This window comes from Drosophila takahashii, chromosome 3R (genome assembly GCF_030179915.1).
Source record: "Drosophila takahashii strain IR98-3 E-12201 chromosome 3R, DtakHiC1v2, whole genome shotgun sequence".
In the NCBI taxonomy this organism is placed as follows: Eukaryota; Metazoa; Arthropoda; class Insecta; order Diptera; family Drosophilidae; genus Drosophila; species Drosophila takahashii.
This window is the reverse complement of record NC_091681.1, coordinates 16,651,039-17,210,003: the sequence shown is the minus strand read 5'-3', so window position 1 is coordinate 17,210,003 and position 558,965 is coordinate 16,651,039. Positions and strand designations below refer to the sequence as shown.

Here is a 558,965-nt window from a genome sequence, read left to right as displayed (position 1 = left end):
AACAGCGATATAAGAGAGTTTCTAGTCTCTCTTTACTTCAAAACAAACTTAAAGTCAATGCTGGTCCTGCGATTAAGGCCTTTGGGAATGGCCCTATTTCGGCTTGGGTCTGCGCTTCAATTTCAATTTGGCCACTCTCACGTTGGCTGCTGCAATTTCGAAAGCCCCCAAAAATAAACCCCCTTGCTCCCCGGTTCCCAGATATAAGCCCGCCCACACAAACACCTCCGCCGAGCTCATGCACATGCAAAGTGCGGGAAAAACGGGCAAACAATTGGGTCAATTGGTCATGGCTGTCAAGGTCTTAAACTTTCGTATTTATGGCATGCCATGCATTGTAATTTTTACTTTAATTTGTTAACTCGAAAAAGTGGGCGAGTGGGAGAACGCCATTGCAATACCGAACGGCTGTTGATGGCATCTCGATGCCAAAGGGTGGTAATGGGGTTTTTGGTAAGAAAATTGGGTAGGGGTTGGGGTTTACTGGCCGCGTGCGTTGCATGTGCAGCAATTTCCGCCGTAGTCGCGTGCTTCCGCTCGCCACTCCGGCTGGACTTGGCCGGAATGCGGCGCTCGGGGCTGCCGGACAGCACTTAAGTATCTGTTGCCGACAAAGTGACACCCTCCAGATAATATCCGCAACTTGCGGCGGCCATTTGCGACACACACTCACGTTCATAACGCGCGTGCCTCCCCTGAATAACGGCATTGATAATAACTACTTGCAGTGCCGATTGCCATGTGGAGCGTAACATAAGAAAAGGGAGGAGTTTCAGGAGTCCTAAGATAACTTGCACAATTTTTTTTGAAATTTAGCATTTAATCATACAATTAAATTAATGTTACTCTTAATTTTTTAAGCTGAAAACTAGTTAACTTATGCTCTTTGTTAATGATTATTATTATTTCATGGGAATTATTTTGTAGCTTGCTGTTAACAGCTAATAATGTCGTTAAATGATCCCCCTCATTTTCCAAATGATTTAAAAATATATAAATTTTATAACAATTTTAAAATTTTGAATAAGATGTACCATCAAATTTTTTTTGTAAAAAATCCAAAAATTTTAATTTCTTAGTTTTAAAAGGCAATTGATTAGACTAATTATTAGACTAAGAGCTCAACAAGCTATGTCGCTTCATTTTTGGACAATTATTTCCTTTAGCACACTAAATGCTTACGTTTTTTTCATATATTCCTGATTGTTGTGCTGTGCAAATTTCCCGTTTTTCCTTTAAGCCCCCTCAAAGCTTAGCAATGAGGAATCACAATCCCCGGGCATATATCAACCTGAATCATAAATTCTTCTTACATATATCCCGGCTGTCGAATCAATAATTATGTGGGATGTGTCTCTCTCACTTTTGGGTCGTGTTTTTATGGCCAACTCCTGGTGCTAAATGTTATTTATTAGCAAACTTTTGCGGCTTGTGCAACTTTTTCTTCTTTTGTCGGCTACAAATTTCTGACTGTCAATAAAGCGGCTAACAACGCGCTTGGTTCTTCATCTTTGTGTTGCTGTTGCTGATGTTGATGTTGATGTTGACGTGGATGTAGATGTGGATGTGGTTGCTCCTTCATTGGTTGCCGGCGAACATAAATGGCCGACAGTAAATTAATTTACGTACATCACAAGTGCGCTTAATGGCTTGTATGGGCGTGGCCGCTGGTCGCCCATTCCCCTTTTGGTTTTTCCGAATCCAGTTGAGTGAGTCCTGCTCCTGTTCCTGGTTGCAAAACCGGTGAGAGTCGAGTGTCCAGTCTTTTTGGCATGGCAAATGCGTGTTTGGCCAGAGTCCCGCGGGCGAAGGATCACATACACACACACACACTCGTAGCTCGCACTCCATTTCGAGCTCTTTTTGCCTCGCATGTTAGCCAGCCATTTTTCCCGCCCTCGGGCAGTCCCGTTTCTGCATCGCTGACATTTTAATTGCATTCGGACAAGGCAGCAAGTGCAGCTGCAACTGTGACTGCGAATGTTACTGGGACGTCGATGACAGGGACAGCGAGCCGTTCCAGAAACCGGGCACAAACGCTCCTATGATCACTCGAAAAAAGATGGAGATTTTATATTAATATTCAAAGATCTTAAAAACCTTAGGTTTTTGGAAATTATTCGCAAAAGAAGGTTTTATATTAATATTCAAAGTTCTTAAAAACCTTAGGTTTTTGGAAATTATTCGCAAAAGAAGGTTTATATATAACTGGTCTGCAAAAGGCTATCCAATTTTACTGAACTATCATTAACTTACAATTTGGTAAATATTCTAATATTCTAATATTTTTAATACCTAATATATTTTATATATATTTTATTTTATATTTCAATGGAATTTTAAATATTTTTTAAGGCATCTTTTCAGATAGATTCTTTCCTTATTTTCAGTGTTTCCCTTGATTATAGTACCTTCTTCAGTTTCAGTGCACAGAACAGGCCCAGTTGTCAATGTCGGTGGTTCAAAGTGATGCTGGGGCACTGACTTTTTGATTTGCTTAATCCCAGATCGTTTGCCGGGCGGCAGAGCTGCAGAGCTGGTGAGACTTGGCTAAAAGAGGCAGCTGGGCAGAAAAAGAAATCCTTTTAAATATTTCAATAGCCAGAAGGAGCCGGTCCGGTTCGGTACCCTGCCCCGGCACCCAATGGCAGCTTCATTTGGCCCGGCAATGACCATTAGGCGTACAATTTCCTTTTTGACGTTGCGCTTTTGTCTCATATCTTTTGTCTGCAGCCCGCCTAAGCAGCTTCCCCCCCGCCGATTCCCCTCGAAACTGGTATATATCCGAGTACCGAGCCCCCTTCTTTTTCTGTATCTCCAAGATACGCCAGACAATGTAGCTAAATGTTTAATGAGCGCAAGTGCAGCGAGCCGGAGGAAAAGATATAGTAGATAGGGGCCCGGCCTGGCAAACAAGGAAGCGGCTGCCGGCTAGGAAATGAAGGCAGCCGAATCGAAAGACAACATTTGGCCATATAAATAAATAAAATCCAGCTAAGACTACGAAAACGAATTGAAAAAGAATGGGGCCAAGTGTCTGCCTCCGCCCCATCTGCCACCTGCCATCCTTAAACATACCGTACATACATATGTACGACTCGAGATCCCATGCATTTATGGTTCACTGAACTCTTTGGTGGAGTGTGAGCCATACATAAAGTAAAAAGAATGGGGATTGAAAAGAAGGCTTTTAAAAAGTAAATATCACTGATATTGAACAGTAAAAAGTTAAAGAAGAAGGTTTAGGAAGCAAATCATAAAGCAAGAAATTAAAAGGAAGCTTTCAAGAAGAAATTAATTCAGTGATTTAGTTACCTACTATATTTGTAATTATTTACTAGTTAAACTCTATTTTCCATTGAGCGCCTATCCCAATTAAATTTCCTCCACGCTTATATAACTGACTAAAAATTATTATTCTCCCAAAGCCGTGTTTGCCGATGGATATATCAATTTCTGCTCCCCAGCTGGCTTAGTTCTTGCCAGACTTAAAAGTTCACTGAACTCCGCTGAAGTCCAGGGATTATATGGTACAAGGCACACCAGAAGTTGCTGCAACTGTTGTTGCTCCTCGAGCGTTTGCTCTCATATGGAATTGTGTCACGTATTTTATTTCGTCAGATGTCAGGGGATTGGGGAGTTAGGGGAGATCGGTTCGGGGCAGTCGGACCAAAACTGTCCGCCCAACTGGCGAAGCTCTGACGTTGAAGCCGCCGAAACTTTACGGAGCACAGTCAAAGTTTCTAATTTAATTGTAAACTCAAAATGTGCAAGGCAGAAAATAAATCCCACGTATGTGTAATGTGATTTCCCACCTGCCACTGCTAGTGGGGTAAAATGGGTATAAAATGGGTGTTAGAGGGGGATTTGATGGTGTAGAAATCCAGACTCGGGTCAAAGCTTGACCTATGACAAGTTGAACCTTTCGCATTTCGGAGAGCCAGCCAAGCGGTATTTTTAGGGCTTTAACGATTTTAAATGAAATTAAGCCGAGCCAGTGAACCACGAAAATGGGATACGAGTGGCTCGTTTGGCGCATTAGTTACTATTTTTACCGTTGAGCGGTGTTGCACTTAAAAGCCGAATTTAATTATACCCACAGCCAAGGGCACGAGATCTCCGCATCACGGCATGGCACGGATTTGAGACCAACTCGGCGTGTTTGCCGTTTGTCAGGCCAACAATGCCATAATAACCCCACACTTGGCCCCATTTTGAAGGCACCACCTGGTGTGCCGGGTGCCTCCTTTGGCCGGGTGCAATTCACCTGATCCCATTGTTTTGCTCCAACTTGGTGGGTCGAGTGTACAGCCAAAAGCGAAAGTTTATAATGGACTTGGCTTGGTCCCGGGCCCTGTCCCGGCGAATGCAACTTTGATTCCGAACGCTCCGAAATTAGTTGACAATGGAAGGCCTGGAGTTGGCAGCTAAAACAGGGGCTAAAACAAGCCACCCGGTCCCCAAAGCAAGCCAAATGAAATTGGAATGTTTGCCTTTGGCTTGAGTTTGTCTCGTCCTGCGTCCCGTGTCCTGCCAGTCTCCTCTGTTTGGTTCGCAACCAGAAACGATTCCCGGACACGGAAAAGGACCAGACGGCTCCGCCGTTTGCAATATCAGTCACTAACTCACAGTGGATCGACTGCTAAAAAAGATACTTGAAAAATAAAAATTATTACTGACTTAGTTATAGATTTTATGCTAACTGAAACAATTGAAAAAGCACAAAATATATCATTTACAGCTTAAAAAATTTTTTTTACCTTAAAAAATATGGAGAAAAGTCTATTATACGTCTGGAAAATTTGCATTTTATAAGCTGGCAGTTTACCATTTTTATAAATATTTTGTTAAGTAAGTTTAAAGCTCGTGAAAATGGTAAGAAACGTAAAGTTATCTATAGAAAAAAGTTAGTTAGTCATGCTTTTCATTCTGTCGAATTTAATGGCTTTATCTAAGGTAACCTACCCACATTCTCCACTATTCTATTGAATGGAAAGGAAAGATGGCCCTTGATCCACAGTGCAACATTTTTCTCCCCTGACTATGCCCCCTTTCCCCTCCACATTCTTCTTGTTTTTCCTGGACCGCGGGGCGTTTCAATTGACATTTTAATTGCTACTCGCCGCCGTTGCGTTTGCGTTGCCGTCATCGCTGCACAACCAGCGACGCCTGCCGCTCCTTGCTGACACACTCGAAACTCCAGGAGCGCTCCAGTTTGGCCTCCATCTCATCTGCTCCTGCTCCTGGTCCCTCTGCTGCAGAGCCACTTGACTCGCCGGGGCCAAAAGGGGATCGGGATCCCTCAGTGCATAATTTAATATGGCTTAATGCCGGTTTATCTGCGCCAATTATTTGCCATCAACAGCCGACTGCGAGGCGAGGTCATTGACTGGTCTAATTGGGAAAGACAAAGGGGTAATTGCCGAGGTGGGTGTAAGGGTATTGGCCACCCGTGGGGATAGGTTGCACAAGCGCAGGCTTGCCAATTAATATCCCGGCATCGCAGATAGCGGACCCTTAATGACAAGTTCAAGTCGCCCGGCACAGGGACCTTGCCAGATCATTGCGCCGCATAATTGCCTCGATTATGCACGACAATGACGGAGCAAAATGCTGCACACATCTGCCCTGGGTACACATGGAAACTTGGGAAGCTTTAAAAGTTACGCGAGAAGAGCCGGTGAAGCCCCAACTGTTCCATCTTAGCCTTCTTATCCCTGGTTGAGTCGCTTCTTAGGCGATCCAAGCATTCCACACGGCGTATGCGCAATGTCAGCACAACACATCAATAACGAATTAAACACCTGCCATTGCGAGCGCTGTTTAATCAATTGCCATTTTAAACTTTAAGAAGTGGGCAAAAGGCAGCTGGTGCCGCAGGTAACCTGAGCTCATGGAGGGGAAGCTCTTTCACTGAAATTGGGAAATCAATGCTCTCCATACACTCAACTTCTTTGGTTTCCATTGTTGAAATTAACCAGCAAACAAAAACTTTGGAAAGTAAGTAACTTTTATACATTTCTTTAAATTTATTTGAATTAAAAAAAGACATTGTTTTATTACTGACAGTAATAGTAACATAATATATCCCAGCATTAAAATAATAAAATGTAAATCAAATACATATGAACATTTGAATCAAAGAAATATTTTAAAACGCCAGCCGAGCATTTTAAACCTAAAGAAATATACTTAAAAATTTATGTGAAATTTATGTGAATTTCTAATAATAAACTTATAATAAATAAACAAATATAATTTAATTGTATTTTAATTTAAGTACTTAATTATTCTTTATTATTTATTTATAAGACTATTGTAAATTACCTATAATCTATTTCTAATTAATTATAAGTAAAAAACAAACTAAAACTTCTTTATTTTATTTGGAAGACTTATGTGAAATCTTTTCAGTCAAATCTCTATTTATTATTCAAATGCAGTCCATTAATTTTCCTGAGTGCACCATCAGCAGTCTCCTGTTTTACGCTTTTCCTATTTAAATAGTCCTCTCGCCCGTCTCGCCTGTCCCTCCCCTCTGACTTATTCCGACTCCATCCGGATCCGCAATCCAGAATCCAGGTTGCCAGGGCTCTAACGGAATATGAAATTTGCCACTTTTGGCTGCCAGTCGGCGGCGGATGTTGGGCGCTGTTTGTGGCTCTGTCGCCGCTGCGATTTCGAGTAAGTGAAATGCGCGTAAAAACTTTAATTAAAATGGAAACCTTACAATTGCATTGTGGCCGCTGGGACAGCAGACGACGAGGAGTCGTCGTCGTCACCCAGTCTACCAGTCTGCCGTTTGCCGTTCGCCGTCAACCGTCGACATTTTAATTAAATTAAAAAATTCCCAGTTGCCGGTCTTGGCAGTCTCAAGATTCGCCGACTGGCTGGGCCAGGTTAAAGCCTGCCGAACATTTCAATTGTGGCCGCGGTGGCGGCCGTAATTAAATCAGTAACACGGCACATGGGCGGTCCGGTCCAACTGGCGAAGCCATTGAGCAGTGATTTCAAAGGAAATCAAATACACAATTCACCAGCTGGCTGGGTTGGGTTGGTTCTCGGGTGGCCAAGAGGGCGCCAACAAAACAAACCGAAACTGTCGCCGTAATCGAAGACGGGCAAGACACTAATGAAAATCAATAATTCAGGCAAACAATGGCTTTAAAAGCCACTTTCATGCCGCCTGGCTAAGGAGGAGCAACAATAAGTAAGCCGGTCCGGTCCGGGCCATAAATAAAGCAAACTATGAGGCAATGAGGCGCCTTATGTTACTTAAGCTGTGCAGCTGTCGGCCTTTATTCTTTGTTGTTGCCACTGCCGTTACTGCCGTTGTTCTTCTGGCCAACGTTTCTTTGTGGCTGCCGTCGTTACACTAAACAAATATTGTTCCTCTTTTTTATGAGACAAAAAACAGATAAATTTAAAGTGGTTTAAAAATGTCAAATAATATTTTATTCGAATGTGCAACAGCAAAATCACTAAAAGCTCTTACTGATGTAATAAATCTTATTTCATATTTATAGCTAAGCTCTAAAATATTGGAAGAATTATAAATATTACTGCAATTTGGTGTTAATTAGTTTTTTTAATTTTGCATTTTAAAAAGGTTTATAAAATCGTAGATAACCTAAATGTTTAAAGCTCGTATTTTTAAATGACGTACAACTTTGGGATAAAAGTCAGCTGTGATTTCGTTTCATCTTCATAGTTGGCTTTGGGAAATCAGCTGTCATTCTATCGAGTCGAAAACGCTTAACAGGGACTCCGAGTCCCTGTCAAAGTTAGCTCTCACATTTATGCTCGAGAAAGCCAAAATGCCTTAGCAGGGACTTTATCTGTTCGAGAAATGTTAGCCGGCACTCGAGAAACCGGCCCTTAGCAATCTAATTCCAATGTAAAGCCTTTAAAAATATTCAGAAAAAGCAAGCAAAATATATTTCATGTTTGGCATTAGGCTGGGATTACATTAATTGTTTGTAGGACATACAGAAAAATTGTAAAATAGAGCTTTCTAATAATAATAATTATGATTTTAATACACTTTGTTTTATATCAGTATTTTCTAAGTGCTTAAAGGCAATAGGAGCGAAATGGGGCAGAAAGTTGGCCCGAGCAGAACGGCTGCAATCGATGGCGTGTCTATGACAGACAACGAACTGTTCAAAGGCGATACAGCCAGCATTATAATTGCTAGTACTCCACCGAGCACCACCCACCGCCCAGCACCCACCACCCAACCAGCACCACCGCGTGGCTCCACATTAAAGCCATTCAAGAGCAAGCAATTTAACTTTACTTCCCTCGAATAAACAAGAACAGATAAAGTTGAGAACAGGACCTGCAAGTGAAGCTGTTGTTCGCCTGGCGTATTAAATAATTGAGCATATGAAAATGTAGCTGAGTGAATTCCTTGGTGCATTAGCTCATAACACGGCCACATACGCACTCAAAATAGTGGAGGAGCACACTTTTGGCTGAAACTTTTCAACATGTTGTAAAGCACATTACCATTTGGGATAAACAAAACAAATCTGGCCCCCGAAAAGGGAGTGCATTAAAATGGCTGAGCACCGAAAATAGCAGCAGAAACCGAGAGTTTCGAGTCCTGAGAGTGAAAATAATTTTCTCCTTTTCCGCTTTTCCATCCGACAGCCTGACACATTGTTCCACACCTTGGTGGCCCACAGAATGGGGAAAAATGGCCAAAAAAAAAGGAGAAAAAAGCACGCCTGCCGGGCGATGAAATGAAGTGCGGCTCGAATGACATGCAAACTTTTAACTCTCCCTTGCCCGCAGTACATGCACATCCTTTGGCGCCGTTTGCATTTGTCGAGCTACCAATAAAGTGTCTTTGAATGGAGTAAATTGACTCTGGCATGACAAACAGTTCCCGGAATCCACCGTTCGCGGCTGAAAAACTCGAGCATGAAAACGTTTGGCCGCATGACTTGTACTATCCCTTCGAAGTTCGAACAATAAAGAATAATGTAAGTTTGCCTGTATGTTTTTGGGCCCCGTATTTTCCAGTCAGTTGCTTTATGGGCAATTTATGAGCTCACATTAAGTCGAGCGCGTGTGAAGAAAAACAGAAGGCAGTCAGTCGGTTAAGTTATATGATTTGTGTTGTGTAATACCATATAAATAAAACATTTAAGTACCTCTAGAAGTTAAATGTATAAATTAAAGAGTTTAAATTTTGTAGATATGATAAAGGGTTCTCTTAACAAACTGATAAATAGATCTAATAATTTTTATAATGTAATATTTTATTAGAGTATCCAACCTTCGTAGACTAGACCCCCTTTTCAAGCCCATGAAAATTGCTTTTCTATTTCCCCTTTGGATGTTCTTGACTTTTTAATGTGCAAATAAAACGCTGCTTAGCCATTAAGGCACATGAGCGGTAAACAGAAAAGCATTTATTATTTATACTTGGGCTAATGAATTTTTTGACATTCCTGCGATTCATTTGTCTGCTGAAATGAGGGTGACGCGGCGCTCCTGAGGATAAAATGGCTTATGCATATAGACAGGAAATTGGTAAGTGATCTGATGTTTAATATCACCCACTCGTAGTAGCAGTTACACCCCTCTCTCACACCTTGATTAAACAGCCTCGAGTCGGGCAAATATTATTGTGTGTAACTATAATTGTTTACACGGAGTACAACCAATAAAATACGCCGCCCATCGGCAATTGGCTTACACTCATGCACACTGTTTGCCTTTTGTTGGTGGCATGTCGGGAGTTGTGTCTGTGATTAATGGTTGGCCATATTTCTACACTGCCAGCAATTAGTGCAAACGAAATCAAATTTGAGCAGCGGTAATAAAACCAAACTGGCCAACGGGCGGTCCAAGCAAAATAGCCACCATATCCTTACCCTTATATATATTTGCCTAATAATGGTGTTTAAGTGGGAAAAGTGGGAGGAAGACCGGGCAGCGGCACATAGTTGCCATTTTATTTATGACACTCGCTGGCCGCCGCCACGCCCACCAACCAAACAACCAACCAGCCAACCAGCCAGAGAGATAATAACACGGCAAACATTATTCTTGGCCAACTGGTCTCCGGGGCCCAACTTGCCAACAGCCGTCGACGAGGGGCATAAAGCGTCGGGAGTGGAAATGGAATTGGAATTGGCATCGCCCAGGATGAGCGGCAAGTGGCCAGATAATTATCTCAGTGCATAATCTGGGCCACCAGCATTTCGGGGCCAAGATCATGTCTTGCCTTTGGCCACGAATCTCAGTCAGCCAGCCTGCGAGTCAAGTGCCTCTGACTTTTGCCTGTTGTTTTGGTATTTACAGGAAAATTATGCTGATTATGAGATTGTTCATGCGGGGCCGAAAAAGAAGGTGTGACTACAGGGAACACGACTCGACATGTCGTCGCTTTAGGGCTCCCCAAAGATCAATTCGAGTCCCAGTGCAAAAACGTGTCAAGGCCTCCGTCTTATTTCGGTTCCATTAGCCGTGGTAATTTGCTTAATTAGTTAATGAACAGCTTGCAGCTGGGTGATTCTTTTGCCGGCCAAGTGGCACTCTCGAAAAGTCAAGCCGTTGCACTCGAGTGAAGCGCCACTTCAGGCCGCTAAATTGGCACACGCATTAAATGTGCTGCTCAAGCACATTGCTCATACGCCATGTGGAGCGTGGCGGCTTTAAGCACGTTGCTCATACGCCGTGTGGAGCGTTAAATGCTTAAACGCTTAAAAAGCCATCCGTATCCGTTTCCACTGCCACTGTGCTAGCCACAGATAAATGATATACAACAGCCGAATAGTAGACGCAATAAATCCAAAACGTAAACTACATAAATTAGGAATTTTTGTATTTATGCGAACGCTTTTGGGCTCATCGGCCATGGGAGTCACGTAGCCGAGTTTACAGCCGCAACTAGGCGAAACCTTTTGCTGATTACGACGTGACCAGCCGGGAGAAGTGAGTAAGTCTATCTATAGGGACTACGACTGCGGTTGCGATTGTCTGGGTGTGTGGCTGCGGCACATGAAATTATTTTAAATTATTTTTGATAATTGAATGAAACACGGGAAAGCGTGGAATGATTTAATGCCATATATCATGCCGCATGCCAGCGGAATGAGAGCTCTTTCTGGTTTATCCGCGCATGCGCCACTCCCGCGGAGAGAGTCCTTTAGAATCCTGGGGGACGGAGGAAGCGGGGGAGGCGCATCGAGCACGTGCACTTTGTTTACACAAAGTAATGAAATTTCAACAAACAAGCAGCTGGGAAATTGCCATGTCTACGATGGGAAAGTGCGGAGTAGGGTGGGGGTGCGGGGAAATAGGCCAACCGAAATTGCGCATAAATGCGGCTAATTGCATTAGGAAACAATGTTGCCAATAAGCATTTGACAGACATCAAAGCACCCAACAAGTTTTCCCACTCAATTCAAATTCAATGCATATTGATGAGCTCAGCTCGGAGCGAAAAGTGAGATAATCCGCTGATAGAAAGCATAACAGCACAAAAAACATTTCAAATTGCAGTTTATATTCTCAGGGAAGATGTGTTATATTACTGCTAAAATGCAATGTATTTATTTAAATGAATTCGTTTATTTTAAGAATAATTTGAATAATTGGTTGTTTAAGGAAGAAGAACAAATTGACTTTTGCAACTTTAAGATATTTTCTGTGCTGATAAATGTAAAAAAGACAATTTACTTTTTATTTAAATACTAAAAAAAGAATTCATGACTCCAAATATTTCTTTATATTGCTAACGAAATTCTTTACGGATTTCTATAGATCGAATTTAATTAAAAATGTACCCCATTCATATTAAAATAGTTTCAGTTATTTCTACATTCAAAATATAGAATGAAATATTTATACCGAAATTTCAACAGTGGCTATCCCCTTCAAATTGATATTTTTGTGTGTGCTGAAATCTGCGACCTTTTATGGCCATCCAGTTGGAAATGGAATGCATGGCAGTTGACCTCGGCTGCCGGCAGCGGGATCTTTATGCATTTCATTTATCTAAATCCTGGCAGCCTTGGCCGTTCAACTCAACTTACCTCGACATTTTATGAGCTGGAAGTTGGTTTCGCTCCGTGGCAGCATAAATTATACCGCATGCATTTGTTTGCCCAGAGTTTTCGGGTATTTTTTTTTTATCCGCTGAGACGGTGGCCTTGAGTGCGGGAAATGCAAACTACCATGTCGAAACAAAGAGCAGCTGCAGCTAACCAGCCAGCGGGAAAATCGAAAGCGGGAGGGAAAACTCAAAGATGCAGCAAGGCGAAAGTGCAGTGCAGCCGAAAAGAAGCGAAAAACAAGGTCACTGGATGGCAAAAACACAGAGCTTTAAGAACACTTTGGGTAATCGAAACGCATGGCTTTAATTCTAATTAAATTTCAATTTAAGTCGAGAAGCTATCGCAGTAGCAGAGTAGAAAGTTTCCACCCGGCAGGCGGCTCTACAAAATACGTACAAAATACTTGTAATCCCAATTTGCATAAATATTTATGCTGATGGCGCTTAAATTGCTAGCCCCTCACACCATTTGTGTTAATGCGTCTTAATCTTTAATGAGCCAAGTTTCGCGATTCGCGGTTCGGTTCTCGTTGGGTTTGGGCCGTGCCCCTGGGTTTGGGCCCCGGTTATGGCCATTTCCCCGGGAGTGGAGTACGTGTAACCAGACAGCGTGACCCCGTGGCGGAGCAAATGGCTCTGGAAGTGGTTTTCGCCATTGTGCACTACTACTTTCGCCCAGCTAGATACGATACGATGAGATCTAATTATAAAGATAAACTGTTATGCTTCCTGCTCCCGTGTATGTGGCGAGCATTCAAATGGCCAACAAATCTCCAGCAGACAGATGCCAAATAACATCCAATGTGTTTGGAATCTTGAAGCGTGCGTTAGTGATTATTTTGTAAAATGGCTTCACTTGATGCAAAGGCCATTTTGCCAAATCATTTCACAGAAATGTGGTCAATGGATGATTTCAACAAACACCTAAAGAATTTCATATATTCATGGATTTTGCGGTAAGGATAAATGACCGAATGATTTGTAAAGTATTCAAGGATATTTAAACAAGAAAGGAAGCTACCTTCGGCCAGCCGAAGCTTATATACCCTTGTAGATAAAAGAATACTCACTCGGTGCAGTTCCAGGGATTCCAGATTCAGCGTTTCGATTTATTTCAATTTTGTTTTTAAGTAGTCAAGAATCAAAACGCCTACTTCCTACAAAGTTACAATGAATTTTCTTATATTTGTTTGGGAGCCTTAAGATATAGTGGTCCGATCCGGCTGGCTCCGACATATGTACTACCTGCAATAGAAAGAAGACCTTCGGGAAAGTTTCATCGCGATAGCTTTAAAACTGAGAGACTAGTTCGCATAGAAACGGACAGACGGACAGACGGACAGACGGACAGACGGACAGACGGACAGACGGACAGACGGACAGACGGACATGGCTAGATAGACTCGGCTATTGGTGCTGATCAAGAATATATATACTTTATGTGGTCGGAAACGTCTCCTTCACTGCGTTGCAAACATCTGACTGAAATTATAATACCCTCTACAAGGGTATAAAAAGAAAATAAAATAGTTTCCTTAAAATACCATTTTCAATTTTCTATATATAATGTTTGGTTGACCATAAAGCATGCATTTAATTAGATTTTAAATGTAATTGGGAAACTCGAAAGGTTTCACATTTATTCTCAAAATCAGATGAAAACAAGAAGTCTCATTACGATAAAATCATTATTGGGATCCCTTAAGCATTTGTGAGCTCAATCCAAGTTCGTTTTCCCTAAAATTAAATTAAAGCATAATTAAATGGTCCAGAATGTGCTTCTTAATCCACTGTTAACCCTCGTTTTCCCCCAGCTCAGTTAACCCTCTTCTTCGCTGCGTTCCCGCTGACAGCCAAATCCACACGAAAGATAACAAGCAAACCAAACCAAACCGAAGCAAAACCAACTTCCAATGGCAGCGCTCACTCCCGCGAGATTCACGCTACTTATTTTAATTGCTCGACATTTTTCAGAAACTTTTTGTGCGCGCACATCGGCACGCACATACATATCGTACGCTTTTAGGGGCATTTGCAGTTCGCAGCTTAATCGACTGATTTAGAAGTTTATTGCATTCTGGCATCTCGGGGAAATGGAGCTGGCCACGAAGGTATTTAAAGGCTCCTCTGCGTGTTCCGTGCTGAGAACTCCACTTCATTTGTGTCTCGCCCGTCGCCGGTTGGCAATATAAATGGACTTCCGTGCATAAAGCGGATAATGCCGGAATGAACGGCCAGACAAAGCGCCACTTCAAATTGCGCTTGAATTTATTGGCCTGCATTTAAATGGCCGACAATTGCGAACGCCTTGCTGCGACTCGGTTCCATCATAAATGCACTCTGAAAAACTAAGAAATCAAATGCAACACCCTTAGAGCCAACCAAAATTCGATAATAATTTTAAACTTCTCATACTTCTTTAAAATGAAATCACAGAATAAAATTAAACTAAATAATTTGAATAATATTTTAACTATGATTAATAATAAAAACTGTTATCAATAAATCATTCCTTTATAGTTAAAATATCATTTTATAACAATTTTTATAAATATTTATTTTTTTTAATTTACCAATACGTATTTACTAAATACTATTTAGAGATCACATACTTAATTTAAAAAAAATATAGGTACATTTAAAAAATATATATTCAAAAATATGATAAATCATGAATATTCTTGGTGTTTCTCTGACTGCATCCAAGTAATTTCCACGCAAACTGCTACGCAAAATGCCGACCGCAAATGTGCGGCAACTGGTAGCTGTTGTCCTTGACCATCGCATGAATAATTGCGCAGGACGAGGATTGGCCGTTGTCCTTGCGACAATGCGTACAATTAAGCAAAACCGCAGAAATCACACAATTTATGCAGCAGGCGCAGCATATTAATGGCTGCTTATTGAGACGACAACATGGAATGTAACGAAATTTGCATTAAAACTGATTTATGCATTTGTCGTTGCGGTCGTTATTGCCGCTGTTTTGACTCTTCTTTCGACCCGCTCGTCCCGCCAACTGATGCTACACAGGCGCATGGGAAATTTGCATAAATTTTGCGCAGCCAAATGGCACTTTTATTATGTACTTCGGGTGGGCATCAAATCGGTGTCATAAAGTTTGAGGGTGGTATTTTGGCGAAAACAAGGAGAAAACGGTTAATTTAACAGCAGCTGTCTTAAAACATAATTTTATTATCCTTGAAAATAATTAATCAACCAAGAAAGGCCTTTTAATATTTATTAAGTCGGAAAAAAAACATTACAAAATATAAGTAGTATTTTTTACCAAATTGAAAAAGGGTTTTAACTATAGCTCTTTTATATATTTACAGGGAATATGTTTTTAATGTTTTTAAATCGAAAAAAGTTACAAACAAGTAAGAACATATTCATTGCATTGTATTTAAGCATTTCCGTGTCCAATAAAATAACAATTAATTTCCGTTCTTTTTTGCAACTCATGGAATATCTACTGGTGTTGATGACAATTGATTTTTTAACCGTTTTATCTTTCAAAGCAATTAATCCACCACAGACACCGTTTAAATGTTTATCAACTACCGAAAAGCACGCCATAAAATCTTCTACAAGCCCCACAATTATTTTTACAGGGCGAACGACATCACAACGAATCGTTATGCAACCCGAGAGTTTCCGATTGAATTCAATTTCACCATCAACATTCAGCTTTAATGTGCGCACACAAACGTAGCTCTGGCCATTGAACATGACGCACGTGTATTGGCCGGTGAAATTAAATTCTTTTCCATAATTATTATTTATTATAATTTCCGCAGCCACTCACATGAGCAAGTTGATGCTGAGAAGCTTGGGGACGCATTGAATTTTTAATATTTCCGAAATGTAATTAACTTTGGAGCGTAAAACTGCCTCAAGCGGATGGTGGCTGAAAAAGAGCTGAAAAGTTAGCTCACTTTTTGGCCAGAACTTAAACACTGTTTAGGACATTGAAAGCTCGTTGGGTGGCATCAATATTGCATGGACGATGGCATCGATGGAAGCTGGAATGGCAATGGCACTCACGTTGAGTCTTGTCCGGTACACGGGTCGTATGATTGTTTTCCCGTGTCAACACAACGTGTGTCTCTACAACGACTTTGCTCTCCTTTACTTTCCTCTACTTTCGCTTTTCCCATTCACTTTCGCTTCTATTTCACCATTTCTCGTGTAGCCTGTTAATGGCTTTAATGCGATTACACGACATCTCAGCCCTGTGCGCTCGCATTATGACTTCCTTGCTGAAATGCTCGACGAGTGCCACTGCCGCACGGCAGCTTCATCAGCTTTAAAGGCCATTAAAGCATTCATCTGGGTAATGGAGTAGCTCACCTCATAAAGCATTCATCCAGTATGCCAGGCCAAACAAAACGGGGCCAGGCCAAAATAAAAGGAAGTGAATCGTGAAAGCGAAATAAAAAGCGGCGAAAAAAGCTCGCCCAAAGAAAATGCAAATTGCAAATTCGAGATTTAATTTCGTTGGCAAACAAAAGGCATTCCATTATATTTACTCATAAAATCCCAGGAGATTCTTAACACGAAATAATGCGATTAGTTCTCAAACGTGGCAAGGGCTTGCAAGATTTAAAAACATATTGATTTAGGTAGTACTTTAAAAGTACGATCTATTAGTTCAACTTGTCTTTCCATCATTACAATTTAATTGTAAAAATATTTTACATCATAAATCTATCCCAAGATCTCTGTTTAAAAAACTTTAATTTCAGACATAAAATACCATAACTAGGGTACATTAAATTTGGAATATAATGAGAACTGACTAGTCGTCATCGACATCATCGTAGCGATAAAAGGGGCCAACCTGCTTCGGTTCGGGCAGATAGCCAAAATGGGTCCTCAGAAACTCGAGGCCCAGAAACAGAAGAATAGTGTGCGGCATTAGTCGCGTCAGCGAGGGTGTATAGCCCTTGAAGAAGGCCAGTGGTCCCTCTTTCGAGGTTTTAATGAACACATCCGTCAGTCCGGAATATTCACCCGGCGCAGCGTTCATTCGCCGGGTCTTAACCACATCGATCGGTTGCGTTAATGTGGTGGCCACCGTGGCCGAGATGATCGAGGCGGCGATGTAGGTGCCCATATTCTCGGGCATTCCCAGTTGCACCAGTTGCGACTTGCTCTGCTCGTAAAAGGCGATCTGTCCCACGGTCATGAACATTCCGCGCAGCGCGGTCATCGAGGAGCCGTTGAAGAGGCTGCGCCAGCCTTCTTCACGGGTTATGCGAACCAGTCCATCGATGGCGTGTTTGTAGCTGTAAGGATACAGAATAATAGATATCTTTAAGATCTTCAGGATGATCTCTTACTTGCGCCTCTTTTCCGGCGGTAACTTGACATCGTTCTGAAGGCGAACGTTGATCAGATCCGCGGGGGCGCCCACATAGCCGCCAATTCCACCGGCAGCCGCTGCCAGTAGTGTTTTGCGACCCATGGTGCTGGTGTCCATCATCCCAGAGCCCACCGAATAAATTCCAAACCGGGCCAATGTGTAGGTGTATTGACGCAACAGCGAGGCCGAGATCCCATTGTACAAGGCCAGAACGCCCTGTTCGCGGACAATCTTTTGAGTGGTCTGCATCACCGACAGCTTCTCCGCCTGCGTCTGGATGAGCACCTTCATTAGATCGATGGGATGTGTTACCATGGCGGCCACAGAACTGGCCACGCCTCCAAAGTACCAGCGGGCAATGCGCTTTTGATTATAGGACATCAGTCCACCCCTTCTGATCGACATTTTGCGGACTTTGTAAGTTTACTTCCTACACACAATTTGGTTTAGAATTCAAACACGAGATGGGATGCACTTGTATGTTGTTTATGGGAGGTAGAAGTGTTTAAGGATGATCTGGCAGTGTCGAGTTTAAAGGCAGGGATACTTTGATTATTATGACCTTTTAATCCTAATAAAATTCTGAATATAAAGTCAAAGACATTTGGAATTTTGCTGTAACATCAAAATAGCGATTAAATGTAGTAGAAGTTATGACGGCCTTTCGAAAGATCCTGGAAAAAACGCAATGCTTTATAACTAGGACAGAAATGGTACTTATTATTACTCACTCCCATCCTGTATAACGTGGGTATAGCAATAAGGCCTCCACCAACAAGTATGAAGTCCATGAACCGTTCTCTGATCACTTCGGTAAACGTATTTAAATACAGATAGATGGGAATAGTTCCCGCAACTAAACAAACATTCAACAATATCACCATAAGTGTAGCCCTAACGATTCTGATGGGATTGTTCTTAGTATCTGGAATATTAACTGAAATAAAGTCGCCTGAAGTTAAGTCATACTTTAGTAGAATTCCTACAGACTCACCTGGTTCAACTAAGTTTGTGGACTCTGGTACACCATCCTCAATGATTCCCAGTTCCATTGTAAATTTCTGATCCAACTCTTGATCCATTCTTAGTAATTTAGACACAATGTGACACTTAATGCAAGGCAACTTTGTAACTAAAAAAAAAATAATATTTAAATAACAACACTATACCAAGCTGGAGAGCGTTTTCTTGTCACATTATTCACACCTGATTAGGCAAAAGTCTGCGACTCACTTCCGGCCAGGAACAAAGGAAAATGAAACAAAACGAAGTCGGCACGCAACAGAGCCCTCAATCACGCACCTCTGATTATGCTAATGGATCTGAACCACTGTTGTTTCATAAATATTTTGACAGCTCAAGCACCGGAAACGGACGCTTGAAATTGTCCACAATTGCCTGTATTTTAATTGGTCATTTGGTTTTGACAGCTGAAAGCTCATAGGCCCACTGGCTATGGCCACTCGAATGGAAACCGCTCTTTAAATATAAATAAATCCGGGCGAGAAAGTTATTATTTGGCCGATGGAGAAGCACATCCATTTTGTTGGCAGACCATTAAAGTTGGAGAAATTTGCAGCCAGGAGGGGCTACATTTTTATTTGGAATGCAATAAAACAGGCAAACACATTATGGGGGATATTGCCTCAAAAGCAAAATACATTTTATGCCCCCAAACAAATGGGTTATTTTTGCAGCGAACAAAATGCACAGTCCACTGGCAGATAGAAGCGGCTAAATAATTTGGGTTTCAGTTCGATGGCCATGCAAATTGAATGTTATTTCTGTTTATGCTCCGTTTAGGCAACAATTCAACGGACTTTCAATCGGCTTTCCATCAAAATCACCGTTGATGGATTGGATTTTAATTCCGGTGCAGATGTTGGCGAGTGCACAAATATTTGCAATCCCAGCCAAATTGTCGCATTGCGTTGCTTTTTGTTTATTTTTCATGTAATTCTATTTTGCGGTTTGCTTAACTGAAATGGCAGCTAACGTTTATTATTTCACCATAATTGGTTTTAGCTGGCAAATGCCGAAAATATAATTATCGGATTGTCCGGCCCCCAAAACGAAAGTTAGCAACGGAAACTTTTAAATGCCCGAAATCTTCATAAACTTTATTGGTTTTATGGCTAACTCGGTGGGAGTTGAGCCTTAGTTTAGAAGTTATATGTAGTTAGTTAGTTGGCTGGCTCATTTGTTGCTGCAGCACTGGTCCTTGGGCCCATTCTTGCAGACGCACTGGCAGTCCTTGTTGCAGGCGCAATTGTCCCCGCACTTCTGACTCGAGCACTGGCAGTCTGTTGGTAAATCGAGAACGCTTGTCAATTATCCAACTTGCTATGGTTTTGCATCACTTACTAGTTCCACAACCCTTGCACACCATTTTGTATGTATATTGGTATCTCTCACTTTAACTTGGCTAAAACAAACTGAAGTTCACTTGCTGGCTTGTTGGCTATTCAACTGATGACCCAATCCAACAGCTCACCCTCTTTTATACCCACTTGGATTGCCTCGAACTCGAACGGGTGCAAAATTGCACAAATCCAAAACAAATTTGTTTGTTTGACCCGCCTTATCACGTCGTGTGCAAGCCTGGGGGCGAGTGGTTCGCAATTTATCAGACGATAGGCAATTCTTTTTGCGCACGCGATTGCTTGAATACGAGTACGAATACTCGCTGCACACGACCTCCGCATCACCTTATCAGCTGGCCACTTTGCGTATACATTGCGTATACGCCGCGTCAGCCCAGAAGCACACCATCAAAAGTGGGCTGATTAACGAGCAGGGTATTATATGTATGTATCAGATGAAAACAGAATAAAGGTCTTTGTTATAATAAACCGAAATTCAACACTTAATTTAACTCTTCCTCAAAAAATGCGAGCCGTAAAGTGTAAATATACAACAGGTAAAAAGACGACCAAAAATTAGTAGCGGAACAAAACGCGCTATAAACTAAGCAAAAGCGCGTGAAAACTCAGCGGGAGTTTAACGAGCTCTAGTTCATTGGGGAAAATAGTGTTTCGGCTTATTTTGGAAATTTTATGTTTCTAATAAATCATAAACTGGAATAAATTATGAGTAAGCGAAATGGGTTTCTTTTTTAATTAGTTAAACAACTAAAAGCCAAAATTAAACTCATTTCGATGTACACAAAAACCTAAAAATCTGGTTTATGCCATTATATAAAAGTTCTGATACTCTTATAAAGTTTTATAAATTATAAGAATTTGTTTTTTAAAAAAAAAAAGATTTTAAATATTTAAACACAAAAATATTTAACTTGAAATTAATCTAAAAGAGTTCTGTTAAAATTAACAGAAATAGTTAAAAGCGAATACGTAGCTTTATTTAGCATACTTTTGGACTGAAATCACAATGTATCCACAAAACAGCACTTTGCATACTTTACGGATCAGTCACAAAAAAAGGCCGAAAAATACTTGTAATAAAATGCCTTGTTTATTCGCAAAAACACTCGTAGCGAGTGTCGGGAAAGACTAAATGGATTAACATACATAAATATAGACACAATGGTGCGCATAAGGCTAGCATCACAAACAACGTAACAACGAGGTAATACTAGAGCACAAATTCATGATGTGATGACGACGCCAGACCAAATCGCTTAGTCCTTCAATTCGGCGCCGGAGTTGACGAAACCGGCGGTTTGGGTCAACTGCAGTTTGGCCTTCTCCTCGGCCTCCTGGGCCTTCTGCTCGGGCGTTTTGGCCCACTCCTGCAGGTCGCCGGAGCAGTAGAACCAGTAGATGACGCAGCCGACCAGGTAAATGCCCGCCGAAATGAAGAAGATGATGCGCCACTCGTCACTCGTCTGGTTGGTGACCACATAGCCCGTGAGCAGCGGACTAACAATTCCGGGAATGGTGGCGAACGTGTTGCCAATGCCCATCAACACACTTGCGTGCTGCGGCGCAATGTCCAGGTGATTAACGCTGCAAATGAAGGAAAGCACCCGAATGAATAGCACATCTCTCAGAGGGATTTCCTCCCCGCCAACTCAAAAACTCACGCAAATCCAGACCAGGCGAATGCACCCAGGCCAACGGCAATGGTCAGACTCACCACCGACCAGGTGGGATCCAGCAAATAGGCCGTCAGCATCATGAACACCGTCTGGGCGAGGAAGGCTCCGCAGTTAAAGTTCCGCCTCACCTGGGTGGTCGTCCAAATGCCCTTCACCTGCAGCCAATCAGCCAAATAGCCGGACACGGCCAGCAGGATGCCCATTGCCAAGTAGGGAACGGCCGACAGGATGCCCGTTTTGCCCAGGTCAAAGTTGAGCGTATCTAAAATTAAAAGAGTAATATTTATAAGAATTCTTGAACAAAATCTTTACATTATTTACGTTAGGTTTTTTAGCCAACATTATTTCGAGTTGAATTTTGAAAAAAAAAACATTCTCAAAATATTCTTTTTTAAATTAGAATATCAAGAAAGATTAAATCTTTTTTCCAGAAAAATATTACTACTAAATCGAATTTTCCTATAAACTAATAATAATTTTATTATTTAACTAAAAAAGGTGCCTAGCAAAGAAGAATAAAAAAATGATTTTCAAACATAATTTGATAAATTTTATCTAGTAAACCAAAAAATTGGTTAATTTGAATTTTTTAAGAATGTAAAATAAATAGTAATATAAATTCAAATTTTTTTAACAGCCTGAATATAAATAAAACATTTTAAGGTTCCTATTTTTCCGAATAACTTACCTCGAAGGAAGCTGGGCAGCTGGGTGAGCAGAGTGTAGAATCCCCAGTTCTCCGAGAAATGCGAGGCCATGATGGCATAGAAAGGCATCGACGTGAAGATGGCCCTCCAGGGGTGCTTGATGTGCTTGGTTCCCACATATCCAATGGTCTTTTGTATGTACTCGCACTCCTCCTTCGAGCAGAAACGATCCTGTTCGGGTCCGGCTCTAACGAAAATGATCCAAGTGAGGTACCAGATCACGCCGATAGTGCCGAACACGTAGAATACGCTTTGCCAGCCGTACTTGGTGGCCAGGAAACCGGAGCACGGCATCGCCACCACAGTGCCTGCATAGTTGCCCGCAAAGGCTATCGAAGCCATACGGGATCGCTCCAAGGGCGGCGACCAACGGGCCCACACCGCATGGATGCCGGGGAAGGTGACGCCCTCGAAGAAGCCCTCGATGATGCGGACGGCCAGGAACATTTCCAAACTATGCGAGGCTGCCAACGGGGTGAGCAGGGTCAGAATGGCAGTGCTTCCAATTCCAGTTCCAAAGACCTAGAGTTTTTATAAAATTTATTATATAAATTTAATTTTATCTTTACAAGTTTAAAACATAATTTTTCTTGTATTTTCACAGCTCAAATGACACGCATTGTGATTTAACTAATGACATATTATTTATCAGCTAAAAAATATTTAAAATGTGCTTTGAACATGCAATTAAAATCTATTCAACATGGTACAAAAAAACAATTCTATTTAAACATCATCAAATACTATTTACGGTAATTAAGCTATTAAATTAGATAATTTTTTCTATAAAAACGATTGTAACTTAATATGTGTATACAAATCATTTTTTATAAAAAATCAAATTAACACCAATAACTACATTAATCTAATGATATTAATAACTCACAATGTTGCCACCAATTTTGGTGCCAATGTAGCCGCCCAGGAACTGAGTTAGGATGTAGCCATAGAAGAAGGAGCTGAGGATTAGGCCCTTCTGTTTGGAGTCCCAGGGGAAGTCCTGCACGTAGGAAATGTTGCCATCGCCATCCAGCACTGTGCGATTCTCTGTCATGGCCACAATGGCCACTGAAAGGTTCACGCGCAGTGAGTAGACATTGAAGAATCCAAAGAAGGCCAATAGCACAACAATGTAGCGCTGTTTTCGCCAGAATCGCCAGGTGAGTGGTTCGCTCTCCGTGATTTCATTGCTGCGAAGTTGATTAAAAGAAATGTGTATGGTCAGTGGGGTTCTTCGGCGGAGGTGCGAGCCATGCAAATGAGGAGCCGGCAGAGTTACTTTCCCTTTCGGTTGGCCAGCATTTGCTGCAGGCGGTTTCGATTTCTGCTCTTTTTTTTGCGTCTAGCCCCGGAACCAGTTTTCGAGTTGTATTATCGACTGGTTTATTCAACCGATATAGCCCCAGGGCCCCGAGGAGCCTATTTACTTCGCCAGCTTTTGTATATTCATACAGTGGCATTTGCAAATTATTATATTCAGTGTAATTAATCAGAACAGAAAATAAATTGATTGAAAAAATTAAATAAATATGAAGCAGAACTGCAAGATAAATCAGTTTTACCGTAATATATAATATATTTAAATCAAAATATAAACAAAACTATTATTAAAATTTAAAAATAAGTATATTTCCAAATCAAATTAAAACAATTATTATTAAAGCCTAAAAAAATATTGAAACTATGTTTTGAGGATTTCAGATCTAAGTATTAGAAAAGATTTTTGTAAAATATTTTACTAATTTTATTTTGGTATTTCAAATCCACCCATTACCATTACTTCTTTGGCTCTTGAGCTATGCGGAACCAATTAGAAACAAATAGATTGGCTTGCAAATAGTACTCACTTGTTGTGGTGCACCTGCTCCAGGTGCTTGCCGTTCTTCGGAGACTCCAAGTCGGTCATTGTGCCAGCCGATCAACGTGAGCCTGAAATACATTTAATTTGTTTATACAATACGCCAATTGTGGGGTCTGGCAACTCGTGTGCGTGCTGGCGATTCATTAAACTCGAATTTAAGCTGATTGACCCAACCACACAAGTGCAGCGAAGCCGATGATGATGCCTCCTACTCCTATCTCCCCACACACACAAGAGCGTGTTATAATTTCGCGATTTGTTGGATCTCGAGTAGCGCCCCAACCTTTTGTATATATTTATAGCCGCGGATCTGTTGCGTGCCGCTTGTGTGTAATGTAGGATTGCTTGTCTTTTGGCTAAGATTGCTTTCGGCCCAAAAGTAGGCAACAGAGTTTGGTCTACATGGTTTAGTAGAAAATATAGTCTCTTGAGCCAGAACTCCCAAAACTTCACCAAATTGGTGAGTAGGCTTGAGCTACAGGTCGGACTCAGGGTCCCGACCCGAAGTCAATTTCGTTTGGAGTCACACCAAAATTACCAGTGGACCGAAGAAGAAGTTAGTTGCAAGTGCAAAGATCAAAGTTACACAAATTAAAGGAAATCCAAAATTTCCAAAATTCCCGGCAATCGCCGTTACAAGTGGCTTAAAAACCAAAAAAAAAACACAAGTGCTAAAGTGCCAACCCCTAGTGGGTAAGTTTTTGAGTGCGAGAAGTTGATAAAGTGGTGTTTGAACGCCGTAATGTTTTTAGGTGGCACCTAATTACATAACCCCGGTCCGCCAAAAGCCAGGCTTGGGCGTAAGAGGCGTCTGGAGAACAAAAGGGCCAACAGGAGTGAAGTTATATACCCATCAACCGATCAATCAGCACCAGCAGCAGCAGCAGAATCCGAGATCCCTCAGCAGCAACCAAAGCGCCGAGAATTTGATTTATATATATTATCTACATATTTTTGATACTTTCTACATCTACGTTTATATGTTGTAGAATAGCCCAGTAGCCAGCGAAATTTAGGCTAGGGTCCATTTACCGGCAATACAGTCCGTAAGCCGTAGGGAAATATAGCCCAAGAAAAAAAAATGAATTAATCAACCCCTCAAATACAAAATCATTTCTAATTACATTTAAAAACTTAAAGTAACGAATTTTACGCGGCATTTTACGCCGCTAGGAGCAGATCAACAGCTGAAATTTAGTTTAAGTAGTTTTAAGAGTATAGCAATCAAGAGAGAAGGTCAATAACAGGAAAATATGCATTAGAGCTGAGCAGTCCCGTCTTTCCATGTACAATTCCCTTCCCTCTCCCATAACTTAACGGCAGAGTACCGTACCGCTGAAGATTACGAGTAAGGCGAGTGAGAGTAACTTAAGCAATCTCTTAAGTAGTTGAGGTTCTCTTTCACAGGCCCCTTCGAGAAGCGCTTCATCGTGGGAAACAAAGTGAGTCCATTGTAATGAATCTCAACTACCTTTTTTTTTTTAAATAACACAAAAGTCCAAAGAGACAACAAACATTAAAATTTAACCCCCTTACTAAATGCCGTAATAAAAATAAAAAAAAAATTAAAGAAAACTTCAAATTCCAAAAAATTTCCTCCCCATAAAGCCCAAACCACAACTCCCTGCTCAATAAAATAAAATTTTAAGTCACACATATAATGCCATAATTTTACATGCTTACACCCATTATACCCGCTCTCTACATTTGTATTATTTCATGTAAAAGCTAGATGTTATATACATGAGCACTGAAATATTCAGCGATCGCCTAAATTTAATTTTTATTCATTAAATTCGCAATTTAAGTTCAATCTATATGTTAATCACTTCTTAGGATCCTAATGCTCTTGTTTAGAATTAAATTTTGTCAGTTAATAGGATTATTCTATGTTTAAAAATAAAAATTTATAATGTGGTCTAAAGTTGAGTAGAGTCCATAGGGAAGCCATGCGTCGTCGAATGTTATCTGTCGTGTAAAGTGTAGTCGCCTTTTAGGGATCGCCATAAATATATCTGGTCGATGGTGATCATGGTAGGGAGGGCAAGTCAGCTTGAACAACCGCTGACATAAAGGCACTACATCCTTGTTCGTCCTTGTCTGTCCTTTGCTAGTCAATAGTCCGGTCCATTAGTCCTGTGGAGATCCTCGTACCCTTTAGCACGCGAAGTAATAAGATTTTGTTGTTCGTCTATAGAGCAAGTAGCAGCGTTCTTAAAACCTATCCCCGACCCCCCTCTACTGGTAACTCATGCCGGAACCAGCGCGTGCTCTACGTAGGCTACAAATTACACCAGCTCTCGAAACGTAGTTCGCTACAGTATTCTAATATATAACAATAAACTTATTTGGCGCCCAAACGTGTGTGGCCCGATTCTGTCATGGCGACAGATCGATCCGGCAAGGCCAGATCCATAAAAAGAAAAAATATATTTATTTAAAACCGTCAGTAACATCAGACGTTAGTCAAGAGAATCTCCACAGCATTCATCCTCTAGATTAGGTGCGGCGAGGAGTGATTTACGGATCAAAACTCCTTGCATACTATTAGGCCGCTGGAAAAGTTTTAGCTATTTAGCTTTAACGCCGCTACCTAATTAAACTTACGCATAGGGCGTTGTTTATTGGCTTAATAAATTTGCCATCCCGTCTTTTAGCGTGGGAAGTATTAATTTTTTTTGTACTGAAGTTTAATATAGAATTGTACAGAACACTTGTTGCCGGTTGCCTGGTGTATCTGGTATAGTCTGTGTTTTATGCGAAGTTCAAGAATTTTATTAATACCAGATGTTAAATGTAAGATTAAGAGTCTGTTTTCGAGAATCTGAACAATAGGAGCCGGATGTTGCCGTTTTGCCATGCGGTGAACCGATTAAGTAGGTATTTTCGTTAATAGATCGTCATCTGAAAACGATATCTTTCACCTTTCTAGTCAAATTTTATTTTGTAATTTATTTTTGTTTTGCGTATTAATCTTTTTGTAGTGGAGTTTTAGGCGGAATTGTACAGAACACTTTTGGCCGTTTGCCTGGTGTGTCTGGTATAGTCTGTATATAATACAAGTTGCAAAAAGTTATTTGATACAAGATGTTAAATGTAAGATTAGTGAATCTGTTACATGGAAATCCATATATTACAGGAGCCTCTTGTTGCCGTTTGCCTTGAGGTGAACCTTTTTATTGTTTTTGTGTAATAGTTCGTCATCTGAAAACGTCATCTTCCACTTGTAATTCCATTTTATTATTAAAAATTTTTAGAGTCAATAGTATTAAATTTCATTACCGACAGGGCTTAGCAGGACAAGGAACTTTACAAAAAGATAGCAGAAAACGATTGCATGGCACCCCAAATTTTGAAAGTTTTATTCTGATTTTTTTTCGATTAATTATTTATTTATTTATGTTTTGTTTATTTATTATTTTTGCTTACTATTATTTATTTATTTTATTTATTTATTTTTATTATTAGGTAGATATTTTTTTTTAATTATTATTGCAAGATTCCGGAGCTGTAGGTTTTGTTGAAATGTCCCTAGCACACAGCACAGAAGATCTAAATAAAATAGTAGAGAACGTTTGTCAGATCTGCGCAAAACCTATTTCCTTTCCGATCCAATTGCTACACGCAAGGTGCGGTCACGATTTTCACCGAAATTGCTTCGCTACAAAAGCGGGGAAAACAAAAATCTGTCCTGTCTGCTCTAGCTCACTATCATTCGCATCAGCGGAGAATTTAGCAGTTGATACTCCAACTAAACCTTCTGGCTCGAGAACCAAAACTCCAATAGTGCCACTTAACGTAGTAACTAGGTCGAAAGCTAATCAAGGCAAACCATCAAGCGACATCACAATGCCTACTGGTAACGACCAACAACCGCCTTCAGCCCCGACTGAACCTCCAACTGATTTTCAGTCGGCAATGGCCGAAACTATCAGGGTAGCCATTTCAGAAGCCTTAACGACTGCATTGGCCCAGCAAACAAAATGTTTCGCTGATGCTTTGGCGCAACAAACAAGAACCATGACCCAAGCGTTCGCAGGGAATTCGCAAGCCCAAGCGGCAAATTTTTCGCCTAACCAGATAATGTTAGACCCGATGTATAACCAAGGTAATACCGATCCTCAAGGTCCACCAAATCTAGGTCAGAATCGTAGTAGCAATTATTCGCCTGCCTCAGCAAGCAGCTCCTTAAGGCCAGATAAGATTGCTCAAATCATGGTTGGTTGGAAGCTACGCTTCTCAGGAAAAGGGCCAATGACTGTCGAAGACTTTATATACAGAGTAGAAGCTTTAGCAGGACAATCATTGGAGGGAAATCTTGAGCTAGTGGCTCAGAATGCTAATTTGCTGTTTGACGGAATCGCGAGCGATTGGTATTGGCGTTTTCATAAAAGCGTATCTGCAGTGCGTTGGTTCGAGTTAGTTGAAGGACTTAAAGGCCAATTCAAAGACGATAGAACTGACAGGAACATTCGAGCGGAAATAGACCAAAGGAAGCAACGGGGAAACGAAACTTTCGATGATTTCCATAGGATAATCGCTGCCCTTGCAGATAGACTGTCGCAACCAATGTCAGAGCAAGCAATGGTTGAAACTTTGCGGGCGAACCTCCTTCCAGAAGTCCAACATGAGATTTTGTATGAGCATACCCGAACTGTGCAAGAATTAAGACGACTAGTAAGGACCCGAGAAATTTTTATGCAAACCGTAGGAAAGCCGCAAGGATTTACACCGCGCCACGGACCACCCAGGAGGCAAGTCTGTGAGGTGCAATGTCAGGTAGAGACAGTAACAGAGAGCGAAGAGTCTGATGAAGATCAAGAGTTAGCGGCCATAAATCTGCGATGTTGGAACTGTAAAGAAAAGGGACATCCACATACCAAGTGCCCAGTACCGAAGCGGGTGTATTGTTTCGGATGCGGAGAAGACGGCCAGTACAGTCATACCTGCATCAAGTGCCACCCGTCAAAAAACTCAGCAGAGCGTGCCACAAAGGCACGCAAACAGATGGTCTCGAAGGCAACGATGACCGACCAACTAGATTCACTTCACTAACCCCAAAACCAAAATCAACTGCCCAGATTTCTTCCAAAACTGAGTTAGAGAGCAATCATACCACTCGTTCAACAAGCCGTAGGGACAATTACAAATGTTTAAAAAAGAAAGAACGCAAGCTGTTGCTCTCAGCCATAGTGGGGCAACTTAACGATTTCAGGCCTTACGCGCAGGTTGAAATTTTGGGCAAAATGGTAGTTGGTTTACTGGACACTGGAGCGTCAGTCAGCTGCATAGGTGGGAGTCTGGCTGCAGAGCTACCAGAACTAAATATAAAATACTCTAGAATAACAGCAGGAATTCGAACAGCAGACGGGCAATCCCAACCGATAAGTGGTCGGCTAACTACAGAAGTGTCCTTCCGGGGCGAAAAGAAAACACTAACCTTCTATATAGTACCATCCCTAGCAGGAGATTTGTATCTAGGAATAGATTTTTGGAAGCATTTCCAGTTATTACCCGAAGCCTTCCGGGGCAACAATCCAATAGTGGCAGCATTAGAAGAGCCAATATCTCGTGAGCTCTTGCCTGACCAGCAGCAAGCGCTACTTCGTGCAATTAAGCTTTTCCCGTCGTACGCGGCGAAAGGTCTGGGAAGGACCCAACTACTCTCACACTCCATTGATGTGGCTCAAGCAAAACCCATAAAACAAAGGCACTATGCGGTATCTCCGGCAACGGAAAAACTTATGTATGCGGAACTGGATAGAATGCTAGAGCTAGGTGTAATAGAGGAGTCGTCCAGCGCTTGGTCCTCACCAGTAGTTCTGGTCCAGAAACCTGGTAAAGTAAGGCTGTGTATTGATAGCCGAAAGCTGAATGAAGTGACGGTTAAAGACGCATATCCAATGCCACTTATTAATGGAATTTTAGGTAGGCTCCCAAAAGCAGAATTCATAACTAGTTTGGATCTAAAAGACGCCTTTTGGCAGATCCCGCTAGATGCTAATTCAAGGGACAAAACAGCATTCACAGTGCCTGGAAGACCCCTCTATCAGTTTGTTGTTATGCCCTTTGGGCTATCTAATTCTCCCCAGACTATGTGTAGGCTAATGGATAAGGTGATCCCAGCGTCTCTAAGGAACGAGGTGTTTGTGTACTTAGACGACTTACTAATAGTCTCAGATACTTTTGAAAGACATATAGAAGTTCTGAAAGAGGTTGCGTCTCACCTTCAAAATGCCAAATTGACCATAAACGTAGAAAAAAGCAATTTTTGTATCAAGGAGGTTAAATACTTGGGACATGTGATTGGCCATGGAACCGTAGGCACAGACCCAGATAAAATATCCGCAATTCTGGAGTTCCCTAGCCCTCGCTCCATGAAACAGGTTCGCCGTTTCTTAGGAATGACGGGTTGGTACAATAAATTTATAAAAAACTTTGCCGCTTTAGCTTCTCCAATTACCGATACGCTCAGAAACAGAAAGAAATTTGCTTGGACTGAGGAAGCTCAACAAGCTTTTGAAATCTTGAAAGAACACATGTGTACGGCCCCTGTGTTGCATAGCCCAAATTTTGACGCTCCGTTTTCCATCCATTGTGATGCAAGCAACACTGGAGTGGGCGCTGTTCTAATGCAGGACGACGCCGAGGGAAACGAAGTTCCAATCTCCTTTATGTCCAAGAAACTAAACAAATGTCAATCAAATTACACAGTCACAGAGAAGGAGTGTTTGGCAGCTGTTTTGGCGGTAAAAAAATTCAGGGCATATGTGGAGGGACAAGAGTTTTCAATTATAACGGATCACGCGTCCTTAAAGTGGCTTATGTCCCAGGGAGACCTCAGTTCTCGTCTTGCACGATGGGCCCTAAAACTGCAGGGATTTAAGTTCAAAATCAGCCATAGAAAAGGAAGCCAAAATGTAGTGCCAGACGCCTTGTCAAGGACTTTTACGGAAGACCTTTCGGTCTTAGAAATATCTAGTTTAGTGGATATGGATGCTAGTGAGTTTAAAGGGAAAAACTACGAAGATCTAAAAGCAGCTATTTCCACAGGAGTACAACAATTAGGTGAGGTTAAGGTCAGCAACGGGTTTGTTTATCGTCGCGCTGAGCACGCTGCAGACGAGAAAGTGGCAGATGAATCCTGTTGGAAGCTGTGGCTTCCTAAAGAGCTAGTTCCAGATTTGTTAAAAAAAACGCATGAAGATCCCTTAGCAGCACACTGTGGCATAGCCAAAATGTTAGAAAACTTGAGAAGATATTTCTATTGGCCAAATTTAGCGGTAGATGTAAAAGATTTTGTCAATAGGTGCGAAGTGTGCAAGACAACAAAGCATCCCAGTCAGACTTTGAGACCAGCCTTGGGAAATACTGGCCAATCTGAAAGGATTTTTCAAAGGCTCTACGTGGACTTTTTAGGGCCGTATCCGCGTAGCTCGGAAGGGCATATAGGGCTTTTTATTGTAGTCGATCATGCATCTAAGTTTCCCTTTCTAAAAGCCGTAAAGAAATTTACCACAGAGGCTATTCTTCCATTCCTTGAAAAAGAAATCTTCCATTGTTTTGGCGTACCGGAAACTATTATTTCCGATAATGGAGTGCAGTTCAAATCAGTGGCGTTCAACGCTTTACTTGAGAGATATGGGATCGCACACTCCTATACGGCGATTTACGCTCCACAAGCCAACGCCTCAGAAAGGGTCAATAGATCGGTGTTAGCTGCCATCAAGGCGTACATAGATCCGAGTCAAAAGAACTGGGATAGTAAACTTAGTAGCATCTGTTGCGCGTTGAGGTCAAGTTTTCATTCGGCCATAAAAACGACACCGTACAGAATGGTTTTTGGGCAGCACATGGTAGTAGATGGAAAATCATATAAAATCATTAGGGAGCTAGGATTGCTAGAGGATAGAAATGTACAGTTCAGTAAGGATGACTCGCGAGACATAATAAGGCGTACGGCTCAGGATTCGATGGAAGCCCAAAGGGAAAGGAATGAAAGGGCTTATAACTTGCGGAGCCGAATTGTGTCTTACAGACCGGGTCAAGAGGTCTTTCGCCGGAACTTCCAGCAAAGCAACTTCGCAAAGGGTTTTAGCTCAAAGCTAGCACCGGTTTTTATAAAGTCTAGGATCCGAAAAAAACTGGGTTTGGCCTATTATGAAATTGAGGACCTCCAGGGAAGGTTAATTGGCAAATACCACGCGAAAGACTTGCGACAATAAGACAAGCTGGGATCTCCCTTGTGTCGATAGCTCACCCCAAGTGAGATTTTGGTGGGGGGGAACTGTAGGATTGCTTGTCTTTTGGCTAAGATTGCTTTCGGCCCAAAAGTAGGCAACAGAGTTTGGTCTACATGGTTTAGTAGAAAATATAGTCTCTTGAGCCAGAACTCCCAAAACTTCACCAAATTGGTGAGTAGGCTTGAGCTACAGGTCGGACTCAGGGTCCCGACCCGAAGTCAATTTCGTTTGGAGTCACACCAAAATTACCAGTGGACCGAAGAAGAAGTTAGTTGCAAGTGCAAAGATCAAAGTTACACAAATTAAAGGAAATCCAAAATTTCCAAAATTCCCGGCAATCGCCGTTACAAGTGGCTTAAAAACCAAAAAAAAAACACAAGTGCTAAAGTGCCAACCCCTAGTGGGTAAGTTTTTGAGTGCGAGAAGTTGATAAAGTGGTGTTTGAACGCCGTAATGTTTTTAGGTGGCACCTAATTACATAACCCCGGTCCGCCAAAAGCCAGGCTTGGGCGTAAGAGGCGTCTGGAGAACAAAAGGGCCAACAGGAGTGAAGTTATATACCCATCAACCGATCAATCAGCACCAGCAGCAGCAGCAGAATCCGAGATCCCTCAGCAGCAACCAAAGCGCCGAGAATTTGATTTATATATATTATCTACATATTTTTGATACTTTCTACATCTACGTTTATATGTTGTAGAATAGCCCAGTAGCCAGCGAAATTTAGGCTAGGGTCCATTTACCGGCAATACAGTCCGTAAGCCGTAGGGAAATATAGCCCAAGAAAAAAAAATGAATTAATCAACCCCTCAAATACAAAATCATTTCTAATTACATTTAAAAACTTAAAGTAACGAATTTTACGCGGCATTTTACGCCGCTAGGAGCAGATCAACAGCTGAAATTTAGTTTAAGTAGTTTTAAGAGTATAGCAATCAAGAGAGAAGGTCAATAACAGGAAAATATGCATTAGAGCTGAGCAGTCCCGTCTTTCCATGTACAATTCCCTTCCCTCTCCCATAACTTAACGGCAGAGTACCGTACCGCTGAAGATTACGAGTAAGGCGAGTGAGAGTAACTTAAGCAATCTCTTAAGTAGTTGAGGTTCTCTTTCACAGGCCCCTTCGAGAAGCGCTTCATCGTGGGAAACAAAGTGAGTCCATTGTAATGAATCTCAACTACCTTTTTTTTTTAAATAACACAAAAGTCCAAAGAGACAACAAACATTAAAATTTAACCCCCTTACTAAATGCCGTAATAAAAATAAAAAAAAAATTAAAGAAAACTTCAAATTCCAAAAAATTTCCTCCCCATAAAGCCCAAACCACAACTCCCTGCTCAATAAAATAAAATTTTAAGTCACACATATAATGCCATAATTTTACATGCTTACACCCATTATACCCGCTCTCTACATTTGTATTATTTCATGTAAAAGCTAGATGTTATATACATGAGCACTGAAATATTCAGCGATCGCTAAATTTAATTTTTATTCATTAAATTCGCAATTTTAAGTTCAATCTATATGTTAATCACTTCTTAGGATCCTAATGCTCTTGTTTAGAATTAAATTTTGTCAGTTAATAGGATTATTCTATGTTTAAAAATAAAATTTATAATGTGGTCTAAAGTTGAGTAGAGTCCATAGGGAAGCCATGCGTCGTCGAATGTTATCTGTCGTGTAAAGTGTAGTCGCCTTTTAGGGATCGCCATAAATATATCTGGTCGATGGTGATCATGGTAGGGAGGGCAAGTCAGCTTGAACAACCGCTGACATAAAGGCACTACATCCTTGTTCGTCCTTGTCTGTCCTTTGCTAGTCAATAGTCCGGTCCATTAGTCCTGTGGAGATCCTCGTACCCTTTAGCACGCGAAGTAATAAGATTTTGTTGTTCGTCTATAGAGCAAGTAGCAGCGTTCTTAAAACCTATCCCCGACCCCCCTCTACTGGTAACTCATGCCGGAACCAGCGCGTGCTCTACGTAGGCTACAAATTACACCAGCTCTCGAAACGTAGTTCGCTACAGTAATTGCCATTGACACTGAACGAAGAGCAAACATTTTGCTAAGCAATTTGTGGCTCACTAATGCGGAAACATAATATGACAAAGATTCGAGATTTGAGATGAGAATAGAAGTCTGGGCTGGGCATCCGCCACGGGAACGCATCTTAACTCAATTATCCATTTAGCCTATTAAGCGAATGGTTCGCCAATTGTGGCACGCGAAATCCCGCACAGAACCGTATCATCATCCTCACTCTGGATGTTATAATCTAATAATTGTGGCGTAAGTGAGCCAAGTCTGGTCGAGTTGATTCGGTTTGATTTGCAAATTGCAGGAATTTTCGGCAATGCCAACACGCGCTGCTTTTGAATGTCATTTCAAATTGAAGCAATTGCACAGCACGCACGTGTTAGAAACCGGTCTCTCTGCAATCAGTGAAAGTATTCGTTTCTACACTACAAAAAATTGTAAGTTCTCATAAATTATGGATAATTACATAATATCAAGATAATGCTAGAGTATACATAATACATCCATTTATTTTTAGGCTCCTCTCTATTTATTAGCTTTTTTAAAACATTTTATACAACCCTTTAAAATATATAATAATATTTTTAGGTGTACAAGTACTTGTAGGTTCACAGATAACTGCTTACAAACCGCTTATCATTATACTTTTACGACAACTACCGTGCAATCACCTGTCATAAACCAAAGGAAAGTGTTCCCCAAAAGTTTTCCATACTATAAAATGTTTCCACAAGGTGTAACCATAAAACAATTCGCTGCTCGGGTTAGAAACCTAATTGATATTTAATGGACTTATTTCTGAATGCTATACTTTAAACTTTTGTTTATGGCTTCAGATTAGTAATCATAAAATGATATATATAGCTTGGTCTTGGCCTTTTATTACCGCATGGTTATCTTCAGCGACTGCAAATTTCATTTTTCGGACGCAGAATAACAAGAAAACCTGCTGAGATTTTTGTTTTATGGAGTGCCATTTTGGGTATCATAAATTCCTGCCTCGGCTGATAGGTTCGCCTGGGGCAAACCTTTTCGACAGCTCCATAAGAAACCTGTTGCCTCTGATAAGTAGCAGCTCGGAAAAAAATATTTACCTTTTAGCTTTAAAAAGTGGCTAAAACAAAACACGTGATTGTCATTCATCTAAAATGTCAAATACCCTCAGTTCAATAAAAATACATGAAATATTGTGTTGTCATACAGAAACTTAATAACTTTTGATAGAAATCTGCAATGCAAAATCCCATAAAAATTACATGATAGTATTATTAAATTTTTTGTAATATTCCTACACATGATAAGCAATCTGAATTTCCATACAAGTCTAATAAAAATACCTGACTGAAACAACAACCGATTTTCAAGAACCATTTCTGCAACAGCTGCATCCCCTGATAAAGGCGGCAAAATGTCTTTAATTAAAACTTCATCGAAGACAGTTGAGCAAACAAATGGTTCGTTTAACACCACCACACACATGCACGAAAACACTTTGTAAAAACTAAAGATACTTTTGAAACTGCGGCAAAAACTTTTGGCGATGCGAAAAACGAGAGTAAAAGTCAAAACGCACCGATGAAAGTTGAAAACTTAAGAGCGCGCTTCTTGGAACTGGAATCCAAAACTGCTTGCACTGGTCTCGATCGATCGATCCTATCCGTTCGACAGCACTGCTTGCCGCAATGGGGGGCGGGGCCTTGGGCAGGTGGGCAGGCAGGTGTGAAGTCGCCGGTGGCTGGCAGCGGACTGAAATATCCAGCCGCTTTCGATTTAGCAGCTCAACTCGGCAGCAGCGGCAGCTCGATCGAATCAGCTGTGCTTTTCGGGAGCGGGAGCTGGGATTTCCATCCCACTCACCGTCCACCTTCCACCGTTCATCGTTCAGTTTAACTTCAATTGAGGCACTGGCAGTACCAGTGCCAGGTAATAAAAGCAGAGCTAAATCGAGAGAAAGAGGCAGGAACCTTGACGTGATTAGACCGCCAGCACTGATAATAATCGGCATAAAGCTTATCGTTTGATTAGCCGGAATATGTGGCGCTTGTAAAGATAAATTGTTTCGGCAATTTGTGCGGCCAACGAGCAATACGCAGCTAGCGTTTCTGCCAGCTTAATTGAATCTGCCAGATTTTTAGCTAATTCGGTAGCTACTTTTAGCACAAAGGGCAAGAAAGTGAAATTTAAGATCTAGAAAGTTTTCTTTTCGGGAAAATATATTAAAAGAAGAAGGGACTAGAAACTTTATAAAAGCTACAATGAAATTATTTTGGGTCTTAACAGTAAACACTTAAATTTTTTTTTTAATAACTGCTAACATATTTAAAAAAGAATTAAATGAGTTTTTAACTACTTCCCACTCCTAAAATTATGTTTATCTAATAATATCTTTTTTTCAGTAATTAAACAATCATGTTTAACAAAAAAAGGTTATTTTTACAAACGTTGTTCCCTAATTTAATTAACACATTTAATTGTATTTATTAGTTGTTTTTGTCGCCGTCGGTAAATTAGCGACTTAATTGACTTTATTGGCCAACATTCCGCAATGTTAGAACACATTTGTCCAAAGGTGTAGGAGGATTTAAGTGAATTGAGATGGTTTTTTTTTAAATAGTATTCCTCTATAAACTCATATGACATGCCTTGATTTATTTTTAATTTTCCCTTATTTCTTTGTAAATAACCGCAATGCAGTAAACAAGTCGGTGCCAAAAACAAATTAGCATGCAGCTCACCGCAGAAATTAACAGTTAGGAAGCGAGCACGACAATTCTGTGGCCTACGCCTTAACTAATGTCATCTATTTTCAATGGCAAGTGTGAATTGTCTGCAAACAAACAAATTGCATAAATATCCAGTTCGAAGTGGTTTATTATATTATCTTAAGATATCCGTTTGATATGATTTTCGTATAACCACTAATTGATGGCACCAAGCGGTGCCTACATGGCTACTTACAGGTATTAATGGGGTATTTTGGACTACGGGGGCGTTGCTGGAAGTTAACAGCGGCAAGCAGTGCGATTAACAGATGAAAGCAGGTGGGCTTTATCGGCTCTGCTTGACCCATTAAGTATACATAACGTATGCGCCTCGTTGGCTCGAAATAATTGGCGTTATTTGTTTGCAATATTTCTGAAAAAAACATAACATACGGAAAAAACACCACAATGTATAGGAACAAAAACATGGCACACAAAAAAAAATGTTTGAAGGTTAAAATTAAAAACTTGCAGGAAAAAATGTGTTAAAAATCTGTTATGCTAAAATTAAATTGCATTTATTTTAATAAAAAACCATTTTAAAATTTTTCTTACTCAAATTTTTTTTCATAAAAGAAGTAAAAAGAGTTTTGTTTTAAATATTTGCAAATCTCTATTCTCTCTGTGCACCAATCGAAATATTGAAAAAGTTGCGAATTGAAGTTAAGCCTTCTGCTGTGCGTTTTTTGGGGCACGGACATATCATAAACAATTGCCGCAGTCACACGTGCTGCAGAACAAATAAACAAAGTGTGGCAGCTCAATTTACATGCTGCGAACGAATGCAGCACGTGACAAAAACACTGCAACATTCCGGGCCCGAATATTGGCCAAACAAAACAAGAGCAACAACGCAACAATAACAGCAACATGTGGACATGTTGAATTAAAAACGGGAAGAAAATAACCAGAATTGATTGCTCGAATGACAACGGCCACTGCCTGTCGCCACCGGGATGCCCCAAGGATATGTGTGTACTGCAATTAATTGATTTTTGGGCTACACATCGGCACAAATACCGTATGCGGGTTAAACGAGCGCCCGTGGGGATAATTTCACACCTCAATGCAAATCGAATTCTCACGAATTTCGCTTTAAAACTTGGGGGCCGGTTTGCGGGTCACCAACTAACAAAAAGAAGAGGGCCAAAAAGGGGGCCAAACCCGTTCGCTGTCGAATCAAGGCGAGCATTAAGCATGGCCAAAATGGTAACAAATTGGACTCGCAGCTAAAATCTCCATTAAATGCCACCATTTGCCGGGGATTTGCGCTTATTTTTCACAGCTCCTCGGACCAGGTGTCGAATTTGCTGCTCGGCGAGCGCTCTGCATTTTGCATTCGCTATTCGGTATTCGGTGGCTCTATTGTTTGCGCCTTTGTGTGCCCGCTGCTCTGCCAAATTGCATTTTAATTGTGCGCTCAAAGCAAACGCAGCTAAGTGCAAACAATTTCAGCTGAATGCGCGACAAACAAAACCAGAAAATTGCTCGCAAAGCTTTAAGCGGGCTTTTCTATCGTGGAAAACCTTTCCGAATTCGCTACACCTTCAAGCCAAAATAATAAAAATAAAAAAAAACGATAGAGGGGAGGAAAACGTTCCAATGCAAATTTGTCTTTTGACTTTGACTACGTGAGCCTTTAATGGTTTTTCTGCTAGTAACTTTAGTAGAAAACTCGAAACTTTTCAACTTCCTGGGCCGTCCCCTTTGATTTCGAGTTGACAAAAGTTCGCAGCGAGCTGAGCGCATATTACAAAGGCCCCTTCTCGGACACAGAAAGTGGGGTAGCTGAGGAGAGGAGGCGGAGAGGGGGTATTCCCGGGATTCAGGCTCCAGGATCCGAGGCGTCTTGTGCCATTGCGCTTTTTACCTACTTGAAATGCAGCAGCTGCTGTAGCAGCTAGCGAACTAAAAGCACAAGTCTTAAACCTCTTCGATTCCCAGTCGCCGGCAGTTGGACATTTCATTTTCATTCCATTTGGACACACGTAATTCCCCGAAGGTTAACGCAACTCGACTCTCTGCTCTGCTTTGCTCTGCCGATGCTGTTTAAATATTTCAGCTGGCTGCATAGCCAAACTTTGCCTAATTGCCAACCAGATAGCGCCGTGAAGTAGGCAACGACGGAAGGAGGTCACCAGTCAAGGATTCTCCTAGGGCTTTAATCGAGCAATTCAAAGCAAGCTGATTGGATAGATTGATATTGTCGCCGTTTAGGACTTAACATACATTATCGTAAATTTAATTTAATTCGGGCAACTTAAGTGTCGAGTCGGATTAGTCTGTCGTCTTTATTAAATCCTTATAAATATTTTCTAAAGGTGTCTAAAAGTATGCATGAATATATTCTACTCTGAAAGACAAAAATGACTTATTTCATTGCATACTTTTAGGTACTTTTATAAGTGATTTGAAATAAAAATTGTGAAATAAATCAAAATTAGAGATGAATACAATTTTATGATGTAAAATAAATTGGTTCTTTCAATGAAATTATATAAAATATTGAATTGTTTGTAAAAATTTATATTTTTTAATCATTGGTTATTTATAAAATCTATATCGCCCTGACGCTTTACTTGTTAGACATTTAAGAAATTATATTTAAGTAATAAACTTATATCTTTGAATTTACTCATGCTTGAAGCTTATTTGAAGAGGGTTCAACAGACACCAAAGGTCATCCTCATTTAAAATCATGCATTTGCGTCCATGTTTTAATGTCATTGGATATGTCCACGAGCTGAAAGCTTTTTAATGACCATAATTTAGCTGCTGCTGCTGCAGCTACTGTTGCTGCTGCAGGGCGAACACGCATCCTGGGTCAAGGATGCTTGATATACACATGTATTTCCCGAGCATATATAGCCGGGCCAAAGACTACGGGCTAACCTTGCGCATAATTAAGCTGCGAGCACGCAGCAACCGCAGAAGCAGAGACATCCGCATGGTTAATCATACGCCACGTTGGCTCCGAAGACTTTGAAAAATTTATTCAGCAGAAGCCGAAAAGCCTTTCAGCACTAACAAGCAGGCGCAACGACAACGGCAAATATTGTGACAATAGCGAAAACAAAAATAGGGGATGGAGCTGAGTTGAGCTGGATGGGGATGGCAGTCGGGCAGGCAGGCAGCACACAGCGCTCGCTTGTGTAAATATAGAATTTTATAATAACAAAGCACGTCGCAGGTGCAATTAGTGTGCAAATAAGCGTTTATTTGCCTTGCCAGACAGACAGACAGGACAGTACAGCCGGCAGGGAATTGGAAAATGTGTGGGGTGAGGTGGTTGAGATATAACTGACCTCGTTTGCACCCCCTGCGAAATTAGAATTCAATTCAGTTCAACCGAGCATTGTCACCGGGGAGCCATATTCAAGAAAATTGCCCAAGATTATGTCAAGTGAAATTTGCTCGGTCATAAATCAAGCAACGCTTACAACCGAACAACAAGCAGCATTTGCAGCATGCTGCATGCAGCAACCATTGCAGCCACTGCTGCAATTGCAGCAACAACGAAAGCAGCAGCTCAGCTCACTCAGAGGCGGCTAAACAACATTACTCAAGGCACCGAGGACACGAGGACATGCAACATCCAACTACCAACATCCAACACACGCCACACGAGGCAGGACAAACAAGAAAACTAAACCCTGACCAGTTGGGGACTTGCTATTTGCTCACATGCAAAGTGCACTGACACTCGCACACCCCCACTCACACACTCACACACAAACAAAAATCACACACATAGTTCACACAGGGCGCTCAGGAGCAGACTCAATTGACTGCGAGATGGCAACAACGTTTTTATTCTCTCTGTACCTCTTTTGCCTGCCTTTTCTCTTACAGAGAGAGAAAAAGTATTTTAGACTCATTTAGCGAAAAGAATTTACATTTTTTAAAATAATTTATGAAGATTTTAATAATTATAATTATAGTATACCCATATTGTTTTGCGTTAATACATATAAATCAAAACAAATATTTTGCATTCTTTGGGGGGCTTTAGTAACTTAAGATATCTAATTATATGCGTTGGATGATACTCAAAGATTTTTAATTATTTTGCTAAATTTTTTAAATCTTTATTTTTTGTAAATCTATATATTATACCATAAAAAAGTTTGTGCTGAGAAAAATACAATTTATGACACAGCTTTCACTTCTGCTAATTATATAGTATAAATAGCTGTGGAAAAAGTTATATTTAAAATAGGCTATCAAAATAATCTTTAAATTAAAAATTAAAAAAAAATTATACAAATTTACTCAAATATACAAATTCAAGCATATCCAATTATTTTAGCAGCTTTTCCAAATTCAAGTTTCTTACTGTTATATTTTTCCCAGTGTTGCCACCGAGACCGCCGGGGGCCACAACCTGTCCTGGCCTGCTGTCGCCCGCTTCCCCTACGACAACCCCCGCCCCGCCCACCTGTGTGACAGTTGGCAGCTGCCTAAAAACTTGCCGAGAAATTTCCAGCGCCCTGGGATTCGATGGCAATCGCAGCAATTTGGCCAGCCTGCCATTCTGGCCAAATGGAAATTAAAATGTTTTTAACCCCGGCTGTGTGAAATTGATTGCGGAGCTGGGAGCTTGGAGCTGGGAGCTCGTAACTTGGAGCCGGACAAGTGCCACGCCCTCTGAGCTGCCGAGCAGCACTTTTTCTCCCCACTTTCTGCGATCGACCGCATACATATTTGCATGCTGCGGGCAGAAGTTGCCCACGGCAAGCGGCAAACTGTGCTAAAATGTTATTAGCGCTTAATTAGTGCACAACTTTTGCCATCACCCAGATACTCGACTCGACCACAAAGGCAAGGTGAACTTTCGCTGCAGCTTTGTGTGGCAAAGTTTTAATAATGTTCTGCTAAAATGAATTAATGCGTTTTACCGCCACAGACTAACTGAGCCAAGAGAGAGCGGATGAGCCGGGCTAAGAAGCGATGAGAAGGGCTTATAGCTGGCACTCTGATGAGTAACAAAAAGCAGCACATAGAAAAGGGAAAAAATGCAAAAAACTGGACACAAAAGTGGCTGGCAACAAATTCATTAAACATTCAGGACTTCGCTTCGGGGACGGAAGGGAGAGCGAACTGGGCAATTGTCGGCTGGTCCTGAAAGGGGTCAACAAACCTGACAGTTAGACAGAATGTTTCAAACTGAAGTTCATGAATATCTCATTTGGAATAGGAAGTGGTAGCAGCAGCTCCCATTGAGATGCCATCAATAAACACAGTATCTAACAGCTTGTGGCCATATCAATCATACGCACTGTGGCCCGCTTAAATATTAGGGATATCCCTAATACCCTTGGCTGCGTGCCAATAAGTGGAGTCTTAAACATGCCACGACACTCATTTAATTAAAAATAAATACGACAGCGCACATGCTTGCAGGCTAATTAAATTGGGACCCCAAAAAAAAACTGAGGACCGCGTCAATTTATCGCATGTGCACATGGGGCTATCAACGAAAATTTAATGGACTGCCTGCCACAGGCTGTATAAATGACATGCCTTTACGAGCGCATTACGAGCATTTATGGTGCACTGCATACGAGTATGTCAAACACCAAACACCAAATGACTCAATTCCAAGTGCGGCACTAAACGCTTAATTAAATTGCATTTGTCACTAAATCGAAATTGAGTTTTCAAAGTAAATGAATCCGAATTCAATGACTCCGATTTATGCACACCGACAGCAGGCCTTATTTACAACTGACCTCCCACGTCCCCCTTTCCCCGCCAATATCTAATTTATGGACCGCCTCCTGCCACCCCCAAAGGTAGGCTATAAATGGAAGCAACCCAGACATCGCCATCGCACAGCAGGCATCCTGTTTGCATACACACACACACTTATTCACTCACCCACTCTCTCGAAGAGGTGCAAAAATACAAACACATGTAGGGGTATGTAAGTATGTACAACCCAGGTGCTCGTGTGCTATTTAAAGCGAATATATCGCATCTGGCGTCACGCCTCAATAAGTTTTCAATGAACACTTTGAAACTATTTTTATAGCGTTTAACGTTTACACCTATGCAAATAAATGTGGGTGATTTACAAGCTTGAATTTATGTGCTTTATTGTGCAAGACGAGTTTTCATTATCAATAGTTGTTTGGGGTATAAAAACCTTAGGGATGTAAAGAAGATGCCTTCCAATAAAAAGCTTTAATATATCACGAGAATTTTTAATGAAATATATCAAGGATACATTTCTATTTTCAAGAAATCAGTTAAATACAATTTACTCCTCAAGATTATCTACACTCAGAAAAAAAATCGCCCTTAATTTTAGAAAATCGCCCGTGATTTCAAATCGCCATTGAATTAAGAAAATTTTTCTAGATTATAGAAAAATTTTCTTAGGTTTATGGAAATTTGCCATAAAATTTTTTATAAAATGAATAAGAAGAAGAATAGTTGATTTTTTTCTTGGATTAATGGCGATATTTTCTTGGATTAATGGCAATATTTTCCGGACTTTTTTCTTGAGTTAATGGCGAAATCGCCTTTGATTCTAGAAAATAAATACCTATTTTTTAGGAAAGTTGTGTAATTTTTTAAAGTTCTAGTATGGTGGCCTAGCTGTTAGAGGCGTTCGGACACTAAACATGTGTACAAAAGTCGCCGCGGAAACCGCGGTTCGACTTCACGCAGGGACGAGTCTGATTTTTTTTTTAATAGTTATTGTTTTTATTTTTGGTATAAAAAATCTTTTGTTTTGGTTTTCCATTCACTAAATTGTTAAAACTGTTGTTAACAAGATTTACCAATTTACCAATAATACGACCGTTAACACTTTAGGCATCTTAAGCCATTGCATTGCAAGAAGCACGCGTGGCCGAGTGGTTAAGATGTCTGTCTATGGTGTGAGCGGTCGCGAGTTCGAGTTCAGGTCGAGGTAAGAATTTTTCCTTAAGTCTTTTATATGTTTACAAAAAGTTTTTTCTGTACTTAAAATGCATTGTAATTAATAAACATTTATAATAAATTTGAATTTAAATTAAATAAATAAATAAAAATGTACCCTATTGTCACGATATGATTGTCATTAAAACATGAAAAGGTTTCCTTCCTCTTAGTTAACAAACCAAAAAGTGATAAAAAAATCAGTCGGACAAAAATTAAAAAAAAAGTTTATAAACAAATATACTTTTATTTTTCTATTTTTAAGAAAATTTTTCTTAATTTTAGGGTTTTTTGCCGTAAAATTCAGAAAAATTGGTAATGATTTTTAGAAAGGCAAAACCGTAAATTCAAGAAAATTATTTCCCATTATTAATGGCGAATCGCCGTTGGCTGAAAATCATAGGCGATTTTCTTGAATCAATGGCGAATTTCTTGAATCAATGGCGATTTTTTTTATGAGTGTAGCTATAATTGTAATTATTTTTATAATTATTAACAGGGTAAATATTTTCTTTGGGATTATAATTTAGAAAGCATCGTTATCTTAAATCTTTAGAGTTAAACTACTACAAACTTGTTTGGTATTTAAGCTAATTTCTAATAAAAATTCCTTAGTATTGCAACATAAACCTAGATGTATAGGATTAGTCGACAGCATGTTTTCAAACGCTTGTCTTGGTGAAGTAACATAAACAATGGCGTATACGCCGCAGTGTCCTTCCGCGCTCTCTTTTATCCACTTACTGGCCAATTTCGCTGGACTTTCTCTTCCCAGAGAACTAGAGAAAGTTCCGCAGTATCCGAGCAGGCGCATTTGCAATCGTTTCTCCACTGCGGATAATTTTGCAGCACGTGTTTTTGTTTACCTTCTGCATTGTTGTGCCCAGCGCTTCCGCAAGAACGTCATTGACTTGCCACCGCCGTTAGAGTATCTCAGCTTTTTTTCTCGCTTAGAGTAACCCAGTTTTGGTGCGTGGAACTGCTCCTGCTGCTGCACCGCAGATTCTGCGGCTCACTCAAGTGGCTCATCCTGCTGCTCGTCATCCTGCTGTTATTTTGGCTGCTTGAGGGTGCTCCTGCCTTTCCCATTCGCATTCCCATCCAAGCCACGATTGTGAAGTTCGCTTTGCACATTTGTGCTGAGCTCTGGAGCACCCTTGAGCAGTTGCAGCTCTTGGCCGGCAGGGAAGGGGTAGTCGTAGTCCAATCCCTCTGTCAGTCGCACTTGTGTTCGTACGAAAGCCATCTCCACACATCCCTGACACCTGCAATTTGGTCCTTCAGTTTTTGGGGGCAGTCGAGTGGGCGAAATTTGGGTAAATAATGCATGCGCATCGCACGACGTGGAGAAATGGATTTGCATAATTCACTTCAGATTTGTTCGCTGACCCAACTTCTGGCAACTGCTGACAAATGCAGTTTGTTCTGGTTTACGAAAACAGATCTGCAGAAAATCTCCCAAGGTTACACAAAAGTTCAATTAAGATGGGTCACGTTTCAAAAAGATTCTAGATTCGAGTTGTTTTACAAAAAAACGCAGAAATCACTTTAAAAGCAGTCTAAAAGTATGCAACAAAACATTTTGAATGCAGAATTTGGATGAACTCTATTATTTTAATAGTTTACAGCATACTTTTAGGCTTTTTTAAAGTGATTTTAAATATTTGTAATGCAATCAATAAATTACTTTTATCTCTATTCTTTTTTCATTTTATTGAGCTTTCTAAACATTTGCCCTTAAACATTTCTATGACAAATAAATCCCGAAAAATAGATAAATACATTTTGAAGCAGTTTGCGTAAGTCAGTCATTGAAAAATTCCCCATCCATTAGGCCAAGCGTATATATATAGACAGCTGCTCAGTTTGCAATGGGTTAGAAAGAAACCCAGTGAAAACTTAATTATCTACCAACGACCATAAATGTTTTTACTGTCCCCGCCCCCATTTGCAGGGGTCCTCGTGAGTGGCGCCTTTGGCGCTTGCACAGAAAGCATAAAATTTATTGGTTGTGAAATTTGCAAAGAGGAAAAATAAAATGAAAACGATTTCAGGCAGGGAAAATTATTGCAAGTTTGCATGCATTATGCCCCTCCGAAGTTGCAGTTGTTGTCTGCCGGGCGCTGGGCTCTCGTTTCGAGACTTTTCTGCTTTTGCTGGTCGGTTTTTCTGGTTGTTTTTTGCTTTATGTTTATGCATAATCCGCACCTGGTGCTAAAGAAACTGGATCCTTCCGAGCGGTCCTGTCTCATGTGGAAAATTCATTTTCATCCTATGCAATTTGGTCGTTTTGTTGTTTTTTTGTTTTTTTGTGTTTCATGTTCCATATTCCCGTTGCGGTGGCTGGGGTTTCGTTGCCATTCTGTTGACACGATTCTGGGGCAGGACTCGTTGCCCTGTAATTACAGGGGAGCGGCCAGTCGATTTTGCCGCAACTCTATTAATTTTTGCTCTGCACAGAAAGCGTCGAAATAACGAGTATATGCCAAAAAATATTCTAAACCAAAATGGAAAGCGCACAGGCGGGTGATATACATTTAACTTTCGCCTCCAAGAGTTTAATGAATGAACCTGAACTGAACCTGCTTAATTATTCCATTTCGGGGCGAGTTTATTTTCGACACTCGCGTTTTTACGCGGCAATTGAAATTTTTAATAGGAAAATGCGTGGGCGCGTCCACAATCCGCAGTTGACTGTGCAGAAAGATGAGCTCTCCTGGGGCTCAGGCCGCGTCGCTTTGTGGCATTCTAAATACAGGGGGTTGCTTCTAATGAAATTAAAAAGGTCCACAAATAGAATTATAATAAAATAGAGTTGGCCCGAGCTCTAAAAACGGGTCGAGTGACCTCATCGCGGTTCGATGTTTTCGCCTAATTAATTGCCATTTGCGGTCGCCTCTAATTGCAATTAGTTTCCTTTAATTATAATTAGTTTGATTTCACTATTTGGATTATTCAGCTGCGGTCGCCGCAATGATTAACTAATTAACAATTATTTGTATTTTAATTATGTCACGAGTTTGCCGAAAGGCAATGCGAGTGCGAATGCGAAGGCCCAACCCCTGAAAATATATCCATAGTTATTTGGGTTATTCGTATCTATATTAAGACTGGCAAAAGGTCGTGAGTCGTGCCCAACCATTGTGTATGCTGTCAGAGCCAATTAATCCGACTAATCGAGTCGAAGGGCATGCACAGTCACAGTTTGCAGAACCAATTCCCATGCAAAGCGTATTTCAACATTTTTCTAATTAAATAAAAGCCTCGCCGGACTGACATGAAATTCGGAATGTGATCTGCAAACAAACGAAATTTAATTTCAATTTGTCAAAGCCACACAACCGGTTCACTCACACAGTCCATACAGACCACCTAGATCCCAGCCCAGGACATTAGAATTTATCACATGAAATATAATTCGTTCAAGTAAAACGCTTTCACATTTCAGGGAAATGGGAAAGGGGCAAGGGGAGCAGGGAAATGGGAATTGGATTGGATTGGGACCAAAATGGGTTATATGTCCGACGACCATTTATAAAATATGCATGGCCCATAGATTTATATTGTATACGGCGATTATAATGCAAATGCCCAAACATTTTTGACAGCTCTCAAAAATGTTTTCCCCCCCAGCAAATGCAAAAGAGCAGCCAGGGAATGAAATATTTATGTGTTAAATCCTTTTGCGGTGTGACGCAGAACAATAAATAATAAAATCACTAACTGGTTTCGCCATGCCCAGTCGCAAGTGTCACCGTCGGGATCTGCAGCCACAACCCTACCCACATCCTCATCTGCATCCACATCGATGACGTCCTGGGAGACGCTTACCTAAATCATAGTCGAGCGAAAAGCTTTTGCCATAAACCCCGAACATATTGACAGACTCGCACTCGCTTTGAAAGCTATATCCGCTCGTTGGGGGAGGGAATCGAGAGGGTGGTTATGCAGGGGGTGGTTATGGAGGGGTTGCAAAGAGGTGTTGCAGGGGGCGGCTGCTTGGGGAAATCAGCGGCGGCGACAAAGTGAATCGGGATCACGCAGCGCACAGATATTCTATATATGGTTTTAATACGCTGCGAACTGGAACGTGTCGATGGGATCCTTGGTGGTTTTTGTCGGTTTAATAAACTTGAAAAAGAAATTACTTCAAGTATCACATAAAAAAAAGATATTTTAAAAGATATTCGGTGATTGCAATTGATTTGAATTTACAAAATATAATTGCTGTAGGTAGTACCAAAATGTTGTTATATTAGAAAATACATTAGCTTTTAAGCTAAAATAAGAGAAAATAATATTAATTAAATTCAATTAAATTTAGAGATAATAAAACAATTAACAAATATCAAAAAAAAAAGATTAACAAAAAAACGTAAATCAATTGTACGCTTTAATTATACTTGGGACATATAAAAGTTTTTTGACTTTATACAAGTTTTTTAAACATTAACAAAATTTATGCCGAAATTGTTTTGGCAAATTTGTATGCTTTGATTTTTTTTTGCGGTTGCTTTGTAATCTAAAAGCAATAATATGTGAAAACAGCGAGCATGTCAAACAATCTAAAAATTTTAATAAAATAAATTTCTAGATTCCTTTTACCAGCTTTGAATCAATTTCAGCGACCAAAGTTTTTATTCCGTCCGAGCATACACCTTTTGGCATTCCATTTATTACGTATACGCAGCTTGGTACAAGCCGTTGGCTAAAAGTCGACAGAATACCCGCAGTTTTCAGCTGTTTCGGCATATTTGACCAGGACTCTCTATTAATAATTCATGGAGGAGACCCAAGAAAAAAGAAAACTCCGCCAAACAAACCTATAAAGCGTCATTTATTTGCACTCTAGTTGCAGAGCATTTTACTATACAATCGCGTGTTTTTTTGCGGGTATGTGGGGGGGCATGGCGAAAGAATTGAAAACTGCCCGTTTGCAATTAAAGTAGCAATCCCAGGGATATATACGTTCGATCCCCCATAGCACTGCCAGCGGCTCCATTAAAGTTTTCGACGTCGCTTAGCTTTCGGTTAGCTGAGAACTGAGAACTCGCTGCTGGGGCGAAACTTTTGATAATAGCACAGCACAGCAGCTGAACGGGAGTTGATTGTCTATATGTGGCCCTATATGTATATACACTGGTGTAGGGATCCATACCTAAGCCATGTGGGTCGGTTTCGAGGGGGAGAATTCAAGTCAATGAAGCCAAAACAAATATAGGGAAAAGTTTTCCAATTTTCGATTGCCAATTGTGGGGGATATTTTTTTTTTCGTTCAACTTGCTTGGGGAATACGAGAAAGTTTGTGTGCCATTTGGATACGTGGGTGTTTGTGTCCATTTCGCTCTCGATTTCGCTACCCATTTATGACTGTGGACCATGAAAAATAATTTTCTTAATTTTATTTAATTGAGACTTTCGTTTTGGTTGCCATGTGTGTTATTTTTCCAGCCGACTTTGCAACCATTTAATGTCCTTAATTTTGCTAATTGAGATTTTCGTTTGGATTTCAGGCCAAACATGGGACCAAGTAAATGCTGAATTATATTTTATTTCGCCTTATTCAAATTATTTCGCTACGGCTTTAACTTTCGCTTTGACGGCAAACTTTTGCTTTTATACTACAACTAAAGTCGAAAGTTTTTCCTAACGCAATGCAGCAAAGTTTTTCCACTTCAAGTGCAAGCGACCCGGCAGAGTCCAACTCACCACCACCACCCACCACTTTTCCAGGACAATACAAAAGTTGTACAAGTTTTCACTTGCCACACGGAGAAAGAAAAAGAGAGAGAGAAAGAAACCCTTGGCGACACAGACTAGTTGACTAAGTTGGTGTCTTGATGTCCATTTTATTTGCAGCAACTGTGCAATTATTTATGCGGCAGTCAGTGCTTATGCCATATAGTTCAGTTGGCACGAGCATATGGCCAAAGTCGCTGCCACATTCCATATTTCTCATGCAATGACGGCGGCGCCGGCACTTTAAACTTGCCATAAGTGTTTGAAATGCGCTCGTTGCATTTATTATTGAGTGGCTTTGTCGCCTGGCAGACAGGCGAACGATGCACCCACTGCCGGGATTATGTTTCACTGGATATACCCCACATTTACCCCCCTTTTTGGCACCAACCAGCTCGGCGCTCTATTTGAATGCAGGGCGAGAACGATTTTGGCGCAATTCCCCATCACGTTGCCCGTAGCATACTTATCCGGGCATCGCCGGCAGCCACGAAAAGTTGTAAATGCATATTTTATATTTTCATTTCATTGAAACCAGCACGTAGCCGGTGGGTCCACCTCCCTAGGAGTTCCATACATTTGCATTGAACCCGCCGGCAAATAATTGACACTTCTTTTAATTAAGTTTTTAGATAGGAAGTGCCAAAGCTGTGGTGGTATGCTACTCCTTTTTTGAACAACTTTGTCGGATATAATAAAAATCATCAAATCGGGATTTTATATTTTTTTCTTCACTGAGAATAACATTTAGAAAATAATGATTTTATACATGTTTTTGCTGTGTTAGAAAATAATTTCATAAAAACTGCATGCAGTTGTCTTGGTCGATCTGCTCTGGCTTTTGTAATCGTTACTCGTAAAATAAAAAACAAATAAAATTTCTTTGACTTTATTATTGCTTACGGAATTGCAGAAGAAATGTTTCAAAGTAATGGGTACCTGATAGTCGTGGTAATCGACAATAGCGTTCTGTTTTAGGTATTTAGCCTGGGGGCGTGCTAAAATAATGTTTGTTCCCAACAACCGTTCAACTTCCGAAAAGCCTTTCCATGTTCGCACACGAGACGGCGACATCTTCAATTGCAGGCGGTGAAACATGCATTTTTCATTAGGCGGCAGCCGCAGAGAGGCTTTTTCAGCGGCACATAAAGACCAAATATAAAGTTTGCACTTTCTGCATTATTTAGTGGCTGCTGCTAGCGAATGAATGAACATCATTTGCCTCCAACGACCACGCAATAAAGTCGCTCGAACGGCGGCCCATCAAACAAAGTCGCTCTGCGATTTGCATTTTCCGTATGGATTTTGATATACTTCGGTGGAGCGAGAACTCTAAAAGAGTTGGTCCATATACCTTATTTTTAGGTATATAAAAAGCCGCTGGCAAGAGTGGCACATAAGTTTGTATTTACGCTCCGCTTGTCGCGCAGATATTGCACTTTATAAATCATCTGGGGAAAAAGCCCGGCAAGTAGACGAAAAATGTTCCCTGTGCCGACAACAAATATCCCTGTAAAGGTGGGGCTCTAAAAATAAATTGCGGTTACTCACCGAAGCCGCCGGTGTTTGTTTGCACTTTCGTGTAAAGTTTATTGGAATTTTTAATGGACTTCTTTCCCACCCAAAATTAGCCGAAATTCCCGCAATTTGTTGGCTAAGCTGAGGAGCTGGGAGCAGAGTACAAAGAAGCCAGCTCGTTTCGATTCCAGGACACTTTTCCCGCTTCCTGCTCATTTGGCATGGACATTGTGCTCTTTCGATTCGGTCTCACAAGTGCCTTTCTATTTGCTTGATCTACTTTTGCCATGGCTGATTCGCTTTTTACTGTCGAGCATTTGGTTTGTTTTTGGGCCGCCGCCATTGTTGTTGATACGGTCCAAATTGCATCCTGTGCAGGACTCCTGGCGGGGCTCCGGGTCCTGTGGAAATGGCCCGAGTACGTGATACATGCTCTCTTCCAGCCACTGATTAGAGTGAGGATTCGACAAAAGTCGACGACGCCAAGAGTTCAATTTGCCATCGCCGGCGAGCAGCAGCATCGAGTCACCCAATTGCGGCCAATCTCGGTGTATGCAAATGTGCTTCGTGGTGAAGATTTGTATGCAGCACGGCGGCTGGAGGATTCAGATTACCAGCAGCAGCAGCTCGGCTCCCGAGTTGACTCAACGTGCTGCCTATTTGGCTGGCAATTAAATAAATACACAGTCACAGAAGGAAAAAAGTCACAAGTGCTGCTGCTATCGCTTCACTGCACTGAGCAAAAACTATGGAAATTGATATACGGAAATTAGACAAACTATTTATAATTTTGTTTCTTTGAAAAAGATATTTTTAGTAAATTAATTTAATTTAATTTCTTAATTTTAATAACAAACAAATTTGTCAAAATATTTAAAATTATGTTTTACTCTTTATACATCTTTAAATTTAAATAAAAGTTTTAAATTGACTAAAAATATAAAAATAGTGCTTATAAATCTTATTCAAAATTTTAATTATGGCTTTATTAAATGGTTATTCTTATGTAAAGAAATGGGACTAATAAATGGATTATTAAGAGGCCTTACAAAAAGCTCTAAGTAGTTATGAATTTGCCAATTTTTATTAGTACGTTTTTATAAGACTTCTAGATAGATAGAATTCATGATAATTTTAGAAGAAGATTCAGTTTTATTCCCGGTGCTTGAAGACTGTATTTACCCACCCAATCAACAGCTTGAGTTTGAGGATTCCGGGGCGAAGACTTGGTTTGATTAATTTATGACATTATCATCCGGCATTGGGCAACCCGGTCACGTGATTGTTTCCAACCACATTAGAGTAGTTCGCACTGATTTAATTTCCGCCCCGGCTGTCCTCGAGAGCCACTTACAATTAGAGCGGGTATTACGTGAAAACGAGCCCCCGCACTTGGGCGTAATCGAGAGTCGTTAAGTAGGCGCAGAGGCCAGAGTTAAAAAATCAATGCCGAAAAAAATAATGAAAAGTTTGGCTAAGCCAAAACTTTAACCCCCACTAATTGGTGTTTAATTGGGTTCCGTTTCGGCCAAAGAGTGGGGGAGCAGTCCAAAGTTTGCCACTGCAGTCGATGGAGCCGCCACGAAATTCTGGTTAACTAAAAGCAAGCATCCTCTAAGCCTGGCCAAGCACTTGCCACATTTGCGCTGCATTAAAAATGCATTTCCCCCCTGCTCCTGGCAGCGTGTTTAATAGTCTATGCAACAATGTGAATGGGAATGTGTGTGCTTCATGGGCGTAATGCTGATGGCAATGGCAATGGCGCTCGTTGCCAGGCAGCCATATAATTTGAACATCATGAAGTGCACTTATCAGTGGCGTTGCTTGGCAAGCACTGCAATAGATAAGCATCAGCTGAGTGACTGTGTGCAAGTGTGTGGGTTTGTGGGCAAAAACTGCATTATACTTACCCCGAAACTGAAGCAATCTTGGGACCTGCTGGCTGGCTGAGCAATGTGCCATCCTCCTGGATCCTCCTAAGCCATTGCTTATTAAAACGTACCACGACATCCCAGTGGTTTGACTTTGTTTGCACTTGGAAAAACATTCACTTCCCACTTAGTCCATAAGGTGTACTTATTTATCCTTTGCAGCTGGATTAATAATAATATTGTGACAATTACTTAAGATATGGGATACTACAATTATTTTTCTATTAAACATGCTACATATATGTAGAGTAAAATGCCACAATGGATTAAGATATAGCAATTAAGTTTCTATTAATGAGTAAAACGTCTTTAAATTTGTTTAACTTATATAAAGCTTGTTGAATAGAAAGTTAATTGTCATATTTCATAGCTTTACTTATTGTCCAAATTTTAAATGAATTTTAATCACTCGTAAACTAAAATTCAATGACAATATAATAATTAAATTTATAATATAGTAATTTCATATAACGGTATTAAAGTCGTATTATCATAAGCCATTAACACCTTGAAATAATTTTAGAAACAAACCAAATACTTTGTAAAAAAGTTCAACTTCTGATCGACTTCAATTAGGAGCGCAATATAATTTTTGTGCGGTGTGGGATTTTCTTCTCGAGTGAAAGCAGTTGACTTTGATTGCCGTTTGGACAACGCGTCGTATGATTGTTTTTAGCTTGGCTGCAGAAGGGCGAGACCGGCGGAGCCAAATTGATTTGTGCACGTGCACGGTTAGCTAATGAGGCACGGACCAAGCCAATGCTCCACCCGGATGCCGGATAGCGGATGGCATTCGGAAATGCTTTGGAATCGCCGCTGCCACTCTGCATTTTTCTCTGATCCCCGAGGCTCTTGCCCTGCGATGATTCTCCGGTTGCAACTGACAGGTTGCAGGGGATGGCAGGATGGCAGGATGTGTGCATCCTGGACAGCTGCCAGGTCAGGGCGGTTGCCATGTTCACTTAATTAACAACATTACGGCATTAACACACACACATCTGTGAAAGTTGCATTAAAGTTTTATAATAAATCTAATGGTCAACAAGGACAGAACTGTAATTTTGTTTGTTGGCTCGACTGACAGGCCAACAAGGGCGGGGATTGGGGGCGTGTCTGTGGCCCGCCTTTGTCTTTGCCTTTGCAATGGGTGACACATCGTCTAATGGTGCATTCGTGCATATGAAATTGCTGTCAACAAAGGGCAAAGGACTTCCTGCAACCGCAGGATGTGCTGCCCTAATGGGTTTGCTTGGCCTTAGTTATGGCAATCATGAGGTGACACATTTACTCTTTACCCGACCCCTGACCCCTCCTGACCTAGCCTAACCCCTAACGACAACCTCAAATTGCTTGGGGAAATCAATGACAAATCGAAAAATGAGCACGAAATGTGAAAGAAGGGGGCCTCCAATGCGATTGATAAGCGCCCTGTCAGGCGGGCCACCCACCTGGCAAACGGTGGGTGGCACAGAGGTGGTGTTTGATTACGCACCTGGGACCTTTCAACTTGCACACGAATGTCTGCCGCCACATCAAATCAATGTGTCTGTTGACAGTTTTAAATCTCCCAGTTAAATGCACAAAACTCTTAAGAAAATTATTAAAACGAAAAAGGATTTTAATTTAACGTCAGTTATATTAATGACAGTGACGGATATAGGATTTTGTTGTGGGAGGTGATATCAGATTATTTTTTTGTTCCATACTTTTTTATTACTAAAAATTCCTTTCATATTTTCCCGAGTTCGAGGTCTATATATCTATTTACTATACTATTTACTATTTAAAAAAAAATATTATAGTTTAAAAATATTCAATTTTAACAGACTTTCATTTTTATTTTTCTTTATTTATAATAAGGTAAACCTACTTTTTACTTAACAAATAAACTAAAAATCTGATTATATGATGTAAAATCATAGCAGCACAAAATCAATAGGCCAAGGAGGAATAATAAATATTTAACAAATAATTACACTGTGCAGCATTTTTAGTGCTTTTTAAATTTACCTCGATGGATGCTATATTTTTGGATTCGTTACGAATTCCCAAGTTAAACTGCGTTTTCCAAAAAGTTCCCCGACGCAAGGATTCTTAGCAAAAGGACCTCAAAGTTCGAAAAATGCTGAAATTGGCCAACTTTGCGGAGCTCTCAGAGGCAAATGGATGCATGGTTTGATTTGATGTTAAAGTTTTTTAAAAGATACACCCTTTATCTTTTAAACCCCATACTTAAAAAATTTTTACGATTTTTTTTTAGGCAGAAACAAATTCTAGAAAACATAGTCAAAAAACATAAAAGTATACAGCTGCGGTCAAATTGGTAGTAGTGTTGCCGCCCTGTGTATTTAAAAGTTTGTTGTTGTAATTGATCTTTTCCTGGTAATATTGTATTGATTATAATTTTACTATTAGACTAATTGGATAAGAAAAAATTACAACATGAAACTTTTAAAAACACAAGGCGGCAACACTGCTACTATTTTGACCGCAGCTGTATGTTTTTCAGTTGTTTTTTGGAATTTATTTCTGCCTTAAAAAAAATCCTAAAATTATTTTATGTATGGGGTTTGAAAGATAAAGGGTGTATCTTTTAAAAAACTTTAACTTCGAACCAAGCCATGCATCCATTTGTCTCTGAGAGCTCCGCAAAGTTGGTCAATTTCAGCATTTTTCAAACTTTGAGGTCCTTTTGCTAAGAATCCTTGCGTCGGGGAACTCTTTGGAAAACGCAGTTTAACTTGGGAATTCGTAACGCATCCAAAAATATAGCATTCATCGAGGTTTATTTTTGATGCTGCATAGTGTTATTAATAGATGTGTTAATTATCCTACTATTCATTACATATTTCCCCATCAAAAAACCTTATTAGATATGGAAATTCCTAAGTAGTAATTATTAAAGATTGGAAATCGTTTAAATGTTAGCTTTCGAATTTAAATCCCGGAATATTTGCCTTTGCGGTCGACAAAATAAAACAAATTAAAAATGAATATTTTATGGTGAATGTGTGAAGCCCAGCCAGCCATCCTGGCTGCCCGCTCCCAAAGGATTTGGGTCAACCTGGCCGCAAAAGGCGGCTGGAGAGGAGAGATTTGCAAATTGGCCAAGATTTATAGTGTTAGCCACGGCGGTTGGATCGCCAGCGCACCTCTGTGCGTGCTGGTGAAAAGTTTTCCCGGCTCGCTGGGAGGTGGAAATTAACGCAGGGACAAGCGGAACAGCTGAGCCGAAACCAAAACAGGAGGACCTGTCTGGGCGCAGTCTGTTTGGGTTTTCGGGGGGGGGGGGCCTTTTCCGCCAAGCTTTTGGGCCAACTGGCACCTGGCTAAAATGAAAAGGGGGAGGGTTTTACCTACACCCGCATAGAAGTCTGCCGACTAATCTGTTAATTTATGTTGAAAAGTTCAGGGAAGTTTCGAAGCGCTTAGCAAACAAATTGCAATAAATTATTAAGAATATTTGCACACAAAACGGGCGTGTGACGAGGATAGGGTGAGGGGGGGCCACAGTTTTTGTGCATTTCATTAATTTATGTTTCGTTGCCTGCCAAAAACTTCTCGCCACTTGTGTGGATAATTTGATTTCTCCGTAGAACAACTTTACACAGCCAGCAGGCGAGATTCACACGCAAAGATAAACACGAGCCCGTGACTGTGCCTTGTGTCCTGTGTGTCCCTTGTCCCCTGTTTCGTATCCCTGGTATCCTGGGTATCCTGAATCCCCCATCCCTTTTTCCCGTCGAGAGTTGAGGGTCGAAAGTGGCCAACGAAAAGTTAAAATGTTCTTATGCATAAGTGATGCGCTGGCGCCTCGTCCTTTTTCGCCTTTCAACTGGCGACAAAGTCCTCACGAAGTGCCCGCATTGCAGTTGTTTCCGCTTTGCTTCGTTTCACTCGGCCGCCGCATGAAAACTTAATGTCGTAATTAACTGTTTGCGTTTGCGCTTTAAGAAGAATGTCGCGTATACGCCCCGTGCGCTCCTCTCTCCTCTTAAATCGCGTATGCGCCCCTTAAGCCGAGATTTAAACGCATCGCGTGACCCACTTGCAGGCGACTGCAACTTTCAATGGCACAACGTGTCACTTTATCAAAAGCAAAAATCTGGCAAATGGTGTGACACGAATTTCCGGTGGCCAGGAGGCGAAACAAAGGCAAATAGTGCAAAACAAGGCTGACTGGCATTTCGACTGGGTGAACCGGAAATGGCTGTGAAAACATCATAGCTCGAACTTCCCATCCATACGAATTAACTTTGATGACTTGGCGGAAAAGGCAAAAAGCCAGTTACCTGGCGCGATTCCATTTCCGCCGCTTAACGTCATTAAATGCGCTGAAAATTGAAATTGAAATTTTCGGCCAAAAGCTAAGCACCCAGCTCCAAAACTGCCGAAATAGAAGCAAATCCCTGGGATCAACCGGATGAGCCAATTCCTCAATTGGCTGGCTGTGAAATAAGATTGTCAACTGCAATTAGCGCGCTTAATGCAGCTTTCGGATGCGAATTGACAGCCAGACAGCGTGTCCTTCTGGGCTGTCAATCTGCCAGATGCTTACCTTATCCACTTGCCTGCCATCCTGTCAGCCAGTTTACGGCACGCATCCTGAAGGACCCAGGACGAAGGACTGCCGTGGCCCCACTCAGACATGCATTCGCTGCTCACCACTGCGAGTAGTGGCCCCTCCAAGTTGCACATTTAAAGACTGCGGCGACTCGAGTGCCCTTCTCCGTCGGCTGATGGCCCTCCACCTAACGCACCCGCACTGCCAACCACACTTGGCTAAATGGGCCATAGAAAACGGTTGCGAGCTGTTTTGCTCGACTGCAAATTAAATAAACCCCCGAGATTATAAAGTTATGGGTAAAGTAGGGCCAGAAATGAAAACATCCGCCGCAAATACTCTGGAATTATTTGAGCAATTGTATACATTTATTCATGGAGATTAAATTGCTGATTTGGATTGTTCTAAAGTATACCGAACTTTAAAGGCAGGTTTATGAAGTTTTATTAATATTTTCACAATATTTCAAAATACGATTTGGGCAGAAAGTAGAATCAATAACAAACTATTTATATTGTTCGTCGTAAACTTTTTTAAATTTTTAATTTTATTGCAAAAACAATATTTTTAAGAGCCCATTTGAATAGCAACAAACTCAATGTTATTAAATTAAGGGTAATTTATAAAATAGTTAATTTTAAATCGTAAAGTAACACTTTTAATTTATGAATAAAAAATTAAAAAATATGTTATACACTTTTTTACTAAAGCCTTTAATTTTATATACGTTTTTTTAATGAAATATTTTTACACGTTGGACTACATTAATGGTATTTAAACCAAAATGAACCATTTGGTAATATCCATAATTTCAACCCACTCATTTTACACTTCTAGTTAAAATACACAATTAAATTAATTAAAACATTATAATGGATTTTATTCAGCTTCAGTCGGTGATTTGTTAGAACTATTAACAACTATTTAAATTAGATTAATTTACGGGCAGCAATCACTTGGCCTGGCAGCACTTGGCTCCCGACTTGGAGGCGCATTGGCATTGGCTGTTTCCGGCGCAGTTACCTCCGCACTTTCCGGCTGAGCACTGGCAGTCTAAGGAGAAGAAGGGATTTAATTTATAAGAATCACCTTTTAATAGATCAATTTCCTCCAGGAGGATTTGTACTTACTGTTTCCGCATCCCTTGCAAGGCATCTTGTTGGTTTTTTGGTTTGTTGGCTGTAGTATTCCCGGAACTTTGAAGCTTTGAAACTTTTTGTGATGCCTTGTGCTTAGCAAACTCTGCTTTTTATACCCAATCCAGACCGATCGAAACATCTATGGGCCGTGCTGGCTGATTAGATAAGAATGCCGTGTGCAGTTGCGCGCGATCGACGTGCGCAAAAACATAATGCTGTTTCTGTTTTTTGTGCCCAACGTTGATAAGGCTACTTTGCGCACGCCCTGATAAGTACAATATAGATTTGGTGGTGCGCAAAGCACTAGGAGAACTATAAGAAGGCTGGGCCGCTTAGCTGCAATCATCAAACAGTGCTAACAGCAAAGTCAATAAAGTTCTTTCTAATATCTTCAAAGAAACAATATAAAAATACAACATGGGTTGCAAGGCTTGTGGAAACAGTGAGTATACAAATATTTGATTGACTCCTCAAAGGAGATAATTAAATCCCGATTTAATCCCTAGACTGCCAGTGCTCGGCCACCAAGTGCGGCGATAACTGCGCCTGCAGCCAGCAGTGCCAGTGCTCCTGCAAAAACGGACCCAAGGACAAGTGCTGCTCCACCAAAAACTAAACACATATTGACCCCATTTTTAGCTCCTCCTGCTTTTTGTGATATACCACCTTCCCTCTTCGGCATGAAATCCAAATAAATCCAAACAATCAACTCAATTTAATGTTTAAAATCAAATCTTTATTGGCCATTTTGACAAGAATAGTTCTTTAGTTATTTCCCACTTTAGTTTTAGAAATTGCACACCCAATTAGCGTTTGAAATTACATTTAAAACACTTACACAATGTACACAATTAATTCAAGTACACAGTGAGTACGAGTACAGGACATTCAAATAGTATCCAAATATCAACATTGTTTTTGGCGAGCTTTTCTCATGTGTAGATGTTTGTGTGTGTATAGTTTTGTGGGGAATGTGTGTGTCTGTTTTCATATGATAGTTTTCACAATAAAACATTAAAAACTTTACGTACACAATGTTACATTTTGTTGCTCACACTGTGAGTGAACAAAAGGAAATCCGCTTTCATTCGCATTCAAGTGTTTCAATTGTTTATTGAATTGTTTATTTATTTGGGGGTGTACTTAAGTCTTATAAAATTCTTAAGGTTCACGTACAAAGCTAAGTGTAGTGTTGTGTTATTATTGTTGTTGTTTACATAATTGATTATGTTTACGATCTCCCCTTGCAAGCGGTGTGAGTGTGCTTCTCGTGTCTCTGATAGCTGACTAAAAAGGCAATCGCATTTGGCGCATTTGAAATGCATTGCAAACTCTGCCCTGATGACTCAAACAAACAAGTTTCAAAAAAAATATACACGGATTGGTTAAATTTTAGCGCATTTTCAGCAATGGAAGCCAATAAAGGATGGGTTATAAAGCAATTCACAATGTTACTTAGATTAAATATAGACTAAAATAAACGCAAACAATTCTTGCGTTGCTGCTCTCGTTGATTTGTTTCATCTTCGATTAACATAGGCTTAGCACGCGAAGTAATTTGTATTTCAAAGTTCTAAAACTAAGGCGATTAAAATTAAAATCAAAATCAAAAATTTAGATTCAACAAATAGTTACTAACTAACTAAACCGATTCTCTCATCATTACCATTTAAACGTAATGCTTTGTCACAGACGAACACGTCCATTGTACAAAAAAAAGAAATTATATGCATACATATATAAAGGTATATATAAAAATATAAAACGAATAACATGCGGACACATTCCAAAGGTTTATACAACACAGAAATTCTAAATTCTGCATAAGTCAGACACAATCATAATCACGATAGAGTCAATGTTCTGGCTGTGTGCTGTGGGTGTTTGTGTTGAGGTGTCGCAATTTGCATGCATTGCTCTGGTAGATCTTATTGTTGTTGTTGATGTTGTTCTTGTGGTTTGGCGTTTCACAAAAAGCTGCAAGGATAAAGGTAAGAGTTCAGTTTAAAATTGATAAAATTAAATTCTACCAAAATAGTTAGTCCTTAGTGGCATGTAAGTAGTAGGTACACGAGTAACATTTAAAATCTGCAGCTAACTTGGTTTTCAAAAATAGTTTCACCATCTGCGACGAGAAAGCGCTGTGTACATATATACGTATATAAATATATAGATAATCTCCATGTAAATTCGTAATTTCGTTTCATTCCCTGTGCAGAGTTTTCACTCTTCTAGCTAGACTTAAAAAGCTATCGGATCCATGACCATTGAAACCAGCTTGCTCCGGTTCCTAACCTTTCTCAGGACTTTCTCAGTTTGTGTATAACGTGTGTAAATAGCGTAAAACGACAATTAACGTTCAAAATACGTTTAACAATTAACATTTAATACGTAGCATAATAAACCTCTTCACTGTATATAATATTTTCTCTACATTAACATTTAACTACAACTGATTTGTTTCGTTTTCAATCTGAACCGAAGTGCAAGGAAGTTGTATGTAAGTGCGTTTTTAGGTGTAACAATATCAAGAGATAAAATACGTACCAAAACAAAACCTTCCACTACACGATGCATTCGCAAATCTAATAATTACATCTAGATAACATTAAATAAAACTTTCGAATAGCACAATGAGTCATGCGCCAGATCGTTGCAATCGTTGAGGTGGCGTAAACATCATCGTCGGACTTCCAAGATAGCGGCACACGGTCAGGCGGCTATCTGATTTCGTTTATACATAGGCTTCTCTATTTCTATAGTTTCAAAAGTTCTCAAATTGCGCCATCGAGTCGAAGTCCGTCATTCCAAAGTCACCACTAAAAGAGGTTTCGAACGAATTGGTTTAAAAATGAGAAAAGAAAATCATTAATAAATAATAATAAATCGGGACTAAATAAATCGAAATCATGCGGGTGGCTCGGGAAAAAGGTATTAAGTATGCTTGAGATGTGGGGCAAAATCAGAATGAAATGACAGAAGTGCGGCGCTAAGTGAAAATTTGAGTAATTAGGAAATTTAGCAAAGCTAGTCCCTAACGTTAAATATAATAACAATAACATCAAATTGAGTAACATCGAATGGCAATGCAAATAACAACGAACATGCAAATAATCGAACAACAACCCTCCAAAAGGGCATGCAGGAATATCTTTTTAAGTCTAGTATAGCAATCAGTTTTAAAGATTTGTCAATTATATTAGCTTCATTTTCTTTAATCTGAAATTTCCGAAATCGGTTGCTTGACTAACTCAGATCGGTTTTGGATTTACAGGTGCATGATGGTGCTATTCTGCAAGCTGCGTTCAAAGCGAAATATAGAAGAGGGTAAACAAGATAAGCGGTTAGAGGGTATCATTTTAAATTTGGAAGAGTTTCTTGATTGGGATTTCTTACAATATTCATCGAGTTGAGGCTGAAAAGTTTAAAAAGATGGCAATACTTTGAACATAAAGGCAAAAATAAAAGAGACTCATCACTGAACGCAAACGTAACGTAAATAATTGGTTAGGTCTCTTAAAACTACATTGCGAACTATCAATAGAGTTAGTAATCTCCTTGGAGAGCCCATCTGAAATTCATGAATCAGGGGTGACCTTTGGCATGTGCTGCTAAATGAGGCGATGCAATGGAATGAGCGAATGAAGTGACCAGCAGCTTATTCGATTTGGGGTAATTAAGGGAGTGGATCGATCTGTGAGTGAATGCGGACGAACAGCTTGGGAATTATAAACCACGATTGGGTTGCAGTGATCTGGATCGAGTGATTTGAATGCGAAACTTAACTAAAATGTTATACCTTTCGGTAAGTGTGGCACAATCAACAGCCATCGGGTGTGGATAGTCTGAATAAAAGGCGATGGCACAGCGTAAGATCAATAATTGTAAACGTACTCTCTATAGGAGCTCTTCATTATGGCATCACTGATTTCATTTATCACAGGGTCGTTGGGTGGGACGCCATTCAGAATTTGTTCTATGACATCGAACGTAACGATAGGTGCGGAATCTGATTCCTCATGTCTCGGTGGGCTATAGCAAGTGTCGACGCTTTCTGGCGAGTAAGGAACGACGCTTTGGGGCGAGAAAGCGACGGCGCTTTGTGGCGAGTCACTGAACCGTCACCAAAAAATCAATCAATCAATAGCCGCAAAAGGTTGAAAATGAAAATAAACAAAGTAGAGTAGGGTAGGTAAGTTTCTGTGTAAGTACAAATAAGTAAAGTCAACTGACATGGCGAGCTCATCGAAGAGCTCAGACAGAGTTTCCAATTAATTTTATTAGTTCGTTAACAAAAGAGCCTCAATTTTTGGTTAGTCGGGAACAAACGTCTTTTTTGCACCTCTTTACAACGTCCTTTTCCAATTCAAAGTATTGCAATCTGATTAAACTTTTTGTCAAAAACAATCATAATCAAAAGTAAGGTAAAGCAAGTAAGCTGAAACAAATAAGGCGGATCAGCCATGACATAGAGGCTTTATCGATCATCTCGGGCCAAGGATTAGCTCTCTACTCAAGCACTCAAGCCAAGGACAAACTCAATAGTTAGGAAATAGATCATTGTTATAGTTGTTGCTGTTGGCGGTCGATTTGGTGTGTTAGCTGTGGCGTAGGCATCCAAAACTTACTTTCCCAACTGCATGTTTTCCTGCGCACCGTGATGATGCGGTGTTCCGCTAGTGGACACATTGTCCCCGTTGCTGCAAACGTGGACGTGCAATGTGCTCTTCACATAGCCGGTCACGGGATCTAGAACGAGGGGTTCGGGTTCTGATTAGGAGTGTTGGACCGTCGTGCCATCTCAGATTGCATTCCTACCTTGACGCTTTGAGTAGAAATCGCCAAAGGCGTCGTCCCTTCTCACGGGACTGGCGTTGCGATCGCTGGGATGCAGCCAGCACAGCACGTCCAGATCGCGAATGCGATCGGCCAGGTTCAGCACCTGGAAATCACGGGCAGTCCAGGGCGCCAGCATGGTGACTTCCCCCAATGGGTTTACGTAGGCGATGGAGACACCACCTGCAGTTCCAAAAAGAAATCATTACTATGACTAGACCTTCCAAACAGTGATCCACACTCACCTAGCTCGCTGTCGGAGAAGCGAATCAGGAAGGTGCCGATGCCATACGATGAGCGCAGCAGATCAGCGTGCGCCTTGGCCTTGTTGATGAAGCCCATGATGCAGCCAGCCTTCCACATGTTCAACATCTGATCTTTGGTCAGTTTCATGATGGCAAAGAACCACTCCCAGAAGGTGAAGGACCTGTCGGGCAAGGGCTCCTTGCAGAACTGGTTCCACGTAATGTACTCGGATCGCTCCTCACGCTGAAGCTTCTCGTCTGTAGGCACAATGAAAATAATGATTTAGCATATTTGCATATTTTTATAGGATAAAGATAGATCAATTCCGAAAACACCAAAGTTCGTTTCAATAAAAATATAGTTTAAAATAATGGCATATTTTATTTGATTTTCATATTTGCATAAAATGCATATGCATAAAATATGCAAAATATAAAATAAACTCATTTTTTCCCAAATTTAAGGAAACCCTATTTATATTTCCAACGAGTAGGCGAGAAGGGGTCAAAAATAGTAAAAGGACCAGAAAGGTTGTTGGCCCTATCGGCCAAACTGCTCGTTTAAATTGCTCGCCGTGCTTACTGAAGGTTCCCTACAATACCAGAAGGCTGCATTAAAAATTTGCGCCTCCAGTTGTTCGCATATATTTTGCAGATTTTATGCTTATATTTTATGCATATATTTTGCATATTTCCGATATGCATCCGAATTTATTAGATTTGAAATATATGACACCTTCCTAGAAATTTTGGTAAAAATCGGACCAAAAATGGACAATGATGCAAAATCCGATCATTGATTATTTAACAACAATTAGTGAGAGACCAACTTACAAAGGAAATCCAGGTTATCAATAGTCAGTGAGCGCCCAGTGCAGGAGCCGAATTTAATGTTTAGCGCAACCGACAGCTGGGCCCAGGTAACACGATCCGTGATCACGAAGGGATCGCGCACAATCTCCGCGAACGCATTGTCCCAAGTGATGGTAGCCCAGGACTGGGGCTCCTGGTTGCCATGGACGATCACCACCACGGGCAGTGACAGGGTCCACACGCGGATCTGGAAATCGTTTACAGTGGTCGTGGTGTAGAAGAACAGGGCGAACTTCTCATCCATAACGCTCTCGGTGCCCTTCTTCTCAGCCCGCTTGATCTTCTTCAGCTGCATATTGCGGAAGCTGGCTGAGAACAAATGGTTGCTCTGCTGAAACTCCATGGTGCTGGAGGCGTTTAGAATCTCGCCAGACGATTGACCGCTCAGGCTGCTGTTGTCCACCTGCGTGTTGCGAGTTACGAAGCGTTGCGACTGGATCTCTGCGAAGAAAGGTGATCAAATGTTAGTAACTTGTATTATAGTTTAACTTTTATAGTTACCCGACATGATGATGCATTCGACAGTGGGCGGATTGTTGTGGATGCCCAGCTGTGAGCCTATAAGCCAGCGCACAGATGCCGCGAACCGTGTGTTGGTCTTCATAACCTGCGGCGGCTGTTTGTCCACAATGAAGGCGGAGCAGACCAGGTTCTTCTGCGCATTCTGCACCTGTTCAAGCAGAATTGTTAGCTCCGGCTCTTCACTGACCAGCCGTACGCGCATCGTCTCCTTGACGGCGGCCAGCATGTGGGCGATGAATGTCTCGAGCATCTCAAAGCAGTTCTGGATGTCATCCAGCGAGCCCTCATTGAATGGAGCTCCGTTTCCGGCCTGTGCTTGCTGGTGGCGCCAGTTCTTCAGCTCGTGTATGACCATCTCGTGCAACGACTCGTAGTACATAAAGCTGCGACGCATTCTGTTCACAATGGACGCCTTCTCATCCATCAGACTTCTGAAGGCAACCTCCGCGTTCGGCGAGGATGTGGCGTTCAGCATGTAGCCATAGTTCTGGACAAGCAGCTTCAAGGCGTTGGCGCATTGGCCGAACTCGTTGAGGCTCTGCATGATCTGGTGCTTCAAGTCGAACAGCTCCACCTTGGGCGCGGCCATTCCGAGGGCTGGCGATACCATGCCGCCGGTATTTTGTACATTGTGTATGGCAGCCATGCTTTGGACCACCGACGGATTGCAGCTTTGGTTGGACACCGCCAGCAGGTCACTGGTGTCCATGTAGCCGGTAACCATGGGCGTGTTGTTCATGTTGTAGGGATTGAGCGGCATCGATTGGCCTGCGCTGGCAGCCACACTCTTCTCGGTTACCAGTTGCAACTCCTTTTGCAGGCCGCTGCGCAGATGTGTGTACAGCTCGACGGCGGAGGTGCGTTGAATGAGGGCGCAAAGCTCCACCACCCGGAACTTGAGCGACTGATCGCTGGCGGTGCGCGTGGAGAGAAGCTTCTGCTGCAGATCCTCGTTGAACTTGAGGGCCACGCGCTCCAATTGGTCCGTGGAGGTGGGTGTGATCTGCTCGGACCTGCGAGGCGGATAGATAAGATTCGAGATTATTTTATGTTCTGTTAATTAACCTGATCGTAGTTTTAATTGGAGTTTTCTGTTGCTGTTGCTTAAATCACCCCATCGCCCCCCACTCGACACTCTACTCACATTATCCTGTCCTCGATCCAGGGCGCCAAGCAGAGGCGCAGGTCGAGGAGGCCCTTCTCCTCGTAGTAGGCCGCCATACGCTGCTCGCAGTCGCCATGGCTGGAGATGCGCTTCCACAGGCTCATGCTCTCTGGCTCTACCCAATATGGATATGATGATGGTATTGTGATTTTGGATGCTTAGCTGTGAAAGCTGAATGGGTATGGTGATCAGTGCAACGGTTTCGGTTTCAGTTTCAGTTTCGATTTCAGTTCTTGTTCTGGGACCCTTTGACGAGGCTCTTGGCCCAATCAATGTCCGACTGGCTTCCACAGGCAAATGAGTCTGAGGCGTCCATAAAATGCACTCGCAAACATGCGAACGAGATCGTGTTTTTCTGATTTGGTTTGGTTTAAGTATGGTTAGGAGGAAACTAAAAATACACAAGCATATGTACATGAGGGTAAGTGCGAGGTTTGGTCAAGATAATGTCACCTAATATTGGATTAATATGTAATGTGATGACGCTATGGTTTTCGAAGGCTTCCTAGGGACACATCCCAATGCGATTTCAACCATATTTGCACTGCAGCCCATAAAGACACCCAATTGTTGACTTATCTACCAAGGTTTGGGGTCTCCCCTTGGTCAAATAACCGAATGCACACAAACAGTATGTTGTTTGAGTCAAAACGAAAGGTAAAGTAAATGCTAATCAGTGAGACATCTTTGTTACGCCTTTTTAGAACTATTACACATTGTAGAAAACTGATAACAGTGGTGGTTTACATTAGAAACTTGTTTACATTATTAAAAACTATAGATTTTGTAGAGAAATCAATTTTATAATCTACAGATATTATTGTTTTATATTTATAAATTAATTCCAATGAACTTGCGTTCCATTTAGGTAATGGAAATATAATTAGTTAGTATAATTCTGAGGAGGAAGCAGATCCCCCAGCCGTATCGTGAGGTCATAGAACATCACTTTATGAGCGCGGTAAAGAGCTGAATGAATGCGAGCGACCGACCGACCGACCAGGCCGGCTTAGCCTTTAATTACCATAACAAAAAATTATTGCAAATGGCAAACACAGCGAGAAAAACCAGCTCGCACGCAAGTGAGAAAGTAAACAAAAAAAAAACGAAGCAAAACAACGCGTGAGGTGAATTCGAGACGCTCTGGACAACAGGTGTGAAAATTAATTGCACCGCCGGGCGAGTCCGATCCGTGGGGAATATGACTCTTTATGGCCATGCTAAATAGTGCTGATAAGGCAGCCTGGTGGCCAAGCCCTTCCTTGGTGGTTCTTGCTTCTTCGTTCTTGCTTCTTGGCCAGGTTTTCTTGTCGTCGAAACGTGACCGTAAATGAGCGGTTACCCAGACGCAGGTCCAGACTCAGAACAAGCTCACAACTCCACAAACTAAAACCGAACCCGAACCGAAGCGTGTTTGCTTTTGTGGTCGATACGCTAATTTCTGTAGTTACCCGGAAAAAAGGCAAGCGCGAGGCTCACGTAGCAAATATGAATGGTTCAAGAAAACGAAGAAGTTTCAAAGAGTGGTGCAAACAAGGCAAACCAGTCCAACAGTCCAGGCAAACGAAATTAGATAAGGATCTAATGACCGAAACAGACCCGAAAATGCAACAAAGGTATAAGGTATAGGGATAGCTTGAAGGAGAGAAGGTGGATGATCAAAACAGGTCGCGGCGATACCTGCTTTTGCCCCCCGGGAACCGATTTCGGATGTGCGGCTCACTAGGTAAGAGAGTCAGGGAGTCAGAGTCGCTTAGGTAGATGGAACCAAACCAATACGATTGTGTGGAAAGGCAGGTTTCTTTCTATTCATAAGTTAATGCTGCTGTTTCTCTTTTTCAGTTTCTGCCCTTCGGGGCAGTTTTTAGTTTTTAGTCCAAACCAAAGTAGTTCAAGGTTCTGGTTAGCTTGTTGCCTCTAATGTGCCAAGTCAGTTGGAAGCAGCAGCAACTCAGTCAAGTTGGCAAAAGTTTTTTGTTTGTTCTTATAGGAGCTCTCCGAACTGGGCGGCCTTAGAAGTACTTTTCCGCTTGTTATCAGCCTTAAAAAGCAGCAAAGTTATTACAGACACACAGCTGCATCGGAGGTGAGTCACCCACTGCCAGGGGTTATCAATTGAAAAGCTTTGAGTGAATAACACACGGAAAACTCGGATTGCTCGTATCGATTGACCAGCTTTATTGAGAAGCCTCCCTGATCCCATTTGGGTTATCTGAGAAGATCAGAGGCTGTCAGGTGGCCACGAGCAGACTGTTTACAAACAATCTGCTATCGATACAATATTATTGTCGCATTGGGCGGATCACTTTGCCAGCAAAACAATAACAAATCACAGAAAAATAAACAAATAAAAGTTATATTAAAATTAAATGGGTTTTCTTTAGGTCTTTACCGATCGATGGAGGGTACTTAACTGAAGACTTGGCTAATTTAACTCCCCACTTTTATAGCTGAAAGTTTTCACTTGATAAGAGGCCAATGACAAAGTAAGAATAGCAAACCATTAAAAGAATGATATGAAAATTATGCCGAAGTTGTTAGAATAATCAGTGTTTGCTGGAAATTTGCCTTATTTCATATATTATTACCATGCTCTGATAACGCAATGACCAAAAGGCATCGATGAATCAATTGCCATGAAAGATTGCGTATGGATTAGGTGGAAAACTTGTCGAGCAAGCGAACAAGTCGCTTATCAGGTCAATTTGCTCACTTTAAATAGCCCTCTACGGCTTCGGGGAAAATCGACGGGAGTCTTGCGTTTATTAGGAACTGCAAAACTAGTGACCGCGTATGGCAAAAAATGTTTGTGCAAATAAACATAGTATTATGAAATTCGGTTAATGGAATTTATATGTTAATTTACGCACATTGCCCTGTTGGAGAGTCATAATTGGGGATCGCTGGTGTATATTATCAACGATAATAACGTACCGCAGGCCCATAATTAAAGCCCAAAATGCATGGATGGATGGATGACTGGGTGGCCGCCGCCCCTCCTCGGAGGCCGAGGAATTCCCATCTGCACTCCATGTCGCTATAGTTTTCAGGCATGTGTCGTCGTTTGGGACCTTAGCTACATAAAGTTGAGTTTTTCTGACGCCATTTCCGAAACACCGGAATACTCTACAAACCTCATAGCACATTTTAAAACATCTAATCAAAAAAATTTCAAAATAGTAATACGCAAATTGCCTCTTGGGAGTTAGTCAGAACTTTTTGATACCGAGTAAATCCTTTTTTTCGGGCACGAATTTATCTTGGTTCTGTGATGCTGGTCCAAAGAAATCCAGTTTTCGTTTCGCCATTCGCATGAGCAGCGGGGCTCAAAGAAAACAAAAACAAAGGCAAAATAAACCAAGGCGCAGACCCAGACGCGATAAAAAAGTTTTGCGGCATTTTAAGTTTCGGTATTGACTGTGCTAAAAGCGAGAAATATCTCCAGCCTGTGACGTCAGCAAAATGCTCACTTGGAAAAAAGTTAACAAGATATAATTATAAAAAAAGTCAAAAATAATTTTAAAAAAAGTAGTGTTATGAAAATTCGAATATGGAATAAATAAAAATGGTCCCTAATAATATTTTGAAGTTCCAAAATTTTAGGGACTTATGGCTGTAGAAAGAGGCAAAATTATAGCATAGTTAAAAAATATTTTTTTGCAGACTTATCAGAGACTTCCTGCGATAAAACTTTTAAACTTTCGTTCTTAAAAATTAAAAAAAAAAATATTTCTTTAATGACCACAAAAATTCCTTTCCAATCTAAAATACGTTTGTTTCGTATTAAAAGTGTGGGAAACAAAGAACTTAAAAATACTCCAAATTGTTTTTTTTTTTCAAATATCTACATGTTAATTTCAATGAGCAAATGTTCGTGTACAAGCCTTTTAACTTTATTTCTAGGAACTAGTTGCAAAGTACAAAGGTTCACAAGAGAAAACTGATAATTTTGAAAGGGGAAATATAATGAATCTTTAAAGAAAATCATCTTTTATTATAATGCGTGTTTTTTCGCTTTGCTTTGCGGGTACAAAAAATATAACATCAGTCGGCATTCACTTCACCGCAAAAGCCGCGATAACCGGTAGTTACCTACCGAACCTCCACTGAACTTCTCCCCCACACGGCCGACATTAGCGATTTATAGCGCCATATAGACCAGGCATATATAGAATGTGTGTTAGTTCGGAGGGGCAAAAATTATTTACTTAGTTGCAGTCCCGCACACGTTAGTCGGCGTTATTTATACGCCGTTGTAAATGTTCACACATGTCCACACGGGGGCTTCTGGGCCCAAATGGAGAGGTATAAAAAGGAAACCCCGAGTCAGGCCGGCTTCAGGGGGTTAAAAACTTGTATGTGTATACAAAACACAGACCTCAAAAGCGCGTCGCACACGCAAACAACACAAGTATATTAAATAAAACCACAACAAATGTGTAACGAAGCTTTTTTTTTCTCTCATTTTTTAAATGTATGTATAAATTCATTTCGATCTCTCGTCGGCGAAAATGTTTTCAGTTGCAAAACTTGAATTTGCATTGACGTCTATCTTTTGGACGACCAGCGTTCGGAGAATCGACGTATATCCAATGCATATACTACATACGTACTATATTCGCTCAAACAAAAGCTAAACAAATCGTTGGATTTGGCCCGGAAATGGGACGGTTACTATGCATCTCACAAAAGTATGCGGGGGTACTTCAAAAGGGATTTTCTCAGAATTGATAATGCAAATTAATCAGTTTCCATAATCAGTAAAAGGTCCGTGGAAGTCAATGTCTAATCTCTCAGTGCCTCTGGCGACCTTGAGCCTTGCATTTTCCACAATGACAATCCGGTGCATACAAAGAAAGTGGTTTCGCCTGTGTGGCAGTGAAAAGTGAACTGGTTGGGCTGTTTTTTTTTTTTGTATATGTAAAGCAGTGGGTCCAAGAAAAATATAAGTCAATTCAGCGTTTGCCGGGGGAAAACCCGCAGTTCATAGTAATCTGCATCTACAATTGAGTGCCAATTGTTATGGCATACATACATGTATACATTCTTGACCAACGGACTGTTTGTCTGTAGATATAAACACACACGAGTATCTGTATCTCAACAAGTTCTCTTGCCGGCCAGCTGCCCACACAAAAATGTTGCTTTTTTTGCTGCCCCGCTCGACAAACAAAAAGGCGAATCGCAAACAAACAGAGAAATACACAGTGAGCAAGATCGAGGGAGAATAACAAAATAGCCCAATTGCACTTTTAGCCGTGTGTGTGATTAATGCGGAGCTTTAAAAAGCCAAGTAGGCGCGTTTTAGATAAGCATTTGGTGGATGAGTCATCATCGCTGAAAATCAGGCAATCTTTACTCCACACCGAGCCACTTTGTTTATCTTTGGATATCTGCGCTGCGAAATCTTTGGGATAAACAATCTGCAGATACAGATTGAGAATAATCCCCTAGAAAAGTGGTATGCACACACAATTTGGCGTATTGCCACAGCGAAAATTCTGGAAAACGTGTTATCTGCAATGTGGGCGTATAAACAAGATATGGGCCAGATAGAAAAGATAGAAGAGATTCCAATTTTCAGGCGAATTGAAAAGCTTTAGGGAATCCAAGTGCCGCCAAGTGGAAAGTTTTATGGCAGCAGCCGGGAACTGATAAGACCAAGATTTCAAACTACGTATCATAAAACGTTAGACAAGTTGGTGAAACAGTGATACCTCGGTTGCACGAAAACGCATTATCTATAAGTGGCTAGATTGCATTTTGAAGAGGGTTTCTTTTTCATTCTTTGTAGATTTTTTTTCATATTATATTTTTTGTTTAAAAGAATTGGGGTGAAACTGATTGACCTTTACGTTAACATGCATGTTATTTCAATATCAAATTAAACCGTTTTTCATCGATTTTAGCTTAGGATCATGGCATTTTGAAGGGGTTTTCTTTTCCATACTCTGTAGGTTTATAAAAAATCATCCCAAATAATGTCTAAATTAAATAAAAATAAAAAAATACATAAAAGTATAAACGCTTCAATAGGTTACAAAAAAAAACTTTTAAAATGTGCTTCCTATTCATGGCACGCCAATATCCCAATTTAAATATTAGTCATGCACTCGGTAAAGAAAAGTTTAGTTGGTGGGGCAAGGCAGTTGGATTGTGTGGCTGGGACACACTACAATTTCCTCGGCCCCTTGGTGGCTTCCAACCTTCCTGACCATTCTATAAAAAAAACCCTCGACTCTAAATACCCAAGAACGAGGGTTCTGTTCTGCCTTTGTTGTTCCTTGGCTGTTCACTTTGCTTTTTGCTTTCTGCTGCTTCGACATTTGTGCCAGCCAGCCGTACATTTTATATTTTTCTTATTCAATTTTTTATAAACAACGCATACACGCTCACGATTTCCCTGTGAGGAGAGAGCCGTTTGTGGTATTTGTTTTTGCACTCATAAAAGTTTAATAAGCATGCCTCAGTGTTCTTCGGCCTGTAAATGTGTGGGTGTACGTCGTACGTCGTACAATGGAACCCCCGCCGTTGCACTACCCCCGACCATCCCCTAAACGGGCTCCCTTTCCCCGCCAAGTGTTATTTAAGTAATCATTTATCGTTCTTGCTCGCCTGACATTTGCACGATGTTTGTCGGCTTTCGAGACTCCGATTCGAATGGGGTATATTGGACTGATTTGCCAGTTTGTCGCCACATGGTTTCTTATCACCAAACATACTTTGCCGGAAGAAAGGACCCATGTTTGTTTTCAAATGTGCTTCTTATCAGTTATATATAACAAACAGTTTTATTATTATATTCAAATAATGTATTTTCCAAATATTTATCAAAATTTGTCAAAATTTGTTGTCACCATGTTTCAAAACAAATGGACTTGTCTGGACCAGGGATCAGTAAGGTTATCAAACAATGACAGCCATCAAACATTGCCTTTTATTGCTTAACATAATAATCTTCGCGGAATATTATTTAATAGATTTAAAAAAATATAATATACCCACTCCTAATCAGCAAAATGTTGACTGCTCCATTTTGCTCGTGTTATTTTTGTAGCTTATTTTTATTAGTTTATTTAATAACTTTTTGAAGGAACTTGACAAAGGCGTTTTAAATGTCAAACACTCTTTGCACTTATTAAAATAAAACAATGGGGATTTCAAAAAATTATCTTTTTAGTATTCTTTTGGGTTTTTTAGGGTCTATTGAAAACTTTTGTTCTGCATTTCTTCCGAATTTGACATATCAATAGGACTCTACAATAATAATGAACCATAGATTTGAAGTGCTACATTTTCGCTTCGTTTTTTCATCGCCGGAACTGGGGACCAGTGATTAACACTAGAAAAGCATAAAGCTTATCGCTCGCTGGCGGAATAAGTGTAAGTACAGTAGGCCCCCAATCTATAAGGTCTGTTCCACTTACGCCTGCAGCACCAGCGATTGAATGCAACGCAATAAGCGACTTTGATAACGAGGTGTCAATGTAACAAAGTAAATAAGGGGAGTCGTCGATAAGAAGCAGAGCTCCGTTTGCGCTTGAGGATAGACTGATTCGCATAATCGGTTAATAATTACGGTCCAGAAATAACTTAAACACATGTGGATTGGATTTGTGGCGATAAACTTTTTTGCATATGTTCGCATCTGACGCGTGTTATAAAACGCAAAAGATTTGGAAGGCCAGATGGTTGAATCGAACGTTAACACCCTAGTTTTTATGAGTTTAACGATTTTTAAGATTGGCGCATTACTAGATTCATGATAAAAATTTTGAGTGCATGCTTACTTTTTTTTATGATTTATGGATAAATAAATAACAATAATGCAATTATACAATTTTAATCTTTTTAAATCCTTAAGAAGTATAGAAAATCCTATATCTTGATACGAATCTTGAATTAAAATCTGTACATAAATAAAAGAAACCTAAGTGCGGTACTATTAGCCATGACATAAACGAAAACCCTTTTGACAACTGTCATAAATCGCCTGTCCATTTAGCCATCGATTAGAGGCCGTACTATGACCAATATTAATCTACTGGGCCCACAACTATCGGGTTTATCAAATGTGAAACGCCAAGGGGTTAACGTTGGCGTCGCTCGCTGACAATCGTAATTTGTCCGAAGTGGTAAGAGCCAGCCGGGTTATAGCCAGGCCAAGAAGTCGAGGAGCGGTGGGGAGAAGGGAGGGGCAGGGGACGAGCGACGACAGTGAGCAAGATAAAAGTGTTGAGCGCGCAGAAGTCGGCGACGTATGAAAGCAAGAGTAGCATGTGAATATGAGAATGATAGGGACCCGTACGCCAGACACAGAGAGAAATTAGGGGGTTTTGATAAAACTAAAGGTGATTTCTATATGATTTGACTATGCCAAGGGTATAAACTTTAAAAATTGATAATTTAAAAATTGAAAGCGATGTAAATTTAACCCTCTTTTTTGCTACCAAATAATAGTAATAGAATTTTTTAGGCTGGCAGATAGTAAAAATATTAATATTGAACAAAAAAGAGTTACCAATTTTTTTCCTTTGCCCGCTAGATGTTCAGCGGAAATGGAAGAAAAATGTAAAAATAACATTTATATTAATCTTTTATTATCTTTTTCTCCCTGTGCAGGAGTGCGAGCGGGACGGGGAGATGGGGAACAGCTAATATACTCGATATCAGTGTTGTTGTTGCTGCCATTTGTGCTATTGCACTCGAAATTCTTGTTGCCTTTGTTTTTATGGGCTTTCCAGGAAACAACAATGAACGGGGGAAGAAGCAGAATGAGAAACAGGAGCGTGAAACACACACACATGGGAATGTTGATGTATAAATAAAGCCTCAAGTGGAAACACATGATGATGGTGCATTGGTTTCGTGGCTAAAATGCAAAGAACCTTCGCGAAGGCCTCGTAGGACCACCCACTGGTCCGCCCACCCCCAAAAGCAGCCACACTTTTTGCGCAGTGCACAATTGCAGTGGAGTCCTCCCGCCCACACATGCATAAATACCCCCCGCCCCCCAAACCCCACAATATTTTTGCTCTTTTTTTTCCTATTTTCTATTTACCTTTGGTTCACAAACACCAGCGCACAACACTGTGTAAACACACACGGCTGGCTGGTATCGGTTTGTTTGTGTTGGTACGCCTGCCGCTGTTGCTCTTCGATATTTCTTTTTTTTTATTATGTATTTGCCGTTTTATTTTTAAATCGCGCTCGCCTCACGCACACAGACACACGCAGTGCGAGAGAGACGGGACACACACTCGCACACCCGCGCACTCGGAATCTAAAGGAGTACTGAGTCCTGGCGAAAAGAAATGCTTTCTAGAAAGCGAGTCCTCGAAGACAAAGTGCAGTTGCAAAAGAATTCAACTGGTTGCGCACTTGAAAATCGGTCCGCTTTTGAACAGTTCGTTTGAGTGGCTAAAAAACGACTGACGCGTTTCAGGTGGGGGCGCAGAAACATCGGTTGAAACATCGACGTTCAATGGCGACTATCGAAGATGCTACATCTCTAAAATGTTAAGATTTTCTAACAGAGATGTTAAGTTACCATGGGCCGGCCTATGTTAGGAAAACACTGAGCGAAAAGATGTTGACAGTGCTAATACAATTTCAGAACTTACAAATACAACTGTTGGGGATTACAAATTCTAATTTGAAAACAGGAAGATGTGAGCTTAAAAATTCTAGCTTTTGTTTCATCAAATTCATAAATATTTTTTTAATTTTTGGAATTTCCATCATAAAGCCAACTGGTGAAGAAATCGAATAGCACAGACTTGAACCTATTCCACACTGTTAACTTAACAGCAATGAAGTGTAATAATAGTAAAATAAACAATTTACCAATAAACAAATATTTAAGAAAAGGGGGTTTACACATTTTCCATTAATTTTGTGGCGCCGCCGATGAAAGTGCGCAAGTTGATTGCACACACACAAGTACATGTCACACACACATGGCGGTGTAATTAATTGCAATTAATTGATTTGTCCACCAAAAGTCAAGGTTACACACTGCACAGAAAATCACAATTAGCGTTTTTTTTGTTTGTCTTATTTTGTGTATTCTGCACATAAACAGAAGGTCCTCCGATTTCACCTGTTGTGCGCAGCAACAAGCGACCATGGGCATGCCACCCCCTTTTCGCGCGAGGGGTAGGAATTTGCTGGGAGGGGGGTTTTAAGGATGGGCCCCGTCAAATCAATGGGCTCTAAATAATTAATTCTTTCCACTTTCGGCCCAGCACTCACCTTCAGATTGGCTTTTTGGTTATGGCCTTTTGGCAATTGCAGGTGGTGGGGAAAAAACCCTTTTTTAGCGTATGAAAACACCGCCTCCAGCACGCGGCTGCTTAGCCCTTTATTCGCAATGCAGCTAGACTTAAATATCACTTTTTAAACACAATTAAAAGAAGTTGTTTTCGTTTTTCTGCGGAGTTTTTGCGAAACGCGACCAGTCAATAGAGATTTCGATAGACAGCACCCACGCAAATAAGTTATCGCTTAGTCGGCGGTGTTGCCACCTGTCGGCACAGTTGGCGCGCTGATTTGAAACCAGAAATAGAAAACCACACCTTTTAAACAATTTTTGTAAATTTTAATAATAAAAAACACACTAACGTACAAGAATTACATAGTATATGCATAAGATGATTTCGCTGGTGAACACCCTTAAATTCATGGCAATTTTTACAGTCGCAGCGCATTGACATCGAGTTGGAAATACACAATATACAAAAAGTTTTGTCGGGGGTAAATCATTATCATTAGTCTAGGAGTAAACGAGTGGCGTGTACGGTTAAATTATTGTCCAAGCAACACCATAGAATACGATCCGGACCCTAGGAGTAGTAGTAGGTGCCAAGCGAGTCATTATTCAGACAGTTTATTGGCTGATCTATGTATACTTTCGGCTTACGGCGATAATAAATCAATTACGGTTAATAACAAAGTTAAGCGCTTTCGGGTGTCTTCTCTTTATCGCATCTCCCTCACAAAACTAACAGCTAAAAATATCTAACAATTAGAGCATGTCGGTGCTGCACTTATATCTCCTCAGCTTATCCATCGATCACGAGACTTAAGAACGAAGCAGTGCGTTTTTGGTGTGGTTTTTATGGGTGACTGGGGACGGTGGCTACTTGTTGACTCGTCTCAAGTTGGACAGCTCCGTGAGCCACGCCTTGATCAAATCGTAGGTGGAGAAGCTGATGCCCACGGCAATGGGTCCCTTGATCCAGTTCATGCTGAGACCCTTGTAAAATCCGTTCTTGATGCCCTCCTCGCTGGAAGGTTAATATAAAGTTATTTAAAATACGGATAAACTTATTGCAGAGATTTTTACACACCGATAGATCTTTGCGAGCGTCTCCAGAATGGTTGGATACCGATCTCCATTCGCCGTGTTCACCCGCATCGTCTGCATCCTTCGCCGCACAATGTCCAATGGATAACTCGCCGTCTGTCCAGCAGCACCTGCTGCAGCCCCGAAAACCAGCGAGACTAGAGTATTGGGTTTATTGCTGCCGACCATTTCTAAAAGCAAAAAAATCATTTAATTAGTATGTAAATCAAATCCAAATAGAACTTTGTTAATTATAATTAAAGATTATTTGAGTGGTTTAGTATCTTTAGACTATGAATCTCATCTCACGCGGTAGGTTTATAATTTAAAATATATTTAGTTAAACTGTAAATAATCTAGGAAGGCATATTATAGTTGATTATTTCTGCCTTTAAAACATACACATCTGCAAGGAATGACGCAGAATGAGCGTCTATTTTGGCACTAAATTGATTCTTGTCGTCTTGCGTTATGTAAATAATTGAAAATATATAAAATATGAGATAATGAAAATTGACTACCACAAGAAAATAATTGTGATATTATTGAATAGTAATATTCTGCAAAATAGAATAAAGACAGTCTTTCCTATAATTTTAATATTACGTTGTTACAATGGGACACTTTCAAGTAATTTATAGATTTTCTTCGCAGAAATAATAGCTACTAATTATCTTTCTTTCCCACCATAATAATGTATAGAAAATAATTGTGTTATAATTGAATAGTAATAATCTACAAAATACAATAAAGATAGTCTTCCCTAAAATGGTAATTATTACAATGGGACACTTCCAAGTACTCTATAGATTTTTCCTCACCATAATACCGTATAAAGCGGTGTTACATTTCCCTTAGAAAATAATTGTGATATTATTAAATAGTAATAATCTACAAAAAACAATAAAGATAGTCTTTCCTAAAATTCTAATTTTACGTTGATACAATGGGACACTTCCAAGTAATCCATAGATTTTCTTCTCAGAAAAAATGGGTACAAATAATCTAGCTTTCTCTAAAGTCTCGTAATAATCTACAAAATACAATAAAGATAGTCTTTCCTAAAACTCTTTTTTTTTTACATTATTACAATGGGACACTTCCGAAATCCATAGATTTTCTTCTTAGAAATAATGGGTACTAATAATCTTGCTTTCTCACCATAATACTCCCGCTTGAGAGTCTCGTAGGTGAAGAATGAGGTGCCCGCATAGGGAATTACACCCAGGACCGTCGCCCAGTAGCCACGGAACAGAGTACGCGGACCCTCCTCCACCCAGATCTTGGTGAAGACCTGTCTCAAGGTCCGATAGCCTGTATACCGATCTGTGACAGCCATGCGGGCGCGGGCGAGGTCCAGAGGATACGTCAGTGACTGCGAGGTGATTCCTGCCAGGGAACCAGCCAAAAAACGACGACCTTTAGTGCTATTGAAATAAAGAAAGGATAGGTAAGTACATGTGTATATATATAAAAGAAAACCATCACTTACTTCGAGCCATCCTTGTCCACATGCAGGATGCGACGCCACTGCTCGTGGGCCGTGAACTGTATGGCTGCGTAGGGCACGATCCTGGCCATCGTGGCCGAGTTCCCCCGCCACAGGGCCAGGACGCCCTCGTTGTTGTAGGTGTTCTGCAGGTAGCGCAGCGAGGCGCGAAACGAGAAGGGAATATCGTTGCGGATCTGGAAGTTTATCTTGGTGCGGTCCAATGGGGCGATGACCGTCTTGGCCAGCGCCCCCGCCGCAGCTCCCGATATCAGGCTGATTACCACCTGGTCGATTTTCTGGCGCACTGAAAGGACAAGGAAGGCGAAATTAAAACAGGGTATTGCCATTTCTCATAAAAACCAATCATGTATAAAATAATACTTTTATATTTTCATACCAAAATGTGCGTCAATTTCATAGACTAATAATTGTAAATACATTAACCTAAATAATTAACCAACATTACTTTAATTTAAACTAGTTTTTAAACCTATAATCATAACTTTCTTTAACACCGAAATTTATCACATTTTTATTAAATTTATCATGTTTTTTTGGAATTAGCCTACTACGTAATGTCATCAATACAAGTTTTATAAAATAGGTACACAAATAAACATTTTAAATATAGTTTAAATAATATAGGAACTGTTTTTTTATGATTTTAAATATGTTAGGACATTTTTTTATAATTCCGTTTTGAGTCTTTTTAAGAACTTTTTTAAAACACTAAATTAAAGTAGTTTTTAAGCCTATAATCATAATTTTCTTTATAACACCGAAATGTATAGAATTTTTATTAAATTTATCATGTTTTTTTGGAATTAGCCTACAACGTAATGTCATTAATACAATTTTTATAAAATAGGTACAACAATTAAAATTTTAAATATGATTTTAAATTGATTTAAATTTATTTTATATGATTTTAAATATGTTGGGACCCTTTTTGATAACTCCCTTTTAAGTATTCATTTTAGTCCAAAAACCAAATAATCATAGTTCCCTTTGAGATTTACTTACTGGGCGTGACCTTGACGTTGGGAGTGACTGTAATGGCGGGTGTGGTGATTAGTCCTGATGTTTCGGATGGTGTCAACTGGGTGCGGGATGTGTCCGCCTCCTCCACGTCCGAGGGCGATGTCGCGGAGGCAGTGGTCATCGTGCTCGAGAGCTGACTACCCGTTGACTTGATGGACATGGCGATGTTGGGCTTCTCCAGGAGACGGCTCATGGCAGACTCTGGTTGGGGACCTGAAATCAATTACCATATCAATCCAAGCCGAGTGAGTACATTATATTGGTCCCACAAAAGCCGCGGGGGCTTATCGCGACCACTGATAAGAGCTCAATATGGCCGAAACTAATCTAAACCATCCGAAAATTGCTTTGCTTTTATAAGACTTCCCAGCAGAGACATAATTTGATGTGGGGGCGCAACTGAACAACTGCGGTCAAAATAATAGCTTAGAACTTGTGCTAAAACTAATGAATTGAGAAATAAATAATAATGCAAAGAAAAACTTAAATTATCCTTGACAACAAATTACAATTTTTTAAAATATTGACCGTATTTCATTATTATTTGCGCCAGAAAATTACTAAATAAATCAAAGTGAATTATTAGCAACAAGCAGGCCTTTAAACTTATAAGTTTACTAAAGTAATTAAAAGTTCAGGAGCAATTTTCTATATAGTTGTTTGATTTGTTATCAAAACTTTGGAATTCCGTGGAAAGTGATTTTCGTTACCATAGATTAAAAACAAAAGCAAACAACAATACTTGACTGATATTGATTGAGCAAAAAGTAAATATTTTGAGTGCTACTTTTTTAAAAGCAAGTGTATTTATGGTTCACAGCAAAATAATGTGATTGCGAAAAAAACATTTCGCAAGTTCATGCAAATTTTCATCTCTCACAATTGTTTCGTAATTGACAGAAGCATTTCTCCCTTGGCATAGGTTCAAAAATAGGCACTCAAAATGCTTTTAACAGAACCAATAATATTGACCAATATATCGGAGCTATCAGGCTCAATATAACCCGGTAATTGAACTTTGTTTTGGGCCCCATGTCGAGTCATTCTGCCACTGGAGTGCGAAACTTGGTCACCGATTATCAAGTTCTCCGGGTTAATCAGCCGGGAATTGATAAGATTTTTTTGCCCAGCCGCTAATTGCGTCTTACACTAGATAGGAGGAGGGTTCCAGAACAGAACAGAAACCGAATGAAGAGATCGATCGAGCAGCTCTCCTCACATTTTGTTTGCTCGCACCAAATGCTAAACGAGCCCGCAAAACCGGTTGGCTTTGCTTGCTCATTATAAAAAGCAAACAGCACCGAATTATCAGCAGAATGGTTATACAGTATATAGTATAACCTGTCTATGTGTGGCACACACCTCCAAAACAATTATCATGCCGAATATTGAAATGCGAACTGGGGGTCGCCAAGTGCGTGGAATACAACACGTGTGTTGTGGGGGGTGGTGGGCGATTTCTTTGGGGCGGCTGGGCACTTTTCCAAGTTTAGCAGCTGAGCGCGACTAAAATTAAACGCTTTTCAATGAACCACCCGGTGCAGGAAACCTTTGAGAGCGAGAGCGAGTGCGTTCATCAACGCAATAGAAAACGAATAGAAAATTGCGACCTTGAACGTGATTGTGGCTTTTTTTAAGATTTTTTGCAATGGACAGTAGTTATTGGCTAGGGGAAAATTTTTAAAGGGGAGAGAGATTATCACTATGGACGGCAGTCCATGTAGTGACGAAGCGCACCAGGAGAGTGTGCGAAGGCGACTACTATTATATAGCCGCAAAATTGAAAATCGGCAGTGATAGTCCGATCGTAATGAGTAATACACCAATCGAAAGGTATTGCAAAAACTTAAAGGATTGCATACCAAGACTTTAAGAAAATCAATTGGCTTGGGAGAGAGAGCGGTGAAAGTGAAAAATTGAAAATTTCGAAATTTGGAGCTGTTGGGGCCGGTGGGGATAAATGCCCCCTCGCAATGTTTTAGTTGTATTCCTCTTGAAAATACCCGTCGAATGAGGGATCATTTGTCAAAATCCGACTCTCCGTTCAAAAGTTATAGCCAAAATAAGATTTTCTTCTTCTTCCCAAAATGAAAATTAATTTCTGTTTGTCAGTTTGTCCACTTGTCCAAAACATGTTTTTTAAGTTTTGAAAATTTTATATGACGTTCATCACATCGATATAAAAAACTTTTGTTCTACCACTTTTGGAAAAACTCGCTAGTTTAGCGGGAATACAGCTATAAATAGCTAAAAATCGGAAAGCCGTAACTTCTATACTACTAAAGCTACAGACTTGTGCTGCATCTCGTTTGAAAGGTATTTTTAAATGCTATAAACGCCTTCTATATGCAATTTGTGTAAATGTAATAATTAAAAAAATATGAACAAAAGACAATTTTTTAAAACTTTTTTTTTAGCTTTTTTTTATTTTTCTCAAAAACGGCTCTAACGATTTTCTTTAAAACCTTAAACTGTATAGCCCTTGAGATTCCTTAAATTTTGGTATATAACACATTACTGTAAAAAGTCACGTTTAAAAGTTATTTTTATACGAAAATAGCACGCTAAAACAGAAAAACATTCGTGTAGATATTAAATATTTGCTAAAGCGGGCCGAACGAGTAAATTTTAGGTAGCGTACTTATTTAGTCGCATCTAAAATTATTTTTCGTCACAAAAGTTGATATCAGAACTTTTGTACGTTGAAGGTGCGATCGTCACTAGTTTTTTACCTCGTTAAGAGGTGTTTTTATTTGATACAGCAAAGTCAAATTGTTCGAACTTAATAGGACAAAGTATTGATTCTAATCTTTTCGACCAACTAACAAAATTTTTTTTTATTTAACACTAAAGTAATCTCTGTCTAAATCTAATGATTATAACCCATAAGACACATAGGCTATAAATAATTTAAAACTATACAGTACATTTTTAGAGCAAGAACCTTAAAATTGATTATGGTTTTATATTATTCATGTTTAAAAAAACTTTTTTTTTCTGCAAAGGTTTTGAAGTGCAGTTTTTGAAAAATACTGTTGGACTATAAAATTAAGGTGATCACTTTATTTTTTTTTTTGATTATTAAAAATTGCTGTCGTATTTTAAGAAATGATGTTTAGAAATAAATAAGTTATATTTTTAGATATTTCCACTGTACATAACATTTTTAGCTCATTTATCTTAAAAAGTTAAGCCCAAAAGTAGTTTTACAAATATTCCACGCTTTTATTTTGTGGCTTAAATATGATTTGCTGTGATTTTCGCTAAGCTCTCTGGTATCTGATATCAGCCCCCATAAAATACTTTCTGATAAGAAATCTGAGCAGTGGAACGCGTTTATCGACCACTGTGCACTGGATGCTGTTGTTGCCGGCGCTTGATAAACGTAAACAAGCTCGTTAGGCGGTGTTTGTGCACTTTTTCCCCTGCTCTCTTGCACTCAGTCAAGGTTGAGGTTTACTACGGATCCAGTTTATCCAGCTAGCGTTTTCCATTTCGGTTCTAGCATTGAAAATGGTTTGCTATAAATAGCTTGGTGGCGATTGAGGGGGGCGGGGGAGATAGTAAGGCAGCTACAACATCATTCCAACTGGACTTTGTACCCCTTGAAAAACAACTGGGCGAATGGAAATTTATGCAAATAACTCAGAAATTACACTTGCACATATGTTATTTCCTGGCAAATTTAATTTGAAAACAATTCGATTCGCAATGCTTTTTTAGTTTGTTGTTTACAAAGTGAGTTGGAAGTCGTATAAGAATCCTACGTGACTTAATTCTGATTGGAATTCCGAAGGGGGTGGGGAAGGGAGAAAACAGCTGTTGCCTGTCTTAATTCTCTTGATTTTGAATCTTTTGGATAAAGAGGTGCGGGGGTGGGGTTATGTGCACCCCTTCTCTTTGATTTTCATTAATTAGCTCTCTTGTTTACACCGATTAAACACTTGCAACATCCAAAACACACTCACACACGGACACCTTATATAATTGGGCAAAACGAGAACAACAAATTATTTACTTATATGTATATGTGTACTACACGCACCTTTGTTTTTGTTAGCACAGATTCTTTTTCTTTCGGCCTCTCTTTTCGCTCCTTCGGCCTTGGCAACAATAACAACAACAAAGAACACTATTGCTGGCGTTCCGCACTTATATACACTTCTAAAAACACAGGTGCTGGTTTCACTGTACCGCGAGTAGGCTTTTTTCACAATTTCGGTAGTTTGCTATTTGTTAATAAACATTTTCCGCGCGATTCTCGACTCCGCCTGGGAAGCTCCAAAGAGCAATTGACAAAAACATCGAGAACTAAGGAACGGCCTTGCCAGACCCATGGCGTTGCCAGAGCTGGCGAGCATTTTAACGGTCGCACAGTGGTCAAAAATACTTTCCTGTGAAATTTAATTTTTTTAATGAATTTAATTGCTAAAAAAATGTAATGTATTTTTAAAAATATGTTAAATTGATTTCGAGTTTTTCTTTTGTTGTGTTAGTTATGTGATTTGGTACATACCACCGCCGAGCAAAAATCCATTGATAATTTTTATTATATGTTATAATTACTTGACATATATTAAATAATAAATAAACAACAGGTTTTTTATATTCTAATTATAAACATTTAAATCCCTAGACAAACCTATCGCCTCCGCGATAGTTGGCGGTCTGGCAACACCACGCCTAGCTGGCGCAGCCAACTTCACGCCAGACGCACCGAAAACAAAAAAACTGAAAATAATTGAGGGAAACCAAATAAAACGCCAGCGAAAAGGACCATGAACGTAGACCTGCGATCGTACTCGCGCCACTGGCTCACGGAGTTCATCGAGCAGTACCAGGAGGAGGAGTGCCTGTGGCAGCCGAAGCACAACGACTACAGTAATCACGCAGCCCGGAACAAATCCTACGACCGCCTGGTGGAGAAGCTGAAGGAGGTGGAGCCCAATCCGGACAGGGCGATGGTGGTCAGGTGAGGCTACCTCTACCATAACATTTACTGTTTCCTAATACTATAATCTAAACCCCACAGGAAAATCAACTCGCTACGCTCTGCATTTCGGCGGGAATTCCGCAAAACGACCAGCAAAAACGACTACGAAACGCGCCTGTGGTACTACGACAAGCTGCTCTTCATCGCCGACCACAAGCCCAAGCGCCACGAGCTGGGCAGCAAGCCCAAGCGGGAGCTGCAGATCAGCTTCGACGACGAGGAGTCCATGGAGTTCGAGGACGACTCAACACATCACACGGGCACCCAGTCGCAGTCGCACATGGACTCGATAATACCCACATCCTCCGACGAAGTGGAGGAGGTGACGGCCACGGCCAGCAATGTGGTGGTCAGCAGCCAGGGCGCCACCCTGAGCACCATTTCGGTGACGCCCGCGGAATGTGTGACCCTGGTGAAGAGCGAGGAGCAGCAGGCGGCCGAGGCGGCGGCAGCAGCGGCCCAGGCGCACCAGCAACTGGTGGCCCATGCGGCGGCCCAGACTTCCATAGCGGCGGCGGCGGCACAAGGACATGCCGTGAAGGTCCTCGAGATCACCTCCCTGGACTCCAATTCCCAGCGAGAGATACAACAGGTGGGTAGAGGCAGGGAGATCAGGAGTTCCTTAGTAGAGCTGCAAAAACATCGATGGTAGACCCAATCGATAGTTTCGATACTATCGCGATAGTATCGCTTATACATAAACTTTGGGAAATTCCCCATTTTATTGGTTGAAAATTCAAAACGCAATTAGATTAAATTAAAGTGAGATCTTTTTAATACGTATCCATTACCAGGGACCGAAAATAATCATTATTTGAGATTTTTAATTTAAAAAGGCTACTGTGATTTTTTGTTTTAAACGTAAAAAATTACGTTCTTTTTACTCTTGTCCACAAAGTATATGCAATTCAACAAATCTGGAAAGCAAATTAACTGTTATTTGTTCATGTCTATAAAGTGCATAAAAACCAGTTAAATTGTTGATTAAAACTTGTGAAAACTTCAGTAGGCCTTTTAAAATAAAAATCTAATTATCTAATCTAATTATTTACGGTTCCTGATCCATACACAGGATCTGTAATCAGTGATAAATTTTGTCTGCTGAACGCTTGTGATAAATTTCAACGACGTAAAAGTAATCAATCTAAAAAAATTGTTTTTCATAATAATTAAAAATGGCTGAACAATTATAAAGAATTCCACCGAATTGATGGTTTTTTTTTAAACTATCGATACTATCGATGGTTCCATCGATTTTTTTGCAGCTCTATTCCTTAGTGTCTTTATAAAACTTTTTCCCCCGCAGGCTGTTAACCACTTGGAGCACCACCAGCAGCAGCTGCACCTCCAGCAGGCCAACGGTCAGCACCAGGGAGTGCCCACCATCCAAATAGGACGCGATCACTACCAGCCCTTGTTTGGCAGCGCCGGCACCACTGCCTACACCACCACAGCAGCTCCGACCTCGTCGCATCGGCACGACGACGAGTACGATGCTATTGGCGTGAATGTGGCCAGCAAGCTGCGCTCCATCAATCCCACACAGCGGATCGTGGCCGAGAAGCTGATCAGCGATGTCTTGTTCAATGCCCAGCTGGACAACCTCACCGTCAACTCGGCCCTCACGCAGTAATCTCGCTCGTCTTTAGGTTTAGTTTATGTAGTCTCTGGCTTTATCACTCCATTCTGTGTCTCTGTGTCCCAAGCTTCGGCCAGAAACTGATTGTACCATACCGTTTGTATGTAGATTTAATTACTCTATACAATAAATAGATTGTATGTCTTAAGCTCATCACATGGAAGGTTGTCACTCTGCTGGGTTTCCTCCGCCCGTCAGCTTGTTCCACACGAACCTGGCAAACTGGAGGAGGAGAGAAGGAGCTGCTGTCTTGAGAGAATCACTTGAGGGATTATTACAAACGTACCGTAACCGGCGGCATGTCGATCTGTTCCGCCTCCGTGACCAGTTTCCGGTTGCTCTGCATGTAGCTCCAGCCCAAATGGATCCCCACCAGACTGGGAATCATCACGATGGCGACCAGGTTGCGCGACACGAACGAGGGTTGCTTGGTCATCTCGGTAAAGTGCGTAAAACGAAATTATTATTATTTAACATCTATCAAAAACAACATGGGTAATGTGACCGCATTGGGGCAAGTAAATAATCTTATCTGGGGAAAATACTAAATGGGGGGCCCAGGCCCCAAAAACTGCCGCTTTATTTGAATCGAGTTTTTATCTCTCCCAGTCTCTCGGTTCAAAGTCCAAAGTTTTGGGTATAATAATGGGAAACTGAAAGACTTTTGATTCTTTGTCTGGGACTCGGCTTGTTTTAGCAGATAAGCATCTGTCATTAGCTCGTTGCGGTTGTTGGCTTTGATAACAAATGTGGGGGATGTGGTTAGAATAGATCAATGACATTACACTGTCATTTTGAGGAGTATATTAGCTAGGGTGTAATAATATTGCACATTTTCTTTATATTAAAGAATAAGTACGGGTATAACTAATTCTATTTAATTCAAAGGATAATTTAAAACAGAAAAATAATAGTTGTAATATTAACTATAAATGGTTTTCAAGAAAGCTAAATAGAATAGATTAATGACATTACACTGTCATATTGTGGGGTATATTAGTTAGGGTGTCATAATATTCAACATTTTCTTTATATTAAAGAAGGCAGTCTAAAGTATGGTTTTAAATAATTATATTTAATTCACACAATAATTTAAAACATAGTTAAGTTAAACATTAATAAATAAAATATATTAACTATAAATGGTTTTAAAAATTTAAAAATATCAATTTTTCGGTGTAGCGTTACTACTTTGAATAAATCATGAATAAAATATTTGATTTTATTTTTTTAACGAAATAAAACAATTAATTAGGGACTATAAAATTAAGCTTAAATAATCTTTTTTACTTATTTAAATTCCTATAACCACTAGATTTATTAAATTGTTCAAAATTTAAATTATATAAAAGTATGACCTACACTTAACTCCAGTTTCACGCTCCGTTCTGGTCACACTAAGGGTAACTAACTAACTGTTAATTGCCAGCCCACTGCGTCTCCAACTAACCTTTCCCCACATTCCCAAATCAACCCATTAAGTGCGAAATCCACACCCGCCTGGTGGCCGCGGGCGGGGGGTCGGAACAAGGGGATTACTGTGGGGCTAAACTGGAGGCTAAGACTCGGATGCGGTCTATGCACTTTGCGCACACAACACAAGAACAACAAACGACAACAGCAACAACAACAAACTAGTGCCAAAGCAAACAATCTGTTATTGACGTCGACGTCGGCAGCACAATTGTTGTTGTTATTCCATTTTGGACAGCACCTGCAATTTCAGTTGTAGTTTCAGTTTTAGTTTTTGGTTCTCGGCGAACGGACGCGCCTTTGGATAGTACATATTACCTACCTATAATATATTTTTCGTTTATTTGCGAGTGAGTTTTCCCACCCCCACCCATTGTTTTGCCACCAGTCCTCAATCCTCCCTTTTGGCAGTGCTAAAATCGATATTGGCCGTGGTCCGTTTGCACCTGGAGGAGCTGTGGCTCAGGTAAGCGAACCTTGGTCGCCTAACCATCCTTCTTCCTGCCGCGAAACTTATCGGCCTGCCAGAACACACACAGAAAGGCCAACCAACCGGCGATGTTGAGGACCAGGATCAAAATCAGGGCGTAGAAGACCACTATTATCACCTTCTGCCGACGCGATCGTTGTTTCCAGGGAATGGGACGGGATAACTGGGGGATCGGTGAGGATGGGGATCAGAAGGTCACAGGAGTAGTTGTAGTTTCAGGGAAGAAAGCAGTACAGCTAGGCGCACCGGCATCCTCAGCACGTGTCCATCTGGGAATGTATAGCTTTGCTCAGGTTTTTAGGATAAGAACGAGGTCAAAGTCTACTAATCAGTGAGATTTGTGATGGTAATGATAGGAACTATTTGATATGCGATAAAATGTTACCAAAACTGTGAACAATGTTAATCTGATTTTTTCCTTATATCATTTATTATATTCCCGAATATGGTATTATGTAAATGTTAATGTAGTTCAGAAGTTTATAATCGGTTTATTACTCAGAGAAAAAAAAGAACAAAAATAGTCATCCATCGGGTATTATTTCATATAAATTTTGGTCCCATCCGTTTTTATATCAAAATGATATATCCGTACATATGATTTTGTACCATATTGATATAAAATCGTACCATTTTGTTATGGAAAAAATTATATGAAACAATATCAGTTCCATATTTTTCCGTTTTTTTCTCTGTGCATTTTATAAAGTAAAAAAAATCCTTTGCAAGGGTATATAAAAGAAAAATTAAACTTTGTATAAATTATACATATCGAATCAATTTCTATGAATACAAACATTACTAATGGCCATATATAACAAGTACGCAAATCATTTCGGAAACCTGTTTGCATAGCACTAGAAAAACATGTAACATTCATACACAGAACTATCAAGCCAATTTAGCATAATTTCGATCTTTTTACTATTATCATTTTTCAAATCTGTTGGTTACTAATTGACCATATTTAAGGAACTTGTTATAGCTTTGAGTGCTGCCATAACCAGGAAGTAAAACAATACTTTTCCTAGGCATTTATTTTAGCTTAAACTTTGTACCTTAGCTTGTATAAATTAGAATCTGGGAAGTCTCTGCTAATTTGTAGATTGGAGAGGGCTCAATATTTACGACACTGAACTGATTGTGCCCTTTTTTAACCCAATGTAGAAGCTCTAACAATGCTCAGGAAATATTTGCTACACAGAGAAAATTTTTTATGAACGTTGCACTCAAATTGAGAATTTTTTACTTAAAATATAACCAAGTACTCACTTTAAGTGTAAAATACTCACTTTCAGTAAAACTTTTAAAAAGAATATACCTTGGAATTGAGTCTTTTTCGGGATTTCTTTCTCCAAAAATGGGGACAAATGAAGGGGGACAAGGTGAAGATATTAGGCTTTTTTTTTTCAAAAATTTTCCACAAAATTAATCTTTCCTCAAATTGAAAATTCAAATACTTAATTGGAGAACGTCAGTCTTCTTGAGACATTTTCTGTGTACTGATTTTCTCATTACTAATTAGATCTCTTGCACATGATTCTAATGAAAATTGCAGTATAAAAGTGATGTATTTGGTATAGTTTACATTAATTTGGTAAATTTACATATCTCACTTGAACTTCGTTAAATGGTTTTAAGAGATTTTTCCATAAATGCTTGGTTATCACTAAATTAGGTGGACATTCATAAAATTTTATTAATGCTCCATTCACTGAATAATGTTATCCTTCTTCAGCTTGTCCAGCTCCTCCTGTCCATAACCCAACAGTTCGCTTAGCACTTCATCAGTATGCTGACCCAGAATCGGAGGAGCTGTGCGGGCATCATTCCTCGCTTCGCTAAAAACCACCGGAGGACCCACCACCTTGACGGTTCCGTCTTTCGGATGGCGCAGGCTCTTGACCAAACCAATGGCCTTAATGTGTTCATCCTCGAAGACCTCGGGAATGGAGTTCACTGGTCCCACGGGAAAGGAGGCGCCTTCGAAGAGCTTCATCCAATTGCGCGAGGTGTCCTCGGCTAGCATTTCCTCCAAAATACTCAGCAGCTCCTTTCGATTTTCCACACGATCTTTGTTGGTCCTAAACTTTGGATCCTGCGGCAAATGTTCCACTTTCAAACGACGACACAGATCCTCAAACTGAACATCACTTCCAGTGCCCAGGGTGAGATAGCCATCCTTTGTCTTGAAGCTCTGATACGGAACTATGCTCGAGTGGGCGGTGCCCATCCTGCCCGCTTCCACCCCCGAATTCAAGTAGTTACTGCCCACGTTGAGCAACAAAGAGCAGCAGGTGGATAGCAGGTCCACGTCGATCTTCTGCCCGCGTTGAGTGCGGGTTCTCTGAAAGAGGGCTGCTAGGATAGCTCCATGGGCATAGAGCCCCGTGGACATGTCCGTCACGGCCACGCCCACCTTGCTGGGCGGTCCCTCCCGCTCCCCGGTGATGTGCATCAGTCCGCCCACCGAGGAGGCAATCACATCGTAGCCCGGCCGCTTGGCATACGGACCCACGGATCCATAGCCCGTTAAAGAGCAATAGATCAGCTTGGGATTCACCTTTCGCAACTGCTCGTAGCCCAGGCCATAGCGATCCAGTGTTCCCGGCACATAGTTCTCCACCAGCACATCGCTAATCTCGGCCAGCCGATGGAGGAGTCCAGTGCCCCGCTTGATATCGATGCAGATGCTCCGCTTGTTGCGATTGGGGGCCAGGAAATAGGCGGCATCTTTGCTCTTCTCCAGAAAGGGTGGTCCCCATTTCCGCGCCTCGTCGCCAAAATGCGGACGCTCCACCTTGATGACCTCCGCCCCGAGATCCGCTAGAACCATGGTGCAATAGGGACCGGCGATGATGCGCGACAAGTCCAAAATCCGGATACCATGCAAAGGGTGTCGCTCATCCACATCGCTGGCATTATCGGAACCATTGTTGTTCTTATCGCCAGCGGCTGCAAAGTTTCTCAAGCTCTGGCGGCAAACTCCGTAATTAACAAATCCCCGGCCGAGTCGCAAATTCAGTGACAACATGGTTCTTTTTTTTTTTTTTGTTGCTTGTGGGTCAACTAATCTGTCCGGGTAAAGAATATAATGGGTGTGGAAAGTTTTGCCGGCCAACTTGATCCGCGGGTACTTTTATCGTCACTGAAAGTGGCCCTCCATCCAAAAGTCGCCAGAAGCTCGTTGTCTTATCTCTTTTCTTTGAGGGGGTTCTCTTAAAAACTCACCTAAGAGTGGGAGCTTTTTAACTATCTTAACTCTGAGATAAACATAGTACTTCAGATACCCAAAAAAAAACCAAACAAAAACAAGAGAGAACGCTATATCGGGTTGGTGTCCCGACTATCTAATACCCGTCACTCAGCTAAAGGGAGTGCGATGGAGATGAATATATAAAATTTGTTTAATTGCGCATAACTTTTTAATGAATGGTCCGATTTAAAAAATGTCTTTTACATTTCGATAGGTATAAATATACACAACAAAATTGCATTTATACTTCTCGGAAATCTTGAAAGGTGTGGGCGTCAGACACATTTTAAAATCGTTAGTGGGCGATTGTGGGCGTGGCACTCGGCTGAAATAAACTTGCGCTGCGTAGGAAGCCCAAGAATATGTGTGGAAAATCTCAACCTTCTGGCTTTTGTAGTTTCCGAGATCTCATCGTTCATCCAGACAGACGGACATGGCTAGATCGACTCGGCTAATGACCCCGATCAAGAATATATATACTAGGGTCGAAAACGTTTCCATCTCCCTGTTACATACTTTTGCAGGAATACAATATACCCTTTTACTCTACGAGTAACAGGTATTACTACCTCTCTTTCTCTTCAGTTCACCTTGGGGAGTTTCCACCTGAGATTGTCGCGAATCCTTTCGGTTTCCAGTTGGTGAACTGCTGACCACAAGATAATGAGTGGTTAGTCATCCACGTTGGCATACTCATTAAATACAGATCGAGACAGGCAATTATCTTGCTGCATTGTGTTGTTCTGTACTCCGATTATATCACCTCGCTGACATCTTGGATAGCGTGATCTTGGACTAATCGGCGGCTGAAAGGCATTTATATTTATACGAAAGCAAAACACGCATTTTGTTTTTCTTGAAAAATTGACAAGTACAGAGCCTAATGTGGGCCAATTATTTCCTAATGACCAGCACAATTAAAAAGTAATTTGAATGCCGTGGCTGGATAACTTACGCCTGAATGCTCACCATAAGTGTCAGACGGATCAGTGATCTGTAAATACCAAGTTTAGTGATCTTAATTGATGGACACAACTGGTTCGTCCACGCGCAGGCGATTAATTAAGATTCATGCACAGAAACAGAAATGTATGCAAATTAAATCAGTGCTAATACTTTAGGGCTTCCTAATTTGATGTTGAGTAAGACATTATTAAGAAACTAAAGCTTATCTCAATTAGCACTCTCAATGAGCTTCAGAAATTGAAATTAAAGAATAAGATAATTTTTAGGGTAAGAATTTTCCAGTAAATTTATATTTTTAAAATATTTGAAAACCTTCTGAAGATATCACACAGTTTGTAATAATTAATTCAATATTTAGGGCTTCCTAATTTGATTTTGAGTAAGACTTTATTAAGAAACTAAAGCTTATCTCAATTGGCACTCTCAATAAGATTCATAAATTGAAATTAAAGACTAAGATAATTTTTAGGCAATTGACACTCTAAATAAGATTCATAAATTGAAATTAAAGAATAAGATAATTTTTAAAGTAAGAATAACCACTAAAATTATATTTTTAAAATATTTGAAAACCTTTTGAAGATATCACTCAGTTTGTATTAATTAATTCAAACCAACAATTCTTATGCACCATTCTTGAGCTTGGAAGCAATTTTCTCTTGTGTAAAATTTCTAGCTAATTTTAGATAATACCTGTTTCTGCCTCGTCACTCGCCTGTTACCAAGGTATAAAAATAGGTTCAAGGTTCTAGTTCCTTGGAAGTGTTTTTCAAGCGCTGGCTTTTCCCCCGGAAGCCTCGCCTCGTGGAATCAATATTTATTTTCAGAATGACGTTGCAGTTACGATGTGCGATGATCTCAGGTTGAGGAACTGGAAACAGAAACCGAGGGGTCAGCATACATAGCTTTAACTGCCCGATCCGATAGCTATATGGGCTATAGCCCATTTGATTCTCGCCGATGTGTGTAATTAACGATAGGAGTCCTCCCTTTGTTCGCGGATGTAAACAAGGGCGATAGCATTCCGGGGCTTCGAATTGAATCTTAATCACTTGGGATCAAGAGTTCAGGCCATGTAATTGTCGATCTATGACGCACTTGCTCGCTTTATGGCCACATTTCCTTTGGGCCAAATGGGAATCACAATTATTATGATCTTAAGAGAGCCGAAGAAGAGAACCAGTTTGGTAGCTATAGAGCTTGAGTGAGAGATCGCGAGATCGGGAGATCGGAGAGTCGGGCTTTAAATACTCTGTGGCAAGCTTGGCCAGCGTTTATTTACTCAGCTCGTCTCGTTCGCGTCGGTTCGGCTCGTGCATCCAGCAGATATCGTTATATATATAGATAGAGAAACCGAAAGCGATACTGATACCGAATCTAGATGCAGATTGAGATAGATTCCTGAGTGCAACAAAATGAAAGCCGGCCAAAAAAGGCTGCGCATGCGTCGGCAGCGCCCCAACTCGAGTTATTCGCGAGTGCATCCCGCATCGGTTTTGGCCAACTAGTGGCCAATGCAGTCAAGAGATCTCCGACTATTAGCCAACTGACCAAAAAGCAAAGAAAAAAAAAAATTATAAAAAGCATCTCGTCGAGCTCTCGGCAAACTCGGCACCGAAAAATTGTGCAAGTCCAAAAAAAGTCGATTGCAGTCGTCGTCAGCTGCGGATTGCCGATTGCAAATTGCACAATCCTGGCAACCTGTTGGCTGCTGTGTGTGTACTGTGCTTGTGTGTTTACCGTGTATCTGCCAGATACACCATCTATATATATATTTCCCCCCATCCAGTGGAGTGTTGAGAAAAAAGCATCAAAATTGCTGTGCTACTCTGTTCCAGGATCCTGGGGTACATCATGCGCCGGTTCCTGCGCTCGGCCATGATTGTCTTCAGCTGGTTCGTGGTTCCCTACAGCCGGTACACCAACATCAAGGTGATCCGGCGCAAGTTGCCGCCCATCCGGAGCCACCTGCTCGAGATACCCGCCGTCGACCTGGCCAAGCTGATTCGCACCAGAAAGGTGAGTAAATCCTTACTGCTAAAGCTCCATTCTCCATTCCCTGAAAATGGGTCACTTACGCAAAAGAAACCTGGCAAATGGGTTGGCCAAAATGTTGCCAAATCAATGGAACGACCGTTGCCACAGTAGCCGTTTCTGTTTTTCTTGCTGTTTTTGTTATTGTTTCTCTTGCCACATTTATTAGATACTTGCTGTGTGTGAAGTTGGCCATTACTATTGATTACTATGGCAGCCATCTCTTCAGGAGTCGCTATGAAAAAGTTCGACAGAAAGTAAAAACCCATAAAACACAATGACTTTAGTTTTCATTTTCTCACTTTAAAAGACGCGGAGCACTGGCCCCCTAACATTTCAATTAGACAAGAAAGCCATAAAAAAAAGGTCGAGGGTAGAAGCTTTGGCTTTGGCAAGCGAAGGGTTTAATACCCTTTCAAGCTTATTAAATTGCTTTAAACAGAAATGAAGAACTATATAAAAAAGTTAACTTCAAAGTCAAGAATATTTTTGTCAAGCAGAGATTTTAAATTCTTTGAGAAGTATAGCAAATATATATTTTACTATTTACATTTTTAGTTTTTTGTTCAAGTTTAAATTTAAGGCTTCATTATTATAATTATAAAGAGAAGTGAATACCTTCTAAAATATAAATTAAGTATTTTAGTGCATTAAAAAGTCTGAGTATTTTTTTAAGGTCATAATTAGGTTACAATTGCTTCACATTAGAGCAATTTTGTAGGCATAACCATAAATAACGAAACTTTAGGGGTCAATAAGCTTAGTTCAAATATGTAAAGTTCACCACAGTTACACATCATAAGCCATAAAGTAAAGAAGCAAAACAAAAAACCTTGTAAATTTGTTTATAAATTCAGATAAATGATTATTTGTAATTTGCCGTTTCGTTGCCTTTGGAAGATTTTGTGAAAAAAATTCCTATGGCGAAATTTGCCGGCAGTCTGTCTAATGGAAACGTTTTTAATTATAATCCTGTTTTTAATGCGACTTTTCGAGAAACATAACAACCCTATCCGGAGAGTATTACCGCCAGATGAAATCGAAATCAATTTGGGTTTTTTTTTTTGCTTCGTTTCCATTTCTACTGTCGTCACAAGCACTTAAGCCAATTGGCCCAAAACAGAGGGATATAGACAGGCAGACAGACGAGGCATTGAAGAAACCAGCGGGTTAGTCATCTAAAAAATATTAACCAAGCGGTTTTACGATGCGAGCACAAATTTCGCAAAGCATTATTATACACACAAGGCCTAGACGTCTGGGTCTTGGCTGCTTTATCGAAGCTTAATCGCTGAGTATATCCATATCATATCCAAATCCCAGATCTTATTTGTTGCCATCAATTACATGCCACATGTGCCTTTGTTTCTTTGTAAATCTCGGCGGGATGTGCAAGATTTTCATCCACATCGTGTGAGGTCACCACTTGAGAGACCTTAATCCGCCCTCCAGTTACCATATTTTGCTCAATGGGCTGCCTTTGTTTAATCGCATTTGCTGCATGCACTTGGTCACTTGGGTAGTTGAGTTTTTAGTGCACGTCCGTCTGAAGTACAAAAGTTTTATATCATTTTGTTTTTTTTTGAATTTTTTTTAGTGGCTTCTTTAACTGCTTTTGTCTTCTTTCGGTCAGGCACTCATATGTATATGGTGCGTATGACTGCTAAATATTATTATTTTAATTATGCTTTTTTATATGTTTTTTCCCCTCTTAATTGCCGGCTGTTTCATTGTCATAGGTTAAGCATTGCCTCACGACGAGCCAAGCGTAATGATTTTGTAATTGGCATTATATCAGAACCCGCATCTAGTTAACCGATCGGCTATATTAAATAATAATCGTTGTTGTTAACGACTAGAAACTGCGTTTAAGAAAGTGATATTGCTAATTGCCTTTGTCCGTCGTCTTAAAGTGGATCTATTAGGTCTTTGTTTTCGGAAACGAGTGGGGGGTTTTGAAAAAAAAATACTTAAGACGACGGTTCATAGACCGGTAATAGATGAGCTATCTGAAATCTGCCCATGTGAAATTTGTACTTGAATCGCATAATTCGTGTTTCGTTTTCGTCAGTTTGTTTTGCTCCGCCAGTCGACTCTTTTTAGCACGTACTTTATACACCATATATGCATATATATATCCGAGCATATATACTCGACGAAACTGTGCCTGTGTGTCGCGATTTCTTTATACTATATGCTATATGCCACAAGATCTTTTCCACTTTGTAAACATCGAACGTTGGATGGTATCGGTATCGGAGTCGAAAGCTTTTCGGTCGCTGATTTCGTATACCCCGCGGAGCCCTCGAGACCCCATTATCATTATCCGTTGCATGTTGTTGTCTTGTTGCACTGTGTTTACCTGTCACTGATTTATTATTACACTGGAAGTCATTGAAAAAGTCAAGTAGCCTTAATTTTAATTATACATAGGTATGGGTTTGGCTTTTATATACACCGGTGCATCATTTGTGCGTTGCATGGGCCTGTATTATAAGGCGAAGTCGGGCAATTTATGTCTCAATCCAAGGTATAAATGGCCTTCTGCCTCCGATTACCCAGATTAACTGAAATCAAGTTCAGAGGTTAGACGATTGTGGTTCGCGGTGTTCGGTAACGAAAAATGTGGTTTACTTTTCTGGTTTCCATTTGATTGATATTTAGCTATCAGCCAAGATCGGTTTCTTATAGCACATACATATGTGCCTAATTGATACGTGTTTCCCCCATCAATTAACTAATCAGATCGCTGCATTAACGCTGCCTTTTGAAAAGCGAGTGAGAATGTGATTAATTATAGCATCGGCCACTGATTACGACTCTAAATACTGATGAAGGGTGATTTAATTGTGGCGTTTCTCGGTATAGTTATAGGTTTATTGACTGATAATTTCATGGGTGGCATGTGATTCATTAGAAATCTATTCGAAAGCTACGTGTTTTGATCTATTGATTGCTTTATTACTGGTGTATATCCAAATTCTTTTATTTCTGTCTCGTTTTGTTATATAAATTTGTATACAGCCTTTTTGGTTTTATTGATATAAATTCTTTCTTTGCGAATTAATTGTGACACATAAGTGTGCAAGCAATTAATTGATGAAAACGTGCTGTAGCCAATGGATCAGCTATTTATTGTTCCTTTTTTCATTCACACCTGTTTTGAATTTGAGTCATTTTGGTACAATCTATCAAGCCTTTGTTATCTTTTGTCTAGATCCATTGAGCTGATAACTTGTTTTCTAGCTTTGATTTCCACTTTACTTTGTTCAACCACTTAAGATATTGGGTAATCTTAGACCATAATACTCCTATTATTATGTATGATTGTTTATTGAGCCTCAATACTTTTTATTTCCTCAATGCAAATTTGAATAATACATTGTGGATAGCTCAAATCATAAATTCTGCACTGAGGAGTGACGCGGAAATCAAGCTGAAGGCTATTGATTGATATCTCAATTGCCGCATGTCACTGGCTTATGTATTTTATCATTCTTTGACCAATGTTTGGGATTGATGAATGAATCAATTTCAAGAATAGCTCACTTTGAACCGAGACCCCAAGAGTTCTGTACCCCTTTGGACATTACTCATACGTCATGGGGACACTGCATGCAGCGTAGAGTGAACGTCACGACTGCAAGTTGTATTTGAGTTTGTCTTTTTATTGATTTTAATTTAACACAAATTGCTTTTCTGCTGTGGCACTGGCACTGGCACTGGCCGCGGCTCAATAGCCTGCTGAATTGATTGCTGGGAATGAATACGGTGGCTATGGGAATCCGGGTGGAATGTGAGCTGCGGAAATACTCAAACATTCTTTTTTGCTTTCCACTTGCAGATTAAAAGCGAAGAAGTCGTGGAAGCCTATATCGAACGATGTCGACAGGTGAGTTATTGTGGGAAATAAATACCGAATACTAGAGCACGGGATTAGAAACTCGAATGAGTAAATTAAATTTATTGACAGCTGGATATAATTTTATTTCACTATTTTTATTACACCTTATTCCACAAAAGAATGAAATTCGAAGGAATCGTTAAATTTTTAATGGCTGAAACCATAAAGCTTAACGATTCTGAATAACGCAAAGAGAACAAATAAGATTATAAATTTTATGAGACAGATTTTACTACCAATGGTAATTTACAAACTCAATTTTTTTGGAAATGAATAAGCACATTTTGAAAGAAAATATTAAATGAATTTTAAATACCAGCTTAAATATGATCTTTATATGAATAAGAATTAATGTTTAATGATAATTGATCATTTTTATGATCTACGAGTACTCAAAAATGTCAGCTTTGAAATAGTCTTTATAAGGATTATTATCATCAATATTTTTTAATAAAATACAGAAATTTCTTGAATAGTAGCAACGGTATTAAACAAGGAATTTCTATTTTACTACCAATGGTGATTTAAAAACTCATTTTTTTGGAAATGAATTAGCACATTTAGAAAGAAAATATAAAATTAATTTAAAATACCAACTTTAAAATGATCTTTATGTAAATTAGAATCATTATTTAATAATAATTGATCATTTTTTTGATCTATGAGTACTCAAAAATGCAGCTTTGAAATCATCTTTATGAGGATTATTATTAAGAATATTTTTTAATAAAATACAGACATTACCTAAATAGTAGCAAGAGATTTGAAAAAGGGATTTTCATCTATCATCTTTCAGGTGAATCCGTTGATAAATGCCATCGTGCAGAATATTTTCTAATAAATTAGCAGACTTTACCTAAATTGTAGCAACAGTTTTGAACAAGGCATTTTCATTTAACATCTTTCAGGTGAATCCGTTGATAAATGCCATGGTACAGAATATTTTCTAATAAAATATAGAAATATAGAAATAAACTATGGATTTTTATCTATCTATATTCCAGGTAAATCCGCTGATAAATGCCATCGTGCAGGATCGCTTCGAGGAGGCTCTGGAGGAGGCCCGTGAGATAGACAACGTGATAGCCATGGGCATCAACAGCGTGGACTCGATGGAGGAGCTGACGCCGCTGCTGGGCATTCCGGTGACCGTGAAGGAGAGCATCGCCGTCAAGGGGATGACCAACCAGGCGGGTCGCGTCTTCAAAACGCCGCAGATAGCCAAGTCGGATGCGCCGGTGGTGGAGCAGATCAAGCGCTCCGGCGGCATCATTCTGCTGGTGTCCAACACACCGGAGCTCTGTTTGCTCTGGGAGACGTACAACAATGTGACGGGTCAGACGAAGAATCCGTATGACCTGAAGCGCACGCCGGGCGGCTCCTCGGGCGGCGAGGCGGCCCTCCTGGCCAGCGGTGCCTCCCTGCTGGGTCTCACCTCGGATATAGGTGGCTCCTCCCGCCTGCCGGCCATGTTCAGTGGCATTTGGGGGCATAAGCCCACGCCCTATGCGGTCTCCTTCAGGGGTCATCATCCCACAAGTGACTTTCCCAAGTGGGGCGACTTCTTCACCATCGCACCGATGACCCGCTACGCCAAGGATCTGCCGCTGCTGCTCAAGTGCATGAGCGATCCGACGGGTCCCAAGCTCACCCTCGATCGGGCGATCAGTGTGAATGGGATTCGATTCTTCTTCATGGACAACGACGGACCGTCCGGGATGATGCGACCCCTGAGCAGGGATCTCCATGCGGCCATCAATCGCGTGGCCAACGACTTCAATGCGAAGCGGGTGAATATCCGCAAGATGAAGTGGTCGCTGGACATCTCGCTGTCGGCCATGCTGACCATGAAGAACATCGAGACCATCTACCACAAGACGGAGGAGGGCGAGCAGCCCAAGACCGTGTGCAAGGAGACGGTCAAGTACTTCTTCGGCTGCTCCGACAGCATTTTGCCATCGGTGATCTTCGGGCATCTACAGAACTTCATGAAGATCATACCGAATTCGCGGCACAAGCATTTGGCCAGCATCATCGAGGCGCTCAAGACTGAATTCAAGGAGATGCTGGGCAACGACGGCGTCTTCCTCTACCCGACCTTTCCCAACACGGCGCACCAGCACTATCAGATTTACCACAAGCTGCTGGAGCCCATGTACATGGCGATCTTCAATACGCTTGGCCTGCCCGTGACCAACTGCATGATCGGTCTGGACCGGCGCAATCTGCCCATGGGCATCCAGGTGGTGGCGAATCCGGGTCAGGATCATCTCTGCCTGGCGGTGGCGCGGGAAATGGAGAGACGCTACGGTGGATGGGTGCGTCCTCCATCCGAGGAGAGCCACAGCAACAGCAGCAGTGGGAGCAGCAAGCAGCGTGGCTAGGAGGCTTCAGCTTTATCCTGTGCGTGATTCAATTGTACTTTGTTTTGTTTTTAGCTAATTGAAGAAGAGACTTTAAATGGATCTAGACAAATCACTGTTATCAGCCGGAAACTGGTTGAATGGTAGAAAGGAATCCCTAGAGCAACCTCTTTATCATCACATCACACTATTAAAAAAAACAAATATCATTCGGGACCTTCGAAATTTAAAAATCCCTCCCTCCTATCGCGCCCATTACCCATTGTATTAAATTATTGTCAAAAACTCCTCCTCAGAGCGCTTGTACATCGTATTCGTATTCGTATTATCTTTACCTATATGTAAATATTCGTCTAGCATCTAAGTGTTAGGTTTATGTCGCGCAAAGATCCGGCAAAGATCGATAAATATAACCAGTATGTGTATGTACGTTTTGTAGCATCTCGTTTAAACTTTAAACCAACTTTACAACTTTACGACTTTTGCAAAGAACCAAATTCGTTGAATAAATACGTAACAGACAAAATATTAACCGAAATTTCCACTTCTGTGGCGCAATTGCCGCCGAAAAGCAGTTGGCCTCCACTTGGAAGCCATCGAGGGAGGTCCGAGTCCGAATCTCTAAGTCCACGAGTGCTTTGGAATTGGGCTCACCTGGGCAGCGGACCCGAATAAAACAAGTATTAGACGGCTACTAGAGACAATACACGCTCGGGTACATGTACCACTTAATAAATGGTTCCACTTCGCTGCTTTGGGCCAGAGAATCTTACTACAGTCGTTGCTTGATTAATCCATCAAATCATCCATCAATTTAACAATGCTTAGAAGATATATTCTTAATACCCAATTAAGGGTTCTAAAAAAATTAAAATTACATCATAAATCTATTTTATTTTTAAACTATAAACATGGTTTGTAAATGTAACGACTTAGAATTTTACAAGTCTTCAAGTTTTAGGAGTTGTAATTTATGGGTCGTTTCGAAAATGATTAGATCCATAAATTCTCAAATTCTCTGACTAAAAATACCCGTTTTATAAACGAAAAATCCACAACAATGGTAGTTTGGCAATTGAATAGATCCTACTAAAAAAGTATACAAAATTAAGAAAATTTTAAAATATATTAAATGTTTCTTGCTCAAGTCTTAAACTTTTAAATTTTGTACTTTATTGGTCGTTTTAAAAATACATAGAAATTGTCAAATTCTCTAAATAAATTTACAAGAAAAAATACACCAAAATAATTAGTTAGCAATTGAAAGGTCCAATTTAAAAAGTTAATATAAAAGTTAGCATTATCCACACAAAAATTTAGAAAATCTAAATCTAAAAGTTAATATAAACGTTAACATTATCCACAAAAAAATTGAGAAATTGTAAGAATTTATAAAATGGGAGTCGTTATTTAGAATTTCGCCTGTAGTGACTACCTACTTACTCAAAATGCCCAGAGAGACTGGGAAATCTAATCTAATAGCCTTAATCGTGCGCATGCGCAGCCGTTTTCCCAGCTGCCTGTTTAGCTGAGTGTCTAATGCATTTTTGTCATTCGAGTTGCCGAATTTTGTGCACATTTTATTGGCCCGAGACTAAGGCGATTTTGGAGTTGGATTTGGTGTTGTTCGCTAGTTGTTTGCTAGTTTTCTATTGCAACAAATAAAAATATATATTTTCGTGTGCGTGTGTAAGTGGTTAGTTTTCGGCTTTTGGAGTAGCCCAAGGTTGCGCCAATATGGCTTGCGCAATTCCGCTGCTGGCGGCGGCGGCGGCCCGAACGTGGTATTTGGCCAGAAAACTCGGAGGTAACTCAGATTCTTGCCCAAGAATGTGGCGGTCGTTGGCGTTTCCAAGTGTTTCTGGCCAATGCCAGGCGAAAAAAGTTAGTTAGCCGACTGAATTGCCTCGAAATTAGGTGAAAACATTTTCAATTGTCTAGAGCGGAAAACGCAAGTGGCATGACGAAAACTATGGAAATCTCAAGTCATGATTCGACTACCTGTCAGGGAATTACTGGAAGGCGAAGCCTCTCTTTCGCCAGCCGACTGTCTTCTCCCCTTGGAAGGCGCAGTCGACGTCTACCTGAGATACCTGTGCGTTCCAGAGAGCCGAAACTGTTTCGAAATCGAGTAAAATGGAGTGAGAGGCGTTCCAAGAAGATACGAACTGCGGGACGGAGAGAGAGATACGGGTTTAGAAGGAATATGTGTGTACATATATACAAAAGTATAACATTTTTATATATGTATAATATTTAAAAAATGGCTTATATTATAACAAATTAATTTATCACACTAAAAAGTATTTAAATAAAATATTTTTGAGAGTTAAATTAGTGTGTATAAAAACAGTTTTGAAAAAGAAAAATAAAATACTAAAGTTCGTAAGGTTTATGAACTTAAATTAGTGTTTATAAAAACTAGAACCTAGTAATATGGAACAATAAACAGTTTAAAAGAGAATAGATAAAATACTATAGTTCGTAAGCAAAGGTTTATGAACTTCTAGAAAAGTCTTCCATAAAAAGAGCCTAAATTTAAAACCGGAATCAAAAATATCGAGCATTTTAAGGGGGCCATGGCAAGAGCATTATTTAATCCGTCCCTGATTAAACACTCGAACGGTTATCAATTTTTGCTGCCTGCCTTGTACGCCGAATTCCCCGACCTCAGCACTAAGTCGGATCGGATCGGAGATCGGAGAAATATATGTGGAGAGGGAGAGCGGAAATATCATTCCAGTCGTCAGCATTCCAGCCTGACCATAGCCAGAGACCCCAGCCGTATTTCGGCTTCGGAACTGTGCGTTCATTTGGAAACTGAACCGAGAAGCGAGCGGTTGTGTCCGTCTCATAGCCAAGGCCTCACTGTAGTCCCAGTCCACGTTTGACTGTACCAATTGTAACCTTTGTAATCTGCTCATTTGAGGTGACAAATCAATCGTATATTTGTTTACCGTGATCTAAGCAGAGAGATTAAAACTGTGTCGATTACCGTGTTAAATCAACTAGAAATTCAGTGTGATGTTAACCCCGTAAGACTCAGACACGTGTTGCCAAAGACCCCATTCTTTGGTCAGCACGCTTTGAACCCAAAACTCGCTGATGCCACGTGTTTGCTCCAAACGCAACGTGTTGGCAGAAGCACAAGGTTATATATAATTAAATACAGAATTGGCTTAAATGGACACAAACCCTTGCTCTCTACTCAGTTTAAAAAATTTACAAAATTACTGTCTTTATATTTAATGCTGGATCTATAATAGTCCAGAAAACTGACTTAGTGTACCTTTTGTAAAACTAAATTCAGGAACAAGGGATTCTAAGTTGTACTTATGCGGGCTAGCATTTAATCTTTAATGCCTTAACATTAACAAATTTTCGATGAAAGAAGAAAAACGAAAAAACAAAATGAAATGTTGAATGGTGAATTATGAATTATGTGATGGCAGAAGGCGGTTGCCGAGCAGCTAGCACTATTTCTCTTTGGCGGCCTGCGTCTTGCGGGTCTTTGGCTCCGGCGGATCGATAAGATTGCCGTGACGCACCACGTCGATGTGGCCCAGGCGGATCATCTTTTCCTCCCAAACGGAAATCGCTTTTCTGCAAGGCATACAAATATTTGTTGGATATATAATACTATTGAAAATAAAATGGGTAGTTTAACTAAGAAACGGGCGATGGATAATATTTGTAGAATTTAAGTGAAGGGGTCTCATAAAAAAAAGAGCTTCTTGTTAAATATAAAATAACGGGAGAAGTATACATCAGAAAATCACGTGTGCTTTATGAAGCGCTGAGAAAAATTCTGTTAAAAAAAACTAATACTAATAACCAAATTTGGCTACAAAATTCTATATTGATAAAAAAAAACGAAAACTAATCAGAGTTTCTGGTTAAATATCCAATAACGGGAGAAGAATACATTAGAAAATCACGTGTGCTTTATTAAGCACTGAGAAAAGCCCTATTAAAAAAACTAATACTAATACCATTAATACTATACCAATAAAAATAAAATTTATAGAATCCAAATTTGGCCTTACAAAATTCTATATTAATAAACAAATAATTTTAATAATTTTTTTTTTAATAAAAGTATTTGGACTACCCAATCATTATTTTTAGGTATTTTCATATGTACAGGAATCTAGTTCTATATTCCTAATTTAATTTTCTAACTTTTTTTCCCTCAAATTTCAACTTGTAATGATTGTTATTATTTTTATGGTTAAATGTTTATGGTTTTGTGCCACAACTAACACTAAAAATTTAAAAGAAATCTAGTTCCTTATAGTTTTATATAAAGTTCCATTATGAATTCTTAACTATATTCCTAATTTAATTTTCTAGCCTTTCTTTCCCTCGAATTTCCATTTGTAATGACTATTATAATTTTTGGTCAAAATTGTAAGGTTTTGTGCCACAACTAAAAATAAAAATCTGAAAAACCTAAAACCTAGTTCCTTATAGTTTCATATGAAGTTCCATTAAATCCCCTCCCACAAATAAATCCTGAAAAGTGCACCCACCTGTAGAGCTCCATCTCCTTGCGCGACTCCTGCATGTAGACCTCCTTCTCGGAGTCGGAGAGGCGGGTCCACTTGGCGGTGGTCTTCTGGTGCCACTCGCGGTAGGTTTGCTTGGCTCCCTGCGGGGTGTTGGTGCGTTCGCTGGCGATGAAACGCAGGAAGGCGGAGGCGGGCTTCTTGGGGCGGCCCAGCTCCTTCACCCGCTTGCGCAGCTGGCGGCGCTCCTTGGCGTCGACGAGATCCTGCTTGAGCTGCTTGATCTCGGCGCGCTGCTCGTCGGTGAGGGTGGCATCGTACTTGGTGCGCTGCTCCAGGTAGATCTGCTGGTCCTTCTTGAACTCGGCCTGCAGGCGCTCCTTCAGCTGGACGTCGGCATCGGACCAGTTCTTCGACAGCTGGCGCACCGCCTCGATGGTGGTGATCTTGGGATTGGAGGCCATCAGCTTGGGTCGCTGCTCTCGCATGAAACGGAAATAGGGCGTCAGCGGTTTCTTGGGCCGCGGCGGCAATCCGACCTGCTCCTCCAGCGTTTTCGACTGCGCCGCCGGGGAGTTACTGATGCCGGCGGCTGCCAGGGGCCTAGGGGGTGTGAGGTTTCTGTTGTCGGTGTCATTGGCACGAGATGGAGCACTGGGTGGCCAATCTTTGGCTACAACTTGCCTGACTTTGTTCATCAGCGAGCCGATGAGGCCGCCGCGCGACGACAGCAGCGTGGTGGTGTAGATCATGGTCCTGATGGTAGTCCTTCTCCTCCTTGCAGAAGATTAAATTTTATCCACTTAAAGAGCACGGCGAACTTGTTGCTTTTATGGAAAATAAGTTTTACGTAAAAAATGCGGCATTCTCGGTTAAGAGCTGCCACCTGGTGCGTTTCTTTACTTTCGAGCTGCCAGATCGTCAGAAGTTTTTTTAATCGATTCTTTACCATCTCTATTGGCAGCCCCTAACCTTGTTTATTTTTTATACTTTTATTTGCCGACTAAAAACGGATAAAACATTAGATAAAAGCGGTACAGAATGACCAACAATGATGCGGCGGTGGAGACAGCCGGCTCTAGTAGAGCTGGCGGCAGCAAGCAGCAGCCCAAGCTGGAGATCACGGAGAAGGTGCGTGTTTTGTGCCTGCACGGCTACCGCCAGAATGGAGATGCCTTCAAAAACAAACTGGGATCCTTCCGCAAGTTTGCCAACAAGTACGCGGAATTTGTGTTCATCACGGCGCCGCATGTGGCCGCAGCTCTGGAATCTGCCGGGGAGCCTGTGCCGGAGCAGAGGAGCTGGTGGGCCAACAAGGAGGATGGATCCTTCAAGGGAACAAACAAGGGTGGACCCGCTTTTGGCTTCCAGGAGAGCCTGCGCTGCGTGGAGGAGGCGTGGCGGACGCAGGGACCCTTCCAGGGACTCCTGGGCTTCTCGCAGGGCGCCTGTTTCGTGGGCCTCATCTGCGGATTGGCCAAAAAGAAGCGTAGGTCCATGAATATATCCCAAAATATATCCCTTAATCTAACTAAATCCACCCTTAGTGACCTCCATCCGCCCGGAGTTTGCGGTGCTCTCCTCGGGCTTCTTGTCCGGCAGCCTCGTCCACATGAGCGCCTACGAGGAGGCCATCAGCATACCCACGCTGCACATCTACGGCCAGACGGATGAGATTATACCCAAGGAAATGAGCGAATCACTGGCCGCGCACTTCAAGAACGCCGAGCGGCTGGAGCACAGCGGTGGCCACTACTTTCCGGCGACGGCGCAGCAGAAGCAGACGTTCATCAACTTCTTTCAGGACCGGCTGCAGGAGTATCTGGAGCACCAGGAGCTGCAGCAGAGCGGCAATGCCTCGTTCGTGGACAGCGGAGCGGAGGACGACAACGATGCCGAGGTGGCCGCCATGACGGCCGAACTGGACGAGTCTAGTGATTGATGACTTCTTTTTCGTTCGTTTTTAATAATAATTAAATCTTATTATTACAAAAATAATGATTTGATTATAAATTATAATATATAATTAGAACCCAATATTATTTAAATATTCACTCAAGCGCGGGAATCGGGATATTTACTTTTTTGATGACTTTGTGTATTTTCTCAACAAATTCGTATAAATTCCATTTAAAAAGAAACAAACAAGTGTGGGTTAGGGTTGGGGTTAAAATTAAAGCCGAATATTATAAATCCCATTCCAAAGTACAATTTTGTGTCGGAACCAAAGTGATTAGTTCCTTGCTATAAACAACGAAAAATGCATAATTAGCTATTGCGGCTGCGACTGCAGTTGTTGCTTCATTGACCAGGCAGGGAATCCTTCCGGATTTTCGGGGACAAGCGAGCGACAGTTGTAGTAGAGTCTCTGGATTTAGCGGATTTAGTTTGTCTGCTGCTGTTGCTTTTGATGATGTGTTTGCTGCTGTTTGTTGTTCTCGTAGGGGCTGATTGACTGACTGATTGATTGACTGACTGATTTATGCAACCTGCTCCTGTCCGTTCGAGGCCTCTTGGTTTTTCATCACTTCGGGTAAGTCTGGCGGTGCCGAGTAGGGTGTCATGTCCAGTGTCTCAAAGTCGCCCACCTCGTTCCTGAAAAAAAGAGTTTGTCAGTCGGTTTGTAAGCTTGTTGTAAGCGGTACACGTGCCGCTCGCTTGCCTTGTCCGCTAGATAACCCGCAGTTGGCTTATCAGCGACTCACTCGACTCTCACCTGAATGTCAAGCCCAGCTGCGCCGGAGCCTGCGCCTTAGCCGTGGACACCGTCACGCCGTAGTCCTGCAACGTGCTCTCGTCCTCCATGACGTCGTTGTCCTGATTGTATAACCGCTGGTCCACCGGCTGCACCTTCAGTATGCCTAAGATTGATCAGTCATGGAGTTACTTAATAAATAGCTGCGAGGAGCACTCAACTCACCCTCAATCATTCGCTTCAGCTCGGCCACCGTTGTGTTCTCCTTGGCGTCCGTGAAAATGGTGGTCTTCTGCCGCCTGATCATGAGGAACACGTCCTGCAAAAAGAGATCAAAGTTCAGTGGCGATTTTTTCAGTGTGTCATGCTTGGGGGCATGGAAATCCGCAAGCCGTTTGGCACACGGTTATGCGGGGATTTCGATGGCAGGCAGCCTAAGGATGCACTGCATCCTGGGGCCAGGCTGTACCACCACTACTCACCATGTTGCGGAGTTTGTGGCGCTGGCTGCTGCGGGTACTGCTCGGTTTTAGAGGGTTAACCAGGTGGCGAGGCGATGGCAACTGACGGCGTGGGCGGCGATTCCTTTTGCGAGCCTGGAATTTTCCCACTTCTACTTCGCTTGCACCACCGCTGCTGGTCGCTTCTCTTTTCTTTCTGTCCCGCTCGACCGGAGTTGGGGGCGGGCGCGCGTGGGCGTGGCGTGCGGTTCGCGGTACGGCGCGTGTGTGTGTGTTTGTGTGTGCCTGTGTGTTTGTGCAACAGCTTCCTCGGTTGCCCCGCACTTGTAGGTTTTCGTAGTTTTACGATTTTTTTCTGGCCTTTTTCCTTTTGCTGCTGCTTTCTCAACCAATTAGAGCTGTCAAACCATCGATGGCACTATCGATAGTATCGGTACTATGACTGTTCTCACGACCATCGCGAAACTATCGGTCGGGTTTTAGTTCAAAAAATAATTTAATTTGATAAAATAAAATTAACAATATTAAAACGTAACAAATAAATATATATAATTAAATGAATTATAGTTTCTACTTTAAAACATAAATGTATAAAAATATTTATTTTTATTTCATTAATTTTAAATATTATTTAACTAAATATTTCACTTTGTTTTTATTTTCAAAATTTCATATAATTTTAAAAATATTTAAATAAAGAGCTTATACATCCCTGGCACTCCACAGAAATGCACTAAAAAATACCGCGACAACTGTCAGGTGTCACTTTTCTCGTTTCGCCTGTTTTATTTGCCACGAAATGGTTTTGCTGGATAATTCGAACGTAAATAAATGGAAAACTATGCTTAAAATCGATGAAATAAGCCTATTTCCTTACAGTTCATCCTGCGCCTGGAGAAGATTGCCAATGCAGCCAAGAAGGACTCCTCCTTTACGTTGACATTCAAGCGATGTGAGTGGTGACAGCCGAAAAAACATGGACTTTGGGGATTAATGAATGGTATTTAATTAATATTTTCTAGATGATGGCAATGATAAACCCGTGCCGAGGGAAGGACGCCCCCCGCTGCCCAAACCCCAGACCTACATGTGCCTGATACGAGCCCAGTCAAAATCCCAGAAGGTAAACCCGATCAACTTACTTCCCAAGTACTTCTTTAATAACCCACTTTTCCTGCAGATTTCCACCGTCGTCCGGCAGGAGGATGTGCCCACCATGATGGGCATGTACTCGCAGTTCATGAAGAGCAAGATGGACGGCCTGAAGCGGGTTAAGAAGGTCAAAAGCAAGGCCAAGGCGACAAAGGGTTAATCGGGGTAGTAGCTCTTAGATAGATTTTATTTGACTGTTAACAGGTCTTTTGTTTTAAATGCATCATTTTGTACTGTACATTCGCTGGCTTTTATTTGTTATATATGAACATCCCTGATCTGGCGAAGATCGAGCAGCCACTTGGGCAGTTTCCCCTGCCGCAAACCGTAAATGAACTTTGGTTTTATCAGGTCCACCAAACAGTAGAGATCCTCATTCAAGTCGGTCTCGCCTAGCAGACCTTCGTCTACGTAAAGGACATCGATTCCCTGACTAAGTCCACTGTGAAAGGATTCATGGGCCTTGGGCAAAAAGTCCATGTAACCGGATAGCTGGTCCACAATCAGATATCTTGCAATACCATCTGCAAATAGAAAAGGTTAAACCACAAAAAGGAATATAAGAACTCAAGGGAATACCAACTGTCTATATAGAATAACCGCGATTCCAAGCCATTTTCGTATTTTCCCCCTGGAATCAACGTAATGGTAATCTCCGTTTCATCGTAAACTATTTGAGTGGGTTTATTTGGCTTGAGGGTTTTATGAATGCAGTCCTCTGGAAAGCTGAAAATAAATAGCCAAAGCGTTTCCTGCTTAGATCCTACAATGTATTTGCACCAATTTTGGGGAATTACAGGATCGTTGAAGGCAGCTGATGATAAGAGCAACGCTCCACGGTGCTGAAATGCAAATGTTATAGTTATAATGCTAACGAATAGAGTGTAAATATCTCACCTCGTCGAATATGCCATATTCTTTACCTCTCTGCAATATTAAAGGCTGCCCAATGTCATTTAAAAACATTATTAATTATTATGCGCCTAGTGTTTTGGAAAAACATTCCATTTTTTGGTGTTACCAATGAGGACTTTCCAGAAAATCCCACATAAAATTATATTGCACCTATCCATTTTTCTTCTTTTTAAATTTTACCGCGATATTCAAAAATATTTTAATAATATTTTTATACTAGGTAAAATGTTTACAAATTATGTTCAATTTACCTGAAGAAGTTGAATTAAAATTTGTTTCTAAATTACGAAGATCTTACAATTATTCCCTTTACACCATTAAATAAAAAACATCAGTTTAGCTTTATAAGTATAATGGGGTTTCTTCAAACTTTTCGTTTTAGTTAAACGTACATACTGTTTGTTCTATATCTATCACAATGAATATTTGTGTCGCGTGTGTTTCAGTGTGAGATGCGCTTGTCTTTGTCAAAGAATTTGGATCACGATACAATGGAAACAATCGAATTGACTTACATATATGCTAACATTTAACTCGTCACGAACCACTCACTCTTCACGCATAAGTTAAGTGTAAATTTAACCAGATTTCTTTTTGCTTTTAGAACAAAGACAGTCTTTAACAATATCCGAACCCTGCTGCACACCCGATATTGCGATTTAAATGGTTGCTGGGTACTCGACATTTGGCCATTGATGAGCAAGTGTGTGCGTAGATGTTGGATAGAGATGATTACAATGGATAACGTAGGATAATATAGTATATGTAGACGTAAAAAAAGATTCAATCATCCCTATGCCGGTGTACAACAAGAAAATGACTAGAGCACATGAGAGTGCCCATAGAAATAATAACAAATAACTATCACACCTGATCCCGCTTTCGAGTCCGATCGAAATATAGTGATTAAACCAAATTCAAAGGGAACCGGGAACAGGTCTTCATAACTTAGGCGCCGAAATTAAATTAAATTAAATTGGTTAATTTGCATAGGTAACCGAGTTTCAACCGAGCCTAGTTGAAGGTGTTGTAGCGCAGGTTGCTATCCACATCGCCCACATTGCCTCCAAAGCCCGGACTGGGCGGCTGATCCTGGTCCGCCATGAGATCTGCGCTGGACTGCGAGTGACGCCGCTGACCCGGCCACGTCCAGGCATCGCGAATGCTATCGATTAAGCGCTGCGGGAATGTCTTGTACTCCATGTCCACCGACTGAGTGTCGCCAAAGTTAAAGTCGGCCACCTCAACAGTGAAGCTGTGGAAAAAAACAGATTGTAGAATGAATTTCCCATTGATAGGTAGCGACTTCTCACCGATTTCCCCGCTGAATATAATAGGCCACGCCGAAAACAACTAGAATTACGGCCACCAAAGTGCATGTCACGGGCACAACTACAACTGAAAGCTGAGATTGTCGCTGGGCTGCAAGGTAAAATTAAATAAAATAGTTTATAAGCATATAGAAAGATAGGATTTCATTTCACCAACCTTCATACATGTTCATGGTGACCTGGTTAAGTGTTTGGGACACCTGATTGCGTATAAAGAACAGAATGGTCTTGCTTTCGCCAAAGTATCGTATGTACTCATAAGAACAATTCTCGATTGGGTCATAACGTTCGCAAGTCTCATTGCCCGTGGAGTTGTAAGGAGCTGAAAGGAAAACGGATTAGATTAAAACTAGAGCCCTGCTTGAATGTATTCAATGAATTATTTTGAATTTTTTGTTTTATATGAATGCATTAATAAGAATTTTGAGTTTAAGAGAATTGAATGAATTTGAATTTAGAGTTTAATAGAATGGAATGAATGAATGGCATGAATTCCGCAATAATTTAAAGGACAAGTTCTTTTGAAGAAGAAAGGGCCATAATTTTGTGATTAACCTGCATGAATTTTATTTTCTAATCAGCATTGATTTGTTAAAAAATTTCCACTTTTTGTTCTCAAAAGAAAGCACAAAAAAAATCTGGCAAATTCCTTCATTCAATTCGAAATAAATTAGAAAAACATTCAATTTATTTCACATAGAATTGAATTAAACAAATCAGAAATTTCATGGCAAACTATGATAAAACAAAAATTGAATGATTCACGCAGGGTTCTAATTAAAACATTTATGAGGATAAAATCTATTTAAACCTTACTTACCCGTATAAACTTGAGTGCAAATCTCAACTGGCGACGATCCCTTGCAATTGACATTGAGCTGAAGTATCTCCCAGTGTTGTAGCCAATTCTTGCCAGTGGTTCCAAAACCGGTGATGGGATCTGAAAGGAATTCAAGTTGAAAAATAAAATAATATTTAATATTTACCTTTACCTACCCTTGGAAACAATGCGTTTCTGGAAGTAGCCGTAGATCTGCTTCGGATCCTGGGCCACATATTTCTTGTTCACGCAATCAAAAGGTGGCTGAGTGCCGGGCAATAGCGTCAGTTTGGACAGCCTTCGTACTCCCAGCGGATTGACCAGCGCCACGGACACATTCCCAGCGGAATTCTTCTGCTGTTTCAAGGCGCTGGTTAGGTTCAGGCCAAGAAGAGCAGCATTGGCGTGAATGGCCTGGACTAAATCACGTTTGGATCGTGCCGGTGGCTTTGAAGTAGTGCTAGTTGTTGTAGTTGTGGACGACGTTGTGGTTTTTGGAGTGGTCGTGGTGGCAGGAGTTGTTGACGTGGTTGTTGTAGTTGTAGCGGGAGTTGTAGTTGTGGTTGTTGTAGTCGTTGTAGTGGTAGTGGTTGTCGTTGTCGTGGTCGTCGTAGTCGAGGGCGTTGGCTCCGGCGGCAGTTCCAGCGAGGCGACCACTAAAGCCTCCACATCGTAATATTGCTCAGCTTTCGGATATGAGGCCAGATAGTCCAGGGCATTGGACATGCCGAGATATGTACAGTTTTGAAACCAATACGTCTGAATGTGATAGCCTTTCTCGCGCAGAAATGCGAGGTCCGCTTGGGAGAGCGATATGCTGTGATTCACCGCCTCCTGCGTGGACACAAACTCGTGGGGACGCGTCACCTGGCTCTGAATCAGTTCCAAACTGCCGATCAGCAAGTTATCCAGCTTGATTCCCTTCTGCGCCTTGGCCTCCGTCAGCCAGAAGATGATGAACCGCTCCACTTCGACCTTAATCACATGCGTGGCCGGTTGCTCCTGCGTGTAGACCACAGTCCAATTGCTGGTGGCGGTTTTCGTTTCAATCACCTGTAGGTACAAAACAAAGTAGGTAATTGATTAGTATAATTGGTAGCCGGTTTTAGGCACTCTACATGCAAATTAATCCACAATAGTAACCACTGATATGGCCGCGTACCAGGCACAATCGTTAAAACTGTCGCTGAATAGTAATTGTGTAAAATTACCATTCAAATGACGCCATATCAATTGAAGCCACATGGCTGAGATTAGAACTGGAAAAGCGCTCGTCTGTTTGCACATCTCAACTCTGGCTTAGGGAATCGAAATAAAAATATACTAAGTAAAAGTGCCCTATCGTTAACTGCATATTTTATGACGTCTGGTTTCGAAAGAACATAAAGCTATCTAAAAATTGTAGTAAATAAGGCGTAGAAGATAATTTTTTGTAGAAACCCAAATGAAAGATTGTAAGAAAAGTATTAGTATTAGAAAAGTATTATTACAAATTCACATGTTTACAATGTAATGTAATCAATATGACTTTCCTTTCGTATTTTGTTATATATTTGGATGCTGAACTAATTGAAATGAGATTCCTGGAATAATTAATTTCCATACTGTGAAGAGCACAGCTCTTTGACGAATTAGTCATGGATGAATAAACAAATATTTAGACAATTAAACCAATAACATATAGTTCCCTAGAATAAATAAACAAAGAAAGGACAATAATTTTAAATTATTCAGTTTTAGGAAGTCTGACAAAATGGGAATTTAAAGAATTTCTTCCTTACAATTGGGATTCGTTTTATAATTTGTTGAATAATTAAGGATTACAAAAAAATGTACTTTTTAGGAATTCGGACAAACTGGGAATTTTAAGAATTTCTTCCTTACTATTGAGATTTGATTGTTAATTTCTTGAATAATTAAGAATTACAAATAGAATTTAAAAAATTAAATATATCTAAAACCAAATCTTTATTTTTCTGGTGAAATAGCTGCCTGAATCTAGCTTTTTCAAGTAATGGAGTTCTAGAAGCATTGAGAAACATGAATGATAAACAGAAAACTCCATTAACCGATAACGAAATTCTTGGAGATATTTGCTGATAACAGATGTTTAAATTCTTTGTACATCGTTGTGCTTTTTGGTGGGTGAAGAAACTGAAGCCAGCTTTTCTCGCCAGTTTTATGGGCCAGGTTAATGGGCGTAGACTCGCTTGAAATTGCATTTGCATTGGCTGGCAGTTAGTCATATCACTGGGTTTCTTTTTTTCTTTGTTTGATCACGTTCTGGAATCCTTACCTTTTTATTGCCAGTACTGTCGGTCCAGGTGAACCTGTAGGATTTACCCTCAGCAGCCGGTTTTTCGCCATCGAAGAGCGTGGCGGAGACATTTATGGAGGATCCGATGAGTGCCTGATCGGGTGCTGTGATGATGACCGTGAAGCAGGAAACTGTAAAAAGGGGAAATCGTTAGTCTATGGATTTCACCGCCCCTACTCATTATCCCCTAACCAAATCCATAAAAAATTAACCATACTATTCCATACCTGTCTGCAGAAGAGCGTAGAAAAGCAGTGACGACGCTATTGGCGACATGTTCGCCATGCCGATTGGAATTTCCCGTCCACTCGATGCTTTTTATGGAAAATCACTTGGGAGCTTCCCTGCCGCTGATCCCCTCCCTTACCATCCAAATCCGTAATCCAATCCAAGCAACAAACAAAACTTATAACGAAAAAAAAACAAACACAAAGGGGTGTCTCACTTTTCCCCTTGCCCAATACACCCACTTTCACGATCTATACTCTACGTTGAACACGGTTAATTGCTTTCGTTTCGATTGCGAACTATAGTGCTCTATAGTTCTGTTGAGTTTGCAGCGGTGATTCTATTATTGCGTTTTTAATTTGTTCTGCAATTTTTTTTTTGTGAGTAGCAATTAGTGTGGCCGGTTTGAAAACTAGGAAATGTGCTAAATATGGTCGCACTGCGGTCACATTCTACTACATTATCCCGCCTCTTTATTATTTTCAAATTTAAAGGGAATACAAAAATAATTAAGAAACATTTGTATGACTTTTATCAAAACCAATTGATGGAGTAAAAAAAAACTTTAAATATTTAAATAAGTATACAACTTGTTAAAACACAATAAATGGGTTTAAAGCTGACTAAGATATAAATATCACAATCTGAGTCCCCAATTTAAACACTTTAAGGTTAAATTACTTAAATATTATTTTATAATAATATCTCGAATTCACACTCAAAGACTTTTTACCCAAAATAACTTTTTACTTTAAAAAAAACTTCTTAATAAAAAAAAAAGAAGTTACAACAGTTTAAAACCTGACAAAGATACAAATATCTAAATTTTTGTCCCCAATTTAAAAACTTTAAGGTTAAAATACTTTAATATTATTTTATGATTTCTTGAATTCACAATCAAACCTTTTTACCCAGAAAAAAAAAAATTCCCTCTTCAAAAAAATTCTTAATAAAATAAAAGAAGTTACAACAGTTTAAAACCTGACGAAGATACAAATATCTCAATTTTTGTCCCCAATTTAAACACATTAAAGTTAAAATACCTAAATATTAATTGCTATTGATATCTTGAATTCACACTCAAAGACTTTTTACCCAGAAGAAAATAAACTTCCTTCTTTTAAAAAATAACTCCCAAATTAAATACAAGACTTTGCAACAATTTACCTTGTTAAAATACTAAGTTCGATTTATTCGTTAGTTGTAAATACAATAATCATATATGCCTGCGTACATATGCGTGTAGTTGTGTATATGTTAATATTTGAAGTAAACTTAATAGTACAAATGAAAGACAACGAGATGAGAAAGCAATAATTACTTTGGGATTAGCGGACCGCACAGAATTCTCAATACATTGCTCGACGGCGGCGGCGGCGCCGGATTCTACTTCTTCTTGCTCTTGCCCAGGGTGAGCGTGTGGTGGGCGGTGGCCAGCTGCTGCTTGCGCCGCTGGAAGTCGAGGTAGTCCTCCTCGAGCGCCTTGCGCGACTCCTCCAGCTTGCGCTTCTCCTCGGCATGATCGCGCTTCAGCTTCTCGAACTTCGCGTGCAGATCCTTCTCGCTCTCCTTCAGCTCGGCCTCCTTCTCCTTGACCCGCTGCACGAACATCTGGCGCACCTCCTCCTCCTTGGACTGCAGCTCGGCCAAATGATTGGAGCGCTTGGCCTCGAATGTCTGCTGGAACGAGATCGGCTTGTTGTCGCTATCGACATCGCTGAAGCCCATCTGCTCCAGCCGCTTCTGCCGGTACAGCTCGTAGTGCCGCGTGTGTGTCTTCTCGCGCATATCCTCCATATTGGTGCGTATGAGCATCTCGCGTAGCTTGACAAAGTCGCAGTGCGTCTCATTCTCCACCTGAACGGTGCCCCAGGGATACTGGCGGGCGCGGATGAGCTTGTTGCCCACCTTAATGAACTCCGTGCTGCCCACGACGGCAAAGGGAATGTGCGAATTCATGCTGGTATTCGTCTCGGCCACCGTTTCATCGTCGGTGGGGAACTGATAGATGTGCACGCCATTCGTGTTCAGCTCCTGGATGATCTTCGCCTTGAATCGCTGCAGCTCCACCTTGGAAATGGTGTCCGCCTTGGCAATTACCGGAATGATGTTCACCTTGCTGTCCAGCTTCTTCATGCACACCAGATCCAGCGACTTGAGCCCATGCCCCGTGGGGCAGATGAAGTACAGGCAGATGTGGATGCGGCTGTCGTGGCACGTGACCAGCGATCGCTTGATCTTCAGCTCCTCCTGCAGATAGTTCTCGAACTGGGCGTCGATGTAGTCCACCACCGCCTTGAACGAGTCGTCCTTGTTGATCTGATCGCCATAGCCGACGGTGTCGCAGATGGTCAGCTTGAGCCGCACATTGCTCTCCTGCAGCTCGTAGGTGTGGGCCTTCAACTTGACGCTGGGCAGCGTATGGGGACTCGGTGTGGACTCGAAGCTGGTGTTGAACAGCGTGTCCATCAGGGTAGACTTGCCCAGACCCGTTTCGCCTGGGGAGGGAAAAGATTTTGAAAGAGGGGTTAAATTGGTGCCAGATTTGGAGGGGAAACTATCGCCCAAGTGGGCTCAATTGGCCATAGAAGCATTGCGGCATTGGTGTCAGGGTGAAATTGTAGAAAGCGGCCGAGGAAATCGATTGCCGGCCACTTTGCATACTAATGGCTAGCTGGGCGTCTGGTTATTTCAATTGTTTACCCGCATTTCGGTATGTAGGTGATTCACTTTATCTGAGCAATGCACTCCAACATGAGACACTTGAGTACATAGCACAGCCCCGGTCAATTCGATAGCATTTTTACATTAAATCGAACGTACTATTATGATTTCACTTTAAAAAACTTAATTGTAATAAGAGAAAGCTGATCAAAAAAATTTTAATAATCGAAATAATTGTTCTTCATAGCTTATTTTGTTAACAAATTTAAAAAAAAAGTATCAGTATATTGAGTGATTAAAGATTATATTTTCTGAGTTATCAGTCCGTATTTTTCAATGTGTTGTGAGACCACTATAGTCTAAGATATTTTTAGTCCCATTGGTTTTGGAAGTATTAATAGTTTAATTTTTATAATTTAACTGCCTAGTTAAAACCATCATTAATCTATGAAGTTTTTTAGTTAATGATAGGTATTTACAAAACTCAATGCTATTTACTTGGCAACATAGCACAGCGGCGGTCAAATCGATAGCATTTTTTAATTAAATATCATGATTTCACTTAAGAAAAACTTAATTGTAATAGGAGAAAGCTGAAAGTTAATTTTTGTGGTGAAGAGCAATAGAAATATTGTTCATAGCTTATTTTGTTTACAAAAAAAAACAGTTTCAGGAAATTAAAAGAGATATTGAAGATTACATTATCTGAGGTATCAATCCGTATTTTTGAATAGTTCACTGTATTGTGAGACCACTGTAGTCTAAGATATTTTTAGTCCTATTGGTTTTGGAAGTGTTAATTTCTACATAGTCTTGAAATTTAAAGGCCTAGTTTTGAATAATATCATAATTATTCCATGATTATTATTTCATAGTTAATGATAGGTTTTTACAAAACTCATAGCTATTTCCTTGGCCGCCACTGTTTTTACATGCAAGTAAAACTTCGGTTGATTCACTGTGCCGCATACACACTCACACACCGAAAGTGCACCCGCATATACACACCTATACACATGACGTTGAAGACGAATCCGTTCTGGACACTCTTGTTGACCAATTGGTCCGGCAGGCTGTCGAATCCCACGTGCCCCGACTGCTTCAGGTTGCGGAGGTGCACCTCCTTCTTGTTGACGAAATCCACTTCGGCGGACATTTTCCAATAATCCAATCGAACAATCCAATAATCCGGCACAGATCGGATCAAAAGTATCGCGCAAAGGCGTCGCCAGCGAGTGATAAAGTGACCAGACGCCAAAATACCAGCGGCTTGGAAAAGTGTGTGAAAATTAAATAACCAGGGAAAATTAATTTTATATATTTTCTGAGGCCTAGGCATTTTAATTAATTAATTTAAATAATTCAGTAGCTTAAATATAAAACACAAATAAATATTTAAATAATTTTTTAAGCAGTCTGGCAACCTGGGCGACGATCTGGCAGCACCGCCTTGCTGATGTGTCGACAACTGTCAAAAGTTGCATGTTAACCCAAAGGCGAAAGTTGAACTCCGAAAATTAAAGATATTTTAACACTTAACTAACAAGCTGATCAACCAGGATGTCCAAGGACGCCAATCCCAAGGAGGCGCTGATCAAGGCGGCCTACGCCGATGTGCACAAGTTCGGCAATAACCGCGAGTTCGACAAGGCAGTCAAGGCAGTGAATCGCAGTATGTTTTTGGGGCCTACTAACAATATAACCACAAGATTACCTATTTAACGATATTCCGTAGTCCTAGGCGTTGCTCCCGACGACCCGACGGCCCTGCACTGCAAGGTGGTGTGCCTGGTGCAGCTGTCCAAGTTCGAGGAGGCCTACAAGTTCATCGAGAAGAACCGCCTGTCGTCCCTGATTTTCGAGAAGGCCTACTGCGAGTACCGCCTGAACAAACAGCAGCAGGCGCTGAAGACCATCGATGATGCGGGCCTGCAGACGCTGCCGGATAACCTCAAGGAGCTGCGCACCCAGGTGCTGTACCGCTTGGAGCGCTACGATGATTGCCTGGACTCCTATCGCGATATTATTAAGAACACCAGCGATGAGTACGAGGACGAAAGGCGCACCAATCTGAGCGCCGTGGCCGCCAACCTGGCTGTGGACCAGGCGAAGGAGGTGCCCGAGGTGCCGGAGGACACGTACGAGCAGTACTTCAATAGCGCCTGCATCCAGGCCAATCGGCAGAAGTACGCCGAGGCGGAGCGCAAGTTGCGCACCAGCGAAAAGCTGTGCCGCGAGTTTCTCGAAGAGGAGGGCGCCTCCGAGGAGGAGATCATCGAGGAGGTGGACGTCATACGCGTCCAGCTGGCCTACGTCCTGCAGCTGCAGGGCAAGATCAAGGAGGCGGGCCTCATCTACGCCGACTGCCTGCGCCACAAGCCCAAGGACGCGGCCCTGGTGGCCGTGGCCAGCAACAATTCGGTGGTGATTAACAAGGATCAGAACGTGTTCGATTCCAAAAAGAAGATACGTGCTGCCCTGGCCGACGCCTGTGAACCGAAGCTCACGTCGCGCCAGAAGCAGGTCATCGCTGTGAACAACTGCCTGCTGGCCTTGTACACCAATGCCGGCGACCAGGTGCAACAGTTGAGTCAGAAGCTGGCCCAGAGCTACCCGCAGGTGGAGTTCGAGGCGCTGCTCATCCGCTGCAGCCAACTGGCCAAGGATCGCAAGCACAGGGAGGCCATCGACCAGCTGCAGAAGTTCTCTGCCGCTCACAAGTCGCACGAGTTCGTCAGCAAGTTCGCCGTCATTCAGCTGCAATTGCTTCAGGTAGAATATCACATACATTTTAGAGCGCTGCATGAATGGATTCATTGAATTATTTTGAATTTTTTGTTTTATATGAATGAATTAATTAGAATTTTGGGTTTAATAGAATTGAGTGAATTTGAATTTTGAGTTTAATAGAATTGAATCAATTTGAATTTTGAGTTTAATAGAATGGAATGAATTTGGATTTTTCAGTTTAAAAGAATTGAATGAATTTGCATTTTGAGTTTAAAAGAATTGAATGAATTTGAATTTTGAGTTCAATAGAATTGAATGAATTTGAATTTTGAGTTTAATAGAATTGAATGAATTTCAATTTTGAGTTTAATAGAATTGACTGAATTTCAATTTTGAGCTTAATAGAATTGAATGAATGAATATCATAAATTCCGGAATAATTCAAACGACAATTTCTTTTAAAGAGGAAAGGCCATAATTTTGTGATTAAATCTGCATGAATTTTATTTTCTAAGCAGTTAACATTGATTTGTTAAAAATGTTCCACTTTTTGGTTTCAAAAGAAAGCACAAAAAAAATGTGGCAAATTCAAAAAATTTATAAAAGTTATTCATTCATTCATTCAATTTGAAATGAATTAGAAAAACATTCAATTTATTAAATGTGAAATACATTTTATTTCACATATAATTGAATTAAACAAATCAGAAATTTCTTGGCATACTATGATAAAACAAAAATTGAAAAATTGTATGATTCATGCAGGGCAATACATATATAAGAAAATTTCAAGATACAATTTTATCCTTTTTCGCTTTAGGGCAATCGCAAGGATGCCATTGAGACGCTGCTGTCTCTGGGCGAGGCCAAGTACAAGCCCGGCGTGGTTTCCGCTCTGGTGTCCCTTTACCTGGGCACGGACAACAAGACGGCCGCCTCGGCACTGCTTAAATCCGCCGTGGACTGGTACAAGAAGAACAACGTGAGCAGTGGCGATCTGTCGGACATGTGGCGCCAGGCAGCCGAGTTCCATTTGCGCGGCGGAGCTTCCGAAACGGCCGCCAGCTCGCTGGAGGAGCTGCTCAAGTTGAATCCCAACGATACGAAGGTTTTGGCCCAGCTGGTAATCGCCTACGCCCAGTTCCAACCCAAGCGGGCGCTCGAGCTCAGCAGGAAGCTACCGAAGCTGGAGACGCTGACCACGGCTTCCGAAATCGATGCCCTGGAGGCGGCCAACTGGGTGATGTCGGCCAAAGCGGCCAAGAAGTCGGCCAGTGCCAAGATCGAACCCTCGCCGAGTACGCCCATTGAGAAGAAAAAGAACCACAACCGGAAGCGAAAGGGCAAGCTGCCCAAGAACTACAACGCCGAAGTGGCTCCCGATCCGGAGCGGTGGTTGCCCAAGTACGAGCGCACCGGTTTCCGGAAGAAGCGAGGCGGAGCGCGAGGCAAGGATGTGATCAAGGGATCCCAGGGAATGGCCTCCGGAGCAGCCGATCAATAGTAAGCTTATTTGATGGTGAATCTTTATAGATTATGTTTCTAATTTGAATTTTCCCCTGCAGCGATATGTCGAACCGCGTCAATCTGACCAAGAATTCCCCCGTCACGCCAGTTATCCAAGAGACGACTCCCGGCCCGAGGCAGCAGCACCGCAAGGGTGGCCACAAAAAGAAGAAGGGCGGCCGCTTCTAGGTTTACAAAATGACCATATGAAATGCCTTTATACTTTCGAACGCTAATCATACAGACCGCTTTTGCATGTTAACTTATTGGCTAATTTTTTGAACTTATTAGTATGGGTTGATTGTTGTGGAAAGTAAGAAGGAAGATATAGTTACAATTTATTAGATGAGCTTGAAAGAATTTTCGCTACATTATTATAAAACAAATTAAATATGGGCACTTCCACCAAAAGGTCCACCAAGCCAAAATCCTTAAAATTTGAAAAAAAAAGATTTTGCCGCCATACTAGTTTCTAATTAGTTGGACCCTGAGCTAAACTAAAAATGTTGAGTATAGTTTGATTATTTTAATGAAAACGTCATCAATATACGCAAAAGTTAGTTTTTGGCTAATTTTTTGTTATTTTTTGATACTGTCTTCTGTTGTTAATTTAACCTATAGGAATTCTAATATCTGACATTTTTCTGTAATGAATGCTTTATTTATTTACATTTTAAAAAAATCGCATTCAAATATTCCATCACTATTCGCTAATTTCTGAAGTTAAATGAACTTAACCAAAATCCACTTATATTTTTGTCCCGAGCGAATCAAGAAAATAGAGCTTTGAAAGAGCGAAAAGAAAAGCCCATTATTAAAATTAAAATCTATTTTTTTCCAATTTTATTTCAACTTGAAAGGTGTGCAAATGTCCCGAGCGACAATATGGTAATGCCCATATATATATTAAAATCTTTCAAAACGATTGCATCCTCCAAAATCAACCTTCTTCAAATGATTATTCATCATTGTCGTCATCCGCACCCTTACTCTTTTTGCCATCCGCGGGAGCTGGAGGAGGTGCATCATCCTTTCGCGTGTCGTACGAGTGATAATGCAACGACCCAATCCAGTCGAGCATGTTGCGCTGCTCGGCCTCCGTTTTGTAGATCTGGCTAAAAATCTCGCGCTCAATGAAATCCTGAACTTGCGCCTCCTGCGCCTGCCACGTCAGCGGATTGTGGATGCCGTCCTTGCCGTAGCGATCGTTGTAGCGCTCGTAGTGCACCGTGTCCAGGACGAGGCCCAATCCCGGGGCCATCGGCAGGTCCAGGCGCTCCTCGGTTAGCGCCCGCTCCAAGCTCGTCGTCGTCGTGTTGCCCCTCACAATGGCAATGGCCAGACCGACCATCTTGCGGATCTGATGCAGCATGAAGCTCTGACCCTTCACCTTCAGGGTGACGAACTCAATGCCCTGGGGGCTCTGGAATGGTTCGCTGCTCGTGAAGGACATGATGAAGCGCTTGGACGAGGGATCGAGGAAGCTCCTAAACGGATCGAATATTAGTTGGATCAAATTTTAGTTAATAATCGAGATTGGTTTACTTCTTGCTGGTAAAGTTGTGAAAGTTCTTCGTGCCCTCGTAGAGTTTGAGGGTTTCCTTAACTTTCTCCAGTAGCTCTGGGGAAATGCGAAATGTGTCGTGCAAATCTTCGACCTTTTCCTCGCAGGATGCAAAGGACATGGTGGGTAGTGTGTAGGTGTAGGTCCGCGCATTGCACTGATCCTTGGCATTGAAGCCCTTGGTCACGCGCTCCACCCCAAAAAGACGGATCTGTTCGGGCAGATCGGCATTGAAGGCCTCCAGGTCCAACTCCTCGGCTAGAAAAAGAGATGTTGAATAATGTTTTCAAATATTTTTTAATTAATTTTAAATATATTAAATTCTATGTTCTATTTATGCAACATAAAAATGCCAATTTCTATTATGGAATCTTAAATGTTCTATATTGATATTTTCAATGGAAAACGGAGATATTTTTTGGGGTTTTATAGGCCCTATATCTTTAAGATCTTTTGTAAGAAATTCCTACACATACTGTATTATAAAAATCCTCTTGAGGATAAATCTCCAAACTCACCCAGCTTAACGGACATTGTCATCCAAAAAACATTAAAAATATAAAAATTTTCGAAGGAAAACTGGGATAATTTATAGAGACCTGTATCTTTGAGATATTTTTAAAGAAATTCCTAGATAGAATAGACCCTGAAACTCACGCAGCTTCACGGATATCATCATCCAAAACAAAAATTTTAAAATATGGAAATTTTTTAAGGAAAACTGGGATAATTTCTGGAGTTGTGTATCTTTAAGATATTTTTGAACAAATTCCCAGATATGATAGATTCCTAAACTCACGCAGCTTGACGGATAGCATCAAACAAACTTTTAAAATATGAACATTTTTGAAGGAAAACTCTAGTAATTTCTGGAGAGCTGTATCTTTCAGATATTTTTGCAAAAATTCCTAGATAGGTTGGACCCCCCAACTCAAGCAGCTTGACGGGAATCATTATTCAAAATAACTTTAAAAATATGGAAATTTTCTAAGGACAACCGGATTTATTTCTGGGGACCTGTATCTTTGAAATATATTTTTGAAAAAAAAATTCTAGTTCGGATAGACCCCTCAACTCACGCAGCTTGACGGAGCACACCTGGCGGGCGGCGGAGACGCCCTTGTCGGTGCGGGCGGCCCGCTGGAAGCAGGCGATCTGCACCTGCTCGAAGCTGTCCTCCGTGATCCACTTGTGCTTGAGCATGGCCTTGAAGAGCTCCTCCTCGATGGTCTGCATGCCGGGATTGCGCTGCATTCCGTAGTAGTTGGCGCCGCAGTAGCTGAGCAGAATGGCGCTCTTCTTGCGCTTGATCCGCTCGGCAGGATCGAAGGGCGCCCGCTTCACGCCGCTGGCCGCATCCTTCTCGTCCTGCTCCTTCCAGTCGACCCACTTTTTGCGCTTCAGCGTTCGCTTGATCCGGTTGGTTTCCTTCACGGCCTCGTCATCCGACTTCTTGGCCTCCTTTCTGGCTTGATTCTCCAGTTCCAGTTTGTCCAGAGCCTCTGACATGGCGGCAGCAAAGGATTTGTGGCGGTTCCAGGGATTACAGAGGGTTTTCAGGCGAACTGTTGGGTTTACACAAAGTTATTAGCATTTGTATTGGAGGCTAGAACACTATTAATTAACCTGCCTTGGTGTAGTTGTTAATTAGCCGGCTTAAAAACATTAAATAAACAATTCTGAATTCAAAGTGGAGGAATTTCCACACGTGTGTTGATGCTTCTTCTTCTTGCTGTTACTTTACAGCTCAGCTGTTTTTTGAAAATACGGCAATTTCCCCTTTAATTGATTTCTTTTTAAAGTATTAAATTGCAAGTGATTTATTAAGTATTATTAATAAATAAATAATATTTACTATTTAGTTTAATTCAAGCTTTAATTGTTTAATTCTTCTTGCCAATGTGACCGCAGCTTGGGCGCCAAAAAGTTAACAGTTGTTATGTAAACGTAATGGTTTAACAGAGTAGAGCACGTAACAACGTAAGTTCAAAAGTTGTAATAAATTAGTGTATAATCCAACAAAAATAGTTAAGTAAAGGCTGTAAAATAGTATGTAATTATCAGCTGATCAAAGTTAACCAATATATATTGAAATACCTGAGAAAACAAAGAATAAATAGAATTGCAGCCTTGCCATCCCTCCCGTTTAGTGTGACCCCACGCTTACGTCGCCACGGCCGTGTGTAACGGCCCGCGGAATGCCGACGCACTGGCAACGCCGACATGAATTAATTGAATCCAAAATGGCTGAACATTTTTTGTACAGAAGAAGCGTCCAACGAGAGCAAACGCCGTGAGACCGTGTGTTTTCGCAGCGAATTACGGCAATAAAAGCGCATTAAACGCGCACTCGCAGCGCGAATAAACAATTTGCAGCCGCGTGCGGGAGAAATGCCGCACAAATCGGTTAAGAAAGTGTCGGCCAGACGGGAAAATAGCGAAATTCAAGCGAGCGTGTATATGTAAAGTAAAACGAAAGTTGTGGATGTCGCTCTGCGCGAAAGAGAGTGCACTATATGTTCGTACATATATATTTTTGCAAGCCGAGAAGTCGAAGGTGAAATGAAAATGCTTTAGCATCCAAAAACATAAAGACTATTTATCAAAAGATCAGCGAATAATCGTTTGTGAAAATCGTATATTTTGCTTTTCCCTACGCCCATTGCGCGTGTGTGTGTCTGCGCGCGCCCCCGTGTGCGTGTGTGTGTGAGCATTGGAATGAATTAACAAAACCAATTACTAAATTCCAAAACAATAAAAACCACAACATAATAATGCTGTTCTAAGTAAACCCAGCTGTTGCTTAAACATTCGGTCGTTCAGTCAACCAAAATCAGTGGCTATAATTAGCACGCCCACACTTGAAAACTCCCCGAAAAAAGAAACGCCGCCCACGCGTTAAAATCGTAGGATATTGCCGTTATGGATATGGATTTGGAGCAGCTAAAGAACGACTTTTTGCCGCTGATTGCCGGCATCAAGCAGGAGCAGCTGGACGCCGTGCCCACGGATGTCCTGCCCCAGATGAGCACACCGAGCACGGCCAGCGGAGCGCCGACCACCTCGTCCCTGAGCTCCTCCTCCCTGAGCCTCAGTAATCCCTGCGACAGTGCCGAGAAAAGGGTGGGTACTTAGTCCCTAGCTTACCTGTAATCACCGCCCAATTGAGGTTAACCTATGCCAAATAATCACACGTGCTTTCCGCCGCTGATAAGAAAAAAAGACGGCTAATCACATTTGTCTACTTAGTGTAAAGTATTGTTTTGGTTTGATTTTGATGCGCTCGTGTTTTGTGCGCTCCTTATCAACCGTTTCGAGTCTCGTGCAAAAAGCATTTGTTATCTTTTTCCCAGGCCAAAGCAAACAAACGCCAGCACTCACACAATAAAGCGGGCAGACAAACAAACAGCAGGCGAATGTAAGTGTGTTTCACTTTCGCGGCCCAGTCCCAGATTTTACACGGAGAGAAAATAGGCATGTGATTGTGATATCTGATTTATGATCTTAAATGTGATCGTATACAATCGTGTAATTGCCTTTTTTTGTGCTTAAAAAACGTGAACAAATATTTAAAAAAAATTTAATTTATTTATTTATAAAGAACTAAATATGATGATATTACATATCTTATCCGTGTGAAATGTCAAACTTCACTATAAATAAAATATTAATTTTATTTAATTTGCTAAAATTAAAATTCTTTTAGTTATATAACTTTGATATTTTGATATTTCTGTTCGGTAAATTGGTAAGAATAATTTTTAGATACATTTGTTTACATTTAAATTAAAATGTTTAAATTGTATCAACGAAATGTATTGGGCCTTCGTAATGATTAATTAACAACTCAAAATTACATAACACGATACACACCTATAAATTTGACTGCATTTTTCCCAGTGTTGTTTTGAGTTTAAGTCTCGTGCCGATGGTCTCGGTTTCCCGCTGTGGGTGCGAGCGAAGCAGCACGATGGCTGGAGATGATCTTTCCTGTCTTCCATTGGAACTGAAGATCAGCTGCAGCTGCCACTCTCCAGAAGAGCGAGAGTGTGTTTGCGTGCTTTTCTGTTTGCTCTCCATGTTGCTTGAGCTGCTCTTTTAGCCACAGTAGAACCTAAGTAAATTCGACCAAATGGCATTTAAGTATATCTTTATTTTGTGTCACATTTGTATCAGCAGACAAAATTTAATATAGCTCAATAATTTTATCATTTAATAAACTAGAAAGTGTTTATTTATTTCTATTTAAAATTGGGTTTATAAGCTTTCAAATTGACTAAAAAACTTTGAATCTAGTTGTAAATAACATAATTACTTATTTAGATTTAGATATTTATCTTGCTTCAATAGATTCAATGCATTTAATATTTACTGCGTAGTCATACTAATTGGCCCATCAGAAGTTGAAATATAATTTTGGGACCGACCCCAAATAACTACCTTATTTTCAACTCCAATTGGCCAATTTTAAAGCTTTTTGTAGATCTCATTAAAATCAACCAGAAACTGAATAATCAAAAAATATACACTAGTTATAATAATGAAACTATAAGTTACCTAAAAAAGTGTTTCTCAAACATGAAGACTACTTTAAAGTGTACTAATTGGTTACTTTTTTATCTCTTATGAGTTAAGTTAATCCAAAACACGTTTTTATTCAATTAAAAGCCGCACAAACTGAAACTTTCTATGCGGCATGTGATGCTTCTAGTTACGGAAGTCTGACTGTAAGACTGTATTCGAGACTCGAACTTTTCTTCTTCTGCTGGCCGTGCAAATAAACGTTGCCTTGAGTGGTGCCTTTTGGAGTGGCCACTCTCTCTCGAACTCAAACAGGGACTGGGAATGACATGCACTCATTCAATCCGTCCGTCAATCATGCAAACGATTGTGTTTACTGCGGTCGGTGGGGGCACTTAAGGCCCCAGACTCCGGGATACAGGTCCAGTCCCAGTCCCCCAGATCGCCATCGACCAGTCCCGACCTTAGCCCCCAAGCTGAATCCCCTCCAGATCACTCAACGTCCATTTCTGATGTGGGCAAAATGTTTGTCTAACCTATTAAGTGGAATGTACTATTTCAAGGCAAGGTGTGGAGTTCAGAATGGCAGATGATAGGGATTTCAACGAATCTAGAACCTAAAATTTTATTGGAATAGTGTGATAATTTTATAGATACTTGCCTAACACAACATAGCTTTTTATTATGTACATACTTGATTCTTAAAAGTATATCTAATCTTACCTGTATGTCCATTGTACAACATGTTAAACATCTGTTCATGGCAATGTTTTTATTGCATCTCTGTAAATAAAGTAGATAGCTGTGAAATAGTCCATTTTCACTGAAAAAGTTACGTAAGTGGGTAAAAGGTCAGTAAAAGGGTATACTGTTTTCGTGCACAAGTATGTAAAGTATATATGTTCTTGATCAGGGTCACTAGCCGAGTCGATAGAGCTATGTTCGTCTGTCTGTCTGGATGAACGCTGAGATCTCGGAAACTAGAAAAGCTAGAATGTTGGTATTACCCACACATATTCTTGGGCTTCCTACGCAGCGCAAGTTTGTTTCAGCCGAGGGCCACGCCCCTACTAACGCCCACAATCGCCATTAACCATTTTTAAAGGTGTCTGGCGCCCACACCTTTAAAGATTTTGAAAAAGTACTCGCACTTGCTTTAGCTGAGTAACGGGTATCTGATAGTCGGGGCACAAAAGTTATTCATAAATACAGCGACCTTTTTTAATTTTGTATATATGTATTTCCATTTATTTTTAAGAACTAATTTATCATCGTATAATGACTAGTAATTTAATTAAATACATGCTTTTAAGTCCTAATATTTAAAAGCTCTTTGTTATTGGTTCCGAGGGGTACATATATTGAAAGCACTTTTGAAGGTTTTTTGTTTCAAAAGCCATTATACCTGGTAGCTGCTTTTGTTGGAGATTTTGAGAGCTTCGCGAAACGGTAAACCAACCATTCAAAATCACTGAAGCTTAACCGAAAAGCGAAAACCTATTAATCTTTCGCTCCTGTCAAAATGGCGGTTTTGTCATTAAAAGTGACAGCTGCCCGTTGGCGAGTATCCATATGTCATCCTCCAAAACGATGCACCTCAATGCACTTTTCCAACCCCCGACGAGGCCATATTTAATACTCCCATAAATATATTCGTTTGTTAGTATGTACCTTGTGTGTTGCATGGGGCATGCGACAGGTTGTAATTAAATTGCTTGACACCGTAATAAATGGAAACCCAAAATCGTACGACGCCATTTTGTAAGATACCGACGAAACCGACGAAATGAATTCTTAGAATTCGCCTTTAATGATGTACAATTAACTCTAATTTGATGAGAATATGCAAGCAAAGCAAAACGAGGAGAAGGCAAAGTGCCGATGGCCAGACGTCGGTGCCAGGGAGCCCCAAATCCCCCCGAAATAAAAGTCGTTAGGTGCACGGGAAAAAAGTAAAAAAAAGAAGTAAAGTTTCTAATTAACTTGATTACCCTGCAATCGGTCCGGAAAGATCTTGGAAAATGCTTCTCTTTTCACTTTTCACGGGCTACCTGCCTCTAACGCAGCCACCGGTTAATAAACCTTCACCTGTCATCCTCGAACCGTTTCCTTCGTTGATTTTTTCTAAATGTCTGTCTATTATGGCACCTACAGTCAAGCATCCCTTCAGTGACTCGGATTGCCTGACAATTAGCAACTATCCTCATGTTTTGGTTCCAAATATTATAAAACTTAGTATTAGGTTCAGAAAACAAAAATAAATAAATTAGAATATGTACCCCCAGGTATATAATAAATACCTCATTAAGTATTCTCCTAATTCTAAACCAATAAATTGTTCCCGTGCGAAAACTTTTCCTTACGGACACGTATGCAATTTTACTTTCCTTCGTTGATTTTTTCTAAATGTCTGTCTATTATGGCACCTACAGTCAAGCATCCCTTCAGTGACTCGGATTGCCTGACAATTAGCAACTATCCTCATGTTTTGGTTCCAAATATTATAAAACTTAGTATTAGGTTCAGAAAACAAAAATAAATAAATTAGAATATGTACCCCCAGGTATATAATAAATACCTCATTAAGTATTCTCCTAATTCTAAACCAATAAATTGTTCCCGTGCGAAAACTTTTCCTTACGGACACGTATGCAATTTTACTTTGCAAGAGTTCGATCCAAAATTCGCCTACACCTGTTTCGTTCCCAATATTATAAGCTGTTTGTTATTATTATAGTGCCATCTGCTAGCCTACATGATTACAATTTAGAAAATTGCTTATAAATTGGTCAAATTATTTAAGTACTCAAAGTTGAGAAAATTATTTCCGGAAGGTAGTTATACCCGTTACTCCTAAAGTAAAAGGGTATATTGTATTCGTGCAAAAGTATGTAACAGTACAGTATGTAAAGTATATATATTCTTGATCAGCCATGTCCGTCTGTCTGTCTGTATGAACGCTGAGATCTCGGAAACTACAAAAGGTAGAAGGTTGAGATTTTTCACACAAATTCTTGGCCTTCCTACGCAGCGGTAGTTTATTTCATCGCCCACTAACGATTTTAAAATGTGTCTGGCGCCCACACCTTAAAAGATTTTCGAGAAGTATAAATGCAATTTTGTTTTATTTATTTTATTTATACCTATCGAAATGTAGAAGACATTTTTCAAATCGGACCATTTATTAAAAAGTTATGCGCAATCAAAATTGTATATATTCATCTCCCCGCATTCCCTTTAGCTGAGTAACGGGTATTAAATAGTCGGGACACCCACCCGACTATAGCGTTCTCTCTTGTTTTACTAGAAATTTTATAGCGTAATTTTTGAAAAAGGCGGTTCCATTTAGGGAACTTCTCCTGTATATCCAGGAGATACACATTTTAATTGCTTTTCCCGGGCAGTCAGTGGGCGTAAGGCCGCCCTAATCCATCCATCGACGTCCAGTGCGTAATTAAAGTTGACTGCGACTGCGGGATCAGTGCGGATGGATGGATGGAATGGGATTGGGAATGGCAGTGGTGTGGGTGTTGGTTCGGGTTGGCAACATGTGTACCCTGGTCGCACTCCTGTGCGGGGATTAGGTGCTACACAGGACATAATCCGATCACAAAAAGAGGATTATAACGTACAACAACAAAAACTGTGCAGTCGGGCGGCAATGGCCAAAGGAAACCAAATTGACGTTACTTTAAAGTGGAGCGTTTTTCTGTCAGTGGAAGAGGACGGGGGAAATGCAGACGCATACGGGAGATTTGTGTCTGGCAAAGTTTTATAAGCTTCATAAGTCCTGAGAAACGAGAAAGTCTGATTTCCTGCTATCCTACGGCAACAGCAGATGTAAGCAGATTTCCAAGAGCTACGTCAGATTGTTTTAGCTGTTCAGCTGCCGCCTTGCTGTCACGCCCCCAGATACGCCTACGCCTACGCCCTAGTATCATATCGGTTATATGTGTTATTGCTATTCCTGCAACTGGCGTCGTCACGATTTTTGGGCCCCCTGCTGGCTGGGAAGTCTTACCGGTTTGTGTATCTACATCTCTGCGGGGAGTCGCCATTTTGGAAAACACTCGTACATCCAATGTGTATATATATATATATGTAATGGTGTATACGTGTCTGCAGATGCCATGGCCTCCGGGAGCAGGAACAATTGCATCGGGCACAAAAAGAACCGCAAACCGCAGCAGCAGCAGCAGCAGCGGCAGCGGCAGCAACGGCGGCTGTGACGGCTTTGGTAAGCTCCAGAGACCGAGGGCCACCGGCTCGTCGGACCAACGCAACCACAACGCCCTGACGCCCCTGCCAGGGCCACCAACCCAACCCTCGACCGTCAACCGTCGTCTGCAGCAGCCCTGGGGTCCAAAATCCGTGGAGTGGACCAACCGACAGCTCAGTCCGTTCATTAGTTTGCGGTTTCCTGGTTTCGTTTCGGTTGGCTCCACGTCTTTGGTCTCTTGTTTCCCGGCGAGAGATTTTCAATTTTGGATTTATGCTCGCAACATGTTTGGGAATAATAATTATTATACCTTTCCGACTGTAAACAGTCGAGTTTCTCCAAACCATAGTCTTAAAACCGGTTTGGGATCGATTTCCAACTAAACCTAACCTCAATTTTCCTAAAATCGAAGCTAATTTAGACTTAGGAAAGTATAATGATGGTTCTGATGAAAGCAAACAACGTCAGACAATTGATGTCTCATAATCAAAAGTTGGCTCATCCAGCTTATTTCCATTGTGCTCGTGTGTCCTGGTGTTTATTGTTTATATTTAATCAGTTTCTTGTTTTTAAAATAAACATTTCTTTATTGGGCCAACAAGCAGCTGTGTAAATAGACTACGAATTGCAAATTTTCCCCACAAATGGAGTACAGCTCATTAGATATTAAGCAGATAATGATTAACAACTGGTGGCCTTGAAGCCAAATCGTAGAACATTGAACCGCCATTAAGTTCCCTTTGATCAGAGAGGTATCGCGATGAAGGATCTAATCGATCAACCCACACGCAACCCTTGACTGTCAGTGTAATCTCAATGAATCACTTTATTACTGCTCGTTCGGTGTGTCATTCTGGGTTGGAACTTCCACTTATCAGTGCCCCATTATGGATTCCCTAATGTTCCAACAAAAAGGGTCTGTCAAATGATGACATTTCTGTGAAAAGCAATTTTATTTACATAAGCGCCTAGTCGTCGACTTCCTTCGGTTAGGACCTGCAGTTTGGCAGTTGCCACTGCTTTTAATGGGTTCCATCGATTTTCTCATAAAATAAAGCAAAACTTTTCTGTTCGTTCTGGCGTGCCATTTACGATTTCCATACAATTAAATCTTTACGACTGAAGCGATGTGGCTTGAGACTGAGACATTCGGGCTCGGGTAAAGCAACCGAAGGATACAAAAGTATAATATTTAATGGGTTCCGTCATAAACAGCACCGTTTATGGGCAGACCTTAAAGTATAGATAGCTTTCCAAATTTTCCAACAAAAAACATTTCAGTACTGTTTTCTTGAGAATTCCTTAAAAAGAATGACTCAAGCACTTGAAAGTATCTTGAGGTATACTGGGAATTCTGAAAATACTACGGCGTATATCTAGAACGAAAACCTTGGGGTCTGTGGGATTTTTTTTCTCAATCCGTGCGTGTATGTGTATCTGCGTTAATCCGGAATCATGCTTTTTATGAGACCATTTTTGTAGCAATTTATATTGTATATGTACATATTTTTTTTGGTCGCTTAAATTGCGTTATGAAATGTAATGTCAGGTCATTAGGGTCTGTCCATTAGGTGGGTTCGGGTGGTTCTTTCCCCTGCTCTACCATCCTCCATCTGCTGGGCGGAAATTGCAGCGACGTTGGCCGGATATGTCCGCGATTAAACCGAATGGCCAATGGCCCAAAATGGCGCTGCTCCTGCTCGCCTTTTCCTCTTTTTCCCTTTCCCATTGGCAATAGATACGAATCCGATTTGAAGGGCCCGCCTCGATTTGAAATTCGTATTCGGAATCGAATGTTTTTAATGCGTATTGGATATTTACAAATTTTATTTATTTATGTTGTACTCACGAATTGGGTTTCGCTTAAATGTATGTACATCTGGCGGTGGCCCCGCCATTAATATTTATCAGCTGCTGCACCTTTTCCGACCCTGCAACTTGGTTGCTGTTCCCGATGTTCCCGATGGCGTCGCATAAATCGCAACAACTTTTTGCCCGACACGCCCCCCAACGCCCCTGACTTCACCCTGGGTTCACTGTGCTTCTCCAGGTACAATCAAGTTTTTCGCTTTTATTATGGGGGGAGTATAATATATTTTATACGGCTCTATCTGCCTCCGTCTTCATTGCGCTCCCCTCAATCTTTCTTACCAATTTATGGCGGCCATTTTGAAGAGCGTTGTGTCTTTAAAATTTTAGTTTATTGCAAAGTCTCATAAATATTTCAAGAGCAAGTTTCGTCTTCATCGTTTCTGGGGATTTAATGGGGGATGGATGAAGGAGAAAAGTATCATGAGGTTGATGTACTTTGATGTGCCTTTCAGTCTGTCACCTGAGTCCCACTTTCCGGCAGAGAAGTTCGTTTGAGTGCTTTATAGATTTTCCATAAACACGATTGCACACTTGGCCTAGCGCTGAAAAATTTATAGAGCCACTTCATTCGTTTTGGAAATACCAAATGGATGATTCAATCGATTCCCACTTGTCCCTGATCTATTGAACCTTGGCCGCCATTAATTATCGTTATCATATCTGGGGGTTATAAATATTATGGCTTGGCACCATATTGAAAATCCATGTCTTGCATTTATTTTTAGCCCCATAGAATCTCGGAAGTTATTCACTCGCCTGTACATATCTGGGGAGCATTTCCAATTTGATTACTTTGATCAGATTTAATGAACCGGCGACCATAACGACGGAGCATATCGAATGGATCCGCCGTGCCCAAAACGGGGAACTGTGGCGAATGAACTTCGGATGGAAAGCATAGCGAACTACATGCAATTAATTTACATTTGCGTAAATGGCATGTGAAATGATAGCGTGAATTTGGCATCGTATAAACACAGTATATGATTTCAGCCTGAAAGCGTGATTTGCTGAGAAGCAGAGCTGGTAACTCTGTATAAATTATCGGCATTGCCAGATCGCTAGAAATTGAAGACCCTTTATAGGCTATTTCTCTAAAGTCAGAAACGATCACCTATTTTTGCTGGTATATGTTTTACTATGATTTTCTACGGTTTACTATGTCTTACTACGGTTTACTACGGCTTACTACTGTTTACTACGGTTTACTACTATTTACTACGATTTACTACGGTTTACTAAGATTTACTACGATTTACTACGGTTTACTACGATTTACTACGATTTACTACGATTTACTACGGTTTACTATTACTATTACTACGGTTTACTACTATTTACTACGATTTACTTCGGCTTACTACGATTTACTACTATTTACTTCGGCTTACTACGATTTACTACGGTTTACTACGATCTACTACGGTTTACTACGATCTACTAAAATTTACTACGATCTACTACGATTTACTGCGGTTTACTACGGTTTACTACGATTTACTTCGATTTCCAACGATTTACTACGGTTTACTACGATTTTACTTACTATGTTTTACTATGGTTTACTATTACTATGTTTATGGCTATATTCCCTTTAAAGGTACTTTTTGTGGCTTTATCAAACTAAACCAGGGATTTCTTTGTCACTTTTGTATGGACAGACTGAATGATAGATTGAAGATTGGTCCATTGTCCGAGCAGAAATCCTAAACGTAATTAATTTTCAGCTTTTGTTGTATCAAAGGATTTTCCTGCTGTCCGAAAGTTCAAAGGACATCTACGCACACATATGCGTGTGCCATCTGATGCCTGCCGTTTTGTGTTGTAAATTTGCAAAATAATCGAAATTGATGTAGGAGCAACAATAAACAAGCGATGGCCGGCCATCATCAACCGGCATCCAGCCGTCTGAAATCCGAAGAAACCCAGAAAGGACCAGCAGCATGGGGCTTCATCTCCATCTGCAATCGCCAGGCAACCAGCAGGACGACAGACCTCCCATGATGCTCGTCTCATATTGCACTGATTTATGGCCTGGCCAGCGGGCGGTGGGGTGTGGATCTGGATGTGGGTGGTGCCTAATGGGTGGTGGGAGACCCCCCAAAAGTGCAGCTCGAATGCTGCAACTGCCGGTCGAACAGCCTCAGCCGTCACCCACATAGGCAGCTCGCAACTTTCCCCAAATTGCATTTATATAAAGCTTAATTAAATTTTAAGCCCACCTGAAATTTGAGTGACAAGGAATACCTTTTATCGAACCAGGACCACAAATGGAGCGGTAATGGCCAACGGAGGACAAAATGGAAGCCAGTTGGGGGTAGCATTGTGCATAAGGATTACTCTATTGTTATAAACGTCCATGAAACTTTTCATCTTTGAAAAAACCGTTGCTACCTTTGCTAATGGTAGATAAAGTAGTCAATTATAAGTAGTTGTAAAGTTATATTTTCCTCACATGAGTTGTTTATTTAAAAGAAATCACCTTAAAAGGAGTAAATGTGAGTACTCCATTGCTTGATGATGAATTAATTATTTTGGCTTATTGTCTTTCCATTACCCTCGCATTGAACCAGTCGTCTGGACTGCAGTCCACCTAATTAACAGGACAAAGGAATTGATTCTAGTGTGCTTCCTGCACCGTACAAGATATCGACGACCATTGTGTGACGAATAAATAATAATTAATTATAAACAATGCAGTCGGAGCTTAGGAAAACTGTACGTTCCGAACCAGTGCTTTAAAAATAACACCGTTCCTGTCACTTTTCACTTTAGTGGTGTAAATAATGAGTATCACTTAAATTGAAAGGTTCTATATGGGGGATAGGTAAATTGTAGTTTAAAAATGTTTGAAATCGAACAAAGACAGGGAATAGGTTAGTTCAAGCCAATGGCGGATTCGGAAAAAATATTTTGTTGGAGACTTTTTAAATACCACATTTCCTCTCACTTTTCACCCGAATGCGAAACCAATCTTTCATACGGACAGACAAGTTAGATAAATGATATTGCATACTTTTAAAAGAATCCTTTTCAAAATATAACAAATTGTTTGTATATATATTATATAGTATTAGCTTTAGTGGGTATTTTATTTTTATTGCCGGAGTTCCCATTGTTAAATCACAATTTAATTTAACTTGTTTATAGATAATCTAAAAACGTGTCTACAAAAACAATTATAACCTACACTGTTGCTATCAACCTGTTTTAAATTAGTACCGATTTAATGGGAAATTAAATGTTTCAATTAACCAACTAACACGATTTAGCAGCCCTGCTTATCTGCATCTAGACTAAACGATTTCCCCATTTATAAAAGTGTCAATCACATTTTCCGATAGACTTTTGAACCCTTGCTGTTCCTCGATCACACATCTTTTTGAATTAGAATTGATTCAGAGCAGCTGTTTTAAATATTGAATATTCAAATCGCTCAGACTTTTGCCCTTGGGCGATGTCTCTGGGGAGGGTTTTCCCATGGGGAGAAATTCCGGCATATCTGACGATCTCTGGCTCTTGACACAAGGGAATTCGTTCTGATGGAGGGCCGTATAGAATTTAATGGAATTATGGCGGCCCCAGAAAATGGATTTCGAATGTGAAATGTGTCGGAAAGTTGTCGGTGTGTGGACTTTTAACCGATTCTGGTCTTGTGACAGCGTCGAACCTGTGGAAAAAAGAAAAGCTAAAAAAAAAGAGAAAGGGGAGAGAGTGTGCGAGCGAGACGGGGTGATGTGTGCAAGTGAGAGGGCGGATGGCGAAGAGGGGGCGAAATACAGTTGTGGAACTTCTTTCATTTAATTTCAGCAACAAAGTTTTCTGTGTGACTAACGAGACTGAAACTTTTTTGAAAATAAATTTCAAATTAAATTTCGCCAAAGCCTTTTAAAGTCCGTTGCCAAGCCAATCGGGAGTTTTCTGAAGCGGGGGAAAACTTTTTTTTTTACCATTTACTTTCATCAAAATTACATCAATCATAAATGCACTCATTCATTCGTTGTCATGTCGCCATTCCATCAATTCCCATTTTTAGAGCTTCATGCGGATGCTTTTGTATGCGAGAGTCTAGTTTCCATTTTTGTTGTAGTTTCTGCTGCTGGGGCATCCTTTCAGCAATTTCTAATTGAAATTGATTTAGAGCTATTTTTGCCTTCGACTTTTTTGCCTCTATTTGAGTTGAGTTTCGTGTGAGCGTGCTGTTTTTCGATGTGCGTGGCAAAACTAATGGTCTACGTGATTGTAGGCTATCGTATAATGGAGGAAAAATGCCAAAAATTTTAATGGTTTCCAGATGTAACAAAATATGGCTTTGTTATTAATTTTTAAATACTTAATCTTAAAGCATCGAATGAAAGAAAGCTTTAAAGAATGCTTTTAAGAATTTGTTGAAGACTTTTTAAAACCACAAATGTTAAGTTTGTATTATACATTTTGTAATAAATAAAATCCCTAAATTTCCTAACCTAAAAGCTCTAGTTTTCAGTAACAGGATGTTTAGATTAGCCTTGGGTCAGCTTAATTTTCCATTTGAGCGACTCGGAAGATTGAAAAATCCATTAATTCGAATTACTTGCAGAAAAGCATTCTTTAAATTCTTGCCACATGCTGCCCGGCCATTTGCTTCGATGGGATGCTACGGACATAGATATATATACACACAAGTTTTTTAATGGTATATAAATATATACATATATATGCATCACATTGTAGGTGCGGACCGAGAAAACGAGTTTGCTACCCGCTTCCAGTTGCGTCAAGTCATTGCGATGCGATGGAAACATGGGGGTAGCAGCTGGTTTTTCGCCACATTTATAATGGCCAGCTCTCTGGGCCAGTGCCGCGGGTCTTGGGCAACTCTAAGTGGGTTGCGCGGCACCGATCCGAACCGCCGAATGCTACCCGAACATAACCGATCCAAGTCCGAAGCGAGCCCGAACCGTGGGGAGAAGCTGGCGGAGATGGGGAAGAGCCCATGATGAATGGCTTTCAAGTGGGACGCAGCCTTCCGAGCACCCAGCCGCCTCCACAACGACACGCCCTGCGCACCGCTTCACTGGTCGCCCACTTACAATGTATGCCAAAATAATAGACGTGGGAGTTCGATAAGTAAAAAGCAAAGGCATTTATTAAACTATCAAGAGTGTTAAATATGATTCTTTATTCTTAAAACTTAAAGAGATATTGGGACAAGAAAGAAACCACAATTTTGTATTGCTCATCTGAGACATTTATCTCTTTGCCATCAGTGTTTGCAATTACTACTCCGTAGTAGCGAGATGAATACAAATATTGCTATGCTATTGCTATCGCTCTCTTTTTGACGAGAGCCGTAGCAGAGCCATAGCAAAATAACGAGAAAGTTTGTGCTCTGCTCTGCTCGTAGTTTTGTCGCTTCAGAAACTGTAGCAATAGCGGTAGCAGAAAATCCAGTCCTGTGCTCTGTGTAGCAGTAACGGTAGCAAAAAATTGATAGCGAGATGAGAGCAGAGCACTTGCTTTTTTTTCATGTGCTACGACTCTCGCTTGCTTCTGTCAGAATAAAGTGGTTTAAAATAATAAAATAAATAATAGTATTTTATTCAAAAACTAAAAATCAATATATTATATTATATTATATATAATATTCGTTTTTTATTGATTTTTAGTTTTTGAATAAAATACTATTATTTATTTTATTATTTTAAACCACTTTATTCTGACAGAAAATATTTTCTTTCTCATTCTGGCAAAGCGACAATTAAAAAGAAAACGCTGCATAAGAAAGGTGCAGAAAATAAGAAAACTAACACAAGCGAGAGTCGTAGCACATGAAAAAAAAGCAAGTGCTCGGCTCTCATCTCGCTATCAATTTTTTGCTACCGTTACTGCTACACAGAGCACAGGACTTGATTTTCTGCTACCGCTATTGCTACAGTTTCTGAAGCGACAAAACTACGAGCAGAGCAGAGCACAAACTTTCTCGTTATTTTGCTATGGCTCTGCTACGGCTCTAGTCAAAAAGAGAGCGATAGCAATAGCAAAACAAAATACTACGAGAGTAGCGTAGCTTTTCAAACGCTGTTTGCCATAAACAAAAATTCCTCAAAATTAAAAAAAAAAAATTGTTGCAACTTCATATGCCAGGTGTGGGGTTCGAACCCACGCTCTCTCACGAGAACCAGAGCTTAAATCTGGCGCCTTAGACCGCTCGGCCAACCTGGCTGTGCTTGTTCCTTCATTCAAAGTACAATATGAGCAAACGAAAATAAACAAATTTAAATTAAATACAGCATTTTTAAGGTTTTATAAATTTAAACATTGTTTTTATGTGCCAATTTTCATTGCTATTTTTATAAGGTTTTTCTATGTTTTTATTTAATATATATTATTTTAAATATTATATGTTTTCAAACATAACAAGCTAACCGCAACTGTAGTTAGCCATGAAATGGATGTTTCTTGCATGATTTATGAGCGCCCGCCGAGGCGTTTCGAAAGTGCCGAGATGAGTTGGCAGTTGGGGGCTCTGGAGAAAACTGAGGCGAAACTTTCTTTCGGACGGAAGATGGATCGCCGGATCGGCTCTTGCTTTGGGATCCGTGTGCGAAAATAATGTGCGCTGCATTTTCACCCAGTCTCCCAAAAAATCCCCCCACCTCCCCCTTCGCCCTGCATTGCAATGTCCGGACTCGAGTCCGGATTTCGGTTCCTCCTTCGGCCTGTCGTGGCGCATTCATCAATGTCCATGGCGCTTCCGTTGGTATACATACGTATGTATACCATGTATATACAGTGTACTTTGTACTCGGTGGGGCTGCATGTAAAACACTCGCACACCAATGCAACAATCTTTATCGAGCACAAACATAATCAATCAATTGGATTTATGTGCTCCAACTGAAGATAAAACTAATCAATCTTCGCCCAGCGACATTCGGAGACAGAGTTGGGAACGTCAGGCAGTGGAGAAGTTGGCTCTGGTTTGGAATCCCAGTTTTCAGCTTCCCAGCATCGGGCACTATTTATTTTTGCAGCCCCTCTCAAAAGCTGCGGCTATTAATTGTAAAGAAGTTTCGAGGCTGCGACGTTGAGAGATGATCTTGGCCGCTTGTCTGAGTAAATGTAATTTCCGGTCACAAAGTTCAAGTGCAGATAAGACTTTCCACACAGATAAGACGTATGGTTTATATAACTCTTTAAATCTAATCACTTTATATTGCTTTAGACGCTAAACGTGTACAATCTGATTAGAATTTGAATAGAATTTCAATAAACCTCATGCTGGATCCCCAAAATGGTCAAGAAATTAGGGAATTTTACTCAAAAACCACATTATCGCACAATCAATCATAAATTTACATAAAAGTCCCAGACGTCAGAAGTTTTTATTTGGGGTATTACGCTCATAAATCGTCTGTCTTATCTGGTTAGAGAAAGATAAGATAAGATAGGGTCACTTAAATAACCGCAGTGAAAGTGCTGTCCTTATATGATCCAGACCTTATTTTATAGCTTGATAAGTCTGCCAAAAAAATAATCCTGATAACCTTATCTGGATTACCCTATTTGAAGATAGTATTAAGAAGAGGTTCTTGAAAATTGGTATGTTGTATGTTTGAGAAGGAGATGATTAGACATCGGATTTTAGGTGAAATCGATTTCTTTTAAATATGATTTAAAGCCATATTTGATTGGTTGAAATTTGTTAACAAAAACCTCAATTATGTTTTGCCTAAATCTATTTATAACTTAATAAATAAAATTTGTAACCAATCAAAATCACCTAAAATCCGATGACTAGAGATTATATTATTAAAAAATTAAAGTTGAAACTCTTAATTAAGTTATAAAATGTATATAATTATGTTAATATGATATTAAACAGAAATCAGTTTAGTAACGAGTGCTTCTCCCCATTTATTTTCTTCCAGTCGGAGTCAAACTCATCGGCATCGGCCAAGTTCACCCTGTTCAAGTGCGTCTACTGCGCCCAGCTCCTGGGATCCAATGACCGGCCCAAGCTGCTCGAATGCCTCCACGTGGCTTGTGCCCAGTGCGTGAGCACCAAGTTCTCAGAGCTGGACCGCTCTCTCCCGCCACTGATCCATTGTCCGGTGTGCGACAATGCCTCGCAGCAGGAGTTCATTGTGGACAACCAGTTCCTGATTGAGCAATGCACCGCCGGCGATAGTGGTGATGGAATTGGCCTTTTAGGCCTAACCGGCGAGGGTCAAAAGAGCTCCGCCGCGGCGAGCATCCAATGCAGCAGCTGCTCGGACGGGGCGGTGGCCACCTCGTGGTGCGTTGACTGCTCCGAGTATATTTGCGACAGCTGTGTGCAGGCCCATCAGCGGCTAAAGATCACCAAGGATCACACGATCAAGCCCAAGGACGAGGCCAATAACGAGCAGTTGGCCGGAGCTGCCGGGGTGGACAAGCTGCACATGTGCCAGTTGCATACACAGGAGAAGCTATCGCTCTTTTGCGAGACCTGCGACAAGCTCACCTGCCGCGATTGCCAGCTCAGCGATCATCGGGATCACAAATACAAGTTCGCCCACGAGATTGCCACGGAATCGCGCCAGGCGCTGTCCACCCTCGTCTCCGAGATCAACTACAAGCGGTTCCTGCTCTCCTCGGCCACCAAGGTGATCGACGATCGCCAGCAGCTGATCCACGACAAGAAGAAGGATTTGATCAAGGAGATCACAGCCATGGCGGTGAAGATAACCAATACGGTTAACACCCGCGGCAAGCAGCTAATCATGCGATTGAACGAGGTGTGCGACAGCAAACTCAAGGTGCTGGTGGAGAAGAAGGAGACGCTGCAGCTGCTGTCCGACAATACGGATCACTGTATCGATTTCATGCAGAATGCCCTGGAGAAGGGCAGCGATTTTGCCATCCTGTCGAGCAAAAAGTCACTGGTGCGTCACCTGCAGAAGCTCAAGTGCCAGCGGGCGGATATTCCCAATCCTGAGATCCCGGTGCGCATTCAGGTTCAGCTCAACCAGGTCTCGGATCTGCAAAAGGTCATTTCGCAGCTGGGCATCATCATCGTGGATGGCAAACCGTATCCGCCCACGCAGTCTCCGAATGGAACACCACAGCCGCAGCATCCACCGCGCCAGCCGCCGAGCCCGAATATGGCGCCACCTCTGCGTCCCGGACTTCCGCCCGGAATGCCAGCCGGTCTCTCGCCAAACGGACCGCCCGTCAACTTTGGACCGCAGAACGGACCGCCGCTCTACAGCAACGCTGCCCAGCAGCAGTTCAACAATCTGTCCATGAGTCGCTCCTTTCCGGGCGATGGGTCAGGTAAGGGTATGATTGATTTTTATTTTGTATTTATTATTTGTATCTTTTATCAAAAGAAGGCGGATTTTATCATCATATTGCTTAATTATACTCGTTACTAGAGAGTAGAAGGGTATATTGCATTCGTGCAAAAGTATGTAACAGGTAGACCCTATAAAGTATATATATTCTTGATCAGGGTTACTAGCCTAGTCGATATAGCCATATCCGTCTGTCTGTCCGTCTGTATGAACGCTGAGATCTCGGAAACTGCAAAAGCTAGAAGGTTGAGATTTCCCACACATATTCTTGGGCCACCTACGCAGCGCCAGTTTATTTCAGGCGAGCGCCACGCCCCCTCTAACGCCCACAATCGCCCACTCACGATTTTAAAATGAGTCTGGCGCCCACAATTTTAAAGATTTCCGAGAAGTTTAAATGCAATTTTATAGTGTTTGTAAATACACATCGAAATGTAGAAGACATTTTTCAAATCGGATCATTCATTAAAAAGTTATGCGCAATCAAAAAATTATATATATCCATCTCCCTCGCACTCCCTTTAGCTGAGTGACGGGTATTAGATAGTCGGGACACCAACCCGACTATAGCGTTCTCTCTTGTTTTATTCATAAAGTTGTATGTAAAATTTGTTTTGCAAGGTTCGAATTATTGTTTACAAAGTCGGCAACTAAAAACTTGTGGTAAGAATATTAAATTCAGACTTATTGGGGTTAAAACCTTAAAAATGTATGTAAAATTTGTTTTGCAAGGTTCAAATTATAGTTTACAAAGTGGGAAGAATATTAAATTCAGACTTATCGAGATTAAATACTTAAAAATGTAAATAGAATCAAATACTATCGTGTTCTATATGAACTACTCCAAATTTAAAACCTAAAAAATTTTTAAATACCATTACAAGCCGACTAAAACTTTACTTGTAGATAAAAATTCAATTAGTACTTCAAGTTTCGTTCGCCGAAGTCGAGCTTCCCTTGTTCCATGATTTAGTGATATATCAGGTGCATGGAGGAGCAGGCCAGCTTTCCCAGAAAGACGCTGCCTCCTGCTAGACACAGCTTTTTAATGGGTTTTCGTCTATGTTGCAGTTCGCTTCGGGGGAATGCCGCCAGTGGGCATGCAGCGACACGGCCAGCCGCACGTGAGCTCCTCCACGCATCCGCAAAATATGGGTAAGTGCCGAAAGGCGGAGTCCAAAGTGGTGGGCAAAGTGGAAAATTAATTTTCTGCTCGCGCATTTTCACAGACATCAGCCTGCGGGGCCTGCTGAACAACCAGGCGGCGCAGAGCCCCAACGCCCACATGGCATTCAACGGGCCGCCCAGCTACCCGGGCGGGCCGCAAGGAGCACCGGCGCCGGCCCACCAGTCGATGGGACCCCAGATGCGTCCGCATTTCATGCCCGGCCAGCAGGGTTTCGCCCAGGGCGGTGGTCCAGGAGGCGGGCCGCGGGACGCCAACTTCATGAACAGCAACGCGCGCTTCCAGTCGCAATATCAGCGTATGGCCAACCACGCCCAGCAGGCGGCGGCGGCAGCGGCCATGGCCGGAGCGGCGGGGGGCGGCGGCGGGCAGATCCCTTCGCCGGGTGCACTGCAGCGGCCCCAGATGATGTCGAATCCCATGCAGAATGTGAGCGCCATGCAGAATGTAAGTCCTCTAAATCAAGTTTTATGATGGCGGGTAAGACTTTCTCAACTGCGCATATGAAATAATGGATTTTCTTCAAACTCGGGTACTTCGTAGAGTTTGCCTTGGTTATCATCTCAGACATTTTTGAATTTTTTTGGTGTCCATTTAGGGGCGCTATGAATTTTGGAAGTTAAGAACTTCAAAAAATTTCTCAAACCTCAAATTAGTATATCTCGGGAACGGCTTAGAGGAACAACGTATTTTAAATGTGTACTAGGGAAATTAGAAAAATATTTTCTTAAATTTTTTGTTGTCTATTATTTTAATTAATTTATCGTGGTTTTGGAAGTCTTCTTCATCCTATAAAATAAACTCTACTTCCCAAGATTGTTAATCTCATAACCAACTTTTCATCATTGCGCAGTTGAAAAATTCTTACCCTGGTAGAATCGGAGTTTTAACCATTTTCCCCTGTATTTCTTTCCACAGTCGTTGGGGTTTCATGGGAGCCAGGCTGGCTTTAATGCCGGCCCACCGCAGACCTCCCCGCAGTTAGGCGGCGGCGGAATGCACAGCCTGGCCAAGTGGCACATCCCGCAATCCGCCCAACAGTCGAACAGTGAGTAATTGAATCTAACTAGTCTAACCTTATTTATGTGTATTATTTGATTTAAAGGATAATTTAATTGGGAGCCTTTACTAACTATTCCATTTGTGAACATTTACTAAATAAACTATTCAATGAAGATAAAGATTTCCTTTAAATTTAAATTAGATAATCTCAAATTCATCTTATTTTAACTTGATATTACGTTTTTAAAGTTAAATTTTGCATTATTAAACAAATTTTTGGAATTCTTTTATGACTTGTTAGTTATTTCCCGGAAACAAAGTCAAGTTTAGTCTAATTTTCTGCGAACTCTTATCTTATTATTATTGAATTACGTCAGAGGAAACGTTTGTTTATATAATTGGAATGAATAGACTTCAGTGGAATTATATCGACAAAAAAACAATCGTAGTTACAGTAATCTTCAAATGCTTTCGACAAGGTTTTCCCATTACTCATTAATTATTTTGCTTACTATTTGCAGTGTGTTCGCAGCAGGGTCCCCTTTTGCCTTTTGCGAATGGCCGCCAGACATCGGAAAATTTTAAAATCTCACTCAAATCCCCCAACACGCTCAAGAACAGCACCCCGCCCAGCCTGGGGGGCGGTGGTGCGGGTCATCCGGGCCTCGGAAACGGCTCCTCCAGTGCTCAACTGAACGCAGCTGCCCTGGGATTGGGGCCAGCCGTTTCGATACTCTCAAATGTCACCTCGACGAATCCAAAGACGCCCAGTCCCAGCACCCATGAGGTGTGTCTCTATATTAATATTATAAAATAATAATTATAAAATATTAATTTGAAATATCTTTCTGAATTATAGAACAACAAGGACTTCACCGAACCCATTGACAAGGTGCGCGATGACTCGATCAACGATCTGATCGCCACCATTGCCAAACTGGACTCGAATGGAGTGCAGGTGCTGCCGGAGGGTCGCACAAAGACCACCTCACCGCAGGTTCATAGCTCCACGGATCTGTCCAACACGCAAGAAGGTAAGTACTCGCAACGCCTCCAAGTGCTTCATGTGCGTGTGGCGTTGTAGTTGCCGAATCCCAAGCCCGAGTCATTCCGAAAAGGTGGAGGAAATCAATTTGTTCAAGTCCTTGAGTGGTTATATCTGCTTGTTACCCGCTTATGTTTCAACCATCAGCCGTTAATCCGCTTTAGTTTTAGACTCTGGTGAAGGTTAAATGCTCATTTGTGTGGAGGAGTCATCATTACCATTAGTTTTGCTTGCTGGCTTACCAAATAAATTTCTAAAATTCTCATAACTTTGCTCTCTTTATTTCTATTTTCAAACATTCCGAAAAATAAACTCGTTTTCCAAAATAAAATCGAAACGCGCGCAATAAACGAACACGACACGAATAAATTACTAACAATTGAATCAATTCCAAACCAACACTCCAACACACTCAAATCAAACCAACTCAACTCGAATTAATCAACAACAATGCATACACGACACACCCACATGAATACACACCCGAATACACATGAATGCGAACCCAAAACTAATCATATCAGTTAATAATAAAAACGAACAAAAAGATGATCCCAACGAGGACTGGTGCGCCGTCTGCCTGGACGGAGGTGAGCTGATGTGCTGCGACAAGTGTCCGAAGGTATTCCACCAGAATTGTCACATACCCGCGATCAGTTCGCTGCCCGACGAGAGCGAGAGCTGGCAGTGCCTGCTGTGCGTCAACCTCAAGGAGCTGACCAAGACGGAGGGCAGCGAAAAGACCTCCGCCGGCGAGCTGAGTCCCCTGGAGCTGCGCATCCTGCAGCGCATCTGCCTGGAACTGTACTGCCAATACGAGCAGAGCCTCAACTTCCGGGAGCCGGAGTCGCCAGCCAATACATCCTACTATGAGATTGTGTCCAGGTAAATTTCATTCTGTTTTAATATATATTTAGGGTATTCAATTGCGTTGCAAAAGTATACACAAGTTTAGTAAGTAGGCAAGTATACAAAGTAAGCTTTGCCTAAAATAAAATTGACATACATATGTACATAAAAAGGGCGCTCTTTTTACTTTATATGAGAAGTCCTCGACTTCTTAGGCATTAAATGTCTGAGGACGAACATTAAAGTTGATTACTGGTATTATAGTCATTCTTATTTGGTTTCACCAAGAATTGTATTAAACCGCGAGTTCTTCAGCTGATTTGTTGTCCAATTTCTTGGTCAAGAATGTCATTTCCTTACTATCTTAAACAAGCCCGAAAATAAAACCGCGAATTCTTTGGCATATAGATGCTATATCAGCATCGTTTAACAATACCCAAAAAAACATTGATCGCCAAAAGTAGAGCAAAAAATTTGTTACGCGAATTCTTAAGCGTCAATCGGCTTCTAGGTGGACAACACTATAGACTTAAATCCGACTTTTTAGTATTTTTGTAGTATTTAAAACCTCTATTTTAAACCATTATTTCTACCCAAGTACAACATATTTGTATACTTAGGCTGGGGTGTTGTAGGCCTAGCAAGGCTTTGTATGGAAATTGTTTTATTGTTTTATACTTTTCAAACGTTTGCAACGCAATTGAATACCCTATATATCTCTGAATAGTAATGTTAGATTCCGCTTTAAATAATATATTAAAAACTAATTTAATTTGTTAATCCTTTTAGCCCCATGTCGCTGGATGTGATTCGCACCCGCCTGGATCCCTCCAGTCCCAACCACTACAAGGACATCGCTGGCTTCGTGTCCGACGTGCGTTTAATATTCTCCAACACATACCTCTTCTATCAGGTGAGGTTTAGCATTGATACAGCCTTATTTGCGATCCCTACTAATGCCCGAATTTTCGGCCAGGAGGACACGAAAACTTACTCCAATGCCAAATACCTGGAGAACTTCTTCGAGGAGCAGCTGGCCAAGTGGCTGCCGCAATTCGAGGGCAGCAAGCAGCTGGGCAAGGGCGGCAGCTCCAGCTGCTCACCAGCGTTGTTGGGTGTGAATGCGACTGGCTCGCCGTCGCCCATAGAGAATGGACGCAAAAGCTGCGGCTCGGCATCGTTGGGTGACAGCGATTCTGGCTGCTTGCCGGCCAAGAGGGCGCGAAGGTCGGGGCACGAATAGGAGGAGCTAATGCCCGGCGGAAAGGGCACAGACGGGGAGGAGCAGCGCCAACAGGAGGATGAAGTGCAGGCGGGGCAGCAGCAGCAGCTGCCTGGATTTTTGGAGGAGATGGACCTGGAGATGCCGCAGCGGCCGCACAGCCTGGGCAGCAATGTTATACAGGAGAGCGCCGACTATGTGCTTCAGCTTTTGCACGCTTACGCCGCCGCATTTGGACTGTAGATGCCGCAGAAGCAACTCATCGACCCGTAGGCTTACCTCCCCACCATCATGAGACACACACACACACACATCTGAGCAGCTAGACCTAAAAAAAAAACCGCAGATGTGCCCTTTGAACTTCAGTGTCTGGACATATTTAAGAACTCAACTGTAAATAGTAAAGCTAGGCAAGTCATTTGATATGATTTTATTTATACGTACAATGGAATAAATTGAATCCTTGGGCGATCGAGAATTGAAACGAGATATGTTTAGCTAAATTCTAAGTGTTGAATATCCATAAACATTGATATAAATATTAATATAAATATAAATATGTAAACCTTTCTGTAGAGAACCACTAGAGATTAAAGCTAGTCGTAAGTGTTCAAGCTCGAGTGAAATTGTCATCCTTATTTCACCGATTTGTATTTTTGAGATATACCCCATTCTGACCCATCTCTGTTGGAATTGTATTTACTTTTGTGATAGCGAAAAACAATAAGATGAACAAATTACCCATTATTCATAAATATTATTATTACCATTTAATTAAACACTGTGGCGAAGTTCTACATTTATTTCGAATTTGACATGTACGATATTTATTGACCGCTAACCATCCATCAGCAAGCTCCTGCTCATCCCAAGAACAGCATATACATTCGTATACCACATAAGAAGACACTTGAAATAAGTTAGCTGCATTCTAGCCGTCTAAGTTCCGCAGATAAATCAAACCCTTAACTTACGAGTAAGCAAATCATTGATGTTTGGATGTTGTACGTTTGACGTAATAGCAGACAGTAGGTGTAAGGAGTGACTAGCTCTATTTATTACCAATCGATCGGCGGGCCACGCCACCCGCAGGCGATGTACATAATGATCTATACATATTTCCGACAAAGAATCACCTTTTCATATACCTATACATATATATTTAACCGAGCGTGTATGTAGTTTTTTATGATGCCGGATCGAAACTAAAATAAAACCAAATCAGCTAAGGTCAATATTTTCATAAATGTTTTCAATGCAAGACACGAAAAACACAAACGAACAGAAGTCACACTGGACAACTACAAATAAAATATGATAAAATTAGATGCTAAAAAGTCAACTACCTACTCCTAACGACGCCACAATAGGAACGATATAGGGGCGGAAATATATTAATGAAATTATATAGCCATGCATAAATGTTTGTACGACGCTCCCGATGGACGACAATGTGTGCTATCCTATCAAGAAAAAAAAACAAAATAAAAACAAAAGCTAAGTAGATCATGCATAGCATCTGCGAATGTTTGTATGTTAAATGTGAAACTATGGAAATTATTTTATCTGTTTTAGCCGTAAGTTTTACGATAACTAAAGAATAACCACTGTATATGGATGTACTACTTACTATCGAGTGGATTATAAAATAATAAAAGAAAACTTCATGTAATGCTCTGATATCATTTAAATGGCAAAGAATCCGTCCTCCCGCAGATATTGCTCCTCACTGTGGGGCTACAAGAGGAATCTCTCGTCGATGAGGGTCTTGCGGGAGACATTGCGGCGCACCCAATGGCGGAACACTTTCCGTAGTAACTAAAATAAATTTCGAAACTATTTTGTGTATCTATATGGAAATTTAAAACCTACCATGTTGAACACACAAGCTGCCGCAGCTGCAATCAACAAGTTCGAGGTCATCAGGAAGATCGACAGCAGCAGGAGCAGTTCCATCACAAAGATATGCAAATGATTACCCAAAAGGAGAACTCGGGAGAAGCTGAACGAGTCGTCGATGTAAAAGGTACCTTTGTCTGAAAGTTTAAACTTGTATTCTAGTATTTGAAAGAGCAATATCTTAACACTCACTTTCCGTAATGTAGTTGTCAATTTCGCAGTTGAGCAATTGCTCCACAAATGATTTTTCCTTAATGATGTAATCCATGTCCTTAATGGCCTGTTAATCAAGTATTATTATGACATAGAAAAAGATATTAAATTTATAAATTACACCTGAATAAATAACAATAAAAAAACAAATCCTAAAGCTCATAAGATAGCTGGTGAATATGAAAGTTCAAAATCTTAATTCTAACTAATATACTTTTTTAAAAAATCTTTTGCTTTCTGATTGAGTCAGTTTTGGACTTATTAAGATGTGAATTAATTTTCCATAACTCTAATTGATATTTTTTAAGAAGTTATCATTTTTTCTTTAAAATATTTTAGTAATCACATTCTTTCTGATTGAGTGAATTGATTTTCCATAACTCTAATTGATATTTTTGAAGAAGTAATAATTTTTTCTTTATAATATTTTAGTAATCATTAGCTTTCTGATTGAGTCAGTTCTGGACTTATTAAATTGTGAATTTATTTTCCATAACTCTAATTGATATTTTTTAAGAAGTAATCATTTTTTCTTTAAAATATTTTAGTAATTATTACATTCTGGACTTATTAAATTGTGAATTAATTTTCCATAGCTCTAATTGATATTTTTAAAGAAATAATAACACTGTGCAACATTTTTAGGGTTATAAAATGTAACCGCAATTCTGATTTCATGGGCGGAAAGAACTCATCGAAATAAGCTAAAACCCATTTGGGTTTCTCTGGCTTAGCTCGCGTTTACCTATTATAGCGAGTTAAAGTTTTACATACAAAATTTATTTGTAACGGCCATATCTTGTGAACCGATTAAAATTTCACTATCAAGTCTTCAGTGATTATGTAGCTATGAACCCAAGGAACTAAATTGACAAATGGCTCTTGCGAAGACGTACACCTAGCGCGTTAAAAATCGAAAAATTATGCAAATTTGTTTTTTAACGCGCTAGGTGCACTAGGTGCTAAGTGCGCAAGAGTCATTTGTCAATTTAGTTCCTTGGGTTCATAGCTACATAATCACTGAAGACTTGATAGTGAAATTTTAATCGGTTCACAAGATATGGCCGTTACAAATAAATTTTGTATGTAAAACTTTAACTCGCTATAATAGGTAAACGCGAGCTAAGCCAGAGAAACCCAAATGGGTTTTAGCTTATTTCGATGAGTTCTTTCCGCCCATGAAATCAGAATTGCGGTTACATTTTTCATGTTGCACTGTGTAATTTTGGCTTTAAAATATTTTAGCTTTTACTCACATGGTCGATAAAGGCGCAGAAGAAGCGATTGACGCTGGCATACGCGATAGAGGTGCGCTCCATTTGGCCATCGATGCTGGGAACGATGTCCTTTTGATAGAGAAGCGTCTGCGAGAGGCTGCCGGTGAGGCTGCGCTGGAAGGGCAGCAGGAGTCGCTCCAGGTAGATGCTGAATCATAAAAACCATGAAAACAATAAACATCTAGGATTACAACCAATACTCACTGCAGATTTCTGGGAGGCAGTATGATGTACGCCTGCTTATCCGAATCCATAAGCAGTCCCCGTCGGCCACTCATGGCCTGGGTCCTCTGCAGCTGCAAAATCATCGAGGACATGTCCGTATCGGCAAATCCGTGTGGGGATCGTCCGTGGATGTAGTAGCCGAAACCCGGTTCCGTCAGCGAGAACAGAGATATATTGGCCAGACTGCAAAGATCGATGAACTTCTGCAGGGGATTGGCCACAAACAGGTGGTGTCCCATAATCTGAAGCAGATATGTGAGCAGATAAACGGCCGCCAGCAAGCAGCAGCTCAGTAAGAGATCTCCCCTGGTAAATCTCTCCAAAAACTGATAGGCTGCGACGGCTACAAACACCTGACCCAGGGTGGAGTACTTCTGGCTCACGCTCAGGCGAATCCAGGCATTGGCCGTGAAGAGGACCCGCCAGGCGGAGACGCTGCTCTCCGCGACAAAGGTGCGCACGCTGGAGCAGAGCGAGGAGCTGTCCAGATTGAGGCGCTGCCCCTCGCAGCTGCTTCGCGGCCTCTCCCAGTCGATGAGAAACAGTTCCAGCTGGCTGGAGCGCCACAGCTGAACGCCCAGGAAGAGCAACTGCAGCAGGCAGGCGGGATAGAGCAGGATCTTCAGCAGGCGTGGACTGGAGGCCTGCAGCAGCAGGAGAAGCAGAGCAGTGGCCAACAAAGCATAGGCCACATTGCCGGCAAGCTGCAGGAGAAACTCGATCAAGCTGCTCATCTGGCACAGATCGGCCTTTCTCCTCCTTCGCAAATTCTGCAGACGAAAGATAGCAGCTGCGAGGGCCAGCAAAAGAAGCAGGGGCAGCGCCACCTCCAGTACGAACCAATCCCAGCCTCGTTTCACCTGCTCGTGGGTAATCCTCAAGCGAAATGGATAAAGCTGGGAGAGCGAGGCATTTCCCGAACCCATCTCAATATGCCGATACCGCAGCCGAATGATGGGTAGACCCACTCTATCCGGCTGATCCTTGTCCAGGGTATAATGCAGTTCCATATCCTCGACATAGCGCAGCGAGTAGTACTGCTGCAGCTTGTGGCCATCCTCGTAGCGTGGCAATGTCTGGTGGATTCGATTGTCGCGCGGCGAGGCGGAGATTAACTGAAAACGCTTCACCAGCTGCCACTCCTCCTGCTGGGGACGCTGAAAAGGGGGAGATCAATGAGTTAGTTTCTGGAAAGTACACTCAGAAAGCCCGTGATTTTAAATTGCCATTGAATTCAACGACTCTCCTTTTTATTCCTTTTTTTTAAATCAATGGTTAATTTCCATAAACTTAAGAACATTTTTCTAAAATCAAGAAAAATGTTCTTAAGTTTATGGAAATTAACCATTGATTTAAAAAAAAGGAATAAAAAGGAGAGTCGTTGAATTTTTTCTTGGATTAATGGCGATATTTTCTTGGATAAAAAGGCGATATTTTCCGAACTTTTTTCTTGTGTTAATGGCGAAATCGCCTTTGATTCCAGAGAATAAATTCCTATTTTTCAGGAAAGTTTTGTAATTTGTTAGTATTCGTATGATGGCCTAGCTGTTACAGGCGTCCGGACACTAAACATTTGTACAAAAGTCGCCGCGGAAACCGCGGTTCTACATTTTAGTTAACAAACCTAAATGCAAAAGTGATAAAAAAAATCAGTCGGACAAATTAAAAAAAAATGGGTCATGCACAAAAATACTTTAATTTTTCTATTTTCAAGAAAAATTGTCCTAAATTTTAGGGTTATTTGCCGTAAAATTCAGAAAAATAGGTAATGATTTTTAGAAAGGCGAAACCGTAAATTCAAGAAAACTATTTCCCATAATTAATGGCGATTTGCCGTTGGATGAAAATCACAGGCGATTCTCTTGAATCAATGGCGAATTTCTTGAATCAATGGCGATTTTTTTATGAGTGTATAGGATTATCCAGTAATTTCCTAACCTGATTCTCCGGCGTCAAAGTCTCGATGAGCACGGGCAGCTGGTGGAGAAGAAACTGCCAGTTGCTGCTAAAGTTGAGGAAAACCGTGAGAAACTCGTCGTTGGCCTGCTGGTTGGCCAGGTCAATTAGGCGCTCCAGGGTCAGCTGGCAGGAGACCTCCGACTCCTTCGCCGGCAAAGCCAGACGCAGATTTGGCGCTGGCTGTTGGCACATGTTCAGCATCTCCGGATGGAAGGGACCCCACCGCTTGAGTCCACCGTCCAGGCCAAATGTGGTGCTGAAAAGCCGCAGCTCCTTGCGATCTGGCAGCTGCAGCGTCTTCGAGAGCAGCTCCTTGGTAACGCGACCCTTCTTGTAGAACAGAAACGGCTGCAGGGAACGCACCTGTTCGCCGGAATGGGCATACTTCATCACCACATCCGAGACCTGGGTGAGCAGGAAGGCACTGCAGGGCGAGTGCTTCTCCAGCGAGAAGTGCGAGAGCACGCAGAGATTTGCCAGCTGCTGGCAGGCGGTATCGTTCCGCAGGGTCAGACAGAAGAAGGCCACGAACTTGAGGTCCCCGAAGTGACTGGGTGCACTTGCATCCGGTCTGAAACCTGTGGTGGTGGTGGCCTGCCAGAAGGCATTGTAGTGCATATACGGACGGAGCAGGGAGCTGGCCAAGCAAAAATCCTGATAGCGAAAATTGTGAGCCAAATCGCAGGATTGGCAATCGCCTTTGCTGCTCGCAGGATTCGTCTTGGTCAGGATAATGCCAGCGATGAGCGGATGCACCGCCAACTGGCTGGCGAAGACAGACGTTGAGTTGAGGTACCGATAGCTGCATTGGGCGGAAGGACGCGGCTGTGGAAGCCACACGGAGGTGCAATTGTCGCTCCTGTCCGGGGTGCAAATCTCATCGCAGGTGGGCCACGTCTTGCCGCGTTCATAGATGGACAGGTGGCCAATCGGGCATTTGCAGGTAAACTCTGGAATGGGGGACAAACATATGATAATAATAATATTAAATAAATTGTAAATTATTAAAACTTTTTGCATAATTTTTTCAAAACATGTAACAAAATGAAAATTTCTTTTCAACTACTACCAATAAAGTTTAAGTTTATTTCAGGGACTGCACATAAGTGTTATGAATTTAAAAAAATTGAAGACCAAAACAGCGTCCAAAAAATATGGGAAAAATACCACATACTTAGTTTGGCTCGGCAAATGAAAAAATGTAATAAACCTTTTTTTTCAATTTTAAGTCTTTTTTTTCAATTTTTAAAATACAAATTGGAGAATAAGACTTTTAAATTTAATTTTTTTTATATAAATCAAAAAAAATTATTATTTTACAATTTTTATTTTAAAAATCATAAGAATAACGATCCCTTATTTATTTTATCTTTACATAACTTATTAAATATAGATTTCTATTAAGGTAGAAAATGTAGTACTTTTCCATGTGAACCTATTCTAACTTAAAACAAGAGAGAACGCTATAGTCGGGTTGTTGTCCCGACTATCTAATACCCGTCACTCAGCTAAAGGGAGTGCGAACGCTGTGTCGGGTTGGTGTCCCGACTAATAATCGTTACTCAGCTAAAGGGAGTGCGAGGGAGATAGATATATAATTTTTGATTGCGTATAACTTTTTAATGAATGGTCCGATTTGAAAAATGTCTTCTACATTTCGATAGGTATAAATATACACAACAAAATTGCATTTATACTTCTCGGAAATCTTTAAAAATGTGGGCGCAGGACCCATTTTAAAATCGTTAGTGGGCGTGGCGCTCGGCTAAAATAAACTTGCGCTGCGTAGGAAGCCAAAGAATATGTGTGGGAAATCTCAACCTTCTAGCTTTTGTAGTTTCTGAGATCTCAGCGTTCATACAGACGGACAGACGGACAGACGGACAGACGGACAGACGGACAGACGGACAGACGGACATGGCTAGATCGACTCGGCTAGTGACCCTGATCAAGAATATATATACTTTATGGGGTCGGAAACGCTTCCTTCTAGCTGTTACATACTTTTGCACGAATCTAGTATACCCTTTTACTCTACGAGTAACGGGTATAACAAATCAGAAAAAAAATATCATCTTAGGTAAATTAAGTTTACGATTTAATAATTGGTAAATTAATAATTAGCTCAAGTATGATTTTAAAACAAAGCAATCTTTGAACAATGGACCGTAATCATAATTTGTGATATAAACAATCCAAATTTTATGATTCATTTTTATTTTATTTGGTTGGAAAAATTTGATGTTTTTCTTTGTTTTGTTTTATTTTTTAAGCGAATAAATAAACATTTTTGCTTTAATTTGATTGAGTTTATTGGTGTAAAAGTGATCTGACCATTTTTGAGGGTATTTAAACTTAAAGTTAGCAGGTCAGTGACCCGAGTAATGTAAAACCTAGCGAAAGAGACTTTAATCTTTAATTATTAAAAATTATTGAATGACTCAAAATGTGAGGGTGCTTCTTGTCATAATTTTCCTTGACTAGCATGCAGTTCCTTGCCCCTTCGCCTGCCTCCCCCTTGGGTTCTGTTTGATCAATACTACCACTCACTGTCGGGCTGCAGTTTTCCGAGACCCCCGTCTCCCAAAGCGACCTCATTGCAGGGCACACAGTCGAATAGGTTGAGGTTGTAGTACTCGTTCTTGAGGCACTGCAGCGGATTCTGGAAGCGGAATGTGTGTGGCGTTGGCACCTGGGTGGGATTCGGCGTGGGAATGGTCAGCGAACCGTTGGCCAATTGAATTAGTGTGCCGATCCAAAGAAGGGCAAAGCACCAGTTGATAATCCGGAGGAAGCACCTCATCCTGATCTGATTTTCGGAGCTGCTGCTGCTCTCTCTTCAAAACTCGAAAGGATACTGAATACCCCATCGATTGCAGCTGCAATTTCGAAGGCGCAGAGGAAGGCAAGTAAACAATGGGACTCGTGGTGGGAGCGATGTTGCTATAGCTACCCAACCCCAGGATTTCACCGGGCACGCATGCAAAATGGCCATTATCCGGGGGGGTTGGCCCAGGTGGTTGCTCCCTCGACCGAAATTTCTGACCCGGCGGCCACCTCAAGTGTAATGAGTCCTCAAGACTTGTTACGCCTCGGATTATCGTGCGTCCCACTGGGCTGACTTGTATATTTCAGCACTTTGCGTGCTCAAAATTGTGATTGCCTTCATTACTTTTCTAGCATTTTGCATACGATTTGTGGGTAAATATGGCAAAGGCTATTTTAGAAATATAATTCAACGTGATGGAATTCTTACCGGGCAAGCCTTTGACCATCAGGGAGGATATTAAATTAATTGATCCTCCTGCGATATTAAGTATTTTAATTTATAATGTATACTTTAATTTGCACTTATTATAGAATTAAATGAAAATATTTAATGAAATAATGAGGAACTAGAATGAACGCTATAGTGAAGTGCCTCGACTATCAGATACCCTTTCATCTTCTAAAGGGAGTGCGAGGGTAATGGATATATGCAAATCGACTGTTTCCGACACTGCAGAGCGCCACCTAGTGGCCAATTAATGAAAACTTTTTGATTTAAAAAATGTTTGACGTACCGATGCCCACCGACTAATGAAATAAAAAATGTACTTCAATTTTATATGTGCTTTATGGGCGTTAGAGGGGCGTGGCACTGTGATAAAGTTGTATTTTAAAGTTCCCGAGATCTTAGTGTGCATACGAACGGACAGGAGGATATTTATCGAAACCTATTAATTTTTCTACATTTAATTTTAAATTATTATTTTAAGGCACATTTTTTTAAATGTATATTATTTTTCGATCCAAATTGGATTACTGATTTACTTTAATTTTGTTTTGTTAGCAGAATTCACAATTCGTAATTCGACCGTTACTTTTGACTTTAAATGCAGTAAAAGCTGGAAAAGAGGGTTTTATTGATGGAATGGTAATATACAGTAGAAATAATATAAATTTGCGGTAATGGAATCTACAATAAAAGGGTTTATCATAAAAGTAACTATTTTAAAAATTAAATTGTATAACTACTTTTAAAGACAAGATTTAATTGAACCGCCTTTTGCATCCCTGGGCTTTTGGCAGCGTCGTGCGACGGTCACACTGCTCGCCTCCCCCCGCCCACTTCCTTGCAAGGACAACACAATTAGGCGGCGGACACATACAGTTTTTTCCCCCGATCCGTGGCCGCCAGTTAGCCCAGTCTCGTCCCCCAACCGACGGGTGATTTGATGCCCCACAGCAACCGTTGGCCATTCGCATCCAGGATGCTACGCTGGCGTCGCTCAGTTTAGGAGACCGCAGCCCCAGACGAAAATGAACAATTTGGTGAGTGGGCGGTGGCGGTGGTGTCTTCGTCTCAGAGTGTGTGTATCAATCAATCAATCAACATATCAACAATCCTTGCAGGAGCACGCCAAGCACTTTTATCCCGACAACTACAAATTGGATCTGTCCGAGACGATGAAGGCGGCGCTCTCCAAGGGACCCGGAGGCGGTGGCGGTGGCGGCGGAGGGGGCGTGGCCGGCGGTGAAATGCTGCCCCAGCCAAATGCCGGAATGCCGGGAGTGGGCTATGTCACGGAGAAGCTGTACATGCTGCTGCAGCTGTATCTGCAGAACAAGGGCTGGAATCCGAGTGCCGAGCTGCTGCAGTGCTTCAGCGATCTCAAGGACAACGCCATGCTGCCCAGCGCCGCCTATCTGCAGTGAGTATTGGTATATATACCTTTGGTATGTAGCCCTTTCCTAACTTCCTTCTCTTCTCCCACAGGGTGCTGGCCAACCGGCTGACTCTGGACTCCCAGGGTCGTCTGATACTACGGGACAATGGCAAGATTGTGCTGCCCTTCGAGCACTTTGCCAACGCTGTGATGCTGAAGCACATGTCGGGTCCGCATGGCCTGCACCTCAGTGTGGACGCCACGGTGCGGGCGGTCATCGAGTCCTACACCATCGGCCGGGATCAGTTTGGCATGGAGAAGGAGTTCATCATCGAGGTGGTGCAGTCGTGCCCCAGTCCTGCGTGTCGTTACTACAAGAACCACATGGGCATCTCGCCCATGCCGTTCATGGAGCAGCAGTATCCGGGCGTTAATACGCCCGAGTTCCTGCAGCGTCTGTCCCACCTGCCGCCTGGCGGAGCCACTGCATCCGGACCGGGTGGCTCGGCCGGCGGTTCCGCGTCCAGTGCGGCCAGTAGCTCGAGTTCAGCCAACGTCGAGATTGATCTGTCCAAGTCGACGGGGGCAAAGGTGCCGCAGGTGCCGGTGCCGCCGCAGCTGCAGCATCTGACCAAGCAGCAGCAGAGCAGCATACAGACGCAGCTGTCCCAGATCAGTGCGGCAGCCGCCCATCACCAACAGCAGCAGCAGCAACAGCAGCAACAGCAGCAACAACAGCAGCAGCAGCAACAGCAGCAGCAGCAAGCAGCTGCCAAGCACCAGCAGCAACTGACGGCGGCCCTGATCCAACAGCAGAACCGCGTCCTCGCCCAGCAGAGTCTGGAGAAGCTTAGCAACCACCTCAGTCCGCTGGAAAAGCAGCGGGTCTTCGCTCAGCTTGATCCCAAGCACTTTGATCCCATGGCCGTCGCAGCTGCGGCCGCCAATCTACAGATCCAGGGACTGATGCAATCGCAGGCGGTGGCTGCCGCCGTGGCCGCCAATCAGCAACAGCCACCGTCTGCCACAGCCACTTCAGCGGCAGGTGGATCTGCAAGCGGTCCTCAAGCCCATCTCGGTCACCATCCCTTGCCGCCGCCCTCTCAGTCGCCGCACTCGTCCTCTTCGTCTTCCTCTCACTCATCGCTGGACCAGATTACCCACAAGAACGTGGCCGACTCCTTGCGGTGAGTGGAATTTGGTCAAGTTACTTACTCATTTTGTCACATGCTCATTTTACATGCTCATTTTACTTGCTCATTTTGTTACATGCTCATTTTGTTACATGCTTTTACATTTTACTTGCTCATTTTGTTACATGCTCATTTGACTTGACTAATATATATGGGGGTAAATTACAAAATAGAAATCAAACTCAAAACAATTATTGTCATACCTACATATTTTCTTAATAATAGATTTTTATAAAACAATTAACCTGTTTTACTCGCAGAATAATGGCTTTAGGTTATTAATAAAATTTAATTTTAATTTATAATACCTGTTCTTATAAAACCAATTAGATATTAACATTTGCAGAGCAACAACATTTTCAATTATTTATGATTTGTTTTGTATTTGTGAACAAACCGATTAATTATTTTTTACAAGATAAACACTTTTGCACTTTTAATACTCAATTTTCTCATACTTTTGCAACATTTTCGACGACTTTAGCTCCAATCTGGATTCCATAGAGTCTAACAAGGATTTGTTGGCGCTGCACAATGGAGCTTGGGCCACCGGCGACGCCAACCGCATGGATCACTTGGCCGTGGGCCAGGACAAGATAGTGCGGATCTTTGCGGAGCTAATGCGGAACATGTCGCGGATGAAGACCTACATACGTCCCTCTATGTGCAAGCCCTACGGCAAGCAGAGCGAGAGTCTGCAGAAGAGTGAGTACCGAATTGGGAACCGGTTCTCAGATGCTTACCAACTCCTTCTGTTTCCTCCTCCTCTGCAGCCCTCATGGACACCATTCAGATCGTGCAGACGCTTCGCAACTGCCTCCCAGCTCCCCACATACCCGTGTCCTCCTGGAAAAGCGAGAGCGAGGGCAACGTTGGTTCTGGAGTGGGTGTGAGCGTGGGCGTTGGCGTTGGAGTGGGTGTTCCTCCAGGACTTAACCTAAGCGCTGCCTTGGGTCTCCCCAGAGTGGATAACATGCACTAATCGAAGGCGAAGGAGTTCATCTAGTAACATGCATACACATACACCCCATTCCCCCGTTCTTCCAGGAGTTCGAGAACACTTAGTATTTACACACAGAAATACGCATAGATCTTAAATAAGCATAGCAGTTTACCCTCGTAGGCTTGGCTCCAGTTTTCCTCTTAGCAATTACGTGCCATGTTAAACGCAAGACTTGATTTAATTTTCAAATTTGACTGACATTTTGAATCCTGCGGTTGGATTCGTTTGATTTTATTCTCCCCACCCTGTCTTTCACCATTCGGCATGCAAAATTAACAAGCAAAACGGCAAATTAGTTAAACAATTGGCAAAACGTCTGTGATATTTTAATTATGTTGGCAAAACGAAAAACGAAAGAAAACTAAATTTAATTTATTATGTTGTGTGCCCTCTGTTGTGACATCTTACGATTTACTTTGTGCAATATCTACTTAGCATTTATTCTTAGCCATTCTCGTGCAATCGACGACTTCTCGCCCATATCAAAAGCAACTCGAATATAGCCTATACCTAAACTATCCTAATGATAATCGACATGATAGACGCGTAAGATTTACATTATATTTTGCATTAGAACTTCATAGATCTTGAAGTGAATTTAGAGAGAGGCGACGAGAGAGGTTACGAGTTGTGTTTAAATTTAAGAAACAGAAAAAGGGTTGTATTCAGGATGCAAAGGCTATTTAAATACATACTTTAGCCCGCCCGAGCTCACCGTTACCAGTAATTCTATAAACGAGCAAACAGTATTATACGCAATAAAAGACACTTGCAACCATAAGTATTTACCTAGCTGAAGTGTGGGAACTTATCGTAACATACCATATTATCGCTTAATGTTTACCTTCTGGACTAAATAATAAATAAATATTTTATTCTACGACTAAATTGATGTCTTTAACTCAATGTGTGTTAGGGATATTCAGATTAAATATTTTTTTTCATTTTATCAACCAAATTATATGTTCATTTTCATATTCTCTATGTAGAAATATCACCAAAAACTTAATCAGTTAAAAAAGTTGACGTTTAAAAAAAAGATTTTGAGGATTATTCACAAAAACTGTCATACGGTCTTTGGGATCAAATTGTAATATGGTTTTTGGGCGCAAATTGTCATGTGCTTTGGGCGCAAATATATGTAGTATGTGCTTTGTTCGCATATTGTTCTTATTTGTAACATTTTCATTTTGTAGCATGCTCATTTTACATGCTCATTTTACTTGCTCATATTACATGCTCATATTACATGCTCATATTACATGCTCATATTCTGCGCTCATATTACATGCTCATATTACTTGCTCATTTTGTTACATGCTTATTTTACTTGCTCATATTACTTCCTCAATTTACTTGCTCATTTTGTTACAAGATCATTTTACATGCTCATTTTACTTGCTCATATTACTTGCTCATTTTGTTACATGCTCATTTTACTTGCTCAATGATCCAAAATGCAAAATGCTCCAGTCGCAAAATGCTCCATTCGCAAAATGCTCCAATCGCAAAATGCTCCACTCGCAAAATGCTCCATTTGCAAAATGCTCCAGTCGCAAAATGCTCCATTCGCAAAATGCTCCAGTCGCAAAATGCTCCATTGGCAAAATGCTCCATTGGCAAAATGCTCCAGTCTCAAAATGCTCCATTGGCAAAATGCTCCAGTCTCAAAATGCTCCAGTCGCAAAATGCTCCAGTCACCAAAATGTTCCAGTCACCAAAATGCTCCAGTCACCAAAATGTTCCAGTCACCAAAATGTTCCAGTCACCAAAATGCTCCATTGGCAAAATGCTCCAGTCTCAAAATGCTCCAGTCACCAAAATGCTCCAGTCTCAAAATGCTCCAGTCGCAAAATGCTCCAGTCACCAAAATGTTCCAGTCACCAAAATGCTCCATTGGCAAAATGCTCCAGTCACCAAAATGTTCCAGTCACCAAAATGCTCCATTGGCAAAATGCTCCAGTCTCAAAATGCTCCAGTCACCAAAATGCTCCAGTCTCAAAATGCTCCAGTCACCAAAATGTTCCAGTCACCAAAATGCTCCATTGGCAAAATGCTCCAGTCGGAAAATGCTCCAGTCACCAAAATGCTCCAGTCGCAGAATGCTCCAGTCGCAGAATGCTCCAGTCGCAGAATGCTCCAGTCGCAGAATGCTCCAGTCGCAGAATGCTCCAGTTGCAGAATGCTCCAGTCGCAGAATGCTCCAGTTGCAGAATGCTCCAGTCTGAAAATGCTCCAGTCGCAGAATGCTCCAGTCGCAGAATGCAGAATGCTCCAGTCGCAGAATGCTCCAGTCGCAGAATGCTCCAGTCGCAGAATGCTCCAGTCACAAAATGCTCCAGTCACCAAAATGCTCCAGTCGCAGAATGCTCCAGTCGCAGAATGCTCCAGTCGCAGAATGCTCCAGTCGCAATATGCTCCAGTCACCAAAATGCTCCAGTCACCAAAATGCTCCAGTCACCAAAATGCTCCAGTCACCAAAATGCTCCAGTCGCAAAATGCTACAGTCGCAAAATGCTCCAGTCGCAAAATGCTCCAGTCGCAAAATGCTCCAGTCCCCAAAATGCTCCAGTCACCAAAATGCTCCAGTCTCAAAATGCTCCAGTCTCAAAATGCTCCAGTCGCAGAATGCTCCAGTCGCAGAATGCTCCAGTCTCAAAATGCTCCAGTCTCAAAATGCTCCAGTCTCAAAATGCTCCAGTCTCAAAATGCTCCAGTCGCAGAATGCTCCAGTCGCAGAATGCTCCAGTCTCAAAATGCTCCAGTCTCAAAATGCTCCAGTCGCAGAATGCTCCAGTCGCAGAATGCTCCAGTCGCAGAATGCTCCAGTCGCAGAATGCTCCAGTCACCAGAATGCTCCAGTCGCAGAATGCTCCAGTCGCAGAATGCTCCAGTCGCAGAATGCTCCAGTCGCAGAATGCTCCAGTCGCAATATGCTCCAGTCACCAAAATGCTCCAGTCACCAAAATGCTCCAGTCGCAGAATGCTCCAGTCGCAGAATGCTCCAGTCTCAAAATGCTCCAGTCTCAAAATGCTCCAGTCTCAAAATGCTCCAGTCACCAAAATGCTCCAGTCGCAAAATGCTCCAGTCGCAGAATGCTCCAGTCGCAGAATGCTCCAGTCTCAAAATGCTCCAGTCCCCAAAATGCTCCAGTCACCAAAATGCTCCAGTCTCAAAATGCTCCAGTCGCAGAATGCTCCAGTCGCAGAATGCTCCAGTCGCAGAATGCTCCAGTCGCAATATGCTCCAGTCACCAAAATGCTCCAGTCGCAAAATGCTCCAGTCGCAAAATGCTCCAGTCGCCAAATGCTCCAGTCGCAAAATGCTCCAGTCGCAAAATGCTCCAGTCGCAAAATGCTCCAGTCGCAAAATGCTCCAGTCGCAAAATGCTCCAGTCCCCAAAATGCTCCAGTCACCAAAATGCTCCAGTCTCAAAATGCTCCAGTCTCAAAATGCTCCAGTCGCAGAATGCTCCAGTCTCAAAATGCTCCAGTCTCAAAATGCTCCAGTCTCAAAATGCTCCAGTCGCAGAATGCTCCAGTCGCAGAATGCTCCAGTCGCAGAATGCTCCAGTCTCAAAATGCTCCAGTCTCAAAATGCTCCAGTCTCAAAATGCTCCAGTCGCAGAATGCTCCAGTCGCAGAATGCTCCAGTCTCAAAATGCTCCAGTCTCAAAATGCTCCAGTCGCAGAATGCTCCAGTCGCAGAATGCTCCAGTCGCAGAATGCTCCAGTCTCAAAATGCTTCAGTCTCAAAATGCTCCAGTCTCAAAATGCTCCAGTCGCAGAATGCTCCAGTCGCAGAATGCTCCAGTCTCAAAATGCTCCAGTCTCAAAATGCTCCAGTCGCAGAATGCTGCAGTCTCAAAATGCTCCAGTCGCAAAATGCTCCAGTCACCAAAATGCTCCATTGGCAAAATGCTCCAGTCGCAAAATGCTCCAGTCGCAGAATGCTCCAGTCGCAGAATGCTCCAGTCGCAGAATGCTCCAGTCGCAGAATGCTCCAGTCGCAGAATGCTCCAGTCGCAGAATGCTCCAGTCGCAGAATGCTCCAGTCGCAGAATGCTCCAGTCGCAGAATGCTCCAGTCACCAGAATGCTCCAGTCGCAGAATGCTCCAGTCGCAGAATGCTCCAGTCGCAGAATGCTCCAGTCGCAATATGCTCCAGTCACCAAAATGCTCCAGTCACCAAAACGCTCCAGTCGCAGAATGCTCCAGTCGCAGAATGCTCCAGTCTCAAAATGCTCCAGTCTCAAAATGCTCCAGTCTCAAAATGCTCCAGTCTCAAAATGCTCCAGTCTCAAAATGCTCCAGTCGCAGAATGCTCCAGTCTCAAAATGCTCCAGTCTCAAAATGCTCCAGTCGCAAAATGCTCCAGTCGCAGAATGCTCCAGTCGCAGAATGCTCCAGTCGCAGAATGCTCCAGTCGCAGAATGCTCCAGTCGCAGAATGCTCCAGTCTCAAAATGCTCCAGTCTCAAAATGCTCCAGTCTCAAAATGCTCCAGTCGCAGAATGCTCCAGTCGCAGAATGCTCCAGTCTCAAAATGCTCCAGTCTCAAAATGCTCCAGTCGCAGAATGCTCCAGTCGCAGAATGCTCCAGTCGCAGAATGCTCCAGTCGCAGAATGCTCCAGTCGCAGAATGCTCCAGTCTCAAAATGCTTCAGTCTCAAAATGCTCCAGTCTCAAAATGCTCCAGTCGCAGAATGCTCCAGTCGCAGAATGCTCCAGTCTCAAAATGCTCCAGTCTCAAAATGCTCCAGTCGCAGAATGCTGCAGTCTCAAAATGCTCCAGTCGCAAAATGCTCCAGTCACCAAAATGCTCCATTGGCAAAATGCTCCAGTCGCAAAATGCTCCAGTCGCAGAATGCTCCAGTCGCAGAATGCTCCAGTCGCAGAATGCTCCAGTCGCAGAATGCTCCAGTCGCAGAATGCTCCAGTCGCAGAATGCTCCAGTCGCAGAATGCTCCAGTCGCAGAATGCTCCAGTCGCAGAATGCTCCAGTCGCAGAATGCTCCAGTCGCAGAATGCTCCAGTCACCAGAATGCTCCAGTCGCAGAATGCTCCAGTCGCAGAATGCTCCAGTCGCAGAATGCTCCAGTCGCAATATGCTCCAGTCACCAAAATGCTCCAGTCACCAAAACGCTCCAGTCGCAGAATGCTCCAGTCGCAGAATGCTCCAGTCTCAAAATGCTCCAGTCTCAAAATGCTCCAGTCTCAAAATGCTCCAGTCTCAAAATGCTCCAGTCGCAGAATGCTCCAGTCTCAAAATGCTCCAGTCTCAAAATGCTCCAGTCGCAAAATGCTCCAGTCGCAGAATGCTCCAGTCGCAGAATGCTCCAGTCGCAGAATGCTCCAGTCGCAGAATGCTCCAGTCACCAGAATGCTCCAGTCGCAGAATGCTCCAGTCGCAGAATGCTCCAGTCGCAATATGCTCCAGTCACCAAAATGCTCCAGTCACCAAAATGCTCCAGTCACCAAAATGCTCCAGTCGCAAAATGCTCCAGTCGCAGAATGCTCCAGTCGCAGAATGCTCCAGTCTCAAAATGCTCCAGTCCCCAAAATGCTCCAGTCACCAAAATGCTCCAGTCTCAAAATGCTCCAGTCGCAGAATGCTCCAGTCGCAGAATGCTCCAGTCGCAGAATGCTCCAGTCGCAATATGCTCCAGTCACCAAAATGCTCCAGTCGCAAAATGCTCCAGTCGCAAAATGCTCCAGTCGCAAAATGCTCCAGTCGCAAAATGCTCCAGTCGCAAAATGCTCCAGTCCCCAAAATGCTCCAGTCACCAAAATGCTCCAGTCTCAAAATGCTCCAGTCTCAAAATGCTCCAGTCGCAGAATGCTCCAGTCTCAAAATGCTCCAGTCTCAAAATGCTCCAGTCTCAAAATGCTCCAGTCGCAGAATGCTCCAGTCGCAGAATGCTCCAGTCGCAGAATGCTCCAGTCGCAGAATGCTCCAGTCGCAGAATGCTCCAGTCGCAGAATGCTCCAGTCTCAAAATGCTCCAGTCTCAAAATGCTCCAGTCTCAAAATGCTCCAGTCGCAGAATGCTCCAGTCGCAGAATGCTCCAGTCTCAAAATGCTCCAGTCTCAAAATGCTCCAGTCGCAGAATGCTCCAGTCGCAGAATGCTCCAGTCGCAGAATGCTCCAGTCACCAGAATGCTCCAGTCGCAGAATGCTCCAGTCGCAGAATGCTCCAGTCGCAATATGCTCCAGTCACCAAAATGCTCCAGTCACCAAAATGCTCCAGTCGCAAAATGCTCCAGTCGCAGAATGCTCCAGTCGCAGAATGCTCCAGTCTCAAAATGCTCCAGTCCCCAAAATGCTCCAGTCACCAAAATGCTCCAGTCTCAAAATGCTCCAGTCGCAGAATGCTCCAGTCTCAAAATGCTCCAGTCCCCAAAATGCTCCAGTCACCAAAATGCTCCAGTCTCAAAATGCTCCAGTCGCAGAATGCTCCAGTCGCAGAATGCTCCAGTCGCAGAATGCTCCAGTCGCAATATGCTCCAGTCACCAAAATGCTCCAGTCGCAAAATGCTCCAGTCGCAAAATGCTCCAGTCGCAAAATGCTCCAGTCGCAAAATGCTCCAGTCGCAAAATGCTCCAGTCCCCAAAATGCTCCAGTCACCAAAATGCTCCAGTCTCAAAATGCTCCAGTCTCAAAATGCTCCAGTCGCAGAATGCTCCAGTCTCAAAATGCTCCAGTCTCAAAATGCTCCAGTCGCAGAATGCTCCAGTCGCAGAATGCTCCAGTCGCAGAATGCTCCAGTCTCAAAATGCTCCAGTCTCAAAATGCTCCAGTCTCAAAATGCTCCAGTCGCAGAATGCTCCAGTCGCAGAATGCTCCAGTCTCAAAATGCTCCAGTCTCAAAATGCTCCAGTCGCAGAATGCTCCAGTCGCAGAATGCTCCAGTCTCAAAATGCTCCAGTCTCAAAATGCTCCAGTCGCAGAATGCTCCAGTCTCAAAATGCTCCAGTCGCAAAATGCTCCAGTCACCAAAATGCTCCAGTCGCAAAATGCTCCAGTCGCAAAATGCTCCAGTCGCAGAATGCTCCAGTCGCAGAATGCTCCAGTCGCAGAATGCTCCAGTCGCAGAATGCTCCAGTCGCAGAATGCTCCAGTCGCAGAATGCTCCAGTCGCAGAATGCTCCATTGGCAAAAAGCTCCAGTCGCAGAATGCTCCAGTCTCAAAATGCTCCAGTCGCAGAATGCTCCAGTCGCAGAATGCTCCAGTCTCAAAATGCTCCAGTCTCAAAATGCTCCAGTCGCAGAATGCTCCAGTCTCAAAATGCTCCAGTCGCAAAATGCTCCAGTCACCAAAATGCTCCAGTCGCAAAATGCTCCAGTCGCAAAATGCTCCAGTCGCAGAATGCTCCAGTCGCAGAATGCTCCAGTCGCAGAATGCTCCAGTCGCAGAATGCTCCAGTCGCAGAATGCTCCAGTCGCAGAATGCTCCAGTCGCAGAATGCTCCAGTCGCAGAATGCTCCAGTCGCAGAATGCTCCATTGGCAAAAAGCTCCAGTCGCAGAATGCTCCAGTCGCAGAATGCTCCAGTCGCAGAATGCTCCAGTCGCAATATGCTCCAGTCACCAAAATGCTCCAGTCACCAAAATGCTCCAGTCACCAAAATGCTCCAGTCGCAAAATGCTCCAGTCGCAAAATGCTCCAGTCGCAAAATGCTCCAGTCGCAAAATGCTCCAGTCCCCAAAATGCTCCAGTCACCAAAATGCTCCAGTCTCAAAATCCTCCAGTCTCAAAATGCTCCAGTCTCAAAATGCTCCAGTCTCAAAATGCTCCAGTCTCAAAATGCTCCAGTCTCAAAATGCTCCAGTCGCAGAATGCTCCAGTCGCAGAATGCTCCAGTCGCAGAATGCTCCAGTCGCAGAATGCTCCAGTCTCAAAATGCTCCAGTCTCAAAATGCTCCAGTCTCAAAATGCTCCAGTCTCAAAATGCTTCAGTCGCAGAATGCTCCATTGGCAAAATGCTCCATTCGCAAAATGCTCCATTCGCAAAATGCTCCAGTCGCAGAATGCTCCAGTCGCAGAATGCTCCAGTCGCAGAATGCTCCAGTCGCAGAATGCTCCAGTCGCAGAATGCTCCAGTCGCAAAATGCTCCAGTCGCAGAATGCTCCAGTCGCAGAATGCTCCAGTCTCAAAAGGCTCCAGTCTCAAAAGGCTCCAGTCGCAGAATGCTCCAGTCGCAGAATGCTCCAGTCACAAAATGCTCCAGTCTCAAAATGCTCCAGTCTCAAAATGCTCCAGTCGCAGAATGCTCCAGTCGCAGAATGCTCCAGTCGCAAAATGCTCCAGTCGCAGAATGCTCCAGTCGAAAAATGCTCCAGTCGCAGAATGCTCCAGTCCCCAAAATGCTCCAGTCACCAAAATGCTCCAGTCTCAAAATGCTCCAGTCTCAAAATGCTCCAGTCGCAGAATGCTCGAGTCGCAGAATGCTCCAGTCTCAAAATGCTCCAGTCTCAAAATGCTCCAGTCTCAAAATGCTCCAGTCGCAGAATGCTCCAGTCGCAGAATGCTCCAGTCTCAAAATGCTCCAGTCTCAAAATGCTCCAGTCTCAAAATGCTCCAGTCTCAAAATGCTCCAGTCTCAAAATGCTCCATTGGCAAAATGCTCCAGTCGCAGAATGCTCCAGTCGCAGAATGCTCCAGTCGCAGAATGCTTCAGTCGCAGAATGCTCCAGTCGCAAAATGCTCCAGTCGCAGAATGCTCCAGTCGCAGAATGCTCCAGTCGCAGAATGCTCCAGTCGCAGAATGCTCCAGTCGCAAAATGCTCCAGTCGCAGAATGCTCCAGTCGCAATATGCTCCAGTCACCAAAATGCTCCAGTCGCAAAATGCTCCAGTCGCAGAATGCTCCAGTCGCAGAATGCTTCAGTCGCAGAATGCTCCATTGGCAAAATGCTCCATTCGCAAAATGCTCCAGTCGCAGAATGCTCCAGTCGCAGAATGCTCCAGTCGCAGAATGCTCCAGTCGCAGAATGCTCCAGTCGCAAAATGCTCCAGTCGCAGAATGCTCCAGTCGCAGAATGCTTCAGTCACCAAAATGCTCCAGTCCCCAAAATGCTCCAGTCACCAAAATGCTCCAGTCGCAAAATGCTCCAGTCGCAAAATGCTCCAGTCCCCAAAATGCTCCAGTCACCAAAATGCTCCAGTCGCAAAAAGCTCCAGTCGCAGAATGCTCCAGTCGCAGAATGCTCCAGTCGCAGAATGCTCCAGTCGCAGAATGCTCCAGTCGCAGAATGCTCCATTGGCAAAAAGCTCCAGTCGCAGAATTCTCCAGTCGCAGAATGCTCCAGTCGCAGAATGCTCCAGTCGCAGAATGCTCCAGTCGCAGAATGCTCCAGTCGCAGAATGCTCCAGTCGCAGAATGCTCCAGTCGCAGAATGCTCCAGTCGCAGAATGCTCCAGTCGCAGAATGCTCCAGTCGCAGAATGCTCCAGTCGCAGAATGCTCCAGTCGCAGAATGCTCCAGTTGCAGAATGCTCCAGTCGCAATATGCTCCAGTCACCAAAATGCTCCAGTCACCAAAATGCTCCAGTCGCAAAATGCTCCAGTCGCAAAATGCTCCAGTCGCAAAATGCTCCAGTCCCCAAAATGCTCCAGTCACCGAAATGCTCCAGTCTCAAAATGCTCCAGTCTCAAAATGCTCCAGTCGCAGAATGCTCGAGTCGCAGAATGCTCCAGTCTCAAAATGCTCCAGTCTCAAAATGCTCCAGTCTCAAAATGCTCCAGTCTCAAAATGCTCCAGTCGCAGAATGCTCCATTGGCAAAATGCTCCAGTCGCAAAATGCTCCAGTCGCAGAATGCTCCAGTCGCAGAATGCTCCAGTCGCAAAATGCTCCAGTCGCAGAATGCTCCAGTCACAAAATGCTCCAGTCGCAGAATGCTCCAGACGCAGAATGCTCCAGTCTCAAAATGCTCCAGTCTCAAAATGCTCCAGTCGCAGAATGCTCCAGTCGCAGAATGCTCCAGTCGCAGAATGCTCCAGTCGCAGAATGCTCCATTGGCAAAATGCTCCAGTCGCAAAATGCTCCAGTCGCAGAATGCTCCAGTCTCAAAATGCTCCAGTCGCAGAATGCTCGAGTCGCAGAATGCTCCAGTCTCAAAATGCTCCAGTCTCAAAATGCTCCAGTCACCAAAATGCTCCAGTCTCAAAATGCTCCAGTCGCAAAATGCTCCAGTCGCAAAATGCTCCAGTCCCCAAAATGCTCCAGTCACCAAAATGCTCCAGTCTCAAAATGCTCCAGTCTCAAAATGCTCCAGTCGCAGAATGCTCGAGTCGCAGAATGCTCCAGTCTCAAAATGCTCCAGTCTCAAAATGCTCCAGTCTCAAAATGCTCCAGTCTCAAAATGCTCCAGTCGCAGAATGCTCCATTGGCAAAATGCTCCAGTCGCAAAATGCTCCAGTCGCAGAATGCTCCAGTCTCAAAATGCTCCAGTCTCAAAATGCTCCAGTCGCAGAATGCTCGAGTCGCAGAATGCTCGAGTCGCAGAATGCTCCAGTCTCAAAATGCTCCAGTCTCAAAATGCTCCAGTCTCAAAATGCTCCAGTCTCAAAATGCTCCAGTCTCAAAATGCTCCAGTCGCAGAATGCTCCAGTCGCAGAATGCTCCAGTCGCAGAATGCTCCAGTCGCAGAATGCTCCAGTCGCAGAATGCTCCAGTCGCAGAATGCTCCAGTCGCAGAATGCTCCAGTCGCAGAATGCTCCAGTCGCAGAATGCTCCAGTCGCAGAATGCTCCAGTCGCAGAATGCTCCAGACGCAGAATGCTCCAGTCGCAGAATGCTCCAGTCTCAAAATGCTCCAGTCCCCAAAATGCTCCAGTCACCAAAATGCTCCAGTCTCAAAATGCTCCAGTCGCAGAATGCTCCAGTCTCAAAATGCTCCAGTCTCAAAATGCTCCAGTCTCAAAATGCTCCAGTCTCAAAATGCTCCAGTCGCAGAATGCTCCAGTCGCAGAATGCTCCAGTCTCAAAAGGCTCCAGTCGCAGAATGCTCCAGTCGCAGAATGCTCCAGTCACAAAATGCTCCAGTCTCAAAATGCTCCAGTCGCAGAATGCTCCAGTCGCAGAATGCTCCAGTCGCAGAATGCTCCAGTCGCAGAATGCTCCAGTCTCAAAATGCTCCAGTCGCAGAATGCTCCAGTCTCAAAATGCTCCAGTCGCAGAATGCTCCAGTCGCAGAATGCTCCAGTCGCAGAATGCTCCAGTCGCAGAATGCTCCAGTCGCAGAATGCTCCAGTCGCAGAATGCTCCAGTCGCAGAATGCTCCAGTCGCAGAATGCTCCAGTCGCAGAATGCTCCAGTCGCAGAATGCTCCAGTCGCAGAATGCTCCAGTCGCAGAATGCTCCAGTCGCAGAATGCTCCAGTCGCAGAATGCTCCAGTCGCAGAATGCTCCAGTCGCAGAATGCTCCAGTCGCAGAATGCTCCAGTCGCAGAATGCTCCAGTCGCAAAATGCTCCAGTCGCAAAATGCTCCAGTCGCAGAATGCTCCAGTCGCAGAATGCTCCAGTCGCAGAATGCTCCAGTCGCAGAATGCTCCAGTCGCAGAATGCTCCAGTCGCAGAATGCTCCAGTCTCAAAATGCTCCAGTCGCAGAATGCTCCAGTCGCAGAATGCTCCAGTCGCAAAATGCTCCAGTCACCAAAATGCTCCAGTCGCAGAATGCTCCAGTCTCAAAATGCTCCAGTGGCAGAATGCTCCAGTCGCAGAATGCTCCAGTCGCAGAATGCTCCAGTTGCAGAATGCTCCAGTCTGAAAATGCTCCAGTCGCAGAATGCTCCAGTCGCAGAATGCTCCAGTCGCAGAATGCTCCAGTCGCAGAATGCTCCAGTCGCAGAATGCTCCAGTCTCAAAATGCTCCAGTCGCAGAATGCTCCAGTCGCAGAATGCTCCAGTCGCAGAATGCTCCCGTCGCAGAATGCTCCAGTCGCAGAATGCTCCAGTCGCAGAATGCTCCAGTCGCAAAATGCTCCAGTCACCAAAATGCTCCATTGGCAAAATGCTCCAGTCGCAAAATGCTCCAGTCGCAGAATGCTCAAGTCGCAGAATGCTCCAGTCGCAGAATGCTCCAGTCGCAGAATGCTCCAGTCGCAGAATGCTCCAGTCGCAGAATGCTCCAGTCGCAAAATGCTCCAGTCACCAAAATGCTCCATTGGCAAAATGCTCCAGTCGCAAAATGCTCCAGTCGCAGAATGCTCCAGTCTCAAAATGCTCCAGTGGCAGAATGCTCCAGTCGCAGAATGCTCCAGTCGCAGAATGCTCCAGTTGCAGAATGCTCCAGTCTGAAAATGCTCCAGTCGCAGAATGCTCCAGTCGCAGAATGCTCCAGTCGCAGAATGCTCCAGTCGCAGAATGCTCCAGTCGCAGAATGCTCCAGTCTCAAAATGCTCCAGTCGCAGAATGCTCCAGTCGCAGAATGCTCCAGTCGCAGAATGCTCCCGTCGCAGAATGCTCCAGTCGCAGAATGCTCCAGTCGCAGAATGCTCCAGTCGCAAAATGCTCCAGTCACCAAAATGCTCCATTGGCAAAATGCTCCAGTCGCAAAATGCTCCATTGGCAAAATGCTCCAGTCCCAAAATGCTCCAGTCACCAAAATGCTCCAGTCGCAAAATGCTCCAGTCGCAAAATGCTCCAGCCACCAAAATGCTCCAGTCGCAGAATGCGCCAGTCGCAGAATGCTCCAGTCTCAAAATGCTCCAGTCTCAAAATGCTCCAGTCTCAAAATGCTCCAGTCGCAGAATGCTCCAGTCTCAAAATGCTCCAGTCGCAGAATGCTCCAGTCGCAGAATGCTCCAGTCGCAGAATGCTCCAGTCGCAGAATGCTCCAGTCGCAAAATGCTCCAGTCGCAGAATGCTCCAGTCGCAGAATGCTCCAGTCGCAGAATGCTCCAGTCGCAGAATGCTCCAGTCGCAGAATGCTCCAGTCGCAGAATGCTCCAGTCGCAGAATGCTCCAGTCTCAAAATGCTCCAGTCGCAGAATGCTCCAGTCGCAGAATGCTCCAGTCGCAGAATGCTCCAGTCGCAGAATGCTCCAGTCGCAGAATGCTCCAGTCGCAAAATGCTCCAGTCGCAGAATGCGCCAGTCGCAGAATGCTCCAGTCTCAAAATGCTCCAGTCTCAAAATGCTCCAGTCTCAAAATGCTCCAGTCGCAGAATGCTCCAGTCGCAGAATGCTCCAGTCGCAAAATGCTCCAGTCACCAAAATGCTCCAGTCTCAAAATGCTCCAGTCGCAAAATGCTCCAGTCACCAAAATGCTCCAGTCACCAAAATGCTCCAGTCTCCAAAATGCTCCAGTCGCAGAATGCTCCAGTCGCAGAATGCTCCAGTCGCAGAATGCTCCAGTCGCAGAATGCTCCAGTCGCAGAATGCTCCAGTCGCAGAATGCTCCAGTCGCAGAATGCTCCAGTCTCAAAATGCTCCAGTCTCAAAATGCTCCAGTCGCAGAATGCTCCAGTCGCAGAATGCTCCAGTCGCAGAATGCTCCAGTCGCAAAATGCTCCAGTCGCAGAATGCTCCAGTCGCAAAATGCTCCAGTCACCAAAATGCTCCAGTCTCAAAATGCTCCAGTCGCAAAATGCTCCAGTCACCAAAATGCTCCAGTCACCAAAATGCTCCAGTCTCAAAATGCTCCAGTCGCAAAATGCTCCAGTCACCAAAATGCTCCAGTCTCAAAATGCTCCAGTCTCAAAATGCTCCAGTCTCAAAATGCTCCAGTCGCAGAATGCTCCAGTCGCAGAATGCTCCAGTCGCAGAATGCTCCAGTCGCAGAATGCTCCAGTCGCAAAATGCTCCAGTCGCAGAACGCTCCAGTCTCAAAATGCTCCAGTGGCAGAATGCTCCAGTCGCAGAATGCTCCAGTCGCAGAATGCTCCAGTCGCAGAATGCTCCAGTCGCAGAATGCTCCAGTCGCAGAATGCTCCAGTCGCAGAATGCTCCAGTCTCAAAATGCTCCAGTCGCAGAATGCTCCAGTCTCAAAATGCTCCAGTCTCAAAATGCTCCAGTCGCAGAATGCTCCAGTCGCAGAATGCTCCAGTCGCAGAATGCTCCAGTCGCAGAATGCTCCAGTCGCAGAATGCTCCAGTCTCAAAATGCTCCAGTGGCAGAATGGTCCAGTCGCAGAATGCTCCAGTCGCAGAATGCTCCAGTTGCAGAATGCTCCAGTCTGAAAATGCTCCAGTCGCAGAATGCTCCAGTCGCAGAATGCTCCAGTCGCAGAATGCTCCAGTCGCAGAATGCTCCAGTCGCAGAATGCTCCAGTCGCAGAATGCTCCAGTCGCAGAATGCTCCAGTCGCAAAATGCTCCAGTCACCAAAATGCTCCAGTCGCAGAATGCTCCAGTCTCAAAATGCTCCAGTGGCAGAATGGTCCAGTCGCAGAATGCTCCAGTCGCAGAATGCTCCAGTTGCAGAATGCTCCAGTCTGAAAATGCTCCAGTCGCAGAATGCTCCAGTCGCAGAATGCTCCAGTCGCAGAATGCTCCAGTCGCAGAATGCTCCAGTCGCAGAATGCTCCAGTCTCAAAATGCTCCAGTCGCAGAATGCTCCAGTCGCAGAATGCTCCCGTCGCAGAATGCTCCAGTCGCAGAATGCTCCAGTCGCAGAATGCTCCAGTCGCAAAATGCTCCAATCACCAAAATGCTCCATTGGCAAAATGCTCCAGTCGCAAAATGCTCCAGTCGCAGAATGCTCAAGTCGCAGAATGCTCCAGTCGCAGAATGCTCCAGTCGCAGAATGCTCCAGTCGCAAAATGCTCCAGTCACCAAAATGCTCCATTGGCAAAATGCTCCAGTCGCAGAATGCTCAAGTCGCAAAATGCTCCAGTCGCAGAATGCTCCAGTCGCAGAATGCTCCAGTCGCAAAATGCTCCAGTCACCAAAATGCTCCATTGGCAAAATGCTCCAGTCGCAAAATGCTCCAGTCGCAAAATGCTCCAGTGGCAGAATGCTCCAGTCGCAGAATGCTCCAGTCGCAGAATGCTCCAGTTGCAGAATGCTCCAGTCTGAAAATGCTCCAGTCGCAGAATGCTCCAGTCGCAGAATGCTCCAGTCGCAGAATGCTCCAGTCGCAGAATGCTCCAGTCGCAGAATGCTCCAGTCACCAAAATGCTCCATTGGCAAAATGCTCCAGTCCCAAAATGCTCCAGTCACCAAAATGCTCCAGTCCCAAAATGCTCCAGTCACCAAAATGCTCCAGTCGCAAAATGCTCCAGTCGCAAAATGCTCCAGCCACCAAAATGCTCCAGTCGCAGAATGCGCCAGTCGCAGAATGCTCCAGTCTCAAAATGCTCCAGTCTCAAAATGCTCCAGTCTCAAAATGCTCCAGTCGCAGAATGCTCCAGTCTCAAAATGCTCCAGTCTCAAAATGCTCCAGTCGCAGAATGCTCCAGTCGCAGAATGCTCCAGTCGCAGAATGCTCCAGTCGCAGAATGCTCCAGTCGCAAAATGCTCCAGTCGCAGAATGCTCCAGTCGCAGAATGCTCCAGTCGCAGAATGCTCCAGTCTCAAAATGCTCCAGTCTCAAAATGCTCCAGTCGCAGAATGCTCCAGTCGCAGAATGCTCCAGTCGCAGAATGCTCCAGTCGCAGAATGCTCCAGTCGCAAAATGCTCCAGTCGCAGAATGCTCCAGTCGCAAAATGCTCCAGTCTCAAAATGCTCCAGTCTCAAAATGCTCCAGTCGCAGAATGCTCCAGTCGCAGAATGCTCCAGTCGCAGAATGCTCCAGTCGCAGAATGCTCCAGTCGCAGAATGCTCCAGTCGCAGAATGCTCCAGTCTCAAAATGCTCCAGTCTCAAAATGCTCCAGTCGCAGAATGCTCCAGTCGCAGAATGCTCCAGTCGCAGAATGCTCCAGTCTCAAAATGCTCCAGTCTCAAAATGCTCCAGTCGCAGAATGCTCCAGTCGCAGAATGCTCCAGTCGCAGAATGCTCCAGTCGCAGAATGCTCCAGTCGCAAAATGCTCCAGTCGCAGAATGCTCCAGTCGCAGAATGCTCCAGTCTCAAAATGCTCCAGTCTCAAAATGCTCCAGTCGCAGAATGCTCCAGTCGCAGAATGCTCCAGTCGCAGAATGCTCCAGTCTCAAAATGCTCCAGTCGCAGAATGCTCCAGTCGCAGAATGCTCCAGTCGCAGAATGCTCCAGTCGCAGAATGCTCCAGTCGCAGAATGCTCCAGTCGCAAAATGCTCCAGTCGCAGAATGCGCCAGTCGCAGAATGCTCCAGTCTCAAAATGCTCCAGTCTCAAAATGCTCCAGTCTCAAAATGCTCCAGTCGCAGAATGCTCCAGTCTCAAAATGCTCCAGTCTCAAAATGCTCCAGTCGCAGAATGCTCCAGTCGCAGAATGCTCCAGTCGCAGAATGCTCCAGTCGCAAAATGCTCCAGTCACCAAAATGCTCCAGTCTCCAAAATGCTCCAGTCGCAGAATGCTCCAGTCGCAGAATGCTCCAGTCGCAGAATGCTCCAGTCGCAGAATGCTCCAGTCGCAGAATGCTCCAGTCGCAGAATGCTCCAGTCTCAAAATGCTCCAGTCTCAAAATGCTCCAGTCGCAGAATGCTCCAGTCGCAGAATGCTCCAGTCGCAGAATGCTCCAGTCGCAAAATGCTCCAGTCGCAGAATGCTCCAGTCGCAAAATGCTCCAGTCACCAAAATGCTCCAGTCTCAAAATGCTCCAGTCGCAAAATGCTCCAGTCACCAAAATGCTCCAGTCACCAAAATGCTCCAGTCTCAAAATGCTCCAGTCGCAAAATGCTCCAGTCACCAAAATGCTCCAGTCTCAAAATGCTCCAGTCTCAAAATGCTCCAGTCTCAAAATGCTCCAGTCGCAGAATGCTCCAGTCGCAGAATGCTCCAGTCGCAGAATGCTCCAGTCGCAGAATGCTCCAGTCGCAGAATGCTCCAGTCGCAGAATGCTCCAGTCGCAGAATGCTCCAGTCGCAGAATGCTCCAGTCGCAGAATGCTCCAGTCGCAGAATGCTCCAGTCTCAAAATGCTCCAGTCTCAAAATGCTCCAGTCTCAAAATGCTCCAGTCTCAAAATGCTCCAGTGGCAGAATGCTCCAGTCGCAGAATGCTCCAGTCGCAGAATGCTCCAGTCGCAGAATGCTCCAGTCGCAGAATGCTCCAGTCGCAGAATGCTCCAGTCGCAGAATGCTCCAGTCGCAGAATGCTCCAGTCGCAAAATGCTCCAGTCGCAAAATGCTCCAGTCGCAAAATGCTCCAGTCGCAGAATGCTCCAGTCGCAGAATGCTCCAGTCGCAGAATGCTCCAGTCGCAGAATGCTCCAGTCGCAGAATGCTCCAGTCGCAGAATGCTCCAGTCGCAGAATGCTCCAGTCGCAAAATGCTCCAGTCACCAAAATGCTCCAGTCGCAGAATGCTCCAGTCGCAGAATGCTCCAGTCTCAAAATGCTCCAGTGGAAAAATGCTCCAGTCGCAGAATGCTCCAGTCGCAGAATGCTCCAGTCGCAGAATGCTCCAGTCACCAAAATGCTCCAGTCACCAAAATGCTCCAGTCACCAAAATGCTCCAGTCACCAAAATGCTCCAGTCTCAAAATGCTCCAGTCGCAAAATGCTCCAGTCGCAAAATGCTCCATTGGCAAAATGCTCCATTGGCAAAATGCTCCAGTCTCAAAATGCTCCATTGGCAAAATGCTCCAGTCTCAAAATGCTCCATTGGCAAAATGCTCCAGTCGCAGAATGCTCCAGTCGCAGAATGCTCCAGTCGCAGAATGCTCCAGTCGCGGAATGCTCCAGTCGCAGAATGCTCCAGTCGCAGAATGCTCCAGTCGCAAAATGCTCCAGTCACCAAAATGCTCCATTGGCAAAATGCTCCAGTCTCAAAATGCTCCATTGGCAAAATGCTCCAGTCGCAGAATGCTCCAGTCGCAGAATGCTCCAGTCGCAGAATGCTCCAGTCGCAGAATGCTCCAGTCGCAGAATGCTCCAGTCGCAGAATGCTCCAGTCGCAGAATGCTCCAGTCGCAGAATGCTCCAGTCGCAGAATGCTCCAGTCGCAAAATGCTCCAGTCGCAGAATGCTCCCGTCGCAGAATGCTCCAGTCGCAGAATGCTCCATTGGCAAAATGCTCCAGTCGCAGAATGCTCCATTGGCAAAATGCTCCAGTCACCAAAATGCTCCAGTCTCAAAATGCTCCAGTCGCAAAATGCTCCAGTCACCAAAATGCTCCAGTCACCAAAATGCTCCAGTCATCAAAATGCTCCAGTCACCAAAATGCTCCAGTCACCAAAATGCTCCATTGGCAAAATGCTCCAGTCTCAAAATGCTCCATTGGCAAAATGCTCCAGTCGCAGAATGCTCCAGTCGCAGAATGCTCCAGTCGCAGAATGCTCCAGTCTCAAAATGCTCCAGTCTCAAAATGCTCCAGTCTCAAAATGCTCCAGTCGCAGAATGCTCCAGTCGCAGAATGCTCCAGTCTGAAAATGCTCCAGTCGCAGAATGCTCCAGTCTCAAAATGCTCCAGTCTCAAAATGCTCCAGTCGCAGAATGCTCCAGTCTCAAAATGCTCCAGTCGCAGAATTCTCCAGTCGCAGAATGCTCCAGTCACCAAAATGCTCCAGTCACCAAAATGCTTCAGTCGCAAAATGCTCCAGTCACCAAAATGCTCCAGTCAGCAAAATGCTCCAGTCGCAGAATGCTCCAGTCGCAAAATGCTCCATTGGCCAAATGCTCCAGTCGCAGAATGCTCCAGACTCAAAATGCTCCAGTCTCAAAATGCTCCAGTCTCAAAATGCTCCAGTGGCAGAATGCTCCAGTCGCAGAATGCTCCAGTCGCAGAATGCTCCAGTCGCAGAATGCTCCAGTCTCAAAATGCTCCAGTCTCAAAATGCTCCAGTCTCAAAATGCTCCAGTCGCAGAATGCTCCAGTCGCAGAATGCTCCAGTCGCAGAATGCTCCAGTCAAAGAATGCTCCAGTCGCAAAATGCTCCAGTCGCAAAATGCTCCAGTCGCAGAATGCTCCAGTCGCAGAATGCTCCAGTCAAAGAATGCTCCAGTCGCAAAATGCTCCAGTCGCAAAATGCTCCAGTCGCAGAATGCTCCAGTCGCAGAATGCTCCAGTCGCAAAATGCTCCAGTCTCAAAATGCTCCAGTCGCAAAATGCTCCAGTCGCAAAATGCTCCAGTCACCAAAATGCTCCAGTCACCAAAATGCTCCAGTCATCAAAATGCTCCAGTCACCAAAATGCTCCAGTCACCAAAATGCTCCAGTCGCAGAATGCTCCAGTCGCAGAATGCTCCAGTCGCAGAATGCTCCAGTCGCAGAATGCTCCAGTCGCAGAATGCTCCAGTCGCAGAATGCTCCAGTCGCAGAATCCTCCAGTCGCAGAATGCTCCAGTCGCAGAATGCTCCAGTCGCAGAATGCTCCAGTCACCAAAATGCTCCAGTCACCAAAATGCTCCAGTCACCAAAATGCTCCAGTCACCAAAATGCTCCAGTCACCAAAATGCTCCAGTCACCAAAATGCTCCAGTCACCAAAATGCTCCAGTCTCAAAATGCTCCAGTCGCAAAATGCTCCAGTCGCAAAATGCTCCAGTCGCAGAATGCTCCAGTCGCAGAATGCTCCAGTCGCAGAATGCTCCATTGGCAAAATGCTCCAGTCGCAAAATGCTCCAGTCACCAAAATGCTCCAGTCGCAAAATGCTCCATTGGCAAAATGCTCCAGTCGACAAATGCTCCAGTCGCAGAATGCTCCAGTCGCAGAATGCTCCAGTCACCAAAATGCTCCAGTCACCAAAATGCTCCAGTCACCAAAATGCTCCAGTCTCAAAATGCTCCAGTCACCAAAATGCTCCAGTCACCAAAATGCTCCAGTCACCAAAATGCTCCAGTCACCAAAATGCTCCAGTCGCAGAATGCTCCAGTCGCAGAATGCTCCAGTCGCAGAATGCTCCAGTCTCAAAATGCTCCAGTCTCAAAATGCTCCAGTCTCAAAATGCTCCAGTCGCAGAATGCTCCAGTCGCAGAATGCTCCAGTCTCAAAATGCTCCAGACGCAAAATGCTCCAGTCACCAAAATGCTCCAGTCGCAGAATGCTCCAGTCGCAGAATGCTCCAGTCGCAGAATGCTCCAGTCACCAAAATGCTCCAGTCACCAAAATGCTCCAGTCACCAAAATGCTCCAGTCTCAAAATGCTCCAGTCGCAAAATGCTCCAGTCGCAAAATGCTCCAGTCTCAAAATGCTCCAGTCGCAGAATGCTCCAGTCTCAAAATGCTCCAGTCGCAGAATTCTCCAGTCGCAGAATGCTCCAGTCGCAGAATGCTCCAGTCGCAGAATGCTCCATTCGCAGAATGCTCCAGTCACCAAAATGCTCCAGTCACCAAAATGCTCCAGTCTCAAAATGCTCCAGTCGCAAAATGCTCCAGTCGCAAAATGCTCCAGTCTCAAAATGCTCCAGTCGCAGAATGCTCCAGTCTCAAAATGCTCCAGTCGCAGAATTCTCCAGTCGCAGAATGCTCCAGTCGCAGAATGCTCCAGTCGCAGAATGCTCCAGTCGCAGAATGCTCCAGTCGCAGAATGCTCCAGTCACCAAAATGCTCCAGTCACCAAAATGCTCCAGTCACCAAAATGATCCTGTCTCAAAATGCTCCAGTCGCAAAATGCTCCATAGCAAAATGCTCCAGTCGCAGAATGCTCCAGTCGCAGAATTCTCCAGTCGCAGAATGCTCCAGTCGCAGAATGCTCCAGTCGCAGAATGCTCCAGTCGCAGAATGCTCCAGTCGCAGAATGCTCCAGTCGCAGAATGCTCCAGTCGCAGAATGCTCCAGTCACCAAAATGCTTCAGTCGCAAAATGCTCCAGTCACCAAAATGCTCCAGTCAGCAAAATGCTCCAGTCGCAAAATGCTCCATTGGCAAAATGCTCCATTGTCGCAGAATGCTCCAGTCGGAGAATGCTCCAGTCGCAGAATGCTCCTGTCGCAGAATGCTCCATTGGCAAAATGCTCCAGTCTCAAAATGCTCCATTGGCAAAATGCTCCAGTCACCAAAATGCTCCAGTCGCAGAATGCTCCAGTCTCAAAATGCTCCAGTCTCAAAATGCTCCAGTCTCAAAATGCTCCAGTCTCAAAATGCTCCAGTCGCTGAATGCTCCAGTCGCAAAATGCTCCAGTCGCAAAATGCTCCATTGGCAAAATGCTCCATTGGCAAAATGCTCCAGTCTCAAAATGCTCCAGTCGCAGAATGCTCCAGTCTCAAAATGCTCCAGTCTCAAAATGCTCCAGTCGCAGAATGCTCCAGTCGCAAAATGCTCCAGTCTCAAAATGCTCCAGTCGCAGAATGCTCCAGTCACCAAAATGCTTCAGTCGCAAAATGCTCCAGTCACCAAAATGCTCCAGTCAGCAAAATGCTCCAGTCGCAAAATGCTCCATTGGCAAAATGCTCCATTGTCGCAAAATGCTCCAGTCGCAAAATGCTCCATTGGCAAAATGCTCCATTGGCAAAATGCTCCAGTCTCAAAATGCTCCAGTCGCAGAATGCTCCAGTCTCAAAATGCTCCATTGGCAAAATGCTCCAGTCTCAAAATGCTCCAGTCGCAGAATGCTCCAGTCTCAAAATGCTCCAGTCTCAAAATGCTCCAGTCGCAGAATGCTCCTGTCGCAGAATGCTCCAGTCGCAGAATGCTCCAGTCACCAAAATGCTTCAGTCGCAAAATGCTCCAGTCACCAAAATGCTCCAGTCAGCAAAATGCTCCAGTCGCAAAATGCTCCATTGGCAAAATGCTCCATTGTCGCAGAATGCTCCAGTCGGAGAATGCTCTAGTCGCAGAATGCTCCTGTCGCAGAATGCTCCATTGGCAAAATGCTCCAGTCTCAAAATGCTCCATTGGCAAAATGCTCCAGTCACCAAAATGCTCCAGTCTCAAAATGCTCCAGTCGCAAAATGCTCCAGTCACCAAAATGCTCCAGTCACCAAAATGCTCCAGTCATCAAAATGCTCCAGTCGCAGAATGCTCCAGTCGCAGAATGCTCCAGTCTCAAAATGCTCCAGTCTCAAAATGCTCCAGTCTCAAAATGCTCCAGTCGCAGAATGCTCCAGTCGCAGAATGCTCCAGTCGCAAAATGCTCCAGTCACCAAAATGCTCCAGTCGCAGAATGCTCCAGTCGCAGAATGCTCCAGTCCCAGAATGCTCTAGTCGCAGAATGCTCCAGTCGCAAAATGCTCCAGTCGCAGAATGCTCCATTGGCAAAATGCTCCAGTCTCAAAATGCTCCATTGGCAAAATGCTCCAGTCACCAAAATGCTCCAGTCTCAAAATGCTCCAGTCTCAGAATGCTCCAGTCGCAAAATGCTCCAGTCACCAAAATGCTCCAGTCGCAGAATGCTCCAGTCGCAGAATGCTCCAGTCCCAGAATGCTCTAGTCGCAGAATGCTCCAGTCGCAAAATGCTCCAGTCGCAGAATGCTCCATTGGCAAAATGCTCCATTGGCAAAATGCTCCAGTCACCAAAATGCTCCAGTCTCAAAATGCTCCAGTCGCAAAATGCTCCAGTCACCAAAATGCTCCAGTCACCAAAATGCTCCAGTCATCAAAATGCTCCAGTCGCAGAATGCTCCAGTCGCAGAATGCTCCAGTCTCAAAATGCTCCAGTCTCAAAATGCTCCAGTCTCAAAATGCTCCAGTCGCAGAATGCTCCAGTCTCAAAATGCTCCAGTCTCAAAATGCTCCAATCGCAGAATGCTCCAGTCGCAAAATGCTCCATTGGCAAAATGCTCCACTCGCAAAATGCTCCACTCGCAAAATGCTCCAGTCGCAAAATGCTCCAGTCTCAAAATGCTCCATTAGCAAAATGCTCCAGTTGGCAAAATGCTCCAGTTGGCAAAATGCTCCAGTCTCAAAATGCTCCAGTCGCAAAATGCTCCAGTCACCAAAATGCTCCACTCGCAAAATGCTCCAGTCACCAAAATGCTCCAGTCGCAGAATGCTCCAGTCGCAGAATGCTCCAGTCGCAGAATGCTCCAGTCGCAGAATGCTCCATTGGCAAAATGCTCCAGTCTCAAAATGCTCCATTGGCAAAATGCTCCAGTCACCAAAATGCTCCAGTCTCAAAATGCTCCAGTCGCAAAATGCTCCAGTCACCAAAATGCTCCAGTCATCAAAATGCTCCAGTCGCAGAATGCTCCAGTCGCAGAATGCTCCAGTCTCAAAATGCTCCAGTCTCAAAATGCTCCAGTCTCATAATGCTCCATTGGCAAAATGCTCCAGTCACCAAAATGCTCCAGTCTCAAAATGCTCCAGTCGCAAAATGCTCCAGTCACCAAAATGCTCCAGTCATCAAAATGCTCCAGTCTCAAAATGCTCCAGTCTCAAAATGCTCCAATCGCAGAATGCTCCAGTCGCAAAATGCTCCAGTCGCAAAATGCTCCAGTCGCAGAATGCTCCAGTCGCAGAATGCTCCAGTCGCAGAATGCTCCAGTCACCAAAATGCTCCAGTCACCAAAATGCTCCATTGGCAAAATGCTCCAGTCTCAAAATGCTCCATTGGCAAAATGCTCCAGTCGCAGAATGCTCCAGTCGCAGAATGCTCCAGTCGCAGAATGCTCCAGTCGCAGAATGCTCCAGTCGCAAAATGCTCCAGTCACCAAAATGCTCCAGTCGCAGAATGCTCCAGTCGCAGAATGCTCCAGTCACCAAAATGCTCCAGTCATCAAAATGCTCCAGTCGCAGAATGCTCCAGTCTTAAAATGCTCCAGTCTCAAAATGCTCCAATCGCAGAATGCTCCAGTCGCAAAATGCTCCATTGGCAAAATGCTCCACTCGCAAAATGCTCCACTCGCAAAATGCTCCAGTCGCAAAATGCTCCATTGGCAAAATGCTCCAGTCTCAAAATGCTCCATTAGCAAAATGCTCCAGTTGGCAAAATGCTCCAGTTGGCAAAATGCTCCAGTCTCAAAATGCTCCAGTCGCAAAATGCTCCAGTCACCAAAATGCTCCAGTCGCAAAATGCTCCACTCGCAAAATGCTCCAGTCGCAGAATGCTCCAGTCGCAGAATGCTCCAGTCTCAAAATGCTCCAGTCTCAAAATGCTCCAGTCGCAGAATGCTCCAGTCGCAGAATGCTCCAGTCGCAGAATGCTCCAGTCGCAAAATGCTCCAGTCGCAAAATGCTCCAGTCACCAAAATGCTCCAGTCGCAAAATGCTCCACTCGCAAAATGCTCCAGTCGCAGAATGCTCCAGTCGCAGAATGCTCCAGTCGCAGAATGCTCCAGTCGCAGAATGCTCCAGTCTCAAAATGCTCCAGTCTCAAAATGCTCCAGTCGCAGAATGCTCCAGTCGCAGAATGCTCCAGTCGCAAAATGCTCCAGTCGCAGAATGCTCCAGTCGCAGAATGCTCCAGTCGCAAAATGCTTCAGTCGCAAAATGCTCCAGTCACCAAAATGCTCCAGTCACCAAAATGCTCCAGTCTCAAAATGCTCCAGTCTCAAAATGCTCCAGTCGCAAAATGCTCCAGTCGCAGAATGCTCCAGTCGCAAAATGCTCCAGTCGCAGAATGCTCCAGTCGCAAAATGCTCCAGTCACCAAAATGCTCCAGTCACCAAAATGCTCCAGTCACCAAAATGCTCCAGTCTCAAAATGCTCCAGTCGCAAAATGCTCCAGTCGCAGAATGCTCCAGTCGCAGAATGCTCCAGTCGCAGAATGCTCCAGTCGCAGAATGCTCCAGTCGCAGAATGCTCCAGTCTCAAAATGCTCCAGTCTCAAAATGCTCCAGTCTCAAAATGCTCCAGTCTCAAAATGCTCCAGTCGCAGAATGCTCCAGTCTGAAAATGCTCCAGTCGCAGAATGCTCCAGTCTCAAAATGCTCCAGTCTCAAAATGCTCCAGTCGCAGAATGCTCCAGTCTCAAAATGCTCCAGTCGCAGAATTCTCCAGTCGCAGAATGCTCCAGTCGCAGAATGCTGCAGTCACCAAAATGCTTCAGTCGCAAAATGCTCCAGTCACCAAAATGCTCCAGTCAGCAAAATGCTCCAGTCGCAAAATGCTCCATTGGCAAAATGCTCCATTGTCGCAGAATGCTCCAGTCGGAGAATGCTCCACTCGCAAAATGCTCCACTCGCAAAATGCTCAAGTCGCAAAATGCTCCAGTCGCAAAATGCTCCAGTCTCAAAATGCTCCAGTCGCAAAATGCTCCATTGGCAAAATGCTAAAGTCTCAAAATGCTCCATTGGCAAAATGCTCCAGTCTTAAAATGCTCCATTGGCAAAATGCTCCAGTCTCAAAATGCTCCATTGGCAAAATGCTCCAGTCTCAAAATGCTCCATTGGCAAAATGCTCCAGTCTCAAAATGCTCCATTAGCAAAATGCTCCAGTTGGCAAAATGCTCCATTCGCAAAATGCTCCATTGGCAAAATGCTCCAGTCTCAAAATGCTTCATTGGCAAAATGCTCCATTGGCAAAATGCTCCAGTCTCAAAATGCTCCATTGGCAAAAAGCTCCAGTCTCAAAATGCTCCATTGGCAAAATGCTCCAGTCTCAAAATGCTCCATTGGCAAAATGCTCCAGTCTCAAAATGCTCCATTGGCAAAATGCTCCAGTCTCAAAATGCTCCATTAGCAAAATGCTCCATTAGCAAAATGCTCCAGTTGGCAAAATGCTCCATTAGCAAAATGCTCCAGTCACCAAAATGCTCCAGTCACCAAAATGCTCCAGTCTCAAAATGCTCCAGTCGCAAAATGCTCCAGTCACCAAAATGCTCCAGTCGCAGAATGCTCCAGTCGCAGAATGCTCCAGTCTCAAAATGCTCCATTGGCAAAATGCTCCAGTCACAAAATCCACCATTCGCAGAATGCTCCAGTCGCAGAATGCTCCAGTCTCAAAATGCTCCATTGGCAAAATGCTCCAGTCACCAAAATGCTCCAGTCGCAGAATGCTCCAGTCGCAGAATGCTCCAGTCGCAGAATGCTCCAGTCGCAGAATGCTCCAGTCGCAGAATGCTCCAGTCGCAGAATGCTCCAGTCACCAAAATGCTCCAGTCGCAGAATGCTCCAGTCGCAGAATGCTCCAGTCGCAGAATGCTCCATTGGCAAAAAGCTCCAGTCTCAAAATGCTCCATTCTCAAAATGCTCCATTGGCAAAATGCTCCAGTTTAAAAATGCTCCATTGGCAAAATGCTCCAGTCTTAAAATGCTCCATTGGCAAAATGCTCCAGTCTCAAAATGCTCCATTGGCAAAATGCTCCAGTCTCAAAATGCTCCATTGGCAAAATGCTCCAGTCTCAAAATGCTCCAGTCTCAAAATGCTCCAGTTGGCAAAATGCTCCATTCGCAAAATGCTCCATTGGCAAAATGCTCCAGTCTCAAAATGCTCCATTGGCAAAATGCTCCATTGGCAAAATGCTCCAGTCTCAAAATGCTCCATTGGCAAAATGCTCCAGTCACCAAAATGCTCCAGTCGCAGAATGCTCCAGTCGCAGAATGCTCCAGTCGCAGAATGCTCCAGTCGCAGAATGCTCCAGTCGCAGAATGCTCCAGTCGCAGAATGCTCCAGTCGCAGAATGCTCCAGTCGCAGAATGCTCCAGTCGCAAAATGCTCCAGTCTCAAAATGCTTCATTGGCAAAATGCTCCAGTCGCAAAATGCTCCAGTCACCAAAATGCTCCAGTCGCAAAATGCTCCAGTCGCAGAATGCTCCAGTCGCAGAATGCTCCAGTCGCAGAATGCTCCATTGGCAAAAAGCTCCAGTCTCAAAATGCTCCATTGGCAAAATGCTCCATTGGCAAAATGCTCCATTCGCAAAATGCTCCATTGGCAAAATGCTCCAGTCTCAAAATGCTCCATTGGCAAAATGCTCCAGTCTCAAAATGCTCCATTGGCAAAATGCTCCATTGGCAAAATGCTCCATTCGCAAAATGCTCCATTGGCAAAATGCTCCAGTCTCAAAATGCTCCATTGGCAAAATGCTCCAGTCGCAAAATGCTCCAGTCTATAAATGCTCCATTGGCAAAATGCTCCAGTCTCAAAATGCTCCATTAGCAAAATGCTCCAGTCGCAAAATGCTCCAGTCGCAAAATGCTCCAGTCGCAAAATGCTCCATTGGCAAAATGCTCCATTCACAAAATGCTCCATTCGCAAAATGCTCCATTCGCAAAATGCTCCATTGGCAGAATGCTCCAGTCGCAGAATGCTCCAGTCGCAGAATGCTCCAGTCGCAGAATGTTCCAGTCGCAGAATGCTCCAGTCGCAGAATGCTCCAGTGGCAGAATGCTCCAGTCGCAGAATGCTCCAGTCGCAGAATGCTCCAGTCTCAAAATGCTCCAGTCTCAAAATGCTCCAGTCACCAAAATGCTCCAGTCACCAAAATGCTCCAGTCACCAAAATGCTCCAGTCTCAAAATGCTCCAGTCGCAAAATGCTCCATAGCAAAATGCTCCAGTTGCAAAATGCTCCAGTCGCAGAATGCTCCAGTCTCAAAATGCTCCAGTCGCAGAATGCTCCAGTCGCAAAATGCTCCAGTCGCAGAATGCTCCAGTCGCAGAATGCTCCAGTCGCAGAATGCTCCAGTCGCAGAATGCTCCAGTCGCAGAATGCTCCAGTCGCAAAATGCTCCAGTCGCAAAATGCTCCAGTCACCAAAATGCTCCAGTCACCAAAATGCTCCAGTCTCAAAATGCTCCAGTCACCAAAATGCTCCAGTCACCAAAATGCTCCAGTCACCAAAATGCTCCAGTCGCAGAATGCTCCAGTCGCAGAATGCTTCAGTCGCAGAATGCTCCAGTCGCAGAATGCTCCAGTCTCAAAATGCTCCAGTCTCAAAATGCTCCAGTCTCAAAATGCTCCAGTCGCAGAATGCTCCAGTCGCAGAATGCTCCAGTCTCAAAATGCTCCAGTCGCAAAATGCTCCAGTCACCAAAATGCTCCAGTCGCAGAATGCTCCAGTCGCAGAATGCTCCAGTCGCAGAATGCTCCAGTCGCAGAATGCTCCAGTCGCAGAATGCTCCAGTCGCAGAATGCTCCAGTCGCAGAATGCTCCAGTCGCAGAATGCTCCAGTCTCAAAATGCTCCAGTCTCAAAATGCTCCAGTCTCAAAATGCTCCAGTCGCAGAATGCTCCAGTCGCAGAATGCTCCAGTCTCAAAATGCTCCAGTCGCAAAATGCTCCAGTCCCCAAAATGCTCCAGTCGCAGAATGCTCCAGTCGCAGAATGCTCCAGTCGCAGAATGCTCCAGTCGCAGAATGCTCCAGTCGCAGAATGCTCCAGTCGCAGAATGCTCCAGTCGCAGAATGCTCCAGTCGCAGAATGCTCCAGTCTCAAAATGCTCCAGTCGCAGAATGCTCCAGTCGCAGAATGCTCCAGTCGCAAAATGCTCCAGTCGCAGAATGCTCCAGTCAGCAAAATGCTCCAGTCGCAGAATGCTCCAGTCGCAGAATGCTCCAGTCGCAGAATGCTCCAGTCGCAGAATGCTCCAGTCGCAAAATGCTCCAGTCACCAAAATGCTCCAGTCGCAGAATGCTACAGTCGCAGAATGCTCCAGTCGCAGAATGCTCCAGTCGCAGAATGCTCCAGTCGCAAAATGCTCCAGTCACCAAAATGCTCCAGTCGCAGAATGCTCCAGTCTCAAAATGCTCCAGTCGCAGAATGCTCCAGTCGCAAAATGCTCCAGTCCCAGAATGCTCCAGTCGCAGAATGCTCCAGTCGCAGAATGCTCCAGTCGCAGAATGCTCCAGTCGCAGAATGCTCCAGTCGCAGAATGCTCCAGTCGCAAAATGCTCCAGTCTCAAAATGCTCCAGTCGCAAAATGCTCCAGTCACCAAAATGCTCCAGTCACCAAAATGCTCCAGTCTCAAAATGCTCCAGTCTCAAAATGCTCCAGTCGCAGAATGCTCCAGTCGCAGAATGCTCCAGTCTCAAAATGCTCCAGTCGCAAAATGCTCCAGTCACCAAAATGCTCCAGTCGCAGAATGCTCCAGTCGCAGAATGCTCCAGTCGCAGAATGCTCCAGTCTCAAAATGCTCCAGTCGCAGAATGCTCCATTCGCAGAATGCTCCAGTCGCAAAATGCTCCAGTCGCAAAATGCTCCAGTCACCAAAATGCTCCAGTCGCAGAATGCTCCAGTCGCAGAATGCTCCAGTCTCAAAATGCTCCAGTCGCAGAATGCTCCAGTCGCAAAATGCTCCAGTCGCAAAATGCTCCAGTCACCAAAATGCTCCAGTCGCAGAATGCTCCAGTCGCAGAATGCTCCAGTCGCAGAATGCTCCAGTCTCAAAATGCTCCAGTCGCAGAATGCTCCAGTCGCAGAATGCTCCAGTCGCAGAATGCTCCAGTCGCAGAATGCTCCAGTCACCAAAATGCTCCAGTCACCATAATGCTCCAGTCACCAAAATGCTCCAGTCTCAAAATGCTCCAGTCGCAAAATGCTCCATAGCAAAATGCTCCGGTCGCAAAATGCTCCAGTCGCAAAATGCTCCATTGGCAAAATGCTCCAGTCGCAGAATGCTCCAGTCGCAGAATGCTCCAGTCGCAGAATGCTCCAGTCGCAGAATGCTCCAGTCGCAGAATGCTCCAGTCGCAGAATGCTCCAGTCGCAGAATGCTCCAGTCGCAGAATGCTCCAGTCGCAAAATGCTCCAGTCGCAAAATGCTCCAGTCACCAAAATGCTCCAGTCACCAAAATGCTCCAGTCTCAAAATGCTCCAGTCGCAAAATGCTCCAGTCACCAAAATGCTCCAGTCGCAGAATGCTCCAGTCGCAGAATGCTCCAGTCGCAGAATGCTCCAGTCGCAGAATGCTCCAGTCGCAAAATGCTCCAGTCGCAAAATGCTCCAGTCACCAAAATGCTCCAGTCACCAAAATGCTCTAGTCACCAAAATGCTCCAGTCACCAAAATGCTCCAGTCGCAGAATGCTCCAGTCGCAGAATGCTCCAGTCGCAGAATGCTCCAGTCGCAGAATGCTCCAGTCGCAGAATGCTCCAGTCACCAAAATGCTCCAGTCACCATAATGCTCCAGTCTCAAAATGCTCCAGTCGCAAAATGCTCCATAGCAAAATGCTCCAGTCGCAAAATGCTCCATTGGCAAAATGCTCCAGTCGCAGAATGCTCCAGTCGCAGAATGCTCCAGTCGCAGAATGCTCCAGTCGCAGAATGCTCCAGTCGCAGAATGCTCCAGTCGCAAAATGCTCCAGTCGCAAAATGCTCCAGTCACCAAAATGCTCCAGTCACCAAAATGCTCCAGTCTCAAAATGCTCCAGTCGCAGAATGCTCCAGTCGCAGAATGCTCCAGTCTCAAAATGCTCCAGTCGCAAAATGCTCCAGTCACCAAAATGCTCCAGTCGCAGAATGCTCCAGTCGCAGAATGCTCCAGTCGCAGAATGCTCCAGTCGCAGAATGCTCCAGTCGCAAAATGCTCCAGTCGCAAAATGCTCCAGTCACCAAAATGCTCCAGTCACCAAAATGCTCCAGTCTCAAAATGCTCCAGTCGCAGAATGCTCCAGTCGCAGAATGCTCCAGTCGCAAAATGCTCCAGTCGCAAAATGCTCCAGTCACCAAAATGCTCCAGTCACCAAAATGCTCCAGTCTCAAAATGCTCCAGTCGCAGAATGCTCCAGTCTCAAAATGCTCCAGTCTCAAAATGCTCCAGTCTCAAAATGCTCCAGTCTCAAAATGCTCCAGTCGCAATATGCTCCAGTCGCAGAATGCTCCAGTCGCAGAATGCTCCAGTCGCAGAATGCTCCAGTCGCAGAATGCTCCAGTCGCAGAATGCTCCAGTCGCAGAATGCTCCAGTCGCAGAATGCTCCAGTCGCAGAATGCTCCAGTCTCAAAATGCTCCAGTCGCAGAATGCTCCAGTCGCAGAATGCTCCAGTCACCAAAATGCTCCAGTCACCATAATGCTCCAGTCACCAAAATGCTCCAGTCTCAAAATGCTCCAGTCGCAAAATGCTCCATAGCAAAATGCTACAGTCGCAAAATGCTCCAGTCGCAAAATGCTCCATTGGCAAAATGCTCCAGTCGCAGAATGCTTCAGTCGCAGAATGCTCCAGTCGCAAAATGCTCCAGTCACCAAAATGCTCCAGTCGCAGAATGCTCCAGTCGCAGAATGCTCCAGTCTCAAAATGCTCCAGTCGCAGAATGCTCCAGTCGCAGAATGCTCCAGTCTCAAAATGCTCCTGTCTCAAAATGCTCCAGTCTCAAAATGCTCCAGTCGCAGAATGCTCCAGTCGCAGAATGCTCCAGTCGCAAAATGCTTCAGTCGCAGAATGCTCCAGTCGCAGAATGCTCCAGTCGCAGAATGCTCCAGTCGCAGAATGCTCCAGTCGCAGAATGCTCCAGTCACCAAAATGCTCCAGTCACCATAATGCTCCAGTCACCAAAATGCTCCAGTCTCAAAATGCTCCAGTCGCAAAATGCTCCATAGCAAAATGCTCCAGTCGCAAAATGCTCCAGTCGCAAAATGCTCCATTGGCAAAATGCTCCAGTCGCAGAATGCTCCAGTCGCAGAATGCTCCAGTCGCAGAATGCTCCAGTCGCAGAATGCTCCAGTCGCAGAATGCTCCAGTCGCAGAATGCTCCAGTCGCAAAATGCTCCAGTCGCAAAATGCTCCAGTCACCAAAATGCTCCAGTCACCAAAATGCTCCAGTCTCAAAATGCTCCAGTCGCAGAATGCTCCAGTCGCAGAATGCTCCAGTCTCAAAATGCTCCAGTCGCAAAATGCTCCATAGCAAAATGCTCCGGTCGCAAAATGCTCCAGTCGCAAAATGCTCCATTGGCAAAATGCTCCAGTCGCAGAATGCTCCAGTCGCAGAATGCTCCAGTCGCAGAATGCTCCAGTCGCAGAATGCTCCAGTCGCAGAATGCTCCAGTCGCAGAATGCTCCAGTCGCAGAATGCTCCAGTCGCAGAATGCTCCAGTCGCAAAATGCTCCAGTCGCAAAATGCTCCAGTCACCAAAATGCTCCAGTCACCAAAATGCTCCAGTCTCAAAATGCTCCAGTCGCAAAATGCTCCAGTCACCAAAATGCTCCAGTCGCAGAATGCTCCAGTCGCAGAATGCTCCAGTCGCAGAATGCTCCAGTCGCAAAATGCTCCAGTCGCAAAATGCTCCAGTCACCAAAATGCTCCAGTCACCAAAATGCTCTAGTCACCAAAATGCTCCAGTCACCAAAATGCTCCAGTCGCAGAATGCTCCAGTCGCAGAATGCTCCAGTCGCAGAATGCTCCAGTCGCAGAATGCTCCAGTCGCAGAATGCTCCAGTCACCAAAATGCTCCAGTCACCATAATGCTCCAGTCACCAAAATGCTCCAGTCTCAAAATGCTCCAGTCGCAAAATGCTCCATAGCAAAATGCTCCAGTCGCAAAATGCTCCAGTCGCAAAATGCTCCATTGGCAAAATGCTCCAGTCGCAGAATGCTCCAGTCGCAGAATGCTCCAGTCGCAGAATGCTCCAGTCGCAAAATGCTCCAGTCACCAAAATGCTCCAGTCACCAAAATGCTCTAGTCACCAAAATGCTCCAGTCACCAAAATGCTCCAGTCGCAAAATGCTCCAGTCGCAAAATGCTCCAGTCACCAAAATGCTCCAGTCACCAAAATGCTCCAGTCTCAAAATGCTCCAGTCGCAGAATGCTCCAGTCTCAAAATGCTCCAGTCTCAAAATGCTCCAGTCTCAAAATGCTCCAGTCTCAAAATGCTCCAGTCGCAATATGCTCCAGTCGCAGAATGCTCCAGTCGCAGAATGCTCCAGTCGCAGAATGCTCCAGTCGCAGAATGCTCCAGTCGCAGAATGCTCCAGTCGCAGAATGCTCCAGTCGCAGAATGCTCCAGTCTCAAAATGCTCCAGTCGCAGAATGCTCCAGTCGCAGAATGCTCCAGTCACCAAAATGCTCCAGTCACCATAATGCTCCAGTCACCAAAATGCTCCAGTCTCAAAATGCTCCAGTCGCAAAATGCTCCATAGCAAAATGCTACAGTCGCAAAATGCTCCAGTCGCAAAATGCTCCATTGGCAAAATGCTCCAGTCGCAGAATGCTTCAGTCGCAGAATGCTCCAGTCGCAAAATGCTCCAGTCACCAAAATGCTCCAGTCGCAGAATGCTCCAGTCGCAGAATGCTCCAGTCTCAAAATGCTCCAGTCGCAGAATGCTCCAGTCGCAGAATGCTCCAGTCTCAAAATGCTCCAGTCTCAAAATGCTCCAGTCGCAGAATGCTCCAGTCGCAGAATGCTCCAGTCGCAGAATGCTCCAGTCGCAGAATGCTCCAGTCGCAAAATGCTCCAGTCGCAAAATGCTCCAGTCACCAAAATGCTCCAGTCACCAAAATGCTCCAGTCTCAAAATGCTCCAGTCGCAGAATGCTCCAGTCGCAGAATGCTCCAGTCTCAAAATGCTCCAGTCGCAAAATGCTCCAGTCACCAAAATGCTCCAGTCGCAGAATGCTCCAGTCGCAGAATGCTCCAGTCGCAGAATGCTCCAGTCGCAGAATGCTCCAGTCGCAAAATGCTCCAGTCGCAAAATGCTCCAGTCACCAAAATGCTCCAGTCACCAAAATGCTCCAGTCTCAAAATGCTCCAGTCGCAGAATGCTCCAGTCGCAGAATGCTCCAGTCGCAAAATGCTCCAGTCGCAAAATGCTCCAGTCACCAAAATGCTCCAGTCACCAAAATGCTCCAGTCATCAAAATGCTCCAGTCACCAAAATGCTCCAGTCACCAAAATGCTCCAGTCGCAGAATGCTCCAGTCGCAGAATGCTCCAGTCGCAAAATGCTTCAGTCGCAGAATGCTCCAGTCGCAGAATGCTCCAGTCGCAGAATGCTCCAGTCGCAGAATGCTCCAGTCGCAGAATGCTCCAGTCGCAGAATGCTCCAGTCACCAAAATGCTCCAGTCACCATAATGCTCCAGTCACCAAAATGCTCCAGTCTCAAAATGCTCCAGTCGCAAAATGCTCCATAGCAAAATGCTCCAGTCGCAAAATGCTCCAGTCGCAAAATGCTCCATTGGCAAAATGCTCCAGTCGCAGAATGCTCCAGTCGCAGAATGCTCCAGTCGCAGAATGCTCCAGTCGCAGAATGCTCCAGTCGCAAAATGCTCCAGTCGCAAAATGCTCCAGTCACCAAAATGCTCCAGTCACCAAAATGCTCCAGTCTCAAAATGCTCCAGTCGCAGAATGCTCCAGTCGCAGAATGCTCCAGTCTCAAAATGCTCCAGTCGCAAAATGCTCCATAGCAAAATGCTCCGGTCGCAAAATGCTCCAGTCGCAAAATGCTCCATTGGCAAAATGCTCCAGTCGCAGAATGCTCCAGTCGCAGAATGCTCCAGTCGCAGAATGCTCCAGTCGCAGAATGCTCCAGTCGCAGAATGCTCCAGTCGCAGAATGCTCCAGTCGCAGAATGCTCCAGTCGCAGAATGCTCCAGTCGCAAAATGCTCCAGTCGCAAAATGCTCCAGTCACCAAAATGCTCCAGTCACCAAAATGCTCCAGTCTCAAAATGCTCCAGTCACAAAATGCTCCAGTCACCAAAATGCTCCAGTCGCAGAATGCTCCAGTCGCAGAATGCTCCAGTCGCAGAATGCTCCAGTCGCAGAATGCTCCAGTCGCAAAATGCTCCAGTCGCAAAATGCTCCAGTCACCAAAATGCTCCAGTCACCAAAATGCTCTAGTCACCAAAATGCTCCAGTCACCAAAATGCTCCAGTCGCAGAATGCTCCAGTCGCAGAATGCTCCAGTCGCAGAATGCTCCAGTCGCAGAATGCTCCAGTCGCAGAATGCTCCAGTCGCAGAATGCTCCAGTCGCAGAATGCTCCAGTCGCAGAATGCTCCAGTCGCAGAATGCTCCAGTCACCAAAATGCTCCAGTCACCATAATGCTCCAGTCACCAAAATGCTCCAGTCTCAAAATGCTCCAGTCGCAAAATGCTCCATAGCAAAATGCTCCAGTCGCAAAATGCTCCAGTCGCAAAATGCTCCATTGGCAAAATGCTCCAGTCGCAGAATGCTCCAGTCGCAGAATGCTCCAGTCGCAGAATGCTCCAGTCGCAGAATGCTCCAGTCGCAGAATGCTCCAGTCGCAAAATGCTCCAGTCGCAAAATGCTCCAGTCACCAAAATGCTCCAGTCACCAAAATGCTCCAGTCTCAAAATGCTCCAGTCGCAGAATGCTCCAGTCGCAGAATGCTCCAGTCTCAAAATGCTCCAGTCGCAAAATGCTCCAGTCACCAAAATGCTCCAGTCGCAGAATGCTCCAGTCGCAGAATGCTCCAGTCGCAGAATGCTCCAGTCGCAGAATGCTCCAGTCGCAAAATGCTCCAGTCGCAAAATGCTCCAGTCACCAAAATGCTCCAGTCACCAAAATGCTCCAGTCTCAAAATGCTCCAGTCGCAGAATGCTCCAGTCGCAGAATGCTCCAGTCGCAAAATGCTCCAGTCGCAAAATGCTCCAGTCACCAAAATGCTCCAGTCACCAAAATGCTCCAGTCTCAAAATGCTCCAGTCGCAGAATGCTCCAGTCTCAAAATGCTCCAGTCTCAAAATGCTCCAGTCTCAAAATGCTCCAGTCTCAAAATGCTCCAGTCGCAATATGCTCCAGTCGCAGAATGCTCCAGTCGCAGAATGCTCCAGTCGCAGAATGCTCCAGTCGCAGAATGCTCCAGTCGCAGAATGCTCCAGTCGCAGAATGCTCCAGTCGCAGAATGCTCCAGTCTCAAAATGCTCCAGTCGCAGAATGCTCCAGTCGCAGAATGCTCCAGTCACCAAAATGCTCCAGTCACCATAATGCTCCAGTCACCAAAATGCTCCAGTCTCAAAATGCTCCAGTCGCAAAATGCTCCATAGCAAAATGCTACAGTCGCAAAATGCTCCAGTCGCAAAATGCTCCATTGGCAAAATGCTCCAGTCGCAGAATGCTTCAGTCGCAGAATGCTCCAGTCGCAAAATGCTCCAGTCACCAAAATGCTCCAGTCGCAGAATGCTCCAGTCGCAGAATGCTCCAGTCTCAAAATGCTCCAGTCGCAGAATGCTCCAGTCTCAAAATGCTCCTGTCTCAAAATGCTCCAGTCTCAAAATGCTCCAGTCGCAGAATGCTCCAGTCGCAGAATGCTCCAGTCGCAAAATGCTTCAGTCGCAGAATGCTCCAGTCGCAGAATGCTCCAGTCTCAAAATGCTCCAGTCGCAGAATGCTCCAGTCGCAGAATGCTCCAGTCGCAAAATGCTCCAGTCGCAAAATGCTCCAGTCTCAAAATGCTCCAGTCACCAAAATGCTCCAGTCGCAGAATGCTCCAGTCGCAGAATGCTCCAGTCGCAGAATGCTCCAGTCACCAAAATGCTCCAGTCACCAAAATGCTCCAGTCTCAAAATGCTCCAGTCGCAGAATGCTCCAGTCGCAGAATGCTCCAGTCGCAAAATGCTCCAGTCACCAAAATGCTCCAGTCGCAGAATGCTCCAGTCGCAGAATGCTCCAGTCGCAGAATGCTCCAGTCGCAGAATGCTCCAGTCTCAAAATGCTCCAGTCTCAAAATGCTCCAGTCGCAGAATGCTCCAGTCGCAGAATGCTCCAGTCGCAGAATGCTCCAGTCGCAAAATGCTCCTGTCTCAAAATGCTCCAGTCTCAAAATGCTCCAGTCGCAGAATGCTCCAGTCGCAGAATGCTCCAGTCGCAAAATGCTTCAGTCGCAGAATGCTCCAGTCGCAGAATGCTCCAGTCACCAAAATGCTCCAGTCACCAAAATGCTCTAGTCACCAAAATGCTCCAGTCACCAAAATGCTCCAGTCGCAGAATGCTCCAGTCGCAGAATGCTCCAGTCTCAAAATGCTCCAATCGCAGAATGCTCCAGTCGCAAAATGCTCCATTGGCAAAATGCTCCACTCGCAAAATGCTCCACTCGCAAAATGCTCCAGTCGCAAAATGCTCCATTGGCAAAATGCTCCAGTCTCAAAATGCTCCATTAGCAAAATGCTCCAGTTGGCAAAATGCTCCAGTTGGCAAAATGCTCCAGTCTCAAAATGCTCCAGTCGCAAAATGCTCCAGTCACCAAAATGCTCCAGTCGCAAAATGCTCCACTCGCAAAATGCTCCAGTCGCAGAATGCTCCAGTCGCAGAATGCTCCAGTCTCAAAATGCTCCAGTCTCAAAATGCTCCAGTCGCAGAATGCTCCAGTCGCAGAATGCTCCAGTCGCAGAATGCTCCAGTCGCAAAATGCTCCAGTCGCAAAATGCTCCAGTCACCAAAATGCTCCAGTCGCAAAATGCTCCACTCGCAAAATGCTCCAGTCGCAGAATGCTCCAGTCGCAGAATGCTCCAGTCGCAGAATGCTCCAGTCGCAGAATGCTCCAGTCTCAAAATGCTCCAGTCTCAAAATGCTCCAGTCGCAGAATGCTCCAGTCGCAGAATGCTCCAGTCGCAAAATGCTCCAGTCGCAGAATGCTCCAGTCGCAGAATGCTCCAGTCGCAAAATGCTTCAGTCGCAAAATGCTCCAGTCACCAAAATGCTCCAGTCACCAAAATGCTCCAGTCTCAAAATGCTCCAGTCTCAAAATGCTCCAGTCGCAAAATGCTCCAGTCGCAGAATGCTCCAGTCGCAAAATGCTCCAGTCGCAGAATGCTCCAGTCGCAAAATGCTCCAGTCACCAAAATGCTCCAGTCACCAAAATGCTCCAGTCACCAAAATGCTCCAGTCTCAAAATGCTCCAGTCGCAAAATGCTCCAGTCGCAGAATGCTCCAGTCGCAGAATGCTCCAGTCGCAGAATGCTCCAGTCGCAGAATGCTCCAGTCGCAGAATGCTCCAGTCTCAAAATGCTCCAGTCTCAAAATGCTCCAGTCTCAAAATGCTCCAGTCTCAAAATGCTCCAGTCGCAGAATGCTCCAGTCTGAAAATGCTCCAGTCGCAGAATGCTCCAGTCTCAAAATGCTCCAGTCTCAAAATGCTCCAGTCGCAGAATGCTCCAGTCTCAAAATGCTCCAGTCGCAGAATTCTCCAGTCGCAGAATGCTCCAGTCGCAGAATGCTGCAGTCACCAAAATGCTTCAGTCGCAAAATGCTCCAGTCACCAAAATGCTCCAGTCAGCAAAATGCTCCAGTCGCAAAATGCTCCATTGGCAAAATGCTCCATTGTCGCAGAATGCTCCAGTCGGAGAATGCTCCACTCGCAAAATGCTCCACTCGCAAAATGCTCAAGTCGCAAAATGCTCCAGTCGCAAAATGCTCCAGTCTCAAAATGCTCCAGTCGCAAAATGCTCCATTGGCAAAATGCTAAAGTCTCAAAATGCTCCATTGGCAAAATGCTCCAGTCTTAAAATGCTCCATTGGCAAAATGCTCCAGTCTCAAAATGCTCCATTGGCAAAATGCTCCAGTCTCAAAATGCTCCATTGGCAAAATGCTCCAGTCTCAAAATGCTCCATTAGCAAAATGCTCCAGTTGGCAAAATGCTCCATTCGCAAAATGCTCCATTGGCAAAATGCTCCAGTCTCAAAATGCTTCATTGGCAAAATGCTCCATTGGCAAAATGCTCCAGTCTCAAAATGCTCCATTGGCAAAAAGCTCCAGTCTCAAAATGCTCCATTGGCAAAATGCTCCAGTCTCAAAATGCTCCATTGGCAAAATGCTCCAGTCTCAAAATGCTCCATTGGCAAAATGCTCCAGTCTCAAAATGCTCCATTAGCAAAATGCTCCATTAGCAAAATGCTCCAGTTGGCAAAATGCTCCATTAGCAAAATGCTCCAGTCACCAAAATGCTCCAGTCACCAAAATGCTCCAGTCTCAAAATGCTCCAGTCGCAAAATGCTCCAGTCACCAAAATGCTCCAGTCGCAGAATGCTCCAGTCGCAGAATGCTCCAGTCTCAAAATGCTCCATTGGCAAAATGCTCCAGTCACCAAAATGCTCCAGTCGCAGAATGCTCCAGTCGCAGAATGCTCCAGTCTCAAAATGCTCCATTGGCAAAATGCTCCAGTCACCAAAATGCTCCAGTCGCAGAATGCTCCAGTCGCAGAATGCTCCAGTCGCAGAATGCTCCAGTCGCAGAATGCTCCAGTCGCAGAATGCTCCAGTCGCAGAATGCTCCAGTCACCAAAATGCTCCAGTCGCAGAATGCTCCAGTCGCAGAATGCTCCAGTCGCAGAATGCTCCATTGGCAAAAAGCTCCAGTCTCAAAATGCTCCATTCTCAAAATGCTCCATTGGCAAAATGCTCCAGTTTAAAAATGCTCCATTGGCAAAATGCTCCAGTCTTAAAATGCTCCATTGGCAAAATGCTCCAGTCTCAAAATGCTCCATTGGCAAAATGCTCCAGTCTCAAAATGCTCCATTGGCAAAATGCTCCAGTCTCAAAATGCTCCAGTCTCAAAATGCTCCAGTTGGCAAAATGCTCCATTCGCAAAATGCTCCATTGGCAAAATGCTCCAGTCTCAAAATGCTCCATTGGCAAAATGCTCCATTGGCAAAATGCTCCAGTCTCAAAATGCTCCATTGGCAAAATGCTCCAGTCACCAAAATGCTCCAGTCGCAGAATGCTCCAGTCGCAGAATGCTCCAGTCGCAGAATGCTCCAGTCGCAGAATGCTCCAGTCGCAGAATGCTCCAGTCGCAGAATGCTCCAGTCGCAGAATGCTCCAGTCGCAGAATGCTCCAGTCGCAAAATGCTCCAGTCTCAAAATGCTTCATTGGCAAAATGCTCCAGTCGCAAAATGCTCCAGTCACCAAAATGCTCCAGTCGCAAAATGCTCCAGTCGCAGAATGCTCCAGTCGCAGAATGCTCCAGTCGCAGAATGCTCCATTGGCAAAAAGCTCCAGTCTCAAAATGCTCCATTGGCAAAATGCTCCATTGGCAAAATGCTCCATTCGCAAAATGCTCCATTGGCAAAATGCTCCAGTCTCAAAATGCTCCATTGGCAAAATGCTCCAGTCTCAAAATGCTCCATTGGCAAAATGCTCCATTGGCAAAATGCTCCATTCGCAAAATGCTCCATTGGCAAAATGCTCCAGTCTCAAAATGCTCCATTGGCAAAATGCTCCAGTCGCAAAATGCTCCAGTCTATAAATGCTCCATTGGCAAAATGCTCCAGTCTCAAAATGCTCCATTAGCAAAATGCTCCAGTCGCAAAATGCTCCAGTCGCAAAATGCTCCAGTCGCAAAATGCTCCATTGGCAAAATGCTCCATTCACAAAATGCTCCATTCGCAAAATGCTCCATTCGCAAAATGCTCCATTGGCAGAATGCTCCAGTCGCAGAATGCTCCAGTCGCAGAATGCTCCAGTCGCAGAATGTTCCAGTCGCAGAATGCTCCAGTCGCAGAATGCTCCAGTGGCAGAATGCTCCAGTCGCAGAATGCTCCAGTCGCAGAATGCTCCAGTCTCAAAATGCTCCAGTCTCAAAATGCTCCAGTCACAAAATGCTCCAGTCACCAAAATGCTCCAGTCACCAAAATGCTCCAGTCTCAAAATGCTCCAGTCGCAAAATGCTCCATAGCAAAATGCTCCAGTTGCAAAATGCTCCAGTCGCAGAATGCTCCAGTCTCAAAATGCTCCAGTCGCAGAATGCTCCAGTCGCAAAATGCTCCAGTCGCAGAATGCTCCAGTCGCAGAATGCTCCAGTCGCAGAATGCTCCAGTCGCAGAATGCTCCAGTCGCAAAATGCTCCAGTCGCAAAATGCTCCAGTCGCAAAATGCTCCAGTCTCAAAATGCTCCAGTCGCAAAATGCTCCATTGGCAAAATGCTCCAGTCGCAAAATGCTCCAGTCACCAAAATGCTCCAGTCACAGAATGCTCCAGTCGCAGAATGCTCCAGTCGCAGAATGCTCCAGTCGCAAAATGCTCCAGTCTCAAAATGCTCCAGTCGCAGAATGCTCCAGTCTCAAAATGCTCCAGTCGCAGAATGCTCCAGTCGCAGAATGCTCCAGTCGCAGAATGCTCCAGTCACCAAAATGCTTCAGTCGCAAAATGCTCCAGTCACCAAAATGCTCCAGTCAGCAAAATGCTCCAGTCGCAAAATGCTCCATTGGCAAAATGCTCCATTGTCGCAGAATGCTCCAGTCGGAGAATGCTCCACTCGCAAAATGCTCCACTCGCAAAATGCTCAAGTCGCAAAATGCTCCAGTCTCAAAATGCTCCAGTCTCAAAATGCTCCAGTCGCAAAATGCTCCAGTCGCAGAATGCTCCAGTCGCAAAATGCTCCAGTCGCAAAATGCTCCAGTCGCAAAATGCTCCAGTCGCAAAATGCTCCAGTCGCAAAATGCTCCAGTCGCAAAATGCTCCAGTCGCAAAATGCTCCAGTCGCAAAATGCTCCAGTCGCAAAATGCTCCAGTCGCAAAATGCTCCAGTCGCAAAATGCTCCAGTCTCAAAATGCTCCAGTCGCAAAATGCTCCAGTCGCAAAATGCTCCAGTCGCAAAATGCTCCAGTCGCAAAATGCTCCAGTCGCAAAATGCTCCAGTCGCAAAATGCTCCAGTCGCAAAATGCTCCAGTCGCAAAATGCTCCAGTCGCAGAATGCTCCAGTCGCAAAATGCTCCAGTCGCAAAATGCTCCAGTCGCAAAATGCTCCAGTCGCAAAATGCTCCAGTCGCAGAATGCTCCAGTCGCAAAATGCTCCAGTCGCAAAATGCTCCAGTCGCAAAATGCTCCAGTCGCAAAATGCTCCAGTCGCAGAATGCTCCAGTCGCAGAATGCTCCAGTCGCAGAATGCTCCAGTCGCAAAATGCTCCAGTCACCAAAATGCTCCATTGGCAAAATGCTCCAGTCGCAAAATGCTCCAGTCGCAGAATGCTCCAGTCGCAAAATGCTCCAGTCCCAGAATGCTCCAGTCGCAGAATGCTCCAGTCGCAGAATGCTCCAGTCGCAGAATGCTCCAGTCGCAGAATGCTCCAGTCGCAGAATGCTCCAGTCGCAAAATGCTCCAGTCTCAAAATGCTCCAGTCGCAAAATGCTCCAGTCACCAAAATGCTCCAGTCACCAAAATGCTCCAGTCTCAAAATGCTCCAGTCTCAAAATGCTCCAGTCGCAGAATGCTCCAGTCGCAGAATGCTCCAGTCTCAAAATGCTCCAGTCGCAAAATGCTCCAGTCACCAAAATGCTCCAGTCGCAGAATGCTCCAGTCGCAGAATGCTCCAGTCGCAGAATGCTCCAGTCTCAAAATGCTCCAGTCGCAGAATGCTCCATTCGCAGAATGCTCCAGTCGCAAAATGCTCCAGTCGCAAAATGCTCCAGTCACCAAAATGCTCGAGTCGCAGAATGCTCCAGTCGCAGAATGCTCCAGTCTCAAAATGCTCCAGTCGCAGAATGCTCCAGTCGCAAAATGCTCCAGTCGCAAAATGCTCCAGTCACCAAAATGCTCCAGTCGCAGAATGCTCCAGTCGCAGAATGCTCCAGTCGCAGAATGCTCCAGTCTCAAAATGCTCCAGTCGCAGAATGCTCCAGTCGCAGAATGCTCCAGTCGCAGAATGCTCCAGTCGCAGAATGCTCCAGTCACCAAAATGCTCCAGTCACCATAATGCTCCAGTCACCAAAATGCTCCAGTCTCAAAATGCTCCAGTCGCAAAATGCTCCATAGCAAAATGCTCCGGTCGCAAAATGCTCCAGTCGCAAAATGCTCCATTGGCAAAATGCTCCAGTCGCAGAATGCTCCAGTCGCAGAATGCTCCAGTCGCAGAATGCTCCAGTCGCAGAATGCTCCAGTCGCAGAATGCTCCAGTCGCAGAATGCTCCAGTCGCAGAATGCTCCAGTCGCAGAATGCTCCAGTCGCAAAATGCTCCAGTCGCAAAATGCTCCAGTCACCAAAATGCTCCAGTCACCAAAATGCTCCAGTCTCAAAATGCTCCAGTCGCAAAATGCTCCAGTCACCAAAATGCTCCAGTCGCAGAATGCTCCAGTCGCAGAATGCTCAATGCTCCAGTCGCAGAATGCTCCAGTCGCAAAATGCTCCAGTCGCAAAATGCTCCAGTCACCAAAATGCTCCAGTCACCAAAATGCTCTAGTCACCAAAATGCTCCAGTCACCAAAATGCTCCAGTCGCAGAATGCTCCAGTCGCAGAATGCTCCAGTCGCAGAATGCTCCAGTCGCAGAATGCTCCAGTCGCAGAATGCTCCAGTCACCAAAATGCTCCAGTCACCATAATGCTCCAGTCTCAAAATGCTCCAGTCGCAAAATGCTCCATAGCAAAATGCTCCAGTCGCAAAATGCTCCATTGGCAAAATGCTCCAGTCGCAGAATGCTCCAGTCGCAGAATGCTCCAGTCGCAGAATGCTCCAGTCGCAGAATGCTCCAGTCGCAGAATGCTCCAGTCGCAGAATGCTCCAGTCGCAAAATGCTCCAGTCGCAAAATGCTCCAGTCACCAAAATGCTCCAGTCACCAAAATGCTCCAGTCTCAAAATGCTCCAGTCGCAGAATGCTCCAGTCGCAGAATGCTCCAGTCTCAAAATGCTCCAGTCGCAAAATGCTCCAGTCACCAAAATGCTCCAGTCGCAGAATGCTCCAGTCGCAGAATGCTCCAGTCGCAGAATGCTCCAGTCGCAGAATGCTCCAGTCGCAAAATGCTCCAGTCGCAAAATGCTCCAGTCACCAAAATGCTCCAGTCACCAAAATGCTCCAGTCTCAAAATGCTCCAGTCGCAGAATGCTCCAGTCGCAGAATGCTCCAGTCGCAAAATGCTCCAGTCGCAAAATGCTCCAGTCACCAAAATGCTCCAGTCACCAAAATGCTCCAGTCTCAAAATGCTCCAGTCGCAGAATGCTCCAGTCTCAAAATGCTCCAGTCTCAAAATGCTCCAGTCTCAAAATGCTCCAGTCTCAAAATGCTCCAGTCGCAATATGCTCCAGTCGCAGAATGCTCCAGTCGCAGAATGCTCCAGTCGCAGAATGCTCCAGTCGCAGAATGCTCCAGTCGCAGAATGCTCCAGTCGCAGAATGCTCCAGTCGCAGAATGCTCCAGTCGCAGAATGCTCCAGTCTCAAAATGCTCCAGTCGCAGAATGCTCCAGTCGCAGAATGCTCCAGTCACCAAAATGCTCCAGTCACCATAATGCTCCAGTCACCAAAATGCTCCAGTCTCAAAATGCTCCAGTCGCAAAATGCTCCATAGCAAAATGCTACAGTCGCAAAATGCTCCAGTCGCAAAATGCTCCATTGGCAAAATGCTCCAGTCGCAGAATGCTTCAGTCGCAGAATGCTCCAGTCGCAAAATGCTCCAGTCACCAAAATGCTCCAGTCGCAGAATGCTCCAGTCGCAGAATGCTCCAGTCTCAAAATGCTCCAGTCGCAGAATGCTCCAGTCGCAGAATGCTCCAGTCTCAAAATGCTCCTGTCTCAAAATGCTCCAGTCTCAAAATGCTCCAGTCGCAGAATGCTCCAGTCGCAGAATGCTCCAGTCGCAAAATGCTTCAGTCGCAGAATGCTCCAGTCGCAGAATGCTCCAGTCGCAGAATGCTCCAGTCGCAGAATGCTCCAGTCGCAGAATGCTCCAGTCACCAAAATGCTCCAGTCACCATAATGCTCCAGTCACCAAAATGCTCCAGTCTCAAAATGCTCCAGTCGCAAAATGCTCCATAGCAAAATGCTCCAGTCGCAAAATGCTCCAGTCGCAAAATGCTCCATTGGCAAAATGCTCCAGTCGCAGAATGCTCCAGTCGCAGAATGCTCCAGTCGCAGAATGCTCCAGTCGCAGAATGCTCCAGTCGCAGAATGCTCCAGTCGCAGAATGCTCCAGTCGCAAAATGCTCCAGTCGCAAAATGCTCCAGTCACCAAAATGCTCCAGTCACCAAAATGCTCCAGTCTCAAAATGCTCCAGTCGCAGAATGCTCCAGTCGCAGAATGCTCCAGTCTCAAAATGCTCCAGTCGCAAAATGCTCCATAGCAAAATGCTCCGGTCGCAAAATGCTCCAGTCGCAAAATGCTCCATTGGCAAAATGCTCCAGTCGCAGAATGCTCCAGTCGCAGAATGCTCCAGTCGCAGAATGCTCCAGTCGCAGAATGCTCCAGTCGCAGAATGCTCCAGTCGCAGAATGCTCCAGTCGCAGAATGCTCCAGTCGCAGAATGCTCCAGTCGCAAAATGCTCCAGTCGCAAAATGCTCCAGTCACCAAAATGCTCCAGTCACCAAAATGCTCCAGTCTCAAAATGCTCCAGTCGCAAAATGCTCCAGTCACCAAAATGCTCCAGTCGCAGAATGCTCCAGTCGCAGAATGCTCCAGTCGCAGAATGCTCCAGTCGCAAAATGCTCCAGTCGCAAAATGCTCCAGTCACCAAAATGCTCCAGTCACCAAAATGCTCTAGTCACCAAAATGCTCCAGTCACCAAAATGCTCCAGTCGCAGAATGCTCCAGTCGCAGAATGCTCCAGTCGCAGAATGCTCCAGTCGCAGAATGCTCCAGTCGCAGAATGCTCCAGTCACCAAAATGCTCCAGTCACCATAATGCTCCAGTCACCAAAATGATCCAGTCTCAAAATGCTCCAGTCGCAAAATGCTCCATAGCAAAATGCTCCAGTCGCAAAATGCTCCAGTCGCAAAATGCTCCATTGGCAAAATGCTCCAGTCGCAGAATGCTCCAGTCGCAGAATGCTCCAGTCGCAGAATGCTCCAGTCGCAAAATGCTCCAGTCACCAAAATGCTCCAGTCACCAAAATGCTCTAGTCACCAAAATGCTCCAGTCACCAAAATGCTCCAGTCGCAAAATGCTCCAGTCGCAAAATGCTCCAGTCACCAAAATGCTCCAGTCACCAAAATGCTCCAGTCTCAAAATGCTCCAGTCGCAGAATGCTCCAGTCTCAAAATGCTCCAGTCTCAAAATGCTCCAGTCTCAAAATGCTCCAGTCTCAAAATGCTCCAGTCGCAATATGCTCCAGTCGCAGAATGCTCCAGTCGCAGAATGCTCCAGTCGCAGAATGCTCCAGTCGCAGAATGCTCCAGTCGCAGAATGCTCCAGTCGCAGAATGCTCCAGTCGCAGAATGCTCCAGTCTCAAAATGCTCCAGTCGCAGAATGCTCCAGTCGCAGAATGCTCCAGTCACCAAAATGCTCCAGTCACCATAATGCTCCAGTCACCAAAATGCTCCAGTCTCAAAATGCTCCAGTCGCAAAATGCTCCATAGCAAAATGCTACAGTCGCAAAATGCTCCAGTCGCAAAATGCTCCATTGGCAAAATGCTCCAGTCGCAGAATGCTTCAGTCGCAGAATGCTCCAGTCGCAAAATGCTCCAGTCACCAAAATGCTCCAGTCGCAGAATGCTCCAGTCGCAGAATGCTCCAGTCTCAAAATGCTCCAGTCGCAGAATGCTCCAGTCGCAGAATGCTCCAGTCTCAAAATGCTCCTGTCTCAAAATGCTCCAGTCGCAGAATGCTCCAGTCGCAGAATGCTCCAGTCGCAAAATGCTTCAGTCGCAGAATGCTCCAGTCGCAGAATGCTCCAGTCGCAGAATGCTCCAGTCGCAGAATGCTCCAGTCGCAGAATGCTCCAGTCGCAGAATGCTCCAGTCACCAAAATGCTCCAGTCACCATAATGCTCCAGTCACCAAAATGCTCCAGTCTCAAAATGCTCCAGTCGCAAAATGCTCCATAGCAAAATGCTCCAGTCGCAAAATGCTCCAGTCGCAAAATGCTCCATTGGCAAAATGCTCCAGTCGCAGAATGCTCCAGTCGCAGAATGCTCCAGTCGCAGAATGCTCCAGTCGCAGAATGCTCCAGTCGCAAAATGCTCCAGTCGCAAAATGCTCCAGTCACCAAAATGCTCCAGTCACCAAAATGCTCCAGTCTCAAAATGCTCCAGTCGCAGAATGCTCCAGTCGCAGAATGCTCCAGTCTCAAAATGCTCCAGTCGCAAAATGCTCCATAGCAAAATGCTCCGGTCGCAAAATGCTCCAGTCGCAAAATGCTCCATTGGCAAAATGCTCCAGTCGCAGAATGCTCCAGTCGCAGAATGCTCCAGTCGCAGAATGCTCCAGTCGCAGAATGCTCCAGTCGCAGAATGCTCCAGTCGCAGAATGCTCCAGTCGCAGAATGCTCCAGTCGCAGAATGCTCCAGTCGCAAAATGCTCCAGTCGCAAAATGCTCCAGTCACCAAAATGCTCCAGTCACCAAAATGCTCCAGTCTCAAAATGCTCCAGTCGCAAAATGCTCCAGTCACCAAAATGCTCCAGTCGCAGAATGCTCCAGTCGCAGAATGCTCCAGTCGCAGAATGCTCCAGTCGCAAAATGCTCCAGTCGCAAAATGCTCCAGTCACCAAAATGCTCCAGTCACCAAAATGCTCTAGTCACCAAAATGCTCCAGTCACCAAAATGCTCCAGTCGCAGAATGCTCCAGTCGCAGAATGCTCCAGTCGCAGAATGCTCCAGTCGCAGAATGCTCCAGTCGCAGAATGCTCCAGTCGCAGAATGCTCCAGTCGCAGAATGCTCCAGTCGCAGAATGCTCCAGTCGCAGAATGCTCCAGTCACCAAAATGCTCCAGTCACCATAATGCTCCAGTCACCAAAATGCTCCAGTCTCAAAATGCTCCAGTCGCAAAATGCTCCATAGCAAAATGCTCCAGTCGCAAAATGCTCCAGTCGCAAAATGCTCCATTGGCAAAATGCTCCAGTCGCAGAATGCTCCAGTCGCAGAATGCTCCAGTCGCAGAATGCTCCAGTCGCAGAATGCTCCAGTCGCAGAATGCTCCAGTCGCAAAATGCTCCAGTCGCAAAATGCTCCAGTCACCAAAATGCTCCAGTCACCAAAATGCTCCAGTCTCAAAATGCTCCAGTCGCAGAATGCTCCAGTCGCAGAATGCTCCAGTCGCAGAATGCTCCAGTCTCAAAATGCTCCAGTCACCAAAATGCTCCAGTCGCAGAATGCTCCAGTCGCAGAATGCTCCAGTCGCAGAATGCTCCAGTCGCAGAATGCTCCAGTCGCAAAATGCTCCAGTCGCAAAATGCTCCAGTCACCAAAATGCTCCAGTCACCAAAATGCTCCAGTCTCAAAATGCTCCAGTCGCAGAATGCTCCAGTCGCAGAATGCTCCAGTCGCAAAATGCTCCAGTCGCAAAATGCTCCAGTCACCAAAATGCTCCAGTCACCAAAATGCTCCAGTCTCAAAATGCTCCAGTCGCAGAATGCTCCAGTCTCAAAATGCTCCAGTCTCAAAATGCTCCAGTCTCAAAATGCTCCAGTCTCAAAATGCTCCAGTCGCAATATGCTCCAGTCGCAGAATGCTCCAGTCGCAGAATGCTCCAGTCGCAGAATGCTCCAGTCGCAGAATGCTCCAGTCGCAGAATGCTCCAGTCGCAGAATGCTCCAGTCTCAAAATGCTCCAGTCGCAGAATGCTCCAGTCGCAGAATGCTCCAGTCACCAAAATGCTCCAGTCACCATAATGCTCCAGTCACCAAAATGCTCCAGTCTCAAAATGCTCCAGTCGCAAAATGCTCCATAGCAAAATGCTACAGTCGCAAAATGCTCCAGTCGCAAAATGCTCCATTGGCAAAATGCTCCAGTCGCAGAATGCTTCAGTCGCAGAATGCTCCAGTCGCAAAATGCTCCAGTCACCAAAATGCTCCAGTCGCAGAATGCTCCAGTCGCAGAATGCTCCAGTCTCAAAATGCTCCAGTCGCAGAATGCTCCAGTCTCAAAATGCTCCTGTCTCAAAATGCTCCAGTCTCAAAATGCTCCAGTCGCAGAATGCTCCAGTCGCAGAATGCTCCAGTCGCAAAATGCTTCAGTCGCAGAATGCTCCAGTCGCAGAATGCTCCAGTCTCAAAATGCTCCAGTCGCAGAATGCTCCAGTCGCAGAATGCTCCAGTCGCAAAATGCTCCAGTCGCAAAATGCTCCAGTCTCAAAATGCTCCAGTCACCAAAATGCTCCAGTCGCAGAATGCTCCAGTCGCAGAATGCTCCAGTCGCAGAATGCTCCAGTCACCAAAATGCTCCAGTCACCAAAATGCTCCAGTCTCAAAATGCTCCAGTCGCAGAATGCTCCAGTCGCAGAATGCTCCAGTCGCAAAATGCTCCAGTCACCAAAATGCTCCAGTCGCAGAATGCTCCAGTCGCAGAATGCTCCAGTCTCAAAATGCTCCAGTCGCAGAATGCTTCAGTCGCAGAATGCTCCAGTCGCAGAATGCTCCAGTCGCAGAATGCTCCAGTCGCAGAATGCTCCAGTCGCAGAATGCTCCAGTCGCAAAATGCTCCAGTCGCAAAATGCTCCAGTCACCAAAATGCTCCAGTCACCAAAATGCTCCAGTCTCAAAATGCTCCAGTCGCAAAATGCTCCAGTCACCAAAATGCTCCAGTCACCAAAATGTTCTAGTCGCAGAATGCTCCACTCGCAGAATGCTCCAGTCTCAAAATGCTCCAGTCTCAAAATGCTCCAGTCTCAAAATGCTCCAGTCGCAGAATGCCCCAGTCGCAGAATGCTCCAGTCGCAAAATGCTCCAGTCACCAAAATGCTACATTGGCAAAATGCTCCAGTCTCAAAATGCTCCATTGGCAAAATGCTCCAGTCTCAAAATGCTCCATTGGCAAAATGCTCCAGTCTCAAAATGCTCCATTAGCAAAATGCTCCAGTTGGCAAAATGCTCCATTCGCAAAATGCTCCATTGGCAAAATGCTCCAGTCTCAAAATGCTCCATTGGCAAAATGCTCCATTGGCAAAATGCTCCATTGGCAAAATGCTCCATTGGCAAAATGCTCCATTGGCAAAATGCTCCATTGGCAAAATGCTCCATTGGCAAAATGCTCCAGTCGCAAAATGCTCCAGTCTCAAAATGCTCCAGTCTAAAAATGCTCCAGTCGCAAAATGCTCCAGTTGGCAAAATGCTCCATTCGCAAAATGCTCCATTGGCAAAATGCTCCAGTCTCAAAATGCTCCATTGGCAAAATGCTCCAGTCTCAAAATGATCCATTGGCAAAATGTTCCAGTCGCAAAATGCTCCAGTCACCAAAATGCTCCAGTCACCAAAATGCTCCAGTCGCAGAATGCTCCAGTCGCAGAATGCTCCAGTCGCAGAATGCTCCAGTCGCAAAATGCTCCAGTCGCAAAATGCTCCAGTCACCAAAATGCTCCAGTCACCAAAATGCTCCAGTCTCAAAATGCTCCAGTCGCAGAATGCTCCAGTCGCAGAATGCTCCAGTCTCAAAATGCTCCAGTCGCAAAATGCTCCAGTCACCAAAATGCTCCAGTCGCAGAATGCTCCAGTCGCAGAATGCTCCAGTCGCAGAATGCTCCAGTCGCAGAATGCTCCAGTCGCAAAATGCTCCAGTCGCAAAATGCTCCAGTCACCAAAATGCTCCAGTCACCAAAATGCTCCAGTCTCAAAATGCTCCAGTCGCAGAATGCTCCAGTCGCAGAATGCTCCAGTCGCAAAATGCTCCAGTCGCAAAATGCTCCAGTCACCAAAATGCTCCAGTCACCAAAATGCTCCAGTCTCAAAATGCTCCAGTCGCAGAATGCTCCAGTCTCAAAATGCTCCAGTCTCAAAATGCTCCAGTCTCAAAATGCTCCAGTCTCAAAATGCTCCAGTCGCAATATGCTCCAGTCGCAGAATGCTCCAGTCGCAGAATGCTCCAGTCGCAGAATGCTCCAGTCGCAGAATGCTCCAGTCGCAGAATGCTCCAGTCGCAGAATGCTCCAGTCGCAGAATGCTCCAGTCTCAAAATGCTCCAGTCGCAGAATGCTCCAGTCGCAGAATGCTCCAGTCACCAAAATGCTCCAGTCACCATAATGCTCCAGTCACCAAAATGCTCCAGTCTCAAAATGCTCCAGTCGCAAAATGCTCCATAGCAAAATGCTACAGTCGCAAAATGCTCCAGTCGCAAAATGCTCCATTGGCAAAATGCTCCAGTCGCAGAATGCTTCAGTCGCAGAATGCTCCAGTCGCAAAATGCTCCAGTCACCAAAATGCTCCAGTCGCAGAATGCTCCAGTCGCAGAATGCTCCAGTCTCAAAATGCTCCAGTCGCAGAATGCTCCAGTCGCAGAATGCTCCAGTCTCAAAATGCTCCTGTCTCAAAATGCTCCAGTCTCAAAATGCTCCAGTCGCAAAATGCTTCAGTCGCAGAATGCTCCAGTCGCAGAATGCTCCAGTCTCAAAATGCTCCAGTCGCAGAATGCTCCAGTCGCAGAATGCTCCAGTCGCAAAATGCTCCAGTCGCAAAATGCTCCAGTCTCAAAATGCTCCAGTCTCAAAATGCTCCAGTCGCAAAATGCTTCAGTCGCAGAATGCTCCAGTCGCAGAATGCTCCAGTCTCAAAATGCTCCAGTCGCAGAATGCTCCAGTCGCAGAATGCTCCAGTCGCAAAATGCTCCAGTCGCAAAATGCTCCAGTCTCAAAATGCTCCAGTCACCAAAATGCTCCAGTCGCAGAATGCTCCAGTCGCAGAATGCTCCAGTCGCAGAATGCTCCAGTCACCAAAATGCTCCAGTCACCAAAATGCTCCAGTCTCAAAATGCTCCAGTCGCAGAATGCTCCAGTCGCAGAATGCTCCAGTCGCAAAATGCTCCAGTCACCAAAATGCTCCAGTCGCAGAATGCTCCAGTCGCAGAATGCTCCAGTCTCAAAATGCTCCAGTCGCAGGATGCTTCAGTCGCAGAATGCTCCAGTCGCAGAATGCTCCAGTCGCAGAATGCTCCAGTCGCAGAATGCTCCAGTCGCAGAATGCTCCAGTCGCAAAATGCTCCAGTCGCAAAATGCTCCAGTCACCAAAATGCTCCAGTCACCAAAATGCTCCAGTCTCAAAATGCTCCAGTCGCAAAATGCTCCAGTCACCAAAATGCTCCAGTCACCAAAATGTTCTAGTCGCAGAATGCTCCACTCGCAGAATGCTCCAGTCTCAAAATGCTCCAGTCTCAAAATGCTCCAGTCTCAAAATGCTCCAGTCGCAGAATGCCCCAGTCGCAGAATGCTCCAGTCGCAAAATGCTCCAGTCACCAAAATGCTACATTGGCAAAATGCTCCATTGGCAAAATGCTCCAGTCTCAAAATGCTCCATTGGCAAAATGCTCCAGTCTCAAAATGCTCCATTAGCAAAATGCTCCAGTTGGCAAAATGCTCCATTCGCAAAATGCTCCATTGGCAAAATGCTCCAGTCTCAAAATGCTCCATTGGCAAAATGCTCCATTGGCAAAATGCTCCATTGGCAAAATGCTCCATTGGCAAAATGCTCCATTGGCAAAATGCTCCATTGGCAAAATGCTCCAGTCGCAAAATGCTCCAGTCTCAAAATGCTCCAGTCTAAAAATGCTCCAGTCGCAAAATGCTCCAGTTGGCAAAATGCTCCATTCGCAAAATGCTCCATTGGCAAAATGCTCCAGTCTCAAAATGCTCCATTGGCAAAATGCTCCAGTCTCAAAATGCTCCATTGGCAAAATGTTCCAGTCGCAAAATGCTCCAGTCACCAAAATGCTCCAGTCACCAAAATGCTCCAGTCTCAAAATGCTCCAGTCGCAAAATGCTCCATTGGCAAAATGCTCCATTCGCAAAATGCTCCATTGGCAAAATGCTCCACTCGCAAAATGCTCCAGTCACAAAATGCTCCAGTCGCAAAATGCTCCAGTCACAAAATGCTCCAGTCGCAAAATGCTCCAGTCACAAAATGCTCCAGTCGCAAAATGCTCCAATTGTAATTGTAAATGCTCCAATTGCAAATGCTCCATCTACAAATGCTCCAAATGCTATAGCAAATATAGCAAAAACTGTGGGTTTAATTTTTATGAAACTTGCACGAAACGTTCTCAAGGCCCCAAATCTGGCCAAACACCGTGCATGTTGGCACAACTTCTACGAGTGGAGCCGTAGGCAAATTTATTTTTGGCTCCCATTTTGTTTAGGGAAAACTCGAGGATTGTTCACTTGAATTAACGCTTTTGCATAATGGCACTTTGTGCATATTGGCACAACCCTCGTGAGGGGAGCCAGTGGGTGGATACCCGATTTTTCAAATGCATTTTTAAAACACTTGTAGACCTCCGATTTGGCCCACAGCCTATCTAGATTGATATATATTTTTCTTATAAACAATTTTTTAAACACTTTTCGATTAGTCCCCCTAAATACGGATTTAAAAATATAGATAGCCCCAATGTACCACATTCCACCGTTCCACTTTCATTGCTAACTCATCGACGATAATTTGTCGTACATTAAAAAGTTCCATCTCTAGCCGCGATGTTCTGTTTTCCATCACTATTTAGATAGTCAGCTGATTGTGTTATTGTTTTTAATATATTTTTAACCATGCTACTGAAATCCAAGAAAAAAACAGAACTTGACATGTCTTGGCAATATGGATTAATTAAAGATATGAAAAAACCCGAATGCTGGATAATATCATCGGAATTCGGGGTAGTAATGGCGGACAAGTACCCCAAGGCGAAGCATCACTACCTGGTACTCCCATTGGCCGACATTCCCAGCATCTTTTATGTGAGTAAGAATACTACTAGATCCTCGAAAGCCAATATATCTTAATGTGTTTTTTGGAATCTTTCAGTTGGACCGGTGCCATCTGCCGCTTTTGAATGAGATGTATCTTCTGGCACGGAAGGTTGTGGAGGTGGCGGCGAAAGAAGTGCCCTGGGAGGACTTCCAGGTGGGATTCCACGCAGAGCCCAGCTTGCAAAGGCTCCATTTGCATGTCATCTCTAAGGACTTCGTATCTCCACGCATGAAGACCAAGAAACACTGGAACTGCCACAACACCGAACTTTTTGTGCCATTTGACAGTAAGTTTGCCAGGGGAAAAATGGGTTTTCATTTTGATTTTCTCCCCCTAAAAGGCTTATATTTTAGTTTTTCAATTGAATAGATTGTATTTATATTTGTTTTAGAAAAAAGTATTCAAATTCTTTCTTAGAAACCCTAATTTTTAAACACTTTCCTTAAAGTAAACAAGAAAATCATTATTAATTTATGAATTGAACTTAATAGAATTCTGCGCTCAGCTGGAAAAGGACGATTGCTTTTCACGACTGCCAAAATCGTTAGTAGACAACCTACTGTCGAAGCCCCTGATGTGTAACCAGTGCGACTTTGCCCCCGATTCGCTTCTCGATCTAAAGGCCCACCTATATTACCATTGGCATTATAAGAAAAGGGAGCGCGAGCAACAAAAAGTACTTGATAAGTTAGCTAAGATATCGATAAAAAACACTCCGCCCAGTAATAATCAAGCGAAGAAGCCACAAGGTCGCGGACCAAGGCCTCAAGGAACCCCACAAAATCCGCATCAGAAGATAGATGGTAACGCAGCTGAAGCGAGCACGCAACAAAATGGATGTAGACCAAGATGGATACCAAAGAATTCCCCACACACGAACCTACAAAGTACAAAACAAACATTCCATCAAAACTCTAGTCCTCAGCAGCCAAATCAAAATTCAAAAAAACAAAATCATTCATATTTCATTAAAAAGAATGGGCAGAATCCTTATCAACAACCTCCTCAGCAAACTAGTACAAATATTCATCCCAATAAATTAAAACCGCCAAAGTGCATGCAGTATTATAAACAGAATGGCCAAAATCGGCAAATTACCAAACCTTTTAATACACAGAAGAAACAGAATAGTGTTGAACAAGAGCCGCCCGCACAGGAGACAAATATTAATTCAAACCATGTGAATTGCCAAAACACAAATCCTAAAAACTCTGATCATCAGGGCATAAGTAAAACCAAGAAACCAGCTAAGAAAAAGAATCAGCAGAAATCTGCTAGCAATCTGCTGAATTTACCGGCTGATGTTTCACCGCCACATACCATTTCCAAACCATCTGATACCTCCTAGAATTATTAAATCTAAAAAAAGAATTTTAGCGAATTATTTTAACAATTCACACAAGAAATACTACAAAAGTAGAGCAAATCTAAAATTGGCACTTTAATTTCGAAAGCTTTTATGATTGTTATTTGGTACCGTCAAAAATGTTTTAAACTATTCAATGAATTGGCATAAAACACCGAAACTGTGTGTCCAAACAAATTAAATAATTTCTATTTTAAGGTATTATAATATGTTAACGAAAAGTGCAAACAATGAATTTAATATTAAGTTTGTTTTTAATTTTAAACCCACTCGACACAATGCGAACCATTATATTAATAGTTCCTAATGAGCATGAGAAAGGACGATAAAATGAATACATATTATTGAGAGCTTGAACAAAGAAAGTCCTGGAAGTTCTGCAGTGCAGATATCGTTTCAATTTTTCTTGGAAAAACAGTTTGACTTTGCCACCCACCTTCACAATTAGAGTGCGCTGGCCAACTGGAAAAAGACCAACCCACGGCTAATTAAGCAGCCACCGAGGAGCATCAGCAGGGCTGCTCATCGCCCAGAGCGAGTTGGAGCACTTATTAAATTATAATTCTGAATTTGAAAAGTGGACAAAGTTGGTTGGATACGAATCCCAAGGGACAAGGATAACTTTTCAGTTTAATTATCGATTTAAACTTGTTGTGAAATGAACTTTAAAATGTGAAATGTGCTCCCTTCCGAGTTGGATGGTATGCTAATAAATGGACAGAAACTTAAACAATGCGACTTTTAAGGACATAATATATAAACATTACTTTCAGGTAATATAAAACCTTTTTTAATTGGCTTAACACTTATGAAGTAAAATTTCTTTAAAGCTTTTTGCCTAATCATTAAGATTATTCTTGTTTATTAAACTACACTCTCTTAAAAAATTGTGCAATCTTTTAAATGACAGTGTCGCTTAACAATTTATACTTTAATTAGTTAATTTACAGAAAATGTTATGATAGGCAAGGAACCCCCACTCCGGTTTAATTCTGGGCACATTAACCATTAATTTTACACTTTACAAGGCGGAATATAAGCTGAGAAGAGGCAAAGCCACTTGCTGGTGGTTCCAATTCCAGAAGCATAGAGCCAAGCTAATCCACTTCGGACCATAAACAAAATTCAAGGCAACAGCCCTGAGCCAGACACGGTCCTCGTGTGTTTCTCGCAGTAATTTAAATTCGCCTCGACTTTTTTTAGTGTGTCACAGTGTCAAGGTGTTCGAAAGCTGGCACTCAAGCCACAGCCCCATCGATATGCTTCGGGGGGTGAACTTGTCTCTGCTTTCGGGCTCTACTTTCGGTGAGCAATCAACAGCTCCATTAAAGCTATCTCTCGTAGCCTTGCCACCTGTTATGTGTCGAGCAACAGGAGGCCATTCATAAAGGACGTTACTTTAGAGCCAGAGAGCGGCGAAAAGCTCTCAAGGAGGGTTTCTATGAGTGTCACTCCATTTGAGTCCTTTTTCCAAGCGCATGCTCGCAGACGAAAGCTTTTCGTAAAAATGAAAAAACCCAAGTCCAGATGAGGGGTAAAAACAACACTAAATAAAAGAAGGTAGGTCTTTAACTTAAATTGTCTGTTAAATGATCTGTAGATCTCGCTAACAAGGTGTCAAAACGGTTGGAAATATATTTTAAAATATGATTATTATTGCACTAAATTATTTGTGTATTGTTTGTTCGAATTATAAATACATGCGTTTGAAATATATTATTTAAAAATCAATTTCTATTGATTCGACTTGGTAAAATAATTTATTTAAAATTTTGAAAAATTTGAAATTTGAAATCTTACCTTTTTTAATGTAATAAACTACCGTGTACTTATAATAAATCGAAAGTACATTTTTTAAATGGTCAAATTCTAATCCAACATATCTATGTTTTTGGTGCTTTAATTCTTTAACAAGTTGATAAATTATTGGTTATACATATTCAAGAAATCTGCAATGTTGCCTTTAATTGAATAATTTTCTCTTTTGCCTCAAAGAGCAATTTTAAATTCTTTTCCTGACAACCAAAAATAACACAAAAATGAATTCCTTTATAAATATTCATAAAATAACAGCATGCCACCCTATCGGGTTGCGAATTGGATTGTGGCTTTTGAGCACATGTGGAATGTTGCCATGCACGTAAAATGTTATTTATATGCTGATGATTTTTGCGAGCCAATCTTTGGTACATTTTTCTGCCCCGTGGATTGGTCTTATGGTGGATAATCCTTTTCTCAGTCATTACGCCCAACCTCAGGGTAGTAAAAACAACTGGGGTAAATAAGAGGCTCAACATCAATTGCACGATTTAACCAATTTGCAATTTCTGCCTGGGAAAGAGTAGACGAAGAATAACAACAACGACGACGACGAAGTCAACGGCGACAAAGAGCCTCAATAATAATAACTTTTCATAGCGCCCCCATTGTTGTTAAGAGCCCCCTAGCGAATGGGATTGTTATCCTGAAATGTCTGGTATATCAAGTTACCCAGTAGAAGTAGAAGCTGCGCAATTCTGTAAATTGGATAAAAATATTTTAAAACATTTTAAATTCCTAGGAGGAAAAAATATAAAAATTTGTTTAAATAAATTTAAATTGGGGTTATTAAGCATAATCGAATTAATAACACTTTCTCAATTTCAAGCACAATCATATTAAAAAAGTGGTAATTATATCTACATATGTAGGATATTGTAAGATCTAAAAATATTTATATTCCGAAAACTTAATATATATTTAAAAATTTACCAACTTATTTAGCAAATTATTATACCCTTTTTTGAACTTTAATAGAGAATGACAAAAATGTAAGAAAAATCAACCATGGAATTTTCCATTTCACCCTGGTGGTTTCATGTTGGAAGAGTTCTGCTCATAAGTTTTCCCAGTTTGACTTTCGCTTCCGCAATCCTTTTGCTTCGAATGCACAGGACACGCGCTGACACGGCGGGAATCCTGCACTGCAGAGCTGCTCCTTCGTCGCGCGCCATTGTCCTGGATGCGGGGCGTATGAGTAATATGCCAATTACACATTTTGTGCATTCTCCTGTTGCTTGTTCCCACAGCTGTGCTTATATTTTTATGTTGCCTTTTTTCCCGTGTCAGCGCTGTAAAAATATTTTTGTATGCTTCCTTTTTTTTCGTGTCGCCTGCACTTTTGTATCTTCGGTGGGTTTTATTTGAGTGGGTGTTTGTTTATTCTTCTTCAGCGACGTTGCGGGTACGAGGTGGTGGCTTGAAGCGGCTTTGAGCCGGATAAACTTGGCTAAGCCGCCAGACAATTTAGAATAGGTGAAAGTAGTAAAATTTTTAAAGCTTCTTAAATTTGACTGAGACTGGACGTGGGTATGAATATAAAATGGGAATCTTTAGGTGAAGTATGAAAAATGTATGCCATAAATGTGTATCATGCTCACCGTTCTTTTTACTACCAATAATTCAAGTGGTGTATTATCAGTTCTTGCAACAATATTTTGCATTAACCTTGGCCTAGTGCATGACAATATCTATGCATTTTTATTAAATTATTCATAGGTATTTCGAATAGGGGCATACCGCTTGCATATAAACATTGTCAGTACCTACATTTATTTATTTGAATATTGGTTACCCAACATGAAGTGGCTAAATTACGCTGTGCAAATAATACTTTGGCTGCCAAGTTTTTTGGCGACCTATAATCCTTATAAACTTAGTTTGGAATTGCTTAAGCTAGAGCCAATCTCTGGATCTTATACCAAAAACGAAGTAGCTTCTGTTGAGGAACTTTGGCTGGACCAAAAAGTTGACCATTTCGATAAACACAACAATAAAACTTGGAAAATGGTAAGACCTTATGTTCATTTTATTTACCAAATAATAAAAATTTATAATTTCTTTCTAGCGATATTTTCGTAATGCGAAATATCACAATCCCCAAGGACCCATCTACATATTTGTCGGAGGTGAGTGGACCATCAGTCCAGGATTAATGAGCACTGGTTTGACCCACGACATGGCTGTGGAAAACTCTGGCATGCTTTTCTACACCGAACATCGCTATTACGGATTGAGCTTACCCTTTGGGTGAGTAAAAAATAAATAATTAAAGTATAATTCCTAAATTTGTAATTTTCATTATGTAGAGAAGAGAGTTTTAAACTGGATAATCTCAAGCAACTAAATCTCCATCAATCATTAGCTGACTTGGCTCACTTTATACGCCATCAGAAGTCGAAAAATCCCAAAATGAAAGACTCAAAAGTCATTTTGGTTGGCGGCTCTTATTCGGGAAGTTTGGTGGCCTGGATGACTCAACTGTATCCGGATTTAATATCTGCCAGTTGGGCTTCCAGTGCTCCATTATTGGCCAAGGCGGATTTTTATGGTGAGATGGGGATTTTTAACGAAATTTTCTTGAAACATATTATATTTTTAGAGTACATGGAAATAGTCAGCGATTCCATTCAGCTAAGCTATGGTCACAATTGCTCTTTAAGAATTGAAAAGGGTTTAAAATTCTTGGTAAAACTATTCGATGACAATCAAATTCAGGAGCTGCTTTATAAATTCAATGGCTGCGAGGACTATAATCCTATGGATACCCTGGATAGGGCAGCTTTCTTTAATGGTCTGGGCAACTATTTTGCTTTGGTAGTGCAAAGTTATGGGTGAGTATGGGTTATAATACCTATGAATACCTTTTTTATAACTTGTATTACCCCACAGTGCTTATATACCCCGCCTGTGTGAGACTTTAATGTCTTTGGACTCCAATGATGAAGAGGCCTTTTTAAAATTCTTGGAACTACTTTATTCGGAAGGCCGGCGTTCCAGTGATTGCCAGGACTTTGGTTACTCGTCCATGCTGCAACTTTTCAGCGAGGATGCAGATCAAAGTAGTGGAAGTAAGTAAGCAAAACCGCAAAACGAAATTATTGTTTCATAAATAGTTGTTTTTCTATTAGCTCGTGCTTGGTTCTACCAAACCTGCAATGAATTTGGCTGGTACACGACCACAAAATCGAAATCCTCTGCGAACGAAGCCTTTGCCAATCAGGTGCCCTTGTCCTACTTCGAAAAACTTTGCCACGATGCGTTCGGAACGGAGCAGACGGCCCAGAAATTGGCCGACGGCGTTGAGCAGACGAATAGGAAATTCGGCGGAAACGGGTTCAATCAGAGCGAGCGTTATGCTCAGGTAATCTTCACGCATGGCCAACTGGATCCGTGGCGTGCTCTGGGCCAGCAAAAGGGCCAACAGGCTATTGTCCTGACGGGTGAGTCCATGTCCTTCACAAATGATTGAGAGACCCCGCTTAGTTTTGTGCCACGTGCCACAGGCCACTCGCATGTGGAGGATTTGGCCAGCATCCGGGTAACGGACAGCGTGCAGATGAATCTGGCCAAGCTGCGTGTGATGTCCTTTCTGCGACGCCACATATGAATCACCCCGGCTGTAGATCCAGATCCAGTTCCACATCCACATCCACATCCACTCGAATGAATTATTGAATAAACAAATGCGTCGTGTGATGAGCCCATTTGAAAATGTCGTGGGAGCAGCTCCTCGTGTCCTCTTGTCCTTTGGCCGTTAGCCGTTGGCAAACAGGGACAAATTGAGTGATGCTCGGGCACTAAGTGATATGTCTGGCCTGTCGGATTGTGCAAACAATTTTCTTGAATGCGGCATTCTTGTTGATTAGGAAATTGCACTTGTCCTTTGGCCTGTGCATTTTCCCCCCTTTGTTTGTTTGTCTTGACTTGATTGGTTGATTAAGGGATCCATTGAGTGGACACCTACGCCGCCACTTAAGCGATGTTTGTAAAGTCTTTGCTATAAAATTTGAGTTACGAAATTGCTGTTGCCTTAGCCGCTTGGCCACATTTTTAACTCATTGTCATTCCCTTTCGAATAATCACAAATGTTTTGTTCTTTTTACTGGGCCGTTCTTTTACAAACCGAACACCTTTTACTTTTACATATACCTACTATTTGGCAAAAAAAAATAATTCTTTGAATTCGAGTTTTTTAAAGATTGCCAAAAAACGTCAAAACGACAATTTTTGAATTATTTTTTTAACAATATTAATTGTAACTTTTGCTGGTCTTTTGCACTCATAAAAATTAATTTCTAAATTTTGGAAATCTCGCCATTGAATCGGCCTACCTTTGAAAATAGAAAAAAAATTTCTTGTTATTAGAAAATTGTCCTTTGAATACAGAAAACCTTTCTTGATGGAAAAAATTCAAGAACGAATTTTTCTTAAAAATAGAAAAATGAAAATCTCATATGTTTGTTTTGCCGTCGCAGCCAAAACATTTTTGTACGTATTTAATGACAAAATCACCTTTGAATATATGAATGAAATGACCCTAGAATATAGGAAAGTAGCCATTGACTTCCTTCGGCTGCCGAATGTTAACGACAAGAAAAACGAAGTGGGACGAAGGGCCTACCCGGCTACCGACTTCTCTGATCCCCCGAGCGTCAGTTGTGAAAAAAATTCGTGAGTGATGGACGTGATTTTCAAGCGCATAAGAGGTGAAGCCTTTTTCCGAATATTCAAAGGTATGTAAATATGTATATAATTTTTTGTATAGCGGGCGTACAATTGTTTGTATGTAATTAAAGGATACATTTCAAATCTCTTTACCAAGCGTATACCAATTTAGGTGAATTGTTTTTTAGCTAAGAGCTACGTACATACATACATTTGTACATAAATTTGTGGGTGTACAGTTCTATAATAACTTTATCTTATTACTCGCATTTTATTTATTTTTCAGAGTGAAAATACCTGCAGTTGCATCAGCCAAATAATTTGTTTGTCGAAGCTGTAATTTTGTTTTAAAACCTTCTAAGGTAAGAAAAATATGTTGTATTTGTTTGACATACTTATGTATGCATGTAAATATCTATGCATGTACGCGGCTCACCCGATCTGAAACCCGATTTTCAACCCTTTCATATTCTGCTCCTCTCTCTCGCTCGCTTGACCTACGCGTCGCGACGTTTCTCTCTTCTCCTTCTTAAAACTGACACGATCTGCCCTGCTTACATTCGGTCTCCCTTCGCGCAAGGGACTGTATGTAAATATATATGTATGTATGTACGTGTCTCTCCCGTGCCTCTCTCTCTCTCTGAAATTCGATTTTCAACCCTTCATTTTCTACCTGTCTTGCTCCTCTCTCTCGGTCGTCTGTCCAACGTGTTTGTATTTTGGCTATTATTAACATTACATTATTTCAAAAAAGTTGTTTATCTAAAAACAAATCATTGATATCCCAATAACTCTTTTTTTATAGATGAGGAAAGGCGAAGAAAATGGATCACCGTAGGTCATATGAAGTTCAACAGACCTTGGGTAATAATAATGTTTTCTTGAGTCAAAAATGTGTTATTTAAAAATGTTTAAATGTTAAGTGTTAAATGTTTTAAATGTAAATAAATATAATATGCAAAAGAAAAAACTAAGGTACATTTTATTTTTAGGGTTTCAGTGTTAATATAAAACTTCCTTTCAAGAAATATTATTTCTTAAATCAAGAAATAAAATTTCTTGAAAGGAAATTTAAACAAGAAAGAATTTTTCTTGTTTAAAAGGTGCCTTTCTAAAAAACCCTTTCTTGTTTTAAGAAATTTAATTTCTTGAAACAAGAAACAAACCACCTTTGAAACAAGAATCGCCTTTCTTGTTTTAAGAAATATTTTTTCTTGTTTTTATGGTGGCTTTCTAAAAAACCCTTTCTTGTTTTAAGAAATTTAATTTCTTAAAACAAGAAATATTTTTTCTTGTTTTAATGGTGCCTTTCAAAAAAACCATTTCTTAAAACAAAGGTGAGGTCGCCTTTGGCAAAAATTCAAGAAAGAATTTTCTAGATTTTAAGGAAATTCTTCGATTTTTTTTTATGAGTGTGGTTGGAAAAGAGTTTTGTAGTCTTCATTTTTGTTTACCCACAAATTAAAATTGGAAATTACATTTTTTTGATGGTAATATAAGAATTTATAATCATTTAGTTTGTGATAATGCTGTTACCTCAATAGTCATGATTCTAAACCATTTTTTAAATGCATTTATTTTATCAAAAATTAATACAGAAATATGAAAAAGTTTTTTATTATTTTAATTTTGCAGTTTAAAATTTAACAACTTAATTGAGGGTGCATAAACAGCAGTTATGTATTTACGGCATTTACCCAATTAAGAAATTGCAAATGTCGCAGCAGGAACGCAGTATCCGTGTTTATTATCCGCCCTCGGAAAAGCTTTTCGCTGTCGCTTTCCGCATTTGAGTGCAACGCCAACGCTCTGAGGACATCGTCGAATCAGCGTCACCTGCTGGTCTGCGTGGGCGCCCAGGAAAGTCGCCCGGTTGGCACCACAAACTATTGGATACATTCGCAGGGAGTACGGGATCTATGGGGTAAGTGGGCGCTATGATGGGTGGTTGCGTGGGCAGATGAAATGGGGCGGGCCGGCTTTCGCAGCACATCTCTCTCTCTCTCTTGATGGCTCTCTTTCACTCCACATTTTTTATTTACATTTGCTTCACTGTTGCTTGGCCATTTCTCCATCGGTTTTGGGCCATGTTTCACTGCAAAAACCACGGCCATGCGGATGCTGTTGGTTTTGTTTGCGCTAATTAATATTTGTTGCTTTATTTATTGGCTAAATTACAAGTAGAAGAGCTTCAGCTTGGCTAGCCTTAAGTGGTGAAAGGATTGTCAAGGTCCGGAGAGTTGAAACGTTCGAAGATATATGACCCTGGTTTGAATTACTTTAGCATACATTTTTGTTCGGTGTAGTGATGTTTTCCACCTTCAAAATAAGAAGAGTTATTCTATTAAAAATTTTTAAAATTAATGGATAGGTTAAATTTACCTTTACAATTCCCTTTTCAGAAGAACCTATTTTTACAATATTGTTTATATTTATTTGGATTATCCATAAAAACATTTTACTTTAAGTACTATGCAAATTAATTTAAAAAATATTATTCTGTGAGCAAAGAATGTTTTTTTTATGTAATAAATAAATAGTAACCATTATTTAGCATTATCATTATAAAATATTATCCTGTGACCAGCAAGTGTTTTTTTAAAATAATAAATAGTAACCTATATTTATTTTCAACTCGTGAATTACAGGCATACATAGAACCATTAGGTGCTGCCAAATAATCCAAAATTCCTACTAAATGAAACCCAACCCGACCAATTCAATTAAAATCGGGTATTAATTTCGAAAATTTAGCTTGGGGCCCCATTCCGCGGAGAGAAAGAAAACCGCTCCTGGCCACCAGCCAAAACCCATCAACGCAGCCAACGAAATGTGGCCCAGAGCAGGTGCTCGAGCCCTGCGAGTGACATTGAGAGCACGGCAAAGAGCGAATGCCGCGGGGAAAACTCAACCGCAGAGGGGAAGGGCAGGAGAGCGGCAAGCGGTTTTCCACTCATCCGGGAAATCCACTCGACGAGGACTCGTGCGTAGGCGGCGACGAAGCTCAAGTTGAGTGTCGGGAAAAGTGCTTAAAAGACGAACGCATTGCGCTCAACGCTTCAGTCGAGTTTGAAACTTACACTCAAGCGGAGTTGTAAATAGTTGTTCGAGTTGTTGGCTCGTACTCAAACGTACTGTATTACCACCTTTATGCACCTAAGCAAAAACCCTTAAGAAAATATAAAAAAAAAACAAGAAAACATATACTGTTACAAGCAAAAAATTACAATTTAAGTGGCAAAAGGATTTCCAACTGACGCGTGTGCTATTACATGACTTGTGACTTGAATCCGTTTAAAATTGTGTGAAAAACTGTTGAAGAACCCGAAACCCAAACCAAAGCCCAAGCGCAAAACGCCAAAATTCCCTCGAAATTTGAGTTGAAAAGGAAAATCTGTGTGTGCAGAAAATTGCTTCTTTACGGCTCCGCTCTGTTGCTCTTCATTACCTTTACGTTATACTTGCCACCCCAGCACTCCTCTTATTTTTTTCGGATTTTTTTATATATATTTTTTTTTTAAGCCTAGGCCTCGTTAGTCTTGTCCCGCTTCCATGATTCACGTTGCGTATACGCCGTGTGGCGGCTGGTGGTTTGGGTGTGCGAGACGACGAGTGTGTGCGAATGTCGGTGGTTGTGTGCGTGTGCTTTGAATAACAACACGCAGTTGTTGATTGTTCCCAACTTCCTTGGGCTCTCTTGTTGCCGGGCTGCGCCCCCTTTGTCCTTTCCCCTCTGGCTTTTCTGGCTGCTGTTAAATTATGCATTAAGAACCCCAAGCCCTCGCACAAAGGAGAAAATGAATGCAAAGAAAAGGAAATGGTTTAAAAATACTGGCTGCGAAAATTTCTGGCACATTTCTTTTTGGGTGTCCACAGTAAATTATGCAAATTAATGTTTGTTTGTGATTTGGTCGCTCTTTCTTTTGGTGTTTCGCTTTAGGCCAGGCCAAGGTGGCCAGCAAAATGTTTAGATTTAGTGTTTTCTTAAGTTTTTTGGTCTGCACCTGGCTTTTATTCATGTTTGTGGAAACTTAGTGCAAGGATAAATTAATATTTGGGGCGCATGAGCTAAAGGACCATTAAATCCGCTGAACTGTACATCTTGTTATGCCAGTTTATGATGATTTTTAAAGATTAGAAAGTATTCCTCTTACTATTATGTTTTTCGTTCTATATTGTTTTTTTTTATCCCGAAGCAATTCATTTTTTAAGTCGTATAACTTTTTTTGTACTATTTTAAAGGTTAAACAAATTTAATTTTATTTTTAATGCTGTTTATAATTGATTGGTGTTTATTTTACCGATCGAATAGAAAGTGTTCATAAAAAGAATCTAAAATTGAGGAAAAGACGTATTAATTAATGCTCTAATATAAATACATTTTGATTTGTATATAATTTTTTCAAACTTATTTTTTATAGCTAAATAATATATATTTCGAGAAAAGATATTTTTCTAATCCCAATTTATTTTTCTTTAAATTTAGTTTTACAACGCTTTAACCACGTACAGCTTTTAATACCCAATTTTAGCTTTTCAATAAATCTTTTTATCTAACGTATTTTTTTTGCAAACTTTACAAATGCTTTTTCACACTTAACTTGATGCTCTTTTTACCTTTTACCTCCGTCGATTCTCATTCGAGCAATTTGCGCCGAATTATTTGGCCACATTTTGGCGCCTTGGCCATAACTCACTTTACTTTTGCCCGCTTTCCTGTTCCTTTGGACTTCCGCTGGCCTCCTCTATTTGTCTGTGAGTCTCTGGTGGCTTATATTTACTATTTGGCTAACGTGTCTTAAGAGCCAAATGTTCCTCGATTCAACCAGGAAATTGTCCCTGTGTTTTGTGCGTGTTTTTAGGGCAACTGTCGCAGTCTGCCGTTTTTGGATGTTTATTAAATCGGTGGAGCCGAGGAAGAAGTTTCATTTTCAGTCTATTAAAGAATTTTATGTCCTTCATTTTTGTTTTTATTTGCTTTGGCGGTGGGCTGAGTGTAGTTTATGTCTTCCTGGGAATTGTAACAAGATTTTACGGCTTAATTCTCTGGTGGCAGATGAGCAGTCAAAAAATTTCAACTTCCCGTTGGCCTTTTTGGCAAGCATTAAATTAAAGTCAATCTAAACTTTATAGTTTGGCTTAGCGAAAACTTTTATATGGCGTTGAAAAGAGCTGAAAATTTTGAACACCAAACTTATCACTCAGCTGAGTTGTGCCCGGTGGAATAACTAATTTACGTAAATATTTGGTTCATTATTCAATGCCCGAGGCTGTTCTGAGAAGTGGAGAGCTGCCGACTACAGCTGTGAAAAAGGACTAATTAAAAAGCTTGGCTTGTTGGACACTTTTCCATTCTGTCTTTAACTTTTCCCTTTTCAAATTTCGGGGCCAAGGTTTCTTTTTCGTTTGACGAAAAGCAGGGGTGAAATTTTGTCGTGTGTCCATTTTTGATTGCCCCAAAAAGTATAGCAGAAAGTTACAACACTTTTTCACTTCTTCAACTTTTGCTTACACAAAGAAAAGAGCAAAAACGGAAGGGTTAACTTGGCTATAATTAAAGGTTCGTCTATGTCTGGCCCCTTTTTTTCTTCTTTTTGGCCTTCCATTTTAGTGCTGCTGCTTTTTGGTTACAGCGGCGTATGTGTTTTGGGTGCTCGAGAGAGTCATTAAGAGTCGCTCGAGTGTGTGAGTGCTGGAAATCCATCTAAAAATTATACGAAAAAAGGTTGTTCAACTTTCTATCCCCTCGTGTAGTGGACTTTCACTCGCCCTTTCACCGCCGAAAATAAAGCAACCCAGGGAATTTGAGCAGCGAAAAGTTAAAGTTCGTTAAGCTGATTAGATGACTGGGTCTCAAGTTGCTCTGGCATGTAAATGGCCTCCTGGAGACATCACCGGATAATCCACCGCACAATCGGTGTCAACTTCTTGAGGTCTCTATTAGGGGCTTCCGTTGAACATTCAAATTATTTTTGCCATAAAGATCGTACTTAAAATACTGGTGTTAAGTGCTTTTAGAAAATTGTAATTTTCCCACTCAAGTAACTTTAAGCGCTCTATTTAATATCAATTTTACCAGTACTGTATGGTAAAATCGATATATTCGTTTGATCCCGCCGTGTATTTTTTTCTGTGAGGCCGATTTAAACATCAGAAATAAACGATTTAAAAGAAGCAAAAAGAAAAATTTATTTATGTTTTAATTAATCTCCAGTTTTTTCTATGCTTTCGAAATATGACAGTTGGAAATTCTTAGCTTTGCAAATTAAAATTTCCATTTAAAACTCGTAACTAACTTTTCAACTTTTTCTCTTCTCGTTGCAGTGTAGAAAAATGTAAAAAGTCGACTAAAAACATATATCTATATACACACATATAAATATTTGTTTGCCTGCAAAATTATTTTCAACTTTAATTTCAACGAAACGAAAATACAAACAAACAAAGAAACGAAATCGAAACAAACCGAAAAAACCAACCAAACCAAACGGGTTAAAGCTTGCATGTAGTTCTTAGAGCCACGTAGTAAACGATAAGGAAACTATAAAGAAACGAGATAAACTAAACAGAATTAAATAGGGAATCGGGAAGAAGTTGCAGCTAATTTCTGGTTCGTATAACTCCATTAGAAGGCGATTAGCATACTGAAGGAAGGACGAAGAAAGAGAAGCGGGGAAAACCCGCGCTGCAGTGGCTGAAGTGCCAACGATAATTCAATCAAAGGGCGGCAAAAGTTGCCCGGAAAACTGCTTCTGGAATAGAAGAAGAAGTCGAGAAACTAGAAAACTGGAAAACTTCATCAAAACACTCGGATAAAGTGGAAAACGTGTGCGTGCGCGTGTGAAAAACTTTTAGCATCAGGCCGAGGGTTTTAATTTCGATACTTTACAAGTTCCGCCAGCCAGCTGGAAATGTCCCTGGCCATGGACCACCATCATCATCATCATCAGCAGCTGCCACGTCAGCAGCACCTCAGCATGTGGCCGACATTCGCCGTCTGTCTGCTCCTTCTGCAGGCCACCAGCAGCACGATGGCCATCGATTTGAGCCGTTTGTACGGACACATGGCCAATCCCATCGTGAAGCGGAGCGGTAAGTAAATCGAACTTCATCTCCATTTCCTTTATATATTGGTAGCTCATTAGGGGCGCACCTGGCGTGTACGCAATTCGGGGTGGTTTAGGTTTTTGTTTGAGCCAAATTCCATTCACAGATTGGCCTTCACTCTTCTTCCTTTGGGGCCTGAAGAATTTTTCTTTTCTGGTTTTTCGCTTAGTTTCCCCTGCTCTAGTTTATTTATTGCACCACTCAGCCTTTAATTCGAATAAAGAAAAATATACGCTATTCCATTTTGCTGCATACCTTCACAGCATTTGGCTACTTTTCTTTTCTTTTAATTTAATTTGGTTTTTATTTATTTTTACTATTTCAGGTTGTGGCAGCTGAGCTGCATAATTAATGTGCACGTTCTTTTTATTTATGTTTGTTTTTTTCTTCTTTTCCATTCCATTCTCCTTTTTGCAGTTTTACGGATTTTCCATTCGCGTGTTTATAGTGGCCACCGATGAAAATCTTTGGCTTTCCGTTTAAAGTTTATGTAAATGGTATTTTAAGGCAGAGGGAAATTTTTTAATTGCATTTTCCATGATGGGTTTTCCCATCCATTTTGTTCGTGACGGAATTTTCACTGATTTTTTCCAAATACTTTTTATATTATTTAATTAACGCCCGTAGGCCAACCGACGTTGATTTGTGGCATTCGAAGCATGCCAGAAATGATTCCAGTTATAATTAAATTATTCATTTGATGTGTGCATTGCGGACCCTCTAACCAAATAGGTAATTAACTCAAGCCTGGACAATAAATTGGCGAACAAGTGTTTGGCCAACTTAATTTGCGGCATTATGGCCATGGGCCACGAATAGACTTCAATTAGTCAGTTGCTCAATTGGTCATTAATTGCCGCCTGTCGCACGGCCAACCAGTTCATGAATATGCAAAGTTCAATTATTGTATTATACTAATTTTTGTGGACGCTCCATTAAACGCTTAATGTCGATTTACCCGGTCAACTAATATTAATTTGGTGAAAACTAAATTTATAGAATTTCTAAATTCCCTGCACTCGACAGTTTGACAGCTTATGCATTTACCTCATGGAGGGAACACTATTTCCTCGATTCCTTTTACCCACCTTTTGCAGTAATTGCTCGTTGAAAACGCTAAAAAAATCCATTTACACCGCTTGAAGAATCACAAGCCTGTCAACCGCAAAGTGGCAACGGTTTCCAGAAAGGACTCAAGGTTTCATTTGAAACACGGCACAAAGTGGTAAAAAAATATAAAATAATCACTGAAATAATATAAGAGTTAATAATAATGATGGCTTTTTATTAAATGATAGATACAAAATTATAGAAATTTTATTTTGATCTACAATAAATCTACCTTAAATATTTTATAAAACAATTTCTGCGTTTTTTCGCGCTTTAAAATTCTGTACCCTGAAAATATAATGCTAAAAGCTTTTTGTTCAGATAAACCTTAACCAATTTGTCGCAATTTCCCCTTTGCAATTTCGCTTGAAAGACCAACTTTGCGGGGCAGTGTAATAATTTTAGTTTTCCTGTCAGTGACAACATATTTTATGCTGCAATTTCCGCAGAAAAGAAAGTCGCTGCATTTTCTCGGCGCTTGTTAACCCGCTTGCTTTCTTTACTTAACATTGGCTCCTGGTTTTAGAGTTTGGTCTCGGTTTTGGTGGTTCCTTTTGGCGGTTTGGGCTTGGGTTTCGTTTCGGTTAGAGGTGCTCTACTGGGTTTATTTATTGTGGCTCGCTTTTGTGCTCCATGGCATTCTGGCTTTGTGACGGACGATAACGAGCGTGGGTTGCCTGGCAGGTCGTGGCATTGTGTGGTGGTCGTAATTTTTTGGTCAGCTGCCCAGTTGGACGATCCCGGGGCAGTTAATAAATGTGCCACCGCCAGAATTCAACAGAGTCTGGCTGAAAGCACTCCGGAATCCAGCGCCCAGCGACCAGTGACAGCTTGAAAGGGTTTTGCGTCACTTCCTTTTCCTTTTCATCACGAAGGCATTCATTATTCCTGATTGCTGCATTGTTTTTCGCTTTCACTGCTGGCACTCGGTAGAAAATTGATTGACACTTTTTAAAATGGGTTCATATCAGAACCAGAACCTTAATTGGAGCCGACAAAATTGATGGTCAATGCATTTTGCCCGGCGATTCCTTAAAACTTTCGTTTTATATTATGGCGTAATAAAAAATATATATTTAAAAAGATTTTTTAAATTTTCCTAACATTTTTAAAAAGCCTAATATAAAAATATATGAAAATATCAAAATGTCACTTAATTTATAAAGAAGCATTTAACGCAAAGAAATTTTAATTCAATTTTGCTTGTGAATTCCGTAAAAAAAATTTAGGAAAACATTTAACAAGTCATAAAATAAATATATTCATTTTTTTTTCCCAGCTTCGATTGATTTTCTCTAAGTAACATATGTGTTGGTTCGTAAATTTCCATTTCCTCCCCTTTAAATATTCATTTAGTAGCGTCGCCTAGAGTATCATAAATATTAAGCGAATAATTCAATTAGTTTTATGACCGCACCCAGTCCAGTCTTACGGCATAAATTATGCAATATTTGATTTCTTTCTGGCTAATGTGTTCGAAGAAAATGGCCAAAAATCGTGGCAGTTGGCCGGGGAGGTCCCTCTGCATTTTTTTCTTCCCCCAGCTGCCCGATGTGTGTGGTGCGGTGACTTAAGCGGCAACAAATGGCAAACAAAACGTAGCATACTGGCTGGCATTCGCTGGGGCGTGCTCCACATGCAAATAGCTGGGGCCACAAAAATACGAGTTCGAGGCAAGGCTGCAACCAGTGTGCAAGCACTCTCTGAACACTGAAAACTGAACACTGAGCCAGCTGACGGACATATTGGCTTACAAAACAGTCCGTGGACTTGGCCATTTCCACTTACGTGATCGCTCCAACTGCAGCTGGCGCAGAATGAAATTTCCATAAAAGCAGAGCCGCAAATAGCAAGCGCAACTGGAAGTCCAAAATCAGCAGAGCGCTCAGGCAAAAGCTGAAACGTGATTACGCCGCGCATTATGGCCAACAGCAACAACAACAAGGTTTGGCATTCAAAAGCTGCCAACAGAGCCAACTAGACTCCAGTTAGCACTAACTAGCTATCCCAAAAGCATTTAGGCCAAAACGGCAGATGCCATGGTCTTGAACCTGAAACTGAAAGGCTCTGAATAATTTTATTAGCAACTTTCGGCCCTCGACTTTTGGACCATGTTTCCTAATTAATTCTCTTGGTCGATCATTTTGCGTGGTCTCTAATGGTTTATAAGTAAGCCAAGAGATGCGAAATTCGAGCTGGGGGTAAACTTTTAATGGGATATTTGCAGCGGATTTTAATTGTAAGAAAAAGGGGAAAAGGGCGAGATAATAATAGGGATGGTCGCAATAAACGTGTAGGGTTACTTTTATTTATAAATATTAAAAAAAAATTGAATTGAGGAAGAAAGGTTCTTAATAAAATACGGTACTTGATTATTGTAAACCAGGGGGTCCCATTTCTTTTTGTAAAGTGCAAATGGTTTTTCTTTTTTCTATGACTGACTTAGTTGTAAATAATTGTATCAACATAGACCAAATTAAAATGCATTCAGGTCAATGTTATTACAAGTAGAAAGCTTTTCATATTCGACTATTCACAAAAATGTGTCACACATTTCCAAAGTGTCATTAAAAAGAAGGAAAATATTTGAAACCAATTAATAGCTTACCGAATTGCAGGTGTTGAACAATGTTGCAATACCCTTACAGACATGATATGGCCAAAGAAAAACCCTGTTGAAAAAGGGAAATATTTATTGTTATTGCCATGGCTAGTTTGTAGCTACTGCCATAAATAATGGCAGTATAAATTCTCGAAGAAAGTGAAACAAAATGCGAGCAAAATATGTTTGAAAATATTGGCCTGGACAGGGCAATTTCATTGGTAATTTACAAAAGCCATAAATTGAGTGAGCCAAAAGGTATGAAACAGGAAGATGGTTTTTGGATGCAATGTATGCGATAAATTAAATTATGCTGACAGTTTAATTATGCTTGATTGCCAAGATTTATATCGAGGCCCTAGAGTTTGCAAACTCGGCCACTGATATGCAAATCTTTGAATATTTAGTAGATGTGCGTATGCAAATTGAGTGACTCGATGGGCTCGCTGTTTCTGCTGGGTCACGTATACGCCGCGTTGCCCACGGACACCGATCAATCCACACTTTGTCCCCATTAACTCGGTAAACTGTCAACTGGCTTACCGAATAATATCCAACAAATGGCCATCATCGTGTTTGTGCTTGTGTATATCAGCGAAAATGGCTGTGGCAATGTGGGCAGGTCATTAAAAAGTCTGCGGTGGAAGATTGCATTTCATTCTGATACGACACTTACGTCGCGTATATTTCGAATATTTCGCAGAGGAAAAGTTTCAGGGCATTAAAGTTTCGCCTTCTCCGTCGTTTAAATCGATTGCAATTGATTTTCACTCGTTAAGCGTGAGTTTTAACACTGCTGCCGCCGCCCCAGATTATCAATTTGTTCATAAAAATGTTTATAGTTTCTGTCCCGCCTTAAAGTCTTTTTGGCCCGCAGACACAGACGCCTCGAGTCATAACTAAATGTATTTTCTTTTGAATTTTCTCCTTCACTTTTATGCCGTCATATTATTTTACGATCACAGTTTTTTGTTCACTCTTCGCTCGCCTTGGAAATATTTGTTTTATATGTTGTCAATTTTTACGGCCCAGTCTGCCGGCTGAAAGTGTTTTCCTTCATTCACTGGGCATTCATTGTTGCCTCATTTATTATTTATTTGCTGCGCACTAAAAGTTGGCCAAGCCAAGGCGAGACGCAGAAAATCCACCCGTGTAATATGCAAAATAAAGGGGGATGGAGAATGTAGAACAGGACATTTTAGCTGCGTTACTCATACGCCGCGTGGGTTATATATAAATAGAACCATTGAGCCGGGCGAAAAACAGCAGTTTTTCATTAACAAAAGTGTCGTCGTCGGTCGGGAAAAAAGAAGGTTAGAATGGAGAAATTGCTTTATTGATTTTCCGGCAAAGAAAAGGCAATGTTAAAATATGTTCTTGAACTTGAGGGCCCCTAAAAACTATTTCCACACTGGCTCGTTTGATAAATGGCGATTTTTATTTGTAAATCCGCAAGCAGCTGAGTTGGCAACTGCTTAGCATACTTACACACACATTTATGGCCAAGATATTATTTGAAATGGCAAATGCACAATACATAAAATCCAATTTCCAGCCAAGAAGGGCATATTCACACAGCCACAAATGGAAAACTGTGGTCTGATTTCGAATCTACAGGGAAAGGGACGGGGGTTCGGATTCAGATGGAAAAGATAACCACAGATGCAGACGACTGAAGAGCTTTGCCAGTGAAAATCCAAATCCACTTGTGACTTGCGCATTTCTTCGGCTTCGGCTTTTGGCCCAGAAGTCTTAGGCCACTCTGCCGCATCTCAGTTTTGCATATCCAATTTAGCTGGCAAATGCAATTCGAGGTATCTGTTGACTGCGAAATGGCAATAGCACGTGCAAATGCAGGGTCAGATGTGCCTGCGATTCCCATATTTTGTATTTGTGCACTTCCGCCAGCCACAATTTTCCCAAATTGATTTGCTTAAAGGGACGACGGGTGTGTGTGCACAAGTTTTCCAGGCATTTTCACAATTTTCCCCCATGTGCAAAGTATGCATAACATTTATTTTTCACCTTCTTTTGCCTGAACGCTTCGCCGTGGCATGTGTGAGAAATTAACCTGGCTACACTTGTGACACAAACTAATGCAAAATAAAATTTCCCTCTTTCTTAATTAAGTTTCTTGGAATTGGGGAGGGGAAAAAACTTCCTCTGACACTTGACACCTTATGACGGAACTTGTAATTAGTTAGAAAGCCTTTTGATTACATTGCATTTGGGTCTTACGGTTATTGCTACAAATTTCACAGCAAAGTGTGCAAAATTAATTTCAGCATTTATATCTCTCGGCTGAATTTCATTAGACAAATAACCATTAAACGTAATGGCCTTTAAGACTTGGTTTTGAAATTATGCACTCGTTTGGCTCTTCAAGGCGGGATAATTGAATTGGTAAATTCGTATTTCGCATTTCGGTCTGCTGAATAATTTAATAACAAATTCAATGTTCGTTTGCCTAAAACGGGAAAATATAATTACCCCCGCAATTATTTATGACCCAAAAACCGAACCACAAAGCATATTTAAATTTATTTGCAATTTGCTGCGGTCGGCAGGTGTAAATTTCCATTGGCTTTGTTTCGTTGTTTTTCTGCGGTTGGTGAATGCCTCTAACCCACTTGATTATACACAAATACCCAACCAATTCGCATTTGGTTTCAAATCAAAATGGAAAATGAAGAATGGCGAATGGCAAACTTTTCGCCTGGCACATGCCGACATTGTTGGCCAAAAGTGTGCGTTTCGTTCGGTTCGAGAGTGAAAATTGAGTGAAGTACACACGTAAACAGAGGGAAAGTTTTCATGCATTTGCAATGCAAAAAGTTTTTCCAAGGGAAGTTCAAGGCAACACAGCCGTCGCACCGATGGTCAACATTTCAGCATTTTTTCACTTTTCCCTCCAGGTGAGAAAGAGAGAGAGGCCTGCCTTAGGGCTTTTCCACTTTTCCACTGCTAAGAGAGAGGGGAGGTGGGTAGCTGGGTACATAAGCTGTAAGTGCTGTGATGAAGTGCACCCGAGTTATCACTGGAACGAGCTGCAGCATAAGCCAGATTAAATGTATTTTCCATTACTGTTGCATGCCACTTTCGGCCAAAGTAGACACAGACACCTCCTCAGCCAGTTTTCCAAGTGGCCGAGTAGTCACGAGTGTGAGTTTGCCAAATGGCTGCGAATCGTATGGGCCATGTTTGCCCGAGTTAGGTGTGTCGCCTAAAAGCAAACTCAATTTACCGTCTTAACATTAGGAAGCTGATTCGGTTAGCTGCACACACAACACAACACACGTCCTTCTTATTTGCAAGCAATTACTCGGGTTTATAAATAAATGATAGGGTTTTCTAAGTTTTAAAAGGTTTAAGTGGTAGGGAAAAATGGTTTAATTCATTTAGAACATTTTATTGATTAGTTATTGGCTTTGGAATAAGCAATTTTAATTTAAAGCTACTTATAGATGAGTTGTTTTAATTGAATGCATTTGATAAAAAATTATTGAAATTTATTGAGCTTGAAAATTTTGACTTTATCGATATTTTCTATATTTTTAAACATCGATATTGATCTGACGTTTTCCTTATAAATAAAACTATAGTGGTAGTATATTTTACTTAACGAGTATTTCCCTTGAAAACATTGTTATTCTGAAAATATCGAAGAAAACCATAAAATCGAAATTCTACTTCTCTTGCGTTTTTGTTTATATGCCGTTTTGTTACTTAACTAAATTCTGAAAAAATCTTTTAGATAATGTTTAGGTCAGAACTTGCTATTAATTTTGTTAAATAGTTCAAATAAATTCTACCACAATAAGAAAATAAAAGAAAACTCGATTTACAGAAAAGTACAAGCACTTGCTATGGCAGGAATTTAATAATAAAATCTTTAGCACATTTTCTGGCACTGAAAATTTTGATAACTGCCCACCGTAAGGTAAGACTGGAATTTTGAAAACTATTTGGACCAGATTCGCAGGAACTTTCATAGTTAAGGTTCGGCATCGGCCTCGATGACTGATCCCTGCTTAGTTGGCGACCCACCAACAGTTGTGTTGCCCTCATCCTGGTTAGTGGGCACCGTTTTGCCGCCCAGAGCCAGAAGAGTATCGGGTGGCATTCCGGCTCCCTCCTCCTCCTCCTCCTCGCCCTCCCCATCGTCGACCATCTTCTCCTCAGGCTCCGGGGGCAGCCAGCAGGTGCCCTTGACCAGCCGGTCCTCGATCTCGGCGATCTCGTTCTTGTAGTACTGATTGAAATCGGGTCGCTCCCAGATGCTCTTGACCCACTGCAGATTGAAGTCCATTTTGGTGCAGCAACAGAACTTCCGTGACTTGTGGCACTTGGGGCACTTGGCCGGCTGACGGGCTGGGTGGGTGTACTGCTGTTTCTGTTTCTTCTTGCAGCAGTAAGGACACACGTGCTTCGGCTTCTTTTTGCTCGCCGAGGAGCAGGGAGCCGGCTCCTTGGCGTAGACCAAATGCCCGCGCTTCTTGGCGCAGAAACAGCAATTGCAATCGTCGCCCTCCGGCTGCCTCTTGCGCGTCTGCATTCGATCGTAGAACTTTTTGAAGGCTATCTTGATCTTGGCCTCGTAAGCCAATTGCTCGGCACAGGAGAGCCCGTCAAATCGGGCATAGGATTCGGCCGACTTTCGGGCGGCATGAACCCAAACACATTCGTCGTTGTAGGAGGGTCGTCCCTGATCGTCGTAGGTCAACTCCTGTTTGGGCTCATAGTAGAAGGCCTTAAAACCCCTCTTAATAATCGAGTAGGCCAGATGGGCCTCAACCTTGTTCATTAGCGACTTTTTGCCCAGTTCGTGGAACAAATCCTCTTTCCGTAAACGTTTCTTAGGAGTCGTGTCTATACAATAGCACACCTGATCGTAGTGCAGAAAGGCATAGGTGATGATGTCCACCGTTGACTTGGCCTTGCACTCGTGCAGTCCGCAGATGATCATCACCTGGGCCAAAGTGTTGGCCAAATCGAGGACGTTCTCCAGGAATATCGAGGAGGCATTCACCTCGCCCAGACACTTGCACTGCGTGTGCTGATCGATTATGCCCAAAGGAGCATGTCGTTGGCACTCCTTGTGCTGGCAGTTGTTCCTGCACCGGAAATCGGGCATCGCATGGTGGGCCTGCATCGCGAATCGGTCTTACCTCTGTTCTTCAAGCCGTTTTCTTCTCCTCTCAGCATGGAAATTTTTCAATTTTTTTCCTAAAAGATTTTGTAACCAGTTGTTGAATCGAGACAAGCCAAATGAATGTGAGACGTGGGAGAAGGTTCGGCCTGACAGGTGGAATAAATTCCAGTTGTTGCTGGGATAATTATTTGATTAAAATTTAAAAAAAAACAATAGGTTTATTTCTATTATAAAATTTTATTTTAATTGTTTTCTTATTGAAAAGAATTTACATAGTGACAGCATAAAAATTTGCAACATGCCATCATGTTTATTAATTAAGACAATATTAAACTTTTAATAAATGGAACTATTCTCAGAAGAATACTAAAAATCTAATTGAGTAGAAATACATACATTAAATTATCCTCAGAAGAATAAAACAAATGAAATAGTAGAATTTACAAAGTGACAGAATTTAAATTTGCATGAGACTGTAATTATTATTTTATTATTATTTCTAAGAATAAAATAAATTCACATGAAGTAAAAAATAAAAACTGAATTCCTAGTAAGAGTTCCTGAAATTAATTGTTTACCCTTTTAATAAAATTTACATAGTGACGGCATATAAATTTCCAAGATATGATAATATTTATTGGGTAAGAAAATAATAAATTTTTAATAAATGAAAACATTCTCAGAAGAATACTAAAAAATTGCTCTTTTCCCCTTGAGTAAAATTCACAAAGTGACAGCATTTAAATTTGCATGAGATTATCATCTGCAAAAAGTAAGAAAACATAAATAAATGTATTTTCCTTGCAAGGATAAATTTCTGAAAAATCCGGTTTCAATGTAGAAAATAAACAAAATGCTTTTTCCACACGGGTGTCGTGTTAACACAGCAAAGCCTTAGGATTTTCTACAAATTTGGTTACTTTCTTGGCTTCTCATGTTTTGTAGGGGGAGGCCAAACGGCATTTGATACGGCATAGATTGTTTGAGCTGTGTTTTCGTTTGTTTGCCCATTCCTTGTAGACACGTAGTATAAGTTTCGATGGGTCAAATATTTGCTTAGGCAACAGTGGAAATTTTCAGAGTAGAAAGCCGCCAAGTAGACTACGTTTCATTTCTCTTTCTGGCGGCCTTCGTAATGGATGTCCTTTTTTTTGGTTTTTTTCGTTGGTCGGCTGGGATACATTCGTAATTGTTGATGACGGCATTGAGTCAAGTTTATGATTCGTTTGGGAGCGGGAAATGCGTCTGGCAGTGGCATAAATAAAGTACGACATCCTGCTCGCGTTGAGCTGAGCTCAGTTCGTTCCCAGGGGAAGCGTCAGAGCAAATACATCAAAGAATTTATTAGACAAGCTTTGCCATATCCGTTTCCTGTTGACAAATGCCACGGGAACCGAAGAGTCATCTAATAACATTTTTCCAAATGGCGAGGGCGAAAAAACAAAAATCGCTGACGAATGTAAATCTCCATTAGCCAAGTTGACCCTTTGGATCTCAGTTAAATTTTTGTGCACTTTAACCTTTCGGCCATAAGTGTAATCCTGCGTTTTTGTGCCTGACGTATAAAAGCCGCTTAATCTGTCGCTGGCGCAAAAAAAATGGTAGAGTCATAAAAACTTTGCTTAACTCATAATGAAATAGCAGCAGGATGCGGGCCTGGAGATGAGCGATTTCAATCCCGACAAGAATCCCCATTCTTCGCTTCGGCCTTTTGTTTTTTCTTTAAGCTTAAGTGCAACTACGTAACTCATAAAACTTGAGCAATCGCGCATAAATCTTGGCCAGACAAAATGGCCAACTGTTGTTGGCCCCGTACTTTGTTGGCCTGGCCGGCCACTTTTCTTGGAAAAAAAAGAAGGAGAAGAAATCGTATTCGTTTCTCTAACAATAAAAGTTGACAGCCTGGAACTGACACGTGGCGATGGTCAGGTGGCAACAGGAGAATCTGTCTGCCGGCTAAAGTTACAATCGAATCCATTTCTATGCTGGGCAGAAATAAAATACCTTTGCAAATTGTTTTTATCCCTGCATTCGTGGAAATGTATGTACCAGGTAGAGAAATATAATTTTGAGCCCGAAACTTTCATTGAGATCTTTTTTTTTAGAAGTTCTGTAGACTTCTAGAATTTATTCAACCCAAGCGATTAAAAAACAATTATATATATTTCAACTCATATTTTAGTTTTGGCTGCCTGATAAATCGTTGTTCTGAACAAAGTTCAAGCGCAGCTTAACTTTTCCGCAAAGTTGGTCTGTAAATAATCTAGCTGAAAAAGCTGTTGATATCTAGCAGCTTTAAAAATATCAATCAACTGAATTTCGGGACTATCCAAATATAAGCCCAGCTAACCCACATTTATGGCCCGCCTAGTCTTTGGCACGTACCTAAAATTAGTGCCTACTCGCCACAAATACACACTCGCAACGTAACGTCCACGTCATTCACATAAAACCCTTTAATGGTTATGCAGGCACCAATTACCATTAAAAACGGACAGCCTCGCCTGAAATGTATACATGCACAAACTCGCAGGCATATGTATGAAAAAGGGAAAGCGGGGCGCAAAAAAAATAGCGAAAATCAATATATATGTATGCCGTGTGAAGGACTCAAAAACGCAGCTGAGATTGAAAAATCCTCGAAACGGCGGGCTATTTTTTTTTGTTATTCAGCTAAGCGACCTGCTATGATTTCCTGCTTTTTTGCAGCCGCTACTTGTGGTCGTTAGACGTGCCATGATTTATAATACTCTGCGATGGGGCTCCACTCAATAAATGCATCTACGAAGTAACCCATCCTATGATAAACTGAGTAGGCTACACATTCAAAAAAATATATATTCGTGATTTGTTTTTAATTTTAATTCAATTCTGTTTAATCAAAATGTAAACATTATTTATTAAATTTAAGATTGGGTTTTAATTAATCTATTGCAATTGAAATTAAAATTACAATTTATTTAAATACCCTTTACAGAACCTAATAAACTGCATTTAATTTAATAATATAGATTGTATTAAATTTATTTGAGTAATTTAACAATTTAAATATTTTTAACAGCTGCTTGTTTTATTTACGGAATATTTGTTTGATATTTCAAACTATTCACATGATTAAGAAAAATTAATTTTAATTGCATAAATTAGATAATTAATTTGCACCCTTTATATACCATTTTTAAAGGACATCCCCTCTTCGTTCTGAGTTGGCTAATTTACCCGAGTACTGATTTTCCTCGCCCTTTTTTTTGTGCATGGCCAAATGGCAGGACATAAATCTGCAAATGTGATAAATGGTTATAAAGCCAAGCGTAATGTTTATTTAAAATAATGATGATGATGAGCAGCTGCAGCTGGTTGCCATTACAGTACCCGCTCTCCACACTCCTTTTTCGTCCTTACTTGGTTTTATTTGTGTATGTAAATTGCCGCGGACCTTTGATGGCTGCCCAAAGAAGGATGTGCCATTGGGGCTGTGGGTATGAGTGTGTGCTTCTTTTTTGGCCTGAGTGAGTGGCTCTTTTTAGCGCAACAGACAGCTGTTAAAGTTCAGCTGTCAATTATTCATAAAATTGCGCATACGTCTGCACTCATTACGCATACGCCGCGTGTGCCAGACGGTCTCTACTTTCGCCTGCGTTTTGCGTAAGCTCGGCTCGCTTTCATTTTGCTGGTTCACATTAATTTGATTTATACACAAACACACACGAGCATGCGACATTTGTCCTTTTTATTCGACTGCTTATATTTATTACGTTTTATGGTTTTGCCTTAACGTGAAATTTGCATAATTGAGCTCCAGACTGCTCCAATCTGAATGTTTGATTTATGTCCCGTCTCCCTTGCAAAAAAAAAAACTTTGCGGCTAAGTTCTCATAATTTCGGGCAAATCTTCCTAAGGATATTTGTGTTTATAATTTACGCACGAAATCGAAAAACTTTCTCTTGGCTTTGCGTTGGCTTATGATTATTTTGTCTGTCGGTAGATTTGCATAAAATGGTAGACAGTCTGATGGAAATAAATGGACTGCGGGCACTTCTTTAAAATACTCTAATTTTCATAGCCATGTGGAAAATTATCTTGGCTATAAATTTAAAGCTTTTTTAAATTTATTTCGCTTTAAAGTTTTATTAATATTGTTTTAGCTAATGACCAGTTCTATGTTAAGGCCATAGCTAAATGTAATGTCAAATCAATACACTGGTTCCGTAACCTCAATAAGCCTCCTTGACAAATTGCCCGAAAGCCAATCGGGGGTGGGTTCGAGTTTCGAAGCTCGAAGCTCGAACCCCTGTCCTATCTCTGGACATTGATCGGACAACAAATTATTTTAGCCCTGTCCCCTAAGGCCAATCAATGTGGTATCATTACAAAGCCATTAAGTTGGCCAATCAAAACCATGCAAAAAGGACCACAGAAAAGCACCCGCAGACAAAACATGACTCAATGTAATTCAATCAGAGTGCCAGTTAAATGGCACAAGAACTCGTTAGTGGAAATATGCTGGTCTAATATCAGATATGCTCCATTAAATTAGGCTGCAAAAAAGTTAAGTCTGTCAGCATTAGATAATTGCCTAGTTAATGACGCCAAGCTAAAAACTATAAGACCGCTCAGAAAAAAAGCGAAGAAAAATGCCAAACTGATATATGGAAATAAGAGGAAAAATAAGCTAGAAAAGGACAGCTGAAAACCTAGGCAATGCCCACCATTGCAGACGTGGAAAATTTAGGACCTTTGCTTGATTGATTGATTTGGCCATGAGCTAAATGAATTCATCATTCACATTTGAGTGTATCCTCGGCGCAAACTAATTTATCATCTGTATCAATCAAAGAACGGGCAGCGCAATTTGAACAGCTGAGAACGATGAATGCGAGGGAACTAATCAAATATGATGGCGGGTTCAAATTGGATGGAGCTAGCAATTGATCAAATGGAAAAGGTATAAGGCATTTAAGGCTAATTTAATGACAGTCTTACAATTAGAAAGTCATTTTAATGTAAGTACTTAACAAAGATATAAACTCCCATGTAGATATTTGTTTGCCTTATAAAATTCACATGTTTATATTTTTTACACGTGCTTGTAATGAGTTTAAATAAAAAGGCTTTCTCTTTGCCTTTCTGAAAACTCAATTCAGTGGGTCCCAGCTGAACCCTAATCAATTTATCGTTTGACATTATAAAAATGAGTATCTTTATAAATATTTAAAGGGAGGATTATGGGTTCGAGGGGTTTTCCTGGAATACAATTTCAGTTGCGAGGTTGTCTTTGTAAATACTTTAAATTATTTTAAGCAGTTTATAAATTAAGATCATGAAAGGCACTTATTAAAAAAAGAGGGACAAATCTTGTATAATCTGTTTTCTAATCCTGTAAATATTTTTCCACTTCCACTGCTCATTATTTCTGGTTTCTTGTTGGCCTGAAAAACTCTTGTTAACACCCTCGTATGCACTTACGCACATGTTGAGCTTGGTTTGTAAATTCGCTGTTTTCTTGCCTTCGCCAATTTGGTTTGTCGATTACTTGGATTGCGCAGCTGGTGGTCCCAACAACCCAACAAAAAAAAATAACGCTGAGGTGGTGGCTAATTTCGGCACGAGTTCCGTTCTCTCTTTGGGCCAACATCAAAGTCATGGGCAAACCAGCGAGGCGGCGGGTGGCAGAAGCGTTTTAATCTAAATAATTTATAAACTGCTTTTTTGCCCATGCTATGCTCTCCACCTAATGCTCTGCATGTTTTTTCAATTCTATTGTTCCCATAAACGAGGACCACCTGTGGGCGGTATTTTCTGCTGTTGTCTGTTTTTTCCTGTTATCTTGCTAACGCAACACTCTGGATTGAATTTACATATTTACATCCGGTTGGCAAGAACACAACCATATGTGTTCGGGATTATGGCTGTCGCCGCACTGAAGCGTTAAGCTGTGGGGAACGAGGGATAGAGAATTTGTAGCGTCTTATCGCAGACATGGGATGATATTCTACAGTTACCACCGGGCTTATCGATTAAATGGGTTTGTGGCGAAAATTTATTTAAAATTAAGTCAAATGGTTTATTGAGCGATTGATGGCTCGGAAGGCGAAGGATGTGGATACCCAAGATACACAGGATACCCAGATACCTAGAACCGTAAACCACTCAACCCGGCTCATCGGCAAACTGTCATAAACTGTCCGTGTCCTTCGGTTGCAAAATGGGAGGGCTTAACAAGCTGCGACTCAAATTGCCAGCTGCATTAAATGTCAAAGAGTCAAGCAATTTCATTATTCTGAAATGCAAACGATAGGACGACCTTATAGCTTATCCTTCGTCCCACGCTTTTTGTAATTTGTCCATTGAGGCGTGTGATTTCCACCAGGTGAAAGCAAAAAAATAAAAAAGTTGAAAAAAAGAAGACAAAACGCGCAAAAGAATAACAAAAAATAAAAATTGTTTCTGTAACTTTTGTAGCTCTCGGCACTTTTGTGAAAAAGGCAATATGGCATGAAAAGTACCAAAGAAGAAGCAGAATGGGAGTAAAAAATACCCGTAGCGGTAAATTGACCCGACTCGCATTAATTTTTTTTCTTCACACCATCCTCCTACTCCCCTGGAAAACTCACCCAATAGAATGCTAATCAAAACGAATGCTCGTACCATCTGTCAATTACGGCAACTCGCAGACAACATACAAAACAGCAAACGACTACATTGTACTTCCGTAACGTGCCCCATATTACGACTAATTTAGAAGAAGCGTTGGTAAACTTGAACTTGGCCAAACATTCGCCATGATTAGGGCCCATTAATTTTGTGGCCTGTACGCTAATGTCTTGACATTTCGATACGAAAGTTGGGGCACGGATCAAATTGATTGAGTGTGGAAAAGGCAGGAAAACTCTTGGGAAAGTGGTCTGATTTTGTAAGCAAAAGCAAAGATTTAAATGACAGCTTAGGAAATATAAGTAAGGGAACTATTGTAGATTTTAGTTTTATTTGTTTTTAAATCCCTGATATTTTTGATTAAATGTGTTGTTGAGCTTCAACAAAAGTTACAGTTTTCGTGGAGAAATTTAAATCCTTTACTGCATCTAACAAAAAGTCTAATGAATATAGAGTGCCAAAAAAATAAAAACATAAAGTGCAAAGCAAACATGTTAATATTTAAATTCAAGAAAAAATGTTAAAATATAAGAAATTGAAAAGAGAACTTTGAAACTTCGCTTCTAAATATATAAAGCTTTATGAAATGTATAACATGACTCACCTTGTTGGCTTGCCTTAAACTTAAACTTTTGGGGTGGCATATCATATGAGCTACCATTTTCCCATTTTGAAGCCCTTTAGACCCCCCCTTTTAACCCCAAACCAAACTTGCTTGTTAAGAGAAAACCCTTCAAGTTGCGTTGAAAAGTTAAGCGCTTAAATTTACTGAAACCATTTAATTGTTTGAGTCGCACTGTGGGGAGAATAATGCGGATTAAATAAAAGTAAGGGCGAGTGAAAATACAACCCAAAGGAGGGCGAAAACTTGGCTTAAACGCGCGACTGAATGCCAACGGGGACGCCATGTTGTCCTGCGTTAGCGTAATTGTCATATTTCTTGGCCAGCAGCAACTCAAGTGGTAATTATTTTAGCATTTTTCCTGGCCAACGTGTGTGGGTGGGACTGGGTATGGGACTGGGGAATGAGACCCTGAAGTGCAAGGTCCTCGGTCGCAATTAACAAGAGAGAATGCGAAAATGTGTCAGCGAAGACAAGGTAAGGGCAGCAAGGCCCTTGGTTCTATATTTAGGGCTTGACATTTGCATTTTTAAGCCGCAAGAATTTTATTCAAGAAATTTTTGTAATGCAAAATGCTTTTGTCTCTTTACTTATTTATTCGACCATTCGGTGGGTCAAGGTTAAAGTCAAGTGACTCACCCACACAATCCTCGTCCTGGCCATAAAATCAAATGACAATTAAGTGAGCAATCAATTTTACAGCTCACCAATCCGAAGTCCTCAATAATTCTTCTTTTATATCCGGAGTGCAAACTCGGTAATTCAATTACCGTTTCAGACCGAAAAGGAAGCAAAAAGCTGAGAATTGTCAGTGTCATTAACACGTGAGTGCATAAACATTAATAATTCTCGTTTTATTTCCACACCATCTGGCAAAGTGAAAAGAGAGGGAACGAGAAAGTCGAAGACGGAACCGGAAATTCCATCAATTTAATGACTTCCCGCTGACGATTGCCGTTGACATTGGCAATGGCCATTCGCACATTTGGGTCAAGGCCATGTATCTCCGGCTCTCCGTTTTTCTTTTTGTCCACTGACAACTGTAGGAGGATATCGTTACAATCCACAGATTAAGATAGAGTTACACCCGACACCCATATTTATTGCTGCAGTTGACTTTTGTGGCTCAATGTGACATTTGATAATTGCCTGCGGCACGACACTTGCACGTAGAACTGTGTTGGGAACCAGGAATTTGATGGCACTACAAAACCGTTCAGTTGGGGTGTTAAATGATCCGCAATTGAGCTGTCGAGGAAACATTTAATTTTAGGTTAAGGAACCAAAACGTTTTGGTTCATAGCAATTTATTTACAAAATTCGTTTGACCTTCTTGCCGGTTTTTAAGTATTTGAATACATTTCAAAATGTTTTTAATCCTTTAAATTTAAAAAACTTCCAAAATATAAAATCTTTTTCATTGTAAAATTGGTTTAAATATTTTACTATGCCACACTATTTAATGAACATTTAAATATAACAATTTAAGATCTCGGGATTCCATATATAAACCTTAAGAACTGATATAAATTACAATTAAATAAATAAATAAAAACACTTTAATTGCAGTGAGCATTCCCTTACAAAAATAACATTTTTTTTAAATCGATGAAAATTTTTTTTTAAGATATTTTAGATACTATTTTAAAAACATTCACATATCACCATTTGAGTCCTCTGGATTACATATATAAAACTAAAGTACTATTGTAAGCTAAAATTCAATATTAGTTTATTTTAATCAGGCTAAATACCCAGTTTAAAAGTTTTCTAAAAATCCAAAAACCCTTTAATTGCAGTGAACATTCCGTGAAAGTTTTTCCTAGTGCATGGGTAAAAATAAACAGACAAACAAACCAACAAACATCCAAATAGTGATTAGGATCATGTGAAATGCTTTCGTTCCATTGTCGTAATAGTGTCAGTGGCGCTTTTATTTTGTTTTCGTTTTGTCATTTTTGTTCGCTTTTAAATTCAGAGTTTGCTATACGGTTTGTTGGACTCCATTCGCCTGGCATTTGTTTGCACGAAATTATTTCCATTCTGACTCGCTGGCTCGTTGGGTGCCATGCTTCTAATGCGAACTTTGACTGTTGGCGAATATACAAATATATATCCGTCAGATACTAGATACTGTGTATACATATATTTGCGCGACTATCTATGTGAAGAACTCATTTGGGGTCGGTGGGTTCGCGGCTCTCCACACGCCAGCCAAATGACAATTGTTGGCCTGGCATTCAGTTTGATTGCGTGAAGTGCAGCCACAGACTGTCCCAGCCATTTCAGATATTTCAGACATTTCAGCCATTTTGTGAATATATATTTTTAGTCGAGTGGCGGTTCGGTTTTGTTCAGGGACACGGGACATGGGGACATGGTACTCCGGGGACAGACAGACTGTCGTTGGCTGTAAGCTTATTTTAGTTTAATGACGTTGTTCTGTCTGTTCGCATGTTCAGTTGGATTTGCTAAAATAAAACACCAAATTTTTGGCAACTTTTTCGCAATACAAAACTGCTCATGGCAGTTGGGTTGGCTGCTGAAATTTTGGTTTAGTTTTTATTAAAAAAAAAAACATTTTTGTGAAAATTATTTTAGCAGAATTTACTTATTTTTTCGTAATTGATGTGAAAAGTTTTGTATGCTTTTCTCCTCGAGTATTTAGTTTAATATGCTTGGAAAACAAAGGGGATAATCCGAATAAATTTGTACAGATTAAGCGTAGAGAAAATAACTTTCGTAATATCAATTATACGGGTTAAATCCTATAGCGAATTAATATTATGACAAAGCTTAAATTAACTTATAAATTATATTCTCCGAATTCGCCAGACTGCTCATGCGGAAATAGTCTCTTCTTGTTAATATCAAGTATCCCTGAAACTTAATTCCCAACGCACTTAATCAAATTCCACCTGGTTACGCAAATTAAAATCAAATTGGGGACCTGCTTTTGCGCTTTTCCTAACAAGCTAGTTGTGTTGGATTGGGTTGGGCCATTAAATTTCCGCATGCCAAGAAAGGTCCTTTGCACCTTAACGATGTGCCTCCATTTCCGCTTCATTTCCCGTCAACAAATTTGCGTAAAAAAATCAAATTCCACCCGGACACGCCTAAGCCCTCCGAACGGAACGAATTGCATTAGTTATCCGCACCCCCAAACCATTAGCAAAAAACAAGAAAAAAAAACAACAACGGAAAATCCGGGCTTTTATGATTGCAAATTTTCCTTTTCGCACATGGATTTTTCCCTGCGAGCGCTTTCCACACTTGAACAAAGGCGTTTCCGCTATGGAAAGCGCATTTATTTTCCCATGCTTCCATTCGACGTATTTTTTTTGTTTTATTGGCCAATAATAGTGAAAAGTTTACGGCCGACTTTGGAGAGCCATAAACTTGCGGCGCATTGCGTTTATTTTAGAGTGTTGTTTTAAACGATTCTGATTTTAGAAAAAGCAAACCGCTTTTCACGGTTGGTTAGAGTTAGCTTTCGGATAGATAACATATCGTGGGTTTTAGCTTTTTACCTTCCAAATGCTTGCTTTATAAGCGAATATTGATTAGCCTTCAAAACGTATATTTTATTTATGCCGCAAACTTGAAGCTAAAAATTGACCTTAAAATGAACCGTTTACAACGGTAATTGACATTTCCGAATCTAATTTAAAATTCAAATTAGGGAATGACAGGTGAATCAAAAATGTAAGCATGATGTCCTGGGTTTTCGCACAAAACACAAATCATCTGAATAATAAATGTGTTCTCAAATGTGTGAACTTTGGTACGTGAGACGTCATCTGTGGGCGATTGAATAAAATTAATGGAATTGACATTGAGAACTGACATCTTTCTAATCTTGCAATTAATTAAGTCTCACCCTTTCCTCCTCTCCGATATTTTCAGTGGTTTCAGTTGCATTTCGGATATTATGTTCACACTTGTGCTTATTGGTCTTTATGCTGTTGGCTGAGTGCAATTAGCTAAAGCGGACTAAAGGATATAGCTTATTAATGTTGCAAAATGTAGCTAATGCATTTTTAAATTGCCCGGCAGTTATGGATATTTGTAAAGTAAACAAGCTCTTAATTTGAGACAATCGGAATAATAAATTATTTTGGAGCAATACTTTATATTTCAAATACTTTAAATTACATTGGAATTGTTAAATATATTCCTAAATATGAATTTATTGTCCCTTTTTTATTTTATTTTTTTTTTGTATTCATAATTGTTTATTTTTCATGAGTCCCATTAAACATAAAGTTATAAAATACCTCAAAAGTAAGGCAGTTTTTAAAACCCACATTTGTCTTTATTTATTAACCAGTTTATCAACACTTTTGTTATTTGTTGCCATTTATGGTTTGAGCGATTCCTTAGTTTCCCCCTTGCTTCTCCCCAAACTATACAAATATTTTCCATTCGGTACGAAAATACAGCTGCCATTCGTGGCTGAAGACATTCGCAGACAATAATGCCAGACCAGAGCCATATCTCACACTCTGTTGGCCCGAAGCGTAAACGTGGTCGTAACCGTAACTGCGGCACGACAATCGAAGCGACGTCGAGATGCATGTCCTCGAGGGCCAGGAATCGGTTGGATATACATATATATACACATATAACCGTAGTGGCACTAATAAATTACGTCAGAGTTCTGTTCCTGTTTTCCTGTGTGCGTGGCACTGCATACAAATGTGCTAATTTATAAGCAAAACAATTAGTTCTCGCTGCTGCTGTTGGCCAACTATTGTTTTTGCCACTGCAATCAAACTGGTTTTCAGCAACAAAACGGCAACAAAGCGACAAACCAAACACCCTGCCAACCAACCAGCCAAGCCAACTGCCAAGGAAAGTAATTTTCATTAGTGAGCAACGCTGTTTTGTTCTGTTGGCCAAGGGTGTGTGCAATTATTTAGTTGATATTGCGTATACGTCATTTGTTGTGCCGTTCCCTTTGTTTATTGCCCCACATGCTGTCGTGTAGTGCGGTCTGAGTTGGCCGTAGTTGGAAACTTTGGTTAGTCACTCTGCGGTTCGGTTGGCATATGCATAGCTTAATTATGGCCAGGAAATGTTGGCGTCTAAAGCAAACTCGGGATGGCCAACGGAAGTTGGCTAAGGCATTGTCTCGAAGGAGTACAAAGAGTTTTCAGGGGGTTGCAACTAAAATTATGCTATAATCAGAAAATTGGAATTTGTTTTTGGGAATGTGAAACTGGAGTTCTGTATTTGATCTCTCTCCACCTAAAAACAATAATCATAGGAACTAAACTATTCGTACATTTAAAATATAACATTTAAATTTAATAATACTAAGTATGAAATTAATACTACTATTTTAATTATTAGTAATACCACAATATTATACTGGACATAGCTCATTTTTAATGAGTTAAACTATGTTTTTTTCTTGTTCTTAATTTATATCATATTTAAATATTTAATTTTAAATTTAAATTTAGATAGTAGATCATCATCTTTATTTTATTATGACAATCTCTTTGTGATAATAAAAAAATTACATTTTAAAATAAATATGTAAACTTTAAACGAATATCTTGGTTGACAATTAACACCTTCAACTTTGTCATTTTCACACATAAGATTAAATATCTCCCGCAAGTACAGTACACATTTTAATGATTCCCATGAAAGGATAACTCCAATTAAATGCAGCCACAAAACACAAGACCCGTCAGCACTTTTCCCCACCCCCATTAAAGTTAACTCTTGGTCATAACTGTACCGACTTTGTGCCTTTCGCCTCGTTCATAAGCTGGCAGCTGTCAGTGGATCGAAGGCATGCCGAAACTTAGGCTGAAGTTGCCACTTAGCCCCTCGTTGCCCCCGACTGCCAACTACCCATCTGTTTGGACAGATATTGCCCATCGGCCATAAGGAGCAGCCACCCCTTAAATGGGACACGCCCAGGCAATTGCGTGGGTCAGGTAAACTGCAATTGGCAGGCGGACGGGCTATGGAAGCTACAATAGCTATAGTTGCTATAAGAGCTGCTATACACAGGAGCAGCTGATACAACAAACCCGAGCCAAGAGCAATAACTGTGTAACATTGCGCATACGCCATGCGTGACAACGCCGAACGATGCTGCTGCTGCTTTTGGTGCTTGGCAAATTGACACATGGAAACTTAAATTCTGTTAACTGGCTGACTGGCTGTGTAATGGAATTACACTGGGTGGCATTTTTTGCACTAAATTTTGATTTAGCGCTTACTTAGAAAGATAAAATCGGCTTCCTTTAAAGTAAAGGAAATTATAGAAGGGAAAATAAAATATTTAAATATTTTTATAATAAAACAATTTGGCTTTAAATGTAAGTAGATACTAGAAATCATAATTTCTACTAAAGCGTTATGATATGATATGAAGCGATGATCGATTTCTTGTTATGTGGGAACATTTTTGACTTGATATGCGGGCCCCTCAATTTGAAATGCTCGCAATCAGAAAATCTCTGAGAAAGAGATTTTCAGTAAAAACGATATGCGTATGCAATAACAGAAATTTGCCATGCACATATCATTTTGACCACGACGAGTATTTTTTTGCGCAAATATTTTTCTGATTTTTTTTATTGATAGTTTGATTTGCAATCTTTCGCGGGTAATTGATCTATTTTCTTTTTAAAATTGGTCCACCAGAATAAATAACTCAATAATGTCACTCTACTTTTTATGGTCTCCATAAATTAAAAAAAATCTAGTGCCTTTAAACGTCAGTTGACCTATCGTAGTTCAGCCAAACATAATTTACAAGCTCTGCAACGTCAACCGGCAATTTTGTTGCATAGTGTTATTACACTCTTTTACGGCCATAGTGCCGGAGAGTTGAGATTATTCCATAAGGGGACAGCAACAACAAAAGCCGAGCGAAAGAATATTTCTTGGTGTCACGTGCAGCGCTTAGCAAAATGCTGTACGAGTTTGGGGCTTCTGGATTTTGGCTTTTGGACAATGTCAGGCGGAAACAACATTGTATGTGGCCAGAAGCTTAACGCGTCATTTAACTCTGGTTGCCCATGTATACACTTATTATTTTTCCTCTTTTTTTTCGTATGTTGGCCAGAGAAGAAGAGTCAGAAATGGCGAGACCCATGGGGAGCAGTGTGCTGCGTGCTGACTTCATATTTATGACATTTATGCAACATTCATTATGTGTGCAGCACACGACAGAACGACCAGCCCACCTCCTTGATTTTTCAAAATTAATATATGTGCCTGTGCAAACCACAGTCAATTTTGTGGTCGTCTGTTGAGAGTGTTTATGAACATATCCTGTGCTTTTAAAAATGTGCAAAGCCTCTTTATTTTCTATGGTAAAGCAGAACACTTTATTTAGCATACTTTTTGGGGTAACTTTGAATATAAGCTTAAAAACAAGCGCTTGGGTTTTTTAAATTTGGTAGATAAAACACATAAATAAATTCCATTTTTAATTAGATTTTTAATAGTCTTTAAAAGAATCGTCGTTTAAATAAAAAATTCCTTTGAAGTAAAAAATAATCTAAGTAAAATTACAAACAGAAAATCGTTTTTCCAATCCGTCAGATTTTTTTATAACAAAGAAAGAGTCCACAAAAAAGTTAAAGTCAATCCCTATCACATTCCGTTCGCAAATTGAATAAATAATTCAAGAAACATTTCAACAAAAAGTTCGGATCGCCAATCCTTTTGCAGGCCACCAATCACGTATAATCGTAAACCGAAAAAGCATTAAAAATAATAAAGTATTCAAATGGTAATCAATTGCCATATAAAACGAGAAGGAAAGCGGGACTAAACTAAAATCGACAACAAAATAAAGGGGAAAACAAACGCTTTCAATGCCACAACAAAGTACAAAAGTTGTCCTTTTTATGCCACATAAAAGCCAACTTTAAGTGCGAGTGTTAAGGAATCTCCCGAGGCGAAAAGAGGAAAGAACCCGAGTCGAGAAACCGGCTAAAGGCCAGGCCAACCCTTTGGCTCATTTGACCTTTTCAATCTGAGAGCACAACACGCACAATAAACCGAAACACTTTTCGCACAGAATTATATGCGGTGAACTGATTTTCTGGGGGATTTTGTCAGTAGAGGAGAAAGGGGAAAGGGGAGACTTATTGGATCCCTCGGCCTGTCAATTAGTGGTGCCGAGCACATAAATTCCAATTGTTTTGACATTAACCGAAACATAATGAATCACACGAAATTAACTTGTCTCGCGCGTGCCCACGGTGCGTATGTGTAATGCCCGCCAGGTTCTTTCACCTTTACGCTGGCCAAGGTGACAAGATTAGGGCTTTAATAAAACTCCCACCTCTTCATAAATTATTTAATATTTTTCTGCAGTCATACTTAACTTACTAACAATATTTTCGAGTTTATTTTTTATGCTTTTCCTCAAAAACTTTCCTACAAAAATAGATAGAAAAAAAATAAACGGAAGAACGAAAACTCCGCCCGAACTATAATAGAAAAATATGTCAAGTGTCAGGACAGAAGTTTGCCGCAAAGAATATTTCCTTTGGCAGAAAATTAAATTAAACTTTTTTTGCTCAGCCAAAACAGATTTGATATTTTTGAATGCTTAACTTATTTGCGGCAGCCATAAAACAAAAGCCAAAGAGCCAACGTTTTTGTTTGCGGTAGGGATTTAGGCCACAATTGCGAGCCGTGGGAAATGGCGTTGGAAAATGAAAATTGTTTTTCCAAAAATTTGTTGCGCTCCCACGTGCAGAGCCTAATAAAACCAATTTGCCTCGGCCAGAAAAGAGAGATGTATACAAAAATAAGCCTGCAGATTCGGCTTCACAAAAAAATAAAACAAACTGTATGAAATATGTTGAGTTCTGGCACAAGCAGAAACAATAAATTCAATTAACTTGCTCCTCTCTTTGTTCGGGGTTTTTTTTGGGTGGGTTTGTAGGGGAAACAACGTCAAGCCCTTTTCCTTTTCATTCTTTTACAACCCCCAAATAAAACTGAAAGCTTCCTTAACGCCTTTTTATGAACAGCGAAAATATTGCGAGGGAAAATGTAAACAATAAACAACATGAAAGCAAATTAATTTGCTTAATTGTCAGATAACATTTTCGTGATATTTTTATTCTTTATTATTTGCTTTTTAATTTGGTTTTAGGCTTTTGTTTGTTTTTTTTTATAAATTAAATTGAATACTTTTTTGTTAAACTCACAACATAGTCATAAGAAAAAATATAATTTTATTGTATTTCTTTACTAATTAAAATGCCATATCTGGGCAAACAATTAAATTTTTAAAAAATGAAACAAAGCCACCTTTCAATCAATGATTGGTAAGCTCTAATACACTCATTCAATATTGCAACAAAAAAGAAATGAGTTTTGCAAATAAATCCTACTCACAAATAAATTAATTTTATATATAGATATTAATAGGTTGTTATACCCTTGCAGAGGGTATTATGATTTCAGTCAGAAGTTTGCAACGCAGTGAAGGAGACGTGTCCGACCCCATAAAGTATATATATTCTTGATCAGCATCACTAGACGAGTCGATCTAGCCATGTCCGTTTGTCCGTCTGTCCGCCTGTCCGTCCGTCTGTCCGTCTGTCCGTCTGTCTGTTTCTACGCAAACTAGTCTCTCAGTTTTTGAGCTATCGGGATGAAACTTTCCCAAAAGTCTTCTTTCTATTGCAGGTAGTATATATGTCGGAACCAACCGGATCGGACAACTATATCTTATAGCTCCCATAGGAAGGATCGGAAAAGAAAACGTTAAAAAAATTCTAGCTTCGGTGTTTTTTGAAATATTACCTTCTACTTTTGGGGATGTTATTTTTTAAATATTTCTGAATTTCGAATTAAATATTTAAAAAATCGGACTACTATATCATATAGCTGCCATAGGAACGATCGGTGAATTAATGGAAAAGTAATAGGAAATAAATTCTAGCTTCTTTGGTTTTTATTGTATTATCTTCTACTCTAGGATATGACTCTTTTTAAATATTTCCGAATTTCAATTTTAGTTTGATCAAAATCGGACGACTATATCATATAGCTGCCATAGGAACGATCGGAAAATTAATGAGAAATATTAGAAAATTGAACATTTTTGCGATTTGTTAATTAATAGGAATGATCTGCAAGGGTATATAAGCTTCGGCTGGCCGAAGCTAGCTTCCTTTCTTGTTTTGTATTTAATTATACAAATTAAAGATTTTTTTCATGAAAACATTCAATTTGAATTAGAAAAACCAATTATAGAATTTATATTTAATAATGAACAGTTTGTGGTTAGCAAAACTATTTATCAAGAATTTAATGAGGATCCAAGTTGTGAAATATATAAAAAAATATTTAATAAATTCCGTTCAACTCAACTAAGCCTGCTGAATCATTGCAGAGAATAAACAAAAAAAATAAATAAATGAATTAAATCGTTGGTAAGCAAATCCGCTTATACAGTGCAAACATAAGCAGTTTGTTTGTGCAGTGTTTTTTGTTAAATGTACAAATATTTTATCTAGCTTTAAGCTCTTGATATAACAATTCTTTTTTTAACTTTTTACAATTCAAACATATGACAAACATATTTTTCATTTTCCCTTTGCAGAAGCCTGTCATCCGTACGAGCCCTTCAAGTGTCCCGGAGATGGTAATTGCATTTCCATCCAATATTTATGCGATGGTGCACCCGATTGCTCTGACGGATATGATGAGGACATGCGTCTGTGTACGGCGGGTAAGTCATGTTGCCAACCCAGAGATTGCCATTTGAACTTTGGCTTCTAATTGAATGCCCAACGTTTGCCATTAATAATTCGTTTTAGCAGGCTTCATTGAAGCTTCCAAATACGCAAAGGGAATTTCACAAAGAAGAACTCTGCCTAAATAAGGTTAAAAATGGGAAATGATTAGGAAATGAGCAACCAAACCTGAAACATACTGCAGAAAGAGTGTCGTGTCAGGGCCAGAAATGAATTTTCTAGCCAAAAGCGAGACGAAAACTTTGACTTGGCCGTGTTGCATTCTAGCATATTTTGCGGCGCTCGCTTCTCACTGCCACCTAATCAAATTAGTCCAAGCTGCAGCAAAGTTTTCTTACAAAATCTCCGAAAACTTTATCCGCTTGTTCGTTGTCCATAAACTGAGTTTTTTTGGGCCAAGTTTCAAGTGCAAGGGAAATGAGCTTCTCGTCAAAATGGCTAACGAAGGTTGTCCCACGAATCTTGTTAAAGTTTTCTGATTTATGAGTTTGAAGTGGCTTTTAAATATGAATAATGTTGTATCATACTATTTTGGCCTTTATAATAGTTATATTATTTTTTCGTGCCTACTAAAAGGTACCCACCATTTTCAATTTTAGTCTATATTTATAGAATGACTCACGCTCTTGCTAATTAAAATCCGGTCCTCATTTTATGCCTTGCCATATCAATTACATTTGCCTTTTGACGGAAAATTGATTGCAATCACCAAAGTAATTGCCTCAAATTGAAAAGCAATTAAAAGAAGAAAAAATTAATTGTGTTTCCATAATCGATAAAGGATACTTTACATAGATACATATATATAATATAAAGTGAATTAAAAAGATCGAAAAAGAAGGAAGAGTAATGGCTGTGAAAGTTTTTTAAAGTTCTCCTAATTATGTCATGGATGGGAAAATTCGCGTGATAAATTATAAAATTCGTTACCCAGACCGACACACAGGCAAACAAAGGCCGCACAAATTGGGCGGAAAACTTTACTTTACGGGGGCGGCGGAGAGATTTCCACCCGCTGAGCCAACCGAACAACGGGAAATGCGAAACTTGAGGCCAAACAGCAAATTGTTGCTGCTAATTGCTACCAATTCAGTTGCCTGAAAGTTGAGATACAAGCCAACAGACCAGAGCACCTCCCACCCAATTTCCCTCCCCCAATTTTCCTTCTCTTTATCTTATTCTCCGCCAGTTCCAGGCACAATAGCATAAATTTCCCTGGTTTTCCGCCATTGTTTCGGGGGGTTGGAACGGAGAAAAAAAACTATTTTTCGACAATGAAATCATTAAGGAAGTGTCGGCTGCTTTGGCGCTGGCCTAAGTTATTGCTTCAACCTCGGCGGTCTTTGATAAATTATTCGCCCAGTTTCTCGTTATTATCCTCACTTTCTCCTCCTTTAGCCGGCAACTCCTCTTTTATTCGGCAGCCAGGCAACAGTTGAAAGACAAAACGAACCCTTAAGGCCAAGTTTTTGCTTGGACCATCACTTGTTTAATTACTAAGTTGGGCTTATAGTCTCAATATTGAGGCTGACAAAATCGTACCTAATGGGTTCATTATCGAGAATATAATCTACCAAATCATCTTAGAATTAAATACAAACTTTAAACGGCTTTAAAAGCGCAATAAAAAATATATGTTCCTAATACTTAAACGCTCTAAATTAAAGTCAAGGTTCCACGTCCATAAAGGAAATTTTTAATCTCCTTTTTGATAATAGGTTTTTTCCATATATGCAAATAAGGTAAAAATATTGTATTAAAGTTGCTCATGTTCTTATACTGAACCATCATTTGCTGGCAAATAAAAAGGGAACACAAATAAAGAACAACGAGTTAAATTGCAACAAAAAGTATTCGAAAAAGTTTTAACACGCTGCATTCGAATACCCTTGGGAAATTAGCATAATTTTGCATACATTTTATCAGCCAAAAGCAGTAGAGAAAGTTTAAAAAATGTTAACCCATGCTGGCAGGGAATTCGGGGGCAGAATTGCCACGTAGACTTAATCTAAACTGCTGATATACATCGTCCGGAATATGTAACAAGTTAAAGGCAAACAACAGGCGACAATCCAAACTCCCACAGCCACCCATCCCCACCCACCAATTGAGTTCGGTCCCCCGAGCAAAGAACACAATACATGGAGGCACCGAAGCTCATGTAGACGACTCAACGGAAGAGTAAAGAAGAGGGTTAACCCGCAGATTCGATTTTAAAATACCCAATAATTTGATTAGGAGAAAATATCACCGCAATAAATTACAGTGTTTTGGAAATTATTATTTTAATTTTGTTAATAAAACTGTGCTCAATAGTTTTATTTAAACATTAAAACCCTGCACTTAATAAAAAATTTAAAATCTACTTATTTTATTAAAATAATAAATCAAATGAGACTTATTTGTCATTTTTTTTTAATAGTTTAACTCCTATTCACAATCTCTGAAGGAGAGGCTTAAAAAGAAGCTAAGGTACTAATTAATTTTGTTCGTGGGTTTCCTAGGAAAAATGTCTGTAATTTAAATTATGAGTTTTATCGAAAAGGGGTAAATGGTATTATACTAAATACCTGGAACTAAATTTATTTTAGTTTTTTTAAAGCTCCAGCCACGAAATGAGTTCTTGCTTAGCTATAATTAATAGAAAAAACTTTGAAAAGGGGTATTTTCATTAGGAACCACATGCGCAGCTAATTGTGCACATTAATCTTGATGTCATTAAAACAAAAACGCACAGTCACCCCATAACTAAAGGGTAAGAAAAGTACAAAAAAAATGTGGGAAGGGGAAAATGGTTTGCAAACGTCGCCATTTGCATAACAAATACAGTCAGTAACTGTATCAACACACACACATCGAAAAGAAGGAGAAAAAGAGACCCATCTAGATACATACGTGTCCTTGCAGCCATTAAAAATGCCAGCATATGTGAGTGAGCGGGTTAAGGGAAGGATGGTGGTGCACCCGTGGGTTAACAAGTGCAGTCAGTGGGTTAAAAAAGCGACGCCAAGCACCGTAAAGTCTACCCTTTGTGCATGACTGACTCTGCGGACTGGGTGACTGACTACCTGAGTGACTGACTGACTGACTGACTGAATGACTGACTTATTCACTGACTTACTCACTGACTGACCCATAAATGTTTGTTGGAGCCAAAGAAAAACACAAATAAATACACAAAGGAAAAAGGCGAAATGGGAGAAATGTGAATAAATGGGAAAAAACTTATTCAACAGGAGCATGAAAACGAAATGAAAAATATATATTCCTTTATGCTGAGCAAGTGCCTCGAGCTGAAAGAAATCCCCGAAAGGGGTTTCAGTTGGCAAAATATAATAGCTTTAATTCTAGCATAAATAAAAAAAATATATTTAAATTCAACTGTAGAACTTTATTCATTTTACAATTTTAATACTTTCAAAATGAACATCGCCCTTTTTGTAAAAAATATCTTTTATTAAAAGAATTTCCTTTTTATATAAAAAATACAGTTTACCTTTGCAGAAATTCATTCATTACGATATTCCGAATTGTATATTCAATCTCCGCTTAATTGCAAACAAAATAAATTTAACTTTGTATATTTTTTGTGTTCCACACAACATTGAAATATTTGTTCTGCTCACGAAATCAGTGAACTTCTTATTGTGCAAAATCTCTTTTAATTAAATTTTAAATTTAAACAAATGGTTTCCCTTTACATATTCATACTGACGTTACCTTTTCCATTTAAACTACATAAAACAAAGTAGAACCAAACAAAGTCCGAATCACCAACAAAAACTATGTGAAACTTTTAAAAAAGTTTCTCACTTTTTTGTAGCGTTTTACGTAAATGTGATTTTTTATTGCCATTTAAATATTTAAAAAGCTTCAGCATTGTCCGAAAATATCAAATCTCGCCGGACGCTCCACCCTTTGCAGTAAACCCCCTAAATAATTCATTTCAGAGCAAGGACTAATTTCATATGCACGCGTGCGTTTAAAGTTGAATCTGAAATGGGAAACGGGCGGCAATTTTACTATTAATATTAATGCCTAGGAAATTGTCAGACAGTAAAAAAATTAACGAATATGTTGGCAGGTTAAATTCCACTTTAATAACTTGTAAGTAAAAATGTTTTTCTCATTTATTAATCAGCAATGGAATATGGATGTCGCATTGTTTGTCGGCTTAATGAACAAAATCAATTTAAATGGGAATAAATTATGAATGCAAATGCATTAAGCCGATAGTAATCAGGGCTGTAGTTTATTAATTACTTTTTTACCGCCATCCCCGAAAACTTTATATAATTGTGACCGATAAAAATGCCGTTTGTTTGTTTTATTAATTGCAGCCAAACGACCGCCGGTCGAGGAGACTGCATCCTTCCTCCAGAGCCTGATCGCCTCGCACGGACCCAATTACCTGGAGAAACTTTTCGGCAGCAAGGCACGTGATGCCCTTTCACCTCTGGGCGGTGTCGACAAGGTCGCCATCGCTTTGAGTGAGTCGCAAACGATTGAGGACTTTGGCGCTGCCCTTCATCTAATGAGGTGAGTACCCGTGCCATAAACTATCCACTTCTACTGCGTTTCAAAATTTTCGGTAGTTTATACACTGAGAAACATCAATAGCAGATAACTAAATAATAAAAATGTTGGAGATATGCTGATAAGACTAGTTTACAGCCACTAAATCAAAAAAAAAAGTAAACCAAATTTTTTAATAAATTTTTTTTAACGATTTTGAAAAGAATTTTTTCTTCTTGGTGTAGTTAAAACATAAAAAAATTTAAAAAAATATGGAGTAAACTAGTGTTATTTGTATATCTATGAAATTAACTAAACTTAATGTTATAAGTTATAACTTTTATATTTAACATTCAATGAAATTAAATAAACGTTATGTTATACGTTATAACTATTATATTTTACATTGAAAGTTAATTAAGAAGCTTCTAAATCACTTAGTAATTAAAAGATTACACATAGGTATTTATATTTTATACCTTTAGCATACCTTTTACCATAGAATGGGAAAAATAATATTCTCTTTTAGTACATACAAGGAAATAAAACTGTTTTAAGTACCTTGCTCTTTACTGGCCATAAAAACTAGTTTGGTTTTTTTTCTGACATTTCTTTAATAGCTTTTCTTTCAGTGAGTGGCTCTCGGGTGCAATTTGTGTGCTTGAGTTGGTTGTTTGGCTGCCACAGAACCCCAAAAGCGAAATTATTTCCCCTTTTTGTCAGCTGCTTTTCGAGCATGAAACATAATTTTAGCCCAGGTTCTAAGCTGGTCTGTGTTACATAAATAATGGAAGCTCTTTAAGAAACTTTGGCACAGCCCTGGGCTATTTTCACTTTGTGGGGAATCCTTTTATTCCGATGGAACTATACTTATAGTGAAAGTCCAGAGGCCAGCCTTTGTCCTTGTCCTTGTCCCATGAATTATTATCTTTGCATCTGGTTGTGAGCGTGGATTCGAGTCCCTTTTCTCTGTTTAGCTATTTTTGTGGCTGCTGGAATAATAAAATTTGCCGGCTTCAAGGCAAGCACACACACATACACAGCATGCACAAGAAGTGTCATGAAATTTTAAAATATGTTGTTCATGCTTATCATATTCCTGCTCTTCGTTGGTTTTATTTTATAAACAGATTCTTTATGGCTACAGTGTTTTTCATAATATTTGCTTGACTTGTCCTAAGCAAACAAAATATTTGTCTCTGCCTAATGAATTCATTTCTGAAATGGGGAAAAAAACAGAGAGAGGACTTTTGGGACATGAGTTTACTTTGATGATTTAATGGAAGGCAGAAAAGGGCATGAACATATTTCAATAAAGTTGTCATGTTAGAATTTAAATATGATACAAAACTAATATATTTTAAAAAATAATTAAGTGACACAGGCTTACAAAAAATATCTAAACATTTTTTAATAGAATTTGACTTTATTTCCAAGTTAGTAAACTTAAGTTTTAAAAGTCATGCTTTAACCCTGTCGACTACGCTTTGCTAGGCCCAAACATGTGTTTGCAGCTGCCTTAATTACATTATACTTCAGGCTCTCTCCTAGCAGCCTCATGCTACAATTTCCAAGATAAACAAAGCAAAAATTTAATTAACAAAAAAAACAACAAGCATGGCCAAATATAAACATCGAGCGAGTGAGTGAGAACAGAAAGGCACAGAACATGAAAGAAAAATTTTCATTAAATTAGTACAACAAAAACTAACCACAAAAATGGGACCCACAAGGTGAGTTGGAGTGGCAATAATAATAATCATAAAACTGTGGGCCATGCAGGCAACAGGATCTCAACAGGACCTGAGGGCCAGACAAAAGGACACGAAAATATTTGCCTTCACGCACATGTTGATAAATTAGCAAGACACAAAAAAGCTGGAGAATTAGGGGGGCCTTGGGGTTGGATGAAATATAAGAGGGCCTCGTTTGTCTGGCTACGCTCGAAATTTACACAATTTCATCAAGGCAATTAATCGCCCAAGTGTCATAATGTCACTCCACCCAGCTCAAGTCTCTATCCGAGAAATGGGGAAAGAGGGGACGAAGGGCGGGATGGATTTGAATGAATGTACTCGAACCACAAGACACGCACAAATGTTATTAATGTGTATTTTGCACTCTTGCTTACCCATCTCAGCTGCACAGAGAGAAAAATCTTAGAAATTACTGTACTTGTTTATGGGTTTTTAATGTTTAAAATCATTTATTAGGTTGTCTCAACTTATGAGCTTAAAAAACGCTGCATTTTTCATTAAATTCTGACTTAATATTTATTGTTGCATACTTTTAGGCAACTTAATAAGTGATTTCAAAACTCCAGTTATTACAGTTTTTTTTACCAGCTTTCAGTTTCTGTGTACCGACTTTAGGTTTTTCCACTCACATTTCTAATTATGCTGATGATAATGAAGTTTATCTAGCAGCCGCAACAAGCAGCAAAATATGTGGGTATAGAAAAGAGCAAAGTCGGGGCGGTTGGGGTCAAAGGACACCCCAGGATACCAACCACGAAAACAATAACAGAACCAACAATAGCAGGGGCAGCAACAGCCGCACGTTACCTGCAGGGATTAATTAAGCAAAGCGAATAATTTGAGACCCACCGCAGCAAAGCTAAAACTTGTCCCTGTATGTGTTTATGTGGGTTGTGTATGTTGGTGTCTGGTTTAGTGCGTTTGTGGGGGTTTTTCTCATTATTTAAGTTCACTGTGGGCTAAAAGTTAGAAAAATAGAGAAAAGGTTAAATTGTATTTAAGCGTTATTAATGGCAAGAAATTCTAATAAATGTTATGATTTTACAACATTTTTGTAGCAGTAACCTTCAGTGATAATTAAAATTTTTAAATTAAAATACAGTATACCTAAAATATTTTAATAATTAAACTATTTTATATTGACATAGGAAAAACTAATGTATAATACCAAGGTAGCGATATTTTTCTTTCCAACCCCAAGAGCCATCGCGAACTAAATAGCATTTAGAGACTGCAGATGGCTGCTTTCTCCCTTGCACAAGACCCTCCATTGCCGTGGCTTAAGTCGTTTGCCAGGCAAACTTAATTTAAGTTTTGCCATTAATCACAAGCAAGCTGAAAATTAACCCCACTAATTCTGTTTGGTTTTGCATCTTATATTTTCAGATCGGACTTGGAACACTTGCGCTCGGTTTTCATGGCGGTGGAGAACGGGGATCTCGGCATGCTAAAGTCGCTGGGCATCAAGGACTCGGAGCTCGGTGATGTGAAGTTCTTCTTGGAGAAGCTGGTCAACACCGGCTTCCTCGACTGAGTAGCGCCAGATCCGGCTTCTGGATTTTATTACGCACACGCACAGCCCATCAATCCTAATTTCTATTCGTATTTGGGGACGCCCTACGATAATTACAATTATTAAGTGCGAATTACTCCGATACACACGTACCTACACTCATCGTCCGACTACAAGAAAACACCCACCCAGCCCACTCCATTTCAGCCAAAAGATATTTTCTCAAACTCTATTTTTGAGTATAATTTTGCTTTCCAAAAAACCTTTTTAATCAATTTTTAAGTTTATTTATTTTCATTTTCCAAACACTTTTATAGAAAAACAAAAATCAAGCAAACCAAAAACTAAAAAAAATTGCAAAAGTCCACGAAAAAGCTACAAAAAAATAAAGGCGCGAAGAGAAAATACAAATATATATGCAAGAACAACAAAAATTTCGATCACAAATCGGCTTCTATATACCGAAAATCAAATCTCAAGCTTTCTCCCAACTTTCTGCGCTCTTTCCTAGACTTTCTTTATGTGTTGCGTTTCTATCGCGATCTATATTTATTTTGAGAAAATCTATGCGCAAACTTCAGAACATTGCAGAAAAAACTTCATAAGTAGTAGAAAAATAAAATGTGGAAGCAGGATCGTTTGGCAAAAAGTAAAAAAGAGAAAAGAAAAAACAAAAACTACAAATTAAAAAAGAAAATATCAATGTTTATATAACGAACTTTTTCTGAAACATATAAATGTATACATTTATTGAACTTTTTTATTGATGTAAAGTGTTTCAAGGCTTCTTAGATCCGTCACTTAAGGTATTCACACTAAAGTCCCTAAAGAACAATGAATGCAAAACAGCAACCGAGGCTATCAGTAAAGAACCTTCCAACCACTTTCTTACGTACTTACCCAGTACACTTATCTTCTTTCGATAACCGTCTATTAATTATATACTATAAAATACGGAATACTGGTTTAGTTCTAGTCATTAAATGTAGCGAAAGCCCTGCAGCTATTGTTGTTTCCAGTAGAAGAAAATCTTCAATGTTTCAGATATTACAAGTAAATCAATTAATAAGCTAAACACACGTTATCATAGGAACTAAAATGTCGAGCTACTGTGCAGAAGTAAATTAATTGGTTTTGAGTTGCATAATTCACGGAACGTTTTGGGTGTCTAAAGAAAATATCAATGAGATATCTCAAGTTATATATTCAAAACAAGTAATTATAAAGCCTAACCTTAATTTGGAAATAATACACACAACTTTACTCAATTCTTAACATATATAAATTTCTTAGAAGAAAAAAAAACACACAAAAGCAAATTGTAACCAAAATGAGATTCTCACTTTTTGAGGGCCAGTTTCAATTTGCCAAAGAACAAAAACTGACCCAAACAATTTGGAATATTATCTAAGCAGAACCAGAAACTGGCCCCCAAAAAACCTAAACACCTTACTAACTAGTCTAAGAATTCTCTAATTCAAACATTCTTTAAACGGAGCACGGAATTGTTGACCAGATAGCGTAACAAGTAACTAAAACGAATAGAAATCGGAGGAGAAATGGAGAACCCAACGTTAAAAGAAATTTCTTTAGATTAAACCGAAAAAATAATGGAGTTATAAGTACCTTGAATTAGCTGATAGATCATACTAAAACTACAGCAAAAGTAAACTAAATTATTTATTTAAATAAAACGAAACCAAATCATTTTAATTAATATAGTCGTCTATTTAAAAAATATATATTTATGAATAGATATTTATTCGAAAGAAACTTAAACAAGTCAAGAGTAATATTAAAAGAATGATAATGAACAGAAACTGATCCATTGAACTATATATATATATATACATATGTATATGATAAACAAAAGGAAGTGAGGAAATGCCCCATGTAAATAAAGGAGACAAACTACGTATTCCATAATCGATGCAAATGAAATGGAAAAACCATCCAAGAAAAAAAAAAACAACAAAGTGATAATTTGTTTTTTGGGTTCCATCAAAACATATTCGCCTGTAAATTTTAAATAATTTAAATATCTGCAAAAAAATTAAAAATCAAAAAAAAAAAACGTTTTTTTCTCTGTGAATATTTTTTAAAAATTGAATATACAAATGCTATATACAAAACATAGACATTTCTTAATTATAAGCCACTGAACTTATATCGCATACATATCAGCAGATCTCTTACAAAAGAAGAAACAAAACTGCAAAAGTTACAAACACACAAGAATCTATGAAACACAAAATATATGCAACATATCAATTAACAAAGACATATCAAATATGAAGACGAAAAAAAGTTGAAATAACGTTAAGAAAATTATATATAAATATAAATGGGTAAACACACCAAAGTTAATTTTATAAATGATATTTATTTATTTTAATTTAAAATATTATCTTCTATTGGATCTTATTTACATTAATTGTTACTTGTTTCAGGGTTTTAATACCAAAACTGACCCATTGAACTCTTAAAACGCTGAAACAATTCAACAATATACAACAAAAACGAGTTATACAAAAAAAAAACAAGAAACAAGCTTCATTGCATTTAATTTGAGAATATTTAAGTAAAGATCATTTTTTAATTGGAATTTGATTTGCCAGAAGTTTTACGAACTAACAAAACCACCAATAAACAAAATACACAAGAAATAGTTGAAATATATTTAAATGAAACGAGTAAACGAAACATATCAGTTACTGAAAAATCGTAGCGAACAAAATACTCCAGCAACAAGAGACAAATTGCTCTTCAAAAATCAAACAAAAAAATGCTATATAAAACTATTTGCAATACGAAAAACATTTAAAGTTTGAATTAAATATAAACGAAAGAATTCGAGTTTTATGATGAAAAACACACTACAAGCAAAACGAATCTATGTGTAATTGCATTACAATTAGAATTGCAGAAAAACCATACAGCAAGAGACGAAAAGAAATTTAAATAAAATTTTTAACATTCCAATGATGCTATTTCTTTGGTGTGCTGTTTTAAAAACGAAATATCATGTGTGTTTTATTTAATGGAAAAATGATTTTCATTGATATACATCTTTAATTTACATTTCCCTTTATTAATCAAAAGTTACATCTATTACCAATTAATTTTTCAAGATTCGTATCGCTCAATTTATTAACGACCTAATCAAACTATTTTGAGGAATGGGCATTTTTCGAATTTCTTTCTTTGATAGTTCTCTGCCAACTCTATACCTTAACAATTTTAATGTACGGCTATCACTCTAATGCATTAATTAATTGAAGGAATTTCAGGCGGTCGACAGTCGTAAGCTATCTCAGTCCAAGTTATACACGGGCGATAAGATATTTGCTCTGTCTCACTTGCACTCGCTGCCGTCAAGAACTTCCCCATAATTACTTTCGCTGGGGGAGAGTGAGAGCGGAGATAGCACGCGCTCTCAGTGCAAATAAAAGCGTATGTTTTTATACCTGGTATTCTTAGAAAAGTAATGGGAGTAACAGGCCAAAGGAATCATTTGGTCGTTATTAAGTGGAATTCTAACGTACCTTATCTGAAAAAAATGTACTCAAGTCCTATAGAACGTTATAATTCCCAAAATGTTCTAGCATTAAAAAGTCTTTTTTGAAAGGAAAGCTGTATTTAATAATGATAATATTAAATATTTTTTCTAATTAATGACTAGTAATCAAAATCAAAATTTAAATAGTAAGAGGTATCCTTTATTCCACAGGCTCCATCAAAGAGCTCCTACTTGTTATACTACTTGATATTCTAATCAGCCAGTAGATTTGTTTTGTTGTTTTTGATAGCCTTCGTAGTATTTGCTCTTGATTAGCTGAGAACGCAGAACAGCGGCGAAAACCCTCGGCTCGCCTTAGTCGTGTTTAAATTGGAAGCGCATACGGTTGTCGGTGCTCTCGGTTCTCGATCCTCCATTATCGGTGGCTCTGGGGTGCCATAAAATCCCCTCAAGTGTTTCCGGGTCTTTTCTTTGAACTGCAATTACTGCAGCAGCAACCGTGCCTTTCTTAAAAGTATATTTCCCCAGCTAAGTCACCTGTGTAATATACCTGTGAATATTCCCTGCTGCCCGAGAGTATACAACAGTGTTGAGTGTCTATCAGTGATTTGATTTAATCAGCCAAATAAAAACCAATATAATGCATGATCCCAGCGATTACGACTCTGTTTATAGCGAGGAGGATTTTCTGGACACCGTCCGAGGAGCCGAAACGCCCCCGCTAATGGACTACGAAGAATTCCGCGTGAAGACTATGGGTGAGTCTGCTTGCCGTCTTGGCCATGGCCAAAATATTTCTCCCTTATCTAGTGTTTGTTGTAGGCTTTAAAAAGCGAAACTTTTTTTTTGATAGGAGACCCAAGATAAAACGTCACTGCGGGCAAAACTTTGGTATACAGAAAAGAAGAAAAGTTTGGAAATAATAAAAGGTGCGGAAATTTTAGTGGGTTGAAATTAGGAAACAGCTTTGATGCTATAAAATTTTTAAAATCTTTCTGCCAAGCCCTTAAAAAATTTTATTATATTAACTCTCTGAGCCGTTTATACATTCTTTTAGTTATATATTTTTTAAAACCTATAAGTTTGATTTTTGAAGAGACCAAAATATTTTTCCGCCACTCCTACTTCTTGCCAGCCTGAGCCTTCTTCTTCTCATCTGGCTTGGGCACCAGCTTCAGGCGGATCATCTCCTCGAGAAGTGTGGTCCCCAGATGACAGGGATTGGGGGTCATGCGGCAGCCGGCTTTCTCCAGGGCGGCGACCTTGTCCTTGGCCGCCCCCTTGCCACCCGCAATAATGGCGCCAGCGTGACCCATACGACGGCCGGGCGGAGCAGTCTGACCGGCGATGAAGCCAACCACCGGCTTGGCCTCGCATCCCGTATTGTGCTCCTTTAGATATTCGGCGGCCTCCTCCTCCGCCGATCCACCGATCTCACCGATCATTATAATCCCCTTGATCTCCTTGTCGGGCAGAAAGACCTTGAGGGCATCGATAAAGCTCGTGCCGTTAAAGGGATCTCCGCCCAGGCCAATGCAAAGGGCCTGACCCAAACCCACATTGGTGGTCTGGTGAACCGATTCGTAGGTCAAGGTTCCCGATCTGGAGACTATGCCCACCACTCCGCGCTTGTGAATGTGACCCGGCATTATGCCGATCTTGCACTGATCCGGCGAGATGATTCCCGGGCAGTTGGGTCCCAGCAGGCGGGATTTCTCCTGGCACTTGAGCATCTGCGAGATCCTCACCATATCCGCCTGGGGAATTCCCTCGGTGATGCACACAATCAGACCAATTTCACTCTCGATGGCCGAGCAAATTCCCTCGGCGGCCGATGGCGGCGGTATAAAGATCACCGTGGCATCTGGTTTTACTTTCTCAACTGCCTCGGCCACGGACTTAAAAACGGGTTTCTTCAGATGCTCCGTACCGCCCTTTTTGGGATTCACACCACCCACAATATTGGTGCCATACTTGATGGACTCCTCGGAGTGAAAAGTGGCCTGTTTGCCAGTGAATCCTTGCACTAGAACCTTGGTTTCCTTGTTGATCCTCAGATTGCAAATCGTTTTGCTGTAGTCAGCCTTGCCGCGTCGCAAAATCTGGGGCGGAATCGCTCGCAGGAACTCCTTGCATCCGAGATTCATGGACATTTTAATTGTCTCAGGATATAAACCTTTTTTTCGTGCCGGAAAATGAATTTTTTGGGCTTGATTTCGAGAAGAGCTCTTACCGAAAGTGTTTTCTGAATGGTAGGTTTTTCGACAAAGAAGGTTATAACAACGTCTGCTTGGTTTCCTACTACATTTTCAGGGTTGTTTCGAAATTTACAACATTTTTTATATGCATTTTAACTAATTATAATTATTTCATTATTTATAATTATTAATTGTTTCTGACATTATAATGTCTACATTCTAAATAAATTTTGATATCATTTAAAAAATCCCTACTTTTTAAAATTTCTTAAATTTCTTAACATTTTGAAAAAACGTATAGGTGTTAATTTGTTTTGATTAAACCTGTCTGATGAATAATTATTCTTTATATCTAAACATAATTTATTTTTTAAAATCAAGATTGCAAATATCTACCAACCCCTTTTTATTTGTTATTTCAACTTTAGTTTCTCAAGAACATTACAATTTTTAAGTTTTGACAATAGTTTGTAATATTTTTACTAAAACAGGATTTAACAAAAAGAGTATATTTATATTTTACTTTTAAAATCTAGGTCTTATTCTTGCAAATGATCTTGTGCTCAGCCCTTCAATAAATTCCGATTCGATTCCAATTGAATTCCAATAGGGGCTCATCCACTCTCTCTCTCTCTCTCTCTCTCTCTGAGCGCTGAAACGACTGGAATAAAACGTTTTGAGGCGCGCTTTGGCGCTCTCTCTCCAGTTGCACTATGGGGCATTTGACCTGTTTTTTTGGCATAAATGTGTTTTTTACAAGTATTAAAATTTTTGAAACATTATTGGAAACGTATTAAGAATAGATCAAAATGAAATGTTACATACCGCAAATGTTAAGTTAACAGTCCAATGTTAAAATAACAGCTGTTAAAGTCAGGCGCAGCAAGCGAACACAACGTGTTCAAACTTTGCTTGATTTTGCAGGGCATATATAAATTAATATCTCTTCAACGACAAGACGTAGAACCATAAAATTTGAAATGGATATTCATTAAAACTGTCTTTACTTCATGTTAATAATACTGTGATGCTTATTTCGTGAGTGTATTTGTAGCAATGGCTTCATATACCAAGTAGTCTCTCTTAAAGGTTTGGAAAAAGAAAGTTTAACTTTGAATAGAGATTAGAAGAAATGTTGAAATTTGTTGAGCCTGTGGGTTGAATCATTTTAAAGCGGGGTCAATTCTCGATTCGGGACATCCAGTCTTAATGTGTACTTTTTGCGACTTTAAGAGAAATTCAGTTTTTACGGCACTGCCAAAAATGGTCAAATTAACACTTTATTTGTCTTCTTCTTGTTTTGTAAGATGAAATGTTAAATAAATTTAATGCAAAAGTATTCGCCATACCATTATATTTGATTTGAAAACATTCCGCTTCTTATTTTCATGGAAAATATTTTTTTATACGGCATATCCAGTATTTGGCATACAAAAATGTTGGATTTTACAGGAAAAAGGGAATATCTCTTCAAAGAAGAAAATTTTCAAAAAAAGGTTTTTTTGTTTTTTTTTTAATATATTTCTTCATTATTAGAAACCATAAAAGAAAAATTTTTTTTGTAGGTTTAGGAAAAAAAAATTTTTTTTGAATAAATTTATTATAGTGTTTAATTTTTGCTCAAAAAGATGTATTTAATTATTATAAACATATTTCTAAAAACCAAACTCAAAAAAGTTGCTTTGTTTTGGAATTATTAATTAAGGCCAAAAAAACAGGTCAAATGCCCCATAGTGAGTTCCAATAAGATCATCGTTCGAAGAGAGCGACTGAGTGTCTATATGTTTTCCCGATCGCGTTTCAGATCGCTTTTGGACCTCGGAGTGGAAAGACTTAAAACGCGCCGGAAAAACGACATGTAGTTTATAGTTTTTTATGCGCGCCCGTCGTTTTAAGCCGAGAAGAAGAGGAGTAGCAAAAGTAATCCCAAATTGGCTGCCAAAAGTGCGGGTTCTGAAAGATTAATAGCCAGAAAAGGCAGTTAATTGAAGAGTGCAAAGAAAGTGGCCAGCAAAAAGTGAGCAGATAATAAAAAATAGCAAAAAAGCTGACACAAGTTCAAGGTGTAGAATTTGTGCGTGTGTGTGTGTGAGTGAGCCACAAGTTGTTTAAACAAAAGTGCAGAAATAATAGCAAGATCGAAGGAATTTAAACAGCAAGTGCAGGAATTTGCATTCGGTGTGCCAAATTTAAGGTTTTACCTTGGTTTTTAATGAGTTTTTGGCTGCTTTTAACTCTTTTTTTTCCAGCAAACACACACATACACACATTCTTGATTCTTTGACTCACAAATTACCCACAATAGCAACAACAAAAGTGTTGTCTGTTCCACTTTCCCACACGTTCCATTTCTGGTTTTCGCTTTTTATGCCGCCTGTTCCGGCCATTTCCAACGTTCCCCTTTAACCGGTGTTTGTTTTTTAAAGAGAGAGCAAGAGAGAGAGAGAGGGAGCACCTGTGTGATTTGTGGTATCTCACAAGAAATTGATAAAGAAAGGGCAAAAAATAAATAAAACAATCAAATAGGTAAACAACGCAGCTTGTTAAAATTACAAATGGCAGGCAAACAAACAAGAAAACTCATTAAAAGCAGTGGAAAATCCTAACGGTAGTTCCCGCTCTCCTCCCTCTCTCTGTTTCCTCCACGCTTTCTTTTGTTTATTTTCGCCTTTGCGCATGCGCAAAAGTTTATTATTTTTCGTTTGTTTGCTTGTTGGTGGGAAAATCAACACAATGTCTTATAAGAAAGCAAACAAAACAGGTGTCAACTTAAATTTTCGGCATTTTGCAATTCGTATTTAATTTTCTAGAATTTCTTGGCGCACCTTCGACTTTTAGCAATTAAAGCGAAATATTACGAAACGAAACGGTAAACAAAACAAAAAGGTGCGAAAGTGGTAAAAAACGGAATGTGGCGATATCAGTTGCCATTCCACGAATCAAATCAATCAAACCGAAACAAACAACCCGAATTGTGCTCCATGTGATTCAACGAGATTTTATAAATCAATTCGTGACGACCTTGAAAAGCATAGGTTTTATGTTTTAACTTTTATCGAAATCGAACCGATTCGCTACTGGGATTAGGCGAACTAAGGATTATTACTACGAATATGGAACCCGGAATTTTAATTGGTAAGATTGACATTATATTTTAGGATTTAGGTAAAAAGAAAAATATTTTCTGATTTCACGAGCTAAGAAAATAGTATTTTTAATATATTTATACTTTAAACATTTGAAGACTTGGAATTTCAAAATTCTTGGGGTTTTTCTGAGTTTGAAATGTTTGGAATTAAAAAGTTAATATAATTTTCATTTTTATATAAGAAATTTTGTTTTGGTTTTGCTTTCCTAATTCGTTGAAAAAGTTTAAAAGAGCGCTATGAAATGCAATCTAGATAATAATTTGAAACAACAGCATTCCCGCCATGATTGCAAGCCCAATTTTCCAGCTTAAAAGTGAAAACGAAACGCTGTTTGAAAATTATTCTGTATTCATTAATTCCCACACATGTTCAGAGATAATTACAAAAAACTTCAAAGATGATACCACAACACCCCCTTCTCGAAAATTAACCCCATTGAGGGGAGAGTCATCATTTCGAGAGCTCAGAACTCGTGCCCCCATTTCACATTTCTGAGATAATTTCCATGCTTTCTTCAGCTGCAAGACCGACTTAAAAAGAACGGAGACAAACCGACCACATGTTGCCCGTAGTCACACAAATATCTGTACTCACTGAGAAAATTACATTTTGCTTTACAAAATCTATAATTTACATTATTTTAAGAATTTGGATATCAGAGTAAAATAAACTACAGTAAGAAAAGTTAGAAAAATGTAAAAGTTTGCTTAGAAAACTTTGATTTGAAACTTAAGATATGTAAAATTATTAAGACAACACTTAACTTTTAAGAAATTGGGTTCCAAATAAACCAAACCGATGGAACTTTTAGATTAAAAAACATTTTTGTATTTATTACTATCAAATGCCAATATATATTTCGTCTCAAGAACAAAGTAAACCAAAACTAATCTAAATAATTCCATTTCCTCCCAGTGTAGACAAGCAACAAAGTGATGGCACACACCCATTCAGAACCACAGATATATCGCTTTAACTCATTTGGTTAAGCATTTAATGATCAGGCAAATGAAAAGTCGGTTGAGTTCTGAGGGGGCTAGTGAAAAAAGTCGGTGGTGGGTGGATGGGGGGCCCAGAGAGGGTGTGGTTTGGTTCACAGACGGCGGTTGCCAACGCTCCACTGCCGAATGCTCTGCGTAACCCGCGCTCAGCTAATGAGAATCCTACCGCCAGGGAAGGGGGTGGAAAATCGGCGGCAAAGGGGCTTTTCCTCGTGTGTAATTGAGACTCGATTTAGATACGAACCGCACCAATTTGTGCGAGAAGTCTAATGTGTGTGGGTTTTTATAATCGTCAACAGCGAAAAATGTAAGGGTATATTGTATTTCCAAGCAAATAATGCAGCAAGATAATAAAATCTTGATCTGAAATATCTAATTAATTCGGGAAAATTTTCATTTAAAAATCTGGAATTTTATTTATTATTTTTTAAGAGCAAATAAATAAGAAATATTAGCATATACTTTAATCTAAATAACATTTTAAAGCTACCAAATTTTATTTCTAAAGTAAAAAAATAAATAATATTTAAAATAAAGTGTATCTGTTAATGTTTTCTGAAGAACGAATGAAAATATTTAAAATATTTAAAACCTCGTTAAGATTTAATTTATCAAATTAAAATTTGACTGAGATGACATTTACATATATCCAATAAATAAAATAAAAATAGAGTAATTTGCACGACCTAATAACAAAAGTATTCACTTGTTGTTGTAATCCAATTTCGAATTTGGATGGCATTAGGCATATCCATGTCTGTCGCTGGTTTGTCTGCGACTTAAAACCGGCAAAGCCGCCAGATCGAATCAACTCGACCAGCTGGGCTTGGAATGCGACAAAGTGCGCATTTGCATTTGGCCACATGTGTCGGTTTTTATTTGATTTTTGGTATTTTTGTATGCTTTGGCTTGGAAACGCTGACTTTGGATCTAGAGCACACACAAATGCAAGTCATATGTGCCACGGATTAACACACACGAGGGAGTGAAAAAGTATGCGCACGCCCATAAAAAATTACTCCAACTACAGATTGCAATTTGTTATTCCCGCTATTTTGCTCTTTTTTTGGTTAATGGGTTTCCATTTGTTTATTGCTTGATTGGATTTTGTATCTAAGTTGAGGGGAGAAACGAAATGTTTGGGGGGCATATTTGCTTAGTGGAAATTATGGGGGAGTTTTAGTTGGTTTTCAGATTTTTTTGAAACTTTCAAGGTTAATTCAACAAAAATATTTGTATTTACTGACCTTTTTATTAAAAAGTTTTTAGTAGAATAAACTTAATTGTATATAATCATTGGATTCGGTTGTTTTACATGAAGATTTGAATTAAAGTGCTTGAAATGTCCTTCAGTTTATAAAGAAGTTATACAACTTTAAGCATCATGTTTCACCATTGTATTATTCCAAAAATGTTCTATTCATATCTAAACTTACCCGATAAAGACTCCAATCAAATACTTGAAATTCTTCAAATTGTCTCTATTATCTGAAATGGATCTTGTTCTTCTCTTCGTTGAAAGACCGCCAATAATTTCTCATTCAATTATTATTTAGGCAATCAATCTACACGCCCCACAAAATGGCAGCCCCGCCCCACAGCGATCTTGGGAGTCTGCCCACCCGCTGAAAATCGAATAATAAATTCAATTCATAACTCAAACTGTCTTATCATTGATCGATGTTGCGTGCCAGTAAAGAATCAGGGGGAAAACAATCGCCGACGTACATATATACTTCAGTATATATCTTATGAAAAGAGAAAGGGCGCCAAGTTACAAACTGCGAGAGAGGTTTGTTCAGTTGGATACGATATTATCTGCCATATAAACAGTACGCGTGTGCATGCATCGATATGTCAAAATGGTAAACGATCAGTTGCAGTCGATGATTTGTAACGCCTCAATGGGCCTAAGCCGGGTGTAAAAGAGACGGGGATAAAATGGTGAAAGGAGAGAAAAAAGGAAAGAGATGCCCAGCAGCTTTTGGTCAAGTGAGTTGGCCAACATTTCACTCAACAATCTTTCGCCTTTTGTTTTTGTTTCTGCAATGTTTGGCTTTGGCTTTTCGATTTTTACCTTATTGGCTAGGAAAACTTTCTAATTAGCCATCGTCCATCGTCCGTCCGAACATGAACCTGATATTGTTATTGTTAATACTAAAGCCAGCGAGCGAGGGTGAGCAATGGCAAAATATTGATTAAAGCCGGTTGACAGTTTGTGCCATGTTTATTTTTAGTTGCGTATACGTATGTACATTGTTTGACTACACCAACGACTTGTCGTTTTCCAGGTGCTTGTCTAGTGTTTAACAGTCAGCCTCGAGTGCACCTGAGTAGACAGTGCGTTTCGCAACTTTAAGTCAGTTGAGAGAGCCTGAATCTTATCCAAATCGATGGATATGTCAGCCAGAGAATTGATTGAATTCACTTCAAAATAATAATGTCAAGTTTGATAACAAATAAGGTCAGTGGTGGCATTTCGTCAGATATCAATTTTTATTTGCAGGTTCAATGATCGAACTGTGCCAGCTATCGAATTTTAGACAGATATCAAGTTACGTGGCAAAGGCCATTATAAAATTATCAAAATAGGCTGCTCCTTACTTATATATATATTTTAGATATCACAAGCCAAAAGCTTTAAAGTTTAGGTAGCTAGAATAATCGGTATAATATTATTATTATTGTAATAGTTATGAACATATTTTATTTAAAAAAATATTATCTAAAAGCTTTTAATAATTTAGGGACCTTTTTCCCATTTTAAAATATCCTTTTTTATTTTCTGAATTATAAATTGTTTCTTTAAGACAATCTTATACCTAATCTACCTAATAATTTTATCTGAACTGCATTATTTGTCTTGAATCACAGCTTGTGAAACACACATTTCTTTAAAGAAGTACTTTAGCAAATTGTGTGCACCTTTAGTTGATAAAAAAATGTCATCGTTCGGTCGAGCTCTCTTTAAATGTTATGGGAGGGTTGCGTGAATTGTGTATCCAACGGTAAATAAATAAATCCTCAAGCTCATAACTGATAAACAAACATTTTAAGCGAGTGCCTATCGCGGTCCGTCGGTCAGGGAATTCAATTAAAAAGCCTCCAGGAAGAAGAACAACAAACAGACATCGCTTAATTGACAGGAATTAAATGAAGCAAGCGGCAAATACGAACTATCAGATGCACATCTGTGTTTCCCACACGAGAGTGTGTGTATATGTCCGGTCATTATTTGTCCAATAATTTTCACTAGCGAATCGTTACATATAAATGAATAACACATGACTCGAATGCTGCCAATTCTCACGCATTTAAGGGGAGTGGAAGTACATATGTACAGAAACCCGAACTTAAACCCCTATCAATTATGGCGGTTCCATGGTTCCATGGGCCACGGGGCTCGTTCGCTCTCACATGGCGTTCATAAAAATAACAACGAAGCCATCATCTCGATTTGATGTAGCGAAAGTGGCAGGAGCAGCAGGAGCAAAAACAGGAGCCAGGATCAAGTGCTCGAAGCAATTGAAGCGGCATTCAAGTAAAGCGAGCTTTAATAAGCCCTCGGAGAAATGAGCCGTAAGGCAAAGTGAAATAAGTACAGGCAACAATTTAAAATTATAGTAAAAGTTCCCTAAGGCGAACCTTTGCTGCTTATACTCTCAATTTGTTTGAAAAACTACAAATTGAAAATGAAATGAGCTTGAAAATGGGACAAAAATAAAACAATCTAGTAGTAAACTAGTTTTCAAAAGCTTAGTAGAAGTTTTTGTTTAATTCTTGAATAAATAAATCAAGTTGGCAAAAATTCTTTCTCTTAAAATATAATTTCGATATATTTTAAAGGTATTTGCAAATAATTCCTTTTCATTTACCCGCAAACTAATTATTTTAAATTATTCTGTCAGCAGATTCTTAACTGTTTTTGCAAACAAAATTAATTTTGTGACCCATCAATTAAACGGAGAATGGAAGAAATAAAGCTCAAGAGCAAACAACATAAAACAAATATTATAATTAATCATGCATTACTTATTTGAAAACCCTCCGCTGCTGCATCTTTAAACCTCTTTAAAGTCCATTAACAAAACATTTCCACCATCACCGAGTAAATATTTTGAAAGCACTAAGACCGGGCTAAGAACCAGTTTAAGCTCTAAACAATAATCACCGCGGGGAATTGAGAAATTTGTCAACCAAAGTGATGATGATGATAATAATGAAGATGATGACGATGCAAGGCTTGTCGTTGCTGCTTGACTTGCAATTAATGTATGAATGAATGAATTTCGCGATAAGTAAATTCAATTATCCGTAACATTAATGAATGCGTAAAATTTAAGCAGCAAACGGCAGCCAAACCGGTGGCGGTTAAGTGATTTTGTAATCAATTTTCGAGCACCGTCAGACAGACAGACAATCTCAAAAGTGGGCAGTCAGCAAGAGCAAGTGAGAGAGCCAAAAGCGGCCGAAAAAAACTGAACTTAATAAGGCGTAAAGCGTTTTTAGTGTGGGCCGTTTGGCTAAGATATGACTAAATAATTTCATAAATATTTATAGATAAGTGGGGGGCAGTTTCTAAAGTGTTGTGTAAGTGGGTAACAAATGAAGCTTATGATTAAATAGAGAATATGTATACAGAAACAGGCATAAATTTTAGAAAAAATATTAAATAATATTAATTATTTTGTTAACCTTACAATGATCAGAAAGGAAATATTTTACAAAATACATTACTTTAAGTTTGTTGGGATCTATAATTTTATCTACATTCATAATATATTTTTCACTATTAATAAATTTAATTCAATCTTTAATCTTTCACCTTGAACGTTTTCCTTCAATAACTTCCCTGACACCATTGCAGCCAGCAGGTTAATCATTAAAATTTTTGAACTCCGCGTTATTAACACCCGTAAACATTTTGGCCATCCGGCTATAACCGACGGAAGCGTCGAAAAAAATAAAAGTGTTGACCGAACTTGCGGCAAAACAACAACTTCGAAAAAACTACAAAAAAAAATATGAGCAACAAAAATGAGTTAAAGCTTCCGCTTGCAGTTCAGTATCTACAAATACAGCAACAAAGTTGAGGGGGCGGACACGGCAAGTGGGGATGAGGGAGGGGTTGGAGTTGGAGGTGGGGTTCGTAGACATGACCAGGTTTTGTTATTTTTCGTATTGTTGGGTCTCCCACATTGATAAAGCCTTTGGAAAGAAACTCACTCTTAAAGTGTCGGACATGCTGGTGTCTGCTAGCGGCATTTTCTTGTTGGGAACAGGTTTTCCCAGGCTTTTCCCCCCTCCCCCAAACATTCCTCTCTACCATTTACATATTGTACACATATATATGCATTCGTAGACTTTTTGGGCCATTGAAAATGCACTTTGGTCTATTCTAATTTATGCGGGCTCAAAGGTGGTTCAAATGTTTGCTCGAATGATGCATTTAATTTCGAGTTTCTTGCCTTAAACTGTGTCTTAATTTGGGGAGAGTGTTTGAAGAACCTATAAACAGGTCGTCGACGAGGCGTTAAATATATAAATAAATATTAAGATTAGCGCCATGTGATAAACTAGTTATTGAGTTGTAAGTAAAATGTATTTGTGTTTATTTTGGCTGATATAAAGTCACATATCTAATAAAAAAGAGGATTTCTCAAGGTATAGTAGAAATTTTAATATATATTCTTATTATCTGTAACAATTTGTAAACTAATTAAAATCAATTTGGCATTAAAAGCTTATTTAAATTAGCATAAAAGGGGTTTAATTGGAAAAAAACTTTGCTGAAATGTATTTTAAATTAAAAAAACAACAACCACTTCTGGTCCCCTTCTAAAAATGCCAATTTGCTGAACTATTTCTATAAAAAAGTTCGACACTACACAATCAACCGATTGAATAAAACATTTTGCTCTCGAAATTACCAATTTGTTTCCCTTCAATTCAGCCAAAACTCAATTTGCGCACATAACAATGAAGCAAAAGCTGTTAAAATAAAATATGTACATTCGTATGTTTTGCAAAAAAGAACGAAAAATAAAAAGCAATTCAAAAAATTAAGGGAAAAGCTCTAGAGTGAATTGTACATAAGCTCAACCTCCAATCGCAATGCATGTCACATGCAATGAAATGTCGTAAGAAGTCACGTTCCAAGCCATACAAAAGTTGCCGGTAATCGAACTCAGCTTGATGGTGGAACTACAAACAAATACCGGGAAATTGATCGAAAATTTGTAGCTACGTGTGTGCGAATGGAATTTTGGTCGCCAAAGTCTAAATTTCCCATATGGCCTGTAAAACCGAGCAATTAAATTTTTTGGCCTCCCTTCAGTACCGAAAGAAAGCTGAAATTTCCATTATAAAGTCATGACAACAGAAACTCATCCAACCATGGGGGAGATTATAGAAAATTTGGTGAGTGCGGGGCTTGGCCATAAAATAGAATGCACTGAACCAGAAGAAGAGACAAATTCCTTTAAATTTGCCATTTATTCAGCTTTAAATATAGGTTTATCGTAAATTTAAATGCTGCTCGGAGTTGTCATACAAATATTTTCTGTATTTGTCAGATGAATAAAATTTAAGATGTTCTTTAATCTTTCCCAAAAACCTAATAAACTAATTCGTTTGTAGTTATGAAGAATATTTGTAATGAAAAATATTCATATTTTCATAACATAAAATTTTTACTATTTAATCTTAATGGCAAGTCTATAAATTAGATTTCTGATGGATTAACTGAACCAATAAATGATCTTTAATATTTCTATAAGCTATTTTAAGCTTTAATATTTAAATCAATTCCCAGAACTGAAGTACTTATTTAAATACCACTTCAAAGTACTATCCCACCCATTTAAATGTTCAACCGAACGGAACGCTAGCCCGTTAATTTTCCAACCAATGCGTAACGTACTATTTGCCTATATTTTCCTTTCCTCTCATTTCGAGACTGATAAGAGAGGTATAAACTATTGCGTAGCTTATCAATTTCGTGGCCATATAGGAGAGTTCCTTCACCTCATCCATGTTGCTTGACACACATGCAGGGAGAACAAATAAATATTTGCTCAATGGCGCTATAGTTGGTGGTATTCCAGTGCGTGTTGGTGCTGTCTGTTGACCCACAATAAATGAGGGATCGAGGCACAGTCGCCGGCACAAGCCAAACGGGCTTCCAATAATAAACAGACCGAGAGAAGTTGAGGGCAGTCGAAGTAACACTGCCACAACGACTAGCACTCCCACTCCCTCGTCCTCAGTTTGGTTTGTTTACATATATAATTTTTGTTTTCATTTCATTCGATGCGGGTCACGCTTTGCTAGAATAATACGAGTAAAAACCCATAAGGAATATAACAGAAAATATTACAATCAAATAAATCGAAACTGGAAAGTACTTTCGCTAGCACAAAGGGTTGCAGAAATAATAAATTATAATTAAAAGAAATGCCTTTAATAAAAAAAAGAAAAGTTGATCTAAACATTCATTACACCTATAATTATCTTACCATATCCCAATTAACTTGAAAATACTATGCCTAATAATTATCATAATAGGCCTTCAGAAAGACGAACAATAAATCACTAGGTTTGTTAACAAATATTACTCAGCTAATTTACTTATGAGTTGGAAAAACGGAAAAGGAACAAAATATTATACAAGTTTATTATAAGCCCAAATCATATGGTTTTGTAGGTTTTGGTTTAGTGAAAACTAAAATAAAAAATCAAATCAAAAATATAAAACCCCCTCCCAAATATTAATTGAAAACATATTTCACAATAAAAATATTTTCCATAAATTTGTCTATCGCTGAGTACCGCTCTCCAATTTGCAAACTTAATTTGATACTTCAAGCCCAATAACCGGCTTTCAGCGGACTGTCAATAAATCAACGAGCCTGTTCGACAAACTTTTCACACTCCATTGAGCAACTTTCATCTAACATTAAAACATTTCAACACACTCACAATGGAGCTGCCAAAAGAATAATGCCATAATCTAACTTTATATCATGACAGGAATCGGGGAAAAAATCACACAACAGACATAACGACTGGGAATCGATATTTTTCGCTTAACGGGCTTACACATCAAACAATTTTGCTCGGCTTCTCTCGATTTACATATCGGCCTGCTCTGGGCTCACAAACAAAAAGCTATAAAATATCAATTTATTGCTTTATAATTGAAGGCAATAAATGTTTGTAAAAGTAACAATAACAACAGAGGGAGAGACTCTGATGTGAATCGAAAGGTGGGGAATGGGGGATTGTGGGGAATCGGACGAACTGGGAAAGACAAACTGTAATGACATCAGTACGTCATTCAGCCAGTTGATCCATTGAACGCAATTCCATTGAATTGAATTCGAGTCAGCACACAATATTTCTGTTTTGCTTGGTTTTTCAATTTGCAATAAATTTGCCTCGAAACTTAACTACATTGAAATAATAATCGGTCGAGAGCAAGAGATAGAAAATAATGGAAAAAAAAAATACGTAAAAAAAAAAAAACAAAAATCGACAAAAATGTGAATTGCAAATTTCGTTTGATTGTTTTGTATTCCAAGGTTATTTGTTGGGAGCCGTTTGACATAAATATTCGAAGTAATTTGTGTTTCGCATGCCCATATTGATTTTGTGTGGAAGAGTTTTTAAAGGATTATAATGAGTTTTTTTAATTGAAAATATTTTTTATAACTGAGCAGAAATTATGTTCTGCAAGCTATTTGATAAGTTCTTCTAATTATCTGTAAATTAAGTTTTCACCACCAATTATCATTGAAATATTCTCAACCTAAGCCAAATTATTTCTTCATCATAAAGTCTGAACAAAAGTTCTTAAAAACTTTTCATAAAGAAAAGTGATAAATATTATTCGACTTGCAATTTCTTTATGTTTCACCAATAAATTTAGTTGAATTGTTTTTCGGATCCCATTGAAAAGTGCAAACAGACAATAAAAAACAAGCCACAGCACGGCCAACAACAGTAGCGGTAGACAAGACTTTGGGTGAACCAGCTATGAAAGAGTTTTTCCGGGGAAAAACAATTTGCAAACAACTTTGGGAAAACAAACAGCACACAAAACGATGCTGCCTAATAGCAGGCATTGGGCCAACTGTTTGTCGGGGGATTACGGCTGAGAGAGGGGATGGTCATCAGCACATATTCAGAAATATGCTTCCTGGTAAACAAAAAGAAATGCTAAAACTGCACTTCCAATTGAAACTGAAGAGGGTTTTCGGGGAGAGGTGAGCTGGAGGGGGGAATCTAAAGAAATTGCAGTAATTGACACTGAAAATGCGGCTGCCGTTGGGAGCTGGAAAATGTTGACGGCTACGATGATGCTGCTGTTCAAAGCTGATGATGCTGCAGTTATCTATGGCATAGCAAAATATATATAATTGCCCACAAAGACAGGGGCGTCCGTAGAAGGGGTGAAGCTGAAAAGTTGAATAAGAACCGAGAATAATTCTGATTTTTAATACACTTGGGTGGGCAAAGTTCCGTGACAAGCTTTAATATTTGATTATATAAAAGGTGTCATTCGGGAAACAGAATCAGTTGAGATTTGAAATCTCTTTTCAATATGTCTTAATTAGGGCTTAAATGAATAGCTTAAAAAATATCGACAGTTTGCTATTTATTGATATTTTTTTTAAATGTTGTGAAAATATCGATCATTCTCAAGCTCTACTCGATAGAATAATTCAATTCTATTTTACTGCCACTTTTAGAAACTTTTTAAAATAACTTAAATACAATTTATGTATTATTTTAAAATTCTTTCTCATTGCTTTATCATTATTATGCGAAACCCCTTTATTGCTACGCCTCTGTCATCTCAGCATAGACATTTTCAACTGTGGCAGAGTTCCATTTGCTTTTGCCCAGCCTCGACACTTGGGAGAGTGTGTAGTTAATGAATGCAAAGAGTCTAAAGCTCAATTAATGAAATTTCATTTAATTATCAGCGGGTGGTGGTGGCAGTCGAAATTGGCTGGGGATGGGTGGACAAGTCGTCCCCCGGAGAATTCCCAGGGAAATCGCTTTCATTGCCGAATGGCCTGAATGACTGGCGGCAATCGTACGTGTGGCATCACCATCATCATCATGAGGACCCGGACCCATTAGAACTAGGCTCAATTTTGCTGGGTCCTTTGCCTTGGTGCCCATTTTACAGTTGGCCTCATTTGTGGGTCACATGCAACAGTTTGTCGCAAACTAAGGCGCCAGGCAGAGGCAGCATCGTGACTTGCCACATCGATCAATATTTGTGTGCTGCGTTTCGCCCGCTCGGCAATTAGTCTTCGGGGAGGCACTAGCTGTCCTTCATTTATATGGCAATTAAATTCCGCATTGAGAGCGACTGCGACTGCGAATGCGGCGATGTCTTGAGTGCCTCCTCGTGTCTTCGCCAGAGGCCTGCTATCCTATTCCTATTTGCCACACTGAATGCGATGAGTTATGTCCTCCGCAATGGAATGCCCCTGTTTGCTTGGGAGTGTTTCTCTTTGAATTGGTAATGAGATATTTCAGGGGGCAAATTGAAGATTCTAGGACTTGAATACAAACAAGGCTTCTTTATCTAATAAATTATATAAATCATGTAAAGTGCATATCGAAATTGTAGATATAAACTGGAGAGATTTATTCAAGTTTAAATATTTTGGCGAAAAAATCTTCATATTTGAAGGTATATAATGAAATTTAAACTATTTATCAAGTGGTAAATTTACTTTGATATTTGTAATTGCTGATTAATCAATGCCAGACACTCTTCTATTACATTTAACTTTTTGATATCACTTAAATCAGAGACTTACAACTTTTTATGAACTTCAAACCCGCTAATTAGCCGCTTACATAAGTTGTAATTAGCTTAAGTCGCCACACACTTTAGGTTTTGCCTCATCACCTCGTCCAAAACCGATTAGAAGAAGTTAATTACAGTAATCGGCTCCGAAAGTTGTTCAGAGCGTGACATAGTTGAGCTTTCTGTGCATTCCGTGAGTTGTCTAGTTTCTTCCAAAGCCCAGTTCACCTGTCAATTTGCATATAAACGCAGAAAAGGCAAAGTCAAATCAAGAGTCCAACATTGCAGTAATTACTTACGGCCGAAAAGAACAAAAATCGATCAGTAATTACACGCAAGCCGCTGCCAATTCATATAATTGTCTGGCCAAGACGGCCATCAATCAGAGACTTCTTCTAAGGAGCGATGCAAATTGCTTTCGTTCAGAATGAGCTGCGGTTTCACACAAAACTGACAAATGACGCAGACAAGAAGGTGGGATATAATAGCCCTGCACATGGAAAAAAGTTACATTTATTGTATTTCTCTTATTAAAAAGATCTTTTTTTTGCTCTCATAATTTTTGGTATAGATTTTTCGGATCAGAAATGGTTTAAGTGTTATTGATTAAATAGGAAATCTGACAGTTTAAAATTCTATTCAAATACTAAGGGATAATTTCACCTATTATGTATTTATACAATTTTTATTGGTTTTATTAATACCTACGAAAGTAGCTGAATGCTTATCTCAATCTTTCTCGTACCTCCTTTATTTAACGAGTATTTAATAGTCGACTATAGAGTGCTCTCTTGTTTTTCCTATTAATAAGACAATTCTTGGCGCAGTTAGAGCTTATCTTCCTAAGTTTATATCGATTTACGATCTATTCTTCTCTGTGTAATCCGTACTCAAATGCTGACTGACTGACTGACTCTCGGCTCTCAATGATCGAGTTGGAAAACTGCAAGCGACGTCTCCGCTAATTGATTTCGAGCGAGTGATTTGGCACGTTTGGTTGCAGTTCATTAGCAAAAGCAAAGCTGGCCTGTGCTGAGTTGCGTTTTGGGTTGGGCCCTTGCGATAGACAAGACTCGAGTCTGAATTCCAAAGACTCTTTTGGGTTGGGTCTGGCCTGGTCTGGTAATGGCGATGGCGATGGCGATGGCCTACAATCTGGCACTAAAGCCGGCCGACTTGGCTCGAGGTTAACTAAAGAAAGTTGGCAACTATTTTGGCACTAATGGATCTAACCATTTCTCTCAATTTTTTCTTTACTTTTTCCCTGCTCTAGATGAACGACAGCACATACAGAAGAAAACATTCACGAAATGGATCAATTCACATCTCATCGATACCCAGTGCACGCCAGTGAAGGATTTGTTTCTGGACCTGCGGGACGGACATCGGCTGTTGGCCCTGCTGAGCACCCTGACACAAACACATCTGGTCAGTAAAGATCACTAATGATTAATGATTAAGAGATTGCTTAAGAGGCAGGGTTTCTGCTGGTAAAAGGTTCTCAGATAACCTTGGATATAACCTTATATTGTACACACAAAAAAAAAGCATGCTCTCGTAAAATCGATATGGCCATGTAAATTTAAGGTCATTTTAAAACCCATATCGTTTTTCATGAAATACTCTTTTTGACCAGGTCAAATTTACCTGGCCGCCTATTAAATTAAAGTTGATCTAAAATAACGTAAAATCGATCTACGTTTCATATCGATTTTATTTTTTTGGGTTACCTATATGAGTAGCAGCTTAAAACGGAATTTATGATGTAAAATTTATTTAATTTAATTAAATTATATTTAGGAAAAGTGTTTAAAAGTTCACATAAAAAACTAAGGACCGTTTTCTCGACCGCTTGTTAAACTTAAAGGATTGTGTCAACTTTGAATACCCTTTTGGAATTAGAGTTTAAAGCCTTCTTTAAATTTAACTTGCGTACGAGAAAACGGCTTTCGGCCTAACCTTAACTAACGAAACTTTAAAAGTAGATAAAAAGATACTTTATTTTGAATTAAGATCTTAAAACCATAATTTGATAAATCCAATAATTAATTTCCTATACTTCATTCCCTCTAGAAACCCGAAAAGGGTCGGATGCGAGTGCACCACATCAACAACCTGAACAAGGTGATAACCGTGATCCAGCAGCATGGCGTCAAGTTGGTGAACATCTCCAGCGATGACATAGTCGGTGGCAATGCCAAGCTGACCCTGGGCCTCATCTGGCTGATAGCGCTGGAGTTTAATGGCCAGCATCTAGTCAAGAGTCATTCGAGCAACGGGGTGGAGAAGTCCCTGTTGGCCTGGGCGCGTCAGTATACGGAGCCACATGGCCTGCAGCTGAATGATTTCTCCAGTTCGTGGTCCGATGGCCGAGCCTTCCTCATGATCCTGGATGCGCATGTCGAGGAGTTGAATCTGCCGGCTGCCTTGCAGCAGCATGCGTTGAAGCGACTGCACTTGGGCTTCGATTTGGCACACAGGCATTTCAAAATCGAGAAGCTGCTGGATGCCGAGGATGTGCACACCCACAAGCCGGATAATAAGTCGATACAGATGTATGTGATGTGCCTGTACCATGCTATGGAATCGATGAGGACCCGGGAGCAGGAGCAGGATGAGCGGGAGGATCAGGATCAGGATCTGGATCCGGGTAGAGTGCCCTGCACCAGCATCACAGACTTGGACGAGGTGCCGCTGGACAATGATCGTGCCAGCTTGGGTCTCTACACCTCAGATAGTGCAGGCAGCATGGAGCAGCGATCTTCGGGAGAGCTGGGGAAAACCCACTCCATGCGACCCCTGAGCACGGCCACCAATGCCAGTGTGGAGATCAGTGGCTATCAGACGGCACTCGAGGCGGTGCTCACCCTCCTGCTGGAGGATGAACAGCTGCTCTCACAGGACCTGCCCGATCCCCAGGATTTCCACACGGCCAAGATGCAATTCCACGAAAACGAAAGCTTCATGCTGAAGTTGACCGAACATCAGGAGTATGTGGGCGAAGCTCTGGAGGAGGGTAGCAATCTCATCAACGAGTCCCAGAAGCTGGCGGGAGCTGGCCTGAGTCAGGAGGATCAGAACGAGGTGAGGCAACAGATGGTTTTGCTCAACGAGCGATGGGAAACTCTGCGACTGCGAGCACTAGATGTCCAGGCCAAAATCCTCATGCGATTGGCCGAGTTTCAGAAGCAAAAACTCGAACAGCTCCGCCAGTTTTTGACCAGTGTTGAGGATCGTATTTCCCATATGACTGATATAGGACCCACTTTGGGGGAAGCTGAAAAGCAACTAATCGAAGCAAGAAAACTCAAGGCAGACCTCAGTGAACAGCAGGAATTGGTGGACAGTCTGAGCAGCATGGTGGTCATTGTAAACGATACCTCGGGAAACTTTAATGATCTCGAAGATCGTTTGAGTGCCCTGGGCGAACGGTGGTCGCATGTCGTCAAGTGGAGCGATCTGCGAACGGAGAAACTGCAGCAATATAAATGCATCTCCCGATGGTTAGATGCCCGCGAGCAGGATCTCAAGTTGATGGAGAGTCGGGATGTCACTGATGTCGGAGGGATTACCCAGCGTATTAACGAACTAAACTATTGTGCCAAGGATCTGTTGGAACTGCAGAGATACCTCATTGATCTGCGACAAATGGTGGCGGCCACCTTGCAGGATGGCGACGACAAGGGCGAACGGGTTCTGATGCAATTGGAGAGCTACGAGGATCGTTTGGATGCCCTGAAACAGATTGTCGAAGTGCAAACGGTGCGGATCGAAACCAAGGGCTTTAACTTTGGCCGAGATCGCGCCAGTTACGATGATAGTAGGGTGGTGCGTCCCGAGGGTTGGGTGGATTACCAGATGATTATTCGGTTTGGCGAGGATGAGTCCAATGAGAACGACGACGAGGAGCATGATTTGGCCAGCAAGAAGCGAAAGCTGCGGAATGCCGATAACTTTTATGCCCTGGAAAATCAGATCATGGAACACTTTGTTTTCGTTCAGGAAGTGGAGCAAAAGCTACAGCAACTGCAGAGACAAAGTCTGCGGCAACAGTGTGATCTACTCAAGGAACTTCAGGTGGAAAATAACCAAAGGAGTGGCAGTCTATCCGAGCTCAAGAAACTCTACGAAGTCTGTGAACTGGAGGATCCATCAAGGAATCTCCTCCTGGAGGAAACCCACATCAAGCAGTTGGAGCAAAGATATGCTACTTTGGCCCAGAGGTTAACTAGCCAACAGAGCGAAAGCAATACGCTGTTGGCCAAGGAAAAGTATTACAATAGTCTGACTGGGTTTAAATTGGTCCTAGCTGATTCTAGGGACTGGTATAAACAACATGCGGGTTCAGCCAGTGGCAAGGAACTGGAGCAACGTTTGAGTCACATGGAATCGCTGGCATCGGAGATTTCCGAGGCCAAAACGGCGACCGAGGAGTTGGATGATCAGCTGCTGGAATGGAAGCAGGACTTCGGCCTTTTCTACGACAGTTGGCATGACATGAAGCAGGCTCTACAGGCTCTCATTCAACAGCGAGGCGGCGAAAGTCTCTCGAGGCAACTCAAGCAGATTCAAGATTTCGTAACCAAAGTATCAAATCAAAAGGTACGTGTTTCCAGTCTAGAGATCATGCAAAAGCAGCAGCATTCGCTCAACCAATTGGTGGATGAAATGGATGCCCTGCGACCAACCTATGATAATTTACCTAAACATGTAATGAGCGAGGAACTGCAAGGCACCTGGAACCGACTTCCGGAGCAGCTAAATGAACGTGTGATCAAGCAAACAACGGCGATTGAAAATCTCAACCACTTTGCAGCGGAATATAATGCGATTATAGCCATTTTGCGAAGTGCAGCGGACTCGAATCTGGATGGCAGCAGTCAGGATCTTCGAAAACTGGAGATCGATGTGATAAGCGCTCGAAATTTCAGCGAAATTCTTATCAAGGAGGCGGAACTTGCCCAAAAGGAGTCCCTGCAATCGCAGATTAGAGCCCTGAACACATTATACGATCAGGTGGAACAGGTTCATCGCGAGAAGAAACAACAGCAGACGGCTCTTCAGTCGCAGATCGATCTCATCCAGCAGCGGCTGAAGAAAACCGATCAGTGGCTAAGTGACTTGGAGAGCAATACACCGAAATCGGGCATTAACGATATCGGGAACTCCAATGAGCTCTTCCAGAGCAAAAGTCGCTTTCAAACGCTCAAGGAGACCTGCGAAAAGGAGACCATACAGTTCAGGGAGCTCAACGAACTGGGCGGTGAGATGCTCCTCCAAATGGATGAACTTCAGGACAAGGATCGGGAATCCCGATACGGATCGCTGGCCAAGCAGTTCACACGCATCAACGCCAGATGGACGGAGGTCACCGAGCTGGTTTATGCGAAGACAGCTCTGCTCGAGCACATATCAACGCAGCTGGGGGAGTTCAAGAAGTTCATGGTGAGCGAGACGGGTTACCTGGACAAGTTGGAGAACAAGATACGCAACACGCCAGAGAATGCAGCCGACGCCGAGGAGATCATGGAGGAACTTGATGTGAGTTTTTATTTCATATGATTAAATTGCATGTTAAATACCATTAATTTTATTCCCTTAGGATCTGGAGAACGTTCTGCGCTCGCACTCTGAGGAATGGCTGGAGAAGATTCAGGAAATTGGCAACGAGCTAATTGACAACGAATTCATGGCCGACTCGATGCGACGGGACATCGATGACACCGTCCAGCGATGGACGCAGCTTCAGCAGCAGGCCAAAAAGCGAACCGAGCTCCTCGAGCAGAAGGTCAGCGAGGCGGAGCAGTCCGAGAAGTGCATCGTGCAGTTCGAGAAGTGGCTGACCCGCGTGGACGAGATACTCAGCGAGCATCTGGAAAACGATGTGACCATTGAGGATCTGCCGGAGGATTTCCAGGTAAATAAATGTTCCAGAAAAATATTATTTCCAAATTATTTGTTCTTTAAATCAGGCATATCTTTAATGTTATTTGTTAGGATTTCTAGCAGGGACCGTAACTGCTATTAGTTTTATTTGACTTAAACTTGATTTATAGCGATGTTGTTTGTGAAATAAATTTTAAAAAATATAGTTATACAATATGCTCGGTGGCCTTTTTAAACGATTTTTAGTAAGTTATATAAAACACGGTTAACCTGGTTTTTTTTTAATTTTTAATTTTTTCAAAAATGTTAAGGGAATAACTGTTGTTCATTAAAAATCAACAAAAAACAATTATTTTTTGAGTTTTATTAAAAAAATCAAAAAATAATAAATAGTGGTGTATTTAAAAAAATTGTAGGACTCTTCTATGTGCATTATTTTTTTTGTTAGAAAAATTTACAATAACAGTTATTTTTGGTCTCTACTTTCTTGAGTAAATATATATTTTTCTAATATTTCTTTAATTTTTAAGCGCTTGGCTCGCGAGTTCGTGGCCAATGAGAAAAACTTCAAAGAGATCACCGAACTTATAGACGAGCACACGAGAAACGGCAAGATAGGAGCCGCGAATCGACTCCAGGAGCAGCTCAATCTGATGGAGGTGAGGTTCAAGGTTTGCCAGGCGAAGCTGAGCAAGTGCACCGCCCCACAACCTGCCTACGAATCGCGATTGAATCGGGCCTATGCAGATCTTCGGAATGTGGAGCGATCCACGCTGGTGCTAGATGTCGCATCCGCCGGTCCCAATACGGTTCAGGCCCAGTACCAAAAGTGTCTGGTGAGTATTGTAATAAAATAATTATTTTCTTACCTTAATAATTATTTTAAATAGGTATTTTAAATGAAGGAAATCCCTTTTTATCTTAGTTTCTCAACATAATTTCTTCTCTTCCACAATTTGCAGCAAATTTATCGCACATTGTCGGAGATAAAGGCGGAAATCGAGAGCACAATCAAAACCGGTCGCAGGGTCTGTGAGGACAGGTATACAAAATCGCCAAAGCAACTCAGTCAGCGGATTGATGCGTTGAAGCACCTGTACAATGCGCTCGGGGAGAATGTGACCCAATCGAAGGCGTTCCTCGAGAGTTTGCTCACATTAGCGAGGCAATTGGAGGAATGTTTCGATTCGGCAGATACGCTAATCCGACGCTTCGAGTCGCCGCAGGAGGTGCACGATAGGAACTCCATACTCCTGGAGTTTGAGGATGTGCTGCGAAGGTGCGAGGACCAGTACAACGAGTACAGCAAGTCCTGTGACCAGAGCTGTATGGTGGAGACCCGTCAGCGAATTGATGGCCTAAAGGCCACCTACCACAAGTTGACCAGTGCGGATATTATCAAGCGACTCACGGAGATGAAGGCCACGCTGCAGAACCTGGACAATATTTCCCTGGAGACTCTAAAGTAGGTTTAAAGTTGTTATATGGTTATTTAAAATATATTTAAATTCAATACATTCTAAATATCCAAACAAGAGATTGCCTTTATAATACTACATGAAAAGCCTTCTCTTGTTCAGAATGTTTTAGAGCCCCTAATCTATTTCTTCACCTAGTAATTGTAATCTTATTGCAGGGCAATGGAGCATGACCTGAAGGAGATAAATGTGCCCTCGAATCCGGAAATTGAGAAATTGCAGCAGCAAGTAATTGCAATTGTCGTGGTGAGTCGGAGCAAGCAAACAAATCCTCTTAATTACGCAAAGCTTCCTCTTCCGCTTTTCCATGTCCTTTCCACCTGTACATAATATATATATATATATGGAGTCTATCGTTTCCATTTTCTGTGCTTGTTATCGGGTTCCAGGTTTTTGTCTCTCACATTTTGCTTTTACATCTGAGTCGCCTCGACTCACCTTCGCCTCATTCTACTCGGACACCTTTTGGCCCGGCTCAAAGCAAATGGAATTGGGTTTCCATTTCCCTCTGCTTTTACTCCTTCTGTTTCACATCATTGGTTCGACGTCATTTGATTTATCAGAATGTACAGCTTGATTTAATGCGAAGTGATTTAAAATTTAAATCGTAGTCAACAGCAGGACAAAATGGGATTGGGATTAGATTTCTAAAAATAAAGAGGGTTCAAACAAATTGGTTTAAATTTTGACGCATTAAAGCTTTATATAAAACAAATCATAGCGAACAAAAAATAAATTTATAATAACTTACATTTTAGACTAACAACGAGCTCCAATATTTTGGTTTTACTAATATTTTACCAGCTTTAAAATACATTTAATTTAACAGTTTCTTAATATTTTTTCTACAAATCATAAATTTAAAAACGATTTTATTTAAATACAGTTTTTATCAATTTAACGCCAGCTTTGAATGTTTAAATAAATCTATTAACTACACAATAATAAATCAAACAAATATTTTATTTTTCGACTGCCAACTGCTGCTTCAATTTAACCCGCTTCCACCATACTTATCTTACTCAACCCATTATTGTTTTTATTTTGCCCATTTCATATACCATTATATAATCTTTCCACCAAAAGCTAATCCAGATCCAACCACATTTACCCGTGTTGGTAAATGCCAAACCATCAAATCTACCACATCACCCCAGTTGAAAGAATAAACCATTATTATAAATATTAAACAATAAAAAACCAGAAATCACCGTATCACTAGAGCTCTACGGGGTCTAACTTTGGTGTCATTTTCACGCTTCAAATTTTTAATGTGTAGAGTTATATACTTGATTCCCCCCTCTAATTGTTGTTGTGGCGTTCGATTGGTTGTGGCTGCGTCAAGTGTCCAAACCATGTATCCCCAAAAACAACATAAAACATAAAAACGTAATCCTTCCAATCCACCGCTCTCACCACCACAAAATATAAAAAATAAAATCCACCAAAATCCACCGCTCACCACCAACCAACGCTAATAAATGGCCACTGCTTTTTTAATGGAGACTTGTAAACCTAAATGTAAAAAATACCTATATATACCAGGCTTCATGGGCTTTCAGAAATGCATTTGTTTAGTTTATGAGCGAAGTCTACAGACCTTTGTAATTTATACCGAACTATGCATTTATTGTGCAGGATGTGTTAAAAACGCGTTTCAATGAAGCCACAACGCTTGCCGCGCGAAGCACGAACTCTCCGCAAAATGATGATGATACGGAAATAGTTGTTGTCAGCGATACAGTGCGACAACGACGTGCCAGGACACCCCAGTCGGGGGAATCCCCCTCGTCCACGAACACCAGTACCTCAGAGTCCCCGACGAAGGGTGTGGAGAGTGCCCCGGATCAAGTTTTGCCGGATCTTCTGCCACCCCAAACGTTCCGCCTGGCCGAGTCCAGTACTCTCTTCTCCCAGATTTCCCTGAATCCCGAAAAGATTTCCAAGTCTCCACCACCGAAACCGGCAAAAACCAAGCGAAAGGCCCCAAGTTCGCCGGCCCAAGTTGTCGAGATCAAGGTGAAAAATATCCAAAACGATAAGATGTCGGTGCAGAATATTGATTTCGAGCCACAGCAGGGTGAAATCGTGGATACCGTTAATATACTGGAGAGTGTGGAACCTTTTGTACCCGAATATGTGGAGACCGTACAGATTGTGGATCTCTCCGAAGATTCCGATTCTTCGGTTCGAGTTGATAGTCAGGGCAAGGAAGTGCGACGATCGAAGAGCAAGCATTCCCTGAACGATTCGCCGCTGCCCAAGGTCTCGGATAATGACGAGGATTCGGCGGATCAAGATGAGGATCTTCTGCGTCCTTCGGCTGGAAATACGAGCACTCCATTCCTTAGGGTGGAGAAGCACCGAATATCCTTCGATGAGAAGCGCAAGCGCGTGGCCAACGAGCGGGATATCCTGCGTGATTCCGAAGAGGAGGAACCCAAAACACCGGATACTCCCCGCGCAACGCAAGTCTCCAAGCCGAAACGTTGGCGCCAACTCCAGCCGGAAATGGAGGCCCTGGATCCCGAATCACCCGGTCGCGATAGTTTCTATAGTCCCGACAAAGAATCCGGTTTCGATGCTGAACCTCTTGTATTTTCTGATGATGAAGATATACCGCGTTTCTCGCTGGAAATGACACCAACCATTGACTCCGATAGTGATACGGTAATTTGGTTGAATACCCAGAAAAAATGTCCTTTCCTGTTTTTAAGGATCTTTATCTTGATTTGACATATATTTTTTGAACTATTCCCACAGAGTCGCATTGAAACGCCCTCGACCAAGAAGCCTAATCCTTTCTTGAGCAAGGTTCTCGAATCGATGCCTTCACCTGCGGATGACTCAAATGTAACGCTCAAAAGTCCGCTTAGCGAACATCAACCCCAGAATCTGGATGATCGAGTCCGGGAGTTCGATAAGCAGGCCAAGCAAATGATCTACAAATTAAAACTTACCAAGGCCAAGATCGAGCAGTGTCACGAAAGCGAAGCGTAAGACTTTATACTTATTTTTAGACCATTTTGACCATTTCTCAATTCTAGTTTAAATTTTACAACCATTTTTAAAACAAGTTGGCAGGGCTCTCTAATGATTACGCCCTTAAAGCCAGACTTGGTAAAAAAAAACCAAAGTATTAAATAAATTCAGTGAGCTGGTCACTCTGAAAATGCCATGTTTATTATTGTCTGTGTGAAGTGCGTCGTAAATTTTTACTTAAAATCAGAGTGGTTTTAAATTTTAAATATTAAAGTCATATTATAAAGATGAGAAAACGGCCATCCATTGAGTCAGTGTATTGTACACTATAATGGAAAGCTTTCTCAAGAATATGGCAACAAGATGCCATTTAAAATTCCTATTAGGTAATCATATAAAATGTTTCAGGGAGGATCTGCGGCTACTCATAGCACCTGATGCAGCCACCTTGATATCCCAGGGAGACTCTTTGGTTCTGGAAACCCATGGCAAGCAGGGTAGCATTTCTCGCCTCGTGATGCGCACTCAAATCATACTGCGAGAACAGTTCCGGGAAGTGCAGCAGGCCAGGTATGAATAGAATCTAAAGAATTTCCATGGATTCCGTTTACTTAATAAGATTATTTCCCCACAGATCCAAGACCTCTGGAAGTGGGGCACCAGCTCCACCATTGGACAGCGTTAATATAGAGGAACTGGTCACCAAGGGACTGCGACGCATCAATGTTCTCATTGAAAAGACTGTCGATCTGAAGTCTAGCAGTGATCTTGAGAAACGCATGGAGGATATCAACGTAAGTGCTACCCAAAATCTGGCAAATGGCCAGAAACACGTTGCCAACGTCTGGCCGTGGCAGAAAATAAAAGCAAAATTACCTGTGCGAAACTACAATTAAATCATTTTGATTTAATCGCCGCAATTAGTCATTCAGTTGGACATTTTTCAGAAGGCGTCACATCTTTCGTCGATACTCGCTCGTTTACTTTGCCGCAAGTTAATTGCCCTCTTGAGAATTTCGATGCATATATAAGCAAAGCGGTGGCCACAAAAGCTAAATGGGTCCATTAGAAGACCCAAAAATAAACACAACTGACACAGTTACACATCTGCTTGCAGTTGGGAGGCGAAGAGTGAGGGACTCACCAGAGATCATAGTATTCAGTGGGTCAAAAGAGATCGTAGGAGTAAGAGAGATTTAAGAGATTCTTTTTCTTATGATATTATGATGTATTTTGTTGATGGTTCTGTCTCTATGAAGGGTTGTCATGTTCTATTAAATTATGAACATATCTTTGAACAATTTTATGATGAATTAAAACATGTAAACTTTTAATGGCAAGTGTCATTTTGAATGGGAATCCTATTTTTCTGTCAGTTTTCTTTTAATACATTTGGACTCTTGAGATTTTATTTAAATAAAAATACATTTTAGCAAATCAATCAAATGCTTAGCAATTCAAGAAATGTTAAAGTTATCTGCAGATTTAAATGCAAAAAAGTTGAGACAACTTTTCTAGAATGACACATTTACAAAAAAAAGGAGAAACTAGTAAAAAGCGAAACTTTTTGTGCTCCTGGTCGCACAACATATGATAAATCTTACATTTTCAACAAGTTCCATCCCTAGACAACCGAGTCATTAATCACTGCAATCATTTTGTTGTTTATTTTTATATTTTATTTATTCCGTTTTTTGTTTGGTTTTATGGCACCAGCGGGTGACAAACGCCAGCGATTGTAAAAAAGCGAAAAATGAAATCAAAAATAGAAAACATTTTGTATTTTTCCTGAGAGGGGCAGAGCCAGAAAGAGAGACAGATTTTTGGGGGAAAACTAATTTCGAAGAGGGGCAAACATGTAAATTCTTCTCTTTGCCGGCAAAATGAGGGCTTTTGTTTTTATTTTCCTCCATTTTTTGTTTGCGCCACTTCAGTCGCGTATCGTCTCGTTGGGACAGCGGTTGCAGAGCTTTAAAATCTTTTTATATTTTGATGCGTGTGTGTGCCCACTTCTTTGTTGACCCGGTGATTGATTGTAAATTTGCGGAAAATTCAGTTTGGCGCGAAGTGAAAATTCGGCAGCAAAAACCCGGTCCTTCAGCTGAAACTGCAACAGTTTTCAACGCGCTACATTGACCATTCACAAATGCAATTTTGTTGGTTGACAAACGCCGTCAAAGAGGTGGTAGGGTTTTTCTACCCACCTGCCACGCCCACTCCCAAACCGCCTTCATTTGTTCTTTGCCCATAGAGAGAGTCCCTGCATGATTGCAGTTGAAATTGAATTCCAATCGCCGTTGGCCGTAGCTCCTTTCCCAAGCGGTGGCCATTTTGTTCGCCCGTGTATGTGTGTTCGTTCGGCTTCCGTTTCCGCTTAAAGCCTGCTATTTATTGTTCACCTTTCGCACCTCAAGAGTATCGAATGCATTTTATATCTACTTTAGTATGGTTTTCTTTTACCCTTAAAGAGGTTTCCATTTTCTGTCGAAATTCTATAATGTAAGCTCTTCTCGATTTAAATTTATAAAAAATATTTCATTCGATTTAAAGATAAAATAAATATTATATTTAATTTGCCATGCATTGCTTTTAGATAAACTACATATTTATTTTTAGAAAACAAAATAGTTGCATAAAACTTTTACTAAGAGAATTTTGAAATCTCAAAATGACATGTGACGAAATTGAAAACGGTGAAAAATCATAAATAAATCCCTCGTAACATTTTAAAATATAAAATTAAATTAAATACCCCTATATTAAAAAAACTATAATAAAATTTTAAAGTATATATTTTTGAAAGATATTAGTTCTTTGTGCGCATACTAGAGACAACTGTATTTTTGTTTAAAATTTTCTTTTCATCTTTTTTTTTGCAGGAGCGGCACGACGATTTACAGGTGATTGTCAGCGCCATTGGCAAGAACGCTCAGATGCCGAAGGTCACGCCCCTCATGATGAACGAAATTGAAAAGGTTTGCGCTCACACTTCGCCTCTCAATTGAACTCTTACATTCCGGATTGCTTGCCCTTTTTTTTGCAGACGAAAAACAATTTGATAGCTCATGCGGATTCCATTGAGCTCTCGTTGACGGAACTGAGAAATGGCCCCCGAATTTCGAATGGCAAGGAGCGACCAGATGCATCCAGCGGAGCATCCACCATCAGCTGTCGTTCGGGTAAGCTTGCCCACTCAATTGTTTCTAATAGTTTTTATTTCGGGAGCTTAGAAAGATCGCATCCTAAGCTAGGCCAATGCCGGGTAATGTTCTTGTTGATAGCCGGCAAGTTGGATTGACTTCAATTGTTTGGTTTACGCTCGAGTTGGCTGCTCAAATGTAGACAAGCTGTCAAAGTTGACTTGGTCGAGTGTCTTGACTTAAAGGATGAGGGCAATTCGAGTGTATTTATTTTAGCAGAAGGCATTTTACTAAATGCTGTCAGCGCTTGGAAATTTACAATCATTTACTTAACCGGCAATTACACATTTATTGCACAAAACTAAGGGAATGCTAGAATTTTAATTAGATAGGGATATGTTATATTTAATGAAATAAATTAGTGTAATTCATTTGAAGGGCAGTCATGGTGAATAGCATTTGAACATTGCAATTCCGTGAACATTAATGTATTCTGTTGATTTTGTGAACTACATTTAATTACCATAATCAGATTAATACACATGCTCATTGTTATTGAAGGACAGAAGAGAGATTTCAAATGTTTTTATTTCAATTTTTTCATTCATCATTATAAATTTAATTGAAATTCTAGTGCTTCATACTATACAAAGAAATTCCATTATTGAAATTTAATAATCTTTCGCATTCATCTAGTGTCTCTATTTTCGCTGGCTAAATTATTTAAACATTTGCCAAACAAAAAACATGAAGCGAATGTATATATGTATGTAAAAGGCAAAAACTCTTGAAACAGCACGTACACGATTTTTTTTGCTCCATTGTAATTTTTTGTTTTAGATATGGATTTTGTGCAATTTTATTGCACTGTGCATCGATTTACATTTTGCGGCTATAGTTTTCATACGCAATTTAATAAGAAAAATCTGAAATCTCTCTTGTTAAAAGTTTATCATTGATCTATATATTTTTAATTAGGGGAGAGTGGGGGAATTTCGTCAGCATTTTTTCAACGCTATTTTTTGTCCATCTTGAGACACGTTATCATATTTCTATTTTTATTGTTGAATGCGGTTAGCACCAAGCTTTAAAATGTGACATTTCCCTATTTTTTTAATTAGCTTGGTGATTTATAAAAAGTTAAAATGTAAAACCAATATACTGGGGCAATCTCACCACACAGGGGGGTAAAATCACCACACAACTGGGGAAATTTCGTCACCTGAAAAATGTAGGGAGTTTAACGCCTGAAAATATGCTACACTGATCAAGCGTACCATTTTTGTTGACGTCCTATATTTGTTGCTGCTGCTGGTAGTCTGTTCGTTAGCCAGCTCGTCAAATATAAAAATATGTATTTAAAATAGGTGCGAATTTACCCTTAGCGTAGGGTGGCGAAATTTCCCCAGACCGTACTTTTTTAGAAATAATTATTTTTCTTGCGAAATTAGGCGCGAAGTTAAAAATCACTGACGCAGAAATGCACATTATAGCACTGTGTATTATATAAAAAATCGTGTATCTTATTCCTTTTGAATTGTGGCATACAGAAAAAATTTCGTCGAGAACTAAATGTAGCTTTTGAACTGTTAAAACACATTTAATATTATAGCTTAATTATCTTGGCCTTCTGTGCAAAACAAATGCATTGGTTGTGTCTGGCCGTCTTGAAGGACTAAAACAAAAAAATTATATATTTTTACGACTTATGGATTCCGAGATATTGCAGGTGACGAAATTGCCCCTGTGACGAAATTCCCCCACTCTCCCCTACTGAAAACAGAGCATCTATGTATTCCCCTTTTTTTCTAGCCTACTCTACTTCCGTTTTTTGTTTATATTTTTATAGGAAAAAGGGCAGCGTGATCCCAAATGTGCCATGTCAATGGCACTTTTGACATTTTATGTGAATGTTTTCGGTGTTGACTTACCCTATGGGAGGTGGGTGGCTTTCCCCCATGTTGTAGACCCGTTTTCTTGTTTTCATAACAGATGCAGACATATGTTCTTGAATATTTTGCATGCCAGCTGTAGTAGATTTTTTTTGTAGCTGAAGTTGTGGGGTGAAAGATATTATATTTTTATTCTTGAATCTTTTACCCATTAATTAATAATACCTAAAGTATTGACTATATGTTTTAAATATGTATTGAGTGAAAGAAGTTGACCAAAATTTTACACAATACAATCTCGAAAATACTTTGAATTAATTCCGATACCATAACGAAGTCTTGTTCCTCTAACTAGCCGAATTGCTGGAGGTGAATGAATTTAGCAATTTAACATCCTTCGGCAATCCTGCTAGCCAAGATACATTAAATCATTTTCGGTTCGAGTGGTAACAGATTTGCGTTGCTTGGTATTCCGATTGGAGTCGTTCTCCCGTGGAAGTACCCCCGAATCCGATGGGCTTACTCGCGCTGATCCACGGTTCATATTCCGGGTCATGGTGACCTGATCGTGGGAGATCTTGATCAGGCCTTGCGATCTCATATATGTCTCCAGCTCCTCCTTGGCTTTCTGTGCGAACTGCATACTATTGTCTTCTACCGATTCGTTTACAGGCGGGGCCGCCATCATCACATCGCTCATTTTTCGGCCATATTTCGCAATTGTGAACTCGCCTTCTTGAAATAGCCGCCTTCGCTCAGCAAAACTGAGCTCTGGCTCCAGGAACTCGGCGCTTAGCGAGCTTTGCGAGGCATCGTAGTCAATTTGGGTCAAACGCCGACTCATTTCCCTACTGACCAGCTCCCCATTTGGCTCGTCTTTGTCAGGAATTATCGCATCAATACTGTCGGTGGTTATCGACATGAGGACCTTTTTTTTCTTCGGCTTCATCGACCTTTGAGGCGTATTTATCATTGAATGTTCGCTAGGACCCATTTGCATCTTGAGAAGATCATTTATGTCTGTTAGTCGCCTGGTCAGTGCCCTAGCATTCAGGGCCACGCCCTTTTTGGGATGTGGAGTGCCGAGGGATAGTAACTCCTTGTAGTTATCCTTCCCAGTTGAAGAACGACGAAAAACGCTGACCGAGGGCTGAAAAAAAGAATATATATATGTACTCACATGGTAAATAAAAATATTTCGAGAATTATATTTTAGAATACGAAATTCAATGGAGAATTTACAAAAAAAAAAAAACGTAAACCATAAATTTTATAGAGCTTCTAAATAATAAATCTATTATCAATTAATTGAGGAATGATTGCAATTTTGTTAAATTACATAATTAATTCAATTAATTCCTATTTATCTAATTAATTACATATTTAAATAGTTTAAAGCTTAATATTTGTTGATAAGCCCTGGGAGAATTTTCAAAACTAATAAACAACATACCCTTGAGTTATTTCGAAAGCTGGAATGATCAATGTCGTGGGATTCCGCATCACTGATACTAGCGCTGTCTTTCTCTGTCTTTTTCGGGGATTTATGGACATCAGTTCGCCTACTCTCGAAATCACGACGCATGTTGAGCCGAGCCTTCAGCAAAGTGGCATCGACTCCTTGATCGGCTCGCGGAAATGGAGTCGATGACTTATTGGTGGATCGCATTAATCCGTAGTCCCTGGTAGCGATGGGTAGCTGTTCCGCAGACACGAACTTCAGTCTGTTCAGCCTCGAAAATGGAGAGCATTGCAATTTTCTTTTATTCTTTCCCGTCATCATCGAATTCTTCGTCGGTGCTATGCCCGTTACCTGGGGAGCTCTGTTAAGCTCTTCCTGTGACTTCTTCATGGTTTATTGTTTATTTTTATTTAAAAAAAGACAGTTTTTTTTATTTTATTGGTATTGTGTTCAAGTGTCCTTGTTTTTATTTTTCCTGTATTAGTTGTTTTCCAGTGGGAAAAAAATGACAAATAACCATAAGTAAAGTAGATGTTTTATTTAAAATGTACTTAATCTATTTAAGTTGTTTAAATTAAATAATACAGTAATAAACTTTTTGGCAGTAGCGTGAGAATCTCTTTAAAAAATGATAAGGTCGCTAAATAAACAAAACTGTACAGTTTTAGAGCAATGCGTATAAGGCCTCACAAAAACTGGCTGTTATAGAACTATGACTAGAGTCTCGAAACTCCAATAGATGTCGCTATAAACATGTAAATATCGTGTATAAAGGTTTAAAACAGCGGTCGGCAGCGTCCTATTAAGTGAGCATAGGGAATTGCTCTGCTCACACGCTGCCCCTCACGTACACTGTAAAACAGCAGTCTGTACACACACATCAATGAGCTGCCCCGTGCAAATTACTCACACAAATATAAAACAAAATGTCATTGTAGGTGTGTGCCGACCGCTGGTTTAAAACTTACCAGCAATTACATTTTATTTTAGTATACTGCCTAAACTGCATACAACAATTAAAAAAATAATTAAAAAATATCTAAAATATATAAATTTAAATAGTTACTTTATACGTTTAGAATTGAATGTAGAAATAAAATGTTTTATTTAGATACCTTTGATTTGGGATTAGTTATTTAGATCCCGAAGCTTTGCTTATGCTTTTCTCCTGCATTTGTCCTGAACTTTCGCAAGCTTTTCGAATTGTCCGTTTTAATCAGCTGTTGGGCCCAAACAAGGAAACATTTTAAAATAAATCGTTCAGCGGCAAGGAAGTAAACAAGTCTCTAAGTCTAAGGTGGAAGTGATAATTTGAAAAGATTTATAGAAAAATAATACAGTGCTAGTATTTTACAGAAAGGATTGAATTAAAATAAAACATCAATAGTAAAATATGAAATTCGAAAGCCAAATCGTTTTTTGATACCTTAAAACCTTAGTGCTAAATATAACCGTTTAAATACAAACTGAAAATAAATTAATGGACTGTCTGTAAAATTTAAAACCTGTAATTTATAAACATTTAATAACCCAAAAATGGTTTACGTTTAAGGTAAATATTAATGAAAAACAAAGGTTTCCCCCGAAATATACAAAACCAAATTCATTTTCATGAAATTAAAAGCCATCAAGGTCATCCATCACATGAAATGAAAACTTTAAAACGACTTTCCTTTCTGCCAAGATGTCATTGTGTTTGTCTTAAAGTCCTTTCTCCAAAACAGGGAAAAGGAAGACGGTTCTCAGTTGAGTGACAACTGAAAGGCGGTGTGGGGACGCAGGAGTCCAGAATTTCACGCTTTCTTTGGCTTTTAATGAATTATGACATTTTCCTGGTAGAGCCCGTTTACTTTTAACGATAGAAGTGGGCGTGTAAGAGGAAGAAAAATGGAGGGAATGTTATCAGCGCTTTTCCTTTTCTGTGTGTTTTATTTATTTTTTTTTATACATTTTTTATATGATATTTTCTACCACTTTGCACCTGTCCCGTGAATGCCACAACACAAAGCCAAAAGGGGTGTGTGTGGAGCCTACCTGGAACATTCATCAGAATGAGTGAAAAGAAATTTTACACTTAACGTGTGTGGAACACTGCTACTTCACCGTGTTTTCCGACCATCATGTGTGTGGTTGTCAGCGATGTTATTATTCCTTTCTGGTTTCCTTTTTTATTCCATTCCAAGGGAAAATTTATGCACAGAAAAACATATTTTGGGCCTTAACTAAAATCTTACCAAAAATAGATGTTCATTTAAAAAACAACTCTTTTAAACTTTTCCTAAATCATTTTTTTTTGTTTCTTTTCCCAAATCAAAAAAAATATTTTTTTTGGCCTGTCGTAATTAAATTATTATTATTATAAAGATTTACCAGCAATTACAGAGTGCAGAGAATTTTTAATCTTCTGCTTAATCAAAAATAAATATAGGACAAATTATTTTTGATCTATTAAAAATAGCAATTCGAAGAAAAAAATTCATAAGGCATTATGAATTATTTATTTTGTTGAAATGTATTTTTTTGCAATATTTTCTCCATGTGCATATATTTGCTTAACAGCTTCTTGTGAGCTGGGAACTCTCATTCACTCAGTCGTTCACTCACTGTAAATGCTTTCAGACGCCTCAACTTGACACGGCCTGCGTTCCGTGTCCCATGTCCTGGATCCTCAATCCTGAATCCCGTTGGTGGCCAGCAGAGTTTTAGCTGTCCTCCTTGGACTTGGCATTTGTCGCCCAAATCCCCTGTCCTTGCAGACCGGCCTAATCCTGCGAGGGACACTGCGAAAACTACAAACCAAAACAGCAGAAAAGAAGAAAAAAAGGCAATGTGTCCCTTCTCTTTCGGTTTAGTTTGTTTTGGTTTTGTTTTCACGGATTATTGGCAAACTCAGGCCTGTAGAAACTTTCATAACTGTCAGAAGGACCTCCTTCCACATGCTCCTTTTTTTTTTCTTTTCTTTTTTCGCTTCCTTTACTCTGCGCCTACTTAAGCTTTTCTTTACATTTTCCTTTCGACTCTTTTTACTCAAGTATTTCAAGTGTTTCCCCTTTGCTTTTTCAAGCTCTGAAATATTTGCACCATGGTTTGTTCTGAATGGGCTGCAATTGAAAATTGCCATTTAATAGAAGAAAGTTAGGGGAGAGCTGAGAAAATAATGCGGTGGAAGCGAACTTGGGTCGAGGGGTAAGAATAATATTATTATGTTCTCCACTCTATAAGCTTAGTTCATTGTTATTCGATGTCATTGCTTTGCCATCAGTTCGAGATTCTTTTGAGGTTTCTGTATGTCGATGAGGATGATGTGGTACAATCTTGTTAGGAGGTTTCAGCAAATATAATAAAATTTAAAAAAATTAATAGGAATATCAATATTATTCTTTTAGCTAATGTATTTATCACAATTATTTATTTAGGTATTTGTTTAAACATTTCATAGAAAATTGTATTCCGACTCCACTGTGCGTCTATCAACCAAGACACTCGAAACTTTTGCTTCATTGAAATAGTTTTTCATTTACTTGCCTTTTGCTGAAATGTGCAACAAAGTCAAGAGGGGAGTGGGAAAAAATCACCAGAGAGAAAGAAAGAAAAATAGATAAATGAAAAAGAGACTTGAATTCAATATGCAGCTACAGTGACCCCGATAAGTATGCTTCTTGGTGGTCAGTCAGGAAAAGACAAAACCGCAGCTGGTGCGATTTAATGAGTAGCCCATCATCAGCAGAGCGACACACAATCCCCTGTGTGGTGAGTGAGTGAGGGGGGTGGCTAAAGGGACACGCTAATTAGCAAGAAGTTTTCTCCTACACTTTTTTTTCCATTTTGCAAACCCATTTCAATTTGTCCCATTTTTTTCCCCTTTGCAGAATACAATAACGAACCGAGCGGTACTGGAGCGTTGGCCGGCAGCTTCGATAAGTCGGTCCTGCAAATTTCCGACTGGCTGACTTGGGAACAAAACATGATCAAGATACAGAGCGTCCTCGTCGACGATGGCGATGCAGTGCGACTGGCCATCGAGAAGCAGGAGGTGCGCCGTATGAAACACACCCATCCCGGTCCACACACCCATATCCACTTTACTCATATATCTCCCCCGTGTTCTGTTCACAGAAAGTTCTGCGTGAATTGAAAATGAAAAAGCCGCAGCTCAACGAACTGGTTCACACGGCGGAAGTGCTCAAAGGCGACATAAAGCGACAGCAACTGCAGGAGAAAGGTGAGTCCTTCGAAAAGATATAGGGGGTCTTGAAAGTATTGCAGTTATATAGCAATTATTTATAAGGATCTTGAAAATATTGGTCCCATCTCTAATAAAAAACTATTATTATAAACAAAATTTCCAATTATAATTGTCATTTTCCGTTGGAAAGACTTCAAAATAGATTTTTAAGTTCTTAAATACAATTTTAAGGACTCGTAAAACTATTTCTTTTTGGTAAATTCAATAAATAAATAGAACTATATGAAACGTTATCATATCATTTATCTTTTATTATTCTAAGCTTTCTCCACAATCACAAAAAAACATTTAACTCTCGAGTTTAATTAAATCGAATTGGCAATTGATTAGTCTCGTTTAACTCCCCCACTGACGAAGCATAAGTCAAATAGTTTCTGAAGTTGTCCATCTGTGAGAGTGTATTTTCGAATGTCAATTAATTTTTGAACGAAAATTTGCAAATTGGCTCACATATGGAAATTTCATTAGGCCTTGTTAGCCGTTGTGTCCCTGCTGCCCGGGGGTATTGCAGATTGCTGATGGCTGTGAAACACGGATCCATTTCCTTTTCCAACGGCGGCCCCTCCCCAAACCCAGAAATCACTTCGGTGCAAACAAATTTCCGCCGGGCGAGACAAAATGCATGCAGAGGTGGGCGAAGAAAATGGAAAAGCAGGAAAAGGGGAAGCGAGACATATGAGTTTTGTAGTGAAAACAGCAACAGACACCAACGGATGGCCACTTAAAATTGCTAACTCAGTCAGGGGAATGTTTTTCAGGGGGCAGGGGAGCGGGGGAGGTGGCAATGCGGTTAAGGGGGACTGTCAGCATTTGCATAACGGGGCCGTGAACCTCGGTAGTCGGTAGCCGGTTGGTTTCAATTCAGAAACTCCTCTTTAAATTGTCTGCCTCAAAACAATGTCACACCATCACACGCTCACACACACACACACACCCCCATAGAAGGACCCACACAAAGACCAGAAAAATATAAAGACGATGGACAAAAGAGAAAGAGAGTTCCGCGAGCTTGTTAAACAAATTATTGCATACTTTCAGGTCGTGGTGAGTCCTGCAGTTTGACAGCCACTGAACTAAGAGCATCGTACCCCGGCAAAAAGGGCTCTTCAGAGAGAGATTTCTCTTTCGCTCTTTATTTTATTTTTGCCCTTTTTCTCTGCGGAATTTTAATGTGGCAGTTGAGCAAGCGGCATGCAACATTTATGCCAGTTGACATTTAATTGACAAGCGAGGCAGCCGGCGGGGAAAATGGGAAAAGCATCCAGCCAGCCCAGCCGGATGCTAACTGAAATATTTTTATGCTCTTTGGGATCGGGGGCGGGATTTTCCGAGGGGTGGCTGATGAGATGGGGAGTTGCCTGCACTGCTTGTTACACATTATTATGATGTTTGGTTTGTCATAAACATTTGTAACTTGTCCGCCACGTTCTCTCATCTCTTGGCTATTTGTACGTGCATTTCTGCCTTATTTTCCCGGATGTGTGAGGGTGTGGGGGTGGAAAAGGGGTGGGTGTAGGCATCTGTTTGGGCCTGTTGTAATAGAGATTCCAACAGTTGCTTGCACCAAGTTTTTTTTGTCCACTGGCTGTGTGCTGTGCAGTTCTACTTCATGCGACTTTATTCCATTGTTTAAATTTTGGAATTTAATACCTAGTATCATTTAATTCGGAAAATGGCATGCAAAAAAGAAAAGATAATTTAGAGTTTGGTTGGCTTAATTAAAAAAGAAAAGTCTTAATATTCTATGTATCTAAAATTGATTTTTATAAATTTTTTCTTTTATCACTTTTCAGTTATTTAAATAATTTTCCAAGCTGATTTTAATTACATTTAAATTTTTTTTTATTAGAATGTGCCTTAGTAAATCATAGTTATAGTTGTCGTAAATAGAGTATTTCATAACATTTCTGAAGGTTTTGAGTACTCACCGGTTGCCATCCAAATGTTGGCGCAAAGCCAACTGAAAATATGACCATTAGGGCGGCATTGTATTTCAATTTGGTCGTCAAAAACAGTTTAGAATATCCAAGAAAAGCGGGTCATAGCCATGCCTAGTTTATTATCAGTAAAATTGGGGTGAAGAAGTAGTGAGTGGCAAATGAAGAAGGAAAAGAGCTCCAATTAATTACGTATTTTTTGTGGAGTGAAGCTTAATTAAACCATTATTCATTATCTCGTTCGCTTTTTCTCCTCCGCCTAGCTGCACCTTATTTTCCCTTGCCTCCTATTTTGGGCCACAAGTCGCACAAACTTTTCGCCAACCCAAATGACCCCAAAGTCCTTATCATAAATAAAATGCCAACCCACACGGAGAGGTTGTATAGATGGTAGAGAGTGTGTGTGCGTTGAGGTTGGCTCGTAAATCTGTCTTTGACATGCAATTTCAGTGCAGCGGCTGTTGCTGCAACTTGGCCAACAACAGCCACAACAACTCGGCAAAGGCAAAAGCAACAACTCACAGCGAGCGAGCATATTATCTGAAAGGACAACGCACTCAGTCGGCCAAGCACAGGCTCAGTGGTTCTCTCCATCCAACCACCCCCCTTTTGGCACCCAAATTGCCTTTAATTGCAGCCTTTCGCCTTGCAAACGCCTTCAACTTTACAGCCAACCAGCCAGCCACCACCCCCTTTTTCTTCTGTTTTGGCGCTACACACGCCCGCTTCACGCCATTACACGCTTTAATAGGCCTTACCTCCCCCTCCGCCCCCTGGTTACTTCCCCCCAAAAAAGGCAGGCCACCCCTTCCACTCCATTTGCAAAAAGACCCCCTTCTTTATCTAAAGTTGGTTCTACCCCCAGTCGGGCGTTTTCTTTTCAATGGTTTGGGATAGCTTCCTGGCATGTGTCTGCGCTTTCAAGAAGTTCGTTGCTTTTGATACTCTACTTTAAAGTGGAATTTCCCTTGGCTAAAAGAGTTGGGGGAAAAAAAAGTTCATAAAGAAAAATAATTTAATTTAATTTTAATAGAAAAAGGATTTAATGGAAAACTATATTTTGTTAAATCTATAACTTAAAATCCAATTTCCTCGTCATTTTAACTTTTATGATAATTTTATTATTACAACATTTTGCTGTGATATTTAATGTTAGTCCTGCAGATTCTCAAGTTCATATATAATTTTTTAAGATTTGTTTTTAAAAATGCATTATTAGATAATATGATCTTTACTTTTATAACCTAACATTTAAATCGCGTAGATCACTTTTCCCAGTGACATTTTTAAGAGTTCCTATATAAACCTCTCTCATAAGAGTTTATATATTTTTTAGACCTTTTTTGTTGGGTATCAGCGAGTACCGGTTGTGTTTATCTCGGGATCCCGTGTTTCAAAAAATTTTATAAAAATTCGTTTTATTTATTTCTTTTTATCTCTTGGTTCTGTTTGGACTTCACGTCGTGTGACTTGTGCTTTCGTACTTGGACTTCATTAACGCATCGCGTTTGCCGGCCTCGCCTGCATTGGCTGGCCGGCCGCCCTGCTGGTCGTCATCATGTCTGCCGCTGATCAAGATATTAATGTCCCTCTATGTGATCATGTTATGAATGTGGATAGTTGCGATGGTTCTTCGTCTCCCAATTTATTTATAACTGATAATTCAAATGCCAGTACTAGCAAGGAGTTTTCAAGGTCGTCTAGAGGTCGTGGTGTAAGGGTGACCTCCGTCAGGTCCAAGGAAGCTAGATCACAGAAATTTGATTCTGAACGCAATTTATCTATTGCTGATACTTCATATTCATCGCTAGACAATTTGAAAGACGTTCTGGAAGCTTCGGCGGATACTTTGCTTAATGCTGAGAAAGATTTTGCTTCTCAACATGAATTTGATAATTTTAATGAAGGAATACACGGTGCAAGCACACCTGGACATTCCACTACTTCAAATCTACAATTCGTCAGTCAGGAAGTGGCGGACCAGTTGCGTTGCGAATCCGTCAAACGCATAAGAAAGCGAAACAAGCTTGACCCTAACCACAGTAAGGATGCTTCATTTGGACCAATTATTAAGCGCTTTCGTAATATTAAACGCAAGGTTCACTTGGAAATATTTGGATCAGAGGACTCGGACTCTCCTGGTGAAAAATATTCAGGTCATGGAAACAACTTTGCCCTCTTATCGGATGAAGACATTGAAAACCCACTCCCTAATGATCGTATAGACACCCAGTCTCCTCCATCGGAGCCCCTAAACTCCTGCCAGCCCCCTGTGACTAGTAAGAGTACAATAACTTCTAGCAATAGTGGTGGAATTTCCCAAAAGTCAAAGGGTATTTCTGGTACTCCTATTCCGTCGTCTAAAGCACCCAAATCTGAACCACGTCCGCCCGCCTTTGTGATAAAGGGTGTTACTGATGTCAAGCAACTTATGAATCTGATCAAGGCCACCACAACCAATATAAGATTTAAGATTACTGGACCTGCTACAGTGAGGGTATCTCCTTTCGATGGTGATACATACAAATTAGTTCAACAACTTTTGTGGAGTAATAATATTCCGTTTAATTCTTGGCAATTGAAAAGTGATCGATCTTTCAGGATTGTCGTCAAAGGCCTACATTCGTCTACGGATCCTGAAGATATTAAAGCTGATTTAGGCGCCGCTGGGCACGTTGTCCGCAATGTTTATAATCCCCCGGGTAAGAACAATGGTCACAGGCCCAATATTTTCTTTGTTGAGCTAGAGTCATCGACAAATAATGTCAAAGTCTATGACATTAAATCATTGGCTTATCAGTCAATTACTATCGTCCCTCCTGAACGCCGAGATGAAGTTGTTAGATGTTATAACTGCCAGGAGTTTGGACACACAAAAACATACTGTTTCATACCTCCCAAATGTGCAAAATGTGGTGGTGATCATGAGTCTCGAAGTCCTGTTTGCCCTGCTACGTCTCAGGATCAATTTAAGTGCATTAATTGCGGTTTTAACCACAGTGCAGGATACCGCAAATGTCCAGCTTTTCTAGAAGCAATTGCTCGTCGCAAATCGGGAACAATTAAAAAACAACCATCAAATAAATTTGTACCTGCCCCTCTTCCTGCCCAAAGTGCTTGGGGCCCAGCTTTACCTTCCCCGGCTATTGGATCTAGCACTTCCAAGCCCATGCAACGCGTTACTGAGCCTCCTCCGCCTAGTGCTGGCTTTGAAATACTTATCTCCCGTATTGACCAGATGATGTCAATGATGTTGAAAATGATGGAACTTCTTATGAACCAGTTTACCGGCAGTTCGCCTTCTGATGCGTCTAAGATCAGGAGACATGTCTAGTTTAGGCATTCGTTTATCATTTTGGAACGCCAATGGTGTCACTGGCAAAAATCTCGAGTTAGAGCACTATCTTACGGCTAATTCAATTGACGTGATGCTAATTAACGAAACGCATTTTAACAGCCGCTCACATTTCAGAATTTTTGGATATGATTTATTGACGGCTAATCATCCCTCTGACCGTCTTCGAGGAGGTGCTGCTATTTTAATCCGCTCTCACTTGCAGTACTCCCCTTACAGTACCAACTCTACTGTAAAATGTCAAACTGCTGCAATTACCTTAAGCACGGACTTGGGAGACATCGTGATTGCTTCTATTTACTGCCCCCCCTCCTTTTTATGGACTGCTCAAGATTTTGGACAACTTTTTAGCGAATTTTCAAACCGTTTTATCATAGCTGGCGACTGGAATGCTCACAATCAATTTTGGGGTTGTATCCGCTCTTCACCCAGAGGTGTTCAGCTTTTAGATTTTATTACGTCTTCAAGTCTGCAAGTCTTAGCTACAGGAGGACCAACTCACTTTCCTTCTGATGCAAGGCGAAATCCAACGGCAATCGATTTTGCTATTTATAAGGGTATCTCGTCCAACTTTCTGACTGTACATGAATCTCATGAACTTAGTTCTGATCACATTCCGCTTGAAATACTTTTATGCGCTTCTACTTCACCCCGACTTACAACACCAAGGCTGCTGTCTCGTCGGGCTAACATTGGACGTTTTAGGGATCACCTTACAATCCTTATTGAGAATGATGAATCTGCTGATCTGAACTGTCCTCTGGATATTGATACAGCTGTTAGTGACCTCACTCTAAAGATTCAATCTGCCGCTGCCGCATCCACTGCTATCGGTAATCGCCCTGCTGTTCCACAGCCAAATAATGCCCTTTCAAACACCAGAGTAACGGCGCTGGTTAGGCAGAAGAGATCACTCCGGCGACGCTGGATGCAAACGCGTCATCCACAAGATTTAGCAATATTTAAAAGAGCTGATACTCTATTAAGAAAAGCACTTTATGATGCTAAGTCCGAATTTTTTGTCCGGAAACTTAGTGCTATCGATCCGGATGCTGATCGAGGCTTTGAACTGTGGAAATGCACTCGCGGGCTTAAACGGCAGCCTCTCCAGAAGTTTCCCTTGCTTCGATCGGACGGTACCTGGGCAAATAAAGATGATGAAATAGCTAAGGAATTCGCTGATTCTTTGGAAGAAAGATTTAAGCCTTTTGATTTGGCCACAGATGAAGAGACTGCTATTACAGAAGCCTTTGATGATGTTCCCTCTGGTCTAGCTTCTCAAATTTTACCTATTGAAGCAGAAGAAGTTAAAGACCAAATAAAGCGACTGAAGATGAACAAAGCCCCTGGCCATGACAGCATTGACGGAAAAGTAGTTAAAGCTTTGCCAGTAGCAGCTATTTCGTTCCTTACGCGTATCTTTAATGCTATGATTGTTCTTTCATATTATCCGGAGCAGTGGAAGCATGCGAATGTTGTTATGATCCCCAAGAAAGGCGTCTCTCCCCGCTGTGCAGATTCTTTTCGGCCTATAAGCCTATTGCCAACCTTCTCTAAGATTTTTGAGCGAATCTTACTAAAAAGGCTTTTTAGTGTTCATGTGTTTCAGAATGCAATTCCAAATCATCAGTTTGGTTTCAGGAGTCTGCATAACGCTGCTGAGCAAATGCATCGGGTTGTCAACCATATCCTTAAAGCATTTGAGGCGAAAAAGTATTGTTGCGCAGTATTCCTAGATGTCAAGCAAGCCTTCGATCGAGTCTGGCACTGTGGCTTGCTCTATAAGCTGAAACCCATTCTTCCCCTGACATACTTTGATCTCCTTCGCTCATTTCTAATTGGTAGAACCTTCCAGGTGGATGTTCGAGGATCCAAATCTGCCTCAAGGCCTATTCTTGCTGGAGTCCCTCAAGGAAGTGTGCTGGGTCCTGTCTTGTATACAATATTCACCTCGGACCTTCCGTCGCCCAGAGGCAGGAATGTTTTAACAGCTACCTATGCAGATGACACAGCATTTCTGGCGACAAGTGCTCTGCGAAGAGAGGCGACAGATATGGTGCAGGACATGCTAAATGAGTTTGAGGCCTGGGCGTCGAGGTGGAACATCGCAGTTAATCCTGCCAAGTCTCAGCATGCCACCTTTTCATTGAACAGGCTGAACACTTATCGCCTAACCTTAGACGGGACTCCAATAAAGCACTCGGACACGGTTAAGTACCTTGGGCTCACTCTGGACAGGCGGCTTACCTGGAAGCAGCACATTGTGGCAACCTGCGCTTCAGTAAGGCAAAAAGCGGGGAAAATGAGATGGCTTCTTCGTCCGGGCAGTGGACTATCGATCACGGCGAAAACCCGGCTCTTCAAAGCAACCTTGATGCCTAGTTTACATTGGGGTATACACTTCTGGGGCACTGCCTGTAACACTTCTATAAAAAGAGTTGAATCCTGCCAATCCAAAATTTTAAGACATATGATAAACGCCCCATATTATACAAGAAACACTACTATTTTTCGAGATCTCAAAATTAATCCTGTTTGTAAATCTATCACCAATTCTGCCACCCGCTACAGATCAAGACTCATCTCCCACACAAACAGACTTGCCCTCACACTTTCCAGACCTATGAACAGAAGAAGACTAAAAAGATTGCACCCATCTGACAATTGGATACTTGGACGGCACGCTTGTGGGAAACTCATTCCAGACTTAGACGCCTAGACTGCAACACTGCTAAACTTTTGTAACCAATCTTTTTATTCACTTTTTGTTAATTTTTATTTTTTTTTCATGGGTGAAAGTGAATTGAGTTTCACATAACACTCTTCAATAAATATTTGTTATGCATATCAAAAAAAAAAGGTATCAGCGAGTCGCCTTTCGCTTAATTCGGCTATCCGCGTCTTGTTTCTTTTTTAATTACTCAAAAAAGTGAAGTGAAGCAGAGTCTCTCCTATGGCTGCTTAACCTCAGACCTTTTATGACACAAAGGCACCCCGGTTTGCCCACAGTGCCACGCCCCCCGCTTCTCCCGTTCGTTCGTAGGATTTAAGTAAGCATTAAGTGAAATTATTGTCATGGTTGTTAGACTTTTAGCTTCGGCTTTTGAGCCCCTTTCTTTAGCCCGTGTAAGTTATTTGCGCTAAAATAGTTTAGCGCACGAACAAAATTTTTTTGTGCAACGAAAGTATGCGGAAAATTTGTCTAAACATTGCAGGTTATAGGTGCTTCTGGGAAAACTTTGAAAAAGCGTGTTCGGTTGCGTGTGTGTACGTTGGTTTGTTTGTTTGTGCGTATGTTTGTGTCACCCAGAATGCCCTTGGGTGTCCTGGAATATCTTACCCAGACTTCTCTTGGGGCCAAGCCAAGTTGTGTGCTCCTCTTACGGCTGCAGAAAAATGAAATTCCAGTTCTCGACTGCAAAAAAAGATGGGGACAGGACAAAGGATGCGGGAGGATAGGGGAAAAAAGGTGCGGACCCCATGCACTCACTCATTACGCAAATTGTCCTGGGCCAACGCCACTTCCACTGTCTGCGTGTCCTGTTCCTGGTCTCTCGGTTCTCTGTTCTTCTCCGTCTGTGTTTTTGTCTCTGGGCATCTCATATGACCGAAATGTCGTTAACAATTTTCGTTGTCTAATGAATTTTAATTAAATTCATTAAAAAGGTTGCACTTGTTGTCTCTCTAATGACATAACAACGAAGTTGTGGCTCCTTGAGATTCTGTCGTTGCCGCAAGAAATTTACATTTACTAAATAATTCATGAATATTCCAGATTCTGGGTTTTTCAATCCTTCTACAGTTTTTTTAAATTAAAATAAAAAGTAATATTTTCAAAAATCAAACTTTAAACCAGAGATTTGAAATGAGATGATAATAAAGATAAATTCTTCTGATATTAAAGCTTCGTGCATATCCTTTTTGCATTCCACTCTGCTTTATTTTCATAGAATGACGATAAAATTCCTGGAACTAATTCTCAACTAGTTTCTTGGCCGACAATCCCATAAATGGCTTTCTTATCATTCCACTGCCACCCACTATTTTCCTCTCATATTTTTCTTCAACTAATTAAGGCCAATGCACACTAAGCATTTTTCTCGACTGCGCAGCACATAAAGGAAAATCTACATCTAAAGCCACAATAACATAAACATCAAATTCCATCAATGGCACAACGAACCGCTCAATCTCCTCCTTGCTTCCCGTCTCTTTCTCCCCGAGTCTATCCATCTCTTTCATGCGGAGGGTGCTGCTGCTGCAACCCTGTGCAAAAATAATCCTTATCAGTTGTCAAGGTTCAGAGACGTACGCACAACATGTGGCAGGAAGGTTGAATGTCTTCCGGCTAAATCGCATTCGCATCGAAATGCGCATGTTCCCCACGGAACCCTAGCAAAACAAATGCCAGTGGATCCGGAGAGCGGCCGGAGAAATCTGATGGAATGCCGGTGAACTCAATATACAGAGAACATTGGAGAAATGGGGAGAAAGTTTGGTTAAGAGAGTTGCGCTGGGTGGTGGGTGTGAGCACTAGAAAAAACTCCGGGAATTTAATGTTGAAATATTTAAAAAAAACTTAAATTTGAAAACGACCTTAAATTGTGCAGTTTAATTTTAAGTGACTTTTAATTATTAAATTTGTTGTATATTTTAATAGCAATATTTGAAAAATATAAAACATTTTGTAATCAAATCATAATAATTTAAATACTGAATTTAAACTTATTAAAATTCGTTGAAATATTTAAATTAAATTAAATATAATATTTTCCCAGTGCATTAGATGTAAACTTGCTTTGGGGTTGCTTTATCACCCAGCCCCCCTCTCACCCTCCGCCCCTGCGGGTCGCTCCCCTTTTTTGCCGCTCACCTTTTGTTTACCCATTTGGGGGTTGCTGGTCTGCTGATTGTCGCTCTTGGAGAGAAATTACGCCGTGACTTTCGCTCTCTCCCTCTCTCGAATGTCCCTTATTTGGCTCTTTGTCCGCTTTTGGGGTCCGTAGTGCTGTGAAAAGCCCGGCAGGACATTCGTTGGCTCTGACTGCGTACAAACGGTTGTGAAACTCCTCCATATCCATATCCAATTCCGACTAAATCCCGTAGAGCCATTCACGCTTTCTCTGCATTGTGCGCGTCGCGTAAAAATCTCCGGCAAATAGAAACCGAATAAAATACAAAAAAATTGTAATTTAAATACGAAATCTATTTATCTCATTCGGAGATCTAATTGAGTGTGTGTGTGGACGTTTTTTAGTGGGGCTAACAAGCCAAAAGCCAAGCAAAGTCAAACCACAAAACGGCATTTAAAGTTTTGTGTCTGCGGCGGATTATTGCCCTGCCCTGCTCCCCTCTCTCTCTTTCTCACTCACTCATGCTGCCCGTCTCACTCTCTCTACGCCGTATTTGTAAATCAATAAACGTGAGGGTGGCAAAAAGCCGCAAAATGTTGTTCAACAAAAAAGGGAAAAAACGGCCAGTGGAAAATAAATAAATAGAAAAGAAGAAAACAACGTAAATTTTGCAAGATAAATAAACAAATAAAAATAATACTGGGATAATTCAATATTTAAAGGTGTTTTAAACCTATTACTTTAAATCATCAGCTTTATTTTCTTATAATTAAAAGCAATGATTTATATTTAATGTTCTATCTATTAAAATGTTAAACCATAAATCCTCTTACAAATGTAATATTATTCATTGGACTTAATCCAATAGATTACCAACAAACTTCACACCTACCTGTACTCAATATATTCAAACCATAATTTATACCGCAAAAACAAGTGGAAGATCGTAAAATGCTGATTACGAAAAACTCTTTGCAAACCCATAATAAATCCATTGAAATTAATTATAGAAAAATATGAAATTCCATTACAAATGAATAATCAAATAGGGAAAACCAAAAAAAAAAAAGAAAGACCGTACATTTACGAAAATCGTGCTCAATTTGCATATAAATATTCAATAAACCAACTTCATGCGAAACAAAAAGCAGACGTACAACAACAACAGCAACTGGCTAAATAAAGTGGGCGTGTTTCTGATGGCTGCGGTTGTTCTTGTTGTTGTTGTTGCTCACATCATAGCGAGAAATGAATGTGTTTCAATAAATTACACGGAACGAAGCTGAAGAGCAGCGGAAAAAAATTGTGAAGCATAACTTAAGGCGTGCGAGCGTGGATATATGTACATGTGCACGAGTGTGCTTGAGTGTGTACGTGTGGGTGTGTGTGCGTCTAGGAATTCATTGGAGTCCACTCCATGCGAAGCACAAAAACAGCAACGCTTGCGAAAAGAAACGAATGGAAAGCGTAGAAAGCATAGAAAAAATAAAACAAGGAAGCTTAGCGCTCACTCAAATGGCAAAAAATCAACAAGAAGTTCAACAACTACAAAAAGAAAACTACTACAACAACCAGCGCAACAGCTACACAGACAGAAAGAATGAAAGAATCCTAAATTCTCATTCCTAAAATTCCAGAGAAATATTTGTTTTTAATTAAAAATTTGCATTAAATTAATAATACTTAAAACATTTTTTTTGTGGTGTAAGAAGATAAATATTTTTTTTCTTCAATATTACATTTTTATTCGGAAAACAAAGCTATTCATAACTCAAAATTTAACCACAACAACCAAAAAAACAACTTCAACAACAGCAACAATACTTTCAACAACAACCATTTGGCAAATTGCATAAAAATAACACTAATTTTGTTTAATGCAAAGAAATTCTTTTAAATTATTAAACTGCAAGGTTTTTTTCTGTACCCGGAAAACTAAGCCAGTATCTGCTAAGAAATTAACCACAAAAACTAAAAGAGCAACTTCAACAACAACCACAAACTTTCAACAACAACCATTTTTCCAGTGCCCACAATTCAAGTTATCTGACTTGATTGCATACTTTTAGGCGGAGCAGCCAAACAATTCATTCGCCTGTATCGCCCGCATCTCATCGCAGTAAACGTGTCTTGTATAAAAATAGTTTATCTATCTACCCTGAACACCACCCCCGCCCCTTTTTTCCAGTCGCACCTCCCCCTCTCCCACCGCAAAATACTGAAGTTTCAACGTATAGCATGCTTTCTGACTATTTATAAGCAAATTTTTCCCAAGTCCCAACTGAAAACTTAAAATGAGAAATTGTCGGAATTTTGTTAGAGCATAAAGCCACTTTCTGAGGGGAAAATATGATTAATGATTGGTAGAGCCTAGAACAATGGATGTGTCAATCGAGTGTCGTGGAAAAATTGCTCTCATTATCGTGTCCATTATTGTGTTATTAGGGATAGCGAGGAAATAGAAAAGCCAACGAAAAGCAGGAAGGAAAATGGAGGGGTATGAATAGGTATTGAATTTATTGAAGCTTATTTGAGTGAGGGGCCGGCAAAACGTATTTGTTATTGGGATAATCATCATGTTGGTTGTCGGCCGAATGTGGAACATATTGTCGATAAGTGCTCGGAATTTGAGGAATTATGCATACTTAATTCATGAGTTTTGTATGCAATTGATGAATATCAAGTTGGTGACATGGGCAAATCAAAAAGCTATTAGTATTAGAGAATATATAATAGGCTGGATTTAAAAAGGCTTAAGAACTTTAAATAGTTAACAGTTCTAAAAATTATTACATTTTTTGAATCCCCTTTAATGATATGTATAGTTGGCATATTTTATTTAATTTCTGGACAAATCAGCAGTTTGCTAGAACTTTGGACAGTCCTTTTCCATTAGTTGTCACTTCACAGCCTGCTAATCCGCTTTACACAACTTTCTGCAAAGCCTCCAGCTAATTGAGTGCAATTGTGAGGCAGTCGAAAAATGGAGCAAAGCGAAGAAACTTTCTCCTCAGCCAGACCTGCAAGTGAAGTTTTAAATAATCAACTTTTGTCATAAATTAAATAGATCTGGCGACGGCTGCATAATCAAGAAGCCGGCAGGCGCAGCCGTAAAAATTACAGCGAGAAAGCTATTAACTGTCAGTCGTTGACGGAAGGAAGGAAAGAAGGACGGACTGAGGATCCTTTAGTTGCCAGGAGGGGTCGTCGGGATAATAGTTTTCAGTCCTCTTCTGCAGTACGGGGGAGTATGCAACAGTGGCACAGGGGCAACAAAAGAATCACAAGTGGAAACTGAAATGCCCTGTAAGCCAAATGGCCAACGTCCCGACATTGTTGTCTGCACTTGTTTGCCGGTGTGCCAGCGTCTGTGTTTGTGTCTGTGGCAGAAGTTAAATGCACCTGCCACCAAGGAAGTGACTGGATGACTGGATGGGCTGGGGTTTTTCGAAGGAACGAAGGAGCAACATCCACACGGTTGGACATTTCGGGGGCCTGGGATCACAATAAAGCGCACTACATGTCTGCGTTTTCGTTGTTGCAGGTGCCAAAAGTTAAATGCAGCAGCAGGGCCGACTTGGCAGTGCGTGAAAACATTGCTAGTTGCTCGCTGATTTCGTATGCAGAACAGGCAGTCAAGACAAATACAGTAGATATTTTCTACGAGACAACAAAGAGGGAAAAATAATATGGAAAATATGTTTATCATTAGCCATTTTAAACATTTTAGAAGTAATATATTTATGCGTAGGCAATACTTTAAAATTAGAAATATGTAGTTCCAAACAGATTAATAAATTATTGAAATTATCAAATCCTCAATATATTTTGTATATTTTATGGACCTTTTCAAAGTCCAACTTAAATGTTTTAAGATATGAATACCATTCAGCTTAAAAATCACTCAAAACCTAAAATCGATTTATTATGGTATAATTACGATATAAATTATTTATTAAAGTCTAAACTATCAGATTAAAATCTAAACAAAGAAATTAAAAGGAATACCAAATACTTTTTTGAAACGAATTCCTGTAATAACTTATAATGAAAAATATAACAAAATGATTACATTTGATCTTAAAGCAAGCTTTAAGAATTCTTTTAAATTTGTTAATTTATACAATACTTTATATCAGAAAATAACCTATCCCACAAAGTCAATATCCACTGTACCGAGCGAATGAGCGGACAGCGCCAAAAAGTATGCAACGAGAAAGAGCCGGCGCAGGGAAATGCGCAAAGTGTGGTGAAAATAAGCCCGTAAAAGTGTGTGTGTGTTTGTGGGGGAGGGAGAAAGCTGCTAAGGAGACGCAAGAGAGAGTGAGAATCAAAGAGCATTTTTCGCACTCTCTTTTGTTTATTTACTCTTTGCTCTTTGGAGTATTTACTTGTGGTGAATGGCAGTGTTAAGTTTCCGGCACGTTTTATAAACAAACCCAAAACCAAAAGAGAGAAATGGAGGGAGAGAGACGCAAAGAGAGAGAGAGGGAGAAAGGTGTAGCTTATGTTTACCATTTTAACATTCAACGATTTACCAATGTCAACAGAGCCGTGCTTTTTATACACTTTTTTATACACATTTATTCCGGCTCTAATTGAGTGAAGAGCCGCTGGCCAATCGAACATTTCAAACGCACATAATGCGGCGCGTGATAATGCAAATCAAGTGAAGTGTTAAAATCCGGGAAACAAAAAAAAAACCAACAAAAAAACATCCAAACAAAACAAAAAAAATCCCGGGAAAATCCTTTAAAACGCACAACGAGGAGGAGGAATGGCTGCCAAACCACCGCCCCCTCTACCGCCCACTTTGGGTGGCGAAGATGCCGGTTCACATGGTCCAAAACTCGCACCTGAGATACCTCGTATTAACTCGGAATTGGCCGCCCAGGCGGCGCTAAGGGGTCAGCAATTGCTGAGGAAGCAGGGATCACAGGATCAGCAGCATGCGATTCATACATTGCCGGCCCACAAAACAGGTGGTGCCCCGCCCCCCTTGCCGCCCACCCAGAGTCGTCCGGTACCGGCAATCCCCGCCAGGGGCGCCAGCGATCGTGCTGCACCACCGGAAATACCACCCAAACGTCACAGTTTAAAAAGCATGCCCGATGGCCAGACGATGGTGGTGCCAGGACTTCCGCCTCCGATGAGGCAACCCCCTCCACTGCCCAGAAAACCGGCTTCCACCCAGAGCTCGGCTCAAAATTCAGCACAAAATTCCCCACTGGCCGGGATGAAGTTCAAGGATAAGCCACCGCCGCCACCGGAAAAGCATTCCACCCTCTCCGCCGAAGGAATGGCCGCCAGGCGGTGTTCGAATCCCTTCGAGATGCCCCCACCACCGCCGCCATTGGTCCTGCAATCCGCCGTGGCGGCGCTCAGTGAGCAGAGCTCCAAAAATGGATTAAATCCCGTACCCTCGCCGGCGCCCACGAGGGCCAGTGAGGCGAAGAAGATCAATCAGCGGACGATTGCCTCGCCCACGGAGGAGTTTGGCTCGGAGGATGCACTGCGAGGAATTGAGAGTGGGCTGAGGAATATGGAGAGGGCGATGCAGGAGCAGATGAATCTGCGGAATATGGAGGCAGCCGTGCAGAACAATTTCGATTTGAGCTTCAAGGCCAGTCTGGCGGCTGGAACTCGTCACTTGGGCGGTGGCTCGGTGAATCTGCGTACGGCCAACTACGAAAGGAACTTATCCCTGGACGAGGGACGGGCAGGTGACTCGCGGCAATCCCTGGAGGAACTGAAACAACTGAGGGCCCAGGCCCAGCAGCAGTCCCTGCACAATAACTCCTCATCCTCCAGCTCGAATTCGCAGGTGGAGCAGTCCATGCGCTCCACCATAGAGCACCATATGCGCTCGTTGGATCGGAATTTGCCACTGGAATTGCAATATAGTCGACATCGTTTTCAGAACAATCTAAATGCCGTGGCCGCGGCAGCAGCTGCAGGCGGTGGAGGTGGTGGTGGAGCTTCCGCCACCGGAAATGTGGTGGCAAATTCAGGAACTTCCGGTTCACAGCAACAACCCATGCCGCTGAGTAGCGAATTTCGCGAGCAAATCCGCCAACAGCTTTTGGGCAATATACCGCCACAGGTGGTCCACAATATGGGACAATCGCCGGGTTCTGCGGCAGCCGCCGCTTTGCTGCAACATCAGGCGCAGTCGAGGGCAGCCGCTGCCGCTGCTGCTGCTGCTGCGGCCGCTGCAGCTGCCGCCGCCCAAGTGGCCGCCGGAAGTGGGGCGCTGTCGCGGGAGGAGCTGCGCATGCGCAGAAGGTCGTCGCACGACGAGACCCAGCTCACCCAGAACTCTAGCGGTGGCATTCAGGGTAAGGTCTTGGGATTACAATTTATTTAAGAAAATATTTATAAGGAAGTTTTCAACCTTTTGTTACAAAAAAAACATTTATGTTTATTTATTTCATATATTTTAATAGTTATATTTATTTAAATGTTTGGTTTTTGGAGAAATTATTATTATATAATTATACTTCATAAGAATTGAAAGCTAAACTCGACATCAAGAGTAGGCTTCGGTTTGAAAAATACGATATTGGTGTAAGCTAGAACCGGTTGGGAATTATAGCGATAAACTTCGAAGAATTAAGCAAGCTGTTAATTGTTGGACTTAGTTTTATCATAATTCTCATTCCAGACTATGCAAATTAAGTCCGGAGTGTTTTTTTTGTATAAGAAATTAAAGAAGAGTTTTTTAAACAATTTTTATGTAAGCAATGTAACAACTTTCATACAGAAAATCATTGTAAAATTAAAATAAGTGATATTTGTTGTCATAAAAATCTATCGGTCTTATTTAATGTTCCCTAAAGCAATTTCCTTATGCGCAAATGGACCAATATAATATTTAAGTGACATTTTTTTAGAAAAATCTCGTTTCAATATAGATTTTGATTAAAAAAGGTATTTTCATTGATTAAAAATGTTTTTGCATAAAATAAAAACTTAAGATCTTAACCAACCCCTTATTACATCTATATTCTTAGTTTAATATTTCTATTTCTTCTTGATTTTCGACTGCGTAGAGCTGAATCAGTTTTCCCTAGCTCCGCACTGTTCAGCGGACTTAGATTATATGCGTTGCTGTCTGAAAGGTAACCACACCGATGGCTAGTTAGTGTGTTTGTGTTGTAACTTAACCCCAACCTGCCTCCCGCACAGGGCTCAAGCTTAACCCATAACAGCACACACACGAACCTGAACCTGAACCTAAAAACTGAACCAGCCGAACTGACAAAGCAAATTGCTAACGAAAGTTATTACTCCTACTAAATTGCATGGTCGGGCAATAAACCAATAAACCAAAGAGAAAGGCGATAAACTCTGGCTAATCTTTGTTTACCAATTGATATTTAATATGGTTTTACTTTTACCTAACGTTAACTAACCAGATTTGATGTGAAATAAATAAGTAATTCGTTTAATTGTTCAACAGTGACCCGATTGCGTGAACACTGGGATGAGACGTCGCAATGTGTCCTGCAGCGAGCTGCCCAGCTTAAGAACATGCTGAGCGACTCACAGCGGTAGGTTTTCACCCCCTTTTAACACTCGACACCCGGCCACTTAACCCCCTGTCACCATCTCAAATTAACCGCAGGTTCGAGGCCAAGCGCCTGGAGCTCGAGAAGTGGCTGGCCCGCATGGAGCAAAGGACCGAGCGAATGGGCACCATTGCCACCACAGCGGACATCCTGGAGGCCCAGCAAAAGGAGCAGAAGGTATGGGGGTATCTCACATTTGGTCTTTCTAACATCAACTAATATTGTGCTTCCCTATTTTTCCGACAGTCCTTCCATGCGGAATTGCACCAGAATAAGCAACACTTTGATATCTTCAACGAGCTGACCCAGAAACTGATTGCCGTCTATCCCAATGATGATACCACCAGGATCAAGAAAATGACGGAAGTCATCAATCAACGGTGAGATAAAACAAAGGAATTATAAAGACGAAATAGTTTTAAGCAAAACTAAACCTTAATTAATTGTTAAATGTTTATTTTAATTTATTTTAAAAACCAAACTTTGGATTTCTTTTATATAAGTAAAATACTTGAAAAGTATTATAAAACTTAAGAGCTACAGAAGCTTTAAAGAAAATGTAGATTTGCCAAGATTTACTAAAATATTACCTAATTATATTATTATAATAAAATTTAGTTCAATGCATTTAAACTATCTATACATATTCTTTTTTCAAATATATTTTTAAAACGTTTCTAATCTTATTTTTCAGCTATGCTAACTTAAACAATGGAGTCATCAATCGTGGCAAACAATTGCATGCGGCTGTGCATAGTCTTCAATCGTTTGATCGGGCCATGGATCAGGTAATCTAATAACTATAAAATATAACTTTAAATATAACATTCTAATGTATATTTTTCTCTCGACAGTTCCTCGCCTTTCTCTCGGAAACGGAAACACTTTGTGAAAACGCTGAGTCTGATATTGAACGCAATCCATTAATGTTCAAGGTAAGTGTTCGCTTTAATCTTTTCCCGGACTTGATCTTTTAAATGAGTTAAATACACCCTGCTGCTGACATAATGATACATTCATTCTGTAACAATTTAACGACACTTGACAGATTTATGTAGTTTATAAAGAACGTTCGGCTTCCCGTGGAAAGTTCATTGCCTTTCGCTTTTGTTGGCTTAACATCTGTGAATAAACTGCGAAAGATGATGAGCAGTCATGGGATACAATGGGGCTAAATATAAGGCATTTATAAAGAAAAAAAAAACAGTAAACTTGTCTTAAATAAGTTAACAATACTTTGTCTTTCTGTTATATTTAAATTACTAATATGTACAATAAATATATAACTAATTTTACAAATTTAAATTAGTTATATATTTATTGTAAATATTTTTCTTTTGGGGAAATTTATTGTTATTGGACTTTCTTCATGGGTTACCAAGAAAGAGTTTTTCTGAAATTCTCTTAATTCTTTTTATCTATTTCGATAAGCGGAAGCAATTAGCTGGTTAAATTTACTGCAGCCGATCAAGGGCCGAGTTCGATCCACTTGAACTTGCCTATAATGATTCCGATCCGTAAACAAATCCGAATCCAAAGCGAATCCACAAAGTCTTCCACTCGGAGCACTTAATGTCTCGATTGCAGTTGCAATCAAAATTGGCATTGTAGCCACAAATGAGTTCTGCCCACTTGCTGGATGCACTTATCAGTGACACTCATCTGGGGGGCCTTTTCCCTCCCCCTCATTGTCTAGCGATTTCCCTATTTTCCAACCCCCACCCATCACTTACAATATTCTCGAGAGTTCAGCGTGGCGCGCTTTTCTCAAGTGATGTTGCCGTGGCGTCTGTTTGTTTGTTTATTTGAATTGCTTGTGGAGAAAGAAGGGGGTGGTTAAAACCGTGTTGGATTGGGGTTGGGGGCATTATCATCAGCCCCATTTTCATTGTTCTGGGTCTCTTTGCCGCTTTGTTGTAATTACATTCGCCTATTTAAGATAATTATTTTAAGATGCTTTTCGCTTTTCTTTTCAATATTCCTCGCTTTTGTCTTCAGCATTGAGCTTTTCGGGTTTCCTTTCCTCCTATTTCAATTCAATTATAATTATTTCATTGCTTCAACTGTTTGGGAGTTCAAATGCAAATTGTCTGCGCATAGAAATTAAGATTTTAAGTAAGCCTATGATAAATGTTCTGTTAATGGGCCTAGCGAATTTTTATTTCTTTAACATAATTCCTTGCCGTTTTACTCAATTAATATAAAATTTTCCAGTTCAGTTTTTTATTCAATGATTTTTCAGTTGAGATATCAGTTTATGTTTTCCCCTAATAATATTTATGAAGTTGCTTCCTTTCGTACGTTAAAATTTATAAATTTGTAATATTTAACAAGCGGTTTCCTTTTCAAAAGCTGTTATAAAAAGCTTTTAATCTTGGTTAAAATACAGGATAATATCCTGAGCATTGCTTGTTCCCTTTATTATTCAGTTCTTCAACAAACTTGTCATTGCGCAGACGCATTTTTTTTTAAAAGCTCCAAATGCTAACCACTATTTATGTTGGTTATATTGGTAAGAAATAGTCTCCACTTCTGAAATTTGTTTGCCGCCTTATTCCCTATCTATTTTGCAAGCTATTATATTTCATTTTAAGGTCACACAAGTTTGTATCCTAAATTGAACTGTAGTATATCCATAACAAGCTAAATATAAAATTTTTATGAATAAATAGCATATAGTTGTGTTTTCAAAATATATAAAATTATTTTTTTTTTGTATATTCATCAATTTTTAGGACGAATTTTATTATATTTGTTTATAAAATAAATACATTTTTAATTTGAGGGAGTTCAAAAGTCAGTTATGTATTAGAGAGTGAGTTGTTTTTGTTTATTTTGCCGGTAGATAATAACGGTATCAACCGGCTGTTTTTCCGCTCTCCCAGATGCGTAAAAGTCTCTCCGAGTCTCCACTGTTTTTTGGGGGCCGCTCTGTTGTCGTTTTAGCTCTCTGTTGTTGTTATTAACTCGGGAAATGGCCGACTCCCACATGTGGAAAATGCGACCATTCGGTCCACGACGAAGTTCGCTGTCGATGCCGATAGACGAACGAACTTTGGCTATTTCGGATTCGGATTCGGATACCATTCCGGATAACTCGCTGCCTCGGCCGACGTCGCTGCCGGCGTCGATTGTGGATGCTGGCGTCGAGTTTTCAGTTTCGGATTTCAGTTCGTGTTTTGAGATGCGCCCGGTCGCGCGTGTTTAACGGAAAACGCCAAGCGGCAGAACTCTTTTAACCGGTTCCGGTTTTTTGTGACCTTTAAAAATTATTTCGTTGCCAAAAACTGCAAAGAAAAAGTATTAACAAAAAAAATTCAATAAAATTAAAATATAAAAAAAATATATATCGAATAATCACAAAGAAGTAAAACAACTTTACAGGGCCAAACATACATTGCCTACTTCGAGGCGTGCATTGCACTCTCACCAACACAAACAAACGCTCGCACACAGACGCATGCAAATTGAATTCGCCATGCAACAATTAAACACAAATCTCGGCTCAAAGCAAATGGCGGAAAAGGCGTCACAGCCGTCGCCATTTTGTATGCAAGTGTGTGTCCCTGTGTGTGTGTGCGAGTGCATGTGCATTGCTCGTAAATGTGTGTGTGTGCCTGTGCATTTTAAAGTGAAATGTGCATTAATTATGCACACATATTTCACTCAACCACACATACAATGACCCTGTGCTTTTGTGTGCGCTTCGCGCAAAGTGAAATTGAAATTTTCGTTTAGAATTTATGAAAATTCTACTCGCTGGCAATTATAATCGCCTTAAGAATTGTTTCAGTGCCAATTAAATCTACCAAAAACATGCATAGACAAATGGAATATCAAAATGAAAGCGAAAAGAGCTTAACTTGAATAACGCATAATTTTTTTAATGCCTCAATGTTTGCTTCAAAAGTTGTGGAAAGTGTAATAAAATGCTTTTAGGGGGCTTATGGATTTTTAATTGGATAAAGGCAGAAAATTCTAGTACGACTTTTTTAGGCACTTCAAAATCATAGATTCTCGTAATAAATTATTGAAGTTTTAATTAAATTATTTTTCAAATGATTTGCAGCTTTCAATATTACTGTTCTGAATTTACTTACCAAATTTAAAAATCATTATGACTTAGTAGAATTTTTCGTTGTTACCTAAACATGTAAATTGCCCAACATATTTACCACATGTCTCAAAGTACCAAAACTTGCGCAATAACATGCAAATAAAGATAACTAAATTGTCATAGTTTATTATCATCTCTACGAACTCTTCAGGTGTCATTCTTATTTTTTGTGCTGTAACTCAGCCTTAACCCAGATAATTATCTACTTAAAAGTCTCAAGCCTTTCAAATACTCTTCAAAAACTTAGCCCCCTCAATAGTTTTGAGTCTTACACAGAAGCTGAAATACATGGAAATCTTGAAAAACTTTCAATTCTCTTTGGGGAACCGAAAAGCCGACCGGCCACATAAGATCTAAGACGTGTTAACACGATTTAGCATAGAAAAAACAAGATTATAGGGTGGGGGAAAGGGCGAAAGCCGATTATTTATCAAATGACAACACAATCGAGCGTGTCGCGAGTCGGGGAAATGCTCATTCATGGCAAGATTTCCACACTTTCGAGGCGCTCAGACCCAGGAAAACCAGACTCTGGGTGTGGGAGACGACATTGGTCAACACATCTCAAACTCAAGCTACAAACAACAAATGTCAACCCGCCGATTCGGAATGCTTGTCAAGACTTTTTTTTCTGGTTGTGTGGGGCATGAGATTTTACCTGTTGAAGACCCAGAAACAAAAGCAGCGGCGGCGGCTGAGCAACAAGTAACGAAAAACAAAACAACAACAAATGATACAAAAACAAGTTCACAACAAATACTCAACAACAGAATGCGTAGGCTTTGAAGTTTGTTTGTTAGAAGCACTTGAAATTGTCTGACCGATTGTCTGAAGCTGTTGGTGATGTTGATGCTGCGTGGGTTCCCCGAAAAGCAGTTTGATTAGTGGCGCAACTCTAGATTTTGGCCAGCAGCTCCGTCGAGCATTAATTGTCTATTTAGTTAAAAGTTATAATCACCGAATCGGATTTTTGTTGGATTTTGTAGGCTGAAATCAAAATATTTCACCTACTTTTTTTATGGTGCTTTAAAACCGCTTTTAAGTTTGTTGCTTGTTTTATGAATATTTATATAACTTTTCACCCTATTAAACTTTGTGGGTGTTTTAGTATGGGCCTTAAAACGTTTTAAGCGGAAAACTGTTAAGCGAAGTACACATAAAAATTGGATACCAAAAGTTTAGTTTCAATCTATATAAAGTACTGAGTATTAAAACAAAATCTTAAAATTTTCCATTGTATAAACTCTTTTTAAAAATGCAACAATTTCCAACAAACTAGCAATTTTTATTTTGTTAAAAACCCATTACCATTTAAAATTACTGTGGAGATGTCAAAAAAGTCAACCGCTTAAAAATGTTATGCTGGCTGCATTATGGAACACTCGAAACTTTAATGATCGCCCGGCCAGAAATTAAAAACTCCCCGAAAAAACGAAGCCAACGAGAACACGCAAACTAACAACTATAACAACACATGCCCGCAGCACAATTGAAGTGCACTTTGTTAGACCAATTAATTTACATTTCCGCGCAAAGCGTGGCCAAAAAAAGAAAACATGTAGTGAAGAGCAGGGTTTGCTGGTGGAAAAACAAATGCAAGCCAAAGCGAATGGCGGAGAAAAAAGTTTACATAGAAACAAAAATAAAAGGGCGGAGTTCCACTTGAGGGCAAGGCAATGGTCCTTGACTTGGACGTTGAACGCCGACGATTGACCAGGCTCTGCGGCTCCTGTTTGTTTTTTCTGCAATCCCCATTTGGACAGGAATGACCACAGGATGTGCAGATGTGAGTGTGAGTGTGATGGTTAGTTCCTGATGAGCACTGTGGACCCACTGTAGCCAGTTTCGAGTGGCTCTTGTCAGTCAGTGGTTGCGAGGAGATGCGGAAAAAGAAACAAAGTGTTGCATAGTTTTAAGCCTCCTCGCCAGGATCAGCGAATCGAATCGTGGGGACACAGACACGGTTGACTTGTGATTGACAAGCTGAATTTTGAGTTTGAATGGTGCATATTTTATGGCCACTAAGGTATATAGTTGAATATTCCTATTTAGTCGTTGACCCAAACTTTAATATAAATGGGAAATGTTTTGAAAGAAGTTTTAAAATATTATTAAAAGTTAAGTCGGAATAGTTATTTAATTATTTTACTAAAATCTTTGAGGCTTATAAACTTTTAATTTAATTGATCTTAAGTCAATGATTTCTTCCAATCGATCTATGTATTAGAACCACATAATTGAAACCGTTTTTTTCAATATGCAGAAATAGTTTTTTTTTCCATTTATAAAATTGTGTAGATATGACATGGTAAATGTAATAATATTTACAGTTTCATAATTGATCAAATTAAAATCCTTTTAGATTGCATAAATTGTAAATCATATATGTGATTTAGCATCCAAACCCCAATTCGCATATCTCAGAATCTGGTTTTCCATTCCGTGTGCATATTGTGCTCGCATTTCTCTTGCATGGCAGATAAAGTTATTTGTCATTGCCATCTGCAGGGGACCGAACACCACCGAAGATTACAACTTCACTTTGACTATAATTGCTTGAACGTGGCACTAGTTCCTACGTCCCCTTCCTCAGGACTCGGCTCCTCTTTATCCTGCATAGTATTTCCGTTGCGGCAGCTCCGAGGTTCATACAAGTCTCCTCTGTTCTGGCTCCCTTTTATTTTTATTTTTACTTTTTTCCCTTGCCTTTCCTTTATTTTTTTTTGTTTTTATTCTCGTGTTATTGCATTTAATTTGTGCCAGTGTTGGGCTGACTGCTTCCTGTTTGCTGCGCGGCAAAAAAAAGGGAAGTGGGTGGAAAATGGGGCGAACTGCAGACGCCGCACAGACACTGTGACATGTTTATAGCGATTCTAAGGCTCTATGTGTGTGTGGGTGACTCTAGAAATGATAACTCGCGGCCAAACATGCGATAGAGACAACAACAGCACTGAGATATTTGTGAAAAACGAGGAAAAAAATGAGAAAAACTAGAAAAAAAGTAGGAAAAGCTTGGGAGCCAGCGAAAAAAGTGTTGCCAACGAAATTAAATGCGAACTTTATGCAGCTGGAAATGCAGAAGCCGCCGAGACAGACATAAAACAGCACAAAAGATGCTCTGGCTCTTTCTATTTTTCGCGCCCCCTCTCTTTCTCATTTTGTCTAGCACTCGCAAACTTTTGTGCTGAAGTCCTTCCTCCCTTTTTGAGTGTGTGTGTGTTTGCGCTTTCAATTCCATTTCCACTTCATTCGTTACTGTTTTGCAATGTTAACTACATTTTCGCATGTTCTCAGCGTTCACACTAAATGTTATTTATTCTGCTTTTCCACCGCATTTCCCTCAGCTTTTCCGCACCCTTTCTATTCTTTGGTTTTTTTTTAGACCGGGCTTTCATATCTTTGTCCTTTTGCAAAAATATATAAGAGAATTATGTGCATATTAAAAATGTATTATCATTCTGTGGGGAAATTCAGAGTGGGAGGAATTAAAAGAGGTTTTTATAAGGGTTTGTGTTTTTGGGCCCTTACTTAGTTTTGTATTTTTTGAAGGGCAGTTTAAAGATAGCTTAGGCATGTAAAATGGGGACAATAAAATAAAATGGGAAGCTTTAAAACCACATTTGGGGAATTATATCAGTATTTCATCTTTGTTTAAAAAGTATAAATAATTATTTTTCAAAAGTTTTATTCCAAATGTTTTAGTTAAAAAAATTCTATTCTCTGGCATTAACTCAGTTTTCAGGAAATTCCTGCTTCCATTAAAATTGTGTCTTTCAAATTTAGCACCTCTGCACATTTGTTTATGTCCTGTGCCATCAATCCGAGAATTTGCATTCCCATCAATATTTTGCTTGGATGGAGCGTCCAAGAAAAACATTTCATCAAATAAATCAACACAATCTTCCGACAGTTGCATCGAAAACACAAAAAAAGGGAAGAGAAAATCCAAATTCTTTTCCAGAGGCCAGAACGAAAAATGTTCGACACAATTCACTCACAATTGGCAAATGTCATGACAGCATCTGTGGAGCTGCAATAAAAACAAGAACATAGAAATTTCAAAACGGAACTCGTCACTTGTAGCAATACACTTTCTAGAAGGAAAGGTCGAGTTCTGTTGGCTTGAAGAAAAATGTGCACTATTATATTAAAATTCAGGTCATATTTAGTAAGGCTTGGAAAATTTGTTATCAACCATAATTTTTAAATTATTTTTAATTTTTGTTGGAATTGCAATATTTATAAAAGAGAAAAAATATTCGTAGAAATTATGTTTCCAAATAATATGCTGACCCGGCAAATATTTTCGCAAATATGCGATTGTCAATCAAAAATACCAAAAAATATAAACCGAAATGCGAATTGTAAACAGAAAAACATGTTCCAGACCTGCTCTGAAATAAGAACAAACGACCCATCACATAGAAGATAATAAATCCACATCAAAATTTCAATGTCACCTCCCTCGCTGCGACATAAATAAATCTTGAAATAATTCCAAATCTCTATGTACATTTCCACTCTCATTTTTTTTTATTTCTCATGTTTTAGCTGGCCAAATTAGCGTAAAAGAGTCACAGAAAAGAACCGCAAAAACCAAAAATGTCAGTTAAGAGTGGGCCAGAAAGTTACAGCAGATTATAAGCGACATGTGGTTCTAGGGGTGGTGGGGGGTGATGATGTGCCCGTCCAACCACAAAATGTGGGTGGTTTGAACAGTGGGTGGTGCTGATTCTGATGCTCATGCTGGGGCCATTGTGGCTCGTTGTTGTGATAAAGTTCACAACTATTTGAAAATGCCAACAGCAGCAGCAACAGCAACAAAAGCCGAACAAGCCATACAAAACACATGCCAGATAAGGCTTATCACGCTCCAAGATAATACAAGTTAAATAAGATAAAAATTGTATGAAAACCAACCGAGAAAAAGGGAGAGAAAAAGCCGAAACGAAAGTTGTTAATCCGAAAAAGTTTTCCTTCGACTTGGATATAATTTTTATTTTATTTGTAGTTGGCTTAACCCAATTCTTTTCTGTCACTCCGCTTGCTTTTCCACACAGTTTTCACTTTTTCACGTTGTGCGGTTAATTAAATATTCAGTTAGATAAAAGAGCTTAAAGAAAAGGCGCTTAAATTAGAGACAGCGACCCAGGCAGAAGGGTAAATAAGCTCATAAAAAATATGCCAGCGGTGGCGCCACAAATTATTTGCCCTTACCTTAACGACGCCGGCGAAGCAACAACAACAGCAACACAACTCCAGCGACGAAAGGCAATTTAAATTCTAATGATAATACCGCAAAAGCCTTTGCCAGGATCTCCCTTGGGGGGTGCTTAAAAGGGGGCTTTTACTTACCCTCCACCCAGTTCCAATGTGTAAGCGAGCTTAGCAAATTAGCGCGCCTGGCAACCGACTTCACCTGACTCTCATCTCCCCGGAAAATATCCTCTGGGATCTCTAGCCAACATAAATCGCAGCAGCTAGGAAATTTGTACTTCATTTCCGTTTTCCCCCGCTTATATGCATAATTTTCAACACCTTCAGAGGAGTGCTCACTCCCTTTATTACTTTCGTCTGTTTCTTTTGCTAATTATTCTTTGTTTACGCTGTGTGGGATTGTGCAGGTAAATATGCTAGGGGATCTCAGCTCCTGAAGGGATTAACACTATATCACTTTTATGAAGAAAAAATATTATAGCATACACCGAAAAATTAAATATTTAAATATTTCTTACAAAACAAGAAATAAACAAGAATTTATTATCCAAATATTATTTAACCCCATAACAGATTTTCCTTTATTAATTACAAATCCATTGCACAAACCAATCAACTTGGTTTTGATTCACAGAAGCAAAGATCAAAAAACCTACCCCAAAATAAACATTAGTTCAATTACTTAGCGATCATTATCTAGGACGCCTTTCAATGAGTTTCAATCAGAAAACCATTTAAAGTGTCAGTTATCATTGAGGAAATTGAAATTCATTTCGAACCCCCAAAAACCCCAGTCGCTTAACTGGCATAATTAACCAACCAATTCAAAGCTCAAAGCAAATATAAATCATCATTAGGGCTCCCAAACCCCAGAGAGTTCGACCCGCTAATAGAAAAACCATTGGGGAAAATAGTTGAAATTTCCATTCGCCACTCAAGCAATTTGGTAAATTGAACGTAACGAAATGGAAGTTTAGGGAGCCGACAAAAGCTTTCCGCAAAATCAAATGCCAAAAGGGCTAAGAACACGATAATAATCCTATCAAATGGCCCGAACAACGACCAGCCATTGATCCCTTGGTCCGATAAGCGATGGTCGATGGTTGATGGTCGGCCGAAAGTCAATTTTTTAACACTTTGTTTGCCTTTTGGGCGAAAACAAAACAGAAACTTAAATACATTTCGGCCATCCATCGCTCAGTCTGCGTGTGCCAACAATTATTGCGTCATTAATCAGTCGGCATTTGCAAATTCCCTGACACTCTGTGCCCCTCCTCACTCTCCCTCTATATACATATATATATATTTTTGGGAGGATGAATCCGGGCAGCAGCTGGCATGACTTTTGTGTGGCTGAGCGAAAAAGGCAAATCTTCAATTTTATTGATTGTTGTACCCCCGATTCGGTAACGAAATCCCAGCGAAGGAAGATGAATGAACAATCTTGACGCATGAGTCTGGAAAAAGTGGTAAAGGGATTTTTTGACCAGAAGCCATTGAATTTTAGTTACTCTACCGAAGTGAATTTTCTATTTAGGAAAAAAAACCATTAAAATAATTAAAAAGGGTATTTAATTAAATTGTAAATACAATTTTATAAAAAAGAGAAACCAAACCCATTAAACTTAAATTAAAGATCATTAAGTAAATAAATAGGAATTTTAATTAGTAATACTTCGTCTATAGGGACAGCTCTTAAGTAGATAAATAATTCCAAATATTTTCCAGAAAAATTGCAAATCCTAGAGATGTAGGAATTACATTTTGATTTTAAATTTTAAGTTTCTGCTGAACCCCTACCTTTTTGAAACAATGCACAGATGCTGAACAAGTGGAAAGGCTTACGATGGCTATAGAAAGTCAAAGAGTTTTCCATGTGACTTGGCAGCGGTAGTCCCCAGTTGGCTGCAACACAGAGTCGAGTGGCGTACGCGATCCCACTTTTGCTCCCTGTCCAATGGCCAATGGCCATTTATTGGGCCATTCCACTTTTGTGTGCGTCAGACTCCTCGAGGCAAGAGAACCCGAATCGAAATGCTTGCGAAACGCATTAAAGGCCTCGCAACACATTTTCATTTTTATTTCCCACACTTTTCCATTTTCTCCTCCTCTTTCCATGCTCCTTGTGTCCAATCGCCCGGCGGCACTCACAGTTGCGTATCAATAAAATATCCATACATGCATGTTAAGTAAGTGCTCCCTTCCCATCCACCATCTCCACATATATGTTATCCCGATATCTGAGCTGTGATTCCTGCACCCGAAACGAATTGGGATTTAAGTGTTGTACAGGGAAGGAAGAGGAGCCGGCATTGTTGTCGTATAAAAATGAAATGTACATGGTAGATACTGTTCGGGGAGGTTAAGGGAATACAAAACCGGACTTGTAAGCAGTTAGCCGAGAAACGTGCCCGAGGTTATTTGCAAAGAGAACCGAAACCAAACCAAACCGAACCGAAACCCAAATAAAAAAAGGGAAAGCCAGAAAAAGGAAACTTGTCGTTATGTGCTTGTTCAAGTGGTTTTCACTTGATATTGCGTATACGCCACATTGAACACTCGAATTACAGTTGCAACGGCGGAAAAATACTTCAAGTATCTAAAGAAATTTTCCGCATTTACAAGAAAATAGCAGTAATAATTTAATTTGCAAGATAAATACATAAGTAGTTTTAAACAAAGTTTTCTAGTAGTGTTTTTTACATAATAATAAGTATACGCCGCATTGGACACTCAATGTAAATTGGCAACTTAAGAAAATGTTTTGTAATGTTAACGTTATTTTACCCGTTATCCATTTACTATCATCCCCCGTTTCACCTGCCAAATCCTTTCAGTTTTAATTGTTCGAAACTCTTTGTTATTGGACTTTCCACTTAGTTTTTGTTGCAATTTTCCCTTCACTGTAGTTGGTGATTTTGCATAACAATTTCATTAATTTAACGACAACAAGTGAAGGAAACTTTTGCCAGTTTGGCCATCATTGGCAGGCGTAGAAAAGGAAACAGGACCTTCGAGGAAATCACGTAACAGCTGGTCCAAGGGGTAGAAAAGGGAGTGTGGAACTTTCATTGTGTGATTAAATCTTTGGCCAAGTTTCGCCTCTGCTTCATTCAATTGTTGCCGTTTTTATTGTGCAAATTATTATTGTTAGCCAATTGAATTAATTTCGCGCACTGCTTTCATTCAGTTCACATTCCTGGAACTCCCACGGAAAACGATTTGCTGAATTCAATTAGTTTATTGTGATTTTATTTGCAGCAGCAAAAAAGTTTTTCGCAGTCAGCGAAAGCAAGAGCGTGAAAATGCCAAGAAAAAGGCGAAAATTGAAATGGCAAAGCGGAAAGTTTTTCGAACATTTCCATTCGTCCAAAATTAATGGCATCGTCTTGGCCACCCTTTCAATTAGGTGTTTGCTCCTTCATAAATAGTTCAAGTTTCAATAGTACCTCTTTTAATGTTTCTTCATTTCCCGGTTTTTCTCTTTTTTTGGCTTTCTTAAAGTTTTTGCAATTTTTCTATTTGCTTTCGATTCACGTTCGTCCCTGAACTTTTATTATCGAAATAATCGAGTTTTAATGTCCTGCCAGAAGACCCAAAAAACGGTCGCATAATAAATAAATAAATGTGCTTGGCCTTTAAAAAATAAAGGAAAAGGTTTCAAATGGCATTTAAATTCGGTTATGGCTCTTTTGGTCTTCAGCCATTATCTAGATGATTATTATTATTATTATAAGAGTTTTGAGGCGCCTTAAAGCATTCAAACCTAATTGTCATAACTTACGAGGTTCGGTGCGTATACATAATAAATTTTATTGCGCCCGAAGCAAGGACTTTGAATTATCTAGTCGCGGGTCACTGAGGAATTATGTACATAATTGGATTTATATAAGAATTATTAGTCCGGCTTTAAGTCTCAAAGAATATTTGGAAATGGAGGTTTTTTTTCTTTTTCACCTTTAAGTCTGTTCTGGGTCTTAAAGTTTGGCTGAACTCCCATCTTGGCTGCTTTATAACTTATTTATAACTTCCGTTAAGAGTTTATTTTATAACCCACACACACCTTTTTCCCATTTTCCATTTTCACACCTTCATCATCATAAAACGCATACGCACACGGTCCCGAAAACACAAAGACATGCCTGTACAGTGGAACAAGCGTATCAATGGCATGCCAAAAGCCCATAATCCTACTTCGGTTGGCTTTTAGCGGATTAAAACTTTTCAGTTGAGTGCCCGAAACGGAACCAAGAACAAGGGGCCTCCAAGTTATCCCCTTCTTCGCACAAGAATCTTGATTGTGTTATTAACTAGCTTAAATGGGTTAATTTTCAGGCGAAGAACAGTGCGTTTCGAAAACGGAAAATAATGCGATATTTTTTAAAAATAATCAAACTATTTATTAAGATAAACATATCTGTATTAAAGAATAGTTATATTTAATTTAATCGAATTATTTTCAGTCTAAAGATTTTAAAAGTTGATGTTAAACATTTCATAAAAATTTAGTCAAATTATTTTAACTATTTTTTACAAATTTTAAATAGTTAAGTCAGTTTATCAGATCATTTCGCTGTGAACCGCATTTATAGTCCCGCCACGCACTGTACAAATGAATATGGCCTGTGGCAGCTCATTTGTTGCTTGTTTGGCTATTTCAATTAAATGTTAATAAAATTGTCTAACCGAAAAAACTAATTTCAGCGCTTAATGCTGTGTGGGAACTAGAGAGAAGATAGGGAACTACCTACCAGATAGAGATGGAAAATTAGGGAGCCAGAAAGAGGGGGGCAAATGCGGTGACTGCGTGGTCTCCAAATTGGCCAACTTAAGTACCGTTCCGTTCTAGTTCGGCATTTTCTTCTTTTCCTTTGCCGCCTGCCTTGGGTTTTCCCTTTTACGCAGGGAAAAAGTTTATGGAGCGCTTACATTTCCCTAGCCATTAATTCTACCTTGCTTTTCAATTAGTGTTGCCGTTTGCCTTTGGAGCGGTTTCCTTGGCCCGTTTTGTCTTTTATCGCTTCCCGTTCTGCCAGTCCTATTCTCTCTCTCTCTTTCTCTATATGTATATATGCTGATTTATGCTGTCGTCCTGCAGGATTGCCATTCCTCCCTCCCACATCCGAGGCTCGCCAGATGGCTTGAGGTGACTGCAGCGGGCTTATCTTTCGCCTTTGCCACCTCTTTCTCCACTTTCTCCCCTTGGCTCCATCTTAACTAACTCGTCTTCATTTCTCACTTGGTTGCGTATTTGCTAGGTGTTTGCATGGATGTATGTGTCCGTGGATGTCGGTGCTGTCCATGGGTCTGTTAGTATTAGCCATGTTGGCAATGTCTATTGGCCAGAAGGTGTCGTGCTGATAAATTGCCAAGCAAACAGGGTTGGCAGCTGGTTTGTAACGGTCAGAAGAAAGTGTGGTTTTACAAAAGGTTTTTGTTATATATTAAGGAATTTTGTTGCTTTTTAGAGAGTAATATATTTTAAATTGGGATTAAGTCTTATCGATAAACGTAAGCCTTTATTATTTCTTTTATCCATATAAACTCTGCTCGAATTAACTAAAACTTTAAGGAAAATACAATTTATTGATTATGTAAAGATTGTAAATTGAAATTTTTTAGGGTTACCAAGTATTCAAAATGAAAATTTTTAATTAAATCCACTCATAAGATATCATTAGAATTTCTTATCATTTAACTTTAGTACTATCACAAACTGCTTAAAATTTAAATGTATTCCAAATATAACCTCCCTTAACCTGATTAACCCCAGGTTATTTGGATTACTTGCTTTTATCGAACACTTTGACAACCCTCCATGTTTGGCACAATATTCTCGACTATGCAAATGGCAAATCGCTGGCATTTCGAACAGGCTAACACCTGGTGGAAGGCTTAACCAAACAAGCCAGTTGCCCCGTTTGGTGGCCACGCCCACCAGGGCTTAGACTCCAGTCCCGCCACGCCCCCTTCCCCTTTTCGCCCATTTACCAGGATTCGCTTCTGCCTTCTATCAGTGTCGTTTTGTTATTTATCCTGCGTGCCTCTTGACGCCTTTGGGGCATGCCACTTAACACACATCGACCACCGCTCCTGCCACGCCCCTTTGTTGGGGGCGGAAGGGGAAAAGGGGGCGGAGGAGGAGGAGGAAGTGGAGTTGCTGTAATCTTTTCTTGAGCTCTGCGTGCAATGCGTCGCGTTATTTGCTTTTCATTCCTTTTTTTCACTTGTGCTGCTTTGCTTTCTGCTTTTTTAATTTATCATGTCTATTTGCTTAGTGTTTGAGCCTGGCCCTTGGCGTGTAGTACAAGCACAGCAGAGTCCTTTTTCGTTTTATTTTTTTTTTGTATCCTAGCTGCGAGTCCTTGCTCCCTCGCCTGTTCATTTGTTATCGCTGTTTGCCCGTGTTGCTCCTGCAGCTTTTCACTTTTGAATGCGGCAGAGGAGGATTCACTTTTAGCTCCTTTGGTTTTTCCTCGGTTTTTCCACTTAGTCGATCGGTTTATTTTTTTTTCTAAACGAAAGTTTCGCCCAGCTTTCGGATTTGGTTTACACTCCTTTTGCTTTTCCCCATACCCGATGCCCCGCAATTTATCCTTTTTCATCGAGTAACCGCCTTGCGGTCAGATTTTGCTGCTGCTGCTAGTTTGATTAGGTTTCAGCACTAATTGAAAATTATTGAATGAGGTTTTCTCATCAGCATGATGTGTCAGGGGTAATTTGTTGTCTTTTAATTAATTTATGGTGAGTATTATTAGCGAAAGAGGTAGTGGTTACCGCTGGCAAATTGAAAATTTAATTATTCAACTAGCCCGGAACTCGATTTAAAAACTGGTTTTAAAGGAGATTTATATTCGACAAGGAATATTTCTGGAAAAACATTTTTCCTAGATACTATTTTGTGTGGAATAATTAAGGAGTGGCAATTAAAGGTCTTGTAATTTAAAGAAAACTCCTTTAAAAGCTTGCCTTTTGGCTATTTATCTTTGCCAACTCAAAACTCGCTTTCTAAACAAACCACGAACAACAATGCAAACAAATGATGGCAAAAACCAGATAGAGATTTCGGCCCTAGCTCAAGCCACTCGTTGCCGCAAATTAAATCAAATTCCTTGCAAGACAGAAGGGAAGATAAAGACCAAGAAAGCCGGGGAGAGATTCATCAGCCACACACACACTCAAACAACAAACACAACGAACAACGAGTTCGTGACAGTGACAGGACATCTTATTTAATTTCCAGAGCCCAGGACCTGATTCCGCATCAGAGAACTGGAAACCGAGCATAACATTAATTTTTGTTAATCTATTTTCAAGTTGCTCTGGTCAGCAGAGGCAGCTGTGTTCCCCTTTTATTCAGCCTCAAGTAAATATGCTGTCATTAATTTAAAACTTACACAAACAAACCGAAAACTTCTCTACGGTCTGTCTTACTGTCTGTCAGCCGTTGTTGTTGTTGTTGGGCGAAGGAAGGCCTTCTCTAGAGTTATGTTCATTAGCAGAGAAACGCAGAGGGAGACGGCCAGAATTTAGTCGGAATTCCTAATGAGCAAGAGCAGGCAAATCTAACCCAAATATGTCAAGACGATGGCTGGCATTTTGTGTGTGCCCTGTACAGAGCTGCTGCAGGGTGCAATGCTCCAAGAGGGTCAGCAGGTGGGTATGCACTGAGGGAAAAGCCAACTGAAATTATAGGCACTAGTGTCAATTTAATTGAATTAAATATTATACTCCAAAAAAATATTCTTGGCTTGAGATTAATTTGAAAATATTTTAAGTGGTTGGCGATTATAAAAAGTAATTCATTTTTATCACAAAAATATTATTTTTCATATTTAAATCTATTAATTAAATCTTTTGACGGAAAATTAGAAAAACATATTACATTATTTCGGTTACAATCGGTTTAAAATAAATCTCTTATTACCACAAAAGAATAAATATTTTAAATGGTAAATAAACAGGCATAAGAAAAAAACCCTAACTTTGAGAATATTTTAACTGGTTTGCGATTAGGAAAAGTAATTAATTTTTATCATAAAAATATTATTTCTCATATTTAAATCGATTTATTAAATTTTTTTGAATGAAAACTATAAATCAGTTTAAAATACATCTCTTATTACCACGAAAGAATAAATATTTTAAATGGTAAATAAACAGGCAGAAAACAAATGGCTCAACATAAAAATAAGACAACCAAACCTAAATTCGGAAATATTTAAAAAATTTGTACTAAATTTAATTCGATTTACTAAAATTAAATTTCGATTTCTTTTTAATACTTTTCAAAATATTTTATTTTATTTTTTAAAGAATACTAGGTTTCAGTTGTACGAATGTAAATTTTCTTTTCAGTGCCCATGTGTGTGTGTAAAGTGGGTCTCTTCAGTTTGCCGTGCATGTGCTAAAGTGTTGATACAAGTTACTTTTGCCATCCGCACCTCATCCCCGTGAACCCTTGGCTGTCCTAGCACACTGACACACTATCCATGTGAAGAAGTCCCTGGCTTTCTCCGCTCTGTCTCTACGTCTCTCTGTCCCTGTCCCTCCTGCTAGTCATAAACCACAAGCCGGAGAGACGGGGATTCCCAGGACGAAAGGACACCGACTTCAGACAGCTGAGCACGTAGCATGACGAGTTGACAAAGTGCATCACGGGGCCATGATGCAGCTTGCAGCTCTTCTTCTCGTTGTTTACACAGCCCGAAAAATGCTTGCTTTTCTTGTTTGCTCTCATTTCAGAATTATTTCGCACATTAGCAAATTAATTTGCACTAAATTACAAAATACCTGGTGTAGTGGGGAGGGGGTTTTTGAGTAAGGGCATCAATGACAGGTTCTCGATGAAATAATTGTTAAATTACCATTTGATTTTAATTGATTGAAATTTGTCGAGTTCTGTCGGTGACACGAATGTTTGCCTTTCGGCTGACCAATGTTTATTGAGCACACCTAAATTATATTAGGCAAATGCAAAATTGATTAAAATAAAGCCAGCTGGAAATGAAGTGTCACTCACTTTACTTTCAATTGGTAAATAAGGGACGAAGAGTAAATTGGATTACGGTTTAAACATTAAACATATTTGCCTGGGTTGATTACAAAATCTTATACCTAATGTGTAAATAATTTTGTAAGAAGAAAAAAATATTATATTCAATTCGCATTTTTATTTAATCAATTTAAAAATTCAAATTCCGAGTTTCGCCCAGTGCAAATACAGTCACCACGTAAATTAATATACCCACTCGGCACATGTAACTCACTCTTCTGCCGTCTCACTCCACCAATCGCGCCGTCTCGCTTTATCTCCATATTCATATGTGCATTTTGTTACATGTTCGCGCGTATTTCCCTTATGGCTTGTTCCAACCGTCCGCTTTCCGCTTTCCCGGCCATTTTCCCTTCGGCCGCATTCATTGGCCGGCTTTTTCTTATTTCGTATTACGTATTTCAGCTCGAATTTGTGTTTTATAATTTATGCGCATTTTTTATTAAATATTTATGTTTGTGTTCCGAGTTCTAAGCCACACACAACCGCACTCCCTTTCCGAATATCATTGTCGTCGCTCATTTCCCTTTATGGCGTATTTACGCTCTAAAGCGTGTAAATGTTTTCCATTCCATTGTTTTCCCTGCTGTTGACACTTCAAAGGGGAGGAAAATGGGAAAAAGGGTTAGGGAGTGACCTTACACGCACATTGTCATAAATAGTTTTGTTCAAAGCAACCGCAGAGAAACTAAAATTTAAGTTTTCCGTTGGCAAATTCTCGGTCAACTTGGGGGAAATTCTGTTGGATTTTAGTCGCCTTTCCCTTTTCCCTTAATCTCACTTCTGCCATCAGGTATTTCTTGTTCATATTTGACTTGGCTAATGCGAAATGGCAATTTGCATTTGTACAATGCAAATCCTCTGGCATTTGTATTGAACAAATTGCTGGGTTATTATTTTCATGTAAAATATATTTGCTGGCTTCAGTTCTTGTCGATCCTATTTGCATAATATATTCCCTATTTATGCAATGGAATTATTTGCTGACTAATAGTTTGAAATGAGAAAGGGAAATGCAAGGAATAGATTTATTACACTTTCCACAATAGTTTATCCCTTAAAACAATGAGGCATTCAACAAAATAAATATATAAAAAAAATAAATAATTTTGAAAAGTGTTAAAGATTAATTTATCGTACGTGTGCAGTATTTTAAAAGTGAATCTTCAATAATTGCACCTCGTTGTGCAATTAAATTGAATGTCAAAAGGGCGAATACAAATACAGCCATCTGAGTGATTGATTGATTGATGGTTTGATTGGCTAACGAACAGTTCATGGCCGGGTCAAAGGAAACGAATGCGCCATGACCACGACAATAACGGCCAAGATTGCGCAACAGCAGCAGCAGCAACACCAAAATCACCACCAGCAGCAACAGCAACACCAGCAGCAGCAACAACAGCCGACGAGCAATATGAATGGTTTCCGCATCACAGGCTATCCAGCGGCTGCCACGCCCCCCGCACGCACAAATCCCATTTACGTGAAGCCCAACGCCCACGAACTTGACCTGCACATCAGCGAATCTCTGCTGTATCCAGGTAGCACCCAGCAACAACAGCAATTGCAGCAGCAACAGGCGTTGCAAAGTTCTCCCGGACCGCCGCCGCAATTGACCAGCATGCTGCCCAGTTCCGGATTGCCAGGAGCCGCACAGCCGATCGCACTGAAAGGCAATAATCCCTTCCTCAACAGTCCATCGCCCACAGAAGTTGCACCCAGTGTGCCGGCAGCAATATCTAATGTGCCACCAGCAATTGCAACATCCGGCAGTTCGGGCAACTATGAAATGCCCGAATATGCGGAACCTTCGCGATTGCGCGGACTCAAGCAACGTCCTCACAGCATCGCAGTGGGCGGAGGAGGAGGAGCACCAGCTCCAGGTGCCTCCAGTTTCGTGGATTACAATGCCCAGCAGCAGCAGCGATTATTGCAGCTATCGCGCCAGCAGCAACAGTTGCGCAATGCCGTTACAGCGGCAGCAGCAACAGCGAATGGCGGCGGTGATAAGGAGACTCTGTATGCGGCGCTATTCCATCAGTATAGACAGAGTCCCACAAATGGACAGCCTGCACCACCGGTGCCACTTCACAGGAAAGGAACAGCAGCTCCAGTGGTTCCCCGGAGATCGCAGAGCACTCCAAGGCCACCAGCACAGCAGCAACTACAGCAGCAACAGCAACAGAGTGGCTTGAATGGTCAGATCAATGGCAATGGAACTCAGAGACCCCGCAGCTTGGATCGTTTCAATAACGGACTTAGTCAAACTGAAGCACCACCCATTCCCATAAGACGTTTTCCCAATGGCAACAGCAACAACAATGGAACTCTAAGCCGCCAAAAGAGTCCGAAGAAGAGCAGCAGTGCGGACAACATGCTAATGAGTCCGGCCGGCAGTCAGGTGAACACCATGAGACATTCCATAAGTTTTCACGGCAATCAGGAGGTGGAAAATGGCATCAAAAGCACAGATCAGCAAGCCAGGCCAATGAGCTATGCGGCACCAGCACCAGATCAGGCCTACCTGGAACACCAATTAAGAGCCTATTCGGAGCAACTAAGAACCATAACCGAAAGTGTAAGAAAATATTCGGAGCAGGCCAAGTTACTTTCCGAACTGAAGAGACAACAGCAGTTGGCTAAGCAAAGTCAGACGAATCTCAACCTGCTGACGCCCACAAGTTGCAATAGTAGTAATTCCACGGCCAATGGAAACAACAACTTTCAGCCAAATATGATTTCCCCGGAGATTGTTAGTAAATCGCTGGCCTCACTCTCCACCAGTCAAGCGAATGAGGCCCAAACGCCCTCCAATCAATTGCGACTCTTTTTGGACAACATACGCAGTAGTATGCGACAGGAGTACCAGCAACATATGCCTGAGGATGTCCTCAAGCCCACTGCGTCGACCTTGAAGAGGAATAATGGGAGTGCTACAGATTCAGCTGCTCCTTCCATAACAACCAACCCAAAATCAGAAGCAGCAGAAGCCACGCCCACACCTTCAGACCAACTGAGGCAATTCCTCGATGCGATACGCGCCAATAAAATACCTGAAAATGTGGACAAGCCCAAGATGACAAGCTCCCAGACGCTGGACTCGTTTATCTCGAAGCCCCTGCAAATGCCAGATGTGACATCGGGTACGCCAGGTGGAGGAGTAGCAGTGGGTGGTGCGGCAAATCCAGGAACAGGAGGCGTGGCTAATGGCCAAACTAATGGTTTACCCACGCGAAGGAGACCAAAAAGCAGTATAATACCAGGAAGCAGTAGCAATGGGAAACTGGAGCAAAGGGAACATTCGCTGGTCACATCCGAATCATTCCATCAAATCTCCGACAATCTGCGACTCATGAGCGAGGATCTGCAGGCCCTCAGTCCCAGCAAGGCCATTCCCAGTTCGGCCAGCAGCAATAGTCTCAAGAATCTGGCGGCCAACGGGAATAGTTCGCTGACCACCGAACTGCGGGTGATAACCAGTTCGCCGTACAGCACCTCGCCGAAGCTGCAACAGATGGTGATGAGCAAGTCGAACAGCTCGCTGGGATCGGTGACCACGCCCTCGAGCGCCACCACCACGCCCTCGACGGCGCCCATGATCACCGACTTCAACGAGATCCTGGATAGTTTTCAGGCCATGGCCGATAAGTACAAATCGAAAGGTTCCTACGACTATTTGCGCAAGTGCTCGGAGGCCCTGCGACAGCACTCGCTGCAATTGAAGTTGCAGCAGCAGCATCAGAACCATCAGCAACAGCAGCAGCAACATCAGACACACCAGCAACATCAGCAGCAACAGTTTCAGAACGGTTTCGGCAGCGATGATAGCAGTTCTTGCAGCACAACACCTGGAAGTATCAGGGAAGCGGTACAGAATCTGCTTCTGCAGCCGAGAAACGGATTCCAGATACTCGACGATCGCATGCGATTGTTTATCGATATTATCGATAGCCAGGATCGCTTGAGTCAGGTGAGTTTGGGGTTTAATTTTATCATTTATTTGGAAACTGTATACTTCAGTTTCAATTTATAAGATGAATTTTTATATTAAAATATATCATTCTGTTACAAATCCCAGTTCTATGTCAGCAGCAGGTGTAAATTATTAACTCCCCATTCCCTTTAAAAAAATATCCCTAACATATATTTAACTAATTTAAAATCCTTGTTTCTCTTGCAGGTATGTACTCGCAGAAAATCCCAATTTAATGAGTAAGTCAAGCATGTTTGCGAATGAATTTTAAAATCCCCCACCCACCCATCCTACAGACCCGACCATAAAAACACATGTACACCAGATACGGTTTTATTGCCTTACATAATTCATCATCATCGAAATGACCAAGTCGTCCGGGTCAATGCGCTTATCTCCGGCTGCCCAAAAGTCTCTTCCTCGCTCGTTCGGTGCGGCTAAAAGCCATCAAATCAGTTAATGACCCAGAAAGTTAAACTTACGAAAGTGGGGGCGTCGTGGATCAATTTCCATCAATTTTCACCAAATTTGCTCAGAGCCAATTAATTTTAATAAACTACAAAGTCATTTTGCTCAGCAAGTAAACTAATCTCGGCCGGGCTGAAATTGAAATTTTAATCAAGAATTTCTTGGTGGCAGTAGAGGCCATAAAACTTGACACACACAGGCTGTGAATATGTAGAAGTAATCAAGTGAGACGACGAAGAGAGTCAGGGGAAAATTCCCAAATGTAGATAATCAGGGGGCATATAATGGCTTCCCCTTCTACCGGTTGATATGCTAAATAAATCAGATCCCCTGCTAGGTTGATGCGGAAATGTCTGCCCTCTTCATAACACCTTTTCGTCCACCCTTTCAGGTTCCAAATTCAAAGTCCTGATGTTCGTATAAAACAATATTGCTAATGACAAATGGGAACTGCTAGTTCTAATTGTGGGTTTTGTCTGGCACGAAGATCTCGGCCCGGGCTTATCGCTCATTGCCTTTTCTGGGTTTCGGGCCTAATTTAAATTTATGCGGTCTGGCGAAGGCGAGAGGTGTGCGAATGTAAATGCTTATGTGTGAACGTGTTCGAGTCCTTTGGCTCCTTGGGGATGCATGAACAGGCAAATTCGAGTTAGTATATCGCCCCTGATGACAAAGTGTCAGGCACAGTGTGTTGAGGAAATTTAGTAATTGTGATATTGTTTTTGGAAATTTTATTCAAATATATTGTTGCCTATTTTTTTAAAAGATTTTTAATAACTTAAAAGAAATAATAATTTATGGGTATACAATTATGGTTTTTAAATTCCTTTCAATACATTTATACCAACTAACTAGCTATTTCTACCAATTAGCCGAACTTTCGATATTAAGGATTTCTAATAACCTAGAAGTAATGAAATATTTCAAATAATTTTAGTTTCAACATTCATTCAATACATTTCTACCAATTAGCTAGAGAAATTTCTGCTGCATAACTTAAGTGGAAATGGCCAATTAAAAATGAATGCAAATTTTGTGTTTTTATGTAAAATTCCAGATGAGAATAAATTGCTATTTATTTGAGACAATTTTTGGGTAAACAATTTTACAGCCCGAAGCAAGCCTGTTTATTTCAGTTAGGCACATTGCATTCGTATTTGTGTTTCGCCAACACAAAATGCAAACAATAAAAGTTGAATGCTATCCATGAGGCTCACAACAAAGCACACACAGTGCTGCCGAAAAGTATGCTACTCATAATGCAATTGCAAACAATTACATAGGACTGAAGTAATTGCATTTCCACAGCACGCACACACACTCACAACAATTCACAATTTACAATTTGCATTACAAAGTAATTATTTCTGCAACAGTACGCCGCCCACCCAGCTTTTCACCCCCTCCCCCATTTCCACATTTTCCACAATTTTGTTTAGCAAATGAAGTGCAAAATCAACGCGATGTCCACGGGGCCAACAGCTTTCTGGTCATTCGACTATGGACTATTGACAGCCCTGGCCGAAATGACATTTATTTTAATTAGCTTTGCGAACCGGCGCTACGGGTATTATATACGTATACCAAAAGGACTCCCTCGCAGGGACCCGGAATTCACTTTTAGCCTCGGCGCAATTAACAAATGCAATTTTGTGGCCTTTAATGTTTATTGTGTGCATTTATTTCCGTGGCTCTGTGGGTGTTTGTATGTCGGTGTTGTGTGTGCCGGCATTGTTTGCAGAGGCGTGAAAACCCAAAAAATAACTTTTTAATTACTATAACGGACATTGCGGTTAATTACACTGGACAACATGGTTGGCGATAAGCCAATTTGTACGGGTTCAACAATGTCGAGTGTTTGAATTTAGGGGGAGGGATCGAAAAAAACCTGTTTTAGTAGTAGGTGAAATGCATATAACTTTTGCAGCTTTAAATATTTTCATTATTTCCTTTGATGGAAAAAGGTTTTTTTTTTAAAAAGTATATTTTTTGTAATTTAATGTAAAAAGTTTACAAAAACTATTTAATATTTTCCCCTAAACGTTTACCCTTACTGCCAATTAATCGTTGATTGACCTGCCGGAAAGTGTACTTTTTGCACTATTTGATTAAAAACCGCAAAAGCAACCATCAAAGTGCGTGCTTAAAATAATTGCAATTGTGGAGCGCTGAAAACGCGGTGCTCAGGTGACAAAATGGATTGTAGGTGGGTGGGGGAAATGCCATTGTCAACAGCTTTCAATTGGAGGCTCAGCGCCTTGTTTGCCGGACTGCCACGCCCCTTTGTCCGCCGAACCGCTGAACCGCCCATCCCCATGACCATGTCGCTTATTAATTGCATGTCATAAATCATGATTATGCCACTTGCTGACCAACCGCTGGGCTAGTCGCAGTTATTATTATTAATCTTTGTCGCCCACACAAACACACACACAAACGCACCTAGGAATTTCCCAGGGGTTGGGGTTGCGAAAGAGGGAGAGGGAAATAGCCCCGTGTGAGGGTGAAAGAGAGTCAGCCATATGTTGGAGCCATGTAAATTGCGATGTTCATTCCGACGGCCGGCCTATCTTGATTAATTGCAAAAGTTTACCAGGACACAGGTCCTGGACGAGGACACCGGACCATGGAGCACGGAGCATGGACTATGGGCCATGGAAATATGTCAGCTGCTTCCCTTTTCGGAAAAACAGTGGCCAACAAAAGCGGCCAACAAAAGTCCTGGTAACAAGCTTCATAACACGCGTATGTTGTCGCGTAAATTGGTTTTAATATTTAAAGCACTTCATTACTTACGGTCAGGAAAGGGACAGCGAAAAGTGCAGTCCAAGAAGAAAGAAAGAGAGAGCGCGTGAGGCGGATGAAAGAGACAGCAACAGTGTTAAGTCGCCGAAAAGCAGGCGGCTTAATCAAGTGAAATTGAATCAACTTTTTCGTTCCCCCGAGAAAATGGCAAATTAAATTTTAAAAATTGTGGCAATTTCATTTTAATACGCCTGGGAAAAGGTGACAAAAGTTTCGATTTCAGCTGAAAATTTTAATTAATTTTAGAGAGCCATTTTAAATTTACAAAATAAAAATAAAATTGTATAAATATATAACACAAAATTACGTTTACTAGTGATTGCTTCCTTAAATTGCCTTTCAAATCGTAAAGCAGTTCAGTGATTTTTCTGAGATCAACTTCAGCATTGATAAGGGAAAAAGAGTAAACAATTGCATTTTTTGTCTGGCTCTTTTTAAGTATTCTTTTTTTTTTTCTTTTTTTGGGAAACAAAGCGGAGAGATCTAAGCCAACAGGAGACGAAACGAGACTGTTTGCATACTTTCAGACGCCTCTGACGGGGCGTCATATGCAATGCAATACACAACAAAGTGCATATGCGTAGCCATCTTGCCTCTCTCTCTCCCCACTCTCCGTATCTGCCATCTCTTTTTATGGAAGCTGCAGGCAATCGAAGGCAGATCCTTGTCTTTTCCATTTTTTCCCTGCTGATTTTTGACATATTTTCTCTGGCAGCAGCAGCATCAGCATCGCCGGCAAACAAACTAACAAACTTCGGGGCGTTTTTCAGGTGCAACTGGGTTAACATGGCTGCAATGGAAATTGCTGCAAGAAAATGGAGGTTCGTCCTGTTGCCGGGAGGTAAGGGCGAGTGCTATGCAAATGGCGTCGGAAAATGGATACAACAAAAGGAGGGAAAGGGAGGGTGGCGCAAAAATCTGAAAAAGTGCTCGCAGTAAACGAAATGCATTCGCCGTTTTCGCAATTTGTTCAGCCACCCCAAACTCGCTTTTTGAGCATATGCAACAGCTCAATTTTGTATTGAATGGCCCTGCACTTGCCTCAAAATCAGCAGATTTTCCTTTTGCTTCTTTTCTCCCGCGATTGTTTGTTTGAATGGCAGCTTCATTAATGCGAATATTCAGCCGCCAGACAATGGGGAGCCGAGATCAGAGTTTCTGTTTTAATACTGTAACTTCGTTGGATCTCTATGTGCCTCTCTCTGCTGTGCGGTTGATGAAATCAAATTGCACGCAATTACTTTAATGTTACCCCTCTGCCACACGCCACCCATGTACCTGCCTCCAATTTTAAAAGTGCAAAAGACCGCAACTCGTTTGCGGTTCTCGCATTTCGCGTATTTGAATGGAACCGCCATTAACTGCGGTGAAAGGTGCTCACATATCTTTATAAAAAATATATATATACGCATTTTGGCTGCGGAACGTTGATCGCATCGGTTTTGATTGATTGCAATTGAATGAGAGAAAAAAAAACAAGAATCTGCCGGCATTCCTTTCGGGCACTCGGCCGTCTCTCTTGGCAGGATGTTAATGATGTGTGCACGTGTGTGTCTGCAGTATAATTAAGAGAAATGTTCCGGGGAAATTAATGAAGTCACAAATGGAATACATTTGAGAGAAAAATTTCTGAGGGAAAGTACCTTTAAAAATGTGTTATACCAATTATTATTCGGGAAAATATTTCGATGGAAAATTAAGCTATTATTAACTTTTGTTCGCTCCTGAACTATTAATTTAATATTATTTAAAGACCCTTGCATAATATCTATCATTCTAGCAAAAGAGAAGCGACATTAAGTGACATTTATTTCTGTGACCGCTTTTCATTTGAATTTTCTCCACCCTATTTTGCATGCAAATGCCACGCCCACCGCCGCCTTTCACATGAGCAAAACGGAACCTTATATTTTCCATGACTTGTTTTCGTTGCACATCTTAGCATCGATTACATTTTTGCCAAATTGAATTGTGCAAGAGCCGGGACGGAACAAAAGAAAAATAACGAAAAGAAAATGGAAAATGGGAGGAAAAAGAGATTGCTTTCTTGCATGTTTTCCATCCAGTCACATGTGAACAGGAGTCAGGAATATATAAAAGAAGGCCAGAAAGGGGCGGGGATATGTCCTGAAAATTGGGTTGCATGATGACAAGAGTTGAATTCAATTGAACGAAAAACTCGTAAAATGAGGAAGCACTATTTTGCATCGATATGCAATTTACGGCCTAAATGTCAATTTCACTTAGGACCAACTTTCACTTGGGCTCTATCTTTATCCTATTTTTCGATCGGGGACTTAAGGCGCTTTAAGTCGGTGCAATGTTGACGCTTTAAGTAATATTAGTAGGCACAAAAAGCAGAAGAGAAGGGGAGAGCAAGACAAACACAGAGGGACAGCGAGAGCGAGAAAGAAAAACTTGACTTTTCCCGAGTGAACTGCATCAGAGTCAAAATGGCGGTCGAGTGTGTTTAGAGAAGGAGTGAGACCAATAGCAGATGGAAGGGCCTCCTCCTCTGTTTCCAGCCGTCATAATTCCAGCTTAGAGTGGCTTTACACAGTGGAGCTTTCCTAAGATGAACTATGATTTTGCTCTTAATTTTAAACATGTAGAATTTCTTGTTAATACAATCAGAATAAGCATCAGAATATTTCAGCTTAAACTTTTTTTCTATTTATCATTATAATTCACTTCACTGAGTTAAAGCATGCTTCTGGTCACACGCTTATCTTGCTTTGGGCACACGTCGATTCTTCTTTGTTTCGCCAAAAACACTTCAATCGATTTTAAAACTTTTCCTGCTGTTATACCAAACTTTTGTTCACTTTATTTAAGCCTCACTGTAAACCGTTTCCACTGCCTACTTTGGGCTTTTGTCAGAGAGATGAAACTGCAGGCACAGGCAAAACAGAAGGCACAGGGATAATTGCAATTCCCGCTAATGCCGGCGAATGTGTTGTGGCTTTGTCTCAACGGCAACAACAATCGTCACTCAATTACTCTCTGATGCTTTGATGCATTTTCCTGGAGCACCCAACACCCACCCACTGCCCATTTTCCTTTGTCAATCTGTGTTGACATTTGTCCACGAACTGTTTTTCGCAGACGCGTTCTCGCTTCTAGTTTTTTTCTTTGTTTTTTGTTTATTTGGGATTTATTGTGTTTAATGTGTTGAAAAGTCGCCTTATTTATGGCAACTGGATTTCGGGGGCCCGCCGTTCCAGTTCTGCCCTTTCCAAGGGGCGACAGCTGTGGAATAGTTGCCACATAGTTTCCATGTGTTGTCATTGTCTTTGTCTCGTGCTCGATTGTGTGGAAAATTGAAAAAAGAAACAAACAAAACAGAAGCTGAGCTGAGCTGAGTAAAAGAAAAAAGGAAAAGCTCACAAAGTCCTAGGTATTGTCTCTCCACAATTGTTGTTATGGGGGAAAAAAAGGGAGGAATTCGATTTGCCAAGCGGATATTAAAGGTAAACATTGACTTGATAGGGATGCAGAAAGGTTTGATTAAATGAAATCTGAGTGAGTTGGCATACAAAGTTAGTCGGAAGTTGAGGGTTTAGTTTGCTTAGAATAAATTAAAAATATTTTCCACACCGTCTGCTATTTATTATTTTTGTGACAGGAAATGTCAAACATTTTTTCGTCACCATAAATCTGCATTAAAGATGTGATCTTGGTTATCCAATTTTGCATTTTATGTACTTTTTTTATATCATCCACTATTCTGTGTTGGCTTCATCTCTGGTTGCCAACAAAATAAAGTTTTATGACACGAAAAATGTTGCAACTAATATTTTAGACGTTGTATTGCTTTCACGTTTTTTCTTTTTGTATATATGTGGCTGCTGCTTCTTTCCGACAGAAAGCTAATAGTGTTTGGCCATTTTTCAAACTGCTCGTGGGGATGGAGGATAACGGCCAACACACACACAAACACACTCTCAAGCTCGGAAAAGTGGTGCTGTCGTTAACTCGAAGTTTGTTAAAAATTTTTATCAGCATGCCGAGGCAATGACATGGCCACATCACAAGGACGCGAATGGAGGGAGGGGTTTGGGTTTTTTGGGGATGTGGACACGGACATGGCTGCCAGGATGCAGGATGCACGAGCAGCAGGAGCCGAAACCGCTAGCCACAACATGACGACGTCACTGACATGTGACCATACATACTAATAAAGCGTTAGTTGCTCGCTTCGAGCTGTGGAAATTTTTTCAAAATACCTACTCTATCCTCCTAATGAATTCGATGGGGAATTTCAGTTAAGAAATAGTTTGGTGATTGATGGCCAAAAAGTTTTTGGCATTTTTCTAGTCAACTTTAAATATTGCTATAGATATTTTGAAGTTGGCTTGCGAGTTTTAAGCATTTAAGCTCCTAAACCGGTTGGAAATATTTTATTAGATGGAAAAGTTAAAGGATTGATAAGATACTCAATTGAATGCCTCTATTGAATTTTTCAAGATATTCTTTTAAGGTCAATTTAATCCCTTTATTAAAAATTTCAAAATATTCATAAATATTCCATTTAATTCCTCTATTAAATATTTCAAAATATTTTTAATAAATTTCATTTCATCCGCCTATTAAATATTTTCAAATATTGTGCACTAAACTCTTTACATATCCAATCTGAATTCTATTTCAAGCTCTTGTTATTTATGCATCCCTTTGATTCCAATTTCCCTGCTAATTCAAAGCGTATCGTGACTTCGTTTATCTCGATCCTGGTAGTTTAATTTCTCCCAGTTCCTTTTTGGACACTTTTCCCAGCCGTTTTTCATCGCCCCGAACAGGAGATGACAAAGTCCGTGCGGGCGAAGATGAGTATGCCAGCTATCCCTGCTTTCTCCTGGCTTTTCCTTTTGCGCACATTTTTTTGGTCTGGTTGGCTGATGCCTTCTGGTCGGTCCCTGTTCATGTTTCTGCTTTGGCAGAGCTATTTCCTTGGCTCCTTCTGCAGCATTAAAGTTGTGTGTTGTATGTTGTATGTTGCATTTACGCTTCAGCTCCGCTTGACAGAAACAGAGACAGAGATAGAGACACAAACAGAGAGGGAGAACGCAGACTTTTAGTGGCACCATTATGAGATGAAGGACCCTTTCAGCTCTCGGGGCAAAGCTCAGTCAGTCAGGCAACCGCTTTATGTGTAGAGTTCATTACTTTTATGTGATTATGTGTCATGTGTGCGAACAGCATGGTAGTCAGTGTGTGTGGGACATGTCAGTGTGTCATTGGCATTATTAGTTTTTCCGTAGCACACTTTTCCGACGCCCTTCTTCAGCTCAGCTCAGCGCTCTGTGACAGTTATGCGAAAAACTTGTCCCAAAATTAGTTGCAATTATTTATGGCCTTTGCTTTTTGTGGCTTTGCTTTTTATGCTGGCCAAACTAGGGTAGCTAATCAGTTGAAAGTTGTTGTTGATGTGGCTAGCGTCGAGTCAACTAATTTGTTTATTTTGTGTAGATTTGTATCACTGACAAAAACTAACCCAAGACCATAACTTTAAAATTTAATATCTCAATGGCTGGCAAAAACCCTTGAAAAAATTCCAGGAACATTTTTACTCATGTTCGAGACTTTCTGAACATTTGCCAAAAAGTTCGGACTGTTCCCCTTCACAGGCAGCTGGGCAGTAATGAGTTGGCAGCCCGGCTTCCATTCATTATGGCCAGCTAACACATGGTTATATTACACATACGCAACGTTGTACACTGAGAAAACATGAGTTTTTCACAAGGGCAAAGGGGATACTTAAAGCAAGCTGGTAGCTGAAAAAAAAAATCTGAAAACATGTATGAAAGTGGAATTTTCATCGTTGTTCCATTGCCAGCAAAACATGCAACATGGGAAATATGAACGAGGACCAAACCAAACAGGTTCCCCCGTAATACCCGGATGATTCCTTCTGCCCGACGTAGTTAACTGTCTGCGGATTCTGCTAACAAGACTCGTCAGTGATTTGAGTGCTGCATGCGAGTTTGTTATGCGAGTTGGAATTAGCATAGTTAGGATAGAACGAGTTCCGAGCTCTGAGCTCTTCGAGTCCCTTCTGATTGCCAGCGAACCGCTCGTAATGATGTGCAACATGGTATCATCAGCAGTCTGGCAGAAAGAGATTGGAATGCCAACCTCTGGCTGCTGCTGCTGTGATTTCTCTGTAGTGTTGGCATCTATTAATATTAATAGCTGTAAATTGGGGTCAAAGCGTCTCTGGCATTTATTCAGTGGCTGCGAGTGGATTGCACATAAAGTGTAATATGAATATTACATTTAATTGCTGGTATTTTTATTATTAAATGCAGTCCAATTAAAATGCTTTACACTTTCATAATTGGCAAGGTCCTGGAACTAGTATAAATGATATTAAATAAATTGTAAATCAAGTTCTCTTAATTTACTTAAAATTATAATGATTTAAATGTGAATTTCATTTTAATCTCTGTTTGGCTTAGTGCCACTTAAACCTAACGGCTGACCTGTTCCCATTTTGGACGATTTGTTTGTTGAACCAGAAACTGCTCCACATTTTATCTACTTGAAAATTTCCCCCTCTACCCTCTACATTTTCCACTTTCCACTTCAGTTTCCTTTTTCTTGGTTTTGCCCAAAAATCATTAGCAGGCGACCGAAAATTCAGGTCAGCCGCTTAATGTGCCGCATAAGTACCTATAAGTATGCAATGCACTTTCGCCCAGGTACGCCACACTTATCAAGTTGTACACCTGCACACCTACACACCAGTAAACCTATACTCTGCACCCACACACTCAGGGCACAGGGCACGCACAGATTGCGGCAACAAAATCTGTACACTTTGGCTCCATTAAAGCCGCACGCACGAAGAGGCCACGGTTGCCAGCCCGTGGGCAACCAACACAAAAGTGTGATGTCAGTGGCTCACTCATATAACCCTCCGTACCCCATAAACCACCCACTGGAGCCACCGCCCCCTTGCGGTATTTATTTAGCCTATAAAGCTTCAGTGGGCTACAGCCGTCTCGCACAGCATCAAAGCGTTCATCCATAGGAGAGCAACTGGGAAAGACTCGGGAGTTCTTTTTTTGATAAGCAAAGACCTTGAGATACTGATTACTAAGTTTTTAGATTTCATATAAAAAATTAAAAAAAATCTCCGATTTAAAAATTTAAATTTAACTTGATTAGATTAACTTGTCGAAATTACTTAAAAATACAATTTTAATGGGCAATTCATTATTGTTACGGAATAATTAGGAGAATTTTTTAAATTTTTAATAATAATTAAAGTAAGCTTGCAAATCAACGGAAATATAGTTAAAATTAAAGATAACTGAACTTTAATATCTCAAATTTAAATTATCAAACTATTTTTACTTAACAACTTTTTCTTACCCAACTTTAAACTTAAAATAAGTTAATTATATTATTTAAGATAATTTAAAACATTAATTGAATTTTTCCTACCAATTAAACTACCCTGCGCCCCACAACTACCCTGTAGGAAAAGGCGAGGGAAAATGAGTGGAAAGTCGAGCGGAAAGTGACACACAAAACCAAAAGCGGGGCTGCCAGCGCGGTTCATATGGCAGTTCAGGAGGCAGTTGCCGCTCTGGTTGGACTCTGTTGACCTAAAAATCTCATTTGCCGCATGCTCATTTCTGCCATCACTTTTGTTACCTTACTTTTGTCGCACCTCTTGGCGGTGTTCTTTGTTTTCGGCTCTCGGTTTCTGCAAATGTGCCCCTAGCTAAACAAAAAAAATAATAAAAATACACAACAGCACAGATTCTTTGATATATATAAAAAATATTTTTTAGCGCATGAGAAAAATTGCACAGAGGAAGTGCGAGGAAATGAAATTTGAGCCCGCAGCCTGACCTAGAAGAAGCCGAACGACGACCATATGTTCTACGCTCTCCATTTCCCCCTTCAGTTAATTTCCTGAACATGACGTGCAGCTTTTCTTGTCTGCTTTTCTTTTTATTTTTGTTTTCACTTGTAGGACGAAATTTTCGATTGGTAATCAAAGTCCTTGTCATAAACGAACAACTTTCCCAGGCTTCAATTTAATATGAAAAGGAACATGTTATGCTCATTGAGGGGTCAATGCTTCACAGTTCAGCTGGGTTTTTCCAACGCAAAAGTAGAAATACCAACCACAAACTCATGATAAATATTTAATAGTCATGTTTGGCTAAGCAAATTTACGGTGGAAACTTTAAATAATATTTATTTTTCTCTCTTTCATTGCAGGTAAGCGAATGATTTTAATAAAAATGGGGTAAGCAAATGAAATGCAGAAGTAAAAAGCTTGGAAAGAGAAAGGTAATAAATTATAGGTTCTAAAAATACTGAAAATATAAAATGCTATTTTGGGCACTTTAAATACTGTTGAAATTGTCAATTGACTAATTGAATTCAAATCGGATTTAATGTCGTTTCTCGGAAAAGTTGGCCAGCTGGCACTGATTTGGCTCCGAAAGCAGAGGTTTCACTTCCACTGGATTTCTTTTTTTTTCGCCCTCCGCCATTTCGGGACGTCAATCTAATAAAGTGCAAGTGAAAGCGGTGGAAATTCTGCTCAGTTCAGTGCTGTCACTTAATAATTCAATGCCAGAATGTAGGCAACGTTTTTCGGTAACCCTCAATGCCAAGCAGATTTTATTATTTTTCGTTTTTCCTCTTTTTTAATTTTTTTCTCGTTTTTTGCTTCTTTTGTTGTCGGTGGAAATGTCACATGCAAATCTAAATAAGCAAAGCGGCGAGAAGAAAAACGATGAAAATTGTGTTAGTCGCGCGGCAGAGCTGACAAAATGATAGATGGAAGCTGCGTCAAAACGGGAAAAAAAGGGGGGACGAGGGGTAAAAATTAGCGTAGGCCTTAAAAAAGCTTCAAAAGCAATCAAAATGACAACTTAAGTAGGCTTCCCGACAACACAGAAAAAAAGGAAAAAGAAAGGCAACGAGAAAAGTGAAAAAAAAGAAAGTTAAGATGAAATAAAAGTAGGGAGGAAAAGAAATTCCCGTCTTGGGGTTAGATGGGAATCTTGAGCCTTGAGAAATGTGGGCTCAATTAGGGCATAATTGTTTGTTTTCTCACTCGGCTGGCTGGCCAGCTGCTAATTGAAGCATCAAAAGTTTTTTATTGGCTCCCGCCAAGTGTGAAAGGGCAAAGATGTAATTCAATTCCGCTTTTCCTTTGCCCTTGCCAAATGAAAATTGATGTGGACTCTGTGTCGGCTAAGCAATTATGAAAATGTTGGCTGCTGGCTAAAAAACAGCTCCACTGCGTCGAAGTTCTCCCAAATCGTGCGTAAAATTGTTAAACTTTACTACTGCACGAAAACCCAAGAAGACGAAGACTTGGCAAAGAAAAATGTGTCTGTGGTCTCGAGGCCAGAACAGATTTTCCTGCGGTTGTCTTTTTGGCCTGGCCAAGAGTGAGAGCAGCCATTTGTGTGGGACCCAAATGCGCATTTAACTTAATCAAGATTTTAATATTTAAAGAATTTTCAGCCTGGCAACAAATTTGCCAAAACCCCCTTTACATTCCCCATTTTATATCTTATCACTCTCAGTTTCCAACCCCTTTTGCAAATGTTTTGTGTGTTGGCTGCGGAAAAGGGATTCCAAGCTCTTGGTTTTCGCCACCGAAAAGAGGGAAACTATTCTGCCAAGGACAAACAACATTATCTCTCTTACATGATGCTTGCCACACTTCAATTGCTTGTAAATGCCACACAATAGATACCGCCCACTCCACCGCCACCACCCACTCAACTCGATAAATTCCCAGCCAAGTTGTTGTTGAGAAAAGTTTTCTAGTAGTTTTCCCTTTTTGCGGCTTCTCTGCCTGTCGACTTGATTTTAGTTTTATGTGTTGCACATTTATTTATTTCGACAGGTCGGAATATATACATACAAGTGTATATTTTTTCTGTGCCAAAATCAATAAGCAAAATGACAGCAGCTCTGTTGGTTGGTCAAATCCCCAAAAAGGTTTGGCAAATCCAATGAGAAATGACGAAACATTTCACTAAATATTTAAATAGAGGTCAAGGTAATTTCTGAAGTTTTTATTTCGGGTCACAGATTATGGTTTTAACAGGTAGAGATTGATTTACTAAAATATTTGGCTTTGAACTAGTTTGAGAAAATACATTTGGTATATTCATATTTTGACTTTATTTACTTACTAATAAAATGGGCATGGATGTTAAATCCAATTTAAAAATTATTTTAGTCTTTAGTCTTTAAAAGAATACTTTTTCCTGTTGAACTTAATCCTAAGACAACAGACAGCTGTATAACATTTAACCAACTGTCCTGTGGTCTCATAAAAACTTTGACTATAAACTATATAAGGCGACTTCTTATAGCCAGATCTCGGCAATAATTCAGTACCCTTAACTGCTTTGCGCTTTTCACGATACTAAATCATATTTAAAGGCGCTTAAATAGAGCGCAGAGTGCAAGGCACATAAATTATGAAGACGAGGGCTTGGGTTGAGAGGTGTTGGACCAAATCTCACAGACGACAGACAATTGAATTTGTGTGGGAGTGGGGGATACACACAGATACATTTACTCAGATACACCCATGTATCTGCTGCCAACAATGACAAATTACCCAAAGCGCAAAAATAAAGAAGAGAATCACGCAACACGAAGACAGACACGCAGAAAGTATCTCGCAGATACAACATGTTGTTAACAGCGACAATAACAAGTTATGAGACTCTCTGCATAACAATAAACAGCAAGTTGCTGAAATATATTTCACAAAACTATTGTGCAAATAATGAAGCGCCCCCGGGTCTGAAGAATCTGGGCGGAGCTCCCGAGTAGATGTAAAAGTTATAAGCATAATTCTTGGGAGGGAAGTGGGTGAGTGTGCGAGTGGGGAACACATGTTGGCATGTTGATTGTCGCGTCTACTCCGGAGTCTGCTTTTGGGCCAGATTATCCCTCTCACACAGTCACACACTCTCCCCCAAAAGTATTTGCCAACTAGATTTTTGACTTAGCATCGCCGAGTGTATGTGAGTTAGGCATGCCTCATTTTGATCCGCTTTTCGTGGCGCTGCAAAAGTAGTGGAGGGCTAAAAAAAAAGAAGATCGGATTCAGAAACTTTGTTGAGGCTTTAGTGTGGCAAATCCCAGCGACCTTTCCCCTAACCGCATCACATTAAGCTCGTGGTCTTGTCGACTTCATCTGGCAAGAGCTTAACTTTGATTTCAGACACTCTGTGGGTGAGCGCGTAACTAGCCCACTTAAATGCGCGTTAGAGCGGTGACAAGACTTCAGGCAGAGAGTGTCGCCTGAGAAAAATATACACTAAGAAAATAAGTTAATGGGTATTAAAGGAGTCTTACTCAAATAGTCCGATTTTCAAATCTCTTTAAAAGGTGTCTTAAAAATTAAATCTACCAAATATTTGGTTGCATACTTGAGTAAATTACCCAAACAAATGTGTTCTAATTTTAGAATTACTCATTATTCCTTCACTCAATAATTATTCCACGGTTTAACAGTATATCACATCAAATCCTGTAATAGCTAAAACTCAAGCAAATGAGCAAAGTTTCAACTCTCAGCTGATGACGTTTACTGTCAACTTGAAAGCCTCAAAACGGTTATTGTTGTTTTCTGCTGCTGATGATGATAGCGCAGGGAAATGTAAGTGATTAAACTTCTAGTATCTGACTAAAATCATTTTCAAATAAATAAACTTGGCCGAGGAAAGTTATCAGCTAAGAAAAGAGAGGCAAAAACACTTATTAGCCGGAAAGTAAGAAGAAGAAAAAGAGCAAAGTGGCAGCACAAGTAGACAGGCAATTGCGATATAAACAGTCAGTTGGAGCAGCTGCTGGGGTCCGGAGTACCCGGGGGATTGGATGGGGGTCCTGGGGAATCTGGGTAAGATGCAGTTGACAAAGTAGAAGGAGACTAAAGTTTTTCTTAGATTTGTGTTTGTTGTTTGCGTTTTGTAGAGCAAAAAACGAAGCCACACCACTTAGGGAAAGCAACTTTATCGCTTAGAGGGGAGTAGGGAAGAGATAAATTTAGACTTGGCTCTCGTAGAAAAATAAAAACAACATATTAAATCAAAGGGAGTCGGGTCTTTTCGGCAATTTGTTTATTGTTTTCTTTATTTTTTTATTAACATAATTGATTGCCCGATTTGTGGCTGTGGGAAACTCTTGTACACTGAGAAAACTTGAGAACGAAAAAATCAAGAACGAATATTCTTGATTTCAGTATTTTGTCTTCTCACTTTTTTTAGCACAAACGTTCTTGAAATCAAGAATAAAACCATTCTTGATCTGGCTTTTTGAGAATACATCATTCTCGATTTCGTTTATCAAGCATGAACGTTATTGAAATCGTCCCCAAGCATTCTTAAAATCGTTCTCAACTTCGTCTCAGAGATGAAAAAAAATAAGAGAGAGAAAAAATGAGAGAGACACTCTCTCTGGAATTTTTCGGCAAGCTACCGAAGTTCACTTCGGCTCTCGTCAAATGCTCGTTTTTTTCGGCCAGTGAAGCGGAGTACACACGCGGACGACACACGTTTAAAGAACCTTCTAGAGGAACTAGATATTTTGAGTGCGCTCCCCTTCCTCAAAAGTAAGTATTTAATAATAACATTAGTGTAATAATAAAAATAATGAAAATAAGCTATATAATAAATAAATACTTCGAATTTGTATGTTTGTGAAAAAAAGTGACGCCACGCTAAATGCATCTATGTATGTATACATATGTGTGTTTATGCAGGAGCGTGCCTGCGCTTGTAAGGTTCTGTTTTAAAAAAGTAATATGAAATAATACTTTAACTATTTTTAGGCGCTGGAGTGTCTTCATGGACAAGGAGAGATCAATGAGGCGATTCCGCCAATTGGTTTACGTATTGTGTTCCGGGAGAAGCTGTTCGCAAAACTCGAAAGTATGTATATATATAAGCAATATACAATTTTTATTATTTATTGTTATTTAAACTATATATAAATCTTGCAGTTTGTGGGACGTAATCAGGAAAAGAGCGAGAAACAAACATCGCTGATTGGTATCGGTCCACCTAGAGGAGGTAGCACGCTTGGCAAGGTACATTTTAAAATTATATAACTTTATATTTATTGTACGTTTTATGTATATTACTTAAATTTATTCGTACTTACTTAATAATGATAAGATTGCTGTTAGACTTAAATATGTTTAGTTATAAGTAATTTGTAATTATGTTATATCTATAATAATAAATAAAAAATTAATAAAATAAAAAAAAGTGAATATATGAAATTTTTAATTTTTCTGAAAAATTCCTTTTTGCATCAAGAGTGGAACATTCTTGAAATCGAGAACGCCTATTCTTGAAATCAAGAACGCCTATGCTTGAATCCAAGAATTTGTCTTCTTGAAACCAAGAATACGTTCTTCTTGGTAAGAGAGAAATTATTAAACCCGAGAACGATTTACTCTTGGAACCAAGAACGCCTATTCTTGAAACCAAGAACGCCTATGCTTGAATCCAAGAATGTTTCTTCTTGAATCCAAGAAGACTCATACTGAAATCAAGAATACTTATTTTCAAAAAAGTAGTCTCAAATCAAGAACACTCGTTCTTGATTTTAGTAAAACCGTTCTTGGCTCACTTTTGAGCACGGAAATACTGAAATCAAGAACGTTGAGAACGGTTTTTTTTCTCGGTGTACTTATTGGCGAAGTTGTGCCAGATGCAGCATCTGAGACATATTTTCCCCTCTGCCGCCGCGAAATCAGTGGGAAATCAAGAGCACGCCATTACACTTCCGCCTCCTTGAAATTAAGTTAGCTGTTTATCCTTTATCCTTGGCTGAGCCATCTGAGTTTTTCCGCTCTCCTTCTTTTTTCCTCTGCCAGCAACTCCATCCACCGCAACTTTTACTTGATTGATGACGCTCATTTGTGCTACGTGTGTTCGGGTCTGGTTGGCCTCCCTCTTTTTCCAGGTTGAGCCAAATAATTCTGCTTAATTTTAAATCAGTTTGCAATTTGCTGCGGAAACTTTTCTATACCTCCTGCTCCTCAGATCCTGCGGTTGAATTTGGTTTATTGCCTCGGTGCGTGTTGCATACTTTTTGCGGCGCCGGCCGGAAATGTTATTCAGTCGTGTGGCCGCCGTTGTTGTCGGTTGTTTATAATGTTTAAGCACACTCACGGGTAAAGTTAACCGCAAGTTACCAACTTTATTAATGTGCGTATATCCCCCGTTCATGGGCCTCTTTCTTGCTTATTTTTTATGGACTGTCTGTGGGCTTTGTTTGGCGTTATTGCCTTTTCAGTTTATTGTTTACTTTTCGGAAGTGTGTTGTTTTTTTATCCTTGTATTTACTTGGAGGGAGGGAAAAAAGTTGACGGAGGTATATACTTTGTCACTGATTTATTTCCGTTTTTTTAAAGGGACTGCAGGGCAGTAGAAAAATTAATGTTTAATATTTAATGTATAAATTTTACAATGCTGTTTCTAAAAACAAGATATTGAACTAGATTAAGTATCAACATTTAATTATTATTATCTGTTTGGGATTGCTTGGAATTTTGAATCATACCTATTAAGCTTAGAGAGCTAGCAAAACAGAATCTTTGGGTAAATATTTTCCAAGCCATTGCCGGCACTTTTCTCAACTAGTCTTAACACACACTTTCAATGGGGATTTATAAGTATTACTCTCACCCCCAAAAACACATCCTCTATTTTCTCACTCTTGATACCACCGAATGCCAGTCGCAATAACATATTTTTTCAATTTTTTCCCATTATTTTATTCCACTTTTTTTTCTCGTGCTTAGTGGCAAGTGGCAACAAGGTTGTGACGCTTGGTGCATTCTGTTTTTGCTTCAACGCCATTAAATACAGCAACAAATGCAATGGCAGTGCAGCGCTGAAGGGGTGAAAATATTATGCTTATGGAGGGGGTGGTGGAAAAACACCCCACCGCAAGTATGCATTAGAAATGTTTGCCCGCCGCCATCATAACGCATTAAAAATTTCGCTATTTTTTCTTTCTTCCCCGAGAAAGGATTTTTGCGTTGGTTTGCTTTGCTCCTTTCTTCTGCTGCCATCGCTCTTTAAAATCCTCCTCCCTCCCATTATTTACTCAGTTTCATTATGCACTCATTTCATTAAAAGTTAAGTCGCTCTTCGGGGCCAAGCAACGACAATTTATTTCAATAAATTTAATTACTTACCCCTTGCAGGCATTTTTTGTTAACTATTTTCTATGCTTGACCAGCAGCCGAATGTAAAATGTTCTCCCATTTTTCCCTTTTTTTAATTGTGTGGACGGGTGGAAAGTGGGGTCGAGTTGTGTGAAACTTTCATTACCTATTTGTATTACATAATTGCACTCACGTGTGGCAGTCCCAAAAGTGTGTGTACATAAGTACAGGGGTGTCTGTGCTGTGTGTTTTTCACAAAAACTTTTCCTCCAGCGGAAAGTTCCATTTACTGTGCATTGATAATTTGTTAAAAGTTTTTACTTTTTTCTCTGTGTGTGTTTTACCCGTGTTTGCTGCTCGCATTTATGGCTGCTGAGGTCGTTTGCAGGATATTCAGGTGAACTTTTTCCTATAATTGTGTGCAAAGAGTTGTCTGTTAATATTAAATGGGAGCTAAAGAATATTAACTTTAAATAGCAAAAACTTCAACATAATTTAATAAATTCGTTAGCCATCTTTTAAGAAATTTCCCTAACATTTACATATCTTCAACTTTTCTTTACATTTGAATCACAAGAATTTAATTTAATAATAAGAAATAACTTGGTGCATTTCCTGAACAGCCCCAGCTGCAGTTTGTGGAGAAAATACAAGAACATAATGCCAACCTATATAGCTGGCAGCTGTAGCTTCTAATTAATGTCAGTCAGTATCTCTCTTTTGCTCCTTCCTCTGCCTTTGTTTTTTTTTTGTACTTGCCCAAACTCTGGCGGTGGGCGTGGCGTTGAGTAGGGCTAACGCCTTTTTCATGTCATAATAATTTCTGGCTTCCCTTTTCCCTGCCTGCTCCACGCAAAACTGAGAAATGGCGCATGAAAAGCGCCAACAAACTTTAATTAGTTATGCAAAGCGAATGCAGCTTTGGGAACGAACAAAGAAGCCGGAAAAACAAGAAACAAAAAAGTGAAAAACTGGGGAAAAACGATTATGTGAGCCAGCGTGAATTTAAAATGTAAAATAAAATTAAAAAATGGTAGAAAAATATATATGTATGGGCAAATTACAAAACACACACACATGGGTCAGCTCAACAGGAGTTTTATTTGCCGGAAGCGTGTCTAAAAAAAAGTGCAGAGCAAAACAATTGAGAACAAAGAACTCAAATTAATTGTGCGCAAAATCGTAATTGCAAGCGGGTAATTAATAAATTATATCGCCATATGCAAATCCGCAAAAACGTATGAATGGGTTTGTGACCGACCATATGAAAAACAAATTAACGTGAGTTTAATGTGCCGTACATATTTGATAACTGACCACCGAAATAAGTAGGCTATGAAAATATTGTTATGGCATTTAATTGACACAAAAATAATTCAACGGACAGGGACCACAGGGCATGGCTAATGACCTCAACTGAACTCTTATACATTTAAATTAAAACATTTTTATTATGATTTTGACATTTAAAATTATAAATAAGTTATTTTAAATTTTATTACAATTAAACCAATAAGTACAATGAAATAATTTTATTCGACCAATTTAAGAACTAAAACGTTACTCTCTTCATCTCCACCTATCAATTTATTGCACAACCTTCTCACATCTCAATAAACAAACGTACAATCCAGAAAATTCCCCATCCTTTCTTCCTTCCTTTTTCACTCCTTTGGTATTTTTCTATTGAGTATGCATCGAGTGGTGTATCCTTTTGGCATTTTCCCCTGACCCTCTTCCCTTTTCGTTCATTGGTTCATGCACTTTAGTTCATTACATCGTTTTCATTTGGCCAATTTGCTCACTTGACCATGGTTGATTTTTATTATTTGGTCTGGCAGTCGTCAAGAAAATTGAAATGTTTTCGGTTGCTTTGTTTTGTTGCGTTTTGCGTTTGCCCTTTGCTTTTCCTTTTTCCCTTCAGGATAGACAGACTCTGATATACTGACTCCAACTAGTTGCATTTTGCTTTCCCCTGGGTTAAGTGTCCCCTTCAGTTTCCCTCCCTGTAGATACTGTCTCTCCTTTTTGAGCTCTTTGTGCTGAGTCCTGGGCCAGCTTTCAATATCTGTTATTGTCCTTCCCTTGACTTCCTGCTGCTGCTGCAGCTGTTGTTTGCATGCTACTTAATGTGGCACTGACTGTTGCCACTACGTGACTTTGCCGTCTTCTTCATCACGAAGCCAGTTAAAATGTGGTCAATTCTGGCTACTTTCCTGCTCAGTTTACTCTCTGTGATACCTTGGCTTTTGGCCAGTTAAGTTTGCTTTCACAATTCTGCAAACGTTTACATCTTTAGCAAGCTAGTTTCAAGGGAAATGAATCAGATATGTTACTTAAATGATACTTTTTCATTAAAATATCTAATTTACATGTATTTTAATTACAATGAAATGCAAAGGTATTTAAAGGACATTTTTCTTCATTAGTTCTTGTAATGCGAGCACATACTCTGCATTCTCAGCCTCATTTGTCGACCTCAAATTACTTACCCAACCGCAAAAACTTTTGCCTGCTTACAGACGAAGTACGAGAGCAAATATAAACTGCAATTTGCCAGCAACCTCCCCTTCTCGGCAAACAAAATATGCATGTGATATGCTTAATTATTTATTACGACTAATTTGAAAAGTCCCCAACAGATCTCGTCATCGTGTGCAAACTTTCACGTTGCTGAGCCGCTCACTAAAAAAAAACCCAGACACACTGGTTAAACAGCAGACACCATATGAGTTTCAGTTTACAGAGGTCAAAATAGGACCAAAACGAGGACTCTCGAAAGGGTAGCAGCAGAGCTGGGGGAGAATATCCGAATAAGCGAATCAGACCCAGAACAGCAAAGTTTAAGTAGTTTAAAAAGTGTCGTCGTCGCTGATGATGAGCTTACCAGGCCAACTAACTGGAGATGAATCCTCCCAGCTCCAGAGCAACCCCATCCCAGGATCCTTTACCACCCCTTTCGAGCCGACGACGAGCACACAAAGCTCGTTTAAGTTTTAATAAACAAATTAAACTTGCTGTCTGTGCAGTTTTCGGTGCTTACTTTCTGGGGGTCTACAGTGACACAAGATATTCGCAGTTTTAGAGATCAAGTGGGGTTAAACGCAACGTCAGTGGTCTTTATTTTGCATTGAAAGTTTGTGGCAAATTAGAGATTCTAATAAAATGATTTTATAACGGGTAAAAGAAATAAACCTCAAATTTCTGAAATTTTGAATCCATTTATAATTTAGTAAATAGAGTTTAAATAGTAAAATATATACAATATTTCATAATACCAATTTTTTTTTTTTCAAAACCAGAACTTACATTTTTTGTCTTTACTTTTTAAAATTGTTTAATTTGTTGAGAAAACCTTTTATATCTTTGTCATTTTCATACATTTCAATAATTCTTTTTATTCCAATTGAATTCCTCTTTATGGTCTGTGCACATTTTTAAGAGCTTGTTTAGACTTTGAGGACTTGGGCTAAAGTCGCGGGATAACATTCATTAAATCCTAATTTGCCGAGGATTACGAGCAGATACTCGCGTATGTGGGATTTTGACTCTCAGAATAGAATACCCACACAAACTCAAAGCCAAACATATGGATATGCGAAGCAATTTGCACATTTGGCCCAACGCCCACAGCAAAAATTTCTCAATTATATTTGCTTGTTTTTTTGTTCGCGTGCTGGGCTTGCGCTTTTTTATTTTGGGCAAAGTCATGTCTTGGTGGAATTTTATTATCCCGGCAAGGATGAGAAGGATGCGCCACAGTTGCGCAATTATAACGCCGCCACAGAAATTTTATTTACGTAAATTTTATTTCAATTTATTTTCCTCGCTGCCTCGGCTGCCATTTCTTGTACTTATTTTTCGCGAGTTCTTTGCATTTACTTTGCCTTTCTGTATGAATTTTAATGAACGTTTTTTTTGCAGTTGCTCGTTTGCTATGCAAAAAACCAAACTAAAACAGAAGGCATGCAATTTCTGGACTCAAATTTAGACACTTGAAATCCTCAATGCAAATGTCATTTTACTTTGCTCAGGGTACCTTCATTTCTCCATTTCTGTTGATTTCGCTACATATGCAGTTCCTTTTTTTTGTGTTTTTTTGATGCTGCGGCAAAATTCCAGTTTGCTTAGCGTTGCCAACTTGGCCAATGTGCCAACTCTGTGGAGCCCTTTGTTAGCCCTGCTAAATATTCGTTAACGTGGCGAGCAAATTTCGTTGGCAAACAGAGTTCCGTTTGGCGACCGCGCGCTTCTCTCTATAAAATTCAAATTTACATATTTGCACATCTAAATCGCAGTGAGTTTGCATTGTTTGCCAAGGCTGCAAGTTTGAAAGCCTCATTCTTCTCCAGAAGGGGAGAAATTCGAAGGCTTACGTTGTCAAAGGGAAAAATTCGCAAGAAGACCTGGGAAATTATTTAGGTCACTTTTGGCAGCCAAAAATGTTGCCAAATATTTTAGAGGATTTAATGGAGATATAAAAGATTAAATATGATTTTAATAGTGTTTTTATCCTAGCGTTAAATTGATATAAGCTTTATATAATTATGTGTATTTATATTTTTGATGCAAAGTCCCATGACCTACTATTAAAACTGAAAGTGAGGTCAAGCATTCAGTCAACATTTATAAAAATTTAAAAAAATGAAAATGCCCAAACAAATACGTATGAATTCATAATATGAATTTCATATTCTCGCTTCAAAAAATATTAATATCAAATTGTTGGGAAATTCCAAATTATTTAGTGCCATAATCTCCTCTTTCTATTAAATTAATCGTCCTTGAAGCTTTCACTAGTTAATGGGAATAAATATAAAATAAATACTATCGCAGCTGCGTTAAACATATTTCACGTTTGCCAACCGTTTCTTAATTAAAATATGTTTTAACCGGCGTTTAATTTACACACTCATTTATTCGCATATTTTTTCGGCCACTTAATAAATTGCTAACATAAATTGCGGGATTTTGCGGCAACTATTTTAAATTAATTAATAGGAGTGAAATATGCGAGCGTTTAAAAAGAAATAGCACAGAGAAAAACGTCAACTGCGGGCAATTGAAATTCGGAGCGGCAAACATGGCGTATGATTAATATGCATTTACAAAAAGGAAAAAAATATGTACGAAAACAGAAGGGAGGCAAAAGAATTTGTATTTTTTATTTATGACTGAACGTTGAACTTTCCGCTAAAGTCAGCGAGGCTCACACATAACAACTGCCACTCGGGGGATTTGGGTTAATAGCCAGTGAAGGGGGCGTGGCAAGTCGGAGGAGGCTGTGGGAAAACAATGGGCCACCTGCAACCCACAGGCCAAAAGGTGGCCGAGTGTACGTGCAAAGCTCGGGAAATAATGGCAAAAGGTTTTTGTGTCGCCGTGTTACTACACATATATATGTTTACGAATATATATATATTTCTTTTTTTTCCGCCTAGACAGGCAGAAAAACAGGAGAAACAATATGGAGATGCCGCCGCCAGGTGAGTGAACAGGTAGTGGGGCAATTGTTATGGCAGCTTAACAGTCTGACACGCACTAAGACTGCCACCGAGATGGAAATAGAAACCAAATGAAGAAACTGAGGCAAAACCCCTCTTCTCTTGACAATAAAAGACAATGACAAAGGATTCTCTGAAAAAAAGGAGAATGATCTCCCAGCAGCTGGACAGGTGTGAAATGCAAAGCGGAATTTATAAGCAATCTGGAACAAAAAGAATATTTACTATTGGATTCATTTTATTGAAAAATGTTTGCAAAACTTTCTGCTAGTTGATTTAAGCTGACACACTTTTAGGTGCTTTTTCTTTTGCAAATAAAGAGAAATAAAATGAAAAAACTCTAAAAAGGATGACAGTTGAGGGAGCAGATCCCCAAGCACATAACGAGCTGAAAAAGATGCTTTGAATACGAAATACAAAGCCTGACATAAAAAGAAACAGCAGCAATGAGCCGAAGGAGAGACAGAAACAATGAACGGTTCACAGGTCACCGAAAAAAAGAAGAGGAAAAATATTAGGGGGAAAGGGGGAAATACCTCCGGAGCTGGGAGAAAACCTGGAAAAACCCCCAAGCCGTAAACTTGAGCTGCCTACAGAGAGTCCATGGGCCAGGCAAAAAAAAAGGATTATAAGCGTAGTGTCGTTGGGGAGGAGGATAAAAAATGAGGGAGGCAAAAGGATATTTGCCTGCCTTACCTCTCTCTATGTCCAGAAGTGAATTAAAGCTGACACAGGGAACTGGCAGAAGGATTTGGCTGGGAGGAGGGTGGAAATGGAAACCAACCCCCTGCATATGTGGGTGTCTAATAATATGGTCAACAGAGGATTCACTGTACCACACTGGCCAGTAGCCGCAGAAGTTTGGTCGAGAAGAGATAGCCATGCAGCCAGAGCATTTAACTTCGGTTTCGGTTTAGACGGGTTTAGTTGTTGGTTTTGTTCTTTTCTCCTTTTCCTCGAACCCCCCTGCGTTTGCTGTCAGCAGCTTTTCGGGGAAAACAGAGAAGAGAGGAAAAACCGCCGCCGCCACATTGATTGCGCCTCGAATCCCTTTTGGCCAGGAAAAGTCCCTGGCAACCGCTTGCTAACCTGGTTTGTTACCTGATTATACACATCCTATCATGAGAGTAAGTGTATGTGTCGACTTCCAAGTCCTGTCTATTTGCCCAGTGCAGCGTAAACTCTGCAGATAAGTCAAAGCCAAGTGCAGCCAAGTTAATATTGCATGCGGATAAATTGAAGCTCATATTCCAGCTGCTCTCGCTGTAAATCTCCCCTTTTTCCTTCTTGTCCCCAGCCTTTGGCTTTATGCATTTCTGATTCCAGATTTTGCAGTCTGCATTTGATGGCTGAAGTTTTACTTGTTATACTCGGCAATCGTAAAGGCTTAGGGGTATATAATTTTTATGAAAATAAGCTGGCAGCTAACAAAAATGCAAATCTACACTTTTATAGCTTATTGAAAAATGCAAAAGATTTTATGGCAACGGTAAATAGTTGTTCTATTTATTTTATTAAAATATAATTACAACTATAGTGGGTATTGCTGCGTCGATTCCAACTCGCTTGTTTGTTTGTTGTGGCTCCTCTAAGCATCTCAGAAACTTAGTCATATTTGGACGAAACTTGCAAAAGTAAGCAAAAGCAAAGTTTTGAGGGGGATAAGTGAAAGGAAACGGGAACAAAAAATATTTTCAAATTTAAAAAGAGCGGTCGGAAAATACTTGAAAGAAACTTATGAGACATTCATGACAAATTCGCAAGGAAATCTTCATATTCATATAATAAACATACAACAAGTTTAATATATTGGACATACAATTTTTTAGCAGAATTAAGATTAAAGTAAAAGCAAATCCACAATTAATTCATAATTATTTTTTCCAATATTTTTGGATATTTTCTTGTAAAAGTGTTTAAAATTATTAATGAAATTCCAATTACTTCCATAGCCAAAATATTACTATTTAATTCGTCGGCAATATTTTAACCATTACCAACAAGCCTTTCAACTTTAAATTCCCATTTCCGCATAAAAAGGTTTAAAGAGTAATCCCTTGTCAACATTTCCTTAAATCCATCAAATTTCCATTTTCCGTTTCCAGTTGACCTGAGAACCGAGTTTCTTTCCCTCTAACCTTTTTATGAATTTATGAATTCCCCCGTAGCCGGCAAAAGAAATGTTTATAGAACATTTGCTCTGACACATCGCTCAAGACGATGATATAACAAGGAATAAACATAATCGAATAAATAAGCAACGTGGGGAGCCAAATCGAATTTCAGTCCCTCGAACTTTGCCATCCATCCAGTAACTCCAGTTTCGAGCTGAAAGGCTCAGAGTTTGGTCATAAAGGATTTACACGGATGTTAACACGCGGGCTGACTAAAATATGTAAAATGCTACAATGGCAGTTTCAACAGCAGCAGCAGCTGGATGAGGATGAGCATGAGTATGGGCCCTGTTTAAATTTGTTGTCATTTTTGTTTTCCCTCAATGGAGAATTGGGAGTGGTGAATGGGACCTGGGTTATGGCTGTCAGTAATGCTTGAACGCCCCTTGTGAGCACCACTTGACAGGTTTTCCCCCGACGGCTGTTGTTTTTCCAGGGATGAGATGGTGGAAGGTCCTGGCCCGACCAGGATGAACATTCGTCACTGGTGGGCCGACATCACTTGGTGATGTGTTTATTATGTGCCTCTAATATATTTATGAGGCGTCTTATAAACGCATTTTCATTTTATTTACATCGCCTGACGCTCGGCAAACAATCAAAACACATCCAGCAAATAACACCCGTAGGTATTTTTGGTTGCTTTAAAAAAATTTGATTTCAAATTCATGCAGACAGACGGAACTTGTGGGGTTCTTACTTATCATATGGGGGTTGGTAGGAAATGATGCGCATAATTTTCTTATGAATTTATATCGTGGAAATTATTTTGGGAAGTGTCTTGAGTGGCTCAATCAAATGAATTTCCGCAGGAAGATTTTTCGATTTTTATTAAATACTTTTAACTTGCTAAATTCCCATTTCCCGGCTCTTTAAGCGCACTCAACACAGTTTTATGACTGCTGCCATAAATTAACCCATCTAAGGCATAATTATGGGGAGAAACCCGTGGAGCAGCTTAGTTAGAGCTGCCATTCAGCGGCAGGAAGTGGGCGTGCACTTTTAACCAGCCATATCTGCCCCGTTCTTCCTCTCCAGAAGCTTTTGGTCAGGCCAAGCGGAGCATGGCATTTACTTAATTGGCGCTTTAAACTGCAAAATGCAGTCACTACATATGTATATATCTAGGGTAGCGTATGTAGTGGCATACACGTAAGCTCTTGTAGATGTATTAGTTCTGGTTATGTCGTGACTTGGCAAGGACAAGCAGCGGAAATGTGAAAAATGAGCCAACAAAAGCCCGTCGGAAAGGCAGAGCAGAGCAATAGAGTAGAGTCCTCATATAAGCTCGCATACGTGTATTTATAGCTGCTGGCATATAAAAGCCATAAGCTGCATTTGTTGGCCTGGCCCGCAGCTACGTACGAAGCATTTTGCCGTGGCTAATGGTTGTGGTCCGAACGAAAGCCCCCTTTTAACGTCCGCCTCCACGCTCATGAGCACCGAAAATGGCCGCGTTTTTATTTGCCATTAATAAACCCAAGAAGAGCCAGCAGTTTATGCAATGAAACAGCTGCCGATACCCTATAGAAAACTAGGAAAAAATAATTAAAAGGGAAAACAAATTATAAAGAATAATACAAAATTAAAACACTTTCTTTAATTTCCTATTAAAAGAAAATTTCTTTTCAAATTTCTATAATATCAGTACATTTTTAAAAATAATACCTTTAAGTTTTTATAATCATATTAGGAATAATTTAGATCTTTATCAAACCGTTAATAAAGAAATGTCTAAAAATCAAACTTAACAAAGGGAAATACTTTTAAATTAAATGAATAATATAAATCTAAATGTTTTTTCGATTCTTTAATTGAACCTAAAACAAGCTTAAACACCTGACTGAATATTTAAATAATTTTAAACAGCTAATAAATCAGGTTTAAATGAAGCTGTGGTTTATTTAACAAGTATCCTAGTGCCTAATTAGTTCATTACTCTCCTTTGGCTAAAGGACATCTAAATAACAGACTGCTGCCACAGAAACGCACATATAAAGAGGTAAGCCCCGAAGAGATGGTCGGTAAAAGTGAGAGAGAGCGAGCTATCTCCTCATGCAGGAAATTGCGGTCTTTCGTCGCACAAATTAGCGGCATTAGTTCGGGGCTGCCTGAGGTGTGGGGTTAGGCGGCTGTATAAGGCTATATGACCAGGGGGGGCGTGGCACATCGGGCATGGCTATAATGACCAGGGAATGCGTTGACTCGTGCTGCAAACGGCCGTTTTGCTGTCGCTTTTCCCCATTTTGCTGGCGGCATTTTCTCATTTTAATTGATTTAATCGGCTTTAGCGCATGTGTCGCGATCCTCCGCCTCTGTTTTCCACCCCCCAACTCCCCTTAAATCCATCACTTGCCGCTCATTAAAAATGCCTCGTGTTGCGTTGCCCCTTTCTTGTTTTTTCCCGTTTTGTTTGCCCCATTTCCGCTCTATTGACGTATAAACAATTTTTGCGCATTAATTGAATCGCCCTGTTTGTGTGTGTGCGTGCATGCGTGCTGGTGTGTGTGGATGTGTGTGACATGCATAAGCCAAATTAATTGGAGCTTCATTTCGCACACATACGACGAATTTTACGTCCTTTTTCGCTAGCTGGGATTTCTTGCCTTCCATTTTCTATTTTCTTGTTTTTGTTTACTTGCAACAAAGGCAACGAGCGTCCTAATGAAGGTTTAATTAGCAAACACACACGCAGAGACACTCACTCACTCACCGACACACACACACTTACTCATGGGGAAAGGGAAAGAGAAAGGGGAGAAAGTAGAAATGGCAGCACAGGATGGAGCCTCGAAATACCATTTCAATTATTTTATGTGCTCTGTGCCATCGCCTAATTCCAATTTTAATTAGTTTATTTGGTATATTTCGTAAGTGATTGATTGATTGATTGATTAAATTAGTTGAAATACAATTAAATAAACGCTTTAGTTTGGACAGGAAAGGGCAATCACTTTAAGCATAAATAAACAAAGTATGGTAAATAAACAAACAAGTGGGAAACTACAGTTTTCCAAATATATATATATCTTGGCTAACCAAAAAATAGTTTGGAAACAAAACTAAATCCACAACCGAAACAAAAACGAGAAACCAAAACGGCTAACATTTTTAAGCCCTTTTTTGTGTCCCTGGGACAAAAATACCAACTGACATGCGACAGGCTGTGGGAAAATGGGAAAAACCCAGAGTGTATGACAGGTTAAGAGGAGAGGTGGGGTGAAAATAACAACCGGGACAGCTGCGGTTAATAATTGGCCAGGTGGAGAGCTTCTTCATACTTGTCAGTTGCGCTTTGCTTCTCATATTTCGCTTTAAAAATGAAAAACCCTTTTTATACCCTTGCAGAGGGTATTATGATTTCAGTCAGAAGTTTGCAACGCAGTGAAGGAGACGTTTCCGACCCCATAAAGTATATATATTCTTGATCAGCATCACAAGACGAGTCGATCTAGCCATGTCCGTCTGTCCGTCCGTCTGTCCGTCCGTCTGTCCGTCTGTCCGTCTGTCCGTCTGTCTGTTTCTACGCAAACTAGTCTCTCAGTTTTTGAGCTATCGGGACGAAACTTTCGCAAAAGTCTTCTTTCTATTGCAGGTAGTATATATGTCGGAGCCGACCGGATCGGACAACTATAGCTTATAGCTCCCATAGGAAGGATCGGAAGAAAAAAACTTTAAAAAATTCTAGCTTCGGTGTTTTTTGAAATATTACCTTCAACTTTTGGGGATGTTATTTTTTTAATATTTCTGACTTTCGAATTATTTATTTAAAAAATCGGACTACTATATCATATAGCTGCCATAGGAACGATCGGAAAATTAATGGAAAAGTAATAGGAAATAAATTCTAGCTTCTTTGATTTTTATTGTATTATCTTCTACTCTAGGATATGACTCTTTTTAAATATTTCCGAATTTCAATTTTAATTTGATCAAAATCGGACGACTATATCATATAGCTGCCATAGGAACGATCGGAAAATTAATGAGAAATATTAGAAAATTGAACATTTTTGCGATTTGTTAATTAATAGGAATGATCTGCAAGGGTATATAAGCTTCGGCTGGCCGAAGCTAGCTTCCTTTCTTGTTTAAAGTTGAATCCACACATATTTATTAGCAAAGCCCCCTTCTCATGCTCTACTTGTTTTTTGCTCTTTGTAGGACCTACAATCGGAAATTGAAACCCATCGCGTGGTTTACGATCGTCTCGATGGAACAGGCCGCAAACTTTTGGGTTCGCTCACCTCGCAAGAGGATGCGGTTATGCTGCAGCGTCGCCTCGATGAAATGAATCAACGTTGGAATAATTTAAAATCGAAAAGTATTGCAATCAGGTAAGTGCTTTTGACTTCTTGTTTTCCCATAGCCAACCTCGATTTTATTTTTCCTCTTCCCGTTACTACTGAATTCAGTTGTTTGTCCGGGGTGGGTGGGTAAAAAAACACAGAATTTCTGTTGGTTGGTTCTCCTTTTTATTTTGTTGTTGTTGTTGTTCTTGTTGTCGGTCTGCCATGTTTATGTTCGTGGGTTCAGGAGGAGGAAAGGATGCTTGAAAACCTGCTGAATAGAATTAAAGTAGCTCCATGCAGTTTTTGGCTTCAGTGTTTAAATGGGCATAAAGTCGAGAGGCTAGGAAATTGCCCCGGGGACTTGTTAAACCGCCAGCAGGGCTTATGATGAATGAAGCCGAATCTAAGTCAGATTGCAGAGCTACAAAAAAAAAGGAAATACAAGACTTATCCCTTAACTGCTTTAAGTGTTAATTAAACCGCGTTAAGCTGTGCACAAAAAGAGCAATGCAGTGCAGCGACATTGTTTAACAAGTTGAAAACAAGCCATTCCCCCCATTGCCACGCGGGTTAAGCAACTTTGTGCTGATGAAAATGGGAAAACAACGCACTATGGGGCATTTGACCACTTTTGTTGGCCGAAATTAATAACTCGGTCATTTCAAAAGATATTGACTTGAAACTTTACCAGTCGCCATTTCTTATCCCCCCGCATATTATATATGATAATCATCCGGATCGGAAAACTATATCATATAGCTGCCATAGAAACGATCAAATTAACTTCGCTGTTTTTGGAGATAAATGCACATAACTTTAGAATTAGCAATTATGTAAGTTTTTAAAACAATATTAACAGTTTTGTACAAATCGGACGAATATATCCTAAAGTTCTCAAAAAAAAGAGGCAAAGGAAAGAATTTACTTTACATTTGTACGACTTTTTGTTCAAGTTGTAGCGAAACTTTCGTTTTAAAGCCGCTAAAGTCCACTTAAGTTAGTCAATTACAAAGCTAAGTATTTCTACTATATTTTGATAATAATTTAAAGTCACGAAAGTCCTTACTTCCTTAGCCACCAGTGCAAACGATAGGAGTTTGTGAAATTTGAGGTTATGGTCTAAAAAATTAAATTACAGAAAAAGTGGCAATAAGTGGCGATTCTGACCATATACATTTTAACAACAATTAAATAATCTACAAATCCCAATAGGGTCCAGAAGTGGACTCCGCTGGACTCACTTTGTTGCTCCATTTGAAAATTAGTTTTCTTACAAAAATGTACTTGTTAGACCACTCCCTTTATCACTCATTTGTAAGAAAAAACCGTCTAATTTTTGTCGTCGAACCACACAAATACTAAGTACATAGCATAATCCTTTAAATCCAATCCAAAAAGTTTACTTAGATTGCTTAAAAACTCAAATTTAAAGCACTTTAAAACTGCAAGTAAAAAGTCGAAATAATAAAAGTCGATATTTGCATATCAAACAGCTGATTTAACAGCTCCTACCTTAACAGAGGCGACCTCTATCGGATTTCTGTAAACGTAACATTGTTAAATGGTCTTTTGTTAACACATCCTCAAACAACATTTTTTGTTTTAACGACTTTTAAAAAATGGGTTTTGGCCAACCAAAGTGGTCAAATGCCCCATAGTGCAACGGCCGGAAAAGCGAGGAGATGAAAAGCGTGGAGGGTGCAGAAGGGGGCGACACTTTACGGCTGACAAAGCCGCGAGCCGAACGAAAATCAATATTAAAAGCGAAACGCGTGAAAAGTGATGAAAGATGGAGGAGGTGAGTGAAGGGCCGAAGAGCCGAGGTCCTTGGTCCATGGACACTGTGTCATCGTCGAAATCGTATGCAAACACTGCCCCAGTATATCCTTCGTCCTCCTGTCCACCTTTTTTGTTTCGCTTTTATTTTGTCCTTTTTTGTCTTTGTAATTTCCCCATTTCATAAATAAAAGCTTGGCTAGAGCACACAAATATTGGACGCTTGTTGATATTGATGCTCCCCCGATGATGAAAGTCGTCGGGCTGCATGATGTTTACAATGGGGTCGCAGTGGGTCGAAAAAAGCTGACCAAAATGAATAATGATGATGATGGTGACACGCAGAAATTCGATGAACGAGGAGCCGGCGAGATCGCATAATGAATATAAATGGCAATTATCCAATGACCAAGACAACACAACACGGCGAATACGTAACGTGGCGCCCAAAAAAGTAGGCAACGTAGAGATGTCAAGATTTTTGGTTTAACTATTAGATTTTAAAAATTAACTTTATGAAAGATATGAGTAATGAAAATAAAACCAAGAAATAATCCAGTATACTTTTTCACAATCAATATTTTATTAGTTTTTGAGCTCCTTAGACCAGTACAAAATTTTGGAGCTTTTATTAATATGAGCTGGGATTTCTAAATATTATATACTTTTCTTTAAATATTTACACAAATATTTTCCCAATAACATTTTTAAATTTATCTTAAAATATCTAAACAAATATTTTCCAACAACTTTTTAAAAAAATATTTAAATATTTATAATTTTAAATCTTAAAAAAAAGTCACTTATTTAAATGTAGTAAATTAAATTGGTTATATATTCCTACACTCTTTTTCTTGATTAGCCTTGCTTAGCACGTTGCTCAAATGTTTTTCAATTAAAGGCAGCAGACAAGATGACGAATGACACCTCGAAGAGTGGCCACTTCGCCCATCCTCTCCTTCGTCTTCGCCCGACTGTAAGCCGTCATTATTCTGACGTTCTGTCACATTTCCGAGCGGCAAACTTGAGCCACTTCCTTTGTTGTTTGGCTTGGTTTCCGCCCCGCTGTCTGGACTCGTTGTTTGCGCTGAGGATTTGTTGGCTTATAAATTCCTACGAAATATTTTGGACAGCACTTGAAAAGTTTCACCGTAGCCGCCATTTCTCAGTCGCTCCTCCCTCATCGCCCTCCCACTTTTCTATTTGATTTTGGCCATTGTTCGCTGTTCGTTTGTATTAGCCGCGGCACTTTTTGGCTTTGGGTCATTTTATGTGCAAAGTTTCGCTGGCTCTTTGAACTGTGCAAACTTTTTGCGTGCGGCATCTCTACAGGTGTTCTAGATTTGGTTTATTCCCCCTTTATATTCTCGCTGATTGCTGTTTGGGATCCCCTCCCCGTATGAGTGTTTGTCGGTGTGTGCATAAGATTGATGAACCCGTATCTTTTCTATGGATTCGCTTTCTCTTTAAGTTCGTTTTGGCGGGTTAAAAAATGATTTAATCGAGGATTTTCCCATGACCAGATTGCTATAGAGTTGATGGATACGAGGGAATGAGTGTGATCAATCAATATGGTTATGAAAACCGATTGAAAAGGAGAAGAATAAAAAAAATTGGTATTCTGTGGAATTTTTTAATGGTGAAAATTGCTTAAGTCATAAAAATCAATCAAATTGCAAATATAAATGGGGAAAAGGCTTGTATTCTTTTTTGTTTTGATTCTTATTGTTTTTCCATAGCCTGTTAGCCTTTAATAACTTTCACCCATATCAATTTCCCAAGCAATTTGTCTGTCCCACATCAATAATTGTCTGAAGCCCGGTCCGAAATGAAATCCAAAGTGAGAAAACAACAAAGAGGCTGAAATTTGAGGAAAAATCCCCAAGTTTTGTTCGTCTCAAGTTATTTCCTTTTATTATTTGCATGACGAAAAGCGAAAGTGTGCGGAAAGCGGCAAACGGCGAGGAAAAGCCAAAGGAAGGGGCGTTCCGCTCCAGACGAGAAGATGAGAGGTGCTAGAGCCAAGCCTTAATTATAAGCAAAACCAGAGCAGGAATAATAAAAGAATGAAATGAGCACGCCAAAGGAATTCGCCAAAGATAAACAGACAAAGGGACACGGCCGGAAACTGCAAGCGGAGATGGGAGAGAATCGCTAGAGAATCGCCAGAGAAAGAGGGGAGAAATGAGATGACAATGAGGCTGTGACTATTGTTATTACCGGGTCGCGGGGCTAGAGATTTTTCAGATTTTTTCCCGTGTTATTTCTTGCTCCCTTTCTTCCCCCTCAGCGGCATCACAATGCTCCCCAAAAATATGCCAGGACGAAATAAAATGTGAATAAAATGTCATGGCATTTCACAATTACAGCGACAGCTGAAATTTAGCATAGACCAGTAGTCCCATTTGAGTCCTGTGTCTGTGTGTCTGAGTCTGTGCCCCTGCCCCTGGGTCCTCGGCCAAATGCCAAAACAGGACACTTTAATAGACCTCACTTAAGGAGGAAATTTGTGGGGCACGAGCAGAAGCAGGACGACACGAAGAAGACGAGAAGTGCCGGAAGGCGGGCGGAAACTCAAGGAAATAGACAAATTGTCGCTGACATTTTGTGGGTGCAATCAGCACAGATGCTTCCTCCTCGCCTGCTCTAAAGTGCAAATTAAATTTAATATTATTACAGCACTTTTTCGAGGGCACTGAGAGAAAGAATATTTTCAAAGCAGAAAATTAAGGAAATAGGCAAATAAGAAAATGGTACTGGGGGAATTAAAGGATAAAAGTGAATATTTATAGGAATTTTGTAGAAAAGGCGAAATATTTTTCACAGTTTCTAGATTCAAAAAAAATCTTCTTTGTTGTACTTCTAAAAAGAGATTTAATTTTTTAAATATTTTTTTTAAAAAGTTTACTGCATTTTATATTATTTTTTTGGAATATAAATGTATCTTATTTCTCTAGCTCATCTTACTACGCAATCTAACCGTCGTTTTCCCTTGTTTTCCTGCAGGAATCGCCTGGAGTCCAATTCGGAGCACTGGAACGCCCTGCTCCTGTCGCTCCGCGAACTGACCGAGTGGGTTATCCGCAAGGACACCGAACTGAGCACTTTGGGCCTGGGACCCGTTCGAGGCGATGCCGCTAGTCTGCAGAAACAGTTGGTAAGTCCAAGTCCTGGGGATGGGTCACAAGACCTTTTTCCATTTACCACTTTTTTTTTGTCAGCGACCCAATTTTATGCCATGTTCTTTTTTTGTGCCTCAAACTCCCCTGGGGCGGCACCTCAATTTGTTTGTTCGCTTGGCCAACTAATTGTGTGGAAGTTTTGTGAAGTCTGCGTGGTCTCTTGACCCGTTTTCAGGTCCCCGGGTTTAATGATGCCAAAAGTGACTTGGCTAGGTGCCACTTTGCATTTTCGGTCCCATTACTTCAAGTTCTTAATTAAATAATAACCGGTAAAGACTTAAAGTCGATTTAAACCATGAACATGCTTATTAGAGCATGCATACAAATTTCAGCTGATCTAGGAATGAGAATTCCAAACAGTTGAGCTCCGAAACAATGCAATCATTTTGCAATATACACATATACACATACATTGTGATTTGAATCTGCTGAAGCGCAATGAGCAATTGTTTGCAACCTTAATCTGTTTGATATTTAGTATTAAGCATTTAGTTACTGCAAAACGTAGATTCATGTGTTTAAATAATTATTTTACAGACTAGTTGTCTGCAAAACATCAAAATCAGGTACACTTAATAAAACAAACTAATCCAGTTTCTAATTCTAAATAATTGTACATTTAAAGCTTAACTTTGATTAAAGCCAAAGGTTTACGGAAATATGTTTTTCATTGCCTGCGTAAAATCACATAAATTTCTGTGTTGGGGCCCCCTTATCAATGTATTTAATGGCCTGCAATAGAAACCCGCTTTTAGTTGGGATTTTCGGCTAAGTAGCCACAAGACCTCGTTTCGAGTGGATTCAACTTGACCGAATTGCGTATTCGACCTCGCCCACAATTGGGTTTGGAATTCTTAAATAATTGTTAAATGATGCTTGTTATGTCAAAAACATGGACACACTCGCACATTTCCACACATCCTGCATCCTCGCATGGGGTTCGAAATCACTTAGGAACCTGCCTGAAAAGGGGAAGAAAAGAAAATGGGGAAAAAAGTAAGGAAGTGGAAGTGAAAGGAGCCAAGCAGGCCACTCTCCGAATGGGGAAACACTGTCTAACACAGCATGAGGCACTTGAATTTCACTTGCCCCCACTTAGAGCCCCCTCCCCTTTTCCCCCCTTTGCAAGGAATAAGAAAGCGGAGAAGCAGCTGGAAAAAAATGAGTCAACTTTCACCCCGCCGAGATGAGAGAGAAGGGGCATCAGCAGGGGGCACTGTATAAATCTATTGCCTGCCACTAAGTTACGGTCTGCCGAACATTTACATTTCGGCTTGAAGATTTTATTTGCCAGCGAAGAACGAAGGATTTCCAGCCCAGCCAAAGGCCACAAAAGTCCGGGTCGAGCAGCCCTCTGTCCAGAGTTTTATATTGTTGCATTTTGTTATTCCCCAACTAAATGCATTAAACACGAGAATTTATTGCCCCGAGCTGCAGAGGATGCCATTCCGTTGATAGTTTATGGGCCTTGACCACTTCAACTATATTTTTCCAAAGGGCCGGCACAAATATTCCCCAAAAAAAACCTAAATATATATTTATTTTAGTGGAGTTTCATTCATTCATGTATTGCATTCACTGCCGTTCCACTTGCAGGACGATCATAAAGCCTTTCGCCGCCAATTGGAGGATAAGCGGCCAATTGTCGAGAGCAATTTAACGAGCGGTCGTCAGTACATCGCCAACGAAGCAGCCGTCTCGGATACCAGCGATACGGAGGGTAAGTTTTATGACCCAGCACACTAAAAAGTCGCCCACTAAACTGCCCATTACGGGGACCACAAAAAGGTTTTCCATGAATCTCGTCAAGTGCTCTTGTGGCGCAGAACTGAAATTGGATTTGTTAGGGTCGGTGGATAGAATCATGATCTATAAACTGCGCGAGGAATAATAGACAATCTGATAGTAATGGGATAGTTATGGGGTTCGTTGACAGGTCCTTTCGAAGAGGTCTGGTTATTGAAGTGTGAAGATCATATGATGAATAGGGTAAACTTGGCAATACCATTTAGTATTATACTATTTACTATAAATAAGATAAAAAGGAAAAAATCCATAAATTTATAAATTAATTCGATTTTGTTTAATTTAAAATATAATTTAAAACATATTGCAAAAAAAATTAATTATTTCCAATATCCTTAAAATTGCCAAATATTTTTAGTTTAAAATAAAATGTATTTTAATAATCTAACACTTTCTAAAATGCTAAACTGCTTACAGCCTCAATAATTCATCGATTCATTAAACATTTAGCACGAATCCACCTTGAATTTTGTATTCGAATCTTATTTCATATTAAATGAATTCAGCAAAAACGCACTTCTTCTTATCCTTTTGCCTTTTCCGCCCCACATTACATTCCCTAGAGCATTTCACAATTGATTGAACTTTCTGTCGAATATCTCTCACGAATCAACGAAAAACTAACATGTAAGAATTTGCTTTAACTATTTTACAAAAGCTTAGCAAGCTCAAAAACCACACTCACACGCATACAAATCCAAGGATAGTTCTTCGGGACGTGAGCGCCTAAAAGAGGCAACTGTTGTGGGGCAACCGGAGAATTGCCAATTGATTTTGCACCACCACACGTACCTCCTGTACCCCCCGAACCCCCTCCGTGCGTCCCTGAAACCTCAGGTCCTGGCTTTAGTTCTCATCGTAGTTTCTGTTCCCTTTTTTTTAGACTGTAGTTAACAATTTAGCAAATGGCTGTGTGGCTTTGGCTCGCTCGGTGGGAGAGGTTAGAGCCTGGCTGGGGATTTGTTTTCGATTTTTTGTGGCATCAGGGGGGTGTGGCAGATGGGAAGGCGTCAGGGATAATTGCGACCAGAGCAATTAGAGCGATTAGTACGCTATTAGTGCCAGCCATCAGCTGTGGGAGAGATTTGGCCGCACCGTCCTCTTTTGGCCTTTGATTTTAGCCATTCTGATGTTTATTTTGTGGTCCGCCAGTCGAATTCGGCGAGTGGGCCAAAATACCACTCGCAAATGAATTTTAATGATTATTGAAATTAAAAACTAAGCAGCTAGACTTAGAGCTCTTATTTAAATGGGGGTTGATTGTCGAAAATTAGTTTGTATTAAATAATTAAATAATACCAAAATCTGCCCTAAATCTAAGAAAATATATATTTTTTAAGAAATTTGATTTTATTTCAATATATATTTTTAACCAATATTTTTTAATATATATTTACATACCAACTTTTATGCAAGCTCTTTCTATGAAGTCAAAATTGAAAGAGAAAAGTTTCGTCCTGAAAAGGCAGTGAAGCGAGCAAAAAGCAGAAAACATCCAAAGCGATAGACTCAATCTTTAAATTGAATTTGAATATTACGAGGAAAGTTCGATGGAGCCGGGGAAAGTATTCAACTCTCGATATTTGCTTAGCATCACATTACCAGCTGTCCAACCTCTCCTCTTTGGCCATAAAAGTTGTGCTCGCTGTCTCCGCTCCGTCCGTGCATTAAATTAAATTCGGATTTAGCCAACTTTGAGTTAGCTGCCTTGGCTGGTGGCCCTGTTGCCTTACTTTTTTGTGTGACTGTGTTGGCTTGGCTATAAAGCAGCAGCAGCTGCCACTCGACTGTCAGTCAGTCAGTCTGTCCGTACGTCCGTCCGTGGGTCTCCTATTGCATTTCCCTCCGCCACAAGAGCGCGTCAGTTTGTCTTTCAAATTTCCTGACACTTTTCCTTTTCGATTTTCCCTCTGCCAACTGGCTTTGGCTTTCATCTTTCATTGTTGTGGAAGGAAATAGCCAAAGTTGAGCTGCTCTCTGCTGGTTTTGCGGTCTCATCGAAGCTAATCGATGGCTTAAAGACATCGATATACATTGAATTTGACTCGAAACTTTGGCTTTAACTGGTGCCGTTTGGCCGTCCAGCTAATTGATTCCCCAGTCGACTCAAATTTGAGTTTCTCTTTGTTTTCACTTAGCATTGAGCTCGGCTTTTCCCCCAAGAGCTTACCTGTCCGAGAGATTATTTTATTGCAAATTTAATCGCACAACCTGCAATCAGCATAATCAAAGATGCCCGAGATGGAACACTAAGAGCCATAATATCATCTCTAATTCATAAACTCCCGTACGTGCCGGTAGCTGTAGGAATATCTGTGGGAAAACAGGGGAATACTCCTCAATTTAATGGCAGCGCAATTGTCTTTTTGCGTCAGAACTTTGTCTTTGTCTTTGACTTGATTTTCATAAATTTCCCAACGTTCATTTTTCCCTATCATAATCTTTTGCCTTCCTTTTCTTATTTCCCCTAGCCAACCATGATTCCGACTCGCGTTACATGTCCGCCGAGGAGCAGAGCCGTGAGCTAACACGCAGCATCCGGCGGGAGGTGGGAAAACTTTCCGAGCAGTGGAACAATCTAATCGATAGATCTGACAATTGGAAGCACCGCCTGGATGAGTACATGACGGTAAGTCGAGATTTGAGATTCGTTATTCGTTATTCGTAGCTTGCAACTTTTGCCTCTCATTTCCTTGGTGACATTTTCATAATTTGAGTGGGGCTTATGGAAATTTGAACTCGAACTTGCGCGTAATTTTGCCCTCTTACAACTGCTCGTTAAGTGTTCTTTCTTTGGTGTTCAGAAAAAAAAGGGAATGGGAATTGGATATTTCAAGAGGAAATCGAATTTAGTTTGTTTTTGCGAAAAAAGTTTAACTTATGGCATAACTACTTGGTTGAACTCACAATTTATCTGGCATTTCTCCTGACAAAAATACTTTATTCAATTACATTTGCTGCGTCCGCAACGAAAAAGTTTACTCCTGCTTCCAAAACATTTTGTCCCTTTTTGTTTCGCATTTATTTTTTGGGGCTAATAAATGCAAGTGTGTTTTTTATGACGCCTGTCGTTGGGGTTTCAGTCTGTCAGAGAACAACAACATAATATATTCCACCGCAAGGGCATGAATGTGTTGGAGGTTTGAAAGGAGGCTGCTGCCGTCGTCGTTACTCATACGCACCGTAAATTTGATGCAACAATGTTTGATCGCATAAAAATGTCACACAGACTGTGCAAACAATGGCCACAACATGTGGGGCACACCAAACCCAATCCCCGTTTCGGAGCAAAAACAACTCGTTGAGAGGGAACAAAATGTATAAAATATCAAAGCGCATAAAGTGCACATATTGTATGCGATACTCGTCCGGTTTTTGTGTGTGTTTTGTAGGTGGCATACTACCAGTCGAGCGAAAATCAATGCGGCCGAGTGAACGACCATCGGGAAAACAATATCGGGGAAAAACAAGGCACAACCAAAAGGCAATACTCATAAAAATCTAGATATCCTGTTCTCAAAACGGCAGAAAGAAAGCCAATAAAAATCTAGACAGTCAGTATTAAAGTTTTCTAAGTTCGGCTAAGGAAAGTTAATCTAAACTAAACAATCAGTGTAAACAATGCCTTATTTTATCCTATTTGTTGCTCTAAATCCCGTTTTGAGTATTATAAATTTCCTATTTGGCACACTTGTTTTTCTACAGACAAATTTTACTTTGGGGAGCAGTTTCATATTATATTGGGTCAAACTTGATGGTGAAAATTGTATATTTTCCCCTTTTTCAGTGAAATGAAAAATCAAAACGAAATGTTGACCCAATTGATGGCTCCAAATATTTATATATAAATTGTATGGTGTTTGCGGCTTCGTTATGATAAATCAAATAAATTTCCAAATATTTGTTATCCGGCGATAGTTGTCCACTTTGACTAAAACAGTTTAAACGCATTTTTAAAACGAGTTTGCCGCCGCTCTCTCTATTAAATGATCCCTGATAAATTCGTTTTCCGACCCAGTCAACTCCCAACCAATTGAATCAGCAGCGGAAATCGCTGTGAAAATAATCTCTCAAAGCCACTCGACACCCCGAAAAAATGCAGACTCCTCGAAAGTGCTTAACATTTATTTTGCATTTCATATTTTTTTTCGACTGGCATAAAAATCAAGTTAAAGCGGCTGAAAAAAATTGACTGCCTACCTGTAAAAGTTGGTTAACTATTTTGGCGATACCTTTTAGCCGCCTTACGTAACAATTTTTTTTTTTTTTGTTTTATGAATTCCATGGTCAAACGAGAAAAAAACTGATAGGAGAAACTTGAACAAAATTAACAATGTGAAAAAAACTGCGATGGGGTATTAAAAAGGTAGAAAAGTAAAAATTAAAATAGAAATGAAAGAAGAAAGTTTGCCAGCAGGAAAAAAGCGGAAAGTTGGGACACTGTGAATATAAAAAAGTTTAAATAAATGCAACTTAAAACAATTACAAGGATGCAGAGAGCAGGACAGAATAAAAGTGGAGGGGGCGAATCTGCAAACTTTGTGAGCGTTTTATGAAAGCCTGGTTGGGCCACGTTAAATGAAGTCGCCAAATAGCTGGGGCAAAGTTTAGCCAGAGTCTAGTAACCGAAACCCTACCTCCCCCCTCGTATCTAAGCCGCAGCATAGTGGCCATCGTGGTTAATTGACCACAGGGAGAAAATTTCTATTAATTGAATAAAAAGTTTCTCTGGGGAAATTTCATTTGCATAGCCGAGAGAAGAGAAGAATTTTATTTTTTGCTTGCCTCTGCAAGTTTCGTACATACCATACAGAATAAGGAAAAACCGCTGACAGCTAAATAATATTTATTAAAAATATTATTTTTAATTTACTTAGTAAGAAGTTATTAGATTACGGTATTAACACCCCAAGTGTGAGCAATGTAGATTTTTAGTTTCTTGTTGTTTTTGTTTTCTTGTTGACTTAGTGGCATATTTTTCCGCAGACTTTTAATGAAATTAAAGTGGCAAACGAAAAGGAAATTGTAGCTGCACAGCATAAGATTATGGAAGCTCGAACTTCCAACCAGCATTTGCAATCAGGCAGTCAGCCTTAATGAAGTTTGATTGGTACTGGCTTCGGCAAACCTCAATGCAATGCCCTGCAAGGGTCTTCAATCAAACTGGGAGGCATCTCTCTGGCCGCCCCCTTTTCGTTGGCCTTCCGAATGATGCATGGCGCCCCATCAACATCAATGTCACGCCGAAATTCCTTGGCAATCGCCCACAAACTCAATCAGATGTGGAATGTCCAGCACTGCCCGGCCATGCTAATGAAAAGGGTTCGAGTTCGAGGTCCGAGGAGACAAAGCCACAGAAACTACTTCTGGCTCATTTGGCAAATAATGCGAGACTCTGAATTTTATGGAGTTAGCTCGATATAGGATTGGGCTTCCAGCGAATGCGTGAATGTGAATCTGAATCGAATTGAAACCCCAAGCGGGATACGCTCCAGAGAATCCAATCGAATCGGAGAACCGTCCACTTAAAATGGGTAAAATTGTGGAATTGCCAGTCCGCAGTGGCATGCTGAATGGACGCTAAAAAGCAATTGCTTAACGCTTTGAAATATGTTTCATTGATTTCCCGGAAAACGGTTCGGAAAAATAGCAGAAAATGGGCGAAAGGGCAGTCAGCTCTGGCCATAATTTAACCACATGTGGTCGATATTGAAGCGGGAGGACATGAGGAGGGGCAACTCATTTAACCCCTTATGACCACTAGGACGCAGCTGGTGCTCCTTGGTCCTTGGACCATGTCCTGCTCCTCCGTGCTCGACCACTTCAAGTAAAAGCTGCTGAAAAATGTCCTTGCCGAAGCTAAAAGTTTTCGTTGCAGTTTGTGTTTGGTTTATTATGCAGGCCAGGACATACAATGAAATCAATTTAGTTAGCTTCACCCCGCTTCTCTTCACTTTGGCACAAAATAGTTTAATAAATCACTCATACGCAGTGTGTGTGATGCATGTGAGAGCGTTTGTGTTGTGCGGCCAGTGATTTATGTGCACACTTTACGAACTGCTGGACTCGGTTGACACCAGGAGAAATATTATCTATGGAAATTTTGATTTAGCAACAGAGAGATTACCGGGGCAAGTAACTTACTAGCAAAAGCTAATAAAACAATTTTGTAAATTTTGTACACACTTGTCGTTAGCCAAGAACCGAACCCCTGGCGCCTGGAAGTATGCAATATTTGTGGATGCTTAGAAAAATGGTAGGCAAATTTGTTGGTACTCAAAAGGGTTTAAAATGTCGAGTTTTTAACCAAAATGTTATTGATTAAATTTACATAATTTTTACTTATTGGTTAAATAAAAATAAAGATACGTTTCCTATTTTAAATCTAATAAATGTAATATTGCTTTAATAATGAAAACCCTTAAATTCATACCATCACAAAAAAGCAAAAGTAAAATACTTCAATCAACGCCATTGTTTAATGGCTTCCCAAATACCGTTTTAAATATTATTTAAGAGGGATTAAATAAATTTCAACATACACAATTCGAAATGGTTAACCAAACAAAGGACTTCCGCCATTAAAAAAAGCCGCATTCCATGCCATTAAATCCTTTAATGCCGATAAAAAGTAGAACAACAAGAAATTTGCCACAAGAAGACAGCAGCGGCAGCAGCTGAGGACCGTGAAAAAATGGGGGAATATTGCACGTCAAATATAGCAAAATATATATCATTGCTCACGTCAACCGCCTGGGAAATCAATTGATTGTCACGCTAAAATGCTTTGGTCATGCGGCTTTCTTCTCGTGGTTTATTTTTATATCTCTGTCTGGGAGAGGAGGATCCGTTGCAGCCACGCCCACAATCAATGTAATAACCGCATATTGCACTCCCAGTCTGACTTTTTGCGGCACTTCCTATGGGTTTTTTTTTGCCTCTGTCTTTTCCTTTTTTTTGCGCTTTTGTTGTTTGCGCAAACTGCACAAATATGCCACGAAATGTAACCAATGTATAATTGTCAAACGTGTTGTGCTTTATATTGCTGCACACACACAGTGTGCATCGCCTTCTATTTGGAACGTGGTTCACCATGTGGCCAATTCATTTGGCCTGTCAATATTTCTGCTCGATTCGAAGCGACTCTGTGCTCCTTTTTCCATTGGCTAACGGCGCCATTTTGTGCGGCAGTCAACTTTTTCCAATTTCACCCTGTTGACCCTTCTAGCAGGGTCGAGGATTTTCATTTCATAAATATTTGCCATTTATTGTATGTTTTTCTTTTTCTGACTGCCATTTCGGGGGGTAAAAACAAGCAGTTGGTAAATATTTGCCGCCGGGTTCACAATATGGCATGAAATAGTTCTCTAATTGGCGTTGCTTTCCAATTAATTGAAACGGGTAAAGGGGAACGGAGCTGTAAAAACAGGGATACTAAGAACATATTTGCCATTTTTTTATGGAAATAATTCTGGTTTCACACTCTCAAATCAAATGGCAAAATAAGCAATATATGTATAAAACATGTAACTAAAATAAAATCGGGAAATGCAATTTGTAAACAGCATTTGAAAACATCTGCTAGCCGTAGGCAATTATTTTGTGTGTTTAAATAGTAACAACTGTTAGAGGGTTAAATTTTAGTATTAAATATTTCCAGTAATTTTTATGAAAATAATAAATCTTTTTAGTAATTTATTTGGCAGTGAATCACACATATAATCTGTACATAAAAGTGGTTAGCTTCCCCATAATAAATATGTAAATGTAAAGCCCAGAAGAAAGTTTTTCCTTTATTTTCGGATATCTTTTGCTAGCACTTCCAATTAGTTTGTGTTATCGGAAGTAACTTCAGGAAACCTCCGTCCATTCATCAACATTAATAAACGCCACAAACAAAACGGAAAAATGCAAACCAACACCGAATAGACAGAGGAAATATGCAAAGACCTCAAAAAACAATTAGAAGCGAAAGGGAAGAGGCGAAGAGAATTCAATTTCAATTTCCAAATTCAGGAAATCCGAATGCAAGGCAAACTCAAAGATTTCCCCAGATGAATTTTGGGCATCTGGATTTTTTGCTTTTGCCTTGGCAGACGACAAATCGCCTGGCCAAAGATAAATATTCACACGAGGGCAGAAAAGGAGGAAGTACTGCCCTACAAGGTGGCAGACTGGAAAAGAAAATTATGCGCTCGAAAATAGATTTTCCGGCTGCACTCTGCAGACAGAGAGACAAACGAACTATTGCCGAAGATTTGAGCACCACCTCCCCTCCTCATCCGTCGCTTTCTGTCGCGTCTGCAGTTCATAAATTTGGTTTTCCACATCCTTTTCCTCCCCGCCTTTTAAAGCAAGTGTAGGCTTAAGACAATCCCAGAAAAAGAAAAATACGCTTATGAGTTGGTGGCATTTTTCACACTTTGTCACGTGTGAGCGACCAAACGGGAAAATTATTTGCCAATTTTGCATTTCTCTTTTTCCTTTTTTTGGCAAAGCAGAGAAAAAGGAAGCACATTTTTGTCGTCTGTCTTTGTTTATGAGATTCGCATGACAGAAATAGCAGAAACTCGAAAGGCGTTGAGGGAAATCGGAGTTAGAAGGGAACTGAAAGTGATATTTTAGGATTTTCTACACAGTCGTTTGGCTTCCATTCATTTGGCAAAGTACTCGAAAAAAAATTATACTTGTACTCATAAAAAATAATATAAATAAATTCAATTTTTCAAAAGTATTCTCAAATAATAAAAGAACAAGACCCACTTTTTTTTGTTTTAATAAAAAAATCTTTTTAATAAATTTGCGTAGAAAACATTTAAAAGGGTATAAAATGATCATTATAAAATTACTTAAAAAGGTATGAAATTAAGTTTTTTCGAGTGTGAATCCATAACCCTTTTATAAACATTTTTTAATCCACTCCCTCAACCATAATGAATTCTGAGTCACAAAAATCATTCATTCAAAAACGAGACTCATGAGACAAAAAATCGCACAAAAAATGCGTGTAAATTATCATATAAAAAAGCCATAAAAACAAACGAATAAAAACCAAAACAAAACAAAACGAGACAAACCAAAATGCGGGAAGATAAAGAGCGACAAAAAACAGGCCATTCAAATGCATTTATAAATTGTATCGAAATAAGCCCGAAACCGAAACTCGGGCAATAAATAAAACAAAGGAGGGGTGCAGAAGTATCTGGCAGATTGAAAAATTACAACAACACTCGAGAGGGGCACTCAATTGGGCCACTCAACATGACAACCACTTAATGAGTTAACCAAACGAGTGAGTGTGAGTGTGGAAGAGCCAGGTTGAGTGGAACGAATGAATAACATAAAGACATAAACAATGCATAAACAAAACTCAGGGCAAGTGAGCAACAAGTTCTTGGCGAGAGAACAAGTTTCGTTTTTTGGGAGTGTGAGTTTGTGAGTGTTTTCCGAGTGTTTTCGAGTATTTTTTGAGTGCTTTCTTCGAGTGCAGCAGCGATTCGCTCTCCAACGCTCGCCGGCTTTGTTGTTGGGTCAGTTTTCGAAGCGGCGGCGCGTAAGTTGGTTGCGTTTTTTGTCGCGATCGCGATCTGCCGGTAAAATAATAACACAAAAAATATATAGCCACGAAATAAATAAATGAAAAAAATTCCTAACTCAAGGATCATTTTTAAAAAAATGTAACCTCCCTGAAAAAGTGTTTAAAGTGCGAAAAATATTCTTCACCTTCTTCTGGGCCACCACAATTGTAAACCAACGCCGTGAAAAGAAAAATTGCAGAAATAAATTGTTTTGGTGTTATTTCATACTTCTGTATTTTTTTTCTGTAGCAAAACAAACGAAAGTAACAAGAGTAATAAGGTCGAATTTATAATAATCATTTTTCGTCAACGTTGGCCACAAGACTACAACAATAACAACAAAAAGTATAGTAACACCAGAACTTTGTGTATTTGTGTTGTGAGTGATAAATGAAACAAAAATTCTTTGTAACAGTCACGTTTAAAAGTGTGCGCACTTTTCACCAACTTGTGGTAGCGCGTGTTCAATACACCATTATTTTCACCGCCGTTCTGCAAATCGCAAATAAAACGAAAAAAATTTCATCCGAGGAACTACACAGAAATTTATAGTAATTTCGTTTTCTCTCTCTTGAGGCGATGGGAACAAGTGGATAAAAAAATATGACAACGGCGTTAAGAACAATTTTTGCTAGTTCAGCTTTTGGCGACTAGAAATTACAAAATGGCAAACGCAATGGAAATGTATTTATAAGAATTATTAACGGGAAAAGTGCTCATCTCATACTCTCTCTCAGACTTGACTTAATTACACGTTTTTATGGGTATAGTACACAGTGAGAAAATCTGACCCCGTTTGCTAGTGGCCAAATTAAATGTTTCTACTTAAATTGGGAATGTGTTTTATAAAATTGAGTATTTAATAAAAGTCGAAAAAAATTACTGTTTTTAAAATATTGTTACAACATTTTAGAAATAATGAACGATATTTAAATATCATTTTTAATTTTTTCTTGTTATTAGTTTTACTATAATTTTGGAAATTTAAAGGTGCGGGATAAATGTATTTTCAGTGTTACCTGTTGGACACTCCATTTATAAGCCAATTCTCCGATGTATTGGTATTCTGTCAAATATTTGTGTAGCGATTGTGAACGGGGTGCCATTGACTTGTCCATTTAATTGCCTGCCAGAGAATCCGCAGATAAGCTCTGTTTTGCAAATTCCTTCACATCCAAGGAATATCTCATTTGCATCTCGGAGAGCGAAAACTCCCGAGGTGTGTATGTTTTATATCCCACGCTCAACTGTCAAAAAGGAGACCGGAGATACAGAGACACAGAGCAAAATACATATCCCGGGGAAGCGAGAAAAGTCCTCCATGGCAAGGCAAGGTCGTTTATTATTATTTACTTTGCATTTTATTGAGTTTTCTTGGTCGAGCATAAGGAGATTTAGTTGTTGTGCTGCTCAGTTCAGTTCAGTTTATTTGTTAAACTTGTCGCCTGTATCTCCTTCTCCTTTATTAAATCCCTGGCTGTGGCTCACTTTATCTTTGTCATCATTCCGAGTGTTTTGGGTAGCCTTGCTGCTCCACACACATATATCTTTGTATCTCAACTGGATTTACATTGTGTCGCAGCATCTTTGAGCTTTGTATCTTTCGTATACTTGTTATATGTTTATTTTTGCGGGTACCCAACTCAGTTCCTTTATTCATTTTCCTCTGGGTGTCAGTGTCAGTTGCTTAATTAGAGCGCATATGACTCAAATCGCTGGCGCCATCTGCTGCTGCTTGGCCACTCGATTTTTCTCGCCTCTGTTAAACTTTCTAAACTCCATCAATATCGTTAATTTATTTGCTTGGACTTGGACTGCCTGCTGTGGCCCCAATTCTCGCCGATTTCCGTTCCTTAACCCCTGCCAAATATTTTTGAATCCCCGATCTTGGCGATGATGTCAGCTTGAAGTTGAAACATATAATTCCCATTAAAATTGTCTTTCTGTTCATTTGCAGTTTTTTAATCTAACACTCCCGTTTTTAATTCCCTGTCTAAGTGATCAAATTTCTTGTTTTATTTTTCCAGCCGCATTCTGTATCGGTTGTATCGGAAATTCTAATTTCCAACACGCTCAAAGTATGTTTTCTTTTCTTTTGTTTTCTCATATTTTCTGTCTGTCGTTTACATTCCTGTTTTTATTAACCCATGGGCACCGAACAACAACAAGAGTGGTGGAAAAGCCCCCCTGCCTCATAAAAACCTCACCCCATAACAATAATATTCATTTGGCACAAGAGCAATTCCCATTTCCATTTGCATTCCGGTTACAAGTAGAACATCATCAATGTGACACATTTATCTAACATAACAGATAAGTCTCGGGTACTTTAAGGGTCTTAAGGGTTATCTCCATATCTCCAAAGTGATATGGTGTTTTTTATTGAAGCTGTTGACAAGCATTTATAATTATTGCGTCGGACGGCCAATAAAACTGCGGGAAACAGCTTGTGGGGATTTTGAACTCGAACTTTGAGGATGGGGGGTGACCCAGTTGAATTGCCTGACAGATGCGATAAGAAAGCTCCGTAATTGTCTCTAACTCGTCTGCTTTCCTCTAGTAATCAGTCTCAATTGAAAGCCGAATTTTAATTGTGAGTCACAAAATATTTTGATTTTCTACTTTTTACCCCCAGGAGCAATGGCAAATTAAGGAATTGTTATACAGCTGTCAGCTGCATTAATTCGAGGCGAGCACAATCGTTTGCATCATAATATCATTCAGGGAATCTAGTTCAACCTATTGACACTGACGATTTCCGACGATTTGTGACAACCCCAAACCGATTCGACCTTGGGCGCCGTTTAATAACCGATTGGGGGACCCAGTTCCCACACAAAGATCGGCTTTCAGTAGGAATCGTAAATATTTTACGGTCTGGTTTCGAGTTCTGATGAGGCGGCGCTTTTCCGATATCAAGACACGTCTCCCCTTTCGCAAATTTCGTTTAAATTTAAATTTCTCGAATTCACTTATTCATTTATGTGAGGGCTTCACTTATTTGTGTACAGTATTTACCCGCCGCAGTCTGCAGTCTGCGAATTTCGCGATTGCCTCCGTTGTTTGCCATGTGCTCGACATTTTCCTACATTTCACGTACTAAACGCCATTTAAACGTCATATTTAAGTATGCATATGCATGTGTACCGCGGTATGTAAAACTCTGTAAACAAACACCAGCGACTGAGATCCGATATACCCCCATCATGTGCTTCTGTTTTATTGCGTTCCATTCGGATCTGTCGTTCTGCGATGAAGAAGGGAGCTCATCGGCTCATCTTCTTCTTCGGTGGACTTTGGTTACTTTGGATTTTAAGTACATGCATGTGTATACATCAAGAGCTTTTCGAAAAAAAAGGAGTGCGATCATAACAGAACAGAGAAGAACCAAATTTGTTACTCGAAACTTCTGCAGCTGCAGTATGAAATCATCGGGCAGACAAATATAAGGGGTTATGTGAGGGATATTCATTGGGGTATTCAAAAAAATAAAAGTGGGAGGGTGTATTTTTTCTGGTTAATTTCGCCACGATAAAGTGTCAATGATATTTATTTTTGCGATGAGTAAGGAATTTTCTTTAAAATAATTTATTATTGCAATCCTTATTTACAAATGTAGTTTGCTGCAAATATTTATTTATGATTTATTCCAATTTAAATAACATTTTTTCCCCCTTTTTTATTAGACTATTTATTAAAAGGTGGTAGAGTTTTTTTTTTTTTTTAAATTTATTTTTTAAGATATTGATTAGCACAGCCTTTTTGTAATATTTTATGTATATTAAAAGTCCAGAGCTTTTTAAAAAATCTTTTCAATATTACAAACTTGGATTACCCTAAACGCACTGCATTCGATAAATTTCCGCAGTGCCATTAACTTCCTCACCATTCTCCCACCCAAAACCACTCTTCACCAAATTTGGCCAAAAGTAATCTATCCACATAAGCTGAATTTCTGGCCGCAGCCTTATATGCAGAACGTCTTGCATTGTGGCCACAGATTTAATGTTGTTCCCCGGCTGCCGAGCATGTGTTTGCCATGCCCCCTTTCAAGTTAAGAGACCCCCTCCCCTATACAAACACACACACACTCACCCAGTTAGTTCAGTTAAAAGCTGAAAATTGTTTATGCTAATTGCACTTAATTTATGCATGCGTAGAGCTCCTGATAAATGTGAATGTGTGTGTGTGTATCTGCAAGATACCCGTCTTAGCACGCCAAAATGTGCGAGAGAGGAGTAAATATTTATTTCGGACAATTAAGGCAGCCACGCCCCCCGAAGAAAAAGAAGTGGGTAATTCGAGGCACATTCCAAGTGCCATTGCCATTTGCCATTTGCGATTTCGAGAAGACTCTCGTCTCGCACACGCGAATTCAAAAAGTGTGCACAAAAATATCTAAACTTGGGCAAATGCCAGGCGATCGTGGCTTAGTCCTGTCGCCATTTAGATGGTGTCTATTTCGGCCAATTAATATGCAGTTAATGGTGCTAACGGTGTGACGTGCTTATTTATAGGCCCGCAGATGCGACTGTAAATGGCAAACTGCAAACTGCGAACTGCAAGCGGAAAATGGCAAATGCAACTCAATTCCACCAGCGCCGAATAAATGGCTGGCACTCGGAGCTCAGACATCAGCCTGGCGCCATAGCACACATTTTGCATGTCAATTCGATGGGTGAGGAGGAGGAGATAGAGGAGTGGGAGGGATTTGGCTTGGGCCAAAAAGTATCTGCCGGATTGCATAAGAAAGTCGGGCATTTTCGCCGCTGTCAGGGGTGTGGAATAAAGTTCACTCGACTGTCCCAATGCATCTACATCTGTCCTGGGAATGTAACTCACTGCGAATAATATTTGAAATGCATAAAGTTTTGTAAGGCTACGCGAAGTGGAGATAGAAATTTGAAGCAAAATTTACAGAAGATACAAAAGATACTGCATTTTTTTTTTATATTTAATTTATTAATATTTTATATTAACCAAAAATAATTTTTAAAAATCATATCCCAATCTCAAATTATTCTTACCAGTTCAGCTGCAAATGCCTTTGACATATGCTGATAAATTCCCTATACCAGAAGAAGAACTAAAAGCATCCATGTCTGGTGAATAAAATACATAAATATCATCTGCCCAAAAGTTGTGACAAATTCCAGAGAGAATGCATCTCGACAGTCGTCGCAGGCATGCATCAAATGCTGTATCTCAATGAGCAAGTGGCATTTGCAGCCAGTTTTACAAACCGAGAGTTCGGGATAAAAAAGTATCTGGCAAATGGCGCAATTCAGGTAATCTGAATTGGCAGCCTCGCTTTGTTCCGTGAAATATACATACATATGTATATACTTACAGACAATTCGGCTTTTATTGGCCAAGACGAAGTGGGAGTTTTCCCCGATTCCTCACGTAGCTGCAGCTGCAGATAGGTTTTTTTGCCCATCCTCACGCACTTAGAGTGATAAAAAAAGAAAAGGCAGCTGTCAATGGGGAGTCGATGTCAGTTGTGTTTCAATCAATTAAAAAATTGCTGCACTAATTGTGGCGTGTTTATCGGCCGCTTTTCGCTGCCATTGCAGCGCTGACACAATCACTTTAATTGAGCAATTATGCAGTTGCACTCAATTAAATTTCATGCGCCTCTTTTTCTGGGCGACAGCTCAATTAGGAAACCCAGTCGTAGAATGAAATGAAATTCGCATTCGTCCAAACCAAAGTCAATGCCTCTTCTGTAGACTCGCATTTTATGCAAATCACTGGAGCAAACAGATTACCCAAAAGGCAATCTTACTGGCTGGCTGAAGTCAAGTATTCATAATTCCGAATGCTCTAATGAGCTCAAATGTTTGTCCAACTGTTGACAAGCCAATTGAGCAGAAAATGTAGCTACTCGGTACTCCAGAAATCAGCCAGGAAATGGGGACTTTGGGGAAAATTTAGTTAGTTAACTGGTATGGTATGTGCCCTCGCCCTCGGACTTGAGTCATTAATCAACGTCAGACTTCGGGCCGCATCAAAGTCCGCAAACCAAATCGAATCCGCCGTATTTAGTCAGCCGTGAAGCATTACCAAACTATTATAAAATTGCCAGAAAAAAGAAAGTTTAAAACAGAAAAGCTTTTCCCAGCGACGACAATCTTCTCTCTAATTCAACTTTAATTGAAGCTTAATAAAGGGGAAATTTTAACTTGAGCTAAAGAGCCATATTTGGATCAGCACTTCAAAAGCATCCACTCCGCCACCACTCGAAATTCAATGGAAACTAATTGTATCGATTTTTATTTGCATACTCTGAACTCGAACATGCATAACAATATTTTTTGGCCATTTTATTTATATTTGCACAGCAGCAGCAGTATAAACATTTCCTTTTATGATTATTTTAATTGAATAAATACGTTGTGCAGTGTGTGACCAAACAGCCACCCACAAAAATCCACCCATTGATCCACTCAGCCCCTCAGTCAGCCAAAAGCTGCGCAATTTCTCTCCAATTTATTTATTAAATAAACATTTTCCGATTACCTTTATGGATGCTGCTGCCGTTTGGCTTCTTCTTTTTGGCCTGCCAGTGTGATTAGTCAGAGCTTTTATCTTTGGATAAACAAAACAAAAAAAGGCCAAAACAACATGTAGAAATTCATAACAGAAGCTCTTATTGTAGAGCCTAATTGGCTTAATCTTTGGGTTCAATCTAATCTTTTGAATATCTTTAAGTAAAAATCAAAATACACACCTGGAAATAATTTGCATACAACAATGTGTATTTAAATATCCATCAAATTGCCCTCGAGCAGAATTTGCAACATCTGTTGACCAGTTGAGTAATTGGGGACTAGTTGATGGATAAGACCCATAATCTGTTTTTTTTTTACCCACCGCCCACCTTTTGTTTACTTCATCATGAATATTTATTTAGCCATCGCTGTGAATTGTTTACATTTTTACTTTAACCAGAGCGAAGAGAAGAGACTTTTGCCCCTTTTTGTTTAGAGAACTTGAACCATGCACTTTGGGTAATTAGCAAGTTTATTTGACCCTGAGCGAAAGACCACCGAATTGCGCTATAAATAGGCCATCCACTGGAAGCTATTCGGTGTATAGTACATACTACATACCGAACCATTCATTCGCCTAGAAATGTAAAATCAATAATCATTTAAAATTCAAATGCGAGCAACGCATGAACCGGAAAATGGCGAGCAAGAAAACAGAAACCGGCGAATGCAAATTGGGAAAGCAGATAATGAAAAATCCAGAAAACCAAAAGAGGGTGGTGAAGTGGGTTATGCCCTCCATGCTAATGAAATTAAAAATTGATGCTTTGGGGCCAGCGGGCTAACCATTTTGGTGTGTGTAAAGAAATCTAGGCGAAAATGCTATGCAAATGTCATTTAATAAATTGAAAAACGCTGAGGAAAAAAAGTAGAGAAGCTGAGGGTGACTGCTGCCTATGCCTATTCATTCCTATGCCTGATTGATTTTGCGGCGTTGGCGGTTTAAGTGGAGGACTTTGAGACACCGAGACGACGCGAAGTGAAGCGAACCAACCACAAGAAAAGCCAAAACGCCGCCCGCCAACTCTTGACACGTCTTTTGATTTTGATAGAGATGCCAGCGGAGTGGAGCACTCGGATCTGGCCAATCTGGCGGATCAGGTCGGTCGGTTGGGGAGCAGTTGGAACGGTCGGAACGGTAGGAGCAGCTACATTTTGCGGTCTGGCCCGGTTGCATAATCTTCCTGGTCTCAACTGCCTATGCCGACAAGCCGTTGACATCAATTAGCTATTGGAGACACGGGGTTCAGAGAGGAAAAATTCGAGATATTTTTGATAGAAATTAAATTTTAGACTAAATATAATATTTCAGTTCTCTTAAATAAAACCTTTTGTAAAACCACTGAAAAATAAATGAAGGAATTTTTTTGATCTATTTATTTTTCTATTCTATTGAAATTAGACCCTGTTTTTGTCACTAATGCCTAGTACTCACTTCAATCGAAAAGCCTACGAAATGAAAATCTCCATACAAATTTTTGATCACGAAATTTTCCTCCTGTCATTTTTGTATAGAAATTTTCGTTTCGTTGCCTTTTTGATTGAAGTGAGTACTAGGCCTTAGTTGAAAAGTCTGATATAATCTTAATTTCTGTGACACATCTGAAAGTTACAAGCATTTTATGTCTGCCATTTAATTTTTTTTAACTTTTTCCCTCCGTGTATAATTCAGCTAGATAGTGAAAAAGCTATCAACATTCGTTAAAGCAAATTATTGCATTGGTGGAACATTTTTTGTTGTTTTCTTGGGGCGAAGATAGTTGCATTCCCCTTGCGGAATCCATCCACTTATCACGTGGGCGTTCTTCGGTTCCCGGCGCCATCTGGCAGTCTCCTTCTGTTAGCCAGCTGCCTTTTCCATCTTCCGTTCGCCATCTTCCATCTTCCCTCCGGCCATCGGTTCATTAGACGCCGCTCAATTTATTTCTCCTTTACACGCCAATTAATCAGATTATGTCAAAATGTGTCACTGGGTTAATGCAAATATATTACGATGGCCATCCAGTGAGGCATGGAGACTCCATAGAGTATAGAGTCCCAGTCGCCTCAGGTCTCTCAATCGATTCCGATGTCTGGCTCTTGGGAGAGGCTTTAAAGCGTTGCGTCTGCCATTCGCATTTGGTTGTTTGGAAAGCGCTTAGATCCACTTAATTAGTGAGCTGCAGCCAACAAAAAGCGGGGGAAAATCACATTTAAGCTGATTTAGTGGGGTGGAAATTGAGAGGAGGAGGGGGAAATAAATCAGGAAATTGGAAATGAATTTGTGTGACTCAATGGAGATCGAATTGAAACACGGTTTCATTCACGCTTGCATTTATAATGATTTTAGTGACAAAGAGAGCGAAGCAAGGTTTTAATCAGTATTAAATAAATGTGGCAATAATACTATTGGATTTTTAAACTCGTTATATAACTTATGTTTAAATATTTAGTTTAGTTCTGTGGCTTTGAAACGCACCTCAAACAAAAACCTTATCATTTTCTGATTTGTCTGAAATACTCTACCTCGAAACAAAGCAATCTGACATCTCTCAGTTCTCGGTTACCTTGGCGACTGAAAACAATTTCAACAGCAAATCGCGCTGGGAACAATGTAACATCGCAACAACTCCATCAGATCCCCAGACTTTACCTTTTTTCCCCCCGCGGCGGAACTTGTTCATTTGGCATTCAGCAGAAAAGTCATTAAGTGACACACCCGCCTACGAAAATTCCCCAAAATAGATTCCAGCATATTTATCATTATTTTTTCTGCTTCACTTTTTTGTCTCCGAATAAAGGGGAGAACAATCATGTAAAAATGGGCTTGGTTTGGTGCAAAAAACACTGAAAATAACGAGTAGGGGAGGGCATCTGTCGGTGCTTAATCACGCATATCACCCAACTTTCCGAGCTCTCTGAACCAACTTGTTTGCTTTTTTGGTTTCAATTTTTTCGCATTTTTTAATTCAGTTTTGTTTTTCGGGGCGTGTTTTGTTGTCTCGGCTCATTGAAGGCGGCGCACGGAAGTTGGCACCGCAACGGAAATTGAGCCATCAAAAGTAATGTATAACCAAATATACATGATGAATATATGCATGCGCCGGGCATACGAAATTCAGGTGCTCGACTTTCGCTTTTCGGGCTAAACTCTCTCCCTTCCATTTTTTCTGAAGCTGTAAAAGACGAGTTGTAAAAATACTTTACAACTCATTAAAAATTATTATTGTTTCTGCATAAAGATGATGATGACCGGGATGAGCAAGTCGCCGGGGGTTTTGTGCTTATCAGACCCTTGCGTAGGTGTCAATCGCGATCCTTTTTCCCTTGCTTTTGCTCTTAAAGTTATTACAAAACAGAATTTTGGGGTACCCCAATTTTGCGGCAACATTTTAATGAAATTTGATGGTAAGTGAGACACAGGAGGTGAGAGAATATGGCAAAGGTTAAAACTCGTTTTATTCTTATTACAGTTGAAAAGTTTGTGCTTAAGGCTGCTTAGTTCCCACGAATTTTCCGGGTAAAAGGTTACGCAAAGTTTCGCCTCAAAAGGCGTTAAAGGTTTCGAGAATGAGGAGCTGCCGGGTCTTTGAGTGCTTCCCAGAATGTTTAATTCAATTTGTTGAACTAATATTTCCCCGGGAGTGTAGGGGAAAGTTGATTACAAACAGCTGGTGGTTGCCAAGAGATTGGAATGTGGGAAGTGAGGTGATAGCGATAACAGGTCTTCGATTCGCCCAATCGTTGGATTATAATCGCTGGTTAATATCACAGCGGAAGTTGGTTGAATCCATAAATGAACCAGATTAATATAAAATACCTGTAAAACCATGTTTCAAGTCTGTTTAGATTATCGAAAAACATTTTCTTCTCGACTTACACAATCAATGGAAATTCTGTTCATGTTTTATTCAGGTTTTGATCTTCTTTTCTCTGACATTTCTTTGATAATATTTATGTGTTGATTAGCTAGGTTATATTAAGCATAAGGGGAAACAACTTCCGTGATGTCAGGAACTTTTTCAATTTAATCGTTGATAATATGGAAACTTTCTTTAAACTGCTGCGTATTCCAAGCAATCAAGAGAAAATACTGAATACTCGATAATATTTCAAATTAAAACAATGTAGAATTTCCTACATACAATTTTATCAAACATTTTACCCAATCGATGGAATGTGTTTATGTCCCTTCTACGTAACATAACTCACTCTGCTCCATTACTCCATGTTTGTTCAACAATTTCGCTAAACGTTTTACAGGCCAAAAAGAGGAGGTGAAAAGCGCCATTGCCATTTTCTGTTGAGTTTTCCGAGGAGCAGCCAATTCAATGCACTTTATTAATGGCATCCATGACTTGGCCAGACTTTCCTTTCGGGGATTCCCCTATCCTCCATCCTCCAGCATCCGTCGACAAAAGGGCGACAATAAACCCCACAAAAAGCCAGCCCTCCTCCTCTTTTCCCTCTTGTGTCTGCTGCAGTTGCACTTAATTTTATCTATTATCCTCCATTTTTGTCATTGTCTAAGGAAAATGAAGATTCAAAGCCATAAACGGGCGTACATGTGCGAGTGTGTGTGTGAGCCATCAATGGCAAGGCAAAAGTTGCCTGCATGCTTTTGCTTTTGGCTTTGAGCCTTGCGGGCCATTGTTGTTGGATAGGAGGATAGTTGGATAGGATCTCTATCCTGGCGGCAGGTGTGCTAGTGCCAGTGAAAATTCTATTTCTCCTGCTGCTGGCAGCTCAGCTGGGTTGGAAAATGTGATAAAATGATTATAAAATAATTTTCACAAACAATGGCCAGCACATGCACGTCTCTTTCTTCTACGTGCAAAATTTCTCTCACATCCGCTGCTGCTGGATGGTCAACTCTTCTAATTGAATAGATTAAACGGGGGGAGGTCAGGTCTTTAATGGCTGCCAACCTCAAAGTTTGAACTAATTTCATTCAGGATCTGCTCCTGCAGCTGTCATAAGTGAATCTCTCATAACATTTTACTAGTCCCATAAATATGCCGGTATTATGCGCAGCATCTCCTCATCTGCACCTCTGCATTTATTATTAATCCAAATGCGTGGCCATAAAATGCTGTGAAAATTACTTTTCCCTGCGCTGTCTGGTGGCCATAAAAGGGAAAAGGAAAACCTTAAAGTGGAACTGCTTGAAAAGCCAGTCGATTAATTGCATGGCGGTGGAAAACTCCACCCACTCAAGCCACCGCAAAGCCAAAAAGGAACACCATTTGTAGCTGGCCAATAAACATGTCTTAAAGCACAGTTTTGAACCAGTTTAGCTAGCTGCCCCGCCACAGATGCAGATACTTAGATACTTAGATATTCGGATACTCGGGATACAGAGCCCCAATTTGTGCGAATGCGTAGAGCAACCAATTTGAGGCAAATTGCCATAACGAAGCAATGCAGCTCCGAAAAGCCTCAATAGGTGAATAGAACGACGGAGGGTTTTCCTCGTTTTTCAAGCAGCTGATGCAGTTCACATTTGCAACTTTATTTATCGCACTGAAAACATCTTGTAAATTTTCCACGTTATTTTCGCCTGCGGCCACTTTCGTTCGTTCGTTCGTTCTGTGTGCGGAAAATTCAACAATTGAATCCAAAGCGTTTCTCCTACTCGACTCTATCCACCCACCAAAAGCCAAGTCGAAATTGATATGAAAATTCGTTTTAAGCCAGGGAAAGAGCAGAGCGAGCAGAGCCTTCAACTGCCACGCCCAACGCCCCGGGGCAGGACTCTTTCTTCCGATCCTTCCGCCTTGTTTTGATCATTTGCCTGTGATAAATTGTTCCATGTCGCTTGGCACTCTTGACTTTTATTGCTGGCCATGGGCAAGTCCACAGTCTATAGTCTGGCCATCAAAAAGTCTTTTTTTTCTCCTATTCCCGCCTAAGCTGAGCCATTGCTGCAACTGAAACTGGGTAACTTGGCCCAAATGCACTGCCAAGTCGGTTTCAGTTTATTTGCCGCGCGACAAGTTTGTATGTTTGCCAGGCAAATACAAATTTGATATCATTTTTCAACGCCAATTCCAGGCAGCCTCTTATATAGTATAGAATGGAAATGTTCTCGCATATGTTTGGGCCCTGAAATGCACTGACATTTGGGGGCGTGGCCCCGGCAATGTGGAGTGACTTTTGTGGTTTCAATTTTGCCACATGACGCATGAAATTTCCGCTCCTTTTTTTCGCCAAAGAGTTTTTGAGGCAGAAAGAAAAATGCGCAAAAAATATTAAATTGAAATCTGGGTTCTTTGCTGATTGAATTTGATTGTGGGTTAGGCAAGTGAAAGGAATTTGATTTTTATTGAATTTTAAGAAGGTTTTTATTATATTATTTTCTACTATAATAAAGCAAAATCACTTTGTCTGCTTTATCTACTCCAAATATCAGTGATATCCCATTAAAGACATTAACAAACGTTACGCCCACACATTTTCTTCTCTTTTGTTCATCATTTGTATGGATTTGACAATCGAAAACAAAAGTCACAACTGGAAAATTATTCATGGTCGGCCACTCAGAACTAGATGGGGAATTCCTTCTCGTTCCCAGTTTCGCTGTGAAAATGCATAGACCAAACAGAGCGAGACCAGCTAAACAAAAGCCCAGAACCGAGGGTCGCATAATGCACTTTTGCTTTTTTTGTTCAGATATTTTTTTTTGCTGCTTTTCCTGCTCTTTTTCCAGCTGAAATTTCCGGTTGGGCTTTTGTGTAATCCGCCAGAGACGCGGCTTTGCATGATTCGAATTCGTCGGATTCGGATTCTTATTTGTTGTTTTCATGGGTTGAATGACTCGCTCGCTCGGGCTGTTCAAAAATTCTGGGCACTCAAAGTTTGAATTCCGCTGGAGCGTCGCTTCGGTTCAATCAAATTGCAATTATCGTAAGCACGTGGTTGTTGGGTCCTCGGTTTCGTGGGTGCGGGTCTCTCGATTCGAGGTGATCTACGATTCGTGACGCTTTTGATTTATGTTGAACCATTTACACAGCGATATATTCCATGACTCAGCACTGGAGTTCGGGATTTCTTCTCTCTATATCTTTTGGGTTCATAAAGCGTGCAACGATACGAAGGTGACCGCAGGGCTTTCTATTTCTTTATATCTTTTTGGTAACAGAAGATCTCAGCTGGGCAACTTAATTAGTTTGGTTGTTGATAAACAAAAGCAGAGTGAGTATCTGAGAGAGGCAGGTAAACGGATTTATTTTTCGGTGCCTTTCAAGACTCCCTACTGCTTCTCACTTTGGTGATTTATAAGCGTTTGTATCTTGGTCTTGTCTTTTTTGGTCAGTAAAACAGTTGACTGCCCCGCGTGTGCTGAGCATTGTGGATTAGTTTCGCCAAAAACCGAAAGTGAAAATACACACTTTTGATTTGCTCACTTGATAACATTCAAATTCGCTTCGCTTTGGCTTGTGTTTCGAATGATTAAGCAGCTGAATCTCTGTATCTATTTGATTATGGAATTGTTTTACTTTTGCTTGAGTGCCCGGGGAAATGTCTTCTTCAATCTGTTGCATTTTAATTATTGGAAAATTGTTTCCTTAGCATCCATACTGCTGCCAAACTCTGAATATTTGCATTTCCAATGGCAATAACAAATGCATTCTGCACACATCAGCGTCACATTCTATCAATATCAATTCATATTCGAGGGGGAGATTTCGTATGCAAGTCAACGCAGAATGTTATCTCTGGACGTATGGGGGAAAAAAGTGAAAATTATAATGAAATGCATTGGCGTTTCCCTCACGTACCCACAAAGTACATCAATCAAATTGAAATGCAACCATCATGCTGGCTTTGCTTTTCAATATTTCGTAATGCATTTAACCATGTTAATAACAAAAAAGTAATGCAATAAATATTGCATTTTTTCCCCTCTTCCCTTATTTTTGCTCGTGCTGTAAACAATTTCTGCATTTTACATTTTGCATTCGGCCATATATTCCAATTAGGGTTCGGTTGACTTTAGAGGTGGGAGCGTGAGAAATACTCACGATTTAAGAACTTTCTGCTCTCGATTTTTATTAAAAATGTTTTTTTTTTACCCTTACACAAAGTATTATCATTTATAAAAATTTTAAATCCATTTATATTTTTAATATAGACATTTTTAAATCACGAGTATAAATCAGGCTTCCATCTCTTATTTTCAAGAGGAAAAAAAACTCCAAACAGAATTTCGTGAAAAAAATAAAATTTATGCAAAGCCAAAGCCAAAGAGAGAGACGGGTGCATCGGAAAAAGAGACAGAGAGATGGGGAGTGGAATGTTGCTTTAACTAATTAGACACTTGTCATTCGTCGTAATGTTGTAATAAATACCGTTACAATGTCATTACCGGCATTACTCGTTGGCATTTCTTTTGCACCAGCTCTACCCGTCTCTTTCTCCATCGCACTCCCCCTCTCTTTCGCACTATCGTTCCCTCTCTCTTTCCACGCTTTTGGCCGCGCACTCACTCATCAGCGCGGCGAAGTCTTTGTCAATGGCTTGTTAGTTTACTTGTCTCCACTTCTGGCCGCCCCTCTCCGCCCCGCCCCGCCCGCTTTGGACTTTATTTAAAACTTTGTTTTGCTTTACAGCTTAGAATTTTTAATGAGCTTTCGTCTACCCCACACTCCTTATAGCCTCTTTTTTCCCAGTAGTTATTGTCGGTTTTCCGCTTTTCGTTCGGTCATTTCTTTCATTCTTGAATGTCATCTATTTTTGAAGCTTGTTCTTTGCACACTTTTTCTGTTGTTTTTCCCCCCGTTTGGGGTTTAACCGGGGTCATTGCTTAGTTTTAGTCACTTGAGACCGACTTGGCCAAAGAGTCAAGCCGTATTTAATCTTCTATTGAAACCAGAAGCCAGTTCCAGGGGGTTTAAACTTTTAAAAAATCTCAAGAGCAAGCAGCTTTTTGTTATAAAAGAAACTGGAAAAACGTGGAGTGAATTTAAGTTTAATAATAATTTAATCAATTTTTATATTTCCTAAATTGTAATTTGTTTAGTTCTGTAAACTCCAAGAATTTCTCATCTTCAACCATATTTCGTCACCCCTTTGTGGCAATGTTGCCTAAAGCAGTTCCCCTAGTTTCCTGTGAAATATATGATCGTTCTACTAACCTATCCCACTTTTATTGGTTTTAGCCTTTCCTGTTCTCCACTTTTCCCCCTTTTTTTCGTACCTTTCCACTTATCGCACCTCGGCAATGTCAGGGGTTCGAGAACAGAACAAAACAGAACAAAACCCAGAACTCAGAACCCAGAGACAAGACAATAAATATCTTAACTGAAACATTGGAGTTGGCTTATCGGCGTGTAAATATTGCCCAACATAATTTACACGCACCAAACGCAAAGGTCTTATGGGAGAGAGTGGGATGGGGATATAGAGATATAGGCAGAGTCGCAACAACAACAATTGTGTAAACAGAATGCAGTCAACCTTTTTGCTTGGCAAACAACTCCAAGATGTCTGGATAATTAACGCTAGGCAAAAGTTGGGCGATTTGTGGGTGGGGAGGGAGGAAACCAGAAGGGCGTGGAGCTGGGAATTTTCGGCGTAATTGAGTGGCTTATTGACTTGGGGCATATTTGTAATACGAATTACACACACACATATTTGTATTTGAGTTCTAAACGCTTTTGTCATATTTGCCCAGTAATAAACAGAGAGAGAAAACTGAAAATGAAAATGCAATAATAAACGCAGAATCCTGTCGAACCGGTTTATATAAATTGATAAGCGCATAAAAACAACGTTCATTACGCAAGAATGTGCCCTAAAACGATGCAACAACCAAGTGCCTAAGTTTTTTTGTTCGCGAGAGGAGCATTCAAGAGCAACATCATCAGCAGCAACATCAGCAGCAGCAACAGCGAAAACCTGAAATCTGCATAGACCAAGATTAATTAACTCGCCCCGGCAGACGAGCAGAGCAACATTGGCCGAAAGGAGCAGCAGCAATATCAGGAGCAACTGCAACATCATCGGCAATAATAGCAGCAACAGAAGCAACATCTTTTAGAACTACAGCAGCAACAATTGCTAGGAAAAAGGGCAGGAGCAGCAGCAACATCTACTCAAACTGCAGCAGCAACAATTGCTAGTAGAAGTTGCAACCACAGCAACATCTTCTATAAGAAAACATACCTCCCTTAGCTGGAATCATTGTCCAGGATGCGACTCTTTGCCAGCAGCGGCCAGGCTGCAACATCGCCAGCGATGACCCACAGTTCCAGTGATGAGGCAGGTGAAATCATTGAGAATTCCCACACCAGAACCAGAACGGGACGCTCTGCCCTGCACAGCAGTGGTGGAAAGTCAAGGTCGCTGGAGCGATACTCAGGGGCACCCAAGATGGAGATGCTGCCGCCTTATGCCACGCCCACGTGCAGCACCCGACGCCGCCTCCTCGCCCCCTTTCGCTCCCTCAAGCGTCGCAGTCGGAGCAGCAGCAGCAGCAACGAATCGCACCACCACTTTGCCAGCCATCTGAACAATCTGGTGGTGGTTAATGTAGGGGCGGCCACTGCCGGTGGGGGCGTGGCCAAGGCCAAGGCCAGCTCCCAAAGCGGCGACAGTGGCACGGGAGGCACTGAACTGGAGCACGAAATGGAGCAGGATGATGACGAGGAGGATGAGGAAGAAGAAGATGAAGGGGAAGGCGAGGAGCTGGACGAGCTGAGCCTCAGCTACTCACAATTGAGCAGCAGTGGTTGCGATGAGGCCGAAGCACCGCCAGAATGCCCAGATGTTGCCCACAATCCCATTGTAGCGTCGGCAGGAACTGTTGCTGTTGCTGTCGAGGAGCGGCGTCGCAACATCCTGTCGCTGTACTCGTCCTCGTCGGAGGAGCAGCTACACTGCCGCCTGGGCGACATCACACTGGTGGACGACACCTACTCCAACTACGATCCGCAGAACGAGGCCGAGCGCATGTTCCTCCAGGTTGTCGGAATTTTGCGCGATGAGAATGAGGTTTGTGCATCGGCTAACAGTCGTGGTGTGAAATATTGGTCATGGCTGCTGGAAAAATATTTTTCCATATTTTTATGCTACTTTATGTGGGATAAATATATAGCTTATTAGCCGAATTATTTTTTATTCACTTTTAAATTTATTTACCATTTTTTAAAACTAATTTTAAAATGAAATTTTTCCTCGTCCGTCTGTTAAATTTAACGTAGGTTTTAAACTCTGAATTTCCATACGTTTTCAAGATTTAAACCCTACTTTAATTATAATATGCAGACGAGAAAAAAGCTATATAAATTATACGGACCTATATAGTTTATTGACCACTTGAATTTATTCACTTAAAACAAACGAAGAGAAATCATTTTTTTATCTGACTGAAAGAAGAAAATATTCATTTTAATGTATAATTTTAATTAAAAGAATCCTTGCCGGCTGCTCTCTGTTTATCCATCTCTCTGTTTCCATCATTTCCTTTGAAATCTTGATTAATTCCCACCCACAGCCATAAAGGATTCGTTTTCGTTGTTGGTCGTGATTTATTTAAGTAGACGTGTCCTTGCTAAAAAAAAAGGAAATGGCAAACTGCTAACCGAGTTTTCTTTTCTCTCCTTTCTTTCTTTTTTTACCCCAATCCCCCGCTTTCTTTGAACGAAACTTTTTCAGTTTCAGTTTCACTTGCAATTTCAATTAATTAATGCAAGCAAGGATTTCCGTTTTCAGCTCACTGAGCAAGGGGTAAAATAGAGAGGGTTTAAAAAAAAAGAAAGGAGCAACAGTTTGATAAAATGATTGATTTAACTGCAGAATCATTCGTTGCGAACTTTACCCCTGCTTAAATAGCAATATCAGCCCCGCAAAATGTCAATTAAAGGTAGAATTTTCTGCCTCAGCTTTGACATACACATGCCTCCGGTTTCCTGTGGCAAATACAAAGCATTTTTAATAAGCTCTGCGGGTGTTTTCTATACTGGAAAAAAACTCCAATAAGTTTAAAAATTAAATTTTAAAAAATAATTTAAAAATTAAAGTGTCTTATAATATAATTTGTTAAAGGTCTCAAATAATTCTCTATAATTTAAAAATAAATTTATTAGGTAAATAATGATTTTTCCCTCTGTGCTGCCCTGTGTGATGCCATAGAAAATATGTCGACAGCATTTGCTTTATATATTTAACCAAGTTCCCGGCTCGCCAGCCGCAGGTGGAGCCAAGCCGAGCCAAGGAATTGTTATGGAGTCAAGCGGATGGTATTAAATTACACAGAGTTGCACTTTTTAAGTACACGCCATGGACAAACGCCCCCAACTGTGGCCGCCCAACCACCCATCTCCTTGTTGACTTTGCAAGGATTCCCTTTGGCTGCACAGAAAGCAGTGCTGCCATCACTCAGCTTGAAAAACCGGACAGAAAAGCCAAAAAAAACAGGGAAAAAGAGGACAAAAAAGTTTAAAAAAGGACAAAAAAAAGGACAAAAGTAAATGCGCCTCCATTTTTCTGTTTTTACCAATGGGTGATATATTTACTTAATATAAATGGATTTTATATTAAATTCAATTATGTAATGATCTATTGCGCCCGACTCACAACCTTCTTCGTTTGATCATTTTACCATGGTCAATTTTTGTGCGTATACGTAATAATCTAAAATATTAAAAAAATAAAAGCATTTCAAGTAACTATATTGGTAATTAAAAAAAATTCAATATCTGCGTCAAACCCGAATAAGAGTCGTTCAAATATGAAATTTTTTTCTGACAAAAAGGCTGAGAGTAAAAATTGAGAACTTTTTAAAGTGTTTTCCTCTTTTTTTTGCTACAGAAAAAATCGTACTATAAAGAAAGTCCATCGACTGCATTACATCTCTTTGATAATTTGTAAAAAGAATTATTTTTAAAGTGCGGAACTGTAAGAATAATGGTTAAAACGGCGTTTTAGCATATAAAAGCAGGTTTATACACTTTCGACTAGCAAAAAGAACACTCAAAACCATATCTTTGAAAAAAGGACAGATTTCCGGATAGGGGATGTTTGAATTTTTTTCCGGATAAAGTCGTTAAAAAAAGGACAGATCTGTCCGGAAAGAGGACAAAATGGCAGCACTGACAGAAAGGCCCACAATGCATGTAGTCGGGACTTTTCTTCAGCGCTGGCTGATTAAACTTCTTCTTCTTCTGTGCTGCCGTCGCATTTTCCAAGGAGGCAGCTTTAAAAGTGCATTGCCCTCTTATCAGTGAGCCAACCCCCACTGCCTTTTTGCACATAATGACTTCGATGGCAAACAGTCTTCTTGTCTCTTTGTTGCTGCGGCGGCCACTTTGTTGGCTTGTTGCCACTAATTAATGGAGGTGCAATGAGGGGGAGGATGCAGCATATTTATTGTAAACAACAAATTATTGATTGGCAGCGACAAGTTGGCCACAGCCTTTGGGCGCCTTTGTTGGCTGCGTTTCCCGCTCCGCTAATTAAAAAATAAATAGAGCCGAGAGCTCAAAGCAGCCACACACAAAGGTTTTCATCTGGAGTTGCTGGAAATAGAGCTGCAAAAACATCGATGGTAGGCCCCATCGATAGTTTTGATAGTTTGCAGAATTAACCTCGATACTATCGCGATAGTATCGCTCATAGATAAACATTGGAAATCCTTTTAAAATTAAAAATTTTAATTGTTGAAAATTCAAAACGCAATTAGATTAAATTAAAGATTAGATTAAATAAAGATATTTTTAATACATATCCATACATATGGATCAGTAATCAGTGATCAATTTTGTCTGCTGAACGCTTGTGATAAATTTCAATGACGTAAAAGTAAAAAACAGTGCGCGCGCAATCTGAAAAAAAAATGTTGTTTCATAAAAATTAAAAATGGCTGAACAATTATAAAGAATTCGACCGAATTTATGGTTTTTTAAACTATTGTGATAGTCTGAAAAATATCGAAGTCGGTCACCGGCGGCCAACCATCGATACTATCGATGGTTCCATCGATTATTTTGCAGCTCTAGCTGGAAATAATTTGTGTGCTTAATTAGCAGCGGAGGTGAACCAAAAAATAAAGAAAAACCACACAGTTTCCTTTGAGTTGTGTGGGAAAAAGATAATGAGCAGAGGCGAAACCACTGAAGAGGTTTTTAATAATTAAATGGTAATAAATATGATATGATTTAAATAAAAATATATTTTAAGAAAAGGCTGTAAACCTTTAAAGCCCTTAGTTTACCTTCTGTACTTAGTTTCTATTCTTTCAACTTTACTTACACAAACAAAAGAGGATTATTTATTTAGTTTTTAAAGACAAATCAACAATCGCCCCTGGGAAATGCCACAAACAAGAGCTGCTGAAGAAAAATACATGGCTAGGGCTACGACCAGGCAAACACATGGACAACTGCCTGGTACAAGTGCATTATGGGGCATAAACTCGCCCCGGGAGCTACAAAGAGTTAAAGGCTGGAAAAGCTAAGGCAAAAGTTCCAAATCAAAAACACAAACTCGAAGAAAACTAAATTAAAAAACTACACAGAAGCCGAAAAGAGGGGAAGAGGAAATGCTGAGGGATCCTGGGAAAACTAAATGAAATAATAAAGAAAAGGAAGAAGGAGTAGGAGTGGGTGGGTGGGTGAATCCAGGACTCCATGCTGCTCCTTGCGGGCTGCAGAAACTTTTGCTTTGCCAAGGTAAATGCATTTTGCTTGTTGCATGCAAAACGGCAGGCAATGAAAGTTTCTGTTGCCGGGTTATGGAAATGGAAAATGGTGGAAAGTGGGAAATGTAGAATGGGGAAATGGGGTGTCAAGGTAAAAATTGAAAAGCGAAAATTTTCTCAGGGGTCTGGGCGGGCGCACTTTGGGGAAAAGGGCGGAGTGAAAATGGGCCAAATGAAACGTGCACAGATGTTGCTCCTTTTCCCTCCTGTTGCTCCTTTTTCAGCGCTTTCGTACCTTTTTCAGTTTAGAGTTACAAAAGCGCCAAATTGGCGCAGCGAAAAGTGCAGAAAGTGAGAAAGGAGCAGCAGCCAGAGTTTTGGGTATCCCCAGTGCATACAAAGGACATAAACGCTAAAGCGCAAGCTGTCTGCTTTTAACTGCTAATGAAGAAGCGTCTCCACACTCGCACACTTCAAAAACATAGATAAGATAAATAGAAAATGGAATAGCAGCATCAGATTCGCACATTATAAAAATACGTTTGGGATCACAGTAAAGCACGAGTCTTTAAAATATCCCTTAAATACCACAGAAAGCACTATAAAATTTAAAAATATAAAATAGTCTACAGCATCCAAGGAAACATAATGATTTTTAGTTATGTAAAAAATGAAGAGGTATAATCGCATTGGCCAACTAATCCGATTTAAGGTATGCACACTAACTGGAACTGATTGGCATTAGTTCTTATGTTGTCTGGCTTGGCTTGGGCCAACATTTTAATCTCCTTATCTTGGGTATAATAAGCCGTTACTGCAACGTGAGCTCAACTAAGCTCATAATCATAATTAAATGAAAGTTGTGAAAGGCGCCTACACGTAGGCAATAAAAGCAAATTAAATGCATTTTCTTGTCTGCGGGAAAATTATGTCTTACGCCCTAAAACTAAAATTAAATAGTTATGTAATTCCCTCTAACAGCCATTTCACGTAACTGATTTTCCATTATGGTTTGTTCTTACAGAAAATGCGTCAATTCCAAAAGATCCTGGAGGATCTGAGCTCCCGCGTTGCTTTGGCCGAGCAGACGAAAACCTCCTGGCTGACACCCTCCTCCGTGGGCGAGGCCAACGAGCAGATGCAACAGTTGCAGCGTCTCAGGGACAAGATGACGACGGCCAGTGCTCTGCTCGATGATTGCAATGAACAGCAGTCCTTCTTCACCGCCAACCAGGTGCTGGTGCCCACACCCTGCCTCTCCAAACTGGAGGACTTGAATACGCGGTGAGTTGATTATTAAATCCTTTGTTTACTGATATACTTATTTTCGATATACTTTTGACAGCATGAAACTCCTGCAAATCGCCATGGACGAGCGCCAAAAGGTCCTGTGCCAGGCTGGAGCCCAACAGACGCACGAGAACGGCGACGATGGACGCACCACGTCGAACAGCGGCACCATCGGACCGCTGCCCAATCTCGGCCAGAGCGTGAAGCCGCCCTGGGAACGGGCCACCACTGCCGCCAATGTGCCTTACTACATCGAGTGAGTATGGGGGAAAATATATTAAAGTCTATGGATCTCTAAAAATATGTAAAGTATTTGCCAGAGATATAAATCACAATTATAATTGGATTTAAGCTGTCATTTAAATTATAATTTTTTAATTAATTTTTTTCGTTTAAAAAAGTAAAAATGTTAAACTGTAATTTGTAAAGGGATAATCTTTATTTGACTTTTTTTTCTGATGATTTTACATGATTTAGAAAGAAAATTTCAGTGAAACACAGATAAAATGTACTAAAAAAAATATATAACTTTATAAATATTTAATAAATTCTAAATAAAATTTTAACCAACTTAACTTATTAAAGCCACGAACGCGAGACCACGCACTGGGACCATCCCGAGATGATCGAGCTGATGAAGGGCCTGGCAGATCTCAACGAGATTCGCTTCTCCGCCTACAGAACGGCGATGAAACTGCGATCAGTTCAAAAGCGACTGGGTGAGTTAGGCACTAAGAAACACTTGTATAATCTTCAAACTATAATCTTAAAATCCCCCTAACAGCTCTCGACAGGATCAGCATGTCCACCGCCTGCGAGTCCTTCGATCGGCACGGCCTGCGTGCCCAAAACGACAAGCTGATCGACATACCCGACATGACCACGGTGCTGCATTCGCTCTACGTGACAATCGATAAAATTGATTTGACGCTGATGCTGGACCTGGCCATCAACTGGATCCTGAATGTCTACGACTCCCAGCGCACCGGCCAGATCCGCGTGCTGAGCTTCAAGGTGGGGCTAGTGCTCCTCTGCAAGGGTCACCTGGAGGAGAAGTATCGCTATCTGTTCCGCCTGGTTGCCGACACTGACCGGCGGGCGGATCAGAGGCGACTGGGACTCCTGCTGCACGATTGCATACAGGTGAGCACAGAAAAATAATAAAGTTATCATAATAGCATCATTATAATTAATCAAATTGGAAATCGTATTTAATGTGTAGTTACTAATGTGTGGTTAAAGATTTATATCTGCATAATGATAACGCATTTTTAGATGGTTTTATAAATGTCAAATTAATATTGTCATTATTGAGATAAAAATCAACTAAATTATTTTAACAACCTTAATTAATATTATGCAACCTTAATTGAACAAAGAAAATAATTGATAATTTTGGCCAATAATAATTTGTATTAATTTAATAATTATTTAATAACACGTCAGAGATGTCAAAATACAATTAAATTAAATTATTTTAAAATAGATAAATATTAAGAACTCTCCTCCTTTATTTTAGGTACCCCGCCAACTGGGTGAGGTGGCCGCTTTCGGCGGCTCCAACATCGAGCCCTCGGTAAGGTCCTGCCTGGAGCAGGCCGGCATCTCGCAGGAGGCCATCGACGGCAACCAGGACATCTCCATTGAGCTGCAGCACTTCCTCGGCTGGCTGCAGCACGAGCCGCAGAGCCTCGTGTGGCTGCCGGTGCTCCATCGCCTGGCGGCGGCGGAGGCGGCCAAGCATCAGGCCAAGTGCAACATCTGCAAGGAGTACCCGATCGTGGGCTTCCGCTACAGATGCCTCAAGTGCTTCAACTTCGACATGTGCCAAAAGTGTTTCTTCTTCGGCCGCAATGCCAAGAACCACAAGCTCACGCATCCCATGCACGAGTACTGCACCACTGTAAGTGGAGGAGGAATGATGCCATTTCGTTTATATAGTTATAGTCGCTAATGTTGACTTACTTTACTGCCTTTTCTAGACCACATCCACCGAGGACGTTCGTGACTTTACGCGCGCCCTGAAGAACAAATTCAAGAGTCGCAAATACTTTAAGAAGCATCCACGCGTTGGCTACCTGCCCGTTCAGAGTGTGCTGGAGGGTAAGATATATATACATATGGTATATTTTTATTATTAACCCATTTAATTCCTATAAATCTAGGTGATGCTTTGGAGAGTCCTGCGCCCAGTCCGCAGCACACCACCCACCAGCTGCAGAACGACATGCACTCGCGGCTTGAGATGTACGCCTCGCGTCTGGCCCAAGTGGAGTACGGCGGCACGGGATCGAACTCCACGCCCGATAGCGATGACGAGCACCAGCTGATCGCTCAGTATTGCCAGGCTCTGCCGGGTACCAGCAACGGAAGTGCGCCCAAGTCGCCGGTCCAAGTGATGGCCGCCATGGACGCGGAACAGCGGGAGGAGCTGGAGGCAATCATACGGGATCTCGAGGAGGAGAACGCCAATCTGCAGGCGGAGTACCAGCAACTGTGCACCAAGCAGCAGAGCGGCACGCCCGAGGACTCCAATGGCATGCAGCACTCCAGTTCCAGCATGACGGGTCTTTCAGGCCAAGGCGAACAGGGACAGGTTAGAAATGGATTTTTAATTTAATATTCATATTTAATATTTAACCGACTGCCTTTCCAGGACATGATGGCCGAGGCGAAGCTGCTGCGCCAGCACAAAGGTCGCCTGGAGGCGCGTATGCAAATCCTGGAGGACCACAATCGGCAGCTAGAGGCCCAATTGCAGCGACTGCGACAATTGTTGGATGAACCCAATGGCGGCGGCAGTAGTGCCACCAGCAGCGGTCTGCCCAGCGCACCCGGATCCGCCTTGAACTCCAAGCCAAATACCCTGCAAACCCGCTCGGTGACCGCCTCGCAATTAAACACCGACTCGCCGGCCAAGATGAACCAGCAGAATGGCCACTACGAGCACAACTCAAGTGAGTGGGAAGGGATTAGCAAGCAGGGGATAGGATATTTATGTTGATAGACTAGTGCTTTGCATTGCAAATAGCTCTGTTTGGTTGGGAAATTTAGTTACTTGTGAAGGAGTCCTAAAAATATTTTTGTCTTTTTGCCTTTCCAGGGATTTAAGTTACTTCTTGTAATACTTTTATTTAAAAAATAATACAAAATAATCATAAAAAAATGTATTAAATAAGTAGGTATATAAATCAGTAGGTTTTTACGAAGATACCTTTATAAAATAGTTTTAGGAATAGCAATGATCTTTTCTACTGAATTTTAAAAGCAGAAAAATGCTTTAAGTTTAGGCAATACAAAATAGATAGGCTTATAATCGCTCAAGCAAAGTGTGAACTAAAGGAAACTGATTAGGAACTTGCCCCAATGTTTAGCCTTCCGACTAACAGAGAGTGACAGCCTCGCTGCCCACTAGCATTAACGAGGGGGCTCTTCTGCCAACTAACCTCTAATTGTGTGCTGTTCTTGTCTGTTCTGCTCCAAATTCGCCCGCCCGCTCACCCACTCACCCACTCTAATGTACACGCCCACCATCAATGAAAACCCACCATCTCCTTCGAAACTGAAACCGCAAACACACACTCGCAGAGGGAATTATGCTGCCGGGGATGAACAGCGAGCTGCAGCAGCAGCACGCCCAGCTGGCCAGTTTGGCGGCGAAGCATCATCAGCACCAGCTCAGCGGAGCCCTGAACGCGTTGCACCAACAGCAGCAGCAACAGCAACAGCAGCAGTTGCAGCAGCAACATCCACAGCAGCAAAGGAGCCTGATGACAGGCAATGGCGGACTGGACATATCCGGCGGCATGCAGACATCGGGCGGATATTTGGGGGACGACGGACGCCCACCGCCACCCCCGCACTCCAGCCTCATGCAGCAGCAGCATCAGCAGCACTTGAATGGTGCGGAAATTGATGGCACTCACTGTCACCTTTTGTAGCCTGCTCAATTTTATGGCCACCTCTGTTTGTGTTTCGTTTGCGGTGCCTACATTCGGGCGCTAGATTTTATTTTCGCTTTCCAATCTCCTGTGTTGTTTGTGTTGATGTTGTCTCCTTGGTTTTTACACCCTCTATAAATACTAATCTCGATTATTTCTCTTGCTCTGCTCTCGTTCCACTGCCCCATGCCCGCCAAGCAGATCTTGCCTAGATTGTGTTGGATTAAAGCGGTAATGCAACGATTTGTGTTGTCACCTTTTCACCATTTCAGCAAATCGAATGTTAAAATATTTAGTAGAATTCTAATCTGGATTTATTTCCCTTTTCAACAGAGAACTCTAGTGGCCTGGTGACCATCATTACCGAGCAGGAACTGGAGAGCATCAACGATGATTTGGACGAGACGTCGAGCAGCAACACTACGAACACAACAACGACGACGACGACCACGGAGAAAACCTGCGTGGAACTGCATAAATAACACCTTCGTTACTTAACTGCAAGGCATTAAACTATGAAACAAAAAAAAACAGTATAAGAATCCAAAAGAATTAATTGCAAGTGAGGAAATCCAATTGGCTGGCCTGCAAAATATTCTAAATAATCATACCTAAACACCTAAAGATAGATCCATATAACTATTGTGGTACATATATTTATACCTTATTGCATACGATGAATCGGATGGAGGAGAATTTCAAGAAGAGCTTGGAATAAGCTGAGAACACTTTTTTAGTAGTTATGAAAGATACAAATCTATATATATTATATACAAATATCGAAGCATAAGTAAGTGAAACATATTGAAAGCTGGAAATAATGCAGAAATGATTTAAAGATTAGATAAGCTGTAACTCACACACATACATACCTACGATAAAATAAAAAAAACACCTATATCATAAATGAAACATAATCATAATTTGCTAGTACATGCAAAATTGTTATAACTCGCACCTTTTTCAAAAAAAAAAAAAAGATAGGGAAAACCCAATTTCAAAGATACAAAAAAAACCAGCTAAACAGTTTTTGGATTAGCTCTCATATCATTTCAAAGCTTATACAATAAGCGTTTTAAATGTAAATGTAAACACGCAATCAATTTTAATTTGTATCCTTATTTATTCCGAGTTCTTGTGTATTATTTCTTAATATTATTTAATATTAATATCTGTGCTAACTGAAAGTGTGCTGCAATGTTTTTAATTAAAGAACTATTATTGAAAAACACTGACTTTTTACATTTATTTTGTTTTTGGTTTGTAGCCAACCAGACATCTTTATAAACCTAATCATATGCTGACGAATACGATCACTAAATGGACCACCTTTTCTATCTACTTAATCGAATCGAATCTTATCTACTACCAGAACCATCATACAAATTAGATAATCCACATCATTCCAATGAAACTAGTCAAATTACACTTGAATAACTCAGATATAATTACGAATCAAATGATATTGAAAACTGCTTTAAAATACCTAAATACCACAAGGAACTAATCGAATCGATAAATTTAGATGTCTACAACTTGATACCCAATATCGTACAATACTCACATCAATATAAGCAAAAGATATAACCGAAAGAGAGTACATTTTTAACCTAGATATGCCACAGATCAATAAATATTTATAAATATATATCAGACCTTAGCTATATATTATGAAAAGTTAATTTCTCTTGAAACTTCCACCTTTAGTTAACGAAATTTTAAAAGAAAGTTAGGAACGAAAATAAGGACAATATGGAAACATTTTTAGAAACTGTTATAATTTAGGTTTCTCATCTATCGATTTGGTTTATTTTAACTAGGTTCACTTATCACTAGAATTTCCAGGCACTTAGTAAATGACACAAAATGACTATAAATCTAGAATGAATTCAATAAAGAGATTTAGCTATCAACAAAATGCAGTTAGCAAAATATTCAACAACTTCTGTGTAGTGAAATGTCCCCACTATGAGTATTTTTCTAACCATACCGTACCAACCCAAACCGAATCGAATCGCATCGAAGTGTGTAAAAGATGTCCTACCAATAACCAATCAAGTTTAATAAAAGAAAACCCTCCGTTTCAAGTTATAAACAAATAAACCAAAATCGAAACAAAAATGCTTAAGTCGAATATCTAATCATTAGTGAAACATATCCCATTCAAAACCATATATATAAAATCTATATACATAGGTCGAAAGCCATTTCTAGGAGTATGTAGGTCGAGGACGAATTTAAAAGCATCAGTTCCAGTAACTGAGATCTGAGTTGAGAATAGCCAAAGCTGCCATTTGTTTGTCCCCAATTTTTGTACTGACAACTAATATCAAGCAACGCAATTCAAGCATATCCCGAAATAGTCTTCATCATCCAGTGGTTGTCTACAATAGATTTATACCTTACGCAAAAAGCCGATGAGAAAACCGGACGGAGAAATCCGCGACGAAGCCAAACAATCAACGAAGAAATTATGAATTAAATATTATACACTTGTCAAGGAATATTGTGAGCTATATTAGCCGCTTATTTACCGTATGTACACCGTATATTAGTCTCTTATTCTAAGCAGAATTACTTAGCTAAATTGTGTCCTGTCCAACTGTAAAGGCCTCTAGAGCACAGCACTTTGTATGGTATATCAGCCTAAAGCCCCTTAGTTTAAATAATCGTACACATCAAATCAATCAGACGGATAGAGATGAAGATAAAGGTAGACACGAAGCCCCGAGCTTGGCAACTAATCGTTTGTGTTGGAATAGAAGCTTCGAAATTAATTTAGTGGTAGCAGGCATGACTCAATTGTACCTATCTTTTGATACCGTTTATTACAAAACTAAGGACTATAATCGTATTTAAATTGTATACCTAATCGAGTGCAGCGAGACCAAAATGCACTCAGCATAATGATGAACTTCTGAAACAAACATATGGATGGAGCAAACATATAACGATATCGAACACATTTCAATCTGTTCTACGAATGGTAGCTCATAGAACTTATTATACATAAAACATAAATAAATGACACTTATGCATTGAACTAAACTTATTTATAACATACGGTGACATACTCGAAACGTTTATATACAACACACACATATATTTATACATAATCAGAATAATTATACATATGAGATATGCCACATACGATATCATATAACATATACATATATGAACCATTGCGAAAAGTTGATACAATAAATTAAACACACATCAATTGCGTTAAACATTGGTTTTATTTATGATTTTTGTTTGTGGATTGATTAAGAACTTACTGTAAGTATACCTTTTTAGGGACCATTTGTATCAAAGACCCTGATTTTCTACCCAACAAAATTCAGAATTATGGTAAAAAATATTAAAATAATAAAATTACTTAAAATAAATATGTTCACAGAACCAACTACACCTTCTTCAGAAATACTATATATGCACCCAATCAAAATCAGTAAAGTTTTTCCTTTATCGGTTTATTTCTCTAGACCAACCATTCAACAACATATTCTTAAGAAATGTACATAGGCTAGGTGTATCTTAAAATCAATCTACACGTTGGATCGGTATCAAATCCCTCGAAGAACACAGCAAAAGAGATTGAGAGTACAGCGTTTGGCACAGATAAAGCCGGAGATTCAGTTTTGGGTCAGTGTAAGCTGCGTGCGATGATAGATGGAAGTCGAATCAAATCAGATCGGATAGTGTGGGACATCGGTGGGCCTTAGTGATGATAGTAGGCATGGGGATCCACGGGCGCAGGAGCCGGATAGTGGGCATAGGGACCGTGGGTCAGGGCGGGATAGGCGGCATGGAAGTGGGCGGAGGGCAGGACTGGAGCAGCCACTGGCACAGGCACTGGTGCGGGAGCAGGAGCGGGGGCGGGTGCAGGAGCAGCCCGGTGAAGGGGACCCAAGGCCAAAGGATACGAGAGCAGGGGAGCCTTGGGCACCGGCGGTAGAGGTGGAGCCGGAGCCGGGCCATAGCCCAGATGAGCTGGCGCTGGAGCGGGTGCAGGTGCGAGGACAGGTGCCAAATGAGCTGGTGCCTTGTAGGCCAGCGGCTCCTTGCGTACCACCGCATTAAAGCCGTGATGCGGATCCGCCGTGTAGTCAACGGTGCGTTTGGTTCCATCCGGATCCACCACAGAGTAGCTGCCCTTCACCACATCGCCGTGACGCGTCTCGTGCTGCGACTTCAGGTCACCGGTATAACCGTCTTGGATGTCATAGCCAAAGGAGTACTTCGGTTCGGGATCGTAGGGCTCGGGAGCAGCTGGCTTGGGCGCCACATAGGGACCGGGCAGGGGGCCACTCGGCGGGCCATATCCGCCATAATGATGCAGCGGTCCGGGACCCGCTGGACCGCCATAGTAGGGACCGGGTCCGGGTCCAATCACGCCCGCATAGGCGATGCCAAGCACGGCGCTCAGCAGGGAAATCTATACGATATCGGGTAAAAGAAGTTAAGATTATTAAATACTTTTTTAATATAATACCAATAATATTATTAAGATAATCTAGAGTAGTAAGTTCTCCATTCAAAATGTGGGGCTTTTAAACCAAACACACATTTTTAATTCATTAAAACTATAACTTTATAATCGGCTTTAACAAATTTCAAAAGACTTAAGTTGAGTTTCTTTCAAAATAATATTGTACTGTTATTATTTCAGCTGAATAAAATTGAGTTTGAATTTTATAAAAGGTCTATAATTTTAATTCCTTTAAAAACATTTTTTATATTCTTGCTTGAATTTATTTAATTTTATATTGAGCAACTATTTTTGGAATTAACTTTATTGGTATTGTATTGAACTCGTTTAATTCCATTTGCAAATTATTAAAAGAAAGCAAACAGTTTTTGTTTTATTTTCACACCTTCAGCATAACGAAGTCCTTGCGCGGTTATCCTTTCCACTCGCTCACAGTTGTCACAGGCTCAGCACACACCACTTTACGAGTGGCTGTTGAGTAGCGTTGAGTTCGACGACGATCGCGCTAGAAGAAGTAACCGAAAACTGCAAGCGTTGGCTGCGAGTTCTGGCCATTTATACTGCGGCCACCGATCGGCGGCAAATGTCGCCTGCTTCACATGGCAAGGCAGCCGAGGCAGCAATAAACTAATTTCAGATCAAGAGAGACCCAGAGTCAGAGTCTTTGGTTTGGGCCAGCGATCAAGCACATGGTGCAGACACGACTTTGTGGACTAGCGGGTTTCGGGGATTGACTCTTGCCCACCTGGCGGCAAATCGTGTGCCTGGCTTTAACTTTGGCGCAGTTATCGTGTCGACTTAGAAAGGTTATTCTTCCGCTAAACCATTTAAAGGGACCCCAGAGCCAAGAAAAGACCCGAGCTTTGCCCTTTCACTTTTGCGGCGTTTACGATTCGCTTTTCGATCGACATCCCCACTTGGACACCGACTTTTTGGGCAATTATGTGAAAATTTATTTGGCCGCACACAATTGAAATGTTAAATTAACATTCGGCTGGATGTTAGGACCTGCTGCATTCGGATTTGGATTCGATCGCCGCGTAATTAGCTGAGCAGAACAGGCTGCCATATGAAATGGCAGTTGCTGCGCATGCGCAAAAGGTCAGGCAGTCCACAATTGAATTAAGAGTGCCTGGAGCGAACCCAGAGCCAGGGGCTCACCTTAGGAGGAGGGGGGCGAGAACGGGGGCAGCCAGCCGCCACAGCCGCCTAATAAAGCGAAAGGTCAACGCGCCGCTGTCGGCACATTAGTCTGGCCCACAGAGCAGGCCGAAAAAATACAGTCACAGTCTAGGCAAATAATGTCATTAATAATACTCTTCAAAGAGCGTCATGACGACTATATAAGATTTCGTTAAGTTTAATACATGTTAATTTGTTAATATTTATATAGGTAGGACTTTTTAATAAAGATATGTAAATAGTTTTCGTAAAATATCTTAAAATTTCAAATCCGAAATAAATATATATTTTGAAAACTCTCATAAAAGGTCTTTCTAATGATGTTCCAACTGTTCTTGACTTATCTACAATATTTGCAATTCCACCATACTTTTCTAGCAATTTTCCTTAATAATGTTTAAACCAATTCGATTTCCCATAAAAAAAATACCCTTTCCATCTTCTCACAGCCAACTGTCTGCGACAATTCCGCTGTTTACCGTTTTGTGTGCTTAATTTATGGCCGCAAATTTGTATCTGGCATCTGGAAAACCATTGACAGCTGCATGCATTGTTTTACCCCTGTTGTTACCATCGAGTCTGTTTATGCGACAACTAAGTATAGCAAAGAATCAAAGTCGTGCCAACTGCAATCCCAGTCGATGTCATCTGTTTTAACTATTTTTAGCCAGAAGATCAAAGCAATTGATCAACAAGAATGTCAGGCTAATGCAACATAGTTGCCTGGTTGAAGAAAGTACAAATAGGAAATCCAACCACTAATTGATAATCAAAAAAATGAATGGGAAGTATTTAAAATATTTTAATGAGATATTTTAAATTGTGACGACGAAAAATTCGCGATAGGTGTGACATCTCCTGGTCATATTTTCACGGTTACAGGGCTCACAGCTGGCAATATATCTTCAATCTTAAAGGCCCATCCAGCTGTTTTGCCCAGGCGAAACATGTTGTTAAAAATGGCTATAGAGAAATATATGGCTATTTCTACAGTAGCTTCACCGAGGCTTCTGGTCAGTTCCGAAAGAGAGTTGCAAATAGTCAGTCGCTCCAAAAGTCACAATGGATTTCAGTGAGGTTCTCGACAAGTGTGGAAACTACGGGAGGTTTCAAGTGGTCATCCTTCTGCTCTACGGCTATACAAATATTCTAGGGTCGCTGCATTACTTCTCGCAGACCCTCATCACATTTACACCCGAGCATTGGTAATAGATTAAATACCTCTCGCTGAATCTAAGCTAATCTTCCGCCATACAGGTGCTCCCACATTGACCTCCAAGGTCTCAGTGAGAAGGAGCTTCGCTCTGTGTACTCAAACATTTCCGACTCTTCCTGCACGCCCCTTTTGGGTGTGGTCAATGGCAGGGGCGTGGTAGCAGAGGGGCGTGAGTGCAGGGATTGGATTTTCAAGAGAGAGAGTGGCTACGAAAGCATCACAACAGAGGTAAACAATATCGGTAACATTAATTAAGTATTATTATTTATTTAATATCTTTTTATCTGCAGCTCAAATGGGTCTGCGACAAATCCCACCAGCCGGCGGTGGGTCAATCCTTCTTCTTCATGGGTTCTGTTTTGGGCACCATAATCTTTGGATATCTCTCTGATCAAATAGGTCGTCTGCCATCCCTTCTGATGGCCACCTTGTGTGGAGCCACTGGTGACTTTATCACCTCCTTTGTATACACGCTGCCCTGGTTCGCCTTCTCCAGATTTATGTCGGGATTGTCCACGGATACCATGTACTATCTTATGTACATCTTGGGTAAGTAACATTGAATAGTTCAAAGAAAATAATTTAAATTATTTTTTATTCCACAGTTTTTGAGTACTTGAGCCCCAAAAGCCGAACCTTCGGCCTCAACATCATCCTGGCCATATTCTATTGCTTCGGACTGATGACCTCGCCCTGGGCGGCCATTTGGATTGGCAACTGGCGTCGCTATCTCTGGCTGGCTTCCTTGCCAGCTCTGGGTGTCCTTGTATATCCTCTCCTGATCTGCGAGAGTGCCCAGTGGCTGTTGACCAAAAGGAAGTACGAGGAGGCGGTGATTTGCCTGAAGAAGGTGGCCAAGTTTAATGGTCGCCAAGTGGAGGAGACTGTCTTCGATGAGTTCGTCAAGCACTATCGCGAAAGAGCCCAGCGAGAGTATAAGCTCAATGGCCAGAAGGACACTTTCCTAGCCATGTTCATGACTCCTCGTCTGCGTCGATTTACTTTGACTTTGCTGCTCAAATCGTAGGTTCTTTATTTTTCTAAATAAGAAAATATTTCAATCACTCCCTTCCCTTGTAGAGTCATCATAACACTCTCTTGTGATGTGATCAATCGCAATATGGAGGGCTTAGGTACTTCACCCTTCAAGCTTTTCTCCTTTACCTCGATCGTCTATCTGCCCGCTGGAGTGGCCATCCTGCTGCTGCAAAACAAGATCGGTCGCAAGGGCATGGCCTGCTCGGCCCTTTTTGTGGGTGGACTCATCACCACGACGATGGGTTTCATGTTGGCCCACTTGGATCCCACGGAAAACGCCCTGCTGCTGGCCATCATGGTGGGTCTTGGCCGCTTTGGAGCCACCGTTTCCTACGATGCAGAGATCCAATATGCCGCCGAGATCATTCCGACCAGTGTGCGCGGCCAGGCGGTGTCCAATATCCATGTGGTGGGTCTGGCCTCCAGCTCACTGGCCTTCTATGTGATTTACCTGGCCCACTACTACAAGCCCCTCCCCTCGATCTTCATCAGCTGCCTCATGTTCTTCGGTGCCGGCCTTTGCCTGACTTTGCCGGAGACCTTGAACAAGTGGGTTTTTTGAGATAACTTTAGTCTTATTATTTATGGCTTTCTTTTTTTATTAGGAAGCTGCCCGAAACCCTGGCGGATGGGGAAAACTTTGCCCTGAACGAGAGCTTCCTGCACTTCCCTTGCTTTCACAAAATCGAAAAAAATAATAACAATGATTGTATATAACTGGAAATGAAAGACTGACTGAAGTGAACAGGGATTTATTTTATAGAGATCATTGTACATGGCACATTGTCATCTGATAAAATAACCTGCCCGAAGACTGATTAAATATATTTTCGAATGTTGCATTTAATATAATTCTTATAAAAGGGTAAAATGCAAAAGGTTTATTAGTTTCAAACGATAATTTCACCTTACACATTGACAACCACAAAAATTATACGAAATACCACTGATTACAGATATTACCCAAACATCACGCTTTTTAAATAAACACTATATTCTTAGTCTGTCACAAACAAACAACTAATAATGAAGAAATCGGTCAAAAGTTTTAAAGAAATTCTTTTAATTTATATATTTTAATTCAATAACACAGATCAGTTGCAGACAAAGTTAAACAAAGCCTTTTGTAATGATATCATATACTAAAAGTCAATCGGCTTGCAATTTAAATGAATATGCCTGATTTGACGTCACAAATTCAATCGTAGCTGTAATAACTGTAAATAAACAGCATTGCATGTTTGCAATCACCGACCTCAAAAATCTATATTTATCTCCTCATCATAGTAGTCAGAAATAACAAAGGCCTAAAATGGGCAATTCGTCTCCAAAATTATTTGTTCCCGGGAGATTGGGTATATACTAGCACTTCAAAATTAGAAAAACTATATATGCCAAATATTTAAGTTAGAAGTAATAAAACAAAATCAAATCTGCTAATGACTTTCCAAAATTTTGATTTAAAACCGTCAGTAATGAGTATTCCCCTATTGATACACTCTCATATAGAAATCTTTCGTGTATTGGGCAATTTCGTTTTCACAAAAATACGACTGCAGGCAAGTCGAAAGCCCCACATCAAACTTTACTTTCGTTCCGTGCGGTTGACATCGCAATTTCGCCCGAGACGCGCAATTCCCGGTCAGTGACTATACATATTCAGAGTTCAGTTGCGGCAGGTTGTTTTGGATGCAGCCAAAAGTCTGTTCCTTATCGCAAATTTTATGAAGAATTTTATTCTATCACGCATCTGCTGGCAACCTAAGCTTGTCCAAGTCCAAAGAACGCAAATAAATTTAATAAATTTAAAAGAGTCCAACAGTCGTTGTACTTTATATTTTTCTTGAATTAATGTGTACAAATAATTGTGATGTGAAATAAAGATTCAGAGCTTTGATCTCTGCTTTTATTAAGCAATTTACAGAAAATGTTCATGGTGTCGCAAAGAAAGAATTAAATTCTTTCAGTAATAAAGCAATAATACAAAAAAATATCGTAAATAGTGCATTTTAAGACTCGCTGGATTTAAATTTCTATTACGTGTATTAAATTTGTTATCTGTAAAACACTAAAATTTGAAAATAAGTGAATTATACATGCAAAACAAAAAGTTTCTCTGTCAGAATACTCCAGTAAACTAACTGAATATATCTATAATTTCAGTTTAAAGGGCTACTGGAACAGCTGCGATTTAACGACCCAAAGCCAGTTTTTGTTGGCTTATTGTAAAAATAAAAAACATCTGACGAGCGACCCCAGCTGTCAAACCTAATTTACACGAATTATTTCTGATTTCGTTCTGGCAGGAATCACTGAGCGCACTAATTGGTTTTGGAAATTAAGAGAAATTCAACGCAGTCAATTAAGCGGCTCGCAGATGCCGTGGCGAAGATGAGACGTAGGCTCTTCTCGATTCCCTGATAGAAACGTGAGACGTGGATGCAAGTGGTGCGAGTGCGGAAGAACACAATGCTGGAGGTGGACAAAATACTGGAGAAATGCGGCGACTTCAGCCGTCTGCAGATGCTGCTCTTCTGTCTGATCAACGTGCTGTCGGCCCTTCACTACTACTCCCAGACGATCATCAGCTTCGTACCCAAATACTGGTTCGTATGCGCAAGTTCGCTGTCCATCGCGTCGTATACTTAATGCATTGCTCATACGCCCAGGTGTGCAGACGGTTTGCCCGCCAGCTTTGAGCCGCCGGCTGAGTCAAGTTGCCTGCCTCTGAACAGGAATTCCACTAGTTCAAATACCTGCTACAGCTATGACTACGAGCTTTACATGGGCTACCAGAGCTTTCCCAGCGAAATGGACTGGGTGTGCGAAGATGCCTGGAAACTCACTCTTGGCCAGTCCATGTTCTTTGTGGGCTCTGTGGTCGGTTCCATGGTGCTGGGCTACCTGGCGGACCTGGTTGGACGTCTTCCCATTCTGATTGTAGCCAATTTGATTGCCATGACCGGCAATCTACTGACCATCTGGAGCACCAATGTCACGCTCTTCTGTATTTTTCGCATGATCTCGGGCATTGCGACGGACAGCAACTTTGTGATGATGTATATTTTGGGTAAGTTTTTAGAGTTATAGTATTAAATGATATTATTAATATCAAATATTTCTTTCAGTTATGGAGTACATGCGTCCCTCAGTGCGAACCCTTGGCCTGAGCATCTGCATTGGTTTGTTCTACTGTTTGGGCTCCATGGCCGCCCCTTGGATCGCCGTGCTCATGCGCAGCTGGCATGGATTCCTGCTGGTCACCTCCCTGCCCCTGCTAGTGGTTCCATTCTTCTACTTTATTGTACCGGAAAGCATACAGTGGCTGATCTCGAAGCAAAAGTACGACAGGGCCGTTGTCTGCCTGAAGCGGGTGGCCAAGATTAATGGACGGCAGGTGGAGGAGAGCGCCTACGAGGAGTTCGTCGAGGAGTGCAAGTTCAGCCAGCAGAACCAGAAGGCCTCGCCCCATCTGTTTGACCTGTTCAAGACGCCCCGCCTGCGCCGCAACACGCTCATCCTCTTCTTCAAATCGTGAGTTAAAGATTCAAGATTTGATTCGAGATGAATACTACTCATATCCAATACAACACCCTCGCGCAGCATGGTCATCACCCTGTGCTACGATGCCGTATCGCGAAATGTTCAGGGCCTTGGCATTTCGCCATTTCTGATGTTCTCGCTGAGCGCCACCGCAATTCTGCCCGCCTGTCTACTGATCATCGCCCTGCAAGATCGCATCGGCCGCAAGGCGATGGCCTCCGCCTCTCTGCTGCTGAGTGGCATTTTCATCTCGGTTACCGGGGGCATCATCTTCGCCGCCTCGGCATCGGATAAGAGTGAGTTCAACCCGATCAGTTGGGGGGGTTATATTGCAGAGTTGAGTTATGGGAATTTAATGGCGGGAGTTTAATGACGGGAGATTTATGTATATTCAATATTTTATTTTAACAAAAAAAATAGAAAATAGCCCGGGTAAATAGTTTTGAAACTTTTTTTTTTTAATTTATGTATCTTTTTCTTTATTTAACCAGAATCGCGACGAAAAGCCAGATGAAATTTTTGTTTTTACACACTTTAAATACATTTCAAAATTTTCTCATTTATTAATTTGTCTCAAGCCAATTGAATTTTGAAAAGTCTTAGCTCCAAAATTTGAAGAAAAAATCAATTATTTTTAGAATCCTTATATTAGTCTCCTTACGAACATTAACATTTTTTGTTGTTACACTTTATGAATTTTTTGTAAAATTTTATTAATGTAAAAATTTAAATTTTTTAGCCACCACTTTGCTGGTTAGCCTCTCCGTCGTGGGCCGCTTTGGAGTGACAGTGGCCTATAATTCGGGAGCCCAGTATGCCACCGAGTTGATCCCCACCTGCGTTCGAGGCCAGGGAGTGGCTGCAGTCCATGTGGCCGGCTATGCCTTCACCTTCTTCAGCGCCTACATCCTGTACACGAGGTGCATCTTCTCGCCGCTTCCCGAAATTATCCTGGGCGTTCTGTCCCTGCTGGGGGCGTGTCTCTGCCTCCTGCTGCCCGAAACCCTTCATCGCACTCTGCCCACTTCGCTGGAGGATGGGGAGAATTTCGGGAAGAACGATCGTTGGTACACCTTCAGTTTTCTGGAGAAACGCACCCAATCAGCCGCCACTCTGGATACCCAAAACGTCAAGATGTACTCGCATTCAACGGAATCGAACGTCTACTTTTAGGTCACTACTGAAAATATGTTTTATCACCGCAGTTGAAGTTTTCTGTGTAGCCCACCAAATTGTTTGTGTATATTAAACTAGCAACGGTATCAAAGACTTAGAATACATTTGTAGAATAAGATTACCAAATGTGTACGAAAGATAAGTGAGCAATCAATAAAATAATATAATAAAAATCAAGATTCTTAAACGAATTTATAAATATTTTACAGATAAATGTTAAATTGATAAGAATCACAATAGCGAAAGTTCTAGTTGAATGATCCAAACTGTAAGTCTGTTTAATATCTAAATATCTTTGCTTGCACAAAAATGATTACACATTCAAGTGCTCGATCAACTTTAGAGACAAGTCGAGAAAACAGTCAGACGGAGCAGTTGAAATCACTTCTCAGTGATTTCCGTCTCACCTCGTTTTCAATATCTCTTGAGGTTTTCTTTAAATCGTTTTACAATTTTTAAGAGGATGTTTAATCGGATGTTTTTAATTTAGTTCATATACAACCTACAACTATATTGTAATATGTTGTTACTTTGAAAGTTCCAAAGGCCATGTGTGACGAAAGCCAGTGAAAAAACGAAGTCATATGAGCTTCGATTACTACTCCACTGACTAAAAATAGCAAACCACTCACCTTTTCGTCACTGGGTAAACAAAAAAAGTAAAAAGACACTTTAACTAACTTTACTAAGACACTTTTTTGGGTGAGCTCATTTAAAACTAATTTTGTCTGAGTGATTAGAAGAAAAAAGACTACAGAAACTATAATGGACGAAAAAAGAGTGTTCTAGATTTTTTTCGATTCAGTCAGTTAGAAAACAGAAGTAGAGAAAAGCGGATGCAGTTTTCAACGGGCTATGAAAAATGTATAGAAATTTAATCAGAACTCAAAGATCACGATAGCCGAAATTCTAATTGAATGTACCAAACTGTAAGTCTGTGTAAGATCGCCGCGACATTGTTTAATGGGATTTACTTGTTTCTATTTGCCAGAATCTTTAGGTATATTGGAATTGTAAAACTCCCGTAAAGATAACCCAGCGCTTTGTTATGCTTCTGCGGGCGTCACCTTAATAAAAATCCCATGGGACTCGGCCGAATCTCCCCGCACGCCAAACAGAAGCCAGACGTCGGAAATTGTTCAAACGCTTTCTTTTTTCCTATTCCTAATGCCCCCGTGTGAGATAAACTAGCAGCAGGTATTCAGTGTTTGCAGTGTATTAGCGCATTATAGCCAGCACCCAGAATCGGCTATATACCAGCTGCTCGGACCCCTTTGTCGACATCAGTCGCTGTTTTGCGATCGCAGAGGTTTCGTGTGCCGAAATGGAGCTGCAGAGTGTCCTCGAAAAATGCGGCAACTTCGGCCCCTATCAAATCCTTCTGCTGGGTCTCTTCGGATACACGAACATCGTGTCCTCGCTGCACTATTTTTCACAGACCATCATTAGTTTTACGCCATCGCACAGGTGAGCGGAAAATTCCCATTCACTCTGAAAAGAAGTGATGGAATTCGGCACAGTATATCAGAACCAAGGGTCACTTCTAAATAAACATAGCAAGGCCCAATGGAAAATTTTAAGTTCAAGTTTAATCCCGCAAGCAAGCCAAACCATTAAAGTGATATTTTGCGATCAAAGATGCATTTTAAATACTATAAGTGTGAATTCATATGTATGAGCGCTGCAAATATTAATAAAACGTATTGATAAGCAAATAAAAATATTTACAATTTGGCAATTATCAACAAGCCTATTTCAAAAAATTATTTTTAAAATATATGTTAATTTATAAAATATTTTTTAACCCGGACACTTTATTTTTTCAGTTGCTCGTTACCAAAAGAAGACTTCGAGCAGAATTCCAATTATTCCACATCCCTGTTGACCTGCAATATAATTCAATACGATGACGATCTGTCCTCTTTTCGAGACTACAAATGCTCCTCCTGGGATTTCGAAAGGGAAAGCAACTACGAGAGCGTTACTACAGAGGTAAGTCTCAACCCAAAAGTAGAAAAGGCAGTTGGTGTCCAAAAACTGATGTTTGGAATATTATTATTATTTCTTTATTTTTATTTATTGTACACAGCTCGAGTGGGTCTGCGACGATGCCTACAAACTGGCGGTGGGTCAGTCCTTCTTCTTTATTGGCTCCGCCCTGGGCAGCATATTCTTCGGATATCTGGCCGATCGCATAGGACGTCTGCCTGCCTGTGTTTTGTCGACCTTGACTGGAGCCTCTGGTGATTTCTTCACCTCCTTCGTGGGAGATCTACCCTGGTTCTCCTTCACCCGCTTTATTTCCGGTCTCTCTATGGACACACAGTATGTCCTGATGTATATTTTGGGTAAGTAAATTGAGCTTCCACTAATTTCAGAAAATAAGAATAAAAATTCTTGCAGTTTTCGAGTACTTGAGCCCCAAACACCGCACATTCGGGCTTAACATAATCCTGGGAGTCTTCTATTGCGTTGGCCTGATGATATCCCCCTGGATTGCCATTTGGCTGGGCAACTGGCGGAGTTATCTATGGGCTGCCTCTCTTCCAGCCCTGGGCATGCTGCTCTACCCTGTATGCCTCCATGAAAGCGCCGAGTGGCTGTTGACCAAGGGAAAGTTCGACAAGGCAGTTAGCAATCTAAAAAGCGTCGCCAAGTTCAACGGTCGCCAAGTGGAAGACTCTGTTTTTGATAAGTTCATCAAGCACTATCGCGAGAAGTTGAACAATTCGCAGAATAAATCTTCGGACACTTTTATGGGAATGCTTCGGACACCAAGACTGAGAAAGTTCACCATTATTCTATTAATAAAATCGTGAGTTAAATTTTATACGTAGATATTATTTTAATATTTTTAACTTTTAACACTTTTTCTCAGAGTGATCATCACAATTGCATTCGATATTCTGAGTCGAAATGTAGAAGGCGTGGGAATATCACCCTTCAAGCTCTTCTCCTACTCGGGATTTTGCTACCTGCCCGCCGGTCTCGCCATTATCCTGTTCCAGAACAGGATCGGACGAAAGGGAATGGCCTGTGCCTCGCTCCTTGTGGGAGCCATCATCACAGCGGCCACTGGTTACTTGGTGGCCACCCTTGATCCAGCCAACTATTCGGTTCTTCTGGGATTTATGGTGAGCCTGGGAAGATTCGGGGCGGTGGTGGCCTACGATGCGGAGGCCCAGTACGCGGCGGAAATCATTCCTACTAGTGTGCGAGGACGTGGAGTGGCCAACATCCATGTGGTGGGCAACGCATTCGCTTTCTTCAGCTCCTACGTAATCTACTTGGGAACTTTCTACAGACCGCTGCCATCTCTTCTGATCAGTTTCGTTCTCCTAATCGGCAGTTGTTTGTGTCTGGCTCTTCCGGAGACACTGCACAAGTAAGTTTTTGCTGACTAGTAACCTCCAATTCATTAATATTTATCTAATTTAACCCGCAGGCAACTCCCACAGACTCTCGAGGAGGGCGAGGTATTTGCCAAGGGCGAGAAATGGTATTTCTTTCCGTGCTTTTCACGCAGACAGCAAACAAAGAAGTCAGCATCTCAGTTGGAGTCAGCCAACGAAATTACAAAGTAGTTATAATAAATGTATTAGATTTATAATAAAAGCATTAACTTTTTTTTACAAAAGAATACAAAAAATATCAAAACATGTTTACTGGTCGCTTAACTTTTATGGGTCGCAGTGGAAAGCGCTGCTAAGACATGAATTTTTAGTTATATTGGTTCGGAAAATAATAAACTTACCCGATTTCATCACGTTTTGATCACGTTTCTAGAAATCAGATCTGCTAAATCCTAGACCCTAAATATCTGGATCTATCTTTTGGGCTTATATTCTGATTGTTCCGACTTTAGTGGCACCAAGGAAATAAATTCCCCGTATTTAATAACACCAGGATAAAGGGAAATTTTCTTTGACCCGAGTTAAAATATATAAACAGGGTTGTGTTGTGAAATATTTGCCTGGTGATAAAAACTATAGAGTCTATATTTGCTAAGGTAGTATTTAAGGACTAGCTGCTTTTTGACAAAATTTTTAATAATTTTAATAAAACCTAATGTTATTACGTTCTAAATAAATAATATAAAGATTCTAAAAATCGATGTGACTAACATTATAAACATAATTATTTGCTTGTAGTAAAAAGTAATACCATTGCTGCTTTTTGTCGCTTGGAAAGGTTGATTGTTTTGTGTAATCTTTGTAATACTTTGGAACCGTTGTGAAATAAGTGTCTTATGACTAAAACTATATAGCTGGACTTAAGCTAACATTTTTTATGATGTATTTCACCTGCTCAAGGTCTGGGTTCTTAAAGGAAATATTCAAATTGCAGTGCTATATATTTATCGATTGTAATATTGAGTAGAAAGAAGTCTTTATATTTTTATTTTTGAATATATCGCTCTAAAAACCTGTGTAACACCAACAAAACATTGTTTGCACAGATTCACTTGTATCTATTTACCAGACATCAGCAGTTTAGTGTGCCGTATAACTGCCGTAAAGATAAATCCAGGGCAAACTTATGCTGTGCGGGCGTCACATTAATAATTACCCAATGGGATCCACACGAAACTCACCACACGTTCAAACGCTTTATTTTCCCCTATTTTTAGATAAACTAGCAGCAGGTATTCAGTGTTTGAGGTGTATTATAGCCAGCACCCAGAATTGGCTATATATTAGCGGCTCGAACCCCTTAGTCGGCATCAGTCGCTGTTTCGCGATCGCTGCGGTTTCGTATTCCAAAATGGATTTCCAAAGTGTCCTTGATAAATGTGGCAACTTTGGCCCCTATCAAATCCTTCTGCTGGGTCTCTACGGCTACGCGAACATTATCTCCTCGCTGCACTATTTTTCGCAGACCATCATTAGCTTTACGCCATCGCACAGGTGAGCGGGAAATTCGCATTCACTTTGAAAATAAGTGATGAAATTCAGAACAGTAAATCGTAACCAAGGGTATTATATAAATAAACATTAATAATATACAAGTTATATTTCGCAAAAAAACACATTAACATAAAGATGCACTTTAAATACGATGTGGCTTAAATAGTATGCAAGACGCTTGATTAATGTTAATTACTAATAGGCAACACAATATTGTTTATAATTTAACAGGTAGAGTTTTTCTAAAAACTTACAAATTCTTTTTAGATATAGATGATAATTTTTGTTATAATGCCACATTAAAATTTTATTATCTTAGTTGCTCAGCACCAAAAGAAAACTTCCTGCAGAATTCCAATTATTCCACATCCCTGTTGGCCTGCAATATAATTCAATACGATGAAGATCTGTCCTCTTTTCGAGACTACAAGTGCTCATCTTGGGACTTTGAAAGGGATAGCAACTACGAGAGCATTACCACAGAGGTAAGTTTCAGCCCAAAAGTAGAAAACTCGCTTAGTGACTTAACACTGATGGCCGAAATATTGAACTCAGCTCGGTTGGGTCTGCGACGATGCCTACAAACTGGCGGTGGGTCAGTCCTTCTTCTTCATTGGCTCCGGCCTGGGCAGCATATTCTTCGGATATCTGGCAGATCGCATAGGACGACTGCCTGCCTGTGTTTTGTCGACCTTGACTGGAGCCTCTGGTGATTTCTTCACCTCCTTCGTGGGAAATCTGCCCTGGTTCTCCTTCACCCGCTTTTTATCCGGCCTCTCTATGGATACCCAGTATGTCCTGATGTACATTTTGAGTACGTATACTGAACTTGCTTTTTAAACCAGAAAGTAAATATAAGAATCCTTTCAGCTTTCGAGTACTTGAGCCCAAAACACCGCACCTTCGGGCTAAACATAACCTTGGGAGTCTTCTATTGCTTTGGCCTGGTGATTTCCCCCTGGGTTGCCATTTGGTTGGGCAACTGGCGAAGTTACCTGTGGGTGGCCTCTCTTCCAGCTCTGGGATCGTTGCTGTTTCCTGTTTGCCTCCATGAAAGCGCCGAGTGGCTGTTGACCAAGGGAAAGTTCGACAAGGCAGTTAGCAATCTAAAAAGCGTCGCCAAGTTCAACGGTCGCCAAGTGGAGGACTCTGTTTTCGATGAGTTCATTAATCACTATCGCGAGAAGTTGAACAATTCGCAGAATAAATCTTCGGATACTTTTATGGGAATGCTAAGGACACCAAGACTGCGAAAGTTTACCCTTATTCTATTGGTTAAATCGTGAGTAAAATTATAAAGATGTATTCTATTCTTAACTTTAATCTTATCTTTAACTTCTATAACATTTCCTTAGAATAATTGTTGCAACTGCCTTCGACATCCTGAGTCGTAATGTGGAAGGAGTGGGCATTTCGCCCTTCAAGCTCTTCTCCTACTCGGGATTCTGCTACCTCCCCGCAGGACTCACCATTATCCTGTTCCAGAACAGAATCGGACGAAAGGGCATGGCCTGTGCCTCGTTCCTTGTGGGAGCCATAATCACGGCGGTCACTGGTTACTTGGTGGCCACCCTCGATCCAGCGGACTATTCCGTTTTTCTGGGATTCATGGTGTGCCTGGGAAGATTCGGAGCGGTGGTGTCCTTCGATGCGGAGGGCCAATACGCGGCTGAGATTATTCCAACGAGTGTGCGAGGACGAGGAGTGGCCAACATCCATGTGGTCGGCAACGCCTTTGCCTTCTGCAGCTCCTACATCCTCTACTTGGGAACTTTCTACCGGCCTCTGCCGTCTTTCCTGATCAGTTTCGTTCTTCTAGTCGGCAGTTGTTTGTGCCTAGCTCTTCCAGAAACCCTTAACAAGTAAGTGTTTGTCGGCTACTATCCTCTAATCCATTTGTATTTATTTAATTTTTCCTGCAGGGAACTCCCACAGACTCTTGAAGAGGGCGAGGTATTCGCCAAGGGTGAGAAATGGTATTTCTTTCCCTGCTTTTCGCGCAGACAGCAAACAAATAACTCAGGATCTCAGTTGGAGTCAGCCAACGAATTTACAAAGTAAATGTATTTAATGTATAATAAAAGCATAACTTTTCATACAACAATATCAAAACATATTTACGGGTCTCTTAATTTTTATGGGTAGCACTGGAAAGACTCTTTTAGGCGTTTGCTTAGACTTAAGTGGCACCCGTCTAAAGAATTAGTTAAATAGATTACTCTAACGAAATAAATCCCTTTTATTCTATGGCAAGTGGATAAGGGGAAATTTCCGTGGAACCCAAGTTAGTAAGCTTGGTAAGGAAAATAACCAATGGTATTGTTGTGAAATATTGGTTTGGTGATATATATTTAGGTTATGAATTTTTTAGGCAGTTCAAGGTCAAGGCGCTTTTAGTATTTTGTTAAAGGAAATATTGACATTGCATTGTTTTACATTGAAGTTGGTTAAAGTATCGATGTGAAATAAGTTTCTTTAAGAAACTTTCTTAAAAATTATTCTAATATCACCCCCCACAAAACAATCCTGGATCCGCCACTGTTAGAACTTAAAGATCTTATTGAATAAATCGGTCTACAAATCTGTGTAACACCAAAGAGAAGTGGTTTGCACAGATTCACTTGTATCTATTTGCCAGACGGCAATAGTTTAGTGGATCCTATAACGCCCATAAAGATAATTCCAGGGCATTCTTATGTGCGGGCGTCACATTATTAATCACCCCATGAAACCCAACCGAAACTCTCCACACGCCAATTAGAAGCTAGACGTCGGATATGGTTTGAAAGCTTTCTATCTTCCTTGTGCCCCGGTGTGAGATAAATTACACTGTGCAGCATTTTTAGTGCTTTTTAAATTTACCTCGATGGATGCTATATTTTTGGATTCGTTACGAATTCCCAAGTTAAACTGCGTTTTCCAAAAAGTTCCCCGACGCAAGGATTCTTAGCAAAAGGACCTCAAAGTTCGAAAAATGCTGAAATTGACCAACTTTGCGGAGCTCTCAGAGGCAAATGGATGCATGGTTTGATTCGATGTTAAAGTTTTTAAAAGATACACCCTTTATCTTTTAAACCCCATACTTAAAAAATTTGTAAGATTTTTTTTAAGGAAGAAACAAATTCTAGAAAACATAGTCAAAAAAACATAAAAGTATACAGCTGCGGTCAAAATGGTAGTAGTGTTGCCGCCCTGTGTATTTAAAAGTTTGTTGTTGTAATTGATCTTTTCCTGGTAATATTGTATTGATTATAATTTTACTATTAGACTAATTGGATACAATTACACAAGGCGGCGACACTGCTACTATTTTGACCGCAGCTGTATGTTTTTCAGTTTTTAGACTATGTTTTTTGGAATTTATTTCTGCCTTAAAAAAAATCCTTAAATTATTTTATGTATGGGGTTTGAAAGATAAAGGGTGTATCTTTTAAAAAACTTTAACTTCAAACCAAGCCATGCATCCATTTGCCTCTGAGAGCTCCGCAAAGTTGGCCAATTTCAGCATTTTTCGAACTTTGAGGTCCTTTTGCTAAGAATCCTTGCGTCGGGGAACTCTTTGGAAAACGCAGTTTAACTTGGGAATTCGTAACGAATCCAAAAATATAGCATTAATCGAGGTTAATTTTTGATGCTGCCTAGTGTTATCTGTAGATATTCTGTTTTTGCACAGTATTAGCATTATAAACCCATCACCCGAATCGACTATACGGTACATATACCAGGAAAAGTGTGGAAACGTTGGTCCATACCAAATCTTGCTGCTGGGTCTCTTTGGGTTCGCTAATATAATATCCTCGCTGCACTACTTTTCACAGACACTGATTAGTTTCACGCCCTCCCACAGGTGAGCGGAAATCTCAACAATAAGATTTAAACTAAACAGAATAACATTATTTTATAAAAAATAATTTAATAACAAAACAAATATGAACATTTTTGTATTAAATTCTGAAAAAAACTGTTTCTCTCCTCACTTACTCTAATTATATTGGTTTATTTTATTTTTAGTTGCTCTGCACCAAAAGAAAACTTCCAACCGTATTCAACTTCACTGTTGGCCTGCAGTGTCATCCAATACGATGAAGATCTGTCCTCTTTTCGGGACTACAAGTGCACCTCCTGGGATTTCGAAAGGGAAAGCAACTACGAGAGCGTTACCACAGAGGTAATAAGGTAGACAACCCAAACAAACACTGATGTCCGGAATATTGTACACAGCTCGAGTGGGTCTGCGACGATGCCTACAAACTGGCGGTGGGTCAGTCCTTCTTCTTTATTGGCTCCGCCCTGGGCAGTATATTCTTCGGATATCTGGCCGATCGCATAGGACGTCTGCCTGCCTGCGTACTGTCGACCTTGACTGGAGCCTCTGGTGATTTCTTCACCTCCTTCGTGGGAGATCTACCCTGGTTCTCCTTCACCCGCTTTATTTCCGGTCTCTCTATCGACACTCAGTACGTCCTGATGTACATTTTGGGTATGTAAACTGAGCTTGCACTTTTACGCAGAAAGTAAAAATAAAAACTCTTGCAGTTTTCGAGTACTTGAGCCCAAAACACCGCACCTTCGGGCTAAACATAATCGTGGGAGTCTTCGATTGCTTTGGCCTGATGATTTGCCCCTGGATTGCCATTTGGCTGGGCAACTGGCGGAGTTACCTATGGGCATCCTCACTTCCAGCCCTGGGTATGCTGATCTTCCCTGTTTGCCTCCATGAAAGCGTCGAGTGGCTGTTAACTAAGGGGATGTTCGACAAGGCAGTTAGCAATCTAAAAAGCGTCGCTAAGTTCAACGGACGCCAAGTGGAAGACTATGTTTTCGATGATTTTATCAAGCACTATAGCGAGAAGCTAAGAAGTTCTCTAAGGAAGTCCAATGACACATTTATGGGCATGCTTAGGACTCCCAGACTGAGAAAGTTTACAATAATTCTATTGATAAAATCGTGAGTTTAAATGAAGATGATATATGATTAATTTTAAGCTTTCTTTATATTTCCTCAGAGTGATCGTCACGATTGCTTTCGATATCCTGAGTCGTAATGTGGAGGGCTTGGGTATATCGCCCTTCAAGCTCTTCTCCTACTCAGGATTTGCCGTCTTGCCAGGTGGACTTGCCATTATCCTGTTCCAGAACAGGATCGGACGAAAGGGCATGGCCTGTGCCTCTCTGTTTGTGAGTGCTATCATTACGGCGGCCACTGGTTACTTGGTGGCTACCCTCGATCCAGCGAACTATTCCGTTCTTTTGGCAATAATGGTGAGCCTGGGAAGATTCGGAGGGGTGGTGGCCTACGATGCGGAGGCCCAGTACGCGGCGGAAATCATTCCAACCAGTGTGCGAGGACGTGGAGTGGCCAACATCCATGTGGTGGGCAACGCATTCGCTTTCTTCAGCTCCTACGTAATCTACTTGGGAACTTTCTACAGACCGCTGCCATCTCTTCTGATCAGCTTCGTTCTCCTAATCGGCAGTTGTTTGTGCCTGGCTCTTCCGGAGACACTGCACAAGTAAGTTTTTGCTGACTAGTATCATCCGATTCATTAATATTTATCTAATTTATCCCGCAGACAACTTCCACAGACTCTCGAGGAGGGCGAGGTGTTTGCCAAGGGCGAGAAATGGTATTTCTTTCCCTGCTTTTCGCGCAGACAGCAAACAAATAATTCAGGATCTCACTTGGAGTCAGCCAACGAAATTACAAAGGAGTTACAATAAATGTATAATATAAATGTATATAATAAAAGAATTATCTTTTCATACAAAAGAATGCAAACAACATGATAATATGTTTACTGCTCTCTTAATTTTTATGGGTAGCAGTAGATAAGTGCTGCTAAGACATGAATTACTTGTTATATGGTTTCGGACACTAATAAACTAACCCGATTTCATCATGTTCTGATCGCATTTCTAGAAATCCGATCTGCTAAATCCCAAACCCAGACATCTTTCTAGCTTTTGGGCTTTATTTTGGATTGTTCAGACTTTAGTGGCACCTGAAAAATTGTTATAAAGATTACTCAAACAAAATAAATCCACCTTATTCTTTGGCACGTGGATAAGGGGAAATTTCCTTTGACCAGATATACTAAGGTTGCTCAAGAATATAACAATGGTTTTATTGTAACTTTTTTGTCTTGCACAAAAAATATGTAGCTCATATTTCTTGTGGAAAATATGGGTTTTTAGTCAGCCCAAGATCTAGAGTCTAGTATTTATTAAAGGAAATATTGACAATCATGTGGAAATTTTGGTTGGAAGAGATTTCTGTGACACCCCCATGATGTTTTAAGCCTGCTCAAGGACTAGGTTCTTTTATATCATTTTTATACCCGTAAACCGTAGAGTAAAAAGGAATAGAAGGGAGAATAAAAAGTATGTAACAGGTAGAAGGAAGCGTTTCCGACCCTATAACGCCCACAATCACCTTGAAGACGTTTAAATGTGTCTGGCGTTTTTTGTTTAATATTTGTAACACGATGTATTTGTTTTGAAATAAGTGTCTCCTGACTAAAGCTATATAGCTCATACTTCAAGTGGAAATTAGTTAAGATGTTTTATGATGTTTTTGCCAGCTCTAGTCTGGCTTCTTTTATATAATTTTTCAAAGGAAATATTCAGATTGCATTAATTTACATTTATCGACAGAAAAAGTCAATGGTTATAAGTCAACACATCGATAAAAAGTAATAGGTTGTCGAAAAAAGTCTTTATATTTAAGTTATTAGAACTTAAAGTTCTTATTGAATACATCGGTCTAAAAATCTGTGTAACACCAACGAGACATTGTTTGCTCAGATTCACTTGTATCTATTTGCCAGACGGCAACAGTTTAGTGGGTCGTATAACGCCCGTAAAGATAATTCCAGGGCATACTTATGCTGTGCGGGCGTCACATTAATAATCACCCCATGGGACCCAAACGAAACTCTCCACACGCCAACCAGTAGCCAGACGTCGGAAATGGTTCAAAAGCTTTCTTTCTTCCTCATGCCCCGGTGTGAGATAAACTAGCAGTAGATATTCTGTGTTTGCACAGTATTAGCATTATATAGCCAGCGCCCGAATCGAGTATATGTACATATACCAGCTGCTTGGACCCTCCATTGGCATAAGTTGTTCGTTTGCGATCAGGGAAGGTTCTTGTGGCGAAATGGATCTCCAGCGTGTCCTGGAAAAGTGTGGAAACTTTGGTCCATACCAAATCCTGCTGTTGGGTCTCTATGGGTACACAAATATAGTATCCTCGCTGCACTACTTTTCACAGACACTTATTAGTTTTACGCCTTCGCACAGGTGAGCGGAAATCTCAACAATAAAATAGAAACTAAAAACAATAATATTTATTTTAAAAACAAAACAAAAATGAACATTTTTGTATTAAATTCAGAAAAAAAACTGTTTCTCTCCTCACTTACTCTAATTACATTTGTTTCCTTTTATTTTTAGTTGCTCTGCACCAAAAGAAAACTTCCAACCGAATTCGACTTCACTGTTGGCCTGCAGTGTCATTCAATACGATGAAGATCTGTCCTCTTTTCGGGACTACAAGTGCAACTCATGGGATTTCGAAAGGGAAAGCAACTACGAGAGCGTTACTACAGAGGTAAGTCTCAGCCCAAAAGTAGAAAAGGCATTTGGTATCTAAACACTGATGTCTGAAATATTGAACACAGCTCGGTTGGGTCTGCGACGATGCCTACAAACTGGCGGTGGGTCAGTCCTTCTTCTTCATCGGCTCCGCCCTGGGCAGCATATTCTTCGGATATCTGGCCGATCGCATAGGACGTCTGCCTGCCTGCGTTCTGTCGACCTTGACTGGAGCCTCTGGTGATTTCTTCACCTCCTTCGTGGGAGATCTTCCCTGGTTCTCCTTCACCCGCTTTATTTCCGGTCTCTCTATGGACACTCAGTATGTCCTGATGTACATTTTGGGTAGGTTACTGGATCCATAATATTTTTCACTATACATAACCACTCAACTTTGCAGTCTTCGAGTACTTGAGCCCACAGCACCGCACCTTCGGTCTGAATATCATTTTGGGCGTTTTCTACTCAGTGGGCCTGATGATCTCGCCCTGGATGGCCATTTGGTTAGGCAGCTGGAGGAGTTACCTATGGGCGGCCTCTCTTCCAGCCCTGGGAATGCTGATCTTCCCAGTTTGCCTCCATGAAAGCGTCGAGTGGCTGTTAACTAAGGGGAAGTTCGACAAGGCAGTTAGCAATCTAAAAAGCGTCGCCAAGTTCAACGGACGCCAAGTGGAGGACTCGGTTTTCGATGAGTTCATCAAGCACTATCGCGAGAAGTTAAACAGTTCGGAAAAGAAGTCCAAGGACACATTTATGGGCATGCTGAGGACTCCAAGACTGAGAAAGTTCACACTAATTCTATTGATAAAATCGTGAGTTGAAACGATAATGGTGTGTTAAAAATTGGTTTAATTGCCTTTATATTTTCTCAGAGTGATCATCACAATTGCATTCGACATCCTGAGTCGTAACGTTGAAGGCGTGGGCATATCGCCTTTCAAGCTCTTCTCCTACTCAGGATTTGTCGTCCTGCCCGGTGGTCTCACCATTATCCTGTTCCAAAACAAGATCGGACGCAAGGGCATGGCCTGTGCCTCTCTGTTTGTGGGTGCCATCATCACGGCTGCCACTGGTTACCTGGTGGGCACTCTGGATCCTGCGAATTACTCCGTTCTCCTGGGCTTCATGGTGTGCCTCGCGAGATTCGGAGCGGTGGTGGCCTACGATGCGGAGGCCCAGTACGCGGCTGAAATTATTCCAACCAGTGTGCGAGGACGAGGGGTGGCCAACATCCATGTGGTGGGCAATGCCTTCGGGTTCTTCAGCTCGTACATAATCTACCTGGGCACTTTCTACAAGCCACTGCCCTCGCTCTTGATTAGCTTCCTGCTCGTCATTGGCGGTTGTTTCTGCCTGACTCTTCCGGAGACATTGCACAAGTAAGTTTCTTTATAAAAATTAATGTGACTCTTTCAATATATATAAAATTTATCCTGCAGGCAACTTCCACAGACTCTCGAGGAGGGCGAGGTCTTTGCCAAGGGCGAAAAATGGTATTACTTTCCCTGCTTTTCACGGAAACTGACAAAAGAAGCCGAATCTCAGCTGGAGTCAGCCAGCTAAATTACAAAGTACCTAGTTATAATAAATGTATTTAATATATAATAAAACCTAAACCCATGAATACAGAATAATAACAAAACATGTTTACGGATCACTTAATTTTTATGGGCGGCAGTAGAAATTACGCTACTAAGACAATGAGCTCAGATTTTATGGTTTCGGATAAAACGAAAAGTAGCCAATTTCATCATATACTGATCGCATTTCTGGAATTCAGACCCCTTTAATCCCAGACTCAGACATCCATTAGGTTGTGTAGTGTCCACTTACAGACGCTAATTTGGCTTGTTTAAACACAAGTATCACTTGTCTAGGGCATGACTTATATAGATCACGCCGATGGTTCCGGAACTTTTAGTACCCGGCGAGATAAGCCTACTTTCATTGCACTTTTGAGAGGCTTCGTTTGGCGCCTCCGAAAAGCAGACCTGTAATCTATACTATATATAATCTATATCTCTAAACGGCCTCCCATTAAAGTGTCAGGCGACAAACAAAGAATCCGGGCATCCGGTAATCCCCCGCTTTAAAAAGATTCCATTTCAGGCGTGACTTACAGCACAGCAGTGGCTAAATCTGCTATAAATCTAAGGCAAAGTCAACAAGCCAAAATTTTCGAGAAACTCCGTTCGAGTGACCAAGTTAAATGCCTGATAAGCGGATGAAGACGCATTTCTTTGATGAAATGTTTATATGGCATCTAGAAATCAAGGCCATTTTTTATATAGTTTGAAAAAATATCCCTCCTTAGTGCTTGTTGAAGCTGTGTTGATTGTCTGTAAATTTTAATTTTATGCGGGGTAAACAAACATCTACTGTGTAGGGTTGTTCGTTCACCTGTTCGACTGAATGTTTGCTCTGGTCTCAGCCTCTTATCATCGGCACACACCCCAAAAAAGCGACAGAGATTGCCTAGCCCAATCTCTCGGTGTTACTAATTACCCATCCTAATCAGGGGCGACGCCTACATCTTTATACTATATAAGGCGGCTGCCGATCCAAGTTGGGCGTCAAAATACTGTTCGTACAGGCAGAATGTAGTTGACTCTTTTCTTGGAAGATTCAACGCGCTGTCCACATAAACAAAGTGTCTAAGTTAATAGTAAAAGTAAAATTCTTTAGAGATCAGTATGGATTTCGATCGCGTGCTTGAGAAGTGCGGAAACTTTGGACGGTTTCAGTTTGTCCTACTAATTCTGTACGGCTACACCAATATACTCAGCTCTTTGCACTATTTCTCACAGACCCTCATTACTTTTACCCCAGAACATTGGTAAGTAATGGTTCTAAAGTGCGGTTAATTAAAATTAAAAATATCTCTTAAACAATACTGAATTAGTACAAAAAAAAGTCGACAAAATATCATTTTTTTGCCATATGTTTCTTGCCTGAATTTTTAAGTAAAATCAGTTGTTTATATAATTGACTAAAATGAAAAATAAATATGCATAAAAACATATTAGTGGCTCTAATTTTTTTTAAAGTGATTTCGTTGATTTTATATTTGAAATAAAATCAGTACTTAATTCTAAATGACTTTAAATATAATTTCCTCCTCAGGTGCTCCCACGATGACTTGATGGGCTTGAGTGCCGAGGAGCTGAGATCCATTTACTCCAACGTATCGCACACCTCCTGCACTCTTCTTTCGGAGGTGGTTAATGGCACTGGCGTTGCCTCAGAGGAGGAGTCCTGTCAGGATTGGATCTTCGAGAGGGAGAACGGCTACGAAAGTCTCACCACCGAGCTAAAGTGGGTCTGCGACAAATCCCACCAGCCGGCTGTGGGTCAATCCTTCTTTTTCCTGGGCTCAGTGGTGGGAACAATATCTTTCGGATTTCTTTCGGATCATATTGGCCGACTGCCCGCCATGCTGATGGCCTCGTTGTCCGGTGCGACTGGTGACTTTATCACCTCCTTTGTCCACACGCTGCCCTGGTTCGCCTTCTCCAGATTTGTATCGGGATTGTCCACGGATACCATGTACTACCTCATGTACATCTTGGGTGAGTTTGGGGATTCTACAGCTAATTCACACAAAATAACTCATCTATTGATCTGCAGTCTTCGAGTACCTTAGTCCCAAGCGTCGCACCTTTGGTCTGAACATCATCCTGGCAGTTTTCTACTGCTTCGGCCTGATGACCTCGCCCTGGATCGCCATGTGGATTGGCAACTGGCGTCGCTACCTCTGGCTGGCTTCCTTGCCAGCTCTGGGTGTCCTCATATATCCACTCCTCATCTGCGAAAGTGCCCAGTGGCTGTTGACCAAGAAGAAGTACGATGAGGCGGTCCAGTGCCTGAAGAAGGTGGCCAAGTTCAATGGTCGCCAGGTGGAGGACTCCGTCTTCGACGAGTTTGTCAAGCACTATCGCGAGAAGATGAACGAGGAGAGCAAGCTGAACAAGCAGACGGACACTTTCCTGGGGATGTTTAAGTCTCCCCGGCTGCGTCGTTTCACCACCACTCTGCTGGTTAAATCGTAGGTCCAATCCTTTGTTGTTGTGATATCACATAGCTAACCTTTTTATTTCAGGGTCATAATTACGCTCTCCTACGACGTGATCAACAGGAACATGGAGGGTCTGGGCTCCTCGCCCTTTAAGCTGTTCTCGCTGACCTCCAGTGTTTACCTGCCAGCGGGATTCACCATTTTGCTGCTACAGAACAAGATCGGTCGCAAGGGCATGGCTTGTGGAGCTCTACTGGTGGGTGCAATTATCACCGCCGCCACAGGATTCCTGATCGCGGTATTGGATCCCAATGAGAACGCCATCCTGCTGGCCTTGATGGTGGGTCTGGGCCGATTTGGCACCACCGTCTCCTACGATGCAGAGATCCAATATGCCGCCGAGATCATTCCGACCAGTGTGCGCGGCCAGGCGGTGTCCAACATCCATGTGGTGGGCCTGGCCTCCAGCTCACTGGCCTTCTATGTGATCTACCTGGCGCAGTACTACAAGCCACTGCCCTCGATCTTTATCAGCATTCTGATGTTCCTGGGCGCTCTGCTCTGCCTCACCCTTCCAGAAACTCTGCACAAGTAAGTGAAGGGCCCTTACCTTTAAGATCGTCCATTTTAACTAATTTCACCATCAATTTAGGAAACTCCCCGAAACCCTGGCCGATGGCGAGCGGTTCGCGATGAACGAGAGCTGCCTGTACTTCCCATGCTTACACAAACGCCGCGAAAGTCTGACCAAGCATGAGGACCTCAAGTCTGAACCCTAAACCCTAGAGAACGATGCACCTGAAAGCTGACTGCTGTTTAACCTGCTAGCCACTTAACCTGATGATGGGGCCGACGGAATGTTGACCCCTGTAACCGAATGGTCTGATAGTTATTACTCATGTGAAGGATGCATAGTAATTAAACAAAAACCGTTGTTTAGAATACATTTATCCAACCTATATATCCACAACAGAACTGGTATAAATATATGATGTACTCCTTTTCTTTCACAATAAATTTATAAATATTTAAAAAGCAAATGGAGTTGACAATTATAATTATAATTATGAGAAAACCGAAGTGATAGAGAAAATAGGACGCACTTGTTTCCTCAGATGTTTGCCAAGGGTCTATATTATGGGCCTATATTATGGGCCCATTCTGAGCCAATTAATTTATTTTCTTTTATTTTGAATGACCCTTTATGTTTGCTGGGTGGGACTGCTAAATATTCATTTTAAGCGGAGGTAAAAATATCGGTTTCTTTTCAACTTTATAAAACGTATTTATATACGCCAATAAAAAATCCTTATTAAGCTAAACATTTAAAAGAAAAATACACATGTAATATAATCGTTTTGGAAGATACCAAAACTAAATTCCTGCAGGCCTGTGTAAGTAATAAGCAGGTAATAATCAAATACAAACTTCCAATAGAAACAACGAACGAAGTGCGAAGAAGGATGGAATATATATAACTCCTTACTGTAATCCGTTTCCTTTTCGTCGCCTACATACGAAAGCGCACAGTGGGACAAAGGTAGTAGTTATTTGTTATTTTTAATTTTTGAAAACTAATGGCGGTTGCTCGGCAACTTAATGGACAATATTGATGATTTCAAAAACAACATTATCTTAACCAATATAATTATGAATTTTTTACTCACCAATTATTCCGTTCCGTTGTTGGGATTTAAAAATGTATATCTGCTCTCCAATATCATTAAAGCAAATGCAAAGAAAAATCACATTTTGTACCAAGGTTAATGGCGGCTTAGGTATAAGCGTCTATGTATATATGGGAAATAACTTAAACAAATACATTTAACACTTCTACTTTACTCGCAATCAATTATTTCACTGCCAGCCAATTAAAAAGGAATTTACCTTCTCTTTTTACTCTTACACTACACTCCTCGCACTGCTTGTTACGATTTACTTAAGAAAATTAGTAAGGCGTTTACTTCAACTTGTTAATTAACATTATATCTAAACCTTTTTCCAACATTTTTACTCGATTTTCCGAGGAAAAACCTTGCGAACGTCAGGCTCGGTAAAATTCGCGATCCAACTGAAATTTTAGCATCTCTTCTCTCCTTGCCTAGCTTTTGGAATCCGGCTTAAAGTTACTTCCATCCTCTCTCTCTTTTCCTTTGCCTGACTTTAGGAAACGCGGACGTGCTAAGCTTCCATTCGTTCCTCTCCCTCTCTTTCCCCGCTCAGTTCGAGACTTTTGGAAAGACCATTTTAAATTGAATGGGAAACAAGACTGGAAATCGCATGCGATAAACTCGTACATATGTAGATATGTAAAACTGTAACCACCTGCAAGCACTGTTTATTTGATTATTGTTTTAAAAACTGCTGTATTTCCGTAGTTTCGAACAATTAATATTTTCCAATGATTTTAGGTTTATGTATATGTATAGCCAACCTTTTTTCCTTAACTTTGTAGTTTAAACTTTATGTTGGCTGTTTTATGAAATTGGGCCCAACTTACTCTGATGACTGCTAAAATGGAAAGAGTTCGGGTGGTCATCGTTTGTGCCTAGATTTGGATCTGGGACGAAGTTTTACATTTCCCTCTGTTGCCTCTTGCAACCCTACTCACCCCACTTTTTCCTCCTAACCCCAGCTCCAGATGGCGCTGGCGATCTTCAGACTTCGCTTCTCGCTCATAGATGGAGTTTAGCCAAAATCTTTTTTGGCTGCAACAAGTTCTTAAATTAAGATTAATAAAAAAACTTAAAAAAGAAGAAAGAAAAACTTAACAACATTTGAGTACATTTTTTTTCAATTTGTATATTTTATATTTTGTTTTCTAATTTTAAATAATTATTATCAGTTTGCTTAATGGTTCTCATTTGCTTAAGGATCAAAATCAAAAATAGAACATTCAGTTACTGGCCTAAGTAGTATCGCACTTATGTACATGAAGGTATGAAAAACTCTTACGATAAGTATTCAATTGGTTGTAGTTAAGTGATTTTGTGCCGCTTAAGTGTTAACTATACGATTCCATTCTTATACACAATCAGCATTTTGGAAAAACAGTAATTTTCGATCGAGTTAAATGTACAGCTACGCCCTAAATGATTACCAGCTAGAGTAGGTAAATAAGTATACATATTTGTAGGTATATATATAAATTTGTAAGGGTACACTCTATACATATAAGAAAAGGCTTCCGCATACTGAGCACACATTTTTTGTAGGCCTGGGGTCTTAAGGTCTAGGCGAAAATTGGTTAGCTAAACTACTACTAACGAACTACTGAGGGCGGAAGGTCACCTTCGCTCCTCAGTGCTTGGCGTCCTTCAGAGCCTGCTCCTCGCGATCAGCATCGATTAAAGACTGCTTGCGCTTTCCGTTCGAGCAGGACTCCATCTGCATCTGCTTGGCGTCGATCAGCGAGTGCTTGCGCTTGTACTTCTCCAGCTCGGAGTCGGATTCGGCGTCATCGTGCCGGTTGTGCAGGCACGGGAAGTCGAACATCCGCTCGCCCTTGCCGAACACCTCGCCCTCCTCGATTGTCGTGGGCAGGCTCCTAAAAATAAAAAAAAATTATTAAAAAAATGTTCCAAGTAAGATAGTAATTATATTTCTATCTCCCGATTTGTATTGCAATTCAAGACATTAATCGCATATTTTAATTACTTGGCCGAAGGACTTCAGTTTCCAGTGCCATTTTCTTTAAATTAATTTTAGTATTGTATACTAGCTTTAATATGACAAAATAAAATTTAATTACTAAGAAAACAATTTATCATCTAATTAGCAAAGAGCTAATCTTTATGTAATAAACAAAATGTTTCTAAATTACACATTCATTTTAATCAACTCATCGTAAAACGTTATTAATTCTCTAGATCTTTTGATTAGAAAGTAAATGTAAGACTGCAGTAATCTTAAGCTTCAAATCTTTATTAATGATCATTATAAGCAGATACAATGATGGATTCATTAATCATCAATCAATCTTGATTTCATTTTTTTGTCGATCATCCAATTAAGTGTTCTTATCTGTATTTACTGAAATCTTGTATTCAAATAAAGTGACCGATGTTACTCAAAAATACCTAGTCTTACTTAATCGGGATATTAAAACAAATAAATTAAAATTAAATTAAAAAAGGATGAATTTCCTAAATTTAATTTACTAACCTGTTTAGCGTCTCTGGCAGCAGCAGGCAGACGAAAGATCCCGCGAAGAACAGGACGCCCAGGATGATTGAGGGCGCCGCCTTGAAGAAGGTGCCCAGCCAGAGAATGTAGGGCGCCAGGAAGGAGGCGGCGAATCCGGCGACGTGGACAGCAGCCACTCCCTGACCCCGCACGCAGGTGGGGATCAGCTCGGTAGCGTACTGGGAGCCCGACTCGTAAGAGATGGCCACTCCGAAACGGGCGGCGATCGTCAGGCAGGCCAGCAAAATGGCATTGTGGCTGTGCTGCTGGTAGGCAATCGCAATTCCGGCGGCGGCTGTGAAGAGGCCACCCACTAGCAGGGATCCCGAGGCCATGCCCTTCCGGCCAATGCGATCCTGCAGCAGGACGAGCAGGATACTCGAGGGCAGCACTGCCAAGGCACTTAGCGAGAACATGATGAAGGGCGAAATGCCCATGCCCTCCACATTTCGGGAGACGGCATCGTAGCACAGGGTGATTACCATGCTATGGTTGGGAGAAAATAAAAGAAAATATTATAAGAGATATTAAAATAAATATTTTTAAATACTTTCATAACTCGAACCTCCAAAGAGAAATTTAAGCTATTCCAGTTTGAGTCTTGAATTTCGATAAACATATTTATAAGCCCAAAAAAAAATTGTTATGAAACGTAGATCGATTTTACATTATGAAATATCAACATTTCTTGGGGCCAGGTAAATTTGATATGGTCGAAATGAGTATTTAATGTAAAAACGATATACACATAACGATTTTACGGCGACATGCTTTTTTTGTGTGTAGCTCACCTCTTGAAGAACAGAATGAGTGTGTTTTTGCGCATGCGCGGCGTTCTGAACATGTCCAGCAGGGTGGCCTGTTTCTTGTCATCTCCGCCCTGCATTTCGCGGGTCATCTGGCAATGGCGCCGGAACTCGTCGAACTCCGCCTGGGTCACCCGGCAGCCGTTGAACTTGGCCACTCGCTTCAGCCTCACAATGGCCCCATCGATGTCATTCCTGGTCACCAGCCACTGGGCGCTCTCCTGAACCACGAAGTAGTACAGAACCACCAGCAGGATGGGCAGCGATGTGCAGGCCAGGTAGATCTGCCAGTGACCCGCCCAAACGGCCAGCCAGGGAGTGAAGACCAGGCCCAGGCAGTAGAACAGACCCACGGCCATGTTGAGACCCAGGGTTCTCATGCTGGGCCTTATATACTCGAGCACTATAAGATATAAAGTATTATAAAGCATTAGTAAAGCTAAAAATTAAAATAAACTAATTGAAATCATACGAAATTCAAATATTCCCTTTCTTTATTCTCATAAATATCGCCTTCACTTTTATAAATTATTACCAAGTTAATTTGCTAACATTAAGTCCAAATATTATATTTTTAATCGAAAATAAACTTGCTAAATGGTACTCAAAAATAAATAGTCACATAATAGCTCTAATTTATAGGTACACTACTCTTTCACTTACCTATAATGTACATCAGGTAGAAGTTTGTGTCGGCCGCCAAACCGGAAATGAAACGGCAAAGGGTGAAGGTGGCCACGCTCTTGGTGAAAATGGTGGAGAAATCCCCGGCAAAGCCGCAGAAATTGGACAAGATTAGGGCGGGAACACGGCCAATCTTATCGGAGAGCAGGCCGTAGAAGAGGGTGCCCACCACGGAGCCAATAAAGAACAGGGACTGGCCAATGCGAGCCTTGTACGCCGAGTCGCAGACCCAGTTGAGCTAAACGAAATTTGATTATTAATTATCAATAGTTAGAACTTTCTTGATTCCAGTTTTATGGTTTGAAAAAAACCCAGACCTACCTCTGTGTTCATGCTTCTGTAGCCGAAATCATAGTTGTAGATCCACTTCTCGCAGGCTTTGCTGCTCACGGTGACATTGTGGACACTGATAATGTCGTCTAGTCGAGTGCACGAGGGATTCTCGAACTGAGCATAGATCTCCCCGATCTCCTTATAGGTCATATTCACTAACTTATCATGATAGCACCAATGATCTGGCACAAAACTAATGACTGTTTGTGTAAAGTAATGCTGAAATGCAAATTAATAAAATAAATAATGCAATCTAAAGTTAAGAACTATAATAACTCACCATCGATACGATGATATTAATAAACCCGAAGAGGGCGAGTATCATGAACTGGTAGCGATTGAAGTCGCCACATTTGGCCAGAATCTGATCGAAATCCATGTTGAAATGAGTTTAATTGGAGCTAAGTGAGTTGTTTGTACTGTTGATGGTTGTGACTTGGTTCTTCGAACGGTAATTTCTAGCTTTTTTTTGAGGGGGAAAGGAGGCGAGCCCAATTTGCCAGCGGATTTCACATGTGTTGTATCACAATTTATTGTTAGTTGTCACATTTGTTGCTTTGGCTTGGTCTGCAATGAAGAGCGTGTTTGGTTCGTTAATTTGGGTCATTGAACGTTTCAGAGAATATATCTAGATAAGATTATTATGTTTTCAGGCCGTATATCAAACAAACAGACAACAAAGAAATTAAATAAATATTTTCACAAGCAATCACATACAAAATACACTAAATTTGAATGGAAGATAAACCATTTGTTTGCGCTGTTTACAGTTTAAGGTATATTGAGAAGCTTTTCTTTCATCAGTATTAACAATATTTTCAAGAAGAACTGACAAAGTTTACTTATACTCATAATAAACAATTCCATCTTAATAAATATATTTGTGATATTTTTATAGTTCTTACGGATGTTAAAATAAAATTGAGGCACCTAAAGCTTCTAATCAAGTTCCGATATTTTTTGAGTGACTCTAATTGCTATGTCTAGCCACGTTCTGTCATCTATTCCTAGTTTACTTTTCCCCGCTAATTCGTCTAAAATAATTGTAATAGGCAAATAATTAGATTCATTTAGCACGTTTGTTGGGAATTTAGCGAGAAAATCGATTAGAAAACAACATTTCCACGCGGGGCTAACCATCTAACCATCTAACCATATTGAACATGATTCGCCAGTCGAGATAATCAGTTGGCTACCGTTCGCTAATCCGGAGACCGAAGATAACTGCGATCAGACTTTGCCCAAACATCGTTCGGCGTGTTCAACGAGCCGAAATGGAGGTCATCAGTACAGCCGGTTACATGGACTTATCGCTGGCAAAATATTTATATAGGCGTTCATTTAGATAAAACCCCGAAAAAAAAACAAGAAATATTAGAGGGAGGCCTGACTAATGCCAGGGCCATAGTTCCACTCGGAGCGGAGACTGTTGTCAAGTACGAGAATCGACTTTCAATTGGGGACCGAGCACGTGTTGGTGACGATATATGTATGTAGACCTCGGATAGATCGGCTGGATTTCTCCGAATAGTTTTTGCCCTGGGAGTTGGCCACTCGACAACAGCGTGGCAGCTAGCGAGACATTAATGATTTACATCTTGGCGAAATAAATGAATAATTTGCGGAGCGCTTCATGCATATTTCGGTTGTTTGCAACTGGTTTTTATTTTGGTTTTCCACGCCAAGAACCACTTTTTGTGAGCTTTTCGTCGAAACGAATCCAAGGTTCCTTCTGATTACACATTGTACACTAAATCTTTCGAGTTTCGTAACATTAACATTTCGTAATTGCTTTAAATCTATTTATTTAGCTCACTTTTGGAACTAAATTTTATTTACCTCTTGCTATATTTTATGGGGAAATTGGCAAATTCGGCCACAAAATTTGTTTACGAACCAACCGACAAAGCAGATCGGGCGAAACAAAAGAATAATTTTAAACAATTCTTGCAGCGTAGAAACAAGCGCTTTTCTGCGACGCACCGCAAACAGAATTTCCCGACAACAAATTAGTATAGGGATTTAGGTATACTATTGCTTATGTCTTTCCAAATATTTTCTATACTTCAAAGTTCAATGGCTCTGTCACAAAACGCACACGCCGTGGCCAATAAAAAGCGAAAATATTTTTGTAGCCCGAGATTTGAATGTTTATCCGTTTGGATAATCACGAAAACAAACGCGCACGATCGACTTGATTTAAATAAAACTTTGTAAATATTATTTGTATAATTTTATTTTTTATTGTTTTTTTTTTGGCTTTATTAGTGCGCTTTGGCGGAACCGTTAAGGCCCGTTGGGACGGACGAGCTGGCCAAGAGCGATAAGTGCGATGTGTATCCGCCGAACGCTCCTCACAAACTGAGCTGCCAAATGCCGACGATTGTTTATTAAAAACGCCAAACAGCTGTTCTGTTCGCGCACAGCAACGTCGACGGCAGCGGCGGCGGCAAATCGAATTCAACAGGCGGACCAGAAAACAGGTCATAATTAAATCCAAAACCTGTGAAAAACAAACAAATAGCCCCTGGCCAAGCTTGAATTTTGCGATTTTCGGTCTTTTATGAGAGACCACACGGCGTATACTTGATTGGATTCGATACGATTTCATTTGATTTACATCCCCATACTCCACACCCTTGTGATCGGATTTTGTAGCGCATGCAGAGGAAATTGCCTTGCTAATTCTCAAGACAAACTCCCCTTCTGAATAATTTAGATTAGCTTGCCCTATAAATAAATGTCCTATCGAGTTTATATTTTTGCCTAAGACTTTGGCGCATATAATATCTCTTTAGAGGGGGAAATTCTTTTCTGACTCACTCCATTACGATTATTCTGCTAATTATTCATCACAATCGTAGCATTGACAGTGATTTTGTAATACGCATTGATTATACGCTCTTTTGGGGTCGCTTTCTTTTCGCCGTTTCTATATATACATTTGTTATTTTGAGGTTTTAAGAGGAGTCATAACCGCAAAGATACTGTTCTGTTGGTGAGCACATGAAGAACACATATTTTAACAAAGATTAACATTAAAACAGCAAGGTACAAAATAATACCTGCCGTGCTTGACAAAAAGATATGATAGCAATGGACCCTTGAACTTTGTTCTTTTATTATAATAATAAAGCCACTGTAAAAGACGCAACCAATTAGAGGAAAGCATAATTTGATTAGTCAATATTCTTCGGCAATTAGTAGACGACAATTTATTACACACTTGAGGCTTATTGGTAGCTAAAGTAGAATGAGCCGGGAGCCATAAATAAATATCAATTTGTTGGCAACACTAATCAGAAATCAAAGCTCATGGCTAATACTCTGATACAATTAAAACCCAATCAAGTGGGTAAGGCGAGTACAAGGCATGCGGCCCACTAAATGCCGATTAGATAATGGCCAACTTCAGACGACTACACGCAGCACTCAAGTAGCCGACTTCCAAGTGCTAACGAGTTAGTGGCCAAAAATCGAGGTGCGTAGCCGAAAAACTCAATGCCATAACGCAAAATACGGAATACGGGTTCGATCTTATCGCACTTTCCCCCAGCCAAGAAAAAACGTGCTGGCCGCTCTTTTCACATGGGCCAACTGTACTTGTATTTGCCAGATGGATGGTCTTTCGCAAGAGCCGGAAAATACACATTACTCTTGCAAATAATTGCATTTTCATGGGGCTTTCCTTTGTGCGGCGGCTGTCAACAAAGGAACAAAGAAAGTGCAGGGCTCCATTGGCCCTTTTTTGAAGAACTCTCATTTCATATTCATAGATAGCATTACTCATCATCGCGCATACGCCCTGTTATCCGACCGATCGAGCGGGGATTTTCACTGAATTAGTGACTAAGCTGCGTTTATATGCTGCTCGGCGGCAGATCCTCTTACACTCTCCGTCTAACTTTAGCACCTACTTGAAAAACAAACAATATAGAGGCGTAAAAAAGCGAATATCAAATCAAAGGCGCTAACACATCAGGGGCGAGAATTACGACCATCATCTTCGGGACTGTATTAATTTGTTGGGCCAATATTAACAGCACCTAGATTATGCTTATGCAAAGGTGTCGGGCTAAAAGGAATTTAACTTGGGGTGTATTTGCGTATAAGTGTTTTTTTTAGGCGCCCCATAACAAAGCAAACAAAGGAGATTTTGGTGTCTGGCTCTGGGCTTGTTCAAAAAATATATTCTGTTCGCTTTCTTTTCTGAAAAGTTGGCTGCCCTTTAACGTTTTTACAAACCAAAAATAAATTGGAGCGGAATCACAATATTGGATCCATAAACATCATTTGTAAATCACCATCTATCATCTCTCTACACCCAGAAAAATGATGGACAACATTTTAGGTCATGCATAGCCTAAAACATTTTAAATGGACTAAAAGTTCCTTTTTAGGTCAAGTACTGCCTAAAAATTTAAATTTTTGGTATATTTGCCCTACTATTTAGGTCCCGTATAGCCTAATATTTTAGGTCAGCGTGGGCCTTAAAATTAATGCCTTTTACCTAAATAAATTTGCACGGAACTCTGATACCGTTTTGGCGACGCTATAATTCCCAACCAGTTATAGCGCGGCTTGCATGGTAACCCACTTCGATCGTTGAATAAGACAGCGATTTCACTGCTGAACTGTGAAGCCTCCTCGCTCCTTTTTGTGTGTTGGCATAATGACGACTTCTTGAAGACTATGCCCGACATTGACCTCGAGTTAGCTATAAACTTTTCTGTATTTACTTTATAATATAATAAATTTTTCAGTACATATTTTTAGGCCAAAGAATGCCTAAACTTTTGGATAGGGGTTTTCTCATATTTTTAGGCAGCCAATTACCTAAAATCTAGGCCAAAAATTACCCCCATTTTAGGCCTTTAATGGCCTAACATTTTAGGTCATGGTATCCTAAATTTTAGGCCATTCAAGGACTTAGCTCCAGTTTTAGGCCAATTTTACCTAAATTCTAGGCCATTTTTTGACATTTTAGGTCATTTTTTTTTCTGGGTGTATTTATTTTCTTCAGTTTTGGTCCTTGAACCGTTCGAATTTTGTGGTTTTTCATTGAGGTTTTTTTTAGCACGCAAAACTTAAACTTCCCTCATATCATAAATTGTTATTGCGTCTGTTTTTTTCACACACTCTTGCGAAATGTTTCGAAAACGGATTTTATAATAATAGCCATCAGGGATTGAACTTACTAATTAGGCAATTTGTTATGAATTTTACATTTTGCGACAGGTCGATCTGCTTTTCCCGCCGATCCTGAGCGACTTTCCCTCTCACTCACTCGCTCCCACACACTCAGCGATCAGCTGTTGGCCTCTCGCTCGCGATCTTCTGCTGCTGCTCGCGTGACAATTGGATTCGTTTTGACTTCAAGTTCACCGAATGTTGTCGGTTTTAAATGCTTTCGCGTGCCAGCAAAGTTCCGCTGCCAGCTGTAAGCTGCAACTGAAAATGAGTAGAGTGTTCTTGGCTCGCCCCTCTCTTTCTACCACGCTGTTGCCCTCTCTCTTTATTCAAATAAAGAATGCACTTTATCCCTTTCACTCGATTTTCCCCCGCTTCATACGGAAAGAAATTGGGGAGTCATTTATGACTACTGATTTTTGGGTACCGAAAAAGTATTAGTTGTTTCCCTCTATTTCTCTGTCTTTCAATTCATTAAGAATGCATTTGATTAGTTTCACTGCAACCCTTATATTTACACAGAAAGAAACTTTGAGATAGTTTTATGAAATGAAAAAGTGATAATCTTAAATGGTAAATTATTAGATCATTATTTTAAAAAAGAATTTATTCATTATATTTTACCTTTTTTTAAACCAATTATCTAGAAATTTTAGTTTACTAATCATTTAATAAATACCTTACCCTTTTCGCTGTGTACCCATTCAAGTTCGTTAAGTTCAGTTTGAAAACACTATTCCCTCTATATCGAATTTCCCTTCTGTGAACTTCAATTGATTCGAATGTTTGCTTTTGTTTGTCGCTGATTAAGCTTTTATGGCAAAATGTCTTTTGTTTGCCAAGCAGCAATTATTATTAAATAGATATACAAAACTGTTGGCATCAATTAGAGCGCTTGGCGACAAATAAAAATAATGCCAGTGACAAACGCCTCCATAACGAAGTGTTTTCCGTTTTAATGGGTTAACAATTAGGGGAAGATTGCCAGATGGGATTTACTTGAATGCGGGACGATAAATGGGGCAAATATCTTTATATGCCAGATCTGCGTCGCAGAATCGCATTGAAGTTATAGTAAACTAGATGGCTCTGAGTAATGCGGCCGCCATTTGAACCACAGTGCTGAAGGCCAGATAAGATATAATTGGTACTACAGCCACAAACCGGAACACTTTGTCCAAAACTACCATCCGAAAAAGGGGGTAAGAGAAAAGCCCCCAGATCCGAGTGATAAGAGGACTCTCCATCGAGAGAATGTTTTCCCCCTGATAAAGCTCACTCTCTCTCTCTTTCTTTACATTTGACTCACTCTTTGAGTCGCCGAGTTGGCCAGGCCATCCGATCCGGACTGGTTTGTGTCAGTTGTAACCAATTATGAGCACGGGCTCAGCTTGAGCACTTTTTCGCTCCCATTTGAATTCGAATTCGCATTCGCGACTCGTACAATCAGCCGTGGGGCAATGCGGCGTATGCTCGACAAATGGCGTCAGCAGTTTTTCTCCATGAAATAGCTGAATTTCATTTCCCCCACCCCCAAGGGGCCCCCAAAAAAAAACTCCTTCAAAGAAACAGCAACAAGTGTCGTTAATCCAGCCCTCCTTAAATACCAAAATTTGTGGTTCTTCTCGGTACTCTATATATCTAGCGTTCACTCAGTTTTATAGTTAGAAGATAAAGCTCAAATGATACCCAACATTCTTGGCAAACAACATGAAATGCTATACTTAGAACGTGATGGCAGGGCATGAAATCAAAAACTCAGTCTGAAGAAAACCTTGATGGGACATGTAAAAACTTAATCTTATCAACAACATTTGACAAATGTCATTGACTTTTTATGTTTTTTAATTTACTACAATAATAAAAAATATATTATTTACCCTTTATTTCCATAGTTAGACAGAGCATTAATTGAAATCATTTTTAGCATCTTTTTGTGTGAGCTTTTAATGTCTTATTTTACAATAATCTTTTTGAATATTTAAATTAGCTAAAAGTATACCCATTCTATTATCAAAAAATATCAAATCCAGAATGGAAATTTTACTCCCAAACCAACCCATAAAATTCCATTTAAAAATTTGCCGACTTGAGTTGTTTGACCCACCCAAAAAGTACTTCCTCCAAAAGAGTTCGCCCAAAAAAACGATCACAATCGAAAGAAAGCCATTCAATTGGGTGGCCAAACATAAGCACAACAATCAATTATTGCATAAACAAATCGATGAATGAAAGTGCCGACTCACCGAGAAACACTGGCCAATTGGATCGAAGTCACCCGAGATGGGCTATGCAAATGATGTCATGGCATCCCCATCTACAATATACACGAGATATATGCTGGCTGAACGCCGTACCAGCATAAGTGTTGGGAATATTCCATCGCCAAGTGGAGGGAGGGGAATCACTGGGCCGGAGACAAAACAAATTGATCAGAGGGTTTTTAGCTGGGGACTTGGAGCTTTTCCGAACCGGTACAAATCGGTTTCGCCACAAAAGGCCGCACAAAGGCTTACCTTTGGCTACAGCTGATAGCTATATAGACAACAGACCCCCGATCCCAGATCCCATATGCCCGATCCACACCCAGTCGGGGCCGCCAGCCCAGACTACGCATTAACATTTTATGATCGAGCTGAATAACAGACTTTCGATGGCGAAACACGTTGGGCCAGTCTTTCTCCCCGCCAGACACATCAAAAAAATAGTGCAAAACTAACAACACAGAGAGATTTTTCAGCGCTGACCCTCAATAAAAAAAAAAAAAATATCAACAAAAATCAAATAAAAATAAATATAAACCAAAAAACCAAACGAGCTTGACAACGACGTCTCCGGCATAAAAAGTTCAAAATTAATTTCAAATAATATATTTGTTTATCGTTCGCACAAACAAAAACGCACACACAGAGAGACAGCTGATATAAATGAGTCAAAAACGTGACTTAACTTTTTTGCTTTAATTTTTTTGTTTGTTCTTTAATTTATGCAAAGACTATATATGCGCATAATCAAGGGGCTTAATTAAATAGAAATGTATCAGGCAAACGAGTTTGGGCCGAACTCCAAGCATCAATCATACGGTGGAGACCCCGATAAGAATCGACATAACTAGCTATTTGAGTTCGACATCGGTCAAATGTCATTCGAGAGGGTATCTTTGGGAAACCAGTTACAAACTGCGAAAATCAAAACACGTTATGCGATCCGCTGCACTAAGGAGATTGCTTCCACGAACGCAATCAAGATTATCGTACGAATACGAATACCAGATCCAACTGGTTGCCCAGAGATAATGGTTCTCCGTCGATCGGTTCATTTCCTTTCCCTCGCCGCAGTGCAAAAAAACTGTAGCTGCAGCTCAGGTGTAATTGCTCCCCAACTACTTTAACGGCACTCGGGAATATAGAGTGCACTTCTATAGGAAATCTCAACGAAAGGCACTTTAAATTATTATGTAGTTCAGGAATACAAAATAAACTTTAGTTAATTGGTTTGTTTAAGAGACATCAAAAAAAAACTTTCAACAAGGAAAAGTTAAAATAAATACTTGATAACAAATTTTTAATGAATTATAATTTTTCCATATTTAGTTGTTTGTTTGGATATTTTTTATTGCTGATTCATCTTATTATTTTTAAAGATATTAATATCTTATAGCTATCTGTTCAGTGTTATCTGCAGACACCTTTTCCTATCACCCCTTGAGTCAATTTAATTTAGGATACTGACAAATGAAGTGTATTTGAACTTTCTTTTAAGTGCTTTTGATTGCACTGATATTTATAGAAATTGCCCGTATGCAAAATTTTAGATTAACTCAATTGCATCATTTTAGTGTTAAGCTCCTTGTAAATTTCAAAACAATTTTAATTTGTGTAATCTTATTGCTTTTTTGCTGACTCTTAAAAACATCGAAACGCAAATTCTTGTTCTGTTCAGTCTTATCTTCAGACATCTTTACCTGTCACCTGTTGAGCCAATTTCATTTAAGATTAAGATAAATAAACTGTACACTTTACTGAACTTTCTTTTAAGTATTTCTGTTTGTGCTGATATTTGTTGAACTCGAGCATATGAAAACAAGCTGATTAAGTGTAATATTCCTTAGACCGTGTTCCCTGGCATCGTTTAAGTACTTAGCTCCCACGCATCCTTGTAAACTTGAGATGAGGAAACAAGGACACGAAATAACCCTGTGCTTCCCACAGAGAAAATCCCATTGGCATTCAGATGCGTTCCCCATTTAATTTCCCAGAGGTTCCAGTTCGCCACTTTAGAACCCACACGGAGCCCCGATATTACGTATATTGGCCAAGGCCAAAAGAACGTGTGTCTTGGTCGCGATCCAGAAAAACTAAATTGAAACCGGTTCGGGGGAGGCACTGCCAATGCTACTGGCACTGGGAAATGGGAAATAAATAGAAAACCAAACGGTTTGCATTCATTCTATTCGGTCTATTTTTAAAGGGGGCACAGTTTCATACACGTGCGCATAAACATATTTATGGTCTATAAGGCTGGCTGTGTGTGCACGAAATCATACAACTGGCCGAAGACGATTGCATAAATTCGTTAATTGCTATTTATATGGGCCGACACTTGGCGACCGAGCGCAAATAAATAGATCGAATGCAAAACTTTCCACTCGCCTGCGAGAAACTCTTTGCATGCTGCCTGCTGCCTCTTCCGATCGCCAACTGCACTTCAATTGTCGTCAATTAATTGTTTGCCTTTTGCTTGTTCTTATTCACACTCGCACATAGGAATGCACTTTGGCACCCGCCGATTCACTGAAAACACTAAAAAACCGTCTGATTGAGAATTTACGGAGCAACTACTATGTGTGTACAACTGATGGCTTTAACCCCGAACTTTTACTCAACGGGTTGTCTAGTATACAATGCCCAGATATACGGCGATTCACCGTTAGCACTTGCAGTTCGAAAATTGAAAAATTCCGCGGATGCGATTTCTGGGTTCCGTTCCTGAGCGAGCGCCGTTGTGCGACTGTTCAATGCTCGTCAGGTATTCAAAATATCGGCCATGACTTTGGCAAAGAAAAACTAAAGCAATAGTTGCGGATAGTTGAGTGCTCGACTACGAGATACCCTATAAAAGGGATCAAATAAATTATTACAATAATTTTATTTTAAATATATATTATGAAAATACTCCAGTACATTTTATCGCTGCCCTTATAATTACTTAAATATGTTACAAAATATTATATTTTAAAGTATTTGTTGCCAATTTATATGATAATTGCTAAACTCATTTAAAGTAAACCTTAAATAATAGAACACGTTTAAACTTTAATATGTAATTCTAGCATACCCCATACCATTTTTTTAAGAGAGATATACCTACAATTTAGATTTTGTTGTAATGTTCTCTCTATCAATCTCTCTCCTTTATTTCTTTTTGTTTCTTCTCAGCTGTTCAACGCTGTCTTCCTGTTTTTACAGGGTGCATTACCCCAGTAAAATCGTCTTTAGGGATGCTTAACTGCAGGGGAATTTTCCTATTGTTAGATCTTGCAGATATCAACCCCCTAAGAAATAAACAAACTACGCATTTCTCCGTGCTAATAATGCAGATCGAGGGTCGAAATGGTTTGCTACACCCTCGAAATGCGTTTTGCCCTCCGATGCGTTACAACGCAATAATAACCTGATGGCAGGTAAGCACACAAAATAAATCAAACTAAACATAATGAAATCGGAATGAGAATCAAAAGTTTTCCGCCAAGAAACACCCCATTCTACCCGTTAAAAAATATAAAAAGAGCGAGCTGTTGAGCATGAACTGCATGCAAAATCGGTACAAACAACAAAAATGAATCTGATTATTGCAGTTCTTTGTTAACAATTATTTATTATATGTATTTCGATTTAACCAAACGGAACCGGTTCGATTTGCGCTTGATTTTTAGTTTGTTTTGCCAGCGTCTGGCCCCAAAACAGTGACGTCAGCAGTCGAATATTCTCTTTACAAATGCCCAAATTTAATTATTTTATTTGTTTTGTTTGGTTTGCTTTCATTATGCGTCTCCGATTTGTTTGAGAGCATTCACCGCTGTCACTCGGCCGAGGAGAAATATTCTGATAAATGCTCAGAACGAAAACGACTGCCAGGTATTGAAGGTGAGAACAAATCACGATTTTATTATCTTCGTTCCTAGAACATTCCCGCTTCTTAGAAAAGTTCGTGGAAGAATAGTAAAAAAAGATAAATTGGCTGTAAATAATTTTAGTTCTAAGTTTTATTGCTTATACATAAAAAGTAAAATTTAAGTATTTTATTAATTAGAAATAGAGTTGTTAGCAATTCTGCTTATTTTTGTCCATAATAAATATATACAAAATACATTTTAATTGAATTAAAAATAAAGATATTAGTTTTATTTCAAAATAATATTTATTATTTTCTAATCTACATATTTAGTTGTGGCACGATTGCATCTCCGCCATCGACCTTCACATTGAGTTTCGGCTAAGCAAAAGTACTTTGTTTTCGAGAGATTTTTCGATTCTTGGCAGCGTTTAAAGAATCTGCTTACTCATTTGTTGACTCTCGCAATTTGCCGCCTATTGGATTATAATTAGTCTTGTACTCTATATTTGCAATTGTGATGCATTTGAAAATTGAGGTCTACTTTGTAGAAGGATTAATGGGTTCTTTAAATAAAGAAGAGGGCTTATAATGAGAAACGATTGGATACTCAGATAACCTTGACCCGCAATCGACTCGTCTCATTCTATTTGCTCAAGACGCGATGCAACAAATGCAATTATTATGCATGACATATTGGGTTTTATTAAACAAATGCGACAGCCAACTTGGCCAATAACTTGTCATTGCAATTTAAATTGATACAGAATTCTAAATTGGGAATCTTATAAATAAGAAAATAAAATAATTTTTCCACTCAACCCATTGAATTTTCACTTTAGAAATCAAATCAATAATGATAAGAGCCATTCCATTTAACAGTAATATCAATTCGTTATTATGCATTAAATAAGATTTCTTGAAAATTGATAATTAGAATTTTTTGTTCATTTAATGTCTGGCTTTAATACCGGAAATTGACAGCACAATGCTTATTGTACTTTCCTTGGCCTTATGGGATATTTATGGAGTACCTACTCATAACGATTAATTGACTTTTCTGATGTTGAGTTATGGAACGACAAATAAATTAAAAATAGAAAAACATAAATATAGTATGTGCATATTGCCAAGATCAATTGTATTAATTATATACAGTAAACTGAAGGGGAATAATTGTCAGTTTGTTTGCCATTTTTCTATATTTTAAACGGCATCTGTTTGACGTTTGTTGACAGGGCGATTTATTATTCAGTTTTTATTTATTAAAATAACTTAAATATATAAGTGTGGATAGTTGGTTATTATTGTTCTTATTCTTTGTTTTATTGAAATTAATTTAATTGCCATATTAAATACCAAAATACACTAAACGAATTATTATTATTTATTTATCTTGAAATAATTCCATTAAATGTTTTTACGATGTTTAGCAATTTGATATGCTTATGCTGGGTTTTTTTGTTTTTCTGCTTGGATTTATGCGATCGCTAATTTAAATGCGAATGGGGGGCAAATAAACTAATTAGGAATCGAATGACGCAGATTGGGTTTGTTTATCCCAAAACGAAACCTGATAAGCTTTCACCACGGTAATCAAATCTACTCCTTGCTGCAAAATCCGAGGCATCGTAAATCATCACGGGGCAATGTGCGTGGCTCGAGCATAAGAAGTGAAAATTACCATAAAATACGTTTTACAATTGTACCAACAAAATGGCCAGCACTTGGGAGAAGCGGCAAATGGGGCAGGTTCCTCAGATTGAGGGTCTCCTGGCGTGTAAATGGAACTCGGAACTCGACATCGGTGCGGACGTTGTCTTTGGGGGGTCTTCAGGGGGCACATCTATTTATAGGACTGCTCAAGGACGGCAAAATACACAGAGACAGACGTTGCCTTAATTTATAAGCACGCAAATCGCGTCTGCCATAGTGATATACATACCTACGTATATGAATTTTCATGAACACAAAGTTTGGGAAGTGCATACAAAGGCCAAAAATTTCTATGACTCAGCGATTCTTTGATTTCCACCCATTATGCTCCAAGTTGAAAGGAAATTGCGTTCATTATTCACTTGTTGTTTTTGGGGCTTTTTTATTTTGATAACCGAACAATTACTTATGGTTTCTTATGGTGCTCCAATTGATGTTTTTGCTATTATTTGGTAAACAAAAGTCTTGGATTTTAAGTGAAGAAAAACGTGCATGCCCGTATTGTAAGTGTGTATGTCGAAGACCCAAATTAAATTAGCGAATCTGTTTTTATCGTTCTGCCTATATCAATCTCTTTCACTGAGCACCGGAAATGTTCGTTTTCATAACGCAGCGTATACTCAATTTGCGCAATTTGTTCCTAATATTCAGATTAAAGCGGTTTCAATGATGATAAGTGAAATTGAAAGGTGAAAAAATATTTATAAATTAATGATTAATGAATATTCCACACAATACGGTTTAAAAATAAAATGGAGGGGAAAGTGGAAAATGTAAATAAATGAATGCAGGTAACAAGACGGCTTTACTACAATTAAGTGACTTTATTGTGAAAAATGGAGTGGCTAAGTCCCTGACCTGTACCACATGACGTATGCGTAATTTTTCACACACTTCATTGATTTAACAAGCCGGCATCCTGTACCTTTTCAAAATTTATGCTCGCTTTGAGTGAGTTGTCAGACTTAGTTTGATGGTCCCATGTTATTCAAAAATTTCATATTTACGCTTCAGAAAGCATTAATAACGCCAGCTCACAACATCATTATTCAATGTCAGGCCAGAGTCTTCCGAGTGGAGCAAACAGAACAGGACAGAAGCAAACTAGAAACACTTTGCAATCTCTGTGCATTATTTAGCACTTACTTGGCGACTTCGGGGGGTTCCATGTGTAATGCGATAGGGTCTGGGGCGACTGGGTGGAATATTGGTCATGATATGCCTCAAGGGTAATTACAGGCAGACGGGACTTTCGTCAGCTGGCGGCTAAGCAAATCCAGTGTAATTGTAAATAATTAAAATGGCCCAGCATAAACGATCGAAGTCATTACGCGACTGAGTAATTATAATTATCGAAATAATACCTAACATCACGGGCGGGGATTATAAAGAGTGATTCACTTAGCCGGAATTATTAAATCAATAAAATTATCAATCTCATTAGCATGAGAGCTGCAAAAGTTCTTTGGCAACTCGCGGGGAATTTTCCCTTCCTTTATTTTTTTTTCTGAAAGTTCAAGGAACTTATTGCCGCAAAGGGAATACAACTTTTGATGCGTATTTTGCACTGATATAAATGGTGGCCCGTTAGTGGGATCTAAATGTCTGTCAGCACAAAGAACCAAGGTCCTGGCAAACTCCTTCCACCGGGGAGAAGGCACAAAGGACACTGCAATTCCTGAGCGGGACAATGAAGGCAGACGGACAAAGACAGCGTCAACTTTATTTGCTCAACTGCGAGTATTTGCCGGCGCCGGCACTAAAAATCAATATCTGGAATGAGGAGATGGGGAGTTGCACAAGGAAAGCCCAACATAATTGCCAACAATCTTAGACCAAATCAAGGATACTGAAAGGTTAATTTAGAAAATAAATTATTTAATTATTTTAAAGCTTAAAATATTTTAGAACAAGCTTTAAGGCAAACAAGATAATTAAAAATAATAACAAAATGTTTATTTTTTGATAGGCTTTTACCTAAATGTTTAAATATCTACATTTGAATCAACAAGTTATTATTTATACAAACAATATTTAAATTGCAATTTTTCGGATTTACCTTTAGGCTATTTTTAAATATTAAATTTATATATACATTTTGTTGATTTATTTTTTCTGGCACTGCGAAGATGAGGCCACGGGGCGTATGGGCAATGCAGCAAACCACAAAACCTCAATTGGCTGAGCATGACAGCTCCGAATGCTTTTTTAATTATGAAGCTAATAAAGGCGGACTGGAGTGAACTAATTGACTCACCCGGAGATGCGTGTCGAGGCCTGACCCACCACAAATCCTGGTTGCGAACGTTCAGTTGCCAGGACAACAGTTGTGGGAACTTCAGGGCGAGTACCTCTATACGATATCCTAGGGCAACGCCGCCAAGGGTCTCAGCGCCTTGGGGCAATAAACGAATGCACTGCCAGGGACCAATATCATCGAACCCGGCATCGCGTCCCTTGTCCCTCGATGTCCTGCGATGTTTATACTGCCAAATCGCGACGTAAACTGAACACAAAACCAACTGACTAACCAAACAGGAGTCAAGCGCTCGCTCAGCCTCTGCTCTGCACTGTGGAAAACGAGGCAAGCGAATGAAAATGTATACGAGTTGTATTTTCACGATACCGCCATATCGCCATGTGCGCGTAGCAGGCGGTCAAAATCAGCTGAGAGCGCGCACGCTTTTCTCGAGTGACGTCACCGTTGTCTCGACTCATGCGCAGCCATAGCGATAAAGAGCGATTCGAGAGAGAGATACCCAGATATGCCCAAGGCAGTCAGATACTCGAGCACTCATCCGTATATCTGTATCTTGAGGAAGTCGCCTGCTGTGGCGCCGAATGTGCTTGGCCCAAATGCATGCTTGTTGCGCCACTTGGAACCCCCCTTTCACCCCCCAGGTGGCGAAAAAGGGGGTCGTTGTGTGCCGACCAGGGATGGCTGATGGCGTCACAGGGCGCTACAATGTGAACAGTCGGGCATATCGAAATTCCTATGTACATTAATTGTATGAAAAGTGAAAAAAATGTTATTAAATTTACAGAATAGTTTTTACATTAAATAAATAAATGATTTTAAATTAAAATAATATTTAGAAGATTTTAAACTAATTAATTAGATGGTGGAATTACCAAAAAAATCTCTAAAATTAAAAGCAAAAATGCTTATAGCTTACCAACAATATTTTTAAATTTCCAAATGTTTCAAAAATACTATTTTATAATTTTTTTCATGTACACCAGTATTTTACTATTTGTTTATTTTTTATAATCAACATTAAATAGAGATTTCAGTATATCAACATCAATATACAATTCAATGAATGCAATAAATACATTTATATATGTTACACTATCTAAAATAAATGTTCATGTACGAGTCATTTGAGAGCCTGAGTTTTTAAGATGAGTGAGATTTGTCCTATAGAGATTTCCTTTTACATTTCATGATTTTCAATAGTATTTAAAATTAAGCTAATTGTGCTCGTTCATATATTGGCACTTACTTGGGCTGCATTAAAATAAGTCTAAGCCACATTTAAATGTCATAAAAAAGGATAGCCTAGATAATATTAACTTTGCTCTTACGAAACAAATGAACCATGAGTAAAGCTTGTAACCAAATTGCAAACCAATTGCAATAATTCAATTTCAATTAAGGAGTCATAACTAAGACATAATTAAGTGACTGAAAGGAACATCCGTAACATAATGAATCACTTTTAACGAACTTCTAGCTTAGTCACTGAGTTTTTTGTGCACTTCATCCAAGCAATCTGCACCGGAGATTCCTGTGATTGGGTTTTCGCCATGTATAATCGCATCCATTTCGATCTGGGTGAGATTTTCAGTAAGGAGCTTTTCAATGTTAATAAACTTGGCATTCGGCTCTTGAATGGAGGCAGCATCCATGTCCTGGTCAACTGGTGTCTGAAGCACCGAACTGCTTCGCTTGGCTCGCTCTGAAAAATGCAGAAAATTTTATTAAAAATTTAAAATTAATTTAATAATCGAAAAACATACCAAATCGCGCCCGGTGAGCCTCCTGATCGATGATTATCTCGTTGGTCACATAGACTTCGCGACGGATTTGATCCCGCAGCTCCACGCTCATGTCCGGAATGCACCAACGCACCAGAATCATCACCAGAGCCACAAAGTTCTGAAAGCAAAAATCGAAAAAAACCAATCAATGTTGAGGTAATCTTTCCAACTAATTTATGCTGAAATTTCATCATCTCACGCCCCTGATTTAGAATATTTTTTCCGTGACGCTGCTACCCAATTTGGGGTCAAATGAAGCCTTGGTAGTGACAACTTTCCAGGCAAGTAAATGCAATTGGCTAAAGGCAGCTTAGACAGGTGCTAGCCTCAACCCTAATATGTGGGTGATTGGGAACGAATTGGTCGAGTTCTATTCGAAAAAAGAAACCCCTTAGAACCAAAAAACCGGCACAGCAACAGAAAGCAAACATGCAACATACTTCGCTGAATGGACTTTGGATATTTGCAGCATAAGAGAAAGAAAATGCAGGGAAAATGAAAGATAAATGAATAGAATAAAACGAAAACTAAATGTGATAATTGGCCCTAGTTCTACTTAGAATCAAAAACTTTAGTTAGTAGCTGTGAACACCTCGAGGGAATCGGTCGCGTTAAAAGAAAAAAGTTTAAAAATTACAGAAAAAGGATATTCAAGGAAACAAATTACAATCAAGGAAACACAAACTAAAGGATACGAAAACTATACAATATATAAATCAGGATTCAGTTTAACTCTTTAGTAACCAAAAAAAAACCGGGTTAAAAATGAAGTATTTCGAGCTTTTTAGCCTGTCATCGGTGGGCCTCTGCATAGCCTGCGGAGACATATTGATTGCCCTCAGCATACTGGGACCCTCTAGCTATTATCTGTACTTCGATTTGATAGATATTGGAAAATGGGAAACGGATTCCGAAGTGGAAGCCTTAACTCCTATTGGAACCCTGTTTTCCACATTAGGTAAATTAAATTCAGAAACACAAGTTGTGCTTTCTAAACATTAATTTTACAGTAAACTATCTGTGGGTTCGAGAGTTCTCGCAGGTTTTCTACATGACAGCAACGTTTATAATTTGGGTAAAGGCATTGACAAATTTAATGGTAGCTTTCCTTCTCGTCGATGGCATCAAGCAGGTGAATAATTTAAAATTTTTTAATTAAAAACAATTTTTCTGAAATCAATTTTTAAATATTTTAAGAAACGACTCGTATGTATTGCTCCCTGGTTGATAAATTCTTTGCTTTCAATGGCCGTTGAAACGGGAATATTTGTGAGTCTGGAGCTCAGAATTGATGAAGTTGATGCCGCAGTGGATCGTCGGATAGCTAGAAGCTTAATCTTTGGCACATTTATAGGTGGGCTATTCGGATCTGATAATGGGAAGATTTAATAACTTTAAAAATACATTTCAGTGCTTAATGCATTATTTTCCTACGGCATCTATGCTCTCTATCGAAAACTGAAGTCTGTGCCCAGTGAGAATATCGAAGTCATTCCCAGCGATGTCATTCACACATTCAATGCCTGAAATTCTTTGGAGTCTTGATATATCCTTAATTGTTTAACTAACAGCCCTTGAATATATGTTTTGGAATAAATAAATAAAAATCGTTTTGGAAACTAAGATCAAACACGTTCTTGGCTTTTTTTTGACTAACTTAAAATAGTGAAACTAGTGCTCAAGATTTTTTACCTCAAAGACCACAACGAAACCAAGTCTACAAGCCAAAATGATGTAAAACATGCTGCTTAGCGTATATTTCTCCGGAGATGAAGGTGGTAGTCGGAAATCTGTGTATCTGGAAATAATTAAAAAACAATGAGTAATAGAGTTTATCTAATAAAAGTTTATAATTATATTCTACTCACTTGCACGTGGTTATGTTGGAGAGATCGCCAGCCAAGCTATTCAAGGTGGGTGAATCAGCGACTTTAAACTCGGATAGTGTAAAATTAAGGTAACCATCCAAAGTGCCATTTTTGTTGACATAATGTCGATATACCAAACGCGGGATCATGTCGGAGGTAAAGGCAATAATGAATCCCTAAAGGATGTAAAAAAAATATGTTAAATCTTAAGATCCATTGGATTTTCCGATTTTACTTACATTTGTGATCACGCTAAGCTTTCCTATGCAGTCGAGAATCCGATACCACACACCTATATCTCTAACTCTCTGGGATACTGGACGCTTGTGGTGGGTCAAAAGTTTCTTGGCATCCAGTCGCATTTCCAGGATATTATTGAGCAGAGCAAAGAATGGAGCCAGGGGAAAGGCGGCCACGAATATGGTCACAAACCCGTACTGCAAGACCATCTCCAAGTATTCGGGGAACAGACCTCGGGCACCCCAGTCCAGTAGCTTGAAATCCCGCATCCAGCGTTCGTCTTTCGTTTTGTCCGGATTGGGGGTGTTGTTAAAAAGTCGCGATAGGCCAACCTGAATGGCCAAAACCTTGCGCCAGAACATGGGCAGATAGACCTCAAGAATAGTGTTGAATGCTTGCTTGCCCACCATTATGATGGCTAGCTGGATGCAAAGCTCTGTCAAACAGCCGCCAGAAGAACACTAAAAAATATGGAAATCGGTTAATTAATAAAATATGTATATTATTTCAATTTAAGGACTCACCTCCTCCTGACGATAGTCAAATAGTTTGTTGTACTGTCCCGGATGGCCCACGAATTTGCCCTTGAAGAAAGCTATGTAGAAAATGGAGGCATAGTAGTTGACGAACTGCAGCAGATAAATTTTGAGGGTCAGCGAATCATCAAATTGGGTTTGTGTGCGCCACATTTCCAACTCAGTTAGGTACTCGGCCAAATGGTTGTACATCTAAGAGGATAATTTAAATAATTAAAAAAATATTTCATTAAAAGATTTCACCTACTATTCACTTACATAGTTAAGTATATAGAGCAGGCACAAATTCACAAAGGCTGCCGATGCTGTGGCGAGGACAATGGCACTAGAGGTGGTCATTGGACTAGCACCGACCTTTAGGGCCGCCAGCATGGACATTCGGTACACAACCACGGCCAAAAGGGCCACAAATGCCAGGGCAATCAGAAGCAGCACCACCGAAAAACTGAATACAGTGGCTGGCAGCTTCATGCGCCAAAATGGAACCGTTGGCTCTTTGATATTGGTCACATAATCCACTCTCGTTGGCGGTATATGCTCCAAACGGGCCAAGTATTGTGGCCTCGGATGCTCTTCGTGCACATCGAATCCCGTCAGATCCCATCGATGGGTTATCTCGGCGGAGTAGCGTTTCCACAGCTCCAGGAACAAGGTGGCCCAAAAAGACATGAAAACGGCGAAGAACACGGTACTGGGATTGTCAATGAGGTACGTGACTTTGGCATAGTTGCAGGTCTCTTTTAGGTCCCAGAAGTTGCACCAATCACAAAGGGGACACATCGTTATATTTGTATAAGCATTTTGACAAATGTCTTTACTGGAAAATTAATCAACTATTAGATAACAAAATAAGAATAATTACAGACAACTCACACAGGCACATAGTTCTTGAGAGAGAACCAGGAGTATAGGAAACAAATCACACCCACAATCGAGGCCAGCAGCAACATGTAGGTGTAGTAGCCCAGCCAGGCAAAGTATAAACCTATTAAAGGTGGATTAAACATCATTAGTTTTTCATTATTTAATTTTAAATTATTATAGCTCACCAATTTTCACACCAAAATATTCCTTGATGTCGTCCAGGGGTTGATAGCGATACCATTTGGGTACCGAGGCCCAATGTTTGTAAAGAAGCGCTCTCATTGTACCCGTCTCTGTTATTTCACCCTGTGTTAAGCAGGCAAATACATGGTTTTATAAATTAATATAGATATAATCTGTTACCCACATCATGCAGCGGATAGGCAGCGGAGTAGACGCCCTCGGCAATCAGTCGTTCAATGCCAAAGGCCATGTCATGTTGATTCTTGGCAGGAAATCGCTGGCGATCTAGGATAAACTCAACGATGCGGGAACGGACGGCGGTGGTAAAGAAGCAATCCTGTCGGATATCAAAGCTGTCAGGAAATAATATTATCAAATTATTAATTAATCAAATTTGAATAAAATTTATTTTTCCACTCACAGATACTCCTTATCTCGACTGTAAATGGCGGTGAATCGATGCGCTCTTTTCGGGAAAATATCCTCGTCCACGTAGATGTTGCGCAGGAAGAATTGGAAAACAGTTTTGAGACTAGAAAACACGCTTTTGGTCGACCGATTAACCACGGACATGCCAGGAATCTAAAAGAGTTAAAGTTACATTAAACAAGAGCCTAGAAATATGACAATCAAAATAACATTCAAGCTGGCTTGTTCTACTTTATATTTTCATTATAATTTATCAAGGTTAGACTGGGGATTTTAGTTAGATCTGTAAAAAACTCACAGCAGAAGCTAAACGAAAAAAGATAATTTAAGATTATTTTTAGGGGATTAATAATAAAATATTTAACTGGTTCAACTTCAACGCTTTGGCCAACCTTATTGGACAGGTATTTGGCCGCATTTCGTAGGCGATTCGATCTTTCATATATGCCCAAATTGCATAACGACTAAAATCATATAAAATGTAAAATAATTAAAAATAAATTAAAAAATTTAAAAAAAAAACGAATTTTTTGGAATTTTTTAAACGGCTTAAAAGTATGCTATAAAATTATAATTTTTTAGATAATAAAAACTATGTAGACTCACCTCCTTCATGGGCATGCGCAGCTTAAGTATCTCCGCATACCGCCGCAGGACCTCCAAAGGAGCATGGATCTGAAGATATTAAATAAAAATTATTTGGAATATTTTTTACAACTATCTTACTCACCTTAACGAACCAGATTTGGTCCTTTTGGCTGGCCTCGACCTCCAGACCCTGGCTAATGAGATTCGCCTCGAAGACACGACGCTTTTCCGTGTTCTCCACCTCCGTGGGCTCGTGGGCACTGGTCCTGTAGGCCAGGACGAAGTCAATGGACCGGATGCAGTCCTCGAAGAACAGCGAGGAGTTGATCTCGGCCCGCTGGTAGAACTCCCTCGGACAGCTGCACTCGCGATCATCGTAGACGCCGCTGCCGTTGCCCTTCAGAAAATCCGGATCAGTCATTGGCAGAAGAGGCTCGGCTGGATTCGATGGGTTGGTCCTGTCCCCAGTGGGCTTTTTGCCATTGGCCCGGGGCTCGACAGCGTTTTGCAGTTGGAGCGTGGGGGCGTTGCTACGGGATAGACGGTGGTAGATAAGGTTAATTAGGTTATTTACCTGGTTAGATAATGTTTAGTTTGAAAGCTAGGAGATAAACATTCTTAGCTGAGACTAAAGTACCCTAAAGCTGTTGTGCTGTTAAACTAAAAAAAGAATTGGTAGAATAAAAAACAGCATTCGATTTCAAAATTTAATCATAAGTTCTAAAAACGCTTCCAATAAAAAAATTGGAAATAAATGTGCACCCCAAGAGGAAACGACGATGATGATTATTCAATTATTTTAACAATTTAATTTTGTGGTTTCCCGATTAAAAACAAAATTAATTTTTTTCTTTTTAAATAATTAACTGTAGAGCACAAATAAGTTTTTCAATTACTTAAGAAAATCTCACTTAGTTTTTTATGGTTTACTGTTCTTCCATTACTAAAAAAAATAAACCGATTTCATGGTTAACTCGGAAATGCTTTCATCCAGCCGGTAAAGTTAATGTGAAACAGTTTGAACCCAGTTAACGGGAGCAAAACACGTTTAATTTCCCGAGGCGGCGACTCCTGTCGTGCGGAACGCTCCTAATGGGACGGACATCCCATCAAAACACCAATAACATATTTAGGTCACCTCCTGGGAGAGCCAAAGCTACTGGAATTTAACGAGCTACCCCATTTAATGAGACATTTATGCCAGGCGGAAGGAAGGCACAAGATGACCTCAGTTAACATTTGCTCTATTAATCCCAGCAATTAAGTGTTTACACAGTGTGTTTATTGGAAAGTATAAAATCTCAACATATGTTTTAGTCGTCTTTGGTCTAATTTGCTCAAAACACAGAGCAGTGGCTCGCGCTAAGCTATTACTTTTACAAACAATATTTACGTTACATACAAACATTTGATATTTGTATGCTAAAAAACACATTCATGTGATGCGATTTCTAATGATTCATTGCTTTAATCGATATAGAATAATTCTAACTTTAAAGTGCAAAGAAATGAGTAATCTTTGTGAATAAAATTGCATATTAGAGAATGCATTGTGGATGAATTAAGTAAGCAAGTAATGAATTATATAATATAAAAAAATAATTCAACTGATAAGCGTCCAAGCTGAACGTCTGACTTATGAAGTGTAACAGCCTGACTTTAGACTTAAGTATGAAGTGTAATGATTTTCTTATCTAAGACACATCAGCTTTATACTTAAATACTGCGTTTTTAATGGGAACACATCGAAACATCCATTCTTCAATACCTTAAACCCTAATCCTCCCCTAATCATAAATCTTATTCTTTGTTAACCTTTATTGTTGCTACGTTCTCTTTTGTACTATTATTCGTCCGAGCTTTTTAGTTCATCGAGCATTTTACACTTTTTCGGCCTTCACACAACTCATAATTAGCTTCAACTTCTTTGATGAAAAATATTATTAAAATTTACATACAAACGGTTTGATGGCGGTTTAATTTTGTCTAGGCCCACACGTTGAAATTTTCGGCATTTGATTTAATCAAGGCCAAGAGAGTGAGAGAGACATTAATTTATTAAACATGTGTGGGGTTTGTTTTTTTTCGGTTATATTTCTGCAGCGGCGAAAGGTGGCAGAAAACCGCTTATATAATTTAAATGTTCATGCTAAAATGCCACCGATCATATAGGCATTATATGCATCAAAGGCTTATTCATCCGCCCAGATCGTAATACTTAAGGTACACAAAAAACGATGCGCGATACACCACACAGATAAAGAAAATACTGTCTTTTGGTTTTCTCCCGAAACGATGATTAATGCTACAATACACACGGAAATATGGCAAAAAACCCGTTTCCTTGAGAGGTGATCGAATTATCTTCGGTTACAGATCTTAAATTCGTGACCTACCAGCTGATTTAATCACATTGACCGCGGAAAATTCTTGGTCGAAATTTTCACCTCTTGTCCGAGCAAATATTTCATAAACACTAAATTAAAGTCCACGAACGTTGGCAATGGCAACCAACAAATAAGTTTGGAGAGGAATGAGAGGCGACCAACGCGCAGCAGCAACGACAACAAACTGAGGAGAGCGGGCAACCAGCTGAGCAGTTTGCCGGGTGGGGACTTAGTACACCCCAACCCCCTGGGATTACCCATAGTATATTTGTATATATACCCCATAAGTCAGCTGTTTATTTTTGAGAGAGAAGACCGTCTCTTGAGAGAGCTTTGAGCACATGTTTACTTAAGCCCCAGACACCGACTGATCATTCAGATGTCAAGTGCACTATACCTACACACTATCAAGTTTAAATGTAAATACAGGATTATGATTGTGTGCACATTACAATGAGAGCAAAGTAGTCATTTACCATTTCCCACTAAGGGGAAAGGAATTCCATTATTCATGATAACAAATAATAAATGTAAAAACCAATTAGCTCTATTGGTAATTACTAAATACTAATTTTTCAATGAAACATAGTGGTTGCTAAATATCAAAGTACGTTACTTCTATTATTTATGATAACAAATTGAGTCGATAATAAATACGAGCAAATGAATTAGCTCTATTGGTATTTACTAATTACTCAATTTTCTATGAAACATTCATACATATTCATACATACATATCAAATGGTCTGTGTAGCAGGGGAATCACCTTCCATGACTCACTAAAATTATTGAAATCATGCCGAACCAAAAATATTAGACAAAAGTGAACAATCGAACCAAATATTGGTTGAATACACAGAATCGCACTTCATGTGCCTGAGCAAATGTACTTTTTTCAGCTAGTGTTTATGTTTGGACTGAATAAAAGATAAGCAATATAGGGTGATTAGAATTCGGCACAAGGAATTGGAGATTGATTTTTTTTTGTTTGAAATAGTGCCCAAGAAATACAAATATCAAAAAATAACTTCAACTGGATCATTTAAAAATAAAAACATAATAGAGAAAAAAACATTTTAAAAAATTATATTACATTAAAACTTGTAATTTCAATTGCTATATATTTTATCGTATAATATACAACTTTTTTTTTATAAAAAATATTTATTATATACATATACATATATATAAAAAATATTTTATTTCTTTATAGTGGAAAACCGTTTTATAATTATTAAATTAAATAATCATAGTTCTTGATAATTATCATTTATCAATTAAGACACCCTGTATACCTCACAGAACTCAATTACAGAAAAATTACAACAAAAAGCAGACAACTGCAATTAACTTTAATGGGCACTTCCTCGGCCCGGAAAAGGTCTGAATGGGGTTTCCCGCTCTTTTGTGCTTTTGTAAAAGCTAAGCTTACCTCTCTGCAAATCTGGCTCTCTTGTCGGCGATGCTGAGTGATTCACGCGATGATGATAGCTTCTCCTGGTCCACGAATCTCTGGGATCCCGATCCCGAACCGGAACCCCTTCTTCCCCGCCAGAAACTCTCCTTTCCCGTTAGTCGCTCGTGGAGATTGTGTCGTTTCATCAGCTCCATATCGAATGGTGCGAGGGGGGTGGTGAAGGGTGGTTCCAGGGGGGCGGCGGGGGGACTAGAGCTTCTCTCCAACAGCTGGAAGCTCTCGTCCTTGGAAAAGGGGGGTGGTGAGGTGGCTTCCTCCAGAGCGGCAACCTTGGCATTGCCTAAATTTAGCATCTTGTTTGGTGAGCAGATTTTAAATTTAGCCCATATGGCTAAATCGTTCTCCTTTCTTCCTCTTCTTGGCCGCTTTCACAAGACACCTGCATCTGTGTGCGTTAGTTGCCAAAATTCTGTGCGAGGTCAAAGCAATCAACTTTCATCTTAATAAACTACTATCTAATATCACATCTCATTATTGCACTTTGCACCCCTTGTATTATTTTCTAATTATCAATCAATTTCCGTTGATTTAATCGAGAACCGAGTGGAGAACCGAGAGCAAAAAACCGTTTTTGCCAAAGTACTGTGATAAACTGCTAAATTTTTCAGTGGTGGGAAACCATCAATTGGTATTCCACTATATATCGATACTTGGGCGCCCAATTCAAAAGTTAGATAGTTTGATAAGGCTCTCAAAAATTCAGCGGATTTATTAGGTTCTTCGAAAAGTTCTTTAGTTTTGCTTGAAATTGTAATAAAACCAAATATTTTATAGTTACCATTGGGTAAAATCTTTACATAAAGTTTAACATAAAGCAATTAATTTATCATTTCAGTGACTGTATTATTGGTCACATGCTGATAACACTAGTTTACAAAATAATATTCTTGGTGTGCTCCCCAGCAATTGATGGCAAATTCTGTTAGTGCTGGACCCCTAGATCACAAAAATAGCACTTATTTTTTTTTCGATGGGACAGTTTTTTTTTAAAGATTTTTTAAAGTTCGAAATGTTAAATTTCGGACTTTTTTCGAATTTCTTCTTATATCTCGGCAGATATCCACTCGGTTGGGCCAGTTTTAGTATTATTTTAAAGTCAACAGATCAGAGCTTAACTTTGCCATACAGATCAATACGATTGGATGAGTAATGGCAGCGCAGAAGCTCGACAAAGATGAAAAATGTGTTTTTTGGTCAAATGTAAGTCGGCTGTATATATCGTAAAAACTCGAAATAAATCCGTTGAAAAATCATAATGGGTACAAACTTAAAGTTTACATCCTACCGAATAAAACAAGCCGGATATGGCCCAAATCCATGGAAAACTGGATTTATGGTGGATTTTTAAAGTTCGGATTTTTCCACTTTTTTCGGTTGACAGAGTCCAAATTTAAGATTTATCATAGGCGGCGACATGTAAACAAAAATGAGTGGTGACGGCAGCCGGGTCAAAAAATAGCTAAATTTAAAAGCTAGAAAATTATAAAATAAATTTAATTTCTGAAAATTCCTTTAAAAATATAAAATTGCTTGCGTTATGACTGTGAGTATTTTTAACTAAGTACTATCCATTTGGATAGTTCATTCTTATGAAAAAAGTAACCTTAATTAAAAAATTAAATTCACTTTAACCATTTTTCTAGCTTTTAAATATCTGATTTAGCTATTTAGTGACCCGGCTGCCAGCACCAATTATTTTTGTTTACATGTCGCCGCCTATGATAAATCTTAAATTTGGACTCTGTCAACCGAAAAAAGTGAAAAAATCCAAACTTTAAAAATCCACCATAAATCCAGTTTTCCATGGATTTGGGCCATATCCGGCTTGTTTTATTTGGTAGGATGCAAACTTTATGTTTGTACTCGTTATGATTTTTCAACGGATTTATTTCGAGTTTTTACGATATGTACAGCCGACTTACAGTCGACCAAAAAACTCATTTTTCATCTTTGTCAAGCTTCTGCGCTGCCATTACTCATCCAATCGTATTGATCTGTATGGCAAAGTTAAGCTCTGATCTATTGACTTTAAAATAAAACTAAAACTGGCCCAACCGAGTGGATATCTGCCGAGATATAAGAAGAAATTCGAAAAAAGTCCGAAATTTAACATTTCAAACTTTAAAAAATCTTTAAAAAAAAACTGTGCCATCGAAAAAAATTTTAGTGCTATTTTCGTGATCTAGGGATCCAAATCTAACAGAATTTGCCATCAATTGCTGGGGAGCATTTCGGCTGTAAACTAGTGTAATTTATTTAAATATATGAAAATGGTTATAAATAATAATATAATTCACAATAGATTTTAACAACCTTCTTTAGTTTAACTAACTCTTTAATTTTTTCATACCAGAGTCGTGACTATCGTTTTGTTTCAGTGTTGTAGGCCGATAAAACCCACCCACTGAAAAATCTTATCACATGTAGCAGCTGACTACCTTGCAGAAATAGAAAATCTGTGCAAAACCAAAATCAGGAAAACAATTGAAACACATGACTTTTCGGATTAAACAACAACGTGTATTGGGCAAAACACAAAACAAAGATAATACAATCCCGAGCGGATGGGTACACGAACTAATATTTTCGCTATTTTTACATGGAACAACAACGAATTCTCACTTTAATGTATGGAATAATAATACAGCAGTGTTTTCAGTAAGATATAACCACTATTATTACGGGTCTAAATTATGGATTAGAGTTGAACGTGGACATTGAATTTACAGCACACAGGGGCCAGTTTACTTGTGGTTGTAGTTCTTGTGGACCTCGGGCGAGATGTTGTAGACGTACTGCAGGATCTCCTGGATGACGGGCTCCTTGCGGGTCTGAATAGCCCGGTCCATGTCGGCCAGCTTGACGCGGGTATCCGCATCGATCTTGGCCGCCACGCCCTCGCGACTGCCCATGTGCTGGAATTGGGGATTATTATAGGGATTATACGATTATAGGGGGCCCATCCAACTCACCTTGGCCTCGAATTCCTTGAAGGCGCGCTCGCGCTCCTGACGGAATTTCTCAATCTCCTCGGTGGCCTCATCCTTGGCCTGCTTCAACCTCCTTGCCTTGCCTGCGGGATTACCCAGAAATCCAGATGAAAAGTCAGTGGAACTCAAGATCCCCTAATACAGTCGACCTTCCATAACTTGGACACATAACTCCCACAATAAATATGGGTTATAGAAATGAATCAATCTATATCTATAATCTCTATATTCACTGAATATAAGTTAATTGGAAAGCTTTATTACAAAGAATTACGAGTTATAGAAGTTCGACTTGTATTTACTTTTTTCCACCACATCATGTGACCCACACACAACGGCGATTATGGAGGCGGTGGAGTGGTGAAAAAAGCGCAGTTACTTTTTCGCCCTGCCGTTTCTTCCAATTGGGAATGGAAAATATATTTTCGCGAATGGAAAAACTCACGTTTACGGGCCTCGGCGACCTTCTCGGCTGCCTTTTTCTCGGCAGCGAGCAACTGCTGGATTCCCTGCGTCTGGCTGGCCATAATTCCCCAACTTCTACGTGGTGTACTGTGCAAGTCGAAAAAAGCAAGTGCGACAAAATCAAAATCGACGACGAACTGTGAAAAATGTCATATGACGAAGTCACACACACGCAAACTCACCTCAGCGACCTGGTGGTGTGTGTGCGCAGCGTGTCACAAGGCTGGATGATGGGAAACTTTCAGAGATGACAGAGCTCGATAAGAACTCGATGGGTTTTTGTTAATATTTATATTTATTTAACGCCCATTAAATCTCCCTTTTTTTTGCGGACAAGGCTTCGTGAAACGTATGTCCATGAAAAATGAGAAATAAAATTCTGACCATAATTTTTTAATTTGTAACCGATTTAATATTAGTAATTTTCATTCAAAAATTAAATTTACTTGCTTAATTTTAGTAAAAGTAAACTATTAATATTTAAATAACCACCAACAATTAATTTGTACTAAATATTTTATTTCTTTGTAATATTGTATAGAAACTATCGTTTTGATATCAAATTACAACCATGTTTAACATTAGCACAATTCACCACACTCACAAAGGCGTAGAAAGATAAACTTTTGATAAAACTAAACTTGAAATAATTAATTTTTGTATATTTTTGATTATAAATTACAGTTTTGTTTAAGCTAATTTTGTATTTTTATTTCTTTTATTTTAAATTTAGATGTTTTCGTTTCTTATCGATACTATCGATATTGCCATCTCTAAATAAACAGTTCCACTCTCGATGCGTTCGCACATTAAACAAAATAATTTCGGCATTTTGCAGCAGTAAAGTACATCTAACTATTTAAAATTCTTGTGCAAGTCGTTTAGAGGGGTTTCCCGAGATGTTTACGCCCAACACGAACGCCCCGATTGGCGGCGCCTCTGCAGCACCCGGCGCTTTTGCTTTTGGCGCGCGACCGGCGACGACGACTGCTCCGCCACCATCCTTCGGAGCCGCCACCTCCACGCCGTCCTTCGGAGCTGCTCCGGCTGCCTCCTCCCTGTTCGCAGCTCCGGCGGCCACGCCTGCTTTTGGCACCGCCCCCGCCGCAGCGCCCGCCTTTGGAGCTCCAGCTGCAGCAAGTACTTTTGGAGCACCTGCATCTACTACCGCCTTTGGAGCACCCGCTGCTACGCCCGCCTTTGGAGCTCCAGCCGCAGCCACTTCCGCCTTTGGAGCCCCGGCTGCAGCCACTCCCGCCTTTGGAGCCCCAGCTGCCACCCAAGCGTCGGCCTTTGGAGCACCTGCACCCGCCGTGGGCACCGTGGCGCCCACCTTCTCCTTTGCCACGCCGGCCACAAGTGCTCCGACCACCGCACCGCCGGCCTTTGGATTCGGAACCACAGCCACAACATCTGCAGCTGCGATGCCATCGGCACTGGGATCCACCGGCATCGGATCCTTTGCCTTCGCCAAGCCACAGGCCACCACGGCGGCGAGTTTGAACTTTAACACCACCACCACGACGGCCACGGCACAGCCCTTCAACACGGGCCTCAAACTGGGCACCACCAGCGCAACGACAGCTATTGGCGGAGGAGGAGGAATCTTTGGCAAGCCAGCTGCCCCGGCAACGTCGACTTTTGTGGGCCTGGGCGGGATTGATGTGAGTGCCACGCAGCCCAAGTTGGGGGATAACAAGCAGAATGGGATTAAGGTATGTATAAGCAGTATAGCAAAGGAACTAAGTAACTAAATCGTATAGTTCTCCTCCAGATCAAGGAGACCCAAGTGCCCGACGAGATAGTCAAGACGGTGGACGCCTTGAAAGCGTACATCAAGCAGCAGAAGACCATCTCCTCGGACATTGGCCGCACTTCCACCTCCAAGTTCACGAATGTGACCCACGAGATCGCCAACTTGAAGTGGGCCCTGCAGAACATGGCCAATGCGGTGGAGGGCAACAACCAGCAGATTCGTCTGATGCGTCAGGAGACCGCCAAGGCGATTCAATCTTTGGAGATGGCCCAGCGCACCCAGGACACGCCCGCGGGCCTGCAGTTCGAGCACAGCGCTCCCTTCCAGTACTTTCAGTGCCTGGTGGCCAAGTACGAGCAGGATTTGATCGCCTTTCGCCAGCAGATCGCTTTGACCGAACGCCACATGCACGCGCTGTCCAATCCGCAGAGTATTTCGCCCGAGGATCTGAAGCGAGGCTTTCGCCAGCTGAACGAGAGCTTCATCTCGCTGGCGGGACGTCTGCATGAGCTGCACCAGCGCGTGGAGGAGCAAAAGGAGCACTATCTGAACCTCAGGCGCTATCGACTGCGGGACGCGACCAACGTTTTCGAGCGGATCGACAATCCGCCGCTGCCGTCGGTGGAACCCCAGAGGATTAGCAGCGGTCCAACGCCCTTCTCCAACATCTCGGCCCTGATGAATAAATCCTATGCGGCGGCCGCAAATTCCGCCAGCAATGCAGCGGCCAAGTGAGAGTGGAGTTGTTTTCAAGTTTTGAATAAATCGTTATGTACTAGAGACATTCGAGGGAGTTTCGGTTTTAGTTATAGCATAGTATGCCATGAAATTTCTGATTTGTTTAATTCAGGGACCAAAAATAATCATTGTTTGAGATTTTTATTTTAAAAGGCCTACTGAGGTTTTTACATATTTTAATCAACAATTTAACTGCTTTTTATGCACTTTATAGACATGAACAAATAACAGTTAATTTGCTTTCCAGATTTGTTGAAATGCATATACAAGAGTAAAAAGAACGTTATTTTTGACGTTTAAAACAAAATATCACAGTAGTCTTTTTAAAATAAAAATGTGAAATAAATTGAATGTTTCTCTAATTCATTTCGGATTGAATGAATCATTTTTATGAATTTTGTGAATTTGCCAGATTTTTTGTGCTTTCTTTTGAGAACAAAAAGTGGAACATTTTTAACAAATCGATGTTAACTGCTTAGTAAATAAAGTTCAGGCAGATTCAATCACAAAATTATGGGACTTTCTTCTTCAAAAGAAATTGTCGTTTGAATTATTTCGGAATTCAGTTATTCAATTCTATTAAACTCAAAATTTAAATTCATTCAATTCTATTAAACTCAAAATTCTAATTAATTCTCAAAAAATTCAAAATAATTCATTGAATCCATTCATGCCAAAGACATTAGACAGCCTTTCGGTTTTAGTTATAGCATAGAATATATATTTCATCTGCAACAATCTTCACTTCTTTACCACCTGGATGACGTCCTCGTCGGCCATTACATGGGCGATTCCGACGCGCTGCGGCGAGTATTTTGTGGAAGTGCCCCACACCAGGGCGTACTTGAACTGAGCGGCCAGCGTGCGATGGATGGCGTGGCACACGTGCTCCACACTGACGCCCTAAAGGATAAGAGGTCAGAGATTAAATAGGAATTTTAATAAAATAATATCTTACCTTTCTGAGAATCAATCCGTCGTCAAAGTCCGGCGGAGCGCCCGGCTTCTTTGTGTAGACCCTGATGAGCTGCAGCGCCTCCCAGAGCGCCTCCAGCATGTAGTCCAGATTGAGCTTCATGTTGCAGCTGACCACAATTGAGTTCGGTTGGCGCGCCAGGCGGTCCACCTCCTCGATGGAAATCTGATCGATTTTGTTGTAGACATACAGACAGGGCAGATACACACGATTGGCGGTGACCACGTCGATGAACTCGTCCTCGGTGCAGTCCTCGCGGAACAGGACCTCCGCGTTGAAGATCTTGAAGGAGTGCAGGATGGTCTGGACCATTTTCTCGTTGCAACGCGTCAGCGAACAGGTGGCATTGAAGCTCAGGCCGCCGCCCTTCTTCTGCTTGAAGTAGATGTTGGGCTTGCGCTTGTTCAGCCGTATGCCCACGCACTCCAGCTCCCGTTCGAGGAGCTCCCGATGGACATTCGGCTTGGTGGCGTCCAGCATCATCAGCACCAGATCGGCGGTACGCGCAACGGCGATCACCTGGCGACCACGCCCCTTGCCCTGGGCGGCGCCCTCGATAATACCAGGCAGATCCAGCAGCTGGATATTGGCACCCTGGTACTCGATGACGCCCGGAATGCAGGTTAAGGTGGTGAACTCATAGTTGGCTGGCAGGAAGGGGTGTGAAAATTATAAGGGGGATTATCTATATTTATATATCCCACCAACTCACCCGCCTCCGATTCCGTTTTGGTCAGTGTGGACAACATTGTGGACTTGCCCACGGAGGGAAAGCCAATTAAAGCCACCCGGGCATCTCCACTTTTGAGCACATCGAAGCCATCGCCCTTTTCGCCTTTTTTAGACGGCTCCAGCAGCTGGGAGCGGTACTTGGCCAACTTGGCCTTCAGCAGGCCCAAATGGTACTCGGTGGCTGAAAGAAGAGAGGGTAAAAAACAGCTTAGCAACTCCCGGCCAGAATCGAATCCTAACCTAAATTCCCAGTTCCCTCTGGCCAGCGCGGCAAACTTGGCTAACCTTTGTTCTTCTGCGTCCGCGCAATTTCGCGCTCGATTTCCGCAATCTTCTCGAGGATGCCCATGCTGCTGGATTTCGCCTCTCAGGTGCCGGGCATGCAAAAGTTTATGGGTTTATAACAAAAGTTCGCTTTTATTTATTGACCAGCAGCGCGTCGCCCGGAATTCAGCAGCCCGGATCAGCTGTTTTCGGCACTCAAGGTAGCGCCACGAAGCGGTTCGCGGAACGCGGAACTGAAACACAGGGATGGTATTTTAAATAGGCTCTTTATTTTTTGTATTTTTCGTTCAAATAGTTTTCCAATGCCTTTAGGGCCTCTGCTTTTTCCTCAAGTATTAGTAGCTCAGCTCTACTTTTCTCCAAATCCTTTTCTAAAGCAGTCACAGCTTCTCTTGCACGATCCTCATGGCTCTTCAAACACTTCAAAATTTCCTGTGCCCTTGTTTCGTAGCCATTTTTGTACGCTATAAGATATTTCGAGCAGCGACGTTCAGCTGCAGGTGAAATAATATTTAATAATATTTTCAGGAATACTAGCTACGAATACCTAGCAATCGTTTGAACTCAGCGACTATTTTGTGACCGTCTCCCATTTTGTTAGACTTTTAAATGATAACTGACGATATCAAAGGTGACAGAAAACTCACCGAACGTACGTTCGTTGTCAGGATCCATGTATTCTGGGTCCATTCATGGCATGACAGATCTAGCATCCGTCAAAAGAATGGTTTGCCATTCCCAAAAGAATTTTTTAAGCAATAGTTTGGTGATGTTTTTTTAGAGCAACTCTGAATTCCTCATCTTGACTATGGAAATTGGAACGTTGGCTAAGAAACCAAATTCAAACCAATGGCGGGAAACAATTTAAAAATAGTTAAGCCCATTGATTTTAAGATTTTAAGTTATACTTGGCTAGATCGACACAGCTAGTGATCCTGATCAGGAGTTTATATTCTTTTTACTTCACTTTGCCCCGAATACAATATACCCTTTTACTCTACGAGTAACGCGTATTACTATCTTTTCTATTATTACATTTCAACAGTTTTCTTAAAAGTAATGAATCATAAAGATAAATTAATATTCAAATTTTGTTTGAACTTTAAGTTTGAATACTTGGATCTCTTTTTGTAGAGAGAGCTGATAAAAATGTACAAATTTAACGACTTTTTTATGTAGACTTCCGTTCTGATATGGTTCTGAATAATTTCATTTGTGCCGAAAAAGATTGCGAAGTATATAAAATAGCCGCTGGTGGTGTTTTAGAAATCAGTCTTATTTTAAAGCGCAACGGGTAAACATGTTCTTTTTGTTGAGAGTTGGTACTTTGCTCTTGATTCCGGCTTACCTTCTGGCGAATCCGGCTCCAAATGGTAATTATTGTCGACGGTTTTTTAACGGTTCTATTAGAAACCTCAAAATAAATTAAAATTTTGGCGGCACTAGGAATATTTTGTGTAGCTGAAAGACATTAAGTAGACTGATAAGCTAAAATTCCAAGGGCTTTATCACAGGGGGTTTTTTGTGAAAATATTTGTACAACTCATTTTTAAAATATTTTTTTAAAGCCTTCAAGTTTTTGTATCATATGGCCAAAAATGAAATTGATATGCCATCTCAAAAAAAAAATCGGTTCGCTGAGTTTCGAGTAAGTCATAAAAGATTTCTACCTTTTTTAGATTGCCAACCGGATGAAAAACATATCAGACTAGATCACTGCCCCCACTTGTATAACACCGAATGGACGAGACAAATGAGGACGGAATATGGCATTAGTGTCTGGCAATATCCGGGGCCGCAAATGATATGCTGTCCCAAGTCTGGTAATGAGCTCCCATCTACAGATATGTGCGAATCGAGGACATCTGATTTTCGCATTGCGAAGGGCATAGCAGCGGAGGCCAATGAGTTCCCCTGGATGGCAAAGCTCCTGTATCTGGATAGGTCAACTTCGCAGATTGTATCTTCGTGTGCGGGATCCCTGATCAACAATCGTTATGTTCTGACCGCAGCCCACTGTGTGTCTGCCATGCCGGTTAACTTGGACCTCCAAAGTGTGGGTTTAGGCGGGCATAATATCGAAAACACTCCAGAGAATATTTCGCAATGCACTGATCTACGCATTCGATGTACTGACCCCTATCTGGTCATCGACGTGGAGGAGCTTTTTGTGCATGAGCAGTACGGAAGGGGCTCGTTAGAAATGTATCAGAACGACATCGCCCTGCTGCGACTCAAAATGCCAGTACGGTGAGTAATGATTTGGAAACATCATGCTTTCAAGAAGGGCCAATATGATAACAGAAAACAAGTGGAATTAATAATTACGATTCTTGATCAGCATCACTAGACGAATCGATCTAGCCATGCATGTCCGTCCGTCTGTCCGTCTGTCCGTCTGTCTGTCTGTCTGTCCGTCTGTCCGTCTGTCCGTCTGTCCGTCTGTCCTTCTGTCCGTCTGTCTGTCCGTTTCTACGCAAACTAGTCTCTTAGTTGTGAAGCTATCGGGTAGAAACTACTGAAGATAGTACATAAGTCGGAACAAGCCTGATCGGACAATTATATTCTATAGCTCCAAAAATACTGGAAACAAAAATTATAAGTTCGTTGCTTTTTTAAATTTTACCTTCTTCTCTTAGGAATATTATTTTTTATATATTTCTGGATTTCGGATTAGCTAGCTTCCCTTATTGTTTTTTTTGTAATTTTTTAACACTGCCTGATAAACAATTTCTATTCCCCCAGCTTTAGTGCCGGAATCAAGCCGATTTGTCTCCTGCAAAACGAACTCTCCTCGACGATAACCAAGTTTAAAATAGCCGGCTGGGGAACAGAGGGAGATGTACTGAAGCACGGCGACATCATAACAGTGAACTCAAATAGGTGCGATAGAATGTTTAGAAACGTGAGGGTCAACAGTGAGCTCCAAATATGTGCCGGTAGTCCAAGAGGAGTCGATACCTGTAGAGGGGACTCAGGCGGTCCTCTGATGGTCACCGATATGGGACCTAACTACACAGAATTTACATATCAAGCCGGCATCGCTTCCTACGGATATGTACATTGCGGAAGGACTAATATGCCAGCAGTTTACACCAGAACCAAAGCGTTTTTAAATTGGATTAAGGATAGGATGAGGGCCTAAGATATTATTAAGATTAAATTTAAATTGGATTAGTTTTATTTGTCAAAAGAACTCGTAAAATATACACAAATACACGCAGGTAAATACTGTTACGATTACAAGAAACCCCACAACACGCAAATGACGATAAATTACAATAGTGACTGTAGTGACAGAGACATCGAGAGAAAGAGTTAGGCCGCCGGGATGGCGGGATGGCGGGATGTTCCGGCGTCGGTGGCCAAAAGGACCCGGTCCTCCGCTGCGAAATCCTCCACCGCCGCCAGCGATTGGCGATTAGCGTTTAGTGGTTGTTGGCATAGAAGCCATGACCCGAGTTCCCCATGAACTCCGTCCAGCGCTGCGACTCCAGGGGATCCAGCTCGGAGCAGACCTCCCCTGGCCTCAGGGAGCGGCAGGTGCACTCGATCCCGATGCGGGTCACCACCAGCTGCGACTCGAACTTGGGCAGGGCCGGCTCCGCGTCCACAAGACGCTCGCTGAGGCACTGCTTCAGGAACTGTTTGCGCAGCACGCGCAGGTTGTCGATGGTGTAGCCTGTGAATAGTCAGGGATATTTTAGATAAGATACCTTCATAACATTTGTACCACTCACTCTTGTAGGCGCTGATCTTCTCCTCCACGCAGCTGAGATCCTGCGGCGAGAAGAGCGGCGGATAGGCCTCCGATTCGCGGATGTTCAGGACGAAGGCAAAGTCCAGCGAGGAACTGGCATTGCCGAGTGCCTTCAGCAAAACGCCGGTGGATGAGATGGAAGCCAAATACCAGTCGGCTCCGGAAGAATCCTCTGAATCCTCGCCAGCTGCAGTCGTGCTTCCGGCAGCACTTTCGCGTCTCTTGCGACGCCTCCTCCTTTGCTTCTTGTTGCCCTCCTGGGCGTCCACGGCCTGTTCCCGCGCCTCGTTGTCCAGCTCCAGATCCCAAAGGCTGAGCGGGGACTGGTTGGACATTGGCTGCCCGGTGGTGCTGGGCGTGGCTGGGGTGCTGGAGGTGGCCTCGAGGAACCCGCTGCGCACATCGCGACTGCCGGGACTGGGGTACTTGGACCGCAGGTGAATGGGCCGCTCACGGTCGCTCTGCTCCAGCAGCGGAGGCACTTCGTCGTTGTACACCAGCTCGTACTCCTCCGGCAGGCGCAGCTGATTCGCAGCATCTGCCGGCAGCTGCAGTCCTTCGTAGTCCTTCTGCAAAAAGGAAAAGGTTTAGTCTATACTTATACTACTATATAAAAGAAGCTTATTTAAAACGGGAAGTTGAATCGCCAGCAAAGACGGTATGACATAGAAATCTAAAACAAAAACCGAAATTCGGTAAAAAATCAAAGATGAGAACTAATTGGTTTAAAAATAAAAAAATTGTTTTTTTCTTGAGGGTTAATACTTTTGAAAGTTTGTGTTAAATTTCTTATTTAGCTTGTACGGCAAAGACGGTATGACATATAAATCTAGAAAAAAAATCGAATTGTGGTAAAAAATCAAAGATGAGAACTAATTGATTTAAAAATAAAAAAAAAATTTTCTTAAAGGTTAATAGTTTTTGAAAATTTTTCTTAACTTTCTAATTTAGCTTGTACTTACAAACTCCTTGGGGTAACCTCCTCCTCCTCCCATTCCGAAGCTGGGCAGCTCGTTCTCTGCTCCCTGAGGCAGTAGCTCCTGCAGTTGCTGTTCCATCAAGGGATTATGTCGATGATGGACTTTTGATCGCCTGCCCGGTTGCTCAGTTCCTCTGCCTAAACTGTTACCATTACCCATTTCCGTTCCGGCGGCCACCTGGCGCAGCAATTGCTCCCGATTGCCGGCCAGCAGTTTCTTGAGCAGCTTGGGATGCTTCAGCGGGGACTTCTTGCCAGCCGCCGCCGGTCGTTGTGTGCGATTCAGCTGAACCTCCAGATCATCGGTGCTAAACAGAACCGCACCGGGTGGCTCGATGTGCCTGGCAATCCCGTAGAGCTTTAGCACCGTGGACTCGTTGTACCGCAGACGACAGGTGTCGGCCCGGGCCTGTAATATAATATCGCTATCGGGCACAAATTCGTAGGCATCCCGGGCATCCGGACGATTGCGGCACTGCAGCTGCCAGTGCAGGAAGAAGTCGCCGCCGAAGCTCTGGGAAATGGAGACGCCACCGAGCAGGCTATTGGCACCGCCTGCATCCGTCATCATGGCATTGAGCAGCGGTTGTCCCGTTTTGCCACTCAGGATGGTGGTCTGCGAGTAGTAGTAGACCGGAAATCCCGGACCCGTGTTGTACTTGACCATGAAATCGGTGACATTGTCGTGATCGAAGAGTCCCGGTACAATGGCACTGACGCACTCGCTGGCCGGGAAGGTGTAGTTCCACATCATCGTGTAGTTGGCTCCGTCGAAGGCCAAAACACTGCGATTGAAGGCGGCCACCACCACGTCCGAGATGCCATCGCCATTCAGATCGCTCAGCACGGCGGGCACCATGAGACCCGATCCCGGTTGCCGATGGAGCGGCGTGAAGTGCTTCTCACTGGTGTGCGCCATCAGGGAGTGCAGTCGCAGGGAGTAGATGCCACCTGGGGTGTTCTGACCCCCGGTGACGATCAGCAGCAGCTCCGTTCCGTCCGCCTGCGTGAGCAGCTGAATGGGCACAAACATCTCCTCGCGATACGGCGTCGGAATGCTCCGGATCACCTTGCCCGTCTTGCCGGAAATCAGCTTTATGTGCCCCGCCTTCGACTCCTCGCGCTCCTCCAGGTGGGCGGCTATTATCTCCGGCACCCCATCTCCGTCCAGGTCGCGCAGCACATTGATCGTGTACAGATCCATGACGATCGGTGAGTTCGTCTCCACCTCTATTTCGCGGAAGCGCCAGATTACGGAGCCAGTGCGGCCATTTATGGCGTAGATCATCTGTTGGGGGAGTCAGATTAAAAATGTTTAAATATTATTAAGAAAATTTCAGTAATTTAAACAAAACCTTAAATTATTCCCTTCCTAAACTGATAAGAAATGGAGTAGGAAAAACAGGTAGCTTTATATTAAGTTCAAAATTAAATTTAAAATATTGAAGTACACTGATAAAAAATGGAGTAGGAAAAACAGGTAGCTTTAATAAAAAACATACCACATTTCTTGATATACAAATTTAAATAATGGTGGAAAATAAAAGATACAAAGTTAGTCATTAATACTTTAATGATTCTTTATCGATAACAATTCCTAAAAATATTTCGTTCCACTGAAGTAAACTAAGTATTAAAAAAGTGGTGTGCAAAAATAAGTATCTTTATCTTAAATTCAAAATTTTAAATACCTAAATTAATTAAAAAATTAATTAAAAAAATAAAAAACATATTCAATTTCGTGATATAAATATTTAAATTAGGGTAGAAAATAATAGATACAATGTTAGTCATTAATACGTTAATCATTCTTTATCAATAAAAATTCCAAAATTTCCTTAAATTTTAAAATTTTGTAATATTTCAATATTTAAAAATAATAAAAATCTAAAATCAATGGATTTGCTTTGTTTTTTTTATCAGTGTTTCTAAGGATAATGACATATAACTCACCCCCAATCTCCCAGCTGCCACGCAATCGGTACCCCCGTCGCCGTCCACATCCGCACTGCAGTGCAGCGAGAAGACGTTGGCCACGCTCCACGATTGCCACAGGATGGAGCCATCCAGTCCGTTCAAGGCCACCACTCCGCCCTCGCAGGGCACCTCCTCGCCTTGCTGGGCGGACTGGCACCTGGGCAGCGGGATGCCCTCGTAGTGGATGTTGTCGTCGACGCCATAGCCGAAGACCACGTCTTTGATCCCGTCGCCATTCAGGTCGGCCGATCGCAGCGGACTCTCGCTGTTCATCCGCGCCAAGCTGCGCGTCCAGCGCTTTTGGACACTGATCTGGGTGCAGGGCACGAACTCGCTGCCCAGCGAGCTGCCGTAGGCGATGCGCGAGGAGCCCGCGGAGCCCGAGATGGCCGCCAGCTGGGCGGGATCGGGGCGCCACCAGTGGCGGATTCGCTGCAGCGGCAGCGGGAAGAGCGTCAGCATGAGGGCCGCCAGGCTGAGCAGGGCACAGAGCACCGTTAGGGCGGCCAAGGCGTAGCAGAAGGGTTCGCAGCAGCGGCAGCAGCGTCGCCGCCTGTGCTGCTTCATTATGGGCGTCGATCCTGATCCCGAACCGGGAGCAGATCCGGGACTGTGCTTGCGACGCGGCGCCATCAGGGGCCTCTTCAGGCCCTGCTCCTCGCTGCGCTGTGGATGAAAAATAATTGAAAATTAGTACAAATGTTTTTAAAAGCCAATTTTCACACAATTAAATTAATATATTTTATTTCTGGGATTGTATTTATTTATTTGTATTTTTTTCTATTATTTTTTCATATTTATTTAGAGTCTAAATATATTTTAAAGACTCTTTAATTTATGCGATAATTTATTTCACAGAGAAGTTTTTACATTTTCACAGTTGTACACAGAGAAAATTATCAAAAGTTTTAGGTGCAAAATAAGTGGCGAAACATTTTAAAAAGTAAAATGCTTCATACAAATTTATTTTACTTTGCATTTTTTAAACTTTTCATATTTATTTTTAAATATGAAAACGGCACCTAAAACGTTGTATAATTTTCTCTGTGTATAAACAGGCGAATATTTATCGCAAAATTAACTTCGGCATATGGAAGCACAAAACTTTGGATAAGTTCAGGCCAAGCCTATATAAACTGTATTAAAATCCAGGAAACAGTAGGTTTAAAAGGAAAAAAACACTTAAAATATATCCAGAGACAGAACTTTTTCTTATCTGTACACTTGAAACTTAAGACGAAGTCTTTCCACCGTTTTATTAACCCTTCTAAAAATGATTTCACTGCACTTTAGGATCTTTAATTTCTTCAAGAAGAACTCACCTTCGCCGACCTGGCATCCTTGATGAACACCTCGTCCTCAACATCGTCGCTGGCATCCTCATCTATGGACGAGTCCCGTATGGCAATCCTCTTGGAGGGCACATATGGTCGCAGTTTGATCATCCTGGGTTCCGGTTCCGCCGATGCCGATGCGGTTGCCCCACCGCCAAGCTGCGCCTGCAAGAAAGCCTCTGGTTTTTTAGCCGCTCGAAGGATGCGCTGCGGATCCTTTAGAGCATTTTTCGTGTGCGTTCCCGTTTTGTCCGTGCAACTCCAATTGCAGCGATGCGCGTCCGGCGATTGTGTAAAAATCAATAGCGACGTCACGGCTTCGCGCTCAGCTGTCCGCGAAAGCGGAGCATGCGCGTTTGGTAGCTACAGTGGAACCACCCGAACCACCACCCACTGCGGCGAACGCCACGTGTTGGCCAGCGGCTACAGGTTTGTTTGTCAACAATGTGGCGGCCCACCTGGCTAGCCCTCTCTCTCTCTCTCTTTGTGGCTCTCTTTCTCCCTTGCGGCATCTGTTGCTGGACAGAGCCACCACCCAAAAGCCACCCACTAACCACCACCCATCATCCCTACCCCTCCTAAGCATCATCCCCCTGCTGAAAACTCCCTGATTAGCTCCTCCCGGGCGGTTCAATGTCCTCGCTTTGAGGCTTTTCATGAATGAAGTGGGTGGAGTTGGGATATGTGGGCAAGTGGGCGGTGGGCGAGGCAGCGGGAGTTCCATTCACCGAACTTCCGCGTGCTGCCGATGTGGGTCACATCTTCTGTGGGACACTGTGTGGTTTCTCGCCGCTCCCCAAAGCTGGTGATTAATATTTAATGGCATTTTGTCTGCCTTTCAGTGGCAGGAAGTGAAATGGAAAAGATATGATTGGCTGATATCTTAGCGTTCGATTAAAGCTAATCTTGAAATAAGCTTATTTTGATAAGCTGGTACTAAATAAGAAAATTTTATTCGTGTAGCATTGTTAAAAATTAGAAACACTGATGTTGTATTTTGGTCATGCGGTTATTCCACTACATCGTTCGGATCATTCATTAGTACAATTTTTTCTCAGCCCATACGATTTTACGTAGGTGCGAGCAAGATCCGATTTACTGTAGCTCTAATAAATGAGCAAAATTGTACTTTTTAGATTCAATTTTGCTCATACAAAAAAAAATAAAATGGTGGCCTTCGGTTTTTAAAATTTTGCTCATTAATTGCTCATTGCAGCTGACATATATCTGTCTTGCTCGCACCTACGTAAAATCGTATAGGCTGAGAAAAAATTGTTCTAATGAATGAGCCGACCAATGTAGTGGAATAACCGCATTACCGATTTAAAATTATTTAACTACCAATTTTAAAAAATATAACAAATCAAAATTTGGTCTGTTAATTTTAATATTACATAAATATTACTGTTAATTTCTCGTCCCAACCTGTATCGTCAATTAAAATTACTGTGTGTCCATTTTCCATTTTTACTTATAGTATCAAAAAATTAGCATTTAAAAACAGAAAACAGACCATAAATAGTTATGTTACCTCTATAATAACAATGAATTCATCTCCAAGTTCCGTTCGCAGGCCAACATTGCGATTGGTTTTGGTCAAAACAATGCAATTGACGCTCATCCCTTAATTTCTCAGGGGAAGTTAGTCCAGATCAGTCCAAATAACTTTGCAACCTTGGCTCTCTTGACGTCACAGCTTTTTCCTTGCAAACGAAATATTCATTTGGCTTAATAAGTTTCCGTTTCTGTAACTATTTTTCTCATAATTTATTTTACAACATTTTCTATGACGTAGTGCGCTTGTCAAAAGCCAAACACACAAGTGAAAAGTTCCCTAGATATTTTTTTATTCCCCACCGCCACCATCCAAAGTATTCAAATTGCAAGTGCGCCAAAACCTTTTGCGAATTTGCCATAGCCGCCGCCCTGATGCTGCCCTCAGCAGAAACTTAAGAGCACCACTTAGTGGGGGTGGATGATGATGATTCTGGTGGGGAATAGGAGCACTCAGAACAGGTCCAAGCTCGACTGCATTCGAATAAACTATAGAAAAATCAGCGGCTTTTTATAGCTGCCCCATCAATAGAGAGGAGTGAAAGGGGGTGGGGATGGTGATGGGGATGGGGGAGGGGGGTGAGGTGCTGACTTAAGTGTGCTATTATCGCATCAGAGATAATTTAATAACGACGAGTCTTCTTCTTTTCCTTCGGTCGGAGGCCAGAAAGCCAGAAAGGCAGAAAGGATGTATGGAATCCGCTCAAGAGTGTTGCGGCAAGGCGTCGAGTAGTGCTTAGGGGCGGGTGGGCGTGGCAGGTCTCGGGGACTCACAAAATCTACACATATGTATAAAGCTGGCTTACAAGTGAGTGTACCTCAAGGTCGCCAGGAATTCGAAGAAGGAAGCAAGGTGTTTATTACTTATGATTCCTTCATTATAAATTGTGCTATCACTAATTATGTAATTATAAGATATTTTATCTATTTTATCTATCTTTCCAATAAGTTAAATTTTCCTTTTTAATACAAATAAGTGCAGTTCATATGGGCTATAAATTTAAGATTCTTAAGATTCTAATTCTATTTTTTAAATATTTTGAAATATTCCAGCATTGTAAAGTTCCTTCTATTTCTGAATTACAGAAATTCATTTTTGGACAATAAACAATTAAATAATTTCATTAAAAATATATTTTGAAAGCATGTTAGGAAATGGAAAAATCCAACAAAAACAATAAATAAATAACTGTGTATTTCCGATTTTCCCCATAATATTAACTTACCAATTTCCCACTTCCCAAAGCGCTTTAGTCATCTCATTAAACTTGATTTTCCCCGCAGTTTTCCGCTGGCTTTTATTTTCTATTCTTTGTTATTCCAATTGTGCTTTCCTTGTGACGTCAGAGGGGGATCACAGGATTACCGTAGCGCTGCATTCATTAGTCCGGGGTCTCCAAGTGTCGTATGCCCCTCGAGGATGCCACTGGCCCCAACTTTTGATGCGACAAACGGCACTTCTGGGGCCACTTGCCAACTTGCGGAGCACTTGTTAGGGGAGGACTAACAAGGAAATTGATTGAACAATGCTCTGGACCTAAGAGTCCAAGTGTGAACAAATAACAAACGAGCGAAATAGCTGCAATACACATTCAAGAATTTTCCCTCGAATTAAACAAGCCGAATCGATAGACAAATGTCGCATCTTGCCATGATGCCAAATTGAAGGTCCTGCCCTCCACATGCGGCAGTGCATCATCTAGTTTCTGGGCGAAGGAGAAGACAACAATGTCGATGACGACAGAGCCGAGCCGAGATTATGTGGCAAATGGAGGCAATGCCAAAGTACTCGAGGAAATTATGTTAAGTGACAAACACACAGGCCCATGGCGATGCAGCCCTCGTTTGGGGAAAGGATATTTGCCTGGCCTATATATAGACGCATGTACAAACATCCACGATAGTTCCTTGTTCTCCCAAATATATTAAAGACTATGCTTCTGGCGGCTTTCACTTTTGTTTTTCCCACGGAAAAGTCGGAAAAGGACTCACCCACACGCACGCATCACTTACACCAGCATCGCGTCAAGCATCCTGCATCCTTCGTTGGTGAACTTTTCGTTCGTGCCTGGCAACGTTTTAAATTCAAATCTGTTCGCCTCCAACTGTCAGTTGTCAGCGAAAGTTTGAACTGCTAAGACGTTCAAAACGGAAGGAACTAAATCTTAAAAATTAAAAACCAGTCAGCAATTAAATGCTTAAGAGTGCTAAATATTTATGTGAACATAAACTTCATATTTGACATATCGGTAAACATTTTCAATTATTCCGGAAAATTCATAAAAAGTGGTGTTTCTTAAACATGTCAATTAGTGCGACAAGCTGATGGTTATGTAATCTCTGTGAAGATTCCAGAAATCCAACAGAAATCTTTTGCTTCAATAACCAAACGAAATACAGTTGACTTCAAGAGAACCCTTTGCATCGAATTCATCCAAAAACTGTGTAAGATGTTTAAAGTTTTAGGTTTTTTTCAAAAGTCAATTTAAAGTTTGTAAAGATTTAACTTTTGTTTAGAAATGGTTTTATAAATAATATTATAATTTTTTAAGATGTTTTATGGTTAATATGCAATGAAGTACTGTATAAAAAAATATAAGAACTTTCACATGAAAATCAAAAGGTTTTTAAACATTTTAAAATTTGTTTGCCAATTTTTCATAATATTTATCAACATTTTTTGAAGGGATGTGTAAAAAGTGTTGACAGTTATGTTGCAATACGCACATGCGGTTACTAAAATAAGAATTTTTTTTAATTGTAGTAGAAAATATTTTTTTTATTATCCCACTATTTTTAAGCAATATATTTAAAACTTTAAAATTATTGTCTTTAAAAAATGTTGTAGTTTCTATTAGTGGTTTCCTCTACCGTTAGCATAAATAGCAGGGTTTTTTCGATGGTTACATTTTTGTAACACAACAATTTAGTATTTCAACACACTTGCATGCTTTTTAATAAGATATTCTTCTTTTCATACAAATAAGTGCACTTCAATATTTGAACTATTTATTAGAAGAGAGTACATTATAACAACACCAATTTAAGGTTTTTATTACTTGTAATAAGTTACTTTTTAAACTTTTGTGGCGTTATAAGAAGTGTGTCTTAAAACTATATATTTGTTTTAAATCAAGTCACGAGTAAAAATTAGTTGATCATACATACTTGAATTAATTTTACCAACTACACTTTAAAAGCCTGAAAGCCTATTAATGAATTCATTATTTAAAATCGCTGATGCTTTAAGTTGTCCCAATTTGCCATCAAGAAGAAGGAGAGCCCCAGACTTGTGCCGTGGCAATTGTCCTTGTCTAATGGGGGCTCTGCAGCATTGGCAGGATTCTTTCATTGCCCGCTTTCTTCTCCGTCTTCGTCATGTGGGCTGGGGGGCTGAGGAGGAGCAGGAGCAGGGGGCGTGGCATCCTCGCGGTCGCATAAAAAGGCGCATGGGCCACTTAAGGCACGTTGTTCACCCATCGCCCACCGACTGCATTCCGCCCCTTCGAGTGGCTTTAATTGTGAATTAAGACGGTATTGTGTGTGCAGCGAGCAACTGGGACGACGGCAGGTATTGCTGTCTATGTCCTGCGGCCAGGGTTGCCATCCCGCATTCGGATTCGGAATCGACGCCATCCAATGCCGAGGCTATCGAGGCATTGTCGAAGGCAACTGCCCTTTTGTCTCTTCTCCAGTCTCGTCCCCCATTTTATTTACTTGGTTAAGCGGCATAATTGTTGCTATTTTCGTGCCAATCGCTCTCGATGCATTGTCAATGCCAGGACAGACCCCTCGAAAGCCTTTGATCCTTTCCACCTGGCGGCAAGGTCGCAGAAAAACAGACACAGTCACAGACCGGGAAATCGCTTCAAGTTGTTTGTCTCGAAGTCGACCTTTTGTATAGAGACATTGGGCAGGAAGAACCCTGAAAATAATACTAATTCTCATCGAAAATAGGTTTCAGGAACAACCTGAAAAATGTCTTCAAAAACTATTGAGCTATAAAAGCCAAAACTGTTTTCAATGTTTCTAAATTTTAGAAATATTTCTTTTAAGATCTCTTTAAAAATCTTAAGTTATTTAAACCAGAACGACCTGAAGAATTTCTTCAAAAACTCTTGAGCTATAAGAGCTAAAACTATTTTCAATGTTTCTAAATTTTAGAAATATTTCTTTTAAGATCCTTTTGAAAATATTAAGTTATTTAACATTTTCTATAAGAGCTTACCTTTTATGACGAAGCCAGTACGACCTGAAGATTTTCTTCAAAAACTCTTGAGCTTTAGAGACCAAAACAATTTAGAATTTTTTTAAATTTTATAAATATTTTTTTAAAATTGGCTATGTTAATGTTTTTACATTTTAGAAATATTTTTTTATGATCCCTTTGAAAATATTAAGTAATTTAAAATTGCTATAATAGCTTACCATTTGGTTTTTAGTTGTCAGGCAGAAAGAGCTCAGCTAGAAATGGTGGTCCAAATAATTCTTCTGGTGATCTGCACCATCTGCCTGAAGCACTATGCCAAAGGGGAGTTTCAGTAAGTATGAAAAAACAACCAACCCGAGTATTGAATCAAAAATTTCCCATAAAACCAGACAAAGTCTGGCCATAACCGACATCTTGCCCGAGGACATCAAGCGCTACGATAAGATGAGACCGCCCAAGAAGGAGGGCCAGCCCACAATAGTCTACTTCCATGTGACGGTGATGGGTCTGGACTCCATCGATGAGAACTCGATGACCTATGTGGCGGACGTGTTCTTCGCCCAGACTTGGAAGGATCACCGCCTGAGATTGCCGGAGAATATGACACAGGAATACCGATTGCTGGAGGTGGACTGGCTGAAGAACATGTGGCGACCTGATTCGTTCTTCAAAAACGCCAAATCGGTAACCTTTCAGACGATGACCATACCCAATCACTATATGTGGCTGTACAAGGATAAGACCATACTCTACATGGTTAAGCTGACATTGAAACTGTCCTGCATCATGAACTTTGCCATCTATCCACACGACACACAGGAATGCAAGCTGCAGATGGAGAGCCGTAAGATTTTCTCAGCCGAGTGTAAGCTCTTGAAATTATTTATTTTGTTTTTTTTAGTATCCCACACCACAGACGACCTGATATTCCAGTGGGATCCCACCACGCCCCTGGTGGTGGACGAAAACATCGAGCTGCCGCAGGTGGCTCTCATCCGCAATGAGACGGCGGACTGCACCCAGGTGTATTCCACGGGCAACTTCACCTGCCTGGAGGTGGTGTTCACCCTGAAGCGCCGCCTGGTCTACTACGTCTTCAACACCTACATACCCACCTGCATGATCGTGATCATGTCCTGGGTATCCTTCTGGATCAAGCCGGAGGCGGCACCGGCCCGCGTGACCTTGGGCGTCACCTCCCTTCTCACCCTCTCCACGCAGCACGCCAAGTCGCAGTCCTCCCTGCCACCCGTTTCCTATCTCAAGGCCGTGGACGCCTTCATGTCCGTCTGCACTGTGTTCGTGTTCATGGCCCTCATGGAGTATTGTCTGATCAACATCGTCCTAAGTGACACGCCCATTCCCAAGCCCATGGCATATCCTCCGAAGCCAGTGGCGGGGGATGGGCCCAAAAAGGAGGGAGAGGGAGGGGCTCCTCCGGGTGGCAGCAATTCGGTGGCCAGCAAACAGCAGGCCACTATGTTGCCACTGGCCGATGAGAAAATCGAAAAGATTGAGAAGATATTTGACGAGATGACCAAGAACAGGAGGGTAAGTGGAAGTTTCTTTGATTTTCTGATCATTTTAGTTTGAGAAAACAAATAGAGAAGAAACGAAGCTCTGAAATAAGAAGCTTAGTAGCAAAGTCAACAATTTTCAACAAATATAAATAGGAAAAAATGAAGTTTTCTCACGAAAATTACACAGAGAAAATTATGCAACGTTTTAGGTGCCGTTTTCATATAAAAACGTTTTAAAAATAAAAATAAAAACGTTTTAAAAATGCAAAGTAAAATAAATTTTATGAAACGTTTTAATTTTTAAAATGTTTCACCCCTTATTTTGCACCTAAAACTTTTGATAATTTTCTCTGTGTAAGAACAATTTAATTTAGATTTAAAATATGTGCACCTACTTTTTAATCTAAGTTTTTCTTTAAATAAATATTACGGTTTTTTTTAGCCGTAGTTATGTAATAGTAAAGTTTAAATTAAAATTAGTTTTTCAAAACGTGTCCATATTTATAACCAATATAATATTTAAAAATACAGATTTTTCTTAACGTTTGAATAATGTGAAATAATTCGCAACTTTTATTTAAAAATATTTTAGATACCAAATTTTATTTCTAATCCTTGCGGTTTTGAATTTAATTATATCTTTAAGTAGTATTTTTTAACAAATCTTAATAGTGTACAAGATAAAGGAGGGCATTCAATTAAAATAGTTCTTATATTTTCATTTCATTTCATTTCATTTATTTTTGAAGATAAAATTTAATGTGCAATATTTTTCAGATTGTGACCACCACTCGACGTGTGGTGCGTCCGCCGCTGGACGCGGACGGTCCGTGGATTCCGCGGCAGGAGTCGCGAATAATTCTGACTCCGGGGATTGCGCCGCCGCCACCGCCTCCGCCGCCGGCGGCACCGGAACCGGAACTACCGAAGCCCAAGCTGACCCCCGCCCAGGAGCGGCTCAAGCGGGCCATCTACATCGACCGCTCCTCGCGCGTCCTGTTCCCCGCCCTCTTCGCCAGCCTCAACGGCATCTACTGGTGTGTGTTCTACGAGTATCTGTAAGAACCGCGAACCGCGAACTACGAACTACGACCTCTTCGGCCCTGTACATACACACTTCGCTAGCTCTCTCTGGCGCTCCATCCGAGTGTTAAACGTTGATTGTTCGCATATATCGAAACGTATATCGCAAATTTACTCTTAAGCTTTCACGCACAAGCTTTAAGTCAATGAATTTTAAACATAGATGATTGTTGAACCACAAGAAAAACAAAAAAAAGACGAAAAGGAAAGAAAAAGAAGGAGTTATGAATACAGGATAAATTACAAATTACCAATTAAATTCCTAAAAATGCTTAAAGTTAATCAAGTGACGTTGTAGCTGATGTAGATTAAGTGAATTGTAATTTAATGTCTCAAACAAATGCTTTTAATTGTAAATAAATAGAGAATCCATTTAACAAAAAGTTTGTGATTGGTTGTTTGGGTGGGGTATTTTAAACAAAAATTAAAAAAGTGAGCTTTTAAATAGTATCAGGAGAAAAGTCCTCTAGGGAACTTTTTATTGAATAATTTTTATCAAAACCCAGGCGAATAAAAGCTTTTCTACTGCAAAAGCTAATAGTGGGCTTTGCAAAGGGATACTATTTGAGGTTAATTTGAAATACCTTCCCCATTTGGTTTATTACTTCGCATAACAACTTCTCAGCCCATTCGTTTTTAACACCTTGCTCTTCTTCTTTTTATGGAGCAGCAGTTATAAGTTTATTTCGCGCTGCTTTTTCTTTTAAAGGTGCCAACATTGGATGGAACAATGGAACTTGCTCGGGTTTCTACCGTTCGCGGTTGTCAAACAGCTGCAGGGTGAAGAGAGATGGTCTTATGAATACCCAATTAATTATGTTGGTCACACGCTCTACACTTTTGCCTTTTCACGGTCGTTAGTGACGCCTGAGCAAAAACCGATATGGGGCTCGAAATAAAAAAACGAAAACAAAATTTACCAATTGAGCCTGAAATAAGATAAAGAGATGTTAGATCTAAGAGATCGCAGAAAACCAAAACCTTGTAATTGTTTGCCTTTTTCCACTTAAATTTTACTTAATTTTTTTCGGGTTTCTCCTCCATGTCGTTCGATGATCAATCATATGTTTATGTGTGAATATGTATGTTTTGCGGCTAAGCCATTTGCATTTGAAGTAGGCCAGTCTTTGGCCTCTCGCTTCGTTTTGGGGAAACCACACCACCATGAATCACCCAAAAACCACATCGAACACGGGCCCAGTACTCGATTGCATTGGCAGAGGCTTCGAGAGCGGAAAAATAAGCTAAGGTTGCGCAAATTCAGTGTTTATTTGGGACTGGGGAATACCTGAGGTTGAGCATTATGTGGGCGTGCTCAATGCAAATTGACTTGGCTTAAAATGGAGGAGGGTTCAATGAGTTGGCTAAGTTGGTCAAATTTTGAAAATTACTTTTCTTAGTTTAATAGAAGAAATATGACCAATTAAAGTGACTCGCTGGGTGCTCAAAGTCTCACCTCTTGCACAGACAATGCCCAGAGTCTGAAGAAAGTAAAAATCCAGCTGACAACCTCACGGCTACCGTCGCGGCTCTTAAGTTCCCCCCTTTTTTCTCCCGCCCCTTAAAAGCCGAAACGAAAACGAAACGAAATGCTCCATCGACAATAACAACAATAAAGGCCAAAGCTAAAGCTGCCTGACAACGACGACGCCACAAAATGTTATGTTGTTGCTGCTGGCCTGATGTTGTCTTCGGCTTTTGCAGTTTCAGTTTCAATTTCAGTCGAACTCGGGCAGCAACGGCACACGGAAGCAGGCCGCACTCCGCTCCAAACATCGAGTTACAAAAAAAAAAAACCCTTTAAAAGGCCCCAAAATAAACCCATCATAAGCCATAAACTGAAGCTGTTTAAGTTTAAAGCACCTTGTTTAATTCGAGCTGGGAATAAAAAAGTGAAATTCGTGCACTTTTCACAGCCGTTTCGCAATCTGTTCGGGGCGTAATATAAAAATAAATATTACAAAATTCAATTAAACCAATTGGCAGCTCGTAAAAGTTTACACCAAGGCTAAATTGTGGTTCAGCTAAGCCGAGATAACGAAACCGAAGAAAAACGTCGCCGCAGCTTAACACTTTTTAACACTTTCATTTTCGCTCAGAGTCGTTTTCGTTGGGTTCGTTCGTCATCGCCTTTCGTCGAGTGTGTTAAATAATAGTAAACAAAAAAGTGAACGAAACTACCACATTTTTCGGCAAATGTTCGAGGGCTTCGTGAACTGAAAACGGAAACTGCATTTCAAGTTGATGTTCGGCAAGATGCAAACGAAGGTGTTGCTGCTCTGCCTGGGTTGGTATTAAAATCAGACAAAATAACATAAAATCAGGCCCCGAAATTAACAGATAATTAACCTAGTTTTGGGCATTCCAAAAAATCATTTGGTAACAATTTATGATCGGCTTATGGTTAATTTGTGCTAATGCGGTGCGCAAAAAAGTAACAAAGGAAAACAAAAGACTTAGGCAACGAACTTGCGCATCCGACGAAAGTCCGAATGCAGCTGATGATTGGGGTTTGTTTTTTTGTGTGATTGTGATTGTCATCGTCATCATCGTGATTCGTGCAACGTGAGGTGGCTTGCAACTTTCTTTGCCTGCCCAACGCCGCCAATAAAACTTCCGCTCGGTGACGTCAGAGACGGACAGAAAAACCAGCTGGCATGCAAATCACATAGATGCGGACACCAAGGCCAATCGGGGAGATCTCCCCTGGCCCGAACATTACACCTGTGTACGTGTTTCTTGGTATTACCGCAACGCCAGGCTTGACCATCTATTATGCAACAACAAAAAATAGAGAGAGAAAAAACTTGTCAACGCCGCTGTTTGTTGGCCATTTGCTGGCCGTTTTGGCCGTTGCCGGTGCCAAAACTCCAGGTTTGCCAGCTTTGCCGATGAAGGCCTGACCATGAAGTGTTCAATTTTATGTTATTTCTACTGCTTCGGAAGTTAATGCAGCTGCTGTGCTGCGTTTCTTTCGATCCCCCGGGGGGATTAGTTTGTAATTTTCCAGCAGCAGCCGTGGCAGCGTTGACATCTCAACTGCTTTATTGGGGGATTTTCACTTTCGTTTGCCGCGCAATTACAGGGAAATTGGTTGGCTGGAGCTTACGAGATTCCTGGTGTTGGCTTTATACCTAAGGTTTTAGAGAATTGGATGTTTTACCTCAAGGTTTAGTTAAACTTTTAAGTGATTGAATTAATCTTGTGGTTCAAATATTAAAAGAATTAAATTACTTAAGACAAAGTCAATACATTAGATAAATTGATTATTAATGAAGTGACGATCTATAAATTATTTGGTAGTTTGTAATTTCAAGTTTAATGATTTACGAATCAATTAGGTGAGTCTTTAAAATTCCAAAAATGTTTTATTGCAAATTTTGAAATTTAATATAAAAATGGCGGTGAATAATTTTGAATTATTGGCACCTTATTAAAGAATTGGTAGTACAATTTTCACTTTTTTCTTTGAAAGGAATGTGTGACATCTTTTTGGGTCAAAATGCACAAAAGCCCGAGCCGAACCGAACAACAATGAACCGAAAAGAGAGCACACATATCCATGACGAATGTGCTTAGTCTGTCTAGGGCGCCAGGGGCATTCACTTTTCCCAAGAAATCATTTCTGTATAAGCCCTATAATTGGCCAATATTTCATTGTGTTGGGGCGAGCAGCAACGAAATGAAGCATTGCCATTTGGTATGGGCAATTTTATTCCAAGTGAAAGTGGCAAAGTTGCAGTGCACACCTCGAAAAATGTTAATGAGCCGCCTTCGAATCTGGCATAAAAGCAAAACAAGAAAATCAAAATAAAGCAGAAAGAGGCGAAATAAAACCGAAACTGTAGCAGCTTAACCCAAATCACTGCGAGATAATCAATTTTGTTTTCCTTCGCTGCGAGGTGAAATCTTTCGGCGACCTTGAAGGCGCTTTTAACTTACATAAAGAATCGCCCGGGAGGAAGTTCCTCATCGATGCGATCTTCTCCGCCGAAAAAAATGTCGAGTCATTAAGCAAAAAGAGACAAGCCCACCAAAAATACCACAAAAAACCCCTAGCAATCCAAGCCAAACGAACTGAGATTATGTCACGGCAGCCAAGCAAAATAAACACAAAACTAAATAAACATTAAATGCTTCAGTTGAACAACGACATACTTTCTTATTTAAGGGACAAGGGAGGTGGGGCGGTGGCTCGCTTTGCAGATGCGTAATGCCAATTTGTGACATTATTCAACCGGCGAAGACGAAGAGACTTTGCATAGGGCTATTGTTCGGCTTGAAGTGAGCTGGGTCAGTCGGGAGATCGCGGATCTGCAGTGCTTCCTGCTTTCAAACTGTGTAACCAAATGGTGGCCAACTGTGCGTTTCATAACTCTAAAAGGGGGAACTGCAAGTGCACTAAACAATTGCTTAAAAAGTGTTTTGTTTACTTTTAGAGCTGTAGAAAAATACAGAAGACTTAACTATATGTTGTTATTTGTTATCCAAAAAAAATACCATAATTAATAAATATTATTTTTTTAATAAGTAAAGTGTAATGATAGCGAATCGTTGCTATCAAATAAAATCAATAATTTATCAATTCAACTATCTTATCTGAATTGTACACAATTAGATTCCGTAGAACAATAGTGTGATAATACGGACCTTTCATTTATTCATTTCCAGTCATTTATTATTTTCCATTGAATTTATTATATATGTTTTTAGAAAAATTTATCTTGCAAATTATCGTTTTTTCTTTGCATTTGATTGAATATATATATTTAAGTTCCTATTAAATTATTATTTAACAAAGAAAATAATAAGCATCTAAAATAATTTAAGTTTTAAATTTTTATTAATTAAATCCAAACTTTACTAACAATTTTCCTTCTCCTTTTCAGTACTCTCTTTGGGAACTCTTGCTTGCGGGCAATCGGTTGACGCCAACGATGAGGAGCAGCCGCAGCATTTGACCAACGACGGTAAGTGTGATCAAGATGCGGTACGCTGTGCACGGACATTCACAACTTTAACCCTTAAGGCAGCGTCTTTCTTTCAGCCGCACCTGCACGACCGACGACTGGGTCGCCAGTTGAGCGAGGACTTGGGTCAGAGCTCCGCCAGTAGTGGCAGTGCCAGTGGCAGCAGTCAGTCCAGCTCCACCTACGAGGATGAGGAAGACGACGATGTCGAGGGTTCAAGCGAGTACTACGACAGCGATGAGGAGCAGTCGGAGGGCAGCAACGAATCCCTGCCCCGCCTGCTCTCCCAGTCCACCTTCAATCGCATCTCGGAGACCCTGGGCGCCCTCAATCATGTGGGTCACATGCTGGTGGACATCACGCGCGGTGGTCAGGATCAGGCCAAAACGGAGGGGGTTGAAAAAGAGAAGAGTGAGGATAAGACTGGCGAGGAGAGCAGTGTTTCCAGCACCACTGAGTTGGCTCCCTCCTCTACCGTATCCTCCTCTCCTCAGGGAAAATCGGAACCACTTCCCGGAGTCTCGGGCAAACTGATGGACCCCCTGCCCATTACACTCTCTGCCAATAGTTTGCTACCAGCTGGCAAGCCCGCCAATCTGAGTGTTATCCAGGTGGCCACCAAGAGAATTGGCAACGATGACTCTGCTCCCATGTTTGTGGAGAACAAGGAGCTCAAGCTGAAGAAGAAAAAGAAGAAGAACAAGAACAAGCAGAAGGTGAAGAAGCCCAGTGAAGAATTAGTCCAAATTCCAACTGGAGCTCAATCGCAGCAGAAGATCAAGATACCCACAACTCCGAGAACCACCACAACTAGCACCTCCACCACCACAGAAGCTTCGATTACCCTGAGTGCCTTGGATAAGCTGGATCAGGACGAAAGTAATGATGATGATGCGGGAACCGGCAAGGATGTGGAGAACTACTGTAAGACTCCAAGTGGAAGGAGAGGTCGCTGCGAGGATCTCAGCAGTTGTCCCGCCCTGCTGCTCAATCTCAGCAGCCTGAGGGAATCGCTGTGCTTCAAGAGCCTCTATGTGCCGGGCGTGTGTTGCCCCATTTCGGCATCCTCCACCGTTTTGACCACCCAGAAACCTCTGAGACTGACCACTCGACCTACAACCACTACGACGAGCACTACAAAGGCCACCACGCTGCCCACGAAGAAGATTACCGTTCGACCCACCACGCGACCCACTTCGGGACTTGTTTTGATTCCCCAGAAGAAACCGCCAACCACCACGACGACCACCACAACGGAGGTGCCACTGGAACCCGAGGGTCTGGATGAGATCGGCAACAATATCGTGGATCCCGATGAGTGCGGCCAGCAGGAGTACTCCACGGGCAGAATTGTGGGCGGAGTGGAGGCCCCCAATGGTCAGTGGCCTTGGATGGCGGCCATTTTCCTCCATGGACCCAAACGCACGGAGTTCTGGTGCGGTGGCTCCCTGATTGGTTCCAAGTACATCCTCACTGCGGCCCATTGTACCCGAGATTCGCGACAGAAACCGTAAGGCAAGGATTGGGATTTCTATTCCATGGTTATTAACTTTTGATCACTTTTAGATTTGCTGCCCGTCAGTTTACAGTGCGATTGGGTGACATCGATCTCTCCACGGATGCCGAACCCTCTGATCCCGTGACCTTTGCTGTGAAGGAAGTGCGAACCCATGAGCGGTGGGTTAAGGTCTTCCATTAAAATATTTATATTATAATTTTCTGTGTAACTTTAGCTTCTCCCGCATTGGTTTCTACAACGATATTGCCATTCTGGTGCTGGACAAACCGGTGAGGAAGTCCAAGTATGTGATCCCCGTCTGCCTGCCCAAGGGAGTTCGGATGCCGCCCAAGGAGCGACTGCCAGGTCGCAGGGCCACCGTCGTGGGCTGGGGAACCACCTATTACGGCGGCAAGGAGTCCACCAGCCAGCGGCAGGCGGAGCTACCCATTTGGAGGAACGAGGACTGCGATCGCAGTTACTTCCAGCCCATCAACGAGAACTTTATTTGCGCCGGGTACTCGGATGGCGGAGTGGATGCCTGTCAGGTGGGTTAAAAGGATTATTTTCTATTTTAGGGATAGGATTCTAGTTTACTTTCCTTTCTAGGGCGACTCTGGCGGTCCTCTGATGATGCGATATGACTCCCACTGGGTGCAACTGGGGGTGGTTTCCTTCGGCAACAAGTGTGGCGAACCTGGCTATCCTGGTAAGTTACTATATATTCTTTACCCTCTTTAATATTTTTGATTAATTTGTATACCTTCACCAGGTGTCTACACTCGTGTCACTGAATATCTGGACTGGATACGCGATCACACGAGGGACTGATCGCCCTACTGATCCAACCTGACCACCTTAGCCGTAACTGTAGCCTAGGTTTAGGTACACACTAGTCTATGTACTCTTAATGACCCCCTCCCTTCCCGCTTTCTGTTCTATGTGCAGTGCCCTATTTATTAACCGCATCCCATTGCTATGATGAATGGCATTTGTTGACTAAATTATTAATATTTAATTTTGATAAATAAACTGTGTGAAAAAATAGTTTGTTTTATATTTTAGTTACATGATGAAGGTTGTTTTGCTGCCAAACATGAAGTAAAGTATCTTTTCATGTGATGATTTTTAATTTTAATCTATAATTACGTATTTACGTCTTTATTGCGACTCATTAAGCAAGCTTAATATCTTTACATATTTGTATTTACTGTACAAAAGATAAAGAACAAACTGATCATGGTTTTGTATAGTAGAGCAAATTGTTTTCTTATTGGTGTTACGCAAACAGAACCCAATGATCCATAGCTAATTAAGTTTGGATAAACAATAGTAACCGTTTCGGCTTGGTTGAGTTGATAAGTGAATGCGTCATGCCCATAAGTTTTAGCTTGTAATTTCGGAATTTACGATCGGAAATGATATGATGGGAGTGCGAGGCTATAAGTGTGTATTATCAGAGTGACATGGCGATTATGGTTGGACTATCACATTCTGGAAATTGTCAATGGGATGTGATAAGTTCATTCATCCAAACTTTTTTTATATCACTTATGGGGAAACACTTGGTAAACAAACGTGAGCAATTGCATAAGGTACTCTGGCGATGCCGGTTCGCTCTTTCTATATCTCTTCCCTGCTCTTGAAAACTCTATTCAATACCATTATACTCAGTTGGCAATAAGCTTTCACAGCTGACGGACGCGAAATTTTCCCTCCAACCGGCAAGTCGGTCGTATTTCTCGGGAATCTTACCAATAACCCATAAAATCGACTACCTCAACGAATTCTGAGTGATTGAATTACAACATGTACTTGCTGTGAAGATTTACAACTCTTATAAATCATAATATTGTACAATTACCGCTGATAATCACCAATTTCACGTTGTTGCTGCTTCGGTGCGTAGGTTCGAAAGCTCAGAGTGTTTTGTTTATGCAAAGCTTTTTTTGGACAAGCGCGTGGTAAGTAACATAAAATAAGAGAAAAACTCTCTTCTACAAAAAATTAAGAGTGTGATTCATTAATGACTGTAAAAAAAGGGTCAAAAAGGTCAAGGGAACCTTGAAAGCTTTTCAAAATCTGAGTCACGCTAAAAGGGTTTAGTTTCGTCAGTGGAAATATTGTTAGAATTCGTGATTCAAGCAGAGATTTTAGTTCAACTTTGTTAGTTAGTGTAAAATCAAAAACTTTAAGCTCTAGCATACATTTGTTATGTCAAGCCGACATGAAAGCTCTATGATTCTGTTAACTTACCTTAGTTAACATTTCCTAAATTTTTTAAACACTTAGAAAGCATAAAAATATCACTTAATTACAGCGGATTGAGTAAATACTATTCGATTAAGCGTAAAATATAATTGACAACGATAAACAAACATTTAAAATGGTACTATGACTCAGAGCATTGTGGATAATTTCTCGTAAAGCTAATTTATTTCCTAGCAATAGAAATGGTGACAGCATGTAATTGTGTTAGCGGCTGTCAGTTTATCTGTGGGTCAATTATTTATTTGTAGTTTGTAATTACTTGTAATGCTTGTTTTGGCAGTTTAAGTAATAATAATTATTCTAATGTGTAGTTGCTCTGATCATATAAATTCTTGTACATCATTTGAGTGAGATGAGTTTGATTTATTGTGTTCGAAAATGAAGCAAATGATCTTACAAATCAAAGAACATACCTTATACTTTCAACCTTTTTTAACATGTCAAAAATTAAAAAAATGTTTTACTATAATAGAAAAATAAAAAAAAATAAAAAAACACTTTTCAGTATTAAAGAAAAAAAAAATAAATAAATATAAAAAGAAGTTTAAAGAAAATCTCAATGTTCCCGCCCGGGTTCGAACCGGGGACCTTGTGCGTGTGAAGCACACGTGATAACCGCTACACTACGGAAACGCTTGGGAACCGATCGGTTTAAGGCCCCTTACAAGCAAAGGGGAGATAATAGAGTCAGCATTTCTATTTTTAGCCAAAGGCGATTAAATAATAGGAAAACTTGCATTTGAAATGACGAAAGGTCTTTTGTCATATATACTTTTGGCATTTACTTAATTTTTAAGATATTTTAAACAAAATTGTATAATAATTAAATTTCAAATTATGAAATTTGTAATTAAAAATTTGACAATATCTGCTAAATGCAAAAGGCTAAAATTTTATTTTTTCAGTATAAATTTTCATAACAATTATATAATAAACAAGATATAATCGCATTTCCAAAAATTTGACTAGGAGAGCATAAATTTCAACTTGGGGTCTAATGAAAATAGTATACTGTTTGTACATAAAAATAAAGGCGCAATAAATAAAGTTATAATTAGTGCTAAATAATTAATTAGAAAAAATAAAAAAAGGTAAAAAGTTATTTCGATGTTCCCGCCCGGGTTCGAACCGGGGACCTTGTGCGTGTGAAGCACACGTGATAACCGCTACACTACGGAAACAACTGAAGATCCTGCGGCGAAAAGGCCCATTCCAGTTAGCTGGTTTGCTATTTGATAAAGTGGGCAAATCCAATAATCTCCAGATCGTGAGTTTATGCCATCTATAGAACTATTGGCTGTTGCGTGGCAGTAACAATGAGAACCCATTTCTTCGCCTTGTCATTCCGCTCTTAATTAGCCTTTATTTGTCCCCTCTTCACGGAGCCTTACACAATTGGCCAGGATTTGCTGTAGAGAGAGGGTGAAGGGGGCGAAGCTAAAGGCATTCATGGTATGCCTGAAACACGCTGACCAGATTACCAACCAAAGCGCCAAGGGGCTAAGAACGGGTGCCCTTTTGTGGGTGGGGATGGGATGGGTGGGGGAATCTGATGGCCCACCTTTAAATAAATTCGAGCACGCTGATCCTTGATTAAAATTCCTATTGTCTGCTTTGGTCCTGCCAAGATTTCCTCCCCTTTCATTGCGCCGCTTTTGTGCGGCGCCGTGAACGTAATTAATATGCAGGCCAGAACGGACTCTAACTGCTCTCTGGCACTCGTTATAATTACGCATTTAAATTGGCACAAAGGTTGAGGCCAGACATGAACAGGGAGCTCACACTTGGAGAAATAAGGTAACCCGAAATTATATAATTCTGTAATTTTTTAGTAATATTATATTTATTTTATTATATTTATCAGAGAATAATCTGAAAATAAGGTAGTTAGTTTAATGTTTGTTTGGTTTTACAAAAATCGTTATTCCATTTAGTTTAAAGATAATTTATTATATTTAGTAGAGGTTTTTGGATTTCAGTAAACCATGTATAACATTGTTATGATACTGATTAAAACCAAAATTTAATGTGTTGAATCGTTATTTTATTGCCTTTTCAGAGTGCAAAATTGTAGGATTAGAAGGCAGTTTTCTTGCAGTGCCATCAAATCCAAACGCAAAGCCAAGAAGCGTCCACAAGGAAGCGCCTTCAACTCTTGTGTTGAATATATGTACATTTGCAAGTGTGTGGGTGGCTTATGAGTGTGGTGGGTGGGTGCACGGCCCCATAAATTTGGGTCAATGGGAAAAACGTCAGAATTGAGTAATTACAACATAATTTTCAATTTTGCAGTTTACGTTGTAAATTAATTTGCGGTCGACATTGGCGAAGCAGCCTCAGATCATTCCATCCCCATCCCCCTTTTCGCCTTAGCTTTGCCTGATTCGTGACGGCTTTTTGGGGTGGGGTCTTTGGGGTTCTGAGCTCGGGGCTTGAGTTTGGACTTGGGCGTGGGTTTGGGTTTGGGTTTGGGGGATTGCACAACAATTATAGCAACAATTACTGGACAGCCGGTCGGCGGACGTTGGGATTTTGCGATGTTGTGCTGCGCCATAGAACATGGTAAATGTATATTGTTGTTTTTGCCGCTCGGGTCGGTGTTCGCCGGTTGGGGGTCATCTCTTTGTTGTGCATAATTAATTTGCAGTTACTCTGCCTGCCTCGCGTGTTGATACCCAGTAGGTAGAAAGCCAATGAGTCCGGCATATTCAATTGTCACGCAGGTCCTTAGTTGGAATGGAATGCCATTTCCAGGAATTTAGAGTACCATTCAGTTTCAGAATAACTTTTCATTGATTTAGTCAACTTGATTTTGTAAATTCCAGAAACTAATTCTTAGAAAGTGCTTCCTTTGCTTTTGAATTTTGTTTAAAAATATTTAAAATTATTTTTGGATTACTCTGGTATTTTTTAATTTAAAGTCTAACCCCAAAGCTCTTGTCTGCTTCATCTAAATGAAAACCCGTTTAAAATGACACAGCTGGAAATAAAAGATACAGCAACTCCACTTTGTTTTCTTCTTATTTTGCAGCACTCGATATCAATGTATTTTTAAGAGTGACAAAATAGTTTTCTCATCACCATTATCAGCAGACCCAGGCGATTTTCGTTCTGTGTTCCCTAGCACAAAACTGTTTACGATTTTACAGCTGAATGGATTTTAATTGAAAGCACCAAAAGACACGCTAGTGTCAATGACATAGGGGAGAAGGGTTCGGGGAGGGGTTTTGGGATGTGGGTAGGGTTTTCCAAGGAAAGGCAGTTGCCGGCAGCTGTGACAAGATTTCGGATCATGTGGGTTTGCCCCGGCTTATGCAGGGAGCAGACCCAGTCCCCCGTTCCGAATTCCTATAGGATGGGAGTATACTCCCCAGATCCCCAGATGCAATAAAAAATTGACCCGAAAATGTGTAACAAATGTTGTGACATATTTTCGCAACGTTTGCTCAGCCAACGCCCCCAAACGATTGCGAACCCGCTGCCAATGATCCTGAAAAGCGCAAACGAAAAGACTCTCTGAAAGGATGCTCAGAATGGGTTTTTCCCAGTTTCCCAGCTTCCCAGTTTCGGGTGAAAATCGGTTTCGGGCAACATTTGTTTTGGCCCACATATAACACAAAATGTGCAAAAATGAATATGAAAAGTGGGGGTGGGATGGTTGGAACTGTAAATGTAACTGCAGCATGGCATGAACTTAATCTGCTGCCGATTGTTTTTCTTGCTTTTTCCAATGTGACGATGGGCGTAGGGCGATGGGTGGTTGGGCGGATTTGTTGCTCAATTTGTACTGGCGGCTTTGGGAGTGGGCTACTTTCGGGAGAAACGGAGACCCAAATACGGCGCGTTTTCAATATTGCGGCAACAATTTTCATGGATTTTACGCTTTCTTTGTTTTTGCTCTGTTTTTTGGCTTGTTTGTATTTGGCAACTCGGTAATAATGAAACCAACCAGGGGAGGTGGAAAGGCGGTAGGGGGAGTGGGTGTGTTCATTTAATTGAAAACAAGGCGTGGCAGCGGCAGCGGCGGCAGCACTTAAAGCGAAATTGAGAACAGATGGAATGGCAAGCGAAAAACTTACAATAATTGCCCACAACAGTTTGAAATTGAACGAAACGAAGCCACTCAAATGGACTGAAGTCCGGGCAGCTTTCAGCTTTCGGTTAACTGGGATGATTACCATCGATGGCAGATAAAGTTTCCGCGGCCACTTAATGGGTTATTTATGGAGTTGAGTTTCCCTCCCGCAGTCGGCAGTCTGAGTGCTGAAACTAATTAAATTATACAATCAAAATGTTCTTCATATTTTGTATAAAATTTCCACTTTCCACGGGGAAAAGGGAGTACCTAAAGAAAAAAGTTTTCCACTTTTGGCGGGGCTCAGAATTTTTCCCTCTTTCTAATTAGTTGCCCTTTATAAAGGGATTTTCTTATTGTAAAAAAATGCTCAACGGCACTTTTATGGTTTGTTATTAGACGCCCTATTTTGTCTTCAATTTTTCGGAATACATTTATTATTTCTTAAATAAAGTAGTCAATATTTCTTGCTTTAATAAGGCAATATAACGTGATACTTTTATTTTGATTGCCATTCGTAAACCGATTCGCACAACAATGAAAGAGGAAAATATCTCAAATTTTCAAAGACAAATATGCAGCACAAATCGCATTTCCATAAATATAAATGTATCCTAGCTGTGGACATGTGTGCTGTATTATTTATATCAATTCGAATGATATACAAATTTGTATGGCAAACAGCTCGTGACTATAAACACAGAGAGTGTAACCCGATACGATTGTTTGTTGCAGTCACTCGCCAATTTCTTTTGTGCAACACACAATTTCTCGTCCATTATGTGTGGTGTTGGTGCTTGGACGCCATGGCGACCTATTCCTTGGCTATCTTTGTGTTGTATAGAGGACACATGGCCGTGGGGAGTGGCCAAGACAAACAGACGCCACCCCTTCCATGTGAGTGGGTGGATGGGTGGGTGGTTAGCGCCCGGGGCCCCGTTTAAACGCATTTCCCATCAAGTACAATCCACCAGCCCCGCTGCATTATACCGAATCCGAGGGACTACAATCTCTTTTTCGCCCCTCCACCGAGGGCATCGCAAAAACCAATAAGTCAAATGACCGAAAAGGCTTAACAGACCATGAAAAAAGGCGAAGGAAAGGTAAGCCAGCTGGGTGATTTTTTTTCGTTGGGTGGACGAAGCCAACAACAATAATCGGAAAATCAGGAAAATATCACAAAAAGCGTTGGCAGGAAATCGATGGGCGAAAGAAAAAAAATGAATAAAAAACAGGCGAATTAAAAACGATAAATAAGCCATAATCGTTCTTGAGTTCCGCGGAGGGAGTTAGTTAAAGGAATTTCTATACTTTCGAGTTTTGGAATGATGCATTTTTATTTTAGTTCTTCGCTCTAGCAGTTTTAGTAGCTCCTTTCTCAGCCATTTCCCAAACATTCCGGGAAACATTTTTATTAGATACCATATTTTATGGAATTTCTTTGCACAGAATAGAAAACCATTACGGCACTCTCTTGATTCCTGTACTACCTTTGACTATTGCAGATTGCATTGAAAAGCTCTTAGACTCTTAAACCAAAAACAAATCTCATTGTTGACTGTTTGCAGCCGTGATTGCCGTATAAGAGCCGAGATCTACGACTTGGATGGGTGGATTGGTGGAGTGGGTGGGTTCCTGGGGTCCAGGAAAAATCAGGGGAGGCAGCCGGCGATGTCCCATTTGTGCCAAGTGTGTGACAATAAAATGTTTACTGATAGCAATACCAGTAGAGCCAAACGAAGAGAAGCTAGGAACAAACCGGTAAAGCAATTGAATGTGGCACAAAGTGCTCTAGTGGGTGGTGGATTGGCCTGCGATTGGAATTTCGTGCTGGGATTGGGACCCTGGGTTTGGGTTTGGGGTCGAGGATTGGTGCCATCTATTAGGAAAGGTTGCCAGGCAAAAAAGGCGAGCCGTCGACTATTATAAATAATAAATGCTGACTGGTCAGCAAAAGCCGGACGACTAGCAGCAGAACTGTCCTTTTTCTTACCCCAGGCAAAAAAACCAAAAAAAAATAAACTAAGGGAAAGACAAAAACAATTTGCCGGCTCCTCACATCCTCTCCATCTCCATCTCCACCTCCATCTTCATCTTTCGGCTTGCTCCGATGCTTTTTTTCCAGCTCACGCGCCCTTGGCTCATAAATCTCGGCCAAGAGTGAAATAAAGCTAAGCGTAGCTCCTGACGTCGGTGTCCTGGCACCTGGCAAATTGATTTGTTGGTTTATTTGGTATGCTGGAGCAGGAAAAAGGGAAAGGGACCGGAAACGGTGCCCAGAGGAGCCACGTAAATTCAGGCGCCGCCTGCTTGTGTCATAAAATACGAGGACATAATATGAACTGAGCTGTAGTGAAGTGTCCTGGTCCAAGGATCCCAGCAGCCAAGCAGCCCAGCAACCAAGGCGGCTCGACAATGACATTACGATGAAGTTAAGCAGCTGAAGGCGCACATAAAGCAATTTTCAATTGGGAAATTGTGCCGCTCCTTGGTGTCCTTGATCGATTAAATTCAACGTCCGGCCGACCACTTAATGCCTTTAATTTAAATCAATCAATCAATCAAGCAGCTGCTTCCACTTGAAGGGATATTGTCCGCCCTCCGCCGACCTTCCCCCTCGTTTAATATTATTTTAGTTTTCCCCCGAAATTTCCACAGTTTTGCCAGCGGCTTAGTTTCGGGGGGAGGAATATTTTGTGTGGGCCTCTGATTTTAAGCAGCTTAACCGTTTGCCCCAATGACCATTCTTCGTCAGCCTTTTGTCTAGCTAAGCTACTTAATTTATCTGGCCCCGATTCGCTGAAAAAGGTCACTGGCCCTATCTGCCTATATCTATCTGGTTTCTGCCTCCCGCTTACTCGGTTGCCCTGTGTTTAGGCTAAGACAATTTAAAGTGGCCCGAAATTGAAATCAAATCAAATCAATCCCCTCCTCGGGAAATTCTCGGCGTCCTGGACGGCAAGTGACCTGAATTGAATACCCATTTGAATGCCTGTGCACAACAGGGTGTACGTGTCTATTCGGGTGTGCGTTCTACAAAGCGATTTCTGCCTCAGTTTAGAGAGGGTTTAGATGGGGCATTTCTACTTAAAAGGATAAAAGTTCTCTTATTTAGGGAACAAATAAAACTATTGTAAATTTTAGTTAATTTTTTAAACAAAAGCGTTATATTTTCTGAAAGGAAACTTATTGAAAAACCACTTTAATTGATTTCAATCACTAATCAAGCTCATGACCTTTTCCCGAACGGCAACTTACCACGTCAAGTTTATTTTTAGTAAGCCCCATTGAAAATGAAATTACTCGAACTCTCGGTAATTTTGCGGTGACCTTTTCAGGTTTCTGGAATGGCCTTGAATCATTTGCGAGTTGAATGCATGACCTGCATTTGCCATAGAAACACCAGACACCCCCCGCCAACCCTTCTGCAATTTACCTAACAATCTTTCAATATTTCATGACGCAATCAGTAACGTAAGCTAACAACACGTGCCCCGGCAAACGTTAAAAATACAGTGGAACCTCGATAAATATTTTTGAAAAAATATAAATAAATCTCTAAAATTATAAGAATAATTGCTCGATCCTTCTTTATTTTTTTATATTGCACAAGAATTAATATTTATATTTCCCTGGCTTTGAAATAGTAGATTAAAATAAAAAACAATTAGTCATAGTTTATTCGGGGGTTTCTACAATTTTCTGACACATTATTTAATTATTATTATTTCATATTAAGATATTAAGTCAAAAAGATAAGGTTAAATGTGACAAAGGCAAAGCATAAAATACCTTTAAAAATAATTTGAGATATGATAAATTCAGAAATCCCAATTCCACTGTTTTTGGAGCTGTGTGGGAGTGTGTGCTCCTGGCATTCTTAACCCCTGAATGGCTGACATTTTGCTTGCATTTAGGTGCAGTTCGTTTCGCTTGCATATTTGGCCAATAAATTGCGCTTCGCCCCGTATAGACTGGCAGAGCTGGCAGGACTGGAAGGCAGAATGGCCGGAGTTGCAGCTGCCTGATCCTATCTTCAGTGGCTTCTCCGCCTCTGCCGCATTGCTATCGGAATGTCAAAGTTCAATGTGCAATTTAAATGCAACACCCTGCAATTGGCTTTGCCTTTTGTGCGCTGCAGGTGCTCCAGCCGCCGCCCAAATAGAAGAAACTGCAAACAATTTGTATTTAAATTCGCTGCTGCATCAGCAGGAGGCAATTGCGGATCGGGAGATTCTGGAGGACGGACGGAGCCTGCGGCTGTTTTTAATTGGCAAATAAAAATGCGCAGACGAGAAGCGAAATTTTGCATATGAATGCAGAATGCGAGCGATTCAAAATTGAAATTTATGTGAAAAAATCAGCGAGGCAGGAGGGCAAAAAAAAAGTCATAGTTTGCCATAGAAGGAAAAATAAACTAGGGCCCGGCAAACACACACACACACTCCGAAACGCCAGGACATCACACACACATACACGTATTCATGGCAGGCAGGAAGCATCGATTATTCAAAACATCCGCAATTGGGAACGCTTATCAACACACAGGCGTCATCCATCTCCAGCGTGCGCCATGCCATCTATATATCTATGCGCAGTTTGTCAAAAATATTTTTTCTACCGCTTTTTTAGAGCCGAAATTTATTAAGCCACGAACGGGTCGTGAAAGTGTGAGCTAGGCACATTGGTTGCAAAATCATTTTGCCTCGGAATTGCGTTATTTTGATTCGGTAGTTGAGTTTCAATGTTTATTTCTAGTTTCATAAATTTTTAGAAATTGTAAGAGATTTTCTGCCGAACTATCATATGTACAGGACGTGATTTATCGATCTACAAATAACTACATTAACCCTTTTGGGCAATTTTAGTAAACTGAACTATTTTGTAGTAGCCTCTTAAATATATAAGTAGCGTATTCTTTCAGTGCTCAAAATTTTAAAAGATTTTTTGTAGAACCATTATAAAGTGATTGAGTAGATCTACAAATCTTTATTTTTCCTGAAATTATTGTAAAAATTCCATAATAAAGTTTGTGATCTGTTAAGGGCTAGTACTTAGCCCAACAAAAAGTCGTCTAAAACAAAAAACTTCATATGAAAAACAATGTCAAAAAATTTTGTTTCATATGAAGTTTTTGTTTTGGACGACTTTTTGTTGGGTTGAGTACTAGCCCTAAAGTAGAAAAGCGAATTTTAAAAACCTGAAATTAAATATTGCAGATCGTGTTCTCAAAAATATTTCGCCACCGTCAAATACTAAAATCAAATCCCACTGAGTTCAATTAATTTGTATGTAGGGTATCCTTTCATTCAGCTTCCGATTCGTTATGTTCGACCCTTTTTATCCTTCGTTTTCTTGATGAGTTTTAGTGTCTATTGTCGCGTGCGGGATGGCCACACCCACACACATGCACGGATGTCCTGCCAGATACAGTCATTCCCCCCCACACACCTCCTCGCCATCTACCATTCACATTCACACATTGATAGGTATCCTGCGCCTCCTTTGCTCATTCATATGCATGACGATGTGTCCATTTTTGTGGCTTGTCATTAATGCATAAAAAATGCTAATGGGCCAGCGTTTATGTCAACGCTTTTGCCAAAAAGGTGCAAACTGTAGTTGTTATCCTTGTTGTTGCCGCCGGAGTTGTTGGCCAAATGTTTGTCGTAATGCCTTTTAAATGAAGTTGTGCGCCATTTGCCATTTGAAGTTTGCTGCGACTGTTTTGTCCGTGTTTTTGGCCGTTTGCAATGATGGCCACCAAATTGAGTTGGCTATGCGGTGAGTGGTTTTCTTCTTTTTTCTGTGTTTTGCGATCCCAAAATGGAACCATCCTCATCCGACTCCTACATCGTTTTGTTTTGGGGATAAGCTGCAATGTCAGATTAGGACGAGGACCGGGGTTCATGGCCTTTGAGCAGAGCTGGTGTAATGCCAAAAGGGTTCTTAGGGGTAATTGTGTGTGGATGGCTTCCATATTAAAGGCCGAGGTGGCCGAGAGTGCGGCAAAGTGTTTATCACACACGATGGGCTCTGGAGGAGGGTCACTTTCCTCGGGGGGAAGCCATAGTCGTCGAGTGCGATTTCAATGAAGATTAAATTGAAATCGGCCAAAGGTTGCGAATGTTTGCAGTTAGCTGTTGAAAACTTAATGAAACTGTGTGAACTTCAATTGCCATTTGACATTCGAGCGGCGACCTTTAAGTTTGAATAGTTCTCTGGATTTTTGGTAAGCTGCCGGTGCGGCTTTCGGTTGAAGCCATAGAGTTTTACATGTTAACCTAAAAATATTTCTTTTGACAAGGAGTTTTTAACAAATTATGGCTAACTGGTATTTATTCAAATTTTAAAATGGCTTTTTCTTTTCTTAAATAGATTTCTGGTTACGCCAATGAATGGTATACAGTTTATTTTAAGTTACGATTTAATAAAATACCTATTATGATGTGTATTTTTAAAAATCTTTAAATTATAATTTAATATAAATTATAAAAAATTATGAGATAACGAGCTTTAAATATTCAGTAATGACTATTTAGTAAAAATAGTATTTTATATTATAATGATATGTTATTTAGTATCTCAAAAATTGTCCACCCTTTAAGAAAATATTCACTCATAGAAATTTTTACCCTAAATCGCCCTAAAAAACTGACTTTTCGCCCGTGGATTTAGAAAATCGCCCATAAATCGTATCCGCTGGCGATTCGCCCGTGTATTTAGAAAAATTTTCTAAAAAATCCCGATGGAAATTTGATTTAATTTAGGGTGATTTTTCTTGAAATAAGAAATATTTTCCTGTTTTTAGGGTGATTTGCCCTAATTTTAAGGTGTATTTTTCTAAAATTAAGGGCGAATTTTCTGTTTTTATAGGCAAATGCCCTAAAAAATTAGACAAATTAAAAAAAATCGTGTTTGAGCATGCTTAACAGAATTTGGGAAGCATGTTTTTTTTTTAATCGTCTATATTCTGGGAACTGGGACTGCTTTAATTAAACAACTCCGGCGGAGGACACCGTTTCATATTATTGTATTGGTGTGTAGCTTATATGGGAGCCGCGTTAAGAGGGGGGCCCGATCTATACAGCACAGCCGTTAGAACTGAAAAATCATGTTTGTAAATGAATTAGGGAAATAAATATGAGGAGAAAAAACAACTTACTTTTTTTGGTCATTGCGAGAATCGAACCCACGACCTCTCGGTTTAGAGTCTAACGTCCTACCGCTGCACCACAGACCCATCGCGCAAGACGACGAACAAACTCTGCACACATCTTATTTTCTTGAGGTCTACGTTATAATATGACTAAAGGCAACTAAACCGTATATTTTTTTCCTGACGACTGTGACAATTAGTCCCGTTTTCTTGCCCGCAAACACAAAGTATGCTTTTAACTCAGAACTCCCATACGTTTTTAAGGTTTAAAGACTACTTTAATTTAAAATTCGGACGAAAAAATGTCCTCAGTATTATAATGTTTACAAAAAAAAAAAACATAAAAATCAAGTTGAATCACACAGGGTTCGAACCCACAACCGCACGACCTTAGTCCTCATATAGCAAAGTTGAAAGCGCAAGTGATTAGACCGCTGGGCTACCGAATTTCACACTTTTGGAGTGATTTTTAAGGCGAATCGCCCTTGTATTTAGAAAAATTTTAGAAAAAAAATTAGGGCAATTCGCCGTTGGATTTAGAAAAGGTCAAAACGAAGCAAATCGAAAAAAATCGCCCTAAATATTAGAAAAATAGAAAAATTAACCCTAAAAATATTTTTTTATGGTCACCTGCCTTGAATTTATGGCAAATTTGTCGTGAAAATAGAAAATTTTTCTCAGTTCAAAGGCGAAAAATTTTTTAGGGCGATTTTCTAAAATGTAGAAAATTATTTTTATGAGTGTTATTAAGATTAAAGGAGGGAGGCAAAAGCTTACCTAAAAATGTATCTTTCTTTCCCTTTTTGCAATGCCACTTTCTCGGCATCCATTAGTTGGCCAGGAGCACTTTGCCACTATTGCTCCACTGTGCCCTTGGCGCCTTCGAAAATCAACGATCCGAGGCGGCCCATTAACGCTCCTCCATATCTCCTCCATCTGGGCATGCAGATGGGCTATGGGCCATGGGCTTGTGTGCGTGCCTGTTTGTCCTGGTGTTGGTATTGGTATAAGGCTATAGGTATTGGTTGTGGTGATGGTAGTCGTAGTCCTAGTGGCTCTGGTGTTTGCAAAGCCACGTATTCGCGTTTTAATGTTATCTGGGCGTCGACATCAGCGGCGCGTAACGCCAACATTTTTCAGCCCAGCCAATGCGCCAAAAACAGTTTGCAGGCCAAAAAGCAGCAGGCAGGCGAGGCCAAAACAAACTGGGGCTCAGAAGAGTGGAGTTCATTGCGTTATTGCAGTGCCGGTGGGTCAAAAAGGGGGGTGGTGTTGGGGTGGCCAAGGGGATTTGGGCGGAGGTCGTGGATTGGAGGCCGCACCAGGGACCGCAGTCAAAATGGCAATTTATCATTTTGTATTTAAGCGCGGTTCAGGTGAGAGAAGTGGAGAGTGGATGTGGATGGCATGGCGTTGAGTGGATGGGGCAAACGGAAAACCAAACGAAAAACCAAACCAAACCGAACCGAAGCGAACCAAGTGAAATGAAATGAAAGGCGGCATGTGGGCCACGTATTTTTAGATACTAACAAGTGATAAAAGCCAACCACGTACCACCCATTGTACACCATACACACACACACACAGATAGCTAGATGGATGGATGGATGGATGGAAGGCTGTGATGACTGACGAACTGAGGAACTGACTGACACCTACTGCAGGCAAGGGCTGACTCGGCATTCCTTAACTGCGTATCCATCAATGTCGTAGCCTGTCGTCCTTCTGATCCTGCCGCTGCTGCTGCTTCTGCTTCTCCTTTTCCGGCTGCTCCTTTCCAAATTGCTGCTGCTGACGTGCCTGCATTAAACCTATACAAAGAACCAGGCGCCAGCAGACAGCACAAAAAATTGAAAGCCTTTTATAGGCAGCACACATATTCGGCCCAGCCCCATCTACACTTGGCGAAAATCGAAGGGAGTTGTAACAAATTACTGAAACAAATTGTAAAAATGCAGAATATTGTTCCATGTTTATCATACCAAACATTTCATCTATATTTATTATTTTTCCAAAAAAAGTATTGGCTTTTCATCAAAGTTAAATTAAAGTAGATAAATATTTAAAAAAAATTTTGAAGAGAGTTCTAATAACCTCAATAGTAGACATCGGATTATATGCAAAACAGCATTGTTAAAATTCGAATAATATTATTTTTTAAAAAAATCAAAATTTGATTAAGCTTCCAGAAATATTTATTTTTAATCAAGGAACGCTAGGAATTGAATTTGGAATTGCTTACAAAAAGGATTTTAAAAATCGGAAATGGGTTTTTGCAAGTTTATTGGTTTAACAACCTTATTATTTTATTTTGATACCATTAATGTATCCATGATTGTACCTCCTTAAAGGACGATTCGACACACTCTCATTCACCATATTTTCCCTGGGTGTACAATACATCCGAAACCCCAGTTTCCATCATCCAAGTAAGCCCAATTCACCCCATCCAGAGCCAGCCGAGCAGAAGCTGCTAAATTTTTTGGCAATTCAATTGACGAACCCCAAAGGCGTTTGCTTTTAAATGCTCCACTTGGCTCCGGCTTCCTGTGTCTGTCCTCGTCCTGGTCCTCTGCCTCCGTCTTCTCATCAGGTCCTGCCGCTTGAGCTTTGGCCCGGGATGCGTGGTTTATTAGCTGATCCCATTGCCTTGACAAGCTACTTTTGACACGCCCACCGCCGAAACAACAAATACAGGAAGTCTTAGGCGGTAATTTACTTTTCAGCGCTTTGCAGGCAAATTATGCAAGACTTTTCTCCACCCCTCTCCACACCACTTCACTCCTCCATTTTCCACTTTCCCCAGCGTCTTAACTCCGCTCAGCAGGATGGAGCATCCGCATTCGCATCGGCATCTGCCTTTTCCCTGCCTGCCAACTTATGGCGGCAGCTTAAAGTTTCCCACTTTTTCCATGTTCGGGAAGAGAATTAGAAGTTTTCAAGTGCTTCGCGGATTTGCGGAGCGGCGGAAGTTCGAAGTTCCTATGAAAATTGATAAAACAAGTTAAATTTTTAAATCGCTCCTGTGTGATTAGTGTGATTCAGGAGGTTCTAGAGAGCAGGGAAAGTGATTGGAGAAAGCTAAAAATTCAATTTTTATTGTCTATCACTATGGACGGCAGTCCATGTAGTGACGAAGCGCACCAGGAGAGTGTGCGAAGGCGACTACTATTATATAGCCGCAAAATTGAAAATCTGCTGTGATAGTCCGATCGTAATGAGTAATACACCAATCGAAAGGTATTGCAAAAACTTAAAGGATTGCATACCAAGACTTTAAGAAAATCAATTGGCTTGGGAGAGAGAGCGGTGAAAGTGAAAAAGTGAAAATTTCGAAATTTGGAGCTGTTGGGGCCGGTGGGGATAAATGCCCCCTCGCAATGTTTTAGTTGTATTCCTTTTGAAAATACCCGTCGAATGAGGGGTCATTTGTCAAAATCCGACGCTCCGTTCAAAAGTTATAGCCAAAATAAGATTTTCTTCTTCTTCCCAAAATGAAAATTAATTTCTGTTTGTCAGTTTGTCCACTTGTCCAAAATATGTTTTTTAAGTTCTGAAAATTTGATATGACGTTCATCACATCGATATAAAAAACTTTTGTTCTACCACTTTTGGAAAAACTAGCTAGTTTAGCGGGAAAACAGCTATAAATAGCTAAAATTCGGAAAGCCGTAACTTCTATACTACTAAAGCTACAGACTTGTGCTGCATCTCGTTTGAAAGGTATTTTTAAATGCTATAAACGCTTTCTATATGCAATTTGTGTAAATGTAATAGTTAAAAAAATATGAACAAAAGACAATTTTTTAAAACTTTTTTTTTAGCTTTTTTTATTTTTCTCAAAAACGGCTCTAACGATTTTCTTTAAAACTTTAAACTGTATAGCCCTTGAGATTCCTTAAATTTTGGTATACAAGACATTACTGTAAAAAGTCACGTTTAAAAGTTATTTTTATTCGAAAATGGCCACTTTTGCCAGCTCGAACAATTAACGCTCCCTGAGTATTGAATTTTGTGTGAGGGTATTCGAACTGTATTTTAGGGTCATGGAATCAGTAAATTTGCACTTAAGAGTTCCATATAGGAATCTTTTGTTCTACGACTTTTGGAAAAAGCCGCTACTTTAGCGGGAAAAAGCTAAAAATAGCTAAATTTCGTTAGTTTGTAAGTTCTACACTACTAAAGGTACAGACATGTGCTATACCTCGTTTAAAAGGTATTTTGAAATACTTCAACGCCTTTTTAACTTAATTTGTTAAATTACAATAGTTTTAAAATTATGATTGACCAATTTAAATTTAAATGTATATATTAGCTCCTATGAGAGCAAATGTAAACAAACAAAAACTTCTGATATCAAATAAAAACACCTCTTAACGAGGTAAAAAACTAGTGACGACCGCACCTTCAACATACAAAAGTTCTGATATCAACATTTGTGACGAAAAATTATTACACTCGTCATTAAATAGACTTTCTAATATTTTCTCATTCGGCACGCTGCAATAGAAAATGCCTGTGAAGGGAAAAAGGCTGGAATAGTCTGCTAGGGCGGGCCGAATGAGAAAAGATTAGAAAGTCTATTTAATGACGAGTGTAATAATTTTTCGTCACAAATGTTGATATCAGAACTTTTGTATGTTGAAGGTGCGGTCGTCACTAGTTTTTTACCTCGTTAAGAGGTGTTTTTATTTGATTCATATTTAAACAAATAAAAATGATTTCAATATTTAAAACCAACAATTCTTATTTATTTACCCAAGTGCACTATTTAAGACCCCCCATCGAAAAAGAAAACCTTTCCACCTCAAGCTCAAACGGGTTAACCTTCGGAGCTCTGAAGTATCACGCAGTTGCCGGCAATTCATGGCCATCAAAATCTATTGGGGGCAAACTTGAAATCTGTTCTGTGGCATAATTGAAGTTTTAACCCCCGGAAACGGCACCCCCCAACCCCCCTTCCCCTACTGTGTCACCTTTTGGCAGTCGAACTCATAATCGGGACACGTGCTGGCTTCGTTATTTCTCTCTTATTCCTTGGTTGGCTTTCATTTACCGAACTTTCGTCTTTTCCCCCGCCCTCTTTCAAATTGTCAAAGTTTTTTCTGCTTTTTTTTTCTTTGGCAGGGGGGCTAACTACTTTGCTGCCTTTTATGGACGCTCTTTATTTAGTCAATGACTTTGACGTCGACAACTTTAATCGAAAGCAATCTGGAGTCCCGGGTCTCTGAGGTGAGGTGTGCGCACGCGTTTCGCTTAATGCCGCGTAAATTGTTTCGCAGCCAAAGTTTGCACATTTCGCGTTATCCGCCATTTACATATTAACCCAAAAGCCGAAACCCGAAACTCGAAACCCAAAACCCCAGAGCCGAGGGCCCGAAAGGCCCAGGAATCCCTGGGCTCCTTCCAAAAATAGTTTTCAATTAGTGTGTTTCGGGGCGCCTCTGGCTGAGCAGGGTCTTCGGATTGTGCTTTCCTCAGGGGGGAAAGGGGGCCGCTGTACTTAAGTTTATTTGGACAAACTTTCCGCCCAGCTCAGCGAAATTATGCGCATTTTTATCGCTCGCCCGCTCGGCATTTTGTTCATGTTTATGTTTCTTTATCTCTGGCCGAAAAGTTATTGGCCAAATTAAACCGAAACTTGTTATTGTATCGGTGGCATCCATCTCTTCGGTTAGCAATTTAAAGCGATATTCGGCGATCATTTACAGCCTGCTTTTGACTTTTTCCTCCACATAAATCATGGGCAATATTTTTTATTTTATTGCTGCCTTTTGTACCTTGTGCGGCCAACATATTGTGCATAAATCTTTAATATTAAGTAAACACACATACAGTGCCGTCTAAATTTAAATTTATCGCCTGCTGCGCATTAGTTGTACTATGTGTGTAGAAAAAAAAAATAAAAAGGATGTCAGGAGCTGTAGGAGCAGGACACAATGTTGGGAGCTTAGCTTGGGAGCTCTGGATGAAATAGGACTAAAAGTTAAATGGAAATCTATGGCTTTGCGGCTTACCGGAGAGAAAGGGAATCCGGAATGCGGAAAGGGGTTTAGGCTTTGGGAAAAACGGGAAATGGAAATGTTATAAGCTGCAGGTAAATGTATGCAGTCGAAGGATATTTTTTCTGTAAAAACGAAACTCAAATAGAAGAATACCCAGGACGGGCTTAAAAACTAATATCTCAAAGAGGCAAGTATAACAAAGGGAAAAACGAGGGGGAAAAGTCCGGGTAAGACCGAGTTACCTTGTTAACTTAGATGAAAAGTTGACACTCAAGCGTGGAAAAATCGCTCAGAAATGCCAAAGAAGCCAACGCAATTGGCCTTGTTAGCGGCTGGCAACTCAAGAACCCCGTGCGCAACTGTACTTGCTCTTGTGGCCCACCTTAGTCCCCCTCACTTCCTTCCTTTCGATCCTTCAACTTCTTCCACTTATTTGACGCTTTTCAAAACTCTCTCACATATCCACAACAATCAACTGCGATTCGTGACGTGCTGAGGGCCCGCATTTCGAGGCTAAATGTCGAAAACTTTCATATTCGCCTCCCGGTGTCCCGCCATTAACTCTGTCCCAAAAGCTATGGTGAGCAGCAGGAAATCACTGCACATACAGTGAGGGAAACTACGGTGATTCGATAAAATTCTTGTTCATTCAAATAATAAAGCAAAAAATGTCAAGCCTTTTTATACCCTTGTAGAGGGTATTATAATTTCAGTCAGATGTTTGCAACGCAGTGAAGGAGACGTTTCCGACCACATAAAGTATATATATTCTTGATCAGCACCAATATCCGAGTCTATCTAGCCATGTCCGTCTGTCCGTCTGTCCGTCTGTCCGTCTGTCCGTCTGTCCGTTTCTATGCGAACTAGTCTCTCAGTTTTAAAGCTATCGCGATGAAACTTTCCCGAAGGTCTTCTTTCTATTGCAGGTAGTACATATGTCGGAGCCAGCCGGATCGGACCACTATATCTTAAGGCTCCCAATCAAATATAAGAAAATTCATTGTAACTTTGTAGGAAGTAGGCGTTTTGATTCTTGACTACTTAAAAACAAAATTGAAATAAATCGAAACGCTGAATCTGGAATCCCTGGAACTGCACCGAGTGAGTATTCTTTTATCTACAAGGGTATATAAGCTTCGGCTGGCCGAAGGTAGCTTCCTTTCTTGTTATATTTATGTGTGATGTTAGTAATGTTTACGAAATTGTAAACTTAATGGGTCTTGTTCTTTTAATCACCATCATATATGTTAAAATGAAAGCACAATTATTTTTTAAAATTAATGATAAAACAAAATCAGAATTATTTTTGTTAGTGTGCTTTCAGTACCATATTTTGCATTTTACCAAGGAATTTATGTCAGGACATGTTAATGCATAAGTGAATTATCACCTGCATTATTTTATTGTCTAGATAGATAAATCGATGTGTGATGTTAGTAATGTTTACGAAATTGTAAACTTAATGGGTCTTATTCTCTTAATCACCATCATATATGTTAAAATGAAAGCACAATTATTTTTTAAAATTAATGATAAAACAAAATCAGAATTATTTTTGTTAGTGTGCTTTCAGTACAATATTCTGCATTTTACCAAGGAATTTATGTCAGGACATGTTAATGCATAAGTGAATTATCACCTGCATTATTTTATTGTCTAGATAGATAAATCGATATTCATTTGTATCAATTTGCAGCTTTTAATATTTTAAATATATTACGTTACTGTCGAGAGAGTAAATAAATAAAGTAAAATAAATTAAATTAAATTACTTACTCTCACATTAAATAGGGGAAAACAGCATGCGAAGATAAATAAGGAAATAAATAAAATAAAACATCAGTGTAAAATGCGCACTTCTTTGATTAGGAAAAACGCCAGGTAATCGTCTGCGGGCGCCGCCACAAAAGCTTGGCTGGTTGACTGGTGGGGTGGTGTGGAGATGTGGAAATGGGAAATGGTGGGAGTGCCTGTGCACGGTGAAAATCAAATAAATAAAGTAAACCACAAGATGACGTCGTCGCCATGACAATGCCCTGGCTGGCTTGTCCAAAAAGAGATGGGGAATCGGGGAAACTGGGGGTTTGGGCGGGCGGATCTGTTGTTTATTCGATAAATCTATGGGAAGGCAAGCGGCGCTTGGCCATCGAGCCATTGGAAACGAGCAGAGAGAAGCTCGAAGCTTCGCCAGCCGTTTTTCAGTAACTGGCAAGCGTTCGAGCTGAGCGGGCTAAGCCGGGCCCAGAGCAACAACAACAGTACAGTCAGTGAGTGGGCGGTGGGTGGCATTTCCACCCGCAGGAAAATAGCTTTTCCCACCCAGTGTTTACGTGTGTGCCTCTGTGTGTGCGGTTGTTATTATTGATGGCTTCACTTTAACTTGCAGCTGGCTGCGGGAGCTTCATTAAGTGAGAGTTCGCTGCTGGATTTGTTGGCTTTGTTTGGACGTTGGCAACATCGTCGCCGTTATGGATTCACCTACACCGCCAATTGTCATCGAAGATTCAAACGGTTCAGCAATGGACGCCTGTTTCACGGCATTCGACAAAGACGGGTGAGTAGTTGGTAGGAAATAAGAAATATATTTATCGGATTTAATTAAATTACATGCCCTCCCCACACAAATAATCAACTATTTATAAATTAATCCTGTAATTATATAATCTCAAATTTAAATTCGGACCATTCGGTTGTTTGCCCTTTGTTTTATATTATATAATTACCTTTATTATAAAAAATATATGGTTTCGCTAAAAACTGCCACCACAAGCCGCAAAGTAGATTATTTGGCAAAACAAATAAACAAATGATCAAATTGTGTTGAAAAATATATTCAAAGCATATTCAGCACCGGTTAAAGTAAATAAACAATCATTTAAATGTTTTAGTTTTTCCTGCACAAATGGAAATATAATTTATTTTATAACAGGCTGTCCAACGTAAAATGGCGTGCATTAAATTTAATTGACATTTTGAGCCGTTTTATATGGGGCATATTTAATGTGAATCGATAAATGCAAATGTAGTGAACAAATTGTGTCCGTTCAAAAGCTCTTCTGTTTAAGATTGTGATTTAAATTTTGACTTCTAAAAATATCAATAGCAATAGCAGTCAATAGCAATAAATATTATTTATTTGAGCGAAGCTAAATGTTTAGCAAATGAAGTGTTTAGCTAACAAATGAATGTTAGCAGAAAACAGAAAATTAATTATGACTATTATTTTATCAAATCAATGTACATTTTTCTAGTAGAAAATAATTAAATACGTTGTTTTTTTTACTTTTTAGACGTTGAAATTTGATTATATTTGTGTGCGAGTTATAAAAAAAATGCCAGGGCATAAATTTTTAGCAATTACTAAAACAGAAACGTTTTCATTAATAAAAAATTCCAAACATTTCCTGTTACATTTTAATAAAATACAATTTTCTTATCCATTCCTAATGTTTTTTCCAGCGATGACCGCCTGAGTCTTGCCGAATTTTCCATAATCTGCCGAGCTCTTTTCCGCAACGACAAGGGACATATCTACGATGTGCCACCCGAACGCCTGGAGCAGATATTCGCCGTCTTCGATACGAATGGCGATGGCTTCATAGACAGGGAGGAGTTTAAATTCTGCTGGAACCAGTGGATAAAAACGGTGAGCTGGAATTAACTGAATTTCCCAAGCCCCCCTTTCAGGTTTCGTTGGTTTTTGCGCACTACTATACGTATGATTTTCTTGTTTTGTGGTTAACGTTTTGCGTTATTCAGTGATTTATATCCGGGGACTCGTAAAATCATAAAAAAATGTGATAATAAAATATTTGTCAACATGTATCTCCCCTTCCACAAGCAGACACACACACACATGAAGCTAAAATTTGCAATCAAAGTGGCCGAGTACTCGGATTGTGTGTGTAATTCAATCCTGATCAGTCCCAGACCCCGGCATTCTCAGGGGTGTGGAGAGGGGGCTTTTTGGGGGGATTTCAGGGGGCTTGGGCAGCGGTAAAATGTCGCTTACAGCGAATGTCACACGTCATGGGTCTCCCAGGGATGCTTTCATCATCATTTCCATTCCGCATTTCGTATTTCGCGTACCATCTCCATCCCCATTTCTACTTTCGTTCGCATTTCCACTTTCATCATCATCATCATCATTGTGCTGCTGGCCTGTCACGAAGAAGAAGCAGCAGGCGGCGGCATATGCAAATGTGATAATCCGATGCCGGGACTGCCTCACACAGATACACACTCATACAGTCACAGTGGCCAGACTCCGCACGTAAAGTGATAAAAACGCGTGACAAATAAAATGCCACAGAAAAAAGTATGGGAACTGGAAAACATGGCCAAGTTGCATTCAAGATGGGTTCCCATCCCCATTTCTTCTCTCCAACCAGCATATTAAAATAGGAATGGGCGAGGAAAAAATTTCAAATAATTTTATTGTTGTAGTCTATGACTTTTGCACATCTCCATCCGCATCACAACTTTGTTTGCCACAGTCGCTGCCATAAAATTGCGTACGTGATGGTACCAATTTGCAAAGACTTCTTTATTTATTGCCGCCTGCTTTAAGCTACTTGAAGCGCCGGCAAGTTTTGAATTTTATTTGGCTTTTTCCTTCTCTCTCGAGTGGAAATCAAAGTTCGACGAGGAATTTTCCCCGAAAAGTTTCGGCTTGTTGATAAAAACAATCTGAATAAAATTCTCGGTGAAAATGAATGGAATAAAAATAGTTTTTCGATGGTTTGGACAAGGAGTCGTTATTAGATTCTCCGTTTAATGGTGTTTCCTGTTTTATAACTATATTTTAAAAGAGTTTTCTTAGATACTTCGAACTTGCAACCATTGGAAAGTTATTTTCCTTTTCTAATTAAAGTCTTTAATTTTAGAAATCCTCTAAATTTAGTAGATTAAATATATTTTTGTATCATGTTCGTTGGTTAATAGTATTAAATAAGCTATTTATTTAAATGATTCTGTTCAAGTGGTGTAGTAAACGTTGAGTACAACAAGTAATTGTTTAAAGCTACTTTAATACTTAAATTTTTTGCAATTTACAAAGTTTTTCCATCCTTTTTGCGGATGGTTTTACTGGCAGGCAAACTTTTAATGATGTGTTTCCACCTGATAAACAAGACAACTTAAAGCTGGTTTAAGTTCTCAATTTTACTGAATTTTCAGCAAGGGTTGGAAACGGTAGGAAAACGCCTTTAAATTGCTTAATGATTAGGGGTATCGTTTTAGACCATTTTTATCACATATCCAAATATTTAAAGTCTATTCTTTGAGTTTTATGCTGTGTGGATGGTAAACCATCAGTGTGTTTATATATTTTCCCACCTTCTAAAACGGAGGCATCAACTTTGATGACCTGCTCTCCACCCGGCAATCCACCCACATTCCCATTACGTATACGCAGTGATGGCAGCTTATGCGTTGCCTGTTGAGTCCTGCCCTCCATTGTCACGCGACAAATTATTTTTGTGGAGCATGGGGAAAGGAATAATCATTTTATTTTTGATATGCCATTTAGCCCCGCCCAACGGGGACCGCCTCTTCCGCGTGGCACACACACCAAATTGTGTAATATTGTATAAAAAATTTATTAACGTATAAAAAGCAGAGCGAATGAAATCTTCCGGCAGCTCGGCAGCTGATATTGTAATAACGGCAACACTTAAAAAAATGACAGCCCCTAACGAAACCCTAGTTACGCATTCGCAGTTTTTGCACGAGAAATGAAATAAATTCGAGCAAAAATGCCGCCCCATAAAATTGACTTTTGTTTGTATTTCCGCATGAATTGCATAAATGGTAATTTTGCAGTTTAATGTTTGTGCGAAGGGATGGGGAAAATCAGAAAGAAGGCGAAACGCAGCGCCAAAAAAACGGAAAAAAGGAAAAACAACAAACCAGCCGAAAAATTTGCATAATAAACAAATCAACTGACGGACGACTAAAAAGAGGAGGAGGGTTGAGTTTGGCTTAGAATTATGAGGATGAAACTTTGGCACACACATACAGACGCACACACAAATTAAATAAACGCATAAATAGAACATTAACGCCATAAATCATTTGCAACGGTCGCTAAATATTTTGCGGCTCCTGCGGCTGTCTGCTTATAAATATATTTGTGTGGATTTCGGTTCGGTTCGGTTGGGATTGCACATTGAAATCGATTGAAGTTGCGGAAACGGAAATGGAAATGAAAGCAAATTTATGGAAATAATACCGACCGATGGCCCATCGAATGATTGCGCGTGTCCAGAATTCATTTGAATGCGAAAGGTAGTCGTCTGTCCGTCTGTCTGTCCATTATTTACCCCAATTTTGATTTACACACATAATTCAATATGACGCGCTTACGTTTTGATGTTTTTATTGTGTGTTTGCATTCGCCCCGAAAGTGCGTAATTTATGTGCTTAAATGTGCAGAAAATGCTTTTTTAACCAACTGCACAGAAAGGTGGTTTTCTGTTTTTCGGGGTCCCAGGCGAAAGTTGCCCCAAGCGTGAAATGCTGCGGCTTTCACATTTCTGGGAGCCCTGTTTTTGACGAGGGACCAAAGTTTGTGCTTGGGTTTGGGTCCCTTTGCTCTCTGCTTAAAATACTAATTGACAAAGGTGAAAGGACACATATACAGCACAGCTCGGCGTTTTCCTGATAAACTCGCTGCCCTGGCACTTTATTTAATGCGAATCTATTCCTTTTGTTTGGGCCTTCCCTTTGACATTTTTCGGCCCTCTCAATTGACTGCAAGAGGCGTTCTTTTCATGTACACAAGTACATACTGTATACCATTTCTTTTATTTTGGAGCTCCTTTGTTCGTAAATATTTCATTTCTTTAAACTGCTTTTATTTCTCGTATAATAAATTTATGGCCACCTCACCTGCTCGTTGGTTTGCGCTCCTTTGTGGAAGGAAACACACGCACACCCACACACGAGGGCGGTGGGCGTGGCAGCCATATATCATACAAGGCATCATCATATAGTTCATTGAACCCCCTGGCCATAAAGCAACTCAAAAATCTTCAACAGCTTTAAGTGTCTTACAATGTCTACCGTTAATCTTGGCCCACCCCCTCCCCCTGGCAGACACACACACACTCACAGATATTACAGACATACAGACACTAACACTGTGCCGTTTATAATGTCTTCATTTATGGCACAAAATGTGGCACATTTTTTTGTGCTCAGTTACGCACCAACACCGAAAAAGACACGGCGAATAGTCAGTCGTCCTCCATCTCGGCGGGCAGGAGAATTACACTGAGTGCCAAAAGTCGCCTCACAACTTCTCTGCTCATCGAGCGGAAAATAATATCGTGCTATAAATTTCGCTCAGTTTTTCCCCGCTCCCAGCTTAATTTTTGCTGGTCGCTGGCTGCCGACTGCTGGATTTTCCCCTGGCGGCTGCCTCACCGACTGATGAAAGTTTAACGACCAAAGTTGACACGCTGCGGCGATTATTTAGAAAGTTAATGACTTATAACATACCCCAAAAAAGTCACAGGAAATGAAACAGTGGAGGAGGAAATCAGAAAAAGGGAGGGAGTGCTCGAGGGGGAGGGCAAAAGCAAGATGACCGGAGGAGCAAGATTCATTGATTTACTGACCAGTCTGAGAGTTGGTTTTAGTTGATTGGACTTTATTGAAAAATGAGTCGCCATTTCTTAAGCTCTTGAACGGAATCAGCGAAAAAATGCGATAAATTGCAGGTTAACTAGGACGGCCCAATTCATCTTGGCTCGAATGTAAATTTGAAAGAAAAAGGACGGAGGACCTGCGATTTGATTTCCTGTCATTTCGGGTGACCAGTGCTTGCGGCAAATTCGGTTAGGTTTTCAACGCAGTTAAATAATGGTTATAATCACTCAACTAACTTTTACAAAATTGGAGATTATGATTGTTAAATTAATTTCCACGGAGTATTTTTTTATAAGAGACAGATAGTGGTTTGAAAATGTTTGAAAAAATATTCTAAAAAATATATTTTTTTTAGATTGTTGAATTCATTTTAACTACCACTAAGAAAATCATAATAATTAAGGTTATGATAGGCAAAGACATTTTTATGGAATATATTGTTTAAAAATGTTTCATACATTTATAAGAGATTTTTGTTTGAATTGCGGAATTAATTTTAAGTATAATTCATTTATTAGTTTTTTCAATATTTTTATTGTTTTGGAATAGGGAAAAAGGAGTCTAAGAATAGGATAGTTTCCACCCAAACCAGTTACCCCCAAAAACCTCTTCAACTTTTGCCTTAATCGAAATCGGCTCAGCGAAACAATTTCCCCACTATCCTATCCAACCATAAGTTGTGTCGGAATTCAAGGCACCTTTTATCCAGATAACCCCGCAAGTTCTGGGCGCTTATTTATAGTTAGTTTTCACTTCTTTTGGCGGGTGCAATTCCCACCTAACAACTACCAACTACCACCTATCGAATCCTTAGCCCGGCTGTCTGGCAGCCGCATAAATTGTATAATGTAATTTTCCAGCAACTGTCAGCCCCAGCCCGGCTCAGCCCACAAATCCACAAAACTGTCAGGACGATGAGGACTGTCTGCCTATGCCAAATATATCTGTGCATATATCTCTGTGTATATATATCTCTACCGTATATATTTATGTATTGGGGGTCTCCGGCGACTGGCAGCCACCAACTTATGCAACAATTTCGGAGCGGAAATTGCTTTAGCACCTGCCTCCGCCTCTCCACCCACCTTCCCCCCCAAAAAGGTGTACATTTTGGGGATATGTGTGATACCAAATATATATAGATGGCATGTGGGTGTGTCTGGTCTGGCTTCGGCACGTTCGCCTTTTTGGCACATACTTCAATAGCAAGTTGAATTCCATTCCATTCGAATCGAATCGTGGCTCGCTCTCGTCTCGTCGTCACTCGTTTAGCTTGGCAACTTTTTTGGCCCAGAACCCAGAACCCAAAAGCCAGAGACACACGAACACTTTGACAGTTTGTCTGCCTCACTGAATTGAAGTTGGCCTGGGAGCCAGCAGCCCGATTTGGGATTGGTAACCCCAAAAAACGTCGACGCTCTGGGTTTTACGGATTTTGAAATTTATTTCCCACCGAAATTGAGTCGAACCGAAGGACGAAAGTTTCTCCTGTGTGTGTGTGGCAAAGTTATTCCTATAACTTGTTCCTTTTGTCTCGGCTTCAAGTGTAATTTGAATTTAAGATTTGCTGTGGTTACCGAAAGGTGCCAAGAACTCTAGTCCCCTTTTCCCTTTTAGCCCTTCCCCTTACGAAAAACCAACCTGTGGTTATCCATCCCCCTTCCGCAATCTTGCCTTCAATAATTAATTTAACTGTAGCACATTTTTGTGGAGTGAGGAGCTTCATCAGAGATTCATAGTTTTAACTTTAAATTAAGATGCTGATTTCCGGGGGGCTGTGTGCCATCATAACAAAGGCCCAGAGGTCAGTTGTTTATATTGGCCGGAATTTGAGGGATGGGGCGCGTGTTAACGATGATGATGATGGCTCGCCAGTGGATCTTGGGTAGCATCTGTGCCAGATGGCCCGTAATTGGAAGCCTGGCCCTGATTTCTTGAGGTGAGCGAAGAGCAACTTGATGTGCAAATTGCGGTAGACAACCGGGGCTCCATCCCGTTTGTTCGAGCTTCCGAAGCCTTTTGTGGCCTTAGCCGTGTTTGCCCCCAGTTATTAACTCGGCTCAGCTCCCTGGCTTGTCTAATGTGTCGGCCTTAATTGTTTTGGAGTTGGGTTTAAGCCGAAGGAGGAGGGTTAGTTTTGATTTGTAGTTGAATTAACAAGGAGGACCGAGCCAAGAGCCTCGAGGGCAACTGAAGAGAGACTGACTGGTAGAGTTTGATGAGAAAAAAAATTGAGAACGAAAAACAGAGACTTTTTATGTCCGTTTCTCTTTTAAAAGTAGAAGAAATTTTTCAAATCGAACCTTTAATTAAAAAGTTGTGAACAAATCAAATCAACAAATCAAATTCAAGCAGTGCATCTCCCTCGCACTTCCTTTAACTAATTTATTTAATAGATTTTATCTCACTTTTGAGTTCGAAAATTCTGAAATTAAGATAGTTGAGAACTGTTTTTTTCTGAGTGTTAGAGCAACATTTTCTCGGAAGGAGTTATTGTCATATAAGCTACAGATCCTGTCGCTGTCCCTATCCCGGGCATTTAATCTTCCCCGGCATTTCCCTGAACCCAAATTACCCAACACTTCCTTTCACTTAGACACTACGACACACACGAACTTGGCTAAATTGATACATTAACTACCTTGATCCGGCTATTATCTGGCTGCAGCTCCGCTTCCCCTGCTGCAAACTATTCTCAAAATGTTGAGAATGTTCGCCATGTAAATGTAAATCACTTCCTCTCGACTCGGTGCTCCATTCTCCTGCCGCAATTCTCCTTTCGCCGCTCTTGGCATCCAAAGTGGTTGCATCCCAGTGGCAACTGCGACTGCCAACATGGTGATAAATCATCAACTGCTTAAGCGCTGTCTCCCCGCTGCCCAGAACTCCAGTCTCCAGTCTCCTTGGTTCACCTGCCTGTGGATCCTTGCAGCTGCAGCTCACGTTCCAGCGCTTTAAGGCATTTAGCTGGATGACATATTTTAAATGCCCTGCCAGCCCAAACAACACAAATCAAAAGGAGCAGGAGGAGGAGGAGGAGCACAAGGAGCAGGAGGACCAAGAGCAGGAGCTGCAACTGCGTCTGTGTTTGCGCATAGATCATAATCATTCATAATCAGCGTGCACATAAATAACAAATTAAAAGCGCTTCACTAATTTTAAATATGCTCGAACATAATCAGCTTACAGTGAGCCACAAGGATGCGACAGAGGATGGGAATGGGGCTGCAGGATTCAGACGGGAATGTTGAGGGGGACGGGGGCTAAGGATGGGGCTGTTGATGATGCTTTCGCCACTGTTGATGATGCCGCTGCTCCTGCTGCCAGTCAAGATAGCAATGACAACCTAACGAGCTGCTCCCCGCCTGTCTCTGTGTGTGTGTTTTGCCTGTTTGTGCGAGAAATTTAGATGCTCTTCAAAAAAAGGTTATAATGCATGTTAAAAAAAGTTTGGCTCCAGAATATCATTGAACTTTAAGGAGATTTAAAACATATTTTAGAATCAATAAATATTTAAAAAATTAAAGGATATCATAAATTAGGTATACTCAGAGTCCACTATGAGTTTAGGCTAAATACCAAACGATATTTTATTTAAAATAAATTTAGAATAGTCCTTAAAAAATTAATGAAAAGCACTAAGCTTTAAATAACCTTTTAATAATTCTTTTTCTGAAGAAATTATATTGAAATAAATATAAAAGTATAGAAATTTAGGTATATATTAAAAAAAGGTATTGTTTTTCATGTCATTTAAACTTAAAATAATTTTCGCCATATATATCTTCTCTTTTTTAAAAGCAAGCGCATTCACAATTCGTTGTATCTCCCATACATTTCTCAAGATTTCTATTTTTTTCTTATTCCTCCTTTTTTTGACTGGCTTTTACTTCATTTAAAACGCATTTATAACGCTGGGCGGCGAAAAAAGAAACTCATCAGCCGACGGAGAGCACACACACACACAGCCACACTCCGATACACACGCTAATGCAGAGCCCATATATGTATACAAATTTTCTTTTTAGCTTTTCATGTTTGTGCTCTGGGTACTTTTGGTACCGGGTCCGCCCAGAAAATGGCCCGCCCCCTTTCACCTTTCACCGCGTACCGCCTTTGTGGCGCCTGCTTAACTTACTTTGCCCATACAATTTTTCTTACAATTTTCTTTCAGTTCTCTGTTGTCCCTGCTCCTGTTTTCCTTTCCTCACGATTTTTTATTTTCCCTCTCGTGGCTGCTCATGTTTCCCGCTGTAACATTTTCGTGATACTCACCATCTCTTTTTTTTTCGTCTTCTCTTCTCTGGCAGATTGTGCGACCGGTGAACGCGTTCCTCATTGTTGATGTACAAAATGATTTTATAAGTGGTTCCTTGGATATAAGTAATTGCAGTGCACAGCAGCAAGGACACGAGGTGAGCGCCGGAGTCGCAAATGGCGAGTGGGGGATGGGGTGTTTTAGGGGATGTGGGTTATTTTGGGTGGTTAACTTGGCAGCAACCTGGCCAGCAGCTTAGCCACCCGACAGGTGCGGTAAGCGACGGCGACGACGGAAGGACATAAAAAAGTAAAGCGTAACAAGAAATGAAAATGAAGGACCCGGGTTCCTGGGTTCCTCGGTTCGAGCCAAAGTCATCGCCGCTCCAGATGATGAGGATAAGCCGGTTCTGTGGGGATGGGATGGTAGTGGAAGTTGTGCATGTCAGACCTCAATACCAGATACTTTAGGGGGATAAGAAGGGAGAGAGAGAGAGAGAGGAAGAGAGAGTGCAGAAGCGGAAGCGGATATGCTTTACTTAAGTCGCTTCCGCGCTGCGACACACGCCGGAAGTCGTCGAGATCTCTCCATCTCCTTCTCGCTCGCTCTCTGGCTCACTCCCCCTTTTTAATGCCACGCCCACTCCATTTTCATTTCCATCTGGCAACTGACATGGCTCTGCGGCTGGTACATGAAAATTTGTCAAAATTAATAACACGCACTTCCGTCTCCTCTTCGCTTTATGGACTCCTCGGTGGCTCTCAAGTTGACTTTGTGTGGCAAGTGGCAGCAGCTCCACCTCCTCATCCTCCTCCTCCTTCCATTTCCGTCCACAGATACTGGAGCCCATCAACAAGCTGCTGGATACGGTGGACTTTGATGCCGTCTTCTACTCATTGGACTGGCATCCCAGCGATCACGTTTCATTTATTGATAATGTCAAAATGCGCCCCATGGACGAGTCCTCCTCGGTAAGCAGACGTCGATGGTAATTGAACGGAAGTGCCGGGCACTTAACATCCCCTACTTCCAGTTGGATTCGGACTCCGCCCAGGTGTTCGATACGGTCATCTTTGCCGGTCCGCCGCCCATGAAGCAGCGCCTGTGGCCCCGCCACTGCGTCCAGGACTCGTGGGGAGCCGAGCTGCACAAGGACCTCAAGGTGGTGGACCACGGCATCAAGGTGTACAAGGGCACCAATCCGGAGGTGGACTCGTACTCGGTGTTCTGGGACAACAAGAAGCTCTCGGACACCACGCTGAATGCCCAGCTGAAGATGAAGGGCGCCACGGACATCTATGTGTGCGGTCTGGCCTATGACGTCTGCGTTGGAGCCACAGCGGTGGATGCTCTGTCCGCCGGGTACAGGACCATCCTCATCGACGACTGCTGCCGGGGAACGGATGTCCACGACATCGAGCACACCAAGGAGAAGGTGAACACCAGCGATGGCGTTATCGTTCATACTAACGAGGTGAGGATTAACTTGGTGAAAAAAATAGAAAGAGAGAAATTATAATAACCAGAAATAGCCTAGCCAATAAAATGGTAATTAAAATGTATCTTAAATTATGTTTAATAATTTTTAGAATTTAAGAAATTTTGCAAAAATAAAGTATGCAATAAATTGGCAATTAAAATTTACCATAATCTAAATAAATAAATCTTAGAGTCATACTCAATAAATTAGCAAATAAAATGTACCATAATCTAAAAACATAATTCTAAGAATTTTGCTGTTAAAATTAGTGGTTAAAATCTCTATATATATTTTTTTATTCAGGCACTTTATTTAAAATTGCTAAGCTTTTTTGCTTTAAATATTTTTCAAACCATATACATATTAAATATGTTTTAGAGTTATACAAATTAATTTCAAATTTTTAATCTGCTGATACATAGTTTGTTACTTACCACTTAGAAAAAATAAGTATAAAATATTATGATCACACTTTTTGCTTTAATATGTTAATATATTTTTTTCCAACCCTTTTTCCAGGTCAAGGCAATGGCTGAGGGTCGCGATCGTCGTCCGGAACTGGGCTACAAACTGGCCATGGAGCTGAAGAGTCCTGATTCTGTACTTTCGCAACGCAACGGATTCAGACCCACATATTAAATCCTAAAGGCAAATCAACACGCTAGGCTTATTTTCATGGATATCAAACAAAAAGACAAAAGGCTTTTATGTAGTCAACGGTTAGAGCGTTTCGATTAGATTAGATTAGCAACACCTGTGAAGTGCCTCCGTAGATTGGCTAGCTTTTGCTAAAAACATTCTAGAATTGGTAAACTCTTTTTTAAGCCTGTTATCCATGTGGATTTTACATGACATTACAGAACTAACAAAAACAACAATCGTAAACGAAAAGTGCAAAGTTCTTGCCTGCAGATGCGGAGTTAAGGAGGTAAATCAAATGACATTCAAGTATTACCGAGCTCTCTCTCTCTACATATAACCCAAGCACCTTTAAATACAATTCCAAGAGCAATAAAGTACTAAGGGTTCTTAATGTTGTGCGCTGCACCTGTTTGAATTAAATTGATATTATATACAAACAACAAATATATAAGTAGAGATCATTATTTATTTTAAAACAAACTATATAACAACTGCTTCAGTGAGAAATATTGTATGTACTTAAAATCGTTGAAATGGAAATAAAAATGGATGGATTTATGAAAGACAAATGGGGTTTATCTATGATAGATTAGATTTAAAAGTTTGTTATATGGTATTTATCATATTTATTGGAAATAATGATAAATTACTATCAGCTTTGTGGATTCAGTGTCAAATTAGTGTCCCCCTGAAGCCATTTTCAGATCCCATCGAAGCCATAGATATCCGGATCACTTGCACCCATTTTGTATGAATATATGCGTGTTCTCTTTAAGCGAATTGCCAGTTGCAAGGCAAAAACTTCAAAACAAACCGTATAAATGTCCTGGCCGAAAGTGTGGCACAGACTGTTAAACGTTTTTTCTTCGTATGTGTGTTTTTTCTGGTTTTATTCTCAGAGTTTTCCAGCTCAGGAGCAGCATGAGGAAAACAGAAATAACAATCCATGCAGCGTTTAAAGAAACTTTTCTGTTTTATGTGTCTGTGCCTTTTTCCCTCTCCTATTCTCCGCCAGAGGTTTTTGTTTTTGACCAATTTTTGGTGTTTTTTTCCTTTTTTTTTGTTTTTTTTTTGTAAATGCAAGGAACGGGCTGGAGAAAGTTCTCGCCTGTTACTTTTCGAGCAGGCGACTAAAACCAACTTTAAATTTATTAACACCCGGCTACTAAGCAAAGGCGGAGTGGGCGTGGCCCCATTGTGGGCCCAGTGTAAAGTGCAAACTTTTTATTTTCCACATTTCAGCATATTTTCCCATTTGCCAAATGGGCGAGCCACTGCGAGAGTCCGAGTCTGGCCAAGTTTTATGGTAAGCACTCCCCCCAGAATTCTCGCAGCCACCCCGTGTGGTTTTCCCAGCTAAGCACTGAGCACTGGCTTTTGGTCTTTTATTTGGATCGGGAACAGAGCCTCAAATCGTTTACCTTTTGTGGCGTCGTCTGCCGTAGACAATGAACTTTAGCTCCGGCTCCGGTTCCCAGATCTCTAGACTGCGACTCGGAGCCATACTGAGAAAAATGTTAGTATCACATTTTTCACCAAATTTATGGCACACTAAATTGCTGTTTAGTTTCGCTCGGGTGTGGAAAAGTGCAGCATGCATTGTCAGTTTGCCTCTTTCATGTCTCTAAATATTTTATTTCTTCCTGTAAAATGTTTATACAGCTAGCTTTTCATAAATACCCATTTTTAGTGTCTGAAATAAAAGTGTCCCATTGTTTTAAAACGTTTATACACCTTTCATCAGTTGAAATAATGACTTGAACAAATATTTGTAGTTAAGTATGAATGAAAAGTAAATTGATAATGGACATTTTATATACCTATTGCAAAGAATTAGGACAAATTTCAGATTTATTAAGAAATATTAAGAAATTTGGAATATTAGAATATTTAGAAAGAAGTTTTATACAGAAGAAAAGAAAAGATTAAGATTCAGTAATTAAATGAAAAAGAAATTGGTTATGGGCTGCGACCTTTTAAATATAATTTTCATAGAATTTAGAGAAATTAGAGTTATTATTTTAAATAATAATAAAAAAAAACAGAAAACAATTTGTATTTTTCTACAATTAAAGTTCAGTAGCTTGGAAGATAAATGGATTAATATTTAGAATAAATATTTCGCAGACAAAAATTTATACCTTTATTTTCTCGCTGTCCACCAAACTTTTGTTGTCATGCCCTGTTGTTCGGGGTTCTGTTGTAGCTGGCGGTGGCGGTGGCGATGAAAATGGAAATGGCTATGGTGGTGGCGGCATCTCTTGCGGTCATGCCACTGAAATCCACACGCTGCCAGCTGTCAGCGGCACTGGAAAATGTTCCACTCACACAGCAGCAGGCACACACGCACACGGGGAAAGCAGCGGGAAAAAAAGGAAGAATCGCTGATGAAAATTGCTTGCAAGTGGTTTCTGTTTCTGTGTCTCTGGCTCTGACTCTTCCAGCCCTTTTGCCATGTAATGGTCTCTGGTTTTGCTTGTAAAACTTTTGGATTATTGTCAGGCACACATAGGCACATGGGCTGGCTGGCCATTTGCCAAGAGGCCCGGGACTTGGACACGGACTGGGAAAAGGACTAAGGACTACGGACTGCGGACCATGGACCACGGACCAGAGACTACGGACTGCGACTACGAAAAACGGAATATGGACACGGACATGAGCGCTTCGTTCGCGTTTTGCTCTTAACAGCAAATTCTCGCACATTTTTCTCTTGCACTCTCACTCTATACATCCATCCATCTATCTATCTGGCGCTGCTGCTGCGTAGGCGTCGCCATTTTGTCCATGACCTGGAACTGCAAATTCAACTGTGTCCTGTGTGTGCGAGTGTGTGTGTGTGTGAGCCAAATGCAGATGAAGCCGGGAAACTCAGAAGCTGGGAAGTCGGAGAGAATCCCCAGCTGCTGTCTGCAGGCGACTGGCTGACTTGTAGCTTGTTCTTGTGCGCTAAGCTTGCTGTTGGAGGTTGTGAAAGGGGCGGTGGTGGAGGGGTTAAGGGGTTAAGGGGCCAAGGGGGCGTTGGCGTCAGAAGCCACTATGTTGCGCCCGAGATCTTAATCGCTTCGACAGGGTTACGGCAGGAAAACAAACTGACAGTAGCGTACCTCAAGGAAGCCTGCCAAAACGTCTCCCGGCATTAGGTGGGCTCCTGACTTCAATGATTCCCAAGCAACCTCAATAATAAATCGTATTTTCACTCTATCAATAACGAGCACACAGAAAAAAGCAGATTGTCAGCTCAGAGCTCAGTTATTGCTGTTATTAAATGAGATTTTATCCTTAGAGCCAGGTAAACCAATAAATAATATAAAATACTTAGTAATATTGTAATTAAAAATTAATTAAATTAAAAATTTCTTTTTTTAATTTTCCGTTAAAAATAACATAGCTTATTCAAAAGGAGAGTTTAAAACGAATAGTTTGCAGTATAAATTCCAAGATTTGGCCGCATCTCAAAAAACGCTTGCCAAATATTTGTGAAAAGATTGTAACCATAAGTTATGCGATGTGTAAGAAAGATTTAATCATTTTGTTATTCACAAAAACGTAAATTAATAACTAACTTAAATAGTTTTGATGGGCGAGTAAAACTTTGGCATAAAGATTTTGATATAAAGAGAGAAAAAATCTTTGCTCCAGCTATGAAAAATTGTTAGTTATGGGCTCTAAATTATAGAGATCAGGGCTGTGAACCCATATTATTTTTGCATGGGTTCGGTTCGGGGTTCAAACCTAATCGACAGATAATGTTCCGGTTTGCGAACCGGTTCAATGATGAGCCGGAGCAGGGTTCAGGTTCGAACCAGGGTTCAAAACAATAAATTTTATTTAATGAAATAATAAAGTCAACATTTATTTCCATGTATTTTCATTGAAATATGTACCATAACATTAAGACTTATAAGTAAAGTTACTAGATTTATGATTTATAAAGTGTTTACCAGTTAAGGCAAAGAGTATACTCTTTGCTTTATTCATGTAATTTTAATGTGGGCATACTGCGAAAAGTTTTGGAAGATGGTAGTTATATATTATTAGATTGTTTGAGTTAGATGCAGTCATTGCATAGCCAAAAAAATTGGCGCATTTTTAAGGGAAATAGTAAATAAACTCTATGTTTATATGATCAGAAAACCCCCCACACTGTTGAATAAAAAACACGAACACACAAAATAAATTTTTAGTGAACCGAACCGAATATCAAAAAAAAAAGTTCCGGTTCGGTTCCGGTTCAATTATAAAAAAATTCGGCGCTCCGGTTTACGGTTCGGTTCGTTTTCTAAAAAAAGTGAACCACTCCGGTTCGGAGTGGTTCAGCTCTGGAGTGGTTCACAGCCCTGATAGAGATAATACATTCTGAATCATATGCTTCCATCTAATATATTTAAATTATAAGGAATACATAGTTTCGCTACAAACAGTAATCTTATTAAATTTAAGTAAATGTAGAGAATCATTTGAGTTTCTCAGTTAAACCAGCTAAGCTTTCTGCAGAATAATATAAATCATTACCTTCCCAGATTCAAACAACTAAGCTGGCAGTAGAATAACAAAAATTAACGTATTGTTTGCTTAACGCCGTGAATTTTGAAGCTGTCTTCGCGGAAATGCAGCCCCCATAAAAACAAAATCAGCTAGCACAATAACTACAGAGGCGATAACAACTAAAACAACAAGCGGGCTTTACTGGGGGGCTCCCCCTTTTCCATTTTCCGGGGCGGAGTGGCAAATTAGTTTTTCAGTTTCAGCTGCCAGAGAAAACCTTATTGAAATTATAATTTATTTATTAGCGGCAGTGGCAGCAGCAGCAGCCAAAGTGGAATGAAGGGAAAGGGTGCCGTGAATAAACTGAAAATGTCAAACCAATTTGCTGCGGAAAATTTCGGTTGCTGATTAGATTGGATGCCATGGCCAAAAGTTTTAATTATGAATATGAAAAATTTTGTGCACTCTTGGCTCTGGCGAAGCGAGTTGTAATTAAATTTTTGCACAGGTAAACGAAGTTTTTCGCCCGGCAAACTGAAGGGAAATCTTGTGCTCCTCCCTCGTTTGTTATTGTTGTTTTTGGGGTTTCATAACTGATTTAGCGACAAATATGCTGTAGCTGCAGCTGAGCTCTTGGCGGGTTGGCTAAAGTTTTCAGCGCCGTTGAACGGGTCGTATGCGCAATGTTTTGGCAGGGGAAATGCAGACAGGAAGTTGTTGCTCCGGTTGCCCCGGCAACTCCTTCGCCATGTTAATTCTAATGCAGTCAAATGAGTTTGCCATGCTGGCTCTGACTGACTGACTGGCTGAGATAGAAAGTTTTGGGCTCCGTTTGTGCACTTGTGCAGGATGTGATTATGAGGTTTTCATATTACAAATATGTGTGTCACCCTCCCCAACCCACTTTCTTGGCAAGTGTGTGGCAATAAAATGCTTTACTGATTTGGAAAGTTTTGTCATTAAGCACACTTGCTGCCGCCGCCATCACTTTGCCCTGATTACAGTTTAGAATTTCACAAATATTTGCCAGCGAACGTTTCATCTTTCTGTATCTCGAATCTGTTTCTGTCTGTCTGGCTGCCTGGTTATTTATTTATTTGCTGTTTGTTGGCTCACTTGATTATTTGCCATTTTCCATGCATGACAGCGTGTTAAAATTTGTCGACAGATTTATTGCGAGACTCGAGAATGTATTTGGTAAATGCCAATCCGTGAGTGGCACTAAAATCAATCAATCGAAAATGATTTAATTGTTTGCCCGTCGCCATTGTGTGGGATAATTGGCAAAGCGCAGGCCTCGTTGATGGTTGAAAGTTTTGTAGAAATTCCTAGCAGGCAAGAGAGATGACTAATGAATCGTCCAAATTGATTTGGCCATATCAGCAGCAAAACCCCCAAAGCAGTGGCCATAAAAACGAAACTTAAATACCGAAAAATGTGCGTGCTCCTTTGGCAATCAGCCATTACAGCCAGCGAGTTAGGGATAAAAAGTAAAAAATATAGCCATGCTGGTCGCTCATAAATAGGCCTCGCCGAATCGGCCCCTTGGGGGACATGCGTCGTATACGTGATATTTTTTAATTACATTCAAAATGCTTTGTGAGTGCTGCGTGTGGAAAATTCGCTTTTAATTGCCCCACCAACAAAGCGAAGGCTATGCCGAAAATTCAATTGGAAAGTGCTCCCAATGCGGAGAGGAACGGGAAACTGAAAACTCTTACCCCAACTCAGATGGAAGTATCCTTAGGAAAATGAAAATTTAATTAATGCCACCACTAAAAAGCAGAAAAACCAAAACTCGCTGGGGATTGGAATGGGGTGGCGAAATTCTAAACTAATATGGAAAATATTTTGTATTTGCAGCAAAACTTTTCCCGCCAGCTGCGACCATCTGAAGAGTGTGTGAAAAGGAGAGAATGTGAGCGAGTGAGGGAGAGGGAGACAAGTTTTTAGAGAGAGAGAGGTAGCTAGTGTCTGGAGTATAACGCACACATATGAGATTCTAGCTTAAATGTCACTGTGGGGTCATTAGTGCTCAGAGATAAAATATCAAATCTAAATTTTATTGCCATTGCCTTTTGCAATCTGACATAAATAAATACCAAGAAAATAACCAGTTCTGGTGGCTTTCCCTGCATTTAGTGGTTCATAACTATGGCTAAAACCAAAAAAGGAACAACTCAAAGGTGGTTTTCGGAACAGATTGCGCTTGATGACTAAGGTCAGACCGCACTATTCAATTAAATTCAATGCCCAGTCAAATTTTGCGGCATTAAAGCGCAAATGGAACGAAATTAGCGCCCAAAGCGGGAGACAAATGAAAAGGCATTTAAAATGTCAACACGACCGCAACATCGTGTGCGAAATGGTCAGAAAAGGTGTGTCTGTTTGTGTGTGAGCACATGCATGTGTTTGGAGGTTTGAAGGTATGGGTGGCTGTATGTTTGTGTGTGCGGATCCTGGATTCTCCAACAGCAACAACGACTTTTGCGGTTGCACAAAAGTAAACCAAAGTGACATGGAGTCAAAGGTGAGGGCTAAACGGGTTTTTTGGGGGTTCGGGGTTCGCTTAAATGCTTGACCACGAAAAGGCCATTAGAAAATGGTCGCATGTGTGTGTGTGAGTTCCGGGGGCCAAAAGCCATCTCGGGTGACAGTTGGAAATTAGGCAGAAGCCAACCCGAAAGACAAAACAAAAAAAATAATCCAAAAACTGAAACCCCAAAACGTTTGCCAACACGTGTAAACTTTTGCAAGTTTTTTGCTACCAAGGCTGAATGCTGTGTTTTCTTGCGGATAGAATGGACATCTTGTCTCAGGGATGATAGGCGAGTCCTTCACCTTCACCTGATATCGTTAAACTTTAATTCAAAAACTTTAATATTTTATCACAACATGTTTCGTACTTTCACTTGAAAAGGGATATTTCTAATGGCATTTGCTTCAGGGACAGCGGTTCATCTCTTTGGGCTTTCATTTAAAACATAAATGTTGTGTGCTATTCCCCTTCCACAGGACTAATTTAACTTTTACTGTCATCCACCAAAAAAACTTTGTATATTGAAATCTTAATATTTAATGAGAGGACTAAAACTTCAACATATTTCTGTAAAGAAAAAAAGTGTTAATACATTCTATGGAAATAGTTTTTGCTGTAAAAATATTTGAAACTATTTAAAAAATATTTAATTATAAATTATACATTTTTTTATAAAATTATATTTTATTTCAAAGCTAAACTAAAATGATTTACATTTACAAAATTAAGTTTAGTGCCAAAAGCAACGTAAGGTGAATAATTTCCTTTTTCATTGACATTATTCTACGTTATAGCACGTTATAACCTTTATTTAAAATTTAAAATATCCCAACATTCGTTTAATGACCAAACTCTTAATGGCACATATATTTTTGATGTTAAAAGCAAAAGATTTAAAGCAAACTCTAGCCCCCGCTGACGAACGAGATTTGTAATTTGCCATTGCAGACCCAAGAAACCAACAGAGTCACGCTCTGATTCCCACCTCTAAACCCCAAACGACAATGCACACACCTGGATTTCTGTGTATAGGTTCACCAAAGCTATAATCTCCTGCCGCATTGCCGTTGAATGTGTAATAAAGCACATGACTTTGGTCTTTTATGGTTTGGCCGTGTTAAATTTGGCCGCAGCTCACCTTGAACCCGAGGAACAATGACCAAAGTAAACCCTGATTGTCCGTTGACGTGGATGTGAATGTGGATCCTGATGCTGGGTGCTCTGTGCTCTTTGCTCTTTGCTCGGCCACAAGGACAACAATGTGCAACAATTAAATGTCAAACAGGAGCTTTTGATGGACGCTTAAAATCACTGCATCTGTCAGCTGACACTGAACACAGAAGCCGGCTTCGTTTTGTGGCCATCCCAGAACGGAGGAGCAGGGTGCAAATCAGGGTGGGTTTGGGGGAAAGTACAAGTCACGGAACGGTCACACAGGCACAGGTACAAACCCATACACCTACACAAAGGCAGCCACACATGATGGCGGAGCAGGTGCTCATAGCGTTTAAAATGTACACCCATAAACAAAAGTGCAAACAAAGCCATAAACAAGAGGAGGACTTCAGAGCAGGTGGCAGTGGGGTCCCAACTTTCAGGGGATGGGATGGCAAGGGTCCTTTGCCAGGACCCGCCGATGTCGTTCGTTAGTTTTTCCTGCCTGCCTGCCTGCCAGTGTGCAAAGGACACTGGCTTGGGGCGTGGTCAAAACTAATTTTATTCCAAGTTCATGTGGCAAGTCAGGTTACGGAATTATTACGTGAGCTTCTTAATTTTAATTGTTTTAAAATTTTATGTGTTTTTCCAGAAGAATTTTCTGTTTTTTTTTTACAGATTTTGTAAAAGGGTAAATATAATTTTATTGTGTTTATTAATACCTATCGAAATGTAGAAAACTATTTTAAAATCGGACAATCCACTAAAAAGTTATTAAACAGCCGCTAGATGGCGCCAGTAGCTTTGACGACTGCATATCTTATGTTTATGCATATGTTTTGTAGTAGAACATGAGAAAGCAGCTATCCGTAATCTAAGATACGAGTATAAAATGAAATGAAATCACAAACTAAAATCAAGTTAGACAGTTATTTGAAAGTAATTAAACTCAAATCAAAATCAGTTGAATTAGTTCATCTAGTTTATCATAGTTTGTGCTTCACATATGTACATAATTCAATAGTTTTCGTTTAGCCCGAGGGCACTGTGCTCGTAAACATCGCTGGCTGCCAGCGAACGACATTGAATGTCTGGGCCGACAGCAACCCCTTTTGGGGGACCCCCCCCCCCTGTCCCCCCTCCATCACCCCTCCGTGTCGCGCCACTGCACTCCCTTCCGGTCGCTGGTCGCTGTTTCTGCTCCGCTCCGCTCACAGTTTGTTAGCTTTTCTTTGTGACGAGCTTCTGTTGCCGGTTCGCAGGGTCCCAGCGACCATGGTTTTCACGGGAGTCGCCCGAAAAGGAGCAAGAGCTGGAGGTGTCCTCCAGGATCCCCAAGCTGGAGCTGTATCCCAACCGAAGGCAAAGGGCCTGTCAGCGTTTTCTGTGCTGCGCTTTGTTTTTAATACATGTACGTGGTGGCATCGTTTATTATTATTTTTTGTGTTGCCAGGAGTGTAGGGAGCGAGAGCGAACCGAAGGACATCCCTGCGTATACGTTATGTTCAATGCATGGCGGTCGTGTGTGTAGCGGAGTGTGTGTGCGCATATATAACCCATGGGTCCATGTCACGCACACATTAGAAGGTAAACACGCGTTTCGCCACACGATGCATAAACATTTGGACATTCCATTCGCCCCAGCTCCAGTTCCCCAGGAAAATCGCAAGGACCTGCGTGTGCGGCATCGTTGGGTTACGAACTAAATTAAATTTTTACATCAACATTTGCGCTTCATTAGAGATGGGAAAATGGTTGGCTGGCTGGCTGGTTGGAGTGTAGGAAATGTGTGGGACAATGCCAAGTGTTGCTCGTGGAGTGCCCGGTGGGAATGGATTGGGCTAAGCAGTCCCACGACCAGACAAATGAGTTGCGAGTGTTATTGGTGGGGAAAATGGCAAAGCAAACTCACTAAATTAGCCCTGGGCCTTCCGGGCAGCGGGGAATGGATTGAGATGGCAGGGGGAATGGCCAAAGGATGCTGGCCAGACAGAATGTTAAACTTATCGCAGGCATAACGATTCAATTGATGGACCAGTGGAATTGATAGTCGGCCAGATAATTGGATAGAGTTGGATGTGAGTGGCACTGCGAGGAAAATAGGCCAAGGGATGCGTTAAAGGGGATGTAGAAATAATTAAGATTTAATTTTACTTTTACACTAACAAAAAATGTTTGAAATTATGCGTAAAAGTAATTAAAAACACTAGAAACCCTTTTGATAAGGAAGTCACACAATCTAATTTGAAAAATCTACCAATAATTTGGGAACGCCCGGTCCGGAATAATAATCTCAATTGATTATTCCAATAATATACGAAATAATACATTCAATACAAGAAAAGGTTTGCAATAAAAATCGTATATCCTCCTAGCGGTGTAGCTTCTAGATTTCCAAAGTCCCCAATCCGACTTATTCTCATTCGGCGTAATCCTCGGCATCCTGGAGACTTTTCATCTGTATCGACGGCATGCAGCAGATCTTCCGCTTGTTGGTGCAAGTGGTAAGGACGCGACTCTGAAACCTCTCCTCGCAGTTCCACAACTCTCGGCAGGATCCACCGTTCTTATAACAGCTCTCCAGATCTGTAATATATAATCTATAATCAGAAAGCACTTAAAACTAGGATCCACGAGCTCACGAATCTGTTTGGGATGCATGTAGGTGTAGTAGCCACCGACCGCTAGAAAGATTACGGTTAAAGCAAGCAGGACCACAGTGCATGCCAAATGACCGATCATCTTTTGAGGTCCTCGAACAGCGATCCCCGATCTCCGTAGCCCTCCTCAGCGAACTTCGTAGTGTGTGGCGGTTGTAATTGTGTTTCAAAATAATCAAATATACTTCCGAATTGAAAGCTATCTCCTTGCCTCTGCGAGCAAAGCTTCCTTCCTGAATAGAGCCGCCTGGCCTCAAAGAAGTCTGCCGACGATTATGCTCTCAAGTGCCCCGCCCCGCTAAGTGAGTAAGTAAATTATTATGATAATGCGCTTTTCGAGAGCGAAGTGCAGTCTATGGGCGATGTTAAATTGAAACTTCTTAATTAAAAACTTGCTGCATAAAAACTGGCAGCAGCAAATCGAGGAGGAAAGCTGCACTGCTGGAAAAGTTTCCTAATTGCAAAAAGAGTTGAGAATAATTAATTACAGATTTCTTTAAATTAATTTAAATTAAAATATAAAAATAAATGAAAATAATGTAATTCTGAGCTGTGAAAGCTAACATAAAATATGCCACTTAATTTCGAGTAAAAATTGTAATTTAAATTTAAAAGTTGTGAAAGTTCCTGCGGAAGGTCAAGGGAAAATCCCTTCTAGGCAGTTACTTTTCTCACCAAATAATCGCATAACTTGTATTTAGATGGCGGTAATCCTTATTTTTAATTTCAAGTGTATAGGGGATGGGGTGGTTAGGGGTTGGGGATGGGTCCTCGGGACACCTCCGTTGCCTGCAAATCAGTGTGAAGCAAAATAAACCGCTTAAGGACTTGCGACTTGGCTGCGCGTTGGAAATAACAAGAAAACTGCCCTCCAGCTAGAGTCTGCTCATGCTAAGGAGGTTGGGTTGGGGTTGGGAAAAGCGGGAAATGTGGGAAAAGCGGGAAAAGGGGCACCGGCGGAAGTGGCGGGCGGATGTGCTTGGTCAGGCCATTGGACCATTGGCTGCCCACAGCGGCCAGTTAGGGAGAAGCTTCGGCAGAAGCAGAAGCTACAGTGGGAAAAAATTCAATTAAAAGCAACAGCACGTAACTGAAACTTTTCTTTTTCCCTCTCGTTTTTGCAAGTTTTGTATCTTTTCACCGTCACCCTCTATACGTATGTATATATGTATGTATGTGTGTGTTTTTCTTGTTCGTGGGGCGAGAAAATAAAGGAGGAACTGCTCCGGGGCCTCCTCTACCCACAGAGCCATAGCACTTTGAGTTATAAGTTGGTGCCAGCTGTCAGTTCTCCCTGCCTTTAAAAGTTGCATGTTGGCTTGGCTCCTTTTCTACGGCATTTCCTTTCCTTTTCTCCGCTTTTTTTCCACTTTTATTTCCCGCTCCAAGTTGCAGCTGAAAATTGAAGATATCAGTTTTGTGGCTGGTCAATGGCACGTCAAAATCAAATGGAGGAGCCAAAGAAAAGTTGAAGGGGCAGATGCTGCTGCTTTCTTTGTGCTGCGAACAAATGAAATGAAATAATATAATGTATTCGTATTTAATCAAGTTATCCACTTGCAGCCCGATTCGCACATTACGTATTCGCAGTGAGGCCTACACTCATAAAAATAATTTTCTACATTTTAGAAAATCGCCCTAAAAAATTTTTCGCCTTTGAACTGAGAAAAATTTCCTATTTTTACGACAAATTTGCCATAAAATTAAGGCAGGTGACCATAAAAAAATATTTTTAGGGTTAATTTTTCTATTTTTCTAATATTTAGGGCGATTTTTTTCGATTTGCTTCGTTTTGACCTTTTCTAAATCCAACGGCGAATTGCCCTAATTTTTTTTCTAAAATTTTTCTAAATACAAGGGCGATTCGCCTTAAAAATCACTCCAAAAGTGTGAAATTCGGTAGCCCAGCGGTCTAATCACTTGCGCTTTCAACTTTGCTATATGAGGACTAAGGTCGTGGGGTTGTGGGTTCGAACCCTGTGTGATTCAACTTGATTTTTATGTTTTTTTTTTTTTTTGTAAACATTATAATACTGAGGACATTTTTTCGTCCGAATTTTAAATTAAAGTAGTCTTTTAAACCTTAAAAACGTATGGGAGTTCTGAGTTAAAAGCATACTTTGTGTTTGCGGGCAAGAAAACGGGACTAATTGTCACAATCGTCAGGAAAAAATATACGGTTTAGTTGCCTTTAGTCATATTATAACGTAGACCTCAAGAAAATAAGATGTGTGCAGAGTTTGTTCGTCGTCTTGCGCGAGGGGTCTGTGGTGCAGCGGTAGGACGTTAGACTCTGAACCGAGAGGTCGTGGGTTCGATTCTCGCAATGACCAAAAAAAGTAAGTTGTTTTTTCTCCTCATATTTATTTCCCTAATTCATTTACAAACATGATTTTTCAGTTCTAACGGCTGTGCTGTATAGATCGGGCCCCCCTCTTAACGCGGCTCCCATATAAGCTACACACCAATACAATAATATGAAACGGTGTCCTCCGCCGGTGTTGTTTAATTAAAGCAGTCCAAGTTCCCAGAATATAGACGATTAAAAAAAAAACATGCTTCCCAAATTCAGTTAAGCATGCTCAAACACGATTTTTTTTAATTTGTCTAATTTTTTAGGGCATTCGCCTATAAAAACAGAAAATTCGCCCTTAATTTTAGAAAAATACACCTTAAAATTAGGGCAAATCACCCTAAAAACAGGAAAATATTTCTTATTTCAAGAAAAATCACCCTAAATTAAACCAAATTTCCATCGGGATTTTTTAGAAAATTTTTCTAAATACACGGGCGAATCGCCAGCGGATACGATTTATGGGCGATT

The 558,965-nt window shown here is 40.9% G+C and overlaps 52 protein-coding genes, 1 long non-coding RNA gene and 3 other non-coding genes across 101 annotated transcripts; 27 read left to right on the top strand and 29 right to left on the bottom strand.

The window, feature by feature from the left end:
• Positions 1-16,793: 16,793 nt before the first annotated feature.
• Positions 16,794-17,874, bottom strand: Dic2 (Dicarboxylate carrier 2). Its single transcript, XM_044394244.2, has 2 exons — positions 17,419-17,874; positions 16,794-17,364 (listed from the first exon to the last, which is right to left on the bottom strand). The coding sequence occupies exons 1-2, from the start codon at positions 17,844-17,846 to the stop codon at positions 16,875-16,877; spliced, it is 918 nt and encodes a 305-aa protein (XP_044250179.1). The 5' UTR covers positions 17,847-17,874; the 3' UTR covers positions 16,794-16,874.
• Positions 17,875-17,988: 114 nt separating this feature from the next.
• LOC108062639 (uncharacterized) lies at positions 17,989-18,771 on the bottom strand. 2 transcript variants are annotated; one of them, XM_017149389.3, is made up of 4 exons: positions 18,648-18,771; positions 18,436-18,573; positions 18,173-18,366; positions 17,989-18,115 (listed from the first exon to the last, which is right to left on the bottom strand). In XM_017149389.3, the coding sequence occupies exons 2-4, from the start codon at positions 18,521-18,523 to the stop codon at positions 18,077-18,079; spliced, it is 321 nt and encodes a 106-aa protein (XP_017004878.2). In that variant the 5' UTR covers positions 18,524-18,573; positions 18,648-18,771; the 3' UTR covers positions 17,989-18,076. The 2 variants fall into 2 exon arrangements, with proteins under 2 accessions (XP_017004878.2, XP_070073599.1); XM_070217498.1 differs by having other exon boundaries at positions 18,173-18,378; positions 18,648-18,761.
• A 762-nt stretch (positions 18,772-19,533) lies between these two features.
• On the bottom strand, positions 19,534-19,935 carry MtnB (Metallothionein B). The gene is made up of 2 exons (XM_017149396.2): positions 19,806-19,935; positions 19,534-19,744 (listed from the first exon to the last, which is right to left on the bottom strand). The coding sequence occupies exons 1-2, from the start codon at positions 19,828-19,830 to the stop codon at positions 19,638-19,640; spliced, it is 132 nt and encodes a 43-aa protein (XP_017004885.1). The 5' UTR covers positions 19,831-19,935; the 3' UTR covers positions 19,534-19,637.
• Positions 19,936-20,893: 958 nt separating this feature from the next.
• MFS9 (major facilitator superfamily transporter 9) lies at positions 20,894-36,088 on the bottom strand. Its single transcript, XM_017149446.3, has 6 exons — positions 35,926-36,088; positions 24,056-24,137; positions 23,095-23,398; positions 22,190-22,730; positions 21,487-21,763; positions 20,894-21,409 (listed from the first exon to the last, which is right to left on the bottom strand). Exons 2-6 carry the CDS (start codon positions 24,112-24,114, stop codon positions 21,082-21,084), a joined length of 1,509 nt encoding a protein of 502 aa, XP_017004935.2. The 5' UTR covers positions 24,115-24,137; positions 35,926-36,088; the 3' UTR covers positions 20,894-21,081.
• Positions 36,089-58,648: 22,560 nt separating this feature from the next.
• MtnE (Metallothionein E) lies at positions 58,649-59,067 on the bottom strand. Its single transcript, XM_017149410.3, has 2 exons — positions 58,924-59,067; positions 58,649-58,846 (listed from the first exon to the last, which is right to left on the bottom strand). The coding sequence occupies exons 1-2, from the start codon at positions 58,946-58,948 to the stop codon at positions 58,746-58,748; spliced, it is 126 nt and encodes a 41-aa protein (XP_017004899.1). The 5' UTR covers positions 58,949-59,067; the 3' UTR covers positions 58,649-58,745.
• A 173-nt stretch (positions 59,068-59,240) lies between these two features.
• Positions 59,241-59,646, top strand: MtnD (Metallothionein D). The gene is made up of 2 exons (XM_017149409.2): positions 59,241-59,374; positions 59,439-59,646. Exons 1-2 carry the CDS (start codon positions 59,350-59,352, stop codon positions 59,546-59,548), a joined length of 135 nt encoding a protein of 44 aa, XP_017004898.1. The 5' UTR covers positions 59,241-59,349; the 3' UTR covers positions 59,549-59,646.
• Positions 59,647-60,317: 671 nt separating this feature from the next.
• Stat92E (Signal transducer and transcription activator Stat92E) lies at positions 60,318-77,043 on the bottom strand. 9 transcript variants are annotated; one of them, XM_070217884.1, is made up of 10 exons: positions 76,828-77,043; positions 66,553-66,964; positions 65,388-66,421; positions 64,848-65,327; positions 64,014-64,271; positions 63,751-63,951; positions 63,561-63,702; positions 62,827-63,045; positions 61,480-61,751; positions 60,318-60,909 (listed from the first exon to the last, which is right to left on the bottom strand). In XM_070217884.1, exons 2-9 carry the CDS (start codon positions 66,675-66,677, stop codon positions 61,697-61,699), a joined length of 2,514 nt encoding a protein of 837 aa, XP_070073985.1. In that variant the 5' UTR covers positions 66,678-66,964; positions 76,828-77,043; the 3' UTR covers positions 60,318-60,909; positions 61,480-61,696. The 9 variants fall into 9 exon arrangements, with proteins under 9 accessions (XP_070073985.1, XP_070073987.1, XP_070073988.1 ...); XM_070217886.1 differs by having other exon boundaries at positions 66,553-66,744; XM_070217887.1 differs by lacking the exon at positions 76,828-77,043 and adding an exon at positions 75,635-76,012 and having other exon boundaries at positions 62,732-63,045.
• Positions 77,044-77,151: 108 nt separating this feature from the next.
• Positions 77,152-80,646, bottom strand: DPCoAC (dephosphocoenzyme A carrier). Of its 2 annotated transcripts, none has more exons than XM_017149440.3 (5): positions 80,436-80,646; positions 79,413-79,716; positions 79,082-79,347; positions 77,925-78,111; positions 77,152-77,861 (listed from the first exon to the last, which is right to left on the bottom strand). In XM_017149440.3, exons 1-5 carry the CDS (start codon positions 80,644-80,646, stop codon positions 77,714-77,716), a joined length of 1,116 nt encoding a protein of 371 aa, XP_017004929.2. In that variant the 3' UTR covers positions 77,152-77,713. The 2 variants fall into 2 exon arrangements, with proteins under 2 accessions (XP_017004929.2, XP_017004930.2); XM_017149441.3 differs by lacking the exon at positions 80,436-80,646 and adding an exon at positions 79,810-79,980.
• On the top strand, positions 80,557-87,238 carry LOC108062665 (uncharacterized). Its single transcript, XM_017149444.3, has 4 exons — positions 80,557-80,698; positions 85,090-85,425; positions 85,486-86,038; positions 86,753-87,238. Exons 2-4 carry the CDS (start codon positions 85,232-85,234, stop codon positions 87,077-87,079), a joined length of 1,074 nt encoding a protein of 357 aa, XP_017004933.2. The 5' UTR covers positions 80,557-80,698; positions 85,090-85,231; the 3' UTR covers positions 87,080-87,238.
• On the bottom strand, positions 87,178-87,628 carry LOC108062666 (uncharacterized). Its single transcript, XM_017149445.3, has 2 exons — positions 87,372-87,628; positions 87,178-87,307 (listed from the first exon to the last, which is right to left on the bottom strand). Exons 1-2 carry the CDS (start codon positions 87,519-87,521, stop codon positions 87,254-87,256), a joined length of 204 nt encoding a protein of 67 aa, XP_017004934.2. The 5' UTR covers positions 87,522-87,628; the 3' UTR covers positions 87,178-87,253.
• Positions 87,629-88,769: 1,141 nt separating this feature from the next.
• Positions 88,770-102,103, top strand: LOC108062655 (fatty-acid amide hydrolase 2). 2 transcript variants are annotated; one of them, XM_017149432.3, is made up of 5 exons: positions 88,770-88,908; positions 88,970-89,024; positions 95,109-95,289; positions 99,149-99,196; positions 100,213-102,103. In XM_017149432.3, coding segments are annotated over exons 1-5 (1,665 nt in total). In that variant the 5' UTR covers positions 88,770-88,907; the 3' UTR covers positions 101,593-102,103. The 2 variants fall into 2 exon arrangements, with proteins under 2 accessions (XP_017004921.2, XP_070072729.1); XM_070216628.1 differs by lacking the exon at positions 95,109-95,289 and having other exon boundaries at positions 88,793-88,908.
• LOC108062656 (succinate--hydroxymethylglutarate CoA-transferase) lies at positions 90,597-92,164 on the bottom strand. Its single transcript, XM_017149433.3, has one exon. It carries the CDS (start codon positions 92,080-92,082, stop codon positions 90,760-90,762), a length of 1,323 nt encoding a protein of 440 aa, XP_017004922.2. The 5' UTR covers positions 92,083-92,164; the 3' UTR covers positions 90,597-90,759.
• A 2,788-nt stretch (positions 102,104-104,891) lies between the features above and the next one.
• On the bottom strand, positions 104,892-106,981 carry TFAM (mitochondrial transcription factor A). 3 transcript variants are annotated; one of them, XM_070216422.1, is made up of 3 exons: positions 106,764-106,980; positions 106,104-106,700; positions 104,892-105,174 (listed from the first exon to the last, which is right to left on the bottom strand). In XM_070216422.1, the coding sequence occupies exons 1-3, from the start codon at positions 106,829-106,831 to the stop codon at positions 105,048-105,050; spliced, it is 792 nt and encodes a 263-aa protein (XP_070072523.1). In that variant the 5' UTR covers positions 106,832-106,980; the 3' UTR covers positions 104,892-105,047. The 3 variants fall into 3 exon arrangements, with proteins under 3 accessions (XP_070072523.1, XP_017004924.1, XP_017004923.1); XM_017149435.3 differs by having other exon boundaries at positions 106,104-106,682; positions 106,764-106,979; XM_017149434.3 differs by having other exon boundaries at positions 106,104-106,981.
• Positions 106,982-107,013: 32 nt separating this feature from the next.
• LOC108062658 (esterase CG5412) lies at positions 107,014-108,116 on the top strand. Its single transcript, XM_017149436.3, has 2 exons — positions 107,014-107,568; positions 107,627-108,116. Exons 1-2 carry the CDS (start codon positions 107,121-107,123, stop codon positions 108,019-108,021), a joined length of 843 nt encoding a protein of 280 aa, XP_017004925.2. The 5' UTR covers positions 107,014-107,120; the 3' UTR covers positions 108,022-108,116.
• Positions 108,026-109,642, bottom strand: EloB (elongin B). Its single transcript, XM_017149437.3, has 4 exons — positions 109,257-109,642; positions 109,000-109,093; positions 108,796-108,940; positions 108,026-108,674 (listed from the first exon to the last, which is right to left on the bottom strand). Exons 1-4 carry the CDS (start codon positions 109,257-109,259, stop codon positions 108,560-108,562), a joined length of 357 nt encoding a protein of 118 aa, XP_017004926.1. The 5' UTR covers positions 109,260-109,642; the 3' UTR covers positions 108,026-108,559.
• A 325-nt stretch (positions 109,643-109,967) lies between these two features.
• Positions 109,968-110,625, top strand: Srp14 (signal recognition particle 14). The gene is made up of 4 exons (XM_017149388.3): positions 109,968-110,058; positions 110,115-110,187; positions 110,258-110,358; positions 110,416-110,625. Exons 1-4 carry the CDS (start codon positions 110,035-110,037, stop codon positions 110,545-110,547), a joined length of 330 nt encoding a protein of 109 aa, XP_017004877.1. The 5' UTR covers positions 109,968-110,034; the 3' UTR covers positions 110,548-110,625.
• On the bottom strand, positions 110,621-111,409 carry LOC108062637 (uncharacterized). The gene is made up of 3 exons (XM_017149387.3): positions 111,285-111,409; positions 110,971-111,229; positions 110,621-110,911 (listed from the first exon to the last, which is right to left on the bottom strand). The coding sequence occupies exons 1-3, from the start codon at positions 111,351-111,353 to the stop codon at positions 110,646-110,648; spliced, it is 594 nt and encodes a 197-aa protein (XP_017004876.2). The 5' UTR covers positions 111,354-111,409; the 3' UTR covers positions 110,621-110,645.
• Positions 111,410-111,637: 228 nt separating this feature from the next.
• Positions 111,638-116,394, bottom strand: LOC108062660 (uncharacterized). Its single transcript, XM_017149438.3, has 7 exons — positions 115,998-116,394; positions 115,750-115,901; positions 113,630-114,506; positions 113,454-113,573; positions 112,791-112,955; positions 112,616-112,724; positions 111,638-112,557 (listed from the first exon to the last, which is right to left on the bottom strand). The coding sequence occupies exons 1-7, from the start codon at positions 116,053-116,055 to the stop codon at positions 112,317-112,319; spliced, it is 1,722 nt and encodes a 573-aa protein (XP_017004927.3). The 5' UTR covers positions 116,056-116,394; the 3' UTR covers positions 111,638-112,316.
• A 766-nt stretch (positions 116,395-117,160) lies between these two features.
• On the bottom strand, positions 117,161-119,909 carry Septin2 (septin 2). Its single transcript, XM_017149443.3, has 2 exons — positions 119,671-119,909; positions 117,161-118,496 (listed from the first exon to the last, which is right to left on the bottom strand). The coding sequence occupies exons 1-2, from the start codon at positions 119,816-119,818 to the stop codon at positions 117,385-117,387; spliced, it is 1,260 nt and encodes a 419-aa protein (XP_017004932.1). The 5' UTR covers positions 119,819-119,909; the 3' UTR covers positions 117,161-117,384.
• Positions 119,910-120,115: 206 nt separating this feature from the next.
• On the top strand, positions 120,116-123,160 carry Srp72 (signal recognition particle 72). The gene is made up of 4 exons (XM_017149439.3): positions 120,116-120,334; positions 120,398-121,434; positions 122,213-122,895; positions 122,958-123,160. Exons 1-4 carry the CDS (start codon positions 120,223-120,225, stop codon positions 123,085-123,087), a joined length of 1,962 nt encoding a protein of 653 aa, XP_017004928.2. The 5' UTR covers positions 120,116-120,222; the 3' UTR covers positions 123,088-123,160.
• Positions 123,161-123,740: 580 nt separating this feature from the next.
• Positions 123,741-126,251, bottom strand: Pus1 (Pseudouridine synthase 1). Of its 4 annotated transcripts, none has more exons than XM_070217484.1 (4): positions 126,089-126,191; positions 125,542-126,027; positions 124,444-124,720; positions 123,741-124,385 (listed from the first exon to the last, which is right to left on the bottom strand). In XM_070217484.1, exons 1-4 carry the CDS (start codon positions 126,126-126,128, stop codon positions 123,857-123,859), a joined length of 1,332 nt encoding a protein of 443 aa, XP_070073585.1. In that variant the 5' UTR covers positions 126,129-126,191; the 3' UTR covers positions 123,741-123,856. The 4 variants fall into 4 exon arrangements, with proteins under 4 accessions (XP_070073585.1, XP_070073583.1, XP_070073584.1 ...); XM_070217482.1 differs by lacking the exons at positions 125,542-126,027; positions 126,089-126,191 and adding exons at positions 124,981-125,061; positions 125,120-125,264 and having other exon boundaries at positions 123,742-124,385; XM_044394120.2 differs by having other exon boundaries at positions 123,743-124,385; positions 126,093-126,251.
• Positions 126,252-126,688: 437 nt separating this feature from the next.
• Positions 126,689-151,370, top strand: bon (tripartite motif-containing protein bonus). 5 transcript variants are annotated; one of them, XM_017149415.3, is made up of 10 exons: positions 126,689-127,585; positions 142,988-144,374; positions 145,466-145,549; positions 145,624-146,027; positions 146,499-146,628; positions 147,104-147,369; positions 147,442-147,616; positions 148,176-148,512; positions 149,266-149,389; positions 149,456-151,370. In XM_017149415.3, the coding sequence occupies exons 1-10, from the start codon at positions 127,385-127,387 to the stop codon at positions 149,717-149,719; spliced, it is 3,372 nt and encodes a 1,123-aa protein (XP_017004904.2). In that variant the 5' UTR covers positions 126,689-127,384; the 3' UTR covers positions 149,720-151,370. The 5 variants fall into 5 exon arrangements, with proteins under 5 accessions (XP_017004904.2, XP_017004902.2, XP_017004903.2 ...); XM_017149413.2 differs by having other exon boundaries at positions 148,152-148,512; positions 149,453-151,370; XM_017149414.2 differs by having other exon boundaries at positions 142,988-144,380; positions 149,453-151,370.
• TRNAL-UAA (transfer RNA leucine (anticodon UAA)) lies at positions 141,195-141,278 on the bottom strand. Its single transcript has one exon. It is a non-coding gene; the product is annotated as a tRNA-Leu (tRNA).
• A 1-nt stretch (position 151,371) lies between the features above and the next one.
• Positions 151,372-158,074, bottom strand: LOC108062649 (meckelin). The gene is made up of 7 exons (XM_017149416.3): positions 157,822-158,074; positions 155,251-156,221; positions 153,292-154,469; positions 153,067-153,235; positions 151,790-151,877; positions 151,571-151,734; positions 151,372-151,516 (listed from the first exon to the last, which is right to left on the bottom strand). The coding sequence occupies exons 1-7, from the start codon at positions 158,072-158,074 to the stop codon at positions 151,436-151,438; spliced, it is 2,904 nt and encodes a 967-aa protein (XP_017004905.3). The 3' UTR covers positions 151,372-151,435.
• A 1,263-nt stretch (positions 158,075-159,337) lies between these two features.
• LOC108062668 (uncharacterized) lies at positions 159,338-162,989 on the top strand. Its single transcript, XM_017149447.3, has 5 exons — positions 159,338-159,585; positions 159,667-159,965; positions 160,031-161,107; positions 161,598-161,818; positions 161,887-162,989. The coding sequence occupies exons 1-5, from the start codon at positions 159,574-159,576 to the stop codon at positions 162,093-162,095; spliced, it is 1,818 nt and encodes a 605-aa protein (XP_017004936.2). The 5' UTR covers positions 159,338-159,573; the 3' UTR covers positions 162,096-162,989.
• A 52,180-nt stretch (positions 162,990-215,169) lies between these two features.
• Positions 215,170-217,166, top strand: LOC108064337 (vacuolar protein-sorting-associated protein 36-like). Of its 2 annotated transcripts, none has more exons than XM_070217598.1 (3): positions 215,170-215,426; positions 215,490-215,721; positions 215,927-217,166. In XM_070217598.1, the coding sequence occupies exons 2-3, from the start codon at positions 215,523-215,525 to the stop codon at positions 216,781-216,783; spliced, it is 1,056 nt and encodes a 351-aa protein (XP_070073699.1). In that variant the 5' UTR covers positions 215,170-215,426; positions 215,490-215,522; the 3' UTR covers positions 216,784-217,166. The 2 variants fall into 2 exon arrangements, with proteins under 2 accessions (XP_070073699.1, XP_017007322.2); XM_017151833.3 differs by having other exon boundaries at positions 215,171-215,422.
• A 3,253-nt stretch (positions 217,167-220,419) lies between these two features.
• Positions 220,420-225,310, top strand: LOC108064336 (putative serine protease K12H4.7). The gene is made up of 7 exons (XM_070217260.1): positions 220,420-220,629; positions 220,688-220,869; positions 220,929-221,170; positions 221,222-221,453; positions 221,512-221,690; positions 221,751-222,062; positions 224,923-225,310. The coding sequence occupies exons 1-7, from the start codon at positions 220,420-220,422 to the stop codon at positions 224,925-224,927; spliced, it is 1,362 nt and encodes a 453-aa protein (XP_070073361.1). The 3' UTR covers positions 224,928-225,310.
• Positions 223,111-224,251, top strand: LOC138913488 (uncharacterized). The gene is made up of 3 exons (XR_011419254.1): positions 223,111-223,355; positions 223,574-223,649; positions 224,093-224,251. It is a non-coding gene; the product is annotated as an uncharacterized lncRNA (long non-coding RNA).
• A 1,046-nt stretch (positions 225,311-226,356) lies between the features above and the next one.
• Positions 226,357-268,097, top strand: LOC108064313 (IDLSRF-like peptide). The gene is made up of 5 exons (XM_017151803.3): positions 226,357-226,418; positions 229,612-230,379; positions 257,139-257,267; positions 261,633-261,831; positions 264,951-268,097. The coding sequence occupies exons 2-5, from the start codon at positions 230,199-230,201 to the stop codon at positions 265,096-265,098; spliced, it is 657 nt and encodes a 218-aa protein (XP_017007292.2). The 5' UTR covers positions 226,357-226,418; positions 229,612-230,198; the 3' UTR covers positions 265,099-268,097.
• On the bottom strand, positions 237,947-239,393 carry LOC108064312 (uncharacterized). Its single transcript, XM_017151802.3, has one exon. It carries the CDS (start codon positions 239,256-239,258, stop codon positions 238,101-238,103), a length of 1,158 nt encoding a protein of 385 aa, XP_017007291.2. The 5' UTR covers positions 239,259-239,393; the 3' UTR covers positions 237,947-238,100.
• Positions 268,098-269,151: 1,054 nt separating the features above from the next.
• Positions 269,152-421,349, top strand: Dys (Dystrophin). Of its 17 annotated transcripts, none has more exons than XM_070216823.1 (38): positions 272,597-272,715; positions 273,606-273,930; positions 287,050-287,204; positions 287,850-291,317; positions 291,379-291,693; positions 292,193-292,498; positions 292,625-293,127; positions 293,299-293,386; positions 294,779-295,810; positions 295,904-296,136; positions 296,531-296,692; positions 296,757-296,916; positions 299,002-299,097; positions 299,166-299,301; positions 306,486-306,649; positions 306,733-306,838; positions 324,060-324,128; positions 324,470-324,560; positions 324,635-324,755; positions 324,825-324,958; positions 325,273-325,366; positions 325,433-325,513; positions 377,246-377,418; positions 382,156-382,306; positions 383,928-384,051; positions 386,609-386,766; positions 395,743-395,793; positions 415,914-416,173; positions 416,235-416,435; positions 416,765-416,898; positions 416,964-417,322; positions 417,699-418,082; positions 418,162-418,282; positions 418,345-418,775; positions 418,836-419,136; positions 419,768-420,082; positions 420,322-420,351; positions 420,454-420,678. In XM_070216823.1, exons 2-37 carry the CDS (start codon positions 273,909-273,911, stop codon positions 420,330-420,332), a joined length of 10,710 nt encoding a protein of 3,569 aa, XP_070072924.1. In that variant the 5' UTR covers positions 272,597-272,715; positions 273,606-273,908; the 3' UTR covers positions 420,333-420,351; positions 420,454-420,678. The 17 variants fall into 17 exon arrangements, with proteins under 17 accessions (XP_070072920.1, XP_070072922.1, XP_070072921.1 ...); XM_070216822.1 differs by having other exon boundaries at positions 272,672-272,812; XM_070216824.1 differs by lacking the exon at positions 272,597-272,715 and adding an exon at positions 272,877-272,989.
• Scsalpha2 (Succinyl-coenzyme A synthetase alpha subunit 2) lies at positions 269,588-270,870 on the bottom strand. The gene has a single exon (XM_017151728.3). It carries the CDS (start codon positions 270,748-270,750, stop codon positions 269,719-269,721), a length of 1,032 nt encoding a protein of 343 aa, XP_017007217.2. The 5' UTR covers positions 270,751-270,870; the 3' UTR covers positions 269,588-269,718.
• LOC108064275 (uncharacterized) lies at positions 301,388-303,122 on the bottom strand. The gene is made up of 2 exons (XM_017151727.3): positions 302,608-303,122; positions 301,388-302,304 (listed from the first exon to the last, which is right to left on the bottom strand). Exons 1-2 carry the CDS (start codon positions 303,004-303,006, stop codon positions 301,564-301,566), a joined length of 1,140 nt encoding a protein of 379 aa, XP_017007216.2. The 5' UTR covers positions 303,007-303,122; the 3' UTR covers positions 301,388-301,563.
• Positions 362,413-363,397, top strand: LOC138913670 (uncharacterized). Its single transcript, XM_070217871.1, has 3 exons — positions 362,413-362,832; positions 363,052-363,151; positions 363,223-363,397. The coding sequence occupies exons 1-3, from the start codon at positions 362,660-362,662 to the stop codon at positions 363,328-363,330; spliced, it is 381 nt and encodes a 126-aa protein (XP_070073972.1). The 5' UTR covers positions 362,413-362,659; the 3' UTR covers positions 363,331-363,397.
• A 2,262-nt stretch (positions 421,350-423,611) lies between the features above and the next one.
• Positions 423,612-425,289, bottom strand: Cpr92A (Cuticular protein 92A). Its single transcript, XM_017151738.3, has 2 exons — positions 424,998-425,289; positions 423,612-424,558 (listed from the first exon to the last, which is right to left on the bottom strand). The coding sequence occupies exons 1-2, from the start codon at positions 425,004-425,006 to the stop codon at positions 423,842-423,844; spliced, it is 726 nt and encodes a 241-aa protein (XP_017007227.1). The 5' UTR covers positions 425,007-425,289; the 3' UTR covers positions 423,612-423,841.
• Positions 425,290-426,805: 1,516 nt separating this feature from the next.
• LOC108064287 (organic cation transporter-like protein) lies at positions 426,806-429,352 on the top strand. The gene is made up of 6 exons (XM_017151740.3): positions 426,806-426,999; positions 427,052-427,238; positions 427,301-427,559; positions 427,616-428,033; positions 428,091-428,597; positions 428,654-429,352. The coding sequence occupies exons 1-6, from the start codon at positions 426,857-426,859 to the stop codon at positions 428,763-428,765; spliced, it is 1,626 nt and encodes a 541-aa protein (XP_017007229.2). The 5' UTR covers positions 426,806-426,856; the 3' UTR covers positions 428,766-429,352.
• A 241-nt stretch (positions 429,353-429,593) lies between these two features.
• On the top strand, positions 429,594-432,922 carry LOC108064271 (organic cation transporter protein). Of its 2 annotated transcripts, XM_017151701.3 has the most exons (6): positions 429,594-429,689; positions 430,355-430,654; positions 430,718-431,118; positions 431,177-431,582; positions 431,652-431,887; positions 432,331-432,922. In XM_017151701.3, the coding sequence occupies exons 2-6, from the start codon at positions 430,488-430,490 to the stop codon at positions 432,762-432,764; spliced, it is 1,644 nt and encodes a 547-aa protein (XP_017007190.2). In that variant the 5' UTR covers positions 429,594-429,689; positions 430,355-430,487; the 3' UTR covers positions 432,765-432,922. The 2 variants fall into 2 exon arrangements, with proteins under 2 accessions (XP_017007190.2, XP_017007192.2); XM_017151703.3 differs by lacking the exon at positions 429,594-429,689 and having other exon boundaries at positions 430,237-430,654.
• Positions 432,923-433,609: 687 nt separating this feature from the next.
• Positions 433,610-436,428, top strand: LOC108064318 (organic cation transporter protein-like). Its single transcript, XM_017151811.3, has 7 exons — positions 433,610-433,696; positions 433,759-434,234; positions 434,594-434,759; positions 434,857-435,115; positions 435,171-435,582; positions 435,646-436,152; positions 436,213-436,428. The coding sequence occupies exons 2-7, from the start codon at positions 434,092-434,094 to the stop codon at positions 436,349-436,351; spliced, it is 1,626 nt and encodes a 541-aa protein (XP_017007300.2). The 5' UTR covers positions 433,610-433,696; positions 433,759-434,091; the 3' UTR covers positions 436,352-436,428.
• A 1,091-nt stretch (positions 436,429-437,519) lies between these two features.
• On the top strand, positions 437,520-439,735 carry LOC108064319 (organic cation transporter protein-like). The gene is made up of 6 exons (XM_017151812.2): positions 437,520-437,674; positions 437,994-438,159; positions 438,230-438,488; positions 438,545-438,956; positions 439,030-439,536; positions 439,597-439,735. Exons 1-6 carry the CDS (start codon positions 437,532-437,534, stop codon positions 439,733-439,735), a joined length of 1,626 nt encoding a protein of 541 aa, XP_017007301.2. The 5' UTR covers positions 437,520-437,531.
• An 805-nt stretch (positions 439,736-440,540) lies between these two features.
• On the top strand, positions 440,541-443,395 carry LOC108064264 (organic cation transporter protein-like). Its single transcript, XM_070216569.1, has 7 exons — positions 440,541-440,563; positions 441,348-441,521; positions 441,686-441,842; positions 441,896-442,154; positions 442,211-442,622; positions 442,681-443,187; positions 443,248-443,395. The coding sequence occupies exons 1-7, from the start codon at positions 440,541-440,543 to the stop codon at positions 443,393-443,395; spliced, it is 1,680 nt and encodes a 559-aa protein (XP_070072670.1).
• Positions 443,396-444,789: 1,394 nt separating this feature from the next.
• LOC108064320 (organic cation transporter protein-like) lies at positions 444,790-446,912 on the top strand. Its single transcript, XM_017151813.3, has 6 exons — positions 444,790-444,976; positions 445,130-445,286; positions 445,357-445,615; positions 445,671-446,082; positions 446,143-446,649; positions 446,710-446,912. The coding sequence occupies exons 1-6, from the start codon at positions 444,834-444,836 to the stop codon at positions 446,831-446,833; spliced, it is 1,602 nt and encodes a 533-aa protein (XP_017007302.3). The 5' UTR covers positions 444,790-444,833; the 3' UTR covers positions 446,834-446,912.
• Positions 446,913-447,853: 941 nt separating this feature from the next.
• LOC108064332 (organic cation transporter-like protein) lies at positions 447,854-450,329 on the top strand. The gene is made up of 5 exons (XM_017151827.2): positions 447,854-448,106; positions 448,394-448,839; positions 448,898-449,315; positions 449,370-449,876; positions 449,938-450,329. Exons 1-5 carry the CDS (start codon positions 447,964-447,966, stop codon positions 450,062-450,064), a joined length of 1,641 nt encoding a protein of 546 aa, XP_017007316.1. The 5' UTR covers positions 447,854-447,963; the 3' UTR covers positions 450,065-450,329.
• A 1,738-nt stretch (positions 450,330-452,067) lies between these two features.
• LOC108064315 (organic cation transporter protein) lies at positions 452,068-470,738 on the bottom strand. 4 transcript variants are annotated; one of them, XM_070217125.1, is made up of 7 exons: positions 470,571-470,738; positions 455,574-455,860; positions 455,282-455,512; positions 454,940-455,198; positions 454,262-454,679; positions 453,450-453,956; positions 452,068-452,832 (listed from the first exon to the last, which is right to left on the bottom strand). In XM_070217125.1, exons 2-7 carry the CDS (start codon positions 455,670-455,672, stop codon positions 452,586-452,588), a joined length of 1,761 nt encoding a protein of 586 aa, XP_070073226.1. In that variant the 5' UTR covers positions 455,673-455,860; positions 470,571-470,738; the 3' UTR covers positions 452,068-452,585. The 4 variants fall into 4 exon arrangements, with proteins under 4 accessions (XP_070073226.1, XP_070073224.1, XP_070073225.1 ...); XM_070217123.1 differs by lacking the exon at positions 470,571-470,738 and adding an exon at positions 465,136-465,488; XM_070217124.1 differs by lacking the exon at positions 470,571-470,738 and adding an exon at positions 460,492-460,673.
• Positions 470,739-471,537: 799 nt separating this feature from the next.
• Positions 471,538-481,498, bottom strand: subdued (anoctamin 1). Of its 4 annotated transcripts, none has more exons than XM_070217320.1 (15): positions 480,885-481,498; positions 477,208-477,595; positions 477,084-477,152; positions 476,843-476,941; positions 476,470-476,630; positions 476,233-476,401; positions 476,051-476,171; positions 475,875-475,986; positions 475,260-475,818; positions 474,990-475,193; positions 474,465-474,926; positions 474,226-474,401; positions 474,050-474,155; positions 472,337-472,475; positions 471,538-472,275 (listed from the first exon to the last, which is right to left on the bottom strand). In XM_070217320.1, the coding sequence occupies exons 1-15, from the start codon at positions 481,220-481,222 to the stop codon at positions 472,052-472,054; spliced, it is 3,327 nt and encodes a 1,108-aa protein (XP_070073421.1). In that variant the 5' UTR covers positions 481,223-481,498; the 3' UTR covers positions 471,538-472,051. The 4 variants fall into 4 exon arrangements, with proteins under 4 accessions (XP_070073421.1, XP_017007306.2, XP_070073422.1 ...); XM_017151817.2 differs by having other exon boundaries at positions 476,870-476,941; XM_070217321.1 differs by lacking the exon at positions 480,885-481,498 and adding an exon at positions 479,462-479,615.
• On the top strand, positions 473,123-473,884 carry LOC108064324 (uncharacterized). The gene is made up of 4 exons (XM_017151820.2): positions 473,123-473,315; positions 473,368-473,489; positions 473,555-473,711; positions 473,769-473,884. Exons 1-4 carry the CDS (start codon positions 473,123-473,125, stop codon positions 473,882-473,884), a joined length of 588 nt encoding a protein of 195 aa, XP_017007309.2.
• A 1,929-nt stretch (positions 481,499-483,427) lies between the features above and the next one.
• On the bottom strand, positions 483,428-484,524 carry Vha13 (V-type proton ATPase subunit Vha13). The gene is made up of 3 exons (XM_017151696.3): positions 484,365-484,524; positions 483,902-484,002; positions 483,428-483,844 (listed from the first exon to the last, which is right to left on the bottom strand). The coding sequence occupies exons 1-3, from the start codon at positions 484,444-484,446 to the stop codon at positions 483,674-483,676; spliced, it is 354 nt and encodes a 117-aa protein (XP_017007185.1). The 5' UTR covers positions 484,447-484,524; the 3' UTR covers positions 483,428-483,673.
• A 639-nt stretch (positions 484,525-485,163) lies between these two features.
• Nup58 (nuclear pore complex protein Nup58) lies at positions 485,164-486,922 on the top strand. Its single transcript, XM_017151836.3, has 2 exons — positions 485,164-486,099; positions 486,159-486,922. Exons 1-2 carry the CDS (start codon positions 485,284-485,286, stop codon positions 486,873-486,875), a joined length of 1,533 nt encoding a protein of 510 aa, XP_017007325.2. The 5' UTR covers positions 485,164-485,283; the 3' UTR covers positions 486,876-486,922.
• Positions 486,923-487,576: 654 nt separating this feature from the next.
• Positions 487,577-489,065, bottom strand: LOC108064268 (developmentally-regulated GTP-binding protein 2). Its single transcript, XM_017151698.3, has 4 exons — positions 488,872-489,065; positions 488,567-488,767; positions 487,837-488,501; positions 487,577-487,781 (listed from the first exon to the last, which is right to left on the bottom strand). Exons 1-4 carry the CDS (start codon positions 488,933-488,935, stop codon positions 487,620-487,622), a joined length of 1,092 nt encoding a protein of 363 aa, XP_017007187.1. The 5' UTR covers positions 488,936-489,065; the 3' UTR covers positions 487,577-487,619.
• A 1,091-nt stretch (positions 489,066-490,156) lies between these two features.
• Positions 490,157-492,016, top strand: LOC108064322 (melanization protease 1). Its single transcript, XM_017151815.3, has 3 exons — positions 490,157-490,244; positions 490,551-491,121; positions 491,617-492,016. The coding sequence occupies exons 1-3, from the start codon at positions 490,172-490,174 to the stop codon at positions 492,014-492,016; spliced, it is 1,044 nt and encodes a 347-aa protein (XP_017007304.3). The 5' UTR covers positions 490,157-490,171.
• Positions 492,017-492,034: 18 nt separating this feature from the next.
• Positions 492,035-498,727, bottom strand: LOC108064321 (uncharacterized). The gene is made up of 6 exons (XM_017151814.3): positions 498,453-498,727; positions 496,910-497,086; positions 495,564-496,253; positions 493,594-494,898; positions 492,612-493,200; positions 492,035-492,553 (listed from the first exon to the last, which is right to left on the bottom strand). Exons 1-6 carry the CDS (start codon positions 498,540-498,542, stop codon positions 492,300-492,302), a joined length of 3,105 nt encoding a protein of 1,034 aa, XP_017007303.2. The 5' UTR covers positions 498,543-498,727; the 3' UTR covers positions 492,035-492,299.
• A 4,196-nt stretch (positions 498,728-502,923) lies between these two features.
• On the top strand, positions 502,924-505,631 carry ort (ora transientless). Its single transcript, XM_017151700.3, has 4 exons — positions 502,924-503,016; positions 503,075-503,529; positions 503,587-504,236; positions 504,983-505,631. The coding sequence occupies exons 1-4, from the start codon at positions 502,946-502,948 to the stop codon at positions 505,265-505,267; spliced, it is 1,461 nt and encodes a 486-aa protein (XP_017007189.1). The 5' UTR covers positions 502,924-502,945; the 3' UTR covers positions 505,268-505,631.
• Positions 505,632-507,544: 1,913 nt separating this feature from the next.
• On the top strand, positions 507,545-512,803 carry LOC108064329 (uncharacterized). The gene is made up of 7 exons (XM_017151824.3): positions 507,545-507,575; positions 510,178-510,258; positions 510,322-511,768; positions 511,825-511,935; positions 511,992-512,304; positions 512,366-512,465; positions 512,529-512,803. Exons 1-7 carry the CDS (start codon positions 507,545-507,547, stop codon positions 512,585-512,587), a joined length of 2,142 nt encoding a protein of 713 aa, XP_017007313.2. The 3' UTR covers positions 512,588-512,803.
• A 625-nt stretch (positions 512,804-513,428) lies between these two features.
• Naam (Nicotinamide amidase) lies at positions 513,429-545,868 on the top strand. 2 transcript variants are annotated; one of them, XM_017151834.3, is made up of 7 exons: positions 513,429-513,720; positions 533,653-533,820; positions 534,726-534,912; positions 543,230-543,334; positions 544,014-544,148; positions 544,211-544,651; positions 545,177-545,868. In XM_017151834.3, exons 2-7 carry the CDS (start codon positions 533,735-533,737, stop codon positions 545,294-545,296), a joined length of 1,074 nt encoding a protein of 357 aa, XP_017007323.1. In that variant the 5' UTR covers positions 513,429-513,720; positions 533,653-533,734; the 3' UTR covers positions 545,297-545,868. The 2 variants fall into 2 exon arrangements, with proteins under 2 accessions (XP_017007323.1, XP_070073131.1); XM_070217030.1 differs by lacking the exon at positions 513,429-513,720 and adding an exon at positions 533,481-533,533.
• On the bottom strand, positions 514,588-514,660 carry TRNAV-CAC (transfer RNA valine (anticodon CAC)). Its single transcript has one exon. It is a non-coding gene; the product is annotated as a tRNA-Val (tRNA).
• Positions 515,136-515,208, bottom strand: TRNAV-CAC (transfer RNA valine (anticodon CAC)). The gene has a single exon. It is a non-coding gene; the product is annotated as a tRNA-Val (tRNA).
• Positions 545,869-555,741: 9,873 nt separating the features above from the next.
• On the bottom strand, positions 555,742-556,336 carry LOC108064289 (uncharacterized). Its single transcript, XM_017151741.3, has 2 exons — positions 556,124-556,336; positions 555,742-556,067 (listed from the first exon to the last, which is right to left on the bottom strand). The coding sequence occupies exons 1-2, from the start codon at positions 556,221-556,223 to the stop codon at positions 555,901-555,903; spliced, it is 267 nt and encodes an 88-aa protein (XP_017007230.1). The 5' UTR covers positions 556,224-556,336; the 3' UTR covers positions 555,742-555,900.
• Positions 556,337-558,965: the final 2,629 nt, after the last annotated feature.

Excerpts from the sequence above, each read along its gene's own strand:
- Dic2 (XM_044394244.2), bottom strand. The coding sequence starts at position 17,846 with ATGTCGATCAGAAGGGGTGGACTGATGTCCTATAATCAAAAGCGCATT. Across the intron at positions 17,365-17,418 it reads CCGCCGGAAAAGAGGCGCAA|CTACAAACACGCCATCGATG; the intron begins GTAAGAGATCAT and ends GTATCCTTACAG.
- LOC108062639 (XM_070217498.1), bottom strand. The coding sequence starts at position 18,523 with ATGGATCAAGAGTTGGATCAGAAATTTACAATGGAACTGGGAATCATT. Across the intron at positions 18,379-18,435 it reads CACAAACTTAGTTGAACCAG|TTAATATTCCAGATACTAAG; the intron begins GTGAGTCTGTAG and ends ACTTTATTTCAG. Across the intron at positions 18,116-18,172 it reads CCACGTTATACAGGATGGGA|GATCTTTCGAAAGGCCGTCA; the intron begins GTGAGTAATAAT and ends CGTTTTTTCCAG.
- MtnB (XM_017149396.2), bottom strand. The coding sequence starts at position 19,830 with ATGGTGTGCAAGGGTTGTGGAACTA. Across the intron at positions 19,745-19,805 it reads GTGCAAGGGTTGTGGAACTA|ACTGCCAGTGCTCGAGTCAG; the intron begins GTAAGTGATGCA and ends ATTTACCAACAG.
- MFS9 (XM_017149446.3), bottom strand. The coding sequence starts at position 24,114 with ATGACCGACTTGGAGTCTCCGAAGAACGGCAAGCACCTGGAGCAGGTG. Across the intron at positions 22,731-23,094 it reads CCAAAATTGGTGGCAACATT|GTCTTTGGAACTGGAATTGG; the intron begins GTGAGTTATTAA and ends TAAAAACTCTAG. Across the intron at positions 21,764-22,189 it reads GCTGCCCAGCTTCCTTCGAG|ATACGCTCAACTTTGACCTG; the intron begins GTAAGTTATTCG and ends TTTTAATTTTAG.
- MtnE (XM_017149410.3), bottom strand. The coding sequence starts at position 58,948 with ATGCCTTGCAAGGGATGCGGAAACA. Across the intron at positions 58,847-58,923 it reads TTGCAAGGGATGCGGAAACA|ACTGCCAGTGCTCAGCCGGA; the intron begins GTAAGTACAAAT and ends TCTTCTCCTTAG.
- MtnD (XM_017149409.2), top strand. The coding sequence starts at position 59,350 with ATGGGTTGCAAGGCTTGTGGAAACA. Across the intron at positions 59,375-59,438 it reads TTGCAAGGCTTGTGGAAACA|ACTGCCAGTGCTCGGCCACC; the intron begins GTGAGTATACAA and ends TTTAATCCCTAG.
- Stat92E (XM_070217884.1), bottom strand. The coding sequence starts at position 66,677 with ATGAGCCTGTGGAAGCGCATCTCCAGCCATGGCGACTGCGAGCAGCGT. Across the intron at positions 64,272-64,847 it reads TGATAACCTGGATTTCCTTT|ACGAGAAGCTTCAGCGTGAG; the intron begins GTAAGTTGGTCT and ends TTGTGCCTACAG. Across the intron at positions 61,752-62,826 it reads ATGAAGAGCTCCTATAGAGA|TGGTGACTTTGGAATGACGG; the intron begins GTACGTTTACAA and ends AACCTCTTTTAG.
- DPCoAC (XM_017149440.3), bottom strand. The coding sequence starts at position 80,646 with ATGAGCCGTCTCCTGGAGAAGCCCAACATCGCCATGTCCATCAAGTCA. Across the intron at positions 79,717-80,435 it reads CAACGTCAAGGTCACGCCCA|TGCGCCAGAAAATCGACCAG; the intron begins GTAAGTAAATCT and ends TTGTCCTTTCAG. Across the intron at positions 77,862-77,924 it reads ACGCTCGCAAAGATCTATCG|CGAGGAGGGCATCAAGAACG; the intron begins GTGTGTAAAAAT and ends TTAACCTTCCAG.
- LOC108062665 (XM_017149444.3), top strand. The coding sequence starts at position 85,232 with ATGAACGTAGACCTGCGATCGTACTCGCGCCACTGGCTCACGGAGTTC. Across the intron at positions 85,426-85,485 it reads GACAGGGCGATGGTGGTCAG|GAAAATCAACTCGCTACGCT; the intron begins GTGAGGCTACCT and ends TAAACCCCACAG. Across the intron at positions 86,039-86,752 it reads CCCAGCGAGAGATACAACAG|GCTGTTAACCACTTGGAGCA; the intron begins GTGGGTAGAGGC and ends TTTCCCCCGCAG.
- LOC108062666 (XM_017149445.3), bottom strand. The coding sequence starts at position 87,521 with ATGACCAAGCAACCCTCGTTCGTGTCGCGCAACCTGGTCGCCATCGTG. Across the intron at positions 87,308-87,371 it reads TCGACATGCCGCCGGTTACG|TTTGCCAGGTTCGTGTGGAA; the intron begins GTACGTTTGTAA and ends CTCCTCCTCCAG.
- LOC108062655 (XM_017149432.3), top strand. Across the intron at positions 95,290-99,148 it reads AGCTGATTCGCACCAGAAAG|ATTAAAAGCGAAGAAGTCGT; the intron begins GTGAGTAAATCC and ends TTCCACTTGCAG. Across the intron at positions 99,197-100,212 it reads ATATCGAACGATGTCGACAG|GTAAATCCGCTGATAAATGC; the intron begins GTGAGTTATTGT and ends TCTATATTCCAG.
- LOC108062656 (XM_017149433.3), bottom strand. The coding sequence starts at position 92,082 with ATGTTGTCACTGAATTTGCGACTCGGCCGGGGATTTGTTAATTACGGA.
- TFAM (XM_017149434.3), bottom strand. The coding sequence starts at position 106,831 with ATGATCTACACCACCACGCTGCTGTCGTCGCGCGGCGGCCTCATCGGC. Across the intron at positions 105,175-106,103 it reads AAGGAGATGGAGCTCTACAG|AAAAGCGATTTCCGTTTGGG; the intron begins GTGGGTGCACTT and ends TATGCCTTGCAG.
- LOC108062658 (XM_017149436.3), top strand. The coding sequence starts at position 107,121 with ATGACCAACAATGATGCGGCGGTGGAGACAGCCGGCTCTAGTAGAGCT. Across the intron at positions 107,569-107,626 it reads CGGATTGGCCAAAAAGAAGC|TGACCTCCATCCGCCCGGAG; the intron begins GTAGGTCCATGA and ends ATCCACCCTTAG.
- EloB (XM_017149437.3), bottom strand. Across the intron at positions 108,941-108,999 it reads GCTGAAGCGAATGATTGAGG|GCATACTGAAGGTGCAGCCG; the intron begins GTGAGTTGAGTG and ends GATCAATCTTAG. Across the intron at positions 108,675-108,795 it reads CAGCTGGGCTTGACATTCAG|GAACGAGGTGGGCGACTTTG; the intron begins GTGAGAGTCGAG and ends TCTTTTTTTCAG.
- Srp14 (XM_017149388.3), top strand. The coding sequence starts at position 110,035 with ATGGTTTTGCTGGATAATTCGAAC. Across the intron at positions 110,059-110,114 it reads TTTTGCTGGATAATTCGAAC|TTCATCCTGCGCCTGGAGAA; the intron begins GTAAATAAATGG and ends ATTTCCTTACAG. Across the intron at positions 110,188-110,257 it reads TACGTTGACATTCAAGCGAT|ATGATGGCAATGATAAACCC; the intron begins GTGAGTGGTGAC and ends AATATTTTCTAG.
- LOC108062637 (XM_017149387.3), bottom strand. The coding sequence starts at position 111,353 with ATGTTTTTAAATGACATTGGGCAGCCTTTAATATTGCAGAGAGGTAAA. Across the intron at positions 111,230-111,284 it reads AATATGGCATATTCGACGAG|CACCGTGGAGCGTTGCTCTT; the intron begins GTGAGATATTTA and ends TTTGCATTTCAG. Across the intron at positions 110,912-110,970 it reads GCGGTTATTCTATATAGACA|ATGGTATTGCAAGATATCTG; the intron begins GTTGGTATTCCC and ends TTCTATTTGCAG.
- LOC108062660 (XM_017149438.3), bottom strand. The coding sequence starts at position 116,055 with ATGGCGAACATGTCGCCAATAGCGTCGTCACTGCTTTTCTACGCTCTT. Across the intron at positions 114,507-115,749 it reads ACAGTACTGGCAATAAAAAG|GTGATTGAAACGAAAACCGC; the intron begins GTAAGGATTCCA and ends TTGTACCTACAG. Across the intron at positions 113,574-113,629 it reads GAAACGCATTGTTTCCAAGG|ATCCCATCACCGGTTTTGGA; the intron begins GTAGGTAAAGGT and ends AATTCCTTTCAG.
- Septin2 (XM_017149443.3), bottom strand. The coding sequence starts at position 119,818 with ATGTCCGCCGAAGTGGATTTCGTCAACAAGAAGGAGGTGCACCTCCGC. Across the intron at positions 118,497-119,670 it reads CTTCAACGTCATGTGTATAG|GCGAAACGGGTCTGGGCAAG; the intron begins GTGTGTATATGC and ends TTCCCTCCCCAG.
- Srp72 (XM_017149439.3), top strand. The coding sequence starts at position 120,223 with ATGTCCAAGGACGCCAATCCCAAGGAGGCGCTGATCAAGGCGGCCTAC. Across the intron at positions 120,335-120,397 it reads AGTCAAGGCAGTGAATCGCA|TCCTAGGCGTTGCTCCCGAC; the intron begins GTATGTTTTTGG and ends GATATTCCGTAG. Across the intron at positions 122,896-122,957 it reads TCCGGAGCAGCCGATCAATA|CGATATGTCGAACCGCGTCA; the intron begins GTAAGCTTATTT and ends TTTCCCCTGCAG.
- Pus1 (XM_070217484.1), bottom strand. The coding sequence starts at position 126,128 with ATGTTTTTAAGCCGGCTAATTAACAACTACACCAAGGCAG. Across the intron at positions 126,028-126,088 it reads TAACAACTACACCAAGGCAG|TTCGCCTGAAAACCCTCTGT; the intron begins GTTAATTAATAG and ends TAAACCCAACAG. Across the intron at positions 124,386-124,443 it reads CACAACTTTACCAGCAAGAA|GAGCTTCCTCGATCCCTCGT; the intron begins GTAAACCAATCT and ends CGATCCGTTTAG.
- bon (XM_017149411.2), top strand. The coding sequence starts at position 127,385 with ATGGATATGGATTTGGAGCAGCTAAAGAACGACTTTTTGCCGCTGATT. Across the intron at positions 127,586-142,987 it reads GCGACAGTGCCGAGAAAAGG|TCGGAGTCAAACTCATCGGC; the intron begins GTGGGTACTTAG and ends ATTTTCTTCCAG. Across the intron at positions 148,513-149,265 it reads TACTATGAGATTGTGTCCAG|CCCCATGTCGCTGGATGTGA; the intron begins GTAAATTTCATT and ends TAATCCTTTTAG.
- LOC108062649 (XM_017149416.3), bottom strand. The coding sequence starts at position 158,074 with ATGAGGTGCTTCCTCCGGATTATCAACTGGTGCTTTGCCCTTCTTTGG. Across the intron at positions 153,236-153,291 it reads CTGCCTCCCAGAAATCTGCA|CATCTACCTGGAGCGACTCC; the intron begins GTGAGTATTGGT and ends TTTATGATTCAG. Across the intron at positions 151,735-151,789 it reads TGACAACTACATTACGGAAA|ACAAAGGTACCTTTTACATC; the intron begins GTGAGTGTTAAG and ends TTAAACTTTCAG.
- LOC108062668 (XM_017149447.3), top strand. Across the intron at positions 161,108-161,597 it reads AACGTGGCCGACTCCTTGCG|CTCCAATCTGGATTCCATAG; the intron begins GTGAGTGGAATT and ends CGACGACTTTAG. Across the intron at positions 161,819-161,886 it reads GAGCGAGAGTCTGCAGAAGA|CCCTCATGGACACCATTCAG; the intron begins GTGAGTACCGAA and ends CCTCCTCTGCAG.
- LOC108064337 (XM_017151833.3), top strand. The coding sequence starts at position 215,234 with ATGCTACTGAAATCCAAGAAAAAAACAGAACTTGACATGTCTTGGCAA. Across the intron at positions 215,423-215,489 it reads ACATTCCCAGCATCTTTTAT|TTGGACCGGTGCCATCTGCC; the intron begins GTGAGTAAGAAT and ends GGAATCTTTCAG. Across the intron at positions 215,722-215,926 it reads ACTTTTTGTGCCATTTGACA|AATTCTGCGCTCAGCTGGAA; the intron begins GTAAGTTTGCCA and ends TGAACTTAATAG.
- LOC108064336 (XM_070217260.1), top strand. The coding sequence starts at position 220,420 with ATGAAGTGGCTAAATTACGCTGTGCAAATAATACTTTGGCTGCCAAGT. Across the intron at positions 221,171-221,221 it reads GGCCAAGGCGGATTTTTATG|AGTACATGGAAATAGTCAGC; the intron begins GTGAGATGGGGA and ends TTATATTTTTAG. Across the intron at positions 221,454-221,511 it reads TTGGTAGTGCAAAGTTATGG|TGCTTATATACCCCGCCTGT; the intron begins GTGAGTATGGGT and ends ATTACCCCACAG.
- LOC108064313 (XM_017151803.3), top strand. The coding sequence starts at position 230,199 with ATGTCCCTGGCCATGGACCACCATCATCATCATCATCAGCAGCTGCCA. Across the intron at positions 230,380-257,138 it reads TCCCATCGTGAAGCGGAGCG|AAGCCTGTCATCCGTACGAG; the intron begins GTAAGTAAATCG and ends TTCCCTTTGCAG. Across the intron at positions 257,268-261,632 it reads CATGCGTCTGTGTACGGCGG|CCAAACGACCGCCGGTCGAG; the intron begins GTAAGTCATGTT and ends TATTAATTGCAG.
- LOC108064312 (XM_017151802.3), bottom strand. The coding sequence starts at position 239,258 with ATGCAGGCCCACCATGCGATGCCCGATTTCCGGTGCAGGAACAACTGC.
- Dys (XM_070216819.1), top strand. The coding sequence starts at position 269,238 with ATGCATGATCCCAGCGATTACGACTCTGTTTATAGCGAGGAGGATTTT. Across the intron at positions 269,356-287,049 it reads ATTCCGCGTGAAGACTATGG|ATGAACGACAGCACATACAG; the intron begins GTGAGTCTGCTT and ends TCCCTGCTCTAG. Across the intron at positions 296,137-296,530 it reads CAGTGTCACGAAAGCGAAGC|GGAGGATCTGCGGCTACTCA; the intron begins GTAAGACTTTAT and ends AAAATGTTTCAG.
- Scsalpha2 (XM_017151728.3), bottom strand. The coding sequence starts at position 270,750 with ATGTCCATGAATCTCGGATGCAAGGAGTTCCTGCGAGCGATTCCGCCC.
- LOC108064275 (XM_017151727.3), bottom strand. The coding sequence starts at position 303,006 with ATGAAGAAGTCACAGGAAGAGCTTAACAGAGCTCCCCAGGTAACGGGC. Across the intron at positions 302,305-302,607 it reads GCTTTCGAAATAACTCAAGG|CCCTCGGTCAGCGTTTTTCG; the intron begins GTATGTTGTTTA and ends TCTTTTTTTCAG.
- LOC138913670 (XM_070217871.1), top strand. The coding sequence starts at position 362,660 with ATGAGAGAGACACTCTCTCTGGAATTTTTCGGCAAGCTACCGAAGTTC. Across the intron at positions 362,833-363,051 it reads TGCGCTCCCCTTCCTCAAAA|GCGCTGGAGTGTCTTCATGG; the intron begins GTAAGTATTTAA and ends AACTATTTTTAG. Across the intron at positions 363,152-363,222 it reads GCTGTTCGCAAAACTCGAAA|TTTGTGGGACGTAATCAGGA; the intron begins GTATGTATATAT and ends TAAATCTTGCAG.
- LOC108064287 (XM_017151740.3), top strand. The coding sequence starts at position 426,857 with ATGGATTTCAGTGAGGTTCTCGACAAGTGTGGAAACTACGGGAGGTTT. Across the intron at positions 427,000-427,051 it reads ACATTTACACCCGAGCATTG|GTGCTCCCACATTGACCTCC; the intron begins GTAATAGATTAA and ends TCCGCCATACAG. Across the intron at positions 428,598-428,653 it reads TTGCCGGAGACCTTGAACAA|GAAGCTGCCCGAAACCCTGG; the intron begins GTGGGTTTTTTG and ends TTTTTTTATTAG.
- LOC108064271 (XM_017151701.3), top strand. The coding sequence starts at position 430,488 with ATGCAAGTGGTGCGAGTGCGGAAGAACACAATGCTGGAGGTGGACAAA. Across the intron at positions 431,119-431,176 it reads TGTGATGATGTATATTTTGG|TTATGGAGTACATGCGTCCC; the intron begins GTAAGTTTTTAG and ends TATTTCTTTCAG. Across the intron at positions 431,583-431,651 it reads CTCATCCTCTTCTTCAAATC|CATGGTCATCACCCTGTGCT; the intron begins GTGAGTTAAAGA and ends ACCCTCGCGCAG.
- LOC108064318 (XM_017151811.3), top strand. The coding sequence starts at position 434,092 with ATGGAGCTGCAGAGTGTCCTCGAAAAATGCGGCAACTTCGGCCCCTAT. Across the intron at positions 434,235-434,593 it reads AGTTTTACGCCATCGCACAG|TTGCTCGTTACCAAAAGAAG; the intron begins GTGAGCGGAAAA and ends TTATTTTTTCAG. Across the intron at positions 435,116-435,170 it reads TGTCCTGATGTATATTTTGG|TTTTCGAGTACTTGAGCCCC; the intron begins GTAAGTAAATTG and ends AAATTCTTGCAG.
- LOC108064319 (XM_017151812.2), top strand. The coding sequence starts at position 437,532 with ATGGATTTCCAAAGTGTCCTTGATAAATGTGGCAACTTTGGCCCCTAT. Across the intron at positions 437,675-437,993 it reads AGCTTTACGCCATCGCACAG|TTGCTCAGCACCAAAAGAAA; the intron begins GTGAGCGGGAAA and ends TTATTATCTTAG. Across the intron at positions 438,957-439,029 it reads CTTATTCTATTGGTTAAATC|AATAATTGTTGCAACTGCCT; the intron begins GTGAGTAAAATT and ends ACATTTCCTTAG.
- LOC108064264 (XM_070216569.1), top strand. The coding sequence starts at position 440,541 with ATGGATGCTATATTTTTGGATTC. Across the intron at positions 440,564-441,347 it reads GATGCTATATTTTTGGATTC|TATTAGCATTATAAACCCAT; the intron begins GTTACGAATTCC and ends GTTTTTGCACAG. Across the intron at positions 442,623-442,680 it reads ATAATTCTATTGATAAAATC|AGTGATCGTCACGATTGCTT; the intron begins GTGAGTTTAAAT and ends ATATTTCCTCAG.
- LOC108064320 (XM_017151813.3), top strand. The coding sequence starts at position 444,834 with ATGGATCTCCAGCGTGTCCTGGAAAAGTGTGGAAACTTTGGTCCATAC. Across the intron at positions 444,977-445,129 it reads AGTTTTACGCCTTCGCACAG|TTGCTCTGCACCAAAAGAAA; the intron begins GTGAGCGGAAAT and ends TTTTATTTTTAG. Across the intron at positions 446,650-446,709 it reads CTTCCGGAGACATTGCACAA|GCAACTTCCACAGACTCTCG; the intron begins GTAAGTTTCTTT and ends TTTATCCTGCAG.
- LOC108064332 (XM_017151827.2), top strand. The coding sequence starts at position 447,964 with ATGGATTTCGATCGCGTGCTTGAGAAGTGCGGAAACTTTGGACGGTTT. Across the intron at positions 448,107-448,393 it reads ACTTTTACCCCAGAACATTG|GTGCTCCCACGATGACTTGA; the intron begins GTAAGTAATGGT and ends TTTCCTCCTCAG. Across the intron at positions 449,877-449,937 it reads CTTCCAGAAACTCTGCACAA|GAAACTCCCCGAAACCCTGG; the intron begins GTAAGTGAAGGG and ends CCATCAATTTAG.
- LOC108064315 (XM_070217125.1), bottom strand. The coding sequence starts at position 455,672 with ATGGATTTCGATCAGATTCTGGCCAAATGTGGCGACTTCAATCGCTAC. Across the intron at positions 454,680-454,939 it reads CTACCTGATGTACATTATAG|TGCTCGAGTATATAAGGCCC; the intron begins GTAAGTGAAAGA and ends TATATCTTATAG. Across the intron at positions 452,833-453,449 it reads CTGCCAGAGACGCTAAACAG|GAGCCTGCCCACGACAATCG; the intron begins GTTAGTAAATTA and ends TTTTATTTTTAG.
- LOC108064324 (XM_017151820.2), top strand. The coding sequence starts at position 473,123 with ATGAAGTATTTCGAGCTTTTTAGCCTGTCATCGGTGGGCCTCTGCATA. Across the intron at positions 473,490-473,554 it reads TCGTCGATGGCATCAAGCAG|AAACGACTCGTATGTATTGC; the intron begins GTGAATAATTTA and ends AAATATTTTAAG. Across the intron at positions 473,712-473,768 it reads AATCTTTGGCACATTTATAG|TGCTTAATGCATTATTTTCC; the intron begins GTGGGCTATTCG and ends AATACATTTCAG.
- subdued (XM_070217320.1), bottom strand. The coding sequence starts at position 481,222 with ATGCTAAATTTAGGCAATGCCAAGGTTGCCGCTCTGGAGGAAGCCACC. Across the intron at positions 477,596-480,884 it reads AGAGCCAGATTTGCAGAGAG|CAACGCCCCCACGCTCCAAC; the intron begins GTAAGCTTAGCT and ends TCTATCCCGTAG. Across the intron at positions 475,987-476,050 it reads ATATTTTGGTGTGAAAATTG|GTTTATACTTTGCCTGGCTG; the intron begins GTGAGCTATAAT and ends CACCTTTAATAG.
- Vha13 (XM_017151696.3), bottom strand. The coding sequence starts at position 484,446 with ATGGCCAGCCAGACGCAGGGAATCCAGCAGTTGCTCGCTGCCGAGAAA. Across the intron at positions 484,003-484,364 it reads GGTCGCCGAGGCCCGTAAAC|GCAAGGCAAGGAGGTTGAAG; the intron begins GTGAGTTTTTCC and ends GTAATCCCGCAG. Across the intron at positions 483,845-483,901 it reads TCAAGGAATTCGAGGCCAAG|CACATGGGCAGTCGCGAGGG; the intron begins GTGAGTTGGATG and ends CCCCAATTCCAG.
- Nup58 (XM_017151836.3), top strand. The coding sequence starts at position 485,284 with ATGTTTACGCCCAACACGAACGCCCCGATTGGCGGCGCCTCTGCAGCA. Across the intron at positions 486,100-486,158 it reads ACAAGCAGAATGGGATTAAG|ATCAAGGAGACCCAAGTGCC; the intron begins GTATGTATAAGC and ends GTTCTCCTCCAG.
- LOC108064268 (XM_017151698.3), bottom strand. The coding sequence starts at position 488,935 with ATGGGCATCCTCGAGAAGATTGCGGAAATCGAGCGCGAAATTGCGCGG. Across the intron at positions 488,768-488,871 it reads GCGGACGCAGAAGAACAAAG|CCACCGAGTACCATTTGGGC; the intron begins GTTAGCCAAGTT and ends CTCTTCTTTCAG. Across the intron at positions 488,502-488,566 it reads CAAAACGGAATCGGAGGCGG|CCAACTATGAGTTCACCACC; the intron begins GTGAGTTGGTGG and ends CCTTCCTGCCAG.
- LOC108064322 (XM_017151815.3), top strand. The coding sequence starts at position 490,172 with ATGTTCTTTTTGTTGAGAGTTGGTACTTTGCTCTTGATTCCGGCTTAC. Across the intron at positions 490,245-490,550 it reads GGCGAATCCGGCTCCAAATG|ATTGCCAACCGGATGAAAAA; the intron begins GTAATTATTGTC and ends TACCTTTTTTAG. Across the intron at positions 491,122-491,616 it reads CGACTCAAAATGCCAGTACG|CTTTAGTGCCGGAATCAAGC; the intron begins GTGAGTAATGAT and ends CTATTCCCCCAG.
- LOC108064321 (XM_017151814.3), bottom strand. The coding sequence starts at position 498,542 with ATGAGCGTCAATTGCATTGTTTTGACCAAAACCAATCGCAATGTTGGC. Across the intron at positions 497,087-498,452 it reads AATTCATTGTTATTATAGAG|GCGCAGCTTGGCGGTGGGGC; the intron begins GTAACATAACTA and ends GCTTTCTTGCAG. Across the intron at positions 494,899-495,563 it reads TGGCAGCTGGGAGATTGGGG|ATGATCTACGCCATAAATGG; the intron begins GTGAGTTATATG and ends CTCCCCCAACAG.
- ort (XM_017151700.3), top strand. The coding sequence starts at position 502,946 with ATGGTGGTCCAAATAATTCTTCTGGTGATCTGCACCATCTGCCTGAAG. Across the intron at positions 503,530-503,586 it reads CAAGCTGCAGATGGAGAGCC|TATCCCACACCACAGACGAC; the intron begins GTAAGATTTTCT and ends TGTTTTTTTTAG. Across the intron at positions 504,237-504,982 it reads AGATGACCAAGAACAGGAGG|ATTGTGACCACCACTCGACG; the intron begins GTAAGTGGAAGT and ends AATATTTTTCAG.
- LOC108064329 (XM_017151824.3), top strand. The coding sequence starts at position 507,545 with ATGCAAACGAAGGTGTTGCTGCTCTGCCTGG. Across the intron at positions 510,259-510,321 it reads GCAGCATTTGACCAACGACG|CGTCTTTCTTTCAGCCGCAC; the intron begins GTAAGTGTGATC and ends CCCTTAAGGCAG. Across the intron at positions 512,466-512,528 it reads TGGCGAACCTGGCTATCCTG|GTGTCTACACTCGTGTCACT; the intron begins GTAAGTTACTAT and ends TACCTTCACCAG.
- Naam (XM_017151834.3), top strand. The coding sequence starts at position 533,735 with ATGGATTCACCTACACCGCCAATTGTCATCGAAGATTCAAACGGTTCA. Across the intron at positions 534,913-543,229 it reads GGAACCAGTGGATAAAAACG|ATTGTGCGACCGGTGAACGC; the intron begins GTGAGCTGGAAT and ends CTTCTCTGGCAG. Across the intron at positions 544,652-545,176 it reads TTATCGTTCATACTAACGAG|GTCAAGGCAATGGCTGAGGG; the intron begins GTGAGGATTAAC and ends CCCTTTTTCCAG.
- LOC108064289 (XM_017151741.3), bottom strand. The coding sequence starts at position 556,223 with ATGATCGGTCATTTGGCATGCACTGTGGTCCTGCTTGCTTTAACCGTA. Across the intron at positions 556,068-556,123 it reads CATGCATCCCAAACAGATTC|ATCTGGAGAGCTGTTATAAG; the intron begins GTGAGCTCGTGG and ends TATATATTACAG.